Here is a 536,033-nt window from a genome sequence, read left to right on the forward strand (position 1 = left end):
GTTTTTCTTCCTCAGGCTGTCATTTATTTCCCTTAATCTATCCTCATGGTCTTTTAATTGCTTGTCTCTTTTTTCCTCAGTTTCCCTCTTTGCCATCAACTTGTCTTCTATGTCACTCACTCGTTCTTCCACCTCGTTAAGTCTCGTGGTTAGGACTTCTAGCTTGGATTGCATCTCATTTAATTGATTTTTAATTTCTGCCTGATTGGATCTAAATTCTGCAGTCATGAAGTCTCTTGAGTCCTTTATGGTTTTTTCTAGAGCCACCAGTAGCTGTATAATAGTGCTTCTGAATTGGCTTTCTGACATTGAATTGTAATCCAGATTTTGTAACTCTGTGGGAGAGACGGCTGTTTCTGATTCTTTTTATTGAGGTGAGGTTTTCCTTCTAGTCATTTTGTTCAGTGCAGAGTGGCCAAAAACAAGTTGTATTGGGAAAAGGAGAAAAAGAGAGAGAAGGAAAGAAAAGAGAAAAAGAAAAAAGAGAAAGAAGGGAAAAAAAGGGGGGGGGAAGAGAAGAAAAAGAGAAAGAAAAAGAAAGAAAGGAGAAAAAAAGGGGGGTGGGGTGGGGGAAGCAATCAGAAATCAAGAAGAAAGAAAGAAAAAAAAGCACAAAACAAAACAAAACAAAACAAAAACAAAAACAAAAACAAACAAACAAAAAAAACACGGGGGAGCATCTTCCGATTCTGTGTACTTTAAGTCCCTTGACTTCCCCTGGAACTGGTCCGTCTCGCTGGTCTTCTGGGGGAGGGGCCTGCTGTGCTGATTCTCAGGTGTTAGCACTTGGGGGAGCTGCTCTGCCCCTGCCTGGTGCAGGGCTCAGTGGGGGTCGTTCACCCCGCGAGGCCCCGGGAGGAAGCCACAGTGGCGGGGGCTGCTCTGGGACCCTGGAGTCAGCTCCCGCAGTAGCTCCGGGGCTCTCCGTCTGCAGGGCCTGGGGGCTCCCGGGCGGGGCCGCTGATCTGCTCAGTTCCAGGCAGGAGCGTCCTTGCTGTCCTGGGCCCTCCCGGCCTCTGCCTGTCCCGGGGGAGGCCGGATCCTGGGCTGTGTCCTGGCGCCCTGTGCTCTGGGACCTGCGCTGTTGGATTCGCGCTCCCGCCCCGCAGCCCCCTCCGCGGAGCCGCCGCCCGAGCCCCTCCGAGCTGCTCCGGGTCCCGCCGTGCGCGCTGCAGCCCTTAGGGAGCTCGGGGCGCTCTCCCGGGGCGCAGGTGCCTGTTAGTGTCCCAGGGAGCCCGAGGGCATCCCCGCCCTCCTGGGTCCTGCTCTAACTCCCTGCGAGCCCCTTTCCGCGGGGAAGGTTGGTGCAGCTCCTGCCTCTCCGGGACGGGGCTCTCCTGTCCTGGGGACACTCGCCCCGGCCTCAGCCCGGCTCCTCGTGGGGCCCCTGCCCCTTGGAGGCCTTTTGTGTCTTTATTTCCTTTTCCCCGTCTTCCTACCTTGATAGAAGCGCGAACTCCTCTCACTGTAGCGTTCCAGCTGGTCTCTCTTTAAATCTCAGGCCAAATTCGTAGATTTTCAGGATGATTGGAAGGTTTTCCAGGTAATTTGTTGAGGACAGGTGACTTGGAGACCCTGCTCCTCCGCCATCTGGCCCCTCCCCCCCTCGAAAAAAAATTTAAAAACCTCCACAAATGATAGGCGAATGAGCAGACATCCCATTCTACACCACCATCTTTGTTTCAAGAGCCATTCTTCTGGGATCCACTGTGTTTTTCTGAATCATTCAAGCCTCCTTTTGATGTAGAACCCTCTGAAATATGAAACGGGATGATACCTCTTCAACAGTATTCCAGACCCCTTAGAAATACTCTTCATGAGACCAATAATTAGGAAAACATGATTATGTTTATAGAATACCTATAACCTACCTTAAATGACAGGCACCAGTCATCTGAAAAGATCCCATGATTGACTTTGTCCCACCTTGGACAACCAGTAGATTTGTTCTTGACTTCTACTGCGACAGCCCTTGACTTACCCTGAAGCTTTTAGCCAAATCCAACAAGCAGTGACAGCCAGCACATACACCCCTCTGCATTTGTTTTGTAAATAAATTATTATGAATCCACCGTGTCCAGCACCATTGCAGGAAGATAGCTTAAGGCTTTTCAAGAAAATACTATATAACAGTCTATACAGTTTCTCTTACTATGATTGCCATTTAAGAGGCAGTTTTAGTGCCAGACTTTAATTCAGGAACCTCATGCCAAGAGAGAAACTTGTGCATAAAGTGATGGAAATTTAGTATCTCTGGATACTTCTCAGAGATTTGCCTTTCATCAGCCTCATAGATGAAGGAACTTTCAATTGTCTGAGATACTAGCAGTAGGGAAGTATTAAAACGTCAAAATGGTGTGAAACCTATCCAAGATAGCAGGGTATAGGGAGATATTACCATACATACTTAATTCTGGTAAATTTTTAAGGCACATTTCTCAAAAGTAGGAGGGAAAATTAGGTCTACATTTACAATAGAACAAGTGGAATTAGTTCAGCCAGTATCACAACACTTAGCTTGATCAATTATTTAAGTGAAAACATTATTTCTTGTGGTGTGGCACTCTCCATAAGACTTTGCATTATTGAGTTCATTGGAAATTGATTCTCATTTATGGTTTGATATCCATTTGATATGTATAAGGATTCAGGTAACAAGTCACATGCCTTTAAAAAAATGCCATTATACCTGGTCTTGTTTTTCAAGACCAGTTATAAATTGGCTGCTGAAAACTATTAGCATGAAGGCAAGGTAAGTAATTTCTGGCCAATCAGAAATTAAAATTCATGGGTAAATGAATTTACCTTAACATAATTGCAACTGTGACATTTTTAGCAGAATATTCAAATAAATGGAACCTCTCTGACATTGCTGAAGGATGACAAACTCAGCAGCTAGTAAAATTTCCTGTTGTATCTGCAGCCTTATTGAATTCAACAAAAGTTGTTCTCTTTACAAAGAGTTCGTTTTAAAATTAGGATGGTAAGAAAAATAAGACATATATATACTTTAAATGTATTTTATGTCAATATAAATGCACAGTGCTATTTATCAATACAATCTTGGTGGAAACTTCAGATTGTTAAAGAATAAGCCAGTTTTTAAAATACACACACACACACACACAGAAGTACAGGCATACATACATGCATTTATACACACAGAACTACTCTGTTAATGTCCAGCAGGTGATCACATTGAAGAATTCACTAAAGAGTTCCAAGAGAGGGGAAAAACAGGGGCTTTGGAGTATAGACAGTCCCTGATTTACAATAGTGCCACTTAGGATTTTTTTGACTTTACAATGGTATGGAAACAGTGGGAATTCAGTAGAAACCATAGCTCAAGTTTTGAAAATTTTTTAAAGATTTATTTATTTGTTTGTTTGTTTGTTTATTTATTTATTTATTTATTTATTTATTTATTTATTTATTCATGAGAGACACAGAGAGAGGGAGAGGGGCAGAGACACAGGCAGAGGGAGAAGCAGGCTCCATGCAAGGAGCCTGACGTGGGACTCCATCCCGGGACTCCAGGATCACGCCCTGGGCCGAAGGCAGGAGCTAAACTGCCAAGCCACCCAGGGATCCCTCAAGTTTTGGATTTAGATCTTCTCCCAGGCTAGTTACATACCACAAATATACTTAATGTGAATGTAAAAATAGGTATGATCCTCCCTTGTGACGTTAGGCAGTGGCCTCGAACCCCCAGCTCCCAATAAGTCCTCCAATCTGGAGGGTAAACAATCTGTCCATTGCAACCATTCTGTACTTGTACAGCCAGTCATTCCCTTTTTCACTTTCAGAACAGTATTCAGTAAGCTACATGAGATATTTAGCACTTTATTATAAAGTGCTAAACTTTAAACTTTCTGTTACATTTGGGTATCATACCCAAATGTAAGCTAATGTAAGTGTTCTGAGCACATTTAAAATAGGATAGGCTAAGCTATGAAGTCCAGTAATTAAGTGCATTTAATGCATTTTTTGACTTATGATATTTTCAACTTATAATCGGCTTTCTGGGATGCAATCACATGCATGATAAGTCATGAAAGATCAGTATGAGAAAAGGAGAATGCATGATAGTCATGATGGTCATCTAATCACACATTAGACACTAATGTGAAATAGAATCTATATATTATTAATATATTTATTATGTATTAATGTATAATTATAAGAACATTATTAAATTATATAAGATAATATAGATTGTATTAAGGCCAATTCTAAAAAAATGCAACAGTCACTTTGATGTGTCATTGACAAGAGCTGCCATAACTGGAAAGTATTTTATTTATAAATTGATTGAAAAGACACATAGTAAACCAGTTACTAAGTAAGGAATGTTGTCAATCAAAATGCAGAGAAGGCATTACAGGTTGTAGGGGACAGAAAAGGTAAAACCTTTATGTAGCCAAGGCACAAGTCTAATACTATATCCAAAATGTGAACATCTAAAATTCCAATTTTCCTTAAAGAGAAAGAAAGAAAGAAAAGAAGGAAGGAAGGAAGGAAGGAAGGAAGGAAGGAAGGAAGGAAGGAAGGAAAGAAGGAAGAAAGGAAGGAAGGAAAGAAGGAAGGAAGGAAGGAAAGAAGGAAGGCAGGCAAGCAAATCCCTTCCTCAGGTAGGCCCTAGCTTCCAAGAGTTCAGCTAATTTGCTCTGTCTTATCCCTGGTCCAAAATCTCACCATTAGAGTTACCAGTTGATGAGATAATAAGGCAAGAGAAGTGGCATAGAGATTTTACAGGTGAATTTTAACACAAATAGCCATACACACACAACACAGAATTCATTTATCTCACAAGAAAAGTCTGGTTTCTTTTCTAGGCATAGCCCATTTTCATTGCCTAGTTAACCCTTTATGACTACCCTGAAAGGCAGAAAAATCTGAATTTCCAAGGCAATTAACTGCCAATGCCTCAATATTATGAGATTCATCTGTGTGTGGATTTCCAGCTAGGAACTGCTTGCACAATGCTGCCACACTGTATATGGTGCTTGTTGACTGAGTGGATGAATAAGAGGATAAGTTACAGTAGGGTTGAGTTCCACTTCACAGGAGAAAAATTGTAGTGAGGATCTTTAGGGAGCCAAGAGAAAGCATGAAAAAAGAAAAATGGAAGACAAGAAGGAGGAGCAAAATGAGAAAACCTGCACTTGAAATTGAATTTATGCAAATGATTTGTCTAAACACTGGAGAGTTTCAAGGCAGAAAAGACTATAAAAGAAATTGCTGAAGATAGATATAATTTATTAGATATTTTTACACTGATTTATAGGGTATTTAATTAAATGATTTTCAACCTTCATCCTCAGCTACACATTGGAATCTCTGGCAATAACTGTAGCCTGCACACACCACATCAAGCGAACTAGAATTTCTGAGAGTCTAGACATCAATATTTTAAAAATTTTCTTACGTGATTCTGATTTTATCAAGTTCAAATACACTGATTTATTTTTCTATGATGACACTATTTGTCTTGACAGATTTAAGGGCAATGCTTTCTCCGGGGGTAGGGGGGAACATGGGTCCTAGGTCAGTAATCCCCAAATTGTTACATATTAGATTCACCTCAGAAGTTATTTTTAAAAATCCCAGTATCTACGTCCCACCCGATAACAATTAAATCACAATGTGAGGTTGGTAGCTAGGAACTAGTATTTCTTTTTTTTTTTTTAAACAGGTTCTTTCTTCCTTCCTTCCTTCCTTCCTTCCTTCCTTCCTTCCTTCCTTCCTTCTTCCACGATTTATCCATTTATTATTTATTTTAGCTATTCATTTATTTTAAAGAGAGAGAGAGAGAGAGAGCACAAGTGTGAGGGGTAGAGGGAGAGAGAAACCCAAGCAGACTATTAACTGAAAGCAGAACCCCATGTGAGGCTCAATCTCATGACTTTAGATCACGACCTGAGCTGAAACCAAGAATCAGAGCCCAACTGTCTGTGCCACCCGGCGCCCCTGATAATGATTCCTGACTGGTACCAATATACAGCAAAGGCTAGGACCCAATGGCCTATTCCAGATGGTTAATTTAAAGAACAGGAAGGATATTCATATTGTTTTAGTACTGAGAAGCAGGTGACTGTAGAACTTGCAATTTTATGCAACAAATGAATGTACCCGCTAGTGACATCTGAAAACTAAGATTTTTCTCTGAAGAAGGAGCTCTACCAGAGATTAATGAATTTATGGAATAAATTGGGGGGGGGCATATTTTCTTCCTCTACACTAGACATCATTTTTACCAAAAAATACAGAATGTGGGGAGAGATATGTTTGAAAAATAAGACGCATAAAAGAAATACATATAATATTTTATGGTGGTATATATAATAGTAGTTATTACAGAAGATCATTGTTTGTATTGAGGTAACCCATTTTGGCTCACTTGACAATAACTGATAACAGTAATTTAGATTCAAGATAAGGAATCAAAATTTTGATTCTCATTTTCTAGTGCACTGTTCATGTAAAAAGTATTTCAGTGATCTTGTGAACTCTCAAAACTGCAAGTAGGTTTTCATTCCTGCCAGACTCATAAAAAGATGTTGTTAGGATTAATGACTTAATGATTATTAAACTAGGTAGGTGAGTACTAAGAGTTGTTTTTCTTCTCAGAAGAATCTGCAGAAGATTTTGCTGGATGCTATTATTGCATTACCTTGTTTTTCTTAAGTGAGACCTCCCATTCTAATCATGTCGATTCCCTTTATCAGTTTAGAGAGAAAAGGGGAAAAATTATTAAAAACATCTCTGGAGAATAAACTATAAAATGTATCTCATAATGGTAAGCATTCTAAAATCTTTGAAAATGAAAATGCCAAGAAAATGATATCTTCTATCTATCTTTCATCTATCTATCTATCATCTATCTATCTATCTATCTATCTATCTATCTATCTATCTATTATCTATCTATCTATCTATCTATCTATCTATCTATCTATCTATCATCTATTATGTGTTTGTGTATCATCCATCTAAAATTACCACTCCCAATTTTAGCAAATGTGGGCAGTGGTAACCAGAGGAATGTGACTACTATATCTCATCTAACTTGAAATATAAATTCAAAGTCCCTGTTTAGAGCAAGATGGCCTAATGTTCCCCTCGGCTTGACTAAACTTTAGGCAGATTTTTTTTCCTGACTATAGGCCTCCTACCTCCTGTTTCTTAGAGCATGTACATGAAAAATCTTGCAACTGTAAATTCATTCTCTGCCCTTTTGAAGCATATGCAAATCTTGCTACTCTTGCCAGTTTTGCTTCTCAGGAAGTGCCTTTTTGAGGGACCAGGAAGTTAGTACTTTAAAAATCAACAGTAAAGGACAGACTGCCTCCATCTCCCAGTCTCTTCAACTTCACTGAGAACAAAGTACCAAACACAGATGCCTTCACCACAAATAACATTTGCAAATTCCAGAATAATTCAGTGTGCTGAATGCCTCCCATTGGCCCACCATTCCTAAATGTTTCCCCAGTACTTTTCTGTGAGTTCACATCAGCATGTCAAAACCCTTAACTTCTTTTGTTTCAGCAGAGTTGAGGTCAAGCTCTCTCCACTATTGCAATAGTCTTGAATGAAATTTGCTCACCTATTATATTTAGATAGGTGAAATTTTTACTCTAATAGTCTAAAGCAAAACCCAACACTTTTTTTAAAGTGCCTGGAGCCCACACACATTTCCACCAATTTTCTATGACTACATCAGGAAAACACAAATATTTTCTTATAGCAGATATCCTTCAGAAAGGGTGATCCCCCAACAACCTAATGAATATAATAGCAGAACTTGGTTTCATGACGTGTTGAGTACCTATGTTTTGGTGATTTTTTTTTCCCTAAGTCTTTGAAAGCTTAGGCAGATCATAATTTGCATTCCTGTGTTAATCTCAAGTTTTTGGAGTTTTTTTTTTCATTTTTAGTGCTTCTTAATGTTCTGCTATTTTTCTTTCCTTCTATATCAAATTTAAGTTTTCATGGTCATACTGTTTTCCTGTTAGAATGACCATGAACAAATGGATTGTCTCATTTTGTATATAGAATTTACTTTCTTTTCCTTTTTTTTCCTCTTTCCTTTTCCTCTTCATTAATGCAAAGGAATAACTACAGATCTTTGTGCTGTGGTCTAGAAGTCACTAGTGATATAAAGGACTACATTTACATCTGTAATGCAAATTTCCATTATATTCTTAGACTTTTGGGAACAAATAACAAATAGCATTTTCATAGAGAAAGATTTATCATGAAGCTGATATAACTTAAACCTTAGGAATCTTCACTTGCAAGGACTCCTTTGAAGGCACTATATGTGATTTTGTATTTGTAATTTTGTATCATTTTTAAAGGGATTGCCAGAAAGATAAGAGTTTTGAGAGGAATGAAACTTAGTTTAGCTTTTGTTTTTCACCATCAACAGAAATGAGCCTTTAGTCTATAGTCACAGGCACAAAACAACATTTTTTAGTCCAAAAGGACTCTTCTTCGCCCACTGTTCTTAGAGATATTTCCTTGGTTTTCTTTAGCTGAAATGTGTTATCTTTGTTTTACAACATTGTAATATGCTAATTTTGAAGTTACTATCTTTGTGCAAGGTAATATGTGAGTGAAAAACTCAAATGCTAACATCTGCTGTGGCATTTCAATTTTAAACCAAATGTGTGTATAATATTCTCTTTGGTAAGTGAATTAACATTTTCACATAACCATGAAAGATAAAATTTTAATAATCTCCCTTGGAGTTGTCCCTTTGAAGTCATGCGCAAAATATTAAGTTAGAATTCTAATAGAACACCATTCCTTCTTGAAGATTTGTGAAGCTTTTAAAGGAAGAGAATGGGTACCATGTCCTCTCTCTGTTTACGTGGTATTAGTCAGTTACAGAAGCAATAATGTTAAAATAGATTGAAGGCTACCAAAAAATTCATCAAATTCCAGAGCACCTAAGTTTCTTGACCATTGGTTGGTATGGTTATTTGGAATTCCACTATTCTGTATACATTTTTTCATTATCTGAAAAATATTCTTTTTCTATGATGTCTTTTAATTATCTTTTAACCATTTCACACCATGACAAAAGAGCAAAAATTTACTACATGGTAAAGTCCTAATGCAAAACATTTGACTGATCCCATTACTATCATCAGTGTCAATTTGAGTGAGTCTGGCTTGGATTCAAGTAAAGAAATTCCATGGTGGAATGTTTTGGGACATTTTCCCATTTAAAGTATTCTTACTAGACAAGTTTTAAAGATAGCTTTAGGGGTGGATTCCTCGCCCTATAAAAAGGCACGTTATCTTCGTCTTCAAAACATTTTGATGATTGCATATCCACATCTTAATTAATTATCATCTTTTTTTTTGTCTTATTCACTTGTAAAAAATGTTAACAGTATAAGTCTTAATTTTAAAAATATATGTTCATTGAAAACAAATCTTAGAAAATATGGAAGAGTAAAAAAACCTGTGATCATACTGACCAAAGATAATATTTTTGGTGTACTTCCATATTCATATATTCATGAATTTTTACATAGTACATATATAAAAAGCGTATATATACTTGCATGACAAATATAAATATCTCAAAATGAGTCTCAGAATATATTGAGATAAATTTTTATTCACTATTTATTCATTTAATGTGTTTTTTCAAAAATATTAAGAGCTATTATTATTACTTGTCATATATACTTTCAGGCCCAGGGGATACAGCAGTGGTCAAAACAGAAAAAGCCTCTGATCTCATGAAGCTCACATTTGAGTGGTGTGAGATACACAATGAAACAATAAATAAATATACAATTGCATAATGCCTGCGTCAGGAATAAAACACGGCAGCGAAAGGAAAGAGATTGATGATGGGGCCAGGACAACAATGGGCATGTGAGGCCATCCTGAAGCAGGTGACGCAGGCAGCCCTGCGAGTATCTGGGGGAAGAACAATTCAGAAGGAACAATGCAAAGGCCCAGGGAAGGCCATCTCCTAAGTTATGTATGTAGGCAACAACCAGGAAGCCGAAGCTGCTGAGGAAATGAGAGGATGGCAGGAAACGAGTCAGGAAGTGAGAGGGGCAGGTTGGAAGCATTTGTAGAGCTCTGAGCAGATAAATCACCTAGTCATGATCACACTTTAGTTTAGAAGGTCACTCTGGTTCCTTGGAGACTAGACTACACAAAGGCAAGAGTGGGTGCGAAGCAGGCTGTTTAATTATTCAAGGCACAAGAGATAGGAGCTTGCTTGCCTGTTGTATTTTGTCCATGCAATTTTTACTTTAATGCTCTAAACTGAAATCCGACACTTTTACACAGCTAGGTAGGATCTGGAGAGGAGTGAGAGGTGTCTCAGTTTTTATATCTCTAGGCAGCAGCCAATAGGATTTGCCAAAATACAGGGAGGAATAAGCCATGAATATAAGATTTTTTGCTTATATTATTGGTCACGTGGATGCATCATATTCTGAGACAGGGAGAGCTATAGGTTCAGCAGTTCTAAATAGAGAAACAAGAGTCTGGTTCAGGGTGTGTTAGCTTTCAGATGCCCATCAGGTACCTAAGAAAGAGAGGAGACATTGGTTTTTTGTTTGTTTTTTATTTTGTTTTGTTTTGTTTTGTTTTGTTTTTGAGAGGAGACATTGTTAAGCAAGAGGAGACTTGCAGGGAGATGCCAAGATTGAAATAGAAATCAGGTGGTGTTCGGCATACTGATGGGATGCAAAGTCACAGGGCTGACGAGGCTACCTAGAAACTGAGTGTGAATCTGGCCTGAGCAGAGCAGCCCTCCAGCATGGAGACTTCATTTGGTGTTTATGTCTCTGTTAAGCTACAGTGCTTATTGCCAGACTTTTATAAAAGAAAAAAAAAAAAACTTCCCTCTTTTTAACTTTCTAACCTTGAATCCTCTCCCATCCATCTGTAATTCAACAAAATTTTTCTCCAGGAAAACTAAACCAAGATTTTTTTTTTAGATAGTAGAGAAAATCTTTTGGTTGCCTTTGCAAATGAACAAATATTTAGTTGAATCCGTAGTACCACCAATTAAATACATCTTTCTCAACTCCATCCCATTCTCTACAAAATAAATCTAAGGACAATGAGAATTTTGTTTCCATGCATGTAATCTGTGTCTTGCGTTTGGATGCTTGCAAGATTTATATATACATACAAACATATAATTCACAGGCTCAGTAACGACCTCCCAAAAGACAACCATTTCCTAATCCCTGGAATTTATAAATGTTGCCTTATATTGCATGAAGAAACTTTGCAAAAATGACAAACTTGAAAATCTTGAGAGGGAGAGATAATTGATAATCCAGGAGGGCACTAAATGCAATCACATGAATCCTTGTAAGAGAGAGGCAGAGGGAAAGTTGACACAGAGAAGAAATGCAGTGTGGCCACACATGCAGAGACTGGAGTGATTCAGCCACAAGCCCAAGAATGCCAACAGCCACCAGAAGCTAGAAAAGACAAAGAATGAATTCTTCCCTGGAGCCTCTGGAGGGAAGGTGGCCCCATTGTCACTTTGGTTTTGACATGGTGAAACTGATCTCAAATTTCCTATTTCTTGAACTATATTCCTATTTCTTGAACTATATTTCCTATTTCTTGAACTATATTTCCTATTTCTTGAGACTATACATTTCCACCATTTAAGCCAGCAAATCAGTGTTAGTCAATTACAACAGCTGTAGGAAACAAACACATTTCCATAAAATTTCACCATGATATATCTAAATATTATCTAACATAGTTTGCCCTAGGTTTTCAAAGGTATTTTCAGCCTTCCAGTTGACATACATCTTACCTGGTGGAAGTTTTCAGACACGTGTCCTTGTCATTTGTACTCTGTGCACTCTGTCCTCACAACCACAGTATGTCGTCCAAGGGCAAGGTCATCAGACCCTTGCCTTTTTTTTTTTTTTCCAGAGTATTTATCCATTTAATGTGTTCCTCTAACTAGTGCAAGGTAAGATGGGAATTTCAAAGGTGGGGTTGGGGGCTTAGGCACTATGGCACATCCACAGTCATATCACTAGGACACTGTAAAGGGACAGGTCTGAAATCACCCCCAGGTCAGGACCTGACCTGCCCTACTGCAGACTCACTTTCATTTTTCTTGATTCCTCTCCTCATAAATACTCTGATTTGGGACATTTTCCCTCCACAGTTTGTTCCTTCTCCCAGATTTGTCTTCTACAGCTAATTGGTTATTTTTATTACCACCATTATTTTCATTAAATTTTATTACTTTTGTTTTGCATCCCCTATAGTTTTTCTTATTTTGCCTATTTTCTTTCTTCATGATTCATTGTTATAATTTCATAAATGCAAGAAATCCCTTTGGTGTTTTAAAAACAGATTTTTATATTCATAAATATCCTAAAAATTCTTATGTTTTTACTCACAGAATTTCAAAAGCAGGTTATTTTTGGTTATAAACATTTTTAGATGAATTATGTTTCCATAAGTCTATGCCAACACAGTATTATGTGATATAAATGTTGAGATAAATTTTGGCAGAAATAGGTAGGTATTCCAGGTCTAACCCTTTAGATAGATAAGAAAGAGGAGACAAATTATATTTAATATAACTTTAACTTATCAGTGTGGAAATCTGACATCTAGTAGCACCTAGAAGAAATTCTAGTGCAGCGACCTGCCACAGAAGGGATATTTATCTGGGTTCCAGAGAGTTTCTTCTCCAAGATAGGGGTGATAGAAAATTGCCTTACTAATAATGCCCCACTCCAATTTATTTTTCATTTTATTTGTTTGTTTTATTTTCCATTATTTTAGCCTTCTGTGGCTTGGGATGTCCCAGGATTTTCCTTCAGAGGTCTGTTTACTCTTTGCCTGGCTCAGTTTTCAGTACTTGAAATATGATTAGTTTAAATGATAGAGTCCAAATGCTGCTGACTTACAGAGATAAAGATTTTTAAAAATCCTGAAAATGTAAAAGTATAGATTAGAATTCTGTGTGACACCAGAGCAGAATTTCCTATGCTAAAAAAAGAGGAAAAAAGATACATCCTCAAAAATTATAGGGAGATCAATGTATCAAGACCTTTCATTGGGGTCTCAAGGAGGCAGACAGCCCTAGAAAAGCAACTCAGTTTTAATGACATCAGCTGGTGATCACAGCATTGATATGAATTGTTCTATTAAAAAATGAATATCAACACCATCAGGTAAGAATATAAAATTATTTTTACCGAATCACAGCACTGTAATTTTCAGTGTGAGTAGCACTTCTACTAATGATTTTTTTTCTTCACAATAGGCTTCCATAGCTCTCAGAACACATTATATAATATGCTTATATATTCAGTAGTATTTAAAGACCCCCAATTATTTTTCACTGAGGTGTCTTTTTTCAATTAAGAGTCAGGGGGCCTGGTGTTGCTAACCTCGAATTGGAATAAATCAACTCTTGTTGCCCAGACATCTTAAATTCACCCAATGCTTCTTCTTTCCAATATTTTAGGATGACCTTTGTTTATAAAAGGCAAGATGAACATGTGGGGACCATTAAGCCAAGAGGTTTGAAATACCATCATTAAATATCAAAATTTATTTTGAAAATAATTTATTTTGATGATAAACTAAGGAAATATTACTCCAATTTAATAATATCCTAAGAAAAACTCCTGCCTCACATAAAACGTCTGCAAATTGTTGGTCCCAGATCTGAACTCATTGAAGTTAAGAAACCAACACAGCACTTAAAAGAAAATGCTAGAATAAGAGGGAAAAAAGTGGGAAAATGGACAAAAAAAAAAACACACTAGGGAAAAAAAAAGACCTCATAGAGCAGATAAAAATTTTGATCAAATATATTGCCATTAAATTAAAACTAATTGAACTATTGCTATAGTTCAAAGCAAAGATACAAGAATCCAGGGCAGATGTGTGGATAACAGAGAAAGATAACATATAAGTTAGCAATGCACAGGAAAGAAGTAGGAGGAAAAAATAAAATCTCAGATATAAAGCCCATAGTAGAAGCAACACAGAAAACAACAACAACAACAACAACAACAAACAAACAAACAAAAAACTATCTCAGCTGAAAACACAAGAAAATTTGGAATTGAAAAGTAAGTGAAATCAAATAAAAATAAGTAAAAAAGACAAAGGTTCACAGGAAAAATTTAAAAAGAAAATCTAACACAATCACCTTGCTAAGCTTGAAAATAGATGGAAAAAGAGAATTAATGTAATTCAAGAAGTTTGTTAAATACAACATTTTGTGTGTAAATTGAGAAAGGACACTATTTCTCAGGGGCAAAAAAAGAGTAGCTCACATATCCTAGGAATTCTAAAAGACTTTAAAGAAATATTTCTTAGAAGACAGATAAGAATACAACTTAAATTCCCAATAAAAGGAAAGTATTAAAGCTAATTTGGTTTAACCATAAGATGGAATACCATTTAGCAGTCAGAACAGTAACTTTTTAGGTGAGAATATGGAAAAATCTCCAAGACTTTTTTAAGACTCTATTTATTTATTTGAGAGTGAGTGAGTGCATGAAAGAGTCTGAGAAGGAGGAGCAGAAGCAGAGGGAGAAACAGACTACCCCCACCCCTCCGAGCAGAGAGCCGACGTAGACTTCGATCCCAGAACCTCAGGATAATGACTTGAGCAGAAGGCACACCCAACTGACTGAGCTACCCAGGCACCCCTCCAAGATTTTTTTTTTAATTGAAAGAAATCAAGATGCACAATATTATAGATGAAGTGTGATTTATATCTAAAGACAATACGCATGGGATGTCTGCTTGAATGTACGTAGGTTATCTCTGAGAGCACATCTAAACAGTATATCAGTGAATGCCTCTGAGGAGGGAACTGGCTGGCTGTGATAAATATGTGTGACTGAGAATCAGTTTGTATCTTCTATCTCTGAGTGCCTTTTATACCTTGCAGCATGTGCATATATTAGCTACTCAAAACAAATAATAACATGTACTTTTAAAAACATAGCCAACCCTGTCATTTAATTACTGTCAGGGAAGAGAATGCAACCACAATTAAATGCCCATAGTGTTGCTTTTGGCTGGCATTGTTCAGCAATATAATGAAAGATATTAAATAATCCCATCTGACTTGTTAATATCTTCCCCTACTTAGAACGTCATTTTGCTGCAAGCTAACCCTGGAGGACCCATGAAGACAATGCTATTCAAAATTCTACTTTAGGCAAGAGATTTACTAATGGTCCTCAATATCTATGAATAAGTAGTAACAACCACCTTTAACATACAACTTAAATTGTGACATGACACAATTGAGCCATGACAAAATGGCTCTTCCATGCTCTGTGGTACAGAGTTCTGGACTCAACCAAAGTATTGATTCTTCTACAGGGGAAAAAAAGCCAATGAACTCTTTAAATAAAAATACAATTTATAGTTTTTAATTTCCATAATAGAATGTTTAAATGGGCACTTACAGTTTCCTTCAATCAATATCAGAATGTATCCACATCCTATGCTGTTGGAATAGATAAGAATAGGAAGACCTGCCTGCCCCCTTCCATTTCCCATTTCTCTCACAAGATAAAGGAAAGTAGCACCAACATTTTGGTATCATAACCTCATCTAGAAGAGGGTAGCAAAGGAAAAAAATCAGAATACCTGCCCAGACGGGTTCTTTGTCAGATCACCAGGTCTTCTTCTTCTTCTTCTTCTTTTTTTTAAGAGAGACAGAGGGGGAGAGAGAATCTTAAGCAGGCTTCATGCCCAGTGCTGAGTTCAATCTCACAACCCTGAGACCATGACCTTAACTGAAATCAAGAGTCAGTCACTTAACCAACTGAGCCACCCAGTCGCTCCCCATCAGATCTGTTCTCTGTTCAAAATAAAGCTACTTCTTCCTAGAATTTCCACCACAATGGCTGTAGTTGCTGAATAAAGTAAGTATGACTCCTAGACAAGTTTTCTGATTTAAAAAAAAAAAAAACTGGGATGCCTGGGTGGCTCAGCGGTTGAGCACCTGCCCCTGGCTCGGGCGTGATCCATGGTCTAGGGAACAAGTCCCACATCAGGTGCCCTGCCTGAAGCTTGCTTCTCCCTCTGCCTATGTCTCTGCCTTTCTCTCTGTGTCTTTCATGAATAAATAAATAAAATCTTTTTTTAAAGCAGTACATTATTTGAAATCTTATTGCAGTTTCTTTATTCCCATTTCAAACCTTCAGAAGATTTTACTTAGAAGAGCACTGATTGGTACATTTGGAGTATGACTTAGCTTATGTGGTTAAAAATCGTCCCACAAGTCAGTGAAGTCTAAATCTGAGATGAAAATAACAAAAATGACACTGTCATGAAAATATCTGAGAAAGAACATTCTAGGCTAGTGCAAAGACCTGAAGGCAAAAATAAGTTTATTGCGTTTGAGGAAAAGACTATGAGTTAAGAAAAGATAGCACAAGCTACAGGAGATGAAGTTGAACCATGCAGGGTCTCCTAAGAACATTAGGACTTTGCATTTTATTCTAAATTCCTAGATGGAGAACTATTAGGAAGGTAAGAAGCAGAGTGACATGATTTGATTTCAATTTTGGAAGATCATTGTGTTGTGCAACAAATGGATTTCCAGGAAAGGTAATCCAAACAGAAGCAGGAAGACTGAAAAAAGGAGGCTCTTATAATAGTCCAGAGAGGAAATGAAGGTTCAGATAAGAAGATGGAACATGGTTTGAAAAGGAAATCAAAACTTTTTAACGTTTTTATATGGGGTATGAAGGAATAGAGAGACTTCAGAATGACTCTAGATTTTTTTTTAAAGATTTATTTATTTATGATAGACATAGAAAGAGAGAGGAAGAGACGCAGGAGGAGGGAGAAGCAGGCTCCATGCCGGGAGCCTGACGTGGGACTTGATCAAGGGATTCCAGGATTGCGCCTTGGGCCAAAGGCAGGCGCCAAACCGCTGAGCCACCCAGGGATCCCCTGACTCTAGATTTTGATTAGATTCACACAGTGTACTGTGGCGCAATGAGATGGGACAGCTGAGAGGGTTGAGCTCAGGAAGTGGAACAAGTTTATTAGTGGAGGGTGTAATTCAAATGTTCTGTTCTGGACATGCTTATCATTTGCACGGCCTGTATTTAAATGAACCCCATATACTCCTTAGGATAAATCCCTAGATCTTCACGCTTCATCCAAGACTGTCCAACCACTACTCTAGCTATTCCCAACATACAGAAATCTCATTTTCCAGAACAAACCTGCTTCTCCATTTCCTTTTGCTCGAACTACCTACATCTGCATACTTTCCTAATGAAGAGCTACACATCCTGTAAGCCCTAAGTATACGTCAGCTTCTTTCTATTATTTCCTTGACCCACTTCAGGCACAATTGCCTCTCCCCCAGCAGTACTGCTTCACTTTATTCATACCCTTCAGAGAAAGGTGTCACACTGACATACTCATCAACTCTACCATGAGTTCCTCAAGGGTGAGTCTAACTCCAATTCATATTAAGATTCCTGGAAACCAGCCCAGTGCATAAATTCTCACTAAAGACAAATTTTCATATGCACTCATGCTGAAAAATGGCTCACAAGTACTATTTTCATACTCACCCACATACATATAAATAGCAGTCACTCTGTCTAGATACAGCTTCAAGATTGAAGGTCAAAGGTATGATTGGAAAATCAAAGGTTAAACTTGAAAATTAATAGCAAGTACATGACCTTTTATTAAAGAAAATCTCTTTTTAAGTGTTTTTTTATGTTTGCTGTAAAAACGTTTCATTTTGGATTGGGAAGAAAAAATACTGTCTTCAAGTGTCTCAGTATCTACTCTTTTTTTTTTTTTTGTAGCATATATTGCATGAAGGAACACATTATTTCCATACTAAGTTTGCACATTTGTAATTACACCAAAATGGTTTCCTTGCAAGTTGCAGATAGGGGGTCAAGAATATGACAGTGATCCGGAGACTAAGAAGCAATGGTAGCAGTGAGTCTGGCTCAACCATAGGGCCCATTGCAGAGAAGGTTGAGTGCCAGTCGAATGAGTATGTGCTCTCTCTTTGCTCCTTTTTACAACCATGGGGATCTGCCAAAAACCTGTAAATTGCTGGCCAGTAGGCAAAGCACCTGTGTTGCAAAATGCAGCAATCGTGTGATTGTCATTACTGATCCATCTGTGAGACTGGTATTTGCCACATGTCAGTTGATTCACATAAGGTGGGTTGGAAGAGAAATTCCACTAGATAAGGAAGCTAGTACAATTAATATATCATTTGTTCTTTGTGAATGAAAAACTATAGCAAGCATTGATAGAAAGTGAGAATTTTATAGATGATTTGAAGAGATTAGTAGTGGCTATTACATAACAAATGGGAAACTTTTATTTCAAAAAGAAAAAATATTATATAATTTTAGGGTCAAAGTCTTTATTTTTTTTAATGACTCATTACACACAAATGGAGTACCAGAGTCACTAGTCCCGAATAGGGGTGAAAGAATGATGTCTTACCAAAGACTACAAAACACCAGATGAGGTTTATTATCTTAGATTCTTAAATAACCAAATCTCATTTACGAGGCTCAAAAATATCCAGACTTTGTGGTGTCAGAATTTGTCTAAGCTACAGATAGGACTGCATTATTCATGAAAAAGGGGCATAATAAAAATATCTATAATGTAAAAAATACTGTGGGAAAAATGTTGAAACTTCTTTTGAGTACAAATGATTTTTGCACATTTTATTCTGTCAATATGCTAACAGTAGAATTCAAAAGTAATAAACAAATTGAAATTATCTCTTACATTTACCAAGCATACAGCAGGTATTGGATGAGATGCTGCAAGCATGTTATATTACTTCTTTTAAAGCCATTAAAGTTCAAGAAGTAAGACTCAGAGAAGTTACCTATCTTAACCATTCAACAAAATGACCTGTTTAATATTTCTTAAAGTGAGTTTTATTTCCTTTATATTATTTTTGTGGCACTATTCATGGTGGTGCCTATTAATCAGTACTTGATAAACATCTCAGTCCCTAAGCTATTGAGACAGTACAATCCAATAATATTGTATTATGAAATACATGTACAATATTGTACTAGCTGAGAAAAATCAATAGAACATAAAATACCCATGGAATAGGTCAATGAGAAATCTGAAGGATAAAAACAAATATTTGTCATGATACGGTGCAGGTGGGAAATGATAAATTTGGATTTTAAGAAGCCAGGTTTCTGGCCAGATCTATTAAATGACAAAGATAATACATGCTTCCCATCTATTTGCTTTAGTCTCTCCAACTTTTTAAAGGGCATTTATTAAAGCAAATTCTAGAAAAATATACACCAAATATCTCTGAGTGGTGAGTACACAGATAATTTATATTTCTGGATTTTGCTCTTACGTATTTCTGAAAGACGTAATTATTCATTGCTGAGTTAAAAACTTGAAAGGAATAATTAAGATGACCCATTGTAAACAGCAAGCCTGGGACACATTGAACTTAGAAAACCTCAAAGGTAAATTAGTTTAAAGCAATGAAAAATACTATCATGGAAGTGGTAGGAATAGAGATTCTTTTAGATTCTCAAATGCATAGAAATATTACTTGAGAATAAATTTTTTATATTATGAGGTACTGATTCACTAGATGTTTATTTTTTTCTGGCATTTCATTAGGATAATTTTAAACATACAGAAATTTGAAAGAATTTCACAATAAAAATTCATATTAACACTATGTTGGTGCTGAAATTAACATGTTCCTATATTTGCTTTATCATGTATCTATCTATTCATCCATATTCATTTACACATCCCCATGATCATCGATTCAACTATCTCATTTCTTGATGCATTTCAAACAAAGTTACAAAATCAGTATTTTCCCACAAAAACTTCAACATGCATATTATTAACTAGTGTTTAATATTTGGCGTTAGTGCTTTTTTGTTATTTTTGAGGTGAAATTAATTTATGATTAAATGCATAAATCCTGAGTGCCCTTTCAATGAAATCTGAAAAATACATCTAGATGTCAATTTTAAAAGGGACCGTGTGTGGTCCCTGGGTTAGTGCCCCTGTGTAGCCCACGTGGGTCACATGTTTATGCCAGAGATGTTAGGGAGACTTGGGATGTGAAAATCTATCATTTTTAACTACTATACTGTGTGCAGGGAGCTTAGCTTTCCAACAAGAACCACAAAGAAAAAGAAAAAAGAAAAAAAAAGAACCACAAAGAAATAAACTTTTTAAATGTAGTGAAGAAGCTCATACCATGCTTGGTACCAAAAAATGCAAATATTACTAACATACTTCATTTCATTTTTCTGCTCAGCAATTCAATAAAGTCAGAACCCTGCCAAGAAAAACATTTTTGTTTTATGAATGAGACTGTTTTTTAGACAACCAGAAGCATTGATTATTTCTCTCTTATTACTATATTTTCTGGTTTGATTAGTGAATACTGGTCAGACCAGAGCAATAAGACCTCTTTCTCTGAACACAGTGGTAGGGCCACAGGACCCGCTGTGGTCAAAGTAGGAGTGGTACCTTACTGTGTTGGCCCAGTTGACACCAACTGGGCCAAAGAGCTCCTTACCAAGGAATGTAGACATGAAACTCTACTATGGAACTCCTCTTCAAAAGAAGATTCTAAACTTGAGAGCTAATGACAGCCATTTTTAGCTACAAGAGAAGGTTGGTCAATAGCAAGACTAAAATAAGGAAATAGTCCAAAATGAAAATTAAAAGATAGCCCTAAAGGTAAATATGTGGGGTGGTTCCAGTTTCTTTCCAAAGGCCTGACCACATGAGGCCTCATGAACCGTGAATACCCCTTATATTCCATCCCAGTGATACATTTTCCTTTTAGATTAAGCAATCCTCAACAGGTTTGTTATTTGCAATAAGTTATAATCATATATTAATTACAGGCAAATGATCCTGATCTGAAAACCTTTCACCCCCATTGCAGAGATATGTCACAGTTAATTAAACATGGGCCTCAGCATTTTCTAACTCTAATCTTTCATGTAACTAATACTGAATTTATTCTCTCCTTAATAAGTAGTGCCGTAGAATAATGAGTTTTTCCTTTAAACAAGGAATGCTTGGTTGTACTCTTAGAAGTAGCTGAGAGACCAGAAAAGGACCGAAAAACATTGAAGTACCATCTCATCTTCATTTAAATTATTATCCATTTTATCTTCTCCACCTCATTTCTATAAAACATTAATAAGGCTGTAAGTCTAAGCTCTTATGTCATCGTAACTATGTGTAGCTTTTGGACTCTACAAGAGATTGACTCCAAATATGGTATTTTCTTGCTACAAGTAATGTGCATATGAGAGGCAATAACTCATCTCTGCAAGGTCTAATTCCATAATAATTTATTCCAAGGTCTTGGCAGCTAATGCTTCACTCACTATTAATAGAAAACTGTGCAAGTGGTGTAGGTGGTACTTTCAGTTTAGTGATGCTGGAGTTAATTTCTTTAATTTATAAAGTATTTATAAATCTCATCTTTGCAAAGCTGCTGAAACTGTGTAGGCAGAAACCAGTTATCTCCTTATCTCGCAGCCTCCAAATTGTATCCACTCCTGTAGCCTACATAATCGCTTATACTCCTCTTACTAAATCTGTTGCCTGACCCCATCTGTCATTTTGTATCTTGTGAAGCAGCTGATAATTCCAGGGCTCATGATTAGGAAACATTTTGTTATTGCAATTACTCTACAGTAGGTTTCATTACAGAGGGTCTGAAGGCTTACTGTAGTCCAGATTCCTGGGCTCTAGCTCAGCAGCGCCTGCAACACTTTCAGCTTTTACCTGTTTTGAATTCTGGTTTGTATCTGACAAAAACCCCTCTCCTGTAGCCTACTTTATCTGATACTAGGAAAACCCTGTCAGCTTTACCACGCTCAGTGTTTACATGGTATATCTTTTCTCATCCTTTTACGTTTGCTGTGTTTTCATAAAACTTGATGATTTCTGAAGTTGGAATTTTATGTGACTTTTCCCTTGTCGCACAGAATTTTCTTCTTTTCATTTTTTCTCCACCATTTACAATAAATAAAAACCATTCTCAGCTTGTGGACCATACAAAGCAAGCGGTGGGCCGATTTTAGCCTATGCAGCATCATTTGCCAACCCAAGCTCCACAACACACAATAAAGTTGATAAGTTGATCCTATTTAAAATGTTGGGCTCAATATCTATAGTTCATTTGTATTTGTTCAATTGATATTGACTGATTATCTAAATTGTGCAACGAATCGCAAAATTGCAAAGGTAAACAACTCAGGCAGGACTCTTAACAGGGATAATAATACGCATAAATATATAGAATATCCAATATTAAGTATGGTAAGTGACAAAGGGCTTTATGTAGAATACTAGGCAGTACTTTGAGGTTTCATTGAGATAGAATTTAAAATCAATAAAATGCACAGATTTAAGTATATACCAGGAGGAATTTAACAAATGTGTACCTCTGTAAAACTACCATCCCCATCAAGAAAATGAGTATTTTTATCATCCTGAGAAAATACCACTTGACCCTTCATAGTCAAACCCTACCTAGAGCAACCACTATTGAGATTTTCCTCAGATTATATTGGCATTTTTATGTTCTAGAAATAAATGTAAATAAGATTATACAGTATGCCTAACAATAATGGTGGATTTCTCTAGCTTTCCCATTTGTTCTGACAGTTATTACTTCATGTTTTGTTGAGATTTGTTAGTAGGTACATACAAGTTTAATATTTTATATCTTCTTGTTAAAATGACTCTTTTATCTTTATAAATATTTCTTATATCTAGTAATTCCCCATGTCCAGAAGTCTGCTTTATCTGATATTTAGTATAGTCATATTAGCTGTATTATGCTGTGTTCACATAGTGTTTCTTCTCTGTTGTTTTTGCTTTCAACTTTCCTACATTTAAAATTCATCTCTTGTAAACTGCATATAGATGCATCTTGCTTATTTATCTAGTTTGACAATCTCACTCAGTTGGAGCATTAAGTCCACATATATTTAACTATACTTGTTTCTCACTATCTTCTATTTTTCATCGTCCCTTCTTTATCCCACTATTCCTAGTGACTTCTTTTTTAAATTTTTTAAATTTTTTTTTAGGAAATAATGAAATCACTTTGTTACTTTTCATTTTGAAAGGTCAGTTCAGTGTCATTTGCAAAATTTAACAAGGAAAAGGGCACTAAATGCCGTGTCCTGGGAATCACTGAGCTACGTCCTTCCTGTGGGTGGTAAATGGGAGTGTGGAAGGGGGCTGACTCCACAAGCTGCCATTTCTTCTTGCTTTCCCCCAACCCAATCCTGAGAGAGAAAAGCCTGCGTGGCCTGAAGATTTGTAAGGAACAAGATTTATCCATGATGAAAGCACCTGGTTAGGGGCTAGATGGCCCTGGATGCAGAGCACAGAGTTCCCCTGGACTGGGGATTCAGGTAGGTGAGCCCCCAGCAGAGGCCACCTATGGATTGAAACCAGCCCCAGCTTGTGGAAGGCTGTGGGTCTCGATATTTCCATCTACTGGAAGGTGACCAGTGAACCCTTTTGTTGGAAAGTTCTCTTCAACTGTGTTCTGGACTAGGGCCTTCAGGTTCCTTCCAGTTTCACAGAGAACTTGCCAAATGTGGAAGGGGGAAGTGAGGGTCTCCACCATGGTCAAAGTCTGGGTTAGGGCCTGAATGGACACCTTTATTTAAAAATTTTTCACAGAAATAAAGTGCTGCTCTGTTTTTTATTAATTACCCTTACCTGATCTCTGAGAAACTAGGCGTGAGTAATGCCTTTGGGAAGCCCTATCAGCTCTAAAACAAAAAAAGGATCGTTCAGTGAAATTTGGCATCCCAAGTTAGTGTCTGCAGGGGAGGACACATTTAACATCCCATTTAGAATTGCAATGAAAGTACCCTCTCATTGGGAGTTTAACTTCTGCAATGTAGCTCAGATAGTGGTTGATCACCTCACCCAGCTGACCTTGAATATTCTGTGTACACAGGGGTTGCCATCTTTGTATGCTTTGTTTGCTCTGTTGTTTTTTTTTTTTTTTCTGGAAAAGACATTATCATATTGTTCACCCACATCATTTCCCAGTTGCTCCCGTACTTTCTCAAAGTCCTACCCACCTAGCATTCCAATTTTAATCTTCTCCCTCAATTTGTGTAAAAAGCCATCTATTTCATGAGTAATTTCCCACTGAGGGGTCGGCAAGGTCTAGTCCATTTAAGAAGCAAAGCACTGAGCTGGGAGCCCCCAAGTCCCCAGTTTCCATTCCCCCCCCACCACTTTTCTTTAAAAATCATGCTTTTGAGTATTCCATTTTATCTCCTATGTGGAATTGTATTATTCACTCCTTCGATTTGTTTCATGGTGCTTATTTTAGGGAGTACAATATGCTCCCTTAACCTTTCATCTACCTTGAATTAATATCATACTTCTCTACATATAAGGCAAGAATTCTTTCCATTCAACTTTCTTCAGTCTGATTCTCTTCCTGGACTGGTTCTTGCTGTGATGCTGTTAGCAACCTATTCTCTTGATTTTTGTTCATCTGACAGTGCCTTTATTTTGCCTTTCTTTTTGAAGGATACATTCACTAGCTATGAAATTCTAGGTAAATGTGTGTTTTTAAAAACACTTTTAAGATGTCATTTTATTGCCTTCTGCCCTCCATTACTCCTGCTGATAAATTAATTGTCCTGTCTATTGTGTCTCCATTGTACATGTTGCTCTCTCCCTTTTTCTTGTCTTTTTTTTAACTGGTTGCTTTCAAGATGTTTTCTTTGTCTCATAGATTAAGTAGTCAAGCCATGTTGTGACCTGGGGTGGTTTTCACTGTGTTTATCCACCTTGCAGTTTTCTTTCTTCTTGGCTGTGTGAGTTGATGTTTTAAACAGTTTTTTGAGGGCAGTGCTAATATTTTTTCCCCACTTTCCCTCCTCCTCCTAGGACACCAGTTACATCTAATTTTGACTGCTTGTTATTGTCTTCTAGGTCTTTGCGGCTCTGTTTATTTCTTTCAATCTTTTTTTTTTTTTTTCTGTCTGTGCTTCAGATTATATTAGATAATTTGTGCTTCAGATTAGTTTCTATTTATTGAGGCTGGTTGAGATTCTCTCCATTTCCCCTGCCCCACTACCTCTGTCTCTTCTCTTAACAAATAAAAGTAGGCAGACATAGAGAGACAAACATATAATGATACTTCTCTTTGCAATGTTGTATCTGCCATTATTCTCATTCAATAATTTTATTTAGGTATTGCACCTTTTTAATTCTGAGATTTTTTGGTAGGTTTTAAAAGAGATTTCCTATCTCTCCTGAAATTCTCAATCTCTTCACCATTCACCATGAATTATTTAACATATTTCTAGTAGTTATCTTGAAGTCCTTGTCTGCTAATTCCAACAAATCCACCACCTGTGTATTTCTTCTCTTCATTTTTTTCTTTTGATTATGATTCACTTTTTCCTTCTTCACATGTCTATTAAGCTTTAACTATATACAAAATATTATAGATGAAAAGTTATAGGGAATCTTGATTTTGTTATATTCATTGAAAGAATGTTGACTTTTTCTATACGACAGTTAAATTGTTGTTGGATCGTCTTTATCCTGTGAAGGCTTTGTTTTGGTTTCTTTGGGATGAACGTATATTTATTCTATTATTCCTAAAATGTAGCTCTTTATTTTTAGAAAGACTTTGACTCCTAAAACATTGGCCCATCTGTGTTTCATTGGAACTCCTGAAGTATTTGCCAAATACCCACATGAGCCATCAAGACACCTATAAAAATGTGACCTACCTTCACCAATCCTGCAGCATTTTTTTTACTTTCTCATGTAATAAGAATTTCCAGGCTCATCTTTTTACTTTCCTTATCACATATTTAATATCAGCCATTGCTCTAAGGAGTTCTAGTTCATTTGGTGATTAATTATATTTTTAAAACAAAGATCTAATTGCCAGGAATCCTCATGTCTATGATACATCATTATTTCTGGGCCCTTTCAGTGAAAAGAGATAGGATTTTTTTCTTCTATAGCTTCAAGGGAATTTCCACTTTTGCCAATAATGTTCTGCTATGAGAACGACCCTACTTCTATCTCTACATATGTATATATAACAACAGGTTTCAGACATTAGACAACAGCCAACACAGGACTGTCATCCATGAGACAAAGGAAACAAACAGACCAACATGATGATTAAAGTAGGCTATTTACTGAAGGCAGTTTCCGGGCTGTTATCCAGGGAAAGAGAAATCAAAGAAAGCCAGGCAATCTCAATAAGATGAAGAGCCAGAAGTCAGAGTTAAAGGAGGTGAAGAAGGCTCAACTGTGCTGGGAAGAATACTGGAGAGGAGTCAGCAGCACAGGGAGCTACAGAGAGGTCTTTTGGAATATTTATCTTAGTATCCGTCTGTCAGTGAAAGGGATGAAATTCCATCAGGGTGGTATAACCAATCTAAACAAATCCTTGAGTTGAAAAAGATGTCAAAAGCAGAGACACATTTAAATTTACGGGGCAAAAAAAAAAAAATTACGGGGCATCAGGGATAGTTCACGTATGGGTTTTACTTTAGAAGTTGAGCTGAATCAGCTGCAGACTCTGGACTTCTCCAAACCCACCCTCATCATGCTTCATGCTTCACACCCTTAACCCATCCCCAAAGGATTAAATTGACTACAGTAACTGAATGCCACACAAGTCTTTCAAACCTCTTGAATGCAATGATACAAAATCCATCATGCAACAATGTAAAATCCATAAGGTCCAGGATCCAATACAAAATTACTAGGTATGCAAAGAAGCAGGAAAATCATATGGCCTATAAGCAGCAGAAAAATGAATCAAAGGAAAGGGATATATAAATGACAGAGTTAAGGGAATTGCTGACAAGTGTCTTAAAACAGCTATAATATATGCTCCAAATGTGCAAAAACATAAATAATACTACAAATATGATGAGAAATGAACTAGAAGACAGCAATGGGATGAAAACTTGTTTAAAAAAAAAAAAAGTCAGGCCACAGAACTTTTCAAGGCGTAAAGCATCATTTCAAACAAATCATATATTGGATGGTATTAACAGCAGGTTAGATGCTACAAAAGAAAAGATCAGTGTGCTTGAGGACATGATAAGAGAATGAAGCACAAAGAGCATATGGCCTTAAAGGGGGAAGAAAAAGTATTTGAAGACACAATGGCCAAGGAATATCCTAATTGATGAAAACCCTGAACCCACAGATAAAAAGTTCAACAAATCCAACCAGAATATAGAAAAGTATACCAGTGCACATCACAGTTCGATCTTGATAACCACTGAAAAAGGGGAAAAAAATCTGGAACCTTCTATACTCAAAATTAATAAAGATTTAGTGAAAACTTTTAAATGTAGATTGATTATGTTGAATCTTTACTAGGTCAGTTTGTTTGCCAGGAAATAACAAAAGGGCCCAAGTATAAAACAAGAATTACCAGATCAAAGGATAAGAAGTGAAGTAGTAAAATAAAGAGATGATAACAGACAACTGATAAGGAGTTATTGACCAGTAATTGTACTGCCTAAGGCAATATCTGTTTTGCTCACACTATTATTTATATTAATGAGCTTCTTAATGCCTTCATCTTTTACTTGTGAGTACCTAGACCTTAGAGAACTCTGTGTACATCTACAATTTAATGACATACTATATTTAGCATCTCCTGGAGATGCAGCAAAATTAATAATGCCACATATATGATATAAAGAGTCCTGTCACTTTGAATTTGCTGCTTGAGCAACTTTGCTTTTAAAAAGTATAAAAATTACACAGTGGTACTTAATGAGTTGAGACATTTGGAATGATATTAACCCTCCAAAATCATTTATTTGGAAAAAGGAGTTTTCTAAGTACATTTTAAATCTTCCTTAGAACAATCATTTTTTTTAAAAATTTTTATTTAAAGATTTTATTTATTTATTCATGAGAGACACAGAGAGAGGCAGAGACACCGGCAGAGGGAGAGTAGGCTCCCTGCGGTGAGCCTGACGTGGGACTCCATCCTGGCACCCAGGATCACGCCCAGAGCCAAAACAGACACTCAACCACTGAGCCACCCAGGCGTCCCTAGAACAATCATTTTTTTAAAAAATCTGAATACATATACCTTTAACTACCTATCCACCTGCCCATCCATCAATCTATTTACCTTTTTGAGGAAGCTACATCACTTATGAAACCTAATTACTATGGAATTATGGAAACTATTCAAAATTAACTGAGAAAATATAAACATTAATATCTCAGTAGCAGTCTAGCAATAATTGCATCATGTAAAAAAAATAATTGTGTCACATTTACATTACGTTTTATACTTTATAGAGTGCATTTGTACATATTATCTCATTAGAATTTCACCATCCTGTGAGAGGAGAAGAGAGCTAGTATGACACCCACTTGAAGTAGGAGAAATCCAGCAGGCAGAGGGAACAACAGACTTTCTCACTATCACATGGCGAGTATTGGACTTAGAGTCAGCTGTTTTGGTTGCTGTTCCAGTGTTTCCTCCACCGTAACACAGAATCTCTTTAGAAACTGATGCAAATGGCATACTGCTCTTGCATTGATTGTTTCTCGCTAATAGCATATATAGTGTAATTTTTATAATTCCTTAAACAATTACATTTAATTGATTAAATTTATCATTGTTCTATGAGATTAAATCTCTTAACATTGAAGTGTAGTGTCAGTAACTAATACCACAATGGCAATGAACGTTGATTTAGACAGTGTTCGATTTCTATTGCTACCTAACAAGTTACAAATATAGCAGCTTATGACCACCTTCAGTGGTTATCTGACAGTGTTAGGAGGTCAAAAGTCGAGTTTGGCCCAGGTGGATTCTCTGCTCAGTGTACTACAAGGCTGAAATTAGAGTGTCAGCAGGGTGCAATTCAATCTAGGACTTCGAGTCCTTTACCAAAATGACTAGTTATTGGAAGAATTCATTTCCTTATGCTTTCCACATGGTGTCCTCCATATCCAAGCCAGCAACAGCAGACGGAGTCCTTCTATGCTTCAAATCTCTCTGATTTATCCTTTATCTGCATCACTTTGACTTCCTCTTCTGCTTTTAAGGGCTCCTGTGATTGTACTGTGCCTACCTAGATAATCCAAGACAAACTTTTTATCTTAAAGCAAACCGATTAGTAGCCTTTATTACACCTGCAAAGCCTTTTTTGCCATGTAATGTAACATGGGGTTGGTATAATGCTAGGGGCAAAGGAGATAAGCACTAAATTCTCTCTATTATAGAGATTTTTTGATAAGAAATAGATAACTAATATTTTTTTGTCTGGAAATAAAGTTTTATCTACTTAAAATTAAACTTTAAATGTTAAAAGGCTGGATCCCTGGGTGGTTCAGTGGCTTAGCGCCTGCCTTTGGCCCAGGGCATGATCCTGGAGTCCTGGGATCAAGTCCCACATCAGGCTCCCTGCATGGAGCCTCCTTCTCCCTGTGTTTCTGCCTCTGTGTGTGTGTGTGTCTCTCATGAATAAATAAATAAAGTCTTTTTTAAAAAATGTTAACTGAGATTAAAATTCATTCGAAAAATACTTATTTAGGAATGCCTGGGTGGCTTAGCACTTGAGCTTCTGCCTTTGGCTCAAGGCATGATCCCATGGTCCCAGGATCATGTCCCACATCGGGCTCCCTGCATGGAGCCTGCTTCTCCCTCTGCCTCTATCTCTGCCTCTCTCTGTGTGTCTCTCTCATGAATAAATAAAATCTTTTTTAAAAAAAGTATTTATTTGGTACATAGTAAAAGTCAAGAAACATATACTTAGCATGTGCTATAGACCAGTTCTACTGGAATCAAGACAAAACTCTCTCTTAGTGTCTTTTTGTCCCTGGTGTATTGAATAGTACCTGACAAAAAATATGTGGGACATGCATTTCACAAATAATCATAGGATAAAAATATAATCATCTCTGACCCCAGACAACTGACAGTGTATAAAGAACAACTGGTGTGCAAATTCTAGTGAAAGAGAAAAAACAGTATCTCAATAGCTAGAGGCCTTGGTATATAAAGGATGAAAGGGCAAAAGATAAGCCTGGAAAACAAGAATCAGATCTTTAAAAGAAGGGTTTGAAATGCTAACTTTAGAAAGGGACTGGTGATAAAACAGTCTTTTTTATAGTCTTTTGCTCTTTTGTGTAAATTAAAAACAATGTATTGTCTCTTCTTGGAATATTGGGATGGGGGATTGGAGGAATAAGAAGGTATTATTCCTATGGATGTCCTGCTACACACATTGTAGATATTGATAAATAAATGAAGTAATGTACTTCAGGTAAGAGGTTTCTATTTGTTTGTGAAACTATATAATGTAGATTATCCCCTGTTCTATCTACATGTAAGTCTTATGATTCATTATCAGGTTCATGAGCAAGTACATATTTTCTGTGTGACCCATAATTAGACACCAAGAGTATTCTCTAAGATCCCAAATTGAGGAAATCATAATAATCCAACATATTTCATAATTAGACACATCTGACCACTTCTTTCCATTGTTCAAAAAGTCCCCAATGCCATCCTACCGCACTTAAGTTAATGTCAACCTCCTCAACAAGCCCAGAAGACTTTGCCTTTTCTAACCTCTGCCTACTTTTCCAATCTTTTTTTTTTCATACAGGTTATCTACCTTTACTGTCTTCGCTACATGAACAATGTCCTTGTTTAAAGCACACTATAGTACATTCTCTGTTCTCCTTAGAGCCTTTTAACATTCTATTCTTCTGCACAAACTTCGGCCCATATAGTTCATAAGAATTATGCCAATTGCAAATCAATGTTGTTTTTGTTTTTGTTTCTTCATGGTTAGATGTAGGTGGGTTTTTTTAAAAATAAAAATATCCAAAATAGTTTTCTTTCATTTTTTTACCTTGTGAAACATTGTAAATAGTATCAGATGTTATTATTTTAAAAGTTTGATAAGATTCCCATTCTTTGGTTCTGGGGACTTGGGGGAGAGGAAAAGGCAATATTCTTGTATAATTGATTAAACAGTGACTTCCTTTCTGTCTTCTATGCTCTGCCTTCTGGAAATCTTAGTAGTTGGCTAGTGGACATCCTAGATCAATGCTTTAATTTTTCTAGCCTTCTACTTTTCATCTCTTTTCTTGTTGTTCTACTATCCAGAAACTTTGCTCAAATTATTTTCCTTGTGTTACACTGAATTTTATATTTCTCCATTATATTTTAAATACTAAGGTCTCTTTCTTATTCTCTAAATGTTCCTTTTTTATTGTGATTTATTGTAATCCTGTGATCTTTGTTTTCATGTGCAATATATTTGTTCTTTTTTAGAATATAAACTATAATTTTTGAAAAAAATTTCTGCCCTCTCAATCTCTCTTTCCCTCTCTCATTGTCTTTATCTTTCATATTGGAGCATTCCCTTTATCTATATTTCAAGGCTTTTTTTGGAGAGAGGAAAAGTTAGTGCAAATTTTAATTTTCCAGGTCTAATGATCACATCTGCTAAAACCACAACCAAATGGAAGGGATTCTAATCCTCTAAACAGTTAATACCTTTAATTTTACAGCTATGTTTTTATCAGGGCAATTTTTATAGTGTCTTCTAATCCTGGAGAGAAATGACATTTATAATGTAATTTCCTAAATTGTATGTCTGATCCTTAAATTTTATGTAAAGAAAATGTACTCCACAGGTGATCAGTTTTATTACCTTGATTAGTAAAGTAACTAACAGAGATAGTAAATCAAAGCTCATGAGGAACCTCATGTTACCTCTACTGAAGTATAATAAATAAATGGCCCCAAGTCTTCACCCTTGCCTCCAATATGTGCTGGATGGCTGGTTTGTACAAGCACACCCTGAAAGCCTCTATTAATCACTATCTTGAGAATATACAGATCTCATCTTCCTTTGTAGTCTCATCATGCAGGATATGTGGAGAAATATGCTATCCAGCATTCAAGATTGGGGATTCTGAGGGGTTACCAACCATGAGCATCTCCTTTGTAATGAAGAATATCTAGGCAGCAGGCCATGATTTCCTTGGAACACCTGTCAGGCAAGGAGGGAAAAGGCTACCGATAGTTGCTTGACTAGTTGCTACACTATAAAAGTTTATTGCATGTGGATCCCAGCAGTGGATGCTTTGTCCAATCTGCCCCTCCCAGACCAACTGTATAGCAGTTCTCCCAATAAATCTAGGTCTTGATTGCTGTCTCCAGGTCATTTCTTCTGTCTCTCTGGGCCAACAGCCACCCTTGGCTTAGAGTCTGCTGAGGTGTACTACACACCTTGCCATGACCACATAATGAGCATGGTGTCTTTTTCTCCCCTGCTGACTTCAGGCTCAGATATGTAATTGGTCTGGTCTGGCTAATAGGCTCCAGATGAAAGTAGCAGCAAGTCAGTTCTGAGTTGAGATGTTAAGAAAATTTATGTTTCCTTGAGAAGAGACCCAAGTATATTAGAAAGGGCTCTCTGAGAAATAGAACCAAAAGAAGAATCATATATATTCATATGATTCTGAAGGCTGAGAAATTCTGAGATCTGCAATCATCAAACCTGCAGCCTCAAGACTCAAGAAGAGGCAGTGTTTCAGTTAGAATCCAAAGACAGGAAAAGACCCAAGTCCCAGTCAAGGTAGTCAGGAAGAGGAATTTCTTCTGACCTACCAGGGAGCTTTTTGTTCAGACCTCCATCTGATTGGATGAAGACCATTCCCATTAGAGAAGACAATCTGCATAACCCAGTCAATTCAAACATTAATCTTACCTGAAAACAGCCCCACAGGCACACCCAGAAAAATATTGACCAAATATCTGGGTACCCTAATATTACCCAGCACATCTGGTAGCCATTGCCTCTACAACCTAGTCCCCAAGATGAATTCACTTAAAAGAGAGCTTCCTAGCTAAGGTTACCAAGCCCACAGTCTTAAGCAAAGCATAGCCTTTATCAACAAACTCTCAGAATCCACAAAGGCATGAGAATAAGTAGTTTTTATGTTAATCTATTGAGTTTGGGATGGTTGGATGGACAGCAATAATAACCTACACAACTAGCATTTCCCTGTTATATAATTGGATGGCCAAACGTATTTATGAGAAGAACAAGCACAGAGTCATACTAATATATTTAATTTGAAGATCACTACTGATATTTATATACACTTTATTCTGAATCATTTTCACATCTGCTGTATTGGAAACAAATGCATGGTTTTAGGAGGAAATTAGTATAAATATAAATGTCAGTGTATATCCCACAGGAGATTGAAAGCTGTGTCTTAAAATGAATAAGCAAAATGAGTTATTGAAGTGATACCAAAGCAATTTTATTTTTTATTTTGAATGTGGCATGTCTTTGTGAGCATTTATTCTCTGTGCTTGGTTTTCTAATATAGTTCCCCCTATAATTTATGTTAAACTAACCAATTTTCTGTTCCTGTACTTGTCATCACGTAATGCCTTTCCGATAAGTGTGTTATGACAACTACTTTCTAGTCTTCAGGAATCTGATCTGTCACAAGCACACTTCTAAAAATATCATTTGCAACTTCCCTAATTTCTACTGCATTTACTACGAAGTCTGTGGATGTGTATGCCATGTTTTTCCAACTCAGAGCATTTTATTTTCCTAAAGAACATCTGATGATACCTGAATGCTACTAGAAGATGTTTTGTAAAATGAAATAAATTTTCTCTTGTCTAAATTACTCCTGACCTTCCCTACAGATAGCTCAAATTCTTCTTGAAATAAAGACATATCTATTAACAATGAAATCAAATATTAAACCTGATAGACACTTGGATTTGAATGCTGTGCCAACAATTTAGTAGGTACTTGGTAGGCAAAGAATGTCAAATAATTGCCTTCTGTCTCCGGCCGTGTGTTTCCTCAGCTTAATGTTTAGCTTACAAGTACCTTACAATCATTATATAAGATTACACATGCAGCAGATAATTTAGAAGTGTCAAGATGCTCAGCAGTGGTATTTTTTTTTCTTTACAGAGAATTGTGTTTATATGAGAGGCTACTTAATGCCAGTTTAATTGTGGTCTCACTTTAAAAGAATTTTTAATACTGAAAATGTCAAGTGGCATCTAACTTGTAATAATAGCTATAGTAAAAATAATGAGGAGAAAGTTGAAGAGTCATGAGACCATAATGTGTATATATGGAAATATACAAAAGAAGTGCTTCTTACAGGTAAACAATAATTTTGTTATTTGTCGTCATTAGAATTCTAGTCAACTGAGAAATTGCTACTAATTTGTGGACAAGTACAGTATTACTATTTTCTTATCCCTCGGAGTAAGATTTGCAATATAAACAGGTATTAAAATCGGTTGTATTATTTTCTTCTGGTAGGTGGTAGGAATCAGAAGTTTTCTGAATTCAAGGTATATCTTAGGGTAAATATGGAGGGAAAAAAGAAATCCATGTATTATATATAATAAAAATAACATTTGTGGGAAATTCAATATGTTTTCAATATTTGCTAACCATTTTACTATTAATTCAAAACACAAGCTAGCCTGTGAAAGGGCTTATCCCCATTTGACAAATAGAAAACATAAGTGCCAAGAATTTACATCATTTGCCTAATATCATACGACTGGGAAAAGACAGAGATGGTGTGAATAAAATAGGTCCAGCTCTCTTACATCTATAGCCAAAACTTAAACTTTGACATTACCCTAATCACAATGTGGAAGTTGACATTTAGCATTCCACTTTTAGACCAAAATTTCCTATTTTTTTGTCTGTTTCAACAATTCATGTTCTCCTTACACTTCCAAATCCATGATGGTGAACCAAAAAGTAGAGAAAGTCCACACCTCTGTATTTATCGCTACATAAATTCAGGATTCCTGATTACCATTATGAGTGAAATCTTTCTGCCATAATTTCAATGTAAAATTCCACTTGGAAGTGGAAAAGTAGGCACCTCATATCCCCTCTGCCAAGCCATTTTCAATCTCCTGTTGCCTCAGACTTGAGTGCCACCATCATGTCATCCCAAGAATCAGAAATGCTTCAAAATTCAGAGGAAATCAATTTTCATCTTTCAGTGAATAGCAACTCCTTATCGTCCCCCTGAAACTCAATTCTCTTTAAGTGGTACCCAATTCAGAATAGTTTTAGTATATATTCACTTTCTCAAGACAAAATATCATGTCATCAGCGAAGAGGGAGAGTTTGACTTCTTCTTTGCCAATTTGAATGCCTTTAATGTCTTTTTGTTGTCTGATTGCTGAGGTGACGACTTCCAATACTATGTTGAACAGCAGTGGTGAGAGTGGACATCCCTGTCTTGTTCCGGATCTTAGGGGAAAGGCTCCCAGTGCTTCCCCATTGAGAATGATATTTGCTGTGGGCTTTTCGTAGATGGCTTTTAAGACGTTGAGGAATGTTCCCTCTATCCCTACACTCTGAAGAGTTTTGAGCAGGAATGGATGCTGTATTTTGTCAAATGCTTTCTCTGCATCTAATGAGAGGATCATATGGTTCTTGGTTTTTCTCTTGCTGATATGATGAACCATGCTGATTGTTTTACGAGTGTTGAACCAGCCTTGTGTCCCGGGAATAAATCCTACTTGGTCATGGTGAATAATTTTCTTAATGTGTTGTTGGATCCTATTGGCTAGTATCTTGTTGAGAATTTTTGCATCCATGTTCATCAGGGATACTGGTCTGTAATTCTCCTTTTTGGTGGGGTCTTTGTCTGGTTTTGGAATTAAGGTGATGCTGGCCTCATAGAACGAATTTGGAAGTACTCCATCTCTTTTTATCTTTCCAAACAGCTTTAGTAGAATAGGTATGGTTTCTTCTTTAAACGTTTGATAGAATTCCCCTGGGAAGCCAAAATACTAGAAATTATTGTTTACACTTCACATTCTCTTATTCTCTAATCCATCAGTGATTTGGTGATCCTATGTCTTAGAGATCTCCAGAGCCCATCCTCTTTGCTTGATCTCCACATTTTCTTCCCCCCAAAAAAGCTACTGTGGTCTCCTATTTGGGTTATTACAATGCAATTCTATTAACTTATCGCTCTTAGCCACTCCTATTAACTTTTCCACTCTTGCCCATTTCTACTAAGGCAACTGGCTCACAAAGCAAGTCTAATCAGATCAAAATCCTTACTCAAAAAGCTTCAATTTTTTAATAAAAGATTTAATAACTCATAGTATTACATTATTTTATGTTTCTATATTCTACCGCACTGATCCTTCCTTTGCTTAATGGAACCTCAATATTTCACCATTGAACCTTTCACATGTTCCTTTCTCTGTCTGAGATGCATTTTCCCTCCCTCCATGTGTTTATTTGTTATTATTCCTTCGTATCACAGTTTAATTTCTCCAGAGAACCTTTCCTTGTTCTCCAAAAATAGGTCTTTCCCCCTCTCAAGGCACTGTGTGCTTTATCTTCATAGGTTTTATTTTGTTGTAATTACAATATTGCATATTTGTGATTTTCTTAACATCTGCCCAATAAAGAACTCTAAGTTCCATGAGAACAGAAATAGTGTTGCATATTGAACCTTGAGAATAGAAAGTCCTTAATAAATATTTGCATATTAATGGATTGATTGATATAAGTGGTAGAAGGATTTGTTGATATCCTTTATTCTACCCAAAATTAAATTTCTTCTCTCTTTATCTATTCTCTGGGATCTATAAGGTATTATTTCCTTGTCAACTTGCTCCTTTGGTTGAAGCTTTTTCTTTCAAATTTTCTCTCTATAAGTCACTTTCATTTAACATTTAATATGCCTAAATACTCTCCCATGAAAAATAATAATAATAATAAGAGAACAAAATACTTTCTTCAATACTAAATGACTTGTAGGTATCTCTGTACCTCTTTCCTGAGGAGTTTTTGAGCAGGGAATATATACATATAATTTATATATATATGGTGATGTATGATATATATAAACACATATGTGTCTATATCATGTAAAATAATTAATATATATTTAATTAAATATGTTTTATTAAATATATATTAATTTTATATCATAAATATTTATAGATGTATAAAATGTAAATATATTAATTAAATATGTATTTAACTAAATATATATTTAATATATAAAATATATCATATATAACATTTTTATCATAGAATATATAATATCTGTACTGTAGCAAAGAGTAAAGTACTATCTATTAGAAATGAATATTTTGTTGCCTGGATAAATGAATTAATACATGAAGGAAAGTTTAATGGTAAGGAAACCATGAAAGTAGGAATATGGTTAATTTGGTTTACAGGGAAGATTTTAATTTTTCTGAGATTGAAGATTTTTCCAACCATGGAAATAAATGAAAGGTAGACAAGGGGTATCCATGAGTATATTTGACCTCAAAATTATGACCTCTGTATTTCTTTCAAATTATAAGGTAACTATTTAACTATGTGGGTGGGGGGGAATACAATTTGTTTTTCATCAGAATGAGTTGAGTGGGTAGCATCTAAATGGAGAAATAATTTTTGTCTTAAGGCTCTAGGACTAATATTATGGTGGTAAAATGAAATTGAAATGACTTACAGGCTTTTCAAAGGAAAGCATGAAAGGATGTTATTATCAGATACATATGTGTTTCAAAGGAGAGGAAAGATTAAAAAAAAAAATAATAAAAAAAATAAATTGCACGGGGGGAGGGGCAAGATGGCGGAGGAGTAGGGTCTCCAGGTCACTTGTCCTCAACAAATTACCTAGAAAACCATCCAATCATCCTGAAAATCTACGAATTCGGCCTGAGATTTAAAGAGAGACCAGCTGGAACGCTACAGTGAGAAGAGTTCGCGCTTCTATCAAGGTAGGAAGACGGGGATCCCTGGGTGGCGCAGCGGTTTGGCGCCTGCCTTTGGCCCAGGGCGCGATCCTGGAGACCCGGGATCGAATCCCGCGTCCGGCTCCCGGTGCATGGAGCCTGCTTCTCCCTCTGCCTGTGTCTCTGCCTCTCTCTCTCACTGTGTGCCTATCATAAATAAATAAAAAATTTAAAAAAAAAAAAAAAAAAAAAAAAAGGTAGGAAGACGGGGAAAGAGAAATAAAGACACAAAAGGCCTCCAAGGGGGAGGGGCCCCGCGAGGAGCCGGGCTGAGGCCGGGGCGAGTGTCCCCAGGACAGGAGAGCCCCGTCCCGGAGGAGCAGGAGCTGCACCGACCTTCCCCGCGGAAAGGCCTCCGGGGAATTGGAGCAGGATCCCCAGAAAGGCGGGGACGCCCTCGGGCTCCCTGGGACAGTAACAGAGGAACTGCGGCCCGGGAGAGTGCGCCGAGCTCCCTAAGGGCTGCAGCGCTCGGCGGGACCCGGAGCAGCTCGGAGGGGCTCGGGCGGCGGCTCCGCGGAGGGGGCTGCGCGGCTCCGGGAACAGCTCGGCGGCGGCGGCTCGGGCGGAGGAAGAAGCTCCGCGGAGGGGGCGGCGCGGCTCCGGGAACAGCTCGGAGGGGCTCGGGCGGAGGAAGAAGCTCCGCGGAGGGGGCGGCGCGGCTCCGGGAACAGCTCGGAGGGGCTCGGGCGGCGGCTCCGCGGAGGGGGCTACGGGGCGGGAGCGCGAATCCAACAGCGCAGGCCCCGGAGCATAGGGCGCCGGGACACAGCCCAGGATCCGGCCTCCCCCGGGACAGGCAGAGGCCGGGAGGGCCCAGGACAGCAAGGACGCTCCTGCCTGGAACTGAGCAGATCAGCGGCCCCGCCCGGGAGCCCCCAGGCCCTGCAGCCGGAGAGACCCGGAGCTACTGCGGGAGCTGACTCCAGGGTCCCAGAGCTGCCCCCGCCACTGTGGCTTCCTCCTGGGGCCTCACGGGGTGAACAACCCCCACTGAGCCCTGCACCAGGCAGGGGCAGAGCAGCTCCCCCAAGTGCTAACACCTGAGAGTCAGCACAGCAGGCCCCTCCCCCAGAAGACCAGCGACACGGACCAGTTCCAAGGGAAGTCAAGGGACTTAAAGTACACAGAATCGGAAGATACTCCCCGTGGTTTTTGCTTTTGGTTTTTTTTGTTTTTGTTTTTGGGTTTTTTTTGTGTGTTTTTTTTTTTTATTTGTTTGTTTTGTTTTGTGCTTTTTTTTTTTCTTTCTTTCTTCTTGATTTCTGATTGCTTACCCCGCCCCACCCCCCCTTTTTTTTCTTTTATCTCCTTTCTTTCTTTTTCTTTCTTTTTCTTCTCTTTCCCCCCCCTTTGTTTTCCTCTTTCTCTTTTTTCTTTTTCTCTTTTCTTTCCTTCTCTCTCTTTTTCTCCTTTTCCCAATATAACTTGTTTTTGGCCACTCTGCACTGAGCAAAATGACTAGAAGGAAAACCTCACCTCAAAAAAAAGAATCAGAAACAGCCCACTCTCCCACAGAGTTACAAAATATGGATTACAATTCAATGTCAGAAAGCCAATTCAGAAGCACTATTTTACAGCTACTGGTGGCTCTAGAAAAAAGCATAAAGGACTCAAGAGACTTCATGACTGCAGAATTTAGATCCAATCAGACAGAAATTAAAAATCAATTAAATGAGATGCAATCCAAGCTAGAAGTCCTAACGACGAGGCTTGACGAGGTGGAAGAACGAGTGAGTGACATAGAAGACAAGTTGATGGCAAAGAGGGAAACTGAGGAAAAAAGAGACAAGCAATTAAAAGACCATGAGGATAGATTAAGGGAAATAAATGACAGCCTGAGGAAGAAAAACCTACGTTTAATTGGGGTTCCTGAGGGCGCCGAAAGGGCCAGAGGGCCAGAATATGTATTTGAACAAATCATAGCTGAAAACTTTCCGAATCTGGGAAGGGAAACAGGCATTCAGATCCAGGAAATAGAGAGATCCCCCCCTAAAATCAACAAAAACCGTTCAACACCTCGACATTTAATAGTGAAGCTTGCAAATTCCAAAGATAAGGAGAAAATCCTTAAAGCAGCAAGAGAAAAAAAGTCCCTGACTTTTATGGGGAGGAATATTAGGGTAACAGCAGACCTCTCCACAGAGACCTGGCAGGCCAGAAAGGGCTGGCAGGATATATTCAGGGTCCTAAATGAAAAGAACATGCAACCAAGAATACTTTATCCAGCAAGGCTTTCATTCAAAATGGAAGGAGAGATAAAGAGCTTCCAAGACAGACAGCAACTGAAAGAATATGTAACCTCCAAACCAGCTCTGCAAGAAATTTTAAGGGGGACTCTTAAAATTCCCCTTTAAGAAGAAGTTCAGTGGAACAATCCACAAAAACAAGGACTGAATAGATATGATGACACTAAACTCATATCTATCAGTAGTAACTCTGAACGTGAACGGGCTTAATGACCCCATCAAAAGGCGCAGGGTTTCAGACTGGATAAAAAAGCAGGACCCATCTATTTGCTGTCTACAAGAGACTCATTTTAGACAGAAGGACACCTACAACCTGAAAATAAGAGGTTGGAGAACCATTTACCATTCAAATGGTCCTCAAAAGAAAGCAGGGGTTGCCATCCTTATATCAGATAAATTAAAATTTACCCCAAAGACTATAGTGAGAGATGAAAAGGGACACTATCTCATACTCAAAGGATCTATCCAACAAGAGGACTTAACAATCCTCAATATATATGCCCCGAATGTGGGAGCTGCCAAATATTTAAACCAATTAATAACCAAACTGAAGAAATACCTTGATAATAATACACTTATACTTGGTGACTTCAATCTAGCTCTTTCTACCCTGGATAGGTCTTCTAAGCACAACATCTCCAAAGAAACGAAAGCTTTAAATGATACACTGGAGCAGATGGATTTCACAGATATCTACAGAACTTTACATCCAAGCTCAACTGAATACACATTCTTCTCAAGTGCACATGGAACTTTCTCCAGAATAGACCACATACTGGGTCACAAATCGGGTCTGAACCGATACCAAAAGATCGGGATAGTCCCCTGTATATTCTCAGACCATAATGCCTTGAAATTAGAACTTAATCACGACAAGAAGTATGGAAGGACCACAAACACGTGGAGGTTAAGGACCATCCTGCTAAAAGATGAAAAGGTCAACCAGGAAATTAAGGAAGAATTAAAAAGATTCATGGAAACTAATGAGAATGAAGATACAACCGTTCAAAATCTTTGGGATGCAGCAAAAGCAGTACTGAGGGGGAAATACATCGCAATACAAGCATCCATTCAAAAACTGGAAAGATCTCAAATTCAAAAGCTCACCTTACACATAAAGGAACTAGAGAAAAAGCAACAAATAGACCCCACCCCCAGCAGAAGAAGACAGTTAATTAAAATTCGAGCAGAACTCAATGATATCGAGACCAAAAGAACTGTGGAACAGATCAACAGAACCAGGAGTTGGTTCTTTGAAAGAATTAATAAGATAGATAAACCATTAGCCAACCTTATTAAAAAGAAGAGAGAGAAGACTCAAATTAATAAAATCATGAATGAGAAAGGAGAGATCACTACCAACACCAAGGAAATACAAACGATTTTAAAAACATATTATGAACAGCTGTACGCCAATAAATTAGGAAATCTAGAAGAAATGGACGCATTCCTGGAAAGCCACAAACTACCAAAACTGGAGCAGGAAGAAATAGAAAACCTGAACAGGCCAATAACCAGGGAGGAAATTGAAGCAGTCATCAAAAACCTCCCAAGACACAAGAGTCCAGGGCCAGATGGCTTCCCAGGGGAATTCTATCAAACGTTTAAAGAAGAAATCATACCTATTCTACTAAAGCTGTTTGGAAAGATAGAAAGAGATGGAGTACTTCCAAATTCGTTCTACGAGGCCAGCATCACCTTAATTCCGAAACCAGACAAAGACCCCACCAAAAAGGAGAATTACAGACCAATATCCCTGATGAACATGGATGCAAAAATTCTCAACAAGATACTAGCCAATAGGATCCAACAACACATTAAGAAAATTATTCACCATGACCAAGTAGGATTTATCCCTGGGACACAAGGCTGGTTCAACACTCGTAAAACCATCAATGTGATTCATCATATCAGCAAGAGAAAAACCAAGAACCATATGATCCTCTCATTAGATGCAGAGAAAGCATTTGACAAAATACAGCATCCATTCCTGATCAAAACCCTTCAGAGTGTTGGGATAGAGGGAACTTTCCTCGACATCTTAAAAGCCATCTACGAAAAGCCCACAGCAAATATCATTCTCAATGGGGAAGCACTGGGAGCCTTTCCCCTAAGATCAGGAACAAGACAGGGATGTCCACTCTCACCACTGCTGTTCAACATAGTTCTGGAAGTCCTCGCCTCAGCAATCAGACAACAAAAAGACATTAAAGGCATTCAAATTGGCAAAGAAGAAGTCAAACTCTCCCTCTTCGCCAATGACATGATACTCTACATAGAAAACCCAAACGCCTCCACCCCAAGATTGCTAGAACTCATACAGCAATTTGGTAGCATGGCAGGATACAAAATCAATGCCCAGAAATCAATGGCATTTCTATACACTAACAATGAGACTGAAGAAAGAGAAATTAAGGACTCAATCCCATTTACAATTGCACCCAAAAGCATAAGATACCTAGGAATAAACCTAACCAAAGAGGTAAAAGATCTATACCCTAAAAACTATAGAAGACTTCTGAAAGAAATTGAGGAAGACACAAAGAGATGGAAAAATATTCCATGCTCATGGATTGGCAGAATTAATATTGTAAAAATGTCAATGTTACCCAGGGCAATTTACACGTTTAATGCAATCCCTATCAAAATACCATGGACTTTCTTCAGAGAGTTAGAACAAATTATTTTAAGATTTGTGTGGAATCAGAAAAGACCCCGTATAGCCAGGGGAATTTTAAAAAAGAAAACCATAGCTGGGGGCATCACAATGCCAGATTTCAGGTTGTACTACAAAGCTGTGGTCATCAAGACAGTGTGGTACTGGCACAAAAACAGACACATAGATCAATGGAACAGAATAGAGAACCCAGAAATGGACCCTGAAATGTATGGTCATCTAATATTCGATAAAGGAGGAAAGACTATCCATTGGAAGAAAGACAGTCTCTTCAATAAATGGTGCTGGGAAAATTGGACATCCACATGCAGAAGAATGAAACTGGACCACTCTCTTTCACCATACACAAAGATAAACTCAAAATGGATGAGAGATCTAAATGTGAGACAAGAGTCCATCAAAATCCTAGAGGAGAACACAGGCAACACCCTTTTTGAACTTGGCCACAGTAACTTCTTCCAAGATACATCCACAAAGGCAAAAGAAACAAAAGCAAAAATGAACTATTGGGACTTCATCAAGATAAGAAGCTTTTGCACAGCAAAGGATACAGTCAACAAAACTAAAAGACAACCTACAGAATGGGAGAAGATATTTGCAAATGACATATCAGATAAAGGGCTAGTTTCCAAAATCTATAAAGAACTTATTAAACTCAACACCAAAGAAACAAACAATCCAATCATGAAATGGGCAAAAGACATGAAGAGAAATCTCACAGAGGAAGACATGGACATGGCCAACAAGCACATGAGAAAATGCTCTGCATCACTTGCCATCAGGGAAATACAAATCAAAACCACAATGAGATCCCACCTCACACCAGTGAGAATGGGGAAAATTAACAAGGCAGGAAACAACAAATGTTGGAGAGGATGCGGAGAAAAGGGAACCCTCTTACACTGTTGGTGGGAATGTGAACTGGTGCAGCCACTCTGGAAAACTGTGTGGAGGTTCCTCAAAGAGTTAAAAATAGACCTGCCCTACGACCCAGCAATTGCACTGTTGGGGATTTACCCCAAAGATTCAGATGCAATGAAACGTCGGGACACCTGCACCCCGATGTTTCTATCAGCAATGGCCACAATAGCCAAACTGTGGAAGGAGCCTCGGTGTCCATCGAAAGATGAATGGATAAAGAAGATGTGGTTTATGTATACAATGGAATATTACTCAGCAATTAGAAACGACAAATACCCACCATTTGCTTCAACGTGGATGGAACTGGAGGGTATTATGCTGAGTGAAATAAGTCAGTCGGAGAAGGACAAACAGTGTATGTTCTCATTCATTTGGGGAATATGAATAATAGTGAAAGGGAATATAAAGGAAGGGAGAAGAAATGTTGGGAAATATCAGGAAGGGAGACAGAACATAAAGACTCCTAACTCGGGGAAACGAACTAGGGGTGGTGGAGGGGGAGGAGGGCGGGTGTTGGAGGGGAATGGGTGACGGGCACTGAGGTGGACACTTGACGGGATGAGCACTGGGTGTTTTTCTGTATGTTGGTAAATTGAACACCAATAAAAATTAATTAAAAAAAAAATAAATAAATAAATTGCAGGTTCCAGATAGATATAAGAGAGAGAATAATGGTATAAAGAAATGGAGGTGTCCAAAGAAAGTGTGTATTTTTGGAGGAAAATATAATGTTTGTCTGCTAGGTTTGAAGTGACAATATAATTATTTCTATTTTGCTTCTTGACCCTATCAGGTTCTAAGAATAAATGTAGCATGTGGTAAGCATAGAACCCAACTGATAGGAGGAGAGGAACACAGGCTCCACTGTTTGGGGCTGTGTCATAATGATCACAGAGGGACAGTTAATCCAATTAGTTAAATGAAGGTTGCTTAATAGAGCTACTTCCGTATAGCTTTTCTTAATTCTACACTCTTTTCTACCTGGGAATTTCTCATTCCTTTTTTAAAATTTAATTTACATATTACCTCATCCAGGAGAGCCTCTGACATTACCAGACATGCAATGTTCTCTTGCATTACTCGTAGTTTTTAAGCCTCGGAATAATCAATGCATTATTTGCTCCGCCGTTGCCAAAGTTTCCGTGATCTCCGAAGTACAGGGATTGTATTCTGTTCATCATTGTATTCCACTGACTGGCACAAGACTGTTTTTACACTAAGAGATAATTAATGATTGTTTTGTAGTTAGTGAATGTTTCACATATTAAAGTATGTTAGATAAAGGCTGGGTCATATCTCAAGAAATCAAATGTTAAAATGAAGTAAACATGAAGGAAAGGCAATTGAATGTTTCAGTGAATAATGGATATTTGAGTGAATGTGGTATGCTAAGAGAAAATGTAAAAGAAACCAAAAGTTTGAAGGAAAGAAGGATTGAAAGCTAAGCTTTCATTTACGCTTACATTGTTGGGTGGTATATAGGATCGGTACTTAGGAAAGTCATCATAAAATTGTCCAAAGACATGGGAAATAGGAGGAAAACAGAAGGAGGCACTATTCTTATTCCTGTAACTAACAAGCATCTTTTGACAGTTGGCTCTTACAGGTCTTGATGAGGCTGTGAGTTATGTAGAAGTAAAGAACCTTGATTCCAATGTATATAATATTTAAGGAATTAAAATTTAATGAAAAGAAATATTTATATTGCTTGAGTCTTTAATCATAAAGACTGGTCAAATATTCAAGAAAAAGTTCAAATATATGAGTCAATCAAATATATAAACCAAAAAATGCCCAAATTAATCCCCCCAAATAAACATAAACTAATAGATAATATCAGATATAATACTTAAAATGCTTTAGAAGCAGTATAGCATGGATGGACACTGACCAAATAGAAAAGACCCAGGCCAGTTTATCCAACTGGAGCATATCCACTCTTTAATAGACCTGGATACAACACATTCTTCCTGATAGACACTAATTTATTTTCACTTCTTCAAAAATGTTTGGAATAATTTCAGAGTCTATTCTTTGAAGAATTAAATTCTTAGCATTCAGTGTCTTCTTTATTTAGCCAATTATTCTATTCTTCTCCTAAGCCAGGTGTTTAGTCACCTACTTAGATTTTGTATTTTCAGCAGTTTTTTAATAATGCTGACTTTTCAGAGTTTTTCACTGTAATTTAAATTACAATTTTCACCAATATTTCTTTTCAGCATTATAATGTGCTTAGTGATATTAAGAAATATAATTGCTCTTTGGCTGAAAATGCATGGTCCAATAAATATGAAGACAGTTTTATACTGCGCTGTCAAAAACAGCTTTTGAACTATAACTACAAGTATATATTTTTTCAAAAAATTTTATATAATGCAGTGATGTGTATGTGTGTGTATTCTCTCTTTATCAACAATATAATCTATGGGTATCTTTCCAATGTGACATACATTGTCTTATTTTTCTATTTGTAAACAAGGATTGAATAGATTTCCCCTATTTCTTTTTTTTCACTTCCTTCAAAAGAATAGTCAAAATCTTTCAAACTGACTTAGGCTAAATGCAAGCTCTTATTAAAATATATGCTTTTGAGTAAAATAGTAAGTAATTGAATAAAAAGATGAAAACATGAATTCTACTAAATAAAAATTTTAAAATTCATGCTACTAACCAACCCCACGCAATGGTCTATTTAGATTTACTAATCCTTCACTCATTCAATCATTCAAATTGTGTTTATTGAGCACTTATGAGCCAGGTATTGTTCTAGACAAAAGATAAAGTTCCAACTCAGTGGCATTCATATTCTAGTAATATTCTATTAAGAGGACACAGTACAAATATATCAATGCACATTCAGATTATAAGAAGTTGACAAAGATTATAAGAAGTTGACAAAGGTAGGCAGTCTCTAGGATGGCACCCAATCATCCCTGTGTCCTGTTACTCACGCACCTGTGTATCCCCTCCCTGGCTGTTTAGTTTAATACATTCCATAAATCATTACAATAATTGAATATAGCATGCAGTACATTATTATCAATAGCATATAGCAGAAAGGACGGTATGTCACTTCCAAGATTAAGTTTAAAAGACTCCACAGCTCCTGCTTGGGTATGCTATGCCCTCTCTCTAGGATGACTTGGCTCTGGAAAGTCAGCTGCTATAATGTATATATGCTTTCGAAGCTTGTAGAGGACCATGAGACAAGAAACTAAAATCTTTGGTCAACAGCCAGTGAAATTAAGCTTGCCAGCAACCACATGAGTGACCTTGAAAGTAGATCTCCTCCAAATCAGACCTTAAGACGAGGCTGCAGTCCTTGCAGTTTGTAACTTCACAAGAGACCCTGAACCTAAACCAACTAGCTAAGTGGCTCCCAGATTCCTGACCCATAGACCCTGTGAGGTAATGAATGCTGTTTAAGTTACTAAATTTGGGGGTAGTTTGTAATGCAGTAATAGACTAATTAATTAGTAATAGATAATTAGGGTTAGGGTTAATTAGTCTAATTAGTAATAGATAATTATGCAATTGTCTACTTAATTAGACTTTAATTTTTCTGATTATAAAGGTAATGTATATTTCTCAGATAAAGTTTAAACATTATAGATTATGTTAATAACTGCATCCACAAGATGAGTTTGTTGACTATTTCACCAGAATTTTTGTTTATTCATCTTCTAACACATGATACATGTTCATTTATTTGACCCCAAATAAAAGTCAATCATGTTATATATTCTATTATTAAATTTCCCGTTTTACAAGTATCCTGAACAATTCATATAGATATAACTCATTTTTTCCCAAATACTCTACTATGATCAGTTCTATGGGTAAACCATGATAGGATTTAAAAGCTTCTGTTCTGATAAAAATTTGGACTGACTTTATTTTATATAACAAGACAATATTTTGTGAAGTTATGCAAGTGTTTCTTGAACAAAATATAAATCATATTATTTAGAAAACAGTGTATTTATAAGCTGTACCTTGAAAAATGAGAGTGAATTCAGTTGGCCAGTTTGGAGATTTAAGTTTTTTTTAAAAAAGTGTTTTTAAATATTGAATTAATCATTTAATTGAAATGACCAAATTATTAAAGACAGTTAAATATATAAATATTTTAATCTAAATTATGTACTTTTCCTTAGCAGAATAGTAATTGACTAATTGACATTTTGATTAAAATATTTAATAAACTTATAATTCATTTTTTATTTGTCTGCAACCTCACTTTCCCATTCAGTTCAAAAATAAAATCTAGGGGATCCCTGGGTGGCTCAGCAGTTTAGCACCTGCCTTTGGCCCAGGGCATGGAGTCCCAAGATTGAGTCCCACATTGGGCTCCCTGCATAGAGCCTGCTTCTCCCTCTGCCTGTGTGTGTCTCTGCCTCTCTCTCTCTGTCTCTCATCAATAAATAAATAAAATCTTAAACAAACAAACAAGCAAACAAAAATAAAATGTGTATCTAATGGGTAAAAATCACAGGTAGGCTGTTACCTTAAAAAAACCAGAATGGGGATCCCTGGGTGGCGCAGCGGTTTGGCGCCTGCCTTTGGCCCAGGGCGCGATCCTGGAGACCCGGGATCAAATCCCACATCGGGCTCCCGGTGCATGGAGCCTGCTTCTCCCTCTGCCTGTGTCTCTGCCTCTCTCTCTCTCCCTCTCTCTCTCTCTCTGTGACTATCATAAATAAATTTAAAAAAAAAAACCAGAATGGCTATAGCATTAGCTGAATTTAATATAAATTGTTTTAAAATGTAAAAATATTAAATATATTATGCCAGTTGAAAATGGGATGGTTAATCAACCCATAGAAAAAATAGAATTTTGGAGTAAAGTGTAAACAATGTCTACTCCAGATTTTTTAGAAAAGGAAGAATTAGCTTCCCTCTTTGAGCTGTTTGAATCATTGATGAGTTACAAGAGATAGAGATTATTGCAGCAGCCTATTTTATCCTATGCCGCTAAGTATTTAATTGGTCTAACCGGGACAAAGTCCTCTACAACTCACCAAATACCTGCAGGAATTTCCACATTCACAGCCCTTTTCCTAATAGGCAATGTGACTAATTCTGGCCAATTGGTTGAAAGTCGGAATGGTGAGTGTCACTTTCAAGTGACTATTTTATAATCCGTGTTCATATTTCCACATTGCCAGGAGAAATGAACTCTTGTTAAATTAAATTCCTGAGATTTTAGGGTGTAACATGTGACTATAGTATAAACTAGCCTATCTGCTTAGTGCACTAATTCACCTTATAATAATCTTATATTCACTGAACAAACAATATAGTTTTGTTCTGCCCATATCCTAAGAAAGGATGTGTGATGAGGCCAACATGAAAATTCTTATAAATGTGACAGGTACATGTCCCATTGTCAAATAGATTGGTAGTAGGATTTTATGTATCTGTCTTATTATTTTGGTTAATTTTAGTCTGTCAAAAAAGATAACTATTTCTTCTAGATTAAAAATAAAGTTCAGGATAAATAAAGTTTAGGCTCTAAGCCTAAAATACTGAGTTCCTGGGACTGAAATACAGTACTTTCTCCGTGAATGGTGCCCTGCACTTGTACATACACTCCCCTCCATCCTGGTAAAATCTTTTGATATACTTTCATTCTGCCACTGTGCTTGTATTCTTCATTTAACCACTTTTTGCAATATACATTTAGAAAAACATACATAAAAATCAGAGAAGGGTGTGCATAGAGATAAAATAAATAACGTTTTTATAGCGACATAAAAAGAAATACCACTTTCTTTTATCCCAGTAGCACTAAATATAATTCCACATGCTTAAGAGTTTAGACTCTTGCCCTCAAAATGCTATAAAAGCACCAACCTCAGAAATGATTCAAGAGTGTAACAACACAGTTCATCTTTATGTTTAACCTTTTTTCTTGGTACAATTTAAGAACACTTTCATATGTTCTGTTTTTGTTCAAATAGAATTTTTAGTAACTCATTCCTCAGGATTCTCCTTTATAAGCCAACCACATTTTTTTTTTTTCTTTTAAAGCCTTCTTTATATATCTTATTTTCCAGGTCATTTAATATTATCGTCACTCATGGCTGCACTCCCTGGATTCTTTCCAGGTTTTTTTTCTTCCTTAAAATTTATACCATAAAATTTTAGAATAATCAAAACTCGATACAAATTTAAAAATCTCCATGCTTATTGATATACCTGCCAGTCAATGGCCCAACACTATTTTTGCGAATAAAATTAAGGCCTAAAATATTGCATCACTCACATATAATGATGATTGCTTTAAAAAAGGTAGTACCAATAACATGGTACCACAGTAATGCTATATTCCATTTTTTCACTAATTTCAGAGTATCTAAAACACACTGAAACGTGGTTAGTGATTTTGTCAACTGATTAAATTTGACATGTGTTTACCAACATGCCAAGTAAATGCAAGACATGTCGTTTTAAAGATTTTACTTATCTATTCATGACAGACAGACAGAGAGAGAGAGAGAGAGAGAGAGAGAGAGAGGCAGAGACACAAGCAGAGGGAGAGGGAGAGAAGCAGGCTCCATGCAGAGAGCCCGACGTCAGACTTGATCCTGGGTCTCCAGGATCACACCCTGGGCCGAAGGCAGAGCCAAACCACTGGGCCACCAGGGCTGCCCAAGATATTCATTTTAAGTACCTTTTTGTTCTATGTAGTTTGACTAATATTTTAGAGTAGAATTCCTAAGCTTTTTTATTTTAAATAGATTACTTAATTTAATTTTTTTTAAAAATAATTTACTTACTTTGTCGGAATTTTTTATCTGGCTTTTATTTTTCTCTTATTTCTTATTTTAATTTTCTGTGAAAGTGTCTAGCACAGATAACTGTGTTTTGAATTTTATCCCATTCACAAAGTTATATGTATTTATTTCACAAAATCAAAATCTTTTTAACAACCAGATCCCAACTTAAAGCCCTGTACAACTAATTGCTTCTTAGACTTGGATTAATAGGTCATATAGATCAAAAACTAGGTCACAAGCCTACAAATTAAGGTTTTAGGAAACATTTTAGGGGGAGATATTCACATGATTCTGTTCTCAGGCTCCAAAATAGTGTTTCCCAAAGTTTCCTTGTAGAACATTAGTTCCTCAACATGTTTTTTCAGAAATAGCCTCCAAGGTCAATTAAGTTTGAGAAACAGGGCCTGCAGAACACCACTTAAGAGATTTAAAACGTTCAGGAATATGTTCAAGACTCTGAGGAAGCCTGAAGCAAACAAAGCTATCTAATTTTTTAGCAACCAATTTGACCACATAGCTGTTTATATGTAAGAACATGTGTGTACACAATTCTATTAATATTCTGTGGAATGTGTGCAAATCAATGTTCTAAAAGCAGCAGTTTGCAAAGTCTGTCTCTTGACCAGTGATTCTCAACTGCCGTCTACAGACATTTTGGGGATGGCCAAGTCCTTTGTTGGGGGCAAGGACTGCTGTCTGTGCCTTTCAGGATGTTTACCAGCATCCAGAATTCTACCCACCAGGTGCCAGTAGCAATAAAAAATATCTCCAGGGGCGCCTGGGTGACACAGTAGATTAAGCATCAGATTCTTGGTTTCCTTTAGGTTGTAATCTGAGTCTTGAGATGGAGCCCTGAGGCAGGCTCCAGCTCAGTGCAGAAGTCTGCTTAATGATTCTCTAGAGGAAGCTCTACTTCTTTCCTTCTCCCCCTACCCACCAACTCGAAATAAATAAATAAATAAATCGTTTAAAAAAAAATCTCCAAATATTGTCAAATGTACCACAGGGGCAAAACTGCCCCCATTTGAGAACTATCGATATAGACAATACAATTTTTTTCCATTCAGGTTTGATCTCAGTGAAGGGAGTTGGGAACATTGCAATGAGAGCAGCATTCACTGTATACCAGGTCCCATGAGGTATATTGCAGATGAAGTGACAAAGAGGACAACCATAACTTCTCTCATAAGGTCTACAGAGTCATGAGGAAGAGAGGCAAACAGGAAATAAGCTTAATGAAATCAGTATAAGTGATAAGTGCTTGGAGTGAAAGAAAGGTGATGAGCTAGAGCAGAAGGAGAGGACTGAGGAGAGGCACATTCTGGATAATGCTGGTTGGGGAGGCCCATCAAGGAGGGCTCTTTAGGCTGAAGCCTGAGAAAAAACCAGACCTATCCGGATTCGACTGAAGAAACAGAATCATTGTGAGTGAAAAATAAGGGATTTCTTAAAGGCATTGGGAATAATATGCGTAAAATCTCTGAAGCAATCGTGTTTGGTACAGTTGATGAACTGCAGAACAAAGTAGTGGGACAATAGTAAAAAAGCAGGAGAAGAGCAGGAGATTAAAGAGATAGGCAGGGTTGAGATTTTGCAATGTCACTTAGGCTGTGTAGTTAGAAAATGGTCACCATTTCCTTCAGAGTCTTCTGTTGTCTTTCACAATAAACCCAAGTTTCTTAACTTTGCATCCTAGCTGCTAAACTGGGGTTACCACGTCTAGCTAAAGTGGGAATTGCCTAGAGTGATCATAAAAATCCTATTCTTGGGCTTCACTGCCTGAGATTGTATTTTTAATTGGTCTGAGCTGGATTCCTAGTAACTGCTGAATTAGAATTGCATAGAAATGGCTCACGCCAGTGTATTTATGAGTATTTTAATTTTCATTTAGCAGTTACCCATTCCTTACCTGGGGCCATGAGAGATGAAAAGTTAAGATAATAAAACAATTAATTGGAGGTAGACAATAGAGTCTTTTTGCATGATAACCAACTGGAATTTGGCCAGTAGCTGCTTGTATTCCTAACAGAGAAGGGCACTAGATGACTCTTTCCCTTTGCAATGACTAACAGAGCTCAGGTCACTTTTTTTCATCTCCCTCTCCTTACCCCTAGGTTTGAATGATGTGACTCTGCCTCCTGCCTTATACTCTTAGCTTCCACACTCTCCTAAGAAATTGAAATAAGGCTGAATTTGATTTATGAGAATCATGAAATTTAGTTCATCCTCTACTGGACTCCTAGATGTGACTAGTATTGAAATAGAAAAATTCCTTGGTAACAAAACCTCCCTTCCTCTTTCCCGCACATTAAGACACAACAAAGGGATAATGAATATAAGAAGAAAAAAGGATAGGATTAATTTTTAGTTTTCCACTCCAAGTTTTATGTTTTGGTGAGGACTAGTTGCCTCCATTTTCCTATTTTCCTTTTCTCTTCCAATAAAGAAATGCATGTATTTATGGTTTAGTTAATGCAAAATGATTTAATTTTAATTTTTAATTTTTTAAATTTTTATTTCATTTAGCTTCATGATTTTATTTGAATTCCAGTTAGTTAACATACAGTGTAATGTTAGTTTCAGATGTAGAATTTAATGATTCAACCCTTCCATACAGCACCTGGTGCTCATCACAAGTGCCCTACTTAATCCCCATCACCTACTTCACCCACGCCCTTCCTCTTCAGCAACCCTCAGGTTGTTCTCTATAGTTAAGAGTCTGTTTTATGGTTTGCCTCCCTCGTTTTTTTGTTTGTTTGTTTGTATGTTTGTTTGTTTGTTTGTTTGTTTTTACCCTATGTTCATCTGTTACATCTCTTAAATTTCACATATGAGTGAAATCATATGGTATTTGTCTGACTAATTTTGCTTAACATAATACATTCTAGCTCCATGCACGTCATGGCAAAGGGCAAGATTTCATTCTTTTTTATTGCTGAATAATATTCCATTATATAATATGTGCATATGTATACCACTTTTTTATGCATTCATCAGTTGATGGACATTTGAGCTCTTTCCATAATTTAGCTATTGTTGACAAGGCTGTTCTAACCATCGGGGAGCATGTATTCAAATCAGTAGTTTTGTATCTTTTGGATAAATACCTAGTGGTGCAATTGTTGGGTCGTAGGATAGTTCTGTTTTTAGCTCTCTGGGGAGAAAGTCTGTATTCCCATCAACAGTGTAAGAGGGATCCCCTTTCTCTACATCCTTGCCAACACCTGTTGTTTTCTGTGTTGTCAACTCTAGTCATTCTGACAGGTAGAAGGTGATATCTCATTATAGTTTTGATTTGTATTTCCCTGATGATCCGTGATGTTGAGCATCTTTTCAAGCGTCTGTTGGCCATCCGGATGTCTTCTTTGGAAAAATGTCTATTCTCTCTATTTCTTAACTGGATTATGTTTCTCTGGGATGTTGAGTTTGATAAGTTCTTTATAGATTTTGGATACTAACCCTTTATCAGGTATGTCATTTGCAAATATCTTCTCCCATTCCGTAGGTTGCCTTTCAGTTTCTGTTTATTGTTTCCTTCCCTGTGCAGAAGCTTTTTATCTTGATGAAGCACCAGAGGTTCGTTTTTGCTTCTGTTTTTCTTGTCTCAGAGATGTATCTAAAAAGAATTTGCTAAAGTCAGTGTCAAAGAGGTTGCTGCCTCTGTTCTCTTCTAGGATTTTGATGGTTTCCTGCCTCACATTTAGGTCTTTCATCCATTTTGAGTTTATTTTTGTGTTTGGTATAAGAAGTGGCTCACTTTCATTCTTCTGCATGTTGCTGTCCAGTTTTCCCATCACCATTGTTGAAGAGACTTTTTTCCATCGGCTACTCTTTCCTACTCTGTCAGAGATCAGTGTACTATATAGTTGTAGGTCCATTTCTGGGTTTTCTAATCTGTCCCATTGATCTAGGTGTCTGTTTTTATGCCACAACCATACTGTCTTAATGAATAGCTTTGTAATATAGTTTTGAAGCCCAGAATTGCAATGCCTCCAGCTTTGCTTTACTCTCAAGATGGCTTTGGCTATTTGGGATCTTTTGTGGTTGCATAGAAATTTTAGGATTGTACTAGCTCTGTGAAAAATGCTGATAGCATTTTGATAGGGATTGCATTAAATGTGTAGATTATTTTGGGTAATATAGACATTTTAACAATATTTGTTCTTTCAATACATGGTATGCAATGTTTTTTCATTTCTTTGTGTCCTCTTCAATTTCTTTCATAAGTGTCCTATAGTTATTCTATATATCTGTTACCTCCTTGGTTAGGTTTTTCCTAGGTATCTTACGGGTTTTCGTGCAATCATAAATTGGATGGATTCATTGATTTCTCTTTCTGCTGCTTCATTATTGGTGTATAAAAATATGACAGATTTCTGTACATTGACTTTTATCCTGTGACTTTGCTCAATTCATATATTATTTCTCAGTTTTTTTATATCTACAGGATACATGTTGTCTATGAATAGTGAAAGTTTGTTTCTTCCTTGCCAATTTGAGTGTCTTTTATACCTTTTTTGTTATCTGACTGCTGCGGCCAGGACTCCCAGTATTATGTTAAATAACAATAGTGAGGGTGGACATCCCTACTTGTTCCTGACCTTAGAGGAAAAGCTCGCAGTTTTCCCCCATTGCAGATGATAGTAACTGTGGGTCTTTCATATATGGCCTTTAGGATGTTGATGTATGTTCCCTCTCCCTACTTTGTTGAGGCTTTTTTATCAAGAATGGATGCTGTACTTTGCAAATGTTTTTCCTGTATTTATTGAGAGGATCATATGGTTCTTATCCTTTCTTTTACTAATGTAGTGTATCACATTGATTGCAAATATTAAACTACCTTTTCAACCCAGGAATAAATCCCACTTATCATGATGAATGATTCCTTTATGTACTATTGGATTAAATTTGTTAGTATTTTGTTGAGAACTTTAGCATCCATGTTCATCAGGGCCTGTGATTCTTTTTATTCAAGTCTTTCATTTTGGAATCAAGGTAATGTTGGCCTCATAAAATGAGTTTGGAAGTTTCCTTCCATTTCTTTTTGAGAAGAATAAGTATTAACTCTTCTTAAATGTTTGGTAGAATTCTCCTGGAAAGACATCTAGCCGTGGACTTTTGTTTGTTGATAATTCTTAGCTGAAGCAATTATTTTGATCCTCATTCTTGGTTAGGATTTAGTAAAGTGTATGTAATTTATAGCAGCAGGAAAAATCAGTAGGGGGAGGAGGAAAGCCAATATGACCTCATGATGAGGAGCACAAAAATCGTTCTCTCATGAAAGAGAAAAATAAAGACCGATAAACACCACTCCATAGAGTAATTGACATCAAGAGAAAGAAAAGAAGACCATTGGTAAATAATGGGCAGTGCTACTACCTCTTGCCATCTTTATTTTGTTCATGACATGAATATAGTCCTCATAAATTACTTTCTAAACCTGAAAGTGTTTTTCTTTGAAAAAAAAAAAGATTCATTATTCTGATTCTATCTAGAGAAATGAATGGAATCAATTGCATACCCTGTAATAATGCTATATAAAAATTACCTTTGTTGAAAGATTTTTGATTACTGATTCAATGTCTTTGCTGGTTATTGGTCTGCTCAAATTTTCTATTTTTCTTGTTTCAATTTGGGTAGTTTATATGCTTCTAGGAATTTATCCATTTCTTCCAGATTGCCCAATTTGTTGGCATATAATTTTTCATAATATTCTCTTATAATTTTATTTCTGTAGTGTTGGTCATGATCTCTCCTCTCTTATTCATACTTGTATTTATTTGGGTCCTTTCTCTTTTCTTTTTGGTAAGTCTGGCTAGGGGTTTATCAATTTTATATCTTTCAAAGAACCAGTTCCTGGTTTCATAGATCTGTTCTATTGTGGGGTTTTTGTTTGTTTGTTTGTTTCTATACCATTTATTTCTGCTCTAATCTTTATTATTTCCCTTTATCAGCTGACTTTAGGCTTCGCTTGTTGTTCTTCTTCTAGCTCCTTTAGACATAAGGTTAAGTTGTTTATTTGAGATTGTTCTTGCTTCTTGAGGTAGGCCTGTATTGCTATGTACTTTCCTTTTATGACTACTTTTGCTGCAGCCCAAAGTTTTGGACCATTATGTTTTCATTTTCATTGCTTCCACGTATTTTTTAATCTCTTCTTTAATTTCTTGGTTGACCCATTCATTCTTTAGTAGGATGCCCTTTAGCCTCCAGATATTTGTGGTCTTTCCAAAATTTTCCTTGTGATTAATTTCAAGTTTCATAGCATCATGGTCTGAAAATAAGCATGGTATGATAGAAATCTCTTCTATTTGTTGAAGCTGACTTTGTGATCTACTATGTGACTACTGGGGTAAATGTCCATGTGCACTTGAAAAGAATGTGCATTCTGATGCTTTATAATGAAATGTTCTGAGTGTATCTGTCAAGTCCAGCTGGCCCAGCCTTCACCATTTTCTATACCTTTCAAAACCTAACTCCCAATGATTCAATGTAACACTGAAGTCATCTTAGGTTTAGTTACTTTACCAATTTTGTAGTAGATAATTGTCACTAGGAGGAGAATATTCAATATGTAGATTTATTCCATGAATCCATGTGTCCATATCCACATAGAAATAAGCATCAACATGATAGTAATGTCTCTAGAGTCAAACTGCTTCCTCCATCATTTTACTGTGTGACTTTGGTCAAATCACTTCACTTCTTGGCGCCCCATATTCTTCATCAATAAAATAATGATTATAAGGCCCCATATGATTATTATACATTTTATTTATTTTTCTAATTAAAAACTTTTTTTTTTAATTCTAAGTAGGCTCTATGCCCAATGTCAGGCTTGAACTCACAACCCTGAGATTAAGAATCATATGCTCTACTGACTGAGCCAGCCAGGCACCCCTTTTTGTGAATTCTAAAGATTAAATGAATTGCTGTGTGAAGTACTTAGAAAAGCACTGGATATTACATATAGTTGCTTTTATTACGTGTATATGTATATAGTATATATAGTATATATATGTATATGTATTACATGTCTAGGCAGTATATGCTTGCATTTATAATCTTTTATATATTGATAATCTTTTATGTAATAGTTCTTAGCAGAAATAAATAAAAACAAATAAATATATAATTATCAATTATTGATTGTGTGAGTGATAGAGGGAAAGGTTAATCCCAAGCAGACTCCAAGCCCAGTGCAGGGCCCCACAAGTGGCTCAATCTCACAACCCTGAGATCATGACCTGAGCTGAAGTCAGGAGTCAGATATTTAACTGACTGAGTCACCCAGGAGTCCAGATAATTTTTTAAATGACCAGATAACATCACTGCATTTAACTCCCAAGGTTGTGCACAATTGAGATACCTTGATTTGCTCAAGGAAAGGAGGATGAAGCTGTGGGTATTAAGTTTATTTATTCATTGTATCCCTGCAAGATTTTGAGGTCTCATATGGAATAGAAGGAAAATGAGATTCTCATTCAATTTCTCAATTAAATTCTCAATTCAATTGAATTCTCAATTCAATTGAATTCTCAATTCAATTCAATGATTCAATTGTCATGTAGCAGGATAGCATTTCAATTATTATGCTATTTGGAAAAGGTTATGGTCTCAAAAAGGTAATTTTTATATAGCATTATTACAGGGTATGCAGTTGATTCCATTCATTTCTCTAGATAGAATCAGAATAATGAATCTTTTTTTTTTTTTCAAAGAAAAACACTTTCAGGTTTAGAAAGTAATTTATGAGGACTATATTCATGTCATGAACAAAATAAAGATGGCAAGAGGTAGTAGCACTGCCCATTATTTACCAATGGTCTTCTTTTCTTTCTCTTGATGTCAATTACTCTATGGAGTGGTTTTTATCGGTCTTTATTTTTCTCTTTCATGAGAGAACGATTTTTGTGCTCCTCATCATGAGGTCATATTGGCTTTCCTCCTCCCCCTACTGATTTTTCCTGCTGCTATAAATTACATACACTTTACTAAATCCTAACCAAGAATGAGGATCAAAATAATTGCTTCAGCTAAGAATTATCTTTACTGTTGTTTTATCTATATTGTTGTTGTATAAGATTGATTTTGCATTTATTTACAATATCAAAAGATATTGGACAGTCAGCAAGGAGAATAGTTACTTCTGATGTCCATAGTTATTCCAAGAAGATAATAGACACATGGAATCAGGATTTTAGAGCCAAGGCAAAATTTATCTAACCAAGATTCTTAATTTTACAAAAGAAGAAATAGATGCAACTGAGTTTTAGCTCTTTTCTTCCTGATAAACCAACTACTATGGTCAAAAGTAAAATATCATGACCACAATAAGACTGACAATTTACCTAAAAAGGCCGAGTAATAATAACAGGGAATGGAGAACTATGACAGGGGATATTAAAAATGGTGAGAATAAAGATAGAAACTGGGGACAAAGTAGTGCTACAGGCACCTAATTCTAAAGAGAATCATCAGCAAGGTGGACAGATATTCCAAGGTCTCATTAAGAGTCTTAAATCCATCCCTGCTACTAAAGAAAAAATATTACTCGTACCTTTATTTATCTCCTCCAAATGGTCAAAGATCTAAAAACTGTGCCATGTGGATAAAGCCGAAGAGGTCATGGATGCCTGGTATACAAAAGAGAGGACTTTTGCCGAAACAGTAGTGGTATTTCATTTTTTTAAGGACTATCTAATGAAAAGGGTATCAGATAGTCTATGAAATTAGAGAGAAAACTAGGAGAAATAAGTAGGCCTACAAGAGGGACACTTTCTAAATATAAATATAAAAGAGGCAGAAAGTGAGTGACCCAGTCCCTGACAGTGTTCAAACAGAGAAGAGAAAGCCAGTATTAAGGACCAAATCCCAGGGATGCCTTCTAGACAATGAGCAACATAGAGTTCATTCAAATAACACTGAAGATTTGATGATTCATGGCGCAAAGTAAAGAACATGCATAGCTCACTTGGCAGGTGGATAGTCAAAATGGACTATTGAACGTAAAACTACTGATTTATTGTTATCAAGTGATCCATTCCTTCCCTTCTACTCTTTTAAGATCTGTTTTAGATCCATTTCCTCCAGGAATATTTTCTGTTTTCAGCTGACCTAAAATCCTTTTAATATCATTTACTATAATGTATTCGTTAAGCCCCAGAAACATCTTTTGGGGTCTTAACTTTCTAGTCTATGAACCTTACCAAATTCACTGCCAGTTACATTCAAATTTTGTCTTCATAATCTATGACATTCTATTTTGTGTTTCCATCTCATTCTTATAATACTTATCACATTTCATTTTAATTGGCTATTTATATTTGTATCTCCTCCAAGACTGGGAGCACCTTGAAAGCAAGAATATCATTTTGTTATTATGGTACCTCCATGCTGAGCAAGCATGGCACATTGCAAGCACCCAGTAAATGTTCGTAAATTAATTGAATGAATGCTTACATAAATGAATAAATAAGAATGTCTTATCTGGTAATTTAGAGTGATGCTCTTCAGGCCTGAGATCATGTCTTATATTTCATGGTACCCCATGGCTTCTTGTTGATTTGCATAGCACATAAATACTAAATATTACTGTATGCTATAATTCAATTAAGTCTCTGTATACACTCTGCCTCACTACAGAATCATGTTATACTACATTATATTTTAATTTACACACTTTATAGCTACACCTATATAAAATGAAGCATATTTAGAATTAATCATTTATAAGATGATTATAATTTATGGTCTACCATAGTTTTCAAACTTACTATCTTCCAGATTATATATAAATAATTCTAGAAATACAGACTGACAGGGGGAAAAAATAGATCACGTAATCCTGATTCTGATGGATATTTCATTACCAGTGGAAAATCATACTAGAAACAGAACAAAGTCAAGAAAATATTACTTTCATTTATCACTCATTGGTCACTCATTCAACCAATATTAGTCAAATATCCATGCTACAAAAAGCTAAGGCTATGAAAACTTTCTCTTTACATTTTCCTTATGGAAAAATAGCAATAGTAAGGACTAATGTTTATTTAGTACTTATTTTTTGCCAGTCATTGTGCCAAGCTTCAAATATAAGTCATCTAAAAAACAAAACAAAACAAAAAACAAATATAAGTCATCTCACAAAAGTTTCACAGCAGTTGAATGAAGACAATTAACCCTGTATTACAATGAAGGAACAGAGGCTCAGAGAGGTTAGGTGCTTTATGTCTCACACCTACTGAAGGGTGAAGTTAGGATTCACACTGAGGCAGGCTAGCTCTGAAGCTGACTTCACAGAATCTCCAGTAAATTCAGTTGTGGTTCACCTTCATTTACTAGGGAACCTCTCTGTCTAGAGCACCTATGTCCCCTGAACAACCTGCCGTAACTAGCTTTGTTTAAATATATTTTATACGGTGTATTTTATTGGATAATATACCTGAAGTTTATTTTTAGACTCGTAAAAGACAAAGTGTTACAAAGGTTTCTAGGGGTCCGCTTTCTCCCTTTTCTCCCCCCGTACCTGAGCAGTCCTCTACTTCTATAGTTTCACTTGGACTGGGAGCCCTTATACCAGGTTCTCTTAGGGGGCCTATTATTCTCCAGCAGAGGTAGTCCAATAAGCACGGGGTATGGCAAAATATATTATGTGCTGAAGTCCTGCCCTGCTACTTGCTAGCTTGGTAAAATGTCACCCAACTTGACTCAGACTCTATGTTCCATTCTACTCTGCGAATGAAACAGGAAATGTGTAAAACAAAAAACAGCAGGAGCACCTACCTGGCTGGTGTAGTCAGTAAAGCATGAGACTCTTGAACTCTTGAGTTCAAGCCCCACGTTGGGCAAGGAGCCTACAATCAATCAATCAATCATCAATCAATCAATCAAAAAGCATTAGCCTCATTGAGGACATCTGGTGACAATGTCATGTGGTAACATCAGCACTAGAAAATTATCTGATGGGCAGTGTTGCTGAAGATATCATTCATTCATTCATTCAGTGTTGAAATTTAGTTTCTTTGTTTTGTTTGTTTCTAATTTAGTTGGGTCACAATGTTATATTAATTTGAGGTGTACAATATAGTGATTCAACAATTTCTATGTAATACTCAATGCTATGATAAGCATAGTCATCATCTCCCACCGTGTATTACAGTGCTAATGACTATATTCTCTATGCTGTACATTTGTCTCCTTGACTTATTTAATAACTGGAAGCTTGTACCTCTTAATCTCTTCTTTGACCTAGTTCACCCATCCCTCACCCACCTCCCTCTGACTGTTTGTTAAGAGTTTGTTTTTTGTTTGTTCACTTGTTTTGCCTTTATGTTCTACATCTAAGTGAAATCCTATGGCATTTGTCTTTCTCTGATGTTGTGTAGTTATTATGCCATGATAGCCAATACTGGTTATGAAAACAATGAAATACTTCCTGAATTATAAATAGTTGCTTCTCTGGGCACTAGTGTCTCTCTGCTTTCCCCGCTGTCTCTTACCACCTTCTCTTGGACCTCTCAGACTCTTCTACTATCCAAAATGAAAGCTAATGTCTGTCACAGCAGGACCTTGCAGATTCCTGCTCTATTTCCACAGTTTGCATCCTTTCTAACCAAGCAGAACTCTCGTTAAACTGGTTGTAAATTAGTTTTAAAGCTACTCTTGCTTTTAACAAATATTTCTTGAGCATACTAAGCACCTCTAAGAATTAGACATACATACCCTGTCAGAGAATGTAAGGTTTCTGTTTAACCTTTTGGAAAAGAGAACCAGCTTGAAAGAAATAAGGAGCACCGCTGGCAACCGTTTTAGAATATGATTATATGCCTGACTTTAGAAAGAGCAACATGTAATCAGCATGCTACACAATTTTCTTAACTGTTTTCTCTACCACCTAAGTGGCTTAAGCTTAATAAGAATTGGGGATTTAAGAACTCCGTTTTTTTTCCCTGTATTCTAGGATACAAATTGTTTGTGTTCTTCTGAATAGTTTGTAAACTCACAGGAAGCCCTGGCACCTGGATTTCCATTGGCATTTGGTTCTTGCTGAATGTTGCATGTACTGCAAAGTCATTTATTACTTTACAGCAATATTTCTCTCACCTTAGTCACTAATGACTCATTACTGATCCATTATGGTCCAGCTATTCAACTTCTTTATGGCATAAGCTTGTATTTCATTTTCAAAAAATCTGTGCTTTCAATTTAAACCAGAGGAGCCATTGATGTGCAGATGCAGAACATGCCTGAGTAAGCTTTCACATGGGAAATATTTTTCTGCAACATAAAACTTGTTTCATTAAAGGAAACGTGAAGCATTGGCACCCAGAAATAAACTGATCAAAATCTTAGTTGTTAACAGATTACCATATCAAATGTAAGTCTACAGGAGAGAACAATTTGAGTGGAAGACAATGTTAGTCCAAAATATTCTGATATTAATAGTGAGATCTATTTTATACTTACTACTGTATTTACCTAACAGACACTAAATCAAACCTTAAACTATACATTGAGAAATGAATTCTATTGGGAACAGTAAAGCCAACCAATAGAACCTAAATATTGAGTCTACCACTCATAGAGGAGTCTATACTGGATAGGAGTGCTAATGTACTTCTCATAATTGATGAGTTAACTGTAATCCTGTATATAATCTGTAAAGGTAAAGAACATCTCCAAGCTCCATTGTCCTTGCAGCTCAAAGAAGTTCCAATTTTAATTACCTCCACCAAATTTTATGAATAAAATGGTCTTCCCCCCAAAATTTCATAATTTCACTACATAATTATGAATTTAAATAAGGCACAAATACACAGGTAGATTAATTTCTATGTGCTAGCTCAGAGAGCTCTCCTTGCTGTGAAGTTAAATGGATGCTAATGTAATAAGCAAAGGATTTGTTTGTAAATGTAAATTAAATGTAAAACAAATTTAAAGATGATATCAATCATCACTGTTCTTTGATATGCCTTGACTTTTTCCTGTCACTTTTCAATGAGAATACAAAATCAGAAAAATCTGAGTCATAAAAGCCCAGAAAGATACTTGATGGTTAAGAGTGAAATGATATATAAGGAAACAGATTAGATTGCATTTATTCAAAAACACACTGAAACATATCTCTACATAACACTGAAGGAACCAAAGTTTACTTTTCTGATACAGTTGTTTGTGTGTGTGTGTGTGTGTGTGTGTTTGTGTGAAAGCTTTCTTCCTGAAAAAAAGAGCCCTATGGAATTCATAAATACTGGAGATTTAAAGATTACTTTTTCTTTCTTTTTTGACCATTTCATAGTTCTCTCCCTTGAGTAAGGAGTTTGCTTTTTCATTTCTCCTAAGTTGCTAACTGACATTTACAATGTGATATATTTTTTAAAGATTTTATTTATTTTATTCATGAGAGACACACAGAGAGAGGCAGACACATAGGCAGGGGAAGAATCAGGCTCCCCGCTGGGAGCTCACTGCAGGACTCAGCCTAGTACCCCAGGATCACACCCTGAGTGAAGGCAGACACTCAAACAATGAGCCACCCAGGCATCCCTACAATGTGATTTAACATATCCAAATATGACTGAAAAAAAATACATAACCCAACATAATTCAAAGAAAAGTAAGAAAAGAAATGTATACTACAAAAGACAGAAAAATAATTTAAAATTAATTAATTATAAATTTTATTCTAATTATTTTCACAAGATGTATGCATCATACTAGTTTTATAATGCATTGAGTTCTAACAAAAAAAATATAATGTTTAATCCTTTAGCATCTATTTGTTATGCCAGGGTGAACTAAACCATAGACTTTCATGGACTATTTATTGTAGGCCAGTAACTAATAATTTCTAAAGCAATTTGTTAGAGTCAAATTACCAAACTGGCTATCGAAGAGTTTAAAACATAATTGGTGAAAAGATACAAACAAGTAATAAGTAGTAATAATCCAAGACAGTGTAACTAACTTTGTAGTATGAACTTAATGATATAATACATTTTCAGATTACAGAAATTGAATTAGAATGAAGTACAAAGAAAGAAAGAAAGAAAGAAAGAAAGAAAGAAAGAAAGAAGAGAAAAAAGAAAGAAAAGAAAAAAAAGAAAAGAAAAGAAAAGAAAAGAAAAGAAAAGAAAAGAAAAGAAAAGAAGAAGAAAAGAAAACCTGAACAGACCAATAACCAGGTAGGACAAAAGCTGTTCAAAAACCTCCCAAGAAACAAGAGTCCAGGGCCAAATGGTTTCCCAGGGAGATTTTACCAAACATTTAAAGAAGAAATAATACCTATTCTACTGAAGCTGCTTCAAAAAACAGAATTGGAAAGAAAACTTCCAAACTCATTTTATGAGGCCAGCATTACCTTGATCCAAAAACCAGACAAAGACCTCATCAAAAAGGAGTATTACAGACCAGTATTTCTGATAAACATGGATATTAAAATACTCACCAAGATACTAGCCAATAGGATCCAACAGTACACTAAAAGGATTATTCACCATGACCAAGTAGGATTTATTCCTGGGATGGAAAGGTGGTACAACATTCATAAATCAATCACCATAATTCACCACATTAATAAAAGAATGGGCAAGAAATATATGATCCTCTCAATTGATATAGAAAAAGCATTTGACAAAATGCAGTATTCTTTCTTGATTAAAATTCTCCAGTGCGTAGAGATAGAGAGAACATACCTCAATATCAGAAAAGCCATCTACATGGGACTCCTGGGTGGCTCAGCAGTTTAGCACCTGCCTTCCGTCCAGGGCATAATCCTGGAGTCCTGGGATCAAGTCCCACATTGGGTGCCCTGCATGGAGCCTACTTCTCCCTCTGCCTATGTCTCTGCTTCTCTCTCTCTCTCTCTCTCTCTCTCTCTCTCTCTCTCTGTTTTTCATGAATAAACAAATAAAATCTTTAAAAAGCCATTTACAAAAAGCCCGCAGCAAATATCATTCTCAATGGGTAAAAACAGAGCTTTTCCCCTAAGATCAGGAACACATGGATGCCCATTCTCACCACTCTTGTTCAACATAATACTAGAAGTCCTAGCCTCAGAAATTAGACAAAAAAAAAGGCATTTAAATTTGTAAAGGAGTCAAACTCTCACTCTTTGCAGATGACATGATACTGTGAATGGAGAACTCAAAAGACTCCATGCCAAAATTGCTAGAACCCATACAGCAATTCAGCAATGTACAGGATACAAAATCAGTGCACAGAAATTAGTTACATTTCTATACACAAACAATGAGACTGAAGAAAGAGAAATCAAGAAATCAATCCCATTTACAATTGGACCAAACACCATAAGATATCTAGGAATAAACCGAACCAAAGAAGTAAAGGACCTCTACTCTAAAAACTACAGAACACATGAAAGAAATTGAGGAAGACACAAAGAGATAGGAAGATATTCTTTCCTCATGGACTGGAAGAATAAATATTGTGAAAATGTCTATGCTACCCAGGGCAATTTACACATCAGTGAAATCCCTGTCAAAATACCATGGACTTTCTTCACAGAGGTGTAACAAATAATCCTAAGATTTGTATAAAATTGAAAAAGAAATAGCCAGAGGAATGTTGAAAAAGAAAACCAAAGCTGAAGGCATCACAATGCCTGGCTTCAAGCTATATTATAAAGCTGTGATCATCAAGATAGCATAGTACTGGCACAAAAACAGACACATAGATCAATGGAACAGAATAGAAAATCCAGAAATGGGCCCTCAACCCTGTGGTCAATTCATCTTCGACAAAGCAGGAAAGAATATCTGATGGAAAAAAAGACAGTCTCTTCAATAGATGGTGCTGGGAAAATTGGACATCCACATTCAGAAGAATGAAATTGGACCATTCTATCACACCATACACAAAGATAAACTCAAAATGGGTGAAATATCTAAATGTGAGACAAGAATTCATCAAAATCCTAGAGGAGAACAGAGGGAGCAACTTTTTGCAAGACACATCTATAAAAGCATGGGAAACAAAAGTAATAATGAACTATTAAGCCAAGATAAAAAGCTTCTGCACAGCAAAGGAAACAGTCAACAAAACTAAAAGGCAACGTACAGAATGGGAGATGATATTTGCAAATCACATTCATATAAAAGGTTAGTATCCAAGATATATAAAGAACTTATCAAACTCAACACCTAAAAAACAAACAATCCAGTCAAGAAATGGCCAGAAGATATAAATAGACATTTCTCCAAAGAAGACCTATGGATGGTCAACAAGCTCATGAAAAAATATTCCATATCACTTGCCATCAGGGAAATGCAAATCAAAATCACAATGAGATACCACTTTACACTGGTGAGAATGGCTAAAATTAACAAGACGGGAAACAACAGATGTTGGTGAGGATGTGGAGCAAGGGGAGCCCTCTTACACTATTGGTGGGAATGCAAGCTGATGCAGTCATTCTGGAAAATGGTATGGAGTTCCTCATGATGTTAAAAATAGAGCTCCTCTATGACCCAGCAGTTGTACTACTAGGTATTTAGCCCAAAGATACAAATGTAGTGAAATGATGGACACCTATACCCCAATGTTCCTAGCAGCAATGTCCACAATAGCCAAACTGTGGAAGGAGCCAAGATGTCCTTCAACAAATGAATAGATAAAGAAGATGTGGTGTATATACATGATGGAATATTACTCAGTCATCAGAAAGGATGAATACCTACCATTTACACCAATGTGGATAGAACTGGAGGGTATTGATGAGTAAAATAAGTCAATCGGAGAAAGACAATTATCTTATGGTTTCACTCATATGTGGAATATAAGAAATAGTGAAAGGAACCATAAAGGAAGGAAGGGAAACTGAGTGGGGAAAAAATTAGAGAGGAAGACAAACCATGAGAGACTCCTGACTCTGGGAAACAAAAGGTTGCCAAGGGGAAGGGGGATAGGTTAACTGGGTGACGGGCATTAAGGATGGCACGTTATGTGATGAGCACGAGGTGTTATACTATATGTGGCAGATCGAATTTAAATTTAAAAAATAAAAATAAATAAAAAGTAAAAAGCAAAAAAAAAAAACGTTATCCTCTAGCATATTAAAAAAAGAAGAAAGAAGGGAAAAGTAAAAGAAACTCATAGGGTAGGTATATAAAACTGGAATGAATATGATATTGACAATGGTAAACACAAGAAGAATTTCAATGCGCTTCACTGCAAAATGGTAAGAAAAAAAAAAAACTCACCGTAGACAACAAGACTATATGTGTAGCACACAGGGAAGAGAAACCTGAAGAAGTCCTTAAGTGGTACTGACTTAGGAGACAGATTTTGGTGTCCCCAGCAACAGGACTGGCTGAAAATAGAAAAAAATGGAGGAGGGGGTTCTGATGGACTGTGCTAAGAAAGTTAATGTGCTTACAGAGGCTGGACATCCGAGTGCGCAAGCCACCGGATGGTTGAATGCACAGTATTTGGAAAGGCAAAGCAAGTTCAGACATTATTTCGAAAGCCTCTGTGTGGCATTAAAGAGAAACAAATGTTCCAAATTCATATGTGACAGAAAGTAAAAGAACATCTCACCCAGCAAGTTGCCCTTAAGACAAATGCCAAAAAATGCATTATCCTAAATGATTTGTCCACTTGTGTGTGGACCTCAAGTCAGGTGAAGAGAAAGTAGACACTACCTCAACTTCAGAGAGCAATGCCAAGGACAAACCAGGTATAATGCCCTAGCAAGACCAGCCTAAATCTCAGCAATGTACTGGAATGTTAATAAGAAAAATCAAAGTATAAATGCAGAGAACATCAAGAGAAGGAATAATGGCAGACAAGTAGATAACTGAGATAGGTTTTGCCTGCAGATATGCTTCGTTTAGCCTACTTGGTGTTTTAAGCAAATGTTGAATGAATTTCCAAATTCATTAAGAATTAAAATATTTAATAACAGAAAAAACAACACTGGAGTTCTAACTCTGGAAAGCCCAACTGCAAACTGGGTTCATATTTCTGAATAGCAAATATAATGAGTTACTCTTTTAGGGCACTTCCTCTTGAATTCACTAGAGTACCTATTTCATTTGCTAAAGTATTTCACGATCCATGAAGAATTAGTCCACTTGTGTTACTTGTCTGGCTCCTATATACACTAACATTAGTGATCACCAATTTAAAATAGTCTCCAAACTGAGGCAGGCAACCTATACGCTTTGCAAAGATTTTCCGGTATGTACGTGTGCACGGATGGTATTAAGATAATCAGATTTCAAGTCTTGAACACATATATAACTCCTAAAAGTTACTTGCCTGAGAAGACATTTGGTGGAGGTAACCAGTCGGTTTTTCTTAGCAACGTTTCCTTTCACAATTGTCCATCCTTACCTCATTAATCTCTAATCTTACTGTGCAGCATTGTGCCAGGGTGTCAAAGTCTCTAGGTCAACAAACTACAGGGAGCATCCAAAGAATTGATATCAGAATGTCTGCTATAGACAAAGTAGGACAAGCCATATATAGAACTTCATATCTTGGTTGATCTTAATAACTTGAACATGGCTTAGAGAAATGGTGTATTTTGGCAGGTGATGGAAGTTTCTGATTTTAAATATTTTGTAGAGTGGAACTTAAGGAATATGAACATTTTCATGTATCTATATTGCCTCTTTACTTCAGACTGACCTCTCCAGTTGTTCAAAACATCTGTGGCTTTGCTATATTTTTCCCAAGCTTGTATCTTCAAAACAAAAAGAAGAATGGAAGTGGTGGCACATTATGTCCCATATTTGTATAATATTCATCTATAAATACATAATATTATTGAAAATAAAACAATCCTTTATACTTCAAGATACATTATCGCCTCCCGTTACACTATTTTTATTATAAGTGTAAACACATTATTTTAATAACTATGCATTAGTACCAATAATAACAAAAATGCAATCCAAAATTTAACACCAAACATATAATAAAATGAAATTTTTAATCAATTAAATTTAAATATATACACATACTTTTCATGCAAAGAAATAGGATAGGTAATCAATAAAACACTTTCAAGCATAGATATATAATGGGTAAATTCTGAATGAAGGAATGGAATGGAAATGGGAGTTTAAGATGAAAAGGAAACAATAATAAATTCATACTCTTGCTTGCTTATTCCTCTTTTTAAATGGATGATATTGGGTATCAGATTAATAAAGTATTTCAATTCCAATGGATACATTTATAAGAGTGACTTCATAGTTTTAATTGCAATATTACATAATGTAGGAAATTACTCTTTTATATTACTTATACGTGATGAAAACTTTTTAGATCCCAATCTACAGATATATGAAGATGTATATAATTATTTTTCAAATAAATTGAGATTTAAGAGTTTCTTGGTTATAAAATCTCATTCTTGATAAGGTAGTTACAGGTTTTTAGTTTTCTGGCCTTTTCACATGGGAGTCTGAGATATTAATATACAGTACTTCATAATCTCTCAAAAGTTGTATTAGAAAATTAGGTAGGAAAAAATAATTAAAAAAAAAAAACAAGAAAATCCATAGGACTGAATTTTTGTGAGAGGTACAGCTGTGAAAAACTGGGGAAAGCAGATGTTAATATAAGTGGATAAAAGTAACATGAAAATATTCTGAGATCATAATGTGGGAAAGTTTGAAAATCAAAAAGAGAATTTTATTTTTTTAATCTTTTTAAAGATGTATTTATTTTAGAGAGAGATAAAGAGAGAGTGGGGAGAGGAGCAGAGGGAGAAGAAGAGGGAGAGACTATTCAGCAGACTGTCCCCCCATCTCCCCACCCCTACTGAGCCCAGAGCTGGATGTGTGGCCGGGTCTTCTGACCCTGTGATCATAACCTGAGATGAAATCAAGAGTCAGAGGCACCTGGGTGGCTCAGTGGTTGCGCATCTACCTTTGGCTCAGGTCATGATCCCGGGGTTCTGGGATTGGGTCCCACATCAGGCTCCCCACAGGGAGCCTGCTTCTCCCTCTGCCTGTGTCTCTGCCTCTCGCTGTGTCTCTCATGAATAAATAAATAAAATCTTTAAAAAATAAATAAATAAATAAATGTAAAAAAAAAAAAAAAAAACAAGAGTCAATGCTCAACCAACTGAACCACCTAGGCAACCCATCAGTAAGAGAATTTTAGATTAATTATGAATAAAATATCTATGGATATTCTGAATTAGAATCTCAAAAATATGTTAAGAAGGAAAGGGAAAAAAAGCAAATCTCATTTGTGTAAAGCTATTATATTTGGAGTAAACAAATTCTAAATCCTGGATGAAATAAAGAGTAAAGAATCTGATATTATTGAATAAAGGTAACGGATAACATCTTAATACTAAGATGTAAGATTATATTAACAATTTACAAGTAAGAATTAAACTTACTTTTATTGTTAATAGCTACATTCTTTCAGTCTAATTTGAAACTTTAAAGCAGACTTGCTAGATAATATGTAATGCAATATCTTTAAAATTTTATAGAATAAACAAATCTTTAAATCCTGATATTTAGTCAAAAAGGAGTATTAGCTCCAATTTACTGAATGCTTGTTATGAACCAGGTACTATTCCAACTTTTTACTTGCATTAGCTCATCATAATAAGTCACTACACCTTTTCTAGTCAACCCTCTAGTAAAGGTATTATGACTAATATTGTTAGTGAGTTTAAAAAACTGAGGTACATCCATGAAGACTGAATCTAGAAAAAGGAAATGCCAAGGGCAGATAATTTATTTTTTACTTAATCCACAGCTTTTTCAAACCAAAAGATAAATTTTAATCTCCTTGGCACCGAATCTCATTTCATCAATGAAGCAATTGAGTGTTGTGCCCGACCAAAAGCAAGACCACAAATGAATGCAAACTTTCCTAACTCTTAGTCCATTGCTTTAACATAATCATGTATTTCATTAGCAATATGAGAAAAATACTTATAATCTCAAAATGTTGTTTTGAGAAGTAAATTATTGAAGGGTTGCTATGTGAATTAAAGTGGTTAATTCATATAAAACACCTAGAATAGTGCCTGGTATATAATTAGCACTCAATCAATTTGAGCTAATATCATTGTGCTGACTAATGATTAATTTTATCTCACCTTTAAATATTTCATTTTGTTTGCAGCTCTGAGATTTATTTAATTATATTCCACCGTCTTTAACCCTTACATATTTTTTAAAAAGATTTTATTTATTTATTCATGAGAGACACAGAGTGAGAAAGGCAAAAACATAGGCAGGGGGATAAGCAGGCTCCCTGAGGGGAGCCTGATGTGGGACTCGATCCCGGAACCCAGGGATCACACCCTTGGCCAAAGGCAGACGCTCAACCACTGAGCCACCCAGGCGTCCCAACCTTTACATATTTTTAAGGTACAATTACATAACTGTGCAAAGCCTAAAATTCTTCAATGACTTAAAAATACAATTATTCAAAAATAGTTTTTGTACTTTTGAAAGTTGAAAATGTGTGATGTTCTCATGCAATGACCCCATATATCTGGCAATCAATAAATATCTCTGAACAGTCTAATGATGTTGTGAACATAGCCATCATGTTGTATGCCTAAAATACATATGGGATTGAAGTTAGCCTCTTCAATATATATATATTGAATTTCAAATAACAGATAACCCTTTTTTCTTTTTCTTCCTCATCTACGATACTTTTCTAGTGCACAATTGATTTTTAGTGCAGTGCTGCTAAAGATGGAATAGGAGACTAGGGAAAAGGGACCACATATTTTCAGGAATATATCATGTCTTGAAAGGTGGATGAATTTGTAGTTTGCAAAAGACCTCATTCTAAACCAATATATCCTCCGAGAACATGCCCCTAGTCATATGCATTAAGATCCTGGGCCCTAAGGAAATACGATTAATATTGAGGATAAATCGAAGCCTGGGACTGTGTCACACATATTTGTTAGAAAAAACCAAACAGGTGAATGTTTAACTTTTGAATAAATTAATGAGATGTTTTAGACAGCACTCAGATGAAAATTTAAAACTTTAAAAGAAATTTAAAAGTTATAGATTTGGTGTACTCTGCAAAAAGGATCCAAATATGTATAAACATTCAGAATTTCAACTGATAATTTTAATTTTCATCCAGATAGTTAGCGTCATAAAACACAGATACTCTGGTCCTTTTGATTTGGGGAGGGATAGAAAACAGGGGAGTGGAACAGGTGGTTTATAGGAAGAAACTGTATCCTACCTATAACGTTTTGTGGTCAGAAAATTATAATTCCTTTTTTTTTTTAATTTTCATTTATTTATGATAGTCACACACAGAGAGAGAGAGGCAGACACACAGGCAGAGGAAGAAGCAGGCTCCATGCACCGGGAGCCCGACGTGGGACTCGATCCCGGGTCTCCAGGATCGCGCCCTGGGCCAAAGGCAGGCGCCAAACCGCTGCGCCACCCAGGGGTCCCAGAAAATTATAATTCCATTCTTAACTTCTTCAATGTCATATTGTCAGTTTCTATTTCATCTGTATTTATGACTATTTTCTGAGGGAAAATAGTGGTTTGCAGTCATGTGCAGTAAGAGTGATCTAGAAGAGTCCATGTAAAAAAAAATCACAAATTCCTTAAGTAATTATTTATGTGGATTTTTTTTCTGGACTACGAGCTCAGTTTGTGCTATATAAATCTAGAGTATATCATTTCACCATTTATATAATTGACATTTACCACAGTTGTTAAATATTTAGTTAGAATGTTCACAGTACAGTCTTGTCAGCTTGAAAACTATGGGACTCCAGGTGCTGCTTGTGAGAATTTATGTTTTCAATAAAATGTCCTCCAACATGAGCAGCTGTGTTTTATCAAGAAGTTTCAAATCCATAACATTCAGTTCCTTCTTCCTTTCTTACCTTCTATGTGTGCTCACATTAAGATACCAAAATATATATCTGAGAAAGTAATAAATACAGAGTTCAAAAGAGGGAGACGAGATGCGGAAGGGAGAGAGAGAGAGCAAAAGTCCAAACAGATTGTGATCAATTCGGAGCCTTTTCTCTTGAGTTTTTCACAAACTTCGTGTAAACAAGAGAAATGTTTTCCAGAGTGTGATGGCCCACAGTAAGTCCCAGAAGACAATGCAGCAATGACTGTAAAATTATGAAAGCCCAAGAGTGTTGTACCTATCCAAATGTATTAACTATAGAGGAAGCAGGAAAGCATTTCCAAACAGAATAATCTTTTTAGATGTAACCACCAGGAAAATCCAGGCAAGTCAAAATAAAAATGATAAGACCTGGTAAACGAATAATGATTAGTATTAAATCATCCTAAAACTATCTAAAATGATTACAGAAATTAAATGTCCTACTATATATTATATATCATGTATATGTTGTAACAGCATATAATATATATGCCATAATAACAATAAATAAAAATTAGGAGACATAGTAGAAAATAGATGATGAAAATCTACGAATTTTCTCAACTTATCTGATGGAAAATTAACAAATATTGAGTAAACTTGAAAAATCAAGAAACAATTATGTAAGTAGCCATACTGTTTCAGAAGGAACATTAGAAAAATAATAATGAAAGTAAGAAGGTTAAGAAAAGAGGGTGATAGAAGTAAAAATCAACTGCTCATCTTATTCTTCATAACATGTGAATACTGCCTAATGTCGCTAATTTGGAAAAATATGCATATATATCTAACTATATCTATACCAATATCTACATAGATGAAAATTACTAGTATAATAACTAACACAGTCAAAATGTATTTATATAGCTATCCATCTATGTCTAACTATATCTTATCTACACTGGTAAATAAATATTTATTTGGAGAAATTAAACAAAACTTATAAGAGATGTTACTTTGGGGAGGGGAAATGAAAGTGAATATTTTTAATGTTTGTTTTATGTATTTTGTACTATTAGAGTTTTTTTTTTTTAACACAAGCATTTCTAGAAATTTATAAAGTGTCAAGATGACATTTGCTAGGGAATTCTGGACCTGCGTTTGGTAGTTTTAGTCCCAATTATATGTAAAAAAATAAAACTAAAACGAAATCGAACAAAAGAAATAATGGATGGACAAGTTAGCTGTTTATCTCTTGAGACATTTGAATCCAGGCCTTCTCTTCCAGAACCACAGTTCATTCTATCTTGATACTCCAGAATGATGTTTCTCAAACTGGGCCATCACTTCTAAATTCCAGATGAGCAAAGAAGTAAATAAAGACCCTATCATTATGTTACATATCATTCTCAGAAATACCAAAAAAAAAAAAAAAAAAAAAAGATCTTCTTACCTCTTACTGGTCAACATTTAATAGCCCTTAGTTTCAATGGAACCTGGAATAAAATCCTTACCTGGATATTTTGCTTATGTAAGTATGTATTTTTTTTTTAACTTCCTAAGGAGAAGAGATGGTATTGGGGTAGAAAACTAGCCATCTTTGCCACAGATAATTTATTTTTTTATGGATTTATAGACTTTTTTCATAGTAAATATATGCATAGAAAAATGCATAGAAAATGTTTATATTTGTCAGTGGGGGAAAAAAACATTAACTGTATCTCTCCTTTATTCAATATGTAGAAATGGTCTGCAAATGGACACAGGCTAAAGTGTAAAGCCGGAAAACCCATTATAATGGCTAAAGTAGTGAGGTTGTGAATTTTTCCCCTTTCTTTTCTTTCAATTAAAGTTAGTTTTCTACAATAAATATTTTTAAACATTTGATCAGAAGCAGTTGATGCAAGAAAGATGAGAACTTAAAATTTCATATTTTGGCCTTTGCAATTTATCAAATACATTTTTCAGAGGCAGTGATCATTAGAACACTTGGACAATTGAGGGTCTTCAAATAAACCAAGGGAAAATTATTGCACATTGTATACTCTATTTTATTTTGTACTTTTAAATTTGTCCCCTAGTTGTAAAAGTTGATGTATTAGTGGGAGTCTAGGAGGCATTATCTAGGGGGACCTGGCTGGCTCAGTTGGTAGAGTATGTGACTCTTAATATCAGGGTTCTGAATTCAAGCCTCATGTTAGGATTACTTTTTAAAATAAGTAAATAAAAAAAGGTTGCATTATCTAAAGCATTTTAGCTCCTAAAAGTTTATTGATAAATTATTTAGCAGCATCATAAATGGAGGACTTTATGATTACATTAACCAAATATATTTCTTCTTCTTTATTGGTTTGTTAAAAAACTCATATGATTTTAAGAGCTCCTGAATCTGCCTTTCCTATTACCTAGATATGATATATGTTAACTTTGCTCACCAATATCTGATCCTTATCACCTTCCAGGACATGGGAGGCTATACACCATCTCACCTTGAGGTGGGCAGGGTCATATAACAAATAGGTAGAAGCCATGCACTTTCTGACTGGAGAGTTCAATTGCCAAAGACTCTACAGTCTCACTTCCCCCATGATAGTGAAAGGGAAAGATTCTTCACCAAGTGCCTCTGATAAGCAAAATCCCTAAAGCTCTACTGGACACAGGGAGGAAGAAGGGAGAAATAAATCTTTGTTGTATTTAGCCAATGAGAATATGGGGCTATTTGTGCCCACAGCATAACCCACACTCTCCTGAGATGAGTCTTTATATAGAAATCAAAAACTAAATTGAAGTTAAAGTCTATAAAGTCTGAGGGAACTATATTTACTTTCCTGCATATTAAATTTTAAGTTACCTATAGCAATTGCTAAATCGGTTGTTTTCTTTTCCCCCAAAGGAAGAATCATGAATGCTACAATTTTAAGTAGATTTATGAATTTCTGTTGTTACACAAGTTTGAACTTTAAAAAAAATATATTAAATTTTAATTTTTTTTTAATTTTTAAAATTCAAAATTTAATTTTTTATTAAAATTCACCTATTATTTTCTCAGTACAAAATTTTAATATAAAACAAGCTTAAGACAGAAAGTGTCAACCATGATTTGCATTTTTAATCTTAGTATTTTTCTTATAAGTTTGAAATTTAGCAACATAGAGTTATAAGTGGCAGTTCTAGTTTTAAACAACTATATATTAATGCGTATTTGTATGAGTCTATATATGTCTCTGTATATAATTTAGGTCTAGTTAACATAATAATATACACCCGACTTTAGGTGTTCAGTTTGTTGAGTTCTGACTATTATATAACTGTGTTATCACTGTCTAAAACAAGAACATTTTCATCGCCTCACAATTTTCCCTTTTGCCCTTTCTAGTCATTCTTCCTCCCTCACTTGTGGGAAAACCACTTTCTAATTTCTAATATGATAGAATATATTGTCGGTTCTTCAGCTTCATATAAATTGAACTCCTTTGCCCCTGCCTGTTGTGGATGGAGCTGTGTACCTCCAAAATTCATACATTGAGTTCTAATCCCCTTACCTCAGAAGGGAGACTTCTTTAGAAATAGAGTTGCTGTAGATGCATTTAGTTAAGTTAAAATGAGGTCATTAAAGTGGCTTATAATCTCATATGACTCATATCCCTATAAAAAGGAAGAATTTGGAAACATATATTTGGAGGGAGAAGAACTATATGAGCACAAAGACAGCTATCTGCATGTCAGACAGAGGCCTGGAAGAGATCCTTCCCCACAGCCCTCAGGAGAAACCAGCCCTGCAAACACCTTGACTTCACACCTTTAGTCTCTAGAGTTGTGAAACAATAGGTCTCTCTTAAGAAATTCACTTTGTAATACTTTGTTAAAACAGGCCTAGCAAACTAATCCAACACCCATCAACAATACTTGAGAGTTTTAATTGGCTCACATGCCTGATAGCATTTAGAATCATTTTCCCCCCTTTGGTTAGCCTTTCTAGAGATGTGAATAATATCTCATTGTTGCTTTATTTGCATATCTACAAGGACTAAGGTGTTGACTATCTTTCATATATTTATTGGCCATTCGCTTACCATTTGCAAAGTGTCTCTTCAAGTCTTTTGCCAATTTTTTTAACTGGCATCTTTTTATTATTTATTAGTAGAAATACATATATATTCTGGATATAAATGCTTTTTGCAATCTATGTGTTCTGAATATGTCCCACGGTGTATGGATTATTGTTTTAGTTGTCATTTGGTAAGAAAATCTTACCAATGTTGATGAAATATAACTTATCATTTCTTTCTTTTAGTTTTAGTGCTTTTTGTGTTCCGCCCCCAAATTTTTACCTATTAAGTGCATCAAATTTACCATACAGGCTCCAGTATTATACGCTACGTTTTGTATGACTGGAAGATAAATGACACAGGGCCTCTGCTAAGCTAAATAGTGTCTCTAGAACTTAATATTAAGATGCACCAGAAATTTAGAAGTATAGGATTTTTTTTTCTTAAGAAACTAATCTATATCCAATTTTCTTGATACTTTCAGAGTAAATTTAATCCTATACTTTTAATGTGAAAATTAATTTTGAGAATTAAGCTCAAAATGAGTGAAATAATGGATGGATTTCTATATAAGGATTGTTTGGGGGGAGGTTTTTTTTTTTCTGGTGTGTGTTCTTTTTTTACTAGATAGAAGAAAATTTGTTCTTTTAAAGCAATTCAATCCCATCTTACTTATATAAAGGTTTTTATAGAGTTTGCCATGTACAATTTTGGCAACTAGGATACTGAAATACTTTTTCATCTAAGTACAAATTTACAAGTATTAAGATTTTACTATGACAAATGTGTTTTGACTATAAAATAAGAAAAGCTCAGATTTCAAAGCCTGAATTTTTCATTAAGTTCATTTAGGTATGTTTTCTCACTAACTGGTATAAGTAAGCAGTCCTGGGACATTTCAAAAAGATAGTTGGTAATAAATACTTGATTAAAATCTGAGTAATATCATAAATTATCAAGCAAATAAATCAAGGATAAGTCACAATATGCAAATTTGTTGGATAATGATTTCTGCAAACTTACTGGCATTAATTCCCTTACTTATTTTGGTGGTTTATGTTCATTCATGTGATTGATACTTTGAAGACATAAAATATAAAATGTACTCTAAAAAGGAGATCTGACTTCAACTCTGGACTTGGTCATTACTTTTAGTCATTGAAAGTATCAAATATGATGCCTCTTTTTAAGGTCATGCAAATATAGGCAATTTGGTACCTAGAAAGCAAAGCCTTCATATACATTTACTACCTTAAAATCACCGGTAGATTAATCCCCTTTTAACTATAGTTAACCAACATTAGTACATAACTTCTATCACAAATAGCATGCTTAGAAACTTTTTCTCCCTGAAACAACTTTTCTCTACCTCCTACCCCCATCTGGGCCTTGGTGTCATCAGAGGATTTTGTTCTCTAAGCCCAGCTTCTTCTAAATAATCTTCTCAGGGTATTTGTGCAAGAGGCAGCACACCTGTATTAGTTTTCTCAAAGAAACGTCTGAAGCATAGGTTTCCACATTAATAGGGAGTATAAATCTATATAGCCAGAGTTAGAGGGGAAAAAGATGAGTCAGGAAAGGAGGGAGAGCCAGCATCAGAGTACATTACAGAGTTGGCTACCACTTATATGCACTGCTTGCTTGATCTTAGACTCATCTAAGAAAATATAATGATAGTTGGGAAGGAAGAATTATTTATTCTCTAGACGGGTAGTCTATTATCAGAAGTTATTTTTATGGTGCTCTAATTTCCCCTCACTTCCAAGCCATAGGAACTGAGCATCAGATGTCCCCTGACATCTCAGACAACATCTCACATCAACAGGTAAACCCCAGGGAAAAGAACAGAAGCTGTGTGATGTGGTGAAGCCTGTTTCACTAGTGTGACACTTTCTGAAGACCACCCAGAATCAATGAGCAACAGCAGCAAGGCTAGGAACAGTAGCCCAAAATGTCAGAAACAGGTAAAGCAGAAAAAAAAAAAAATAGAAAGTAGCATAGAACAGGCATCTGATACAGTATGTAAGCAAATTAATATTGTAAAAAGAAATCAAACTTTATAGCTATTTCCAGCACATACAAAGGTGTGAAGTTTATTTCTCCTGGGTTATATTTCTAGGGATAACCTCTGAAATTCTCTTTTTACTAATTTCTTTTTCAAACTGAGATTGTATATTTCTTCTCAAAGAATTCATTTCATAAAAGACTGTGAAGATACAAGCATAAGGATATTCAATAAAGATCTTGGTCAAAATTATCTTCAGCCAGATCCAAAAAGTCCAATTTGTTTTACATATTCTCAGATGCATCAATCTGTTTATAATAGTTTGGCAAAGAGTTTGTGGAGTGTTTGACAATCGTTGGTGACATGGGCCATGAGAAAGTAAGCATGTTCCATGTGGCGGTGGGATGATGAGAAAACAAGGCAGCCTACAGAGGCGGGTCCATCTTAAGGACGAGCTGGGTATGGGAGACAGTGATGAAGTCTAGGTCATTTTCACTTTTAAGATATGGGGGAAATCTGGATGTAAATATCCAGAAAGGAAACAGAAATGAAAGACAAATGATTCGACAGGAAAGTATCTAGGTTGTAGATGGAGACTCAGTACCATCCATATAGAGAAGAGTTGAAGTTCAGAAGATGAGTGCTATCTCTACTGCATCATAGGAAGAAAAGGAAAGAGACCTTGAGAAGTGTCTCATTTGGGGACAGACAAGAGAGAAAAATCAATACAAAAATTTTTAAAAAGAAACAAAAGTAAAAAGGTGGTTAATTAACTTCATGAGCCAAGTGAGGAAAGGCTTTCAGGGAAGAAACAGTAATCACTTAAGAATAGTGTAACTATAACACTGTGTAAAAGATATAATGCGGTGATAGATATATATCCATTACGCAGAATCGGGACATTTCTCCTTTGAGGTTATCCTCTTATCCTCAATTGTGCATGTATTAATGGAAGATATTAAGTCAGAAGAAGCCAGTTAAAGCCCATTAAAACTCCTCCATGCCTGGTGGCAGACTACAGCATGGACACACAGGCTCTAATAATTTTTTTTTAAGATTTTATTTATTCATGAGAGACAGAGAGAGAGAGAGAGAGAGAGAGAGAGAGAGACAGGCAGAGACACAGGCAGAGGGAGAAGCAGGCTCCATGCAGGGAGCCCGATGTGGGACTTGATCCCAGGACTCCAGGATCACACTGGGCCCACGGCAGGTACTAAACTGCTGAGCCACCCAGGGATCCTGGCTCTAATAATTAAATGCTCACATCTCCAGGTTGGAGTCTCGAAAAGGTGAACAAATGATATTGGTATATGGAAACAATTTCACGCACATAGTATTGGCAGTCAGTGCCCTCAGAGTTAAGCAATGTAGACAGTGATAAGTACTGCTGGCCTTAGTGTGAGCAGTAATTTTCTAACCAGACTGTCCCTGAGGTCTGACACTGGCTCTCTTTCCTGCTACCGGCACGCTCTTGATAGTTGCTCAGTTTCTAAGCCTGGTTTTCCAGCCTTCCATTAACAATAGGAACTACCACAGATCCTTCCAGCAAATTCCTCTACTTCCTGAGGTTTCTTAAAAAAAATTATAATGCTTTGTAGTCATTTTATTGAGACAAGATGAACCCTCACCTAAATTTTGATTCTTATGTCACCACAGATACACACCAAAAGATCTGAAAAGTTTTATTTACTCACATCAAGGGCTGGCTGCAGAGAATCATGCTATTTCTCAAGCTGCTCAGAAATTGGCTTTAGAGAGCTGGGGGGAAAGAGTGGCCTGGCTTTTATGGTGGGTAGGAGTGGTTAGCCTGATGAAAGTTTGTGCATGTGCTGCCCTCAGTTGCATGGTTTGACTTTCTCGCAGGTGCCAAAGGAGGTAGCAGCTGAACTTTCTATCAGCTTACCTAGACGTGGGGCAGGAGAGAAAGGAGAATGGAGAGGCTTTAAAACTGTTAACAGTCAAATATAAAAAAAAAAAATGGAGTTAGACTCATTACTAAAGGCAGTGTTACAAATTGACACAGACCAAATCAACCAAACCAAAATTACGACTAACATTTTTTAAAGGGAGTAAAACTGTTGCCTCATTAAGAAAGATTGAACACGTTTATTTAAAGTGTGGTGAGTGGAACACTTCAGGGCATTTGAATTAGATATGAATTAAATTCTTATCCTTCCCTGTGTTAGCTAAGTAATCTTGGGCTAGTTATTGTGTCTCTGTAAACTTCAGTTTCATCATCTGTAAGAAAAGGTTATCTACTAGTCTTGACAGCATTGTCTGAACAGATCTTATTTTTAACCAGGTTTCACAATAGCAATATTGCCCACTAATTAAGAACATCATCTGAGGAGTCACAGAGCAATGGTTAAAAACTCCACTCTATCATTTACCAACTCAATGATCTTGGGCACATGATAATCCTCTCAATGAATCATTTTCCTCATCTAAACTGGAAATAACAATAGCACTGTCAAAAATATTGTTTGGGTGGATAAATGTGACCATATATTTGGCTTAGAATAAGAATTCACTGAATATCAGCTGTTATTATTATTATTCTACCCACCAAATAGATCCAATAACACCATGCATTAACAAGGACTACAGAGGGGCACCTGGGTGGCTTAGTGGTTGAGTGGCTGCCTTCGCTTCAGATCATGGTCCTGGGGTCCTGGGGTGGAGTCCCACATCAAGCTCCCTGCAGTGAGCCTGCTTCTCCCTCTGCCTATGTCTGCCTCTCTCTATGTCTCTCATGAATAAATAAATAAAAATATTTTTAAAAAAGCATGGATTACAGAATTTACTGAAGATACTGTGGGATATGTGACCAGGTTTCATGTTATATACCACCCAAAAAATCTTACTCAAATTGCCTCTTTCATGGCTTGCTTCTTCTCCCTTAAGATCTTTTCTCTGTAAGTCATTTGTCTCCAACAGACACTAAACTCATTCCATCAATTGATTATTAAAAATTAGTTCAAACCATCATCCACTCCAATATGCGAATGAGTCAAGCCCAGAAGTCACCAATGCATTGAAAATTTATTATGCTCTAGCATGATCATGGAGGAAGGTCTTATTTGCTACCACGCCATTGACTTACCATATTATTAACTCTACAAAGCATGTGTTTAAATAAAAGGATATGTTTCCTAAGAAGATGAATATATCTAAATAATGCTACAAAGGAATTATCACACTTGCCTCATGAGCTTTTGGAGAGGATTTAACTAGGTAATCTCTGCTAGAACCCTCCACAATACATTGCTCATAAAAAATGAAGAGTTTATATTAGTAATTCATGTAAGTTACTCCCATTTGTGCTATAAGAATCTATTCCATATTCCCCAAGATAATATTTAAACTTATAATGGATGTGACATTTTAAATCGTATTTGTTAAAATTATTTTTTTATTTGTGAAGCTAGTTTATTTATTAAAATTCAAATGCCAAATCAATTTTACGCAATTGAAGGCAAAATAAGAAAGTAATTTCTTTAAAATCATAGCAGGGCAACTCTGGACTGATTAAATATATTATTTTTCTGGACTTTTAAAATGTTCATTAGTGTTTCAAGTTTTCTTTTTCTCTTTAGATCTTTGAAATATAAATTAATTTGGAAAAGACTGAAAATTCTCTGCTTTATAAAATTATAAAATGTTTTGTTTATTTCTTTGTCCATTGCATATTGTTTTAATGCTTTACAGAGCCTCTAAGTTAAAATCGAAAAAAAAAAAGCACACATTTAATGTGTTAGCCTTTAAATGTTTTGAGGATATCATTGAGTCTTTACTGTTCTAAACATACATAACACCTTTCCCCAACAAAACAAAGATATGTTAGGTTTGCACATTCCCTCAATGAAGGCTTATAGATCTCTAGTTTTAGTAATGTTGAAACTGGATAATCCTAAATGAAACCCCATAGTCCCTTTCTTTTCCAAAATACTAAGTCAGGCTTAGGCCAAATGGCAGAGAAAAGAGCAGCAAGGATTCTCACATAACTAACATGCAAAAGTATACTATATCATCTGCCTCAGGAAGGAAAATGAAAAGGTTTAGGTTATTTTAAAAGATTATTTATTTATTTATTTATTTATTTATTTATTTATTTATTCATTCGGCAGGGAGTGGGGAGGAGCAGAAGGAGAGGGACAAGCAGACTCTGAGCCCAAAGCAGGGAGCTCAAGGCTCAATCTCACCACCCTGAGATCATGACCTGAGCCAAAATCAAGAGTCCATCACCGACTGAGCCACCCAGGCTCTAGGTTATTTTTTAAAGGAAATGCGATTGATATTGACACACAAAGACTTTGGATCAAGCTTGGAGAGCACATGCAGAATAGTTAAAGCATTGACAAGAGATGACTAAAGGACAAGTTTCGGTGGGTGTTTCTCACCCTGAAACCCACTTCTTAAATGTACATTAGTCACTCTAATACTACATATCTGTACCCTCAATGAGATTTCTGCATTTTTGTCAGAGGAAGAGTACTATATGAAGGATATTGTTGAGGAGGAAGAGTGTTTCCTAAGCCCGATTAAATATAGATTGAAATACAGAATTCTATAAATACAGGTACAAAAAAAAAAAGACTATTTACTGAGCAAGCAATCAACAAGTGCAACAGATGCATGTAAATATATTAACACTATACAAAAGGACGATCCAAGTCATTACCAAGTGCTAAAGCAATGTGTTTTAGACTCAGAAGTCACTCAGTAAATATTTGTGGAATTTAATTACATGGATACTTCCTAAATTGCTCTGATCCTGATTTGGAAAGTGAGATTTATTTCTCCACAAAGAGGACAGGGAAGCAATTCTTGATGTGGTTAATACAGGTCCAGAAGAGCTGATGGCTTCTCAGTGAGTCTAAAAAATACTTACTGAATCCTAGGTCAAATATGACACTAATCAATAGAAGGTAATCTCTGCATTTGGAAATGACTTCAAGGCTAAAGACATCTGAGATACAAAAAAATATCACTTTTATCTAGAAGTCACCATATTTACGGCAGAACCAGACACTATGCATAGCAGCCAAGGAGTGCCTGCTGCATGCTGTAGAAGCCCATTGTGCTTATCGAAATGGGCATTTCAAGCTCCATTTCACACATCCTGCATCATGTAGCAGCAATGAAATTTTGAAAATTGACTGTTTTCCCCAGTAGTGTGACTTGATTAGCCTAATCATTCTTCTTGCCTGTCTCTTGTTTATATGTATATGGACTTAAGTCACCTGCAGCCAATAAAATGTGTAGAGACTTTTGCCAGTGAAGCCGTGCTAATCTGTAAAAGTCACAGCTTCTCCTTCTCCCAGATACGCATGTGGGAGCATGTTTCTGAGTTGCTGCAGTCCCTGTCCTGCAACCATAAAAGAAATTATCCAGTGATAAAGCCAATGCAAGGAGGAGAGTGAAATCAAGAGAATCCCAAAGCAATGGACCCACGGCCATGATTATGGGACCCAATAGTGCTTGTGATTTGGGCTGGTTTGAGAGGAGCTTCTGTATGCACAAGAGAAAGCATTCTGATACAGAACGGCAGGAGGTAGCTGTCTCTCTGCCTGCCTCTGGGAGGGCAGTGTGTAGAAGCACCCAGAAAACTGTGCTGTATTTGGAAGAACTGGGCTGAGCTCAGTCTTTGATTTGCTGCTGAATTAGTCACTTCCTCTGCAGAACACAGACATAAAAAAGAAAGCTGCCCTGAGAGAAAGAGTAAGAGAGAGGTATTTTAAATGTAAACAGAAATGGACAGTAAATCAACCAGAATAAAACAATTAGACTGAAAACTCTTTTCTCAACAGTAACGACAGAAGGCGGAATACAATGGATTCATTGTTCTAGGGTTCCAAACAAGCAAACAAACAAAAAAAACTATCAAATAGTTTTATGTGATGTGATGATAGAAAATAACCATCAATATGAAATTCTATGCATAGTTGTGAGGGGTCACTGAAATAAATTGCTAAAATCCCTCTTTGGGAATAAAGGATTTATTACAGCTCCTGAGAATGTGTCTAGAAGATACCTCTGAACTCTTCACCCACTTTGGGCTTTGTCTCAGCTGGCAGACATTGCATTACTGAGATCACAGCTTCTTCCTCATGCAGACCACAGCTAATAACTAACCAATGTCCAGGTTCAAAGGCTTGGTACCCTGGCCCAAATACAAATAGCTCTGAAGGGACATTCCATCATCTCAACTTCCGGGAAGATTCCATGTAAGCTTTACCTCTCCCATTCCCCAATTCCATTTTCTTCTTTTCCCTTTCACAGGTGTTAATCTCAACATTTGTACTAATACCATTGTATACTTATCTGTGTATCAAAATTTGTTTCTTGGTCAACTCAATGTAAGACAATAGTAAAATTATATTTCAAGAAATAGGATGAACTAAAAGCCCATCTCAGAAGAACAAATCGACTATACCACCAAATACACACGATAGCAATTCTAAGGAATACTTTTAGGAAGAAAAAAATTGTTCTTAGATGAAAAAGTGAAAATTTAGGAATGAAAGATAGCTATAAATATTGTAAGTGATAAGAGTGAAACTGAGCTGATATTTATAGTATAAGTCAATGTTAATAACCTTTGATTGTTGGGTTGAAAACAGACTGCAACTATAATACCGAACAGCTACAATAAAAATTATACGGCAGTTGTAATTATTTTTATTCATTGTATATGATATGTTATTAAATTTATATTTTTATTGTCAAACAGAAATTAAAAATGCTGATTATCTTCAGACTCTATTAAGTTAGTATTAAAATTATTATTATTAGTTACTATTAAAATTATTATGAAAATAAATAAATAAATAAAGTCATTATGAAAATTATAGGCATCAAGAACATACTTCTCTGAAAGAATAAAAGAAAAAAGGTAATGAACAAAAAATACTTTGAAAGTCAAAACAAAAAGAGTGGCAAGATTGAAAGAAGAAAGCAACAAGAGAAGAAAAAAACAGAATATATGGCAGAAACAAGTCCAAATATATCTAAAAAGTCATAATAAATTTAATAAACTATCCAAAGTCTATCAGACTAAATCTTTGAAAACTGCATATATCTGTTGTTTCAGGAACCAAAGGACATTGAAAGAATTGAAGTCAAATGAACAGTGAACTATATCAAACAAATATCAGCCAATGATTTCCAGCACTTCAAGGTTGAGAATAAATCTGGGGATAGAACTGCTTAAGAGTGAATGCCAGGAAGAAATCGTGCCCCAAATTAATCACACCAGGAAGACTGCTTACCAAAGAAACCTAGGTTACCAGAAGTGTTTTCTAAACAATCATAAATAATAGCACGGGAAATGGAGCCAAACTTCATAAATACAGAGTGAAGTGAAAACAAAGGCTAACTAATGAGCAACATGTTTCGTGTTAGCTGATGAAGTTAAAATCAAAGTGGGATCAAGCCGAATTTCGGAATTTAAGTGAAAAATAAGCTGCTTTCAATGCGATAATCCTCAGCGTGCACCTGGGGCCAGCATGTGGATTAAAGGAATAGTTCAGCTCTGAACCCTATTTCAGATATCATCAAGTATTTTATCATCTCTCAAGTATTTGTTCAGGCAAAGTGTTTGAGCATTCTTGCCATATGCAAACCCACAGAAAGAATAAAAGAAAGCACTTACCCGTTAGCACGCATTTACTCAAGTTGAAAAGATTTCGTACCCCACCATGGGAGTAAACAGCTTTTTTGATTCAGAGCGTAAAAGGATAAATTGTGAAGACCTTGTGCGTCATCCCGAAGGCGGTTCCTAAATAGGCCTTACTGATTTTTGAGGAAGAAACCATCAAGCAGTTGGAGATGAGGAGGAGAATAAGGCTTTTTAAGGAATGAGAAAGAAACGTGATTGTCCTTTGGTATTGAATCCTATGGGATGATGGGGTTCAAGGCAGACCAACCCAAAATATGCCCAAGTGGCATATTGATTATTTTTAATTACTTAGGAAACAGCCAGTATGAGAAGGATGCCCTGATAATCATTTGTCCCCTAAAAGCAGGAAATAAACCTCCCAGGTAAAAGGTACTTTCCCTGTACCAGGAGGTAAAGAGAATCCTTACCTCCTTAGATAGGGAATTTAGGCTGAAAAGGCTGTAGGAGCTAACCTTGTTACTTCTACACTAATTTACTATCCCAAGCCCAAACCTCTGTGTTTTGCCAATTCTTCACAGATTTATTGTTTATTTGTCTAAGAGATATAAAAGTTGCCTGCTTTGCTCATTTCTTTGAGTCTCATTTCTACGAGCTCCTATGCATATGTAATTAAATTTGTTTTTCTCTTATTGAATTTGTCCTGTGTCAATTTAATTATTAGGCCAACCAAAGACCCTAGAAGGGAAGAAAGGAAAAGTTTTACTCCTTCACAAGGACAAGGGTTTCGAGTTGTGTATCACAGGATCACGGAATGGAGCTAAGGAGATGGATGTGATGTTCCTGCAGTGAATGGTCAGTGAGGGCCATTGCCTTGGTGGGGGGGGAGGGGAGCCACTTGTACCTGGACTCTGCAAGGAGCCACAGAGAAGCCTGCATAATGCACTGGCTAGGGTTGAAATGTCAGGAATTAAAACTCACTTCAGTGACCGGCTTATTTTGCTTAACATGTTGTCCTCCGGGCTCATCCATGTTTCACATATGGCAGGATTCCCTTCTTTTTTAAGCTGAATAATATCCCATTGTATGTATATACTACATTTTCCTTATCTATTTATCCTCTGATGGACATTTAATTTGTTTCCATATCTTGGCTATTATCAATAATGCTGCAGTGAGGGGCACCTGGGTGGCTCAGTGGTTGAGCATCTACCTTTGGCTCAGGTCATGACCCTGGGGTCCTGGGATCGAGTCCCATATCAGGCTCCCAGCAGGTAGCCTGCTTCTCCCTCTGCCTATGTCTCTGCCTGTCTCTCTGGGTCTCTCATGAATAAATAAATAAAATCTTTAAATAAAAATTGTGCCTATAGTTAACAGTACTGTATAATGCACTTAAAATTTTGTTAAGAGTAGATCTCATGTTTAGTATTCTTACTACAACTTAAAAAATTAAAACTCACTTCAGGTGGAGCATTAGCACGACACGTTTGGATAGCAGTATGTATGACTGCAGGGAAAGATGTTGCAGCAGTGACAATGTCTGGTAAATGATAGTGTCTTCAATGAGTCCCTCTTGTGTAGACCAAAAGGGGGATCAAAATAACTAACCTTGAATTTGTCTTCTATTTTTGAAAATTGGTGCTCAAGTTGGATTTAATTTGCTTTCAAAGCAGACCTTCTCAACCGAGTTACTGAACTTCCTTAATGCCTGAGGCATCCACTGTGTATAATAAATTAACTCATCTTTTATGCATCTAGAATGACACCAACTGTGTGCCTTCTTTCAGAAAACTGAAAAAAAAAAAAAAAACAGTGGTGCTTCATTTTTTCAGTATCCTGTTTAGGAAAAGCTGTTCTAGAGCTATAAATAAATATGCTGTCCACCTCAAGAGTTGTACCAAAGTTCATATACTTAGCATGTATTTGAGTATGTGGCAATAGTAAATATCAGAGACTACATCAGAAATTTAGTCAATGTATTGACTAAATCTTAATACATATTTAGAGTTACGTGCAAGACATATAAAACCTTTAAAATGGGTGAAAAATAATCAGCCATCACTCATTAGCTATTTAGGAGTATTTTAAATTTTTGGAGAAGAATGTCAGGGGGCTCCTTTAAAGCATACTGTCCCAATTCACTGTGGATTCTATGCATCCTCACAAACTCTGCTAGAGAGCTACAGAGAAATCAATTACAAGAATCCTCTAACTGTAGAAAAATCTCATGCTTCCCTTGATATGATATCGTACAGGCTAATTCAACTGGACACAATTGAGGGAAATCTGCTCTAAAGTTCTGAGAATCCAACATTACCTCCACAGGCTCCCTGAAACACCTAATGTACTAATTCCCTGGGTATGGTTCATTCTCTGCTTGGTCACTTCAGACAGGTGACAGATTTGTCAAAGAATCTATGAATTCAGGCTGATTTCCCCTGTATTGATTCCTTGCCTAGAGTTTATCTGTGGGGAAATGGCATGGAGCCTACACAGTACTCTGAGTTAGGTGATGGCCCTCAGGTCTTCCTATTTCATCCAGAATAGAGAAATAATGGGATCAGAGCTCAACTTTAAGAAAACTGCTTTGATGTAACCTGGAGGAAAAATGACATCAGATCAGGACAGTTAGGAGTTATTTGTGCTTCAGTCAGGAAGATGGGTTCTGGAATTATAAAATTTTAAGAGATGTGAACACTTTTCTGTGAGGAATTTGTAATCAACTTGAGAACATAAAATGTATATATAAACCAATTAATGAAAAAAAAGCCTTAAACTGTAACAGCTAGCATATTTGATAATCATTCAACAGCAAAATGTTAATTTTGTTAGCAAAAGAAATAGTTTAGAATGAGCTACATGGTCTAAAGCGTGATCTAAAATGTTCTAATTCTCTTTTTTCTCTAGAAATCAGGAACAAAGCAACTTCTCCGGCTAGATAGAATGACTAAATTAATAAGTTTATAGTGTGAATTTTTTTCCTTTGTGGGAACAGCATATGATTTCTTTGTAACCTGCCTTTTTGTTTGTTTCTGTTTTTTAAATTTTCTTCATAGAAATTGTTTTTCGAAGTTAATTAAGAGTCAATGCTATTGCTAGTTCTGGTCAAATCGATATGAACAAAACAATTCATATGAATTGGAAAATAGACTGGCTTCTTTATTTCTTTTGTTCTTTGAATCTGTCTTTATTAGGTTAGGCATGGTGCTGGAAATTTGCAAGTTTTCCATATGCTGCAAGAACCCTGAAGGTCAGAGCGGCCAATATATTTTGGTTGGCATTAAAATGTCACAGTATCCCAGCACAGTGGGACTTTCCATTTGTATATTAACTCGTTATCTGCAGGCAGTACGGATGGTGAATTTGTTCACAAACTATCTAATAGTGTAATTAAAAAATATTTAAGAAGTTTGAAATGAGATTAGGCAGTGAATAGAAAACTTTGTAATTTCATCTATTTTAAATGAATAAATTAAAATTCCTCCATTTTAAATAAAACAGCACTGAAGCTAAACAGGAAATTTGGTATAAAAATAACATTTTATGGTAAACAACTTCATAAACAGCTAGCTAAATATATGCATGTGTCCCCAGAGGGAAACAAGTGAATGGATCTAAGGCATTTGATTCAAAGCAAAGATGACTTCAGACAAAGATGATTTAACAGACTTTTAATAGCCATTCAATGTTTCATTTCTGCTGGTGAAGTTTTAAGAATCCATTATATAAAATCTGGGATTCTGGGGTGTTACGTAAATTATAAGCACCAAGTTAATATCTGTTTGGTTAAAAGCCAAGAACCAGACTGAAAAAGATTTAAGCTGAATCTCCCTGTTGTCAGGGTAAGCATTGTGAATTCTTCTCAGAGGCCAGAACACAGATAGTGTCCCCGAGAGGTTTTTGGCAAATTGTAAGAACATGCTCTTTCTCCACAGAAACCCTCAGATGACTGTCACGATGGGTCTCTTGACCTGTTCATTGTCTCTCTGGTTGTATTCACCTTCATAACACACAAACTATCACAACTCTAAGAAACAGGAAAACTCGGGCTTCTCAGTTAATGTCATAAGAATACCCCCCCTAAGTAGGATCAGATGACTTTGCATTTCAGATCCTCTTATACCAATATATTTGTTGAAATTAAACCCTGAGTAAAAGTTGCATCAATATTAAAATTTATATATACATATTAACCACTTCTTCCTAAAGTACAAAACTAATTAGCTTAGTAGAAAGGAAAGTATGCAGGACAGTCAGTATTTTATAGGAGAATCTGGCAGGCTTCAGGCAAGATCATCAATTCACCCTGATTATACTACTGATCACTGCTAAATACATGTGTAAAGAACAAACACATAGTTTACAATTTTCATTATTTTTTCTAATTATTTGACCATATAGAATTTTTTATCTAAATTAGAGAATTTCCTTATAGATGACCTGATATTGATCCAGAGACATTTGTTTATTAATGCTGAATCGAAAGCAGTAGAAATTGTTTGTTTATTTAATTCTCCTGTAAAACTATGCCTCTTTGTCTTTAAACCACAAATTTAGTAGAATGGATTTAGTAGAATGGAGGTCCGCAACCATAGACAAAAATGGTCTTGGGACACCTGACTGGCACAGTTAAGCATCCAATTCCTGATTTTCACTAAGGTCATGATCTCAGGGTCATGAAACTGAGCCCCATGTTGGGCTCCCTGCTCACCTGAGAATCTGCTTAAGATTCTCTCTCTTCCTCTCCCTCTAGCTCTCCTGCTCATGCCCTCTCTCCTTTCTAAAAAAATGGGAAAATAAATACTTTTTAAAAAGAAAAAATAAGGGACATCTGGGTGGCTCAGTAGTTGAGCATCTGCCATTGGCTCAGGGTATGATCCCAGGGTCCTGAATCGAATCCCACCTCCGGCTTCCTGCATGGACCCTGCTTCTCCCTCTGTCTATGTCCCTGCCTCTCTCTCTGTGTGTCTCTCATGAACAAATAAATAAAATCTTAAAAAAAAAAAAAGAAAAAAGAAAAGAGATAGTCCTCTAAATACAAATAATGTGGTTTTAAAATAAAAATATAAAAATTGGCACTTTATAATTACCTAATTGTAGCAAGAAATAATTTAATAAGGACAACAGGAAAATAAAAACAAAAATTTTATTTTGTACATTCAAATTACAGGTAGTCATTTAATTGACTTGAGACTAGGAAAATTCTAGTAAATCACATTATTTCATTATCTATATTTCTGCAAAACCTTTATCTTGGCAACTTGGCAAAGTTACGCGGCTTTAAATTTTTGTTGGAGGGAACTTTACTGAATTAATTTATATGATCACTTGCAACCTCAATTTATATGATGTCTAATTATTATTGCAAGATTTATATCAAGTAATAATGTACTAAAATTATTCCCCGAGTCAAGTTATGCATTCCTTAAAGTTTCTTACTCCAGCCACATCTCAGTATGGACATAAAACATGCACACTGCATCATTTAGTTCATTGTAAAATGGCATTTGTGGAATTGAAGATGTCTCTAACTTACACTAAATGATAGTATATGAACATACTATATATATATTTTTATAGTATATATTGTATATTTTATAGTAATTAAGCTATTGTTGGCAGTATAACACATTACATAAAATCTTTTTCACACTATAGAAAATAATTCTTGAGAAACATGCTAGCAAGAAAAGTTGATTTATCTTAACTGAATTATGGTAATCATATATGCAATAAGAATCTTTTAATTGATTATGTTCATTTTTTCTGTACTAGCTGCACTCATCTCAAGAAAGAATAAAGACCTGTATGGCAAAGATTTCTATATTAACCTTGCCATTTGGCCTCATCATATCACGACATCATGTTAGCTTTTCCTAACCTCATTGTAGAATTGTATACAGTCACTCTGTAAACTCTTCCAAATCACAAGATTTAAAAAAAAAATTAACAGCTTTATTGAGGTACAATTGATACAAAATTAACTTCTCATATTTAATGTGTACAATTTAACAGATTTTAACTTATGCATAGGACTGCAAAACTAGGATTACAGTTGAGATAGTCAACATGTCCATTATTCCCAAGAATCTCTTTATGTGCATTTGTAATTCTCCCTCCTATCCCTCAACATCCCTAGTCAACTATTCACCTGCTTTCTGTCATTATGCATTTCCTTGAATTTTTTATAAATGGGATCCCTCAGTATACTTTTGATATTGCATATTTCTTGCAACATGATTACTTTGAGACTCATAGCAAATTTTGAGATTCATATGCAATAGATGCTTTCTTTTATTCCAAAAAGTACTCCAGTACATAGATATATCAGAATTTCTTATTCATTTACCTGTTAGTCATCATTCAAATTGTTCGGACTTAGGACTATTACAAATAAAACTCCTGTGAATACCCATGCACAGATCTCTATATAGGCATAGCTTTTTTTTATTTATTTTTTCCTATTGGGTTGAGACTTTGGAGTAGAACAACTGGGACATATGGTAGGTCTATGTTGGACTATTTAAGAAAGTGTCAAACTATCTTCCAGAGTAATAATATATACCATCTTGCATTTCAACTACCATCTATGAGAGTTTGGGTTACTTAAATCTTTGCCAGCCCTGAATATAGCCATTTTTTAAATTTTAACCATCTATAAAGTGAGTAGTGGTAAATGATTAAGTTTTAGTTTAATTTTGTTTTTTTCTTTAATGATTAATGATGCTCATGATCTTTCCAAGTGCTTATAGGCCACCATGAATCTATGATTAAAAGTCTCCTTAAATCTATTGCATATTTCTTAATTTGGTTGTTTGTTATCTTACTTTAGAGTTTTAGACCTTTGTGAAACATGCATGCATTCTGAATCTGCAAATAGTTTCTCCCGGTTTATGGGTTATCTTTTCGCTTTTTAACAATGTTTTCCAAAGAGCAGACATTTTTTATTTTTGTTGAAGTCTAATTTATTTTTTTCACCCCTTTGGTATCATATATGAGAAATCTTTGCCTAACCCAATATCCCACAGATTTTCTCTTATGTTTACTTCTAGAAGCTTTCTTTTTTATTTTTTTTTATTTTTTTTACATTTCAGACTATGATCCATTTTGATACATTTGCAGGTGGTGTGATATGGATTAAAGTTTATCTTTTGCATATTAATATTCAATTGTTCCACTACCATATTTTGGAAAGACTGACATTTCTTCACATATTTTCCTACTCACCATTTTTTGTGTTTTTTGTGGTTATTTTTTTTGGGGGGGGTGTTGTTGTTTGGTTCTTCGAGTTTATTGTTTGGTAGAAAGACCATTTCTGGACCCTACTATGATCCATTGATCTATTTGTCTGCCTTGATGCCAAAACTACACTGTTTTGATTATGGTAGCTTTATGAGAACTCTCAAAATAAAGTCATGCTAATTCTCCAATTTGGTCTTTTAAAAATCAGTGTTGCTTTGGCTATTCTAGGATCTTTGGGTTTCCAGATGAACTTTTGAATCAGTTTCCCAATTTCTATAAGAAAGGGTTGCTGATATTTTGATTGATATTACACTGAATATATGGATTAATTTGGAAATAACTGGCATCTTAACAATAGTCATCCAGTTTTTCTCTCCATTAATTTAGGCTTTTCCCAATTTATCTATAATGTGTATTATAGTTTTAATTGTACAGATTTTACACATCTTTTTTGTCAGATTTATCCTTAAGTTTTCATTTTTTGGATGCCATGAAAATGTCATTGATTTTTAAATATCAATTTCTGATTATTCATTACTAGTATATAGATATATAATTAATTTTTTACTTAATCTTATATCTCATAATATTACTAAGCTCACTTAGTAGTTCTAGGGCTTTTGTAGATTTCAGATATCCTACAAAGATTTTTGCTTTTCACTCAAGTACCATAAAATCAACACCTGATCAAATGAGTTATAGTTGTGTGATACACATACACAACAAATATCATCAGGAGTCTCCAGCCTCATTCACATCTTTTTGTCTTTGATATACATAATCATCTTATTTTTTTTGTTTGATTTTAAATTTAATTTTCAATCACATCTCTAGTTGTACTCTTGTTCCTTTTAAGTAATAGGTAATTCTGACTCTTCTGGTTTCTGACATTATTCAATTTGTATTTTTATTTAATTTATTTTATGCCAGGTTGGGTAATACCTAATTAATTTCTGGTCTCTCTCTTTTCTGTTTTATTTTGTTTTTATTATGAGAAGTCCTGTTTTGCCTTAAAGGGAAATTTGAAAAATCTAACCCAACATCAGGCCAAACAAAATATCTCCAAGTTCCTACATTGTTTAATTGGTCCCATTTATAAATTAGTTGTTTTAGAAATAATCTTTCCTTACTCATGTGACTTATCATCAACCAGAAAGTGAAGGCAAACTAACATTGATCTCTCCTGCCTGTAGCTTGCTGGGATTTGTCAGACTGATTCAGCTAACTAGGCAGGTGTTCTCTTTCTCACAACTGTTTAGCTTTTATTCTGAAAATTGGTGATTGGTCAACATTTCCAGATAAGAAATATTGATTTTTTTTTTAGTCCCTCTGTTGAGTTAGCAGAAGGACTGAACAAAAATAAGTCTTAACGAACAAGCAGCATGAGGAAATGGTAGATGAAAGACCCAGAGACATATGAAAGTAAATAAGAGATCATCTACTGGGAGATGGAAAAAAATAAGTGTACATAGAACATCATGGTTTGTTTTGGAAAGATGTATTGGAACCCAATTCACACAAAAGTTGAAGGCCGGGAATTAATGTAAGAGTGGAAAAAAAGAATGGTTGAAGGTTAAACTGTAAGACATCATAGGGCTATAATCTAAGTTTTATGATAAATATCAACATCACTGCTTTAAAGATAAGTGCTTTTCTGAACTAAATTCATAGATAAATGTAAGGGTATAAGGTAGATTGGTAGAATTTATTTAAACAGTTCAAGTACTATTTTTAAGCCTCTTAACAATATAAATTGCCTTTTGTTTTGTTTTGTTTTTCCTCTATATTTTAATTGATGAAAACCACACTGTGAGACTCCTGCTTCCAGCCAGGATGGAATCATAAGGACTGATTTTGTGTTCCTGCCTGAAACAAACCTTAAAAAACACACAAAGACAAAATATATGAAATAATGGTTTTGAGACACAGGACATTGGGCATCAAAGGACTACCGAGAAATGGGAAACAAAACGATGAGCATGACAAATGCCCCAATTCTTATTGCATTGGGTGAGTTTCCAAACTGTGAGCAGGTAGGGACAACTAAGGCAGAGCTTGGGGGTGTCTCTCAGTTAAAAAGATGGAGCTGGGAACCCAAGAAGACCAAAGTGGCTAGTTCATGGAAAAGAGTACCAGAAAAAAGAGAGCTGCCAGAGTAAAGTTTCCAGAGATCTATAGGGGACCTTCTCTGATATTTAGCTGAGCACTGACTAGTGCATAAATTGAGGACACCACTCAAGGTCAGTGAAGAAAACCCCTGAAAAGCTTAGTGGGAATAATCTTAGTGCTTACACAGGTCCAATCACAGTGCCTGTTCCTACTAATCAGAATGGAAACCTAATAATTCACGAGCATCAGGTAGAAAATTCATGGCTTGCAACACAAGTAGGGGAAATTTGCTCTAGCTTAAATGCTGCTGTAATCCTATCTAACAAAATTTTAAAGCAAGACACAAAAGAATCAAGCACTTCCCAAGTGATTTAACCTTGTCCAAAAACAAAGCTAAAGAACATTTACTGATATGCAAAAATATATAAATTTTAGCAATTTAATATTCAAAAAATCTGGGATCCAATAAAAAATTACCAAGAATGAAAAGAAGGGGGAAAATAAATTCCATAATTAGGAGAAAAAGATCAATCCACACCAACACATAAATCACAAAGATGATAAACTTAGAACATAAAGACTTTGGTCATTACTATAACTGTATTCCATATGCTCAAGGAGCTAGTGATGAGACTGCATATGCTTAGTGGAGACATGGATATAGGGTTCTGTACTAAACTAAGCAGTTTTCAGCACCCCCTGAGAGTCTTGGAATGTATTCTCATGGATAAAGCTGGCCTACTCTAGGTTTACACAAAAGTACAAATAATCATAGCAAAGATTAATTCTCCAAGCATGTAATTAAAGGCATATGTTGTCAGATTGAATTAAAAAGCATAGTGCAATTATATTCTATGCATAAGAAATTCAACTTGGGGTGGTGCCAGGGTGGCTCAGTTGGTTAAGTGTCTGACTCTTGATATCAACTCTCGTCTTGATCTCAAGGTCATGAGCTCAAGCCCCACATTGGGCTCCATGCTTGGCATGGAGCCTATTTAAAAAAATAAATAAATAAATAAATAAACTAAATTATGAGATCCCTGAGTGGCTCAGCAGTTTAGCACTTGCCTGCCTTCAGCCCAAGGTGTGATTCTACGGTTCCGGGATCGAGTCCCGCATCGGGGTCCCTGCACGGAACCTGCTTCTCCCTCTGCCTGTGTCTCTGCCTCTCTCACTATGTCTTTCAAGGATAAATAAATAAAATCATTATTATAAAAAAATTAAATTAAATATAAAGACATGAATAGATGAAAAGTAGAAAAATTTTTAAAAGATAAACCATATCAGAAGTTGGAGTAGCTCTATTAATATTAACAAAATATAGTTCAGTGGAGAGGCTTCTAAGAGGCATAAAAAAGTCACATTTGGTAAAAGGTCATTTGGTCATTTGTCAATATTACATGACAATCTTAAATATTTATGCATGTAATAAAACAGTTTCAAAATACATAAAACAAAACTAAAAAAGGAAAGAAAATAGATGAATTTCTAGTTATCATCAGATATTACAAAACCTTTCTCAATAATGGGCAATAAAAATATACTGAATATCAATAGGGATATAGAAGACCTGAATAATATTTCAATCAATATTATCTAATTGAGCTTCATAGAACATTCCACAGAAAAACAGCAGTATACATATTCTGTTCGAATGCACAGAGGATTTAACAAAATAGCGTATATTCTGGGTCATTCTGTTTCAATTAATTCAAAAAGAATAGATGTATGCAAATGAAGACTCTAACCACAATAGAATGTGAAAAATAACAGTAATATATACAGAAAATCCATAAGCATTTAATAAATAACATACACTTAAATTACACTTATGTCAAAGAATTAATAAAAAAGATCACTAGAAAGTATTTAACTGAGATAAGAAACACAAGGCAAAGTATCAATATTTGTAGGATTCAGATAAAGCAATAAGTAGAGAGAAATTTCTAACACGAACTATTTTAAAATGGAGTTAAATTGTAGGACACCTAGCCAGTGTCTCAGAATTGCCTGATATGTGTAAAATCTACACTTCTGATCACAAAAGTGTTCTGTGTGAGTCGTATAGAAGCACCAGAGTGTTTTTCCTTAGCAGGCACCTGTTACTTTTTATGAAAGTATTAAATGAAGAAGAATGAAAGGTACTTATTGGGAAAGGCAGTAATAGTGTAGGAATTCTGCACTAAACTTGGCTTAAATTTTGGCATAGCCAAACACTAGACGGGTAATTTTGAGAAAATTATTTAACATCTCTGTGTCTCAATTTTATCTGTAAAATATGGATAGTATTATTGTATTTAGTACCTACAAAGCATTAAGAACAAGCCTAATGTTCAAAGAGAACATTACCTGTTTGTTAAATAAGTCTATTAAAAATTGCCACATTTTATTCCCGGAATTATCATTACCATATTATTTTTATATGTTATTCAAATCCTGTTTGCATTGTTTTGTTCATATATCCTTAAGGAATATATTTCTTAAAATATAATAAAAGAGAAATGAATTACAACATTTAACCACCAAAAATACACATCGATTGGCACTTCAGTTGATAGGACAATCCACAGTGAGATACATCATGATCTCAAGAATGAAACAAATTAATATGGTGACCTAAAAAGTTTATGGCTCTACAGACTACCCAGATCCTGAGAGAAAGAAGAGAGAGTATTCAAAAAAGCTTTGAAAATGAATAGGGAAATGAGAGATGTATGTGCTTAACAGAGATAGATACATGAAGACCAAGATTTGCTTTCTATCTTTTTAGAAGTTTGTTTTGTATCATTTCTTTTTCCCATAAAAAAAAACATAAACGTGCATTTAACATTTTGGCTCATTGTAAACAGATTTTTGAATAATACAATTTCAAAATCTGTAGTAATGAAGACATAGAAAACAATGTATATATTTATTAAGTACTTAGTATATAATTCAAGATAATGAAAACTGTGATTCTATTTAAATTGAAATATTAATAAAATAGAAATAAATAGAATAAATGCAAATCACATATTTTAATATAAAATTATTTACCTCTGAATTATTCAGAAATAAAAGAACAAATATTTTCCAGAGTCGAATACATTAAACTATTGAGAATTCCCTGAATTTTGCTTCATAGGGAGAATAGAATCACATGAAACTCCATATATTAGGGGATACAGAATTTCTCTGCCCTTAATCATTTTTCCCTCTTCCTTAATTGAACTGGATCCTAGAGAGTTTTTAGTAGGCTTCATATTAGGCAATGAATTGAGAAAGACTGACATAATCAGATAAATATTGCCATCTATTATAATTAATAGTATTAAATCTACAGATACCTCAAACACTCAGAAGTATGAGAAGTCTTCAGAACTCCTATTGAGCCCTGTATATCCTAAACATTTAATATATATCTTAAATACTTTTTTCACATAAAATTTTTTAAGATTTTATTTATTTATTTGATAGAGAGTGAGAGCACAAGCAAGGAGGAAATGTAGAAGGAGGAGAAGCAGACTCCCCACTGAGCAGGGGGCTGATGTGGGACTTGATCCCAGGATTCCACGACCATGACCCTAGCTGAAGGCAGATGCTTAACTGACTGACCCACCCAGGCTCCCCTATATCTTAAATATTTAAGGTATAGCTTAAACAATACTTATTATTTATGTGAAATATTTGAAAATATTTATTCTTATTAGTAAATTTTTAGATAAACATATTTATAAATGTCTATATAGGTGTCAAGAACAACTTTACTGTTTTACTTCAAATAGTTATTTCTTTTGTGGCATTTTTACTTCTCAAAAAATATAATATATTTTGTATAATTTTGAAATTATAAAAATAATGATTAATATAGATCAGAGGTTGCATAGCAAATATAAATGTACTCAAAAGAGACTATGTATTTGTTCTAAAAAATGCTAAGCTTTGAGTGATTGCAGCCTGGTTACTTGACCTCTTAAAAATTACCATTATTAAGATGATGCACATTTTCCCTTGTTCTGTTGTCCAAGAACTTACTAAAACAACAGAACCCCCCAAAAGTCCAATAAAAAATCTTGATTAACTCAGTAATTGTAATTAGCTTTTTGCTCTAAAACTACTTATTACTGAATTCACTACTTCTGAAATGAGTAATCACACAAGCAGGAAATCTTGTAGACTTTATTCTCTACAAAGGCTCTGCTTTCAAGCTTTCTTTAACAATTAATTGACTAGTCTTTCTGATTTTGTTATTTTTTATTACATTATCACTGCTAACATAAGATTCCACTCTATCAAACATAAGATCCCAGGTCTCTATTCCTGAAACTCTGTTTCAATTGTGCAAATCTTTGTTTTATTATTTATTTATTCATGAGAGACACAGAAGACAGAGGCAGAGACATAGGCAGAGGGAGAAGCAGGGTTCCTGCGGGGAGCCCAATGTGGGACTCGATCCCAGGACCCCAGGATCATGACCTGAACAAAGGGCACACACTCAACTACTGAGCCACCCGGGAGCCCCAGTGCAAATCTTTCAATGATACTTCTACATTCATGTATATAAATTCAGGACTTACCAGAGTGTGGCACTGATCTATCTTTGCAGTCTTGATGCACTCAGTTACCCCAAGAAGAACCATGTGGTAAGCCAAATATATATCTAGGATAGATGATAGAAGATAGATAGATGATAGATAATAGATGATGATGATGATAGATAAATAGATAAACAGATATAGATATACCTGTCTATAGTTGATAGAGATAGAGACAGAGGTGGATCTATGTGTATAACTCCATATGTATCCATATGTATCTCCATCAACCCTGATCTACAGACTTCCTTCCCTCTTCTGTTAACATTTCTTAAAAAAAAAAAAATCTATGTATGTATAGCTGGAAATATTGGCCATTAATCAATTATCCATCTTTGCATCACAGTTTTGGTTTGGTTTTGTCTATCACATTAAAACTGGTTGTTCCATATCATGCATTGAATGGAAGGTAAAAGGTAATTCAAAAGAAGTAGGAACTCTTTAACAGAGATTGGTAGGAAAAGCAAGTCTACTTGCTTCACTCAGCCCCATCTGTGTTCCTTTCTCCTTCTGCTGCAAAAAAATAATCACAAATTCTGGTGGAGATGCTGAAGAGTCTCAACTTCTCTAAATCCTAAAGCTGACTGAAGTCTTAGAGCCAATCAAGCAGGATATACTTTCTCACAATTTTTTTTTTCAAATCTTTCACATTTAAGAATAAAACAAAAGTTTTCCTTTATTTAAAAAAAATTTTTTTTAAAGAGGGAGAGTAGGCATGCCGTGCCCTGGGGAAGGGCAGAGAGAAAGAGAGGAAGAGGAGCTTAAGCAGTCTCCATACCAAGCACAGAGCCTAATGGGGGGTTCGATCTCATGACCCTGAGATCATGACCTGAACCGAAATCAAGAGTCGGATGCTTAATCAACTGAGCCACCAGGATGCCCTTATTTTTTTTTCTTTTAAGTTTAATATTTTTGTGCTAATTCATCTTCTGCATGTTTTGTAATTTTCTTATATGAATATTTGGATTATTTCCAGTTGGGAGCTATTATAAATAAAGCTACTATAAACATTTGTACAAGTCTTTGTGTTTCTTTTCCCCATTATAAATACCTAAGTTTTGAATGAATGGGACATTTGATAGATTTATGATCTCACTTTTAATAACTGCCAACCTGTTTTCCAAATGGATTGTACCATTTTGCATCTCTGTTAGCAATGTATAAAAGTAAGTCTACAACTTTAACGATATTTATGTTTAATTTTATTTTCTAGTTTCTCTAAGTGTTTTTTGTCTTTTGAAAATTGAGATTGTTGTGAGGACTGAGATAATGTTTTTAACATGAATAGTGTATTTGACTTCAATAAATATTAGTTATTATAATTATCACTCTGGTTTTTCAGTTACTTACTCTGTAACTCCAGCACACATATGCAGTGACTTTTGCCTAATAAATAATCAATAAATGTCTGTTAATTATTAAGGTATCAGTTATAGAGAGAAAGAAAGTGTCTGAAAAGCACATCAAAAATGGTGATAATGACATCAGCGTATCTGCCCCTACGGGGTATCACTGAGCATGTAGGGAGAAGGACAGGACAACACTGTTTTCAATAGTACATCTGAGGGTGAATTCTGGTGACTAAATTCTCATCTTCATGCTTGGTTAAGTACCATAATTTTTTTTAATTTCAGCTTTATGGAGATTTAATTGACAAAATTACAGGATATTTACTATGATGGTGGTTTGATACATGTATAACATTGAGAAAGGATTTCCCCCATCTAGTTAAGTTTCATATTGATCACTTAAGATAGTATACAATACAGTGTTAACACGTTTTACATGTCTCCAGCTTTGTTTTGTAAACATAAGTTTAATTTTTTTTCTGATGATCCATTTTACCTAAATAATCTTTATGGATGGATATGCAGAATGTTTTCTAACGCCTCAATATATAATGACTATTCTGAGTAATATCTTTTGGATACAGTTTCACTGTATTTTTATTTCATTAGGATAGGATCCTAGAAGTAAAACTAATGAGTAAGGAAGGGAATGTAAACAGTTATAAGACAAGGTTCTTGTTACAATCAAAAACAAATGGAGACTGGGCTTCCTGGGGGGTCAGTCGGTTAAGGGCCTGCGTTTGGATCAGGTCATGATCCCAGGGTCCTGGGATTGATTCCTGCATCTGGCTTCCTACTCACAGGAAACCTGCTTCTCCCTCTGCCTCTGCCCCTCCCCTGCTTGTGTGTGCTCTCATTCTCTTTCCTTCTCTTTCAAATAAATAAATAAAATCTTAAAAACAAAAAAAATCAGACAAACAAATGGAGAGCAGCCGTAAAATTTTCCTGAGCAGACAAAACCAGTTTAGTCATACAAACAAAGCTTAATTTAGCTTATTTTGTAAGACTGACTTGACTTGGGTCATTTCTTGTTTATGTATCTGGAAATCATAAGCCAAGTTTGACTGTTTCCCAAGGCTGATATGAGATACCAATTGACCAATTCCTTATTATTTAAGAAAATTCTAATATTATAATCAGTCACTGTGAAGAATACACAGTCACTGCTTTTTCACTATATAAGCAGCTTTATAATAATATACCCCTGAGCTTCATTCCATGTTTTGGTTTTTGAGTGCTCCTGATTTACAAACTACCATTTTGGTGTATGCACAGTAAACTTTTACTAATTACTACTTCAGTGATTTATTGGTTTCACTTCTGTTATTCTTGAACTTTTGACACCATCTTGCAGAATGGAATGTTGCTCCAAATAACCTACTGACTTGAGAAATTACTGTTTCCCTTCTGCAAAATTTACATGATTCCAAATCATTCTAATATAATCGTGTGTAAATTTTCCGTCTGTTCCTCTGAAATAGCAGATAAATATCTTTCTCTAACAAATTCCTTGAAAGTCTTTCCAGCCTGCTAGAAATAATTAAAGAGACGCTGAAGGAGAGACAAACAAATGTGGCAAAACTGGAGTTCTTGAATTAACAGTTTCACCAGTGACTCTTGAATAAGAAAAACTAGATTCCAGCACATCATAAACAAAACTCCCACTTTTCCTGAAACTCTTAAAAGTTTTCAGGCATCATCCTATTATATTTATCATTTAAGCACATTAAAATTACACTAGTGTTGAGGAAAGACATCAGGAGGACATGATCCCTGGTTGACCCCTGAGCTGAACCCCACAGTCAGAGGCTCCTCATCCCTCCCCTGACCTTGGAATCTGTATTGTACCTGCCTTTGTTCCCAGAAGATGCTGAAAGGACATAGTCTTGAGATAGTGATGTGCAAGTGAGAGTGATGTGTTGAGACCTTCTGAATGTTAGGACTGAACCCAGCTAGCTAAGGCCTCTTTTTTAATTTTTAAAACCTAGCAGGCAGGTGTGGAAATCTAGTGGTCTCGCAACTACTGAAGACAAGCCTCTTATGAAAGTTCCATTGCTTACTAAAGCTTCCATCTACCAACCTGGGGTGGTCTGACTCTTTGGCCTTTTCTTGTCCTTCTCCACCCAGAAAGCTCCCAAAGAGGCTGTGAACCAACAGTTGGCTAGTCAGCCAGGAGGCCAAAAAATGGGACTTGGGAAAGAGAAATCCTGGGTTGGCTGGTGCCCTCTCCATGGGGGTAGGTGGCCCATATGTCAGATGATTGTGGAGCACCTTGAGAGTACAGGCATGTATTGAAACACTGACTGCTTTAATAGCCCTGCTTGAGAAACTGCACAGGGCACACTGCAGCAAAGAAAATCCCAAGAAAGTGATGAGAAGGATGTTGTGATTGATAATGCAACAGATGAAAAGCTTGGTGCAGTGCAATTACTAATAAAAAGGAGAGCAAAAGCACAGCAATAGCACCCCCAGCCAGTGGGGCAGTCTTCAGGAAATGTTCATGATGAGAGAAGATACCTCCATTGAGCTTATTGATACAGCTGTCAAGTTCTAGCTGGAGGCCCAGCATGGTCAGCATAGCTATGGGATATGGGAGGACACACATTTCTCTGACCAGGCAGGAGGCAGAGAAAATGGGCCACATCACCAAACACTCTGTTCTCTGGCATTGCCTGGATGGTGGAAAGGGGTTAGGAGTGGTTCCAAATACTCACTCCCTTATAGGTTGGTTATTCTATTCTAGCTTAGAGGAGGCTTGGCCCAATGACAGCAGCCTCCCTGGCATGAGAGACCATGGAAACCTACAGAGGAGGTGCAGCAAATTCTTAGGGAACTGAGACTCAGACAAGGCCTTATCTTTGAAGGTTGTCAGATCACATTCACTGCAGGAATAAAAGCTAAGATTCTCCAATCCACCCCCATAATCTAGTGCAGGACATTGATATCCATTCTAAATTGAGTTGTGGGACAAGATATTTATGATGTAGGAGAAGATATTTATGATCCAATGCTGATCTCAGGGAAACTGACAAATCCTGAGAATGGGTAGAGGCTATTGAAAAGACCTGGAACAGAGAAGTTTCTTGGAAAGTTAAAAGTCTATCCCAACTGGCTATAAAGGGACCAATAAAAATTACCCAGGAACAAATGTGGTTGATCTCACTGCTGCAGGAACCCCATCTGAACAGATAGACTAATGATATAACACTGTGTTGGCCAGTCTGTGGAAAGCCTCAAAATCTGAACAACAGTTCACAACTGTCCCATCTGCCCATCACATGGGAGGGGCAACAATTGGCCTTTCAAGTGCTTCTCCAAGGCTAACTGCACAACCCCTCCATATGTTATGGGGTGGCGGCCTGAGACGTCCCTGCTCCCCTTCCCAACACCAGTAAAATAGGCTATTACATTGATGATACAAGGTTAACATGTGAAGATTCGTCCCTGCTGCAGCACACTTTGAAGGCTTTGCTGGAACATACGCAAGGAAGAGGATGGGCCCACAGAAAATTCAAGGCACCACTGCAAGTTTCTGTAAGTTGTTTGGTCAGGTAAGATCCATGGTGTCCCAGAAGCTGTGATTGATAAGGTGCAAACTTATCCAACACCCTAGGAATGTGAAAGAGGTGCAAGCTTTTATAGAGATTTTGGGGTTTGAAGAACTTTTATTCCTCACCTGGCCCAGTTCCTGCCTCCCTATTACTTCCTGGTAAAGAAAGGGCACTAATGGGATTAGGGATCAGAACAGCAAGCCACCTTTGAGAAGGCAAAAATACTACTGAAACAAATTTAAAGCTCTGGGCATCTCCTTAGCAGGGCTACCATTTGAGTTAGGTATGCCTGTAATTCCACAAAGTATGGATTGGGCTTTGTGGTAGAGACAACAGAAGGGAAGAATGCCCTTGGAATTCTGGCCCCAGTTCTAAAAAGTGGACAAAAACTCAAAATACACCAAGAGAGCAGCAGCTCCTAAATGTTTACACAGAGCTCCTCCAGGTAAGAGAGCTTCTCAGTAAGGGATAAACCACAGCAGCCAATGGGCTAAACTCAGAGCCATTCACCTAGTGATCACTCATGACCCCTGGCTGTTAACCCTTTGCTGACATTTGGGCTATTCCAAAGACCTTGGGAAGCCTGGACAGTGGGAAATCAAAGAGTCAATTATCATGACTTGGTTCTTGTGAAGTCAAGATGTGGGGTGGTGGGAGGACATTTGGGTTCACCTGCAGGGCTAAGCAAAAGAACATGGTATTAAATGAATGTTCCATCTTTCCTATAACCCACATGCAGCAGGGATGGTAGGAAAGAAAAATGGAATATTAAAGCAGCAGATTAAGTTACTAACAGCTAAAGTAATGTTGGTCGGGTGGACTAAAGTATTGTCCCAGGCTTTAATACATTTGAACCAATCAGGCCAATATATCGTCCTATATGCCAGAGCAGGGATGCCTGCCAAGGCACGCAATACTATAAAGGTATCGAAGTTATGGTAAGCAGCCATCCCCTTGACTTATGGCAGATTAATGTCTCATGCTGCTGAGAATGCCAAGTTCTGTAATGTCTGGGGATGGAATGATCTACTGGAATTTGTGATGGGATGTCCCTCTGGGATTAGAGATGAGTTACTTCATACTCTTGAGTGTTGGGGAGGGACACTCAGTGTCCACTGGGATCCTGCTATCTTGCTGTAAGCTGGACATGTTGACATGCACTATATCTGACAGGAGCACATACTGTCAGAAGACGGGAGAAGGTGAGGAATCTGGTCTGGCATATCTGGCCCCAAGCTCTCTCCACACACCTGACAGTGCTGCTTCCTGCAACCAACATGTATGGTATCTACAACCAGGTAAAGTTTCTAAAACTGCCAACCTCTGTCTTTTGAAGGCCAGGTGGACATGTTCTGTTTTCCATCTGTACGATCAAATTGGCAGCTGTCATTGTTGCCTCCACTGGCCTCGAAGATATTATAGCACTTGTAGAATCCATTGCTAAATTCACCCAGCAAGCCTTGAATGCTAATGACAAAAATATTTCCTTTCTGAACACTGAAATGAATCTAATACAAAAAACTGTCCTCAAAAATAGGATGGCCTTGGAAATTATTACTGCCTTACAAGGAGTCACCTGTGCCATTAGCCAAAATAGAATGTTTTATGTTCGTACCCTGATAAGTCTGCAAATGTATCATCTTATTAAATTGCTTGAGTTCTCAAGTGAATACCCTGAGTGATCCAACCTCTAACTTAGGGGACTTAATATCACTTAGGGGACTTTGGATTATGAGGCTCTTGATGGAAAAAGTTGTGACTGATTTTGGGAATCTTTGTTTTCATCTGTGTTTTCTCTTGATGTTACCGCTTTGTTGCTATGATATCTGCCTCCAAAGCATCCAGATAGCTGCCAAAGGAGCCACCTCCATGCTAGTGAAACTCCTTGCTGACCGCTCAGGGCACATTGTGGAAGAGGGGGCATGTAAGAGCTAGTCATGAGCGGTCAAGTGTTGGGAGAAGTCACTGAGAGGACCTGATTTCCAGGAGGTTTTTCATCCCCTCCCCTATCCTTGGAGTGTGCATTATTCTTGCCTTCCCCACTCCCAGAAGCTGCCCCAAGAACATAGTCATGAGATAGTGATATGGTGCTGAGGCTATCTATATGGTATACTTGACTGAACCTAGATAAGTCTTCTATATAAACTAAGATTTGGCAAGTGGGTGCAAAGATCTACTCATCTTGTGGGTGTCAAAGACAAGCCTTATATGTCAGTTGCCTTGCTTATTGAACATACAATCCACCAACCTAGAGTTATTTGCCTTTTCCTTTGGTCTCCCTCCTCCTCCACACACAAGGATGGTTTCAGATTTCACTCAGGGAATGCCCAAGTAGCTTGCTAAAAGACTAAATGTTGGTCAGAAGTAAATTTTGTAGCTATGAATTCTAAAAAAAAGCAAACAAAAGAAATAATTCTTTGCATAGCTGAGAATTATAACAATATTTTGGATATAAATTAAACTGCTCAACATATAGTAACTGCTACAGCACACACAATAAAAATTGATGCATTAATATAGAGTATAAGTTCATGCGAAAAAAACAAGTCTGGCAGTCAAGATACATGAATCAGGAGCATTTTCAAGTCATCATCTGAAGTGTAAGAAGCAAAGAAGTGCTATGGATTATTCTGGTTGGAGCCAGACATCGTCGGGTTATAGATGGTAGTCAAAACCCAAGATGAGACAGAGAGAAACAAAGCAAAATGTACAGTTAGTTATAAAAGAAACTCGTAGCAAACAGAACCCAGAAAGACATCATCATTCAAGGAGTACCAGCAGAATAACAGCAATGGTGAAGACCAAAGACAGATCTCAGAATTAGACAGAAAACCCAGAAAGTGGAGTGGACATGGTTATCTACACAGAATATATTTCTGTTCCTGGCAGAAACATGCCTTCAAGGGATAATCATCTTTCCTCCCCATTAAGTCATTGTGTTGTCAGAGAAATCTGTCCCAGGTACAATCTTGAGAATGGGCTTTGATTCTAACCAGTCATTTATTCCCTTCCTTGATTTTGCATTAGAATCATATGGAATTAATTAGTTAATTAATTAATTAGAAATAGCAAATAAATAAGCAAATAAAAATAAAATAAATAAAATAGCAAAGCCCAGGGCCTGTCCCAGAGATTATATTTTACTTGGTAAAGAGGAACACAGGACCTCCTCCCTCTATTTTTTAAAATATGTATTTATTAATTTTAGGCAGAAAGAGAGAGAGAAAGAGGGGAGGGAAAAGGGAAAGAGAATCTCAAGCAGACTCTCTGCTAAGCATAGAGACTGATGTAGGGCTTGATCCCATGACACTGAGATCATGACCTGAGCCAAAACTGAGAGTCAGACACTCAACCAACTAAGCCACTGAGACACCCTATAGGGCTTCCTGTATTTTTAATTTATTTTCCCTTGAGAGCTCTTAAAAAATACCAATTTGGGACTAAGTACCAAATAAATCTATCAAAACTTAATGTGAGAATGAGATGCAAGCATTTTTTTAAAAAACAACTTTCCAAAATAATTAATAATAATAATAATAAATAAATAAATAAAACTTTCTAGATAAATGTAATCTACAGAGTAATTTGAGAACAGCATTTCTAAAATGGAATATTATCCCCCTTCACAGGGATTGGTTTAGAAAAGGACATATAACTTAAGCCAAAATATCACAAGAGGAAATGGCTGGTAGGTGGAGGGAAAGAAAAGTTCTGTCTCATAATAAATATCCTCTAGAGCCACGCTGTCCAATATGGTAGCCATTGGCCACATGTGGTTATTGAAATGTGACCAGTACAACCAAGAAATGGAACTTTTAATTTTACTTAGTTTTAATTAAATTTAAATTTAAAAACTGATACTCAATTTCATTATTGGAAAAATATATTTTAAGAAAAATTTTGAAATATGAATCAACCCTCTCAATTATACATTTCATGCAGTATACATCAAATGTTTGTGATGGAAATTTAATGTCCAAGTTGATATATTCAATACAAATCAGATTTACAAGATTTAGCATGAAAAAGACTGTGTAAAATTTCTCAGGGGGGTGCCTAGGTGGCTCAGCCAATTAAGTGTCTACATTCGGCTCAGGTCATGATCCTAGGGTCCTCGGATCAAGCCCCTCATTGGGCTCCCTGTTCAGCAGGGAACCTGCTTCTTCCTCTCTTGCTCTCCCTGCTTGTATGCACTGTCTCTCTGTCAAAAAAAGAAAATCTTTTATAAAACAGAATAAAATAAATTTTTTTTAAGAATCTCACTAATTTGTTTATGTGGATTATATGCTGGCATGAGAATATTTTAAATATATTGGGTTAAATAAAATATATTATTAAAATATATTTTACCTGATTCTATTTACTTTGTAAACATAATATCTAGAAAAATTTTAATTCCTTATGTGGCTTATATTATATTTTCTGAACAGTACTGGCTGATATGAGTGAAATTAAGGCATGCTGTTGCCATAGCCCTCTAGCTACCAGCATATCACAGAATATGGAAAACTCAGGCTGAGGACAGAAAAATGGAATGAGAACCTGGTGGAAACCCGCTGTTTTTGCAAGGCTGCAAGACATTTTCAGTTGTTTCTCCATCCCTTCTGTATTAGTTATCTATTGATATTTAACTGCCCTGAAACCATTAATGGTTTTTTAAAAATAGGCAATTATTATTTATAGTTTCCATGGGTCCAGAATCTAGCTGTGCCTTAGCTAGGTGCCTCCGTTTAAACGTATCACACAAGCCTACAATCAAAAATCAACCAGGGCTTTGGTCTCATCTGATGGCTTGACTAGAGAAGGATCTGCTTCTCAGATCACTCATATATTGTTGTCAGGATTCAATTTCTCATAGGTTTTTGAACGAGAGCTTCAGTTCTTCACTGGCTGTTGGCCAAAGGCCTCCCTCAGTTCCTTGTCATATGGGCCCTTCCAAAGTTCAGCTCACAGCATGCCAGCTGGTTTCCTCAAGCAAAGGAGAGAAAAAAAAAAAATGGAAGTCACCGTGTTTTTTTTATTACTAATCTGAAGTGATAGTCCATTACTTTTGCCATATTTGGGTCTTTAATTTAAAGTGAGTCACCAGGGCCAGCCTGTACTAAAGAAGACCGATTATATAAGAGCATGAATATCAGGTGAAAATAATCAGGGATCATCTTAGAGGCTACCAAACAAACTTCTTGATGAGCTCCATCCCCAGCCTCAGAAGTAAGCACTAGCCTGAAGTTTATAATTATTTATAGACAAATATTTATACTTTTACTTCAAATTAATGATTCACAAATAATATGTATTGTTTTTTAATATGTATTGTTGTTTTATTGTTGTTGTTTTAATATGTATCCACTTGATTTTCTCCCTCAACATTACATTACATATATATATATGTAATAGCCATGTTGATTTGACACTGGGAAATCTAGTTCAAAAAATTTACTTGCTATCTAATATTTCATTATATGAATAAGCACTAGTGGATTTATGCAGTTACTTACTAATATTTAGAGGATTTTTTCACATTTATTTTATTACAAACAGTGCTGCAAAGACATTTTTCTAAATGGTCTCTGTGCATATGTGGGAGAGTTTCTTCAGATCTGGGATTACTGGGATATAGAGAATATGCAACTTGAAATTTGTTAGATACTGCAAAGCTGCCTTCCAAAAAGAGATATTAATTTGTGGTCTTGTTAGCAAAGTATCTGAGTTCTTTTTTCAAGAGCACTTGAATTTATTGGATTTTAACTACATTTTCCCATTTTAATGGCAAAAAAAAATATATCACATTTTGTTATGGTGATAATCTGCATCTCCCTGATTAGTTGTGAGGTTGTACATACTTAAGTCATTTTTATATGTATATTTTGCCATACAAATTCCATTATCTGAGGCTTAGTTTTATAGTTTGTGTCTTTTTTAATTGGTTGGTTGTTGTTTTTTTTTTTTTCTTATTTAGTTACTGGAGCTTTCCAGGTATTCTTGATTCAAAGACTTTATCTAATAGATGGTTGACAGATATATGACTTTTCTTATTTTTAAAACGTTTACATGTCAATACAAAATGCTGAAATTTTAATGCATTGAATTTTTTGCAATATTCATTTAATGGTTTCTGCTTTTTGTATTTGCTTAAAGAAATATTCCTACCCTAAATTCACAAAGACATTCTGTGTTTTACTTTCTCTTCTTGACTCAGTTATCCACTTGGAAAAGAAGTGTGTGTGAGGTTTTGTTTTTGTTCTTACCATCTGCACTCAGTCTTTCTAGGTATTTAGTAGGAGAATTTTCAGATTTGTCTCAGTCTTCTTTCTTACCTGAGCCAGAAACAGTCCATGTCAATCCATAAACTACTCTGATATTTTTTTCATTACTTGTGATAAAAAGCTCCTTAATGACACAAGAGGCAAAAATACACAGAATTCAATAATGAATAAATTTAATTCAACAATTTAAAGTGCTACAGGAAACTCAAGAAATATAAAGTGAAAATATGTTAACTTGTCATTGGTGATAACAAATCCTGGGAGTTCTTTGCATAGAAGCCAGATGTCGAGGTGTTGAAAAGTGTTCCAGTCATCAGTGCTATTTTTTTATTGTTTTCACCTCTTAGTCTCCTAGAATCATGGTGAGGTTGCCCTTCCATTTCCCCATGTCACCATATGACTAGTTTTGGCCAATGAATTGTGAGAGGAGGTCAAGTGCATCCCTTTGGGATTGAATATGTCATTGTAACGACATCCAGGGCTCCTTCCCTACAGCACGGCAACCAGCGAGTTTCATGGTATGCTCATTCATCTGGATGGGTTCAGCAGTAAGGAAACCTGCATAAAGGAAAAGTGAATCTTTTTCATTATAAGCCATTGGGATTTTGGAATTTTATCACCACAGCATATCTTGATCCATCCTTATATAAATTAATACAAGAGGGATGTGAACTCATGCCCACAGCATAAGGATGGGCTAGCTTATGCTATACTGACAAATAATGGGATAACTCAGCAGCTTTAAACATCAAAGTTTCATTTTTTTCTCATGCTACATGTCCAGCATGAGTTAACTGTAGGCTCTGCTCCACATTTTCCTCTCTCTAGGCCCTAGGCCAACAGAGCAGTCACCAGCTGGAGCACTGCCAGTCATCAGGGTAGAGGAAAAAAGTAGGTGGCAAATTGTACATGAGCTCTTTAAGCCTAATTATGACACATGTCAATTCCACACGTATTTAATTTTAGTTTGGGTTCCCTAGAGAAACAGCCTCTGAGCTAATGGCTCGTATGAAAGTAATATAAGTAATAAGTGTTCACAATTAAAACCAGGAAGACAGTGGGGAAGTGGGACCAAAGGTAAAGGAAGCCAAGAAATGTTGCAATGTCAAGCAAAGTGTCCTGAAATTTTGGCTCCATCATCAAGATAGCTCTGGAGACTGGGCCAGTCAAATCTGAAATTATCCTGACCATGTTCACAGAACCTGCACTATTATACCCTGCTACTTGTCAGTTACTATTTTAGGGTTTCCATTGTGATGATACAAAATTCCAGGCTTCTGGGGCTCCTGCGGCCCATAGAGAGTCGCAGATCTGGACTTTGGCAGTGAAAACACATGAATCTTTGTGCACAAAAAGGATGACAGGTCCTAGGGGATGGGAAGGCACTGACAGCTCTGATATGCATTTCAAAGGCAAAGCACAACACACCTAAGCCTTAAGAAAGCAAGGAAGTGCAATTCTACCCCATTAGCAGAGGGAGAAAGAGCAACCACAATGAAATGAGACAAAAGAGAAAGACTCAGAACTGAAGCTTTCTTAGAGAAACATTTTTGGATGGAAACAATGAGGGCCAAATGAGGACCCAGATCATGAGTTCAAAATGAATCAATCCACACTGTTCCCCCTTCCGCTGAGCCTGTCTAGGGCTGTTGTGCAGAAGGGTGTTGTAAGGTGGAGCATGACGATGCAAGAGGGAAAATGGATTTGTGCTTTTGGACTGTGAGTAATGAAAGTGAGTCACTGTGTGGCACCATCTTGTAAAGAAACAAGAGAAGCCAAGAGAAGGCTGAAGGATAGGGAGCGTAGAGGGTGTCGAGGGCTTCATTGGCCAGAGTAGAACTAATGCCATGAGAGCAAATATAGTTCCAAACTTTTGAATTCAGAGGTTCTATCATTCAGAGTGATAACAAGATTAAGTGTATGACATGAAGCTATCATCACGAAAATTATAGAATTAAGACAGGGTGTTGGGCACTTTATTCACATGTAGAACCTGACATAGGTGTTGGTTGAGATGATTAGGAGATCAGACACAGTGTTTTAATTTGGAGCATAAAATTCTGTAGTGCAAAATGCACAGAGTTAACGGTTGAGGCATCACTGATGGAATCCTAGATCTTTAGAATTAGTGTCTAAAACTATATATTGTGATTAATACTATCTGTCCTACCTATTTAACTAGTTGCTATTGCTAATGGTTACTATTTCTCTTGAGCATTAAATACAGTAATGAAAGCATCTTATCTAATATGCAAAGTGTTGGGCAAATATTATGCTGCCAACCTAGATTGTACACTCAAAGTCTCATATAACAGCATGCATAGTACAGCACATCAGAGCTGTCCAATGTGTGCTAAATTGAACTGAGCCAATATTTGAAAATGCCAGATAGCTTCACTTTTGTTTAAATGCAGTACGATTAGGGAAAAAGAGGTACCTGGCCTCAGATCACATGGTATTGATCAATGTTCTCCTTAGATAAACAAGAATAATTTGATGTAAGTTACTATCTGTCTTTGTCTAGGAAATACAATTGAAAAGTCAGCAGGAAAACCAAATTGCAACTCCACTTAAGTAATAAGAAACAGCAGGGTATGGTATTGTTACATTAAACACCCTGAAGTGAGTTAATGTGATTATAATGTGGCTTCTTTAAACAAACCAATTATAGCATGCGCAGGTAATAAATCATTATCAGTATTGGAATATGAAGCTTAATCTCATATTTCTGCTTACAGATATATAAAAATTTTAAATGCATCAATATAAAATATAAACATTCCTATTTTACTGTTTTATAGTTTGCCCAGCTAGAAATGTTTCACTACTCACCATATTTTTAATTCTTTCATTGATGTGTTTATCTTCTCATTCACTTACATAAAACCTTACCAATTAAGGCTATATAGGGGATTCAAATATGATATATGCTATATATATGTGTTTTATGATTCTTTTGTTTTAAAGAGTTACATTATAACCACATTAACTCACTGGGGGATGTGGAAGGAGGGGATTCTAATGTAACAATAACCTAGCCTGATGTGTCTTAATATTTAAAAAGAGATGTCTTCAAGGAGTTTATAATCTGATTGGGGAAAGAAATGTATTCAGAACAATAACTCAAATGTCAGGAATAAACTGTTTTAAGCTCCACAGAGAGAGCTGGAACGTATGCATGGAGATTTAGGGGAGCGAGAAGTAGATTCTTTGGAAAAAGGAGAGACAGTTTCTAGAGAAGAGAATATTTTGAATTAACCATGAAGGATAAGTAAAATTTCTTAATGAGAAGTGTTGTGCAGGGAGGGAGAAAGAATATAGAATTGAGATCATGCTGAATAAGTTCATTAAGCAATGGGCTTTAAATTAGTGTTTGTTCTTTTTTTATGGTTCTATGATATTTTATGGTTCTTTAAATTATTATTTTTTGACTAAAATAAAATGGAATCATCTTCACATACTCTTTCTATGAGTACATGCAGACATACATTTCAAGCAATTCTTCAAGAAAAACATCAGTTCTTCACTAAGTATTGACTATGTCCATATGCAGCAGAAAGAGATCCGGGTGACCTGACTTAGCATATCTGTTTGGGAAAGGAGAGAAGAATCGGGTTTATCATTTATTCAAAGATAAAACTGACCAGCTTTGCTGATGGAGTGGAAGAAGGTAAGAGGAAAAGTCAAAAATAGCTGTAAGATTTTAACTTTATCAAGTGAATGGATGGTGCTACTATTTATTAAGGAGGACAGGGATAGAGATCAAAATTTGTAGGCCTGTTTCACCCAGGACCTTTCTCTTATTTTAAAAATGCTATAATGAATGTTTCCCTGCATAGAAAGTTTTCCATAGTTAGGGGGCTATGGACTTGAATGGTCTGTCTTTTTACCTCTAGTGAAGTAGGAACGGAAGTGAGCTAGTTCTTACAGCTTCTCTGCCATTCAAACAATCCTTCTTTCTCCAGTCTCCGTGCCATTCCTGCATTAGCAATGAGACAGGTCAATGTGCACCCTTTCTCAGTATATATTGCAGCACATAAAAATATATTGGCCAAATTTCTTAGAAATCCCTTCCTTCAGATCTGAGTAGTGAGGTCAGCCATGGCTTCCTTTCTTTATACCTCTATAGGGAATGATAGCTTCTTCACTAAGTTTTTCTGATAAAAGCTGACTTCCTTTCTCTCACCAATTATCAAACCAGTTTGGTCACCCTTACACCTAAGAAGAAACTGGCACTCTCATTTTAAGAAATCAGCCTTGGTGAATTTAATAATTTTGTTTTCCCCGTGATGCTTGCTATATTGTAAACTCTGTAATATTCAAGAATCTCTAAGAGAAGGAAAATATTTGTTATAGAATGGACTGAGTTTATTTCTCTGCTTTTAGAAAAAAGCAAATATCTCTGTTCAAAAGTTTACTTCATTAATTATTATTTATTAGTTACAATAATCACTCTAGACTACAGAGTAGCAAATTATACTACTTCCTCTTTTAAAGATTGCTAGATCCATTGCTGTAGGCATAGCCTCCAGCTCCATTTACTCTCACATATTTAGAATTGATTATCATATCACCTTTGGCTATTATTTTCTATGTACACACATACATACACCAAAAACAAAACTTATTACTGGTTTAATTGAAGAAATCCAACTTGGTGAGATTATTTTTCCACTAACTGCTACCAAGTGTGTTCTTTGGATTCTCTTTGGAATCACCTTTTCCTATAGGTTGTGATTTCTCATTTACAATATATCAATTTAATTGCATAACTTTTCAGTTTTATTAAGAAGTTTGAACTTATACTAGTTCATTCTAATACCAGTAGAAAGTTATTTATGAGTATTAAGCTAAGTAGTATTATAACATATTTAATGCATTGGAAAATTACTCTGAGTCGATAATGGAGAAAGACCTACCTAGAAACATGGAAAAATGTTAGTTAAGAGATTTTTAAATCATCACAGGGAGAGAGAATACCATTATTTGATTTAATAATGTGCCAGAGAAAATGAAGATAAGTGGAAGGCTTTAAAATATAATTTTGAAGTAGGATCAACAGGAATTCAGGAATGTCTATGGTGTAAAGTGAGGGAAAGAGAGACACAAGGATGATGCTGGGTTTCTTTGACAACAGCCCAGATGATAATGGTATTATCTGGGGCAGGATGTACACAAGGAGAACCGAGGGACAAACAGTTATCAGTTTTAATCATGTTGGACCTGAGCTAACTGTGATATATATAGTATTATTCAACTGGATATGAGTCTGAAGCTCATGAAAGAAATGGTGTCTGGCTCTCTAAAAGAAGGAATCATCAGAATTGATAGAAATTGAGTTATGAGAGGACGTATAAACTCTAATATTATAAGATGAGAGACAGAAGAGTGTTCTACAAGAACCAGATAAACTGCAACAAGATAGAAAGAGGGGAACTCTGGATGTATGGTGACAGGGAGGTTCTGTTAAGTGTATTTCCAGAAGGAAGGTATAAGTAAAATGCATCAGGGATTTGATAAAACTAAAAGTGTCCATTGTATTTCTCAAAAAAAAAAAAAAAGTGTAATATCATAGTTCAAGTTTCAGGGAAAAAGTGAGAACTGAAGCCAAAAAACAGTCAACTGTGGCCTGAATGGCAGTGGAAACATAGGGACACAAAGGAAGTAAAAATTTTGAAAGGTTTGGAGAGGGCTAGAATAGATGAGACCAAACAAAATGGTGAATATCAGGGATATGAGTATTTATATGAGCATTTATAAGAATATTTATATGAGCATTTATAAGAAGACTGTAGTGGAGAGAGAACTTGAAGATACAGAGCATAGATGGGGGACAGGTAGTGTGGTTCCTTAGGAGCAGATGGTAGTCAATTTTGGTGGCCTTGTGCAAGGATTACCTTTAGTGTTGGAAAAGCCATTTCTATTCCATTTTAGAGGAGAGTTGTAAAAAGAGCGAGATGAGTGAAATTATAGGCAACTGTTCAGGTCCAGTACCTGAATTGTGGAAGAGAGCACATCTGACAATCCTGGTTGTATGTAAACCAGTAAGTCATCTCCAGACACTGACGAAGAGAGCTAGCAGTATCAGAGATTTAAGAGAAGTGAGGAAGAAAAGGAGAGGGAGCGAAGACAAATAGATTTCTAGACTGCTTAGCGGACCGAATTAAGGTTAAATAGTAGCATGGATTTAGAAAGGAAACTATCCACACAGTAGATTAGTGTTTTTCTCTCCTCTCTTTACCTTGAAGTGAAAGGTAACCTAGTTACTGGTTTATTAGCAGGTTGAATTGATTTGGCATTGGAAATTGCCCAGGTGGTGCTTCAAAAAGCAAGGGAGGAGGATATTGGCCAGAGGTGAACATAAAAAAATCAGAGATCAGATTTTACTTGTTAAGTAATAAAAATGCCATGTTATTGCACAAGGTATTGTTGGTTTTATAAATATAAAATGATACCTAAACTTCCCTCTAAGATGTGATCTAATTTTGCTCTCCTAATCTTCATAAGTTTTTAAAAATATCACATCATATGTATATTTTGCCCTAAAGTCATGTAAAAGCCTTACTGTTTGGCCTAAATTGACGACTACTTAAAGATAAGTTTTGTAAATGTCTAATGATTTTTCTTTGACAAGATACTAAGGGTTATATCGTTATATTTTTTGTGCTGTATTTGAAATAAAATACATTTTGGAATATATGAACATTCATGCACAACTTTTTTGCCTAGCATTTCTACCGTATCAAGTGTGATTAAATATGTATCTATATTCCGGGATAAAATAATAATTATTTAAACATCTGCCACTTCCCAGAAATAATTACAATTTGCTTAGAGTAGATTAGTTTAGCAAAGTTTAAAAATCCATGTTACCCATCTTTGAAAGTGGATGGTTCTTGATATGTATGTATATCTAACACACACAAATAATTATTTTGTCAAATAACTATGTCAAACCATAATTGCCTTATAAAAACAAAGTGAGATGTCTTTTTAAAAAATCTCTAAGTCGGGCCTTTTGTAATGCTAAGTGAGGAGCTCGTCCTTCCCTTTGATATGTAAAAGTTGATTTGAAGCTAAGCTTGGGTATAATGATTAGACAGAGCTGGATCCCTCAGCCAACAAAGTGAAAAGAATTTATACACTTTATAGTTCCAAGGAACAAGATCTATGAAATCCGACATACCTTTACGATTGATGGAGTAGTAGCCGGAATGACATTAAGAGGGGGAATATCTAATCTAATAAACTTTTAATAAATTTTTCACCAAAAATATAGAAATAAATAACTATAGAAATGAAAATATACAACTAAATTAATTTTCAAAGGACAAAAGTGTTACCAGCACCCTTGCTGGTTAGAACAACTACCAATATCATTGAGCCATTTCCTGGCGCTTCTAATCACTGTTCCCCCATCAAAAATAACCACGGAGCTGAGTCCTAGCATAATGATGGATTTGATTATTTTGATTTTGAAGTTTTTATAAATGGTATCAGTCAGTATAAAAGCCCTCTGTGTCTCATTTCCTTTGTCCATGTGGTTATGTGTAGTTTGCTTAATAGTTCCACAGCAGGGTTTCTTAATGTTGCACTATTCACATTTGGGGCCAGATGTTACTTTGTCATGCGAGAATGTCCTGTGCATGGCAAGATATTTAACAGCATCTCTGACATCTAACCACTAGATGCCAATAAGACTCCCTGAAGTGCGACCACTGAAAGTGTCTCTAGACATTGTCAAACACCCCAAAATAATAATTGCCTCTAAATCAGAACCACTGCCTTATAGAATTCAATTGAATATACCAAAAATAGTTAATAATTTTATGACTGATCGACATTTGAGTTGTTTCCTTTATTTTATGTGTTGTTTTGAACATTCTAGTATGTGACTTACATTAACCATATGCAAATCTGTTGGGTATACACATAGGGTGGAATCACTGGGTCAAGAGGCATGCTTTAGTAGGTATGTTAGTTTTCCAGAGTTGGTTGTGTCAATTGATTCTCTCAAAAGTAAATGAGGGTTACAGTTGCTACACAACATTTGGAATTCTTGGCCTAATTAGCACTTCTGGTAAGTATGAAGTGTTATCTTGTGTTTTTCTTTTGTAGTTTCCTGTCAGTAATTAAATGGAGTGTTTTTTCATATGTTGAATGGATATTTGGATCGTGAAGTACACATTTAAGACTACTGTAGATTTTTTTTTTAAGATTTTATTTATTTACATGAGCGACACAGAGAGAAAGGCAGAGACACAGGCAGAGAGAGAAGCAGGCTCCGTGCAGGAAGCCGGACGCCAGACTCGATCCTGAGATCAGGCCCTGGGCCAAAGGCAGACATTAAACTGCTGAGCCATCCAGGCATCCCCCTGTAGATTTTTTTTATTGGTTTGATCATCTCTTCCTTACAAATATGTGACAGTTTATATATATAGATATATATATAGATATATATCTATATATATATCTATATATATATAGATAGATACTAGATACAAATCCACTGTTGGATATAGTTATGGCAAAAATCTTCTACTAATGTGTGACTTACCTTTTCACTTTCTAAATAGTGTTTTTTTAATGACCAGAAATGTATAATCTTGATGCAGTTCAATCTATGATTTTTTCTCTTTATGATTAGTATTTTTCATGTCCAAGTAACTGTATTTTGTTGACTGTAGATATTGTCATATGTTTTCTTCTAGGACATCTATTATTTTAACTTTCTTATTTAGAAGCACAATTCATCTGGAATTAATATATAGCATGAGATAGAGATAAAATTTATTTGTTCTATACTGATATCCAAATAATACAATACTATTTATTAAAAAACCACTCTACTCCTATTGCAATTCAGATGTATGCAATTCACTATGTTAGTATCCATGTTATAAACCAGGTGATCACTTAAGTGTGGGTCTGACTTTTGGTATATGTTCCATTGGTCCATTTGTCTATTTTTTTTTCTGATATCACACTGTCATAATTGCTGTAGTTTTATAGAAAGGTATGATACCTAGTCAAGTTCTTCAGGTTTGTTTTTTATTAACATCATCTTGACTCTTTATATTTCTACAAGAATTTTAGAAGCACCTTTTAAATTTCTGTTAAATGGGACCTCTGGATGGCTCAGGCCACTGACCCTTGATTTTGGCTAGGGTCATGATCTCAAGGTCATATCCTCAGGGCAGTGAGATTGAGTCCTGCATCAGGCTCCACACCGAGCATGGAGCCCACTTAAGATTATCTTTCTCCCTCTCCCTCTACCCCTCCCTGCCTCTCTAAATAAATAAATAAATAAATAAATAAATAAATAAATAAATAAAATTTCTGTTAAACTGCTAATAATTGGGATCCCTGGGTGGTGCAGTGGTTTGGCTCCTGCTTTTGGCTCAGGGCGCAATCCTGGAGACCCGGGATCGAATCCCACGTCAGGCTCCCGGTGCATGAAGCCTGCTTCTCCCTCTGCCTGTGTCTCTGCCTCTCTCTCTCTCTCTCTGTGTGACTATCATAAATAAATAAAAATTTTAAAAAAACTGCTAAGAAAAAAAAAAAAAAACTGCTAAGAATTTGCTCGATAATATGTTGCCCATCTCATAGCTGGAAAAATACTCACACTTCCAAGGAAATGGCCACTCATCTGCCCACAATTTCTACCTACAAAAATGAAGGAAAATCTTGTGAATTGTAAACCTGGAGCATTCTTTATTAGAGAAAATATTTCTATTAAGATATAATGATATGCAAAAGACTGCACATATTTAATATATACAATTTGATAAGTTTGTTCATATGCATACACTTGTGAAACTTAAAGAATAATCAAAGTGATAAATATCCATCACCTCCAAAAGTTTTCCTGTACTCCCCATTTTTTTTGTGGTAAGAACATGTAACATGAAATCTTCTCCCTTAACAATTTTTTTATGTGCACAATATATTGTTAACTATAGATACCATGTTGTACAGTATATCTCTAGAACTTATTCATCTTGCATAGTTTATATTTTATACCCACTGAGTAACAGCTCTCCATTTTACCTTGCCCCTAGACTCTGGCAACCACCACTCTACTCTCTGATTCTATGAGTTTGACTATTTTAGATATCCCATTTAAGTGGCATCATATAGTGCTTATTCTTATGTGACTGGCTTAGTTGACTCAGCATTAAGTTCCCAAGGGTCATCCATATTGTTACATAAAATAGGATTTCCTTCTTTTTATGCTTATATTTTATTGTATGTCTATACCACATTTTCTTTATCCATTTATCAATTGATAGACATTTTAGTTGTTTGCTTATCTTGGCTATTGTGAATAATGCTTCAATGAACATGAAAGTGCAAATCTCTTCAAAATCTTAATCTCCATTCTTTTGGATATATACCACATGAGATTATATGTATATACCATGTGGGATTACTGGATCATACAGTACTTTCGTTGATGCAGAATTTTATATTCCCACCATTAGTGTATCAGGGTTCCAATTTCTCCACATCCTTACCAATATCTGTTATCTTTTTTAAAAGTAATCATCATGAGGTGATATCTTATTGTAGTTTCAATTTTCATTTCATTCATGATTAGTGATGTGAATATCTTTACACATACTCATTGGTCATTTGTATGCCTTGGCCAATGGAACAGAATGGAAAGCCAAGAAATTAACCCATATGTACACAGTAAACTGACCTTCAACAGGTTTACCAAGAACACACAACGACGAGTGAATAGGCTCTTCAGTAAGTGGTGTTGTGAAAAATGAATATTCACATACAAAAAAATCAAAACAAAAGAAATTGGACCCTTGTCTTACATTCCAAAATGGATTAGAAATTTAGACAGAAGACCTAACACTGTAAAACTCCTAAAAGAGAACATAGAAGAAAACCTTCTTGACATTGATTTGGGAATGATTTCTTGGATATGACACCAGAGCACAGACCACAAAAGCAAAATAAGCTAGTGGGACTATATAAATTAAAAAGGTTCTGCATAACAAAGAAAACAATGAACATAGTCTCCTTAGCATGCTAGATTTAGGGTCCTAAACTTTTTGCTTATCAGCTCAAGATTCTTTAGACACGTTTTCTGAGAGACAGCCAGGTAGAAAATCTATAGTCTATCGGTCCTACATGAATAGGCATGGCATCACATCTACCATAATTTGTTGGTTTTTATATTAGTTTCCTAGGGCTTCCATATCAAAGTACCATAAACTGGGTAGCTTAAAAGGATAGAAATTTGTTTTTTTCAAAGTTTTGGGGGGCCAGAAATCCAAAGTCAAGGTGTTAGCACTGACATCCTTCCTCTGAAACCTGAATCCTTCCTTGCCTCTTCCTTTCTTTTGTTGGTTTTCACACTCTTTGATGTTCCTTGACTTATAGATGTATCTTTTCAATCCTCTATCTTCACATGGTATTTCCCTTGTGTGTATGTGCTTTCACATGGATCTTCTTATAAGGACACCAGTCACATTGGATTAGGGGCCCACACCAGTATGATCTCATCTTAACCAATTACATCCACAGTGATCCTATTTTAAATCAGGTTACCTTCTGAGGTACTGGAGGTTAAGACTTCAATAAATCTTTTTTTTTTTTTGGCGGGGAGGGAGCACAATTCAACCTGGAACAGTTGTGACAGTCACAAAAATCTGCTCTGCTTTAAGAGGAAGGGACACAGACTTCAGCTTTTATGGGAGAAATGGCAAATATATTGGAAGAAGGAAATGTGAGATATTGACTTAGTCCTTTTGGAATGCACATCTATTTCCAGATGTTTGACCTCTGGCTTCCTCAATTTTGAATAATTTTTTAAATTATTTAATTTACTTTAATTTTCTTTGCGAGAGAGAATGTGTGAGAGCAAGTAAGCAGGGGAGAGAGGGAGAAGGAGAGGGAGAGGAGGGGGAGAAGAGGGAAAGACTTGCAAGCAGCCTCCTGCCCAGTGTAGAACCCAACCTTGGGTTCAATCTCATAACCCTGAGATCATAACTGAACCAAAATCAAGAGTTAGACACTTAATGGACTGAGCCACCCAGGTACCTCAATTTTGAATAATTTAGATGACATCTTTAAATAATATCACTTTAGGAAATCATATATACATGCTCATGTTTTTTAAAACTTAAATACATGATTATCTTTTTCATTTGCTCTTTAACATAAAATGACACAATAAGAACTTTTGAAAATTTCATACTATCAAAGGTTTCTTTCTTTTTCTTTCTTTCTTTCTTTCTTTCTTTCTTTCTTTCTTTCTTTCTTTCTTTCTTTCTTTCTTCTTTCTTTCTTTCTTTCTTTTTCTTCTTTCTTTTTGCTGGGTATAGTATACTTTATTGATGGTACATGACAAGGTAGGGCTCCCCAAGCCCCTCCCCTTCCTCAGGGTCTGGGATGTAAATTGGAGGTGCAGGAGTTTCTCAGTGTGTTGGGGGATTAAGTGGGGGCAGGGACTCCCCAGCAGCTGAGGGCTTCTCTCTTCCTCTTATTCTTGCTGGGGCTGATGGTCCAGGAGGCTCTTACTCCTCGGAAGCCAAGTGGACCATGAGGTCCACCGCCCGATTGCTGTAGCCGAGTTCATTGTCATACCAGGACATGAGCTTGACAAAGTGGTCATTGAGAGCCGTGCCAGCCCCTGCGTCAAAGATGGAAGAGTGGGTGTCACTGTTGAAGTCGCAGGAGACAGCCTGGTCCTCAGTGTAGCCCAGGATTCCCTGGTGCCTGCTTCACCACCTTCTTGATGTCATCATATTTGGCAGCTTTCTCCAGGTGGCAGGTCGGATCCACAACTGACACTTTGGAGGTGGGGACATGGAAGGCCATGTCAGTGAGCTTCCTGTTCAGCTCAGGGATGACCTTGCCCACAGCCTTGGTGGTGCCAGTGGAAACAGGAATGATGTTCTGGGCAGCGCCTCGGCCGTCACCGACAGCTTCACAGAGGGGCCATCCACAGTCTTCTGGGTGGCAGTGATGGCATAGACGGTGGTCATGAGGCCCTCTTTGGTGCTGAAGTGGTCATGGGTGACTTTGGCCAGAGGAACCAAGCAGTTGGTGGTGCAGGAGGCATTGCTGACAATCTTGAGGGAGTTATCTTACTTCTCATGGTTCACGTCCTTCACAAACATGGGGGGCATCAGCAGAAGGAGCATAGATGATGACCCACCTGGCCCCGCCCTTCAAGTGAGCCCCGGCCTTCTTCATGTTGAAGACCCCAGCAGACAGCACAGCATACTCAGCACTAGCAACACCCCATTTGATGTTGGCAGGATCTCACTCCTGGAAGATGGAGATGGACTTCCCATTGATGACAAGTTTCCCATCTCAGCCTTGATTGTGCCGTGTAATTTGCCATGGGTAGAATCATACTGGAACATGTACAACATGTAGTTGAGGTCAATGAAAGGTCATTGATGGTGACAATATCCACTTTGTCAGAGTTAAAAGCAGCCCTGGTGACCTGGTGCCCAATATGGTCAAATCCGTTTACTCCAACCTTCACCATCGTGTCTTGGAGATGTGACTGGCACTGCACCAGAAGATGCACTGTCTGTCGAACGGGAAGGAGCAGAGAACTTCAAAGGTTTCTATTCGCTATTGCTCCATTAATGTTTTGATATTTAAATGTTTTGTTTCCCATTGATGACAAGTTTCCTGTTCTCAGTCTTGACTGTACCGTGGAATTAGCCGTGGGTAGAATCATACTGGAACATGTAGACCATGTAGTTGAGGTCATGAAGAGGTCATTGATGGTGACAATATCCACTTTGTCAGAGTTAAAAGCATTTAGGCATTTATATGATTTAGGCATTTATATGATTTTTAATCATAGGCATTAATTTAGACATTTATGTGATTTTTATCTCAGTAATTAAGCTACCTTTGTTTTCTCAGAAAACTAAAGGCTATTTTTAATTTAATTTTTTTTTCAGGGCAGCCCTGGTGGCTCAGAGGTTTAGCACTGCCTTCAGCCCAGGGTGTGATCCTGGAGGGCCTGGGATCAAGTCCTACGTCAGGCTCCCTGCTTGGAGCCTGCTTCTCCTCTGCCTGGGTCTCTGCCTCTCTCTCTCTCTCTCTCTCTCTCTCTCTGTGTGTGTCTCTCGTGAATAAATAAATAAAATACTTTAAAAAAATATTTTTTTTAAAGAATCTGGTTTTTATGAGTTTAAGTTTGTCAGTTGTGTCAGCATTTTGGTCTTTGGATGACTTTCTTTTTCTAATATCAGGAAATTTTTTATATTTTCTTATTTTCATTTAGATTTCATTGATTTCACTTCAATTAGCAGATAATGTTTATTATTTGTGTTTTGTTAATGCATCATGTACATTCATGCGTGTTGGGGTTTGCCTCCTTTAGGACCTATTATTACTTGAATCTGAACATCTATATTTTTTCATCCATAGCAATTATATTCCTTCCTATTCTTTTTGCTTCTTTAACTGAATTTTTCACAATTTTCTCCCTTTGATTTGTTTGCTTTATTGAGCGTCACTTTTACTATTTACTGCCTCCAATGGTTTTTAAAACGTTTTTTATATTTCTCATACTTCTAGCAATTTCTTTTGCATCTTAGCTTCATTGTTCTGTGAATATAAGAATCTTTGCCATTGCATAAATAAATTGAACCTTGGAAAGATCAATAAGTTTCTGATATTTTATTTATGATAATATGTGATAAAGTATCCTCAGGACCACTCAGAAATAAGAAATCCTATTAATTTCAGCCATTTGCTGATTTTTCTTCACAATGAGAATAAAGAAATTAATAATGTAACAAGCATTTTTATCAAGGTAGATTAAATCCATGATGTGTAAAATCTTAATTTAAACAATGTAAAATATTTTAATTGTTTGCACTGAGAATGAATGGATAACTTATTCCAATTCTAATTTAACTATATGATTTCTTGTCCTATTTAGAGAGATCTTTAAACTAGCTCTAATTAGTCTTTGCCATGGTCAGGGGTTTAACATAATTACATTATGAGTGGACATTATAATTTTACCACACATATCAGAAACTAGGAAATGCTAGGGGAGAAACGATAAGAATACCCTTCTCCTTGCAACAGCAATAGCCTAGAAATTTCCTGTGGATATCCACCAATATCTTAAAAGCAAGCCTCTGTCATTTGTCTTCAATGGCTGCAAACAATGCTAACTCTGGTATAAAGATGTCTTGATATATTTGAATTGAGCTTTAATTCATAGGGACTTTAAAGAGTCACTTTGAGTTTAATTCATAGGACCTCAGGATATGTTTGAGTTATTTGAGAATTTAATGCATGGGAACTTAAAAGAAATGTAAAACCCTGACCATTTTCTTTAACTATTAAATCTGTATCTCAATGTGATAAAAAAGAAGTTAGAAAACTGTTCAGCCCATAAAGGGAAAGTGTCCCTAATTTGGGTAGATGATAAAATATCTTGGAAATCTGAAAATCATTACATTAAAATATTTAGGAACCTCAAGCTAAGGAAGATTACCTAAATCTTGCCATGATTATTACCAGATAGAAACTCATTTATTTAATAATAATTTTTAAAAGCATGTGTTATAGGAATATAGAATGATCATTTTGGAAGTGACCTCAAAAACAATTATATAGCCATTATTTTGTATCTGGAAAAAAAACAAAAAACCAAAAAAACCTGAGGCCAAGTCAAGCTCTTAAAAGATTTGGCTAAATTCATACAGCTGAAATTATAGCAGCCCTGTGCCTATGTCCTGGCTCTACTGGCAGCAAGTTAAGTTCTTTTAAGTATACCTATTTTAGCACATACAATTATATGAATAGGATGTATATTCCAGAGTTTCTTTAAAATATGATTTTTTCTAATTAAAGGAGTGTGAAGATTCAGCTGTCTCAGTGGGAATCATTATTTGTGTTGTAGCAAGTCATGTTACAATGTCTCAGGTTGTTCAATAAAAACATACTGAAAGATTATTTTTCCGAAATATTATTATAAGAAACACATCAATCTCTGGACAATCAAAAGAAATAGATGTATCATGTGTGTGGATCCTGAAAATATCTTAAGAATTAAAGAAAAGCATCCATTGCTCTAAAGTTTAACTCCAAATAAGATCTGTAACTACTAGTTTTTTCAAGTTAAAAAACAAAGAAATATGCAGAGAGTAAGAAAGTTAATTGACCATCCAGGATTAATAATTAATTGTGAGTCATTATGGGTCACTTTTACTTAAGATTAAAAAAAGAAATTAAAAAACCAGATCATATTGTTTAAGTCACTTTTTTGTCTTCTCAGACCGTCTACATTTATTTTTGTTTTTTCAAAAGGGGGAAAACAAAGGGTCATCTCTGTGGTGCAGTTGATTAAGTGTACTCTTGATTTCAGCCCAGGTAGTGATCTCAGCTTTGTAAGATAGAGCCCCACATTGAGCTCTGCACTCAGCAGGGAGTCTGCTTGAGATTCTCTCTCCATCCCTCTGCCCCTCTTGCTTCTGCTCTCTAACATAAAAAAACAAATAAATCTTAAAAAAAAAAAAAAGAAAAAGGACACCTTGGTGGCTGTTGAACCACCACTTGTTCAACCACTGTTGAACATCTGCCTTTCGCTGAGATCATGATCCTGGGGTCCTGGATCCCCGCAGGGTGTCTGCTTCTCCCTCTGCCTGTGTGTCTGCCTCTCTGTGTGTGTATTTTATGAATAAATAAATAAAATCTTCAATAAATAAATAAATAAATAAATAAATAAATAAATAAATAAAATCTTCAAAAAAATAAATTAATTTTAAAAAGGGAAAATAAAGAAAAAGTTGACTACTTCAGTAAAGTTTAATAAAATACTTTTAAACATTTGTAATAATGGCCACTGAACGACCTTATATATAATTTTTTTTAAGTGCAAAAAGAGATGGAGAGGAACAATAGAGGACCAAAATCTGAATTTCCAGACTTTGTTTTCACCCAATTTAAAATAACCCCATGTGATTGTATCATTAACCAGCACAGCAAATCGTTCCCATCAGACTGCTGCTCAATTATGTCTAAAGTACACTGGGTACTCGTTTTAAAATAGGTGACTGTTTTAAGAGGTACAGGGACAGCATGCAGAAATGGATACAAGAGAAAACAAAACGGAAGATTTAAGCATTGGTCGCTATAGACAGGAAGAAGAAAACTCAGACCACAGCTGCACCAGATTGTTTTCTTCAGACCGACAAAAATCTTGGCTAAATATTGTGGATACAAAAATCAAGTGAATAAGTGCTCATGATTCTTTCTGTTCCAGTTCTATAATCACTATCCAATAGTTACAGTCAAAGTTTATGTCCGGTGCAAAGACTGCCATGAGACTGTGGGGCAGTAGGTGTTTAGCTCATTTGATGGGGGAGAGGAGAACTAAAATTGAGCGGTTTACAAAATAACGCTCTAGAATTTTTGGATTAAAATATTGTAAAGGTATATAAAGGTATATAAAATACTGAAGGATTCTTTTTCTTTTAAAGATTTATGTATTTATTAGAGAGAGAAAGAAAGAGAGAATGAGCAGGAGGGGCAGAGGGAGAGGGAGAGAGATCTCAAGCAGACTCTGCACTAAGCCCAGAGCCTGACTCAGGGCTGGATCCCAATACCCTGAGATCACGACCTGCCTGGGCCAAAACCAAGAGTCAGATGCTTAACCGACTGAGCCACCCAAATGCCCCAAATACTGAAGAAGTCTTTTAACTTCACATATTGGGAGATTAATTGCACAGTGCTGGATGTAACTGACAAGTAAAATTCTTAATCCCTTGTTATCTTTCCTCAAGAAGGTAATTATAGAGTATCCACTGACTCTGTACATCTCTTGGGAGACTAGAGATGAAAATAATTTTATCTCACAAAGTCAAAGAAGAATTTTTGTGGATCAAGTACTCAAGAAAGACATGCACGGAATATATCGATTGATATTACATTGATGATATCTTCACAGATTTAGGAAATATAATTTTATATTTTCAGTTAAGTAACATCACAGAGATAAAAGACAAGGCATAATATTGCACTAGATATGAATATGGATGTTTTAGCTCAACACTGGTTTAATAAAACAGAGTTTCTTTTATAGTCACTCTTGTTAAAATTATAACTCCAGAGGCCCCTGGGTGGCTCAGGTCCTGATCTCAGGGTCTTGGGATTGAGCCGCTTGTCAGGTTCCCTGCTTATCAAGGAGTCTGCTTCTCTGTCTCCTTCTGCCCCTCCCCCTAGCTCATGCTCTCTCTCTAACTCAAATAAATAAATAAAATATTTTTTTAAAAATAGAATAAAATTATAACTCCATAATCACCTTTAGGAAAAACCCAGAAAATGTGTTAAGTTTTTTTTTGTAATATGAACAATATGATATTTTGTTTTCTACTTGTATATTTGTTTTATTCCTTTTTAATTCCTTTTGTAATCCTTGCAAAATATTAACATCTAATCTTTTCCAATAACATTCTAAAGGCATGGATTTTCATACTAAACATTTCCAGAGGTGCTTTTGTATCACCATCATATATTACTATCGTAAATTTACCTTCTTGGATATGTATTCTATAGATGCCAGTTAAACTGACAAGTTGGTGTAAATGAAGCAGTAAATGAATTAATGACACATTCTCCACATTGTTTTATTTATCAGACTAGAAAATTTGTGTTCATTGAGCAGCCACCATGTGTTTGTTCCATGCTTACTATTTTATAAATATTACCTGATTTATTTTCCCTTACAATTTCAGAAAGTATATAATAATATTCCTATTTATTTTAGGTTGAGGAATTGGGGTTCAGGAAGGTTAATTATTTAGTCCAAACAAGCAGAAAGGGATGAAGCTTTAATTTTTATATAGAAATTCCTTTAACTACAATTTTCCTTCTTTTTCCATAGGAGGAAACAAATCTCTTAGAATGTGTAGTCTTCAGAATGTATCTGTAACACCTGTCTCCTAGCATAAACAATTGATAGAATTTGATCCATATGCAAAACAAACTTGGAAGAAATAATTTATTTCAGTTGAGAAACAAGTTTCTCTTTTAATTTGCTTCTTCAGAAACGTTATTATGGGTTCTTGGTTAAATTTTTTTTTTTCATATGACCTGGATTTTAGTTATTCCTTTCTGGAAATTTCCAATATCTGTCATAGCTTTTTTGTTAAATAGTTCAATTTGGGAACTTTTAGCAAAAAAGCTATTTATTTAACTTTTTTGCTAAGTAGGAAAATGATGAGGTGAACTAAAAGAAAAAGTAGAGCAGATTAATCACCTTAAAACTTTATGTTCTATAATGACTGATGAGATTCAAGAATTTTCTGAAGCAAAGAGTATAGTTTCTCAAAAACCTGACTGCTAAGAGAAAAAAAAAGATACAAAGCTCAGTTTTTCAGCTTCCTCTGTTATTCCTTTTTTGATCTGGCACTAGCTAGTGTCCCTTTTTACTCCATTCACATTTGTTGAAGATTCCTGTCCCCTCGGGGAAAATATTTTCTGCTAATTGGAAAGAACATTGTGATTATAGGGTTTAATATATTCTGTGGAAATATTTTCGATTATGTTTTGCAGGCACATGTTGGCCATGCTCAACACATTGTCATGACCATGTGGAGAGGAGAGTGGAGAGGATGGAGGACGATCGATTAAATGCTTTAGGGATACCAGACATAAATTAATTGTTTGGGGATCCCTGGGTGGCGCAGCGGTTTAGCACCTGCCTTTAGCCCAGGGTGCGATCCTGGAGACCCGGGATGGAGTCCCACGTCGGGCTCCAGGTGCATGGAGCCTGCTTCCCCCTCTGCCTATGTCTCTGCCTCTCTCTCTCTCTCTCTGTGACTATCATAAATAAATAAAAATAAAAATAAATAGCTAGCCTCCTTAAAAAAATAAAATAAAATAAATTAATTGTTTGAAAGCAAGTAAGTATTCCATAACATGTTAATCAATAGCTATAACATCAAATTTGACTTTCAAATATCTGGTATGGTATTAATTAGTATTCCTTTGTTATTTAGTGAATTATTTCAGAAAATACACCAGCATGATCTGTTTTCAAGTTACAGCACAGCCTAGGGAAGGGAGATGGAAATTTACCCAATTAAATACATTAGAATATTGTATGTTATTTATGTAACTACCCAAAATGATGGCAGCACAAGGTCCATTTTACTCTAAGAGATATGGATCCCAGCATACTTTGTAAAGTAGAAAACTCCACGTATTTTGTATCTTGTTTACAAAAGTTATGTAACCTCTTTTCACAGTTATTTTTTGTAATGCCCTTCCCCATTCCATTCAGCAATATATTACATATTCCTTGAATGCATGTACCTTCAACATTTATATACCTTTCTATAGAAAACAAGAGTCAAGATTCTTTAATATATGGTTTAGTCTCCCATTTGGAGGCTGATTTAGTAAATATCATTGAAGGAAGGACTAACCATAAATAAAATATTTTAACAAATGAAGCCAAAAATATTTGTTAATATTGGCTTATTAAAAATCTATTTAAGTTATCATAGTTTATCAATCTTTATTGTGCATTTCAAGTGACTCATCTTTAAGATCTCGTAGAGGAGTAGTTTTGCTCAAAGTTCGGCATCCACTTACAGTTTTTTTGCTTGATGATTATTCTTGTTAGTGACTATGCTTTTATTTGGATGCATTGCTAAGTTATGCCTTTAGCTGTGCTGCTATTAAAATTTTCCAAAATTACACTATAATGGTCTTGGCTTATAACAGTTTCTTTTTCTAGTATAAGCAATTAATAAACTTTTAATGAATATCTAGCTGACTGATGCCTATCTTATATAGGCTATTATACTTGAAGGTATATACTATCTTCTGTAATACTTTACCTTCCATAGGTACTCAAGAAAATTTGTTAAAATATATTTCATTCTTTTTATATTTCATAGTTTTTCACAATTAGCTTTTCCTGTGCCTTGAATCAATATATTAAATAAGTGTAAGGAAATTCATAAATGTATACAAATTTGTGAACACTGATTTTTATTGATTTAATCTTAACCATTATATAACCCATAACATATATAATTCTGCTCAGCTATGCAACAATATACACTTGTTCACATTTTTTTTTTACACAAGTTCAGTGTCCTCTGAAAGGTTCCCGCTCAATTTATTCATTTTGTCCTATTTTTACTTGCACTATTTATTTTACTACCCCATTATCCTTTGGCCCCTATGCCCTTGTTTTACATTTATGAGTTTCTTTCTTTCAGAATAAGTTTAAAAAAATTCCAGTACCATGAATAGTCTGTTGTACCTAATGGTTCCAAACCATTGCTGCTTTATTTACCAACTTTTCCATTACCCTTTAGGCATTTCCTCAATAGTTCACAATCTCAATGGTACTTTTGTTGCATAGCTTTTTTTTTTTCCCCCTCTAAGCACTCTACCCTGAAAAGCAATTCTTCCATATACCGCTGCTCTGTTTTTCACCTTTGAGATTGAGTTGAATTTGGTAGTAAGCGAAGAGATAAAAAGTTAACACTAGAAAAACATATAAGTACAACTGTTGTGCAGAAGAAAATCTTCTCTTTAAATATTGGTTGAGTTGCTCTGTTCATATTAATAAAGTATCCTCAGCCAATTATTATTTGTGTATCAAGTCCTCTGTTACACACTGTTGAGGAAATACAACTAAAAACATTTCTTCTCAACTGCAGAAAAAATGCTCTGCAAAGGTAGAAGAGAAAGAAAGCACCTTTTTTTGTTGTTGTTGAGTGAGCATTAAAGTAAATGCTATCCACATCATGGGCAAATGACTAAGAGATAAAAGAAATCTCAGGCTTTAATCGCTGAGCAGAGACCACCCATCACAGACGTGTTTTCAAGATAAACAATCACTAGTCCCCAAGTAAGAGGAATTACCAGCACCATTTGTCATGCAGAGTTCATCCTAAATTCACCTGTAAATGGATGACAATCTGTGTTACCTAATTGGTTTTATTCAAGGGGAAAATAAACTCATATCATTATGACAAGAGGTAATTTTGGAGCAAGAAACTCACTGGAGTTAGGCTCTTACCCTCCTACAGAAACTGAGAGAAAGGGATGATAATATTTCAAAGAGATGGCTCCCAGGACCTTGAAAAAGACATTTCTGGTTTGTAAAGCTGACAAGAGGCTTATTTAGGTTTCAGAAAGATTATACACATCTCCAAGGGACAGAGAAAGAATTTGCAATTATAAATTTTTTTTTTTTTTAAATGAAATGCTCTGAAAGAAAAGGGGTAGGAAAAAGAATCTCCCTTTTGGTGTCAGGGAATTTTTTTTTCTGATTTCTATTTATCCTTCCAACACCCTTGGGCTCTATATATGGTTCTTGCCAGAGAATAAATGTTGTCGAACTCATGCAGATGACTTTAACAACATTTGTCACACACACCTACATGTGTCCGCTCACACACACACACACACACACACACACACACACACATCACTGGGATCTATTTGGTGCTGGCAGATTATCTTATTTCTGACTTTTTTTTTTTTTTACCTCTTTAGATTTGTTCATCCTAAAGAAAGAATTATTTATATACTCTACTTAGTGACACTTTATTTACACAAATGCATGTTACAAATGTATTGGGTTTTTTTGTTTGTTTTTGAAATTTCTGTTCAACAAAGAAAAATGGGAGCATTTCTTTGTGCAAAGTATTGTCCTAGATGGTATGGGCATGATAGACTTCATATCAGTGTTATTTAAGGTATCATACAATTATTCCGAAGTTTGAAATAGATTTTTTAAAAGTCATACATATACAACAAGTCTATTTTTACATTAGGAAACTAAACAAATGATCTCTTAAAGAGTTTTTGAATAACTGTACCATCGCCTTATTAATGCAGTTATTGTGTAAGAGTTCATTTGTCCTGAGAATAGTTTAACATTTGTTCTTTTCCGTTTTCCTTTCTCCTTTAGTGAAAGTATACTTTTTAGTGACAATTAACAGTCAATGTCATTGCTACTTCTAGATAAATTTAGAACATCTGATGTAAAATAACTCACTACAAAGAACATTCTGATTCCTACAATCCATGTATTGTGAGCATGTACTGTAATTTCCTCTCTCAAATCCTGCAGGATATAGACAATCCTGGCACTGGCATATTTACTAAGATGCTCTTTTTACTGTAGTTTGGGGTATTTTTCTTGATAAATGGATTGATTTACAAATTTAGACTCCCCATTTGTTAATATTACATTCAAATGTCCTAATTATAAATTAAATTTTGTTTTTCAATCTCCTCATTCTTTTTCACATCTCACCTCTTTTCCTCTCTTTTCTTCCTATCTCACTCTTCCAATTTACCATTTAAACATTTAAAGATAATTCTTAAGCACCAATGGAAAACTTGTATCTTCTATGGGTTATTTTACAGTAGTCTTAAGATGTTTCAAAATCCTATCTGCTTTGTATCTATTGCCACAGTTTGGGTTTTCATCATTAATTAATTCAGAGATTTTATTGGATTCCATATTCTTTGTGTGATCATCAATTTTTTTATTCATTATTTAATTACATTTGTAGTTATAGGGAAAATTATTACTTAAAGTTATTTATTTTACTAAAAGGAGTCCAGTTGGGTGGGATTGCCACTATTATGGTATCAATGGAATTGGCTGCAATCATTCCTCTGGTTGGGAATTAGGAGGTAGCATTTAAAACTTTTTAAAATAGGTTAGAACCTCAGATATTTACAGGCAGTAAATCCTAGAACTTTTGAGTAATTTATAAGAGGATTCAGCTAATTATGAAAACATTATGCCAAAACATAATTTAAAAATAGCAAGTCTCAGAGCACCTGGGTGGCTCAGTCGGTTAAGTGTCAGATTCTTGATTTTGGCCAGGTCATGATCTCAGGGTCCTCGGGCTTTGCGATGGGCATGGATTCTACTTAAGAGTCTCTCTCTCCTGCTCCTCCCCACCCCTGCTCAGATACTCAATCTCTCTCTCAAAAGAAAGAGCGAGTCTCAAATCAAGCTAGACTTCTCCAAGTACTGGTACTTTTTCAAATTCTTGACTAGAGTAAGTTGTTTTATTCTTCTGAAAGAAAATAGTAGCATAGTCCAAAACAAAACAAAATAGTTATCAACTCTCCAAAGCAGTATTTCCAAAAAGATTATAGATTTTTTTTTTTTTTTTTGGTTAAAAGCATCACTAAATTGCCTAGGGCATTGGCCATTACTAACAGGTTCCTATGGAGTGTTGGTTTGTTTTTGTTTGCTTTTTTTTTTTTTCCTACATTCAGACGCAACAAGTTAGGCAGAAAGTGGTAGACACTAAATAATAAGATTAAAATTACATGATGGAAAATTCCCATATTATTCAAGACCCTGATACCTCACAGTAAAAACTCATACATTTTATAAGTCATCAAAATGCCTCCTTCTTTGGGATTTACAATCATAGTACTTTTTAAAAACATGTTTCTTTTGTCACCTGATGTCGAAGTTTCTACTTTAGTTCACTCCAAAATTATAAGACTAAGCACAACCTTCCACTCTGGTTAAGAACTGTAATTGATCTTACAAGATCCTACAAGACAAAACCAGGTTATTTCCCTATGTGATGTTATCAATATCAGGGAAGATTCCAAAAAATTCTATGCATGCAACATTAGAGGCAGTACTTTTCAAATTTCAACTTACATCAGAATCATCTAGAAAGCTTATTAAAAACTGGGATCTAGGGATCCCTGAGTGACTCAGCGGCTTAGCAACTACTTTGGCCCAGGACATGATCCTGGAGTCCCAGGATCAAGTCCTACATCGGGCTTCCTGCATGGAGCCTGTCTCTCCTTCTGCCTGTGTCTCTGCCTATCTCTCTCTCTCTCTGTATCTCTCATGAATAAATACATAAAATCTTTAAAACAACAACAACAACAACAAAACCTGGGATCCCAGGGATTCTGAGCCTCAGTCCCCGAGGTTCTAAGTCAGTAGGTTTGAGAGAAGCAAGGCAATAATTTGCATTTCTGACAAGTTTCCAGGTTATGTTATGCTGCTGGTCTAGAAGTCACTCTTTGAAAATCACTGCATTATGAAACTGTGTGACTTGTCTTGAAGTGTCATTTGCATAGTAACTTCACTGTTATTAATTAGATAGCAACATTTTTATAAACACTATTTTATTTATATTTTACATTGAGAAAATGTCAAATGCCCATGCTATTTTTTTTTCTTTAATTTGAGGTGACTAGGGGAAATGCAGAAATAATGTGGGAAATGAAGCCCACTTTGAGGATAACTGTGGATCTACACTATAGTTTTTAGGGTACTACATCACACTAATGTTTGTAGAAAAAAATTCATGTTTGATGGAGTTGATGGGAAAGTATTAAAGGAAGAGAAAACTATAAAAGACTCAGTAAACAAAACAGTTTTGGATATTATGGAGCTCATAAATTCTGAAAGGCAAGTGTCAGCACATTTCTTTATCTCTATTCTGACTTCTTTTTTCTTTTCTTTTTATTTTTTTCTGGGAAAGAAAAGAACAGGCTTTGCATTTTATGGGATATATATGATTTATAAACAAAATTCAACGAGAATTTTTTTAAAAAAGCCTTTTTGTTGTTGTTCCAAGGAAATTACTTTTAATAGAAAATCACAATTTCACATTTAATCTGAAATAGAAAGGTTGCACAAACCACAATAAATAAAACAATTTAAAGGAATAGTCTAGCTTAATGAAAAAAGCTTCTTCCTATTATTTTCTATAGTTATTCAATGATACCCTGGCTTTAAAAGTCAAGTCATAAATTTACAGTAATTTTCAAGAAGGTTAATGACGTTAGAGAAGACCTTTCTGTGGTCTCATTTTTTTCCTTCACCTCTTCACTATAGATTCTGTACTTTTTTCCTACCATTCTACTTTTGTCTTGTTTTGAATAATCATTTGATAATAATTATGTCTCTCTCCATTTATAAATTCTCTAGTCTTGCTTTATTTATTATGTATGATGCATATAATGTTAAGCACAAAAAGAGATCCCTTATGATTTAATAACTTGCAGCAATATTAACAGATTATTTTCTTAATAAAGAAAAGACAAGTGCTCTATACATAGATTACTAGTATGTATTGTTCCAAGGAACAAAAGTGATAGGCAACCTTTTTTTTTGTTATTTGTAAAGAAGACATGGTACCAACCATGCAGTCATTTCAGAAATGGCCTGATTAGCAAACTCAATGCTTTCAAAATCCCCTAAAATTCATTCATTGTTTATTTGTAAAAGTATTTTATTTATTTATTCATGAGAGACACCTTTCCTTCATGAGAGAGGGAAAGGCAGAGATATAAGCAGAGGGAGAAGCAGGCTCCTCACAGGGAGCCTGATGTAGGACACAGTCCCAGGACCCCAGGGTCCCAGGATCACGCCCTGGCAGACGCTCAACCGCTAAGCCACCCAGGAGTCCCTCATCCATTGTTTATAAATATTTGCTTTAGGTTCCTCTGGATCAGCAGTTAGAAAAATCAAAAAATCAAAATACATGGAAATAATGCTTTTTATAAGATTTTTATTTATAATCTTGAAAATAAAATAATCTTACTAGTAAGGAAATTTAGAGCTGAAAGAAACGTTAAATACCACCTGGTTGAACATGTACTTGATCTGAGAATTATTTCTTTATCACTAATACATTCATTAATATAAAAATATTTTTTGAATTCCTACTGTTTGAGGGAAGGAACTGTTCTAGATATGATGTCCGTAAAAATTAATATATAGTTTGTTTCAATGAATTTGCAGACATGTAGGACAAAGAGTTCAAGCAGATAAATCACTGTAGTATAAAGTGTAAAAGTTATAGGCACAGAGGAAAAGGTATGCACTTGACACTGTTCACTCTCCTCTTGTTTTTTATATGAAAACTCTACTTTGTTTAGTTTATATTGGAGATCTCCTGATCTTGAGGATACCTTCAAGGGGTGATGGTTGTGACTGATGTACCTTAGTCCTGGTGATATGGTTCCCTTTGACCAGCCGTATAATCCAGTTAGACCAAAAGAAATCCAGGCAGAAATAAACTGGGTGGGCTTTCTAGGAAAACTCTTGGTTTCCTGATAAAATGAGAAATAACCAATTGGCATTGTCCCCTTTTGCCTCCTGCCCATTATTCTATTTCCTCTCCAAAATGTAGGTTGAAAAGGACCATTTTATGACAAGGGGACAAGAAATATCTTAGAGATTTGGAGATATATTGTCCATGACTGTTCACCCATTGTATCAATCTTATAAGCTGGCTATCTCTGGACTCCTTGGTATCACATAACAAAATGTCTATCTCCTTAAAGTAACATTAATCAAGGTTTCTGTTATATGCAATCAAACTCATAATTCAAATAGGGAAATAAAGTCCAACATATTTCCTGTAATCTCTGAATAAATGCTATTTGTTATGTCTTACTATGATAAGGGGCTCTATGTTCTAAAGATCAAATTTTTAGAGTTATTTCATTAAAATTAAGTAAAATTTGATGGCTTGAATATCCATTTAAAATATCACTGTAAATTCATAGCTTTTCAGAGCCAACAGTAGCTTAAAAAATTTAAAGATACATAACATCATAAATTTTAAAGATACACATACCATGGACTGGCAATGGATCTGGGCCCATAGGGTTTTAAGTTCAGATACAAGTAGCAGTAATCTTGTTTCTGTCAAAACCTATGTGGTATTTGAGACACTAAGTACTTATGTCCCCAAATGAAAAAATGGGAAATAATACTGTTAAACATTCTCTCTGTACACAAGCAAGGAATTTCTCTAGATCCTATACAAGAAGTAAAATACCTGAATATACAGTGTGCTTATTTTCACACTTAAAAATTGTCAGTTGCTTTCCAAAGTTGTTATGATTTATACAGTGATCAACAGTGCTTAAGATTTTCTACTTCTCTATATATTTATAAATAGTTCATATTGTTAGATCTTTAACATTTTTTCCCTATCTTATGGGAGTAAAATTGGGTCTTGCTGCTATAATTCACAGGTCTCTGATCACTACTGGGTTAGATAGCTCTTTAGTTGTTTATTAGACATTTATATTTTATTCTCTTTGAAATATATACATATTCTTGATCATTTCCTCACTTTTTATTATTGTTAATATTATTGACACTAATATTATTGACACTAATATTTTCTCTATTAGATTTGTGGAAAATAGCTTGTTCCAAACTTCCCTTTTATTTACCTTTGCATAAGTAATATTTTGTTGTAAAAATGTTTAACACTTTATATAATCAAATATATTAATTTTTTTCATTCTGATTTTTGTTTTATATTTTGCCTAGATACCATATTTATCCTAGGTGTCCTAAGATATATATATATATATATATATATATATATATATATATATATCTTATATATTTCAAGACTAATAAGTATCTGTATATCATTAAACAAACATTAGATGTTTATCCCAACTAGAACTTATTTGATGCCTAATATGAGAAAGGAATTTATTCTATTTTCTGACAGAAGGTTGTTACTTCAATTCAGTTCATTAAATAGTACATCCTTCCTCACTGATTTTTCTTTCTTTTACCAAGTTGACATGTATTTCTTTGAAAAACAACTGGCAATGTTTACCCAGTGAAAAATTATCATACTCAATGATTTGTTATGAGAATATCTCAGTGCCTTCAATATCTTTTCTATTTTCAGAACTGTTTTGGGTAATGATGATATTAATTTTATACTTCTGTAAGAATTTTAGAACCAATTTATCAAGACACCTCCTCCTAAAAAGCTATTGGGATTTTGACTGTAATTATATTATCATTATATTTAAATTTGGAAAAATTTAATACTTTCAATATTGGGCCTTACTATTCACAAACAGGAATATCTTTTTATTTATTCAAACCTTCCTTAATGATTTTCAATAATATTTTATAATTTGCTCCCTAGAGTTCTTACTCTTAACAATTTTTAGCCACAATTTATTCAGTACTTAACTAATTAATTTTTGTTTGCTATAAAAGTATACATAAATATGCAGAAATTTTAATGAATTATGTGGTATTTTTTAAATAAAGTGTATAGTACCTTTATATAGAGTTAATGCAAAGACAGAGTGTGGACTCAAATCAAATAAAAAAACACCCAACAGTGGTTTCCACTAGAGACAGAAACAAACAAACAAACAAAAAACCACAGGAGCTATGTAAGGAGAGCATAGAGGATTTCAGCTTCATTTGTAAGTTATTATTTCTTTGAAACAAGAGAACAAATGATCTGAAGTAAATATAAAACTTTTTCTTAACTTTTGAATAGTGGACATATGTGTATTAATTGTATCCTTGTAGTTATGCCATCTTTACATATTATCTTTATTTAATTTTACATATAATTAAAAAAGAAATACAGCAATGCAAGACTTTAAAAGAGACACATAATAAAATCAAATAAGCAAACAAGCCACTAGAAATAGAATATACAGCTATGTACTAGCCATTGATTTATCCAAGAGGAGTATTCCCTGGTCATCAGAGGAGGAACCTTTCAGAGTCAACAACCCAGCTCTTCAAAATTCTACATAGAATCCTAAGCAAGTGCTGTACACAGCCAGGTGTCAGCAGATCTCCAGTCAACCTGATAATAGTACCATACTTCACAGCCTTGTAAATTTTACACAACTGATATTCTTATATGCTGGCCTATGCTTCCTCTCAACCGCCTCGAGAGTGATCTCTAAAACCCTTTTCATTATAAAGAGATCCTCCTTTAACCTGATACTCTTCACAGAATTCTCCTTTCCTGTCCTTTCCTGAGGCTAAGACCTGACTTTCTTTTTTTTTTTTCCCCCCTCCCTGAAGCTTTCTTAAGGGAAAGAGGATGTTCATTCTCCCATACTTTATGTATCTCTGGACAAGGAAATAATCTTGTTAGTATTCTCTTAGTGTTTCATTGTCACTTTCAAGCAATTTTTCCTTTAAAAAGAGCATGAAGGTTAAGTTTAAAGACTTCTGAGAGATCAGATTGCCTGATCCTGAAGTCTGGCTCCACTATTGCTATAGTTATTTGATCTTGGGAAATTAGTAATTCTTTCTGTATCTCAATGTCTTTATTTAAAAATCAGAGATTAAAAAAATACCTAACTTGTAGACTTGTGCGAATTAAATCAATTAATAGATAAAACACATAGAAAGTGGTTTTTGAAACATAAACTAATTATAATTTTTTTCACATACATTCATTACTATAATGTTTACTAGAAAAGTCCAAACTATATCTTTTAATTCCCATTATTGCTTTTATGTATTATCTCTATAATAACACAAAATCTCAAATATTTCAATGTTTTTAAATAAAATTCTGATATTTCCCTTTAGTTTTCTCTGTGGAGAATTCAGTCATTTATTTCATGTATTCTCTTATGAGATGATTCCAGACAACTTGTAAGCTTATCTACTCCATATTTAATAGACGATTGATAGTGATTCCCTCCTAAATTTTAAAAAGGACATGCAAATATAAAAATGCTGGCTGGGTGTACGTAAGTGAACTAAGAAAAAATATCTCATAAAATAACAGTTTAAACTATATAGCTACTAATTTTCAAATGTACTGAATCCAAAATAATCAAGACAAATACATTTAACAAGATATGAGAAAAAGTCAGACCTAGATGCATTGCATTACATGTGAACACCCCATGGCTCAAGTGAATTAATTTACATATTGGTCAACAGGATAGGATCGCCTCCCATGGGAGCTGTAGCATACTGAACAATTTTGGTGGTCTCCTCAGAGCCCACTAAATCAGAATAAAGACCAAAAATCTATGAAAATATAATTATGGCTCTAGAGATTATATCTACAAATTTATTCTTTACTACAAATAGCGAAAACTTTAATAAAAGTTGAAAAAAATCTCATTTATTAAGATAAGTAGCTTGGTCTAAATCTTGATTGCTCCCCTTTCAATGGTATAATGAAGATAAAGTACACATTCAAATCATTATAGAGTTAAAACACTTGCACAACTTTCCCCAAGTCTTCAAGCAAGAATTCCAGGCTTAAAACAGCCCTAATTGGCACTAATTCCATGATCGCTCCCAAAACATAAAAAATTAAGTCGGACCAATGTGATGTGTTACATTTGTTTTGTGAAAGTCCAAATTTGCAGACTGATGCTCTGAGTTTCTTTGTCATTGACCACTTTAATAAAAAGTACTCTATCCAACAGTACAATAGCAGCATTAGTCTTCAAGTCTTTCATAATTTAAAAATTAACATTAACACTTCTCAAAGTATAGTCTATAGACATCTAGGTGGCCTCAATACTGTTTGTTCTAGGTATATTCAGGAGGATAAGACAATTTTCCTAACGATACTAAGATGCTATTTGCGTTTTTGCCGTGATGGCATATAGTTTGAAAGCAATGGCACATAAAGCTCCAGGCCTTTAACCATGAGTCAAAGTAATGGCCTAACAGTGCCAGTAATCATTAAATTCTTCACAGCAACAAACCTGAAGTAAGAAGAAACCAGAACAGAAAGAAAAATCATTTTAAGAATATCTTTGAGCAGTGAAAAGTATATTAAATGTCAACCATCTAGCAATATTTTTTCAATATTCTATATGATGAAATGGAAATTAAGCATAAAGCTTTGATTTGAATCACTGTGGTCATCTGGAAGAGAAGCAGTTGTGCAGTTGTTTGAGTTGTGAGCAGATCCAGCCTTTTTTTTTTTTTTTTTTGGTGACATACCATTTTATTTGAAAGAACTATGTAGAAAGACCAAGTATGTTTGTTCAGTCTCAGATATTCAACAAACATTTTCTTGAATATAAATTAAACAAATCTATTCCTTCAAAGACAACAATTGAACTTAATGGTTAATGACAAAATTTGAACTTTTCAGTAAAACATTAGAAATTTGGAAAACAGAGAGCTATCATCATGAGCTTGATGGCTTCTCAACATAAAGACTTTTCTGATGAGATTAGTAATGATAAAAAATGAATGATTTAATTTTTAGTATTTTTGAAAAGAAATATGTCATTATTGGAAGATCTGCATCATTCAATGAAACATTATCCAAGTGATTAATCACATAAAAGGTTACATTCAAAATACAAGATGGACCAATGGGTTTCAGTGTAATAGAGCATGAAAAGTTCAGAGATGTGACTTCATGATCAGCATTATGACTAACCTTTAAGAAAGTACCACTTCTCCAGTTTGAGCATAGTAACAAAGAAAAATATTCTTAATTATATAAAAAAACTATCAAAATACTCTTCAGTTTTCTAACAACATTTGTGTTTGAAGCTGGATTTTCCTCATATATTTAAATCAAAATAACATACTCTGCAACAGATTGAATGCGGAGCAGATATGAGAATCCAGGTGTTTTCTATTAACCCAGATCGTATGCTGATTTGCAAAACTATAAAATAATATCAATAATATCTTTAAAGTTTTCTCTTGTTTTGGAAAAATAGTTATTATTATTTTTTAATTCTTATAGGATGGATATCAATAGATTTGACCTTTGTAAACAAAAACTTTTTAGGTTCCTTAACGATTTCTAAAGAATGAAGAAATCCTGGATCAAAAACTTTGAGAAACACTGATCCAGATCAAGGATCAGTCCCTTTCTCATCTGGGTTTCTTCTCTTGGAATAGGAAATTTCTGTCATTCTCTGCAGCTAAGGCAGGTTCCTTTACAACCTGCCACAGCACTGCCTCCTAGTGTCTAATTTATCATTCAACTAAATGATTTTCTCAATACTTCTGTTTTTTTTTCATGGTAGGCCTGGCTCGTCAAAATATATTTTTCATAAAACATTTTCAGCCGCATTCCTGTAATAAAATTCTACTTTAAAACTAGTTTGTTTTTTTTTTTTTTTATGATAGTCACAGAGAGAGAGAGAGAGAGAGAGAGAGGCAGAGACACAGGCAGAGGGAGAAGCAGGCTCCATGCACCGGGAGCCTGACATGGGATTCGATCCTGGGTCTCCAGGATCACGCCCTGGGCCAAAGGCAGGCACTAAACCGCTGCGCCACCCAGGGATCCCTAAAACTAGTTTAAAATTTTGTTTTCACTTCTATTAATATCCACTTTTGATCTGGTTCATTGTTCAAATCCATTAACATTTTGTAGCTGAATTTTCTATTGGAACATAACTCTGTATCACTTGAAAATTTAATTTAGAACTCCTAAACTTTATTAATAAAAAGTATTTGATAGAGTACTGATGACAGCAAACTTTTTTCACTTTATCAGAGTGTGAAAGATTATCAGTAATTAACCAATGTTATTGGTATATTTTTAATCAATAGTAGAGCCAATAACAATGTTATTAATTTCATATTCAATCATCTTATGAAGAAGAAAAAGAAGAAGAAGGAAGAGGAGGGGGGAGGAAGAGGAGAGGAGGAAGGGGAAGAGGAGGAAGAGAAGAAACAGATTTCTCTGTTTCTATTTAGAGAACACATGATGGTTTCCTGTGATCTGTTATTATTTCTGAATTCTTCAAATATTTTAAAAAGCATCAATGTCAAGCTTTTCAGTATCTTGTTTCTAGGAAGCTTCTATACTTATTGCATACTTTTAAAAAATATAACATTTTCTTGTAGCCTCCCTCCAGAACCTCCCATTTAGTTTTTATTTCTTAACGATTAACAGTAATAATTTTTACAGCCTCTACAGACCATTCAGTAAACTTGGGTATAATATTTAAAAGAGTTTATAGTGTTCATGTTCTTATTTCTTCCAATTTGGTCAGCCAAGTTATCCCATTGTGACTTAGTATGATGTCATTTTAAGTCTCATCTAAGAGTATATGGCAAGCACTAGGGTAAAAAGGTTCTAAGATGGTCCCCAATAATCTTTCCTTCCTGATATCCATGCCCTGTGTAATTCCTTCTTCTTGTGTGTAGGCTTGACTTAACTGTATCGCTTATATTGAATAAAATGTAGAAGTATTGGAATGTCACTTCTAAGATTAGCTTATAAAAAAAGACATACTGTCCCACAATTTCTCTTGGATTGCTTACCCTTGGGAAAATCGATGACCATATTATCTGACAACCCTGTAGATAAACCTACAGGGTGAAGAGTCAAGTCCTGCCAACAACCACATGAGTGAGCTTGGAGGCAGAACTTCCTCCTTGTGATGAATCTTTCAGATAAGATCATAGACACAGCTGACAGCCTGAGAACAACCTTATGATAGACTTTGAGCCTACAGTTCTCAGCTAAGTCACATCCAGATACTTGACCCACAGAAAACTGGACAAAGACGATAAGATATCCAGGCAGAAAATATCAAATTCTCTACGCCAAGAACTACAGCATCAATAGTGTTGAAGTCATGTCTTAAAATTTATATATAAGGGTATTAGTTAAAGTGATTAAAGGTAATACCTTAAAGTAATTAAGGGTAATAGTTGTTGAAGCACATACAAATGCTGCAGGGGTTATTTTAATATAGTTTTATCCAATTTCTGAATTTTCAGTGGCTTCTTGTCCTAATGGATATGTCATGGGAACACTAGACTGAATTAAATTAAATATTATTTATAAGGATTGTTTTTACAGAGACAATAGTGTTTTCTTGGAGTTATTTTACTAATGACAAAACTGAGTCTACAGGAAATAAATATTGACACTACTGCTATTTGGTTGGAATCACTGTTTATAGCCACACTAACTACACTGATATAATGTGTCTCTTTTACTATTCACTCAGTAACCTCTGAAGTAGTTACCATGGCCACTTTTTTTTTTTATCATGGTCACTTTTTAAAAAGAGATATTGAGATTCAGAGAGATTTAATAGCTTTTTTGGGGGGGAATATCTCAGCTAGTAAGTAGTGACCTGAAGAGCTAACAGTCAGATTTCAAACCTCCTTTAAACAATAAGATTACAATCCATAATTTCAGATTTATTTTTTTTCCATTTTTAAATTGGGTTATGTGTATTCTTATTGTTGAATTTTAAGAGTTCTTTGTATATGTTGTATACAAGTCCCTTATCAGATACTTATCTTGTAAATATTTCTCCCAGTATGAGGCTTGTCTCTTTACCTTTACAGTGTTTTTCACAGAGCAGAAATGTCTTATTTTAATAAAGTTCAATTTGTTGCATTTTTTTTTTCTTTCATGGATTATGTTGTTGCTGTGGTTTGTATCTAAACTCATTGCCAGGAGCATTTGAGTGGCTCAGTTGATTAAGCATCTCCCTTCAGCTCAGGTCCTGATTCCAGAGTCATTGCTTGAGCTCTGTGTTAGGCTCCCTGCCCAGCAGGGAGTCTGCTTCAACATCTCCCTCTGCTCCTCCTGCACTCCCCCTTTTGTACACTCTCTCTCTCTCTCTCTCCCTCCCTCCCTCCCTCCCTCTTTCTCTCAAATAAATAAATAAAATCTTCTAAAAAAAATAAACTCACTGACAAACTCAAGGTCACTTAGATTTTTCCTATGTTGTCTTCCAGAAATTTTACAATTTTACATTTTATATTTTTGCTTTAGTTCTTTGATTTCTAGAATTCCCTTTTGATTCTTTTATAGAGTTTTCATTTCTCTGCTTATGTTATCCATCTATTCTTGTATACTGCCTACTTTTGCCATTACAGATCTTAGCATGTTAATCATAGTTATTTTGAAATTATTACATCTGGAATTTAAAATCTTTGCCATATGTGGGATTCTAATGCTGTTCTATATCTTCACACAGTGGTTTTTTTTTTTTTCATTTTCCTTTTTGCCTTTTAGTATTCCTTATAATTTTTGTTTAAAGCTTGGTATGATGTTCCAGGTAAAAGGAACTGAGGTAAACGGGCTTTTGATGTGAAGTTTTATTTATCTGGCTAGAAGTTAGCCTGTGTTTACCTTTGTTGAAGCTATGTCAGAAACTAGAATTTCCTCTGGTGTATTAGTGTTTGTCTCCACTGTTGTCTTTGGGTTTCTCTAGTGACTTCTTAAATAAGGTCTAAGATTTGCAGTTCTTTCAGTTTTAATCATCTATTATTGTACAGATGCCCCACTGATGTGGATATAAGTGTTGGGAGGGAAGAAAAAAATCTCTAAATTTTTATTATTAAACCTTGGCCTTTTAGTGTGCCTATATCCCTGAGATATGACTTTCACAAATGCTTCTTTGCTTCCTCATTCCTTCCTGGGTAAGAAAGAAAGAGTACTGGGGGCTGCCCTTCCCCCTGCTAGTTAATACTTTAGGAAAACTTTTCACGTTGACGCCTTGTCTCTGTTACAGGAATATAATGAAGGAAAGAATACTCTAGACTTATTTCAAAATGATATCTTTCCCTCCCCTGTTGGACACATGAGGATTTTCTGCATTCTTCAGAATGAGAATATGGTTAGGTTTCTGGAGATAAAACATAGAGAAGGCTGGGACCTCTGGAGTTTTCAATTCTTGAGCTAGTCCACACCGAGTCTCCAGTAATTCCTCAATTGCAGGAAAGCATTTCCATGTTACTGACTTCAGGGGTATGAATGTGTGTGTCTATTGCTGGGTTCCTGAACATGGAGAATTGGTCCCTGGGCCATGGCTGAGCAGGCTTACAGCTGGATCACAGGATTGCTACAGGATATACAGTTAGATTGAAGCTGGTGAATTAGCCAGAGGCAAAATCTTAAATGTAGATAGAAGAAGATATATTACCTTCAGAAAAAGATTGACGCTTATTTTTTCAGTAAAAATGTTCAAAAACTAGACAATAACCTATAATTTAAGGGATTGAAGGAAAATGATACAAAATTCTAATTCAAAATTCTATAACCAACAAAGATATCCTTCAAAAATAGAGATGAAGTCTTCCAAAGCTAGCTTTGATGAGTAAGGAACTTGGAAGCCATCATTTCTATCCTCATAAAAAGAAAAAAGCTGAAGAAACTGAAAAATGATAAATCTTCCTAATCCATCAGAGAATTAAGGTCACAGGACAAACTAGTGAGAGAAGCACACATAAAATAACAGCTTACTGGGAACAGAATTCGAACACTGGAGCTAATACTGTCACTAATCAACATCACTAATTATGAGGGAAATGTAAATTAATGTAAATGTAAATTCAGAACCCTAGTGAGATATCATTCATACCTGTAAGAAGGGCTGTTATAAAAAAGACAAAAGATAACAAGTGTAGGGAAGGATATGGAGAAAAGGGAACCCCTGCACATTGCTGGGGAATATGTAAATCAATGCAGCCATTATAGAAAACAGTATGGAGGTTTCTCAAAAAATAAAAATAAAACTACCATATGACCCAGCAATTCCACCTCTAGATATTATTTGCAAAGGAAATGAAATATGTTACCTCAAAGAGATACCCATAATACTGTATGGCATACTTGAAATTTGCTAAGAGAGTAGATCTTAAGTATTCTTGATATGCACACACACAATGTAAGGTGACAGATTTGATGATTAGCTTGATTGTGGTAACATTTTACTATATATATATATATATATATATATATATATATATATAAAATCATCACATTGTGTAGCTAAGATACATGCACATTTTGTCAGTTATGCCTCAATAAAGTTGAGGGAAAAAATTTTGCCACTGATTTGATTTTTAGCAGTCTTATGATGTTTCTAGATTGATTATTCTTTATATTTATCTTGCTAAGGGCTTCAAAGTTTTTTGAATCTGGATTTATTACATTTTTAAAAAATGTATGCTCATTAACTTTTATTTCTGTCCCATTCTCTTGCTTTTGTCCTGATTTTCTCATTAAACTTCAGTAAGACTTTTCACTTTCTCCCACCTTAATCTAATGCTTTCAATTTGTCCTTTTAGTTCACTTATCTGTGCTTCAGTTTGTATATTTTCTATTTTGTCAATTCTTAATTTTGTTTTATTGTTTCCAGTTTGCTGTTAAGCCAAAGTAACAAGAGTTTCTGATTTTACATATTATAATTCTCAAGTCTAGAATTTTAACTGTTTATAGTTTTCTAATGAAATTCTCCAGTTTGTCTTTTTATTATATGTTTATCTATTTTTAAACATAACAAATATAGTTATTTTAAAATTTTTTAAAAAAATCTAATTTATATTTGCATATACATGGTATTTCTATTTATTTTTTTCTCATACTATCTTTTGATATGTTCCTAATTTTTTTGATGTTCCTAACATTTTCTGATAGAATAATTAATATGTTGTTAAAAATGTCAGCTTGACTGAGTTCTTATATTAAGATTCTGGGGAAGAATATATTTGTAAGTTCATTCTTAATGACAGAATTCAGTTCCTCATGGTTTTAAGACTGAGGTCCCCATATTCTTGATGGCTGTTGGCCACAGGTCAGTCTCAACTCCCAAAGGCTGCACTCCCAACTACATGCATCTTGACATTGGCCATGGCATATTGAATCCTTCCCTTGCTTAGAATGTCTCCAATCATCCCTTCTGCTCCACCCATGATCTCTTTAACAAAGGATTTTCCAGCCACATCTTTGTTCTTCTCTCTAGAATATGCTTTCTCTTTTTTGTAATATAAATAGAATTTCCCAAATCTTCAAATTCTGTTTCCTTGAACTTACCTCTTTCATCTTCCATTTTACTAGAAACAGTATGGAGAAACCAGGCCATACCTTCAACACTTTGCCTAAAAATCTCTCAGTAAGGAGGGTCTTCAGGTTTGTTTGTTATTTCTGGGTGGTGATTATTTTTTTTAATAATAAATTTATTTTTTATTCATGTTCAATATGCCAACATACAGAATAACACCCAGTGCTCATCCCGTCAAGTGCCCCCCCCAGTGCCCACCACCCAGTCACCCCCACCCCCCACCCTCCTCCCCTTCCACCACCCCTAGTTCGTTTCCCAGAGTTAGGAGTCTTCCATGTTCTGTCTCCCTTTCTGATATTATTATTTAGTTGTTATAATCTAAGAAGAAATATTTAGGCTACTGTTTTGTCTGTCCAATGGTGACACTATCTTATCCTCTCTCCCTTCTTCTCCTGTTAAATCCCTTTTTTACAGAAAGTTTATATTTCAGATGGTGTAAGGATGTGTTTCAGGCTAACTGGAGATTTTTCTATGATCTAGGGTTTTTAAAAAATATTTATTTATTATTTATTTATTTGTTTGCTTGTTTGAGATAGATAAAGAGAGATAGAACACATGTGAGCTGGAAGGAGAGAGAGAAAAAGCAAATCTGAAGCAGACTCTGTCTTAGGGCTTAATATTATGATCCTGAGATTGTGAACTGAGCTGAAACCAAGAGTCAGCCACTTAACTGACTGAGTCACCCAGAAGCCCCTATGATCCAGGAATTTTAACCTAGGAGTTTTGAGATTCTACTCTTTGTCAATGATAATAAGCAACAGTATAGTTCCTTCCCCATCACTCCAAGCAACCATTTTTTTTCTTATTCTCACAGATCAAATGATTTCCCGATTATGGTTGTTGATATTTCTCATTTAGTCCTGTGTCATCTGCTTCTAGCCAATTCCCTCTTGATGCCATTGTTGTAGTAAAGATATTGTTTTTGCACCTTACCTTAAGTATTTTGCTTTTTCCTCAAAGACTGCTTTTTTGCTGGACCTTGTGAACTGCAAGTGTGGTATTATCTGTTTGATACCTTTAAAAAAAGATTTTACTCATTTATTTATATTTATTTATTTATTTATTTATTTATTTAATTATTCATTCATTCATTCATTCATTCATTTGAGAAAGAGAAAGTGCACACACAAGTGGGAGGAGGGGGAGAAGGAGAAGCAGGGAGCCCAATATGGGACTGGATCCCAGGATGTGGGATCATGATGACCTAAGCCAAAGGCCGATTTAATCAAATGAGCTACCCAAGTGACCCCATAAGATACCTTAACTACTTTCACCCTTGTGTGCTGTCCCTGATGAATATCCACTGTTATGGACATTCTTTCCATCCATTTTGTACTTTGAGTGTTAGCTCCTCCAGCTTTCATTGAATATAGAGTGTGTGTTCATTTCTCATAAATGATGTGGCTATGGGATGATTTCATGGAAAATAAAGGAGGAAACTTCTGAAACACTGAAGTTTCTTAGGAAATGATTTCATCTTGAATAATTTATAGGAAAAAATTCAACATGCTAACAAATAAAACAATTAACAGGTAATTGTTATATACTTGAAACAAACTTGAACAGTATGTATGCTACGATGTACTTGAAAATTGATATTTTTAATTACATACTTGGATAAATCATTACTCTGACTAGTTTTTTGAACTATAAAATGTTTTGGAGAGACCTAACATTTCTTAGGTCACTTTCTCTTCTAAATATTTAGGACTCTATTACTTAATTCATCAACGTTCTGGCTTGCCAAAGTTTAATTATAGTAAGACCAGTTTTTTAAGCAAATGCTCCCTTTAGACTAATGAATTTGGATTATATAAATATTATGTACAGGCCATGTTTATGTTAAGAAAGTTAAATTTCCAACATATTTCTTAAAAACCTCTTAATTTACAATAGAAAAAGTACTTATATTTTCCAAAAAATTATAACATATGATTATTATTATAAGTGATTCAAACTCTCTTAATATGAAAACACTACTGCGTTTTCTCTTTGCTTTGGTATGTTAAAAGAATGGAACACAACATTTCTTCTCACTTCTACAGAAATTTTTAATATTAAGTTTTCCCTTTTCCTCAAAGAAAGAACCGGTTTTAGGTTTGGGATGTTTCCTAATTGGGATTTAATAGATCATACATGGGATGCCTGGGTAACTCAGTGGTTGAGTGTCTGCCTTTGCCTCAGGGTGTTATCCTGGGGTCCTGGCATCGAATCTCGTGTGGGGCCCTCCATAGGGAGCCTGTTTCTCCCTCTGCCTGTCTCTGTGTGTCTCTCATCAATCAATAAATAAAATCTTAAAAAAATTAATAGGCCATACATGTCTCTTGTCAAAAAAATAAAATATATTTTAAGAAAAGATAAAATATAGGGTTCTTCTTACAGAAACAATAAAAGAGGAATACTTTCCCCTGTAAAACAGCAGGTCAGAGAATTGAGAAGAGAGCTGCCTAACCAAGGAGTTGATTGTGGTGAAGTTCCACAGGACTCAGCCTGGAAAGAGATGAGTAAACAGACCAAATAGCCATTTTAAAGAGCTTCGTGGGACAGCCCTGAAGCCCTACTGGAATGGAAATGTTGCCCTAACACTTCTCAGTCTTTACTTTAGAGAGAACTTTTCATTGTCTTAGTCCAGAAGATTATTATTATCTTCAAATAGTCATTATCAAGACCCACTGAATAAAAAACCACTAATTATAGCATATTTCCCAAATAACTTTACTAATACATTCACTCAGATTGAATGCACTTTAAATGTACAAATTAAATCAGGACATCTGGAACTTTCAAGATTATTGCCTAGGGATCATGTATAATAGCTATTTATTCAGCACATTATTACTTTTTCAAGGAACAATTAAGCTCATGATCTTATTTACTCTCCATAATAAAAACTGACAGTGAAGTACAATTGAAAAATTCTGGCCCAGGACTCAGAGATCTAAGACCTAATTTGGCTCTGTTTCCAAAGTCACTTAATTTCACTGTAAAAAGTCACTTAATTTCAATATGCATCACTAAATTCTGCTTTTTTCGGTAACAAAACACCATTTTTTCAATCTATTAAGAGTTTATGTTGTTCAGATCAGACAAGTGCCTCCACTGGCATAGGAGTTGAAGCCATTGCCTGAATGTCAGTGATTTATTCATTAATGGACATAGAGACCAATTATGAGACAGCAACAATAATTCCTGGGACTTTCGTTAGAAAAGAGACTTTCGGGGTACCTGGGTGGCTCAGTGGTTGAGTGTCTGCCTTTGGCTCGGGGTGTGATCCCAGGGTCCCGGGATCAAGTTCTGCATCAGGCTTCCCACAGGGAGCATGCTTCTCTCTCTGCCTGTGTCTCTGCCCCTCCCTGTGTCTCTCATGAATAAATAAATAATAGCTTAAAAAAATAAAAAAGAAAAAAGACATCCTTTTCTGGGGATTACTAAACTGGTAGAATGAAGGCCTGGAGGTCTAGAAGTCCCTGTGTTAGACAACCTTCCAGCAAACAAGGCCAATGCAGAGGAAAATAAAATAAATACTGAGAAAGACAGAGACCTCTTGATTCAACATGAGTTTGTGTATTCATTCAGCCATGTTTACCCAACACACTCTTCTTTTTTCTCCTTTAGTCAGTTTGTGTTGGAGTTTTGACATTTGCAAGAAGACAAGTATGACTCATACATTATCTTTAACTATAAAATTATATAAGTAACTACATGATAATTTCCAAAGTTAAATCACTATAATGCAAAACCTAAGAGGAAGTAATTAAATACAGACTCTAAAGTCCCTAAGTGCAGGGATCTTTTCTTCCAATGACAATTCATCAGCATCAAGAACAACACTTGAACATAGTATGCGTTCGATACGTATTTGTTGAATGAATGGATGGATTTTAATATTAAAATGGGAAAGCCATTTTCTAGTTCTCTCCCCCTTATTGGTCCTACTGGAAGAAAAAAAGTACAATATCATTTACTTGCCATTGAGTATGGTGCAGTTCAGAAACGCTGGAATCTTTTTTGTCTTCATGAAATTAGAAAACACAGGACTCTCCACAATTCTTACTTGTATGGCTGACCATGAATACAGTCATTGTATCCATGAAGATCTAAAACATCTATTTTATCATAATTAAATCTTTATTTGAACATACATTTTTCATAGGTTTATATAATGAAAGAGTAATTCCATGATTATCAGGCATTTTCTGATCATTTACTATGTGCTAGGAATTGTGTTATTACGATACTATGGTAGAAATAGCAAAATAACTCCTAGATTTATTTCCCATTAGCTATGAATAAAATGTTTACCTCATAGAGTTTGTGAGGGTAAAAAGATAAAAATGTAATTCTACATGTGAAAATACATTATAAGCTAGAAAAATTAATACGTACATCTAAGGTGTTTCTTAAGGGCGACCCAAATTAGTACTTAAAATTGGGTCAAAGATCATGGACATGAGCAGTTGCCCTGAACCATGTCTATGGAATACAAAGAATATAGAATAATGTAGAATAGAAAGTAGAAATTGGCAGAATGGTCCCTAGAACACAACTCTAGAAAGCATCATTCATACTAATCATACAAAGTTGCCGCCCTAGGTCACGAGTGGAAATGGCCCATTTGTGACAACTGTTCTCTCATCTTGCTGTCAGTGACACTTCAGTCCCTGTTAAAGTATCTTAAAACATACCTTTATTCCCAAAGTTACTTTATATATACTCACGGCTAAGGCCTATAACCAAGCACATGGATTCTACATTCTACCCTCCTTTCATCTCCAGATTCAGCTTCCCACAGGGATGCCTACTGCCAAGACCACTCTGTTGGAAAACTGTAGGAAGGCACTTTGATTTACATTCTGTTCCCCACGGATGCACTGTCTCCATCAGGCATTGGCATGACTTTTTCCAATCTCTTCTGCTGCCGCTGGCACTTTTGTTGGGCATTGTTGCTGCTTCTTCCTCTGCCAGAAACTTGCATCCCTGCTGAAATGGATACCTCAGAGAGCCAATGTGGTTCTTTGTGGGAGAAGAAAAAAAAGAGCCATTAGCTCAAGCTTTTTATTAAAATATAGAAACCTGGAAATAGCCGTATGGTTTTGCGGACAGCAAGACACTTAAAACTTTACTAGAACATTTGAGGATGGCCAGGCGAAGTCCATTTTTTGTTTCAGAGAATTTCCATTGTCCAGATTCTTGAAAGGATTAATAAATCGAAGCTGTGTTAATCATAAAACATGATTTGGGGCCCACAGGACTGAATCCATGGTTTATCAGCTACTCATCAACTAACTGGATTTAGCAATAGGTAGGGAAAGAACCGCTGAAAGCCAAGTCTTTGCCAGAGTCAGTGGAAATTTTTTATTCCTTCAGCATCTCTAACGTCTGAACCCAGTGCATTTTCCACAGGCACTATGGCCAATGTCGAAGTATAGAATGCTTCCTTCACTTCTGCTGTTCTGTTTTCTCATAGGGCTATTATAGCACCTCGTAGTCTTCATCTCTCAAACCCTCCAGAGGAATTCCATATAAATTTATGTGCATCTGGGTCAGGGACTAATTTTTTGACAAGTACAACATTGTGCTTAGAATCAGCTCTCCTATTGGGAGTCGAATTGTATAAGCCCCAAATTTATATGTTGAAGTTCTAACCCCAAGTACTTCAGATGTGATTGTTTAAAGGCTTAAGGTAAAATGAGGTCACTAGGGTGGGCCCTATCCCAATACGATGGATGTCCCTGTAGGAGGGGGAAGTCTGGAGACAGACATATACAGACAGAGGACCACTCAATGAAGGCACACGGAGAAGACGGCCGTTTACAAGCCATGGAGAGAGGCCTCAGAAGAAATCAACCCGGATGGCATATTGATCTCAAATTTTCAGCATCCAGAAGTTTGAGAAAATAAATTTGTAGCATTAAGCCATCCAGTCTGTGTTTCGTTGTTATGGAAGCCTTAGCAAACTAATGCATCTCCCATTTTAGAGCCAAAGTTTTGTTAATAGAGGATTCCTATTGGAATAATGATGGGTGTCCCCATCATTCCTTAAAATAAATTCTCCCTCAGAAGCCTCTCCAGTCTTCTGTCCTCCTGACATACCTAGCAGGTAGAATCCCAGTGCTGTATGCAGCTGAAGCTTGAGGTGAGCCACACAGGCCTCCTGCTCAACCCAAACACTCCTATTTTACTTTTAATGAACCGTCACAGCCCTATTGTTGGTAGCATCAGTATAACAGATGCTCCTTTTAAAAAGGTAAGAATTACTTTTGCCATACATCAGTCTCATTAAAGTTCACAAATATGTACTAACAGAGAGCAAAAGGCAAATTCTACTTAAAAGAGAGTAATGCATTTGTTCATTTGCTTCCACTTTGTAATAACATCTTTAGAAGAACCTCCCTATTGCTCTTCTATTTACAAGTTTTGGTCAATACCTGAAGTAATGGTCTTGTCATTAGGCTCGCTTAAACACAAAAGGTTTGTGGTGTCAGAGAGAACTCTCATTGAAAAAGGAATTGACTATATGGCACACTTGAATGTGCTTGCACTTCTAAATGAATTTGTAAGCTCATCCTGATTGATGACACATTGAGCAACATCTTGCAGGGTTGGAGAAGAAAATTAAATATATATAGATTGCACACTGGTAAAGGATGAGTGTTCTTTTCTTTGCTCGATGTGAGTTAAAATCTTGTTATATGTTAGAATAACTCATTTTTTTCTCATTATACATTAATAGGTAGACTATAAACACATGAGTTAAATAGATATGTATTTAAATGCTTATTTTTCTACTTAATATTATAAGACCCCTCCATGTCAATACAGATTAGAACGTCCCAACCTGTAAACTAGGGATAATAATGCCTGTTTCACAGTAGTTGCAGGGATTTATTAATGCACAGTGCCTGGAAATTCAGAAATGTGCAATAAATGTTTGTTGCTTTCTTTTTTGTTTAAAGATTTTATTTATTTATTCATGAGAGACACACAGAGAGAGGCAGAGGGAGAAGCAGGCTCCAAGCAAAGAGCCCGATGTAGGACTCGAACCCGGGAATCCAGGATCACCCTCTGAGCCAAAGGCAGGCACTAAACTGCTGAGCCACTCAGGCATCCCAATGTTTGTTGCTTTCAATAATGTTTGTCAGCAGAGACAAAAATTTCAGCATTACCATAAAATTAAGTTGACTATAAAAAAATGCATATATGGCATGTTTTGTTTGAGAGAGGATAATAGTTTCCTGGGGATGCCATAACAAAGTACCACAGACTAGATGGCTTAAGACAACAGAAATTCATTCTCTCACAGTTCTGGATGCTAAAAGTGTGAATTTAAGATGTTGGCAGGGCTGGTTCCTTCTGGAATTACTGATGATGGGGAAATGGTCTCATGCTTCTCTTCCAGCCTCTGGTTACTGGCAATCCTTGGTGTTCTTTAGTTTCTAGATGTATCACAGCAATCTGCCTCTACCTTCACATGACCTTCTTGTAAATACTCCAGTCACTGGATTTAGGGCCTACCCTACTCCTATATGGATTCATTTTATGTTAACCAATTGTATCTGCAAAAATCCTACTTCTATATATGGTGACATTCTTAGGTTCCAGGAAGACATGAATTTTGGAGGCAGATACTACACAACCACATATAGTGTGTTCTCTGTCTTTCCCAAATTCACATCTATCCCACATATAGACATTCATTCTGTCCCAACATCCCTGAAATTCTTAACCCATTCCTGTATGAGTACTACCATCCCAAAATATAAATTCAAAAAGTTTCAAATCCCATCATTTAAATAATCTGGATCAAGTATGGTTGAGACTCTAGATATGATCTATGCTGGGGCAAAATTCTTCTCTAGTTGGGGACATGTAAAAATGGAAGATGAGTTGTCTGCCTCCTGTAGGCGGGACAAGCCTCCAATAGACAGTCCGATTCTGAAAGGAAGAACATGGAAGGAATAAAGTGCTCACTGGTCCAAAGCAAGTTCACAACTCAACAAGGCAAGTTCTATTAGGTTTCAAGGCCTGAGAATAATTCTCTGTGTCCAGATGCTTTGCTCTCTGGGTTTGTGGAGGTCTCCCACTGCTCATGGTCTCTGGACCACGCTTAAAGTCATTCTCCCTTCATTTCATCCTATCTCTGTCCCTTTCAGTCCAAGTTGGTTAAAAAGATCTCAAAAATGTCAGTCTTTCATGCACGTCAAGAGGATCCATACCATTAGCAGGATTTTCCACAGGTCATTCCTTTTCTTGGATAGTTTTCTACAGGTTCTTCCTGGATAATCCTGTCTCTACTCCTGGGTTCCTAAGAGAAGCCATTGAACCCCTGAGTCACACACCTACTTTATCCCCAAAACATTCAGCCAGTCCTGGAGTTCTCTCCAGTGAATCCTTTTTTTTTTTTTTTTTTACAGTAGGAGTAGGCTGAGGATTTTCCAAATCAAACACTGGTTCCTTTTTGCTTCATAGCTTGTTTCTCAACTTACCTCTTTCCTCTTGCATTGTATGATATATAGTGGGGACAAATCAAGCCACACTTTCCATATTTTGCTTGGGAGTCTCCTCAGCTAAGTACCCAAGGTCATCGCTTGCAAAGTTCTACCTTCCACCCAACACTAGGACACAATTCAACTAAGTTTTTGCCCCTTTATAACAAGAATCAGGAATCATCTTTCCTGACAGGTCCACTAACATGCTCCTCATCTCCTTCTGAAAACTCACTAAAGCACTTGGAATATTCATACATCTACCAGCATTCCCTTTATGATGAGCATTTTCATGTATTCTCTAAAATGGCAGAAGCTTTCTTGCCCGTTCTCTTCACTTTCATCTGTGCCTTCACCAGAACTACCCTTTTCAGAGGTCTGAATTCAAGGTGTTTGACAAGGTTAGTTTTTTTCTGAAGACTGTGAGACAGAAAATGTCTCATGCCCCCGTCCTTGCATGTGGTTGCAAACGTGCTCCTGTTCTTTGTCTTATATACATATTAGCAATCTGTGCCTCCACGTTCACATGGCTTTCTTTTCAGTACTTCTCCCCATGGCCTTCTCATTTCCAAATAAGGTCAAATTCTGAGGTTCCAGATGATGAATTTTGGGGAACATCATTTAACCCAGAAACACATATCACAGGATATGCGTTTCAAATCAGGACATTGATCCACAGTTAGAGTAGTGTCCATGATGAATGGAGACCACTTAATAAAGCATTGATTAGATCAAAATTTGCCAATAAGAGGTATTATTTTTTCTTCTACTTCCTGCATAAAAGCATTTTTCAATATAGTATGCTTTAATAGCAAAATTTAGTTGTTAGTTCATAGGGTTTTCAGGTTTCCACAGAAAGCTGGCATGTGAAATAAGTCACAAATACATATCAAGCAAATACAAAACAACAAAAATTAAAAGCATTTGTTTGCCTTTAATTTCAAGACTGGTAAAGGCAACACATGCTAAAGTAATTTAGAAAAACAAAATTAACTATAGAGGCTGAAATTATCACTCCATCTAATTCTTCATGTTTTGCTTCAACCTTAATGTAGTGTTTACCTGATAGGGAATTAATTAATTTCAATTTGTTTATTGTTTGATTTTCCAAACTAATAATCCTCCGAGGTTACTGTTTGTTTTAAGCCCTAATATTATGCAGACTTGAGGTGCAAAGGGACAGTGGAGGACTGTGCTGCTCCTGTGGAGCTGGGCAGCTTTGAAGACACTCCTCCAGCTGCCTGTTCTGGATCTCTAGCAAGCAGCACTTACTGAGAAGAAGGGCTCCAGTGGCTCTTGGCAGCCACAGTCCTAGGGCAAAATGACTTTGAACAAAGACTCAGAAGAATAGTATGACCGAAGCAAGGAGCATTGGGGTGGGTAGAAGAGTGAAGATGAAAGTAAAATAAAGTTGAATAAGTAGGTGGGAGTGGGGAGCTGATGAAATATTTAAATGCCATCTGTTTGTTTCCTGCAACTCCTACCACTAGCCGTTCCTTCTTCACTGAGTTATTCAGAAACAACTCGTGTGGAACCGAGCATTTGGCTTAGAAACAAGAATATCCATTAATTTATCTTGTGCTTCTTTTGCCTGTAGGAGACATTTTTTTTTATTAATTGTATTAAAATCCTCTAATATCTCAGGACTTGGCCCCAAGCATGGGCTCCCAGACAATTCTGACATACATTTGTTATTGTTAAAAACTACTTGAAAATAATTTGCTATTTTATGTGCCCTACCATGACCTTCAATCCTCTGACCACACTAATGCTCAAGTAACACGAGCATTAATTTTATCCTTCAACTTGTTTTTGCAAAACCTCCCATCTCTTGCCACATCTTCCAGAGGTAGGGTTAGAGAGGGATTTCACACATGCTCATAAACAGTCTTGACAGCATTAAGATGAATTCACCTTCTTACCATTTTCCTGCTGAGATCCGTCTTTTGTGGAACCCACTGATGCATTTTTGGATGCCTAAGTAAAGCTACCCTATCATCCAGCCCCATCAGTCTCCATGTGGGCACACTTGTTGCAAATGTGCTACAATGTGCTACAATGGAGAAACCTCCCTTCTCGGCACACTCAGTGTGCCTCTGCCCTCTGTCCACCTTGCAGAAGTAGAAAAAGATCTCTTGCTCCCCTTTAAGTTTATTGTGCTCCATTACAGTTCCCAAGTGAAACCACTCAATGTTCCAATGCCTTATAGAGTTTTTAGTGAAACAAGCTCCCTTTTCAATTTCATTAAGATGAAGGGAAAGTTAATAATAAATGTGTATATGTGGACAAAGAATTCAAAAGGGTTTGTAGTGGAAGGTACTTCTGTCTTCAAACATTTAGTTAACCTCAGTAGCAACAGCTCTTACAGAGATCCTTTGAATAACATATCTATATGCTTTCTTGCTAAAATCATTGTATGAAAATCATACCACTGTGTAATCATTTTTAAATTTAACATACCTTGGACATTAGGACAGATCTTACTATTTATAACAACTGCCTTCAAATATGTCCCTTTTTACTATACCACATAATGGATATTTTAAAGATTTTAATCATATGCTATTTCCAGAAATAGCCAAACTGAGTAACCTCATACATATATATTTTTCCACTTATGGGAATATATCTGGAAGACAGATTCCTGGAAGTAGAATTCTTTGGTCAAAGCCCATATAAGAAAAAACAAAACAAAACAAAAAAAACAACAAAAAAAAACAAAGCCCATATAAGCTTAAAATTGTAATAAATATCGCCATGTTGCACTCCATTGAAGCTATACCCAAATAACTCTACAACAATGTTGTCTCCTCACAGCTACACTACTTTTTAATCATTGCCAATCTGGAAAGTGAAAAACAGAATTTCCTTAGAGTTCTAATACACATTTATGGTAATATAATTTATGTTGAGCTTCTTTTCATGTATTTTAAAGCTTTTTTCATTGTGAATTTATGTGTGTGTGTGTGTGTGTGTGTGTGTAAAACCCTTTTCCAATTCTTTTTTTCTCATTGATTTGTTAGGGCTTCAATATTTAGGTTAATAACATTTTGTCTATGATGAGCAATCAAAATATCGTCTTACTTTATCACTTTTCTTTTGTCTATTGTTTTCCATTTCGAGTTTTTAAATGACTTTGGGTCATCAACTGTCCACGAGGGATAACCAGAAAAATCTTCTGATCAAGCAAAGCTGAATTTAATAAACTTACTATTATAGCAAAGGAGAACATGACATCGAGAAACCTTGGTGGTGTCTCAAAAGGAGGATGTCAGGAAATGGTATTCAGAAGGTATTTTGGCTTATACTCAAATGATGTTAGGTGTGTTTTTCAAAGAAGAGAAGTGGTCAGAACTGGGCAAAGTCCATAATAGTATACAGCAAAGCAAAAGCATTATTGAAGCAGGTCTTGGTGAGCAAATTATTGCCCCACTAAGTAAGCTGTTCATCTAGGTGAGTAAACTGTTTGTTCAGATGAATTGATTTGCAAGAATTTCCAAAAGCAAACAGTGAAGTTATTTATTGATTTTTAGTCTTATCTTCTTGAGTCAGAATTTCATGGAACAGTTAAATTATGTTGACACAGGTGATCTTAGTTTTCAATCCTAACAATTAATTATATTCACACAGGTGGTCTCTGTTCTTGTGATTTTTATGTAATATTTATAGAGGTCTTTTCCATCCCCAAATTTTGTTTTTGAATATAAAAAAAAGAAAAATCAAATTTTCTTCTAGTAATTTTATAGTTTTTTTCTCTTCCTTTCCTCTTTTTCCTTTTCTTTCCTATTCCTAATCTAATTATTTACTTCGACTGAAATTATGGTATAAGAAATGAGGTTGTTGTACAAGTTTATTTTTTAATGTGTCTAGCCAATTGTCCATCACCATTATTAATCTACCTTTTCTCCACTGATACAAAATGACATTTTTATCATGTACTAAATACCCATACATATTTGTATTTATATCTGGATTCTCTTTTCTTTATTATTATTCTATTTATGAATCAGTACTACATTATTTTAATTATTAAAATTTTAATTATTAAGACTATTTAATTATTCAGATAATGTTTCATAATATGCTTGAATATCATTAGGTATTCAAGACCACCTGATTACTCTTTCTTTTAAAACATTTCCTATCTCATTTTAAACATTCATTTATTCATGTGAATTTTAGAATCAGTTTATCTAGCACTAATGAAAAATATCCTATTGGTACATTGCAGGAATTACCACTTGCACATTGATTTAGGATTTTCTAATTATTATTAGATTATTCTAATATTAAGTCTGTTTATCCAACAAGAAGGCCTTCCTTTCTAAAAATTCAAGTTTCATTTTAGATCCTTTAGTAACATTATGAATATCTCTTCATAAAAAGCTCTTGTATTTCTTGTTTAGATTATTTAGAGGTAAGAGAGTGTGGTTACTGTAAATAAAACATTTCTTCATTATCCTTTCTAACAACCTTTTTGTAAATATAATATATATATAATACATATATTATTTTGGTATATTGATTTAGCCACCTTACTAAATCTCTTATTGCTTGTGATAATTTCTTACATGGTTCTTTTGAGTTCAGTAGATATTCTACTATATTATTATAAACTATTTCAACTTTGTCTCCTCCTTTCCAAGTTTCATACTTCATTTCTTTCTCATGTAAATTTCAGTAACTAGTACATTCACAAAACTATTAAATGTTAAGTGATAGTAGTCAATTTTCTTATTTGTTCTCAATTTTTATACAATTTTTTATTATAAAAGACATATTGTATAATACACAGACATGTTTACATATTACATATATATACATTTACATACACATCTAAAATATACAAATATAAGGAGGAATTATCTTTATCTATATAACATATTAAGAAAGTACATCCCTTAGCAATCTTATCAGGTATAGTGTAGACTTCGATCAAATTAATTTTCAGTATCAATAGATATATTTTTTTCTCTGTAGCTATAGTAATTGTGCTTATTGATTTCTTGATATTGAATCAATCATCTTTGAACTATTGATATAAATTCTAGTTGGGTTTCTGGTGTTATCCTTTCAATTATTTAGAATTAAACTAAAAAACACATAATTGCATAGTTTTCAAAGTGACAGGATTGACTAAGGGACCCCAACAAAAGAGGCAATTTATCTACTCATGTCTACATGGAGCGGTACTTTTTGTTGGAAGAGCAGGTTGCTAATAATACTGCCTACTCGGTGAGGATATTATCAGGTCCTTCAGAAGTATTTCCTCCCTAAACTCCCAAGTAGGACTTTATAATTTCCAGAATCCTTCAGACTCTTCTGGAGACTGTGATTTGAATATCTCTGCTTATAATATACATGTAACTGACGACATCCCATGCTTACATTTCTGGGCATTTACTGAGAACTTTGGATTATGGATCCTCAATTTTCTAGGAAGATGATCCTTTGTAAGGATCTGAGGTCTAGTTCTGAAGCTATAGATCAACTAGATACACTTTATACATAACATAATTTTGGACTTCTAAAGCTGTATTTATTTTTGGCCTACCTGAAATGTCACCAGCAAAAGAGATAAAATAATTAAAATATCTTACTCTGAAAATGTTATTGAAAATTTCCTTGTAGTTTTTATTTCATGAATTTTGTTGTATTTATTCACACATTGTTATATGTGACTATAAAATTTTTATGAATTGAAACTCTTAGTATTATAATGTTTTTTCCCTGAATCAATGTGATATTAATACCATATTCTTGGCTTTTTTGTGGTTGCTGTTGGTCTGTTTGCAGCTTTTTAAATGTTTTTAACTTTCACTTTCTCTATCACTTACTTTTAAACATATCTCACAGACAGCATCTTGTTCAATTTTACCTTGACATCCAGATTTTTTTTTAGTTCTTTATATTGGTTTATTTTTAAAAAAATATTTTAATATATACATTCATTGCTTAACTTGTCAGGTTTAAAAAGCATCTCTTGGCTTTCAGCTATAAAACAAGAGGAAATGATCATAGTTTATAATACCTTCTCCTTTTTCTTCCATTTATTTTTTTATTATAGTGATGGTGATATATTGATGGTTTGTAATAATCTGTAACTATAATTTCCACAAATGGGTAGATTTTAGTCCTGCAATTAAATGAACACAATGATCATTCTTTGTGATCGTTTGCCTTAGTGTCTATATTTACTACTCTATAGGTCAATTTGTTATCTAGAAATCTCTTTCTCAGAACTCGTGAGGAAAAGATTTCCTGTGTTCGTGTGTGTTTGAAATTATGTATCAGGAATGAAATTGTGTATCAGGAATGAGATTTTGACCGAGTAAAAAAGACTCCGGTTTTCTTTGCTTGAGAAATTGAAAAGAGCTGGGGATATGTGAGGTCTTCTGTTCTTTACCCACTCTAGGCATCATTATCCTTTTCCTCAAAAACTAAAGGATTATTCTTTCACTTGGAACTCCAGGAAGTATAATAGGCATTGTTGTAGTTTTACCTTAGACATAGTTTTCTCATTCATTGTATACATCAAAGTTTTTCTTATCTATAAGGTATTTTTAGAGTTCTAGAAACTCATTGATTTATTTATCGAAATTCTTATTTCCTTTCAGTTTATTATTCAAGTATATCAATTAGATCTATTTTGGATATGCTTCCAGTTATTTATCAACCAGTGCCAATTCCTTTCTTTTCCTTCTCTTTTTAATTCCATTTTAGTCTGTAATCCCAGTCTGACTTTCCACTCTCTTTCCAGCAGTCTATTTATTTCCGTTAGATATTTTCTGTGAAGATTTCATTTCTCTGAACATTTCATTTTCTGTTTTTCTTGTCTCTTGACCTCTGTAGGTGATGCATGCATATCTGCATGTATGCATATATCCAATGTCCTCCTCATTTCCTTATTTCTCAGCTTTGAGCTTCTAATTTATTTATTTATTTATTTATTTATTTATTTATTTATTTATTTATGATTTTATTTATTTATCCATGAAAGACACACAGAGAGAGAGAGAGAGAAAGGCAGAGACACAGGCAGAGGGAGAAGCAGGCTCCATGCAGGGAGCCCAACATGGGACTCCATCCAGGACTCCAGGAATACACCCCGGATGAAGGCAGTGCTAAACTGCTAAGCCACCAGGGCTGCCCTGAACTTCTATTTTAAATTGTATATTTTCCATATAGTTTATTCAAAATTTTGTATCTTCTCCAAGGTGTCATTTGTTATGTCTTCCTAATTTTTCACTTCCTTTTTTGTTTGTTCCTTAATTTTTAACTTGTAAAAATATTTGTGGGTGCTTAGTTGAATTAAAAGTATTAATTAACTGTGATTAAGGTGAATTCTGTCTACACCACTATCTCTTGGTAGGAGGTTTCTGGGCATAAGAGTGAAAAGTTGATAAATTACCAGGATATCTCCCCAGTCCATGGAGAAATATCTTCTCACACAAGGTTTTGAGTTTGTGTGTGTGTGTGATTATGATTTACATGTGGACACACAGACACACACACAGAAATATACAGAGAAGGATTATTTAGCTTTTACTTCTCTCAGCTGAAACAAATCAGCAGTTGCAGGGCTGCTTACAGTTGAAAGGCTTTCCTTTATCTAGTCTCCCTGGAAGATTTTTTTTCTGTACATTTGCCATATTTATGTTTTCTTCTTCAACCTCATCTCTGTATTTCTCTGTGATGATTAACAAAGTCAATAGAAGTTCCCATAGCCCATCTACCGTTGAAAACACATAATTATTAGTGCATTTTATTCCTCAAGAAGATCACCTACACTGGAGGTTCTCTGTGCCAGCATACCTGACAGTGTAACTAAGGTTTTGTTTTGTTTTTTTTCTCAGCCCTTTCTTGTATCTTATTATTGTCAGTGGATTTGGTAGGCATTCTTCATATATTTTTAGGGTTACAGATAGTTTCTAGGGTTATCAAAGATAGAGCTATGTTTCTCGTCTCTTTCTTATAATTCTCATTGTCTTAGAATGATTTCAGAGAGAAGAGGTGAAGGCAACAGAGAAATTATTATTATGCTTTGTAAATCACAAGTCAATTCTTAAAATTTTGTTGCTACCTTTGATGTCCATTATCATCTGTGGGCTCAGTCAGTCATTAGTCTGCTGAAGGTTAATGTGAGGAGAAATCTGAGTAACATTGATATCACACCCTCACAAAAACTTAAAGTATTGCCTTTGAATCAATCAAATATCTTGAAGCATACCTGGGATATGCTTTTATCAGGAGACTCCTGAGAACCTGGTTCCAGTATGGCATTGGTCATACCAAAACACGAGTTCATAGTTCAGTTCAAAATGAGAAGACTACTGTTCTAATATAATAGACATTGAGAGAGGAAGTGTTAGAACAATGAAAATCACTGGAGGGGAGAATGAGGCATGGCAAAACAAACTAGAGTTGGAAGAAAGGTGTTTTGCAGAGGAGGGACTTCTAAACGAAGTAACGGATGAGTTAGATCTTGAAGGATAAGTAAGTACCTACCAGGTAGACATGAACTGAAATTAGAGAGAATAATGAGTGAAAAGGTAAGGAGAATTAAGAAAGCATAATGTATTCGTGTTCTACTGCTGCATAACAAATTACCACAAATTTAGCAGCTCATAACAACAACGCCCATATATCTCACAGTTGTGTAGGTTGGAATTCTGGGTGTCTCTTGGCTGAATTATCTGCTTAATGTTTCACAAGGCAGCGATCAAAATGTCCGCCTGGGTAGGGTTCCCTGGAGTTTTGGGTCAGCTTCCAAATTTAGTCAGGTTGCTGGCTGAAATTAATCCCTTGTGGTTATAGGACTGAAGTCTCCTGTGGCCAGAAGGGCATCTGCGGCAGCTTTGAATATATCTAGATTCTTCTGTCACTAACCTCCACATCCTCTTTTAAAAGAGCTCACCTGATTGAGTCAGGTCTACTCACACTCAAAGGGAAGCATTATACAAAATGTTCATGCCAGGAAGTAGGAATCTTATGAACCATCTTAGAATTCTGCCTACAATACACAGTTTGTTGAAAAATATCTGAGATTTTAGTTTGTAGTACATATTAGAGGCAGACAAGCTAGATAAGTAGGGAGAGGCCTAATGTCTACACACAACAGAGTATTAATTTGCTTCCGTAGGCAACACTGCACCATAGACAGATATTTTTGTTTTAAGATTTTATTTATTCATGAGACACAGAGAGAGAGGCAGAGACACAGGCAGAGGGAGAAGCAGGCTCCATGCAGGGAGCCTGATGCAGGAGTCGATCCCAGGTCCCCAGTATCACACCCTGGGCGGAAGGCGGCACTAAACTGCTAAGCCACCCAGGGATCTCCATAGACAGATTTTAAGCAGGTAAGATATTTTCTGCTCTAACAGCAATATGGAAAGTGAATTGGTAGACTATGAACTGTAGAAAAAGATAATAGGGAGTATTAAAGCATTCCTGGAAAAAGCTAATAAACTAAATAAAGCTGTAATAATAAATGAGCACAGAGAAGCTCACCTTTAGATATTTAGGAAACACATTTTTTTTTTAAATTTTTATTTATTTATGATAGTCACAGAGAGAGAGAGAGGCAGAGACACAGGCGGAGGGAGAAGCAGGCTCCATGCACCGGGAGCCTGATGTGGGATTCGATCCCGGGTCTCCAGGATCGCGCCCTGGGCCAAAGGCAGGCGCCAAACCGCTGCGCCACCCAGGGATCCCAGGAAACACATTTGATAGATTGAATGTATCCATAATATATTTCTAAATATTCATTCAATATGCCAAACAATATTCCAGGCATTGGGTCAGAAATGAACGTATAACAATGTTCTTTTTTCTTAAAATGCAGGAAAAGAAAGATTAAAAAAAAAAGGAAATGCATAAATAAGCAAGGTAATTCCAGATTTTATTGTCTGCAGTAGGACAACTAGTCAGGGTAATGAACTAGAAAACGTATCAATTAAGCTACTTTGGTCTGCAATTAACATGAGACCCAACTTTAAATCTTTAAGTGACTTAAGTAAGAGTGAGATTTATTATCTCACATTAAAAAAAAAAAAACAAACAAAAACCTGCAGACCTCATGTGGTGTGAGAGTTATCTAACTCAACAATGTCATTTAGATTCTGATTCTGTCTTTTTTTCTCTGTCATCCTGATGTTGGCTTTTATCCTCAGGTTTTCACCTTCTTAGGCATTAGAACCATACTTCACATTCTTAAGCAATGCCTGGCAGATTGTTGAAATGTTAAATCTTCTTTTACCTCCCTTTTAAGACAAAGAACATTTCTCAGAATCCCATAAATAATTTTTCTTGTGTTTTGATTTAGCAAATTGCAACCTATGGCCATTCCTGCACCAAATCACTAAAAATGTACTAAAAATACCATAGCAGATTTAAAAAAATGTTTTTTAACCTCAGAACAATGGTATGAGGATTTCTGTGTGGGGGACTCGGTCCTGGTTGAAAACTATTGGGTTAGACTTATAAAGATTTAAACCCATTAGATTTAGACTAGTGGGGCTGGAAACCACATCCTCTGAAACATGTTGCTATCCAAGGTGAGTCTAAAAACTCAGAGTGTTAGAAATGAATAGGGTAAAGAGTTGTCTGTTATAGAGAATGACATTGAAGGAGAACAGATAAATTAAAGCTGGTATTTCCTGTAGAGGTGATATTTGAACTGTAACCTAATGATGAGAAGGGAACCAGTCAGATCTGGGCAAAGCAAGAAGAACTGAGGTTCTACAATAACTCTAATTTTTTGAGGATCCTCCATACCGTTTTCCACAGTTGCCACACCAGTTTGCATTTCTGCCAACAGTGCAGGAAGGTTCCTTCTTCTCCACATCGTCACCAACACTTGTTGTTTCTTGTGTGTGTGTGTGTGTGTGTGTGTGTGTGTGTTTAAGCCATTCAGAAAAGTATGAGGTGATATCCTATAGTTCTGATTTTCATTTCCCTGAGAATGAGTGATGTTGAGCATCTTTTCATTTGTCTATTGGCCATGAATGCCTTCTTTGTAGAAAGATCTGTTCATGTCTTCTATTTTTTAATTAGAAAAATAACTTTTTTTAAAAAAGAAAATGTTGGAGGAAGATCTCAGTGTATCATTTAAAAGAAAAAAACAAACATAATTAATGCATGTAAATCAAATTTGCAACATGATAAAACAACACACAAGTCTCTAGGTTATAACAAATCTAAAGTAATTTTTAAAAACAATCCCAAAACAAATTATGATGAATGCCAAAGATAACAACAGAAACTTGTATTGGTTGTTTCAAGACTAAAAAGTATCTAAAAAGTCCACAACATTTTAGGGAGATTGTTAATAACATACTCCATAAAACTAGTTAAGAATTCACCCCAAATTATCAAATACAGAAGGTCATTTGTGATGGAAATATGAAAAACATCGCCTGGAGAAGAAATCAGAGAAGTTCTCAGTTCCATCCAACTCATCATCTTCCTTCATAAGCGCACTACTCCATATTCATGCATTATGCCTAACTACATTAAGATTATAAGGAAAAAGCAAATCAGATTGTACTCTATTTTCTTGCCAAGTGAACACTGTGAAATATATCGACCTCTGCCTCTAGCAACTTGTTGGCTGAAAGTAGGAAAATTTACTAAAAGCTTATTTTTCTGTCAGTAGCTAACTTGGAAAAATTAGGAGTAATCATACAGTGGAAAAATGTACTTTTTAGTTCCCGATATAGTGGCAATATCTGCTAGTCATTCAGACGTAAAAGGGTACCCGTGAAATAGTTTTTTGCAAGCCCATTTTCACTAACTAAAAAAATAAAATACCATAAACGTCATGCTCACAGAAGTACACAATAGCTGTTTATAATTAAAACAACTAACATATTCCAGGGCCTTGTCCTATGACATCACAATATTCCGTTTCAAGGGGTAAAAAACTTTGGATTTCATTCATTTGGTGAATATTTATTGAATGCTTATGTCCTACAGACTCCATTCTGGGTACTAAACAAATTCATAAAATTGTGGTTCTCATATAATTTATATTCTAATGGTATAGAATGAAAAACAAGTAAACCCACAATGAAGAAAAGGAAAAAAATATCGAACATAATTTCTATGTGGGAATTAAATTAAGTTAATGTGGTCAAGAGTAAATTTAGGTCTTCAGGGAAGATCTCTGGTCTGTCTAATTCCTTAATGAAAAGCAAAAATGAGACATAGAGGTACCCGGGGAAGCATTCTAGGTAGAGTGAATAGCCTGTAGACCTCAAGGCAAGACTATATTTTGTGTATTTAAGGATCTGAAAGAAAGCCATTGTGGTTGAAATGTCATGGACAATGCAAACTGTTATTAGTTTCCTAGGGCTGTCATCACGAATCACCACAAACTGATGCCTCAAAGCAAAAGAAATTCATTCTCTCATTGTTCTAGAGACAAAAAATCTGAAATCCAGCTTTCATCCAGGTCCTGTTGTCTCAGAATGTTCCAGCTCTTCTTAGCTCACAGTAGTTGTGGGCAATCCTTGGCATTTTTGGCTCTTTTCTTGCCTCCCTTCCTAGCTCATTGTGGTTGTGGGCATCCTTGGCATCTTTGGCTGTAGTTGAATAATTTCAATTTCTGTCTCCACTTTGCATGGCCATCTTCCCTTTGCATGTGTCTATTGTCTGTGCCCAAACCAGCTCTGCTTATAAAAACACTAGTCATTGGATTTAGTGGCCACCCTAACCCACTGTGACCATATCTTGAATTGATCACATCTACAAAGGCCCTATTTTCAAATAAGGTCACATTCACAAGTACCAAAGGTTAGAACTTCACCTTATTCTGGGGAATTCAAATTAACCAACAACAGGAACTAATAAAAATCTTGCACAAACTAAATATAAATGATGACATTGATCATGAGAATGTAAACATATTCACAGTTTTCTTCTGTGATATTGTAAAAAAATACTTTTCTCTAAATAAAAAGAGTGATCATAAAGTCATACTATAACTGCCATCTCATGGGGAGCTTACTCCTATTACAGGAAACTATGCTCCCTATAACCTTTTGGTGACTTATATATCTCTGATCTATCATATTTAAAAACTTGCATATTCGCTATTTTTATATATCATTAAAGGCAAATCAAAGACAAGGAGATAATCAGTTATAATGAGGCTCTTGCCAACAAAGAGATAATATTCCTGTTCTTCAAGAGACACATTTTCTACCCCCGGAGTTGCTATGTAAGCAGCTTCTCACTTGGAGATTTCATACTGAGGGCACTTAAAGTGGATATTACGCTCACTGTTGAGGTTTACATTTTGCAGCAAGGTTCGATGCTTGTTTAATAAAGCAAGTCCAAAACCTGAGTGAAAAAAACTATTGGAAGATTAAAAGATCATATGATCCAACCTTACTTACATCAATGATTCTAATCTTTTTCTATCTCCATACTATTCACATTTGCCAGAAAGTCCTCTAAGATCTCTCATTAGAATTTAGGATTCTCAGCTGGACTTAGGATAATTCTCATGGCAGGGGCAGGAAGGGGTGATGAAAGAAAGGACTCATCAGAATATCCAGGGAGGTTTAGATAGAGCAAAACCTTTTCTTTGTCCTTCCTTTGATATGTCACCTCTTTGATATGTCACCTTTTCACAGTGAAAAGTCAGAGATTTAAAATAATCAATGTATCCATCTATATCACTTGAGAGTATCTACATAAAAACCAGAATAACAATGACTAACAACAGTTAGTGCTCCCCTTGTATCAGGCACAGCTCTCAGTGATTAAGTACTTAATCATTTAACCCTCAAACTGACCCTTAATTAGAAAACCGTCACAAAGAGGTTAAGTGGCTTATCCTAGGTCACAGCTAGAAAGTGATAGACCTGGAATTCAAAATCAAGAACAAATGTAAGAGACCATGATGTTAACCTCTACTACACTATCCTGCTTGGGATTGTTTAGAAATCCACAATGATTTAAAAATACAAATACGTAAGCATCTGACTCTTGGTTTCAGCTCAGGTCATGACCTCGGGGTTGTGAGATCAAACCCCACAGTGGGCACCATGTTCAGGGAGGAGTATGCTTCAGATTTTTTCCCTCTTCTTCTCCTACCTCTTCTGCTTCTGCCCTCCTGGCACTCTCTCTCTCTCTCCCACTCAAAAAGATGAATGAATGAATGAATACAAATACAAATATGCAACCATGGTTAAAACCTATCATTATTTGATTGCTTACTCATGAATACTTTCATATTTAGTCCATTTCTTTCTGGTACGATCAGAAGAGTCCCATGTTATATTCTTGTGAGTATTTAATAAGGCCCTGAAACTATACTAACTCTGATTTGGATGCTGAGTGTTAGGTTCACACTTCTGGGTTTACCGATCACCCTCAAGAAGTCTTGCCTCAGTACTTGGCAACACTTACTTGTTGCTCATTCCAGCTACTTTACTGATTATATTTTACTGAAAAGTAGGAAGCCCACTAGATCTGGAAAACATCAACCATAATGACACAAACAACCCTAGGAGTCACTCACTTCCTCCTTTGTTTCTAGACTTGCATCAGTACACACCTGGGATGCAGGGTGTTTAAATTCATAGGCCCCATTCTATGGCATCACAGAGCTCCTGCATTTCCTCATCTCTAAAAAAATAGGAATAAAATAAATTTCATACTTCAGTAAAAGAAATTTTAAATAAATTATAAATATGATTATAAATTAGAAGCAAATTATAAAATCAGGATACTTGGGTGACTCTGTCGGTTAAGCATCTGCCTTTGGCTGGGGTCATGATCTCAGGGTCCTGGGATTGAGCCCCATGATGGGCTCCCAGCTCAGCAGAGAGTCTGCTTTGCCCTCTGCCCCTTTCTCCCCCTGCTTATGGTCTCTCTCTCTCTCAAATAAATAAAATCTTTTTTTAAAAAAAAGTAAATTATAAAATATGAATATAAACACTTGGCACAGTACCTGATGTGTAAATAATCACTAAATGGCTTATGTCAGTTTTAATAACCTATATATCTATCAGAAATAGGTTTTGGCTTTTTTTTTTTTTTGGTAAGTAGGCTCCATGGCCACCATGGAGCCCAACACAGGGCTTGAAATCACGACCTTGAGATCAAAACCTAAACTGAGATCAAGAGTCAGATGTTTAACTGATTGAGCCACCCAGGCACCCATTGGCTGATTTTATTCAGTACCAATTCTTAAGGTACTCTTTAATAGAAGATAGAAGATTCTTATATTGAGATTAAATATAAGCATAAATTTTTAAAAGTAATTATGTATTATTATAAATGTATTATAAATAATACATTAACATTTTAATACAAATATAATATAACTACACATATAATACAAATATAATACATTTGCCTCTCCTTATGGCTATGTTCTTTATCCTTACTTATGGTGCTCCTTCCTAAGTCCTAGAATTAATAACTTTTCCTGCCTACCAAAATTTAACTGTACTTCCTCATTTTCCTTCAAAACAGAACTCTTCTCTCTGCTTTTCAATTTTGATACTTAGTAAATCTGATGAAAATGTTCCTGTTAATAGTGTGATGGCAATGCATTCCAGCACCTATTTCTAGATCCAGATAATACATAACAGTTCCAAAAATACATAGCATGTACTTGGTAGCCTCCCGGAGACAATGATTTCACATCTGTTGTAGTTTCCAAAAGAGGGATTTCAATGGTGTGAATTTAAAGCCAGGAAAAAGAGGAAATGATGACAAGGTACGATGAAAAAGGCAATTCTCAGGGATCCTCCAATTTCCTCTCTATAAGTTCTTCCATTTTAGCAATAATCATATCTTTACACAAATGTGATAAAGTCCCCTCATACTTCAAGCATTGTCAATATAAAGTTTTTAGATCTTTAGCAGAAGATGACAGAGGTGCTTTTAATCACACATATAGACACACACACTTCACATGACCAGTATTTATTACATATCCATTCAAACATACACTCTGAAAAGAATCCATGTGACTGCCACAGTGTTCAAGGTATCATAAGTTATTACATGCTCCAGACTATAATACACACCCTATGGGCATGGAGCGTGTCCAATTGAGAAGATAAAGGCAAAAAAATTAAAGTATTGACTTATTAGACAGATATTAAATTATGTAACTCACATTTCCAGGATGCTAGATCGCTATCAATACCTTAAGTTTGATATATCCAAATGCAAATCCCATCACATACTTTATACAAGATCATTTTACCTGTATCCTACATTTCTGCTCTTCCATTTGTGTTCCCTTTAAGTTCTCTTGCCTTTCTGCCTTCCATCCTTCCATCACAACTTGATCATCAAACAACTCCAAATTCAACTTCCACTATTCTGAGTTTTCCTTTTCTGATCTTTATATTTCCAATCGAATCTCAAAAATCCACAGGCACTCATTCTTTCACAATGAGGCAGTAACTTTATATTAGTTTCTCTTCTTCAAATACATGCAAAATTCTTGAAGGCAGAACCAGGTCTCTGATCTTTGAAATATAACGAGGAACATCTTACCAAGTGTGTGCGTGCATACAATGCAATTTTGATAAACACATTAATTGAAAAAAAAATCAAAGAACAGCATTTCTTTTAGCATAACTGGTAAGCTTTAAATTAACTTTATGTCTCATGTTGCAATATTTTATTTCTCCTTTGGTAGGGCCCAAAATTCACTCAAAATATTAAGGCTAGATTTTTAGGTCCCATAAGTTATTTCCAAAGGAGAAATTATTATTATTTGACTAAACGATATAAAATACATTTAGCCTGAAAAATAGGAGCTTAAGTAAAAATGACTCATATCCATAATAAACCAGATTCCGCCGAAACCAAGTAGTAACCTAATTCCCACAGGTAATGAAGCACGTTCATACATCACACTTCAATGAAACTTATTGCAATCAGAATAACATGCAATTTAGCTGGCTTTGCCCAGATGATGACTATGGCTGACTAAATTTCACCAGATTTCAGTGGATGGCCTTAGGCAAAAGGTTGCCACCACTCGCATTTTCACATGTAAATAGAACATATTCATGTTGTGTGATATTTTCATTCTATGGCTTTTATTCCACAAATGGTATTTTAATAGAGGACTATTGCATTAGTAAATAGACTAGTCTTGCTGACACATCCTTCCTTCTAAAATATACTTTGGCTGAATTGTAACAAAACTATTTTGAATGCAAAGGGGATGCTTTTCAAGCCAGATGGTTTATCTAATAGGAATGTTTTCTGATTAGAGAAACAGCAGTAGACTCATGATCACAGCAGGTGCCAAACTGGTCCTGTAGTTTACATGAATTTGCAACTGAACAAGTCATGAACTAAAGGGAATCTATTTTATAATGTGCCACAATCTATTCTGAGAGGAAAGGGGAATGTAAAAAATGCTATCATATCAGATGGAGTTTCTTCTATGTATCATATATCATTTCTTGATATGAATGTGGTCATTATTACATTGTGATAACAAAATTTGCTTACTAAATTTCCTGAGTCTCTTGTGGAGACTATTAAGAAGATTTCAAAAGAATTAGGACTTGCAGAGTGATCTATGATAGGATAATCGAAAGCATATTTTTTGTCAAAAAAATTAGGAATCTCATTATTTAAAAATGTATCATTATTTTTCATTCTTGTCCTTATTCCTTGCACCTGCATTTTCCCTTTGTTTCACTAAGTAATTTTTTCATGTACTGGTAATCAGGGAAGCCTAATATTATTAGTATGATAGGCCCAGCTATGCCTAAGTGTGCATAAAAGTGAACCTCCTAGAGCTGCCTGAGTGGCTTAGTTGGTTGAGTGTCTAACTCTTGATTTTGGCTCAGGTCATGATCTCAGGGTCCTGAAATTGAGCCCTGTGTCAGGCTCCACACTCAGTGGGGAGTCTGCTTGAGGATTCTCTCTCTTTTTCCTTCCCTCTGTCCCTCCCCCTTTACTTTTTCTCTCTCCCACCCCCCCAAATAAATAAATAAATAAATCTTAAAAAGCAAAACAAAACAAAACTGAATGTTTTGGGCCCTGCAGAGATGGCTTGAGGATGCAACTTCCTGAATAATGGAATTACTGCCTTTTAGGATAATGTAATTTGCTTCTGGGTACTGACATGACTGTTGGAGGCATAAAAGGCAGTGAGCCCATAAATCTCCACTTTGTCTTAGCAGAATCTCATTTCTGGTGCTTTGCCAAGACCACCAAACTTTGAAGCACCTTTGTGATGAGCAAGAGGCAAAGTATGTCACCATATCCATCTACTTTCCTATCTACTTTGAATTAGCTGCTCTATTTATTTGCTGCTTTCAAGGAAAAGAAAAGAAAAAGTAACATAGAATTGAGTCCAAGTCATCATTCTTGTCATCCTCACATCAGACAAGTTCTATAGTCTATTCCAGAACAGTTGGCTAAACAGTAGAGATTGTTAGTATTTGGAACAAAATCAGAGATGCATCATCCAGAAGAATAATAATTTGCAAGTTGTTTTAAAATTCTATAATCTTGTAAATAACTATGTAAGTTAAACATCTCTAAAGATGTTAATCAGCATCAAAATATGTCTCAGTTTAAGTTAAAATTTGATATTGACCCATTTTTATGAAATATAATAATTTGACCAGCCCTGTTATACATGGATTTGGGATTATAGTAATTAGAATTACTAATTCTGTGGCTCATTGTTACAAGAATTTTTGCTATAGCAAATTCCTTTACCTTATATCATGTTTTTCTAATTAATCAAACTTCTTCAGAATCTTTAAAGTATTGATTATTTTTGCCAGGTGTTTTCAGAGTTATTCACATGTAGACTTGAAATCCTGTACTACATTGCCATTTAATGTAGTAATTTTGTATATTTTTAAGTTTGGCAATAAGCATTTATAGTACAGGAAATATATCTTCCATATTCTGTTCAATTCCCTCGTAATTCTGTATTATGCAGAATTGACTGTTAATGTGCTTATTTTATTAAATTTGTTAGGTTGCTTATAGCAGGGTGAATTTTGTTGAAATAGACTTATTTTTGATTCTCTGCTTAAATTTTAGAAGTCTGAAGTCATTAGTTCCTCCAGTATTAAGTAACATTATAGCATCATCCATCCATGCTTTTCTGAATAACCAATAACCTGCAATTCCTTTCTTTTGAAATACTTTCACCATGGTGTGGGTCATAGTTTCTTAGAATAAAAGTGTGCAAACATATTTTGGCAATCTACAAGTTCTCAACGAAGATGGTTTAATTTTCCTTTGCATTCATTTACATGTAGTTTCAAACCACAATGTAGTTTCATTACATTTTAATATGTATAAAATAAAATATATAGTACAATAGTATACATACTTAGTTATATGCTTGTGCAGATATATAACAAAAGTAATTTAAGTCATTATTCATGGTGTAGGAGGATATTTTTCATCCCTGAGATTATTTACATATTTCAAATATAAAAAAATGCAACCACAGTCTATGTATACTCCCTATGGTTTCTAGGTATTAGTTTATACAGCGAAGGGGCAGATGCCATTAATTAATTAATTAGGATCAGGAGTGAGCAAATGTTTTCTGTAAAGGTCCAGATTAGGGCAAATGCAATTAATTAATTAATTAGGATCAGGAGTGAGCAAATGTTTTCTGTAAAGGTCCAGATTATCAGTATTTTAGGCTTTGCAGCTCACATAGTCTTTGTTGCAGCTACTCAATACTGAGTATTACTGTTGCAATACTGGTACAGACAAAAAGAAGTCACAAACCATATGCAAACAAAGGCCAACAAGTCCCAATAAAACTTTATTTATAAAAATAGGCAGTGGGCCAGACTGAGTTGATGAATTGACCTCTGAACTCCGAACTAGCTGACCCAGGATATGTTATTAATAAAATATTTCAAGAATAAGTTACCTATTACCCCAGCTTCTTAAAAGGGTAACCTAGTATCACTGGCATGGTACTCAAACAAATACAACCCTGAAAAACCACATAAAACTTTCCATTTCTTTCTTGCCTTAAATTAGAAATAGTTTAGTATTTAAAGAAATTGAACAAAATCTACCTGAAGTAAAAAAAATAAGCTTTGTACAGCTCAAAAAACAAACCAACCAAAATACTCACAATGGCATATATGACCCAGCCTGCTAAATGTTAAAACAGAAATAATCACCATTCCAAAAGACAGCGTTTCATCTTCCTCTTTAAACACAAATTTTCAGTTTCAAGGCTAAGTTTTTATGAATGTGCCTACTTTTCTTGGATGAAAAAACATGGTAAGGTAGCACATTTTAGTAATGGGAGTGAACCAGTTTTCCCATGTCAGTATGGATGCGTCTAATCATTCTAAGGATCCTGGGTTCTGGACCACACGTTTCACATCTCTTGAACAATGATTACCTTGGAAAGAATAAATGTAACCTATAAGGTACTGACCATCCTTGCCAACTAAAAGCTATTAACTGAAAAGTAATACATAAATAACCAAAGGAAGTGCACAGTTTTTAAAAAATAAGTTTTTATATTAATTTTGATTAGTCCAGATGTTATGAAAAACTCTAGCAAAATAGTAATTCAGCAAAATAGTAATTTTTCTGCTCATGGTCCATCTGTAATTACAAGAAAATCCTAATGCTTTGAAGAAATCCAATGAATGAAATGTTATTATAATTTAATCAATTTTATAGCAAAGTTAATTTGTTGTATTTAATAATGTACATGATCATGTTCCACTTTGCTTGCAAAATAGACAAAATAGAAAATAATTTCCACCAATAACAGTTATTACTCCTGCCCAATTAAATTTCGATGCTTAGCTTACTCATCTTTTTATTTTAGTTTTCTGTCCTTCACAGGAGATTGTAGCTTTGTAATTATGTCATACTCCTTTTTATTTAACCCTCTGTTACCTTATGTTATTTTTCATTCATTCTTTCTCCTGCTGAATAATTTATTCACTCATTCTTTTTTGATTCATCTATTTGTCTAACATTTATTGATCATTTTACATTGATTTAAACATTAAGAATGTTTTGTGATCATAATATCCCTCCTGGCAATGGGTTACATAGAAAGCATTCATGTATAGAGTGATAAATGATACAACAGCAGGAGCATCTAGCCTTACTGAGGCAGGGTGTGGAGGGTCTCTGGCTTTTAGTAACGCTGGCCTACAAATTAAAATAAGTGGCCTTAAAAAGATAGACTGCTCATTGAAAATATGAGATGTAGAAAGTAAAAGTAAATTCATCATACCTATCCCTCAAAGAACTTACACTAACTAGCTATAATCTGTGAGTGCACTGAGGTGTACAGTTGAAAATGTGTACATGCGAGTGTATATTTGTATTTTCAAGTATACATCTATATGTGTATAGGAAAAATACACAAGAATATATTTATTTTTACAAAATGAAACCTACTGAGAATACTGATCTGCAGCTTTTTTCTCATCCCCACAAACAAAATGCCGTGGGTGTCCTTGCACACCAGAACATCTCATCCTAGAGCAGCCACGTACTCCAAATTGTAAATGTATCTCCCTTTATTAAACCGTTGTCATATTAATAAAATATAAAAAGCACTTCATTTTCTTCCTTTCCCCAAAATGATGTAATAATGAGCAGCTAACTGGGGAAATTTCTATATGCTTAAATTCTGCAAGTAGAATTTTTGAGACAAAGCATCACGTTTCAAATGTTGGTAGGGGAAGGTACTTTGTCCTCCAATTTACTTTTTACTAATGGTGTATGTTTCCTCATATGGTCACATTCACTACTCGTTGCTTTTTTTTTTTTTTTTTTTACAACACAAAAAAGTTAACCTATAGAGAAATTTTGAATTTCATTGTTTTCAAATATATTTCTTTATCAACAAGGTGACTTTCTTCATGATCGTTTCTTCTCTGAATTACTTTCACTTTCTTTGTTCATTGCTCTGGTATGTTGTTTAAATATTTTCTCACCAATTTGGTGATTTGCTAATACATAATGACCACTCTTCATAATGACCATTCATCCATACTTTACTATATTTTTTTTGCTATTTAGCAACTAAGCATGGCTGTAGTTGTCCTTAAATAAAACTCCTTCTTTGTATTATTTTAATTAACATAACTGTATAGCATGTTTGCTATCTGCCGGAGACATCCCGCAACTCTAAATAATTTGTTTCCAACATTTAACATATTCATGGTTTTCCTTACACATTCACTCTTCCAGATAAATTCTGAAATATCTAATCAATTTCCATGTCACATTGTGTATGACTGTGATTAGAATTGTATCAGATGTATAGTCATTTGGCATATAACTGGTAATCTTGAACTCTTGCCTGTTTTATTTTAGTTCTTTAATAAAGGTTTGTATTTTTCACAAAAATCTCAAGCATTTCCATGTTTAGAATATTTCCACATATTTTGTAGTTGTTTTTTCATTAATTGGACCTTTTCTCTTCTAATATTGTTTTCCTGAGTATCACACACACAACACCCACAAAAAATCAGTATGTATGTGGTAGTACTCCAACTAGTTCTAATAGTTTATTTAAATGTCTTGTATTTCCTATGTAGAGATCATATGATCTACGCTTTACTGATGTTAGGTTTTTATTCCCTTTCATCTATATCTAGTTACTGATTGCACAGCCTTTACAATATACTTGATCAAGTTCTGGCATTGTTAGATTATTTTTAAGGAAACTTTACAATTTCATTAAAGTTTTCAATATGTAGAATAAAATTCCAAACTGAGTCATTTCAAAATCACTGCGGATCTTCGGTGAGATCCCTTTGTAAGTAGTAATTAATTTTTTCCTCTTTGTTTTTAATGAGAATTATTGGATGTTTTAAAAAAATATTTGTCAAGGAATTTGTCTTTTGTTTTCAATTCAATACTTTTATTTGAACATTGCTAAAAATAAACTCCAGACCTACTTGGAGTTCATCGGTTCTACTTTTAGTGTCTTCTTACTGTTCCAGGATTCAAACCAGGACGCCCCATTGCATAAAACTGTTCCATTTCTTTTTAAATAACCTATTAGTGTTATTTTTTTCTTTTTTTAAATTTTAATTCCAGTATATCACATACAGTGTCATATTAGTTTCAGGATACAACACAGTGATTCAGTAGTTCCATATATCACCCAGTGCTCATCATAAGTGCACTGCTTAATCCCCATCAGCTATTCCACCCATCCTTCCACCTACCTCTTCTCTGGTAACCATCACTTTGTTCTCTATAGTTAGGAGTCTGTTTCTTGGTTTGTTTTTCTTTCTCTTTTTTCCCGCTTTGCTTCTTTTGTTTCTTAAACTTCACATATAAGTGAAAACATATGGTATTTGTCTTTCTCTGACTGACTTATTTCACTTAGCATGTACGGTCTAGCTCCATCCATGTCATTGCAAATGACCTATGGCTAGATAATACTCTATTGTATATATCACATTTTCTTTATCCATTCACCTACTGATGGACACTTGGGCTGCTTTCATACTTAGGCTATTGTATATAATGCTGCTATAAACTTGGGATGAATATTTCTCTTTGAATTAGTGTTTTTGTATTTTTTGTGTAAATACCCAGTAGTATGATACTGGATTATAGGGTAGCTCTATTTTTAACCTGATGATGATTCTCCATACTGCTTTCCAGAGTGGCCACAACTGTTTGCATTCCCACCAACAGTGCAAGAGGGTTTCTTTTTCTCCACATCTTTGCCAATACTTGTTTCTCGTGTTTCTTATTTTAGCCATTCTGACAGGTGTGAGGTGATATCTCATTGTACTTTTGATTTGTATTTCCATGATAATAAGTCATGTTGAGCATCCTATCATGTGTCTGTTAGCCATCTGGATATCTTCTTTGGAGAAATGTCTGTTCATGTCTTCTGCTCATTTTTAATTGGATTATTTGCTTCTGGTGTGTTGAGTTGTACAAGTATCAACTTATATTTAGGATGTTAATCCTGTTTATTTTGGATGTTAATCCTGTATCAGATAAGTCATTTGCAAATATTTTCTCCCATACAGTAGGTTGCCTTTGAGTTTTGTTGATTGTTTCCTTTGCTGCGCAGAAGTTTTTGGTTTTGATATAGTCTCAATAGTTTATTTTTGCTTTTATTTTCTTTGCCTCAGGAGACTTATCTAGAAAAATGTTGCTATGGCTGCTGTCAGAGACATTTCTGCCCGCATACTCTTCTAGGACTTTTATGGCTTCAGGCCTCATATTTAGGCCTTGAATCCATTTTGAGTTTATTTCAATGTATGGGGTAAGAAAATGGTCCAGTCTCATTATTTTGCATGTAGTTGACCAGTTTTCCCAACACTATTTGTTGAAGAGACTGCCTTTTTCCCTTTGGATATTCTTTCCTGCTTTGTCAAAGAGTAATTGATCATATAATTGTGAGTTAATTTCTATTCTGTTTTCTATTCTGTTCCATTATCTATGTATCTATCTTTGTGCCATTACCATACTGTTTTGATAACACAGCTTTGATATATCTTGAAGCCTGAAATACAAATACTTTCAGCTTTGCTTTTCTTCAAAATTGTCTTTTGCAGTTCCACATACATTTTAAGATTGTTGGCTCTGAAAAGAACTGCTGGTATTTTTATAGAGGATTGCATTAAAGCTACAGCTTTAAGGGCAGCCCGGGTGGCTCAGTGGTTTAGCGCCTGCCTTTGGCCTAGGGCGTGATCCTGGAGACCCAGATCGAGTCCCACGTTGGGCTCCCTGCTTGGAGCCTGCTTCTCCCTCTGCCTGTGTCTCTGCCTCTCTCTCTCTCTCTCTCTCTCTCTCCCTCTCTCTCTGTGTCTCATTAATAAATAAATAAAGTCTTAAAAAAAAAAGCTACAGATTTAAAACTATTATATTCCCACAGGATCCTCTGATTTAGGAGAGTTTCCCAGTCTTTCTTAATTTTCATGACCCTCAAAGCCTTGAGGCATCCTGTTGAACATCCCCAGATAAGATATGTCTGTTATTCTCATGATTGAACAGGGGTTCTGGGCTTGGGGAAAGAATACCACAGAAGAAAGAACTCTTTTTTTTTTTTTTAATTTTATTTATGATAGTCACACACACACACAGAGAGAGGCAGAGACATAGGCAGAGAGAGAAGCAGGCTCCATGCACCGGGAGCCCGATGTGGGATTCGATCCCGTGTCTCCAGGATTGTGCCCTGGGCCAAAGGCAGGCGCCAAACCGCTGCGCCACCCAGGGATCCCAGAAAGTACTCTTTTTATCACATCATATCAGGGGGTAGTGATGTCCACATGGCATCACCGGTGATATTAACCTTCATCATTTGGATAAGATTCTTCCACTGTAAATTTATCATTTTTCCTTTTTCCTATGTACTTCTTTGAAAGATATTAGTCTAGCACATCTTTAATGAGGCTATATAAGGAAGGAACAAAAATTAAGCCTCACTTCCTGAGGGGTATATCCATAAATTATTTGGAATTCCATGAAAAAGATTTGTCACTTCTAGCTCATTTAATTTTTTTTAATTTTATGTATTTTCTTTTTCTTCCTCCTTTGAATGTTAACTTTCTAAATTGCCTCCAGAAATATCGTCCATCAAGCAAAGCTAAGTTTATTAGATCTAATGCAGTAAAGAAGAATACTACCTTGACAGTATACTAGTGTAGTGTCTCTGAAAGGAAAAGTCAGAAGGGAAGAGGTATATTTGTTAGGTTTAGTGCCTGAACTGGATGATATTAAAATGAATCTTGCTGGGAGGGAAACTGGTTGGAATCTGGCAGAGTTTAAGAAATAATAATTTTGGATTGATGGCCACCATGAAGTGAGGGTCTTGAAAGGAGTATTGATGCACAAGCTATTAGTCTCCATTAAAAAGCTATTTTAGTTGGTTCATAGTCTTATCTTCTAAGAGCAAGTAATTCCTAGAGCAAATGACTGACTTATTTTTGCTCGTGCTCTATATGTTTAATAGAGAAACAAGAAAGTACATTTAGATTCAGTTTATTTAACATACTGATGACACGTTATGTTGGTTTTGGTTCACTTTTTCTTTTTTTCTTAGTTTATTTTGTTATTTTGCTGGATTCTTGGGGTGAATGTAACTTTTATTATCAGGCTTTTTAAAAAGTATTTAATGCCATAAAATTTATCTAGAGTATGATTTAACATGTAATTTGATATGCAGTGAGGTTAATTTTTAGATAATCTATAATTTCAGTTCTGATTTCCTTGTTAATGCAAATAATAGAGAAAAGTATATTTCTTTATTTTCAAAACACTAATTTTGGCCATTTTGCTTTTAACTTCTACTTCTACTTTATTGTCTTCCAGCACTATAATTTACATAAATTTTGCTTGCATTTTATTGATTTTTAAGCTAACATATTGTATGAATATTTTGGGAAAAAAGTCCTATATCATTTGGTTACTGTAAATATTTCAATCTATTATTTTGTTAAGTTCTATGTCTAATGGTTTTGCTTTATATGATTTGTAGCTATGTTTTCCAGACCATATATGCTTATAATGGCTACATACTCCTGGTCAATATATTTTTTGCCTTTTTTGTTCCAGCGATTGCTCTTCCAGCTCCATATACCACCTTGGCCACCTAACTCACCATGGCTTATACCTAGTGTCCCAGAAGGACTCTCTGGAAAACAGGTTCTTTGCCTTTGGTATTCAGCCTCTAATTTTCCATCAGTGAGTCTTCAGAATTCTCCACAGGGCAAGCTACTGTTTCCAGAACAGTCAAGTTCTATTAACAACAACAACAACAAAACCCCCAGAAGATATCAGTCTATAGAGATACTACAGACTGTTGCATTATTACACAGAACATTTTTTACTGCTTTTAATGAAGAGTCCAGAATAGGTTTTCTGATAGGGGAGTCTACTTTTTTACTTCTCTAGGTACATGGTTCATTCGAGTGATTCTCTAGAATGAAAGGTTCTGTCATAATGACGTATATGCAGCCTCTATTTCAGAATAGAAACTCGCTATTTCCTTTGAAACATCACAAGAGTATTGCAGGTTCTTCTTCCTTTCAGGTTTCAAAGAATCTAGGGGCCATTCAGAGTTCATTTTCAAAGCAACCAGTCATACACTCCCAGAGGTCTCTCCAAGAAAGAAGCTTGCCCCAAACTGCTTAAGCCCATGACAACAATTTAATATAATGAGGTCACGTAGCATCTGGTCAAGTCCTTATTTTTCTGCCAGTCAGTGTTAGATCTCAAGCAATTTTCTTAATTTCTTTACAACTAAACTTATTTAGATTCAGAATAGGAATAATACGAGAACTTGCCATATACCACCTTTGCCAGGATCAAATGAGATAGGATCTCGAATGTGTTTTGCAAATGGTTGGCATAGAATGAGGACTCAACACAAGATAGCTATTATTAGTAATGGAAGCTTAATCCTGAGATGATAAATATATGCCTGGCTTGCTTATCTTGTTCCAGGGATTATTACCTTCCCCCTGGGCAGAGATCACTGTTACACCTAGAAGCAAGGGCCAAGGACCTGTCAGTATCTGGGAAAGCACACAGAATAACAGAAGACAGGGTATAGGAAGCAGGTGCTGAGTGATCCACTTAATTCTGATGGATGCCATGTGTCTGACCTAGGGCTATTTTTAACAGACCCAGCAAAATTGTGGCAGATTTTACTCTGTGGCCTCTTAAAGGTGATGCCAGCACCTGCCAGGCTCTACAACCAATGAGAGCTTTTGCATAAAGGTATTTGCCATTCCTTCTGGCCAAGAACTGTTTTTTATTATGACTTAAATCCCTTTCCACATTATTTAATAATATGCTTCATTTTCACCATCCATCTATCCATTATAAAACAAACAGTAAAAAATATATCACTAGTGTTAGATATTCATATTCTTTTCTATGCTTCCTAACTTTCTGAGAGCTGGCTGCTGCCTTACACCAGCAAGGTTAATCAGCAAACCAGTGACCACATGTGTGCTCTGCAAAAGTACCTCATTCCCTGCATTATCCTTTTAAGAATAAAAAAGAATATGGCTGCTGCTTTACTTTTGCCTTCCAAATCTAATGCAAAATGTTTTTTATGACCCATCTAGAACAATTCTAGGTTAGCTTAATTGACCCACTACAAATCTCAATAACTTCTAATTGCATGTCTTTAGGCATCTCAATTCAGTATCTCCAAACACAATCTCTTGATTCCTATTATTTTTCTGCCCTCAACTTTATTGTCTTCCAGTATTCCCTATGAAAGAAAATGGTGCCACCACTTACCTAGTTGCTCAGGATTAAAAGGCTGCAATTGCACTTCATCGTTTCTCTTTTCTTAAACCTCATATCTAATCCCTTCGGGAGTAGTAGTCAGAGAAAGGGTAATCAGAGCTATCTGGATCGAATATTCTTATTTTCATTCCTCTCACCCCCTCTATCTCCACCACCAATAACCCACTGAAGTCATCATCATATCCAACACGGACAACTTCTGCAGTCACCTAATTGTCCCATTGCTTACGTCTTTCATCCCTAATTCTATTCACACAGCAGCAAGAATGCTATTTCCAAGTGGTAAACCAGATAATGTTACTCTCCTACTCAAAAGCTTTCAATGATTTCCCATCACACTAAGAATGAGTTCCTCAGTTCCTGTTATTGCTTATAACTCACTGCTTAGCCTTATCTCTAGCTTTCTCTGTGTCTCCATTTCCTATCATTCTACTAGTTGCCTATTTCACCCTAGTCACAATGGTTCTCTTGCTATTCCTTAATTAATCTGAGCACACTCTTGTCTCAGGGCATTTGTACTTTCTATTCCCCTACCCCGATATACTCTCTCCCTGCATATTTGCAGGGCAGGCAAACTTAATCACCTATTAAGATTTTGGTTTATATATCTTTTTATGGAGTAGCTTTACTTTATTTCCACTCTTAAGAGAAGATTTTTTCTTTTTCTAAAACAGCATCCATTTCTATCCTATTATCCTGCTTTATTTTCCTTTGTAGGACTTATTACTCCCCAGTGTTTTGTCCTATCAATTTTCATTTTGTTATTTTCTGCTCCTCCTCATACTAGAATATAAGGCCTATGAGAGTGGGTTTCAAGCTGTACTATTCACTTTTGAGTTCGCAACATTTATAACACAGCTTGCCTACAAGACAGAAGACATTCATCAAATAAATTTTCTGTGTCTTGGCAGGTATAGGTTTATTTTCTCTTTGTAGTAATTAGAGTTTGTTCCGCGGAAGATCCTTAGAAACTCTGCTATATGGAACTAACACAGAATGATTAGATGTATTTTTGCAGCTTGTGCACTTCAAAATGCCAGAGACACCCCATGGATTTGCATCACATAGAAACTCTGTAGCTCGGGAAGGGGGGAGGCCCTGGGTGCCACAGACAGTTAAGCATCGAACTCTTGATTTCAGCTCAGGTCACGATCCCAGGGTTGTGAAATGGAACCTGCACTCAGTGCAGTCTGCTTGTCCCTCTCCCTTCCCCTGCTTATACTCTCTCTCTCCGTCTCTCAAATAAATACATAAAATGTTTAAGAAAAGAAGAGAGAAAAAAGAAGAAAGAAAAAGAAAGAAGAAAGAAAGAAAAAAAAGAAAGAAAGAAAGAAAGAAAGAAAGAAAGAAAGAAAGAAAGAAAGAAAACTCTGTAGCTCTTCACATTGGCCCGTAAATAAGAAAGAAATGACTGGACAGAGACCTAACCTTGAAGCTTAGCAAAAAGGACCAGGATAAACTGATAAATTTTAAGCAAATGGAATAATATCACCCTTAAATCCACTGTTGATGATATTATCATGGAGATGATAACAGGAAGGACATGATTTTTACAGAAGTGATCTTCTATTGAAGTCACTTTCCCCACTAAATACGTAAAGCATCAAATGCATAATTTTAAGCACTAGATTGTGTGTGATTAATATTTAATAAATAGGATGTGTCAGCTGAAGAATATCATGTTAGCTAGATAAGATTAAATACATGAAATCAAATTTATTAAGTGTATTTGAGAGATAAAGAGAAGTGGTAATAACTGATAAAAAACCAAACATGCTTGTAGTATTTTTTCCCCTCAATATCTTGGAAATTTTATGAATTTGAGAAGCTTCAGGAAGAGATAAATGCTCTGTATGTGTTTTTTTTCATCCATCCCCACGCAATGAGGTGATAGAGATTTCGAATTGAAATGTACCTTGAAGTTATCAGGACTGAGGAGTCATCAATTTTAAGGTCTTTCCTCTTTTTATATCTACTGTTCCTCAGGTCATTTTATGCCCTGGACCATTTAACTCCGTCTTTCTTAGGTCTCTATCACTCATCTCCACTCTTGCAAACTTCTCTATTCTGGCATTTCACCTCTGCTTTCCTCCCATTAAACCCACTATAGGGCCCACAAATCATGGCCTCTGGGGAGTTATATATCTTCCATACTTCAGTTTCATCATCTATAAAATAAAAATACTACCAATCTTTTATGTATTTTACAAATATAGTATGGCATAAACCAAATAATTTATGTGGAGAATGATGGAAGATGCTGAGACTAATCTGAGGGTGAGGGAAGTGGAGGAAGCTAGATCAACAGAGGATGTGTCACTAATAGAGGAACAAAGCCAAGGAGGAGTCTAAAGAAAAAGATAAGCAATCAATAGTTGGAAGTAGGTGAAAGGGAAAGTGACCATGTGCCATACCTAAAGGGAACAATATGGAAATTAATGGGACATTGTGCGAAATCATAAAATAAGATCAAGTGAATATAATCTTTTTGCTCATCAAAGAGAGGCACTGTGATAAGCTAAACATATGTTACTATTTGCATGCATTGGAAATTGATTAATAAAAGTGTGAGCTGGCTTATTTATAATGCATTAGGAATTAGAATTAAGTAATGATTACTGCTACTGTGTTTGTGCTTAAGTGGAATTGCATTATGATTAGGCTAATAGAGTAAGACATAAATACAAAATCTACTGAAGGTTCAGCCTCCCACTTTTACAAAGGAGTAAGAAAATGAGCAAGAAATAAGAGCCAATTAGAATCTACCAACTACTAATCCCAAGAGATTCTGTGTAAGAGCCAATAGTAGAAGTTGTTCAGAACAGGGACATGTCTTTAAAAAAAGGGAGGGGGGAGCACCTAGGTGGCTCAGCGGTTGAGCATCTGCCTTTGGCTCAGGGCGTGATCCCATGGTCCCAGGATCAAGTCCCAAGTCAGGCTCCCTGCATGGAGCCTGCTTCTCCCTCTGCCTACGTCTCTGCCTCTCTCCGTGTCTCTCATGAATAAATAAATAAATAAAATCTTAAATCTCGACATGGATGATCAAATAGGTTGTCTGTTGGCCTAAGGCTATGACTTGCTCTTCCTACTTCTCAAATCTGAAGGATCCGGTATGCTATCCTCAGTAGGCTGTATTTGAAGGAAATCCTGAGGAAAATTGAGGAAGGCTAAAAACATCACATTAGGAGATAAGCAGATCCTCTGATTCTTGTAGAATTAGGCACTAATAAGACTTCATACTACTGGCCCTCCCCAGGGAAAAATATCACTAGGGTAATTCCTCTTATTATTTAGGGACTCTGAAGAGGTGGCTTATTCTTGTTGAGAAGAATTATTCTAACTATATTTGTGCACTCAGTTATCTCAGCCTCAGAGTGCAAAGAAGCAAATTTCAAGTAAATAAAGTAAAATCATTTTTCTATTTTGCACTTTGATTATATAAGACGCTATATTACTGTTACGCCAGGGATGCACATCCCAAATTCCTGAAAACTGGAGTTCTTTTGTTTTATTAACTATTACCTATACCTATTTTCCTCTCTGGAAAAGGACTTGTAAACAGTTTAACAGTTAAAATCCAAACATGACATTAAAAAGTGAAAATCTCAGATTATTTTGTTTTGCAAGAACTAAAACATTCATATCAAAAGGAAAAAATCAAGTAACTATGTGCTTTTATCTGAAAATTTTATTTTATACTATTTATTGATATGGAGGAACTTACAGAGATGACGCAGGTGGTATAGAAATCAACTTATTTTCTACAGTATCACAAGATTGTGAACGTTTTCCTAAGTTAATTTGACAGATTTAATTAAAAAAAGAAAGCATTAGTTTTTCTAAGAAACATATATTATGTTAAATCTTAGGTTTCTATTTTTCTCTATAGTATAAAACTGAATTAATATTTATTTTCATTAGTTTTTTCGCTCAACAAATATTTATGGAGTGCCTGCTATTTGCCGAGCACTGTTACAAGTAATGGAGATAGGAGAGAAAACAAGAACAATGTCCCTGTTTTCACAGAACTTGTTCTAAGAGTGGGAAGGATAAGATGACAGATACATAATTGATAGATAGATGATAGATAGATATAGATGTCATGAGAAAAATAAATAGGTAATAGGCTGGAGCTCTTGGTAATTCATAAACTTCAACCTAAATTACAAGATCTACAGAAAAAAAAATCCTATCTGGAGAGTGACAATGACAAAGTCTAAACACGGGAACTAGCTAAACGTAATTTAATTTAATTTATTTTTTTAATTAACTTTTTTATTTTAGAGAAAGAGAGAGGGCAGAGGGAAGGACAGAGGGAGAAGGAGAGAAAGTTTCAAGCAGAGTCCACACCGAGCGCAGACGTGGTGGCTGATGTGGGGCTCAATTCCAAGACCTGAGATCATGACCTGAGCCGAAACAGAGTCAGACGCTTAACCAACTGAGCCAAGTAGGTGCCCCAGGAACTAGCTAAATTTTATATAACAGGAAAAAGTCAGAATTATTGGAACAAAGTGAGCACAGTGGAGAATAGTACGATATAAGGTTGGAGAATAGACAGAAACTAGATCATACAGGGCTTCATAGGACAGGATAGGAGGTTGATTTCATTCTATGTCATGTATCAATTGTTGATGCTGTATAACAAGGCCCTCTAAAACTTAATGACTTAAACCAAAATACTAATACATTTTGCTCAGAAATCTGCAGTCCTCCATGCAGCATCAGCATGAGCTGGAAGTGATTCCCCGGATGGCGTGGTGTCTGAGTCAAGATGACTTCCTCACATGACTGCTGAGTTCACAGTGGCTAGGTTTTAGGAGCAAACATTCCAGTGACTGAGGAAGATATATTGTACTTTATGACCTATTCTCAAAAGTCAGATAGCATTCATTATCACAATCTTGCTCAGATTCAAGAGAAAGGCATACTTCTTGATTAGGAAGAGTATCAAGTCATGATAAAAGAAGAAAATGTGAGACAGGACATCTTGTTACGGTTATCTTTGAAAAATATAATCTGCCACAGTTTGTCTTCAGGCTACAATAATTTGTATCCCTTTTACATGCAAAATATATTCATTTCCTTTTCCAGGACCGAAAAGTCTCATTCCGTAACTGCATCATCTCAAAGTCAAGAATCTTATATCTAAATCAGATCTAGGTATTAGTGATACTCTTTATGTGCTGTTCTTCAAATACAGCACTTTGAGCACTCTTTCTTACGATGTGATGATATTTGACACATTTGACCTAACAAGATAATTTTTCTAGGTCTCCAAACACTCAAAATAATATGGTGGGACAGTGATTGGATAACTACGATAGCAGAAAATGGCAGGGAAATGGAAAGAACACAGTAGTCACTGATCTATATCAATTCTGAAATCCAGCCAGACATATGTTGCCAGTTCCTTGATTAGAATATATCCCTACTCTCTGGAAGTTAGTATTTATGGCTCTTGCCTCAATTCAGTGAGCTTTTCTTGGTCCTTCTCTCTGAATCTACCTTCTTTTTCCCTAAGCCTCCTTAAGCTTATTTTCTGTTTCTAAATGTTTGAGGGTTGGCCCTTCTCAAATTGTACTGTTTCTTCTCTTTTTATTACAAGTTGATACAATTCCTTTAACAATTTTGGTGTGCTTACTGTGTATTGATTTATAATTCACTCCATCAGACAACACACTCTTAACCATAAATTAACCATCAATTTTTTCCAGATAAGCCATTCTCTTCCTTGAACTCACCAGGACACTGCTGTGGAATTATGCCCTTAATATTCTTATAAGCCCTACTGTAAAATGGACAGGACTGTAAATTATACTACAATAATCCTTAAGAGGGTTTTTGTCTATTTGAAGGGCTTTATGAGGAACTACCTCAGATCTCTCTGAGATCTTAATATGGGTTTATATTGTATGACTGATCTTCTCCCTTAAGCCAGTCCTTAATATGAGCACTATTTGCCACCAAGAGAGATTTGGGAAAAGAAACGAGATTATTTTGAAACTAAGAAAGTTCTGGATCCTTTACATTGAAGAGTTCATTTTTAGCTCACTACTCTCTTCTCACATTATATCATAGACAATGAATAAAATCCAGATGACATTTTGAATAGTCTGCCTGAAAATTCCTTTAGCTTGATCATTGAACTCATTGGAACATTTCCTATCTTCCATGTTACTTCAGGTAATACTGTTGTCAGAATTTCCATTACTACAAACATCTTCCCATCACATTTTCCTTATTTTCCCTTGAGCTGTCAGAGACAAATTCCTCAATACTCTTTAAGCTTTGCTAACATTTTGCCAAGGCTTCTAGCTTCCTCATATGGCCCATTCCCAAAGCCAGTGCTGCAAGGCTTGGGGGTTTTATAGCAGTGCTGCATGGCTTAGGATACCCACTTTCAGGTAACAAAATTTGATTAATTTTCCATTATAGTACTAAGTAAGAAACAAACAAAAATCTATCCCAAAACATAGTGACTAAAAACAACAACAATTTCCTATGCTTATGATTCTGTAATCTCAGTAGAGCTTGGTATGGACAGTCCACCTCTATTCTAGGTGTCAAGATGACTCTCACATAGCTGGCAAATTAGCACCTGGCATTGGTTAGAAACTTAACTGACACTCGGGGGGGCCTCAGTTACTCTCCATATGGGCCTTTCCGTAGGTAGCTTGGGCTTATTCAGGCATGAGGACTAGGTTAAAAAGCAAGTGTCCAAAGACAAGTAGGCATAGTTTTATCTGATTTTATTACCTATGATGTCACTTGCACTGGAATTATAGGGTTATCCAGATTTAAATGGAGGGTACATAGACTCTCACCTTTAAGTGGTAGAAATATCAAATTACAAAAGAAGAGGAAAATGTGGGGGGCACCTAGGTGGCTTAGTCAGTTGAGCATCAGACTTTTAATTTTGACTCAGATCATGATCTCGGTATCATGAAATCCAGCCTAACTTCAGGCTCCACACCAACTCTCTCTCCTTCTTCCCTCCCACCCCCCACTCATGCACTCTCTCTATAGAGATAGGTAAATAAATAAATAAATAAATAAATTTTAAAAATAAGAATAGAAAAGAAGAGTACACTAGGGAAGCCATCTTTAGAAAATAAAATTTGCCCATATGAGAAGACATTGATTGGCTCTGAGCCAGACTAATAATGCCATCTGATTTTTGTTGAAAAAAACACTCATCATTTTGAAGACAGATTATTATATGGTAAGACTGAACAAAAGGAGACTGTTAAATAGGTTATTTCCATAGTCTAGAAATGCTATGATGGCAGCTTGCACTAGGAAGAAGTGGAAATGAAGAAAAGTTTGGAGATACATCATAGACGTATAATCAATGGAAATAGATTAGATGCAGTCATTAAAAGAAAGAGAGGAATCAAAATTTACTTTTGTGCTTGAAAAGTCATGGAAACTATAATTGTATTTACTGAGATAGGGAAGACTAGGGAATGAAAAAGTTTTATGTTCTGTTTTACAGGAAGGAAAGATCAAGGGCTCAGTCTTGTGTTAAGTTTGAATTCTTATTAAATATCTCTCTGTTGATGTTAAGTAGGCTACTTTCTATATATATGTAGAATTTAGAGGATCCAGAGGAGACATCAGAGATAGAAATGCAATGTAGTGGGAGAGAAGATGTCATCTACACATAAATGCCACGGACTATGATGAAATAAAGTAATTGAGATAGTGTATATAGAAGAGAATGGACATCCCAGGAGCCTGGAAGGCTCTTGATTAGAATGCTGGTCACACAGATGAATGGAACTAGAGGGTATCATGCTAAGTGAAATAAATCAGTCAGAGAAAGACAATTATCGTATGGTCTCAATCATATGTGAAATTTAAGAAACAAAACAGAGGATCTTAGGGGAAGAGAGGGAAAAATTAACAAGATGAAATTAGAGAGAGAGATAAACCATAAAAGACTCTTAATCATGAAATGAACCAAGGGTCACTGGAGGGGAAAGGAGTGGGGGATGGGGTAAGTGGGTGATGGACATTAAGGAGGGCATGTGATGTAACGAGCACTGGGTATTATATAAGACTGATAAACCACTGACCTCTACCTCTGAAACCAAAAGTACATTATATATTAATCCTTTGAATTTAAATAAAATAAATTAATTAAAACAAACAAACAATGTTAGTCATAGATATGAAAGCCAATGAAAGAGAATTAGAAGAAGAAACTAGTGAAGGTAGGGAAAGCCAAACTACCTATTATTGTAGAAGTCAAAACAGGTGTCTCAATTACTATGACTCTATAATAAAAATACTCCCAAACTTAAGGCTTTAATTTTATCTTGCTTTCTATAAATCAGCTACCTGAGCAGGGCTCTACTCTATTCCATTTCTCATTTTACTAAATATCAGCTGGGGCAGTTTGGGGCAACAAGCTAAAATCATGTAAAAGTTTGTTCCCTCACTCATGTGTCTGGCGTCTGTACTGTTAAGACTCACAGTGGGGAGTGGATTTACTAGATCATCTTTCTCTATCATTTTTAAAAAATATTTTATTTATTTACTCATGAGAGACACACACAGAGAGAGAGAGGCAGAGACACAGGCAGAGGGAGAAGCAGGCTCCCCACAAGGAGCCTAATGTGGGACTTGATCCCAGAACCCTGGGATGCATGGCTTAGGATACCCACTTTCAGGTACCAAAATTGGGTTAATTTTCCATTATAGTATGGAAAATTAACCTAAGCTGAAGGCAGATACTCAACCACTGAGCGATCCAGGTGTCCCTTTCTCTATTATTTGATGTAACTTTACGTAATCACTCCAGAATGGCTTCAGAGCAGCTGGACTTCTTAAATATCAACTCAGGGGTCCCAGGATATGTATCACAACAGTGAGAACAAGGTGGGAGCCACATCACCCTTCATTATGTAGCCTCACAAGCCATGCTACATTAAATCCACCACATTTGATTGGCCAATATTCTTTCAAAGATCCACTGAGGTTTAAGGAGAGGAAACACAGACCCTATTTCTTGATGGAAGTGAGGAGATATGGACATCTCTCAATGCCACTTTGTTGCAATAGCACATGAGAAATATTAATGCAGCCATCATTGGATAATATAATCGGGCACAAAAAGTAATGTATATCAGGTAAGGCCACCAATATTTGATTTCATTAAGGCAGCTAGTAAATTGGGACCACAAGAGTGAGCCCTGGATGTGGCCACTGTTAGAGGTCACTTCACTCATAACCATGGCATGAGCAATGGCAGAGGAGGTAAAGGGATGAAAATCAGACTAACGAAAGGTAGAAAAGGAGTAATAGAGAGGAAGTGAGAATAATGACTCTAGATGACATGTTTGAGAAAGCTGGCTTTGAGGGAAGTGACAAAATACAGCAGAAATTGGGAAGATATATAAGTCCAAGAGAAGTCTTTAAAGATAGAATATGTTTTATATGTTGATGCAAATGATTTAGAGACATTGATGATGCAAAGGAAAAAAAAGTGGATACAAAGTATTTGAAAAGGAAAGCAAAGTAGGGGTTCAGAGTTTAGTTGAAGGAATTAGCATCTTTTATGGGGCAGCAAACTCTATACCTGAGAGAAGTTAGAGGAGAAGTAAAGATGCACTATTTTCCAGTTCAGTGAAAACAAATTATGGTTTTGTGAATACAGTGAAAGAAAATCCAGCCCACGAAATTAGCAACACCATTTTTGATTCATGCGTTTTTAAGTTTAAAATTAAGGTAAGAGCCATGATAGGTAAAATCATACAATTATTCCTTCATCTTAATCATGTCTCTCTCTAATGATCTGAAATGAAAGTCCACTTTTCTCTCATTTGACTCATCTTCCCTCTACTAGCTCTTTAGTTCCTGCATTTCTGCAAGATTTAAGCTGAAGGAATACTACTTGGAACTTGGCCAAATTAGATTTTGGTTTTCAGCCCACTACTGATTTCGTTAGTGTTGACAACTCAATTTTGTTGATCTTAAGTTTCTTCTTTTGAAATGGGATGCTTTGGCTACATTTTAATAGTGATAAAAATATCTTGCATTTTATAAAGCAATGGAAACTTTTAACGTTTTTAGAAATATGTCTTTTGCTCTAAATTATTATGCCCTAAGAGAGGGTGTAAGTTTAAGATAAGACTAAACCCATATTTTTTAATTCTTTATATTTTGACCTCCTGCAATGTATTTTATACAATATCACTTTGTAATTAATTTGTGCTTTGTGTGACTGTGCAAATATTTAACTTCCATCATTAGATTGCAAGTCTCATCAAACTAGAAAAGCTCTCTCCCTCTCTCTCTTTTTCCCTCTGAAGTCCTGAAGCCCACAGAAGACACATAATAGATGCTTAGTGAGGGTAATGAGGCAATGTGTCAATACACAGAGTTTCATTTTTGATAATGGTGATATCACTTTGTTTATATCCAGTACTCTTTTAGGTATTTAAAATACATTAGTCTATTCCATGCTAACAAAATATGAGAAACCACTATTTCCCCTCTTATTTTGCTTATGCTAATTTATTTTGCAATTCGGCCATTTGCCATTGCCATAGTCCTAATTAATACAGTATGAAATCAGACAAGCTGAGGCGCCCAGCAAAGCAGCTGACAGTCCTAAAGTTAAACTGGTATAAAGCTGAAAAATCTAATTACCAGCCAAATTCAAAGACCTAGAAAGATCTAGGTCTGGAGATTAAGGACTAGGACTTGGATCCAGGAATTCAAAGTGGGGGCCACATACATCAGGATTCTGGGCATTACGGAAAGAGGAGGATGCAGCTCCTGTATTAGGAGATCACAGTTAGCACTTCCCTGAGACATTAGTTATCAGGAAGTGAAAGGAAAAGCCCACACATTTTTAAAATACAAGTGACAGGAGGCTGTCTTCATATCTACCTAGCAACGACACAGCAAATCCATCTGCAGAGAATGCAAGAGGATCTGGAATTGCACTAAGCTACTGTGATTCACTTATCTGTGGAAAAGAGGTAGCACTGTCAGTAAACACTTGTGCATAGTTCTGGGAAAGAGTTGAAGTAGTAACAGTCTGTTATTTGTTAACATATATTAATGATTGCATATCATTTAAAAAATAAAAGCAACCATCTTTGACCTCCAGATTGAGATTTTTAAAAAAATTCTCAAGAATATCATAAGAGCCAGTTGAAAATATACATCAAACGCCTTTGAACTGATCTCATTTTGGCAAACCCACTGGTTGTGAACATGGCATAAAAATAATCTATATGCACTTACTTCAAAGCTGATAGACTGCTTCGAAATCACCTTTTTTCTACTTTCACTCTGATCACCCATAAGTCTCCTAAAAGCCTGATTTTGTCTCTTAATTCCCTTTTCTTGCTTGGCTCTATTGGATTTTGTGGCCAGTGTTTACCCTTCACAAGTATAGTAAACGTCAACTCTCTACCATGCTTTCTTATTGGGTCATCATCAGTCCTGATTCCTTACCAATTCAGGAGGCGAAGATTAAGTAAATGTGAATACAGACTTATAAAAAAGAATCCACACACAATACAAAAGCTGGAATTAGAGCTGGTGATTAGCAAGTAAGACATTTTTCCCCTCTTGCAGATAATAGCTTGAGAATCTACAAAAGAAAAATCAAAAGCACACAAAGGAGACTATGCAGGGAAGGCAGCCATAGAGACAGTTCATGCTGTCTTTTCCTTTAAAATAAGCAAAGTGAGTAGAAATTGCAGCTGATCGCTGTTTATTTAAATTTAGGACTTTAAAGAATTAATAAGACACCAACAACATACTCTTGCTACAGGTTAAAATGCTTCTACCGGCATTTTGAGTTGTGTTCACTTTCAGTCCCTCTTGGGAGATTACTGAAGAAAAGCAATGTGTCTACAAGCTTTCAGGAGGACAAAGAGTGAACCTGTCACCTCTACCCACAATTTTAGGAATTGGTGCCTCTGATCATCAATTTTCCTTAGCTGTGCTCCTGACTCACAAGAATGTTAAATACTCAAGGGATTAAATTCTAGTCCCTTGGGGTTCTGTACACAAATAGGCTGATTTGGTCTAGTAATCAAATGAGATTTGCTCTACAAGCAGAGATGAGCACAATTACTGAAACTCAATAGAAATAGGGGAGAAAGTTGCCAACCTAAAAAGAGTGTCAGTGTTTTATAACAGGGAGCTAAAGGCCATAATAGGGCATCCACTAAGAATGAGACAAATATCTGCCCAATTCTAGAAGAAAATCCTTTTCTTCAACATAGACACTTTGTCAAGTGCAGTGCTACACTCCTATTGGAATTAGCAACTTTTTTTTTCTTTATTCTCTACTAACAAATATAGCTATAGCTTAATTCAGTAGTATAGAGACCCCCAGAAGAATTTATAAGGAATAACAGTACATCCCAAATTGAGAATTGAGAATATTGGAGCAATATAAATAGCTCTTGTTTTTATTCTAATTATTTTCCTAATATCTTGTATTTGTCTAATTTATGTCCACATCTCAGATCTGTTGGAGGAGGAATGGGATAAGGTTCTATTTAACCACTTTGCACGTGAATCTCATCCAGAAGCTAGATAATGTAATGTTAATTTATTCCATATATTAGCCTAGCGCTATGCATATTGGGGGGTTTGTAAAATAATGTACAATTTTATACGTGTAGTTTATAAATAGGCATACCTCTTTTTATTATACTTTGTTGTGCTTCATAGATACTGTTTCTTCTTCTTTTTTCTTTTTTCCTTTCTTTCTTCTCTTTTTTGTTTAATTGAAAGTTTGTGGCAACCCTTGTAGAACAAGTTTATTGGTGCCATTTTTTCCAACAGCATTTACTCACTTTGTGTTTCTGTGTCACATTTTGGTAATTTTTGGAATATTTTGAACTTTTTTGTTATTATTACATTTTTTATGGTGATCTGTGATCAGTGATTCTGAGTCACAGAAAGCTCATATGATGATTTTTAGCAATAATATATTTTTTATAATACATACAGTTTTTATTTTATTTTTAAAATATTTTATTTGAGAGAGAAAGAGCTCAAGCAGAGGGAGAAGGAGAGAGAGAAGCAGACTGCCCACTGAGCAGGAAGCCCTATCCCCAGACCCTGAGATCATGACCTGAACCAAGGACAAATGCTTAACTGACTGAGTTACCCAGGTGTCCCTAAAGTATGTACAGTTTTTAGACATAATGCTATTGCACACTCAACAGTAGAGGGTAAATGTACCTTTTATATGCATTGGGAAACCAAAAAAAAAAATCATTTGATTTGTTTTATTGCAATATTTGCTTTATTACAGTGGTCTAGAACTGAACCTGCAGCATCTCTGAGGTATGCCTGTACAAAAGTTACATAAATAGTAATAAATGATGAATCTAACAGCATCAAAGTGTTTAACATATATATTCCAAACAAAATATAAATTTAAATATTCTTTTAATATATTACGATTACAATGAATTAGAATATAAACAGAAGCTACATATCTAAGATATATAGAGGAATTAATTTTTCTTAATTTCTCCTCAACATTCTTTTAGGAATTTCGAAGTGACTATTTCTTAAACTCTGAAAATGAACAAAATCCATTCTAGAGTTTCTTAAAAGGGAAAACTTTAAAGAAACATGCTACCAATTTTTAAATCTCAATCAACAGCTCTACAAATATCTTTGGAAATTTGCCTTTTCATCCTTAATGATTTCAATTAGTTGTTCTTGCACACTAATAAGCTTTATTTACTATTTTTAAGAAATAGTTTCCTAAAACCTACTTCAAGTTTTCTTTTGGATGATTTTTTTAAAAAAAATATTTATTGGGATCCCTGGGTGGTGCAGCGGTTTGGCGCCTGCCTTTGGCCCAGGGCGCGATCCTGGAGACCCGGGATCGAATCCCACGTCGGGCTCCCGGTGCATGGAGCCTGCTTCTCCCTCTGCCTGTGTCTCTGCCTCTCTCTCTCTCTCTGTGACTATCAAAAATAAATAAAAATTTTTTAAAAAATAAAAAATATTTATTTATTATAGACAGAGAGAGAGAGGCAGAGACACAGGAGGAGGGAGAAGCAGGTCCATTCAGGGAGCCTGATGTGGGACTCGATCCCGGGACTCCAAGATCACGCCCTGGGCCAGAGGCAGGCGCTAAACCGCTGAGCCACCCAGGGATCCCTTTTGGATGATTTTTAAACAAGTTAAAACCCTAAAGGCAAGGTTTGTCACTTTAAATTTAAATATATGTCAGTTTTGTTTTGTATAGGTAACAAGCTTATATTTTTTTCTGATAAATTTCATGGTAACAAAACTTTCCAAACTTTAAATTAAAAAATGTGTATAACACACCTTTTTTTTTTTTTTCCAAAAACATCTTACTTTTGCACTGCATTGAAAGGGCAGATTGTGATCATTTTTCAGAAAATATTTTCTACTTATTGTATATAATAAGTACTAATAATACGCTACTTTCTGTGATATAAAGATCAGCAGATCTTAAACAATTTCATTTGTGAATTAGTATCTCATTAAATTAGTGGGAAAAGTTTTTTTGATACATTTTACCAGCAGACATCTAAATATCTACAATTGCCAGCCCACATTTATGCACTCAGTTGGCTGTTAGGGTCTTGATCCATCCATCTCATCACTAAGAATTCTTTTACTATTTAAGATTGTAGAACCTATAAGGTTATTTACTGGACAAAATTCACTAAAAGCCTATCAACCTTCTTTTATTGTGGAATGCTCACTTTTCCTTCAGGCTATTCTATATACTACTTAAAGGTATCATGCTGGGTCATCTGATAAATGGTCTAAGAAAGAGCACCAGTGTCAATCCTTGTAGTCCTACATATCAGTAAGTATAAATGTTTCTTATTTTAATAAAAAATGAACAGAAATACTAAGATATTATTTCTAACCCAATGGATTTTCTTATATGGAGACCACTGAATTAGAAAAAAAGTTCCAGGCTAATGGAAGGAAGATATACTAGAGAAGAAAAAGCAAGAGCTTTAGAAAAGTAAGAGCTGGGATCCCTGGGTGGCGCAGCGGTTTGGCGCCTGCCTTTGGCCCAGGGCGCGATCCTGGAGACCCGGGATCGAATCCCACGTCGGGCTCCCGGTGCATGGAGCCTGCTTCTCCCTCCGCCTGTGTCTCTGCCTCTCTCTCTCTCTCTGTGACTATCATAAATAAATAAAAAATTAAAAAAAAAAAAAAAAAAGAAAAGTAAGAGCTGAGCAGAAAAAGAGAGAAAGAAAAAAGTTATCCTGAATATATGGGTGACATTTTCTTAGTACCAGGCTTAATACAATATTCAAGTCCAGAACATAAAATTGGTGCATAAATATCGGAAATAGGTTTATAATCAAAGGAGAAGGCAGGGACAATCACATTTGAGGAAAAAGGAAACAAAACAAAACAAAGCATGATATGGATCTTATTCTATCACTGTGATTAGATATGACACGGGTGGGTACATGCATATGTAAAATCCAATGCTAGATTTATTTTTATCCAGCTATAAATTCTCTTTCACTTAACAGGATGTTTTTGAAGTTCATCCACTTTGTTTTATGTATCCTATTGGTGTTGTAATAAATTACCACAAATTTACTGGCTTTAAACAACAAAAATTTACTATGTCACAGTTCTGGAGGTCAGGAGCCCAAAGTAGTCTTAATGCCCTAAAATCGAGATGTCAGCATAAATGGTTTCTTCTAGCGGTTCCACGGGAGTATTTATTCCTTAATGCTTTCAGAATCTAGAGGCTGCCAGCATTTCTTATCTTCTATTTTATTTTATTATTATTTTTTATTATTTATGATAGTCACAGAAAGAGAGAGAGAGAGGCAGAGACAGGCAGAGGGAGAAGCAGGCTCCATGCAGGGAGCCCGATGTGGGATTCGATCCCAGGTCTCCAGGATCGCGCCCTGGGCCAAAGGAAGGCGCCAAACCTCTGCGCCACCCAGGGATCCCCATTTCTTATCTTCTGATTAAATCTTCAATCTCTGCTTTTGTGTGCACATCTTCCTTTATGTCTTCTTCCTTTCTCTGATCTTCTGCTTCCCTCTTATAAGGACCTCTGTGACTACCAGTCCCACCCAGAAAAATCCAAGGTAATCTTCCCATCTCAAGAGTCCTAATTTAATCACATCTTCAGAGGCCCTTTTGCCACATAAGTAAACATTCATAGGAGATTAGGATTTAGACTTCTTTGGGGGAGACAGAAGGCATTATTTAGCCTGCCACCTTGCATGTAACAGTGGCTAGTTCCTTTTAACTGCTGAGCATTTTTTAATTGTATGGATTTACCTCAAATTCTGCATCCATTCACCTGTTGACAGAACTTTATGTTTGTTCCAATTTTGGGTTATTCTGTAAAAAGCTACCATAAACATTAGTGTATAAGTCACTATGTGGATAGACTGTTTTCATTTGCCTTGGTGAAGTACCTAGAACTGAGGTTCCTGGCTGGTATAGGAAGTATACATATCATTTGATATGCAACAGCCAAACTGCTTTCTATATTGACTGTACCATTTTCTGTTCCTCTTAGCAATGTACAACGGTTCCACTTGCTCAACAATTCAAATTCTCAGGGGCTTTTTCCCTGTCATTTGTTTCCTTGCCACTCCAATAAAAGTGTGGTGGTATCTTATTGGGGTTTTAATAGCATTTCTCCAATGGAGCTACTTGCACTCCATCATGCTGGGTGATATGCAAAGGAAGACTGCTTGGAGAAAGCAAAATCAATAAAGATGAGAAATAGTAATGCAGAGAGAAAATGCTCAGAATTTTTTTCCAGCCATCTCTACCAAGACACATGTTTCAGCTTACTACTTCCCTTTCACTAAGAATTCTCAGTGATTTAGTTAAAATCTGTTGCTATAATGAATAATTTTTTTTTGCTTGTGTTTCTTTGTATAAACTAGTTTAAGTTGCCAGTTATGTTTCACCAAGAGCCCAAAAAATAATACCCCAAATTAGTATTTGTGGGGTCAAATTATCTCAGTATTTAAAACATTATTTTGGTGGGAGATTTTTGATTACAGATTTAATTTCCTTACTAGTCACTGATCTGTTTGGATTTTCTATTTATTTATGATTCAGTCTTGATAAATTGTGTGTTTCTAGGAATTTATCCATCTACTCTGGAATCAAAAGGAATAAAATGCTTATGAATAAATTCAAGCAAGGAAGTGAAAGATATGTACACTGAAAACTATTTAAAAATTCATAAAATAAATTGAAGAACACACAAATTAATGGAAATATATTCCATGTTCTTGGATTGGAAGACTTAATATGTTAAGATGTCCATACTACAAAGTGATCTACAGTTTCAATTCAATCCCTATCTAGATTCCAATGGCATTTTTCACAGAAAGAGAAAAACAATCCCAGAATTCATATTGAATCTCAAAAGGCTCTAAATAAGCAAATAATTCTTGCAAAGAATAAAGCTAGTTACCACACTTCCTGACTTCAAAAAATACTATAAAGCAAAAGTAATCAAAACAACATGGAATTAGCATAAAAATAGACACATAGATCAACGGAATAGAATACAGATCCTAGAAATAAATCCACATTTTTGACAAAGGAGCCAAGAATAGGACAAGAATATTCTCTTCAACAAGTGGTGCTGGGAAAACCAGTTATCTATAGGCAAAGAATTAAATTGGATCTCTATCTTACACGATACACATAAACAACTCAACATGGATTAAAAACTTAAATGTAAGTGCTGAAACCATAAAACTCCTGGAAGAAAACAGGGTAAGATGCTCCTTGACATCAGTCTTGGCAATGATTTTATTTTATTTTTTATTTGAAACCAAAAGCAAAGACAGCAAAACAAAAATAAACAAATGAGGCAACATCAAACTAAAAAGCATCTGCACAGTAAAGGAAACCATCAACAAAATGAAAAGGGAAACTCTGGAATGGGGAGAAATATTTGCAAATGGCATACCCATTATGAGATTAATATCCAAAATAAACAAAGAACTGTATAACTCAATAGCAGAGAAAAAAAAAAGAATAAGCCAATTAAAGAATAGGCAAAGAGCCATAGACGACATTTTTCCAAAGAAAAAATACAGATGGCCAACAGGTACCTGAAAAGGTGGTCAACATCACCAATTATCTGGAAAATGCAATTCAAAACCACAGTGAGATATCACCTCATACCTGTGAGAATGTCCATCACCAAAAACACAATTGTACATTCTTGGTGGGCATGTAGACTGGTATAATCAAAATGGGAAACAGTACGGAGACTTACCAGGAAATTCTATTAAAAACAGAATTAACATATGACCCAGCAATCCCATTTCTGGGAATATATCCAAAGGAAACAAAAGCATTATCTTGAAACAATATGTATAGTCTGTTGTTCATTGTAACATCATTCACAATAGCCATGCTATAGAAATAAGCTAAGTGTCCACCAACAGATGAATTAATAAAGAAAATGCAGTTCATATATAAAGATTTAATTTATTAGAGAGAGAGAGTGCACAAGTGGGAGGAGGGGCAGAGGGAGAAAGGGAAGCTCAAGCAGATTCCCTGCGGAGTGTGGAGCCCAACACGAGGCTAGATCTCTTGACCGAGATCATGACCTAAGCAGAAACCAAGAGTCGGTTGCTTAACCAACTGAGCCACCCAAATATCCTAACGTGGTGAATATCTGTAATGTAATTTTAGCCTTAAAAAAGAAGGAAATCTTGCGTTTAATATAATATGGATGAACCTGGAAGGCAGCTAGGTGAAATAGACCAGAGGAACACAAATATTGCATTAATGTTGAATCAAAAAAAAGTTGAACTCATAGAAACAAAGAGTAAAATAATGTCTGACAGGGACTGAAGCATAGGGTATTTTGTGAGAAGTCAGTAAAATTTTCAGTTAGAAGATGAATCTGGTTGAGAATCTCATATATAATATGGTGACTCTAGTTGATCATAACTGTATTGTATAATTGAAATCTGTGAAGAGAGTAGAACCTACATGTTCACACAAAAAGGAAAAAAGGTAAATACGTGAGGTGATGGATAGGTTCATGAACTCATGTGGGAATCTTTTCACAATGTATACATATATCAAATCAAAACACTGGGCACTTTAAAAGTTTGTCAAATACATCTCAATAAAGCTGAAAGAAATATTAATAAGGTACTCTAAATTCCCTAAATTTTACGCATAAGATATAATCTTATTTTACCTTTTGATTTTAAGGCTGTGAACCAAAACTCTGGTCACAAAGAAAATAAGAGGCTGAATATTGCAAGACTTTATTAATGATAACAGATAAAGAGATAACTCATTCTATGATCCCATATATTAAATATTTCCCAAGTGGAAGCTGTGAGGAACTTTGGAGCAAATATTGATGTTTTCAAGCAAATAGATAAAGATGAAATACATTGGAGTAATGCTTTCTTGAATATAATTTTGAACTGAAGTTAATGGTTTTAACTTTATACTTTTCTGTGTTTTCTTGTTTGCAATAAACACAATACTTTTTACAATAAAAATAGGCATACACACATCAACGCCTTTGTGGACATACACATACACATGCACGCGCACATGAATACACCATTAGCTGGGTTGCTATTGCTCTAAAAAATCATGAGCTATTATTATATGAACAAATCTCTAAGGCTCTTCACAATGTGCTAGTGGGAGCTGCCCTTATTGCAAACAGTGCAGTTCAAAATCAGCATCTGCAATTTTGAGCATCTGCCTTTGTGTCTTTGATTTGGGGAGCTCAGATTTCAAACTCCTACTTATTTTCTCTGTCCCTGATTTTTTTCTCCTTAATTGAAGTATGATTTTTAGCAAGATGCACAAATCATAAAGTAAACATTTACATGAATTTTTGTATATTTATTCATATGATCTTATTAACCACAAACTAGCTTTTTTAATATTTTCAGCTTCCCTGCAGCTGGGCTCCCTCACATTCTTTCCCAGTCAATAACACTACCTTACTCTTGAGATAACGGTCATGCCATTTTAACACATGCTGTCACTCTTCCTAAATATAAAAGGTTTCTTTGCCTCATATTTGGATGTTCACGTAAAAGAATGACTGCATTTTGAGGTGCTTCCAGGCTTACCCTTCAAAAAAATTTTGTATACTTCACATAGCACATAATTTAATTCACAGTACTCTAAAAATATTCACTATCTCTAAAAATATTCACTAAAATCGATAAATATTTAGCTTCATATGTCAGTGCTATTGGGAGATGACTGTCTCTTCTTTAAGGATATCCTTGAGCTTCAAAAAACAAAATTGGGGTATGCTAACAGCCAGCTTTGAGAATAGCCCATCCCAAACATTCTCTTCAAACTCAATAACAATATATCAAGTTGATTTCTTTTTTTTTTTATTTTTTCAAGTTGATTTCTAACCAAGTGATAGCACATAGTCAAGTTTACAGACACGATATATAATATGTATGTTATATTATATAATAGTATAAATATTATATATTTTATTAATTTTATTATATCTATACTATCTGTAGAACAGAAGTCAATCTGTAAAGGATAACAATTTCTCATAGGAAAGTTGAAATGGTAATAAAGCAATAAAAGGATTTAAGATCATCATCATTATCATCATCTGAAACTGAAACATGAGCATTTTAGGTTAGAAATACTTAAACATTTCTCACAGTGAGGACTGCTAAATATATAAAACCTCTCTTTTTAGAGGTCTATACAAGTAGAAAAGATACCAATTTGTTAGAAATGATTTAGTTGCAGTACGTTCTGGAAACTAGATAATGATCTCTAAGGATCATTATCCCTAGAATATCTCAGTTCATTTTTAATTAAATGTTTATATATACAAAAGTTTATCTTTAGCAGCTGATATTTCAAAAATCAACTTATGCAATATTGAACTTTTTTGCCTTGTTAGTACAGAGCTCATACTCAATTTATATGGAGCTACAATAAGTCAAAATTGGAAAAAAATCAAAGATTCAGCTTTTGCAAAACAAGAGAGATGCTTTTATTTGATGTAAACTTAAAGTCAGCTTATTCTTCAAAGAGTCATAGTTCTTATTAAATTTAGTAAAATAAACATGATACCCTTTGGTAAAGTACATATGATACTATTGTTTTGCCACACAAAACAGTTTTATACAAAATGCTTTAGTAGTTATTGATACTAATAGATAGTAATCCTTAATTATGTAAGTTATTTCCCACAACTTTTGCAAAAAGGGTCTCAGTCATGATCTCAGGGTCATGGGATCCCCTGCATTGGCAGCAGGCTCTGTGCTCAGCAGGGAGTCTATTTCCCCTCTCCCTCTCTCTCTGTCCCTCCCTCTGCTCAGTTCTCTCCCTCTCTCAAATAAATAAATAAATCTTCAGGAAAAAAAAAAGCATTTTCCTTTTGAATCAGAATTGTAATCATACATCTCCAATGTAAAAACAATATTCTTCAGACACTACTTAGCAATAAAAATGACTTAAGATAAACTACATTTTTTTACTTAGATTTCAGAAGTTTCATTCTGTTTGTGTATGGCTGTTCCTCTGAGTTGTCTGTTAAGAGTAGAATTAATACAAATATATCCAACAACTAAAAGTCTTAATATAAAAATACATTAGGAGATATAAAAATATAATAAAAGAGAAACAAAATATTATGATATTCATCCTTACTTGGTTGCTCAAATATAGAATAGGAAAGCATTTAATTGATTCTTGGTATTTTATGGTTCTCAATAGTAATTAAAATATAATAATGAGAGAAAATAATTCAGATTTCCACTTATTATAAACTCTCTTTAAGGAAAATATTTCACATATTTGATAAGGCAGTATTGCAAAGAAAGACACATTCTTGGAAATCTCACTGGAAAAAAGAAAGAAACTGATAACAGAGGCTAGAAAACAAAAAGTAGAATGAAGTACCTAGCTTGAAGTCACATTGGTAGTTAATTACTAATCTGATAGTAGATAAAATGCTATCCTATTAATACTAATTTGTGATTGAATAATCATGAGTTACATATTTTACATATTTTGTAGCTGCAGGATAAAATTATTATTAAGATTCAAAATATGGATAATTGCAATAATGATTTCAATTGTAATATAAAACCGGTTTATGAAAACAGATTATAAAGAAAGAAAATGAGTAAATAATAAAGTTTGTAAGATAGATACATGAAAAATTGTGTCAAAAATTTCAACAAAACCTATTATACAAGTGTATTCTTATTCGAAGAAACACTGTGTAGTTCCTGTCACTGACCAGAGGGCAACAGCAAGACATCCTGAACCCAAGAGATAAAAACTAATTACAAAACTTTGCATCAAGGACTGATAAGGCAGCATCAGAAAATGCCATCAGAAAAAGCACAATTTTCAGACAACACACAAAATAGAAATGATCACCTTATATAAGTATCCCTACACCTGGTAAAGTGGTCTATTAATAAGGGAATTGCCTGGAAATGTTCTATCAAAACACAACTAAAGTCACCTCTAATAGATGGACCTTCCGATAAATTCATGAACCGGAGGGAACTCCGTATTGAATGTATGTGTTTATGGGGATGCAGTTAAGGAAGAGATTTCTAAATGGGCCCCTAAAAACTGAAACTCTATATCCTTTGTGGATTGTCCCTGGGACTTCTGAAAAACAACACTTGTTTAATAAATATAAACACAGAAATAATTATATAAGGAATTGTTATTTATGATGTTTCAATAGGAAAGAAAAAGAACACTGCAGAAGTGAGATGGAGGTCTTTACCACTCTGTGAGTCAGAATTGTAGGTAGGTAGCAAATTCTGATAACATGGTGTTTTGATGTATTATCTGTATATATCTTATTTTTCCTAAATTGTATTCTTTAGTGCATACTGTACTAAGTATTTCCAGTAACTGGTGGTTCAATCCAAAACCATAAAATCCTAGATTAAACGTTTTCATTGAACATTCTGGGTTCGGTCAGTGTAGGGTTATAGGAAATTATTAAAAGTAAATCTTCAGGGAAGATTGACGCACCTTCAAAATTAGTGGCAGTTCAAATAGGACATTTCACATAGTGAAGAAAGACGATACAAAAAAAAAAAAAACCCATATTTGTCTGAAAGTAATGCTTTTAAAAGTACCATTATTTTTATATTAGGAATCTCTGTATGTATGATCTGATCCTTAATGAGTCCCACATCATAGGAAGGTAGGCCCAAGGAACACGGTATACCCCTTGGTTCACAGTATCATCAAATTCTGTATGTGACATGGCCAATGATAGATGACTCCAAAGAAAATGCAGAAGCTCCATAATTCATACAATTTAATAATGCTAAACCACAGGGAAATTCCTTTTCAACTAAAGTTTATGCAGTAATCCCTGGAAGCAGAATTCTTACTCTATCCTAACTATAGATACAATTTTATTTTATATAAACCTTTCATCTCTTAAAATATTTTGTCTTAATAATATTAGAGTAGCTCTCAAGGCTCAAAGGTCTGCTTTAATCTTTCTAAGCAACATTCTATTCCCAAATGGTGAATTTAACTCAGATCTACAGAAAACTCTACCCTAGTAACAACAACAACAAAAATTACAAAGAAGGAAAAGCCAGAAGTGCTTTAAAGGCAAATACAATTATAAAGTATCAACTGTGAAACATAATATATATAATACATTAAGTCACATTTTTAACCCTATAACCACTCTAAGCATTTACAGCTTTTCATGATAGATTGTATTGTTAACTTCTAGTTATACCCTAATACTGAAAATGTGTAAAATTTGAATCACCATCATCAAAACAAGTTCTAAGTATTTTGAAGTACATACAAGAAATAAATGAACATTATTTGTTATGTAATATTTTTAATTTTTTAAACCTTAGTAGGTTCTGAACATCAGTTAATTTACAGTAGCTAATTCACATTAACAAGATTGATCATCACATTTGCCATACCATGCTTATCCTAAGATTTTTACAGTAGTAAATGAGCATCTTAAATTTATACCATTAGGCATAATGTACTTTCTGGCCATTAGTCCTGAAGAATGTTTATTATACAGCGTCAGTTACAATGTAATACTCAATTGACTAGATCTCCTCTACTCTGAATGTCAATATCTGACATAATCGTGAAATTAACTTACACATTTCACAATAAAAGCTTATACACTTTTTTTAAATCGAGATACCTGCATGATCACCACTATTGACTAAACTTCTATTTTTAATATAAACAATTTAATTATATTTGACATTTGTAGGAGTTGCCCCTTGAAGAGCTGCTGCAAAAGAGCTAATCTCTAAATTCTGTCAGTGGTACTACCACTACTGCCAACGCACTAGTAACCCAGTCTTAATGGCATCGACCCTAGATATGGAAGTTTCTTAGATTATGTGATGTGATGTTATTCCTGTGTCTAAGACTAATATAGGCACATCTCTATTTGTCATATGAGCAGAGGCTTCCTAGTCTGTTGATTCAGTTTTTCCATTCAGTTCTGAATGTCTGCCTTTTTTTCAGTTGTACAAGGAGTCCTTATACTTTCAAACTGCTCAACATAAACCTTTAAATTTACAAACCCAAATTTCCCACAAAGATTTTTATTCTTATATTAAACTACATCTAGAAACTACAAATGTCAAAATTATTTCTACTCTGCTGAATCAGCCCAAGAGTAAAATTGCATTTTGGAGACAGAAAACTAAAATGATTCTTTTCTTTTAATACATTTGAAGTATCTTAAAATATGTTGAGCATATATACACATATATATACACACACATATATATAATGCATTCAATATGTTTTATAAAATCTAATTCACTCTTCAAATCTTCCTAGCATAATGAACTGACAAGTAATGTAATTTTCATTTTCATAATTTAACTCTCTTGAAAAATACACATATCAATACTTTCAGAGAACTAACTTTTCAAATTGTAATCTTGGCAAAGTATAATTAAACCGTTTACTTCCCTACATAAACATGAAGTTTATATAAACATGTGAAGACCAGTTGAAATGTCTCAACTATTCTGACCAGAAATCAAAAACTATAATTAGCTCAGATCCCATGATAATATCTCTTTGTGAATCAGAATTATATATTGTAATCAGAACCCTAGTATAGACAAACTACATTATACAAGATATGCTTTCCTCTTAGTTTTTGTTAGAGTGTATTACTAATTAATTTTGTATGGTGACAGATGGCAACTAGACTTACGGGGATCAGTTTGTAATGTATAAAAATATTAAATTGCTATGATGTACATTTGGAACGAATAGGATATTGTATGTCAATTATACTTCAATAAAAATATTAAAAAATAAAGTACAAAAAGAATAAAGTACAATACTATTTATTGGCTACTTTGATCAATGTCTGTTGTTTCTTCAGATTGATGCTCCATCCCCAGTGTCCTTGTTCTATCACACTTAGAGCTAAGTAAGTGGTTGCAAAGAGAACCTGAAAGGTATTTTTAAAAATACCTTGGCATCTAAAAAAAGGGTGAAAACAATGCAAAATTTAGAAGTGAATAAAATAGACACAGTGTTTCCTTAACAATTTTTTTATCCTGTGGCCCTCCCTGAATTGTGGGCTTTTAATTTGCTTCCCTGATTCTGGTTTCTTATTACAGTAAATCTCCTACAAATACCCTATCCAAAACCACCATACTTAAGGTATTTCCCATTGTATTTGTTAACTATCATTATATAATAAATTTCCCAAAACTTCATTGTTCAAAACAAAGCCGAAAAAATAAAATAAAATAAAATGAATAAAATAAAATAAAATAATAAAATAAAATAATAAAATAAAATAAAACAAAACTTATTTATTATCTCACAGTTCTTTGAGGTCAGAAATTTGTGCACTACTTAGCTCAGTGGTTGTTGACCAGTGTCTCTCAAGAAATTGCACTCCTGGGCTACAGTCATCTCAAAGCTCCACTGGGGCAAGATCCCTTCCAAATTCAATTATATGGCTGTTGTCAGCCCTTAGATCCTAAGTGACTCTTGGCTGAAAATTCCAGTTCTAGGCCATATTGGCTTCTCACACATGGCAGCTGGATTCCCTCAGAGCAAGTGCGTGAGTGTGCAATAGAGGACATGCAAAACAGAAGTCATAGTCTATAACCTAACCTCAGATGTGACAACTCTTCATTTTTGCCTTATCCTATTCATTAGAAGCAAGTCAAAAAATCAGCCACACTTAAGCAAAGGGAACTACACACAGCACAAATACCAAGAGGTGGGTGTATCATTGGGGGTCACTTTGGAGGTTGCAGATCAAACTCATGTTCCAAAAAGTGGGTTCTTTTTTTAATATTTTATTTTGTTTTTTTATTGGAGTTCAATTTGCCAACATATAGCATAACACCCAGTGCTCATCCCATCAAGTGCCCCCTCAGTGCCCATCACCCAGGCCCCCCTACCCCCCCGCCCACCTCCCTTTCTACCACCCCTTGTTCGTTTCCCAGAGTTAGGAGTCTTTCATGTTCTGTCTCCCTTTCTGATATTTCCCACAAAAGTGGGTTCTTATTCCACTTTTCAATTAAATATTATCTTAGAATTGAAGTAGAAAATTTATCTAATTTATTGAGTGTCCACTATGTGCTATGTTTAGTTTCTAGTAAAATGGTAGAGATAAGTATAGCTTTCATTCTAGAGTGCAGAGAGCAACAACAAAAAAATCAGAAGCCAACAACATAAGTAGTATAAAGAAAAGAAAAAAATAGAGTAATAGATAAAAACTGACTAATAGAATGAGCATCTAATATTTTAATTAGGAAAATTTATCTGAGGATGTACTTTTGAGGTGGAAATTGAATGGTAAGAAGGAAACTCTTGAGAGGTGAACACTAGGCATAAAAAGAACAGTCTGGTATAGAAGAGCAAAATCTGAGATAAAAGGTACAAATATGTCATCCAAAAAAGCCCAGAGAAGAGCGTGTATCCATATGTGGGGAATGTTCAGCAAGTTGAATGCTGCTAGGAGTTTTGAATACAAGGAGGACAAAGATGTGTGTTCTTTTGGCAACAAAATAGTTATCAGAGGCAAGTGGACAGATTAACTGGGAGACTTATTTGAGCAAGATATGGCATAGATGAGATGGTAGGCAGAGAAAATAGGAACTATAAAGAGATTTTTTAATATTAAGTTTTGCTATTAAAAGAGCAGAGGGGGATCCCTGGGTGGCGCAGCGGTTTGGCGCCTGCCTTTGGCCCGGGGCGCGATCCTGGAGACCCGGGATCGAATCCCACGTCGGGCTCCCGGTGCATGGAGCCTGCTTCTCCCTCTGCCTATGTCTCTGCTTCTCTCTCTCTCACTGTGTGCCTATCATAAATAAATAAAATTTAAAAAAAAAATAAAATAAAAGAGCAGAGGAAGTGGGTGGTAAGTTAGAGAAGTTAGAGATCTAAGGCAAGAGATATTTTTTAAGATGAGAATATTAAAATCATGTTGGGTCACCTGGGTGGCTAAGTGGTTGAGCATCTGCCTCTGGCTCAGGTCATGATCCCGAGGTCCTGGGATCGAGTCCCACATGAGGCTCCCCGTGGGAAGCCTGTTTCTCCCTCTGCCTATGTCTCTGCCTTTGCCTGTGTATCTCTCATAAATAAATAAATAAAATCTTTAAAAAAAATCATGTTTATATGTTGATAGGAATGACCTAGAAAAAAGTGAGATGCCGATAATGCAAGTTCATTATTCATTTTTCAGCAACCATTTTAATTGATTAATCAATTAATTATTTGAGGAGAGAGAGAGAACAAGGTGGAGAGGAGGCAGAGGAAGAGAGAGAGAGAGAATCTCCAGCAGACTCCCTGCTGAGCACAGAGCCCATCATAAGGCTCCATCTCACAGCCATCAGATTATGACCTGAGCCAAAATGAAGAGTCAGATGCTCAACCAACTGACCCACCCAGGCACCCCTTTTGGCAACTATTTATTGACTATCACACATCACGCACTGTTCTGGTTCGAGGAGATATGAAAGTTATCTTTTAATTTGGATTAACAAAGTAAAAATAAAATATATGATACATCAGTTTACTAAAGAGAAAAATAATGCAGGTAATCTTAGGGTGGCCATGTAAGGTCTCACTGAGAAAATATTTGAGTAAAGGTCTGAAAAAAGTAACTACATCATGTAGATATCTGAAGGAAGAAATTTCTAGAGCTGCAAGTGCAAAGGTCCTAATTCAAGAGCATGTCTTACATATTTGATGAAGAGTGAGAATGTCAATGAAGCTGAGGCTGAGTAAATGAGAGCAAAAATAAAACTTCAGAGAGACAGTAGGAAGCCAGATCTTATAGGCTTAGCCAGATCATTTAAAGATTTTAGTTTCTATTGAGAAAGTAAAATGGAAGCGAAACCATTAGAGGATGTTAAACAGAAGAACAGCTTAATTTTAAGATATTTTGAGAGTTGTTAATGCATCAGACATAGGCTGTGAGAGAAACGGAGTCCAGTATGTTGTATGGGTTTTTGACTGATTACCAGAAGAATGGATCTATCACTTACTGAGATACAGAAGACTGAGGAGGATCCACTTGGGACAAATGTCATGAGATCAATATTGAATATACTGAGATAAGACACCCATTAGACTTTTAAGTGGCAGTATTGATTAGGCAGTTCTGTAAAGAGTTCTATAGTCCAAAGAAAATGTCTAGTATGGAGATATAAATTTTGGAGCCATTAGCGGAGAGATCTGTGAACCTGGGTTTTTAAGGGCATAAGTGCAGATATTAAAAAGGATTCCAAAGCCTAAGTCCTGAGGAATTTAACATATATATCAAGAAAATGAAGAGGAATCAGCAAATGAGACTGAAAAGAAGTTATCAGAGAAGGAGGAGAGAACGATGTACTGGAAACGAAATAAGGATTTGGTCAATTATGCAGGATGAATGGACAGAGGGTCAAGGAAAGACAACGCTTCAAAAAGAAAGTATATAATTGTGTCAAATGCTGCTGATGGGCTAAGTTAAATGAGAAATGAAATCTGGCCATTGCTTTTAGCAATGAAGGATGCCATTGGTGATCTTGAAAAGAGCATTTGTACTGGCTTGTTGGAACAAAAGCCCGACTTTCAAGAGAGAATTGTAAGAGAAAAACTGAAAGCACTGAGAGAAAATTACTTTTTCAAGAAGTATTGCTTAAGGGGATGGGGAAAAAAAAACTGTGGCGAGAGCTGGAGGAAAATGAGGAATGAGAGTAGGTTTAATGGAAGAAATATCAAACATTTGTATGCTAATAGAAATGGCCCAGTAGATCAGGGTCTCCTTTCTATATCTCCACCCAAGTCTTCTCAGTCTCCTTTTTGGTTTCCTGTTTCATCACTATGACTTCTAAATACTGGAGTGGCCCAATGCTCTTTTCTTTTCATCTTTCACTAACTTCCTAGGTGATCTGCTCCAGACTCATGTTATCTATAGGATGTTGGCTCCCAAACTGATATGTCCAGCTTGATCTCTTCCCAGAACCCTAGACTCATAGACACAATTTTGTTTTCAGCACTACTCATTGGGTGTGTAAACAAACACCCCAAACATAGCATGTCTTACTGAATAGGTGATGCGTCCCCATCCTGGATAACCCCTTACCGAGCTGCACCTTCCATAGTCTTATTTCCAATTATTTAAGTAAATAACCATTCATTCTTACAGTTGTTTAGGCCTACACACTTGGAATTATTCTTGAAGATCTTCTTTCATAACCTTTATTCAATTCATCAGTGAATGCCTTTAGTGCTATTATTCAGTATATAAAACAATTCTAATTGTTTTATAAACTATTTCTACTGCTACCCTGGGCCCAACCACCATTTCTAAATTGAATTATTACAATAACCTCCAGCTGGGCTCCTTTTATTCACTCTTACTCAGTGTCAATCTTTTCTCAACCAATAGCCAGAGTAATCCCACTAAGACAAAAGTTATATAATTTTATTCCTATTTTCAAAATTCCCCAATGGCAACCTATCTCATTCAGAATAAAAGCGAAATAACTTGCAAAGCCCTGCAAGACCTTTCATGTTGAGAACTCTACTATTTACTATATCTTTTCCTCCTACTGCTCTCCTTCTCCCCTAAACTGGTCTCCTTGCTGATGCTGAAATAATCTACACATGCACACAACATAGGGTCTTTGCTGTTTCTTTTTCCTGTAATATTCTTTATCCAGATATCTGTATGATTTATTTTTACACTTCCTTTGGCTCATTGCTCAAATGTCACCTTACTAGAGATGCTCCCTTAACTACTTTACATAAACCAGTACCCTTGCTTCTTTTGGCATTATGTTTCCACCTGCTTTATTGTTTTCTATAACATTTCTCAACATCTTGGCTACTACATATTGACTGATTTTTTTTTAAATCTCCCATATTAGGATGTAGATTCTTTTCTGACCTATTCTCTGTTATGATTCTAGTACTTAGAACAGAGCCCAGCTTAGAGGAACTCAATAAATCATTGCTGAATGAATGAATAAATTGCTCTCTTCAAATACTATCTCCATTACTTTGCCTTAATTGAAAATTGGCTTTCTGAGGAACTTGCTGATAAATTAAATGACACTCCATAGGTGAATATCATTCTTGACTGTTCTGTCTCATTTGGTACTGGTTTTGATTTTTTTCATTCTTGAAAGTCTTCTCCTTCCCATATTCCTGATGTATCTCATAACTTTCTCTTACCCATCATTCTCAGTTGCCACTGAGGGATCAGCCAATCTATCCAATCCTCTTCTTCAGGGTTCTATTCTTAGCTCTCATTATTTCCTACTCTGTCCAGATGAATTCATCTAATCCTCACAGTTTTGAGAGTATTATGTTTCGATTTGTTAATATCTTCTGTAAAATTTGTATAAACATGACTCAGGCTAGTCTATAAACTGCTTTTTGGTTCTTGGACATGGGCCTCTAGATCCAATGATTTAGGGAATACAGCTCTGAAAGCTCCATTTGAACAAGGTCTAGTGCTTTTATGCACACTAGGATTTAAAAACTACTGATTTATATCTTTATATCTGACTTCTTTTCTGAGCTTTACACTCAAATATTCAACAGACTGTTCCTGACATTTGGATATATCTAAAGCAGTCCAAATTCTACATGTCCAATACTAAACTCATCATCTCATCTGCCTTTCCGCCATCTCTCAATTCTCTTTCTGCTACACTCTTATCTTGGTGAGTGATAGAGTTACCTACCTAACTCAACTTAGCCAGAAATCAGGATATTATCATCTTCTTTCTTTCTTTTACCTCCACATTCAGTCACTCACAATTCCTGTTGTGTTCTATATTCTCATAGTATTTAAACTCCTACATTACTCTAAACTATACATCTTATTATATTAATATTTAATATTATATAAGTTATTACTTCCATGGCCTCATTCTTGTCCACATGTATTTTTTCTCCAATGTGCCGCTAATTTGATTATGTCAAATTTGTTTCTAAAACCATTTATAAGGAAAATACCTGTTCCATGGAGGATACAATCTATAAGGAGCATTTGTGATAGATAATTCAACTGCATTATATCAGTTAACAACCCAGAATGCTTTGCATAACTTTCAAGAGAATACCCAAAGGTCTTATTGTAGTATATATTGATCTTTATAATATGACATCAGCTGTTTCTTACTCCCTCATCTCTTCCCATCTAACATTATCAAAATTAAAATAAATTGAATTACTTATTGCTCTCTGAAGGAGAGATGCTCTCTGTGGATCTTTGTATAAGCAGCTTCCTCTGACTGTACCTCCTTTCTAACCTCTCCTAGCTAGCTCCTAATCAGAACAGACCCCTCCTTTCCTGATGTCCATGATCTGTGTTCAAAGACCATATGGAATACTTTAATATTATCATCTATCTACCTATCTTGCTCTGAACTAGGAAATAAATGAGTAGTATAATGGCTTTTTTGATATGTCAACTTGGCAAGGCTATAGTCCCTAGTGATTCAATTAAACACTAATTTAGGTGTTGCTATGAAGCAATTTCTCATCACTTGAATTTAAATAAGGGAGGTTATCCTAGATAAACCAGGGTAAGCCTGGCTGAATCATTCGGAAGGCCTTTAAAGTAGGCCTGAGGTTTCCCTGAAAGGGAAGAAATTCTCCAATGGAGAAAAGCTTCAACCTATACTCATGGAGTTGTGATCACAATCATACTTGTGATCTTTCCTACTGTCCTTCTTCTCTGGTTGAACCCTAACTGATATGCAGAGGTACTACCTTTTTGGTTGTTGTTGTTATGCATGTCCTGTGCAAAATCCAGTGCCTGACTAATAATATGTACTCAGTACACTTTTAAATGAGTAAAAATGGAAAAAAATCAATTTTGAAACAATCAAGACTTCTCAAAAATTTGACCACTGAGAAACCTTGGTCACCAATACTGCAAATACACAGATACACACACACACACACACACACACACACAGACATGGTCTCTATCTTCAAGGGGGTTGTAAAGTTGCTTGAAGGAATTTTAACTGTCTCTTAACTGCTCCCTCTCCAATTCTGCTCAGTGAAAGTTTGCTTCATTTCTCTTATGTTCCTCAACAGTCTGTGACCCTTATTTAAACAGATAATTTAGCCTTCTATTTCACAAAGAAAATGGAGGACTCTAGGGCATAAAATCCTTTACTAAAAAAGATATATTTTTATACTCAACTGCACTTCTTTGCCCCAAGTTTCAAAGGATGCACATGTCTCTTTCATTTCAAGCCTAAATCCCAAACTTTGTCTTACATTATCTATAATTTCATTTTCTATATCATTTTGTTTCCTTGATTATACCATTTCATGTTGTTTCTTTTTCTGATAATCTATTTTTCTACTAAAATCATGAATAGTTGGCTCTTTTTAACTTGTCTATCCCCTCTATTACTTCACCAAAGTCTCTTACTGAGTCAAAAACAATGTCCCAACATGATGGACTTATTTCAAAAAAATATATAATTAGTAAGAGAAAACTCATTTCAACAAACATTGCACAGTATGTTCATTGTAGCATTATTCACAGTAGCTAAGGGGTGGAAGTAAATAAATATTTATCAAAGAATTAATGGATAAAGAGAATATGACATATATATACAACAGAATATTATTCAGCCTTAATAAGGAGAAAAATTCTGTCATATGTTAAATCAAGGATGAAATTTGAGGGTATTATGCTCAGTGAAATAAGCCAGTCATAAAAAAAAGAAATACTTCATGATTAGATATGATGTATCTAATGTAGTCAGACTTATAGAGACAGAAAGTAGGATTAAAGATGCCAGGGCCAGAGGGGAGGCGGGAAGGGGAAATTTTTCCATGAGCAGAGAGCTTAGGTTTTGCAAGATGAAAAAGTTCTATGTTGTGCATTTAGTTAATATCGTATGCTTAAAAATGGTTAAGATGAGAAATTTTGCAATGTGTCTTTTTACCACAATAAAACAAAACAAAACAAAAACAAAAGAAACTAAGTCCTGTATTGTTCGTTACCACAGTATTTGATGCATTTAGAGAGGCATATTAAAATGTGATTGTAGGTATGCAAATAGGAAGCTTTTAGTGTAAGAACAAATGTACTATTAGTAGCAGTTTCTTTTTGCTTAGTATCCTTCCTAGAAGTGATAAACCACCTTTATCACCTATTACAACGCTTGTTCCAAAAATTAATACCATAGATACTTAGAGGTTGAGTTCTACCTCATTTAAAAGCCACGGTGATCCACACTCGATCAGTTGTCCCTAGTATCCTAATTTCCTAGATTATACCACTTCTTGAATTCTCCTATTTGTACCTGTGTTTAGTCAGTTGACTTCTTGGAGCATTCCTCAAAATATCACTCCATCTGCAGAGTCAAATCTTCTTTCTCATCTTTGGAAAAAATAATTAAGGCAACATAGCAATCAAAAGTGAGGGTGTTGGGAGCAAATTCAGAAAGTGATGGCAATTTACCCATTGGTCAAGGACGTACAGCCTCCTTCAATTTCAAGTAAAGGTATTAACCAAAATTAGGTTCAGATAATTAATTACTATTGAAGCCTACGTGAATGTCGGTACACCAGAGGACCAGAAGAACAAAGTATTTGAAAGAAATCCAAGCTTCAATAGCCCGTGAACAATAAATATGTCTGCACATAGTGATACAAGTTCTTTTCCCTTTCCAGTTTTACAGTTTGCATGCACACAATTAAATATACTTATTTAGAAGATTTTGGTGTAAGGTAAAGCAACATGTCTCTAAAAGGAAAGTATTTTTTTGCCTTTGTATTTTTAAAAAGTCTTTAAAATTGCTTTGATTCTTTACAGTCTAGAATTTTTATGATTACTTTCTCAAATAATTACAAGAGGAAAATTTTATCCATTTTTATTTTTGCCTCTGTCCTTCTGGCAATACAAGTATTGCTACAAGCTTCTTTTCCTGATATTTTGGATATCTCTGTGTGTGACTGACAACCTTCTCCACCTTGATCAATTGTGATAAAGACTCTTACAAACTGTTAGAATTCTTTTTAAAAAATTCTTTATATGTGGCTCTGAGGTCTTTTTACCATTTACTGAATTCTTGAAAACTTAATTATACACCAAAATATTTAGAATCGTGGCCTAAAACTTTATTATATCTTCATTATCTCATTTTCCATAATTTCTGAAGTAAAATTGTTTTCTAGTAAATAATAAATTGTACTAGTGTTGGTTTATGTACATTTTGTGATAAAAGAATAAATTCTCCCTAAAACAAGCTAAAGGTGATTTTTAAAATTAAAAATAACTTAAAGCCTTAGTTTATTTTTAAATAATAGGCAAAAAAATAAAAATTCTCAAAAAATATTTGATTGGCTTATTTTTACATTCTAAATGCATAAATTTTATGCTTATTCCAATTAGGAGAGGGATGCATAATAACCTTAATTGTAGATCTTTATGGTCAGTTACTCAACTGGATCACTGCTCAATCCTTGATCAAACTTCAATCAGTAGTAAAGATACAAGAGAAGGAATTTGTAGAAAGTTCATGAGGTTAGACCCAGGCTTCTAATTTAACTGACAATAGAACAATAAATACACACAGGATTCATATATCCTAATACAGGGACCAGTTCCTGATGAAAGCAACAGATTTTACATTTTTTTTCCTGAGGAACTTGTTTCAACATAACATTCATATAGCTGTGTAATAGTAGATCTCATCTGCCAAGAAGAGTTCATAAAAGGGATAGGAGATTCACTCCAAATCCCATACATAGTTCCTTTGAGACACAGTGATCAGTGATCATAATTGTGTTTTTATAGTGGCACTGTTTTCTTTTTTCTTTCTTTCTTTCTTTTTTTTTTTTTTTGGCAGATGAAACTCAATTTTTCAAAAAGTCAGTGTCCATTCTCTAATCCTAAATGTAGGGGCAGCTTTATCACCGACATTTGGCACGCAGGCTCTACACAAAGCTATTTGGCTGATTTAATTCACTTCAAAAAGGTAATTTTCTAAATACTCTCTTTTGGCCTGAAAGAGTTAAAGTTCTGCCAGTTGGGTAGTTTTTAGCCCTTTCTCGCTGGCACAAGGACACAAATGAGATCTTACTGCAGATTTCCTTGGACACAAACAAGCACAATACCTAAATTTGTAGGCTTCTCAATCTCGGTAATCAGAATATTAATTCTAAAATATTTCTGTTGTAGTCAACAATCAGGATTTTAAACTGCCTGCATTATAAAGTATCACACACAGAAAAGTACACACAGAAAACCTACAGGACAACAAGTTATCAGAGGAAAACTATGGAACAATCATCCAGATCAAGAAATAGACCACAACTAGAGAAGTCCACTTATGTATCTTCACTCCCCTTGGCACTTTCCTCTCCCCCAAAAGTAACCACTACCCTGACATCTGATATTTTAGTTTAAATTTGTCAGTTTCTGATTTTTTTTTAAATAAATGGAATGATACAGTATATATTATTTAGTATCTAACTTGTCTACTTAAGATTCATACTTTTTTTTAGTAGCCATATTTCATCCATTTTCATTGCTGCATTGGTTCTGTTGTATGCGAGCAGCTATGAATATGTTCTATGCTTGCCTTTCTCTTACTTTATACCCAGGAGTGAAATTGTTAGTATGCAGATCTGCAACACTAGATGATGATAAACTGTTTCCCAAAATGTCTGTCCCACAAGGACCACTTGATAGCTCCTGATACTGTGTATCTTCTCTAATACGTTGTGTAAGAGTTTTTAAAATTTACCTATTCTGGTGGGTTAAAATATGGCAATTTATGAAAATCTATTTAACAATTTTTCCTTCTCCAAATATCACGAAGATATTCTACTCTCTAACTTTCAGGCCATCCCTCTTGCATGTAATGATTAAGTATCAAAATAGACCTGTGATTGATTTCAGGGTATGGTGTGATACAGGGGTCAGGTTTAATTAATTTATTTTTTATCAACTTGATATTCAATTGACTTACAAAAGAGATTACCCTTCCTCTACTACTCTTAGGTAATACCATAAATCAAGAGTCCATGTGTCTGTAGACTTTATTTCACTGATCCTTGTCTCTGACCTTGCCTTAACACCGTATACTGTAGTGTGATAAGGAGACTTGCTAAAAGTCCTCCAATAATGTTTTCATTCATCAAGAATGTCTTTTCTAATCTTGGCTCATGGCACTTACCGATGAATTTTAGAATCAACTTGTCAATTTTCACAGAAATATCCATTGGAGCTTTCATTCAGGTTGTAGATTTTCTATATAAAAATACGTGGGGAATTTGACATCTTTACCATGTACAGTCTTCCAAACTATGAAGAGAGTACATATTTATTTATCTTTCAGTAGTACTTCAAGCTATCTGGGTTCCCAACTGGCATGTTAGTGAGGGTTCTCAACTATCACATCTTTTTTTTTTTTAAATCTTTTCTTTTTTAAAGATTTTATTTATTTATTCATGACAGAGAGAGAAAGAGGCAGAGACACAGGCAGAGGGAGAAGCAGGCTCCACACAGGGAGCCCGACATGGGACTCGATCCTGGGTCTCCAGGATCAGGCCCTGGGCCGAAGGCAGTGCTAAACCGCTGAGCCACCGGGGCTGCCCCTCACATCTGGTTTTGACTAATTTCTAAGTATTTGTTATATTTTACATGTTAAAAATTCTTTCTTTTAAAAGGTATTTTATTTGGTCATTTGTATTTGGCATATAGATACACAATTTTATCTATTCCAGGTATTTTAAAATTATTTTTATTAATTGTAATTTTACTGACCCTTTGGCTTAAAGAAAAGATTTCTAAGTATCTATAATATCCTTGTAGTTTGGCTATTCTATATTATTCAAATGATGACTTTGTTTATTTCACAATTTCCATTTCTCTGGCTATATTTTTTTCCAGTGAAATCCATTTTAGGAATGTGATTAAAAATCATAATTTTAAAATCTCTTGTTTCCAACTAAAATACTAATTTGACATGTTAAACATGTATCTATTTGCATTAGTAAAGCTTTGATTTTAAACAAAAAATTTCCATTGCTGTCTATTGTTCCACAGCAGTTTTTGTGATATTTAGAATGGACTCCAGTTTCATATATTTATAAGTTTGCAGTCAAAGTGATATTTCACCTAGCACAATGAGTAAAATCTTTATACTTACTATATCCCAAATAGAACAATTCAAATCTTTTTTAAATTTAACTTTAAATAAAAATTTGCATATATTTTAGGTGTACAGCATGTTAATTTGATATACATATACACAGAAAATGATGACTATTGCCATGCTAATCAATATACAGATAGCTCATGTTACCATTTTTATGTATGTGTGATTAGACTTTCTGAAATCTCCTTTTTTAGCAAGTTTCCAGTATTCACTACAGCATTATTAACTATAATCATCATGCTGCATTTTAGGTCTCTAGATTTATTCATCTTACATAACTGCTACTTTGTTTTCTTTGAGACACATCTCATTTCCCCCACCTTCCCTCTACTGTAACTATTACTCTACTCTCTGTTTCCATGTATTCCACATTTTTAGCTTCACCATAATAGTAAGATCATGCAGGTTTTTTTTTTTTTTTATTTTCCTCATAGGGTCCAGCTCATTTCATTTAGTATAATGTCGTCCAAATTTATCAAATTGTTGCAAATGGCAAGACTTCCCTTTTCAAGGCTGGATAATATTCCATTGTTGTATTTTTCTAGATCTGTCCATTTTGTCTAAATTTTAAAGATTTATTTATTTACTTGAGATAGAGTGAACGAGTACATGAGTGGAAGGAGGGTGAGAGGCAGAGAGAGAGAGAGAGAGAGAGAGAGAGAAAATCTCAAGCAGACTCCATGCTCAGCACAGTGTCCAACACAGGGCTCAATCTCATGACCCAAGAGATCATGACCTGAATCAAAACAAGAGTTGGATGCTTAACCAACTGAGCCATCCTGATGCCCTTATTTTGTTTAAATTTAAAAATTTAGAGCAAAATTATGCACGATATCCTCTTGGTGTGTTAGTGTTTACAGTTTCTGATGTACATTCTTTTGAGTGCTATTTCTTTCTCTTTCTGATTCTCCAGAAATTTTACTGAATGTTACCTAGGAGTGATTATCTTTTCACTCATTTTGTTTGGCATTCATAAGGTCTCTGTGGTTTGTTATATGTTGTGATCAGTTCTGGAAAATTCTTGAGAATTATGTCTTTCAAATATTGTTTCTGCTTCATTTTCTCTATCCCTTTCTGGGACTGCAGTTGCATATGTATTTGATCATCTTGCTTTGTCCTGTTTATCTCTTCTGTATTTAACATATTTTGTTTCTCTTTGCTTCATTCTGGAAATTTCTTACTAACCTATTTCAAGTTCATTAATTATTTCCTTAGTATGTCCATTTTATTATGGAACCAATCTATTAAATTTCTAACTTTAATTTTTTTAAGTTCTGGAAAATTCATTTAACTATGGACATTTTTTTCTTGCAGGCTTCCAAAATTTTTAATCTTATCAATTATCCCCCAGAATAGAATAAAAATGATTGTTTAAACTCAAACACACCTAAAGGTACTAGGTATCCAGAACTACTTTAATTCAGTTTGAAGTTTGAGATGATTTGAAATTAAGCATCAGTTTGTGGAAGAGCTACACTACACATTGCTCACCCAAGTTTTCCCTCTAGTCTTAAGAGAAACAAGACTGACTGCTTAGAGTCTAAAACACTGAGCTACCTCTTTCAAAGTAAGCCAATGTTCCTCAGGAGAGAGTGGCAACAAACACCAGCCATCTTTAGATATTTACCCTTCAAATCTTGACCCTGTAACTTTTCATGGCTTTGTCAGCTCTACATGTTTTTAAGCACTTTTTTAACTTCATCCAGTTTTTTAAAGTTGTGTTCAACTATGAAAATAGGGTCAAATGACCTAATCTGTTATAACCAAAACTGTAAATTTGAATCATTTTAAAACTCTCTAAACAATAACATCAAGACAAAAGATCTTTATAATCCTTTCTAATTTTCAGATGATACATTTCTAATAAATGGAGAAAAAATATTTCTACAGAATGGAAAAAGCATGAATTTTTTGAATAAAATTAAAAGAATTTTCATCAAATAACTCAGAGGCTACTTTAAAGTGATAGCTTTTTCCTTTTTTACAAAGATGCATATAAAAATACAACTAAATATCAATATAAAGTTGTACCTCTTTGCTTTATTAGGTCTTGAGGCCTAAATTGTCAATGTAGCAACAGAACAATAAAAAACCTTGTTTTTTTAAGTAGGCTCCATGGGACTTAAACTCACAACCCTAAGAAGACCTGTGCTAAAATTAAGAGTTGGAAGCTTAACTGCCACTCAGGTGCCCCACGAAAATTTTGATGTAAATTGCAGGGGATCCCTGGGTGGCTCCGTGGTTTAGCACCTGCCTTTTGCCCAGGGTGTGATCCTGGAGTCTCTGGATCAAGTCCCACATCAGGCTCCGTGCATGGAGCCTGGTTTTCTCTCTGCCTTTGTCTCTGCCTCTCTCTGTGTCTCTCATGAACAAATAAATAAAATCTTAAAAAAAAAAGAAAAAAATAATGTAAATTTCATACATTAAAAATATTGTAGTCATGTGCCCAAATGTATCTGTAAACATAACTTCTTTGTAATACCTATAATAATACACACATTTTAAATATTACATATTTATTAATAATTTTCTAGTCTCTCTGTGTCTGCCTAAAGCTCTAGTAGTCACTAAAATTCATGAACTTAAAAAGTCTGAGGTTTTCCATATTCAAGTATCAGAATCATGTGACAGTATAAGCCTCAATCATTATCCTTTCCAAGCTATCTGGTGTGTCTTTGCTGTCTTTTGAGACAATAACTAAACAGGGATTATCCTTCGCAAAGTATATAGTCCTTTTATGGTTCATAGAAAAATCACCTCTGGTGTGTTCAATTCCATCTCGGTCACCAATATACTTTCTTTCAAGCTGTGTTTAGCATATACTCAGTGGCCACGGCCTATTGGATAAAGTTCCTATGTTAGGATTTGGTAAAAAGGCCATACTTGGAGAAATGATGCTCAGCCTCTTTCACTTGTGGCTCTAGCCCTTGAAAGGAAAGGTATTGTTTCCTCTTTCTCTTTCAATGTCTTTTTCCTTTTTTTTTTTTTTTTTTTTCTAATCAGTTACTCCATGTTCTCTTCTATATGCAGGTCCACTCCTATCTCATCTTAGGCTAATCAGTTACTCCATGTTCTCTTCTATATGCAGGTCCACTCCTATCTCATCTTAGGCTGCTCTGTAAGCATATGGCTGAATCTTTCATACTTAAATGTAAGTCTTTGTTTCTACTTATCTAAAAACATACTGAAGGGAATAACATGGCTTTGGAAGATAATATGAAGAAGGTGAGGAAAAAAACAGAAAACACATATTAATATTTAGAGATATAATCCCATCATGGACCATATCATATTTATGCACCTAAAAATCAAAAAGACAGAAAAATAACCTTAATTTTATGCTTTTCTGTGCCAGACAACATAGAAAAGGTATTCACATTTGTAAGAACCACAGTCTGTTAAGACAGATGTTTATAGATGAGGAAACTAAACTTCAGCGAAATTCATTGATTTGCCAGTGTCATGTAGTAAGTAAGAAAAACAGTCATGTTTTAAATCCAGGTCTTGCTGGCTTCTAAGCAACCTCTTTCTTCTATTTCATTCTTATACTTCTGTAGGAGATATAAAAATCCACATGTCTTAATCTTTGCCTTTTCTTATTTTAGATGTTATATATGACTTCCTTCTCACAGTCTAAAATAATTCTCTACTGGCCCAAAAAACTGGAGATAAAAATTTTCCACAGGCAATTAGTTAATCTATAAAAAATTCAATAAATATTAGGTATTTAAATTGGGTTACATTAGGACTCTTTTTTCTTATCCTATTGCCTATGATCCAGCTATAAGAAGGCTAAATATGGGTTGGTCCTTCTCCTAATCCACTATGTCCATCATTTCAAATGATTACCTTCACCAGCATACCTAAGTTACTGTATAGATGTTATTTAAATAGGATTGTTGGACAAGTAAGAAGAGAAAGTCTTGTGTAAAGGAATGAGCTAATAATAAAGAAGAATACTGATCATATTTACATTAATAAACATTGCTTATTGGCCAGGCAATTTCCAGAAAGCTATATGTGTATTACCTAATTAGTAATGATATAGGTCATTAAATCTTTGCCTTAATTTCAAGAAATAGGTAGCATAGTGTTTTCATTTTATAGATGATAATAAAAAATGGAAAAGGCGTAAGAGTAGTTTTCCTGTTGTGACAACTTTAAGTAGTTTAAAATTTTAATTTGGCTACTTTCCAATTTTAATTGTTTGTGCTTTAGATGAGCGCTTCCAAAACCTCAGGGTACACCTGAATCATCTGGGGATCTTATTAAAATGCAGGTTCTGATTACCAGGTGGGATCTGAGATTCTGTATGCAAACACACTCCCCCAGACTGTACTTTGAAAAACAAAGCTTTTTGGATTACTGATTTTTCCATCAAAGTGTCATCTGTAAAGGGCTGACTTTTTAACAGTTGAAAATTAACTGAGTATTAACATTTAGTTTATTAAATAAATGTTGATGACCAGATATATTCCTAAATCAAAAGACTGTTTTCACAAAGGCAAATGTTCAATGTAGACAGAAAAGTTTAAGAGGACATAACTCCATTTCCCCCTCCCTTGGTATGTTTTATATGTACAAAAAGTACACTGGCATATGTACCCTATCTCAAAAAAAATGGTCATTGTTTATAAAACATTTACTATGTGCCTCAGACTATTCTAAGAGCTTTAAGTATACTATTTTATTCAGTGCTGTAAGTAATATGAACTGCTATTATTATCCGAATTTTATAGAGAGAGGAATAGAAGCAACAACAGTTTAACTGCCCAATGTTGCAAGCACTGACTAATTTCAGGGTTTTCTGATTCAATCTTAATTTTGCATTTCATGTTATCTCTCTGAATTTTGCCTTATACCACACTCACTGTGTATTCGTGCTCTGTACTTTGCCTCCGATGTGAAGCCTAGAGATCCTGCAGAATTAGTATCCAGGCTTGGAGGTCAAGGTGAGGGTTTTACAGTGTAGACTCAGGCAAAGAAAAGAACTAGCATTCTGCAGGAACAGAATCAAAGTCATAGGCTCAGACAGGATTATGTCATATCTAAGGTGGCAGCTAAGAATGCCTTGGCAAAGGTTCAAAGAAGCAAAAATAAAAATAAAAATAAAAGAATGAGTGACAGGAACAGAATATGGCCGAATCCAGAGTGCAGAAAGGTCGAGTACATGAAGTTGGTTATAATAAGAATCAAGACACAAATAATAGAGTATCGGTGGCCCGTGTGAACTGGCTGCTGACTCTGTAATCCAACAGCACACCTGATGATTGATAACAGACTATAAAAGAATAGATAATTATGAACTCTGTACTTCATGACTATGAATCTGGCTTTCTATCCTATCAATATCTCCAGGGACTGGCTTGACGTTCTGGCTTTATACAAACACTGGTCAATGTTCCCAATCAGACACTGACCTATGAACGACTGAGTTGGTTCTAGCCTTGTCTTAGCTCTCTACAGTCACGAATTTAGTGGCTTTAAATGCTAAACAAATGTATTACTTTACAGTTTTATAGGTCAGAACTCTGGTGGGATCTAGAGTCAGATTCCTTTTTCTTGCTCATTCAGGTTGTTAGCAGAGTTCAGTCCCTTCAGTTGTAGAATTAAGGTATCAATTGCTTTGCTGTTTGTCAGCGGAGGGCCATTCCAAGCTTCTGGAGATTACCTGCATTCCTTGGCGCATAGCCACTGTCTTTCATCTTCAAAGCCAGTAACAGCAGATAGAATTAGTCTCATGCCTCTTCTTTTGTCCTAGCTCTGTCTCTCTATATACCTGGACCTTGCCAGGAAAAAGTGTTGCTTTTAAGGACTTAATGTGATTAGATTGGGCCCACCTGAGTAATCCAGGCTACCCTCCCCATTCCAAGGCCTGTAATCTTAATCACACCTGCAAAACTCCCTTTTTACTGTACAAGTTCATGTATTCATAGGTTGCAAGAATTAAGACATGAACATTTTTGGGAGACAATTATTCTAACAGAAGCCTACTATGTAACATTGGCTTATTTTAGTTGGGTTTATTAGTTGCAAAAAGAGAATAAACTAGGTACATTGGAGTAGGAATTCATTAGATGAGATAAACTAGCCCTCGGAAGTCCCAGGAGGGCCAGACAACTGAGTTTATAGAGTAAGCCAACAGAAACAATATCCAAACCACACCACCAAACTACTCACAGGTCTGATTCTAACACAGGCATTTTAAACCATGAACATGAATTCCTACCCTTGGCAATCCCGTCACAGGTGCTTCTCAGACTCAGTGTCTTTGCCAAACCCTGCCATACTCACCAGGTATGATTTCCTTAAAAAAAAAAAAAAAAAAAAAAGAAGTCTACTTTTCCTTGCTGAACTGAAGCATTGTGGAGATATATTTCACTAGGGGCATCTTGGTCAAATGTCTGTCTCTTAGCAGCCAAGAAGGTGGGGAAATTCAATTTTCTAATCTTTGGCATCAGTTGTGCCAAATATGGGGCGGGGGGTGGGGAAGAACCTGGGCCACAAATACGACCATACCCTACATACTACAATGATCCTTTATCTCAGATGAAGCCTAAAAGGGAGAACATTGACACCTCCAAGGTAAAATGAAAATGTTTATCAAGGCCTCCCAAAATGCCTAAGGAGAATTCCATCTACACTGTGCTAATAATTAATCATGGTTTGGTTTGAAAAGATTCCATCATCTAAGGAATCAAAAAAAAAAAAAAACAAAAACATAGAATCATAAAAGTTAAGTCACAAATATTTAAGAGCTCCTATAATTCTGAAACAGAGATAATTTTGATATTTTTTATATTTCTAGAAATTCACATAATTCAGGATGTTTTCTTCCCAGTTGCAGTGCTCTAAAGCCTGGATTAAGTGGCACGAACAATAGTTTGTGCTGCATATACTATTTTTTAGCTTCAAATCACATTAATCCCACTAATATTTTCTACCACATTTGATGTTTATAAAATACTATAAGCAATAAAATACTTATCATCAGTTTTATTTTACTGCAGAATATGCACATAAGGGCGTAAATTGAGAATACCCGGGTTTGAATTCCTTTTGTAAGTCATTTTCCTCACCTCAAATTGGGAACTCCGTATCTATTTCATAAAATTGTTTTCATGATTAAAAGAGAACATATGTACATAATTTGAGTGCCATTAATTTAACATAAATTCAGAAACAAGGAGTTTCAAAAACATTTAAGATAACTCATTAATGGCAGATCAATTGATCAATTGATGATTCAGGGTTGGAGATGGGCAAGGGCTGAGATTAGCTCACATTTGGTGCAAAATTTTTCCTTCAGACAGGACAGGCATTTTTCACTAGAGTTAGAATACAAACTCTGTGGGAAAAGAAAGTTTCCTTGGAGAATCTCATTTTCCCTCTGAGAATTAAATCAGTTGCCCTAGCCATGAACTATCTGGAATCCTGATATGCCATATAAACTGTAACTTAAAGGCATTTCCATATAAAGCAAACCATGAAATCATCTCACAAGAACAGACCAAGTGACTTGGTCAAGCTACTCAATATAACATAGCTTATTCAATGGTGATGCTTGAATTCACTAAGAAATACATCTGTGAATTTGATGCTTGTAACCTGTCACTTACAAATTCAAAATAGTCCCTAAAGCACTGAGCATGGAGTGAGCAGTTTAGGCCTGAATTCTCTTCCTTTCCAGTTACTAGCTGTGGGCCCATGTCAACCTTCAGTGAAGGCGCAATTTCTTATTTCGAGATTGCCTTCTGTCTTATCTAGGGGTAGGGGCTATATCATTCACAAAGCATATATCATCTCAGTCTTCACAGAGTGCATCATCCTGAGGATGCAGCCATTCAACAACTCATTACACAATTATTCAATTATAGTTTGAATTAAAGCTACTAAAATTAAATAATACATTCTCTACAACAAATCTATTCCCGGCTGCAAAATCTGGAAAATACGATTTTCCCCAAAGGAAATCATGTCCTAGGCCGCTCACTGTAAAAGGAATAAAGTAGAAACTATAGTTTCAAAGTATATGTAGTATATTAAATTCAGAGGTGGTTTAAGGATGCCAAGTAATGATGAAATAACTTACTTTCCAATATTTTACTAGTGAGTCCTTTTCTTTAATATCACTTTTATTTTGAATGTAGCTTCTTTCAATTTCTCCTAGCTGGGTCAGAATTTATTCCATGCTGCATCACTACGTGACCTAAAACAATAGCTTCATTGAGAATGTGCAGTAAAAACTGCTATCTGATCAGCAGTGATCTATGAGAGCTGGACTTATAGTGTTATTGCTGGTGTTTCAAAGTTGAGTGCATCAATACTGAAATATTCCAAAGAGCACAAGCCAATTAAACCTTTGGTGAATTTTATCCTATTTTGTGTGCTATGGATCCCATTTTTTTTTCCAATGTCTTAAATCAGGGTCAGCCTAAAGCAAAACCATAGCAAATCTCTTGTCTTTGCTTCTGTCTCACTCCCTATTGAGGGCTGCCCTTTTCTCCTACCCTTCTCCTGCTACCATTCTGTGCCTCAGTGCTACACCCTGAGACCTTGCTCTCAGCTGTTTGATGTGTGATGGTTTGACCCCCACATGCTGAGAGCACACAGCAAGCCATGAAACAGTCTTGGATAAGGGGCAGGACATGACTCCAGGGGTTCATGCTTTCCTGACACCACTGAAGTCTCTGTGTGAGTTGGCCACAGATACTCCCATAAGATCTCCAGCATTGGGGCACCTGGGTGGCTCAGTCAGTTAGGGATCTGCCTTTGGCTCAGGTTATGATCCCAGGGTGGGATCGAACCCTGCTGAGCACGGAGCCCACTTTTCCCTCTCCTTCTCGCTCTCTCTGTCTCTCTTTCTCTCAAACAAATAAATAAAATCCTAATTAAAAAAAAATAAAAAAAAGATCCCCAGCTTTGGTTCTGCTTGCTTGGATTTCACTGTTTTAATTTCTCAATTGTTAATATATATCTCTTCTATCTACCTATCTTTAAGACAGCACTGCAACTTAAGATGCTAGAAGTTAACACTCTTAAATAAATAAGGTTTAGGATGACATCTCAATAGCTAAATATTGCATACTTTTGTAAAAGTAAATTTGATTACTTATACTCCATTTAGAGTACTTCCACTAACTCAAGTTTTATTTTATGGCCTATAACATTAATCAGTATACCCCAAATTTGTATTTATTAAAAAATAAGTTATCTGAAAACCTTTTGGGAAATTTTAATCTTTTAACTTTATTATGAGATTTTAGCTAAGTCCCTGAGTAAGAATGCCTGCTTCTTTCAAATTAAGCTGCTATTGTAAAAATCTAATCATTCATGTCATCACTTGTACTGATTCAACACATTAAAACTATAGTTCTCTGGCACTGACACCAAGAATCATATGCTTCTCTTTAACACCACAGCGTCTCCTTTTGAAGCTGTTACAATATTACTGGAAATGATTTAGCTTCTCTATGTGATACATTTTCATTAAAAATATCTCATTTGAAATAAATCATAGGGATTCAGCTGATGTCTGCAAAAGACAATAATGCACGCAGCCAATGAGCATTAATATTATTTTTAATGCAGGGTGTTTTACTTTGCTGACAAAAAATTCCATTTATATTAAAGAAAAAGTGCATTATTATTTAGTGTCACAAATATTTTGCATAATTGAAGATGTTAAACACACCTTTATTTTAAAGGAATAAACACTTGGCACTTGTGATTTTCTTAAGCATTCAAAATGGAATGCTTCTGACTTTAGAAAGAAATGCTTCTAGCACACTTCTGACAGCATAGCCATCTTTGAAAACTGATTTAAGATTCAGCACGCTACAAGAGAACAGGGTTAGCTTTATAAGGACATGTGAGAAAAAGTATTTTTTTTCCACAACCTGGGATTACACAAAACTATTACACATACTTATTTAATTGCTGCAGATATTAGAGAAAAACAGTTAAAAGAGTTTTCTGTCACAGTAATCATTAATGATGAAATCTTCATCTGCTTAGCAATGGGAGTCTGTCCAATTAGTTTCTATGTCTCTCAAGTTCTGCATAAATATGATAAAATTTGCTTGTTTCCATCGTGATTTTTCTGAGGCTCTCTTTCCTGGGCGAATCTCCAGATTGGCAAACTCAAGCAGATTTTAAAATATCCTTTCCATATATCACCCACACTTGTCCTGCTTGCGGATGGATTGACGTCTAAGCTCAGAGGGTTGTAACTAAGCTGCTTTTCTCGGCAGAAAAGTTCATTTTGCTTCAGCTGTTGCAGATACATCCCTTACCTCCTACTAATTCAGTGTTTTCCAATTGTTCCAGTTGGCCTCCAACTGCTCAGGCTCACTGTTCAAGGGTCAGTGAAGATGCCTCTTTTCCAGAGGGCAGGTCCAAAATCATTCTTCTCTCTTGACACATTACATAACTTGTCTACGTGGATAAGGTATGATAATGTATTTTATTTGTCATTTTGGCTAAGACAGGGAACAATTGGTTGGTTGAGTTAAGGTGTTTGTTTTAGAAATTCAGACATTTAATTTCTTATTAAATCCTTGTAATATAGCTTGTTAAATGATTTTAAAAGGTAAGTAAATTTTAAAATTTACTCAAAGACCTCTCTCTCTTCAGTCCTTGCACTTCAGTTCTTTTCTAAGAGCAAAGGTTTTTAGAAGAGCATAGAGCAGGAAAAAGAGAATTTCCAAATAGAAATTAAACATTGGTTTTCAAATCCAACAATATCTGTCCCGTATAAAAAACAACCTAATGTATTTTCTTTGGGCCTAATTTTGACTACTAACACACCACTAATGAGGCCCATATCATAGAATCATAGAAGTTCAAATAGACCTAGAGGGAATCTTCAAATTTTTCTAGGTCAAAACCCCAACTTCCCCACTTTAAAGGACAGGGAAATGATTCTCATCAAGTAAAGTGACTTGACTAAATCTAAATGGCTACTTACAAAGAAGAAATTAAACCCTAGGCCCCTGACTTCTTTGCTACTGTACTTTCTTCCAAGAATGATTATTATAACCTATACAATCCCTATACTGGAAAATCACCCCATGAATATGTCCTTTAACAGTAGATCAATACCATCTACTTCATATTTAAATATCAAACTGCCTTCCTCAAAAATTGATCAAGAGTCACACTGAAACATGATTTTCTACGTGATCACTAAATCACATCTAATAACCATCCATTGTTATGTTCATGGACAAAACAAGAAAAGCAGTGAAACAGTATCTGTACAGTCATAAGTCTCTGACAAATGTGCATGAAAATGGCTTAAACGTGTATTTACCTGTTTTAAATAGTAAGTAGTTAGGTGTTCAAAGTATATTTGTTCTACAGAAGAATATAATGGTTGAGAAGACAATTATGGAAGCCAGAGTGACTGGGGTCAGATTTCAGTTTCCTCGTATGTGAGATGGGGTAATAAAAATACTGACCTTGTGGGATTGTCTGGGGGTTAAACATATGTTTAATATGCCAGTGTTAATAAAGCATAAGTTAACATGCCTATGCTGTTGACATTGCTGTCATCGCCTTCATTATGATTATTTTCTTCAAAGATTTGTGATAATAAATTATTTTAAAAATCATGGCTATATTTTGTTCGTAATAGTCTGTTCTCTATAAAGAATACATTCTTTTTCATAAAACATTTACTAGAAAATTGCATCTGAGGCGTTTTCTGAATTGAATTTAGATCCATGAGCAATAAGATTTCAACATTAAAAATGTATTGTATATAAATGACTTTATACTGAGTTCCAACTAAAACTAATTGCAGATTAAGGTGTTAAAAATGTAAAGTTAAAAAGTTATCTCATATATATCCTCTATTCTTCAGTCAATTTCATATTCTTTTCCTCAGTTTACTTGTATGGAGAAATAGTGTATTAGAGAAGATGACCCCTAAGAAACCTCTAGTCTTAAAGCTCTATGATTATAATTTTTTATTCTCTCATTTTCAAAGGGAGCTTTTGTAATCTCAGTACTAAGTAACCAACTACACCAATTCTGACTAAGAAGGATTTAGCTTCAAATAATAGGCTGATCATCTTTTAGATTATCTGTGATATTTTTACATCTTTCTGAAAGTTTTGGAGACCTAAGTCTTCAAAAAGAACACTGAAGTAATTTGCCATAAGGAATAGCTCTGTTGAAAGTAAAACATAGGGAACCTGTATAAAAACTAAGTAAATTTAGAATTCTAAAACTTGTTTTAAAATAGATTATGAACTAAATATGGGTGTAAAATTCATAGGAAACAATGTTTACCATGAGATAAGTTGAAAGTGTCAAGATTTTTTTTTTAAGTGCATATACAACAACCTTCACAACAAATGACTAGAATTTATTGGTTGGAAAAGAAATGCTAGATGGAGATGCTACTTGTATGTAGGCAGTTTCCTAGAATATATAAAGGACAGCCTAAATGTAGAATTGTAGTAGATGTTGTTTTCCTACTCAAATCCCTTGAGATTGCTTTTACTACTTCCCAAGGGTGCTTCTACCTAGGCCTCGCATTGACTGACATTTTCTGGAGGTTTCACTTAGGTTTAGAATCCATCTCTCACTGTATTAGCTCGAATTCTATAGAGAAACAGAACCAATAAGGGAAAAAAAGAGAGATAAAGAGAATGATATATATATAGAGAGACACATACAAACTAAGATTTCATAAGGAATTGGCTCAAGCAATTATGGAAGCTGAAAAGTCCCATGATTTGTAGTTTGGCTAGCTGAAGATCCAAGCATATTGACGGTGTAGTTCCAGTCTTAGTCTGAAGTTCTGAGAACCAAGAAAGCCAATGATATAGTTCAGTCTGAGGACTGGCAGGCTTGAGATCCAGGAAGAAATCAAAGTTTCCGTTCAAGGTTGAAGATGGGAATAAACTGGACGTTCCTACTGGAAGTCATACAGGAGGAGTTCCTCCTTATTCATGGGAAGGTGAGTCTTTTTGTTCTATTTAGGCCTTCAACTAATTGGATGAGGTTCACCCATGATAGGGAGGGCAATCTGCTTTACTCTACTGATACTAAAGTAAATCTCACCCACAAAGATCCAGAATAATGTTTGGCCAAATGTCTGGGGGCTTGTGGCTCAGTCAAGTTGACATATACAATAAACCATCACACTTACTTTCCTAAAAATAACTAGGATTTAACTAGGGCATCCTACCCTCCCTCTGCCTTGCAAGTCACAGTTGATGATAAGCTGAGGTGTTGGAGATATACAAAAGCCCTGCTTCCTGATCCCAAATGATGACAGACCATCTTGACATTTATTTCTTAAAGCTCCTAGGGGATTAGAGAATCCAGACTTTATCTGGAACCACATCTTATATAGTTCCTTCTCCTTTTCTAAACTGCTTCTCTCATTTCCTTACTGATTTCTTCTAAAAACACTTCCTTAATAAATCAAAAACATAAAATTTCCCATTGCAGGTCAGCTTTTAGGGAACCAGACATTAATAACAGCTTTGCAGCCTTTAGGGAAAACTTGAGGGAAAACTGAGAAAGTAGATGGAGTATCTAAGCTTTTTTTCAACTTCTCACCCAATATTCACCTCCCAATTTTTGTATTTATAAACCTTAATTATGAATATATATTACAGAAAAACAAATTAATGTTCACCGAAGTATGACAACTATTTATACAAATTAGTATCTAGTATTTTTAAATTAATATCTAGTATTTTTAATAATATTTATTTATTTATTTGAGGGGAGGTGGAGAGAGAATGCATGAGGGGAGGGGCAAAGGGAGAAAATCTTTCAAGCTGACTGCACACTAAATGGGGAGCCCGATGACAAGGGGCTTGATCCCATGACCCATAAGATCATGACCTGAGCTGGAGCCAAGAGTTGGATGCTTAACCATCCAGGGTCCCCTAATATCTAATGCTGATAAACTATTTTGTAGTTATACTTCTCTTCTGTTTTATTTATAGACTTTTCTAAAAGTGGAAGACCATTAAAAAGCCCTTAAAATCTAAGATTATGTGAACAAGGATCATATGCAGAATCAAGTTGTGTAGTTGGATCAATAGGGAAAGAAATAAAATCTGACATTCTTTAAATATTACCATTTAAAGAAGAATCTTCTAAGTCTAAATTCAACAGATCTTTATAATCTCCTGTCTTTTGCTATGTCATGGTTAACTCATGCTGCCTCTCATATCCAATGTCATCTACTTTGTTTCCCTTTTTCACTTTGCTGAAGTAACTTTCTTTCCTGATAATGTTTTTAGTTATTTAACATTCCACAACCATGTCCATTCAAAGTGGAAAAGAGCAACACTTTCAAACACATTTTATGAGGCCAGCATTTCCCTGGTACCAAAGTCAGACAAAGATACCACCAGAAATCCCTCAGCAAAATACTAGCAGACCACATTCAACAGCATATTAAAAGGATCATACAATATAACCAAGTGAGATTTTTCCCTAGGACATAAGGATGGCTCAACATATGAAAGTCAATTAATATGATATATCACATTAATGGAATTGATAAAAATCACATGATCATTTCAAAAGATGCAGAAAAAGCATCCGACAAAACTCAGTACCCTTTCATAATAAAAACTCTCAACAAACTACAAATAAAAAGAAATTATCCCACCATAGTAAAGGCATATATAAAACCCCCATAGCAAACACATACACAAAAGTAAAAAACTGAAAGCTCTTCCTCTAAGATTGAGATCAAGGCAAGGATGCCTGTTTTCACCACTTTTATCGATCAGAATCCTGGAAGTTTAGCCAAAACAATTAGGCAAGAAATAGAGATAAAAGGCATACAACTCAGAAAGGAAGAAGTAGAATTTCCCTGTTTTCACATCACATGGTCTTATATAAAGAAAACCCTAAAGACTATACACACACAAACGGTTAAACATAATAAACAAATTCTGTAAAGTTCCAGGATATAAAGTTAATATACAAAAACTAGTTGCATTTCCATATACTAATAATGAACTATCTGACAAGGAAATTAAGGAAAATAACTCATTTACAATAGTACCAAAAAGAATAAAATACTTAGGAACAAACTTAATGAGGAAGGTGAATGGTTTATATGATAAAAGCTAAAAAACATTGATAAAAGCAATTTAAGAAGATAAAAATGAATGGAAAGACATCATGTATTCATGAGTTGGAACACTTGTCATTAATATGCTCATACCACCCAAGGCAATCTACAGATTCAGTACAATTCATAGCAAAATCTTGAAAAGTTTTTACATAAGTAGAAAAAAAATACAAAAATGCATACAGAAACACAAAAGACCCTTAATAGCCAAAAACAATCTTGAAAAAGAACAAAGCTAGAGGCATCACACTTACTGGTTTCAAAATATGCAACAAAGCTACAGTAATTAAAATAGCATGGTGCTGGCATAAAGACAGACATATAAACCAACAGAACAAAATAGAGCCCAGAAATAAATACATGTATATGAGGTCAACTGATCTTTGACAAGGGTATGAGGAATATACATGAGGAAAGGATAGTCTCTTCAACAAATGGAGCCATGGGAACTAGATATCCACACACAAAAGAATGAAATTGACCTGTATCTTATGCCATACACCAATATAAATTCAAAGTGGATTAAAGACTTAAACATAAGACCTCAAACTGTAAAACTTTTAGAAGGAAACTTAGAGAAAAAGCTTAATGACATGGTTCTTGGCAATTATTTCATCAATATGACACCAAAACCATAGGCAACAAAAGCAAAAATAGGTAAGAGAGCATACACCAAACTAAAAAATTTCTGTGCAGCAAAGGAAATAATCAGCAGAGTGAAAAGGCAACTTATAGAATGGGCCAAAATATTTGCAAACCGTATCAGATAAGAGTTAATATCCAAAATGTATAAGGAAATCATACAACTCAACAGCAAAAAAACCCAACAACCTTACTTTAAAGTTGGCTAGAGACTTGAAATAAACATTTCTCCAAAGATGATATACAAATGGCCTACAGGTATGTGAAAAGATAACATCATTAATCATCATAGAAATGTAAAGTCAAATCAAAACCACAATGATTTTCCCCTTGTTAGGATGGCTGTTATAAAAAACACATATACAAGTGCAGGTAGGATGCGGAGGAATTGGAACCCCTGTGCACTGTTGGTAGGAGTGAACAATGTTGCAGTTGCTATGAAAAACAGTATAGTGATTTTTCAAAAATTAAAAATAGAACATCATACCATCCAGCAATTCCACTTCTGGGTATTTATCCAAAAGGAATGAAATCAGTGTCCAAAAGAGCTATCAGCACTCCAATGTTCATTGAAAATAGTCAAAATGTGGAAACAACTTAAATGTCCATCAAAGGATGAATGGATAAAGAAAATGTGGTAGATACATACAATGGAATATTGTTCATCTTTAAAAATGAAAGAAATCTTGCAATATATGAAACATGGATAAACCTGGAGGACATTATGTGAAGTAAAATAAGCCAGTAATAGGAAAAATAGTGTATGATTCCATTCATATTAGATATCTAAAATAGTCAAACTTACAGGATCAAAGAGTGGAATGGGGTTGCCAGGAACTGGAGGGAGGCAAATCAATGGACATAAAATTTCAATTACACAAGGTGAGATCTGCTGTACAGCATTGTCCCTATAGTTAACGATGCTGTATTACACATATAAAACGTTGCTAAGGGGTACATTTCATGTTGTGTTCTTACTACAGTAAAATAAAACTAAAGACAGTGGAAGAACTACATACAGTATCATAGAAACCAGTAAGACTATCAGGTCAGAAGTTAGCTAAACATAAGGTACACTCTAGTCCAGTATATCTCAAAGTGTGACCCACAGTACAGTAAATCCCTCAAGAAGTCTTATAAAAAAGAAACATTTTTTCCGGGTTGAAACAGATTAGGGAAATACTGCTTAGTGTACTTCCATTTTTAGAAAGTCACATTGCACACTGGCATATTAAATATTCTAAGCTGCTTTATATTTAAAATAAAGCAAATCAAAACCAAATGAAAAACAAACAACAAAACTTTAACCAACCATTACCAACATTGGACCTGGGACATTATTTTCAACTAATACGTATTTACAAAAGGAACAGTTTTGGTTATAAAGTTTTGGGTAATAAGCAAATTGAGTAATAATTTTTAGTTTTACACTAAAGAACTAAAAATGATTAATTAAGGATTATAGTATAACCACTTGTTTTTAAATAAGAAGGCCTACTAATAATTAGGACTTGAATCTCCTTGATTCAAAGAACTAATTTAACAAAACAGTAGACAGGACTTGTTCTCAGGTAGTTGTAACATTAGGTAAGGCAAATTCATAAAGCCAAAAAGTTTTTTTTTCTTTTAGTACGTACTTGCTTCAAATAATTGGGTATTCCACACAGTATATACTATTTTTAATTTTTTAAAGATTTTATTTATTCTTGAAAGACCCACAGAGAGACGCAGAGACATAGGTAGAGGCCTAAGAAGGCTCCCTGCAGAGAGCCTGATGCAGGATTTAAACCTAGGACCCTATGATCACAACCTTAGCCAAAGGCAGACCCTCAACCACTGAGCCACCTAGGCACCCCGGTGTACTATTTTCAGACATTAATTTCATGAAATGAAGTAATGGTGTTTCTGGCTTTTAAATAATTATTTAGACACAAAAATTTCTTAAATAACAGTAATTTCTGATGCCTTAAAAAAACCTATTTTATTTTAAAAAAGGCAGAAGACCAATATGCAATCATAGTTCCTCAGTTAATTTTGTATTTTCAGAAAACTCACTTGACCTTGGACAATTTAGCATGTACATTTATTAAAAGATAATACTTGCTTTATGCATCTTCAGAATTATTGCTGAATCAAATAAAATACAGAATATGTTACTGAAAAGTATTCTAAAATTCAGTATAATGGAAAAAGAGCACATTTAAATTGTGGCTTTCAAGCTAGTGAATGGGAGAAGATAAATCCAATACGGGGTTAATCCCCAAAATATATAAAGAACTTATGTAACTTAACACCAAAAAAAACCCCAAACAATCTGATTAAAAAATGGGCAGAGGACCTAAACAGACATTTTTCCAAATATATACAGATGGCCAACACACACATGCAAAGATGTTCAACATCACTAATCATCAGAGAAATGCAAATCAAAACTATAACTAGATATCACTTCACATCAATCAGAATGGCTAAAATCAAAAACACAAGAAACAAGTATTGGCAAAGATGTGAAGAAAAAGGAACCATATATACTGTTGGTGGGAATGTAAATTTGTGCAACCACTGCGGAAAACAATATGGAAGTTCCTTGAAAAATTAAAAATAAAAATACCATACATTCTAATAGTTCCACTAGTGGACATTCACCCAAAGAAAATGAAAACACTAATTTGAAAATATTTATGCACCCCTACATTTATTGTGGCATTTTTTACAATATTCAAGATATGGAAGCAACTCAAGTGTCCATGATAGACAAGTGGATAAAGAAGATATAGTATATATTTACATATATTTTGGAATATATATTCTTTCCCTGCTAAGGTTTATATTCCAGTGCAGGAAATATAGAGATCCTATCTTCTTGATAAAGATTTTGAGAAAGAAATAGGAAAATAAAAATATGAAAAAAAGAAAATATGTAGCACATTGCCTCGTATGAAGTTGATGTTCATTAAATGGTAACTAAAAAGCAATTTTTGTATAAATTAGGTATATTTTATTATCAAGAGGAAATTTTACTGCTAATACTGATGTACACGTGAGATGAATAGTTTTATTAGTCATGAATTTAATTAACACTGTATTTATTCAAATGTTATTAAGATTATTGGTGTAAAGCAGGGAGCTATTAGGTGAATTCATCAAAAACCATGTAACATTTTGAAGTTATAAAAAAAAAAAGTCTTTTACCAACTGAGAACTTTGTGAATGGCAGCCTTTTTCTCACTATAGGGTTGGTGAATAAGGACTGAGTGGATGCATGGTGAGATCAACCATCCGCAGCAATGCAGGCAACGTAACAGTGCATCCAGTAACATACCAGTTCTGCAGAGCAAATTTTTAAGAAAATTTGTTTCTGGTAGAAATTTTATTTGTATTGTCCAAGACACTGAAAAAAACCACTTTCCAAACATAGGCTGTTTAATTCCAGCTCTCCACAGGTGGAGGGAAAGCCCTGAATTACAGAATTTTCAAATTTCTGTGGTGTTCTGATTTTGTACTGTTCAATTATTCTAATGACTTACTTATTCAGCATTGCCAGGGAATGAAGCAAAATTATTACTGAAATGTAGATACACTTAAGAAAATATTTCACACATGCAGGAAGATAAAGACTATATAATGAAACATTCATGTATCCATGTCCCAGATAGAAAAATGTTAACTTTCTGCCCTATTTTCTTCAGTTAAGTATATATTAGGTTTTGGAAACTATATTCTCATAAAACAAAATAATTCATTCAAGGACGTTGAGTCCCACATAAATTAGTCCTACAAATATATATATATTTTTAAATCAAGAAAAAAATATAACATTTGGAAATATCCTTATTTTGTGTAAAAATAATGTAAGCCTTAAAAAAAATAAGGTAATTCCAGGTGATATTTACTTTTCCTATGAGTCAAAAGGATAATAAAAAAGATATATTCTGCATTTTATATATTTGTATGTGCACATATTTTTCTTGCTTATTAAATAATCTCTGATACCAACTACCCAGATTTAGGCTAAAACTTGCAAAAGAGTGCCCTTAATCCAATACCAGCTGCAGGTTCAAGGGTCTCCAGGTCTCTCACTCTTCGGAATAGCTACAGGTTCAAGGGGTTCCACTACCCTCTCAGATTCAACAATTCACTAGATTGATTCACAGAAGTCAGGAAAGTGCTACACTATGATTAGAGGTTTATTATAGCAAAAGGACACAAGTGAGAACTAGCTAAAAAGAAGAGATGCATAGGGTAATAATAAGCCTCCATTGTCCTTTCTTCATGGAATGAGGACATGCCACCCTCCTGGCACATTCATGTGTGACCATATACAGATTACTGCCAAGCAGGGAAGTTCACTTGAGCTTTGGTTCCCGGAGTCTTTATTGTGGTTTCATGATATAGGCGTCATTGGCTATATGGTTAAATACAATCTCCAACCACCCTCTGTTACCCAGAGATTGGGTTGATATCCTGTGGCTTAAAACACCCAACCTTATAATTAGTTAAGTGACTGGTCTTTCTGCCTTGGCCACCCCATATTCTGAGTCATCTCATTAGCACAAACTATGTAAGGGTCCCCCACTAGTCTCCTCCTGAGCATAAATTTATCATCAGGGACCACCATGAATAACAAACATACTTCTATCACTAAGGAAATTGCAAAGATTTAGAGACTTTCCTAGGAATTGGGAACACAGGCCAGACAAATTCTTTATTGGATAGGAGTTTATTTTGGACTTTTTTCTCCAATGAGTATACTCTAAAACATACTATTCTTCAATACTATTTCTATTATTATTATTATTATTATTATTATTGATTGAGTATTGAGAAAATCAGAAACATTCACCACTACAAAGGTTATTTGTAGTGGAAAACCTCTGACTACATAGTCCATTGCACCAAGTTTATGATTCGAGATGGTAGAAAAGACAATGTGATGTTCAAGTCAGAGGTCATTGGTCTGAGTTCTAGGTCTGCTATTTAGGATGCTCTTAAATTAAATCATAGTGTTTTGGGGTTTCAATTGACTATTGTGAAATAGAAATAATAACTATGCTTGCTCTGTCTGAATAACAAAGTTGGTTGTGAAGTTTATAAGAAATAGCTAATGGATATAAAAATAAAATTGTAAAAATCTTTATAAATGCTTTCTCACTCTTTTTCCTGTCTAACCTGATGAAATTGATAAAGAACAAAGGGATATGTGGATGCCCTATGACCACAGAATCTGATTGGTTCATTTAAATATAGTCAATTTTTTAAACAAACCTAACTGGAACATATGATGATCTGCATTTTTATAGTTAAAGGAAGTAAAATTAGAAAGATGAAATACCTTTGCTGAGTACACACAAGTGACTGCTAGAGTCTATTTGGGTTATGCTTTTCAGGATGACCGGTCTAAATGGTGGAGTTGAACTACATAATCCCTAAAATCTATTCCAGCTTTAAAATTCTGGCTTCTTTTTCCTCACAAAGGGATTACAGACCATGTGGTCAAAACATACATGAGAGGAGGGCCAAGGTTCTGGGAGGGGTTAGGAAACCTATAAGGCTCTGAAAACAAATACTGTAATCGTCTTTTAAAGAAAGTACGTAAAGACTGCTTAAGAGGGTTATGTCACCAGTTGATATGGGCTAGGTTAGGCTAGGTTATATTATGGTAACAAAGTACATTAAAATCTCAGTGGCTTAATACAACAAAAACTGATTTTTCACTCCTGCTCCATATAGAACAGAAGGGTTTCCACTCCTATATGTAGCAGCCCAATAAAGCTCAATCTTAATTCGAGCTTTCATGGAAAGGGAAAGTGGAAATCATGTACTGGTTTGTAAAGTTTTTATTTTGGCCATTTGTTTAGCTTCAAAGAAACAAGGAAGGACAATTCTTTGGGATATCCAGAAGAAGGAGAGCTGGACATATTTATTAAACAACTGTAATAATTACTATTGTCACTTACTTTCTGTTTTATGATATTTTATAGGTCACAAATCACTCTCTCTTACACATGATTTCATTAATGATGACAATAAGAAGCTATACTGGTAATGGCTCAGAAATAAGCAAACATCCCATATATAATTTTAATACCTACTTCCCTTTCTATTTCAGTACTATTCTCCTTGAAGATTAGCTAATTTTATCTGATCATGTAATTCAGAGTAGGCACTCAATGTCTTGACCTAAGTAATGACACAAAAATGTTGACATTAGGTTTTAAAAAAAAAAAAAAACAAAAAAACAAAGCAGTATTTTGAGGTAGAAACTGGTCATATTCAAATAGGAAACCATTTAATTCAGGGTTCAGGAAAGATCATTTAAAAAGTGAAGCAAGTTGGACATTTCTTTATTTTTTCTCACAAATACACTTAAATGTAAGTAGAACCATGTATTTTAATTGCCCTAGGGAACATTTGGTAGTGAAAGGAGATATTAATAGTTGCAGTAGAAAAACAAGTATAAAGCAGAACTAACTGCTACATATAAAGTAAAATGTACTTTATCCTAAGAGTTCAGAGAGAAACTAAAATTCAAAAAATTAGTTTATCTTTTCTTTTCCTTCCATGCCATAACTATAACAGAATAGTTCCTTTGGGAACGCATTTTGTCCATCTACTTGCTTATTTGATAAATATCTTTGAGTGTACTTTAAACCAGGCGTTATTCTACTACAGAAGAGAGAAGTAATAAATGAGAATTACAAAGGAATTCATAGTTAAGAGGAATTTAGCTAATATGCTTTGTAATACTTAAATGTAGGTGATAATGTCATAATTTAGTGAAAATCTCTAAAACTCATGTCCCAGACCTTAAGGATAAATTATTTACTTCAGATTAAAAGTAAAAACTAGTTTCAGTATAAATTTGAACCTAAGTATATATGTACATGTAATATATGTTTTTATGCTTAAAACTAATTTAAATATAAATAAGTTGAAATTTCATTTACAGATTTTGATCAGATATCCAAGTTTCATTAACTACTTTTTAGTTATTTTAAAGACCTAAGATTTATTGGGCACCTGGGAGGCTGAGTGGCTGAGCGTCTGCCTTTGGCTCAGGGAGTGATCCTGGGATCCTAGGATTGAGTCCCGCATCAGGCTTCCCACAGGGAGCCTGCTTCTCCCTCTGCCTGTATCTCTGCCTCTCTCTTTGTGTCTTTCATGAATAAGTAAAATCTCTAAAAAAAATAAAATAAAAATATAAAGATTTAAGATCAAGAACCATGCAATGAAAAAAAAAAAAAAGAACCATGCAATGAATAAGAACCACTTTTACAAAGTTCAGTAATGGTGGAATTATTTCATATTCAGATTTGAAATGTAATAACGTACATTTTTAAGGCAGAATTTTACAGCTCTACCATTCTTAAGTCTATGATACAGTTTTTTGTCCTTCTTTTCTTTGTTTTTTTGGAAAGATTTTATTTATTTATTCATGAGAGACACAGAGAGAGAGAGAGAGGCAGAGACACAGGCAGAGGGAGAAGCAGGCTCCATGCAGGGAGCCGGATGTGGGACTTGATCCCGGGACTCCAGGATCAGGCTCTGGGCTGAAGGCAGGCGCTAAACCGCTGAGCCACCCAGGAGTCGCTGTCCTTTTTTTTTTTCTTTTGAAAAGGTAACATTTTTCTTAAATTATTATAAATAATTTCATAAAATATTTTAAATTATTTCTGAATAATTATGTTTAATTCTAGTGCTGGTATTATTTGATGTAGTAAATATTTGAAAAATATTAGTCTATGTTAAAAATAGGAAGATCAATTCTTGAAAAAATAGTTTTGAGATTAAAAGAGATCGTGTGATTTTTAAAAAGACACCAGAATTTGGAATATTTTAATAATAAATCAGTTTTAGTTGGGCAGAGGAGAATTTAAAAGTTATCTATGTGAAAGAAAGAAAGCGAGAGAGGGAGAGAGAGAGAGAGAGAAAGAGAGAGAGAGAAAAATAATAGGCTCAAATGGAGTCACTTGCCTCCACAACATCAAATCAAGACTTGATTGCAGGACTGTAACCTTTAACCACTCAATTTGGAATTTCCAGATCTGTACCAATGAGATAATCTGCATTTTATAACCCTACTCCTCCCCTAGAATGAAGGTGACTTTGCCTCAAACAATCCTTTCTATTCTTTTTCCTGCCCCATTTCTGCCTTAAAAAGTCTTCCATTTTGTAAGTCTCTTGGAAATCCTTTCTACCAATCAGATGGCATACTGCTCAATTCATGAATTATTGAATAAAGCCAATTAGATCTTCAGATTTACACTTTTGTTTTTTAACCTTTAAAAACATGCTAAAGATAAATCCAAACACAATAACCATAGTGATTTTGTTTTTAACCTTTAAAAACAAACCTTTAATTTTGTTTTTTAACCTTTAAAAACATGCTAAAGATAAATCCAAACACAATAACCATAGTGATTCCCCCCAAATAAATAGTATATATTTTAAAAGCTAATCTAAAACAGCAATAATCGCTTGGCTATTCATTGAGGAATTTCTGCACTTAAACTTGAAACCAAAGGACCCAGCAAATACACAGAAAACCACTAGCATGTGAGATTCCCACAAATACAACTCCCAGCACACAGCTAAATATTAAACAGCACATGAGGATATTGTCCTTGTGAGAGCAGACACCACAGTTGATTTTACCTTTTATCTGAAAATTATCTTTTTAATATTACCCTAAAAGATATTACAAAACCATTTTCAAATAGCTATTGAGGTGATTTGATAGCCAATGATAAGCAATCTGGAGAGATGACATTTTTTCCAGAACAAAATTTCCAAGAAGTGTGACAAGGATGAGAGACATATGTAAGTCATAGGTGTTTGTGGTACAGAACAGCACAAAATGTCAGAATGAGTAGAGGTCAGTAAAACAGGGAAGGAAACAAAGGGAAAGAAGGGAAGGAAAAGGGATGCTATTCAGTAAAATATTACAAAGAGAAGACAAAAGGAAGCTACAGATGTAGAGACTATGAATTAAAAAGAACGTTACCAAAGTGCCTGATAAGAAAGACAATAATATGTCTGTCAGTGACAACAAATGCCTCTGAAAGTTCTAAAGACACAGAGGAGAGTGAAGGACGGTGATAAGGCTCAATTTCCCTTTAAAGATGCAAGACAAGGTAACCACAGAGAAAACACCAGGTGAAGATGAATAGAAAGAGAAAAAAGTCACATTTCCTTTATCATTAAAATTCTTTCAGATTGCATCAAACTATCAAATGTTCCCAATGCCTCTTCATCCTTTAGCCATCACTTTTGCTTTTACTTGCTCCTGACTAAAAGGAGCATTTTATTTTCCCTGACATCACTCCACTTTCTTCATCCTTCCCACCGCTTTCTCCCTTTTTCCCCCCATTGTTCTCCCTCCAAAAGAGATTCAATGCCAGTCAGCATTGCATTTTCATGCAGCAAACCTTTAGTTTTAGTAGGAGTCTGAAAAAAAAAAAAAAGTAAAAGAAAGTATGAGTCGAAGTCTAATACTTTAATAAGGTAGTTGTTTTCCATATTTTAACATTAATATAATCATGATTAACACAAATCATGAAAACAGTCCCAGGACTTGAAATAAAACTCAGCTGATACATATGGATTTGAATATTGTTATATTACCTATGGTAATCTGCCTTATATAATGTTTAAGAGGACACATTTTAACACTTTCTTGGCTCTTAGATTTAGAAGATAATGGTAAATTTTAGTGAAGTATAAGTACAGTACATTACAACAGTATTAGTAGTAGTAATAAAATTAAAAAACAAGAAAATATCCAGATATTCTGCTAAGTGTTTGATTCATAATAGAATGCAAGCAGAAAAAGTTAAACTCAAGTCCTTATTATGGTCATCATTCTCTTCTTAAGAATTAAGTTTTATTTAAATCTGGTAAATTTTCTTAAAAAAAAAACATGGTTTTAAATCATGCATTAAAAAATTAAAATATCACTATTTCCATTGTTGCTAATAAGAATTAGCTGGCTTTCAATTCATTTATAACCATTATTTCATATTTTCAGATAAACTGAGAAAAAGAATATTGGAGGAAATTTTCCTAGAATGTGTTTGTCTATTTCTAATAATTTACTAATTTTATCTGTGTATGTCCTGAACAATTACTTTTGTTTTCAATTTTCATCTCTATCCCCAGAATTTATGTTTTTGTTGTTAAAATTCAATCCAACCTAATTAAAAAATTGTGAAATGTTATATAAATCATCTGCGGGGACCCACTTGGACTCCAGAGTTAGTATAAAAATTATTATAAAGTGAAAACATTTGACTAGAGGGTACAAAAGGAAATCTTATCTGAACTTCTTTTATCTGACTAAAGCAGAGTCTTCTGAAAATACAGCTGCCATTAACCCTCCTCTGAGGGAGTTTCCTGTGAATTCAGCTGCCACACAGACATTAGCATTAAAAAAGCCCAATAGAACCTTTCATATCTTCCCCATTGATGCCCTAAACCCTCCCCTCTTTTGTTAAACTTGATATATAAACCTTTATCTCTGGCTTTTCAGTGAGTTACTTATTACTGATCAACTCTCCAAGTGCAAGTGTAAATAAACTTTTCATTTCTCCCTTTAATCTATTTATTGTCAGTTAATTTGCAGGTCCTCATTAATGGACCCAACAAGAGGACAATTTGTCCTCCCAATAGTTTTGTTGGCATAAAATAGGATGGTTGGGATGACTTGCCTGCCCTCAGGGACTGTAGCTGAGATCTCTGGGCCTCTGAGGAAATCAGCAAAGATAAACTTTTTACTACTCAGACTCCTGGATCTCTGCTTGGGATCTGGATGAACGAGGGCAGTTCAAGAGACTCTCTTTTTCTTTCCTAGAAGGCATTTTTCAAAATTCAGATTTACAGCACAAAACTTGCCTTAGAACTAGTCCTTTGGATATTGTGACTGACTCGTTATACGTACCATTGTCCCCGGTTTGTTTCTACCTTTTGTGTTATTGTTTGTCAAAAGGAGGAGAATTCTCGGGTTTAGATTTAGGTCTTATTTTAAGCCTGTTGTTGAAGCCCACCTTACAGGCTGGTGAGTTTGTGGGTCCCCAGTAAAACTGGATGAAGTTTTCCTTACATTTTTATTTTATGCCCTAAGATTTTGGCTTGGATCGAGAGGGAGTGTTCTCTAGTTTTCTGCCTTCCTGAGGTGGGGTTGGGGGAGAGAGATTGCCGGATCTGTGACAGCAGGCCAGCTTGGGGTCCCAAGAATTTATAGCCAGCCAGGCAAAAATATGGCGGCCTGGACACCCCATTTGCAAGTAGCATCTTACTGATAATTCTCAGGACATTCATTTGAGTCTAAAAAATGGTCTCAACCCTTAAGTACTCATCTCATTCCTGTTTCCTTTGCTTACTGCCCGCAGCAATAGCAGTCCTTGCTTTCTTTCTCCCTAGTTATTTTTGGGTATGGAGGCTGAAACTTCTGTGCCTTGTTTGGGGATACCTTTGTATCTATGATTAAGCCATAAAAAACGTGATATATTGATTTGGCTCACATTTAAAAGGAGTATACTCTGAAACTAGGTTATGTAATTCCAGGCTTCTTTGTTTGAAAGGTACCTCTATGGATAATTTAGGACTCCTCTGAAAAAATATAAATCTCCCAAGCTGGCTCCACTAAAATCATCCCTTCTTCCTCCAGCCCTCACCTTTCTGTAGTTACTGGATCTTTAATATCCCTGAGGGTGTGACCCGGGGAGGATCTGAGTTCCACATCAGGCTCCTTGCATGGAGCCTTCTCCCTCTGTTTGTCTCTCTGCCTCTTTCTCTCTCTCTCTCGTGAATAAATAAATAAAATCTTAAAAAAAAAATATGCCCTGAAACTCTTGAGGGGCTTAAGAGACTCAGAGACCTTCAAAAAAAGAAAAAGAAAAAAGAAGAAAAGAACTAATTGGGAACAAAATTTAGTCCATAGCCTCCTTAAGATTATATAATAGGACAAAAGAAAATCTTAAAAGTCTCCACAAATATTGTTGGAAAGCTTTAACCCTCATGTTCAGCAGGTAACAATGTGTGTGTTCCATCTGCCAGAAACAATTCAGACTAAAAAATAAATGGGGCAAAGATGAGAACTAATTCATATATAAACTGGTGAGTTGTGTACTACTTTGCTTGATTCAATGCTAAAATTTTATAATGACATCCATAAAGATCTCTACTTGCATCTGTGTATATGTAGGTATATATGTTATATATTGTGTGTGTGATATTTTCATATCTTTGGATGGTATGCTAAATTAATAAAGAAGCTCTATTCTTATATAAATTAAAGATTTCTAAAACTCTCAGAAATATAGGAACTGATCTCAGTTGTTTTTCAAATTTATATGATTTCAATAAACCTTTAGTGAATAAGAGTAGTTTGATATTGTTGCTTTTTTCTTAAAGGTTCATTCATTTATTTTATGAGGGGGAGGGAAAGAGGGAGAGGAAAAGAGAATCCCAAGCAGAACCTCCTCACTCCACTGAGTATGGAGCCCGATGTAGGGCTCCATCCCAGGACCGGGAGATCATGACCCAAGCTGAAACCAAGAGTTGGACGCTTAACCAACTGACCCATTTAGGCACCTCTGATATTGTTGGTTTAATAAAATAGGCATGTCTTCAGAATTGTCAGCATCAACTATAATACTGTAATACTATGGGCTTATGAGTCAAATAAGCTAATATTATATATATTAAATGTTTAAGAATATAAAACTCACAGAACTGATTGTAATCAAACTGGAGTCATTATTCTGACAACTGAATTTCAACAATAATTTTGTTTTATATGTCTGCCTAAGAGTCGCTTCCAAAATCTTTTGGTAACTGGAAACCTTAGTTATTCTACATTAAGTAATTGATAATCAATAAGTAACTAGATTATTTCTAAATGAGACAAAATACTGTAACATTACTGAATATAAGTTTAAATATATATATGTATATATATATATATACACTTCTGACAAAGAGACTAAGGATATTTGGGTCAGTTAATAAACTTGTTCTATCACACTAAAAAATATACTATAAAGAAGTATATGCCTCTAGAAATTGTGAAATGATACCCTCACAGAATTTGTTAATCTACTAAGAATGTTGGTATATGACAGGTGATTCATAAGTTTTTACTTTCTAGTTTTCTGTGTAAAATAAGGGTTACTAAGGGTCAAAAATTATATATATATATATAATAACTACTATAATATACTATATATAATATACTAAAAATAATATATATTATTTATAATATATATTATATATATAAATAAAATAACTACTATAAACAGTAAGGGTGAAATGAAAAAAAAAAAAAAACCTTGTATGAAAAGAGTATTAGTCAGGGTTCTCCAGAGGAAACAGAACCAGTAGGAGATTTCTGTCTTTTTCTGTATGTATCTATCAGGTTTATTATAGGGAATTGCCTTATGCAATTATGGAGGCCAAGAAGTATCATGATTTGCATCTGCAGTGTGGAGCTCCAGGAAAGCCAATGGTGTTTGTTTTTCTAAATAGTATTAAAAATAAATTTTATTTATTTGTTGACTGGCACGGAAAGCATTGTCAAAAAGGAAGAGCTGCTTCACCTTCCTTAGGTTGTATTTGTAAGGGTAGATATTATCAATATAAATATTTTAGGAATTATATAAAATTTCTAGAAATTCTTCAATGCCTTTATCGTCTACAGCGCTGCTGATGCTGTTTTGTCTGATATTAGAAAAATATCAATTGCATTATTTTAATAAACTCTATTCAGACCTTTAACCAGAGTCTCTTGTTATCCACAGATAGTTATTGTTTTACTCTGAAACCTTCCTAAAAGCTTTGCAATCAACTATAAGCCAAAATGCTTCATCTTCAACAAAAGGAACAGTCTCAGAAACCCATGGAAAGGACTAAGACAGGTACTCTGTGGTAGAGGATTCTGATAGCATTAAGAACTTTTAAATCCTACCCTGGACTGAATAAGGATTTCAAAACTCTGGTGGAGAAGATGACGCGTTTGTGAAACTACTAACTCAAGATCAAGTGGAACAAGAATTAATTACACGGAATTAAATGAAGTGATAAATGACTATTGTAATTTTTTAATGAACTTTTTTTTGGGAAGAACCTTGCTGGTTCTTTAATGTTCTATTTCTCAGATTTAAGGAACTCCTTTTCTCTTTCATCTTAAGCTATCCATAACTTATAGAAATTTAGTAGATTATACTTTTGTAAACAGAAATGAAACATTTATCTTTTCTCCCTGCCTGATCCCTCTAGAATTCAGAAACTCTCATTAAATATTCTTACATGGCAATACACTTATTTGCATAAATTCAATGAGAATCTGTTCTCCTTGTAACAGGGCACACTTGGGAAAATTGATCATATTATCAAGGCTTTAACTAGAATGTCATATTTGAGAATGATGTGCACAGAATCAGATGCAAATAGACAGTTTTAAGGAACTAAGATGGACTTTATGAGGCAATGTTTGATTGTTTCCATACAGGAGCCTAACTTTGATGCGTACCATGTACCCGCCTGCATCACCACCTGCTTAAATTAAACACAACCATTAAACTAGACTGATCTACCTATTTCCAGGTCTGAGACACTGGCTCAGACTAGGATTTAAGAAGTTTTTTGGATTTGTCCTTTTTCTGCTTATTCATCCTTGTTTTAATCAGTGTTTGTTTTCTCTTTTGCAGATTTCTTACCTCATAATTTTTTTTTTTTTACCTCATAATTTTTAACCTAAATCTCTCTCTACACCAATCAGTACAGCTTGGGTGTGTGGGTGCACTTGTGTAACCTCTGGGGAAGCTTCAAATGGCAAAAATGTAGGGACTCACTTGGATTCTAGGAGTTGGTATATAATCCTTGTAAAGTGAAAACATTCGAGCTATAGAAGATGCAGAAAGAAATTTTATCTGAACTTTCTTTATCTGACTAAAGCAGAGCCTCTTGAAAACATGCCTGTCATTACCTTCCCTTAGAGGGAGTTTTCTATGGATTTAGCTGATAGGGAGACAGACTGTCTACCATTTAGCATTAAGAAAAAAGCCCAATAGAACCTTCTATACCTTCCCATTGAAGCCCTTATTCCTCCTCTCCATTTTTGTTAATTTTGATATATAAAAGTTTCTTTCTAGCTATTCAATAAGCTACTATCACTGAGCAACTACCATTCACAAGCTTGAATATACTTTGTCTTTTCTCCTATTTAATCTCCTTACTGTCTGTTAATTTACAGGCTCCCAAATACTGGACCTAAGTAGAGAGAGGAAAGCTTTTTCCTCCCAACACAGTTAACATACAGTATTTCAAAGATTTGTATGCAGTGAAAATGATATATTATTAAAAAATATGTGTTTCTATTATTCAACTGTACATTTAATAGTTTTATTTCAATATAATTCATAGAGCCTAGTCAAAACAAAAATAAGTGTTAGGTTATAGCAGATTAAATTCTGTTTGAAAATGCAGACTAAGCACAAATGTTTCCTACTTCCCATTCTAAGTTTTTTATTTAAATGACAAAAAGATGTTGTAAAATAATAAATTAAAAAATAATGAAACCACAATAGCACTGGGAAAAGGAGAATTACCATTAGAGGACTTGAAAGATAAAAGGCATATATATTTGGATGATAAAAGAATCATGACAATAAAATCTTAACCTGAGAAAAATAAGGTATGTACTAAGTCAGTTTTAAGAGAGCTCTGGGGATGCTGCAACCTCAGAATAAACAAATACACATAAGCAGGACTCTGAGGAATAGCCAGCACTCAACTCAGAAAAGCTGATCAAGGTAGGTTTTGGCCCTGTTTCCTTCCTCAGCCACCAAAAGGAAGGAATGGACATTTTGCCATAAAGCCAAACTGTTGAAGGAAGACTCCACTTTTAGAGGACTCCTGGTTAGAGCTTCTAGACAAGATGAAAAAATGGAGCAGAACCAAGTTACTAAATCAGTTTGGGGGGTGGGGGAAGAAAAAGAAGAAGAAAATCCTAAACGAAAAGAAAAGCAAATGCATCCAAGAGCTAATGACATTTAAGAATACCATCTCACAAATCCATTTTAATTTGGAAATGATGAGTGTCAGTAACTTAATTACCCTTTGGCTGTCCACATATTCTATAGGAAACCCTATAGATTATAAAAATGTGCGATCTTGGGACGCCCAGGTGGCTCAGTGGTTGAGTGTCTGCCTTCTGCTCAGGGCTTGATCCCAGGGTCCCGGGATCGAGTCCTGCATTGGGCTCCCCACAGGGAGCCTGCTTCTCCCTCTGCCTGAGTCTCTGTCTCTCTCTGTGTGTCTCTCATGAATAAATAAAATATTTTTTTAAGTGTGCGATCCACTTACGTAGAACATACAATCACCATGCCATGCAAAAACAAGATCTATTAAGAAGATATTCCTAATGTCACAATAAAAAATGCTGGTCCCCTACACAAATCTATACATTTTACCCATCAGTGTGAATGAAGAATCAAGGATATTTGGACACTGGAGAAAAAAAATCAAGAAAATTAGTGTGGAGGATAAAAATGAAAATGGAATAAGTGACACTAAGAGTACAAAAGATAAAAATTCTGATTACTATATGCAGTGAGATTAAGATAAAACCATAATTAAGAAAATGAATACTGGAAAAGGAACAATCTGAAATAGAAAGATCCTGGTGAAGAAAATCACATAAAATATGTAGGTAGCCAAGATAGAACACGGAGATTACTAAGTGTTCTGCAGGGCATTATGAGGCATGACCATCCAGAATTTATATTGATGGGGCTCTTTTACAACTTTAAAGGGTCTGAAGTTAATGTGAATTTTTGACTGGTAGAAATGTAATTTTTTTTCTGTTAAATATCTCCCCGAAACTTAAGGTAATGGGCATTAACCAGTTTCAATCAAACCCATTAATTATATGCTATCATTTCCTAAAAATTCTAGCTTCTGAAAAACACCCCTTTGCATGTCTTTAGCATGGTGTGGGTTTCCTTTTTCTTTTTCTTTTCTTTTCTTTTTTTTTTTGGTGTGGGTTTCTTAATAAACTATTGGATTGAGTAAATATTTCACACGTTTATATTTTGCATGAGAACCATGTTTTTTTTAACCTTTAACAATTGTGGAGGTCATTTACTTTGATGCTCAAGTGCACTCGCCTGATGACATCAAGAAAAACTGCTGCCAAGAAAAACTGTTGCCAAAAAAGTGCACCTCATGGGCTGTTTAAGCCCAGCAACTCTTTTTGACTCAGAGTGAAATCCAGAACTTTGTATTTCTTGATGCTCCAGGGATGTTTTATTTTATTTTATTTTTTATTTTTTACCCAGTGATATTATGTTTTGATTTTGTGTCCTACTTGCAGATGGATAAGTTGTCCTCTTTGATGGCTGCATTAATTGGGAATTTGGTTTTATGGTTGACCATCCAAACACCTCATCAGATGGATGATGGTAACCTATTTCCGATGAGAAATGACAAAGAATGTTTTGCTACTCTTATTTTTTTGATGTTGCTATCTGCTTATAAAGTCAAATTTCTGTACCTACTGGGAAGGGAAATAACTTTTTGATATCTGAACTAATAGGTTTTGTTTATGATTTACCTCTTACCTGTGACTGATGTTGCAGAACTAAAACCATAAGCTCTCTGTAATTCAGAAAAGCTTTTACCTTTCCTGGTGTGAGAGTGACATCTTTTCCTACCACCAGAGGGCATTAATAAATTGGATGATTAGGTTTCTTATAGTAGCTCAATTCCTTTATGTTTCATAAACATAGATATACATAAGCCATAGATATACATCAGCCTGTTACCGAAATTCACAGAAAATAAGGAAAGTGAGCTTCTAATACCTCAAGGATGCTAGACATGACATCTTAAGAAAATTATTTGTATGGAAACAGATATCTCAGAAACATTAACAAATCCAAATTCATGTAATTAAAGTGATTCTTTAGACAAATCAGGTTCATTTAATACTTTAAAAATATAAATAGCTCTATGTCTTTGGCTTGGGTTTGCTACTATGGGCATAATGTAAAAAACTGTTTTACTTTTAAAAGATGTGGAATTGTTTTTTATGAACAAGCTAGTTCATGTGATTTTCCTGGGGTCCTCTGGGAAAATTGAAAAATATAAACTTATATTGAGTTATTGATCAAATAAGCTGATATTATTCTTACACAACACTTAAGATCATAAGCAATATATTCAACTAAGTTGAATCATGATTATAAACTTTTTATAAATTATAAATAATGTGATTCAACTAAATTGATTCATAATTATACTTTTTTATAACAGTAATTACATTGGTACTATGTCAGACTAACCATAAATTTCAAGATTCTTAGGCAACTTAAACCTATGGATAATTGTTGGGATGTTAAATTCAGAGCATGATTAAATATTGAGGTACTAAGAATCATTTTTAAATTACATACATTTTTCTCATTTTTATACACTATTTTTATATACTACAAATTTATATACTTTATCTTTGGGTTATGATCATGAGGGAGTTCATGTTTGCATCTTTAAAATGGTGTCAATTGACCTGTATGACTTCATCGAATCAGTTTTGGAGGTCTGGCAAAATGCTTACCTGAGCGATCTCAATTATCAGCTTCTCAGTTTGCTGTGTGAAAAAGAAATCAGTTACTTTTGTTAAAAGTTGTAATTACTGTGGGTGGTTGAAACTACACTTGGGACGTTGCATGAATGTGTAGACAAGGTAATGGAATGTTTTAGTTCATCAAGATAAAAAAGAAAGTAGTTTCATCTTAAATGGTCTGCAGTTTAGAATGTGAAAGGGGACAGTAAAACACAAAACTGGAATAGCTGTAAAAAGTTGTAGTTTGCAGAAAGAGAATTTGTATTTGCCCTTGCTTAAAATATCTGCATATGTTAAGGTCTGAAAAGAAGCAATGAAATGTGTTAAAATTTTGCCAAAGATTGCTCTGTTTTGATGGACTTATTCATAAGGGGAAGAAAAGCTTATATTCTTTACTCCAAAATATCACATCTTACTTTACCTCTTTTAAAATGATAAATTGGTCTCAAAGTTATTAACATAGACTGGTAAAAATTACCCAGACGGACATGAGGTCTCTTTAGAATAATTTTCTCTATTTTGTGTTAACATTATCATATTCTTAATTACTTAAAATAAAGATAATACACACACACAAAACAAATAATAAAGATTTCCCCTTTGTAAAACCTTATAACATTGTTATTCTTTTTTTTAACATTATTATTTTCATCTATGTTTATTTTAAAACATTCCAACACTTCGATTATATAGGTAAACAAGTATTGTTTCTCAAGCACTTAGGAACTTAACTTTATTAAATGACCTCTGATCATTTGACAATTCTTTTAGTTTTGCCTTGCCAAGATCAGAACCTAAGTTAAAAACTGAAAATAAAACTTCCTGGTTTTCTTTTACAGCTAAAACTGTCTTTCAATTTTCCCAGAGAACTCCAGGAAAATCACAAAAATTTATTATTTCACTCATAAAAAGGGGGTGGGTTCTAGAATGATTAGGTTATTTAGCAGGCACCAAATATTTTTATTAGCTCAATACCATTTTAAGAATTGCATGGGAAGAACCATCAGATTAGAAGAAATACTTCCAAGTCTCCTAAGTAACCTTTCCTAAGTTAATAGGAAAAATGTTATTAATGTTAATATTTCAGAAATTGTATTCTTCTTGAGAAGGCCTTGGAGTTTTGCTAATGTCCTCACTGTCCATAAAATATTCTTGTCTTTCATCTAAAATATTGATCAAACTCTTATAAAACACTTACTTGCTATACCCCAATAGAGAAGTTTACTTTTCTCCATTCTGATATTTTTGGTTATTATAATAAATTAAGAGACTCATTAACAAACAAGTTTTTGCTTCCTGCTATTTGTGAGAAGCCTGTGCTACATAGAAGTTGCACAGTAGAACTAGTGTCTTCAACAAAGAAAGTTTCAACACCTAATAAAAAAAAGAAAAAGACTATGCTAGATATTCTGAACTACTATTACTTCAAAAGCTCAAAGAATATACTCTTGGAAAACAGTTTTAAGCACTTACTGCTTAGAAAACTTTCAGATTGTACTAGTGGACTGAACCAGGTGGACCCTTATCAGTCTGGAAGTAGACATGCTCCGTGAAAGTCCACTGCTAACCCAAGATTCAATAAAACAAGAAATTAATATAGGACTAAATACATGGACAAAGAGGGTTTTGTTGTGGTTGTTTGGGATATTGTTAGAATTATATTAATTTATATGCTTTTATGTATATATAAAAAGGCCCAGTCACTTTATTCTTGATTTATCTCTAACCATCAGTTTAATAGTCCACACTTCCGTAAACTGAAAAGACCCATTTCTAAATGGTATCTGACTCTGTCTTTTCCGAATCCAGAAATACATAGTTTTACTGAGTCTCAGTACTTTGCAAGGTAATATAATTCTTTGTGTAAGTTCAATAAGATTCTGTCCTAGTTTTCTGCCCAGGATGTATTTAAACAAATTGACTGCGTACCTACGGCCATACCTAGAGTAATCAGTGGTTTATTGGTAAGTGGATTCAGTCAAAGGTGAAGAAAAGCAACTTCATTCTTTTGCTCTACTCTCTTGAATATTTATTTGTGGACTTTTGCTTCTGCCTCCTGAATGTGGATTTTTCCATAGGTTTTTCAGTCACTTAGTGAAAATTATGTCTAATTTAAAACCTCCAAACTTTCATGTAATTAAAGCTTCTTACTTTTGCCAACTCTAACCTGCCTTAGATCAAATCATCTGTGATGTGAAACCTTGGGTGATTTTTTTTTTTCATTTTCTTCCTTTAATGTATTCTCGTTTCACTAACTGCTGTTGTAGGCTTTTCCGGGATTAGAAATGGAGCCACCATGAAAACTTTATAAAGATATTCCCAATGGGCCTTTCAACTTTCTTTCTTTTCTGTAATTCAAGATGAACAAGGATCGAAAGTTAGCTAAAAGGTCAAACAAGCTCTTACTACGCCCTGTATAGGTGAGTTGGCACCTGACTTTGGAATAAGGAGCCACTGATATCTACTATCAGATTCTCTCTCTCTCTCTCTCTCTCTTTTTTATTTTTTTGTATTCTTTTTTATTGGAGTTTGATTTGCCAACATATAGCATAACACCCAGTGCTCATCCTGTCAAGTGCCCCCCTCAGTGCCCATCACCCAGTCACTCCATCCCCCTGCCCACCTCCCCTTCCACTACCCCTTGTTCGTTTCCCGGAGTTAGGAGTCTCTCATGTTCTGTCTCCCTCTCTGATTTTTCCCACTCATTTTCTCTCCTTTCCCCTTTATTCCCTTTCACTATTTTTTATATTCCCCAAATGAATGAGACCATATAATGTTTGTCCTTCTCCAATTGACTTACTTCACTCAGCATAATACCCTCCAGTTCCATCCACGTCGAAGCAAATGGAGGGCATTTGTCCTTTCTAATGGCTGAGGAATATTCCATTGTATACATAGACCACATCTTCTTTATCCATCATCTTTCGATGGACACTGAAGCTCCTTCCACAGTTGGGCTATTGTGGACATTGCTACTATAAACACTGGGGTGCAGGAGTCTTGGTTTTTCACTGCATCTGTATCTTTGGGGTAAATCCCCAGCAGTTCAATTGGTGGGTCATAGGGTAACTCTATCTTTAACTCTTTGAGGAACCTCCACACAGTTTTCCAGAGTGGCTGCACCAGTTCACATTCCCACCAACAGTGCAAGAGGGTTCCCCTTTCTCCATAACCTCTCCAACATCTGTTGTTTTCTGTCTTGTCAATTTTCCCCATTCTCACTGGTGTGAGGTGGTATCTCATTTTGGTTTTGATTTGTATTTCCCTGACAGCAAGTGATGCGGAGCATTTCCTCACGTGCTGGTGACATGAACAGAAATTTCACCGAAGAAGACAGACACATGGCCTACTATCACATTCTTGGCCCTAGAGACTGCTGCCTAAATTCTGAGACCACAGAAAAGTGACAGCAACCTGTCACCCTAATAGATATTAGTACTTTTAATAAGCCAAGCACTTTTTTGAATACTTTATGTGTATTAACTCATTTAAACCTCAATCTATAACTAAATTGAACTCATTTAATCCTCAATTTTACTAACAGGTCACATAATTACCCCCATTTAAATACAATCAAACTGCAATGAAGAGATGTTAAATAATGTCTAAATTGGGGCTGGGTGGCTCAATTGGTTAAGGGTCTACCTTCAGCTCAGGTCATGATCCCAGCATCCTGGGATTGAGCCCTGCAGCAGGCTCCCTGCTTAGCAGGGAGTCTGTTTCTCCCTCCCCTGTCTGCCTCTCCCCTACTCCACCCCTTTCAATCTCTCTCAAATAAATAAATAAATGCTTTAAAAAATAACATGTCTAAGTTAGTAGTAATGTTAAATTAAAATTTTCCCCTATTCTGAATCTAAGGATAGGTTTACCATATAATAAAAAAAGAAAAAAGAAAATGCATTTATCATATCTCTTATGGGCTGATAGAATAATCTTAAATATTTGAAACCCTGAATAAAATTGGAACAAACTTACAATCCAAAACATAGTGAAAAATTTTAATACATGTCTTAGGAACTGACAGATGAATACATTAAAAAATTAGAATGTAAACTATTTGAACCACACTATTAACAAATTAGATATTATAGATAATTATAGGACATACTTTCCTTTTTTTCTTTCTTAACCATGGTCCAGAAAGAACTGGACTCCAATTATAAGAAAGAATATATGTATGAGGAGAGAGAGAATAGGGTGGAGAATGGCAGACTTTAATATACTTCTGATGTTTCACTTTTTAAACAAGAAAAGCAAAAAGGAAATAAATATGATAAAAATCTCACCGTGTGTTAAATCCAGGTGATGGCACATTTATTACTGTAACCTCGTGCTTTTAATTTTTTGACTTTACTATATATTTAAGATATTCACAATTTTAAAAATAATAATTAAAAAATCTCCTAAGGCAATCATATTATCTTCAGTATTTCTGGCAGCAAGAAGAAAGTTTTAATTATGAAATATACTGCTTTTCTTAGACAAAGTGGATTTTTGTCTGCTTGCTTGGAAAAGTTATTTGCATAAGTTGCTAACAGTTGTTGCCCATGCAGTGGTCTCCCAGGAAAAACTAAGGCTTTTACTTCTTTATTCCTAGTCACACAGCTCCCATTCAATGCTTTGGGTCCCACAGTGACTTCTCAATTTGTTGTCCTTTTTGCAAAAATAAGGGCGTGTGTGTGTGTGTGTGTGTGTGTGTGTGTGTGATTGGAAGGGCAGGTGTGCAGAGAAGGAAAACAAAATTACTCATTTTTGTATTATTCTTACATTATACATGTAGGTATATAATAACCGATTCAAAGTAGATTGTGATAAGTTAAAGATGCAGGTTTTTAATGCATAGAAAAATATCAATAGCTCAAAAGTCAGTAGAGTAGATAGAAATACTAAAAGACACTCAATTAGCTCAATTAAATCCATAAAGATAAAAAAGAAATAAAATATAAGTGAGGCAAGTAGAAAACAACTAGAGGGTAAATTCAAACTCATCCATATCAATAATTACATTAAATGCAATGACCTAAACCTCTAAAAGACAGAGACTGACAGAATAGATAAAAAGTAAGACCCAACTATATATGGTTTACAAGATATGACTAACAATGTAAAAACTTAGATAATAAGAGAATAAGAGGACATGCAAAAGAGATATATTATGTAAACACTAAATATAAGTATCTTAGTTTAGTTATAATAATATAAAACAAAGTAGATTCAAAGGAAATGATTATGAATGGGAAAGAGTCCTTTGTATAATAATAAAAGCTCAATTCACCAAGAAAAAATAACAGTCCTAAATATTTAACTTTTAATTACAGAACTTTAATATAGAGTAGTAAAAACTGAACAAAAGACAGAACTAAAGGCAGAAATTTACAAATCCACAATTTTCGATAATTTTTAAACATTTATTTATTTATTTGGGTTGGGGGGGTGAGGGAGAGAATCTTTCAGGCAGGTTCCCATTGAGCATGGAGCCCATCACTGAGCTGAATCCCATAACCCATGAGATCATGACCTGAGCTGAAATCCAGAGTCGGAAGCTTAACTGACTGAGCTACCCAGGTGCCCCAATAATCTTGGCTATTTTTAACATCCCTCTCTCAGTAGATAGCATAGGCCAAAAACTCAGTAAAGATATTGACAATGTGATTAAAAACTATCAAATCTCTTGACCTAAGTGTTATAAGGATAGCATATATAAAATGTTCCACCCACACCAGAAGAATACATATTCAAGTGTATACAGAGCACCCATAAAGATGAGTTCCTAGGTGGCTCAGTTCATTAAGTTTCTGGCTCTTGGTTTCAGTTCAGGTCATGATCTCAGGGTCCTGAGATTAAGCCTCAGGGGGGAGTTCTGTGCTCAGCAAGAAGCCTGCTGGAGATTCTTTCCCTCTCCCTCATCCTCTCCCTCCCCATCTGCTCCTCTCCCTACTCACACACTCTCTCTCTCTCTCTAAAATAAATAAATAAAATATATACTTTTTAAGATTTTATTTATTCATGAGAGACATAGAGAAAGAGAAAGAGACAGAGACACAAGCAGAGGGAGAAGCAGGCTCCATGCAGGGAGCCCGGGCGTGGGACTCAATCCAGGATCCAGGGTCTCCAGGACCACGCCCTGGGCCAAAGGTGGCGATAAACCACTGAGCCACCTGGGCTGCCCAATAAAAAAAAAAAAAAAAAAAAAAAAAAAAGAATGCCCACAAAGAGCAGCCATATGGTGAACCATAAAATCTCAATAAACTTCATAGCTCTGAGTTATACAGAGTATGTTCTCTGATCACAACAGAATTGAATTAGAAATCAAGAAAAACAAGACAGAAATCCCCAAATGGGCATGATTTCTGCCATGTACTTATAAGAAAGAAGAAATTAAAAAGACCAGAAGTGAGTTTGAATTTATGTTCAACAGAATGATAATGAAAACACATGACAGGGCATACAAAGGCAAGAGTAAAGTAGAAATCAGTGCAATAGAAAACAAACCATGGAGAAAATTAACAGTGTCAAAATGCATCCATTAAAGGATTAATAAAACTGGCAAATTAGTAGAGTAACTGAAAAAGGAGGAGGAGGAAGAGGGGGAGGAGAATAGGGAGGAGGAAAGTGGGAGGGGGGAGTAGGAGAGAATAATGAGGAGGAAGAAGAGGAGAGATTTACCAATATCAGAAAGGAAAGAGGAAACCTTCTACATATACTGAAGGAAGAATAACGAGACATTACATAAACTTTTTCTGATAAATTCAAGAATTTATACAAAATGGACAAATATCTTGGAAAATGTGATTGAAAATCAACACAAGAGGGAGAAAAAGAGAAAATCTGAGATCCCTGTGCATGCTGAAGATATTGAAATTGTAATTAAAAATCTTTTCCAAAGTAAACTCTAGGCCCAGGTGACTTGACTGATGCCTTTTATCAAACATATAAGGAGAAATTGAAATCAATATTACACAAATTCTTTCAGGAGAGGGAGGAGACTATTTTCTAATTTTTTTTTCTTTGAGGCCAGACTAACTCATATCAAAATCTAACAAGGATGTTTCCACAAAGAAACATAACATATCAATATCTCTCATAAGCATTTATGTAAAAATCCTCAACAGAATGTTAGTAAGTTAAATGCAGCAATACATAAAATAAATAATGCACCATTAGAATCAGGTATTAATGGAGGGATGAAAGGTTGGTTCAGAACCTGGAAAACAACTAGTATAATTCATCACATTATCAGAATAAAAGTTAAAAAATTATATGATGATCTTAATAGAAGCAGAAAAAGCATCTGACATAATGTAACATTAATTCTTTAAAAAAAAGTCTGTGTGATTTATTTTTAGAAGGAAATTTAATCTATGAGGACACCTCTAACAAATCTACAGCTAACATAGTTACTAGTAAATTATTTTATGCTTCTACAAAAGGTTGGAAACAAGACCAAATATTCACTCTCATCATTTCTATTCCACATTGTTCTGGAGTTCCTAGCCAAAGCAACAAAGTTAAAAAAGAGAAAAAGTAAAAATTTGGGAAGGAAGAAGCAAAACTGTTTTTATTTAAAGATGATATGACCTACACATAGAAAATCTTAAGGTATGTAAAATAATTAAGTGAATTTAGTAAAGTCTAAGGATACAAAATCAGTTAAGAAACAAATTGTATTGTTGTATGTTAACACTAAATTGGAATATAAACATTTAAAATACCGTTTATTAGCATCAAAACCATAAAAAAAGAATGTTAGGAACAAATATAATGAAAGTTGGACAAAGATTCAACAATGGAAACTATAAACTCTGCTGAGGATAATTAAGGTAGATCTAAATGTCAGCAGATATATACCATCCTCATAGATTTCACAACTCATCTTGTTAAGATGTCAATTTTATCCATGTTGATCCACAGATTCAATGTAATCTTACTCCTCTAAATCATAATAGGCTGTTTTTTGTTTGTGTTTGTTTTTTTTTAATAAAAAAAAGACAACCTAATTCTAAAATTTATATGGAAATGCAAACAAGCTAGGATAACTAAAACAATCTTGGGATAACAGAACAAAATAGGAATATTTAGATTACCTGATTTCCAAAGCTACACTAAGTAATAAAGAAGACATTTTGGTATCTGATATGAGGATAAACAAACTGAACAATAGAACAGATAAGCAAGTCCAGAAATAGATAAATACATATAAGACTTGGCAATTTGGAAAAGAAATTCAAGATGATTCCATGTTGAAAGGAAAATATTTTCAACAACTGGAACTGAAATAATTAGATATCTGTACAAGAAAAAAAATGTATATCAAGTAAGGAAAACCCAGTCTTTCCCTTCTGTTGTAGGGAAAACCTTTAGTTATCTCCTGTGTGTTTCTTTAACTACTCACAAAAGATTTCACTAGGACACTGACACTTCTGGTCACCAAGTGTGTGGGATTTTCCCCCACAGCAAGGATGCCTCTGACACCAACTGGGAGTCCCACAATTTTAACTCAATTCTTACACTACCTGCCAAGAGATAGCATCTGACCCCATATATACAGGTTCAGTTCAATAACACTGCTACCCTTCCATCCCTACTTCAGACATACTTGCAAGCCCACATTAACATCTGTGCTTCTAACTAACCAATCAGTTTTAGATCAGATTTTGCAACGACATCCTCCTCAGATTTGATTAATTTGTTAGAGTGGCTCAAAAAACTCAGTTATGTTTAGTAGTTTATTAAAGGATATAATAAAGGATATGGATGATCAGCCAGATGAAGAAAGACATAGGGAGAGGTCTAGAAGGGTCCAGAGTACAGGAGCTCCTATCCTTGTGGAGTCTTGTGGAGTTGGGATACATTACCTTCCCAGTGTAGATGTGCTCATCAGCCTAGAACCTCTCTGAATCCTGTACTATGGGGTATTTATGAGGTTTCCTCATACAGAATGAGGATGAGTGGAGCTGAAAATTCACAAGCTTATGAACATGGTTTGGTTTCTCTGCTTACCAGTCCCTATCCAAAAGCTACCCAAGACCCACTTAGAGTCAACTCATTGGAATAAAAGAAACTTCTAGTGCTCTTGTCACTTAGGATTTTTTTCAAAGATTTTATTTATTTATTCATGAAAGACACAGATAAAGAAAGGCAGAGACGTAGGCAGAGGGAGGGAGTCTGATGTGGGACTCGATCCTGAGACTGTGGATCACGCCCTGCCTGAGCCAGGGGCAGGTGCTTAACCGCTGAGACACCCAGGTGTTCCACACTTAGAATTTTAATAGAGTTTTAGGAGCCCTGCGTCAAGGGATGAAGTCAAAAACAAATAACAGAACAAGAGATGCTCCAAGGGCTCTTATCACTTAGGATGTCACAAGGTTTTTTGGAAAACCTTTGTGTTAGAAACCAGCAGCAGATATCTATATCTAGATATTGATATCTATATTTATATATCTATATAATACTTATTATATAGAGGTATTATATATCTTATTATAAAAATATGAAGGCTTCCTCATGTAGAATGAGAATGATATTAATATATATATAGATACAATATAGCTATATAATATCTATATATGATGTACATATTACACATTTTATATATTTTATGTAATATACATATTGTATATTTTATGTTATATATAATATATATCATATATCTTATAATTTCACATTAAAATGTACTGCTCTTTATACAAAAATTAATCTGAGATGGAGCATATGCTACATGTTAAAACTAAAGCTATAAGCCTTCTAGAAATAGGCATAGCAGAATCTTTGCAAGTTTAAAATTGGCAAAAAAAAAAAAAAAAAAAAAAACTAAGGCACAAAAACCACTAACCAAAAAACAAATTGATAAACTAAAAATCCATAACAATTTGAAAATTTTGCTTGAAAAACGCATTATTAAGGGAAAAATTTCAGAGTCCACAAAAATAAAATGACAGATCAATTTCATTGACAAATCTTAATGCAAATTTCCCAAATATTATCCAGTAGCACACTATAAGGTTTATTATCATAACCATGTGCAGTTTATGTCTATAAAGAAAGATTGGTTCAGTACTATGAAGTCTGTTAAAGTAATTAATCAGATTAGCAGATATAAGAGAAAAATCATATCATCTCCATAAATGGTAGAAAGAAATTTGACAAAATTTAAAGCTACTCTTGCTAAAAATATTGTATAAAATAGGAATCAGTGAGTGTATCTTTAACATCATGTCAGCCACAAAGGCAGGGTTTCATATAATGCAGAATGCTCATAAGCATTGAATTGGGGATATTAACCAAAAAATTAAAGAAGAAAAAAATATTAAAGTTATAAAAACTGGAATACTCTCAATATTAAGGAGACACAATATTCTCATTATTTGCATATGCTAACACTATGCTTGGAATATATCAGAGAATAAACTACTCAATTACTATAAGTAATAAAATAATATGATAAAGTATTAGGGTACAAAATATACAGAAATCAAAAGCCATCTTATCACAGGAAATCATTATCAAAAGGTATACTGGAAGATACAAACCTATTAAAATAGACACAAAAATAGGTAAAATACCTAAAACATACTTAACAAGATAAGATACAGATAACTTCATAATGAAAACATTAAAACATGAAAGGCATAAAAGTACATTTGAACAAACTGAAAGTCATATTCTTATATAAGACCCAACTTCATGAAGATCTCAATTCTTTCTTGGTTAATTTTTACATTTAATATTATTCACCAAACATACATACACATGCATATAAATTTGAATGAACTGCATCTAAATTTCACACAAAGAATTAAATTAGCAAAAATAGTAATATTTTGAAGATGACAACTAAAGAAGGATGTCATGGCCCACTTTCAATATGGCGCCCAGTGATCCTTATTGTAGAGGCTGTTTTTAGGCAGACAGGCTTGAGCGATGGAATGTAGAAAGGGCCCACAGTGACCATGTGGCCGAATACAGACAGGCCCATCAGGCAGCCCACCTCAAGCTATCCATAGGCCCTAACTGACCAATAGGCTACTTACAAGTAGGCAAAGTTATCAAAAAAGGGAAGATTCCATATGTGTCAATAGCCTCATCTTCCCCCTTTAAAAACAGCCCCACCCACTGCCTCATTGCACACAGCCTCTCTTCTGTTGTCCTGCCCACTGCTCCCTTATGGTGTATTCAATAAACCTCTCTTGCCTTTGATCTGCCTTGGGTGAATTTTTTCACCTCCTGTGCCACTGGCTTCCACCTCGTTCTTTGCCCCATTGGACCCCCATCCAATCAAGCAACACCCGTTTTAGGCACCACACTTATATCTTGGTATTCACGCTATTATGAAGTCCTCTCCCACACTGTATATGGCTAATCTGTACTATCAATCAAATATAGAGTTATAGTGATGTGTCACACCCAAGGATACTTTAGGAAAGGCTGTTACTTTCTGCTTGCTCTCCCTTGGATCACTCTCTCCTGGGAAAGTCAGCCAGCCACCAGTTCTAAGAGTACTCAAGCAGCCCCAGTGAAGTACAGGTGGTGATGAACTGAGCGATAACTGGTACCAACTTCCAAGTTATATGAGAACCCACTCGAATACACACACTTCACCCTTAGTCAAACTAAGAAGACTGTAGTATTGGCTGAACCTTGAGGGAAATCTTTTGAGACTCTGAGTCAACTAAGTAGCTCCAGAATTTCGGGCCCATAGGAATTATGTGAGATGAAAAACAACAACAATAAGCAAACATGTTCATTGTTTTAAGTCAATATGTTTGGGGACTGATTTTCTATATGGCAATAGATAGTTGATAATAAATAGTCGGGGGAGACCTACTACAAATATTTTACACCATCTCCATAATTAAAATGGTTTGGGATTTGCTGCAGCATTTCATAAATCTCTGAAATTTTTACATGGTGGAACAATAATAGTAACAAAAACAAATAAACCCCAAACACTAAACGGTCAAAAAACAAATGATAGGACTTTGGGATTTAGCTCTGATATGTTTTAGAAGTTGTCACCCCCATCCTTAGAATAAAGAAAAAAAATGAAATGAACAACATTGATGACTATGTTTGGACCCATGAGAGAAGAGGTTGCTGGCTACTTGCCATTCAGAAATCGGGTGAGGCAGATAAATAAAAAGAATCACAGCTGAGACTAGTTTACATCCAAGAGAAGTGGCTGGAGCCATACAATAGTACGAAAATAAATACCTTGACAAATCGTTGAAGGCTGAATGTGGAGTAGTATGAGTGGAAGAAATTTCTGGGGGCCACAGTTTTAGGAAGACCCCCCCCATGCTCCAGAACTCCACAGGATTAGCAAAGAAAAACCAAGAAAAATTCCCTCAGGTCTCCTGCAGGAATGGGAGGCAATCATTAAAATATACCCAGAGCAATCTCCATAACAAAGTCCTTCTCTTCAGGGGAAAAGATTTCAGCAGAACCTCATTTTATCTGAGGAAAGGGCATTTATTCCATTCCAGCCCCTCTTGCCTTCTTGTCTCCCCTAAGGGGGAGAAACGATCAAGAAATACTTGCAAAAGTCACAATGCAGTGATACAGACTCAGTAAAAGACAGATTAAGTCACAGTACCATAGAATGCTTTCCTTCTGCCTTACTTTCTGTGTATCAACAGTGGATTACAATGGAAAGACCTACAAGGCCAGGTTACATTTAAGGAGGATTTCTTTTAGAAACCCATAAACAACAGGAGAGACAAAAACAGGGACATTAAAAGAATTTGAAGCTTCTGGCAACTATAACCATAGCAAACATTAAAAACAGCCCACCCTTAACCAGATTAACATGATACTTTACCCTAAGGGCCCAATTAGTTTAGTTCCTGTTATCTCATAATACATCATGTTTGGTTTTCAATTAAAAAAATCAGCTATGACATAGATTTGGGGATTATCAGGGCAATTTTTAATATATATATATATATATATATTTTATTCATTTGAGACAGAGAGAGCTCACAAGTGTGAAAGCACAAGCAAGGGAGAGGGAAAAGGAGATGCAGACTCTCCACTGAGCAGGAAGTCCAATGCAGAAATTGAACCCAGGACCCCAAGATCATGACCTGACCCGGAGGCAGACACTTAACTGACTAAGCCACCCAGACACCCACAGATAGGGATAAAAAAAATATCATTAATATGTTAAGGAATCTGATGGAAAGAGTTGACAACATATAATAGGTAAACAAAGAATAGAAATGCTAAGAAAGAATCAAAAGAAAACACTAAAAACCAACTCAAAATGATTGCAAATATAAATGTAAAATAAAAAATGATATATATCTTTTAGAAGAAAACATAGGAGAAAATCTAGGTAACCTTGTGTTTGGTGATGGGTTTTTAACTACAACAAAGAAAGTATGAGCCACAAATATAAAATTGATAAATTAGACTTTAATGAAGTTAAAAACTGCTCTGTAAAAGATCCTTACAGAAATGAAAAGAAAAGCCTCCAACTGGGGGAAAATATCCACAGAATAATATCTGATAAAGGGCTGTCACCTGAAATATATGAAGAATTCTTAAAACTCAACAATAAGAAAACAACTCAAGTTGTAAAATGGGCAAAAGATCTCAACAGATATTTCACCAAAGAAGATATAACAATGACAGACATATGAAAAGATGTTCAATATCATGTTTACAGTAAAGGAATTTCTAATTAAAACAACAGCCATAGAAAGCTACACACTTATTAGAATGCCTAAAATTAAAAAATAAATAATTAAAATGACAATGCCAAATCCTAGCAAGGTTTTAGAGGTACTCCTTTCATTGCTGATGGGAACACAAAATGTTCTAGTCACTTTGGAAGATAGTTTACAATGGCAGTTTTCTACTCATTATTCAGCAATAAAACAGAAGTGAGCCACCAGGCTATGGGAAAACATGGATGGACTTTATTTGCATATTGTGAAGTAAAGAAGCCTGAGAAAACTGTATGCTATTTGATTCCAATTATATAACCTTCTGGAAAATGCAAAACTATAGTGACAGTGGTTTCTAGGAATTCTGGGGAGGAAAAGAATAAACAGGTGAAGTTCATGAAATTTTTTAGGTGATAAAATTTTTTAATGATGATATTTTGTATAATACTGCAATGTATATAAAATTATGTATTTGTCAAAACCCATCAAACTTTAAAGCACAAAGGTGAATCTTAATGTATGCGAATTAAAAACAAAATCATTTAGGAGGTTGGGGAATCTCAGGAAACAAAGCAGATCATGACAAGAGAATCTACCGTATTACAAATGTGTGAAACAACCTCACTAAAGGAGATGAGAAAAAATGTTGACCTAAGTAATCCTGGAAATGAATCTACACCACTAAAGGCAAAAGAAAACTATGCATAAGTGGTATACTTTAGTCCTTACAGACTGCTTTTGATAGCTCTACATCTACTGGAATTGAATGACCGAGTAAATGGAAGACGGATTGTGGAAGCCAAGTTTTTCACTGTGGAAGTGGGAATTTATAGCTAATCAAGGGGAGGGAGCTAGAATGATCCATGTGGTAATGAATTAGAGTTGGAAATACCTGTATGAACTCATGTTAAATTAATATAGATACAGAGGATTATATATAGAAATTACACACACACACACACACACACACACACACACACACTTGCATGAGACCGTATACATGCATGTATTTTCTTGTTCTTTCCCCCAATAAGGCATGAAGATAATAACACCACATTTTTACCACAAAAATGTTGACTATTATCATGATTTTGCTGTAAAAAAGAAATGAAGACATTCTCTGTATCTTGCCATGGAGTGACCTCCAGGATATAACACTGAGTTAACACAAATAATATGTAAAGCTATGAATGGTCACTATTAAAGTATTAAGGGGAAAATAATATACATTAGCTTATACTTGATAGTATTTATATTAAAAAATAGAAGCAGGCATATAGAGACAAACAAATAAATGTGGTTATCCACAGGTAAGGGAAAGGAGATCATAGGGGTATTTTTTACTATATAGTTTCTTACACTGCTTTGACTTTTTAAAGACTATTTGAATGCATTACCTATTAAAAATATTAAACTCAAAATATAAGCATTCATAAAAACAAATATGTGTGAATATATATAAGGCAGATAGCAATAAGTAGCCAGACACTTGAAATTCTGTATGTTATTTAATATTTTTACCAATTCAGTGAGGTAGGTTCTATTTTCCCCTAGATTGCTGAGGAACCAAGACACTGGGAATTAAGGAACTTCTCTAATGTTAAAAAAACAGATTAGTGTTCAGGTCTAGATCCCTTTGACTCCAAAATTTATGTTCTTAACCATCATCCTCTTCCTGATTTGAAAGGTACACGTATAATAAGTCAGAATGACAGATCGGGTCACAGAAAATGCCCTGAATTAAGCTGGAAGTTTTGAAATAGTGGATCTCTTCTATCTATAATCTCTTGTAAACTCTATTTTTTGAAAAATAAATTCCTTGACAAAAATCTTACAGAAAGAACCCTAAGCCACTAACTTCTTTTGGAATATATATTGTCGCGATAGTGTTAAGTCTTATTAAATATCAAAATTTAATATCACAGGTCATATTCAATATTTCTTGATTTTAACAAGATTTCCAATTACTATAAATAAAACATTTAATGTGTATTTCTGAGTTACAATGCTTAAACTTTTAAGACAGTGCTATTTCAAAATGAATTTAACATAATTTAATTCTACTTAAGATTAATTGCAGTTATCTGCTTAACTAACTGCAACATTCTTAATTGTTAATTTTAGTTACTTAGAATGTTCAGGTAAAAATTTCTATGGAATATGGATCTATTCTGAAACAAATACCAGTATTTCTCATTCAAGAGGTACTTTTTATAAGTGTAGGTTCTGAGTCCTAACTCCTTGAGATTCTATTTCAGTAGGACCAGCAATGGGATTGAGGGTTTTTCTTTAACAGATGATTCATATAGTTAGCCCTTGGAACAGGCTTTGAGCAACATTGTCACAGAATTCCTCAAAGATGGAAGCAGCCCAACAAACAATTGATATACTTCCACTTCAATATATGGTAAAATAGGAAGGTTTATGATTGTGCATCACATGAAATTATTTACAACATTAAGGTGTCACAACTAAAACCAAAAATTAATACTAAACTAGACATTGGTGTCTATCAAACCAGTTCTCTGGAGCATGATTCTCCATGGCCAGCTGATATTTGTATAAATAAAAGGCTTTCCATTTTTTTTTTCTTATATGATGTCTCACTTTTTTTTTTTTTAACAGTCATTGATTTTATTTGGGTTGTTATTTTTAAATTGAAAGACAGATGAGGAGTCCTATTGGATTGAGTGCAATTTCTGAATTCAATAGTGTTATAAATCAGATAAAAAAGACAAAATAAAGATTTCCGTTTCTCAGCAGAGATACATAAAACTGGATATTCAAAAAACCATAGTATATCATGTCAAATATAATCCACAAGAAATAGTGATTTCCATTCATATTGTCTGTCTTGTCTACGTTTTGATGGAGCTGGTAGACAGTAAAATATGTCTAATGGCACCATCAATTACTGAGAGATTAAAAAGAAAAATTTGTAAAGTTGAAATCTATCAACCTCATGGCTGTCTGCTTTGTTGCTTTAATATTTGAGTCTTAATCTTTACCAAGGATTGTGAGTGCCACTGTATACTGCCTTTAGAATTTTGAATTACATCACTAAAAAGAAAAATGAAAGGACTTACATTATAAAATGATTTTTCAATAAAGGAATTTAGCTTCCATGAATTTATATCTATGCTATATTTAGGTTTACTGATACTCTAAGTCCCTCTTTGCCAGGAACTTCAAAATGTAAGTTAAGACCCAAAGGTGGAGTAAGGAGCAACCTCAGTCATTACACCATATTGGAAAAATTAACTATATGAGATTTTAACACTTTTTATTTTCAGATTGTATTTAATTCCTATCAGTTTATAGGTAACTCCTAGCATACAGGAGTATTTTCAAAATAATAGTAATAATAATATAATGCATTATGATGATGATGATTACTACTATTACAACAAATATATGCAACAAGAACACAATTTAGTAATCAAAATATGATTGAAAGAAATTTAAATCTTTAATGCAATTTATTTTCTTTCTTTTCTTTTCTTTTTTCTTTTCTTTCTTTCTTTCTTTCTTTCTTTCTTTCTTTCTTTCTTTCTTTCTTTTTTTTTTTATTTTTTAAGTAGGCTCCATGTCCAGTGTGGAGCCCAACATGGGACTTGAACTCAAGAAGGAAGCCCTGAGATCAAGACCTGAGCTGAGATCAAGAGTCAAGGGAATTTTTATGGCATGTTGCCCTACATTTAACAAAATATTTTTTCCCTTGTCTTCTTTTCTTGCCCTCTCTTCCCTCAACATAACCCCCCAAAAACATTTTCCCAAACTGCCTTGTGCAGACTCTAGCTAGTTTCTCTAGCTTTTTCCTTCTTTCTCTATCTGATGATGACGATGATGGCAGTGATTTTCTCCCACTTGCGTCTCCAATGCAAGTCCGGCTATTATCTACTCTGATGTAGACATAGCTTAGAATTAATCAAGTAAAGATGAAACTCTCCAGCTCTCTCCAGTCCTTTGTGTGGTGGGGCAAGCTAAACAAGAGTTCCTGGTATAGAGAAAAGGAATGAAAGATAGAAAACCTGGAATAGATGAAAGCAAAAGTTTTTTATTTCTGAAAGGTGTTTTCTACCAGAGTTGTTTAAAATAATAATGAAAAAAGGAACCCAAAGACATAGGAGTGTACTAGAATTATTTTTATTTCCCATAAAACTAGCATTATTTAACTGTGATCAGGGAAAGTAAATCCCAGACTTGAAATATGTTGTCTTTACTAAAGCTCTTCCACATTTTAGTTTGGCCTAGTTTAACTATTTAGCTTTTGGGAAATAAAAACACCAATTCATTTTTTATATTCTAAAGAAATAAAGTTTACTGCTTACTACCATAGAAACAATAAAAAAGACATTTAACATGTAGTATACAAGCCATAAGACACATTCCATACGTGTAGTATAGTTAAGAATACTTTTCATTCATCACACACTGAAATGTTAGAAGGTGAAGTCTTAAACTCCAAGTGTAGATTATTTCCAAGTGTCTTCTAAAATTTATCTCCCAGATCTTAATCACTTACCTAGAAATTGATTTTGTAAGTCACACAGTGATGAGAGCTATTATATCAACCAAGCAGAAAAGAAAAATTCAAAAAAAAAATCTACTTTAAAACTCTTGTACAGTGATTCTTTTGATTTTTTTCAAATTTAAAATATTTCACATGTATATCTATACACACACATACACAATGGAATATTACTCAACCATAAAAAATAATGAAAGCTTGCCATTTGCAGCAACATGGATGGACCTAGATGGTAGCATGCCAAGGGGCATAAGTCAGAGAAAGACAGATACCACAGGATTTCACTTATATATGGACTCTAAAAAGCAAATGAGCAAACCAAACAGAAATGGATTTATAAATATAGAGGACAAACTGATGGCTGCCAGAGAGGAAGCGAGTGGGGGGAATATATGAAATAGACGGAGAGGATTCAGAGGCACAATCTCCTAGTTATAAGATAAAAAAGACACAGAGATGTAATGTACAGCGTAGGGAATACAGTCAATAATATTCTAACAATTCTATATGGTGACAGATGACAACTAGACTTATTGTAGTGACCATTCATAAAATATATGCATATTAAAACATTATGTAGTCATGAGCAACTAATACAGTATTATATGCTAATAATTCTTCAATTAAAAAATTAAAATAATCACTTTGAATGCCATTAGCAAGGTCTACATTTTTGGGATAATCTCAGAGTTATAATACTAAGACTAACCTGAATATATATAAAGAATTATGCAGATTTTTGCTGCTTTTGATCATTATTTCAGCTAAATTGAATCAAATTTTGTTAAAACATTTTAGAAATTTCAGTCACTACTTGAGTGTTTTGACATCAAAAACTTGATCATGCATATTCTGAACCACAGAAAAAGGAAGATAATTTGCTATAAATGTTAAAAGTGAATAGGAAATTAATGAATAATGATAAATAATGGAATGTCCATTTAAAAATACTAATATAATTTCATGGAAGTTGATAACATAATAAATAATAGTCTATAAAACCTATTACCAAAAAATAAAAAGAAAAAATAATAAAAATCTCAAAATAAACAGCTGGATTGAAATTTTTAAAAAAATATTACAAAACAATAAATGTGAAAAATGGAGTTGAAAGAGTAGAAGACCACTTTGTACATTTAGTGTTCCTTATACATGTATAAAGTGATTTCCTAATTCCATAAACATTAATTGAAGAAAGGCATAGGGTATTATGGATAAAAATATTTAGGCTACACACACTCTTTTGCCACAGAGAATAAAAAGAATCAAAATTTTTCAACTTAAATGTTCACTTACCTTATAATACTTAATTATACATTTTATAAAGGAGTTGGAGATCGTTAATTGATTATTCTTATTTTACAGATAAATAAAATGAAGGTTCTAAGAAGTTAACTGTTTTCAGAATAATAAGGCACTGTGGTTAAGAAGGTAGATTCTACGATCAAACAACTTGATTTGGAGTCCCAGATCCTTCCGTTTATAAGCTGAGAAACTGTTGGTACATTTCTTTTAATCTTTTTAAGCTTATTTCCTCATTGGTAAAAGAAGGGTAACAGTAGTGTTTTTCATATGGCAGATGTATGGAAATCAAATAAAATTCTTAAGGCAAAGTGCTTAGCATATTGCCTGAACAGTTTTAAGTATTCAGCAAATGTATTTTTAGCATTAATATTATATATTAGCATTTATATTAGCATTTATATTAGCATTAATATTATTAATATTATTGTGATTTATTACTATTGTTATTATTACTATTAGAACAAGAGTCAGGTTCTCCTAATGCCAAAGCCATTAAATTGATATCTTAGTCTTAATTCTGCAATTAGATTCAGTGGATATTTCCACTAAGTATTTCCACATTTAAGAATCTATGGTCCAGGGGCACCTGGGTGGCTCAAGTGACGTAAGCATCTGCCTTTGGCTCAGATCATGATCCCAGAGTCCTAGCTAGGATTGAGTCTTGCACGTTGGGCTCATTGAAATCCCTACTCAGAGGGGATTCTGTTTCTCCCTCTCTCTCTGACCCTCCACCCTACTCATGCCCTCTCTCTCCCTCTTTTTCTTTCTCTCTCTCTCTCTCTCTCTCGAGTAAATAAAGCTTTAAAAATAAAATAAAATCCATGCGACACTATATATCAAATATATCTTGAAAAAGAAAAGCAAAGTTGGAGGTATCACAATTCTGGACTTCAAACTATATCACAAAGCTGTAGTCATCAAGACACTATGGTACTGGTGAAAAACAGACAACACAGATCAATGGAACAGAATAGAAAACTCAGAAGTAGACTCACAACTATATGATCAACTAATCTTCAACAAAGTAGGAAAGAATACTCAATGGAAAAATGACAGTCTCTTCAACAAATGGTGTTGGGAAAACTGGACAGCAACATGCAGAAGAATGGAATTGCACCACTTTCTTACACCAAACACAAAAATAAATTCAAAATGGATGTAAGACCTAAATGTGAGACAGGATACCAGCAAAATCCTAGAGGAGAACAGAGGCAGTAACCTCTTTGACTTTGGCCATAGCAACTTCTTACTAGAGACATCTCTGGGGGCAAGGGAAACAAAAGCAAAAGTGAACTGTTGGGACTTAATCAAAATTAAAAGCTTCTGCACAGTGAAGGAAACAGTCAACAAAACTAAAGGGCAACTGATAGAATGGGAGAAGATATTTGCAAATGACTGCAATGCAAATAACTGATAAAGGGTTACTATTTAAAATCTATAAAGAACTTATCAAATAACATCCAAAAATAAATAATCCAGTTAAGAAAGGGCAGAAGACATGAATAGACATTTTTCCAAAAAAGACATACACATGGCTAGCACACTTGAAAAGATGCTCAACATCACTTATCATCAAGGAAAGATAGCTAAAATTACCAACATAGGAAACAACAAATGTTGGTGAGGATGGGAGAAAGGGGAACCCTCTTACACTGTTGGAGGGAACACAAACTGGTCAGCCACGCTGGAAAACAGTATGGAGATTCCTCAAAATATTAAAAATAGAACTACCCTATAACCCACTAATTGCACTACTAGGTGTTTACCCAAAGGATACAAAAATACTGATCTGAAGGGGCACATGCATCCTGATACTTAACAGTAGCACTATCAACCATAGCCAAATTATGGAAAGAGCCCAAACGTCCATCGACTAATGAATGGATAAAGAAAAGGTGGTATACACATATAATGGAATATTACTCAGCCATGAAAAGAATGAAATTTTGCCATTTGCAACAACATGGATGGAGCTAGGGTGTTTTATGCTAAGCAAAATAAGTCAGAGAAAAGTAAAAGTAGAAAATAGGGAAAGAAAAAAGAGAGTGAGGCAAACCATGAGAAAACTCTTAACTATAGAGAATAAACTGAGGGTTGTTGGAGAGAAGGTGGGCAGGAGGATGGGCTTAGATGGGTGATGGGTATTAAGGAGGGCACTTATGTGATGAGCACTGCGTGTTTGATGTCAGTGATGAATCACTGAATTGTAGTCCTGAAACTAATATTATAAATATATGTTAACTAACTAGAATGTAAATAAAAGCTTGAGACATTAAAAAAAGAAGAAAAATCTATGGTACCTTTATAAGTTAACAAAACTACCAAATATTTCTTTTTATTCTCTGATTCTGATAACTTAGTTATTTTGAGGGTTTATATTTTAAAAACTAAGGCCTCTATCTGAAAGGGCCTTGATGTAGTCAGCATTTGGTAAAAACAAAAACAAAAACAAAACCCAAAAAACAAACAAAAAAACCCCAAAAGCTATGTATAGTTTTATTAAACATATTAAGTTGTTGCAATTAAAAAACTATGCAATAAGAATGTATGAACCATCCAGAAGGATCTATGGATCCCTCTTCAAGCTATTTTACAAAAAAATGCACTAGTTTACATTTAAATAAGTGTCAAGTAGACATATTTTCCTTAAAGAAATGAATAAACCTAATACTGATAAAGCATAGGTAGATAGGTTAGTAACGATGGATAGATAGATGGACAGATGGATGGACAGACAGATAGATATAAAAAGTCACTATCCAAATTATGGCTTATACATGTTTACAATGGCAAAGCCACAAGCACTGTTAAGACTTCATACTTTACTATTGCCTCTAAGAGAACATATTTTTAGGGAGACTTTTTTAGAAGTAATCGTTTTAGTAAACAGTGGGACGTAGGAAAAACCTAATTACAAGTATATAAAATCATGGATGATTTTGAGTTTTCACTTCTTCACAAGCATAAAAAAATTAAATTGTTTAGGCAATTTTTTTAAAAGTCCCAAATTTCAAAGAAGAAAGGATAGACCTTGTGCCCCTAATTTTCTGTTTCACATATTTAAATTTAACTTAGATTATTTTCAAATTTTGGCACTGTTCAAAAATGTTTTTTAAAACAGTATATTAAGATTCATATACCATTTCCATGACAAATAGTATTTGAAATTTATAACAATTATATAAATGCCTTTTAAGCGTATACACTGTAATATTAATTCATATAGCATGCTATGTATGGAATTTAATAACTAATGACATTTAAAGTAAAAGTTCTTTTATGATATGCAATAAAGAAGTTACATTTATAGACAATAAAAGTTATCCTGTCTTCTGAATCTCTTAGGGATTAATTTATGCCCTTTTTTTAGTTAACAAGTTATGTTTATTCCTGAAAAATTTGTCTATACACACACACACACACACACACACGCACATACTCTACTAATTTTAATGGGAAAGATATTATGCATTCTATTCTAACTCAACATACTAAAATAATTTTTCACAGTTAGAAGAAGTATCAATTGAACAGTGAAAACATATTTACATAAATAATAAATCATTTGGTTGTAAATACAGTTTGCACATAAAATGAAATTTACTGTGGAATAAGATTGTTTGGTAGGTGGTGGCTGGTAGAAGAGGGGTATGAAGGATTCATCTTTAGAAGGTGATGGATAGTCAGGTGATCCACCTTCTGGCAGGCATTTATGATTCCATTTAATGTCAGAATCAGATGTAATTGATGGTAATAGGAGTAAAAATGACATTCATTCCTTATACATTTTTTAGTGAAAAATTTATTCAGAGTTAAAATTTTAGCTCTTGGCTTTCTGTTAATAGACATTACACAGAAGCAATGAAAAATATAATTCTAAATAATCACATAGGCAAACATCTGTCAGGCATGTACGTGCCATATTCATAAACATTACTGTAACTGTGAATTGATGATATGCTGGTTATACATTTTATTTTATTTCTGCTATTGTGTTGGGAAGACTGTGAATTCAATGCAAATTTTTCCCAAGTAAAGATTATAAGGGGAAAAAAAAGACAAAAAGCTACTGAAACAAAACAAAATATTCATAGCCCCAGGGAGTTCTTGATTCAATACAGATGTCTCTTGGGGATTGGTTCACCCAGCGCTTTGCAGGAATAGTTTGACATATGTTCTAAGCATACTGGTACACAGTTTTTAAAAATTTCACAGTCATTATACCAGTATTGACAGACCAAAGAAAGGAATTTAAATAAGTGGTGGTTTAGTATAAATGTTAAAGATATACTGCATGTGTAGTAATGACACTGAAAGACAAAAGGAGGTTTTTGCTGTTTGACATCCTTTCTCTGACCTTAGCAGTATGCATAATGAGATGGTTAGCTAGGGTATAATAAAGGGTCTGGAAGAGATAAAAGAATCTGCTCCAGGAATAAAACTCACTTTGCCCAAGGAACTTCTTCAACTGGCCAGTATAAGACAAGCAGAAGGGTGATACATAAAACAAAAGAACAATTAAGTAACTTATCCAAGGTCAGGTAGCTAATGGATGGTAGATCTGAAATTTGATTCTAGTCTCCCTTCAATAAGTCTTCTCCTTCAGAAAAAATGGTTACTGCATATGCTTATGCTTCTTGAACCTATTAAATTGTGTGTACAAACATATACACACCACACACACACATCAACTGAACAGTGAAAATATATTTACATAAATAATAAATGATGGTTTAAGAACACATTTATATAAATTTTCATCAACCATTAAATCTTCCTGAGGCTTAGAATATTAACTAGCTTTCCCAATGTCACTAAACTAATGAAGTGGCAAGCACAAATTTGACCACAGGTATTTTTAACCCTGAAGCTGATATCTTCCCATCTCTTCAGACTACAAATAATACAAACAATTGAGGGTTTTAGAATATAGAATTATGTTCTCTCATTCTAAGCAATCATTTCAATACACAAAACTGAAGGCCTACATCAGGGCAGGCCAAGAGAGTTGTTTTGTTATTCTAAATTATGTTGAAATGCATTTTTCTACAGTTAGAGTGTCCTTGGACAGTACAGAGAATTTGACAAGAAAAGAAGCTGAACGTTAGAAGGGGAGAGGTTATGAAATGCACAGAGAATAGCCTCTTTCTGCTTTTCCCCATTGATATTCCTTTACTTATCTCAGCAACAGCATTAATGACTCTAGATATGCTTCCCTTTCTGTATTTATATAATAAAGTAAAATCTCTATGTTAGAGAAAAGTTAGAGTTCAAAGTTTACAAATAAGTGCTAAATCACTTAACTTATTTCTTCTGTGGATAGCACCAAAATCTTGATGGAAATTTACTATTTTCATATCTACTGGTTTTTTTTTTCCTCATCAACAGGATTCTAAAACTAAATATCTTTGAGATTATTGTGAATAATTTTCTAAACTGCAAAAAAGGAATAGAATCACTTGATCTCATTTATATTTTTAATAGAGTGATAGTTGGAAAAAGACCAATATTATCTAAATCTATGTCCATAGGCTTCAAAAGCAAATTTATAAATATATAATAATGGATATTGTGTGAACTTTTAAAGAGAATATTAATTTAGCAATGTATAACAAAGCTGGAGAGAGAGAAATGAACTAGACAGAATGAGACAGAGGGAAAATTTAGTCTGGAAATTTTGCTTATAGTAATTTATCCTCAGAAAGTAATTGGAGAAATTCACAAGAAAATATTTATATTGATAATTATCACAATTCCAAATAATAGCAAAAAAAGAGGAAATTTAGAAATAGTATATATAAGGGGCACCTGGGTGGCTGAGTTGGTTAAGCATCTGCCTTCGGCTCAGGTCATGATCCCAGGGGTCCTGGGATCCAGCCTGACTTCTGGCTCCCTGCTCAGCAGGGAAATCTCCTTCTTCCTTTCTCTCTGCTCCTCCCCTTCACTCATGCTCTCTCTCTCTCAATCAAATAAATAAAATCTTAAAAAAAAAAGAAATAATATAAATAATTCAAAATAAGAAATAGTCACTATTGGTATATTCATAGAAATATGTACTGATTAAGAATGATGTTAAAACTATGCATAATATGAACTGTATAAATACTATGTATAAATAGTACATATAAAAAGTATGTATAAATAATGAAATAATGGCAGAAAGGAGACAAATGAATTAAAAAAAGTAACTAGTAAATATTTTCAAGAACAGGGTCTTTAAAATTAATTAATATAATAACATAACACTGGCGATTATGATTAGAAGAATGAGAAAATTAAATAAAATTAAGAAATGGACATAGGATAAAATAATGAGAGATAGAAACGATACTTTTAAAATCATAAAGTATACAATTCTGCTGTAATTTTGAAAATTCAGATGCTACTTAAACTTTCTATGGTATATAGGAAAGTAGAGAAATCAATTTAATCCATTACCAGATAAGTATAATAAAAGAAAGAAATGTCTCCTAAGTAAAATAGGTTTAAAAAATAGGAAATAGAAAGCTATCAGATGAATTATATAATACATTAAAAGATTTATCAACCTGGGATGCCTGGGTAGCTCAGTGGTTGAGCATCTGCCTTTGGCTCAGGTTGCGATCCTGGGGTCCTGGGATTGAGTCCTGCCTCAGGCTCCCGTCTGGGAACCTACTTTACCCTGTGCCTATGAATCTGCCTCTCTGTGTTTGTCATGAATAAATAAACAAAATCTTAAAAAAATTAATTAACCCAACCATAATAAGACTTAGTCTCAGACCACATGGATAATTTTTAAATTAGAAAAATACAGAAGGCCTTTTTAAAAATAACAGTGCTATAATCTTAATGCTGAATAAGCATTTGATAAGTTCAAAACTCACTCCAAGTATACAGGTTTTTCAAAATGGTGAATAATTTATCAGTGAGTATATAATTTCACTAGAAATTTCATTAGAAATTATACACTAGAGTATATAATATAACTATAAAATAAAAGAAATTGGTTGCACTTTGTTTAGAAATTTTATTAAGGATCCTAGATTTGAAATAAATGTGAAAATATTTTTAAACATTTTACTAATGGGTTATTTAATGGCTTGATCATTCATGCTAACTATTACAACATAATATAGGTAATTTTTTTAAAAAAGATCTTATTTGTTCATTCATGAGAGACACAGAAAGAGAGAGGCAGAGACACAGGCAGAGGGAGAAGCAGGCTCCATGCAGGGAGCCCAAGGTGGGACTCAATCCCAGGTCTCCAGGATTAGGTCCTGGGCTGAAGGTGGCGCTAAACCGCTGAGCCCCCCGGGGCTTCCCAATATAGGTAATTATATTAAAAATTCTTGTGCCAAACTTTTAGGTTGCTTCTGACTATTTTTTAAAAATTCAAATGCACTTAACCATTATCCGCGTGCAAAACCAGGTGTACAAATGAGAGCAATATGTGAATCAGTTGGTTCAGCCCTGAGTGAATTCACTAGGTTGTTTCTATCTACTCTGTCTCCTTAGTGTTGACTTTATCTTCATTTGTATGCTTGGAAAACTTATACTGACATATAATATAAAACACTGACAAAATACTTAGTATATGTAAAAGAAAATATGATCTTAGTTTCAGTTATGCAGTATATGTGTTGCTAGGTAACCTGGGGAGACCCCTAGGCCTGAGGCTTCTGCCTAACCCACTCCTGGATGTCACCAGAGGCTCCTGGTCTCCTCACAAGATAGAATTCAAGGAGGCACCAGACACAGTGGTTGAACCAATGCAAGTGAAGAGTTTATTAAAGTGAGAATATGCTCTTGAGGTGTGAGAATGGGTGAGCTAGGGGAGAGGTGTGCCCCATGGAGTATGGGTCTCTATTTTTTATTTACAGTTGCTAACTAGGGAGTAGAATATTTATTACTTGGAAAGGGGATTTCTTGGGGTGCAGGGTTTTGTGTCCTTTCTCCCTTGGTCAAAATCTCTGACCTTCTCTGTCTTGGGCCTATCTGGTTTGATAGCTTCTTGTGGCTTTGTTTTGGAGTGCTGTCAGGATGGGCCTCTGACTTTCCCCGTCGCTGGCCATGATTTCCCCTTTGCTGGCTTCCAGGCATCCCATTAAAGCCTAACTAATTACCTACTCTAACATATGGTACACTTGGTTATTGTTGGGCACTCTCAGGCATTACAACATTTAGAATTCCTAGACTCCTCCATTGACAACATGACAACAGCACCCTGCCATAACCATAACCACTAAAATACATATTTCTCCTACATATTTCTAAAATAATGGTACTAACACTATTGCTGTGACATACTGATATGGAAAATCTGAGTCTGGATGGCAAAATTAACAAAGCTGGTCTAAAGGACAAAATACAGGGCGCCTGGGTGGCTCAGTGGTTGAGCATCTGCCTTTGGCTCAGGGTGTGATCCCGGAGTCCTGGGATTAAGTTCCACATATGCGGAGCCTGCTTTTCCCTCTGCCTGTGTCTCTGCCTCTCTCTCTCTCTCTCTCTCTGTCTCTTACGAATAAAAAAAATCTTTGTACTTCCAAGTTTGTGCCTGTTAGAATGGTTCAGCAAGTTTTCACAACTGTCCCCCTCAAGATAATTCTGTATGTCTATACTTGTAAAATCTTTGACTTAGAATAGTCAAAAATTAACCATATTAGTGGAAAGGAGATTAGTAGTTACCAAGGACTGGGGAAAGCACTGACTACAAGGACGATGTAGGAACTCTCTGGGGTGATGGAAGTACTCTCCATTTGGAGAGTGGAGTAAGGATTATATGGTTGTACATATTTGTGAAAACATACCAAACTTTATAGTTCAGGTGGGGGAACTATTATTCTATATATATATATATATATATATATATATATATATTCAAATATATTTGGTTTACAACTGTTGTATTTAAGTTGTCTAACTCTTGGAGCACCTGGGTGACTCAGGTCATGATCCTGGGTCCTGGAATTGAGCCCCATGTAAGGTGCCCTGATTAGTGGGAAGTCTGCTTCTTCCTCTCCTTTTGCCCCTCTCTCCACCCCCAGTTTGTGTACTCTCTCTCTCTCTCATGCTCTTTGTCTCTCTCAAATAAATAAAATTTTAAAAAATAAAAAAATTGTCTAATTCTTATATTCTTACAGTAGTTATAAAAAAATCTCAAAGTTATAAAATTTTCCAACATAAGAAATTAGAACAGCAGCAGAATAAACACAAAGAATGGAGAAGTAAAAAGACAAGAACAGAAATTAACAAAATATATAGGAAAAATATAATAGGGAGGGGACCTTGGTGGCTCAGCAGTTTAGTGCCTGCCTTCAACCCAGGGCATGATCCTGAACACCCGGGATCGAGTCCCACATCAGGCTCCCTGCATGAAGCCTGCTTCTCCCTCTGCCTGTGTCTTTGCCTCTCTCTCTCTCTGTGTGTGTGTGTGTGTGTCTCTCATGAATGAATAAACAAATAAAATCTTTAAAAAAACACATATAATAGGGAAAAGACTTTAAGCAGACAAATCACTAGCAAGATTAAGTTAAGCAAAACAGAGAAGACACAGAGGACAAAACCACAGATGCTATGGAGATTAATCAGCTAAGAAAATTCATAACCAGTACATTTGAAAACTTAGATGAAACTAATAAGTTCTTAGAAAAATCTAATATATTAATACAGATGAGAAGAAATCAAAATCCTGGATAATCATAACTATTAAAAATGTAATTAACTAGATAAATGTCTTGCTACCCTGAAGACACAAACCCAAACATATTACAAACAAGTTCTATCAGCATTCAAGAATAGTTCATTCTACTTTGTGCTAGTTAAGATTTAATCAGAGAAGTTAGGGTTTAATCAAAACAACTAAGGGTGACAGAGAATAAGGGATTAATTGTAGGAATTAGATAGGTCCAGCTACATAATTTGAAGCAGCCAGTACAAAATGAAAATGCAGAACTTCCTATTCAAAAAGCACAGGAAAAAAACAAAACAAAACAAAACCTTTTTTTTGTTACTCTCTTCTTATATTTGTTGTGATGTTTTTATTTCCTACTTAATGTTATATACCTTTGGGCAAAAGAAACACCTGTGGGTGAGTGTAGACCCTCACAAGCACCTGGGGCTCACCCTGTAACTAGATGCCGGGAGTGTTGTTCATTCATGAGAGACACAGAAAGAGAAAGGCAGAGACACAGGCAGTGTCAATCCTTACTGCACTTTGCCCAGTGGCCTGCTGTGTCCAGAGGACAGCAGCAGTCATCTGGCAAGGGCCAGGGAATGAACAGCCAAGCATTCCTCTCAGAAAGGTAGGTTCACCTGTTAGCCAAGGACGCAAGCACCCAGCTCATACTCTATTGTTCATCAGCCTTTACTTATACAACACATATTCAAAGATAAAATTGTTAAGAATTTCAAAATGGCAACAACTGGGCATGAACTCTCTTCTAAGTGTTGGTCCCTAAGTGCAAGGGTGCAAGCTCATGGAGCAGACCCTGGAATCAGCTCTAACACAGCTGTAGGAGAAGATCAAATCATTTATGGACATGGAGAAGACTATGCATGTGTGGGGGCAGGGGATACATAGGAAATCTCTGTACCTTCTGCTGATTTTGCTGTGAACCTAAAATTTCTCTGAAAAATAAAGTCAAAGTACGAAAAAAAAAGGTTTATGGAAAGCTGTTACCTCTGCATCTTCTGGTGGGCCTAACGTCATTGTAAATCTACATTGGTGGCAATTAGATAACAGCTGGACATGAACAGAGAAGAATAAGGATCCACTGGAACCCATGAGGACAAGCTGGAATCCATATCTATCTCTCACTACCCTCAATTACCCACAGAAGGAGCTAGTGCCCTTAGCCCACATGCATCTGGTTCAAGAGTCAAAGCTGAAAAAGACCAAGTACAGAAGCAGGAAAGTTGAGGGCCCAAGATGAGCAAGTGAACCCATAAAATATGTGCAAGCTGCAATGGTACCTACTACTCTACACCGACCTTCAGAGAATGGTAACTGCTGCTTCATCTTCTGTTAAAGTTCACACAAATGTCTCTCAGGCTTGCTCTTTCATGGAACTAGAAAGGGAACAGAGTTTTGAGAAACACAATTCCAGCTTAACTAAGTTGACAAAATATAAAACTATCTCAGAGTATTACATTTATACTGGGAGAATTGGCTTAGAGGGATTACACCTTAACTTGTTTTCAAACTTAAACATAGTAAGAGAAAGGAAATTTATCTCATGCATGAATACTGAAACAAGAATCCTAAGCAAAAAATTTACTAAAACAAAGGACAATCTTTAAAAGAGACCATGTTACATTTGTCCTATGAATGCAGTCTTATTTTAATATTAGAAAAGTAATTAATCATGTTAGCATGGTAAAGGAGAAAACAATATCTTTACAAGACAATAGCCACTCCAAAAAACAAAACAAAACAAAGAGAAAAAGGCAGAAAAATAAATATATCTTTTAACTATAAATAGGTGCAAACTTCTTTAACCTAGAGTGCATATAATTCTTAAGTAAAACATCACAAGCTTCCAAATTACCTGCAATATTTTTTATTTTTTCTTAACCTGGGAGATTAGTACAAAAAATATTCATTTATTATTATGATTTAAACTGCATAGATACATCTTCTTATTTATTTCATAGTAAAAAAATAAATGAGAGAACAGAGACCTAAAAGTCTGATCCAGGAGGCCCAATGTCTGACTAAATGAAGTTCCAGAAAAGAATAGAAAAAGGAAAGTATAGAACATTGTCAAAGAAATAACAGAACCAACTGTCTAAGAACTTCACATGTATATGGCTTGAAAGGTCACACAATACATCAAAGCACATCATTATGATTCAAAATACCAGAAACAATGAGAGGACCCTAAAATTTTTCAGAAAACACATGTCAAAAACAAAGAAGTGAGATTCAGAATGGCATCAGATTTTTCACTAGCCATGTGAGTCTGCAAGCTACCAAAGACATGAGGGAGAAAATAATTTTCAATATCCAAATGAAACTTAAATCAACAGTCATAAGGTACAATAAAAACATAAAACATAATTAGCCACATAAAGATCCATGAAAATACCCTCTTTTGTACCTTTTCTAAAATATCTTACTTAAAGATATATTTTGAGGAAACAAGAGAGTGAGTTATCAATCAACTAATCAATCAATGAATCAAATCAAAATACAGGATTCAAGAAATGGTAGATCTTATCAGGGAAAAAAGTGAAATAATGAACCAAGATTACAGAAGAACTACCAGCTAAGACCACAGTTGGAAATCGAAGGCAAGAAGGAATAAGTTTATGAAAAAGAGGGACACTAATGAGTAGATCTTATCAAACATATTAACAAATCAATTATATATGTAAAGAGAACATTATACAATTGAAAACTGATACAGAAAGACAGAGAAAAAGAAATGTTCTTATACTGAACTACTTAGATTTGAAGTGGTCTATATTGGCAGTCATTCTGATTTAATAATGTGCATTAGGAAAATATGGTAGAAAAGACATCATGATAGCACCTGTAAAGGTGGTTAATTAATAAATAATATTAGTTCATAAATAAAAATTAGAAACGCCAATAAAACTCATCATAGATTATCATATGTATTTAAATATCAGGGAATAGGAAAATAATTAAAACCATTGTCTATGGAGAAAGGAATTATTGGGTAAAAGTAAGGTCTAAGACTAGATGTTTTTCAATTAACATTTTTAATATTTTCAAAATTAAGATTTTTAATATTATGACAGATGTCCCATGTTGTTTTTTTTTAATAAACAAATCACAAATATATGTTAAAAAAATAGAGGCAACTTCCAGGTTTTTTTTTTTTTTTAAAGATTTTTTATTTATTTATTTATTCATGAGAGACACACAGAGAGAGGCAGAGACACAGGCAGAAGGAGAAGCAGGCTCCATGGAGGGAGCCTGATGCAGCACTCCATCCTGGGTCTCCAGGATCAGGCCCTGGGCTGAAGGTGGCGCTAAACCGCTGAGCCACCCGGGCTGCCCAACTTCTAGTTTAAAATAGCCAATTCAATACACTGAGATGTTCTCATTCTATAAAGAACTAAAACTAAGTACTTAACAATTGCCTAATAGGAGCTTTTTCTTCCAGTAGAAACAGGCATCTCTAGTAGAAATAATCATCCAAAAAAAACCATAACCAAAGAAGGCTCACACATCTGTTTCCTAAAAGACAAGTGCTGAATCACAACCTGGAAGAAACAAATGGGCCATCCCAAGCTCTCAGGTTGTAAATAATATAATAATCTGACTCTCTGACATATATCTCTAACCCTCACATATATGTATTTCATGGTCCCTGGAGTATTATAAGGATTCAGTGTTTTCTGTTTTCTGCAAATATGTTTATTGGATTTCCATGTACAAAATCTTTCATTTATCTTTACAATAAACCCAAATATCTTAGCTTGTTATATAGGCTTTGCCATGCCCTGGGCCCTGTCTCTCTCCAGTCATAGTATTTGCCATGATTCCTCGCATAATCTATACTCCAGTCATGCCATGTGGCTTTTGATTCTCTATGCCATGTTATGATTTTTTGCCACTGCCCATTCTAGTCCCTCTATTTAGAATGCTAGCTCCTTAGGTTGCTTCTTAATCCACAGTCACTTTTCCCTGCTAGCCTATCTCATCTTTTAAGACATCTAGTGTTACTTTCTCTGTGAAGTCTTTCCTGACTTTATAGATAAAGCTAACAATCTTTAATTTTTATCCTTTTGTGCCTTTAATGATGTCTAAGAGGGAACCAGTTGATTTTTTGGTATATATATATATATATATATATATATATATATATATATATATTAGCCAAATTTACTTATTTCTACTACTGGACTAGAAGTTCCTTGAAGGCAGATACCTTATCTTAATCTCTTGTACATCTATGATACTTCAAGCAGTACTTTATAAATAATAGGCACTTAATAAGTGTTTTAGGTTCAGTGTATGATACATGAATGAAAAATAAATGTTCCGGGGCACCTGGGTGGCACAGTTGATTGAGGTTCAACTCTTGGTTTCAGCTCAGGTTGTGATCTTGAAGTCCTGAGATTCAGCTCTGCACTGGGTCCCACAGAGTCTGCTTATAATCATTTCCCTCTTCCTTGGCCTCTGCCCCTCCCCTCTGTGTGCTCTCACTCTCTTATTCTCTATCTAAATAAAGTAAATAAGTAAATAAATTATTAAAAAAAAAGAAAAAGAAATGTTCCTTTAAAATGTCATCTGCATTTTGCAAAGTTGTCAACTTGTCAGTATAATAACAGGCTGACTATCATTGTTTCTGACTTAGGATAAAAACCGTGTAAGCACATTAGGATGAACGACACTGCTCTGTATCAATAGAAAAATGACTGAAGAAGGAAAGTTGGGGGAAGTGATTGTACTTGATCTAAATGAATAACTGGATTAACAGAGACAATTGCCAAACATCTAAATGTTTCTTCCCCTACATTAATCCAACTTTAGTGATTAGTTGATGATATTGTATAGGAAAAAGATCAAATTTCAGGTGAGAAATTCATACTCAACATTTTCTCCATTATATGTGTTTTCATTTTTATTGACTAGACAAATGTACAATTCCCTGTACTACTGGGAAAAGAAGTATGGCTTTTAAGTAAATTAGATTTGAAAATTTATTGACAGGGTACCTATTGATATGAAACATTACATTACATATGTAATATATATAATTATCATATTTGAATTAATATTAATTAAATAAAATATTCTCTGCTATGATAGCTGAACTAAGTCTGTAGCTAGTTTAAAATATCAAGCAAGGAGGGTTTTGAGCAGAGACAGTAGGAAGCATCAGGAATCTTTCTCTACACCTACACAAAAATTACACTAGCAGAGTCTGTCTAATGTAATTATTTTGGAACTCTAGAGGCTGTCGAGGGTTTACAACAGACAGGGAAAGGCTTAGAGGCAAACTGGTTAACTTCAGTAAATTTCAGCTTCCAGCACAGTAGCAGCTATGGATGCTTCACCCCTAGCACCATGGCAGGAAGCTATGCAGGTGTTATTGGAGCAGCCTATACACAGTTTGCAGAAGCTAGGGGGAGGTGAGGAACAACCTTGTCCTCCAAATATTGGGGATCTGTGCTCTCACAGCTGATGTTTGCTTTTAGTTTCAGAGATACAGACAAAGAGGCATGTGGTCATTGTTGTACTTCCAAACATCATTGTATGACGCTTCACTTCAGGCTAAAGTGACCTCCAGGGAACTTCAAGAGCTAATGGCTTTTTTCTCCTCTTTATTTCATCCTTTTAGAGGTCAGACATAAGGATTAGGATATTGAAAAGCAACTGAATATATGGAATAAATTAGAACATGATTATGCATGGCCTGAGAAAAGCGCAGGGTCAGAAAAGACCTTAGAAGACCTTCTGTTTTCACCTCAGGGTGATTCTCAGTACAGAGACAGCCTATGGCAATAAAACAAAAACAAAAATGAGAAAATTCTGGGGAAAGTGGAGAATCAGATTTCTAAAGTTACTGCATTACTAGATTCAAATATCCAGTTTTCAACAACAAAAAATTATATGGCAAGCACAGAGACAGAAAAATATACTTCGTTCAAAGGAAAAACATGGGAATCCCTGGGTAGCTCAGTGGTTTAGCACCTGCCTTTGGCCCAGGGCGCGATCCTAGAGTCCCAGGATCGAGTCCCGTGATGGGCTCCCAGCGTGGAGCTTGCTTCTCCCTCTTCCTGTGTCTCTGCCTCCCTCTCTCTCTCTCTATCATGAATAAATAAATAAATCTTTTTTTAAAAAAGGAAAAATATAAATTAACAGAGACTGCCCCTGAAAAAGACTTGATGGAAGATCTACTAGATAAAGGCTTTAAAACATTTAATTTTAAAGATATTAAGAGAACAAAGTAAATGTACAGAAAGGCAAGAAAATGATGTATGAACAAAGTGGAAATACCAATAGATAGAAAAGGAAAAAAAAAAAGAAACCAAAAAGAAATTACGGAGCTGAACAATAAAAACGACTGAAATGAAAAACTCATTAGATGGATTCATAGACAGATTTGAGCAAGTAGAGAAGAGAATGAACTGAAAGATAAGACAATAGATATTATTGAGTCTGAGGAACAGAAGAAAAAAATGATAAAAAGTGAACAGAACTTAAGGGACCTATGGGACACCATCAGGTCAGTCAACATATCTGTTGAGGAGTCCCAGAGAAAGGGGCAAATGAAATATTTGGAGACATAATGGCTGAAAACCTCTCAGACTTGATAGAACACGAGTCAAAACATATAAGAAGCTCAAGAAGCTCTAAGACATACTAAAAACCCATATTAAGCAGCACATTATGACCAATTTTCCATAGACAAAATCTTGAAAGCAATAAGAAGGAAGTGACTCATTATATACAGGTTGTATTCTCAATAAAAAGATGAGCAGATTTTTCATCAGAAACATTAGAGGCAAGAAGCCAGTGGTTTAGTATCTTCAAGTGCTAATAGGAAAATAGAAAAACTCTAAGCCAAAAATATCCTATAGCTAGCAAACTATCCTACAAAAGGGAAGAAGAAATGAAGACATCCCTAGGTACATGAAAGTTGAGGGAGTTCATTATCACTAGACTTGCCCTGCAGGGTAAAATGAATGAACAGTAACCTGAAGCAGAATGAGAAATAAAGATATTAATAAACATAAATATGTGAAACTCTTAAAAGACAATAAAATTGTAACAATAGTTTGTAACTTCATTTTTTGTGTACATGTTGTAAGAGACACAAAAAATAAAACAAAACGAAAGAGAAAAACAAAAACCCTAACAACTATTAATTTAAAAGCTAGTATTTTATAACTTTGGTTTGTAACATCGCATTTAATTTTCAATATTAACTTAAAATACTAATGTATTTTTAAAAAATATTACTCTGGGAAAAATATTACTCTGGGGCATAATGTAACTTGTGACATTAGGAACTAAAAAGTTTTGAGGGAAAGCTGTAATAAAAGAGCTGAGTTTTTGAATGCTCTTGAAATTAAGCTAATATAAATAAATTCAAATTAGTGCATTGTAACTTTAAGATGTGGCCATAGAGATATTAGCTATAGGATATCCTCAAAACAAAATAAGAATTTTTAATGTTTTGCTAAAAAATACCACTAAAACAAATGAATTAAAAAAAACTGAACACAAAATAAGACTTTAATATAGGGATAAGGGACAAAAACTGTAAGTGCTTATAGCTGTAAATTTTCCCCTTAGCATTGATATCACCGTTTCATTGTTTTGGTATGTTTTTTTTATATATATATATATATTTTTTATTATTTATTTATGATAGTCACAGAGAGAGAAAGAGGCAGAGACACAGGCAGAGGGAGAAGCAGGCTCCATGCACCGGGAGCCCGATGTGGGATTCGATCCCGGGTCTCTAGGATCACGCCCTGGGCCAAAGGCAGGTGCCAAACCGCTGCGCCACCCAGGGATCCCTGTTTTGGTATGTTTTGTTTTGTTTTCATTCATCTCTAAGTATTTTATAATTTATCTTTTGATTTCTCTGTTGATCCATTAATAGCTTAAGAGTGGGAAGTTTTTTAATTTCCACAACTTTGTCAATTTTCTTTTACTTCTACTGTTGAGTTTTAACATCATCCTATGTGGCAAAGGAGTTATTTTATATGCCATCTGTCTTTTAAAAACTATGGACACTTAATCTATGGCTTAACATATGGTCTCTTGTGGAAAATGTACCAATGAGAAGAATGTGTATTCTATCACTATTGAGTATTCTGTATTTGTCTATTAGATCTAGTTGGGTTATTGTATTGTTTAAAGTCTTCTATTTCTTACTTATCTTTTGTCTAGTTGCCCCAAAGGGAGAAGTTGCTACAAGGGTAAAAACTTTCATCTATAAGATGAATAATTTCTGAAGATTTAATGTAAAATGTGGTGATCACAGTTGATAAAACTGTACTGTATAATTGTTATTTGGTAAGAAAGTAAACTTAAATGGTCTCACCAAAAGTAAGCAATCAAATAAGTAAATAAATAAAGTGATGGATGTATTCGTTAACAAGATGGGGAAATCCTTATAATATATATATGATATATATATCATATATATGTAAAATGTATACACACACTATTTGATAAATATATATATCAAATCACCACAATGTACACTTTAAATATCTTTCAGTTTTTATTTTAATTATGCCCCAATAAAGCTGATATTAAGAAATAAAAAATATCTTGTATAAAAAAGAAAGATCTCAAAACTTTACAGCTTATGGAACTAAAAAATGAAGAACAAACTAAACACAAGCTAATAGCAAGAACGTAATAAGATTAGACCAAAGATAAAAAAGTCCTTAACAAAGTACTAGCAAACCAAATTCAGCAGCATATTAAATAGATTATGTAACATGACCAAATGGAGTTTGTAGCTAAAATGCAAAGATGTTTCAACATATGAAAACAAAGCAATATACTATTAACAGAAGAGAAAAAATGATATGATTATCTCAATTTTTAACACGGATAAAGCACTTGACAAAATTCAAATGCATGATAAAGACTCTTAACAATTTAGAAATAGAAGTATTAAACTACTTCAATATAATAGAAACCATATAGAAAAAGCTCCAGTGAACTTCATGCTTGATTGTGAAACACTGAAAGATTTTCTTCAAGGCAAAGATACTCACTTTGCTACCTGTATATCACATAATACTGGACATTCTAGCTAGAGAAATTATGTAAGAAAAAAAAAGAAATAAAAGGCATCCAAAGTGGAAAGGAAGAAGTAAAATGTTCTTAGTTCTCAGATGGTGATCTTATATGTAGAAAATCAAAAAGATTTTCTACACACAGCCACACACAAGTTGTTAGAACTAATAAATGAGTTCAGCAGTATAAATATTAGAGCAGAATATAAAACCAACATGCAAAAATCAGTTGAATTTCTAAATGCTAAAAAGGAAAAGGAAATTATAAAAATAATTCCATTTATAATAGCATCAAAAAGAATAAAATACCTAGAAATTCACTTATGCAAGAAGATAAGAGATCTGTAAAATGCAAAGCACAAAAACATTGCTGAAAAAATATTAAATAAGATATAAATAAATGGAATCACATCTATGGATGGAAGACTCAATATTCTTATGATGTCAATACTATCCAAAGCAATCTACAGATTCATATAATTCCTATCAAAATTCTAATGACATTTTGTGAAGAAATAGAAAACCCATTCTAAAATCCATGTGAAATCTGTATAGTCAAAACAATTTTGAAATTGAAAACATACTTGGAGAACTCACTTCCTTATATGAAAACTTACAACAAAGTTATAGCAATCAAAAAAGTGTGGTACTAGCATAAAGGCAATGGAATAGAACAGAGAACCCCAGAAATAAACCTTCATATATATGACCAAATGATTTTTTATAACATGCCAAACAATTCAATGAGGAAATAAAGTCTTTTCAACAAATAATGTTGGAGAAACTAAATATCCATACGCTACAGAATGAAGTAGGACCCTTATCTAATACCCTATGCAAAAATCAACTCAAAATGGATCAAATACCTGAATATAAAATTAAAAACTATAAAACTCTAGGAAAAAACATAGGGGAATAGCTGCATGACATTGGATTTGGCAATAGTTTCTTAACACCAGAGGCACAGGTAACAAATGAAAAAAAAAAGTTGTACCTTATGAAAATTAAAAAAAATTACACAACAGAAGACACTACCAACAGACTAAAAATGAAAACCAAAGAATCAGAGAAAATATTTGTGAACTATAAGGGATAAGGGATTGATATACAGAATATATAGAAAATTTCTAAAAGTCAACAACAAAAAAAACCAAACAACTCAATTTAAAAAATTGACAAAGGGCTTGGATATTTCTCCAAAGAAAATATACAACAAATGGCCAATAAGCACATGAAAAGATATTCAACATCACTAATATTAGGGAAATAGAAATCAAAACTATAATGAGATCCTACCTCAGACCCATTAGAATGGTTACTGATCCATAAAAAAGAGAAAGAGAGACAGAGACAGAGAAAGAAAAGATGTATTGGTGATGATGTGAAGTTGGAACCCCTGTGCACTGTTGATAGGAATGGAAATAGCAAAGCCACTGTAGAAAACAGTATGGTGGTTCTTTTAAAAATTTAAAATGAAAAAAAAAATTAAAAAAATTAAAAAATTAAAATGGAAAATGATTCGGCAATTCTAGAAGCAGAGTCTTAAAGAGATATTGGTAGTCATGTTTATAGCAGCATTATTCATAATAGCTAAAACGTGGAAGCAACCCAAGTGTCCACTGACAGATGAATATATAAGCAAAATGTGGTATATACACATGATGAAATATTATTTAGCTTTAGAAAGAAAGGATATTCTGATATAAGCTACAGCGTAGATGAAACTTGAGGACATTCTGATCGTGAAACAAGCCAGTCGCATACAGATAAATACTGCATGATTCTACTTATATAAATATCTGAAGTAGGCAGACACATAGAAACAGAAGGTAACATGGTGGTTGCCAGGTGGCTAGGAGGAGGAATGAGGAGTTATTGTTTAGTGAGTATAAAGTTTCAGTTTTTCAAGATAAAAATAGTTATGTAGATGGGTTGGTTGGTGGTGATGGCTACACAACATTATGGATATATTTAACACCACTGAACTGTACAGTTAAAAATGATTAAGATGATAAATTTTATATGTATTTTACCGAAGCAAAAAGAAATGGAAAAAATCAAATACGGTTTTCTTAAGGTTTCTTTTCCAAACTGAATAATATCCTCAAAGGGACTACAAAGGCCCTTTTCCCCAATCTCCGATGATCAGAAGCAATCTTTAGCCATAAGGCCATCTGGAGGGTTTAGGAACAGCAGCAAGGGACCATAGGTTAATGGGAACACATGTTTCTCCCAGCTGGCATATCAAAATTAGTATAACAAAAATAAACCAACAAAACTATCTTTTCATTATCTACCCTCTTTTCATGTGTTTCCTCTGGAGCAATATGCAAATTTACTTTCCTGATGAAATCTCCTGCCCCTCTCTTCTGTTAAAAATTTATCATCCCCATAAACCTGCCCACCCTTTAATATATTCCTTATTCTCCAATATTCATTTTTCTTCCAAAATCTCCAAAGAGTTTTTTTTAATGTAGAATTATATTTCAATAATCACCCACTCTAAATTTTGGAATTATCAAATATTGCCACTTAGGTAAACCTGAGGAGACTGCTGTCTCAACCTTAATGTACTTTATGGAGATAACCATTTCGCATTGTTTATCAGGTCCCTTATTTACAATAAAGAAGGCTGTTGAAAGGTCATGGGGTTATGGATTTATTCATGAGACCTAAATAGAAGATATGACCTTTCAATTTAGATTTAATCCAATGAACTACATCTCTTCCATTGTTTTAAATGGCTCTTGTCAGAGCCCTGAGTCATCAATAAAAATGCAAATTGTTATTAGTATATCACTTACTAATGCAAACAAGAATATATTTTGTAAATACAACTATTACATCTATGGATAAAAGATTAAGTCTGTAAAGTGAAGTGATCAGGGACGCCTGAGTGGTTCAGTGGTTGAGTGTCTGCCTTTGGCTCAGGGCATGATGTCCTGGGATTGAGTCGACATCAGCTTCCCTGCAGGGAGACTTCTCCCTCTGCCTATGTCTCTGCCTCTCTCTGTGTGTCTCTCATAAATAAATAAATAAAATCTTTAAAAAAAAGAAAAAAGCTGAAGTGATCACATGTACAAAAATTCTTACAAGACTAATATTTTTATATTACTAACATTGGAAATTAGATTTTGTGTGACAGTATTAGCTAAGGTTTTGTTCTATAGTATGTCTGTGATTAGATTCCTAGGTCTTTGCCACTTATATTTGTATGACTCTCACCAGTTAAACCTTTCTGTCCTAATCTGTAAAATGTGTATTACACTTGATTATCTCACAGAGTTTCTGTGAGATAAAATGAAACATGATTTAGGAACTTAGCATAGTGTCTGACAGAAGTGAGTGCTCAATGAGTGTCGGCTACTATTATTTTAATGAACAAAAAAAAGACATTTTAAGTCTGTAGTTTTCTTATTGAACATAAAAAATGTTATATTTTATAAAAATTATGATACGGATCTTACAAAAGTGTATAATTATGGAATTATAAAAGACACAAAATATTTCTACATTACTCTTATTTGCCTGGTATGTGGATGAAAATGAATAGAGGTGGCTTTAAGCAAAACTGTGAGGTCTCATACTCCCAGTTCTTTCTACAAATCTTGCTTTATGGCTTATTACACAGATTTAGTCTCGGACTCATTATTTTTCTTCTCACTGGTCGTAAAACAACATGTAAACCTGTTTTTCCTTCTTCAAGTTTATTTAAAAAAAAAATTATAGGGCAGCCCCAGTAGTGCAGTGGTTTAGCACCGCCTGCAGCCCGGGGTGTGAGTCCCATGTCAAGCTCCCTGCATGGAGCCTGTTGCTCCCTCTGCATATGTCTCTCTGCCTCTCTCTCTCTCTCTGTGTCTCTATGAATAAATAAATAAAATTTTTTAAAAATTATAAAAGGCAATATAGGTACTTAATTTTATTCTATCAAGATCTTCACAGTATTTTCTTATTTAGTTCCTTGCATTCATCTCTGTCTGTCCCTCCTCTTCATTCTCTAAATCTGCATCAAGAAGTTTTAAACTGTGAACTCAGTCTATATCCTTACAGAAGTTCAATCTGACTACATAGGAAGCTATTTTCCAGCATTAAGGACTTGTGTCTGCTTTTCCCTTCCCTTCCCTTCCCTCCCCTCCCCTCCCCTCCCTTCCCCCTCCCCTCCCCTCCCTTCCCCCTCCCCTCCCCTCCCTTCCCCTCCCTTCCCTTCCCTTCTTTCTTTTCTTTTTCTTAACAGTTTATGTATCAACTATGAAGTTCCGTTTCTTGGCAAATGCAATCTGCTTAATAATTTCTTATGAGGAATCTCTGAGCCCTCTGGTCTTTGTAGAGCTGTCAGCTATCAGTATTCAAGTATTCTCATAAGATCAATGAGCAATTACATCTTTGTGTTCTCCTTACTGCAGGCGATATTAGAAAGTCCAAAGTATAGAGACTTTTTGGGGAGTGAAGACTGCCACATTTGTGAATGGATAAGGCCAGTCCCACTGAAAAGCTCATGCATACAGGTACTCTGAGAGCCTGGAAATGGGTGGTCATCTACAGTGGTCAAAAAGAAGAAAAGACACTGGATTAATACATACAATCAAACAGCTGACTCCTAGAATAAGAAACAGGGAAGAGACTATGCCAACATCATCTAAAGCTGCACTGAAAGAAGAAAGAATATGGATAGAAGTAAGGAAAAAGGACAACTGAATAATACATAAGTTGGCTTGGTTAAAAGCATAATTTCAAGAAGACCCTGCAAAACACTGTATTAGTAAAATAATTATCATGACATTGACATAGGGTGATAACCCAGTTTTGTAAGCAAATTATTATACTATGTGCTAAGGATGCAAACATGACATGATTCTTATACTTAGTATGTCTAATGTCTAATAGAATGAATTAGCAAGTCTATAAAATTTTATTTAATTTTGGAAAATTGTATCTTCTAAGTTAATGACACCAAATAGGAATTAAGCTGGATAAGTCAAAGATTATTTGCTACTTTGATGACCAACAAGACATTGGTGATATGAGAAAGAGTAAAATAATTCCACATGAATTCAATTTTAAAGTAATAAAAACAGATACATTTCACATAGAAGTATGTATTAATCTGAAATATAAAAAGCACTTCTAAGTATAGAACTGTGATAGATAAAATTAAACCTTCTTAATTTCTACCATTTCTTACACATTAGTCATGCAACAAATGAAAAAATTTATCACAAATATGACAAATGCTTAATATTAACTCATTAAGAAGCTTAAAAACATTGTAAATTTTATACTAATTTATCAATAAAAAAGTTGCATAAATATCCAAAAGACAATTCACTGAGTAGGGAATGAGATGTCTGCTAAACATTTAAAATTTTAATCACAGAATTCAAGAAAAGTGAATTTAAAGAACAGTGATGTTTTTTCTCCTATTGATTTACCAAAACTGAAAAAAGAAGGGTTAGCCATTGATCAGGATACAAAACAGAATCAATAGAAAAGGATAAATTAAAGATAATAGGAGAAAAGTAAATGATGACAAACACATTTTTAAGAGTAAGCCTAGACGTGGGGCTCGATACCAGGACCCTGGGATCATGACCTGAACCAAAGGCAGATGCTTAACTAACTGAGCCACCCAGGCACCCCAAAGATATTTGCTATAAGGTACTTTCTTTTCCTCAGATCTCATGGAAGGATGTAAAGCTCTGAATGTCAAGGCAATGATCCAGTGAAATGAGGAGGTGAAATGAGGGAGCCTAAGACAAGTGTCCTGTTTTGGCTAAATGATATGCAAGACTGACAGCTGGAAATAAAGATATTGAGAAGTCAGAAATGGGAAATCCCACAGCAATTAATAAAAGGAGGCTTCCAGAGAGGAGCAAGAAGGAAAGTTCTATTTGGTTCTTGTAAATTTATGGTGAGCCAAGTTTGTTAGTGTCCCAGGCCTTCTTCCCCTCATCTCCAGCTGGTCTGTCATAGCTATGTATAGATCAGATGATTAAGTGATTAGAGGTCAGTAATGTCAGGGAAAGGCATTAATAAAGTAACATATCTCAGAGCCCTTGGATGGAAGAGTCCACTGAAATGAAGAGAATGCTAATATTTAAAGAAAATGTGTTGAGCCCATAATGGTTCTGGGTGAAACAAAAATGAAGTGATTTCTAAGGAGACCACCATAAATTGAGAAGTACATAGTTGGGGATTCTGAGACTGAAGTAATATCATAATACCCTTAAATCACATCATTTTTTTAAAGATTTATTTTTATTTATTTATGATAGACACAGAGAGAGAGGCAGAGACACAGGCAAAGGGAGAAGCAGGAGCCATGCCAGTAGCCCAACGCAGGACTCGATCCTGGGACTCCAGGATCGTGCCCTGGGCCAAAGGCAGGCGCGAAACCACTGAGCCACCCAGGGATCCCCAAATCACATCATTATGAACTGGAATAGGTCTTTTAATGTCTTCATTTTTACAGATCAACTAACACTTGAACGGATTTTTTTTTTGACTATGCTTCTTTCAGGTCTGTGGGAGGCTAAAGTTTAATGATGCTTATATTTCTCAGGGGTACTTCTATAAAAATCTAAAGGTCTATGCTTATTACGAATATACTGCAATGCTGGGGAACTGCTCAAGTTCAAAACCTTAACGAGTTAAAAGGCCAACCAATATCCCATTTCTTCTGAGCCCTTTGGATCTGATGTTTCCCCAGCTGCCACAAATAGTTCCAAGTACAAATACTTTGCTGAGCCACTTCAATCACACATAGATTTCTATCATTGAAATTTCCCAAATTTTTTCAAGTTGTTTGCCTCTCCTACAGATTCACCTTTCAGTCTAGTTTTAACACTCTAAAGGATATCAACTTGCTAATTAATGGATCCTAAATTTGCCCTTGATACTTATTAGTTGTGTGACCTTAGGAAAAGCATTTCATGTCTTTGCACTACAAACTTTTGGCCTGCAAAAATGAATATTATAAATATATTTTGGATAATATATATAAAGGTACCCAACAAAAGATAGAGGCTTGGTAAATAGTGGTGTCCTTTCTTCTTCTCCCGCTCACCAGACCTTCACTACTTAGAATCTCCTAGATTTTCCCCTCTCATCACTCTTCTCCACCTCTTGCCCCAGGCCCACATACAGGTATCCTCTCAAATCACAAAATCCCTTTCCTGGAAGACTCCTCCGTTCCAACAAGTTCGTCTTGGATCCTTCCCCATCAAAAATGTTTTCCCCTTATTTCCTCACCACCCTTTGCCTTTTAGAATATAACCTCTTTTGAAAGAAAGATGTCAAACCCTGAAAGATTACCTTATTTCCTCTTAGTTCTAGGACACAGTCAGTCTGGCACTCACCATGTGAAACTTCCTTCCAGAGATGCTACATTGGGGTAGTGCTTGTGGCTCCTTATGGTTTGCTTTGGCTTCCAGGTGCCTAGAATTAGGGGCTAATTGAGGCTGAGAGGCACAGAGTAGTCAATAATTTCACATGAAGTCCATTTGGTTTGTTGCTGTGAAATGGAGAAAAGCAGCAATAAATAGTTTGAATGAATATGGATTATAATAGAGCAAAGTTGAAATACAAAATAAGATTGAGTTAATTTAATTAACTTAGTGTGCAGCTTTCAAGAATTTTAACTATTTATTTGTAAGGAAACAGCGATTTCTCTATAAGACAGACTGAAACTCATACACATTCTATACTAGTGCTAATAGAAACACAATTTTAACTTCATATGCAATTTCAAATTTTCTAGTAACTATATTGAAAAAAATGTTTTAAATAAAATCCTTTTCATAACATATTTTATTTAATACAACATATACAAAATGTCATTTCAGGTTATAAAAAATTATAAGACATTACACTACTTTTTTTGTACTGAGTCTTCCAAATTCAGGAGTGATGATAGAGAGAGGATGAAAAATTTCAACACTGATTTTGATTAGATAGATATAAATAATAAGTAATGATAGGCCTCCTACACCCACAGATATCCACATCCTAATCTCTGGAACCTACGAACAGTGGTTACTCCATACAGCAAAAAGAGCTTCATGGGTGTGATTAAATTATTCTGGATTATCTGAATGGGCTTTCGATGTAATCACATGTAAGCTTATAAGGGATGCAGAGGGAGATTTCACCACAGAGGAAGAAAGGTAGACAATATGACGAAGAAGCAGTGATTGGCATGTGGCCACATGCCAAAGAATGTTGGCAGCCCCCAGAAGCTAAAAAAGGCAAAAAAAAACAAATTCTCCCATAGAGCCTCCAGAGGGAATGTGGCCAAGCACACACCTTGCTCCAGGCCCAGTGATACTTATTGTGGACTTCTGGCATCCAAAACTGTGAGAGAATATACTTCTGTTGTTTTAAACCATCAAGCTGGTGGCAATTTGTTACAGTAGCTACAAGAAACCAATTAGAAGAAGCCATTTAGAATAAAGTGATACCATTATATTCTCTCCTCTGTTGTCAATGTCCAAAGACCTCTCAGAAACTGCTCAACAAGTATCAGGGCTGAAAATGTCTTACGTAATCTTCCATCTCACATGGTTTCAACTATTCCTCATGTGCCGGAAACTTCCAAATTCGTATTTCTATCCTTCACCATGCTCTTGTACTCCAAAGCAATATTCATAAATATTTCCTGGGCATTGCCAGCTGTGTGTACCAGAGTCATCAACAACTAACCAGGCCCAAGTTGAATTCATCACTGCAACTTAAAACTTTCTCTTCCTTCCCTAGTTAACGAACCAGTCACCCATGTCTAGGTAATGTATTTTACACTGAATATTTATAACTAAATTTTCCTCTATTGCTGGAACTTTCATTTTACAATAAACTCTTTTAGCAGCAAAGTACCAAAAAAAATAAAAAAATCTAAGAAATAGGTGTTTACACTTGAGGGACATAATAATTTGTGTTCTGAGAAAAACTTTAAAGGTTCTTTTTTTTTTAACTGAACAAATTAATATTCTGTAATAGAACAGGATGAAATTGAGACAGCCTTTGTTTATTGAAGCATCGTAGTTTGATGAGATAGTGAAAGGAATCACAGAAACATCTTATTTGATGAATTTTATTATACAAAAATACTTGTTGAAAAAAATTACCTTGAATAAAGGAAAAGAAAACAATGCTGGTAAAAATACTTGAACTAAATTTTTATGTATTTCAAAAAAAATGGAATAAAGATGTTTTTATTTTGCAGAATTAATTGAGTTTATATGTACCTTAGGAAAAATACAGATTTTTCTCAATTAAAAATATTTCTGGCCTACAGAACCTTAACAATAAAAGCAGTCAATTACTTCAAATTTATTAACCATAAAATACAACTTTGAAAAACACTGAAAGCAATTTTAGTTTAAAAATCCTCTGAACACATTAAAAAATACATTCTATAGTGACATAGTTTGACAGACAGTTATTGCTAAGAAATTGATTAAAGCATATAAATGTAAACCAAAGATAGTAATCCTACTTACATGATTTTTCAATGTTTTGCCTTGCTTTGACATACACAGGTACACATGTTTACTTGTACAAATAATTTTAAAAGATTTTACTTATTTATTCAAAAGAGACACACAGAGAGAGAGGCAGAGACACAGGCATAGGGAGAAGCAGGCTCCATGCAGGAATCCCAAAGCGGGACTCGATCCCGGGTATCCAGGATCACCCCCTGAGCCAAAGGCAGACGCTCAGCAACTGAGCCACCCAGGCATCCCACTTATACAAATAATTTTATTTAAAAAAATAGTTTTGAATAAAAGTACGCTACTTACAACATAAAAGAAACAACTTTGGGCAGCCCGGGTGGCTCAGTGGTTTAGCGTCACCTGTGGCCCCGGGTGTGATCCTGGATACCCGGGATAGAGTCCCACATCGGGCTCCCTTCTTGGAGCCTGCTTCTCCCTCTGCCTGTCTCTGCCTCTCTTTCTCTGTGTCTCTCATGAATAAATAAATAAAATCTTTAAAAAGAACAAACAACTTCATTAAGATATAAAAGTTTGATTATTTTAGAATATTCTTTCATTTTCATAAATTTTCTGATTTGGATAAAAAGTGACACCATCTTCCTACCCAAACTGAAATCAAAGAGCCATCTGGCCAATCTTCCTTCTCTCTCCTGACCTCACACGCAATAGATTACTATATTCCTATCAATTTTTTCACATTTCCTTTCTTTCTTTCACCCACACAATGTGTGTGTGTGTGTGTGTGTGTGTGTGTTTAATTTTAGTTTTTGCAACTATAAGCAAACAAGCAGAAGTTAACACAGCATTCTACATCTCCAGATCAGTTTTCTTACACAGGTGACCAGTTTACCAGGTGCCGACTTAGGGATTTCTGAGAACCTCTCACCCAGTCCTGCAGCTCACCCAGATAGCTGTGCCTTCACCACAAAACACCTCTCCCTATTGCTTTCTCCAGTACTGCTCTTTTTTTTTTTTTGTAAGCTATTTTATTATTTTGCATAAATCTTTCCTTTATTTTTTTGGATATTTTTTTAAATTAATTTTTATTGGTGTTCAATTTACCAACATACAGAAAAACACCCAGTGCTCATCCCGTCAAGTGTCCACCTCAGTGCCCGTCACCCATTCCCCTCCAACACCCGCCCTCCTCCCCTTCCACCACCCCTAGTTCGTTTCCCCGAGTTAGGAGTCTTTATGTTCTGTCTCCCTTCCTGATATTTCCCAACATTTCTTCTCCCTTCCTTTATATTCCCTTTCACAATTATTCATATTCCCCAAATGAATGAGAACATACACTGTTTGTCCCTCTCCGATTGACTTATTTCACTCAGCATAATACCCTCCAGTTCCATCCACGTTGAAGCAAATGGTGGGTATTTGTCGTTTCTAATTGCTGAGTAATATTCCATTGTATACATAAACCACATCTTCTTTACCCATTCATCTTTCGATGGACACCGAGGCTCCTTCCACAGTTTGGCTATTGTGGCCATTGCTGATAGAAACATCGGGGTGCAGGTGTCCCGACGTTTCATTGCATCTGAATCTTTGGGGTAAATCCCCAACAGTGCAATTGCTGGGTCGTAGGGCAGGTCTATTTTTAACTCTTTGAGGAACCTCCACACAGTTTTCCAGAGTGGCTGCACCAGTTCACATTCCCACCAACAGTGTAAGAGGGTTCCTTTTTCTCCGCATCCTCTCCAACATTTGTGGTTTCCTGCCTTGTTAATTTTCCCCATTCTCACTGGTATGAGGTGGTATCTCGTGGTTTTGATTTGTATTTCCCTGATGGCAAGTGATGCAGAACCCAAAAGACTCCACCCCAAGATTGCTAGAACTCATACAGAAATTTGGTAGCGTGGCAGGATACAAAATCAATGCCCAGAAATCAATGGCATTTCTATACACTAACAATAAGACTGAAGAAAGAGAAATTAAGGAGTCAATCCCATTTACAATTGCACCCAAAAGCATAAGATACCTAGGAATAAACCTAACCAAAGAGGTAAAAGATCTATACCCTAAAAACTATAGAACACTTCTGAAAGAAATTGAGGAAGACACAAAGAGATGGAAAAATATTCCATGCTCATGGATTGGCAGAATTAATATTGTAAAAATGTCAATGTTACCCAGGGCAATTTATACGTTTAATGCAATCCCTATCAAAATACCATGGACTTTCTTCAGAGAGTTAGAACAAATTATTTTAAGATTTGTGTGGAATCAGAAAAGACCCCGAATAGCCAGGGGAATTTTAAAAAAGAAAACCATAGCTGGGGGCATCACAATGCCAGATTTCAGGTTGTACTACAAAGCTGTGGTCATCAAGACAGTGTGGTACTGGCACAAAAACAGACACATAGATCAATGGAACAGAATAGAGAACCCAGAAGTGGACCCTGAAATGTACGGTCATCTAATATTCGATAAAGGAGGAAAGACTATCCATTGGAAGAAAGACAGTCTCTTCAATAAATGGTGCTGGGAAAATTGGACATCCACATGCAGAAGAATGAAACTGGACCACTCTCTTTCACCATACACAAAGATAAACTCAAAATGGATGAGAGATCTAAATGTGAGACAAGATTCCATCAAAATCCTAGAGGAGAACACAGGCAACACCCTTTTTGAACTTGGCCACAGTAACTTCTTGCAAGATACATCCACAAAGGCAAAAGAAACAAAAGCAAAAATGAACTATTGGGACTTCATCAAGATAAGAAGCTTTTGCACAGCAAAGGATACAGTCAACAAAACTAAAAGACAACCTACAGAATGGGAGAAGATATTTGCAAATGACATATCAGATAAAGGGCTAGTTTCCAAAATCTATAAAGAACTTATTAAACTCAACAGCAAAGAAACAAACAATCCAATCATGAAATGGGCAAAAGACATGAAGAGAAATCTCACAGAGGAAGACATGGACATGGCCAACATGCACATGAGAAAATGCTCTGCAGTACTGCTCTTTAAAGGAGTCAGATGGGACACTGACTGCAGTAACGAGGCTGAGATGTAGTACAGTGGAGTTTGGTGGACACGTCAGCCTCTGACTGTCTTGGTGAGAGACATGGCCATGAAAGCACACCCCAGAAGGGTCGTCATGCACAACTCCAGACCGAGGCTCACAGTAATGATCTCTCTCTCTTTTTAAAATCTCTCTTAAAGATTTGTTGATGCTCTGCTCTATTACCGTAGACCTGGTCTTTTGACCTGCAATTTTTTCTTAATTCTGGATTGCCACTCTTTTCACAAATTGATGATCCCATGGTAGTATCAAAATATCTCCCCAAATGGAGTTCAAATTTGATCAAAATATAAGTCAACATGTGACCTTCTAGAATGATAAAGGATAAGTAGAAGGAAAAGTCCCTAAACCACTATCTGATTGCTCAGGCCTTGCTGGTGAAAATGGTAAATGGGAAGGGGAGAAATCTACATACATCACTGAACTTGAGAACACGGCTGGAGACCTCTGGGATGGCTTCTGTGTCCTAGCATTCCTCTGCTTCCCAAACATGTCAACCACCAGAAAAGGGTGCCATTCTCTGTATTTGGAATCCTTACTGCTGGGCGTTTCCAGATCTGTCATGACCAAGTAGAGTTTCCCAGATCAAGGCCATGCCATGCAACATTGGTAGACCAGTATCTTAACTTTATGGGCATCAGCAATTTGCCCAGGTCATCTATGTCCACCCTGGTGTATCTGACCTGCAGCAGATGCTGTAGCTGCTCATCCACTTACAGCAGGCTCAAGAGCTGGGACCATTTGCTGAGATTTACCGGCATCATGGGCAAGTTAGACAGCTGGGAAGAATCCCGAGATTCAAGGCACAAGGCACAGGCCTGCAGTACCAACTCCAAGCAGTCCACAAACTGTTTCACCACCTTTTCTTATTTTCACTTCACTGGCTTAATTTAGATCCTCATTATGCCTTATAAAACTATGTGGTAGCCTCCTACTTTATGTCTTTGTCTTTACACACTTTTAATTCATTAGACTTACTGCTTTTAAAGGAATTTTTAAAACCAAAAATCATATTTTGTTATTCAAATGCTATATTAGCATCAGGGGTACAATATTAGCCATACTCTAAACTCCAAATTTCTTCAATGAAATCACAAATTATTCTACGATTTAGTTTCTGCCTTTATCTTCACCACATATCTGGCCTCACCTCATTCAATTCAAGCTATATGCTACTCCTCTCTACCATTACACATGATTTTTTCTTCCTCCTAAAGTAAACACTTCAATCTTAAGGACTTAAAAATCCTTGTTAGGCTTTGAAACCTAGTTCAAGTGATTTTTCCCATGTAAATCCTTCCCGGTTCATGCTGCAAATTTGAAATTACACTTGTCTTTGTCCAACACTATATATGCTGTCTTTGTGTGTGTAGCAGCATGTCATATCATACCAGATTTTAATCATTAATTTTAAGGAAGCCAAGTGATGACATTAGTTTTGTACTTACAATGCCAATTAAAAATAGTCAGACGTCTTTGTTTCCCCAGTGGATGGACAGATAAATGAATGATTAGACTATTCATAGGTTATTCAAGCTCAGTTATTTATGTTTTATCATGTTATGTGTTTCTATGGACATACAAAATTCATAAAAGCAATACAAAACTCAGAAAAGATACAATACAAAAACTAAACTGATAAAAAATGATAAAGGATTCAGATTTATTTGCCCAGATATGCGTGCTTTTTTCTTTGTTTTGCTTCTTAGATAGGGAAGTTTGTCCTCAACAATGCTGATTATTCAATCTGTCAAGAACATTTGAATTTGTGTATTTAATTAAAGAATTTCTGGATTATTTAATTAATCTAACTTTCCACTGGACTACCATTGTGGAGCATGCATGACAGAGAGGGCATAAAGTTTTGAATATCAAAACTAATTTTCATGTTATATTATAATTTATTTTGTGTCATTATTTTATAAGAACTCTAGCAAATGTAATTTCTTTGTCAATTTCTATAACTGATATAATCGCATCCTTTAGGACACAAAGTGGAGGTGTTAATTTGCACATAAATGTAGCATCAATTTATTTGTGATTGCCCAAAGCCTTTTCTGCGATTTCAGTTTGGACATGAAACAGCCAAGGACCACCTAGTAATTTCTTTTACTTGAATTAAACATTTGCATTTTCTAATTTATGTTTTCTGTATCTCCTTTTATTTGTCCAGAAAGCAATTTAGACATTTTGACAGGTACACGTATAGAAAAGATAAAAAAAAAAAATCAAAATCATGTTTGTTATTTGATTGTGTATTAATTCTACATTTTCCCTTTTACCCCATAAATAGTGGGTTTAGTTTGTATCTGTGTGATAATAGTAATAATTCTTTGCATTTCTTTACAAACAGCACTACTTCATAGTTAGGTGCTATTCCACTCACATAATTATCCAAAGAGGTAAATTTGGGAAAATTGACTAAGTACACACTATCTGGAAGAGGCAGGTCACTTACACAGGTCAAATTTAATGTTCTTTCCATTACAAATGGGTATAATTAATGAGACTATTTGACTACATTTGAATGCTATAGGAATGAAACTAATTTCCTAATATGATTTTTTTCAGGATAAACATTTATAATTTTGAAGTAGTCTTTAGCATCAATTTCTTCCTTGAGTGGTGAAAGAGAAAAATTCCAGCATTTTGAAAATAGCAGATATTCCCACTTTAAAATAATATCATTGAGCATTATCCACTAGGAGGACAATAATGTGGATCCAGAGAAAGAAGCTATTTATACATATCATCAACTCTCCTGAATTTAAGAACACATGCTGCATTTAGAAGCATTTGGGCAATCTTAGCCAATTTGGGATTTTAAGAATTATTAAAGCGAAGACCTTTCTGAATAGCATGAGACCATGACCATGAGACCAGTATGAAGATCAGAGAGCAGAGATCCAGGAACCACGAATATATAGAGAAAGTTATTTAAAAAATAATTATCTTATTAGTTGTCTTACAGAACAAAATTTTAAAATTGAAAGTTCTGCAGCAAACTAAGATCAGGCCAGTCTGTTTGTAAGTAGTGCAGAATATGAATACCATTCTGAATATTAAGATCTATAGCAAAAAAAAAGTGCTCTAAATTTATATTCTTTCATTTCTATTTCTAAGTGAATTATAATTTGTTAAAGGCTACTTTTTTCTTCCCAAGTAGTTTGCTTGAGAAATTCAATTTTGTGATTGAGTATAATCCTCAACCAGCTACAAATGACATCAAAACAGAGAGATACTATGCCTAAATCACGGGCTCCATTTCATTGCATAAACAGCCAACAGTTTTTCGGTAGAAAAACCAGTAATGATCATACAGTTAAATAATAGCTATCTACCTGCCAGATTACTGTGATTTTTGGCATCCTTGGCATACACTCTTAATTTGGCCAAACACTATTTCAGTTGCTGCCATGTCATTCCCAGAGGTGTTCTTTGGCTTCTAAATTGATCTGACATTTGCAGTGTTTCCAGGAATGAGGTTTAAAAATATAACAGTGATTCTGTGGATAGGTATACAGAGACTTAGGAATTCAAATACAAGTTGTTTTCTTTTTTTTTCCACTTGGGAGTTACAATATGTCTCTTATCTATGACAAGCTTTCGTTTTTGATCTTCATAAGCTTTAAAGCAAAGTATAAATATATGATGAAAGTTCAAAACACTGTAGCCATGTTGGTAAAATTTTATGTAGCTAAAAACAGGATTTTTTTAAAGAGCAACTGTTAAAAACTACCCTTTCACATTGTGGTTAATTATAAATTTTACAGACTTATTCCTCTTAATTTAATATCCCTAATATCTCTTGATCTAACTTCAAACGTCTGGTCACTTTCTTTAACTATAACCAGGATATTCATGTTTATGTTACTGCATCTTTTATAGACTTTATAAAGAACAAGTTTGATAATTGTACTTTTAAGAAATATGACTACATTCTGCTCAAAATTTCCCAATATTATAATCTTCTAAATCTGATACTATTTTAAAGCATCTATTTTTCCTTTTTAATTTTGCTATTGTTATTCTGTGGTTTTCTAATCTTACTTAACTGCTATTTACCAGCTTTTCTCTTTAGTATATTTTTGTCTCTTCTCTCCGTGGAGCCATTTTTAATTCCTACAAAATTTTCAAACACAAATATATCTTTGTATTTGTATATATATTCACTGAGGCTTTATTTTAAACAACTTAAAAAAAAGACTAAAGAAAAAAAGGATATTACCCTATTGTTACCTTAATTCTCTTCCAAGTTGACATTGTATTGATTTATATCAACAATTCCAAAGGTCAATGTTCAAAAGGGAGGAAAAACACTTTCTAAGGCCAATTTATTTTAGGATTCATTTGATCAAATATGATTATATAAGATTCTTTACTATAAAATTTTATAGAATAATAGACCATAAAATTCTATAAATCTCTAATGGAATCCTTCAAACTAATTTGTCTAAAGAGTCCTTTTTGCCCAAAAATCATATATATCAGTATTTACCCGAACCAGTTTAGGGGGAAGCCAAGCACTTCAGTATCATATTATACGTAAACTATTTCTCGGTCTTTTTCTCTCCTGTGGAACCCTACCCACCTAAGGTACAAACTTACTATGTTCTAATCATTCATTTTTTTTAAAGATTTTACTTATTTATTCATCAAAGACACACACAGAGAGAGAGAGAGAGAGAGGCACAGACACAGGCAGAGGGAGAAGCAGGCTCCCCACAAGGAGCCGGATGCAAGACTCAATCCCGGATCTTGGGATCACGCCCTGAGCCAAAGGCAGACACTCAACCGCTGAGCAAACCATGCATCCCTGTTCCAATCATTCTTGTAGGTGTGAAAGATAGAAAAAAGCATAGAGAGGACATAATTCAAAATAGAGGAGAAAAATTTATATACAAGTAGGATAAATACTGGTGATGGTGACTGCTATGCACAAAATAAACCAGTGGGTGAAACTGAGGAAACGAGGTAATTCTTTAGACTGATTTTCAGTGAAGGTTTCTCTGAGGAGACGGCATTTGCGTTGAGACCTGAATACAAACAGGAAGAACAGCATGAAAGTCAGAGGGCAGAGAGTTCCAAGCAAAGGGAAAAGCAGATGCAAAGCCTTAAGAGTGGAAATAAGCTGGTGTTTTCCCGGAACTTAGATCATCCTAATGTGGTTAGAGCAAAATCAGTGAGGAGGAGAGAGAGATAAGCAATCAGACTGGAGAGAGGGGCATTGACCATATCATGTAGAGACATGTACAAAGCTTGGATTTTATTCTAAGTGCAATGAGAAGCCATTGGAGGATTTTGAGCAGAAGGGTGCCACGAATTTTAAAAGATCACACTGTCTGCTGTGTGGAGAATGGCTAATTAGGGAGCAAAAGTAGAGCCAGACAAACCATTAAACAGACTATTGCATTAGCACAGATGAGCAAAGATTTCTTGGAGTAGGGTAGGGTAGTAGCAATGCAAATGAGATGTATTTTGGAAAGAAGCAACAAGATTTGTGGATGTGTATGGTTTGGGACCTGAAAGACAATTAATGATAACTCCTGGGTTAGTTTAATCAACAGAGTGGAAGTGATGCTATTTATTGATATGAGAAAGACTAGAGGAAGAGGATGGGAGGACAACAGGAAGATGAGAGGAAATTCTGTTTCGAGACTCAAGTGGAGAAATCAAACACACACACACACACACACACACACACACATATAAAGACAAGAAGACATAAAGACTGGAGAATCTTTGCTGTAGATGACATTAGAAGTTATGGGACTGGATAGATCATCTAGAGGGGTAAAGTTGACAGGAAACAGGGATTACTTAGGACCAGACCCTAGGAGATACATATATTTTGACAGTTTTTAGTTTATAAATTATGTTTTTAAATTACCCCATGTCTCTAGAAGTGTTCATATTCAGGAAACTTCAGTATCCTCTGAGAATTCATAGATCACAGTTATGGGGGAAACCAAAGGACAAAAGCATCTGATCAGACCAAAATCAGATTTTGCAATCATGTTCTCAATCAAAGGGGCTAACTCTGAAGGCAAAAATCTGAAGCCGTATGATTCAGAAGAAGTACAGCTGGCATATATTCTGTCCCTTTATCATTTTCTATAAAGAATTACCATTTATATTAAGGCATAACACTTGATATTCTGAGAGCAAAACTGAAACATCATTAATTACTGATCCAGGCAAAGAAAATCAGCAAAGTTATCCAGGTCGTGCACTAAGCAAAACTTTACATTAAGAGATCTATTAGAATAGATGCTTCATTGCCTCAGGTATTTAGGGACTTCTTTTAAAATGCTACTACTATTGCAAAGCATATAATAATCAATATATTCCTTTGTTTAAAAAGATTTTATTTTTTTATTCATGAGAGACACAGAGAGAGGGGCATGGACATAGGCAGAGGGAGAAGCAGTTTCCCTGTAGAGAGCCCAATGTGGGACTCGACCCTGGATCCCAGGATCACACCCTGAGCTGAAGGCAGATACCCTACCAGTGAGCCACCCAGGTGTCCCTAATCAATATATTCCAATCTGAAAATGTGTTTCAGCAGTTGAAACAATTTAATAGAAACCCAGTAAATCCACGATAATGAAATTCACCAGCATAAAAATATCCAACTACATATCTACACAGCTGTGTATTCATCATCTAATGTACTGATATATTACTTACAATCGATTGTATTTTCCTCCAAATTTGATCTTTAAACAGCTTATACATCTTCAAAATATTTTTTTCTTTTCTGAAGAAAATATCCTACTAGTGTTATTACATTGTTCCCAAGACAACTAAAAAACAAGCATAATGAAGTGATTCTATTTAAATATCTGCCTAAATTAGGATAGCTCTTGGGGAAACTAAAGATATTGTCATAAGAAAAATATCATAAATATTTAGTGAGTCATTAAGAAATTAATTACTAGATCCATAATAGTATACATTATGATGCTATGTGTGTTTCATACTAATATGCTTTTACTAGGAAATAACTAGTGGGTTAGGGTGCCAGCAGTTCCTCTTATAAAATATGTGTAATCACATTCTGAAAAAAAATCATATTCTGGCTTTGCGCTCTATAGATGATGATAGACTGTACAGCCATAGCTATGGGGATTTGCGAATGAAGAATGGATTTCTGGAGCCAAGGAATGTTTACAAATTGTTGCAGACTCTTATTTAAGCCTAAATCTGCTTTAGATTAGATAGCTTCAGTTGTGATCATTCTTTTAAATAATGACCTAACATAGTGGTGAAAAGGAGGGTAGTAGAAGAAAAGGTAATAGAACTGAGACTGAAAAGATCTGGGTCATTGCAGCAGGTTGATGAAAGGGGATCCAATATCATCAGTAACTGATCAGACTTGGTCTGAAGGCATAGCTCATTTGATAATCAGGCACTATGACAAAAAAAAAAAAAAAGGTTTTTCTGCACAGTTATAAAGAAAAATTTAAAAAATCATTTTTGCTTAATTTTATCAATGTTTTCAAAGAACACACCATTGCATCATCTCCATTGTTCCATTGTTTCACTCTTACCACTTTTTTCCTCTTTAATGAAATGCATAATCATTCTCTATATTATACCATTATTACCTAGAAAGAAAACATAAATTTAATCCTTGTGCTTATGTTTTTAAATACTAGCCACATATACTTTAGTGTTTATAATCAAATCAGATTAACACATTTTGAAGATTTTATTAGGCATAGTACTGTCGAAGGTTATTTGGCATGGTGAGAAATAATAAACAGTGGTCCTGTCTTCAAGCAGCTTGAAACTGGTTTGGAAAAATAAATAAAACTATGTGGAAATGTAATTCCAACAGAATAAAGAATCAATTGCAGTTTACGTAAATATTTTTTTTTTTCGTAAATATTTTTAAAATAAGTAATCATTAATATAATATGAAAGGTATAGAAAGGCTAAGAATCATGTCAGCAAGATAGTGAAATAGGAGTTTCAACCCTCAACCCCCAATAGAAACACTGATTTGAATAACTACTCACAGATAAGAATAAGTTTATGGGAGTTCAGAGGTTCAGCTGAGAGATTCAAGCACCTCAGTAGAGCAAAACATCCAAGAATAAATGCAGGAAGAAGTTACGAAAAAAATTCTCATTTTATCTGTGTCACCATCCCTGAATGTGGCACAGCTCAGTGGCAAGAGAGATCCCCCTGACCAGTGAGTTCTCCAACAGGGGTAAGTGAATGCTAAGTGGGTGTCTGACCTCCCCAGTCTTGTGGAGAACTGAGTAGAAGGCACAATTCTATTATATAACATAATGCCTATAACAGTACTCTATTTAATACTTAAAAGAGGGTAGAAGTTATGTTGTGTTCTTATCATACATGCACACACCAATTCTGTCTTTTCCTACCCAGTACATGGAGGGAAACAGAATACATCCATTATTTGGGGTAGCGTGCAACCAGGAGGAAAGGAGAGAACACTCTCAAACTTATTTTATAAGACCAGCATATCCTGATACCAAAGCCAGCCAAGGTAAAGAAAGCAAAGCAAAGCAAAGCAAACGATTATTACAAGACAATATTACTGATATACATCCAAAAATCCTCAACAAAATGCTAGCAAATTGAAATCATCAGCGCATTAACAAGATCATAAACCTTGATCAAGTGGGATTTATCCCTGATATGCAAGGATGATTCATCATTTGTAAATCAATAAATGTGGTACATTGCATTAACAGAATGACGTATAAAAATCATACAATCATCTCCATAAATGCAGAGTACTTGACAAAATTCAACATTTGTTCTTGATAAAAACTCTCAACAAGTTTGCTATGCAAGGAATATAACTCAACATAATAAAGGCCAGATAGTAAAAGTCCACAAGTAACATTATACTTAACAGGGAAAAGCAGATGCTTTTCCTCTAAGATCATGAACAAAATAAGAATACTCTTTCTTGCCACTTCTATTCAGCATAGTACTCAAAGTCCTAGCCAAAGCAATTAGACAAGAAGAAGAAATAAAAGTCATCCAAATTGGAAATAAAGATGCAAAATTATCTGTTTGCATATTACATGGTTTTATTTATATAGAAAATCTTAGATTCCTCTAGAAAATGTTAGAACTAAGAAACAAGAGCCATAAATTGTAGGATACAAAATCAACATGCAAAAACCAGTCACATTTCTTTGCACTGACAACAAATGTTCAACAAAGAAATTAAGAAAACAACCCCATTTATAATAGCATCAAAAACAGTAAAATATTTAAGAATGAAATTAACTGAGGAAGTGAGATATCTGTACATTGAAAACTATAAATCACAATGAAAGAATTTGAAGACACAAACAAACAGAAAGATATCTCATGTTCATGGACTGAAAAAAAATATTCCTGTAATGTTTATACTACTGAAAGTGATCTACAGATTATTCAATCCCTATCAAAATTCCAATGGCATTTTTCAGAGAAATGGAAAAAAATCTTAAATTGGAACAGAAAAGACCCTGAATAACCAAAGCAATCTTGAGAAAGAACACAGCGAGACACATCACATTCAAATTATGTTACAAAGCTATAGTAATCCAAACAATATTGCACTGGCATAAAAACAGACATATAGACCTATGGAACAAAATAGAGACCTCAGGGAAAAAAAAATGACATATGGGTTTCCAATTGATCTTTTACAAGGGCTACATGAATACAAATGGAAAAGTATAGTCTTTTCAATAAATGGAATTGGGAATACTGGACATCAACATGCAAAAGAATGAAAGTGGACCCATATCTTACCATATACACAAAAAAACACCACCAATGGATTAAAGACTTAAATGTAAGACCTGATACATTAAAGTTTTGGAAAAAAAAAACAGGGAAATAGTTCCTTAACATTGGTCTTGGCAATATTTTTTTTTTTGATAAGATACTAAATCACATCAACAAAAGCAAAAATAAAGTGATTACACAAAACTAAAAAAATTCTGCACAGCAAAAGGAAACTATCAACCAACTAAAAGGAAACCTACACACTGGGAAAACATATTTGCAAACCATATTATCTTATAATAGGTTAATATCCAAAATACATAAGAAAATCATACATCTCTGGGGAAAAAACTCCAATAATCAGATTAAAAAATGGGTAAAGAATCTGAATAAACATGTCACCTAAAAAGACATACAAATTGCCAACAAGTGGTAGGATAAGGTTTTCAATGTCACTAACCATCAGAGAAATGCAATTTGAAACCATGGTAAGGTTCCATCTCAAAATCTTCAGGACGGCTATTAAAAAAAAAAAAAGAAAGATAAGTATTGGTGAGGATGTGAAGAAAAGGGAACCCTGGTATACTGTTGGTGGGAATGTAAATCATTGCAGCCATTATAGAAAAACAGTACAGAAGTTTATAAATATAAATAGTTCTAATTTTATATTTTAAACATTTTAATTTTAATTTAATTTTTTTAAATTTAAAAATAGAACTATCATATGATCCGGCAATTCCATTTCTGGGTATTTATCCAAAAGAACTGAAATCTGAATTTTGAAGAGATTCTTGGTCTTCAAGAGAATCTTTGAGATCACTCTCAAGTTCACTGCAGCATTATTCACAAGAGCCAAGACACGGAGACAACTTAAGGGTCTGTCTATGGAATGAAGGGAAAAAGAAAATGTAATTTTTGATACATCTTTTTATTGATATATACATATATTTATAGATATATTTATATGGATTTGAGTTCATATATTTACATTTATATGAAATATCATTCAGTCTTATAAAAGGAAATCTGCCATTTGTATCAATGTGGATTGACCAGGGGGACATCATGATAAGTGAAATAAGCCAGACACAAAAAGACAAGTACTGTATGATATCACTTATATGTAGAGTCTAAACTAGTCAAATTCAGAAACTGAGAGTAGAATGTGGCTATTAGGGGCAATGAGAGGAGACAGTGAGGAGATGATTGTCAAAGAGTGTTTCAGTTACTCAAGATAAGTAAATTTTGGAAATCTACAATTTGGTATAGTGCCTAAAACTAACAGAACTGTATTTTTTTCTTTTGAATAGAAGATAAAAGTTAGATTGTATTCTTAATACACACATACACACGCATGCAAAAATAATAAAAATAATAAACAGGATGGGAGAAAAGTTTAGGAGGATGGATATGTCCATTGCCTTGATGGTGGTGACAGTTTCATGGATGTACATTTATGCCTAAACACACTGAGTTATATACATTAAATATGAACATGTTCCTACATGTCAATTATACCTTAATAAAGTTGTAAAAAATGAAAGTAAAAAATCTTGACATATTTCACTCATATAGAAATGTTTATGTAGAAAATGGCTACATGAACTCTGTTCACTTCCAGATCTAACACCTTTTTTTGTCCACGTTTCTGGCTTTCTTTCCTTATGATGCTTCATAGTGGAATAAAAAAAAAAAGGAAATCATACCAAGAAAAAGGTTTCAACAAGTCCATTTATAATTCAACTGACAGAACCATCAAATCAATTAAATTCAATATGTACGCACTCTGTGTTCAGTATGTGCAAGGCACAATGCTAGATATTTTTTCTTATTACCAAGTTTCTAAATAAATTTCTTATTTTACCAACTCACAGGATCAACCAAATATAGAGTATTGGAACTGTGAAAAATAGTAGGCTGCCAGACTGACTTAAGCCAGAAAGGTTATTTATTTGTTACTCTCTATGAAAATGTTCAGACTATTTTGCATACCAAACAGCCTTGAATTGGAAAGAGTTATTAATTCCACAGAAACAGGGTTAAAATGTGAACACATTACAAATTGAAGCTCACCATCATTTTCTATGAAGGCGTACAGACAAAGTATCTGTAGTTTGCAAATTAAGCACTGGTTTGAAGGTTTAAGACTTTTTTTATTAAAAGAAAAACCATAAAAATATGAAAATATTTAACTTTATGTAAAAAGGAGCCCTAATCCCACTCTCCTAACTCTTGTTATACTTTTGCAAACAAAAACATAAATGGGCTTCATCTTAGGAGTTGAAATGATAGTGTATATGCTGTTAAGAATATTTCTATTTGTCTTGAATATTCGCCCATAATACTCTCTCTCCAAAATGACAGCAGCTTGCCACGTGTGGTTATTGAGATTGGGAAAGTGGTTAGTCTAAATTGAATTAGGTCGTAAATGTAAAATACGCAACAGATTTCAAAGGCAGCAGCAAAGAATGGAAAAACTCTCACTGATAAGACTTTTATATTAATTGTAGGTTGAAATAATATTCTGGATATTTTGGTTAAATAAAATATATTGCTAAAATTAATTTTACCTTTCTTTTTACTTTTGTAATGTGGCTACTAGAAAATTTAAAAATACATGTGTAGTTCACATAATATTTTATTTAAACAGTGCTGGATTATCTAATATTTGTGTTTTGCTTTTAATGCTCAAGTAATATTCCTTTTTAAAAAATGATTTTATTTATTTATTTGAGAAAGAGAGCATGCACTCATGAGTGGGGAGAAGGTGAGGGGCTGCAGAGGAAGGGGGAGAGTCAGCCTCCCTGTTGAGCAGGAAACTCGATGAGGGACTCGATCCCAGCATCCTAGGATCATGACCTGAGCAGAAGGCAGATGCTTAACCCACTGAGCCACCAGGCACTCATCAAGTAATATTCTTATATATTAAGTCATGGCAGTATTATGCATTTAATCATTCTAACATTCTGGCTGCATCCATCAAGTCTTTCCAATTCTAGTAATGCCACAATAACTACCTTAGTGTTTATAGCCTTCTATTCCTATTAAATTATTTAATGAGAATAAAGTAGTAGAAATATATTCAGCTAAATGCCATTGTTATAGGTTTTATTACATGTAAGTATAATGAATTTTATGAAAGGGTTAAATACATTTTTAGTGTTAACGGTAATAAATTAGCACACCAGGTTTACTAAAACCATTCTAGAATTAGCTGTTAATATGCTTAAAAACTGCTATTTTAATGAATATAAAATGTGATCTCAAGGTTATTTTAATTTATATTTTTAGTTTTTACAGAAACTGATTATTATTTATATTTTTTAATTAATGCATTTTCTTCAAATTGTCCCTTCCTATTCTTTGCTTATTTATATTTGAAATTTTACATAAGTCTGATATTCATAAATCTGAAGGAAATGCTTCCATTTAGATAGAAGCGGTAAGAATATGGGGGAAGGTTGACAATTACTGAATGCCTACTCTATTCTAACTACTGTTTAGTAATTTTATATATTACCTTTGCATTTAATCTTCATGATTATCTTAGACATGGGTATTTAATTCCATTCAAGTAACTGAAATAAGGAAGTTTCATAAGTTTAACGAAGAATCGCAAATCTGTTACAAGAAAACTAAGCAGATCATCTTCAAAGTCTGTATTCTTTCTACCATATAACTTTACCCCATATGATAAATAATGCTTTTGAATATTTGATGTAACTATTTTCTACCTTTTTTTTTTTTTTTTTGCTGCCTTTTAAATATCCATTAAAATGTTTAGGGAAAAATTCTTGTAAAAGCAGAAAATAGAGATAAAAAACTAGATTTTGGAAAAAGACTATGAGAAAAATGAGTTAAAATTAAATTTGGACAAAATCCTATTATGTAGGCATTTTTTAGAAAAATCATATCGCATTCATCTAGCAAATATTTACTGAATATATAAGTAATCCTGGTGCTGGAGACATGAGGCAGAGTGCCTCCTCACCCACGTGATTTATTCAAGTGACCAAGAACTAGGTAATAGGAGCAAAACAAATGCTGCCTAAATGTCACAAGATGATTCTCTCTCTCACACACACACACTATATATGTATAATCTCTATAGATGAGGAGGAATTGATTTAGGAACCAAGGCAGAAAAGGACATTCTAGATATAGGAAGTACATGAACAAATAGATAAAGCACTAGACATTTTTGGAAAATGCTGAAAGTCACAGTTTTATAGATGTTTAGATTACTGGGTTAGATGGCAAGGGATGTATTAGACAGATCTTAATTACTATTTATTGAATACCCCCTGTGTTCCAAACACTGTGGTCGTGTTTTGCATATATTTTCTCTGATTCTCACATTTCTTTAGGATTCCATTTAAAGATGGAGATTCTGTGCTTCAAAGAAATAAATATCTTCAGTTTACACAGAACTAGTTAATAAGGTGCTAACCCAAATCTATCTATATAGGGTTCTACCTTTTAAATATGACACTAGATTTATGAGGGCCATCTAGATATTATGATGTATTTGGGGGGCAAATTACATTTAAGTTGAGATTAATATTTTAAGAAGACAAACCAAATTAATGATACTGTTTGTGGCCTGAAGAGTTGGATAATACAGGGCCATTTAGAAGATGACTGAGAGTTCTGACAAGAATCAATGAGGATCCCAATGAAGGCAATGAATGTAAGAATGAAAAGGAGGGGAAGTTTCAAATCTACACAGAGTTGGAATAAATAATACTCAGATACTACCTACATTAAGACAGTGAAGCAGGGAGAGAGAAATTAAGAGTGACTACTGTTTTTCTACGTTGGAAAATCGGTTGATGACAATTATGGTGTTAATGTGAGAAGAGAAACAAAAGGCAAAAATTGAAGACTGTGGATTCAGTTGTCTGATTTCGAATTTTTGGATCCTGAAGAATATAAAGCTGGAGACATAGAAAAGTCAGTTGAAAATATAAGTCTGGTATTTAAAGGAGAGGTTAGAACTGAGCATGTACATCATAAACATTGGCCAGAAACTGTTAAAAGCATTGGAAGAGGAGACCAAACATTCAGCCAAATGTGACCACAGTGAAGATATGATGGGAAAGAAGATCTGGAAATCCCAGCTAAGGCTCCCGCTGGAAGGCAGGATTGTAATGATGGTGCAGGAGACCAGGAGGGAAGGTTGGAGTAGGGTTATTCAGTAAAAGTACAAGGAAAGAAAGAACACCAAGAAGCCACTACAAAATATTTTTGGAAGCAAATAAATTCCCAGCCATACGTTAAATAAAATCTGGGGATCTGATGTACAGCATAGTGGCTATAATTTAAAAATACTGTTATTATATACTTGAAAGTTTTTAGAAAGTAGACCTTAAATGTTAGTACCACATGCAAAATCTTAATAATTTGAAGAGATAGAGATGTTACCTAACCTTACTGTGTAATAATTTTATCAATTATGTTAAGTATATCTAATCATCACATGTGTATCTTGTATGTACACACATAAACTTACATGTAATATTTCAATAGTACCTCTTTAAAGCTAAGGACATTTTCTTTAAATAAGTAAATAGGGGCACCTGGGTGGCTCAGTTGGTTAAGCAATGGACTCTTGATTTTGGCTCATGTCATGATCCTCAGGCTTGGAGCTGGGAGGGGAGCCTGTTTAAGATTCTCTTTCTCCTTCTTCCCCTTCCCATTCTCCCTAAAAAATTAATAATAAAAATAAATAAGTAAATAGATTAAATGCCACAGAAAAACTAAGCAGATTGATGATGATGATAATAGAGAAGCTATGGAATTTAATAATTAAATGGTAACTTAAGGAAAGTATATTATGTCTAATGTGTGGAGAAAATTCATATTTAAGTTATTTATACTTAAAATAACAATAATAATAGTAGTAATAACATTACTTGCATTTTACAATTTCCAAATATAGCTATTGATATATTCTTTTTTTTAGGAATAATCATTCTCTTGGGAAAAATTCAGGTAATTGGAGTGCAGTGAGAGAAAAATTTAAGCCTCCAAGCTGAGTCCTCTAACTCCAGACCTGAGAATCTTTCAGATTCATCAGAGAGTCTCTTTTATTCAACTGAACCCCAGTTATTTTGGACAGTGAGTGAGATGCTGATGTTCAGCAGAATAAACTCAGGATTTGACATCTGGACTTGAATAAATCCTGGACCTGCCATGCACAAGCTGTGTGAGCCTTGTTGCCTCATCTGAACCAGAGGATAATAATACCCTTCCTTGAGTATGGCTGTGAAAATTAAACTTGAACATGTGATAAGGAGCTGTCACTAAATAAATGTTTTCCCCTTTAAGTTCTGTAAAATAAGTGCTGTATTCATTCTTATTTTAAAATATGAGAAGTTATTAGTAACATCTTAAATTAGTTAACCAAGTGAAATAAACATTGCTAAAACACTGAGAATTTTTTTAATAATTGAAGGAATGCTCACAATCAGAAAAAAATATCTTATTATCTAGTCTCTGTAATTGCTCAATAGGCAATCATGTACAGGAATGGGCATTTCACATTTTAAATCTCATTTTAAAAATAATTTTAGGTCTGAAATAAGTTGCTGATGTTGCTAAGTATTCCATAATATTTTTTCAAAAGCTTTCAACATTTTTCCCCATTAGAAGTACATTTTGCAGGAAAACTTATAAACATTTTTCTATAGATAGAGATGATTATATTTTCATTTTCAGTATCTTGTATAGAAAAAATCATTTAGGAAGCAATGATTTTATAGAAATATTTACAACTTTTAGTTATAGTGTTGCCTAGTATAAATGGAAAGAACTAAAATCAAGGATTATATTCCAGTTTTCCTCCCAAATAGTTTCGTGACTTCTGACAAGCTACCAAATTTTCTTTCAGAGGTTTTCTCAGATATAGCTCAAAGATAGTTACTAAATATATTGTTATTAAATGTAATGTTCTAAGCATGTCAATTCACATATATTAAATCACTTAATCCTTTGAAGAGATATGTGAGACAACATTTTCTGGATGTGAAAATGAGGTACATTTGTTTAATTCACAGTGCTAAAAAACGTTAGGCCAGGATTAAAACCAAGGAATTGACACAGGAGTTTATGTCTGTGACCACTGCTGTACTGCTAACTAGTATAGCTAAAGCCATAGAATTCTAAGCTCTAAAAGAGCATCTAGAGAATACATCAGCTGCACTTGTCATTTTATACACTAGGGCAATGAGGCATAGAGAGGTCACCTTATGTGTCAGATTAGATCATAATTAGATCTGGTTCTATAGCCCAGCTCCCCCAACTTTCTAATACCCGTTTAACTATATACCACCTTGATCCCTCTCTTCTGAGCATAAAATCTTAATTTTATAAAACCAGTTTAATAAGGGTTAATCTTGTAAATGCAGCTTCTAAGTGGCACAGATTATTATGAATAATTATTGTACTTTGACATATACAGTGAAGTGTCATGGAATGGGTCTCAGAGATTTTCTGATCCAAAATCATTCCATTTGTCTTAACAATACAGTTCTTTTATGAGTTTCAGCAGATTTTGAAGTTCAATCAGGTAGTCAATAAGAAACTATTCTTATGTGCTCCTCTAGATTTCCTAGTGACTCCGGTAATTATGTTGGTCACGTGACTGCAGATATAATACAGACAGAAGAGCCATAAAAAACCTCACTGCTCTCTCACCATTTAGAATACCCCATCAAGCCTAATGACCCGCTCTTCTACCATTGTGGCCTTAGGAGCCATGGAAACAGCTTACATCTTTGAGTCAATGCTTAGAGGAGAGACACTCAGCAGAGATACCTGGTGTGACAGTTAACGTCTCCGTGAAAATAAACATTTAAAGTGTTAAGCCATTGGTATATTGAGTTTTATTTGAGTCTTTGGCATACTCCTACCTATCTTAAGGAATACACACATTGGTTTTGGAAGTGAAACATGACCATAGTGAAAAGCCTACCATTTGTGGTAATTGGTTTGGCAAATGAATCACATGCTATAGAGATAGAGACAGTAACTTGAAAATCTGTCCATATCTTATCAAATTCTCTCTAAGGTTAGACTCTTGAACTCTAACATCTCTATCATTTCCACTATAGGAAGTTATGGTGGAGTTTTCACTTAGTCACATAATTAAATTCTGAAAAGTATTTATAATCCTTATAAAATGGAGATTATAAAAGTTACTTCTCAAGGTTGAGGAGGATAAATGACAGAGTGTCTGAAAGCACTACACGCTAGTTAATATTTAGATGGTCCTGAGGAACATGAGTGAAAGTAGAAGAAAAACACTGAGAAGCAAATGTGAGATGAAATACAGTTTATTCTGAAAAATATAAGATACTTTAAAATATATTCAAGATTCAATAATATGAAATTAGCTAATAGAACCAATATCTCGAATTATAATTTTAATTTCAATTTCTAAAATTAACATGAAAAAGTAAAGCTATAAAAACCTATCTCATGTACTTAATTGTTCATTCATACTATATTCATAATAAAGTATATTGTTATTGGCTCAACGCACAGATTTTGGAACCCGCAAGATCTGAAATTCAAATTCGTTTACTACCTAAAGTATATTCAGTAACTTAACCATACTAAGCTTCAGTATTTCATCTAGAAAATGCAAATCAAAAAATCACTTAAATTATTACTTATTTTTTAAAACAGATGTTAATGACTTAGTATGTCTTCCGGATCAATAAAAGTGATAAACTATTGGTATCTATTGTATTGTTTAAGCAAAAACTGCTATAATGATTGTCATCACCATCTTTACATACGCTCATTATCTTTCACCAAAGATAACAGTCCTCAGATATGGACTCAGCAGGACCCTTACCTCAAATCTGAAACAATGGAGTTATCAGAAATACATGTGTAATACTGAAATATTTCCCTCACAATTGTGAAATGACTCCATCTTTCAGTGTGATAGTTGGTTTAACTGAAAAGGATTTTCAGGAGTTTAAAAGTGCTTTAAAATGATTTAAAAATCGGATGTATTGCAGAAAAAAATCAGTTGTGTCATTGTCATTCAACATTAATATGAAGGGTAAATAGACTGTTTATGGAAAAAGGTGAATGTAAATTTCACAATTAAACAAAGAATATCACCTTTAATATCCAATGGAATCTCAAATATCATTAACCATCAGTCATTATCTGTACTATTCTGTCCTCTTCAATTAAAATTTTAGATTTTTAAATGCGAAACCTTTGTGACATTCAGGAATGTTGCAGTTTAGTTCTGTATTTAGTGCTGGCAGATTGTCACCTATTTTTTCTGAATGAGCTTTCATTAATTTGAAGCATGAGGTTGGTAATCTGTTAGTTTTTTTACAATGCAGCTGAAAACCCTTTTGGCTCAATTTATGACACCTTTTCACAGGAGTTTTCATTTGGAGGCCTCTCAAAATTCTTAACTGGCCTCATTATTTCATTTAAAAGTTTTGTGGGATATTTTTAAAAGCACTCAGAAACCTCATGAGTTGACAGAAGGTAATCTCAGAATACCTAAGCAGTACTAGACAGCAGGGAAAGAACGCTGGGCAGGGAGCACTTTGCAACAGACTGTATAGTGAGCTTCGACAATTCCTTTTCCACTCAGAAGAACTTCTGAACTGCCTGAATATAAGCCGCTGCCTCTTGACTTCATGACACACAGTTTATACCAGATCATACCAAAATTTTTGAGAAAATATATATGTATACATGTACATGAATAGTTTTTCTATTTTTCTCAAAAGTGAGTTATTATCCATATTTTAAATCGCAATATAGTTATGAGGAAAAAGAAAACACCCCTCTCTAAACATTAGCTTTTTAATCATATGAATGCATAATTAATCAGAGCAAAGGTACACAAACCATCTTTAAAAAAAGCAGAAAGGATCCGAGGTCACAAGACCTGATTCTATCTTGACTAAATACATTAAAGTATATAGAGAAAGCTTTGATCTTAAGAGGAAGAATTAGCTAGACATGAAATCTAAAATCATTGAGCACTTATTACATTCTAGGCAGTATTCTAAATTCTTTAGATTATCTTTCATTTAATCTTCATACGAACTCTATGAAAGAGATCTGACTGTTAACATATTAAAATGGAGGCACAGAGGAAAAGGAATCTGCTGCCCAAGGTGATGCAGTTGGTAAGTGACGAAATCCGGTTAGGAAAAGAGTCACAATGGGAACATTTTCAGGGCTCATCCTAGCATAGTTCAAAGTAAACACAGTCCTACGCAGTGGACTTGGAGTGTTTCATTCCATAGGTAAAGCAATTCCCACTGTATCAGTAGTGGATCAGGTTATACAATCTGCTGTCATTAGACATTCTTTTCTTCTAGTGCAATCCACTTGTTCAGAATCCATACTTTCTACGCAGTTATTAACTGGGTTTTCCTATCTACAAGGATATAGCTCAGTATTGAATTAAGTATTTTGATAGGTTTGATAATTAAGTTTCTCATTATAAATTTATAAAGTGCCATTTTGAATTTATACACAATTGCTGAAACAAGCTATTTTCACCCAAAAGTAACAGAATACCAGACCAATAGTGACTACAACACAGGAGTTCATTTTTCTCTCATAATAAGAAAACTGATAGATAGTCAGTTGCTGTTGTTGGTTTCAGTCTTGCAAATTCCAGGACCAGAGTCTCAGAGATTAATCTAACCTTCTCCAGGTGATCACAAGATCGTTAATCTCAGCTCAAGGTATATTGCCAGTATTCAAGGCAATAATTAAGAGGAAGAGTAGATGTCCCTAATATTTGGACATTTTAAAAGGGAAGAAAAAGCTCTCCCGGACATTCCTTAGCAGACATTGGCCAGAGATCTTAGCATGGCCACCCCTACCAATAAAAAGATGGAAAAAGTAAAGGTTCGTATATTTCACTTTATATAGGGTGTACAGTAGTGAAGAGAAAAATAGAAGTTAATTGGGAAATGGTGTTTTAACCAGAATAACACTCATGAAGGAGATTGCCTATAGGGTTATTGACACATTTGGGTTGTGAGTCTGTAAGCTGAATAGCCAGACCCCATGGATGCTTCTTGGCATCACCTCTACACTATATTTTCATCCATAACGAAATTTCTAAAATTACAGTTGGAAATCCCAAGTAACCAACTAGCAACATGATAGAGATGTCTGTCTTGTAATCATTATCATGTCCTACCACGTTCATTTCTCCAATATCCACGTATCTATAGTTTCAGAGTGGGTTCCTAAAAAGAGAACACACCAAAACTCTTGGCAAGTCCAAGACTCATGGGACACCATGACCAACCAGGATTATATTTACACAAACACCTGTGAGTCCTGTGGGATAGGCAGTAGGTCCTACGGTTGATGAAGCACACCACCAAAACTTTAGGGAAAAAAACAGGAACTCTTAATAAAAATCCCGGGAAAGAAACTCCACTTGAGATAGAGAGCCCAGATGCATGGTCTGACAATGTTGGTGAGTGCCAGGAAGGACAAATGATTCTGAGAGTAAAAGTGCATAAGCATAGAATCTGCGGTCTAATTCTGTTTCCCAGAAACTAGGGCATTGTGATCAATTTAAAGAACCAATGAAATGAAAATGCTCTGTGAATCAATACTATTCAGTTCCTTTTCATTATATTTGCAAAGTAGGGTTTCAAGTTGCTGGAAAATAGTAGTTACTTAATAAATGTTTAATATGTGCGCGCGCACACACACACACACACACACACACACACACCAGTGCTCTTGAACTCAAAGCTCAAAGAAGTCTCTTGAGTCTGAGAATGATGATCTCTCTACAGTCCTGAGACATGCTCAGGGGAGGACAATGGTACTGCCAAATGGAACAACGGCTAGACTGAAGGCAAAGGCTTTCAGCTTAGTGGGTGGGTTTCGGGCCCTGCAGAGGAGAGGAAGACAAGGGATTTATAGCATAGTGGTTAAGAATATAGGCTTTGATATAAATGTGATTAGTTATAATCTAGTTTTTTCCAGTTACTTTGTGATCTTGGTCAAATAGTCTTGTCATGGACACAGAGTTGCTCTGCCCAGATACACTGTCAAGAAAGGATTTGCTGCCCAGATTTTAGAAGCACTGTTGGCAGAAAGTTTGCAGCTGCCAGTACTTAAAGGACATTTGAGCTGCAGACCCACCTCTCCCCAGGTCACATCCTTCCTGGAGGCCACATGAGTGAACTGTTGGAGGCAGTGCTATAAACATGGAGACATTTTACCTTCAGCCCAACCTGGGGCAATTCTGACAGTTTTGATTTTAGCTCCAAAGCTCCCTCTGAGGTTTTTAGACTGTCGAGCCTGCATCAAATCTAAACCTCTTTCTCTGCCTGATTTTTCTCCCTTCCACAGATATCAATTTCAGGAAACATTCCTAATATATATCTTGCACCCCGAACTTTGTCTCAGAATCTGATTCCTGGAAATCTTAATCTGTAACATACCACACCCAGGGACACTGTTATTCTATCAACTGAAAAATGAAGATTGGTAACAATACCAATTTCCAGTTTTGGGGCCTTACATTTTGTTACCAGCTCCATGAAAGAAACTTCCAGGCTAGTTAGATGTGAGATGGTATGGAAAAATAAATTATATAAATAAACGTTAGTCTAATATCATGTGAGTAAATTGCTAAATGCTTAACTTGACATAGATGACATAGTGATATAATAGCAGATACATGTGTTTATTTTGCTTTAATAATCTCAAATATTAACATCTCATTTCATTTTTCTTGGCATTTATGCATTTATACCAGGATTTTTTTTCAAGATTACATTACAATGATATAAATTATTACTAAATTTTTCTTCCAGAAATATATTCTTTTAGGTGAAAAGAGTTTCTTTGTTGTAGTGTTTTCCAGTAACTACTTTATTGTAGGATCCCTGTTTACCTTTAACTATAATTGATGTTTTCCATGTTTTTAAAATTTCAGTATATAATTCTATTGCAATTGTTTATGACATTCTGTCATAAGGACATATTCTCCTTTTTTAAACATTCTATGAACTAATTTTAGATGTTTGTGATTTACAAAATATTTCTATTTCTTGGAAGAGACACATAAGTCTTCAAGGTTACTTAAAAGAATGGTACTCTAGATCCTGGACACAAACTGCAATTACTGCTATTGTTACTGCAATTCTTTTTATCAAATATCATCATAGGTAGTAGACAAATTTAAACATAAATTCACCAGTGGGTTATTGTAACTGTCATCAAGAATACAGACTATCTTTGTGTATTTAAAAACTTCATTCCTTGAGCTAAGGAGATATATAAAGGAAATGAATGATACTATATTAATAGATTCAGAATATACAGTAAAATGTGAAAGATAATATAGTTGAATAAATTAAAAAGAGACAGAGGCTCAAATAAAAGAACTATAGTCAGTATAACAGCAAATATTCAAACAAAAAAATTTTATTTATAAAATTCCATGCTAAGCACTTCAGAGAATACAAGATGAGTAAGTTTGAAATTTAGTATGCAATGAAGAAAAATACATAAAAATCAGGAAACTGTAAATATAAGAAATGAAGGATTGTTAAGTATAAAAATATTGAAAAATGCTAGTGGGGATCAAGGGAGGGAAAGATCACATATGTTTGGTTGAAGAATTCGGAGAAGAGTGGAGAAAATACCTCTCATAAGTGATATCTATGATTTCAATAGTTTGGATGGGGGAGAGGCAGGTTGGGGAAGACCTATCAAGCAAAGAAACAACATAAACAGGTTGCTTGTACTCAAGATTTCACAAAAGAGATGTTTGGGAACAGATAATAGTAAAATTAAAAGTTCAGAGTATATTTAAAGAAGTAGGTGGAGAATGCAGAAGAGATAGGAGATAAATTATTATTGAATAAATCTCTTATATTTCTAAATCTAAAAAAATTATCCTTTCTCAATAAATATGTGCAACTTGGTCTGACTGTATACATAGACATACTTAGAACAAGAAAGCATGGAATATGAAATGATTTTTTTAACTCATCTTCCTATTGGCTTCCAATATTATTTAGGAGACCTATTACTAAAGGGGATGGAGATGGTAAAGGTGAATTCCCCAAATACAAAACAATAACTTCTTCACATTCACCTTGCCTGTTTCATCCTATTTAAATCTGTAATACTCCTTGTAGATTTGTGTGCTTGCTATTTTGAAAGCTCGGCTTCTCTCTGTAGCCTCAAATTCAGGTCAGGTTGTTGTGATCCTTCTAGAGATTTTGTAATCTCATCTACCAAACACTAGAATCCCACAGAAATGTGACTTCTATAGCTAAAACAAAATGAACACCTGGATCATTTTTCTCCTGTTTCCATGTTCCCCATCATCTTTTCAATCCCATTTTTCTCTCTTGTCAATCTATCTTCTCTCTAGTAACTTCTTTCCTTAACACCTGTCGTGTTCTTCAAGCCCCACATCATACTCTCATCAGCAAGAACAGCACACACCACCTCTCTATCTTCAAAAACTCAAATTAGATGCTTTCCTTCTATTATTATAAACCATTTACCATTTCTTTCTTTCAGGTTCACTAAATTTTCTTTTTGTTCTCCATAGGAACTCCTCTCACTCAACTCTACCAATTTATTCAGTTCTTTAATCTCTAATTATAATTGACTAGAACTCATCACGATATTTGTTTCCACTACTGCACCCATCCCTAGAGCTTATTGCCTTTTCTCTGCTTCCAGGTCATGAATTGTTGTTGGTTAAAGATTTAAATACATGAAGTCAAATCCTCATTAAAAAAAAAAAAAACACACACACACAGCATTCATCTTTTACTGGGAACTCACTATTGCAAAACATTTTTGAATTCACACATTTTTTTCATTCCCTAGCATATTCCCAAGAAAGCAATACCAAAATTTACACATCCCCATATCTTTTCAAATCCCCACTCACACATACTTTAATAGCAACTCCCAGCATGAACTTCCTCAAATAATATCCTCCCAAACTCAGCAAATTACTTTTATCATATTTATTTCTTACTGTATCACTTGGTCTCAGAGAAAGAGGTCTTACAGAAATCTCTTTTCTGAATTTCAGTCCCAACATCTATATTTTAAAAATGCTTGCCTTTGGACACCTGGGTGGCTCAGGTGGTTGAGCATCCGACTCTTGATTTCAACTCAGGTCATGGTCTCAGGGTCGTGAGATCTAGCTCTGCACTGAGCACTGAGTGGGGTTCTACACTCAGTGAGGATCTGCTTCTCTCCCTCTCCTGCTGCCCCTCTCCCCTCAAATAAAAATAAATCTTAAAAAAATAAAATAAAATACTTAGCCTTGCCAATGTTTAGTCCCCCAAACTGAGTTCTACCTGAATATTACACAAACCCTATCGAGACAAAAAATCTAATTCGTCATTTTGTTATCCTCTCTTTTCACTTACTTAATATAGTCAATGACTCTTACTGTTTAAATTTTTTTTCACTTGCCCTCACATCAGTTGCCAAGTTCTTTAAAATCTACTTGTATAGTATATATATCATCATCTTGTACCTCACTTCTTTTCAGTACTGCTCCCACCAGCATTAAGAATATCAGACTGGGGGGCACCTAGGGTGGCTCAGTGGTTGAGCAACTGTCTTTGGCTCAGGTCATGATTCCAGGGTCTTGGGATCCAGTCCTGCTTTTTCTCCCTCTGCCTATGTCTCTGCCCCTCTCTCTGTGTGTCTCATGAATAAATAAATAAAAATCCTTTTTAAAAAATCCTACTGGAGTGATATCTTCACTGTTGCAGAAAAATCTTAACTAGTTTGATTCTGCTCTTATTTCTCTTTCATATATTATTTTCAAGTTACTTTTTTGAAAACAATGCACTACTACATTGTTTGCTTTGTTGACAACACATCATTTGCCAAATAGTTCATTAGTCTTAAACTTAAAAGTCTCCTGAATTGATCAACTGTATTTTTATAATTTTACATTATTCCTCAAAATGAGCTTTACACTCCACTCAAACCCAGTGCCCTAATCAGATACACTATTGAAACAAAAGAAAAACAAGACAAGAAAAGTACTAGGTGAACCAAATTCAGGTGAGGGGGCTGATCAGATATTCAGCGTCAGAAGGCAAAAATAGGAACTTTTCTCCATAAAGTTCTCAATTTAGTGTTCTGTCCAACTACTTTTATTTTATTAGAACCTCTCTTCCTTTTAATCTCCATTTGGCTTATTCACCCACAGGTATATACATGTCCATGTGCTTTAAATCTCAAGTTACTTTACTATTAACCAACCAAGTGTAGTCTTTTAGGTTTTAATTCTTGTAAATCCTACTACAGTATTTGTTACCACTGATCAATTCTTCATTCTTGAAAAAAGATCTTTTTGCCTAACTGCATGTTCTTAGAATTCCTTCTACGTGACCAGTCATTATCTTTCTGACTGTTTACATTTTCTCCTCATTAACCTCTCAAATGTAGAGGCTCAAAGAAAGCTAAAAGAAAAAGTCGATTATTTGTCTACATGTCTTCTCTTGTTGACTTAATCCTCATTAATGGCTATTGGTTGATAACGCTAAAAATATATTTATCTCTGATTTTTCTTCCGAGTTTTTGTCATAAATCTCCAACATCTTTCAAAATATAGGTATTGAATATCTCACCATATTTCTAAATTTCTTACATATAGAACTTAATTTAAAGAGCCTTCCATCTTAACTTTCTGGCTGTTACTTTTTTTTAAGTTTTTTCCTATAGTACTACCTTGGAATATCTATCCTCCAGGACTCTTTGTATATGGCAGGGTCCTAACTAAACTGAAATGTGAATTCCATGAAATAAGCACATAATTCTTCTCCAAGGAATGAAAGAACAGGTGAATAGACTACCAAAAACTCTCTTCTCAATCAGAACTGTGGGAAACTGATGACACAGTGGTAAAAACACCTTAATATCAAAAATAAGGAGTACAATAATTATACTAAATACAAAAGAGGGAAAAGTTTCCATGTAAATTCAATGTAATCTCTGTATTTATTTCAGACATCTTTTAATGTTATTAAACAAAATAAAGTTTCAAAAAAAAAGAAATATGCTACTTTATCAATTTTTTTCTACATATTGAAGGCTGATGGTCCTTGTACCCTGACTTCCCTGATCTTCACAATGTACAATATATGATTTGTTTTCCAAGTAGGTGAGAGCATGCAGAAAAATTCAGTGATAGCTTTCCTCACATCCTGCTTATAATTTTTATGAAATACTTTGATTTGGAGGTTGTGCCGTTTTACAGAATAAACTGTATTTGTAAAAATATCTACTTCCAGGTTCTGTTCCTAACATTCAAAATTCAACATAAAGGCAGACATAGGAGATATTAAATGAAGGAGAACAGAAAACAAAAGAATTGTTTGGAAAAGACATGATACCTGTTGCATGATACCTGGTGGGATATATAGCATTTAATGAGGAAGGTAGAGGTAGATCAATAGTTACAAGATAGTAAAGGACCTAAGCAAAGTATTAATTTAGAAAGAGAAAGGCACAAGCATATTTAGGAGTAAAATAATAAGAATAAATTACCACTGCTGCGAATGAAAGAAATAATTATAGCAGTGAACTCAAAGGATATGGCATTTAATACATTGTGGAATATGTATATGAAGATATTTATTTAGAAAATAGGAAAGATATAGGATTCCAAATCATAAAAAGAGGTATAAGTTACATTCAGAATCACCTAGTTGCTTAGGTAGAGGGTTACTCATTGCAAAAAAGATGTCTGGCAAAACAATCAGCACAAAAGATAGTGGTGTGTAACTGGGTTACATTTCTGATTCCAGTAACATAAATTCTAGGTAATTCCAAATATCTAAATTATCTAAAGATTATATATATATATATATATATATATATATATATATATATATATATATCCATTCATCAGTCCACTTTATCGATTCATCAGTCAATGAGCATTTGGGCTCTTCCTATAATTTGGTTATTATTGATAATGCTGCTATAACATCAGGATGCATGTGCTCCTTCGAATCAGTGGTTTTTTTCATCTTTTAGTAGTGAAATTGCTAGGTTGTAGGTAGTTCTATTTTTAATGTTTTGAGGAACCTCCATACTGTTTCCGAAGTTGCTGCACCAGTTTTCACTCTCACCAATAGGTCAGAGGGTTCCCCTTTCTCTGCATCATCGCCAACTGTTGCATCATCTGCTGTTTCCTGTGCTCTTGATTTTAGCCATTTGACAGGTAACAGGTGGTATCTTGATTTGTATTTCCCTGGTGATAAATGACGTTGAGCATCTTTTCATATGCCTGTTGGCCATCTGTATGTCTTCTTCAGAAAAGCATCTATTCATGCCTTCTGCCTACTTCTTAGTTGGATATTCATTTTTTTGGTGTTGAGTTCTAGAAGTTCTTTATAGATTTTGGATACTAAACCTTTATCAGATATGCCATTTGCAAATATCTTCTCCCATTCCATAGGCTGCCTTTTAGTTTTGTTGACTGTTCTCTGTGCAGAAGCTTTTTTTTTGTTGTTGTTAAGATTTATTTATTCATGAGAGACACAGAGAGAGAGAGAGAGACAGAGACATAAGCAGAGGGAGAAGTAGGCTCCCTGCAGGGAGCCCGATGTGGGACTTGATCCTGGATCCTAGGATCATGCTCTGAGCCAAAGGCAGATGCTCTATCGCTGAGCCACCCAGGTGACCCTGTGCAGAAGCTTTTTATCTTGATAAAGTCCCAATAGTTCACTTTACTTTTGTTTTCTTTGCTTACAAAGACGTATCTAGTCAGAAGACGCTATGACCAAGATCAAGGAGGTTGCTGTCTGTGTTCTTCTCTAGGATTTTGATGGTTTCCTATCTCACATTTAGGTCTTTCATCCATTTTGAATTTATTTTTGTTTGTTGTAAGAAAATGGTCGTTTCATTCTTTTGCATGTTGCTGTCCAGTTTTCCCAACACCATTTTTCTTAAGAGACTTGTTTGTCCATTGGATAGTCTTTTCTGGTTTGCTGAAGATTAGTTAATCATAGAATTATGGATCCACTTTTGGATTTTCTGTTCTATCCCATTTATTTATGTGTCTGTTTTTATGCTAGTACCATACTGCCTTGATGACTACAGCTTGAAGTCCAGAATTGTGATGCCTCCAGTTTTTTTTTTTTTTTTTTTTTTTTCCTGTTTCAAGATTGCTTGGCTATTTGGGAGAGGCAGTGTTAGTAGTAATCACATAGACTAAGTTTAATTTTTAATTGAAAATGTATTTTACAAAGTTCACTCAAATTGACTAAACCAAAGTTTTCATTTTTATTCTGTCAAAACTTCTCTTCTATATGCTGTATGACTGATTTACAGCTTCCTCCAGGCTACCCTGAGTCCACAGCATCAGGTCCTTTTTTTAAGCAGCCTTATCTCTGACTTCATGTTGTGTATCTTTTGGTGTTTTTGAGGTTACATTTTCAAGGTCAAATGAAAAGGCACATGGTAGAATGAAATCAACAGGTTGCATCATTCACTGAATCAAGGAATGGAGTCCTGGGCACCTGGGTGGCTCAGTGGTTGAGCATCTGCCTTTGGCTCAGGACCTGATCCTGGGGTTCTGGGATCGAGTTCCTCATAGAACTCCCTGCATGGACCCTGCTTTTCCCTCTGCCTATGTCTCTGCCTCTCTGTGACTCTCATCAATAAACAAATAAAAATCTCAAAAAAAAAAAAAAAGAAGGGTGTCCTGATTTTATTTCATGAATTAGTACAAAATAGACCAATGAAACAAATACAACATACCTACTCATAATGACCATTATTTTCTTTTTTAAGATTTTATTTATTTATTCATGAGAGACACAGAGAAAGTGAGGCAAAGACACAGGCAGAGAGAGAAGCAGGCTCCATGCAGGGAGCCCAACGTGGGACTAGATTCCGGGTCACCAGGACCACGCCCTGAGCCTAAGGCGGCACTAAACCGCTGAGCCACCCGGGCTGCCCCCATGATGACCTTTAAAGATGAATCTTTTTCACTCTTTCTAGCCCCCAAAAAACCATAGGATTTCATAGATTAATTTCCAATGGGAAATTGGAATGGGAATGAGGACAAAATGGTGATTGTAAGGGTTCATGGGATTCTCAATGACCAACATTCATTTTTTCTCTCTCTCTTACTTAAAAGGCACCCAGGAAGAAGTTGGTTATATTTCAAAGCAAAACAGCATTCAGGATTTCAGGAGGATCCTATACTTCTATACTATGAAAGACATCAGCTGTACAAGTTCTTCTAACTGAAATGCTACTGATCGGAGTCTCAATGTGGATATAAAAGTAATCTATCAGGTCCTGTCTTCTCTCCCCATAGCCTGGAATCATGAAAATTCTAGTTGCTTGCTCAGCCTGACTCTGCCACCAAAGCCCTTTCAAATTTAGCCAGGGAGAATTTAAGGTGTTTAGTACAACCTAATGAAAATCACTATGACACTATTTTTCCTGCTAGTCATTCATTTCTTCATTAAATAATAATTCGGAAGAGGATTAACTGTCTGCCAAGAATGCCAGGTGCTTTGGATACAGACATAACTAACACAAGTAGAGATATAGCATGTGCTGACAGCATATAAGATAAGGTTCTTACACAGGTTGAGAGGGGAAGAGAGAATTTGATGCTAAGGAAGTGGCATATAAAATGAAATCCAAAAGATGAGAGAAAATTAATTACGCCCAGGGGCAGAAAGAAGACCACAGCTAGGAAAGACGAGAGAGAAGACAGAAAGAGGGAGGGAGGGAGAGAAGAAAGAAGGAAGGGAAGAAGAAAGAGAAAGAAAGGAAGGAAGAGTGTGAGGGAGGAAGGAATGTAGAAGGAAGGAGAGAGAGAGGAAGAAAGAGAGTGCAGGGAGAAGGAGGGGAAGAAAGAAAAGAAGGAAGAAAAGCACTATATGCAATAGCCCTAAGACCAGAAGGAAATAACCCATTCTAGAAATCTGAGGCAGATGAGTGTAGCTGACTCTTCTAGAACAAGTGAAAATGACATGTAATAAATAAGAATCTATAAAAGTAGGCAGGGAGTAGAAAACAAGGGGACAAATCAGCCCCCAGATTTTATCCTAATGGAAACTGGGAACCACAAAGGGATCTAGCATGGCAGAGACATATATTTGCCATTTTTAAGGTAATTCTGGCTGAAATATGTAGATATTATTATGCAAGACAAAGATAAGGACTAAATATAAGGTCACTGCAGAATTCCAGACGAGTCTAGAATACCATAGGAAATAGACAAAACAAAAATCACATGAAAAGCTTTTCCAGACGGATTCAACTACAGTTGATGACTTAAAGGTAGAAGTTAAAGGTGAGAGAGTTATCAACAATGACTCTTGGGTTTTCCATCTGAGAAATGTGGATAAGTAAGTTACTGGCATCCAATGTGCTAGCTTTTAAACCTAGGTGCCATTCCATGGATAAATGCTTGTCTTGGTAATCTGTCTCAAACTCCAGTCTTTCAGGAGTAGGCTGACAGACATTCTGAAGATGACTGTCTCACTGCTAACTTGGACATTCGCTTATTGTCCTTTCTTGGACTCCCCCTCACATGTGTATTATAGCAGTATCCTATTTCCAATTTTCTGACATTCAGTGACTGCTTTGGCTACTATATTATTTTCCTTACCCTTTGTATATATTTATTTTACACGACACCATTAAAAATTTAAGGTTACCTTTCAAATACCTGCAGTTAAATCCCTAAAAATTAAGGACTGAGGGAAAATGCAGATACAGATCAAGTAAAAGCAAGACTAGACTTGCACAGATCATTAGGTTTATGAAGTTATTTTTAAAAAGGGTTGCGAATCTCAAATCATACCACAGTAGTCAAAGCAAAACCTAGAACATGATCTGCCTCACATTTCACATTATTTATAAAATATAAACATCAATTATTTGAGGAAAGCAATAGATTTGTTGGCACTTACGAATGAAACATCTCATTTTAGGTGATGCAAAATCATGTAGGAATGCATTCCCAACAACCTCCTTGTAATATATGCCATAATGAGTTTTTTATAATTGTTTCTTAAAATATCTGTCAATATTTCAGTATGAGAAGGTAGTGCAGAGGTACTATAAACATAATTCTGAATGCTATCCAAATATATGATTTGATTCAGGAGTAAGTTCTAGAATATAGAAAATAGATTTGCACTGGGAAATGGAGATAGAATAAAAGGGAGATGTGCTTCACCTGGGAAGAACCTGATATGGGGAGATCAATTTCTAACTACATTTACTCTTCGCCTCTGAGAGTAAAATGATTATTAAGAGAGTATTATCTCTGCTATGCATTAGCCAATCCATGAAATATAGTGTATACTTCAGTTATGCTAGAGGAAATAAGGTGAGACACACTGGTATTGAAATATGGGCAGAGGCCATATGCATCAAACGCTACCCCATTTCCCACCACAGCACATATATCTGCCCCCCCCCAACACACACACACACTCTGCACAAAATCTCACAATGTCAACTGGACTTCTGATAAAAATGTGATGCAGATAGTTCAAGGTCATTTATGTAAAGCAGAATAATCTATCTAGATTTGATCTTGGGCAAGTTAAACAATCTCCCTGTAACCCAGTTTCCTTATCATAAAATTAGAAATAATACTGGTAACTATATACCAAAATTTTGGAAAGGATAAAATACAGTAATTTAATAAAATGCTTAGAAAATATGAAAACACTTCATAAGAGTCTGGAGGATCAATATTCTATATTGTTCAATTACTGGTTTATCCAACAAATATTTCCTGCACATCTATTGTGGCAACCTCTGTACTAGAATACATTAAGGCAACTGTGAATATGATAGATTTCCATCTGGCAAGTGCCAAGCTCCCCAAGCTATTTAAGTTTTAAATCTAATAACTGATTTATCTCTGTCTTTGTCTTCCTCTTTTTTCTTTTCTCTTCTTTCATTTATTTCAAAAGATTTTCTCATTAGTGAGTGGTTCAATAAAATAGTGCATAAATGACAGTTTAGAAAGCTGACCTAGTTACATTGTTTAGATGTACCTACTTTAAAGATTAACTGAAGAGACTGTAGTGCTTAATTTTTGTAACACTAGATTGAGGAGCCCAATCCAGAAGCCCACTTTTATTCTGGGATGACTTTTAAATACTAAGTACTGTCTGAAGACCTGGACTTAATTCTAGAGCATACAGCTAAGTCTGTTCATTCACGGAGGAAGGTTTGTTCTAGGCTCAAATTTACTCCGTTTTACTCAATTTCACCATAAACCAGGATAACATACAACCACTGTCAGCTCTGATGGATCCAAACACGATGTGTACTTCTAGAAGCATTTGAACGTGACCAAAACTAATGCTTCATTTCTTAGACACAAAGTCATATGTACTTATGTATGCACAATTTGAAATCAAGGTATGTTATTTAAAATGTCTTATTAACATGCATATTTCTTGGGCTCTTAGATTAAAATTATATATCTTTGAATATATGACTATCCTTTATGCATATCCTGAAGGCACACCAGAAAGCTAAAATTTAAATATTATATTTTCATTTCTTGGCAGAAGAGCCAATTTTGATCTAAAGTCTCTTTCAAATTATTGGTAACATTGTTTTTTTTTCACTAAAAAAAAAAGTGGAAGTAGAGACATTCTGAGAATAAATGATATCATTATTTTTCCTAATTGAGAAACATTCATTTCAATGTCAGAATTAAAATATTAATGCCTTATATAGGAAAATATTTTTACATATTAAAGATATGTAATATTTTAAGATGGTTATGTAAATCATTCAAAAAATTAAAAAAAAACTTTCATTCACTTTACCAAAAGTCAGTTTTCAAGAAGTTGAATTTGAATTAAAGAAAAATTACAGGGCACCTGGGTGGCTCAGTGGTTGAGCGTTTGCCTTTGGTTCCAGTCATGATCCAGGGGTCCTGGGATCAAGCCCCACATAGGGCTCCCCACAGGGAGCCTGCTTCTCCCTCTGCCTATGTCTCTGCCTCTCTCTCTGTGTCTCTCATGAATAAATAAATAAAATCTTAAACAAAAAAAGAATCTGATCAAAAAGCAATAGCATTCTTTAAAAAAGAAAAGAAAAGAAAAATTACATTTATACTGTCCAGACTGGCAATTAACTGAATTCGCATAAAATTAATTTAAAACTTCCAGATTAAAATTTTTGTGGTGGACTAATATTTGTGGTAGAAAAACACACATACTTTTTTCAAATATATTAGATTCTAAACTAATTACTCTTTATTAGAAATATGAAAATTCTTACATGATACAGGGAGGACTTAGTACAAACACTTTAGAAGGTCACCTTACTTTTAATATTTTTGGTTCAAACGTATTTGTTATATACAGTGTATCCTTAAATATATTAAATTTAAGAAACATCTTTTGGAAGATAGTGAACACTTTATATATCTCAACATTTAAAAGTATTTATAAATGTATATGTAGATTTCCATTTTATTGATATCTTTAATAGCAATGTAATAGATACACATTTAGAGCACTAGTTGTGATCATGATAGCCAACAAATATTATTTGTGTACAAATTCAAAAGAAGATGCCTTTTGAACAAAGGCAAATTCCTGTTAGATACCTATGTGATTTCCCCACTGATAACCAGTTATTGGCCACAGAGCGTTAAGAGTTATACAGAGTATTACGAATCCCAACTATGTCATCTCATTTTTTTGCACAAAAGGTATAACTTGCTCTTGCCTAATATACCTAAAACAGCTTAACACTTCCGGTAGATTGACTAAACAAATAAGCAAACTTCTCTAAGGGTATATTTCCTCTTTTACGAGGTATGCAAGCAGACAATGATAGAGATAAATATAGTTGTTTCCAATTTGATTATTTGTATTATTCCTATTTCTACTGGTTAGACAACTGAGACTATGGCTTCTAGATAATGTTTGATGTTGTCAATTATTGCCAGGACTGCCATTTGACTGAACAATGATGAGAATGGCTTAATCAAAATTCCTCCCTATAACAGCAACATGAATATAATAAATTTTTAAAGTAACAAAAATAGCATTAAAACTCTTCTGTGGAGAAGTTGAAAATAACGGATCCACATTCTTATAGAATATCTTAGCAGTAGAATTCTACTATTACTTGTCTAATATAAAACTATTTTAGGGACACCTGGGTGTCCTCAACTCAGCCAGTTGAGCACCTTCCTTCAGCTCAGGTCATGATCCCTGCATCATGGGATGGAGCCCTGGGTTGGGCTCCCTGCTCAGCTGGGAGTCTGCTTCTCCCTCTCCCTCCACCCCTCCACCCTTCCTCCTCCCCCTAGCTCATGCTTGCTCTCTCTCAAATAAATATATTATTTTAAAAAAACCACTTTAAACAAAGCCCATATTAAAATATTTATAAAGAAATTTTAATATATTATTAAAAAAATCTTAGCATGAAATAACAAAAATTAGGAAAAAATTATCTTGGATAAATCTATGGGAAAACAAACATTGCTGCAAAAAAAAAGAAAATGAAAATGAGAGCTATAATTTCTAGCAGTTTTAACTATAGCTTATATGTATATTATATATATATGACTTTTTTTGTTAAGTCACATTTTAAGATTAAAATAAGTTTATATTTTTTACTTATAAATTAACACAGGATTGTAAAAAATATATAAAAAGTATATAATATGTGGCATCGGTGCAAAAATATAGATAATGAAACATTAATATAATTAAAACATAAATAGAATAATAAATGCCATGTGTCCAACAGATGCTATGAAACAATAACAACTGCTATTGAAATAAAAAAAAATTATTGATAAAAATCATTTAGTCTTTCTGTAGTATTTTACTATAAATCAGGGACTGCCAAACTACTGCCGACAATCCAGATCTGGTCAACCAACTGTTTTGTATATAAGGTTTTATTGAAACAAAGCCATGTTCATTCCTTTACATATGTAAGACTTGAAACATTTACTCTCTGGCTCTTTACAGAAAAAATTTGCTGAGCCTCAATATAGATCATTGTTATAGATAATCTATTGTCACTATCAAGGTGGTTTAAATGATATTTAACATATTTCTGGTTTCAAGTGAATATTTACAAAAAAAATCATATTATTGTAGGAAGCTTTTTTCAAAGCTTCAAATTCCTAACAATGAAGATAAAAGCTCTATTTCAAAATGTTCTGATATTTTAAACCTTCTAAAATAAAATACTTTTTTAAAAAAGATTTTATTTATTTATTTGACAGAACCAAAGAGAAAGAGAGAGAGAGAGAGAGAGAGAGCATGAGCATGCACACAAGGAAGGGAAGCAGCAGGCTGAGGGAGAGGGAGAAGCAGGCTCTCTGTAGGGAGCCAGATGGGGGGGGCTCTATCCTAGGACCCTGAGATCATGACCTGAACCAAAGACACTTAACTGATTGAGCCATCCAGTTGCTCCTAAAATAAAAAGCTTTTAAAGTACCACTTTAAGAGTATTTGGTTTAATTAATTTTATATATTGGAATTACCATAAGAAAATTCAAACTTTACAATCATTCTTTGTGAAATGAACATTGCACATTCATGGAACTATTAAAAACATAAAACAGTTATCTTATATCATTGCTTAGTTTTATCAATTCTGCTTATTAGCAAGTAAATATTTTTTGTATTTTAAATATTTATAAGAAAATATGTTTCTCATATATGTGCAATTACTTTTATTTTTACATTGGTTTAAACAGACCTGGACTGATTTGCACTTTTTTTTTTAAAGCAAACCAAAGAAATGTTATAATAAGTCTATGATTTTATAACTCCATTCTGATAAGCCTTAGATTTTTTGATTTTCTAGATAAGCAGTTCTAGCTCTTGGCAACCCATAAACGGCTTTCATTTCAAGAATGTCACTTTCTGCTCTGCTACAGAGATATCTTTGTAAAGAGTATAATTTCTGATGATGTGGGAATTAACACATGTGTGAGAATCACTCAAGTGGTTATTATTCAATTTAAATCTAACTTCTGCATAATTACATCATAATGTAGCTTCCATTCAGCTGCTTAATATTCTTGATATACTGTAATCTCAAGGTAATCACTAACCTAAGAGCAACCTCTGCTGGCAAACAGAGGCTGAGCTCCAAGCATTTATACTGTACTATGACAATGTCATTTGACTGTGTCCAATTACAAAGTATATTTGGGGGAATGTTTTAACATTTTTAGTATATACAGCAGTGTGATAAACTACATATTTTTAATCTAAAATGAAGGTAATAGGGACACCTGGGTGGCTCAGCGGTTGAGTGTCTGCCTTTGGCTCAGGGTGTGGTCCCAGGGTCCCAGAATCGAGTTCCACATCGGGCTCTCTGCATGGATCCTGCTTCTCCCTCTGCCTATGTCTCTGCCTCTCTCTGTGTCTCTCATGAATAAATAAATAAATAAAATCTTTAAAAAAAAATGAAGGTAACAATGGTATATTTGTTCTAAGACTAAACAAAAATCAGATCTAGTTTAGAGGCTTATTTCAGTGCTCAGCTCTGTGGCTTGGGGTCCTTTAGGAAGGACAGTCAAATGAGGAAAAGACCACAGATTTCACAGGATTATATTTTTTTTCTTTAGATTCAGGATTCTTAAGAATACTGAATGAGAGGATGATGTATCAAAAAGTTTCCTGTAAAATATGAAGTTCTACATAAATAAGTTAATTCTAAATTTTAATGGTGGTTCCACTACAATGAACCTGATGGATTTGGTTACCTTAATGAATTTTCCTTTCTAGATAAATATAATTGTAAATGAGAGATCACATAGAAGGGATAGAACAAAACTTCTCTTTTAGAAGCATATAAAAGAAATGCCACCTAGATATAACTTTTAACATTATATCAATTAAGCAAAAAAATCACCCTTCCTGGGTCTGTAACACTGAAGCTCACACAGAGTTTGACTATAAATTATGGCTTGCATAGTAATCAATAATTGTTCAGTAAGTATAAATAATTACCTTTTCCTTGGGTTGGGTGCCATGGAGGATTTCATGTAAAGACATGCACAGCTAGTCTGACAAAACTAGAAACATAAAAGTAACACATTTAATTATATGGCTTATATCAATTAACCAATTGTACTTTTTTTTTTTTTTGGATAGAATCATTCCTCTATGTTACAAGAGGACATCCTGTTACAGTTTGAAAAATAAGTAAAATGTTAGGTCTTATTTTTTAAGCTGTAACAGTCTTTAATTTTTTTTTAAATACAGATCCCTTTAACAACAGAACTCTACCACCTTTTACTTCTTCAAGAATTATTTCCTACATGAATCTGCCATTCTTATTTATCTATTCAAGTAATTGTTTGCACAGACCTTGTACAGAATCTTTCTTCTTAATAGTAATAATAATGAATGTCTAGTACAGTGGTTGTCAAAGTGTGGTCAAGGAAGTCCCTGACTGAAGTCCCTAAGACACTTTCATGGGGTTCACATAGTCAAAACTATTTTGTAATACTAAAATGGTGTTTGCCGTCTTCACCCAAGGTGCAAAAGCAATGGTGGAGAAAACTGTTCATGTCTCAGCACAAATCAAGGCACTAGTACCAATCTATGCCATTATCACTATATCCTTTATCATCATACACACAGTTAAAAAAGAAAAAAATATATACATCAGATTCGCCTACAAATATCCAGGAAGCTGTAAAATTATCAGTACTATTGAATCACAACCCTTAAATGTGCTTTTTTACACTTCCATGTGATAAAATGGAAAATATACACTTAAGCATTTCTCTGGCATTTACTAAAAGTACAGTGGTCATCTCCAGAAAAATCTGTTGTGAAACTGAGTTATAATATGAGAGTAAAGCCATTTTTACTTGTAAGAACAATTGACAAATTACATTATTCAGATTTTTTTCGGCAGAAATTCTCTCAAAAATGAACAATGTGAGTTTATACTTCAAGAAAAACAATTGATATTTTTAAATAACAAAATTCAAGATTTCCAACAAAAATAAGAGATATAAAAAACTTGCTTAAGATCCATAAGCTTAAGATCCTCCCAATAGTTAAAGACTTCTCTAATGTGAAATGATTGGTGGTGACATTAATGAATGTGATTTTCTGATATTCTATAATGAAATATGTCAACGTTTGGAAGATCAGCATAATTCAGTTAACCAAGAGTTTTCAAATAACCAATGCATGATGCTATAAAATTATGCATCAGTAAAAGATCCATTCAAAGTACATCATAGATTAGGGCACCTGGGTGGCTCAGTTCTTTAAGCATCTACCTTTGGTTCAGGTCACGATCTCAGGGTCCTGGGATTGAGGCCCACCTCGGGCTCCCTACTCAGCAGGAGTCTGTTCTCCCTCTCCCTCAACTCTTCCCTCTCCCTCTGCCCCGTTCCCCCATCATGCTTTCTTTCTCTGTCTCTCTCTCTCTTAAATAAATACATAAATAAAATCTTTAAAAAAAAGTATTATAGATCAATGGACTTCAATGTATCAGAGTTTAAAATGTTCATTGCTATAGTTTCAGATTCCACATCACAATTAACCTTTAGGAAAAAATCTTTTATCTGATTTCAGTATAGTATTAAGGAAGAATATCCACAATTATATAAAAAGCTTTTGAAAATATTCCCCCATTTTTCAACTACATATTTGTATAAGACCAGATTTTCTCCATATACTCTTACAAAAACATCATCACAACAGATTGCATGCAGAAGAATATATGATAATCCAGTTCTATTTCATAGAGGAAAATGATAAAGATTTGAAAAAAAGTAAGTGTAACAATACCACTCTTCTCACTAAAAATTTTTGGATGAAGAGTATAGTATTTTTTCCTACAAGATTTTTTTTTGTAATTTTAGTTTGCAATGGGTTTATTATTATAATTTTAATTAATTTATACAGAAATATTTTAAAGCCTTATATGATTAATATTGATGGCTATAAATATACATGAAAATTTTCCTAGCGTGCACAATAATTTTTAAGTTTGCAAAAGGTCCTAAAACCTCAAATTTGAGAACTATTAGCCACACAATTGCTAGATACTAGTCAAAGTACTTCGTAGGTTGTTAATTTTCAAAACAGCTCTATGAGACTGTAATATTATTTTCCTGATTTATAGATGAAATGGAGAGACAACGATCTGCCAGAGGTCATATAGATAAAATGGAATAAAGCTAGAATCCGTACATCAGGTCCTAAGTTGTTTACCATTATATTACCTCCATGATTTTTATAATGAAGTTTCCCAGAAAAAGTCTACTTCATTGTCTAAGTCTTCTGTTGAACAGCACTATATTACAAATAGAATAAGCAATAAGAGAGAATGCCTAAATTTGACTCCCAACTCTACTAAAAAATCCCTTTTGGTCTCATAGCTTAAAAAATGAGCAAAATAATAATGGTCATGGAAATTATAACACGCAAATTAAATAACACATGCAAAATTTTTGTATAACCATAAAGCATGCTAAAGTCATCCCTGCCTTTGCTTTATGTCCCAACTGAATATCCCTCTTCACAATGCCTTAACTATCAAATACCTCTATGTCTGTGGCCCTCCTAAAAAATTATGGCACTTTTTAATGCGCTCATTGAATAACTCGCTCTTCCTTTTATGTGTGTCTCCTATCTCACTACCAAAATTATAGGCTCTACAGGGCAGGGAATCTCTAAGTGCATTCCCAGCTTCTTACCTAAGGCTCTATACCCAGTAAGCAACCAACAGTCATTTTCTTATGAAATCAATGATGATTATACCCGTCAAGTTTAAGATTAGTCTACTTCAAGCTTTATGGGTCTCACCTAGTTTTTATTTAGAGAAGAGAGTCTGTAATGATTTCTTACTGAGTTAAATAAAAGCCACATGTAGGAGAGATTTTATGAAGGTGTTCATTTACCAGATACATTAAGGGAGACTAGATGAAACCACAGCTAAAAGGAAAGAGTATTTATGAGTTATAATGAGGTATTATGAAGAACTATCTATATGCATGTTTTCCTGTTTTGACACTAGGTTCTTGTATTTAGAGGTTGTAAATATTTTGTGTACTGCTTTTGAGGTGTGCAGATCTAGGTGATTTGATTTTTAATTAATGCTCCTAAAGGCATCACAAAAAAATTGTCCTGGCTCTCAGGACCCCATAGAACTGCTACTAGAGAATTGAACAGCACACACTCAATGAACTGTTTTTTTTTTTTTTTTTTCCCACAAACCGTACAGGGCTCATATCAGTGTCTAATAAGCCACAGGTGCTCCCTCTTCTTCACTCAAGAGGCAATGTTTTCCATTCCAATAGCATTTGTCTCCTTTCTGGTAGAATGTCCTGTGGTGTCTGCCAACATCACCCACCCTTCCATTTCTGCTACAGTGCTAATACAGTTTATTTTTAAATATTGTCCAAATTAAGATAAACTCATATGGCCTTCATTCTCTTGGGTCCAGGGCATTTTCGTTCTTTCCTCATAGCACAGCAGAGCCTGCATTTAACACCCATAATTAATCGATAGTCCCTGTGGACTCACTAGTAAGACTTGTTTATCCTTTCATCCTGTAAATACCTACTGTTTGGGTCTATTTTCAAGAACATCACATACTTGTTACACTGTAAAATGTTTGTGTATTTTTTTAATGAATTTAGATAATTCTTTTTATTGATTTGCTTCCTAATATTCACAAATGACTTTCCAAAAAGTTAAAAACATACCAAATAACTTAAAATAATCACCTCTTTTCAAAAATCCCACACTCCTTCATAAGTCTTAACTACTTCTAAATAGCATCAGGCCTCTTTCTTAGGAACACTTAATTGTTCATCTTCAGTCCACTGATGCATCAGGGTGTCATTTTTGATAAAATATCGGCTCACTTACTATATCAAAATAAAATTATTGTGCAGTAATTTAATGACATAGTTCTTCCCTTTTATGAGCTCTGAAAATATCTCATTAACAGTTTCACAAATTACCACAATAACTTATGCTGACATGCTCATTTATTCTCATTTATGAATAAATCTGGTTGACAAGTCTAATGAAATATTGCAGGGAATTCCCAGCCTTTAATATGGATCAGACATCATTTTAGAATCTCAAAATGAGGATTATTTGAGCACAAACACTTCACTATAAAAGTGGAATATGAGGTTCCATCAAATTTTACATTAAACATGTACTTGTTAACTGACACTTGTTCATAGTACAATGTGGAGATGTTCCTACTCCTACTCATCAAGAACCACAGTGATCTCCACCATCTGCCTAAAGCTTCATGAAAAAAAATCTTATAATTTTAAATTTTTTTTGTCTGTAGAATATTATTTTGTGATTTTTTTCTGTTTTTTTTTTTTAAGATTTTATTTATTTATTCATGAGAGACACAGGGAGAGGGGGCAGGGACATAGACAGAGGGAGAAGGAGGCTCCATGCAGGGAGCCTGATGCAGAACTTGATTCCAGGACCCTGGGATCACGACCTGAGCCAAAGGCAGATGCTCAACCACTGAGTCACCCAGGTGCCCCTTTTTTGCTTCTGATTATGATAGGCCACTCCCAATGATTATTTAGTACAAAAGAAAGAAAATGTACAAAATTATACTGGCGTTGATCCAAACCCATTTTATAGAAAAGTAGTAGAAATCATTTGACATTGCTCTAAAGAAACTAATAAACAAAAACTTATATTTCAATCTTTGAGGTTTTTAAAAATCATTTGAATTGTCTACGCATAGGTGAACTTTAAAAATATAGCTTAGGATATATATTTTTGTTTAAATATCCATGTAGAAGATATTAAGTAAATATTAGACTGAAAAAAGGTAAAGTTCCTATTCTTTTAGAGATTATAGTCAAATTCATTTTGAATATATCCATAGAAAGAATTATATTCACAAATTACCCAATTTGTTTCCATATCTTTAATGCATCTCTTCCTTTGACATTAAGTCTTTTTTTTTCTTCTTTACAAAATATTTTAGAACACAGAAGAGAAGTATACAAGTTAACCTGGGTAATAATATATTTATAATTAGCCTCAGACCTACTTTGTACATTGCCTCTGATGTTAGTACTATATTACACTACATGTAACAATACTTTGCTGATTATTGAGTTGAAATATTTAAGGGTTGTGGATCTAAATATATTACTGCATTTCATTTTCATCCTGTGGCATTCATGACACAGTTGAAAATGTTAAATTAATATCAATTCAAATTACTATTCATTTAAAAAATTACTGAAGAACTTCTATTAAAAACTGTATGAAAAAAAAACTGTATGGTTTCGACTACAACTCCTATGTTACTTCTGACAATGCCCCTCCACCTTTACTGTGTTTTGGTCACAAGGATCCTCTTTCAGTTCTTCAAACCACCAAGTTCATTCCTGCTCTTTGGGCCTCAGCACATGTTCTTCCTTTATTTAAAATTCTCTTCTGGGACAACTGGGTGGCTCAGCAGTTGAGCATCTGCCTTCGGCTCAGGGAGTGATCCCGTACTCCTGGGATCAAGTCCTGCATCGGGCTCTCTGTGAGGAGCCTGCTTCTCCCTCTATGTCTCTGCCTCTCTCTGTGTCTCTCATGAATAACTAAAATCTTAAAAAAAAAAAAAAAAAAAAAAACAAGCAAAACAAAAAAAAACCCTCTTCTCCCAGCTCTTCACAGAGCTCATACATTCTCATCATTTAGATTCTAACTTAAGGATCGCATCCTCAGATACACTTTTGCTGAACAGTTTCCTTAATTGAGGGCCAAATTTGAATGTCTTTTTATTATATTATTCTGTTTCATTTTCTATCACAGCTTGAAATAAACTCATTTGTCCACTTGCTATCTTCTCCTCTCAAAGAATTAAAGCAACATGAAAACACAGCCCTTATTTGTTTTCTTTATCAGCATTACATCACATGACAGTGCCTGACTTCCAGTACATCACAATAAAATATTTATTGAATGAGTGAATGGATGAATGAATCACCTGTATTACAAATATTATATAGTCTTGGCATCTAAAAGCACATTTTTTAGAGCAAAGGGCAGATTATTAAACAATGTTAATAAGTGTTAAGTATTATAATGAATATATATTTAAATTTAAATTCCAGCATAGTTAACATACACTGCTGTATTAGTTTCAAGTGTAAAATATAGTGATTCAACAATTCTATTCATTACTCAGTGCTCATCATGGTAAGAATACTCCACTTTCACTCCCTTCAAACATTTTTTTTTTAAACTGCCATAGGACCATAAAGAAGTTCTGCTGATAGAAGTTAAAGAAGCTTTAAAAATGTATTAAATGTATGAGCTGCATCTTAATAGAAGAATGATTATATAATTTTCATCCATATCAGGATACATTTAAGAGCAAAAGGGAAATAGCAGGCATAAACTAGAAAATAGCAGTTTGGGGGTGTATGGGGAAGAGGGCAGAGAAACTGAAAATGAGAATATTTTGACATAGGATACAAATGAGTGTAGATTTTATTCTATAGGCAGTAGGTTCTGTTAAAGGCATAAAAATGACAAGATGACATTTGTGTTTTAAGATGGAATTCAAAAACATTCACTGCCTTTGTAAAACCTACCTAAATTCCCATAAGCCCAATTGAAAATGAAAAGAATCCAGTTAAGGAGAAGTAGGGAAAGAGTTGAGGAATGAGCTGATAAAGATGTGCTAGTGAAGTGGCCTTCTGAACAGTACCTGGCCGCTTAGGTCCTCTGGTCTTCATCTATATCTAAGAGTCTCTGAACTGCAGAAAGAAAAGCCTTGGAGTCAGGATCCCTGGGTGACTCAGTGGTTTAGCACTCACTATTGGCCCAGGGTGTAATCCTGGAGACCTGGGATCGAGTCCCATATCAGGCCCCCTGCATGGAGCCTGCTTCTCCCTCTGCCTGTGTCTTTGCTTCTCTCTCTGTGTCTGACATGAATAAGTAAATAAAATCTTTAAAAAAAAAAAAAAAAAGGCTTGGAGTCAAATAAATGGGATAACACTAAACACAACTTTTTAAAAAGAAAAGGCAAAAAGAAATCCTGTTTCAAAAGACAATAAGAGAGAGGATCCATAAAAAGCCAGAGTGTGCTTATTGTTCTAGACCTTCTGACAATAGCTACACTGATTACATGCACTTCCACAGTAAGTATTTAACATATTTTTATAATTTTTATAGAACAATGAATATGTAATTTCATTGATCAATTCCAATATGGAACAAGACAACACCCACAAAAAAGCAAAAACAAAAGTTTAAGTCCTCTGCATTTTTAGTTAAATTGATGAAACAAGTGTAAATCTGACTTAGAGCTTTGTCAATTTCATGTTCTATTTTTACATATCTTTGACTTAAAATTTTTTACATATCTTTGACTTTTACATATCTTTTACATATTTTGACTTTTTACATATCTTTGACTTAAAATTCCACTGAAATTGGTGATAAAAGCTATTATCAAGGTAGATTTCCCTGCTAAGATTTAGGATAATGTATCTAGAAAAGGATTTAAAAGAAAAATATAAAGAGCATGTTGGATAGTGCAGCACCGTAAGACGGGAAAGCAGGACTCTGTATAACTGTATTTCATACACTTAAGGAATTGTTAGGCTCTTTACAGTTTGGATATAAAGTGGTTCTTTCTTTTTTTAAAATGCAGAGCTGTCCTGTTCTGCTCAAACAACTTTTTGCAATAATGGCTTTGCCAGTAGAAGTGAAGAATAATTCATCTAATTGAAACTTAGAATGCTATACATAGGCAGAAAGTAATTACCTATGATACAGACTACCTAGGTACCTGGAAATAACATCCATATCTTTAGGAAGAGTGCTATGAAATTATTCAAGACCATGAGCATCAGGGCACCCATTTATATCTTATCTGAACCTTTCAGAGTTCTACGGGATGCATAAATAGGAGTAGAATAAATATGAACAGCAAGGTAATCCTTCTATTATATTCAGCACTGGTGAGATCCTACTGTGTCTAGTTTCACACTCCAGAACTTAAGAAGGAGGAAGATAGTTCAGGATAGAGGAAGAAAAAGAATTGAAGGGTTAGAGTAGCAAACAGGGTTAAAAAGCTTTATATTTTTTAGGCTAAAGAAGAGCTGGTTAGAAGACCATTATTAATAGTCTGCAATGAAGGGTTATTCCATAGATTATGGTGAACAGCTATTTTCATTTTTGTTGAAAATGTAACATAGGAAAATGAATTTTAATAGCAAAACAAGGAAAGAAAGAAAGGAGCTTTTGATCATTGAAAAAGCTGTTCAACGCTAAATGGGTCCCCAATGGATTTCAGAACATTGCAATTGCAGAAATCTTTTAAAAATAGAATTTCAAATATATGAGGCTTGGAGGTCAAGGGAAGGACAAGATGACCTTTTAAGATGATTTCCAGGACTGCAATTCAAAGACTGTATTACAAAAGAGAACAAGACACCCATTATTCACTAAGATGGATTGTATAGATAGGGGAATCAAAAATGAGTACAAATGCAGACAAATGTGATGTCTCTTCTTGAAGTTATTTACATAATTGTGTTGTACAAAGGTTTTTTTCATGTGAGGGTGAGGGAAGCACTCCATTTTTTCCTCCTTATTTGACATACACATACACATGCACAAACATGTAGACATATGCACAGGCTCTGAAAAAAGAGAAAACATACTCATTTCCAGCAATAAGAATTTTTCCTCTCCAGACAAGTTCCTTCCTAATCCCTATGAGATGTAATTTCTCACATGATATTATAGCAGAAATAAACAAGGGAAAACCTTACAGAGCTGCCAACTTACCCCCCTCTGGCAATGCGGGAAAGTTTTGGACTAGAACTACAGAAGGAGGCTTCTGAACTGTACTGTGCATGGAAATCACCCACAAGCTTTGTTTAAAATACAGATCCAGAGACACATGGGTGGTGCAGTGGTTGCAGGTCTGCCTTTGGCTCAGGTCCTGATCCCAGGGTCCTGGGATTGAGTCCCGCATCAGCCTCCCCGCAGGGAGTCCGCTTCCCCCTCTGCTTTATGTCTCTGTCTCTCTCTGTTTGTCTCTCCTGAATAAATAAAATCCTTAAAAAAAATGCAGATCTATGTGTCAAGCCCTCAGAGATTCTGATTCAGTTGGTCTGAAGTGGACCTATGAATCTGCATATTCAGTAGCAGCTCAGGTAATTATGATGCAGGTTGTCTGAGGACTACAATAAGGGAAAGAAACAGTGGTCTAGAAACTTTGGTTCTGGCTCATGTATACAATTATTTAATATTTTTGTTCTAATAACTACAGGCAGTCCCTGATGAATTATATTTTGATTTACAATTTTTCCATTTTTATTATGGTATAAAACTAATGATGCACATTCCAGTAGAAACCATACTTTGGATTTGGAATTTTGATCTTTCCCAGGGCTAGTGACATGCAGAAAGACTCTCACTCATGCTGGACAGCAGGAGTGGACACAGCTCCCAGTTGATCCACTTCAGCCACAGGATCATGAGAGTAAACAACTGCTCTGTATTCAATAAATTAGCATAGTGTTCAATAAATCACGTGAGATATTCAACACTTTATTATAAAATGGGCCTTATGTTAGATAACTTTTCTGACTGTAGGCTAATGTAACTGTTCTGAGCATGTTTACGGTAGGCTAGGTTAAAGTATGACGTTCAGCGAACTGGGTGTATTAAATGTATTTTTGACTTAGGGTGTTTTCAACTTATGATGGGGTTTATCCTGATATAACCCCATCGTAATTTGAAGGAGATCTGCATATATAGTCATATCTCCTCTGCTTTGGCATTTAAGTTATAAAATCACCACAAAAAAAAGTCCTGTGAAATTAAAATCATTCTTGAAGTTCCCATAAATCACCCAGAAGTTGTAGCATGACATTGTACGACACAAAAACTTGCATAGTAATATAAACAACCCTATGGCTTAAAAAGTACTTAGCTGTATCCAAGTCATGTTTAACTAAAGGCAATTCTGTTTGGCAAAGCATTACTATTCACAACAGAACTCCATTAAGATTTAATAATTAATTTCTAACTGTGAATGTGCAATTGGTGGCTGAATCTAAAATGAATATGCTTGTCAACAGGGCTTAATATCAATCCTATGCAACTGTATATGTTAATAGCTCCATATGTGATGGTGAGGAGTAAATGAGATAACAAATGTGAAGTACATAATATAAGGTCTGGTGCATCGAAGATGTTTAGTGAGTGTTTTTCTAAATTTGAAATTACATTTTGCCTAATCATTATTACAAATGGGTTTTTTATTTCCTTTGAAAAGCTGTGGAGAAGAACTTGGCAAGTAGATCCCTGGTTCTCCAACTCTGGGTTCCCTGACATAATCTCCCTTCCTCCATTATCTTTTTAATGCAGTAGGGGACTGGTCTCATGACATTTTACGCTTTTACCACAGAGTTAGATCATAAAAGCAACTGATAAATGTTTGATGTGACTTGTCTGTAATGCTATTTGGTCATTTTCAGTCTGAGTTTTCTCAATTAGAGGGTCTGGATTATATGAACTCAAAATTTTGTTCCCAGGTTTAAATTCTCATGATTCTATACAGTTTTTTTATATTTTTGTTGTTTTGTAGTCTGCCTGGTTGCAAATACCAGGTGACCACTTCTAGTACCCTCTTTGGCAACTAATCTCCTCATTCTGAACGAGACATCAAAAAGCAATACAGAAAAGTAGTTAAAGTCATGGTTATGAAAATCACTCATACCTGGATTTGAAACTGATTCACACAGTTTAGTAACTGTGTGACCTAGGGGCACTTATCAAGCCTTCCCTAAGTTATCTTTTTGTCAATTTAAATGGGTAAAATATTACATATACCTCATCAGCATTATAAAAAAAATACTGTATGTAAAGAACTTACCATGATGCCCAGCATAAAGTAAGCACTCACTAAAGGACAGATGTTAGTTTAGTCCTCATTCTGAAAGAGTCATTATCACTGGACCTGAACTTGGTTTCTCTCTAAATTTGTTTATGTAGGAATTAAAAACATATCATGAAAAATAACTGAAAAATTGGAATGTCAGCAATTCATTAATAGGTTTCTGTTTATTGGTTAACAACAAAGCTCATCTAATTAACAAAGACCTCCCAATTATTAAGATAAATTTGCTTGAATATTATAAATATTTGCACACATCATGCTTTTCCTATAGAAATCAGATTTTAAAGAATTATTCATCTTCTGTTAATAAGTGATTATCTCTCTTAAAGAAATTCCTATTATAGATAAATCTGATAATAGCCTAACCTTAATCCCATTCCTAAAAAAAATTAGATTTTGTTATTTACATTAAGAATAATACAGTCCTAATGGCATAAATGATGGAACTCAAACGAGAAACAATACAAGCCAGTGGCATTTGAGCTTTTTTTCTCAGGTCCATTGAGTACTGATTTTATTTTAAAATTTCAAAGTTTATTATAAAAAAAAATAAGATGTTTCTGCAAGTGTGTTGGACAAAATATTTTTAAAAGTTAGTTTAAATCTCAAAGATTGCTTTTATGGCAAAAAAAATTTAAAAAACTTCAGAATTATAGTGAAAAAATTATATAACTTATAATGCTAGTTAGGCATGAGCAATAATAAAATATATTATCCATTCTCATTAGGAAAAGGGGTTTACCATTTTCACATATTCTGGTTACTATGTAGTATTCATATATGTATCTGTGGCTTTACCTATTTTTATAGGATTAGTTTACATCAATATCCAAGAAGACTAATTTGAGTATAACTTAATCACTGAAGATTTAGAAAGTAATTTAAGACATTCTAGTGTTCTGGGTTATCATTAAAAAATTAGTTATCAGTATAAATGGAAATTTCTGTTTAATAGACTCCTAGGGAGCACTGTTTCTAAGTCTATTTTCTCATTTTTACTCAATTTCTTCCCATCAATAGTCTAAACTCAACAGCTTCCACTGTCTCTGGAAACTTAGTCCTTAGTTCTTTCCATTCCCTCTGCAACATTTGCATTAGACTTTCTTCAACATCTCCTTCCATTCCTACTATAAGTACATTGAGGAGTCCTTCAATTGTAAACAAGTCAAAGGAAAGAGGGAGGAAAAAGCTTTTAATTTCTTTCTCTTCCAGGGCTCTTTGGTTTTCTAGCAGTGACAAACTCTTTAAGATATAATATATGCACATTATTTCTTCATGCTATCAATGTATGAAATCTGGTTGCCTTTCCAGAATCTTTTTTCTCAAGTTTCTATTCTTATCACTGGTTTAATAATTTTCCAGAAGCATTGCTATTGTTTTCAGTTCAATAATCTGCAATAGCATTCTATTGCCCACCATATCAAGTGCAAATTTTTCTGACTAGCTTTCAAAACTTGCCATGATCTGACTTAACCGATCCAATCCAAGGCTGGATAAGTAATTATTCTCTAATATACACACACAGCTACAATCAAGCCAGTATTTTCATTATCCTCTCTGCATATAGTGTTTATTTCTTACACTGCTGCCTTCTTAATGTTCTTTCTTTCTGGAATACTCCTTACCAATTCATTACTAGATATCCTTCTTGGCTATCTATGCATCATCTCCTTCAAGGATATCTCATTTACTCAAGTTCTCACATTTTATTCTCTTGAATATATTCAGCATTTACTTGTTTTCTGCTTGTAATTTACAGCAATGAATTCCTAACTAAATATATATATAAAAAATATATATTTATATAAATATAAATATATATTACCCATAAGATATATGGGTATATTTATATATAAAATTATATATATAATTATATATAAAGTTATATTTATATGTATATATAAATATATATATATATATAACCCAATGGTGAAAATGGTGTTTTTTACCCTTACTTTCCATTCTTTCTTTTATCTACAAGAACCCTAGGCTCTTTGCAGTGAGAGAGACAACTTTAATCCCATATATTATATACACTAGGGGTATCATTCATACAGACAAAGATGTGAAAGCCACTCCCCAGAGTTTTGAGAAGAAAAGTCTACATTGTCATAGAAATCATTGAAGATTTCTTTAAAAACATGACTCTTACTTAAAAAAATATTTTACTCTATTTGGTTCAATGTCTAATGATAAATGAAATATTGCTCTATAATTATAAATATTCAAATATATAAAGGGATTTATGTGTGTGTTTCTGCTCCACTATCCACAGATTCACTATGCACAAAAAAACCCTAAATTAAAGACCCTTTGACAATAAATCTTAATAATTTATAAATTTTGAGCATAGATCAGCAACTAACTGCAACTCACTGGCCCCCAACATAGAACTATTAATACTAAGATTACACTCAAATTCTTTCTCTGCAGAATGTAGTAATTTCTAATAGAAAGGAGCATGGATATCCTTTACTTACCCTTCCCTCACCACCCCTTTCAGTTTCAGAAATATTGCTATGAGCATCTATCCACAATCTGTAATTTATAAGAAATTTTTTTAAAATGTCCTAAAGTCTGGGGAATCTTGCACTACAAGAGAGTATAGTGGTCTAAGAGAATTGATAGTTTCCTAGGTGAGTAATTTCCTGCCAAGAAGTATCTCAAGCATAGAGGGAAGTAAATTCCATTTCTTATAATAATAAATTACCCACAAAATTTTAAAATATTCATCTCTTTAACAAAATATATAATGTTTTTTTCTCTTTTTTTTTTCCAACTATTTGGAAATATAAACTACAAATATCTGTGGTCTTAGGTTCACTTTCTTGAAACAGATTCTGGCATCCATTTTATATTTTCTGGTAAAGTATTTAGATTTGAATTAACATTTCCAGCTGTAATGATATGAATGCATTATAGATAGTGCTATTACAATACAGACATGAAAATGATATTCTCATTATAACTATTCATAAAGATAATGCATATCAGTTTCTAATATTTAAGGAAGTATCATTTGATATATACATTTGAAATCAAAGAAATTTATCCTGCATAAGGATTACATCAATCCTGTATAACGATTACCTTCATTATGTTTTTATTCTATGATATGACTTTTGTCTAAAACATTATTTTGGTGGGCTACAATACTTTCATAACATAGTAACATTTCAAATAAGGAACTCAGCCTATTTCTTCACAAGAAAAAAAAATTAGGAAGGGAGAAAATCTTTCTATCTTTTGTCAATACAGAAAAGTCAAATGTGAAACAGAATCCCTAACTTGTGCTTGAAGATGAAGTTCTGCTTCTGGTAGGGTCTGGCTCATGGATAAATCAGGACATTCCTGTTCTAGGAGGCAGGCTGTTCCCTGTCAGATACAAATGATCCAATGAAAATGAAGAGGGAGATGATTAAAGGGAAAAAATGCTGGCCTGTCATCTGGCTAAAGTAATGTCTCAGACCTCCTGCTATTTAGAGCCTGCATTTGTGCTCTGAAGTTGAGCAGCCTTGACTAGTGTCTCTCTGTAGAGTTTAGGCAATTGGGGAAGTACCAGAGTTAATCTGAGAAAACAGGAATGCGGGAATGCCTCAGAGCAGAAAAGAATCTGCCCTCTGTTCATGCACAAAAAAGAGAAGATTGAATTTAAATTAATAGTCTTTCCTTTAGCAAGTTTTTCCTTTTTTTCCCCCCTCCAATTCACAAGCTCCTAGTTTGCCTTTTTTTCTTCCCGCTTTGGCTATCTGGGGTTTCTTCATTGTTTAGCCCAGTATGAAAACAATAAAGATAGAAACAACTAGGCATTCATGCAGTGTTCATCACTTGAAAATTAATGAGCATCACCTTACTATATGTTTTCTAATGAATTCATCAATTTAGCTTACATTTCTGTTGGAAATTAACAATATGTCAGCTATGAAAAATGCTGTTTATTTTCAAAGCAAATTGTTTACATTACAAACAGACTTAGATAGGAAAGGTATACCACAACTTGGAATTCAATAAAATGAGAGATCCCACCAAATCTTGGTAACCCGGAAGCAAACTGCAACCAATTTTACAGAAACCTTATATTCAAATACAGTAATAGTAAAGTGTCAGACCTTACCTTCGGGCTAATTTCAATGTAGTATTTATCAATAATACTAAAAACAACAATAACCTATATAAATAGAATGTATTTTCTTCCTAGGATCACAAAGTGCCTCTCCTAAATTATCTCATTTATTCTTATGACGTATTTCTGCAGGGAGAAGAAAGCAGGTATTATAGGCAGTCTTAGCTTACACTTTACCAAATAACTTTGAGAGGATCCTGTGATAGTCTGGCACTGGAGCCTTCAGGCTTATAGCCACCTGGCTGCATGCCTGGTAGGCCGACAGCAGCTGGGCTCTCTAATGGACATCTTGGAGCTGGAAGAAGGGCTGGCTTTATAGGGAGAGTGGAGTAGGTGATTACCCAAAACACTGTGCTTGAAAAATGCTTAGAATGTATGCTAATATATTTAAGCTACCCCTACCGAAGCACAATATGTGCTAATGCATGAATTTCCCTATTAGGTGAGGCTTAGGCAACAATACCCTGCTTAAGTGCAAGTAGTGACCTACACATTATATATTCACTTAGGAAAAACTATAAAGGTTTTAGTATGATTTATTCCACCAATACTTTTATTAATTGCTAGCTTTCAATGGAAGGGAAACATATCAATTAGGTTTGGATGGGGAGGATAGATTTAATATTTTCCTAAGAATTTCATAATTAAGCTGTCATTTATGGTCCTAACAATGTAATAGGTCTGAAGAACAAAGAACAAAGGGAACCAAGGGCATTCAAGCCTAGACAAGGCTCCAAAATTCTAGAAAGATGGCAAAGAAGCCTAAGTGGGAGGTCAGTAGGTAAAGGGGAAATTTATCCAGAGTAAAGGTTTAGAGAAACTGTGATATCTCTCATATAACTGCATGTCATCAGAGCTAGAAATGAAATCCCATAACACCCGATTTTGTAGATTTTTCCACACTATGCTTCAGTAAAAAACTTCTTATTTAGAGTTATTACAGAGATTCACTGATGAGAGAAACAAATATATAACTAAAATCCAGAGTGTCCAGGAAATTTTGGCTTACCCTCTGGACCCAAAGCAATGTGCATGTATTTTGGAGCTTTGTCAGAAAAGTCACACTCCTAGAAAACAGCTCGCAATAGCCACTATCCAGAGGAAATAGTTATATAAACTAAGTCTATTGTCATTAAGGTTATCTCAACTATTAGAATATTATTTGAGGTATAGCAAAAAAAAAAAAAAAAGGATTTCCAAATGGCTTATTTAAACTATATGGGGTCAGTACATGAAAGGTGAAATATATCTAAAACCATTCTGACCTTTCCACTTAGTACAAGAAGAAATTTCACATTGCTATATGCATTCTACAAATGAGGACATGATACCTATCCGAAAGAAAAAAAAAAAAAAAGTAACTCATCTCCTGTCTCTCAGAAGCTAGTTTATTTCTCAGTCTACTGAATACAATCTGACTTTTAAGTATGTCTTTGCTATTGTTACTGAAAGATAGAACATGTCTTCTCATGCTGTCAAGTCTTCTCACACTTAATTTCCCTCAACTCTCTAATATTCCCCTTCCACAATTACCTTTTTTTTTTAATGCCAAAAGAAACTGGCATAAATTAAGCCAGGCATCTCTTTGCACAGGCTCTTCAGAGACAAACTATATTCCCACTTAATGTGCTCCATAGGATATACTTTCATTTTCAATATAATTTCACTCCCAAACTCATAAAAATATAATAATTTTTACTTAGCTGTAGCCTTGGATTTTGGCTCACCTCTTTGTTAGTAATGTCACACAAAAGAAACTATTTAGGATTTTTGAGTATAAGTTAGCAGACACGCTGAAATTGGGAAAAATCAAGGTGATATTGTGGCCAAAGATTTAAGTTTAAAAAGAGGAGAACAGGATTTAAGTACTATCATTTAAGAGGAAAAAGACATTTATAAATCTGTTACACTTCTTTTTTTTTTTTTTTTCTTTTTTCCTTATGTAAAACATGGAAATATCTGTTTGGTTTTCATTACAAGACTGTTGTAAGAAAAAAGGTGTATAAATGTGTTTGAGGGCATTTTTAAATACATGCCTTCTTATTTGTGAACCTATCACATACTAATTAATCTGCTGGGCATTTCCTAGCCTGCAAAAAGATAGAAAGAATAGAGAATTGGTCTCTGTCATTAGGCTTATTACAAGCAAACATCCAAAAAAATTATTTAGTGAGAAAAATTAGGTAATACAATGATGTTAATCTGAGAAATTAACAATTTTTTTTAAGATTTTATTTAAAATCTTTTCCGAGAGAGAGAGAGAGAGAGAGAGAGAGAGAGGGAAAGGGAGAAAGAGAGAGAGAGATAGGCAGAGACACAGGCAGAGGGAGAAGCAGGCTCCATGCAGGGAGCCTGATGTGGGACTCAATCCCCGGTCTCCAGGGCCATGCCGTGGGCTGAAGGCAAGCGTTAAACCACTGAGCCACCCAGGGATCCCCTGAGAAGTTAACGAATTTATAAATTCTTCATGCCTGAGCAATGTTCAGCTAGGGTCATCTTCTCTGGTACATAAAATATATCATGAAAGTGCATTAATAGTTATCACAAAACCTCAAATCCCTACAGCCTTTGAAAATGGCTTTCTCATAACATACTACTTATATACATCTACAGTTCCTGTGCAAAGGCTTTTTTTCCTCTAGTTACATAAAAATCTAGAAGTGATCTTTCTCACTTTGATATCTAGCTGTCAGTTTCTGGGACTTACTGTGCTGGAACACTATCTCAGACCATCAACAACCACATTTCCAGGTTTTTAGCATTTATCGTTCCTGAAATCTCTTGGGGCCATTGCCTCTACTTGCTTTCACCCCTTGTGTATTAAACTACCCAAACATTCATTTATTAGTAGCTAAACCAGAGGTAGTGATTCTGTGGATATCATGAGATCAGCATCCATCTAAGCATCTGTGTTGAGTTTTTGCCACAGGGCCCTGCATTGATTATTAGCTGGGATAAATCCCAAAATAGCATGTTCTCTAAAGAGAACCAGAATATGGCTTTGAACCCAGAGTAGATGAGATAGCAGAGCTGTTACAAAATTATAATTCATCTGCAGAATGAATGCATTCATATTTGGAAAGAAGACCATTTTAGTCTCTTGTATTTTTTTCCTTTTAAAATGTGAAATTTTATGAAAGATTAAACATAAACTCATTTGCGTCTATAATTTCAATATGCTTCCTTTCAGCTGTGTGGCAAATTTTCCTTAAATATTTGTAATATACTTGTTCATTCCAGGTACCCACTGTAGGATTCTTATAACACTTAAATACCATCTAGTCTATTGCCTCTTATTTCTACAGAAGAAGAAAGTAAGGTTTATATTGATGTGATTTACCTAAAACTGCTCTCCTAGTTAGTAGAAACCGGTTTCCTAAACTCTAGGGAATATTGTTTTTACTGCAGAATGCTGCCTTCCTGAGGACAGGGACTATTTTTTTATATTTTCCCATATTACTTCTTCTTTTCCTTATACTCTTCATTACCTATTATGTCAATAAAGAAAATGACAGTTTTTGGTGTATATATGCGAAATGTGGCTGAAGGGATGATGGAAGATAACTGAAAATGTGAGATTAATAGACAAAAAAATTTACATACAACTCTAAAATCTGTAGAAGACAGGAGTGAGAACTATATTTAGAAAATACTGATAGAAATGAATCTACTAGAAATCCTCAGTGAGGGCCACCTGGGTGGCTCAGTTGGTTAAGCATCTGCTTTTGGCTCGGGTCACGATCCCAGGGTCCTGGGATGGAGCCCTGCATCTGGCTCCCTGTTCCTCAGGGAGCTTACTTCTCCCTCTCCTTCTGCCTGCCACTCCCCTTGCTGTCTACTGTCTCTCAGTTAAATAAATAAATAAAATCTTTAAAAAAAAAGAAAAAATCTTCAATGATAATTGGCATTTATTGAATAGACACTGTAATACAAACTTTTATTACCTCATTTAATCTCATCATAATTCTAGAACTTAGGCCTTTTTTATTTTTAAGATTTTATTTATCCATTCATGAGAGACATAGAGAGACAGGCAGAGACATAGACAGAGGGAGAAGCAGGCTCCATGCAGGGAGCCCAAGGTGGGACCAATCCCAGAACCCCAGGATCATGACCTGAGCCAAAGGCAGATGCTCAACCATTGAGCCACCCAGGCGTCCCTATGAGTTAGGTCTTATTTTTATGACTCCTTTTTGCAGAGAGAAAAATGAGTTGTTACATGACTTCTAAGTTAAAATGTATATGGCATTTTAATATTATGAATATTAACCTATTATTACAATATATTTACATATTTAACAGATCCAAAATGTTCCTGTATATGCATATAAACAATAAATATGGCAATTACCACATATTGCTATTACTATAATTCTTTGTACTCTTGTCCTTTTCTCCCCCTACAGAGATTATTTAGGGAGATAAGTGGGTACCTCATAAGGTACCTAAGTAAAAGTCAGCCACGTAATTAGCTTGCAATAAATACTAAAATAATGAATAAATAAATGCATTAAATAGCCAATGTTTATTGTAACTGGGTAAATGATAAATAAAAAATACTGTTGCAGTAGTTTGTCTTTTCCTTATAGAAAAAGGAAACTTTTTTCCTTATAGAAAAGTTTTTTTCCTTATCCTTATGAATGTTTAGCCCCCAGACATCAAATAATTTTCTTTTTTACTTGTAGCTCATCTTCAGTAGGCTTAAAACTATTAATTATAGGTTTTTCTATCCCCCAAAATACGATTTATCATATTTTTGTGTTTCTCTTACTACTTGTGTTTACTTTACTAGCAAATTGAGGCCACCCTGATCAGCTTTTATCTAAAATGTCTGTAAGTCATCTAACTACCTCAGAGTACAATGACCTAAAGCAGAACACAACACATAGAACTTATGAAATTATGAGTAAATATTTTCAACACATTATTCTCCACCTGGTTTTCTGAACATACAGACATGAGAGAGTAGTTGATGTAGACCCTAAGAACTTCAAAGCATGTTTGTCTCATAATAGATGGAACATGTAGTAGTGATGTTACTCAATAAATTTAATGGCTATAAGTTAGGGAACAGCAGTGGGGTAAGAAGCATTATGCATTCCCTCTCTCAAAATGAAAAGTGTCATTTCTAATTTATATTGTTAGCTCTTTTACCACCATAAAAATCTATCTTTTTAGGTTTACTAATAAACCTTTTATTAGTACAACAGGGTGTAAGTGACACGAAGACTTCCAATGAAGGCTTAAAACTATTGATTAGAGATTTTTCCATCCCACCCAATACAATTTACAATATTTTCCATTTCTCAAATAATTTGAATGGTTTGAATTCAAATGATGATGATGATGATGATGATGATGATGATGATGATGATGATTTTACTGGTGTTCAAAATTAATTTTGTAGATCTCTGACTCAGGTACATCTGACACATTTTCAGTAGTATATATTCTGTTAATGGAGTTGTCAGCATCTCAAGAGAATTGAGAATTTGTGAAGTAGTGAGCTTTCCTTTACTTGAGTCAATGGAACAAAGGTTCTCCTAATACTCATCTCTGTTTCCTATCAGCCCCAAGTCTATGATTAGCAGGGATATGATATAGCAGAAATGTGTCCCTAATGGATATACTAAATGAACCACTACCACTCCTCACTATATTCTACATTATTCCTATTTTAAGATAAGATTATCATCATTTTCATTTCATTAGCATTGGATTTACATGCTGTTTTTGTTGACACTATTGGATAAGAAAGTGCCCCAGGTATTAATGGTAATGCAAAAATGTATCTTTATCACTTCAGTTATTAAGATTACTATATTAAAATAAAGATGCCACAGAATATTCTTTCTCTTTCATAAAACAAAATTCTTCATGCAAAAATACAAAATATTTGTTTTAATCCCCTTAAAAGATCTCTTTAAAAAAACATAGATTAAATTCACTGAAATAAAGCACATTTCTTTAAAACTGCATTTAGACATTCTTGAAAACAATACAACACCACAGGCTATCCTATGAGCCCCAGTGTCAGATTCTGTGAGTTAATTAGTCACACGTTGAACATTACAGAATTATGAAGCTAGTAAATTGAACTTTCATGAGTCAACAGCATAACCTTCCAACTATGTTCCAAAATTGCATCTTATGTAAAAGGAAATGTGATTTACTAGGGAATACATACATGAAAGCACGCTTTTCAAATTGCATTAATATTGAAGAGAGAAAAAAGTATGCAGAAACAGTTTATTAGGAGGAAAAGAGTTCCAAAGGTACAGAAGCCTGAAAGCCAGCAGCCCTACCCTTGTCTCCAATTGTCAACTCTATTTCTAACTCAAAGGTCTGATTCAACTGAAAGTAAGCATCAGAGACTCATAAGTGAATAGATGTTTCTATATATTTTCTGTCACATTATATTATGGTGCTTTGGCTGCCAAACAGATTATACCATGAAGCGTGTAAAAGAACAAGTTACCTCATAAGTAACTGCAACAGAACTAAGCAGAATTGTTGCATACACACAGAAACACTTGCCTTTAGCAGGGTTACAAGGTTGTTCTTTCTGTTTGCATAATAAAACTATATTAGCTCTTATTATAACTTTTTGTTTTTTCTCTATAGTGCTGCAGTAATTCATGTTATATTGTTTCCCTTCATGTTACATTACATACAAATAATAGTGTTTAGATTTGATATAGATTTTTATCAAAGTCTTCATTACAGATTTGTTTTCCAGACTCTATGGAGGCTATGGGTCACAAAGTCCAAACCTATCACTAATTTTGAATATTTAAATCTTCTGGGATTCTATAAAAAAAAATCCAACTGTGAAAATACATCCTATTAACAATTATTACCATAAAACTAATTTGAATTGTGGATCCTGACATATCCAAATAAATATATGCACAACTTAATCAATAACCTCTCAAAGTTCATATTCTAGAATTTCATTATTGAATAGAATCACCACAAACAGAGAAACTTTTTTTAAGGTTTTCCTAGTCCTCAATTAAGAGGTGAATTAATGATATGTTACTACACTTGCTAACCAAAATCAAAATGCTCTAGAACAAATCATGTGTAAATGTATTCATTTATGCTATAAAGTATTGTGTGAAAGCACAACTTAATATCCTGAAATATTAAAATTTAGCATTAGAATTTAAATTTGGGATGGGCTTTTCAGAATCATTTCTGGACAAAATCTGCTAATAACTATTGATATGTGAATTAGAACCTGGGAATTTTTTCAATTCTTTGTTATTTTGCTTTAGATTAAGTCAGGAAATGGCTTAAGTTACCAGTATAACTCAAACACGAAAAAAATAGCATGTATTGGGTCTCAGAAGATCAAGGCAAGTTTCAAATGATGATGAATGTAACAATGCCTTAATTTAATATGATGCTAGAGTGTCATACGCAAATGTTCTTTTCAACATCATTCCAAGCACAACCAGGTAAATAGTAGGAAATAAATGTCAATAAATAAATAAATAAATAAATAAATAAATAAATAAATAAATCTATCGATCCACTCTACAGATATAAATCTGTATAGGAAATAGCTTTCTTTTGACTATTTCAAAAATATTACTGGTACTTAGATTTCTGATTTCAGCCCTCTGCATTTAGTGATCTATAGAATCTCCCTAGGTAACCAATTAATCACACTCACTTTGAAACTTGTCAATTCTGGAAAATCTAGATACTAATTCTGGAAAATCTATTAGTATCTATTACTTCTGTAGAAACTGAAGCCTTGGTGAGTTACTATCTCCTTACTAGGATATTCAGTACACCCTTAGAAGTGTCATTTAATGTTTCCACCTAAAATGGTATAAAACCCCGAAACCAATAGGTAATTGTTTCAAACCTGTTTTTGCACTCCCATTTCTAGGATTGTGTTCTTCCTGTGATTGCCATAAGATTTTTTTTGAATATTAATACTTCACTATTTAATTTGGTTTGAATACTCTAGACCATTGTTTCTGAAAGCAGCCTTCCAATAAGGCTAGGCTCTTTATTTTATGAGGGACTGGCCTCTCAAGATAATTTATTCATTCAACAAAAGTTAGATGAAAATCACCAAATAAGCCAGGTTTACAAAGATAAAGTAGTTCCTAGTGAAAGTTTTTGAGAGTTCTCAGACAAGGGTGAAGACTGGCATATAAACAGATGACTTGGAATATAAGTGATGCTTACTATGACAGAGGTATAAATTTAATGCTTTGGAATATCTACCTGTGTACAAGAGTGAGAAGCAGCCTTACAGTAGCTATGGCATTTAAGATGACACTCAAAAGCAGAGTTTGCCAAGTGAAGAGAGGGGAAGTGACTCCAAAAAGAAAAATAGCATGGCAAAAGGCACAACCTAATAAAAAAGATTTACTATGTTTGTAAATCACTGAAAAAATGTATAAATAGCATGTTTACAGGGGAGAAGGCAAAGGATAAGACAAAGGGCAAGAAACTGAAGAAAGGCTAAAGATCACCAGATTGGAATTGGCATTTTGCTAGTAGGGAATTCTGATTTTTCTTTGTTAGTTAGTAGGGAATGTTTGCTGCCTTTGTTAAAAAAGTAATTTTGGAGAAGATTAACAAGGGGAGTGACTAGAGACAGGAAAATCAAAGGTCAGCACTTTACCATGTAGATCAAAGTGTAAGCAGTTACAAAGCCCCAGGAAGGGATTATGAGAATTTAACTCTGTCAGTAACACTGAAACTGGGAAGAAGCCAGGCCACACTCTCCTGAGTTACACAGCCCAGTCAAGGATAGGGTGACCACAGGTGTCCGCTTTTCTGTGTGTTTCTAAGGCTGAAATCTTTCAAAAGCCACCTACTGTGTCCTGTATAAGCTTATAAAGCACTGCCATTTGGACAATATGAAATTTTCATTTCATTTACTATTCGCCACCCATTATTCTCATTTTCACATTTCTGCTGGGCACCCTATACAACTAGCAGATGTTGCAACTAATAGAGACAATCTTCAATCTTTGGAGAAACCCTAGTTAATCACCAACCTCAGTTAATTGTTTCTCTCAACTATGATACTCCAGTGAAAATTAGACTAAGTCCCTTTATCATACTATCTCCTACCAAAATTTCAAAGAAGATGAAAAAGTTAGGATCCCTCAGTTTAGGAATTCTTAAATTTCTGGGAAGTGTAATAAGAGTCCAGACTTCTGTGCAAAATTACCCAAACAAGATTTCTGAGGTTCAAATGGTTTCTAGGCAACTAATTTTCAGCAGTACCAGAGTGGCAGTTGTAAATGCTAGTAGCATCACATATTTAGTTAAATATATCTTGGAAAACAAATACCCTAATTTTATTGAAAGCAACTGTCGTTGAAACCACAATGCAAAGTTGATGACCAATGTGAGTTTAATGGCAAGATAGGTGCACAGATCAGATACATGTATCAGATAAGAAAAATATTTTCCAATGCTCCATTTTCCTTTTTCTAATAGAATCAAAATGGATCCATGCAGGAGCTAAGTCATTCACCAATACATTTTAACTAAGTCATTCCTTTTCACATTCACTAGGCTGAAAATCTGAAAAAGGTAGACTTGTTCAAATCTTGATTCTTGGCTCACCTACAGATTACACCCTAGTAGGGATGGCAACACATAATAAGTAGAGCAATAAATAAAACTATTACTACTATTACAAATAGGCAGTGAATGGAAAGAGAAAGATCCATTTGGCCAAATTCTAGCACAGAGGTAAGCTAGAAGGATGGATGAGGCAAATAACAAAGGCTTATGTGGTTCTGCTCTCTGCCTGTCTTGCCATTCATCTCTCCCATAACACTGAGCTCATTCAGGGAAAAGCTAATCTTCTTTATTCATTCTGCAAATATTTATTAAATTCTTATTAATCACTGAGTTCTAAAAATTGAAAAAAGCTGACACCAATCACTCTCACATACTAAGTAGGTCTTCTACTTAGGGCTAATTCCTCCTCTTTGATATAGTCCTTAATACAAACACAATTACACGTTAAAAACAACATCAACAAAAAACTTACAATAGCTAAAAAGGAAAAAGAAGGGAAAAAAACCCACTCATTAAAGTGCACAGTCACGAGTAAGAGTATGATTTGAGAACAGACTGAACAAGATAAGATCCAGAATAACACATTGTTTATATCTTGCTTACAAAGAAGTAAAGGGATCATTGTTACAAGAGAACGGTTAAGTGGTCATGGTTTAACAGATCCAGAAAACACTTTGTTTAAATATATTGCAGTCTTACCAACATTAAAAACAAAATCAAATTTCAAAGTAATAACTAAGGCAAATAAGAGTGTTTTTCAAATGTTACTAAAATGGTTTTAAGATGTCATTATAAGAATAACTTTTTGTAATATTATGCAAAGTAGATTCATGAGATTGTAGAGGAGGAAAATTTTTCCTTCTTCCCTTCTAATTTCTTTAACTGGTCTAATATATAAGTTGACATAAAACAGATTAACAGGAGAAAATGAAATTAAATTTCGTGTGCACAGAAGTCCTAAGTGTAAGACAAAAAATGTGCCCCAAACAGGCAGCTTTTATACCTTTTACACAAAGAAACAATTTGTGAAGATTTGATAAACAAAGGGATTTGGGGCTGGGATAGCAAACTAAAGAAGTAACAAATTTTGTTTATATAGCCTTCTTGGCTTCATATTTCCTATTCCTGGTGATAAGGCCTTTTACTCTCCCGGTATAGAGAGGACACCTTTACATGAGAGATTTATTTCCTGCTTTCAGGGGAACAAAGGAGGTCAGAGTCTCTTTCTTGCAAGGGCTGTTTCTTAAGTGTTTTTAATTCAAAATAATCAATATGCCAAGATGGCATATTTTAAGGTGGCATATTGTGTTCCCTCTCAGATTAATGTCAAAAATCAAAGAAAAAGAATAGTCTACAGGAATAAAGAAAATACAAATTGTAGAAAAGACAAGTTATATTGCTACCTTTCGAAATACAGAAATTTGTTAATCTACTGAAACAGCAGTCAACATCCTCATTTCTATAAATATTATTTTTTCAAATTTATCCTATTATGTATTTTAACAAGTATATGTTTTCCTGAAATAAATCAATGTTCTATTTTCGTCTTCTAAGATTAAGAGCAATGGAGTGTGAAAATTTTGGTTAAACACTTCATTTTCTAATTTACATAATTTCCCACCTACTCTGAAGTCCTTCAAAGTATAAGTGAATAACTGAGCAAACTACTACCAAAGTGAAAATTAGAAAACCAGTATTTTAATTGAAGGTAACAAGACATAATTGTTTCATAAATATTTCAAAAGGATAATACATGAAAAAATAATTCTAAGAAAGATGTAGCACAGATATTCTTAGCATATACTCAAAAAGCAAAGAGAAAAAAGAGTTGAACTATGAGATTTCTGAGATTACTTAGTCAAGAATTTGGGGAAAGAGGAAATGGAAAGTGCTCAAATAATACAGTATCTTCATGGATTAATGGCAATGAAGAGGAGGGAAGAGGAGGAAGGGGAAAAACATTAAGTATCAAAATGATCATCTGTACTCTATATCTGGATTTAATTAAGCTGTTAAGGAAAGTAAAAATCAATGACACTTATTAAAGATGATAAGTAAGGCAGATTTTATTCAAGACCATTGCAATAAGTTATAAGGATATCACTGCAATGGGGTTTTACAGTGGGGCAGAGAGATTGGGCTCAATTCTGAGCACAACACAGACAAGTGGGAATTTATAAATATGGAACTGAGTAAGAGTGAGTGAATGGAAAATTACTAAAGAGAAACATTGAGGATAAGGGGATTCAGCTAAACTGACCTAACCGGATTCTTGCTGAAGGCAGGTGAGGGTAATCAGACAGCACCTGATGGAGAATGAGGAACCTGATCAGATACTGAGAGAGAGGCAGCAGACTGCTCTGCTTAGACTGACTTAGCAAGTGTCTTGCAAAAATTAGGTTTTACAAGGAAGCACACAGAAGTTTCAGGAAACAGCCTGATTAAAGTTTGGTCAGCAAAGAATCTTTGTCAAGACAATGAGAACTGTAATATTTTTGATATATAAAAGATGTATGTTGTAACTAAGAATAAAAGAGATTGTAAAGTAACTCCAGTTACAAGGAAAGAGATGAAAGTAATTTTGAGATGAGTAATTAATTTGTTGTGATCCTGGAGTTGAAAATCCCTTAGCATAAAAAATGAACTAGAGAAAGCCAGAGTGAACACAAGTGTGACTACCTGAAATTTACTGAGAGAAAGAGAAGATGTGCTCAGGTGGTCCCAAGGCAACATCCTTTTGTCTATCAGAAAACACCTCCTGGGATGGCTTCTGGTCATAACTGCCATACTATAAAGAAGGTAGCACTAATGGTCAGTTCTGAGAGACAATGTTCTGGTTCTTGCTTTCAGAAAAACCTAGATGTAAATACCAAACTCCAGTTTATTAAAGCTTTGTAACTTTTGCCAAGTTAGTTATACTCTGGTCATTCATAATACGTAAATAGGGCTCATAAAATATGCTTTCTAGAGTTTTATAAAGATTAAATGTGATTATGTAGGCAAAAGTAAAGAAAGGCCTTAGTAGAGAATCAGAAATTAGTTCACATTAAATAAATATTAGCTAAGATTCTTTTGAAGTTCTCGGTATGGTGCCAGCCCCACATAGTAAATACACAAAAATAGTAGTCTACTCTTACAGTACATTAATAATTTATAGTAAGAAAAAGAAAGAGATTACATGTCATGACAAAGATGTGTAACTTTAAAGTAAAAGGCTAGATAAGGCCAAGAGAGAAGGCAATGACAAGGATTAGAGGCTGCCCATATATTAATCATAGGCTTCAAATTGGGCCAGGTACATGCCAAAGGATAACGAATGAGTGTCAGGTCAGCAGCATTAACATCAAGTGCCTATATTCCTACTCCTTTTAGCAATCCCCTGTACAAAATATTATGCAATAGATGAATGTGTGCAGTAAGCAGATACTTTACAAGAATATATTCTAGAATTTAGTTGATTCTAGAGTTGAAAAGGTAGAATTAAGGGACAACAGAGACAGAAAGAGCAAATAATGTACACAAAGATATGACCTCGAAAAATTATGTAGCTTATCTTGTTTATTTTAGAGCCTGTTGGTTATGTCCTTGAAGAAAGTAAATAAAAGTAAGAAAGTAAACAAAAACTAACCTTTTTCTTTAAAAATGCTTCAATCTCAGGATACCTCAATTTTTATGATAACCATAAAGCTACTGCTAGCTGGATAAGGGTTACCAAAACTGAAATACTAGCATCAATCTGTACTGGAGTCTCTAATCTCCCCAAAAGCAGCCCCAGGAACTGTGAGACAAATGTCAAATGCTCCCTCGACAGTTACTGGGAATGTTTTGTGAAAAGAAACTCTGGTCTCTGATACAATCTCTTCAAGAAGCTCTTGAATATGTTAGATAACTCGGCTTTGGTAAAATGAGGTTGCATTTCATATTCTGCTATGGCATAAACAGGCCCACCAGAAAAATGTTCTTTGAACAACTAAGGGAGATGTCTAAGCCACAATGTAAGTTATCTACTCAACTGATGTTAGATAGTTCCTCAATTGGCAGTACTCACGTAGTTGAGTAGTACTACTTACTCAACTTATAGTAGTTATTCAACTTATAGTCACTGACAAAGATCTCTAACCTCTGGTTAAAAAATTAAAAAATAAAAAAAGGAGTCACCTACTCTGTTGTGTGAGGAAATAATGAGGGAGAAACAGCAGGGCTGTGGACCTAATGCCAAAGTTCAACATGAAGAGAATAGGGGTACCTGGGTGGCTCAGTGGTTGAGCATCTGCCTTTGGCTCAGGTCATGATCCTGGGGTCCTGGAATTGAGTCCTGCATCAGGCTCCCCACAGGAAGCCTGCTTCTCCCTCTGCCTACATCTCTGCCTCTTTCTCTGTGTCTGTCATGAATAAATAAATAAAACCTTTCAAACAAAACAAAACATAAGGAAAAAAAAAGAGCAGCAGAAAGTTACATCATCTGAATGGAAATAAGACAGGAAACCCTACATTGGAATGCAAATGGAAAGATGGGCAGACATTATATCTTAATTTACATTATCTTTCAGGAACCACTCAGAAGTAGAATTGGCAATGAGTAGGGAGATTATACAAGTTTCAGCCAAATGAATTGGGAAAGAAGGGGAAAGTCCATTAATTCATTCATTCTTTTAGTCACTGGTAGGCATATAATGTATATCTAATATATACCAAACACTGTGCTATGCGGTAAATTTTCAAACATGGTCCTTGCCTTCATAGGGTCTACAGTCTAGTTATTCAAAGAATTAAAAATAGATGAATTAGGGATCCCTGGGTGGCGCAGCGGTTTAGCTCCTGCCTTTGGCCCAGGGCGCAATCCTGGAGACCCGGGATCGAATCCCACGTCCGGCTCCCGGTGCATGGAGCCTGCTTCTCCCTCTGCCTGTGTCTCTGCCTCTCTCTCCCTTTCTGTGTGACTATCATAAATAAATAAAAATTAAAAAAAATTAAAAAATAGATGAATTAAAAGGACTGTGCAATGGCTGATTCCTAGGTAAAGGTGATATTAGAAGAAAAATTTGAACTGGCTCCAGCAAGAGCTAATTTATTACTATTGTGACTGTAGTACAGTCTATAAAATTTAAGTTTGGGAGTTTAAGTTGAAAAATTGATAGAAACTTATACATGTTGTTAAAAATGAAGAAAATCATTATTCTATATAAAGGGATGCAAATCCTTTAATTAAAAGTAATTTGTAATTTAAATTAAAATACATCTCTTTTTAGACATATTACTGAATTTGCCAGATTATAAAGAAATGGTACTTATAATTAACACAACCAATATTAGACGGGCCTTTATTGCAATAATTAGGATTTGTCTTTTTAATTTTAATGTGATAAACTGCCTTACAGTAATAATACCCAGGAAAGAGTTATTTGAAGACATCATTAATATATTTTTATTGATAATACCAGGGAATGTTATATTATACAACTATATTACATATTGGAATCATTTTCACAGGTATTGCAAAAGTGCACAAAGTAAAAGTTTTAAAACTTATATTCCATAACTTTTCATTCAAATGTGTCCTGTACTCAGAAGTACAGGTATCAGAAGAAACTTTTCACTCCACCCCAGTCCCTTTATACATATTTAATACAAACAGACCAACTATCACATGATAGTGATAAACATCATGAAAACATTTCACGAAAACATTTCTCGTGTCTACATGCTATTTTGGACATTTCCCAGACATTTTCCCCATTTACTTTCTCTGTAACTTGCTCATTACTCAATTCTGTTGGTTCCACTGCCCACTGTGAGCTCTATTCCTTGGCTCCTAGGCTTTATCTAGCTATCATTTACTATTGTCTGTACCTGCTTTAAATGTCTGCAAGACTCAAAGAAATGATCTCTGGATCTGTTACTCATCTCCATGTGACTTTCTATGTTGCCTGCTTCACAGCCCCTAGCCCTATTCCTAACACATCTCCACCTAAGAGGGAAAGAGGATTAAAGAGAACCCTTTACTGCTTACATATTATATATTTTTTTTCTCATTTGGGATATACACAAAATGTACATTAATTACAGTCAACTATAGTCCTTACTTCTCCTACATCTATCACTTTTGGATTACACACCTATAGTGGCGCTGGCTTAGAAAGGAGATATAAGTAACAGTTTCAAAAATGATCTTGTAGGGGCACCTGGGTGTCTCTGTCCATTCAGCATCTGCCTTAGCTCAGGTCATGATCCTGGGGCCTGCTGCTCCCCCTATTTGTGCAGCTCTCTTTCTTTGTCAAATAAATAAATAAAATCTTTAAAACCAAACCAAAACAAAAATGATCTTGTAGATCACAATACAAACACCGCCCAAAGGAATAGTCTCAGAATCTTAACATCTTCTGCTATCAAATAAATAAATAAATAAATAAATAAATAAATAAATAAATAAATAATTTAAAATATAAAAGCATAATTTCAGTCCAACATTATCTGACACTACGGAAAATAATTGATGGTTCCACTAAAAGAAGAATAAAAGGAAGATACTTCAAAAAATATTAGCTGTATTTAGAATTTGCTACAATGAAATAAACTCATTTTTAAAGTGTATTCTTTGGGAGCCCTGGTGGCTCATTCAGTTAAGCAGCTGCCTTTGGGTCAGGTCATGATCCCAGGATCCTGGGATCCAGCCCCATGTGGGCTCTCTGCTCTGTGGGGAATCTGCTTTTCCCTCTGCCTCTTCCCTGGCTAGTGCTCTCTCTCTTTCTCTCTCTCTCTCTGTCACTCATTCTTTCACTCTCAAACAAATAAATAAAATCTTTTTAAAAAATAGAAAAAATAAAAAGTGTATTCTTTAATTGAAATATATCCATTTTGAGCCAAAGTTTTTTTCATAATCTTTAATGAAACCTTCATACAAATATTATAATTTTCACCATTTAAAAAAATAATTAGCAGCATTATGAGCCTCAAGTATTATAGGGTTAATATGAAGATGCCTTATTTAGCATAAAGGCAGGTATATAAAAATGATTTTCTTGGATTAAATGACCTTAAATCACTAAGCATTTTTGGTCTTGTGTTTGTTTTTCATAGTTATCTCTCCCCTCCCTATCAGCCTGCCATCTCTTTTCATGTTTCTATCATTTCAGTTTGATTTTAAGCTTTTATTTTAGTGTGACATGGATTTTAAGCAGCTTTGGAGTAATCTTCCACATTTTTCTGGGGTTTTTAGACAGGTGAGTCAGCCAGAAAAGGAGTTTCCTAATAATTGAAGTGTCACTGCAATTAATTAATGTTATTAAGCCCCATCTGGTTGACCCTAATGAATGTCATAAGAGATTCAAAAATAAAATAAAATATTTTGCTTCCAGCACTAATTATATTTACAAAGTAACACCATAAGTATAATCAAAATTATGTATTTTCTTGATGTACAATTAATCTGTTAAAATTGAAATACTGAAAATTTTGGTTTCACATGTTGATGTTATTTTAATATCATTATTTAAACTCAGATGCAGTCTACTTTATTTGTTTTTGTTATTCTGAAAAAAAAATTCATAAGCCAGTCCTAGGCTCCTTTGCTCTGATTAATAGGGTTTTTTCATATTTCCTATCAGTAAATCTCTTTGGCCTGATTCAGTGCAGCATTATCCTTCATTAGGGAGTTGGATTTCATGCTATCAGAGAACACTGTGGTAGTAAGGGACCTCAGAGATCATTTGCCCATCCCTTTTATTTTAGAGATTAAAAAGGGATTTTAGAAAGATGCTGCCTTTTGAAAAACCTCTTTTGTTCTGATTAAAGTTTATCCTTTTTTTGTACACTTAAATAAGTTTCTTGTGTCTTCTTTACATAAACAATCTCTCTATTACATAAGGCAAGCTAACTGGTGTTGTACTTCAACCAGATGTTATTAAGTTGGGGAAAGAAAGAAAATCACCTGTTTTTCATTTAAAATTTCACTTGTAGCAGTGCTCATGAATTACATCTCTAAGTTACAGTTTTATCCTATAGAAGTTCTCAACTATGATCAAATAATCCTACCTCTCCTTTATTCCATTTTCTATTCTATGTTATTTGGTAGAGGTTGAGGGGTGATGTCCGGGAAAAGTTATTTTGTGGTATTTCTAAGAATGAAGGGACATTTAGTACTTTTTTTTTCTGATCATAAAAGTAATGGAAAATATGGGAAATAAAGAAAAGTGCATAGCATAAATACAGTGACTCATTATGTCACCATCCAGAGGTTGAATATCTTGGAACGTTACTGTTTTGTCTTTGCTGTGTGTGTGTGTGTGTGTTTTTTTTTTTTCTAACATGCATTAATTCATACACATTGAATTTGCAAGCTTGGGTACTATCTTATTTTATTTAAATTCAATTAATTAACATAAGTTTATTATTAGTTTCAGAGGTAGAGTTTAGTGATTCATCAGTTGCATACAACACCCAGTGCTCATTAGATAAAGTGCCCTCCTTAATGCCCATCTTAAAAGATAATGTATCAGATTTTTTTTAGTTTTGATGTAATACATGAAAAACAGGCCTTCAGAGTAATTCTTAAAAATTTCTCTTTCTATGTCCACTGTTAGTTAAGTCATAGCTCAATTCAGAAAGAAGAGGACTATGACTTAGAAAAAGTAAAAGTAAAGGTCACCCTATTGTCATGCTGCAAAAATTATAGAAAGAAAACAAAATGTTTTGCTGAAAAGAGCAAGGACAGTAGGAATTTCTCCCCCAACGACCGATTTCAAGCACTGACAGGAAGGGATTTTCAGAGCATTTCATAAATAATCTAGAGAAAAGTGTTATCAAGGAGAGAAAAACTTTGAATTTTAGTTTTATCAGGCTGATTTAACTTCTTGTAGGGGTTGGAAGTAAATTGAGAGCCACAGAACCCATCATGGCATCCTGTCATGATGTGGTGAGATGGCATCTGTCAAACTACTGATAGCAGTGGGTAGAGTCAATAGTGCTGAGAAAAAAGGTGAGTCAGGAATGGGAGGTGGCTGAGAAGTCCTCAGTACCCAAACCAAAAGAATAGATTACAAATTCAACAGCAGGAAAAGTCCTGAGCAAACAGAAAAGAGTCATTGCCCTGGATACCAGTAGGTCCTTTTACACATCCAAAGACAAAAACAAAGTCCCTTTATCCTCAAATTTACAAATACATAAAAACATCAAATTCATATAGGATGACAGTGGTTTAAGGGGTGAGGAGACAATTTGAGGAACTGAAAAGTTTTATCACAAAATAAACAAACTCTAAACAATCAATAACAGGATTGATCTTAACAGAATAATTTGGGTAGTCACTCCCTTTCCCCTCTACCACACACACACACACACACCGTTCAAACCTTAGGATTCAAGAGAAATGTTCGCAGATTAGATATAACAAAAATAAAGCACTTATTTTTCTCTGTATATCCACATCATAGAACAGTTAAAATTCACAGATTCACTTCAAATGCATTTGCTTTCCTTAAATTTCTGTGGATAATGTGTGCTTAAGGCTGCCATAGCTTAAATTTGTTAAAGTAGTGGAGAATTAGTGATATGATTGGGGATTTAAATATAATGTCAACCAATTTGCCACCTGACCATCTAGATTTGAACTGTTCCTAACAGCCACTGGGCAAAAGCATGTCACCATACAAAATGTAATAGAAAAAAACAGTGTGAGCACAGATCACCTCTACCGTTTACCAACGTGAGAAATATAATAAAGGACACATTTTTATTTGGTGAGAAATTAAAAGCACATAGTATCTTTATATGAACCTCTTATTCAAAGTTTGTGAAACCACAAAATTGTTAGTCGTTCTTAAATTTAATTTATTTACTTTTTAGTTAAAACCTAAACCTTTTGCCATATGTACATAACTGTGATACAACAGATATATCCAAGAAAAAGCACTAACTGAAAGTGTAATATATTTTTCTACATTTTATCTTCTCTTTATTAAGAAGAATTCTTAATAAACCTAAACCTTTTGCCATATGTACATAACTGTGATACAACAGATATATCCAAGAAAAAGCACTAACTGAAAGTGTAATATATTTTTCTACATTTTATCTTCTCTTTATTAAGAAGAATTCTCTTGAATTATCTATTCAGGATTCTAATCACTTTAACTGCAATTAGTTGCTACAGGTTGATACCCCAGGATACACCCCTGTCTTTAAAGACAGATTCAGAGAGGTTATAGTCATTAAGAAAATCACACCTAATTGAGATTTTATGATCTGAAGTCTTGAAAGAACATTAAAAAGGGAAATCTTTATAGAAATATGGAGAATTGTCTTAAATATTTCATGCAAAGAACAAATATTTCATTACTTTGCTAATGTGAACCTTTCTGCAATGAGCAGATCTTCCATATTAAAAATATTATTATTTTTAGAGTGCTGATAGACATATAGTTTTTCATAACTCTAGATCCAAATGTAGAAAATGGAGAGGCAAAGACAAAGCAGTATTATTTCTAAGTACATAAGGAGTGGGCAATTTAAAATGGCACTGGGAACTTGGATTCTGGAAATTATGTCATTGGATTGAGTTTGGGGCTCAATCCACTTGAATGCTAATGATAATAAGCTAAAATATTCTTACAAAACTTTATCATTTACAAAATGTTTTCATAACTTCTAAAGAAAAAGTCAACATAAATATTCTGAATCTTACTTATTAATCATAAATAGCATTTATTTCACGTTTAGTTGAACCTATTTTAGTACCCTATTTAAAGACAGAAGACTCAGAGATGCCTGGGTGGCCCAGTGGTTGGGCACCTGCCTACATGACGATCACGGGTTTCGGGGTCGAGTCCCGCATGGGGCTCTCTATGGGGAGCCTGCTTCTCCCTCTGCCTATGTTTCTCCCTCTCTCTCTCTCTCTCTCTCTCTCTGTCTCTGTCTCTCACGAATAAATAAGTAAATCTTTTTTTTTTTTTTTAAGAAGACTTAGCATGGTTAATTAACTTGCGTAATTGTACAACTTGCAAATAAATGTTAAAGTCAGAAATCAAACTCAGGGCTTAAAGTGGGTGATAACATTTGCATGAAAAAAAATTAAATGTGTTTATGAATTCATTTTATAATAACAAAAATAAACTCATTACATGTTAATATAAAAATGTTTCTATGAACAAAACAAAATTATACTTTCTATAACAAAAAATACTGAAAAGCATAACATAATTATGCATTTTTGTAAATCTCTTTATTAGCTTAATAGAAGGCAGCTGAATACATCTTCGGCATTCAGTAAGCTAGTCTCTGAAAAGACCCAACTGAATACTCATATGATAGTGTAAGTAAAAAAGAAATAACACCTTAAAATTATTAAGGAATTAGTTTTGACCTCTCAGTATTCCTTAAAGAATCTCAGGGATACCCAGAGTTTGATTATATCTCTATAGCCCTGGATTAGAAGATTTGTATAGGTCTTTTCAATTCTGTAATCCCAAATCTTAATTGGTGATTTACATCTCTGGAACTAGGATTTTGCTATGGGGTATGATCAGTCATTATTATTATTTTTAAAGGCATCTTGAATCAGCATTGAAGGAAAGAGCCTGAAAGGAACACATGGCAAATTCAGAAACTACAGTAATAAGAAATACACAATAGTGATAACAGGACTGCAGAGTAGAATAGATTCAAAGCCAATCTAAATAGAATCAGGTCCATGGTTGAAGCTGAACGGAATACAGATGGCATAAATGCATGATTGGATATTGATTAGCTCAAAGTCACCAACAAGAGGCTGACAGATGATTAAATATTTGCCAATGTAAGTCCAGTTCTATGACATCCAGCTAAATGAGGACCACAGATATTTGCTACTGCCTTGCTGTGAATACTCTACCCAGTTTCCTTAGGAGATATGCTAAAATAATTGGAAACCAAGGGAAAGCAATGACTTTAAAAATGATACCTGCCAAACATTTTTCACCCAGGATGAGATAATATGTTTTAGGACAGAAGTCCTTGAACAGGGAACAGAAGTTCCATATCCTCCACTAACTACCTGTGAGATAGAAGTATCTTAATCTCTCTAGCCTCAGTAATGCTAAATGAAGGAGATAAATAGAACAATATCTAACATTTTTTAAAGTCCAAGACATAACGTAACAAACAGTAGAGAGAGAAAGAGAGAGAGAGGAGGCCTTAGAAAACATCTGACTAGTGTTACTAAAATTAAATCATAAGATATATTTGACACCCTCATTTTGTTGGAAGATTCTCTCATTATTTTATCATTATTTTTGATATACTTTAAAGTCTATTCAGAATGTATATTGAAGCATGTTTAAACCACTGTAAAAAACAGTTTGATTTCCTTTTAGGAAGTGAGAGTGAGAGGGAAGTACCCAGTTAAAAAATGCAGTAGTTCCCCTTATCCATAGGGCATAAGTTCCAAGACCCTCAGCGGATGCCTGAAACACCAGATAGCACTGAATCCTACATATATTATGTTTTTTCCTATACATACATACCCATGACAAGTTTAATATACAGGTTAGATGCAGTAAGAGATTATCAACAATAACAAAAAAGGACAATTATAACAATATAAAGTCATTCAAGTTTTGTGAATATGGTTCCTCTTTCTCAATATCTTATTGCACTATACTCATCCCGTTTGTGATGAAGTGAGATGATAAAATGCCTACAAAATGAGATAAAGTTAGGTAAGTGACGTGGGCATTATGACATGGCGTTAAGCTACTATGGACCCTCCAGTGATATGTCAGGAGGAGGATCATCTGCTCTTGGACCAAGGTTAACCTCAGGTAACTGAAACCATGCAAAGTGAAATGACCGATTATGGGAGAACTGTACACCAGTGGGAATTGGGAGAGTATAAAATGGAACATATGTTCTGACTCAGGGAAAACATTGTATAAAGTCTTTAAAAGTCAAAATCAATCCCTGTGGTTAGATAGCAAGCATACATAGCCAAAGAAAAAGAAAGTAGATCCCATGAGCAATTGAAAATTAAATAGAGAGAAAATCACACAAGAATTTTCATCTCCGGTGGCCTGGAGCAAAGAAAAGGGATAGGGAACATGGAAGATGTTTCCAAGAAGGAAATGAAATGAACCGAAACAGAAGCAATAATCTACATCATTTAAGTTAATCATAAAAACCTTTTAGATTAAAAAGAACTGAAAATGCAGATCCAAACTATTACTACATTCTAAGGAAAAAAAATCAATACCAAAAGAGACTTATACCAGAAAGAGCCTGCTTAAAAAACAAAACTAAAACAAAACACTACTTATTTCTGAGGACCTTAAGGATTACAAATTGGAGAACAAAGAGATGCAAGAAAGTGGACACTCAAACTCCTGGAAAACAGTACTTCACTATGTAAGAATCTAACACATTTATGTTAGCTGAACAAAATGATTTTCAAAAGTACTGTTTCTAAGTGCTTTAATTCCTTACAATCCTCTGTGCTATGAAAAAATGTCAGTCTTTAAACAGTGGAAATGGTGGAGCCCACAAATCTTCAAAACATTTGGATACAGTCACTTTCTGCTTCAAGAACAAGTGCTAAGATATATAGTGAAGCTTTTCCTGGAATCTGAATGGTGGTTAATCACCAGAGCAAATGATGAAGACTATGGGTTGTGCTGAGCAGAATGTTTTTTAAGTAAGTTTAATTATTTTTATTCAAGGCCCTCTGACTTGCAAAGTTCTTTTGCACTGCTCTAAAGGCAGTATCAGTGGAAACCATGCCCCATTCATCTTGGCTGCACAGTTACTAAAAGAGCATCACCTAGAACACTAAGTGCTCAATAACTATAGGATTTGTTGAATTAACTTGAAATACAATAATCAAGAAACTCCTGAAGACATACATTGTAGAGAGTCTTAAACAACTATTATGATACTCTTTAGAATTTACCAAATGAACAAGTAAATTGATAAATAATGTAATTAAAGATTTATGATTCAGGGACCAAAACGGATACAGAGTGAGGCCTACCTGCAATATTTTCTCACTTCTTTGGAATATAGAGTATGCATTTGAAAGTTCATAGTCTTAAGAATAATGAAATAAGTCATTAAAAATATTACAAATATTAAATAAATACTGATAGTCTTTTTCAAAAGTGAGTCCAACTTAATTCTGCAGGGGAACATTTACACTACATATGCAAAGCATACATCCTTTTGTGAATCCAAAGTTTATATCTTTCTTGTGCTAAAAATGTCTTTTTTTTTTTTTTAAGTAAGCTCTACATCCATCGTGAGGCTTGAACTCATGACCCCCAGATGAAAAGTCTCATGCTCTACCAAACAAACCAGCCAGGTGCCCCACTGTGCTAGAAATGTCTTCATTTTCATAATCATGGAGCATTATTTAGCACAATTGTGCAACTAAGAGAAATTATGTATGTTAAAAGGTATCAATTAAGGAAAAAAGTTGTTTTTGTTTTTTGGGTTTTTTTACTGTCAGTATGTTGAAGCAAATATCAGGTAATGTCACTCTATTATGGTCATGTCTCAAAATATCTTTATTTTTACTGCAACATAAGAAACACTCTGTCAAGTATTTGTGTATTTCAAGATGACTTCACCGAAACCAGTGCAGGGTTTCAATAAGGTAATCAAATCCTTCAGAGACTCTTCTAAATATAATTTGTAACTTGTAAGGTATTTTATATTCTCTTTAAAATAATACCCGACAGAAATAAAATATGAAAGGATTTCCTTCTTAGTCCCCAAAGATAAACAGTAGATTCTATTCTATTTCAGCCTGAGTCAACAAAAGTATTAATGGAAATAGTACAATTCAGCATGTTCCATAGTTGACAAAAATCAGCTAAGGGAAAAAAAAAAGCCAAAAAAGTTTAAATTTTAGTATTTCATTTTACTAAATTTTTTTACTTGTATTTTATATGTACTTATAGTATATATATATTACAATATATATTTATGACATACATATATTTAAGTAAACCATTCTCAGCATATTTGTGTTTATATTTCTGTTCAAATGGTTCCAAAAAATATTTTCTTTAGGAATAAGCTTTTATTTTATATTTGTAATTTTTATTTTAACAATTCTTAAAATTCACTTATTTATTTATTTCTGTAATTTGAAAGAGAGAGAGAGAGCATGAGTAGGGGGCAGAGGAAGAGGGATAAGGAGAAGCAGACCCCTGTTGAGCAGGGAGCCCAATGTACGGCTGGATCTCAGTACCTCAAGACCATGACCTGAGCCAAAGACAGATGTTTAACTTAGTGGGCCACGTAGGTGCCTCTATACTTTTAATTTTAGTATATATGATTTCATTTTTCCCCTGCTGTACATACTCAGTTTAAATTCCAGTTAAATGACTTGAAAAATGCCGTTCCATTAGTTTTTCTCAATAAGTGAAACATAATTTTGCTTTTCTGAAAATTCCAAAACTGACAGCAACTTACAGTTTTAGAACCAGATAAGAATTTTCAGCTAATTTACATTTGAGTTATGGCTTGTTCTGAAAGAGTCTTCCTGCTACAATGTGTATTTTCTGTAAAGTGGATTAGTCATATGCAATTGCTAAACAGGGGAATAATGTTAATATAATGTGAAAATTGCATTGATTCATACATGATATTCCCTAGCACTTCAGTGCTTTGTGCCAAGTAACTGCTGAATGCAGCAAACCATGAAAGAATATGTCATTTTATATGGTATCCACTGAAGCCACAATCAACCTATTGGATCACGTTGGACAACTCTTGTGACTTGCAAAATAATTATTATATACTATGCTGTGATACTCATGTATTAGGTGAAATGGTAGCTTCTGCTATTTCTTGGAAACTGTGAATATTGCTTATTTGGAAAAAGGGAATTAGCAAATGTAATTAAGAATTTTGAGGGGAGACTGGGTGGCTCAGTTGGTTAAACATCCACCTTTTGATTTTGGCTCAGGTCATGATCTCAGGGTTGTGAGATCAGCCCTGCATTGGGCTCCATATTCAGCAGGGAGTCTGCTTAAGGTTCTCTCTCACCTCTCCTTTTGCTTCTGCCCCTTCTCTTGCAGAGGGACTTGCGCACAGGTGCTCATGTGCCTGCCCACTCTCTCTTTCTGAAAAGAAAAAAAAAAAGAATTTTGAGATAAAGATATCAGCCTGGATGGTCCCTAATTCCAATGACAAATATCCTTATAAGATAAAGGCATGGTGAGATTTGAGACAGAAAAGAGCAGAGGATAAGCCCGTATGAAAGTAAAGTCAGAGGCTGGAGTGCTGCAACAAGAAGAAAGAAGCAAGGAACAGAAAATCCCCCTACAGCTTCTGTGAGGGAGCTTTGCCTTGCTGATACCTTGACTTAGATTTATGACCTCCAGAATTGTGAGAGAATAAATGTTTGTTGTTTTAAGCCACTCAGTTTGTGGTAATCTGTTATGGCATCCTCAGGAAAAAAATACATCTTGTAATTTTTATTTCTGTTTTTATAACAGAGCAACCTCACTCAAACTTTTCCTATTATTCCTTTCAGAGGTAACTTTTAAATTTCTTTTTGTAAGCAAAGTCCTATAATGTACTGTAATATTCATACTTTTGAGGAATTTCATACATCTTTTCACTGCAGCTGTATAAGGAACATCATTATTTGTTTTTATGTTCTAATTATAATGTTTTACCGATTTTGAGTGGCCTTGCCTGTCCTTAATTTTACTACAAAGGCATGTTATTTTTAATGTGAAATTTTGCAAAAGAGCTCAGATTTTGGGGGGAATGATTACTTTGTGAGATAATAAAATGTCTATACATTCTACATGAATAGATAGCCCCAATCAAAAAATGTAATTCCACATTGAAACTGACAACTTAAAATTTGATTGATTAATTAAAACTTTTTCATAATTTCTGGTATGCATAATGTCATACAAAGAGAGAACTGGATGTGATCTTGATGATCATTTTGACTAACTTCCAGAATAATGAAGGAAACTTCCTTATGATATGTCTATTAGCTTGTCATCCAATAACTGAATGAAGATTTCTATTAACAGAACACTCACAACTTCATAATATAGCCCATTCAAACTAGAGTCTTATAACCATCTATAGTTTCTAGACTATAACTTTTCGAAATATATCCAAATTTTACTTTTTCATTTTTACTTATATTTTTTCTCTGAATTTGCATATTTTAAATAGTCTTCCTTTAGGGAAAATAAAATTTGATGGGGTGGCTAATAATTTGCTACAGTATAAATGTAAATATATAGAAGCAATAAAATTCTCTAAGGAGAATTTGATCTGGATAAAACAACCAAATGTTCATCATCTGATGAATGGATAAACAAAATGTTATATATTCACATGATGGGATATTATTCAGCAATATAAAAATAGTACATATGGATGAGCCTTGAAAACAGTATGCTAAGTGAAAGATGCCAGATACAAACATACACACGTGTTTTATGATTCCCTTTTTGTGAAATATCCAGAATAGGCAAATCTATGGATCAGATAGATTTGTGGTTGCCAAGGCCTAGCAGTTAGACGTAATGTGAAGTGACTGCTAATGGGTCTCTTTTTGAAGTGATGACAATTTCCTAATATTAGATCATTGTAGATGTGCAATTCCATGAATACATTAAAAACTACTGAAATGTACATTTTAAAATGTGAATTGAGTGGAGTGCCTGGGTGGCTCAAATTGAGTGGAGTGCCTGGGTGGCTCAGTCAGTTACGCACCTGCCTTTGGCTCAGGTCATGATCCCAGCATCCTGGGATCAAGCCCTACATCAGGCTCCCTGCTCAGGGGAGAATCTGTTTCTCCCTCTCCCTCTGCGCCTTCCCTGTTTGTGCACTCTCTCTCAAATAAATAAATAAATAAATAAATAAATAAATAAATAAATAAATAAAATCTTTTAAAAAAATCTTAAAAAAATAAAATGTGAATTTTGTGATAAGTGGATTATATCAATAAAGCTATTATAAAGCATATATATAACACAAAATCAAATAAAAATATTAATTAATTAATTAAGACTCACATGGTACCAGCAGCTATTAGAATGAAAGCAGGGGGTTGCCAAAGAGAATATAGATAGAGCTGAGAGCATGAGAATCTTTGTACCACCTACAATTGATGATATTACTTAAAAACTTGTGCAGCTAATTAGCACACAGCAGCCAAAGCTGAGTAGGGGTTGTGCACATTCCAATTCCAAGGCATATAGAAGGACACTGACTAAAGCCTGTGGTAGAAAATGCTGGGGCTTATGGACCCTTGCAACCCACTATCCAGATGTCCTTTCCAGAACAATCATAAATTCAGAGAAACTACAGGATATACAATCAAATTGAAAAGATTCAGATAGAATTGGGAAAGAAAATGAGACCCAACAGATTTCAAAAATGCATGGCTATATATATTTTTGTAACGTCTATAAAAGAAATAGAAGTTCTAAAGCCATAAAGTTAGAAATGTTATCTTGATGTATCTCTTCTTAGAACAGGAAGAAAAACTAATTTCATTTGTACATAAGCAATAGAAAAGGACTGTAGTAAAGCTGATGCAAATATAAATGAAATAAAAGTGAGAGCATAGTAACTTACCTATAGTAAATAAGGCATCCAAAATAAAAAAAAAAAAAAAAACTGACTTGGTATTTCAAAATAAACCATAGAAACTTAAAAAAAAATTATAGAAATCAAACTTTGGGATTAAAAAAAAAACCTCATGATGTGATTGGAGAAGAAATTGCAAAAGACCTCAAATAAGTCAAGAAATAATTAGAAGAAAAAAAGAAACCATTTCAGAAATAGAACTTAAATTAGGAGTTTTATACCTCCTCTTAAGAGAAGTAGGAGATGGAAAGGAAGAAATTGTTTTAATCAAAAAGAAGAGAATAAATAGATACAAAGTACTTACAAGATATTGAGAGACAAAGGTAAATAAAATCAAAGCATCGAATGTAACAAACACCAAAAACAAGAATTTAAGAAACATTGTTTTTTTTTTTCTGAAATAAAAGAAAACTTGAAACAATGCATTCAAATGGCAGACTGCACCTGAGTGGTTCAGTGGTTGAGCCTCTGCCTTTGGCTCAGGTCAAGATCCCGGGGTTCTGGGATCAAGTTCTGGATCAGGGTCCCCACAGGGAGCCTGCTTCTTCCTCTCCCAGTTTCTGCCTTTTTCTCTGTGTCTCTCATGAATGAATAAATAAAATCTTAAAAAAAAATGGTAGAGTACTTGAGAAAATTGACCCAGAAGAGACAAAACAAGACATATACTGATAAAGCCACTGGACTTCAAAAATAAGCATTTTCCCCGTATAGGCAAAATACCATATATGTAAAAATCTAAGATTCCTCTCAGATTTTTCAACCTTAACATGCCAGAAAACAATGGAATAATACATTTATGAGACTCAAGGAAAGAAAATGTGAGCTAAGATTTTATTTACAACCAAACTGACTTTAAGTCAATAAGTTACAAGCTGTTATGAATAGGGAATATTGATTTTAATAAGCCCTTCCATGAGAGAAAGTTTCCTGCAAAAAAATAACTGAATAAACCTGCATATGAGAATTTGTAGCAAAATTAAGTATAAACTATACTTAAATTAAATGATGGTTATAAGGCAGTTAAATAGCAAATAATCCCTATATAGTCTGAAAATATACCACTATCGATGAATGGTGTAGGGGAATAGAGAGAGTAAATGAAAAGGAAATGAACTCACAGATTTTCTTACTGATACTAACCTAAAGTAAAATATGAACATTTGAAATTAAGTGCTGTGGGGATTCATTATACTTGTCATTATGCTTCCACCTATGTTTAAAATTATTCATAATAAGAGTGTTAATAAAAGAAATAACTTTGGAGTTTGCAGTTTAGAGGGTCATAGAAGGTCTTTATCAAACCAGATAAAAGATAAAAAGGACTTCAAATTAGGCAATTTTGAGGGGAAAAGGAAGGAGAGAACAAATATAGTATTAGATAGGACCTTTAGGAGTTTCTGACCTGTGGAGATACAGAGAATAGAGGTGCCAAACTCCAAGGCTCTGGTGGACATGACTTGGTACATCGTGGATGTCATAATTGTGACATGAGACACATGAGGAAGATAGTGATGCAGTTAACTTAGGTATGAGCACAAAAGAATAAACTCGGCACAGAAGGTGATGAAATATTTAGGCAGATTAAATTTACCAAAGCACCAAGTTAAAATGAAATAATTAGGTTTAATAATGTTTTAAATTCTAAACCCAAATTAATCATCAAGTCTATCCAATAGTTTCAGAATGGACTCTATCTTCTTTTCCCCATTTTGGTTTGTGAAGAGCTTTCCTCTGTCAACTCATCTCTCTTGCTCTCTCCTCTATTCTTAGGTTTAAAAAAATGTTATTGCTTTTAATAGATGATTTGTATTCTTAATTTAAAATCTTGAATTATAGGAGAAAGAAGCTGAAAGCTATTTAAAAGAAAAAGAGGTCGCTGCCTTCCAATTCTGATCCCCAGAATTACGAGGCTTGAAGTTCTTTTAATTGTTTATCATGGCATTTACTTTGGTATTTTGAAATCACATGCAGATCCTACCAACTCTGAATTTATCAACAAATAGACTATCATTCTCCCATTAGGATAAATAATGATTTAGCATGCATACTCACTTATTTTATAATCCCAATACAATTATGCCACATAAATTTTTTAAAATATTTATTTATTTATTTATTTATTTATTTATTTATTTATTTGAGAGAGAACTAAGGAAGGGGAGGAGAAGAGAGAGGGACAGACTCTGAGCTGACTGTGGAGCCCCACTGTGGGCTGGATCCCACCATCGAGCTCACGACCTGAGCTGAAACCAAGAATCTGAGCTTAACCAACCGAGCCACCCAGGTGCTTCAAACCACCACGTTAATGTTAAGTCAAGATTTGCTGCTGTCATTATGAGTTACTATATATTGTTGTTCTTCAGCAAGTTAGTACACTCTAATTACATTTTGTTTTCTTTTTTTGGACAAATTCTCTTTTTTCATGGAGTTTGCGATTAAATACTTTTTCATGTTTTTGCTTTCATTGGTTCTTCATAATTTACCTTCTCATATCATGTAATAGTCCCTCAATTAAATTTTCTCTTAATATCTTTCTTTAATTGAAGTAAAATGGCAGATTTGGTTATCCATGTGATCAAGCATCATATATTCTATCTCCTCTAACCCCCCAAAGACCAAGAGAGGCATATAATGCTTTCAAAACCTTCAGCATACATACTGTGGCCTCAAACATCTCATCACCATAATTCTAAAAATTTTCTTTAAGTACTGCATAGACAGAGGTTGCACATCGTAGGGTTTACAAACACCAACTTTTTAAGTCAGTTGTAACTGGGTTCAAATATTACTTCTCAGGAGTGTTATTGGATATAAGTGATTTAACATGCATAAAATGTTGAGAGTAGTTAATTAATAAAGTTAAATGACATACAATATTTTTAAGTAAGACTTTTCTCCCTGCATCATATCTATGGTTTCTTTTTTTTGGCTTTGTCTACTGTTTTGGTAGAACAAATGTTCCTGGAGCTTCATGAGGAAAGATGGAAAACAAATTGTTGAGCATGTTACATGTTGAAAATGCACTTCTTCCTTAACACTTGCTCAAAATTCTAGTTTAAAAATATTGCATATGATTAAATTAATAAAAGGCAATCGTGTGATTAAATCAATTTTAGTGAGCAATTAAAGTGCTCTTTAACAACTTAGAGAAGTAGAATAGGGATTCTCTGCACTACAAAGCCTAGATTAAATTATTAAGTTCTGATGCTGAAGATTTTCAGTAATTAATGAGAGCAGAAATACAGGACAATGGCCCCAAGTAATGAGCTATATTATTACAAGGGACATGGACTCCTATCATAGGAAATGAGCTACCTATATTACTTAAAGCTTAACATCTGAACCACTGAAAATAAGTCTCTAGGAATCGTAACTTATGTTCATTAGTAGGGATTCTCCATGCTCATAATAGTTTGTAGATTATGTACTTGAAAGTCTGTTTATAAATAAAATTTTGGCTTTCATTTTGCTCAAAGAAATATGTCTATACTCTAGCTACCAGCTACCAGTATAGTTCAAATTAAACCCTTATCCTTGAAAGGAATGGAAAAACCTTGAGACATCAAATATTTTGGGGAAAAAAACAACAACATTAAAACAAGTTTTTGGGATGCTTTGGTGGTTCAGTGCTTGTGCCTCTGCCTTTGGCTTTGGCTTCAGGTGTAATCCTGGAGTCCCCAGATCAAGTCCTACATTGGGCTCCCCAGTGGGGAGCCTGTTTCTCCCTCTATGTCTCTGCCTCTTTCTGTGTGTCTCTCATGAATAAATAAAATCTAAAAAAGAAAAAAGAAAGAAAGAAGAAAGAAGAAAGAAGAAAGAAAGAAAGAAAGAAAGAAAGAAAGAAAGAAAGAAACCAGTTTCTTTAAATAAATAAAACAAGTTTTATCCAAAATAAAAATAACAAACACATCACCATTAATAACATAAAAGTTGAACAAACCAAAATCCAAGGAAATAAAGTTAATGAAAGAAATAAAGGTAATAGAAGAAAAAGACTAAAATATTAAAATAAGAAAATAAATAAATAAATTTAAAATGAATAAGTGAAATAAGTAAATAAGTAAAAATATTAAATTAAGTGATTTATACTTTAGATCAAATTTGTATTTTAATATTAAAATAAGTATAACATGAAAATAAATTTTAATGTGAAGTGAATAAATGAAATAATTAAATGAATAAGAATATTAAATTAGTAAAACTTAAAAATATATGCTAAAACATTTTAATAGAAAATAAAAAAAGAAAAATGGGATTTTTTAAAAAAATCCAGTTCCTGGAACTCAAAATAATAAATCTTCCCACATGCAAAACAAAATGAAACAACAGAACAACATTTGATTCACAATATACACACTGAAGAGTAAATGGGACGGAAGTAAATAAACTGAGAGAACAAGCAAAAGTATTATTCTAAAGCAGAGATTAATTACTAAGAAATGTCACACATATATTCATATCTCCATAATATTCATTGATAAGTTACTCTAGAACATAAGAATGGATAGGATGGAGACGAAAATAATCAAAGAAATAATGTAAGAAAATACCTATGAGTTGAAGAAAGATAAGTCTTTAAATTGAAAAGTACCACCAAATGGCAAAAGAAAATAAAATTACTCAAATAACAAGAATCACCTACAATCCTGACCTGTAATGTACTAAATGGGCTAGAGTCTAAAATTTGTCTTTTTAATCTCACTTTATTTTTTTAAAGATTTTATTTATTCATGACAGACACAGAGAAAGAGGCAGAGATACAGGCGGAGTGAGAAGCAGGCTCCCTATAGGGAGCCTGATGTTGGACTCCATCCCAGGATCCCAAGATCACGCCCTGAGTCCAAGGCAGATGCTCAACAGATGAGCCACCGAGGTATCCCTCTTTAATATCACTTTAGACCTCTAAACTCCTTGCTCCCTTATGCTGCCACCATATAAGCTTTCTTTATGCACCTCAAACACACCAAGCTCATTCATTCATCAGGACTTTTGAATATGCTGATTCCTGTGCTTGGGATGCATTTCAACCTTGGATCTTTTCAAGCTACCTCTTTATTCAAGTTTCAAACCTAAAGTCATTTCCTCAGTATGACTGATTTATCTTTCTGACTTCCATTCCTGGTCACTTCCTGGTCACTTTTCATTACATAAATGGTCACTTTCTGAAAATAAAATTTATAACCTGATTACCTATTTTTTATTAGTCTCCTCTCATCAGAACATAAAATATATGAGGACAGGAAATTTTTTACCTCCTATTATTATTATTATTATTATTTACTATTTATCCAGCAATAGGAATTACGTCCAATACATATTAGATGTTCATTAAGTATCTGCTAAAGTATCTGCTAAACATATGAATTAAAGAGCAACATGCTAGTTTTCAATGGGTAAGTCACTTTATACTCAGACTCAGTTGTCTCATAGGAAAAAAAAAACAGCTGAAGATGGTTTCTGTAGTAATTTATAGCTATTTCTTGTTATTATTACATTTGTTAACCTTGAATATGAGCTATCTTTCCATATTGCAAAATACTTAACTCTGTTTCATCTGTAAAAAAACTGATCTCTGACTCCAGAAGCCCAAGAGCCGAAATAAAGAAAAATTCTTTCCAGGCTTCCCTTATTGTTAGGGTGTGAGCAAGTGACCTAAATTCAAGACTCAAATGTTCTTATTCAGACAGTGGGAGGTTCCATTGTGGTGGCAAAAGGTGACAGTGGTTTCCAGGGACAGAGGTAGCAGTGACATCAGAGACCACATCCAGAGTCTAGTGTTGCCAGTAGCAATAGTATGAGCTGTAGCATCTGATGATACACTGGCAGTAGGAAACACTTTGCTGAAATGATTTTGGCTACAGGGCTAGGTACTGCCTAACTTTCCATATCTTCCTCATTTTCTGTTAGGTATACTGAGCTACTCCATACACTTTCATTAAATTTCTTTCAGCTTATAACACCTACATTCTATTTTTTTAAAAGCTTTTAGCCAAGATTGCTGACTAGTAAGTTATAAGACATTACAAGTCTCAGTATACTCTTAGAACTATGTTTACAAAATTTTTTATTCCACAATTGTTAGAAATAGTGGCATCAATATATTTCATGTGTGAAGACATATGTGATGAATACTCAGCAAAAAATTAAGAATAGATTGTAAGCTTTTTCAGGAAGAAAGTGCTCTGCATTTCAAATATTTTGTGGATGTCTGTGCATAAATGTAACAGGAACTAATGTTTGTTGAACTGAAAAAATAAAGATAGTTGCTAACATACTGTATACAAGTATTTTAAGTGCTAAAAAGTTGAAAATACAGAGAAGCACAAATATACTAAAAAAATGGAATTCAAAGTAAAACCATTCAGAAATAGAAAAAAATAGCTTATCTTAATGAAAGGTAGACAATACCAAAAATATATAACAAATAACATTTATACACTTTTGTCATAAGATACATTTTAAATAGATTTAATATATTGAATTATTTTATGAAGGAAAAATATTTATCAATTGAATTTTATTCTTTAATTAGATTGGAAGTTTATACATAAATAGATGACTTTCAGAACAAAATATGGTATGGAAAATTTGAGTGTTAAAAATAATAAGTTTGACATGTGTGAACATTATATTTTGTATCTTATTAATATAGGGAAATATCTTCTTTTTCAAACAGTTATGATAACTTTACAAAAAAAGAAAAAAAGAACGTGTATTACGTTGTAAAGATAATCTCAAACTATTCCACAAAATAAAGAAATGATACTGGGAATATACTTGAACCAAAATAAAATGCAACTCAAAATTAAGAAATTTAAAAATGAATGTGTTAACAAAAACGATAAAAAAACAAAGAAGAATAAACTTGCAAAATCTTAGAATATTTCTAATGGTTTAATAAAAAAAATCAGAACAGAAATTATAGACAATAAGATAATAAAAGACAATAAAAATAATCCATCTCAAAAATGAATCCAGTCAAGATAATATTCAAGTAAAATACTTTTGTCTTAATATTTGCCATGAATATAAATAAAGTAAAATTTTTATCTCAAAACACTAGAGGAAAAAAACAGCATAAAGAAAGTGGAAAGAATAAATTAATAAAGACAAAGCAATAGTAGTCTTAATTGGACAAGAATAATAAAGTCAAGAAAGAAAATCAAATGTGGGGTTTAAGAAATATCAACAGAAGATAGCAATTATCTTAGATCTTATTAAAATTTAAAAAATTCTACTATAAACTATATTAGGAATAGACAAAGAATATAATTCTAACATTTTTAAATGTTATGTATAACTTTAGTTAATAACCCTGAAATTTTACATTATCAATTTCTTATAATCTTTATAAAATTGTGATAATTTGATAAAAAGATTAAAATACCTGAATAAAATTAAAAGTTTAGATAAATTAAAAAGGTAGTCAAAGATCTCCAGCCTCCAAATAAGTTGATCAAGTTGATCACCTATTCCTGATATTACACGTGACATTACATTGTCATATTGTACCATCCATGAATGATAAAGAAATAAAAATGATATGAAATTCTAGAATAATGGCCAAGTTTAAAGTAATAAACATGTTTCAACCGGTGTTTGGCAATTTTTTTTAATTGCAATTATTTAGAGCTGGAACTAACATACAGTGATTTAGTGTATCCGGGTATATACTTTTTGATGGACAATTTTAAATATGCTAATTCCTTGTCCCTGAAAGGAATCTTTAAAAATATTTCAATATATATACTATGTTATGTCATTCACACCATTCTTGATAATAATCAAAAACAAAAATATTAAATTTCTATCAATGATAAATGGTTAAAATATGGTATAGTTATCATAGGGAATATTCTAGATGTTTGTTTTTTTTTTGTTTTTTTTTGTTTTTTATGTATGATAGTCACAGAGAGAGAGAGAGAGAGGCAGAGACACAGGCAGAGGGAGAAGCAGGCTCCATGCACCGGGAGCCCGACGTGGGATTCGATTCCGGGTCTCTAGGATCGCGCCCTGGGCCAAAGGCAGGCGCCAAACCGCTGCGCCACCCAGGGATCCCTCTAGATGTTTTTAAAACATCTAGATCTCATTTATATAAAATGAAAACCACAAAATGCATTTTAATTATAAATTTATATGGTGCTTATTTAAATTGTGCTGTATTATATGACATCCTGTGGGGTTTTTTTCTTTAATTCAAATTCAGTATGGCCCTGAGCCCACACGGTAAAAAAGCCGAAAAAATACAAATCAGATAAATGTAGGAATGGGAGAGCTACATCCAAAGGAGACTTCTACATTTTATTCTATGATTCTTTTATTTACATATCTACTTACTTATTTTTTAATTCTAAGCATGTATTTGCTTGTTTACTTTGGTCTTAATATCTTTTAAAAATGTGTCAGAAATACGGTAAATGTAGTTTTCAACTTATCATTTTTGATGCTTCCTCTTGCAGTAGTTACTATCTTGTCTTAGTGTCTATTAGCTGCTCTACTGCCAATTACTTTGGCACTGCCTTAGTAGGTATACAAAATGAGATAAAGTTCAGTAATGGTTAGTAAAATGACGCAAAAAGTCTAGAAGAGGTGATGAAATGAGCAATATCACTAAGCCGCTAAAAATGTGCTGAGATTCACTAAGTGCTTTACAAAAGAAAGCAAACAAACAAGACTTCATTACACAGTTGACTAAGCTCTGCAACTGATGGGCGAACCTCATTGCCTTGTGACATTCAGGCTTTCATTAGTGGCATCAGGCCGGCAGAGGACACAATAAATTGGATGTGTTCTGCCAAGGGGAAGTTTTAAGAGTTATAATTCTGAATTTATTGTTAAGAGTCATATAAGATTATTAGATGGCAAACAGATTTAGAAATGTCTTTACACAAGAAGTTAGGGGGCTCTAGTCCTAACTCCAAAATATTTACATATTTTTAAAAAAGGGACAAGAAAACAGAAGAAAGAAGTAGTCAAAGACAACTTACATTTTCAGAGTCTTTTGTGTAAAAGAAAATGATAATGAATAATGGCTATTACCATAATTCTCCATTATTTTCTCATAAATTTGACTTTAAGGAAATCATATTAACACTTCCTGAGGATAACCTATACAAACAGAACCTACTCATTTATCTGCATGCAAAATAAAATTTTAGTAACATTTCTGATTGCCTGAAATGCAATTCAAAATCCCAATCTGTATATTATTGAAGTAATCACACCCTTGGCAAGAGAGGCAAGTTGTAGGTCATATTTCTAATCTTTAAGAAGAGACAGTACCTTGCAAAACCAGATTGCCTGCAAAAGCCTTCTAAACTTGATTTTTTCTTTTTTTTTTTATCACAGAGAAACAACAGCTATCAATAGAAAATCTCAACCAAAGGATTCATAGAGCTTAATCTACTAGATTAAACTGAAAAGCAATTCAGAAGGCTCTCAGTCTAAATAAGAGTGGTATAATAACACTTTAGAGGCATTAGGGGGATTTCTAAAACCTGGTATCACTTTGGTTATGGTGTATAGTTCGATTTCTATCAATATTTTTATCTTGATGACATTTAAAGCTTTCTCTCTGAAAAATGAAATTTATGAGTGATGCATAACATTCTTTGATATCCACTTAAATAAATTTAAACTGACTTTTCATTAAAATTTTTAAAATTTTAACTTTTTCTTGGGGACTTTAGGGTTTTTTTATGGATTGTATAGTACACTATATGAAAATAATGAGAAAATGATAATCTTAATAACTAAACAAAATATATTAATAAAAATAAAACTAACATTCTCCAATAACTAAGTGATCAAAAAATTACGACAGTAAATTCTAAATGTAATTTTTCCCATCCATGTGTGTTTTGAAACAATGTGGTTTTAAAATATGCTATTTTTCATTTACTTTGGTTTACCAAGCGATCTAGCTTTAAGCAATAATAATTTGAAAAGAATTAAAAATAGGGAAACTAGAAGGGCTTAGAAGTTGAATCTTATCATTTAAAATTAAAAGACTGAAGCTTAGGAAGAGTAAGTAATGTTTATAAAACCACACTCCTAGCAGAAGAGAAGCCATCTCTTGAACCTAGGATCTCCTGACTACCAGTCTATTTTTCCTCTCCATTTTGTGGGCTGTCATTTCAATGAAATGCTAACTATGTTAAAAGTTTACATAAGAGGAGTTAGAAACAAACTATTGAAATCTTATAAACTAAGCTATATTTGTCATAGTTAGTAATCTCATAAATATCCAGTAAAGAGAAAACTTAAAATTACAAGTTTATTTGATATTCTGAATTATCATGAACCATATAATTGTACAGAAAAACATAAGTAGGATACACATTCAGCAAAACTTAACCTTTTGCGTTTAAAAGTAAATTTCATACTATGGAGATGCCACATTTTACATTTTTATCAGCCATCACTAAATATTCCTTTTTTATTCACACACCTGGTTTCCTTCAGATTAGTGGCACTATTTATCAGTACTAAAATTCAACACTATATTTAATATCAATTTAAATCTACACAGTCTATTAAAATAAGTAACTCTGGAATACCAAAGAAAATTGATCTTTATCTTTAAAGATAAATATACACTAAGGCAGAAGGACTTTTGTACTTCTCTTATGAAATATCATTTATACCTTATTTGAGTTAGGATTGAGCACCCTCAAACTCACTCATTTAATGAGGAACTGTTCATATCACTTAGCAAATCTCATCACATCATACAGGTCATATTTTCTAAAGCCCAGCTTTCCACTTAGTCACAAAAGCCATTGCATGTACAGTCCTGGATATGAGGTGATTTTCTTTCCAAGTTCAAAGCAACATAAACAGTTTAGCTCAGTGAAAATAAAGTCAGAGCAATAAATGTTTAGCACTAGGCTTTTTTTCACCAGCAATGAAATAAGTGCTTCTGTCTGCTATATGCCAAAAAGGTCAGTGATTCTCAAGCAAACAGCTCCCTCCACTGGCCCAACCATCATTAGATGCTCTGCAGTCAAAAGTCACTTGAGTTCCCCTACTACCAAGTTTGCATACAGACCGCAAAATGCTAGGGCTGCTTGAGAATTTAGAAACACTGAATTAAAAGGTGGGTCAGCCAGCAGCTAAGAGGTGATAACCCCTGTAGAGAACTTAAGATCTCAATGAAAATTTTATGAGATGAAGAAATACATATTAATACATATAAATATGAGAACTCCTTTCTGGGAGAGCAAGACCTGAGGTTGGGAAACTAAAAAGTAGCTTGCAGTTCTGAGAGGATATGATTGTAACAAAGGGAGGAAAGATGATCTCTAAACTACCATCAAAGGGTAGTGGGTCTGGCTGGGCTTTTGTTTTACTGATGGGGCATTAAAATTTAGGGATTGAACTGAACTGCTTGGGGCAGAGTAAAGATACAAGATTCTGTTATACTTCTCTGTTTGCCCTTTGTCACAGACACTCATCCTCTTTTAAAAAATATTTTCAATTTGAAAGGATTCTCATCGTTAGCCTATCTGGGGTGCCCATATTTCATTGTCATCGATACTGTGCAGTCCAAACTTTTTATTTTACAAGTGGGGAGGCTCAAAAAGATGTAATTGTTTACTAAAAATGTCCTCACCTAAGCCTGACCATATCACCTGACCCTTAAGCTCTTCTTTATATGGTAACAGTATTTCGCAAAGCTTTGTCTCTGGATCACTTATAGCAGCAGCATCACCAGGGACTTGTTTCTATCAAATCAGAAACTGGAGAAGGGAGCAGCAAATCTGTGTTTTAAAAAGCCTTCCAGATGATTATGATGTACATTAAGTTTGAAAACTACTCTGACAAGTATAACAAAAATTTTACAATAAATTATTAGATAGCATTATGAAACAAAAAAAATCAACAATATTTATTATACCAAATTTTAGTGAGTAAAATCAACCTGTGAGTTATGTTCAGACTGTCCTTGATGGACCTAAGGTAGACAAATTGTTCTCACATTGTTGACTGTATCCCTTCCAATATCACATTCTATTTTGGCCAAAAATACCTATTCATTGTTCAGGTTCACTCAAAGGATAATTCCTGAGTAATTTTTTTTCCCCTAAAACTCAATCAAGTTCCAGATCAAGTTGGCTTTTCCCTTTTACAATATAGGTGTATATCTACCAAAGCAACTTTAAACACTTCACTTATCTGTTTACATAGCTGCCATTAATAGATTCTATATAGTTTAGGGGCAAAAAAATGTTTTATTCATCTTGGCATATCACCCGTATCCTCAAGCAAAGTATCTACTACAGAGTAAACTCTTAATATATGTTTATCAAATGAATGATTGGATTAATTAACTTTATCTGGTCCTCATGATTTTTAAGTTTCTTATAATCACTGCCTTAATGGAGAGTTCTAGTCAATATCACTTAGATGGTTCTCTTCTCTACCAAAGAGTTAAAAAATTAATGATATCTGGATCCCTCCCATACTACTCCGCTCAATGATCTCCCAAGCAGGTATCAAGAATTACATTATAATAATACGAATCAAGGTTTTGGGATTCTATACAAGATTTCTTTGCTTGGCTTGACAGTTTCTTAGAGCCACATTCTGGTCCTTAATTATAATGCTATTTTGAGCATATCATCCCGAGTACAAACTATTTGAATAAATTTATAATAGATTTCTATACAATGTTAATATGTTCCTAGAGTACCCTTTTTGAAAAAAATGGAACACTGACCATAGGAGTCAGAAGTTTCAAACTGGTGTTCTCTAATATGTAAATGATGTACTATATTCAAAAATAAAACAGAAAAAGGAAAAGATAGGAGAGAGAGAGAAAAAAAACATTTTAATTTGGGAAGTCTCATTTAAAATGTGACTGTCTTGGGGCACCTGGGTGGCTCTGTTGGTGAAGCATCTGATTCTTGATTTTGGCTCAGATCATGATGTTAAGGTTGAGAGATGGAGCCTGCTTAAGATTATCTCTCTGTCTCCACCCCTACTCCACCTGTACACTCTCTCTCTCTCTCAAAAAAAAAAAAAATATATATATATATATAATAAAATAAAATATGAATTTCCTTTCTTTTGTTTTCTTTCTTTCTCTTTCAAACCTTCATAATACATGAGAATGAAAGCCAGAAGCTACAAGTCCAATATTCATTCCTTAAAGGTCTCAAACTCTTGAGTTTGCCACATTCCCTATGAAGATTGCTTCACTCATTTATTAACTTACTGGGTCTTTCACCCTATGTTTAGGTAGGTCCCAGGTTTCACAGGTAGGGGGTATCAATGCTAACTGGGAAGACGGGACTAGAATGAAGTAGATTTAAAGTTATGTTTAGTGGGGGATGGTAAAGTGATTTCTCTCTACTAAGTCTACCGGATAACCTTATCTTCGTTAAACTCAGTTCTACAAAAAGTCAGAGTCCCATGAAAGGACCAACCTTACAGTAATTTTATATAGTCTAAGTATTTTTACAAAGAGCAAGGACAATATGGCTGGGAAAGAAAAAAAAAAAAAAAGAAGAAGAAAAAGAAATGAAAAATATGTGGGGGAAGGAAATTTTAATTTAAAAAAAAAACTGCCTGGATACAGAGATGGCTTATGAATTCCAAATCTCAGTATGTCTTATAAATTACAATTCAGAAAGGACAAAATAAATCAGCTTATACATGTACATATGCGCATATAGTAGCAATTACTTATTCATATTGTCATCTTTTCTCTTTGTTCTTGCTTAAATTTCAGATAATTGACAATTTCCAGTAGCTTTGCTTTGTGTGTTTTGTCTTTCAAATGCTCTGATGTGGGTGACTACAACTTTTGAAATCTCTCTTGTTACAATCCAAAATATGTCAGATACTAGAATATAACCATCTAATTTTTCTTTTAGCTGCCTCCAGCTTCACTGACTACATTTTCTTTGACTGCCCTTCTTTGATCACTTCCTGTGGTAGATATTTAGTATCACTCCTACTCCTCCATTTAAGTTGGAATGTTCTCTTCAGGTAGTTACATGTCTATGTCTATGAATCTCTAAGTTAAAGAGAAGAACAAACCCTGTCTCGCTCAAATGTGTCAAGAGAAAAAAATGTATCTGAGAAATATTTTAAAGACATAACTTTCAAAGTATTTTTCTCTTTTCATTGATTCCTACAACACTGACAAAGGGTCAAAGAATCAAACATAATAATGTTCTAGAACTTTAGGATTTAACTTTGTAGTGTGTCAGCTTTATTCTATCATTACTTTTTTGTTGTTATTTGGGATTGGGTCCAATATCAGAATGAAAGTCATTTCTTTGTCTATTCTAGTTAAACTAGAGAATATTTACTTCATTAGAGAATAATTGACAAATAATATCATAACTTTTTTAGGCAGTAAAAGGAATGAAAGAAAAAGTTCCAGAGAATCACAAATACACAAACACTGATACACACTATCTAGGCGTCTACACTACTAAGCACATATTCACTCCATCCATATAAATCTTATTTAGTCCAGAGGTTTACAACCTCAATACTTTTGATATATTGGACCAAATAATTATTTATTTTAAGAGGGTATTCTGTACATTGCAAGATATTTAGCAGCATCTCTACCCTCTACCCACTAGATGCCAGTAACACCCCCCCCCCAAGTCCTGTAGTAATAATCAAGAATGCTTTCAGATATTGCCAAGTACCCCTTGGAGAGCAAAATTGCCTCCTGTTAAGAACCATTGATTTAGTACTTTCTTAATGGGTATGCCTACTCATTTCTGAGAAATAAATTTCAGATATGAACTTTAAATGAAACTTGCAAGAATATAAATATCTAGTAATATTATTTGAATTAAATTATAAATCATTACAGTCATTATTAGTAAACAGTTATGGAGCATCAACCACATGCTAACGCTATTCTCCCTTTTGGTCCTGTTAAACTCAAAATGAGACACAGTGTCAGACTTACATAATGCCTTAATTAGGCAATACATGATTTCAGAGTGTTATAAAGTTAATTTTGTAGGAAAAAGTGCTCACCGTACTAATTGCAATTCTTCACTGTTTTTAAACTGCCTAACAGTCTAAAAATTAAAGACTGATTTTGGTTTAACAAGTTTTTTATACTCCAAAATATAAAGTCTCATGGTTATAGTAGATGTTTTAATTCATTCTCAACTTTACCTGGATTTGTGTTTTCTGATCTGTCTTCCTACAAATGCTTTAGATGAAATCTGTATACCAGGAACACATATTTTGACGGAATTAGAAAAAAGTAAGGCTAAATCTTACTCATGTAAGCCCTTTCCTTTCAAAAAAGGAAAAGTTGTGGTGACAATGTTGACCTTTGCCTGAGACCTATGCTTGGAAATCAGAAAAGGTTAAGACATCCTCCCAATCATTCTTGTTCAGAAAAACTGCAAAAGACCACCCTGCCTATGCATACTCTAAGATAAAACCCACCTCCGCCCTTTCTTAGTCACATCATTGTTTTATGAAGCCCCTAGTTGTCTCCTTTGAGATGTTCCTCACTGAAGAACATTCTCCCTTTTTAATTTTTTGATTTTATTTTTATTTTTTTTCTCCCTTTTTTAAAAGCCAGAATAAAATCATATCCTTAATTGTTTGGTGTACCTTTTTCTTTCACAGTGGCTTTTTAAGTTCATTTTTTGCTTGTTAGTGTGTTTTTTTTTTTTTTTTGCTTGTTTATTTTATTCATATTCAAGTGGGGTGAGTGGAAGAGTCTAGCAATCGCCAAAGATCATGAAGCAATCTCACAAGCTTTGCTTGAGTAATCTCTGACCATTTAACAAGATTCCCAGATTACTTATATGCACTCTCAAATTTGAGTTGCATTATCTAAAATGTCTCTAAGTTAGTCCTTCTAGTAATGTGTAAGTTATTGAATTTTATTATCTTTCCAAACTTCTATTTACATCCAGTGATTTTCTTCTGTTATTAGAATAATTCAAAGTGGGTAAAGCCATGCTTAAACCACACTGAGCGTCATTATTTTTGTCCCATATCAAGTTCTTTCATACCAGGCTTTGTACATATTTCTCAGCCTACAATAACCTCCTCTCCTGTAAAAAATCTACTCATATAATACGTCATTATACATGTCTTTCTCCCCTAGATCATGAATGTCCTGGAAGCAGGGACTGAATTTCCCTCATCTTTATAACTAGTATTAATGTAAATGATTGGAACATATGTGTGCTTAGTATATGTTTAATTACCTGACTGAATAAAAACAAGAAAAAGGGATTTATTCATTTACTTACTTAGTAAATAATTATAAAGCACTTAATTCCATATCAAATACTATCTGGAGTGATGGAAATCAGAGGTAAGCAAGATATACAAGGTTCTTAAACACAATTGATGATTTCACATCATGATATGCACTTTCAAGTAATATCAGCTATAAATTTGATAAAGTTGATATTTAGAGAGTTTACATAGAAGATTTTACATAGAAGGATACTCATAGTACAGGATATTAGTGCTGAAATAGGACAAGTGAAGGGCTTGATTTCAACATATGCAGAGACAGGAGACAGTGTATTCTAAAAAGAGGGAGGAAGACAGTCAAAGGCCCAGAGACAAGAAAGTCTGGCGTTTTTAACTGCAAAAAGGAGGCCAGTGTGACTGAACCATTGTAAGCAAAGGGGAGTAACTTGAACTGAGAATGGAGAGAGAGAGATTTAAATTTAAAGCATCATGCTGTAACTGTATGGAGAATGAGTAGAGAACAACAGGAAAAAAAAAGGAATAGAAAGAAGCAAACATAAACTTTACCTAATTTGAAATTTTGCCTGAATCGGTTGTACTTAAAAGGATAAAATGATATTCTAAATACAGAAGAAATTCACTGGACGTAAGTGGAAGAGGGGAAAGTCTCAAGAAAATGTCACATCTTACATGTCACCAGAAGGAGTTTGTTTCCCAAAGACAAAGGATAAGGTCTTTTAGACTGTGTTTTCTTACACTTTAATGCACATAGAAATCATCATCTGGTGATTTTGTTAACATGAAGATTTTAAATCATAAAGTCTGAAATAGGGCCCTAGATTCTGCATTCTTTTTTTAAGTAAGCCTTATGCCCAAGATAGGGCTTGAACTCACAATGCCAAGATCAAGAGTTGCATGTTGCACAGACTAAGCCAGCCCAGGACACGAGCACTTTTTTTTTTTTTAGATTCTACATTTTTAACAAGCTCCTTGGTGATACTAATGCTGGTTGTCTGCAGGCACATTTTGAGTATTAAGATTTTAGATGATGGGCTAACCAAGGTAAAGGTAGAGTATGCTAAGAAAAAGAGCAGAAAATTAAGGTAATTTGAAAACAAAACAAAACAAAGGCTGCCAGTAGAGAGTTTCAAGAATTCTCTACTGCGATATCAAGTAGTAAGATACAAGGGCATGAATAAACTTGATTCTGATTTAAGTAGACTACTGTTAGTGAGAATCGTGAAGATTAACAAGACAGGAAACAACACATGTTGGAGAGGATGTGGAGAAAGGGGAACCCTCTTGCAATGTTGGTGGGAATGTGAACTGATGCAGCCACTCTGGAAAACTGTGTGGAGGTTCCTCAAAATAGAGCTACCCTACGACCCAGCAATTGCACTGCTGGGGATTTACCCCAAAGATACAGATGCAGTGAAAAACCAAGACTCCTGCACACCAATGTTTCTAGCAGCAATGTCCACAATAGCCCAACTGTGGAAGGAGCCTCGGTGTCCATCGAAAGATGATGGATAAAGAAGATGTGGTTTATGTATACAATGGAATATTCCTCAGCCATTAGAAACCACAAATACCCACCATTTGCTTCAAGTGGATGGAACTGGAGGGTATTATGCTGAGTGAAGTAAGTCATTCAGAAAAGGACAAACATTATATGGTTTCATTCATTCGGGGAATATAAAAAATAGTGAAAGGTAATAAAGGGGAAAGGAGAGAAAATGAGTGGGAAATATCAGAGAGGGAGACAGAACATGAGAGACACCTAACTCTGGGAAACAAACAAGGGGTGGTGGAAAGGGAGATGGGTGGGTGATTGGGGTGACTGGGTGATGGGCACTGAGGGGGGCACTTGACAGGATGAGCCCTGGGTGTTATGCTACATGTTGGGCAAATTGAACTCCAATAAAAAAAATATTAAATTAAATTAAACAGCCTGCCAATAATCTCATAAAAACCCCTAGGCTTAGGAATTCCAGTGGCAACCCACTCTGTCCCCTCCCTCTTCATGAGCTTTGTACTGTAACTCAAAAAACTTTACTATCACTCAATAAAAATGACTTTGCTCCCAACCAAAAAATAATAATAATAATAATAAGTAGACTATTGTTAGAAACTCATCATTTTTTCCCCTACAATTGATATGATCCTTTAAGTCTGAAAACTTTAAGAGACAAGGAGTCTCAAAACCATGTTGAAGACCTACTGGTGACACAGTTCCTTTGGGTATCCTTATTTGATGTAATCACCTGATAAAACATTACTGTTAGTATTTCTTTTCACCTCTTAGGTGAGTCAAAGTCATATATATTATGCTCTCTAGCATGCTGTGGTGGGGTTCCTGTAGCATGCTATAGGGTTCCTTGACTCATAAGATCATTTCCTCTTTAAAAAAAAATCGATCTACCAATATTTTTGTTAGAACATTGACAATTGGGAAAATATTCTGGAATAAGTAAAAGATAAACCCTCACTTTTACCAAAATGTTTTTAAAACATTTGAAACATGGTTTTTAATTTTCTCCTATGGTGTTTTGAGTTTTATGATACACATTTCAGAGATGACTTTAAAATGAATATTTTTTATCATTAACATACTTTCATGTTACAGATATTATTTGTATGTTTTAAACATTACACACTCCTGGGCTTCTCTGGGTGAAAAATTCCAAATAATATTTTGAAGATACACAGATTAACAGATTTTCTATGTTTTTCAAACACATTTAGGAAAGAATGCAGTTAAAAATAACAGACCCCTATTTTTAGAATTACACAGGCACACCACCACAGAAATCACAATTCAGAAAAAATTACAATGAATACCATGATGATTTAGGGATACACAACTCTGAAAAAAGTGTCACCAGCTAGACTCCCAACACCTGACCTTTACTGCCCACTTGCTTGTACTGACTGAACTTGGATCTTCACTTTTTCTATTTTTTAATTTTTTTTTTTAATTTAAATTCACTTTGCCAACATATAGTATGTCCTATACACTTTTCTTAAGCTCTTCTTTTTGGCTACTTCTTAAGGCAGGCAAATGAAACCTGACACAACCCCTTAGGGGACAGCGACTTTCCAGACAAGACCTCCAGCCATCCCAGACCACCCAGATCAGTTTGTGTTTAACCCCCTACTGATACTCTGCAGACCTCTGGAATGACCAACAATGACCTTTAACCTCATTATAAGAGTGAAACTTCTACCCAAGGAGAACCTACAGCACCATTTATATAACAATGTGTATATAGGCAAGATTCCTTAAAGCACATGCATGATTTATGCCCACCTCTACATAGGTTGGCAAGGCTTACCTATCTAAATATTCATCCTAAAAAATAAATAAATAAATAAATAAATAAATAAATAAATAAATATTCATCCTAACCCTAAACAAAGGTACTCATTCATCCTCTCTTGGGAAGTCAAGGCTTTGGAAGTTATTCCTCCTGTTCTCTTTATTTGCTGCAAATAAAATTTACTTGGTGGGCCAACTCTAGAAAGATGTTTTCCTGGGCACAAAACTTCACATGCTAAATTTAAATTCAGAACTTTCAATTTAATACGTAGGTCAACCAGAAAGACCTCTGGTTCACCTGAAAACTTTTCAAACGATTAAAAAAAAAAAAAGGGAGAGAGAGAATTGATTTTAAGTACAATAATGTGGACCATCCCTTGATATCAGTGTCCAATACTGACATATACTCATCAAATTCATCTTGGGCCTATGAACCAAAGGGATCTAGTCTCTCACTTTTCTCATAATTTATTGATGAGTTGAACGAATAAAGGTAGGCTAATTTTATGACTGACAGAGATAAAGTGGATTCCTTTCAAAATGGTCTTCACACTGCCTCTTCGGAAGAGATGTAAATCTGGGATTTGAACATGGGAGAAATTCACAAAGTGTGGAGAAGCCTCAGCAAAAGAAAGGAAATGCTTTGAGAAGACAAATTCAGTACAAATAATCTTATAACACATTGAAATTTGAAAATGCCATTTGAAATCAGAATCTGGATGTTCTTTAACATTATACATTTTCAAAAAGTAAATGTCAATTTTGATTGTATGGAAATATATTTAGAACATGTTTCTAGTTTCCCCAGTGTTGGTATGAGAAGCTGGAAGAATTCTTGAGACTTCCCAGATACAAAGAGAGATTTGAAAGACCATTTTTAGGATTTCCATTACTTATAAGAATTGTGATGGGAAAATCTCATTTTCAAATACAAATTAATCATTGCCTCAAATATCAACTGCTTTAAAAAAAATTATTCATGAGAAACACACACACACACACAGAGAGAGAGAGAGAGAGGCAGAAACACACAGGCAGAGAGAGAAGCAGGCTCCATGCAGGGAGCCCGATGGGGAACTCAATCCCCGGTCTCCAGGATCAGGCCCTGGGCTGAAGGCGGCACTAAACTGCTGAGCCACCGGGGCTGCCCCTCAACTGCTTTTAAAATTATGTAAACAGGGGATCCCTGGGTGGCGCAGCGGTTTGGCGCCTGCCTTTGGCCCAGGGCGCGATCCTGGAGACCCGGGATCGAATCCCACGTCGGGCTCCCGGTGTATGGAGCCTGCTTCTCCCTCCGCCTGTGTCTCTGCCTCTCTCTCTCTCCCTCTGTGACTATCATAAATAAAAAAAAAATAAAAAAAAATAAAAAAATAAAAAAAAATTATGTAAACAATAAGTGATCTACCTTTAAAGATTACATAACTCCTACATGTAAACACAGAGGACTCAGGACTTGTCTTCCATTGTCTCATTAAATTTCTTTAGCAGGGTGTTCCTTTTCCTGTCTTTGAATAAAAACTCATGGTGAACAGAAAATCACCCCAAGTCATAAACTGTAGTCTATGTTCATTAATTAAAGGTGAACTTCATGTCAGTTGCTCTGGACAATATGGAGTTAATAGAAACAAAATTTACCTTCCCACTGAAACAAACAACTGGGGAAAATACATAAACCATTGGTTTTTAAGGCACTGAGCATCAGGCAATGAAGGATAGTGATATTTGAGAGACCGGAAAAAATAAGGTGAGAAAAAAACAAGTTTCAATTCATATTGATACCATATACAAAGATTAACTCAAAGTGGATGATTTAAATGTAAAAGTAAAATTATAGAATTTTTAGGAGAAAAAAAGACAAAAATCGTTGTGACTTTGAGTTAGGCAAAGATTTCTTAGCTATAATACCAAAATCAGAATCAATGAGATATCAAAATGATAATTTGATATTTATCACAATTAAAAACTTCTGCTTTCAAGAGACACTTAAAAGAGTGAAAAAATAAGCTACAGAGGGACACAATATTTGTAACTCAAATATCTGAAAAGGGATTAGTGTCTTGAAAACAAAGAACTCTCAAAACTCAATAAATAAAAAGCAATTCAATTCCAAAAGAAACGGGCAAAAGACTGGACATTTTACTGAGATAGATATGCAGATGGCATATAAAGTCATGAAAAAACACTATGACAGAAACATTTGTCATTAGGGAAATGAAGGTAAAACAATGAACTACCATTGCATATTAGAATAAATAACATTTATTTATTTTAAAAATTTTATTATTTGTTTGAGAGAGAGAGAGAGAGAGAGAGAGTGAACATGAGTGGGAGGAGGGGCAGAAGGACAAGCAGACTCCTCGCTGAGTGCTGAGTCCCAGGGAAGGCTCTTCGTGGGGCTCAGTCCCAGGACCCTCAGATTGTGACCAGGCTGAAGTCAGACACTTAACCTACTGAGCCACCAAAGCGTCCCTAGAATAGATAACATTTAAAAGATTGATCCTACAAGTGTTATGAAAGATGTGGAGCAACTAGAATTCTCACCCTCTTTAGGTGGGAATGTAAATTGGCACAAATACTTTAGAAAAGTTTGGCAATTTCCTACAAAGTCAAATATGCAACCTCCAGATGATCGAGCTCTTTCATTCTTAGATATTTTCTCAAGAGAAAGTAAAGAATAGTCAGTGCAGTGCCTTGTAATGAATATTCAGAGCATCTTTATTTGTAATAGCCCCAAAATGTAAACGATCCAAATATCTATGAGCAGGTTAATGGATAAACGAAGTGTGATATATCCACATAATGGAATACTAACTTAACAATAAAAAGGAATAAGCTATTGATAAATGCAACCACATGGACAAAGCTCAAAAAAATCATATTGAGTGAAAAAGACTAGACTAAAATAGTGTGTGATATGATTTATATAAAACGCTAGAAAATACAAACTAATTTAAAGTGACAAAGAGAAGAGTAGTTGCCAGGGACCAATACGAGAGGAAGAGGTAGAAAAGAGAGACACCAAAGAAACATGAGACATTTTGAGGAGTGATGGATATCTTTATTGTTTTAACTATAATGATGGTTTCATGAGTATGTGCTGTGTTTCTGGTTTCAATTCACGATGTTCTAAACATTCCATTTTCTTCTAGCATATTCACCACTTTTATCTTCACTTAAGGAAATATGATTCAATCTCTGCTTAAATAGCTAAGAGTATTAATATATATTAATATATGTTAGTTTCATGTTTTTATTTAAATTCCAGTTAGTTAATATATGGTGTCAGTATCAGGTGTAGAATTTAGTGATTTATCACTTACATACATCAATGCTCATCACAAGTGCCCTCCTTAATACCCATAACCCATTTAACCCATCCTCCTGCCCACCTCCCCCTCCAGCAACCCTCAGTTTGTTCTTTATGGTTAGGATTCTCTCTTACGGTTTGCCTCTCTTTTTTTCCCCCATGTTCATTTTTTTTTGTTTCTTAAATTCCACATATGAGTGAAATTATATGGTGCTTTTCTTTCTCTGACTGAATTATTTTACTTAGCATAATACTCTCTAGCTCCACCCATGTCATTGTGAATGGCAAGATTTCATTCTTTATATATATATAATTAATTAATTAAATATACATTTAAATTTAAATATATATAAAGAATTTATCTATCTATATATCCATATCTATATCTATATACTCACACCCCACACCTTTTTTATCTATCCATTAGTCGATGGACATCTGGGCTCTTTTCATAATTAGGCTATCATTGATAATCTGCTATAAACATTGGGGTGTATGTGTCCCTTCAACTAAGTATTTTTGCAACCTTTGGGTAAATACCTAGTAGTACAATTGCTGGGATCTGGGGTAGTTAGTTCTATTTTTAACTCTTTGAGGAACCCCCATACTATTTTCCAGAGTGGCTGCACCAGTTGGCATTCCCACCAACAGTGTAAGAGGGTTCCCCTTTCTCCGTATCCTCGCCAACATTTGTTGTTTCCTGTCTTGTTAGCTTAGTCTTCTGCCAATTTCTTAACTGGATTATTTGTCTTTTGGGTGTTGAGTTTGATAATTCTTTCTTTACAGATTTTGGATCCTAACCCTTTATCAGATATGTCACTTGCAAATATCTTTTCCCATCTCACTGGTTGCCTTTTAGTTTTGTTGTTTCCTTTGTGTGCAAAAGCTTTTTATCTTGATGACATCCCAATAGTTCATTTTTTAATTTTTGTTTCCCTTGCCTCCAGAGATGTCTCTAGTAAGAAGTTGCTATGGCCGAAGTCAAAGAGGTTACTGCCTGTGTTCTCCTCTAGGATTTTGATGGTATTAGGTCTCATATTTAGGTCTTCCAACCATTTTGAATTTATTTTTGTGTTTGGTGCAAGGAAGTGGTACAGTTTCATTCTTCTGCATGTGGCTGTCCAGTTTTCCCAACACCATCTGTTGAAGAGGCTGTCTCTTTTCCATTTGGTATTCTTTCCTACTTTGCCAAAGATTAGTTGACCACAGAGTTGTAGGTCCATTCTGCACTTTCTATTCTGTTCCATGCATCTTTGTGTCTGTTTTTATGCCAGTAACAACTGTCTTGATGACTACAGCTTTGTAATACAGCTTGAAGTCCAGAATTATTAATGCCTCCAGCTTTGATTATCTTTTCCAAGATTCCTTGGCTATGTCGGATCTTTTGTGATTGCAAAGAAATTTAAGATTATTTATTCCAGCTCTGTGAAAAATGCTGGTGGTATTTTAATAGGAATTGCATTACCTGTGTAGATTGCTTTGGGTAATATAGACATTTTAACAATATTTGTTCTTCCAATCCATGAGCATGAAATGTTTTTCTATTTCTTTGTATTCATTTCAATCTCTTTCATAAGTGTTTTATAATTTTCAGAGTACAGATCTTTTACCTCCTTGGTTTTGTTTATTCCTAGGTGTCTTATGGTTTTTGGTGCCACTGTACATGGAATTGATTCCTTGATTTCACTTTCTGCTGTTTCATTACTGGTGTATAAAAATTCAACAGATTTTGTGTCCTGGACTTTACTGAATTTGTGTATCAATTCTAGCAATTTTTTGATGGAAACTTCCATGTTTTCTACATAGAGTATCATGTTGTCTGCAAATAGTGAAAGTTTAAGTTCTTCCTTGAGGATTTGGATGCCTTTTATTTCTTTTGTTTTGATTATTGAAGCTAGGACTTCTACAAGTGATGAGAGTGGACATCCCTGTCTTGTTCTGTAGAGGGTAAGCTCTCAGCTTTTCCTTATTAAGGATGATGCTAGCTGTGGGTTTTTCTTATAGGGTCTTTATGACATTGAGGTATGTTCCCTCTATCCGTACTTTGTTGAAGGATTTTATCAAGATTGGATGCTTCTGTACTTTGTCAAATGTTTTTCCTGCATCTAATGAAAGGATCATATGGTTCTTATACTTTCTTTTATTAATGTGTTGTATCACATTGATTGATTTGTGAATATTAAAATCCAGGAATAAATTCCACTTGATCATGGTGAATGATTTTTTTAATGTATCATTTAATGAATGTGTTATGAATTAATGCATACATTAAACAATACATTAAAGTATATGTACATTTATTAGCACATAATTACATGAAAATATTTATAATTGATATGGGAGAAACAAAAATAAAACCAACATAAGTTTTGCCCCTTCATTAATTTAATAAATAAATTTTAAATAATTTAAGATTTAAATTTGTATCTTATCAAGATATTTTGTTCTCTGTTTTCACGAAGCTTATAATCTATACAGCAAGTTGGTAAATATATAACTATAGCATAAAATATTACAAACCACAGTTGGCTATTGAACCTAGCTTGTTCAATGGGTTCAGAAATTACATTTTCATACAAAAGAAATACCTTATTGAAAAACAAAAGGGAACATGGAAATTAACTAGTATATTAACTATATGAGGAAATAGCACATATGAAGAATCTATAGTGCAAAAGAGAGTGGAGGGCATTTGAGGAAATGAAAGAAAATGATCATGGCTGCAATATGTGGACAAAAGGATAGTTTGATTCATGAAAAAGCTGAGGATGCAGATGACAATAAGAATACTCAAGGTTATGACAGTCAATTTAAGAACTTTTGAATTAAAGGGGAAACTGGGAAGAGAATCACATTGTTTTAATCAAGGATCTAAGTTTCTACTTTATTTATTTATGTATTTAGAGAGCTCACATGCACACAAGTTGGGGAGGGGCAGAGGGAGAGGAAAACCATCTTAAGCAGGCTCCATGCTCAGTGTTTAGCATGGAGCCTGACATGGGGCTTGAGCCAAAATCGTGACCTGAGCCAAAATCCGTTCGGACACGTAACTGACTGAGCCACCCAGGCACTCCTTAAGTTTTCTACTCTAAACCATTTTCTTTCTTTAGTTCATTTATTTATCTTTTAAAAGATTTTATTTATTTATTTATGAGACACACACACACACACACACACACACACACACACACAGAGAGGCAGAGACACAGGTAGAGGGAGAAGCAGGTTCCATGCAGGGAACTTGATGTGGGACTCGATCCCAGGACTCCAGGATCATGCCCCGGGCCGAAGGCAGGCGCTAAACTGCTTGAGCCACCCAGGGACCCCCTCTTTCTTTAGTTTAAAAAATATATTTGAAGGAGGCAAAATGGATGTGGGGACTCTAAGTCATTTTTGTGATAGATAGGCCTAGAGAGAATAGTAAGGGATTAGTTTTAGAGCGCCTACGTTTGGTCTCTGCATTCAAATAAGAAAATCCATATTATTTATGTTATAGTATATATTCAAATTTATATTACATATTGATATAGGTTTATGAAATATAAATACCAATATATGGAGATGAATATTTAATATATCAATACATATTTACATATCAAGTATATCCTTAAATATATTATTATATATTCTTATTGACTATATATAAACAAGTGTACTGTTGAATTCAATTTGCTAATACAGTGTTGAGAATTTTTGCATCCATATTCATCAGGGATATTGGCCTTTAGTTCTCTTTTTTGTGAGGTCTTTGGGTTCAGAACTGAAGTAATACTGGCCTCATAGAATGAGTTTGGAAGTTTCCCTTCCATTTCTATTTTTTGGAACAGTTTGAGAAGAACAGGAATTAATTCTTCTTTAAATGTCTGGTAAAAATGCCCTGGGAAACCATCTGGCCCTGGACTTGCTGAGAGACTTTTGATTACTGATTCATACTTCTTTGTTGGTTATTGGTCTGTTCAAGTTTTCTATTTCTTCCTGTTTCAGTTTTGTTAGTATATATGTTTCCAGGAACTTACACTTTTCTTCCAGGTTGTTCAATTTGTTGGCATCTAATTTTTCATAATATTCTGTGTATTTCTGTAGTGTTGGTTGTGATCTCTCCTGTCTCATTTGTTATTTTACTTATCTGGGTCCTTTCTCTTTTCTTTCTGATAAATTGGGCTAGAGGTTTATCAATTTTATTCCATTAAAAACAGGCTCCTGGTTTCTTTTTTTTTTTTAAGATTTTATTTTTAAGATTCTTTATTTTTTCCTAAGATTTGATTTATTTATTCATGAGAGACACACATAGAGAAAGGCAGAGACATAGGCAGAGGGAGAAGCAGGCTCCATGCAGGAAGCCCAATGTGGGACTCTATCCCAGGATTCCAGGATCACACCCTGAGTCAAAGGCAGACGCTCCACCACTGAGCCACCCGGGTGTACCAGTACTAGTTTCATTGATCTGTTCTGTTTTGTTTTTGCTATATCATCTATTTCTGCTCTAATCTTTATTATTTCCTTTCTGCTGCTGCCTTTAGGTTCCATTTGTTGTTCTATTTCTAGATCCTTTAAGTGCAAAAGGTTAGGCTGTATATTTGAGATTGTCCTTGCTTCTTGAGGTAGGCTGGTATTACAATATACTTCCCTCTTAGGACTGCCTTTGCTACATACCAAAGGTTTTGGACTATCATTTTTTCATTTTCATTTGTTTCCATGTATTTTTTAAAAAATTCTTCCTTAACTTCCCAGTTGACTCATTCATTCTTTTGTAGAATGTTCTTTATCTCCATATAGTTGTGGTCTTTCCAAATTGTTTCTTGTGGTTGACTTCAAGTTTCATAGTGTTATGGTTTGAAAATATGCATGGTAGGATCTAATCTCTTTGTACTTGTTGAAGCCTGATTATGTTCTGTGTGATCTGTTGTGGAGAATGTCCCTGTACTCTTGAAAAGAATATGTGTTATGCTGCTTTTGGATGAAATGTTTTGAATATATCTGTTAAGTCCATCTGTTCCAGTGTGTCATTCAAAGCAATTGTTTGCTTGTTGATTTTCTGCTTAGATGATCTGCCTATAGAGTAAACGCAGTGTTAAAGTCCTCTACTATTACTGTATTATTATCAATGAGTTCCTTTATGTTTGTTATTATTAATATTTGGGTGCTCCCAAGTTGGGGTGCTAATATTTTTGGCATTTTCAGGGTAGGAGTGGGGAGAGGTAAGAGTATGTATAAAAAGTTCTGATTTGATTTGTCACTATCATGTAATGGATTGGCAATCTCTAGGTCTGGCAGGAATTTAAAACTGACTTTTTCTTTCAAGGAGCATTTCTGTAGGTTCTCTAGAGCTGAACTGTCTAATAGTATTGGTCCTATCTGAAGCTACTGAGCGCTTGAAATGGGTTTAGTATAAGAGCAAAATACATGCTGATCTCTAAGGCTTAGTAATGAAAAAAGAATGCAAAGAATCTCATCGGTGTGCCTGGCTGGCCCAATCAGTAGAGCACAACTCTGGGTTGTGAGTTCGAGCTCCACATTGGGTGTGGAGCCTACCAAAAAAGCAGAAGAATCACATTAACTTTTTTTTTCCATTTTGACTATGTTGAATAAAAGTGTATTAAATATCTTGTTATATTTTAAATTAAAAAATAAGAAATAATTTAAATTATTAAATGTTAAAATTAATTTTACTTCTTTCTTTTCCGTTTCTTAAAATACAGCTACTAGAAAGTTTAAAATTACATATGTGGTTCATATAGTATTTCTAATAGGCAGTGCTCTCAAAATCTGCTCTTAGGCCTCTTGATATAATTTCTTTGGCAACTGGTTACTTCAAATACAACTTTGGCTTTTGCTCCAGTGATACACCCCATTACACTTACTGCCAGAGTCTTCACATTCTGTGCTGATAATCACTCTGGGGTTCCTCATATGGAATTTAGGATTTGTAATGGATGTTCTGATGCTCTGCCCAGATTTCCCTTCAGGTAAGAGGGACTTAATCTTCCACTTAGTAGGAGGATTAATCTCAGCTATCACCCCTATTTAGGAATATCTCGCCTGCGGTCACACTTCCCTCCATGGGCATCCAGTGTCGACAAGCTGAATAATGCATTGATATAAAGGACCTGCTTACTTGTACTACTAATTCAGGTAAACTCTAAAGAGCCATTCAGCTTTGCTGCTCAACTTCTCACTCAGGCTTCTCTTCTGTTGATCCCCACTGTAGTCACCAAAACATTTTTCATAAGCTAGCTAATCTGTGTTCCAGAGTCTGCTTCCTGGTAAGGCAATGTGCACACTGACTCATGAGAAATAAGTTTTTTTCCACACCAAATAAATTAATAACTTAATTAACTAATGAATTAATTAAAACAAAATAAAATAAATCAAATTGTCTTATTCCATTAACACTAGTCTCTTTCTTGGTCCTGCTTAAAGCACCAGCCTACTAAACCCACTTCTCAGTTACCAAGGACACACATCAAGTCTCAAAGAAATCTCACTGAAATCCTTATCATTAAGCATAAGGTTAAGGGGAGAATTTTTTCTCCTTCCAAGTTAATAGGAAGTAGAATTCATAGCACAGTTCTCTCCAAAGGAATCCTCTTCAAAAATTATCTCTTTAAATCACTCTCTCGTCTCTTCCTTATCCTCCTTAGGAGTCTGTCATAGGTTTTTGGCCATTACAATGCAGCACTGTTTTTGTTTGTTTGTTTGTTTGTTTTCAGAGTTTAACTGAGTGTTCAGTTGCTTGTATAAGGTCTGAAAGCCCTGTGTCTCCCCCGCTTTAAAAACAACAGAATAATACAAGCTCAGTAAAAATATCACAAGACTGTAAAAGCTAGTCAAAGTTAAGAAAATTTGTACTAATTCAAAATACTCATTAAGTAATTTTTCAGTACCACAAAAAAATGTAATAACTACTTTTCAAAAATATTTCAGACTTTTTTATGATTGAACATATCCCTAAATTTCTAAATTCATAACATTGACAATGAGACAAATTATAAATATTTCCTTATAAGAGGTAACAAGGTAATAAGGTAACAACCTATATAAGGTAACAAGACAAATAAATATGCATTCTAAATCTTTTTCTGTATAGCAGTAATGTGTTAATGTGCAAATTAACCCATAGATTTTTCTGAAATTCAAGTAAAAGGAGTAGTTATATCAATTATAAGCAAATTCTAAATGTCAGTGTAGTACAAAAGGTAAAAATACTGCCATCTACTTTACTATTATATTCTATTTGTAAATAACCTTTTTATATTACTTTTATTATTTTTTCCACAAAATTATGCAAAGTATACAGAACAAGTGTTATCTCCATTAGTGGCCTAAGAAAGTTAAGGTCCCTCTCATAACTGATAAGTAGAGGATGAACTTAGAATTCAGGTTTTCTCATTTACATGTTACCACCCATTTCATCCCTTATTTGTGAGTAAGCCAATTTTTCCTAGCATTATCTCTTCCTCTCTCAATTTTGGATACTAGTAATTTTTATCATACCATTTAGTACTTGATTTTATACAAACAGTAATTATTTTCTAATGCTTTGATATTGTTTAGATACCTTTCCTGAACAGGTGTATTACCTATTTTCTTATTGTGAGAAAGCCTAGCAAATTTTATAACATCTTTAGAATATGTTGTATACACCCTTTTTCTACATAATTATACACCACAATAATAGGTTTTAAAGAGCTAATCTGCATGTCTCATTATTCAATACCTACTCTGTAAAATTATTTTTAGAAGTCATTATGAGGAATAGAATATACTTATTAAAATATATTTTGTATCTACATTAATATGGAAACATATTTTTAAAAATTGGATTTTATAGTGAGTGACATTTTTAAAATTAGTATTAAGACTGGCCCTTCGATTCTAATACTACTACAACATTCTTGTGGCATATTATTAGTATGTCTCTCTGGTCTTCCCCCAGTATACAAAACACAAGATTCGTTTTTAGGTTTAGGTTTTTATTTTGGCTTTAATCAATTGAAAGATCATACTGTTTTAAATTTCCTCATGTTCTATTTAAATCGATCACTGCATATGAAATAATGGATTAATTGGCTTACTGTTCCAAGGTGAGAAGCAGAAGATAAGCCTAGTGCTAGTAAGAAGATTTACAACAAAGAAATCTTCTTAATAATATTCTTTGGTATATATTTTGGTATTTATATTAAAAACTATACTTCCTTATATGGTAGGACAAGAAAGAATGATAAAGTTACAATGCAAGTTGAATTTATATGTAACATGATTTGTGAGGTCAACCATAAAAATACTGCTGACTTTCCAATGCAAAGATGACATTTTCTGACCCACTACCAGGAAAGCATGTACTTTGGTTTCATTTAAGAATGATGATGGGTTTGCAGTAACTGATCCATATTCTTTCATATAATCCTTCCTGAAAGTGTAAAAATGGTCTGGGTCAATGCTTGTATCCATGAAAGGAAGAAAAAGCTGACAGAATTAAATCCCCACTACTGGCCTCATTAGCATGTTTCAAAGAAGTAAATCATCAGTCTCACAAACCATATTAGCATTTTTATAATATTATTAGTAGTAGTAATACTATTTTTATTATTTGGTGGACAGGTAGATCAAACAAACTCTTAGTTCCATAATCCAGTCAATTCCTTTATTTAATAAATCTTTACTGGGTTATTATACTAAAATCCATGGGAGAAAGAAATATCATGGATTTTCTTTTCCAAAAGCTTACAGTTCCATTATTAAACAAAATATGCACATGTATAATTTCCAATAATATTACAGACTGGTGATTTTTTTCAACAAGAAGGTATAGTTGTTGTAACATTTAGGCACCAACATGGGAGTACCCAAATACATAAAGCAAATATTAATAGACATAAATACATTGATAGTAATACAGTAACAGTAGGAGGCTCTAATACCCCACTTACATCAATGGATAGATCGTCTAGACAGAAAATCAACAAGGAAGCAGTGGATTTGAAAGATACATTGGACCAGATGGATCTAATAGATATTTTCAGAACATGCCATTCCAAAACTGCAAATTATGCATTTTTAAGTGCACATGGAATATTTTCCAGAATAGTAAAAATCATATCAAGTATCTTTTCTGACCACAGGGCATGAAACTAGAAATCAACCACAAGAAAAAATCTGGAAAGAACACAAATACATGGAGGCTAAATAAACAATGCTACTAAACAATGAATGGATCAACTAAGAAATCAAAGAGGAAATAAAAAAATACATGGAGACAAGTGAAAACAAAAATATGATGGTCTAAAACCTTTGGGATGCAGGAAAGCTGTTCTAAGAGAAAAAAGTACAGCAATAGAGGCTTACCTCAAGAAGCAAGAAAAATCTCAAAAAAAAACCAAAACAACCTAATCTCATAGGAGCTAAGAAAAGAAGAACAAACAAAGGTCAAGGCCAGTAAAAGGAAAGAAATAATAAAGATTAAGGTAGAAATTAATTAAATAGAGACTAAAATAATAGTAGAATAGGTCAATGAAACCAGGAGCTGGTTCTTTAAAACATTAACAAAATTGGTAAACATTTAGCCAAACTCATCAAAAAGAGAGAGAGAATTGAAAAGGAGAAATGACAATCTATACTATAATATACAAAGTATTATAAGAGAATATATCAACAATTATATGCCAACAATTTGGACAACCTAGAAGAAATAGATAAATTCTTAGAAACATATAACCTCCCAAAACTAAATCAGGAATAAATAGCAAGTTTGAACAGATCAATCACTATCAATGAAACTGATTCAGTAATATAAACAACAACAAAAACAACTCCCAATAAACAAAAGCCCAGGACCATGTGGCTTTACAGGTGAATTCTACCAAACATTTAAAGAACAGTTAATATCTATTTCTCTCAAACTCTTCAAAAAAAAAAAAAAAATTGAAGAGCAAGGAAAGTTTCTAAATTCATTCTAAGAGACTAGCATTACCCTGATATCAAAACCAGATAAAGACACTACAAAAAAGAAAACTACAGGTCGATATTTCTGATGAACACAGACCCAAAAATCCTAAACAAAAAATATTGGTAAACCAAATCAACAGTACATTTAAAAAAAATCACTCACTAAAATCAAGTGGAATTTATTCCACGGATGCAAGTGTGGTTTGATATTTGCAAATCAATCAACATTATATGTTTCATTAACAAATGAAAGGGTAAAAACCATGTGATCAGTCCCATAGATGCAGAAAAAACATTTGACAAAGGACAACATCCATCCATGATAAAAACTCTTAACAAAGTAGGTTTAAAGGGAATGTAGCTCAACATAGTAACGACCATATATGAAAAACCCACAGCTAACATCACATTCAAAGGTGAAAGACTGAATTATCCTCTGAGATCAGAAACAAGACAAAAATATCCACTCACCACTTTTATTCAACTTAGTTCTGGAAGTCCAACCCACAGCAATCAGACAGGAAAAAGAAATAGGCATCCAAATAGAAAAGGAAGAAGTAAAACTTTCACTATTCGTAAATGACATAATACTATATATAAAAAAAACCTTATATATAAAAAACCTTAAACTATATATTAAAAAAAAACACTATTTGTAAATGACATAATACTATATATAAAAAAAAAACCTTCTTCTAAGGGAAGAAGTAAAACTTTCACTATTTGTAAATGACAAAATACTATATATAAAAAACCTTAAAGATTCCACCAGAAAACTACTAGAATAGATAAATGAATTAAGTAAAATCACAGGTTACAAAATCAATGTGCAGAAATCAGTTGATTTCTATACAGTAATAATGAAAGAATAGAGAAATTAAGAAAGCAATGTCATTTACAATTACACCAAAAATCATAAAGTATCTAGAAATAAACTTAATTAAGGACATGAAAGACTTGTACTCTGAAAACTACAAGACATTGATGAAATAAACTGAAGACACAAACAAATGGAAAGATATTCCATGCCCATGGATTGGGGAAACAAATATTGTTAAAATATTTGTACTACCTAAAGCAATCTACAGACTTAATGCAATATTTATCTAAATACCAACACCATTTTTCACAGAACTAGAATAAATAATCCTAACATTTGTATGGAACCACAGAAGACCCCAAATAGCCAAAGCAATCTTGAAAAAGAAGAACAAAACTGAAGGTATCACAATTCCAGATTTCAATATCTACTACATAGCAGTAGTCATAAAAATAGTAGGTACTGGCACAAAAATAGACACAAAGATCAATGCAACAGATTGGAAGATCCCAGAAATAAACCCATGATTATGTGATCAATTCATCTATTACAAAGGAGGCAAGAACATACAATGGGAAGAAGACCATCTCTTCAACAAACAGTATCGATTAAACCGGACAGCTACATGCAAAAGTATGAAATTAAACAACTGCTTTACACCACACACACAAAATAAACTCAAAATGTTTTAAAGACCTAAATGTGAGACCTGAAACCATAAAATCTGTAAAAGAAAACATAGCCAATAATCTCTTTGACATCAGCCATAAAAACATTTTTCTAGACCCATCTCCTTTGGCAAAGGGCACAAAAGCAAAATTAAACTACTGGAACTACAGCAAAATAGAAAGCTTTTGCATAATGAAAGAAACCATCAACAAAAGAGAAAGACAATCCACCATTGGGATAAGTATTTGTAAATGATATATCTGATAAGGGATTAATTCCAAAACATATAAAGAATTTATATAATTCAATGCCACAAACTCAAATAATCCAATTTTTAAAAATAGGCAGAGGCCATGAATAGTTATTTTTCCAAAGAAGACACACAGATGGCCAACAGACATATGAAAAGATGCTCAACATCACTAATCATCAGGAAAATGCAAATCAAAGCCACAATGAGATATCGCCTCTCACCAGTCAAAATGGCTAAAATCAAAGACACAAGAAATAACAAGTGTTGGCAAGGATGTAGAAAAAAAGAAACACCTCATGAACTGTTGGTGGGAATGCAGGTTTATGCAGCCACTGTGGAAAACAGTATGAGGGTGCCTCAAAAAATTAAAAATAGAATTACCCAAACTACTGGGTGTTTAAGCAAAGAAAACAAAAACATTAATTTGAAATGATATATGTACCTCTGTGTTTATTTCAGCATTATTTACAATAACCAAGTTATGGAAACAATCCAAGTGCCCATTGATAGATGAATGTATAAAGAAGATGTGGTATATACAATAGAATATTACTCATGCATAAAAAAAGAATGAACTCTTACTATTTGCCACAATATGAACAGATCTAGAGGGTATAATGCTAGCTGAAATAAATCAGAGGAAGACAAAGACCATATGATTTCACATGTGTAGAACTGTGGCATCATTATATTGCACAGTTGAAACTAATATAACACTATGTTATTATACTTGAATTTAAAATATAAATCATTTAAAAAAATAATGGTGATTTGTTTTTGGTAACTATGTGATTCCCAAGTCCACTGATCTATTTCCATTGATTACAGCAAAGTAAAGCCCAAATCTTTGGGTAACATACACTACACAGTTCCCTAAAGCTACTGACAAATATAATTTTACACCGTGATCTTTACATCTTTGTCAGGTTGAAATACACATACTTACTTCCAGAATTCCTACCTAGCTTTTAGTCGTACTTTACATATGATCTCTACTAAAATCATCCTAAAATACTCCAAGCAGAATTAATTAAAATCTGAGCTTTGCTTCAACAACACCAGAGAGGTACCATGATGAAATAGAAAAAACAACGGCTCTGGTGTTGGATTGCTCTTGTTGATTCTCATCTCTACCATTTATCTGATACGCAACTGTAGCCGATCATTTACCCACATGAGCCTCAGTTTCCTCTCATATACAATACAACTAGTATTCCTATCTCACAGGATTTACTGAACTAACATGTGAAACACAGTCCCTGGTACAAGGATAAAGCATACAACAATATGAAACATTATTATATAATTATATATAAAGTACTTGGGATATAATAGGTGGACAGTAGTACTATTTTATAATAACATCAAAATAATGTTTGGCTTCTATTTTCTTTATTATCCTTAATTAATATATTTTTTATGATCCTTTGTCAATAGAATTAAAAATAAGAATTGCATCTTTCTCATTTTATGTCCTTGGTTCAGGTAGGTCTCTCAGTTGTAACAGGAATCAGTGAATGCTTGTAGAATTAATAGGCCAGTAAATTAATTGCACAAAATTTGAAATGATTACACGTTTTGGTATACTGGGTTGATTTGCCAGGATGCGATTTAGTAAGAGTAACAGATGAAGAGTAATAGATGGGGAACATAGGGACAGATTTTTGAATTGGTAATACTAGATTTTGAGCAGTCAGGAGGCAACAGGGAGAAGATACAGGTTTAATTGTGGGACAACAGGGGTTGGACTTTTCCCCTTGCTCTTAGTATTTTGGTAATTATGTGTTTTGTTCACCAGACTCTAGCATACATTGACACTAATATTTATTTTAAATGAAAATTTACATGCACTGTACAAGCAGCATGAATTAAGTGCTGTTAAGGTAATAAGGCAGTATGGGAGAAGAGAAATACCTGAGGTTACCGGACACACATCTGATCCTTGCCAAGACCGAGGCCCCCACTGGGATTCAACCAGGAGAGTACTGTTTATCCCATTTCTATTCCTTCCTATCCCTGAGCAGATAAGAAGAACTCAATGTCTTGGCCTTCTACAGGCAGCCTTTATCTAAGAGCACTAGGTGTATTTTTTTTTCTTATTATGGCTTATATAGTTTCTCTAACTCTGTGACTCTGTCTGATATTAGTCAAGTTATTTATTATCTGCCCAATTTCCCCATCTGTAAAATGAGAATAATAACACCCCTGACCTCATAGTATTGCCATGAGGATTAAGTGAGGACAGCTGTGAAAGACAGTGTTCAGCAAGCATTTGGTACACAATAAGCATTGAAATGTTACTTATCACCAAAGACTCATTCCTGTAAAGGAAAAAGATCTTTTATTTCTACCTCTAGAACTAGAAAGTAGTTCTTAATCAGATGACTACACTGAATTAGGAATCAGGGCACAGGACTTCTACTTTGCCACAAGTCACTAACTTGTTAAGAGACCTTGATTAGGTCACTTAGCCTCTCTGGGTTTGGGGTTCCTCATCTGAAAAATAAATGCTTCCACTAAATGGCCTCTGCGGTCCCTTCTCACACTGTTTATAACCCAATGTGCTGTGTTAAAGGCAAATGATATATGAAGATCAGTCCTCCCTGTGCAAGGCGCTGACCTTTCATGAAAGCAGTGGTCTACAGAGGGGTGGGAAGGAAATGAGAATGCATGAAATTAAGAAAAGGGAAGATGGAAAGTAGAAGTAGAAAGCATCAAACAACCTGACCATAAAGCAATGAGTTATCCTGAACAGAATGGGACAGCAAGTCAAATTTTAAAAAATTCTAAGGCAGAAGACACATATCTATGTTTAAAGACAAAAGGAAGATATAAAATTTTAAAAAGGTTAAAATGCATGCCTTTCATTATCTATTCATTTTTAAAATTAGTCTAATTATTACTTTTCATTTCATCAACTCTTTTTTATTGTCTCTAGAGTCACTCTTCAAAATTTGCTTTGCTTTGTTTTATCATTTCAGAAAGCCCAATCAACAAGCTATGAGTTTTGCTGCCAATCCGAGAAAGTTAACTTAAAACTAAGGTGGAATTTAACGCATCTTCAGCGCCATTTCCTTTGTTGCACAGAACCATAATGCAACCAGAAGAATTTTTATCAGAGTAAAAGCAACCCATGATCTTCTAGCTTTCTGTACTGCTTTGCACTTTAAACATAATGATATATTTGCCCATTTTGGCAGAACTAAAGATGCTATAATTACTGAGGCATAAGATAAGAAAAGAAACTAGAGAATGAGTCAAATGAATGAAAAAGGAGGTAACTGCTTAAAAATGAGGATGCGCATAGACACCATGCAAGAGCTGAGAGACAATGGTGTTTTAAAAAAGGGGAAAAGTCTAAAAAAGAACGGGTAAGACGGAACCCAATGAGAAAATTGAGACTGGATGGCTAGAATATGGTAGAGCTCAAATTTCTGATTTCTAGGATCTTGAGATTTCCACTAAAGGGAGTAAAAGTCAAGAAAAATCCTAAAGACAACTCTTAAGTGGAATGCTTAAAATCATCTACCAGACTAATATAATATCTGCTTTGGATAAACATTTATTATGTAGCTTTTCTTTTGCAACAATACCTAATGGTTACCATTATCCATCTCCCTCATCTCCCAAATTATAAAGAAAATGTCATCGGTAATTCCATTTATTATTTAAGAACAAAATATACTTTTACATTTTACATGCTTTTCAGCCTACTGTTTCTTTTAAATAATTGGAAATACATACATAATGGTTTAACAGTATTGCCATTTTGGATTTTTAAAGACACTATCCAATATTTGGATTCAAATATTTATCCCTAAATTCTATCTGAAGGTCTCTCAGGCTTCATTAAACAAAACAAAACAAAACAAAACAAAACAAAAAAACAAAAACAAAAACAAAATGTTTTTGTTTCTTTTGTCAGCATTTTCTTTGGGCATACTTAATAATGGAAAACTGTTTTCATATACACAAACTGCTTTTTCTCCTCTAAATATGGCATTAGACATGAAGTTAGTATCTTTCGATCAAGCACAAAACTATTTCCTGCTAATCTGCTGTATCATAACCTTCTTTATAACTTGGCACTGTCTTTTCATCCATTTTGACCAGCTTAAATCTTTTCTATTCAACCTGCCCTTGATTCACCATCTTTCACTGGGCCACCCAACATACCACTCTCTCTAAATAGAAATTTCTAGCAGCACTTCTCTAAGAAAGAGCATCTTTTCCCTCTTCCTAGACCATCTTCAAGACTTCCTTTTTTTTTTCAAGACTTCCTTATTCCATTTAATACTTCTAATCTCGTCTCAATTTATTCCATATTTCTTTTTAATGAAAGTCAAGAAAGGAGTGTAAAAGGTAAAATGAATGTAAGAAAGACTCAACTGGCTTTCTTTAGCACTATCCCAAGCAGAATCACAGACAAAGAAGCCAAGACTTAGAGCCATTTCACACTATTCAAAAGATTCCCTGATACTACCTTAGTGTTAAAGGCAAGTTTCCTCTTTATTCTACATGGTAGGTGTGGGTCTTCCATTTTGTGTCCAAGACTAAAATCTCAATCCAAGCTCCCACATGCAAATATACGTTTCTTTCTTTCAGTGTGTATAATACTCATGGGGTATTATATGGAAAAGGAAGTCAAATATCAGTTTTGGGTGGAACCCCAGAATAAAGACAGGGAACATACTACACATGGTTAAAAGCCTAGACTATCTTAAAGAATTAAGTTAAATTTCCCCCAAGCCTATTCCTCTCAAATGATACTCATGGGATTTTAATAATATAATTAAACTTAGTAGGTAAAGGAATAGTCACTAAAGGATTTTGAACTGAGGAGAAATAAAACAAGAGTTATTCTGATTTGACAACTGGAAGAGGTATTGTGGTGATCAAATAATTGATTACAAAGGCCTGAACTTGGTCTTAGAACTAAATAAGAAAAAAGATGGATTCTAGAGATATCATTAAAGATGAAATCATTAAGATTTGAAATCTTTTTGCTATGATGGAGATAAAAGACGGAGAAAGGGGACCAGGGATAATATGAGTTCTAGCATAGGTGACTAGGAAAGATAAGTGATCTTAAAAGATACCTAAAAGAATGGGGTGTTGCATGTGTGTTTTGGAAGATGGGTGGTCAGTGCAGGGCTGTGAATCTGGAATGATGAATCTGAGCTGGTAAGCAGATAACCAGAAGAGAGGTTAGCAAAGTGTCAGAAATGCAGACCTGGAAAAAGTCAAGACTGACAGAAGAGTCATCAGTGCAGAGAAGATATATCAGATCACATAAATGGATGCAATATAAATGATGAAGATATAAGGAGAAGATATAAAGAGAGATATGAAGATATAAGGACCAAGCATAAAATCTCAGTGAGTGCCTAAAATTAGGGAGCAGAAGGAGGAGGAAGTCAAATGCTGTGTATCACTTAGCAATAATACTGATGGAACATCTGCTTCACCAAGATGCCAGAATAACAGTGTTAGTACTCGATAACTTATAATAAAACTATTATTCCATTTCTCTTAATTTAAAAATAATTACTATTTTGCAAATATTGCTAGCAATGCAATCCACTGTCTATTCATGCTTAAAGTGTAAGGTAATGTGTTAGGTCTTGGAAGAGGTGTAGATTAATAGGACATGGTCCCTGACTTCAAGGAACTCATCCTGAAGAGTGATCAAATATTCCCACTATATATTTATAATGCACAATAGTCACTCAAAGTAACCAAAACTAAAACTCCTTTTAATCAATAATTTACCCTTGAATAGGACTTCTCACCCTTTCTTGTACAAATTTTCTCATTTATTGTCTCATTTGATCTTTATAACAACTCTGTTAAGAAACACAAGCAGATATGTTTCTGCATCAGCTTCTTCTGACTTAACCAGCCACACCTGTCATTTCTTAAGGGATCTATCAGCAGGGGCAGAGTGCTGGTGATGGGGAATCTGGTGCAACTCCAGCTCCTGTTCCTCTTATGAATGTTGAAATCACTGTGGCTTCCTTAAAGAGGTTTCTCCTGTCACTAAAGATAAGGTCCTTCTCTCAAAGTCTGTTCATCAGAGATACATGTATTTTTCTCCCAGATTCTGTTTTTACTTTTGTTGGTTCAAATTTATATGACATATAAGTATATTTTAATATTTACTTTCTGTATATAAAGGTGCCAAATTCATTATATAACATTTAAAACTACAAAATGGTAGTAAAAACATCAATCATAATTACTACTGGCAACTATCACTAAGATTCTGGTGTTCTTGGGGCACCTGGGTGGCTCAGAGGTTGAGCATCTGCCTTCGGCTCAGGGCGGGATCAAGTCCCACATCGGGCTCCCCACAGGGAGCCTGCTTCTCCCTCTGTCTGTGTCTGCCTCTCTCTGTGTGCCTCTCATGAATAAATAAATAAAATGTTTAAAAAAAAGATTCTGGTGTTCTCTATATCCATACCTAGAACTAGGTCTATATTTATATCCACATCTGTCTATAAATAGTGATGTCATATTTTGTATTTAAATTTGTATCCTGCCTCTATCACTTAACACCATTTTATCACTTAATAAAATCGCTTTCCCTCATGATAATATTCCACTTCATTCTATAAATGGAACATAATCTACCTTACTATTTCTTTTGGAAAAATTATGCTTGGAAGTTTTGTCTGGGAAAGACTGAACATAATGTCTATCCATAGGAGTTTCATTTCTATAGTACTCCCCCATGAAAGTAATAAGACCTTTAAATAAAAAATAGCTGTAAAAACACTGAAGAGAAAATCCATAGCACTATAATCCCATTAACTCTGGATTTAACATGCTTACATTTTTATTAATGACTTGTATCAATGTGTCTGTAGGGTATGCTTATCAACTGTGCAGATGGCATAAAAACAGGAGAAATAATAAACATGTTCAATGATGAAATGATGATCCGAAAGGATCAGACAGGTTGAAATGATGGGCTAAATTAAATGCATCTTTATTTTTTTTAAGATTTTATTTATTTATTCATGAGAGACAGAGAGAGAGAGAGAGAGAGGCAGAGACATAGGCAGAGGGAGAAGCAGGCTCTATGCAGGAAGCCCAATGTGGAACTTGATTCTGGGACTCCAGAATCACGACCTGAGCCAAAACTGTTGAGCCACCCAGGCGTCCCAAAGAGTGCATTTTTAAATGAATGGATTTAAATTTTCATGCTTGAGTCAGAAACAAAAAAAGTCAGTAGTATATCATACAAAATGTGATTTAACAGAAAGTTCATGCAAGATAAAAACAAAAGAAACAACGGTATAAAGTGGGTAATAAAAAAAAAGAGCTAGTATAATTTTGAGATGTTGTAACAAAAAAATATGACAAGAACCAGGAAACTGATACTTTGTTTTCCTCTAAACTAAAGTCAAACTGGAGTTTGTTCAGTTTTCTGCTTTACAGCTTAAGGAGGATATTCAAATGGTTGCCATTTAACAGAGGGTGCTCATATTGCAAAAAGTCTCAAAATATTACATACAAAAGAAACTTGAAAATATTAAGGCTACTTAGCCAGAAGATAATGCTAGTGAATTTTAGAAATTAACTCAATAGCTGTATTAAAATACGTAAAGAAATTTAGGAAAAATAATTTGTCCTAATAGACTTATTCTGTGTCCCATGAAAGCAAACTTAAGATCGAAATAGGTTCTGGTACCAATTCCAATGTGTGGAGGGATCCCCCACAACAATGAGTAGTTCTGGAGACACCAGCTTGATGTCCTACATTTCAACTCAATTCTGATATTATTTGCCTGGTGAAGCATCAGATTCCACAGATTAAGGTCTCAGTCCCACAAGACAACCCACCACTTCAGATGCTAACCACAATCCCAAGTAGCTACAAACGAGAAGTTCCAAAATCCCCTCCAATTCAGAATCTGAATCACAAGTCCAGGTTGTTACTTGTACTTCTGACAGATTAGCTATAAATGAGAGGTTCCAAACACCTGTACCCTGGGCTCCATTAATGTACTAGAACAGCTCATAGAACTCACTAGATTACTAATTTATTACAAAGAATATTAAAGAATACGAATCAACATGCAGATGAAGGGATACATAGGGTGAGGTCCTGACAAGGGGGTTCTGTCTTTGTGACGCTTAGGGATTGCCGTGGTGGTATGTGGAAGTGTTGTGGTTCCTCAACCTAGACGTTTTCCAAAACACCTCCTTTTGGATTTTTATGAAATCGCCAATACATAGCCATAATTGATTAACTTATTGGCCGCTGGAATTGGATCAACCTCTAGCCCCACCCCTCTCCCAGGACACAAGGGGCCAATATTCTATTCCTGGTTGGTTCTCCTGGCAACCAGCCCTCATTCTTAAATGTTTTCAAAGTCACCTCATTAACATAAATCCAGTTGTGGAAAGGGCTTGTTATAAACAAGACACTCATTTCACCTTACAGCTCTAAAGTGTTTCTCAGGAACTAAGGACAAGAAACCAACTACTATAACAAAAGATGACTCATTGCTCTTATGCAGAGGAAACTCCTAGGGTTTTGGGCATTGTGAGCCAGGAACTGGAGATGAAAACCAAGCATGTATGAGAAAGCTTATATATCACAGTATCATGGAACCAAGGCGTGATAGTCACACAAAGATGAATTTTGTTCAAATACAGGGAATCTGGCTCAATATGTGACAACATATTGTAATAGTAATATAAAACATTCCAAAGTATTCAAAAATAAAATAAATTGCCTCAAACTATCTCCTGACTTTAGGAAATTCCAGTCTTTGGAGCTGTCCATGGAAAAATGAGGTAAGTATATAATCATCTACATTCTTTTGCACAATCTCATCAATGTACACTGCTTAAATTACCACCACTGATGATTTTAAATGATTTCTAGTCTCATCTGTATCTTAAGTTCTAGACACATAATTGTACCACCTTCTTTGTTGTCTCTGTATCAGCGGTTCTCAACTGAGGATGATTTTGTCCCTGCCTCAGAAAACACTTGGAAAAGTCTAGAGACATTTTTGGTTGGGACAACTGAGTTGGGTGCTATTTGCATCCAGTTGATAAGCCAGGGATATTGCTAAACATCCTACTATGTGCAAGGCATGCCTGCCACAAAAATTATGCAGCCCAAAGTGTCTATAGTACTGAGATTAACAAACACTCTTCCACATTTACATCCGACATACAACAAAGAGCACGACCAACTCCAAACTCATTATCTCCACTCCACTGTTCTGCTTTCCCCTTAAAATCCAAAGTCTCCTCTCAATAAAGCTTAGTTGCTACTTCCTATTATGATTAATGGCATCATTAGCTACCCCATCACATGAGCTAGGAATCTTGGAGTCATCCTTAAGTCCTCACTTTCCTTTGTCTATTAATCTACTTCTAAAATACCTTTCTAAATCTTCTCTCTCCTTACCATTATTGTTGCCACTGACTTAGCTCAGTGTCACCTACATTTTGTCTCCCAAAGATTTTGTTGTTGTTGTTGTTGTTGTTTTTTTTTTTTTTCAAAGATTTTTTTTTTTGCTAATTCATCTTTCACAGTGTTGCCAGGATTATCATCCTAAAACACAAAAGCAATAGTCCTATTATCCTATTCAAAAAAACACAGGTAAGCTTCCTGTGTCCAATATAAAAGTTCAAACCCTGAATCGACATGGAAGGTGCTAAACAATCTGTCCCCACATTCTCTCAACAATTTCATCCCATTCACTACCTCCTCCCCTTGGATGCTGGATTGTATACTTTTAATGTCCTTCTAAATATTGAGATTCCATAGCTCTAATGCTTTTCACTTATGGATGAGAAAAGATAGCAGTGTTTTCATTAAATATGTCCCATTATATTGCTATCTTTACATGAACATCTATTATCTTGTTTCCGATGAGGCTTTAATCAGGGTCAAAATTTCTAGAGAGAGCGTATCAAAAACAGGAAATGTAAAATGACCTCTTTTCAACCATAGTAATTATATATTATTTTATAGGTTTGGTAACCAAAGGAAAGACATTAGCGACTATTCATGGTTTGCTTTATGATATTTTTAAATATTTAGATTTTATGAATAAATACTTCCCCAAATCAGAAATCCAAAATGCCAGTACATGTTACATTCTCTCCCTGGATGAGTGAGAGGATCATTGGGTAGGTCACATTTTCTTTTCATGAAGTATTAATACTTCAGGGGAGGTTAAAAATGTAATGGTTTTTTGAGGTAGCATGAAAGGAAAACAAATATTTGACTATCTAATGCACACAGCCAAGGTGAAATGACTTGATGTGCAGATGGTTAAATGTTAAATATGAAGCTAACGGGGGACACCTTATGAAATATATTTGAGTATGCACTGCATTGAAATACATTAAAAGCACACAAATCTCAAAATCTCTTTATTAACAAGATAGAAAAAGAGGCATTTTGGGGGCACACCCAAACCCTTTATATTTGCTTTCAGAATTTGGACTCATTCCTACTGTCAACACATGTACTCAAATGTCTCCTCCTCTGTGCTGAAGTTGAATCCTTCCTGAGGAGACCATGCTGCTGGCGGCCAAGAACAAAGTGAGGTGTTCCAGAGAAGCAAGTCTGGGGTGACAGCCAAATCTCCACAAAGCAGAGAGTTCTCTAAATAATGAAGAGTTGACTGTGATGGCAAAAGTCTTCTTGCAGGTGCAGATGCATGCACTTTGGAAGAGAAGCAAACCCTTTCAGCTGCTTCCCCTACCCCATCACCAGCACCTTATTTTCACAGTGTTCCAATCTTACTTGAGTTCTTACTTGAGGAATCTCATTACTCCAAAATATTCCAGGTGTGGGATGGTGCAGGAAAGCAGAGAAGGCAGGGAAGTGGGTAGTATAGAAATACAAACAAAATAAAATAAAAATGGGGCAAGGAATTAAAGGTCCTTCTATTTCCAAGGTCTTATTCCTGCTTTGAGCATGATAACTTAATGTATTCTATTCAAATTTAATACCTGAAAATGAGCCTTCATGCATACATTGCTGACATTTGGGGTAGTGAGTAAATAGACTACTCTATCAAATTGAAGCCCCAGACATCAATTAAGATATCTGTGTCATCACTGCAGATTTTTGAAAGAAAGCATATTCCCTGGAGTTTTATTGGCAGAAATTCTTTTATTTCTATTAGTCTCCCGCATTTCACATTTATCTCTGTAATAAATTAGTTTTGATATAGTTTGTTATCAGATCCTAAAAAAACCACTGCACAACAACAATTTGGGGATACTTCATTCCCTGCCTGCAATATAGGACATTTCTTCTTCAACAATACTTTTTATAATAAAATGAAAATCAGTAATTGAATTAAGCAGCGTTTTAGACAAAATTAAAGAGCGTAATTTCTCAAGTTCTGCAGTTTGCTTATCAGCAGTAAATGAAAGCTAAAACTATAGCAGAGTAATTTGTAAAGCATCGTTTTCTGCTGTCTAGCTAATAATTACACAAACATAGATTTTTCATTCTTCTTAAGTCTTCTTAATGTGTGGTTCATCAGATCAGACAAACAGTATCCTTTTCTTACTGAAAATGTCTCTCAAACTCAATACGTTACATCCTTGGCCATTGTACTTTGTCCAATTTTGCAACACTGACAAAGGCTAGGGTGACTCTCCACTTTTATTTTTCAGAAACATTTCAACATGCAATGGTGAAACCATCTGAAAAATACATCTGCAAAGCTGAAAAAGATGTATTCTAAAAAAATGGAATGGTACATATGACAAGTGTCTCTGAAATCTACTTATGAAATCATAAGCATATGTCAGAATAATTCATTGCAATTAATTGTACTCAGTCTTAGTAAAAGTTTTCCAATTTGACAAAGTCAGCCTATAGTGCATCTAATTTCCTTTATGAGATATATCCATATAATAAAGTCCATTCATCTGACGGTGGAAGGTGGACATTAGAGGATTCTGTATAAAAAGTGGCAATCAGTGAGATACCAAACTTGGCAATCTGAAAAATCCATAAACACACCAGAAGATTACAAAATGAGAAGAGTGAGGAAAAAACATGGAAATTTTGGTAACTAGAACTGGGTGGTGCAAACCTATGGTGAAATAACTAAAAATGACATATTAAAGGAATGGAGATACCAGGTTAAATTTCTAAGCTCAAGGACAGAACACACCTTTATTTTGACAAAAAGTCATTAACTGGGAACCAAGTGAAATGATCAGTGTAATCATGAAGGAGAACAGAATATGCTACCCCACTTTGGCATAGATTATTTTGAGCTGAAGTCAATCAAGACCCAACCGACTCAAAACTTTTACCTGTCCCTTAACTACCTAAAATAATTTTTTTTTTCCTAAAATAATTTAGATGGGGGTCTGGCCCAGAAAGAGAGCAATTACTCACGATCACTCTTTGATCTCACAGATTTACCTGCATGCCAGGGAAACATCTGATTATCAAACATCTGCTCTTCTTATTTTCCTATGAATTGCGCTCCTGCTCTTTGAAACTCCAAGTCCCTATCCCATTCCTTGGCTCCGAAGGGCATATAAACCTCAACTGCCTGACTACCTTTAGGTCTCATATTTTTATGGGGCTTCCATCCATACAAAATTAAATTTGTTTTTCTCCTGACAAACTGCCTTTTGTCAATTTAATTATTAGACCAGCCAAAGAACCTAGAAGGGCAGAAGAAAAATGTTTCTGCCCAGCAATCATTTAGTCAGACATCCTGTTTCTTTTTCTTTTTCTCTCCCCTACCATCAGGATTGCTATCAGGATTCTATACACAGCAAGTGGGTAGTAATGTTATTGTACTGTTACATACATGCCTCAAGGGCAAGGTTTACTCTTTTGCATTATTTATAAACCCCCTTAATGTCTGACACAAAGCTCTGCATATGAATACTACAGGCCTCAAGTGCAGTGATGATAGGTGTCTCTGAAATTTACATACAAAATCATGAATCTGTGAAGTCATACTGTAAAGTGCTCTTTTTAGGATTCGGCCATTTGTTTCTCAGTGTGGCTGGTCAAGGGTGGAAGGTGACAAGGCAAGCTCAAGAAATGACAGTTAAGAAATAATTTAGATAAAACCAAAACCAAGGAAAATGATTTTCAAGCTTTTTAAAGAGCCTGGAAAGCACCCCCCACCTTTTTTTTTTTTTTTAATCTGCCTGAATGTAAAGCATGCGACACACTACTCCAGAACCTCTGCAGAAGGAAATCATCAGGCTATATAGGTGACTTATCTGCAATATTTACTGAGAAAGATTTTGACAATAACCTTCTGATATCTAAATGACTTGTATTAAAAGAACAATGACTAGTTCTTCTGTCTTCACAAAGATCAGGAGAGAAGATGTGGGTGTATATGGCAGGAGAGATTTTGGACAAGGTTTAGCTGAGAATTTCATAACAACGCAGGTAACTGCTCCTGGCAACAGATTAGCCAGGGAAGGTATGACATAGCTTCTTTGAAAGTGCTTTGAAATTGTAAAGATTCTCATCTCATCTTGAAAAAAAAAAAATCACTTCTCGAGCTCTTCTTTAGCCCTCTAAGATTTTAAGATTATATGTTAAGGCCAAGTAAAATTATAATTACAGAGAACTTATAGGTTATATTTAACCAGGAAAAGCTTATTAATAAACTAGGAATGCCACTTTTCCTATCAGTCAAATATCTAGCTTCCCTTAAGTTTATTCCTCAGTAACAGATCAATACAATTAGTTGGCACAACTGAAAATTTTCCTGTAGCTGAAGGTACAGCAAGGGATTTAATACTTTCAATAATAATTTAAAACACCCTCAATAATAACTTCAAAGAAATTAATGTCAGGTGGTTTACTAATTCATAATGAAAAAAATACAGTTTTAGAGAACATTAGAGTGAAATATTAGAAATATTTTCTTTAGAAAATCGCATCAAATACCCACAATACAAAAACAAACAACAATAAAAAACACACCTTTAGTATCATTTTAAATAGTAGTAAATGTTTCCCATAGAGAACTTTTTTAAAGTTAAAAATGTTTCTGTCAAGTATTAAAAATAATGAATACATGAGTTGAAAAGTAATTAACTCAAAAAGTATTTCTTAAGAATTCTCTTTGAACGAGGCTCTTATGTAGTAGTCAAAATCAATTTAATCAACTATTATCCTGTATGAAAGGCTGGAAAAAATTCAATGGAAATACAGAGAAAGTAGGAAATAATCTTAAGGTATCGCACTTAAAAAAAAAGTTAAATCAAAAATTTAAATCAGATTTCTTATTTGAGGTAGTGTACTTATGATCACGATATACAGGCATCAAGGATCCAGGGCATTTACCTTCATAATCAACTTACATCAAAGCACATCCTACCTATATAAGTACACCTTAACCATCTGCGATTTCCCTTCACTTGAGATTTGCTTTTGATTTCAAGCGCCTGTAATGTACTTCATATTTCAAATGACCTGGGGAAATGAAGCCTTCACGCCCTACAGTGTTTTTACATCCTGACAGTTTCCAGCCATGCTCTCTCCCTCGGGAGGGCTCAGTCTACTCTCAACCAGTACCTGCTGACTGACAAATTTCTATGTCTCATCTTAAACTTTTCATCCTCCCTTCAGCTTACTTTTTCTAGTTGCCTATATCTTTGGTTGCCATTTAATATATCATCAAAATCACCAAGGGAACTTGTTAAAAACAAAGACAGTGACCCTCCTCAGATTCTGAATCTCAATCTCCTAGATTTGTGTCTAGGACTTTGGACTAACAAGCCTTCTGCCAGTACCTAAACTCCTAAAGGACTCCCAACCTTTATCAGTTTGAGACAGTATTTTATGACATATCTATCTAAAATTGAGTCCTACGATACATTCCTTAGGATCTCAGTCTCCATATAGTATTTAAATTAATTGTCACAAAAACCCTAAGCAGTGAGAATTACTGTTTCTATTCTACACAAGAGGACACTGAGGCTCAAAGAAAAAGGTATTAGGTAGAGCTATGAGCACTTTCACCATACTGTGTAGATTATATGGTGGGATGAAAAAGACAAAGGACTCAGAAGTGAGACTTATATTTGAATCCCAAGACGGCCATAATGAAGCCTGATCTTGCCATTCAACTTCTTTGAGCCCCAGTTAATCACAGAAAAATAGTGATTCTAAAGCTGACCCTCATAGGTCATAGCATATCATCGTCACTCAAGAAATATTAATCCATTTCCATCTGCAATTCTATTTTTCTTTATCATTTCCTGAAGTCTGAACCTGTTTTAAAATGCTTCTCTTGGCCCGTTTGCTTCTGAGTAGAAACACAGTCCTACCTTTTAAGACCCTTATTATTGGATGTTAATCAGTTATCTAAATGTGATTGTTCAGGAAGCTGATCTGTAACGTAAAGCATCATATCAAACCTGTTGACAATGGAAACAATAGGAGAATTTCCAAAATGAGGAGAATAATAAAAGCAAAATTATTAAATAAAATTATGATACAGTCACACAGTAAAAAATATCCAAGCACTAAAAACTGTAATTTTTAAGGAACAGCTAATAAAATAATAAACACCCAACAGGATATGAAATTATATTTATTACATAATTCCATGATCAAACATGTGTGTACACAGGCATTTGTATGAACATATGTATATGCAATCGTGTCAAAAGAGAGAAAGGAAATATGCCAAAGTATAAATAATAGTTCTCCCTAGCTTGAGTAATTATATATTGCTTTTGATTAATTTTTTGTTTGGATTTTACATATTTGCTACAAAATCAAGTGCATTTTTTATAATGAGAAAAGGTGAACGTCATATAAATGAAATATATAAAGAAAACAAAACAAAAAATGCTGTAATGTGAGCAAAATGAAGCAATGCTATCATTTGCTTCTTTTTACGCTGAGGTCATAATGAGAATATATATATCTTACAAGGGTTTCTTTAATTTCTATTATACCCAACACTGTAAAATGCTCAAGAATAAAGATCCTCTCAGATTACACATAGCAGAAGTTTCTCTCTGAACATATTTGGCTTCCATGAGAATTCTACAAACACAGTATCTGCGACAGAAGGCTCTAAAGTCAGGGAACAAACTTATCTTAACTGTGTGGGGTAGTGTCTCATTTACACAGAAATCATCCTTTCCTAAATCAAACTGCAGTACCCACATCCCAACCGTTAGTACCAGCCTATCCTCGCACTGTTCTAGGCCTCCTACTTTCAACAGTCTTCCCCCTGTGGCCCTGGGCAAATAACTCGTCCTTTCTGTGCTTTTAAATCCAATATAATGTAGGACAATAACAGTACCCATTTGACAGGGCATTCTTATTTTGAAGATTAACTCGGTTGATATTCCGAAAGCCCATGAGAAGATAATCATAGTATATTACTGATCATGATAACAATGGGTTTTATTTTTAACCTTGACAACCATGTTTAAGGAACAGGAATATAATTGCCTCAGAGACTGGGACTGAGAGTCTGAGTGGCCTCTCACCAAATGTGTGCCAAGAGTCAAACGCAACTTTCACTGACACCAAAGCCCCTACCCATCCTTGAAATCATCACGCAATGGACAGTATTCATAAAGTCACCAACCTACTGTAAGCCAGACACAGAAACGGAGCAATATTGGACAAGACTCAGCTGTTGCCTTGAGTCTAGTGAAGAGAGCAGGGAGGTCTTCAAGTGGTCAAAGTATGGTGGCAAGGATGAGACTATGCAGCTGTAAGAGCAGACAGAAAGGTGCTAAGTGCGTCTAGAGGGGTCGGGCAAAGCTACCTGGGGGAAGCAACACTTCAGCAGAGATCTGGAGTATGAGTCAGAGCCAGCCAGCAAGCCGGTGGGGAACAACAATCGGTTGGCATTTGCTCCCTGGTGTTCTGTGCTGGAACTCTGGAGCTGCCAAAGCTAACTTCATGCCAGGTGACAAATGATCTGAGTGCCCACAGCTGCAGCTGCCGCTTTATACCCTCTCCCTCCTACTTCCATCGTTAATGAGCCTGAGACCAGAAAAGAATACATCTTAGTAACCAAGAGCTCTTCTGTTAGCCTTTGGTCCAGAGATACAAGAAACGTTCTTCACTCCTGTTAACAATACAGCTACAGATCCTTTATTACTTCCCTCTAGCACTTGCTAAAATAGAAGTTTGCTGCTAACTCTCATTTTTTATTCATCTTGGTAGCGGGTTGTTTGTATGCTCATAAATATACTCATTATAAAAAAATACATGATTTTTTTTTCTTCCAGGAACACCTTTAAAGCATGTCAGTGCCCTAAGGTTCCTTAAGGTTAATTCTTGCTGCTAGGAACACTTCTGACTTGCCCTAACTTTCAGCAGTTCTGACTTTGGAACATTCTATCTGCAGTTACACAACACCCCAGAGACACAGGTATGCCAGGAGGTATCTCTTCTCCATGTATCCATGTAAATAGCTTTACGGAGTGAAGGCAAGGTTTGTGCCTTTATAGATATCTCTGCATTTCAAATATTATTTTTAAAAATCTCATTTCAAACACCTGATTTAAAGAGAAGTGACTTCCCCTTTCTGCTGTGACATGTCATTTTCAGTACACAGAGCTTTTAGAAAGACTTCCCTTTTGCACCTTAGAAGTTACTGCTATATGTCTGAATCTGCTTATTTGAATTTGTGAGGAAAAAAAAAATAAGATTTTAATCTTTAGTTAATTGTCAGAAACCCAACTTCAGTGCTGTTTGTGGCTGGCAGCATGTTGAGTTTAATAGGGCGATGCAATAGGAGCATGGAAATGGTTTCTTTCCTTTAAGGAGTTTACAGTTTGGTTGGAAAGGCAAAAGAAATCATGTTAAACTGACTCAGTGACACCGACTATAGAAAGTAGAGACATGAGGACACCAGAGGAAGAAGAAAACTTTTCTCTCTGCTAGGAAAAAGGAATATAATATTGAATCCAGTAGTAGAATATTTTCATTATTGTGTATATTTTGTAGTTGTGTATTTTTGAAAGCCCAGGTTTCCAAGAATAGAGAAAAAGCCCCCAATATATTTTCCAAGGCACTCCATTTGTATCTTTTAAAATGAGCATTTAAAGAAACTTATACGTTCTCCTGAAACAAATTTTTAAACAATGTAATGTAAAGAATCTTGCCAAACTAGCTGTACTATGTAAGAAAAATGTATTTCAATTGTTATAAGAAACACAGCAGCTTTAAGTCAACCACTAGGGGGAAAAACCTGCAGTATACACTGCAGTATACTTCTCTGAGACTGAATATCCAGCTTTATTTGCACAAGATAGGCTTCCCTAATCCATTAGTCTCCAGGCCAAGCCATGCCCCAGGGCTTAGAATAAGTAAAATTCCTGGTCACCAAATCTTCCCATCTCCTCTCATATGGGCTAAAAATAAAGCATTAACAGTATGTTAACAGGATGGAGACCAGGGCTGGTGTGAAAATTTGCCATACTGACACGGATGAGAGAAAAAGCCTGACTCTGTGCTCATTAGCTCAAAGTGAATCAAATCCTGCATGCTCAGTTTAGCTAACACATATAAACCCCATCAATATACATTTTTAAACTGAGAAATCCTACGCTTGCATATTTTTAGAGGAATCATATGAAAGTAAATTACGATATATAAGTCATCATCGCAGAAGAAAGGTCTCTCTTGGGCGAAAGAGGAAACTCCAGGTGTTTGTTTAGCTTTTAATGTTGTTGGTTCAAGGACCCTGTTTGTTTGGCTTTTTTATTTGTTTGACACTATACATGCATTTATAATTTAGTTGAGTGAACCACATTTATAAGGTTCCTTAAAATGTCTATCTGCCTTTAGTATCATCCTTTCAAATGACAAAAGTATATTTTCTTCACTAACTTTTTCACATGTGCCTGACACTGCCCATAAAAGCTACAGATATCATTACACAGGGAAAGAGAAAAGGACTACCTCCGTGTATGGGGGCTGGGACCCCAAGCATGCTACCTCAGTGCCCCCTAAAACCATGGAAGCAAAGAGCTAACAATCCCCTAAGTGATACCTATGCACCCCTCAGAAATACAAAAAGGACCTAGAGAATCGGACCTCTACTAAGTTGCAGACGACCAGACACAGGAGGCATTCAGGTAAGAAGGCAAATATGCACCATAGGGTGCAAAGACATTCCTCAAACTCTTCAACTGTTTCCCTGAGTTTATTTGTTAACTCCTTTAAAAAATGTGAAAAGACGATTCATGTAAAAGGTTAAAAACAGAGGAAGATTTAAACAGCAATAGTGGCTATTCTAGGGGACTTGCTTTTCATTACCGGAGCCATAAGGGGAATCAGCTGGAACAACAGTTGCAAAGAACTGGTAAATTGTGAGGATGTTAATCATTGATGAGTAATAGGAAAGCTAAATGTAAATAATATAAAAGCCTGGCCTTATCCCCCTTTTATCTTTCATTCATTCATTCATTCATACAGTAGATAAATACTTTTTTTTCCAAGAAACTTCTAGGTTCTGAGGATATAATACCGAAAAAGATTTCCATGTCTTGGAATTTATATCTCATTATGGTAGATATACAATAAGGAAACCATAAATCTATTGTAAAGCTTCAGAGTGGCTCGTGCTATTATGCACAACACTCAATACTTTTTTTTTTTTTTAACACTCAATACTTCTAAAACAGTTCTTAATGCCTATATTGTTAGTGATACTGGGAATGAACTAATGATGAAAATCCAATATGGTCTGCCTGACATTCAAGGCCTCTCTAATACCTCCCCCTCTCCTCCACCACACACAGACACCTGTTTAACATTATCTCTTACTGCTCACCCCCCCATCCCACCCCCCAAGATCGATGAAGAAAGCAATACCCAACATAAATCCAATTCCTGACTGGACATTATCTTTACTCACCAAAACTAATCTTTCCACGCATCTCTCGAGAGGGGCACCTTATAATATAAAGTCCCTAAGTCAGATTTCTTTCTCATCTTAAAAGCTACATACGTTTGGCAAGCACCTCTCTAATAGCACTTGTTCTGGTTTGCTATTTTACTATATACTCAAGCTCATACAAATGCCCATCCTAGTCGTTTGACTGGCAACTTTTTGAGGGCAGGGATTGTTTCTAACCCGTCCTGGTATCTCAGGCTTTCTTTGGCATACTATCTTAAACAGTGGGGTGTCCATTCATATTTCTCACGTTGCAATTGTGCTATATTTGCTGTGTGCAATGGGAGAACATAAAATTCAGTACCTGGTTCATGTACAAATCTGTTGCCAAAAAAAATACATACCAGTTTTTAAGTGCCTAATATTAGTTTTAGAGTCATAATACTGAGAGTAAAGCCTCAGCCTCTGTCATTTGCAATGTTGTTCTGAACTTTTGGGTCTTTCAGGCGGCTGACTAGCTTCTACCATAAACTCCCACAGTCAGAACCCGCAAGTTTTCAGAGCTCTTGTGCATTCCAGCTCTAATAATAACCTCAAGTCCAGGGGAATCTATATTTATAAGTCGATGCATTCTATTTCCACATAAGCACTTCAGGGCATATTCTATGTTCAAAATATAAAAACCAAACTTTTCCTCAGAACTGAAAAGCACAAACGAAGTGCACAACTGAATGGAAACTTGGGGAATTTAAAATGCAACACTGAAACAATTCAAAGAATTAAATGCCATTTGAATTCAGATTTATTTATTATCATTATTTTTAGCAATAGATGATCTTCCTACTAAGTCACCCAGATAGAAATACTGTGTGTGATGGTGCGAGAATCCATCCGTACCCAGAGCATGCATGTTTTCACAACTGTGTAATGACTCTGCATGCAGATAACATATGTATGTTCTTGCCTACACGTCCACAACACATATTGACATGGCATAGACCATACAAAATGTACATACACAAGATGGGTATTTTTCATCATCAGCTACACAAGATCTTTCCTTGCACACAGATATGAAAACCATTCGTATTTTACAGGTGTGCCTGGGTCTACACCTATAGGTAAAAGTGATCCAGTATCTAGTCCACCGCAGTTAAACATTTTTTTTTTCCTATTGTCTTTTAAAAGTCATAGCTGGTAAAACCACATGGTAATATGGTTTAGATATACTTTCTTCTTCTTTTTTTCTTTTTTTTCTCTCTCTCTCTCTAACAAAGAAACATAAAAGTATTTTGGTGGCATTACCATGGGTTTCTTGACACCATTAGATCATATTTCCATCCACGAGGTCCTGCAAAGCTTTCACGGTATCATGTGGGAAGAGCAAAGGCTGCGACCTCACACCGCCACGACCCAGGTGCAAGTGAAATGGGTGCACACGCAGGCACAGTGAGGACACAGAACGTCCGCACACAAAGAACCGTCCCGCGGGTCCCACCCAGCACAATCGCAATTCAGTAGTTTTCTCCTGCACGTACCGGCTCAGCCGCCCGCGATCCGTGCTGCTTGGAGACGCTACCGAGCAACGTACGCTCCAACTGGCCGCCCGCTTAAGTTCTTCCCTTTTGCGCTCAGAAGTGGAAACCCCTGGACAGTGAGGGACGCCCTGTTGCAGCTGCTCCGGGCCCTCGGCACCCACCTCCGAGGCGAGCTGGGTTCAGCCCCGGCGCGCACGGCTCCCAGTCCCCGCCCGCTGGCGAGCGGTCGGCCGCGCGGAGAGCGCGCGCCAGGGCGCCACCTGGAGGCGGCTCGAGGCAGCTGCGGCGCGCTCAGAGCAACCAGGTGGGACCAGAAGGCCCGCAAATTCCTAGCCAAATAAGCATCCTGTTTTATTCACACTTTCCTATGCATTTTTTTAAAAAAAACAGAAAGGCAGGAAAAGGGGAGATGGAAAGTAGAAGCAGAAAGCGTCAAACAACCTGACCATAAAGCAATGAGTTATCCTGAACAGAAAGGGACAGCAAGTCAAATTAAAAATAAATAAATAAATAAATAAATAAATAAATAATAAAATCTAAGGCTGAAAAAAAAAATTCTAAATGCAAGAAAAGGGAAGATGGAATGTAAAAGTAGAAAGCGTCTAACAACCTGACCATAAAGCAATGAGTTGTCCTGAACAGAATGGGACAGCAAGTCAAATTATAAATAAATAAATAAATAAATAAATAAATAAATAAATAAATAAATAAAATCTAAGGCTGAAAAAAAAAATTCTAAATGCAAGAAAAGGGAAGATGGAAAGTAGAAGTAGAAGGCATCAAACAACCTGACCATAAAGCATTGAGTTATCCTGAACAGAATGGGACAGCAAGTAAAAAAAAAAAAAAAATTCTAAGGCAAAAGACACGTATCTATGTTTAAAGACAAAAGGAAGATGTAAATTTTTAAAAAGGTTAAAATGCATGCCTTTCATTATCTATTCATTTTTAAAATTAGTCTAATTATTACTTTTCATTTCATCAGAACTTTTTTTTTATGGTCTCTGTCTTTTGTTGCCTGTGAATGTTTGGATTTTTTCATACTTCACAGTGAAAACTGCGATCTCGTCTATATACAAATAACAAGAGGTGACAAATTTTGTTTCTTTTTTTCTTTCCTTCTTTTTTTTTACTCATCTCAAAGGAAAATAATTAACACTGGATGCTATCAGAAGTTACTGGGGGCTTGGTGTATAATAACAAAAAGGAAGTGTTCCAAAAGAGAGATCTATGCCTCTGAACTAACAAAGTGCAAGCGTGTTAAATATGCTTTTATTACTTGGGAAAAAAAATTGCAAACCTTACCTCTGGAAATGTTTAGTGTGTTCCTTTTCAGGGCATTAGACTGACTTGAGTATGAAAACAAGAAAAAACAATTTTGGTTATAGTTCATTTGATAAGGTGTTCATAGGACTTAAACATTTCAACAAAAGCTCCTTGAATTAATTTCCCTCTAAATATCTCCCCTAAGCTTCTTTCCATTAAAGAGGATAATTTGTATACCTGAATGAGATATAAGCTTAATTAATTAATTGAATAGAGCACTTAAAGGCTTATCTGCTGTGATATGCATTTAGAAATGTGATTATTGAATGTTTTGTTATTCCCTACAGATCAAAATGAACGTGATTGTTATCCCCATCCCCCACTCCACCTCATTCCTAGTTCCACCATGCAACAAGATTTGGGATTTCACTCTTCTTTTAAAATTAAAGCGCGTCTTTGAAATGATTTAATAAAGGACCCAGCTATAGTGATTGTATATTTTTCCAGCCAAATGTGGACCAGGGCTTGATTATACTCTGTGTGGGTGTCCTTTTGGGAAACAAAAATTCTTAATCACTTCAATTTCAAATCGGTGTTTGAGAATTACTGGCAGGATAAACATAGAAAAAATATTTCATCAGTATTTCATCTCAAATGTTTATTTTCATGTATTCGATAAATGCATGTATTAGCTTTTTGAACATATACCATTAAGTATTTTCTAAAATGGGATCCCTGGGTGGCTCAGCGGTTTAGCACCTGCCTCCAGCCCAGGGCCTGATCCTGGAAACCCAGGATCAAGTCCCATGTCGGGCTCCCTGCATGGAGCCTGCTTCTTCCTCTGCCTGTGTCTCTGCCTCTCTCTGTGTGTCTCATGAATAAATAAAATCTTAAAAAAAAAAAAAAAAAGTATTTTCTAAAGTAAGATTTTTTTCTTTTAAATAGAGATATTATGTACCAAATATTCGAACTATAATTTTAATGAGTTTGTAAAGTCTCTAAAAATTAATGTGCTGAAGGGATTAAAAAGAATGTTAACTCTTTATGTCTCTATACCCTCAACTCTCAGCACTCTGAAATATGAAAACATATTAGTTAACTAACTGACTCCTAGATTATATGATTTATATGCTGTACTGTGGTTTGGGTTATATAGAACTTCTTAGGCAACATATTCAAATATACAGTTTAATATTGCAAACAGAATAAATAGCATTTGGGAACTTACAAATGATAAGGTATTCAGTAGTGACCAAACACAGATATATCCAACTTTTACAAAGTAAAATGTGGTACATGAACATTTAGATGTAACAAACAGATAAATTAGGGGATAATTCTTCCTACCATAAATGTTTTGACCTTTCAAAATCATTCTTTAAGTAAAACCTCCCCAGTACTTATAGAATGATTTTAATGAAAAATAAAATAACTACTTGCATGCACAAACAAGAAAGTGAGACATTAATGAGGCGGAGACATATAAATTTCACAGCCAAAGATACTGTGTCTATGTCATCAGAATAAAAAGCTGAAAATGATAGGAGTTGATGTCAAATGCAAAAGAGATAATTATGTGGCTAGGGCAAGAGGAAAAGTAGGGTGGTAATGTGTTGTCTCCTGAAAGAAAGTCTAAAGTTAGTCTTAAGACACTGAGACAGAATAAAATATTCCAAAAAAGAGTAAATTCCCAAAAAAGAGTATACTTAGAAGTAAATGAGGAAGCAAAATATTTCTATTTCTACAATTTAACATGTAAAATTCAAAGAAAGCAAAAAAAAAAAAAAAAATCCAAGTCAAAGATCCCACATGGGGTCTAAAGGACTAAAATAACATGGGGCCCCTAAATATTTGTCTTTTCCTGTGAACAAGGATAAAAGATCTATGTTTCTGTTCTATGGCTAGTTAACAAATCATCACAATCTTAGTGTATTAAAACAAAGCTCATCTATGATCTCACACTTACTGTAGGTCAGCAGTCCAGGCATCGCTTAGATGAGTCTTCTGCTCAGTCTTACAAGGCTATAATCTGGGTAGTAATTGGGCTGTGTTCTTTTCTTTCTTCTTCCTTTTCTCCTCCTTCCCCCCTCACCTCATCCCTCTTCCTCTTCTTCCTTCTTCTCCTTTTATTAATGTGAACCAGAAATGTTTATTGCAGAAATTTGATGAAGGTTCCCATTGGGTGGCCCCTGCTGAAGTTGGACTGGGGCCCTCCATCCAGGGCTGGGCAGGTGAAATTTGAAAAGGGTGAAGGAATATGTCTGGGCCCTGGGCCTTGGAGATACAAGATGATATTGGGGGCTAGGCTTCAGGTGACGCCTGTAGCCTCCAGCTCCATATTCAGAGACCTCACTATGCCATCCTCTACCTCTATGGAGAAGCTCTTAAGCTGGTGATTTCCAAAGACAGACACCAATGGATCATCTAGTAATGAATCTGTTTCCTTCCCAAAAGTCCCAGTAGAGTTAGACAAGAGCCTAACCTTGCCTCCTTAGTTGTGAGCTGCTCCTCACTCTTCAGTCACAGAAACATCATTAACAGTCATGTAGACATGCTACCACCTGGACCCCCTTGGCCTGCAGAGCCTTAGCCTGCTCCCCAAACACTGGCAGGTGGGCCTTGGAACAGCCTGGGGTAAAGACCCCAAAGATTCCAAACAGCACCCCCTTCTGCCCTTGAACAGCTCTGCCAGGTTCACCTTGTTCCCAGGTTCTCCTTCAAAAACCACCACGGAAGGCATCTCCCACCTTGATTGGGGCCATGGCTGAGGCAGGGTTGCTGAAAGTGTAAGCCCCACCAAGCATCTATTCCCAGCTTTTTTGCCGGCACCCTCCCTGCTCCTGCCTCCACCCATACCATACAGACCAATAGCAGTGGCCCAGATAAGAACTGAGCCTGCCTGGCTGCCCAGAAGGTGCAGTCCAGCCAGCAGCATGCCCATTCCAAAGCAATGGGACTGTGTTCTTATCTGGAGACTTGGTTGGGGAAGAGTGTGTTTCTCTTTTTTTTTTTTTTTTTTAATTTTATTTATTTATTCATGAGAGACACAGAGAGAGACAGAGGCAGAGACACAGGCAGAGGGAGAAGCAGGCTCCATGCAGAGAGCCCGATGTGGGACTGGATCCCGGGTCTCCGGGATCACGCCCTGGGCTGAAGGCAGCGCTAAACCGCTAAGCCACCTGGGCTGCCCAAGAGTGTGTTTCCAAATTCAACCAGGTTGTTGGAAAAATTCATATCTTTGGATTCTTTAAGGCCACCAGGACAATGGGTCTTCATTTTAGGGAAGGCACCAGTCTCTCTTTTAAGGATATTCACCCAATTAAGTCAAGCTGACCCATAACAATCTCCCTTCCAATTCACTCAAAATCACTGATTTAGGACTCTGACTGCATCTGCAAAATCCCTTAACCTTTGCCATTTTCTACTGGGTAAAAAACAGTCACAGGGTCCACCCACACTAACTATAAAGATGAGCTTAGCAAGGATGTGACACACTGGGGGTCACCTTAGGGTGTGTCCACAACAGGATCTCTATAAAGGTACATGGGATTTCTTACTTACCATTCAAAAGCATAAGTGGAACAGCCTGGGGAGAATAAGAGTGCAAGGTCATTTTGCTGCCTTTAGGATCAAGAAACAAATAAGGATATATTTATTATAGGAGTTTTGTAGATGCACAGTGATATCTAACAAAGAAATATAACAACAACAACAAAAAAACAGAGAAGCCATCTTGTCAGGAAGGACTTGGACACAGAAGTTTGATGCACTGAATTGGGGAGTGATGTCAGACTCATGAGCAGGACTTGGGACAACAGAGAGCACAGGTGCCGATCTGGCTGCAATGGCTTTATGTACTAGCCATGTTTGTGTTGCCTGGCTTCCTGTCCATAGCCCGTCACACCTAATCATCCATGCTGTGACCTGGCTCAGCCTTATTAGACCAGGAATATATACCTGGCCAAAAAGAATATAACCAGAGACTGGCCAGAAACGTATGGTCTGTGTGGCCTTACTGGAAAAAATAAGCCTGTCCAATTAAATTTTCAGGAATTTGAACTAAAGTAAAAGAGAGAAGTTGCCAGTTGGTGGAGAATACTGCAGCTGAAAGGCCATGTAGCAATTATGAGCTGTGTGCTAGCCGATGCAGAGAAAGCAGCTTAGCAGAAGGGGAAAAAAAAAAAATGGTGCAGACTCAAAAAAAGAAGTGGAGATTAGAGAGAACATTCATTCATTTAATGCCTCTAATACATTCGTATAGAGTTCCTATTATGTACGGGGCACTGTTCTAGGTGCCAGGAATACCGCAATGAATAACACAGAGTGCCTGTTCTCATGAAACTTATTCCTGTAGTGGGAGAGAGACAGTGAAAATGCACAAGCATATAAATTATATTTCATCAGGAGAGAAAACTGTGGGAATAAAAATAAAGCAGGCCATGAAGTTTAAAAGTAATGGGGGAATTGCTATTTGGGGTAGCATGGTCAGGGATGCATACTTGATTATGTCCTTTGAATAGAAACCTGAGTGCGGTGAAGATGCCAGCCAACCCTGCTGATAATCATGAAAAGGGTACACTGGACACAGTGCACAGTAGACGCAAAGGCTCTGAAATCGGTGTCTGCTTGGAGAGTCAGAGGAATAGCAAGAGGGGGAACATGCCTGCTATAGTGGGGGCAAGAAAGCAAGTGAGAGGGTATCCAGGCAGACATGGAGTGAGCAACAGGATCACACAGGGCTTGTGAACCTGTGTCAGAAATGCTAGCTTTTACCCAGAGAGATGGGAAGCCGCTAGCGGGTTACTGGAAGATAATATCAGCCTTACATTTTTAAGAATCATTCTTGCTGCTGTAGAGAACAGATGGGAAGTGAGGGAGGTGACAGGGAGACCATGTGGCCCCTGAGAGATACAAAGTGTGGCCTAATTTCCAATTATGTCCCCCATGAGGCCTGGCTGTACTTGTTTCAGTCCTTGAATTTCCATGAGATAACATTGCAAATCCTTTTTTTAACCCTCCCCCCCCCCGCCTTAAACCAGATTGCCAAGGACTCTAATGAATGTTAAACATATTCAAGACTTGGGTATTTTGGGTTTTTATATATTTTGGCATAAGAGCTAAAAGGTAGTAGAATTTTTAAAACATGTTACCTTTTTTTATAAATTATAGAAAGTGCTTGCACATTGGGGAGTTGACGTCAGACCCGTTAAATTGTTGAACAGAATTATTTTTCCGGGGCACTGGCTTAAACCCATACACAAAGGTCAGTTCCCGAAGATGATTTATCTGATCCTTTGTGACATAAATGTTTCAAGAGTTTCTAACTCAATGAATATTCTCATCCAGTATCAATAAAATAAGTATAATTAGTTTTTATATCTTTTGGATAACTATTTTGTTATTCGATGAGCCTTTGAAACTAGGTATGTCTCCCCTTTTAGAGACAAAACAATTTAAGACAAAACAATGCAAGATTTTTATAAAGAATCCATTAATTTTTCATTTTCTATCCTCCCAACCCACACACATACAGAAACACACGTGCATGTGTATCATTTTTATACGTATAGGTACTTTTTGGCTACCTTTTATGGGATTTCCAATGAAATACTACTAAACCAGCCATAAAGTGTTTCAAAATGGGCAGAGGAGGGAAGTTAGTAAACACTCTGTCACCATCTTAATAACATAAGACATTTTACTACTACCTTTTCAATGAAAATATCTAACTAATACAAGAAATTAAAAAAAAAACTAGTTTAAGGTCAGACTATCCTATAAAAATATTAAGGCTGCATCAAACACATCCCCAAATAGACAAATATTCTTTATCTTTTATTTGTATTTTTGGTAATGCTTCTATAAGATATTTTATATTTTTTGGATAAGGGTAAATTAATAGCATTATAGGTTTTTATATTATTTGATAATGTTACCATTATTATAAAACAGTTAATGGTATCTCAGTTGCGCCATGTTTATTAAATTATTGCACTCTTTTTATTTATAATATTTGCTAAAAATAACATTTTTAATAAACATTTCCCCATTCACCAAATTCTTAAAAACACTACCATTAGGAAAATAAAATTCAGACCATTCATCTGTGAAAGAAGAGTATTTTGTTAGATATGAAAGGAACGAAATCGGCACCCATGGAATCATACATTTATCTTTAAATGCCCAAATGTGAGCACACACACACATCAATTTCAACACACAAGAGACAGATACATTTAAGAGAATCACTAAACATTAACAACATAGAAATGTGAAAGGAGATTTAGATAGAACACAAAAGCTAAAAGAAGCTATGTGCCTAAGTAACTCAGCAGAGTGATACAGAGGAGGCAGCCAAATTCAAAGAAACTTTACTTTTTTAGATTTAAGTCACTTTAAGAATTGTTAACATTCAGATATATATTCAGTGTTTCATAACACTCTTGTTCTATTCTTAAAATGCAAAGTTGTACATAATATTTCCATTATCTGAGGTTTCCAGCACACAATCATATTAAGCCTTTTATCTTGTGGCATAGTTGGTGGGAACAAATTTTTCATCAGGCTTTATACTGAAATCAGCCTCATTTAAAAATAGTTATTTCATATTCATGTTCTCAAATAGCTTTCAAAAATTCAAAGACCAGGGGAAATTTGATTTGACTTATAAATATCTATGGGTATTGTTTAGCCTTGCTGGCCTCTTTAGCCGATGCCAATACTATTCCTCTATGATGCCGTAGTGAACTTTAAATTAGTAGATTAAGAGGACACATATAGAACTTCAAATAGGGTTCCAAAGGGATGGAAACTTTTCCATGAAAGCTGGTTAAAATATTTTAAGTATTTCATAATTAACTTCCAAGCATTATAATGTCCTTTAACACTTTGTCACTTTAGTAGTTACCATAAATTCTATTCTATAGTTTCAATTATCTTCTCAATTTAAATGATGCCTTCTCCAGCCTTCACTCATCTCTTGAAGATTAGTTCTACGTTTCTACCTGCCAGGTGAGTTTCTCTTCATACATAAAAACCAAACTCAAATAAGTAGGAAGTTCATTACCTTAGAATTGTATACATATTCTCAAGGGGGTAACTAAGTCTATTCAATGGGAAGTAAAAGAAAACATTGTTTAAGTTTGCTTAAAATTGATTCTACCAATTAGATTTGTCCCAAAACAAGAACAGCTGTCCTGCAATATACCAACGTCCACATCACAGGCAATATTAAGTAATACTCTGGATAACAATTTGGCAAAAGATAGTAAAATAGGGATGTGCCTATCACATAATTGGTCAGACTTGATAATCTTTCAAGTCCCTCTAAATTCTGTGAGTCCGTGATGTTGTAACCTTCTTAATTCTGTGAGTCCATGATGTTGTAAAATTATTCTCATTTTCTTTTCTCATCATATATTAAAAAAGAAAAACTTCCTTCACTGCTAAAACTTACGTGATTTACCTCTTTCCACTACATACAATACCTATTCATTATTTCCTGATGTATTATTCAACAGTTTAATTCATTTCAACAAATATATTTGATTAATTTCCCCTTATCTTGATCTTTGAAGATTTTTTTTGTCAGTAGTTTTAATCTTAATATCTACAATCTATTAATTCCAAATAATTTTAGAAAATCTCTTATAAAGGAAACAATAACTTTCTAGGCTTAATCCAGACTACAAATAAAAACTTGCAAGCTTTGTTCATATTAGATAAACTCTGGGAGTTCTAAAATAGTTCATTTAATCTTTGAGATTAAAACACATGTTTACTTCAAAGATAACCTAAGGTTTCATTAGGTGGAAGCATACAAAGTGCTTCTAAAATGTTTAAGTGAAACAAAATAGAAAAGATTAATGTCTGAGTATCTTGTAACTTCTTCTTTATATGTATAGCCTGTTAGTTGTAATGACAATGCAGGTATTACAACATGTTGATTCACTAAATTTTACAGGATGCTTTCAAAAAAACAAAGTTACCAATGGGTTTGGAACTTCTACAAAATATAAAACCTTTCAGACATGTTTCTTCTATGGAGTTCTAAAAAGATATACACAAATAAACATGTAAGTATGTAACCTTCCGTCTGAATTGTTCAATCCTTTGAATTCTTTCCATAAATACTAACAGCTAATTTCTGTTTTATGTTTTTATTTGCTTAATTTTTTGCAGACCAAATTTTTATTTGCAAAGCTGTATTGTGTAACTATATATTCAATTGTTTCAAAGGTGGTATCCAAAGTTGCTCAGATGAAGATATAATTATCAAGCATGTCGTTTGTCAGCCTGAAAATTATTTGGAATGGACCTGAGAGAGAGAGAGAGAGAGAGAGAGGTTTTTCATAACTGCCTATATAAAAACAGATGAATACAATATATAGATGACTTAGGTATACTATATGTAATCATAAATTACTGCAGAGTTTAGAACTTTCTAGGGTGAATGCTCCATTGTAAAAGAAACTCTCCTTAGATACTACCTTAGATAGTATTACATCTTTCAAAAGTGTATTTATTTTTATTTAAATCACAGTGAGTAAAATACATGCTAGATAAGAAAAATATGTCTACTTTATTCATTTTAATACCAGTGTCGCTCTCTGGAAAATGATAGAATAGTTAAAAGGAAACTGAAAAATACTGCTGTCCTTGGAACTAATATATATATATATATATATATATATATATATATATATATATGACATATATATATGTCAACCAGCAATATATTTAATTACCTTCTATATGTTATCTCTATGTTTTCCTTTTATTCATTATGCATCACCAATAAAGAAGAGTTTTATCAAGATAGTTCTTCCTTTTTGCGATATAAATTGCTTGATTAAAATAAAACTATGGGCATAACTTTGCAGAATGCTCTAAAAAGTTACAACAAATAATTGCTCAAAGGCCCATCACAATCACTTACCCTACAACATTTTTATCTGACCTGAAATATTTATTATGTTGGAAGTATTTACTTTAAACACTAACAATCCATCTAACTATCCAATCTTCTGTAGCTCCCCAGTACCATCAGACCATATCAATATCTATCTGCTCAGAGTAAATATCTTAACACAGAGTTCTCTTATCAACAAATAACCTTGAAAATCAAGTAAAATGAAAAAAAAAAGTTAAAGAGATTCAGCTATTTTAGGAATGATGTTGGCTGATTTCTTTTAGGGTTACTCTAATATCCTCCAGCCTTGAGGCTCAGGGGCATGTGTGTGATTTCACACTTGCCCACGTAGAATATGGTGTACTCAGGAGTGATTCTCCTCGAATTGAGCAACCACCTGAAAAGGCCAGAAACAACTCTATGACTCATCAGCCTACTGATGTAGCTTTAGTCTCTCCTAAATCAGACTGATTTGTTATAGGGATGGACCTTTTTCACAGCCTTTCCTAGATATATCTTTTTATTTTCATTTTTTTAAAGATTTTATTTATTTATTCATGATAGACAGAGAGAGGCAGAGAGAGAAGCAGGCTCCATGCACCGGGAGCCCGATGTAGGACTTGATCCCGGGGCTCCAGGATCGTGCCCCAGGCCAAAGGCAGGCACTAAACCATGGAGCCACCCAGGGATCCCCTAGATATATCTTTTTAAAACTCAGTTTGGAGACCTTGTAAGTAAAAAATCCAAGACAGATATTCTTCTCTTATCCATGTCTTCACATATATAAAATTCACATTGAAGCATTTATTAGCCAAGAAAATACTGAGGAGCATTTAAACTTTGTGTCAGTAGATTTGAGGAAGTACATTTAAAAAGTATGGGGCGGGGGGGGGGGTGGTGGGCACCTGGGTGGCTCAGTCAGTTACGCAACGGACTTTTGATTTCAGCTCGGGTCATGGTCTCAGGGTTGTGAGATCAAGCCTGGCTTCCGATCGCACAAACTCTACTTGAGATTCTCTCTCTCCCTCTCCTCCCATCTGCCCCTTGCACTCCCTCTCTCTCTAAAAATAAATAAATAAAATATTTGAAAAAGAAAAATAAATAAAAGCATATGTTTTATCATGTTGCTTTCACCACTTTCTAGGTCGCTGGAGATGCCCTATTAATCTAAATAATCTTCACATTATTGTGAAGAGCAAATGGAAGCGTTATGTTTAAAAAGCAATCTAGGGGATCCCTGGGTGGTGCAGCGGTTTGGCGCCTGCCTTTGGCCCAGGGCGCGATCCTGGAGACCCGGGATCGAATCCCACGTCGGGCTCCCGGTGCATGGAGCCTGCTTCTCCCTCTGCCTGTGTCTCTGCCTCTCTCTCTCTGTTTGTGACTATCATAAATAAATTAAAAAAAAAAAAGCTATAAAAAAAAAGCAATCTAAATGCATTTATGCACAACCAACACAGTTGCCATCCTGAACTTGGCTAATATACGTACAGAATCCAAAGCAATTCCACAGGCCCTTGGTTTTCACTATGACCAGTTCCATCTTCTCTCTTTTAATGAAGGTGATACAGACACTAGACTTGTATAGTATGCACATAACACACAGTAACAATGATGTGACATAAAGAAAATGCATTAAATAAAGGCTAAAATCATACCTCCAGGCCTGTTTCTCAAAGACTTTCATATATACATATATATATATATAAAAGAGTATTCTTTGCAAGGTTTGAGTTAGCTCTTTTGAGAGCTTTTGCAAATAGGGTTGAGGTCAGTTTATGTCTACCTTATACCAGTTACACAACTTTGCTTGTCTCGGACAATTGATTCCATTCACTTCGTTTAGAAACGGCAAGAGGTAACAAAGATGATTCCTGGGACTACTTCGTATTCAGTTTGGAAGTTCGTGCAAGATTGCCCTCTCTCCAACACAGTCACTGATGAAAGGGATCTATTAAAAAGAACTGCGTTGGTTTACACTGCAGACTGAATGGAGCATTAAACGACTGCATTAGTGTGACTGCAGTGGGGGTAACGGTCGCCTCCAGTGAGTACAGAATGTTGTAATGATACTTTCACATACGTGCAGGAATTGCTCAAACGTCCTCATTGAATTTGTCACGAACTGCTATCCAGCATCTCCCCAGCTAATGCCCCTCAAACACCTCCCCTCACTCTCAGTTTTATTTCCCTCCGTCTTAGCGAGTGTAAACAGATCAGGAAATCCGTGTACTTCCCAAATGTCACCTATGTATCATGAAGCGGGGTGTGCGAGGTGGGGGTGGAGGGGGGGGCGGGGGAGGGGGAGGGGGAGGGGGCTGCAAGTCGCTTGCAAACAGCTTCTTCGGAGGCGTTTAGCGATACCGCCCAGCACGAGAGCTCGGAGGCTCGGAATTCGATGACCCCGCCCCAAACCCCTAGGGCCCGGCCTGTAATTTTCCGAACGGCGAGCTCTCCCGTGCAAATAAAAGTTAAACATCAAGCCACCAGATAGCAGAATGCTGACTTGCTGCCACTCGATTTTACAGGGCTTCTCTTTGTGGGGCTGCCAGATTGTGACCGATAAGGGGGGGGGGGGCATGAGAGAGAGAGAGGGAGAGGGAGAGGGAGAGAGAGAGAGAGAGAGAGGGAGAGAGGGAGAGAGGGAGAGAGGGAGGGAGAGAGAGGGAGAGAGGGAGAGGAGAGCGATCACTTGCTTCCTGCTCCCCAAGCAGGGATCTGCCTGCGATGCGCGGCGAGGGGACTGCGGCGGCTGCTCCACACAGTTGGCGCGGAGGAGGGGCCGGGGGTGCGGGCGGGGGGAGGGGGCCCCGGCTGGCGGCGGCTCCGGCGATGGGCTGATCTGGGGGCTCCCGAGCGCCGCTCCCCGCGTGCGCGATTTGGGGGCAGCGGCTGATGGATTTGCATTCGGGGTCCGGCCCGGCGTCTCGTGTACCGCCTCCCCGAGCCCGACCTGGAGCTCCCGCCTCGGGTGCAGACGTCGGTAAGTAACGTGGGATCCGCTTCCAGTTAACCGCCGAGGCCATTCAAGTGGCACTTTTAAAGCAGGTCAGTCCTGGAAGATGCCGCCGCCGCGAGCGTCTCCTTGGCCTGAAAGGTTCGGCGCGGCCCCCCGCCCCGCCCCCCGCCCGCGCCCGCGCCCGCCCCCCCGCCCGCGCCCGCCCGGGAAGTGAGGGTGCTCGGTGCCGAGCGGTGCCCGCAGGCCCGCTTCACCTTCGGGCTCCGCCGGGGAGCTCCCAGCGCCCACGTCCTATGTGGTGTGGACAGCCGTGCCGTGGGGGCTGGAGCCTCTCCTCCCCCCCACCCCCCACCCCCTTCGCCGTCTGGCCAATGCTGGGATCTGGGATCTAGTCGCCCCCTCCCCGCCTCCTGCCCGCCCCTCCCCACCCCCTCTCTCCTCTCCACACCACCCACCCCCGCTCCCACCTACCCAAAGGGTCAAGAGCAAAGCGCCGCCGGGAGAAGGTTAGGGCTAGTCCCACCTCTCCAGATCGGAGGAGGAGGCCTCGGGCAGGATGCACTGAGTGACCACCTTCCAGGAAGCGAGGAAGAGACAGAAGAAGGAAAACAAAAAACAAAAAACAAAAAACAAAACCCAACCCCAACCGCGGAGACGCAGCCGGGCAGTCGCGGACCGCGAAGCTCGAAGCGCATCGGGGGCGCCGCGACCTGGAGTCGGGAGCTGCGCCCGAGGACGCCCGCGGAGCCCGCCCGGCCGGCAGGGGCCGCGGGGACCGTGGTCGTGCGCTCCCCGCCGCCGGCCGCGTCAAGCGAGGTGAGCGCCCCGCTCGCCCACGGGCATGCAGCGACCACCTCCCCGCGAGCCTCAGAGGTGCAAGCACCTAAAAGGATTACAAGCGTGACGCGGTGGCCTTGCTCAAAGTTGGCGGCCGGGAGGCGGGGAGGCTGCGGGGCGACGGCGACGGCGCGATGGATACAATCGAGCCTCCCAGAGTTCGCAGCCCGCGCCGGGGCCCGGAGCGCTCCGCACCCCTCGGTGCTCGGCGCCAGCCTTCCCCACTTGGCCGCGTTGAAACCGGTGTTGCTCGCGTGTGGGATGCGCCTTTGTGGAGGATCTAGAGTTTTGGCAGCGGCGTCTTCTGTACGTTCACAGGTGCTTGGAGGGGGAGGGGAGGGGGGGCGGCTGCATTTTGGAACCGGATCCCTCGGTGTCAGGACGACGGCCGCAGGGACGGCGCTGGACGCTCGACGCCCTCGGACCCCGTCCCGGGGGAGGCCACCGTAAGTAACTCCGACGAGTGGGCCAGTGTCGGAGCGGAGGGCCCCTCCCCCGGCGGGTCGCTCGCTCGGCTCGTGGAAGGAGGAGAATCGGCTCAGGCTGCGTCGTTTCCCGGGTCTGAACGTGCCCATTTCGTGCGTCTCGCCTGGAGACGGCCGATTAGCCCGAGCGTCCGTAGAAGGCTCGCACCTCCTCGGACAACGAATGATGCAGCACTTTGATCATCCGTTCTGGGGGTGGTCGTCTTGCTTCCATATTGGAATATTTAATCTTAGACATGGGGAGGCGAGTGGGCCCGGGGATCGGGCAAAGGGGAGGGGAGATCGGGGGGGAGCTCTGCGGGGAGAAAGGGCTCCTTGTCCTCCCCGCGGACAGAGGATGCCGAAGCTGCGACCCGGGGCTCCAGGGCCCGCGCCCCCTAACTTCTGGAGCTCTTCCTGCCACTTAGACACGGCACACGGGGCGAGGTAAAGGGAAAGGAAGGGGCGAAGCAGCCCTTCGGACGCGGGCCGAACCCAGAAGTTGAGGCGATGCAGTTAGGGAGAGCGCAGGGGCGATGGCGGTGACGGCCGAGTGCCGCCGGGCCGCCCCGGGAGGCCGCCCCGCTCCGCAGCGACGCCACCGCCTCGCCGGCTCCGAGGCGGCCCGCGGGACCGTCACCGCCTTCGCGCGTTGGGCGCGGGGCGGCGGGGGTGGGTCGGCGGCGGGGGCCGAGCATGGGGTTTCGCCCCGGTTCTGGGCTCAGGCTGTCGTCGTGACGGGCGGCTCGGCTGCGACCCGAGAGACCGGGTGGGTCGGGAACGCCGAGGGTGTGGAGCGTTGGGGATCTCGCCTTCCTGCCCAGGGTCCGTAATCGCTGTTTCTAATCTTAGCTACTCGGGAGCGGCGGACACTTGTGTGGTCATTTTAAATGCAAAACACCATGCAAATCGTCCGCGGCTGACTCTTAAGAAACGTTTAGGTCGCATTAGGGGATTTGCATATATCTAGAATGGTAAAGAATCGATAAGTTGTTTTTTTTGTTTTTCTTTGAAATTTGATTTTGTTTAAAAAAGCGCTTTAAGGGAAAGCTCTTCTTCTCTACCCGCTAACTTTGAGTCCGTGGGCACTTGAGGTTCAGTCCAGTTCATCGGCGATCAGAAAGTCCCTCCCTTCCCCAGGAGCTGGTACAGGATTGCTGGGGGGGGGGGGGGGGGTCGCAGGGCCACCGGTGCCCTCCGGTTCCCGCTAACTGGACGCGTTTGTTGCACACTTGCCTGTCCCCAGTTTCCCCGCTGAGCTGCCTTTCCTCCTAGTAGGGAGGGCTGCTCAACCTTCTCCGAGGGTTTCTGTGAACTGTGATCTGCTGGCCTCTCTTCACTGCAATGTCTTTGCTCAATCACCCCCACCCTCACGTCTCCCTATTTTCCTCTTACCCAAAATATCACGGAAAAAAAAATTTGGATCAAAAAAAAAAGATGGGGGTGGGGAGTGGGAGGGAGGTGGAGAGGGTCGAGGGAAAAAAAAAATCTAACCCCTGAAATGCTGCCCCCTATCCTCACGAGGTCTTTCCCGGTAGGAGAAAGTGAAATGTGCCATTGTTACCAAGTGGTCTGCGCTGGCCTGTCTCTGTTTTTAAAAAGGTGGAAGCAGACACATGGCCGTTGAATCCAGGGGAAATCGAAGGCTTTGAGCTGCAGCACAACAAAAGGATTCCTGGTGCAAAGAGATCGAAGCAAAAGGCAGGAGAAACTCGGTCCAAAACGCTCAGGCTGCCCGGGCTCTTGTTCGGGACACCTAAGCAGAATCAGCTAGACCCAGCCCTTCTCCTTTGGGGGACCTTTTATCCCCGTCTTTGGAGGGGAGTGTCTGTGCTATGAAAAGGATGATTCTGAACGATGATCTTACTTTATAACCCGTCTACACTAGACAGGAGCTTTGGAAACTAGAAGAGCAAAACAGTCAGGAGATGATTTCCTTGAGAGTTAAAAATAATAGTAATAAAAAGGGGGGGGGGGAATGCCTACACTCCCACCCACCCCCACCTTCTCCACCAAAGGAATGCTTCCCTTAGGTTGGCTTCTGCTCCGTTTCTTATTTTGACAATTTGTGATCTCGACCCCTCCAGTTTTTTTTTTCTCGTCCCTTAAACGCACACACACGAACTGTATAGTCAAGGGCTTCCCAGTGCTCGTTCCCGAACCCAAGCTAAGCGCGTTCCCTTCTTGGAGCTCATTTTCGTGACGTGGAAAGCCGGATCCAGGGTTACAGCACAAAAAAAAAAAAAAAAAAAAAAAAAGGGCCAGCAGCACAAGAGAAGTCCGGGTTCTGCACTGGGATTGAGCCTGCCTCCCTGCCTGCCTCCCTCCCGCCCTTCCTCCCAGCGCCCAATGATGTGCTGCCGGTACCCGGGGAGAGCGGCGGCGGCGGCGGCGGCGGCGATGCTGGAAGCCTGCTGCAGCCCCTTCTCCTCCCTCCTCTATTGAGCGTGCCAAGCGGCAGTTCTGCATCCTAAAGAAGCCCATTGAAAGGCCCATTGCATTCCCAGCACGTCTCAAGCTTGCTGCTTTTATTTTTTCTCTTCGTCTCCCCCACCCACCCCCTCTATCCCCCTTTGCTTCAGCTTCAGCAAAAGGAAGGGAGGGAGAGGGAGAGAGAATCCTTAAACTCAAGCTTCCCCCCCCCCCCTTCCAATGTTCAATACTTAAAAAAAAAAAATCTCCTGCAAAAATAGGTAAGTCAAAGACATCTGGAGCCTTTCTTAACCTAAGTCTCAGGGACCTGAGAGACAAGAAAAACATTTTTTTTTTTAAACGGTGAGGAGAGAACTTAAGTAGATTTTAATATTTTATAAGAGAGACAGGGAAGACTAACTGATACTGCAATGTAGCTTCATCTGCCTTCTGTCTCTCTCTCTCTCTTTTCATTTAATTGTTTCTAAAAATTGAGCATTGCATGCCCGAGGCGTATTTCTCTTTGCTTTCTCATGGGTCTTCCTTTCCTTACAGCTGTGTACATTATATGCAAGTTGAATATGAAGATTTAGTCTTTTCACTCTCCCTATAAATTATACCGTTGTGTTTTCAGAGGGTTGGCAAAATATTTCCTTAATGTATGTATCTTACTTGTGGAGAGAAAACATATGCTAAAAATTCCGGTATATTTTCATTGCTTAAAAATAATTATTTCATTTTGATTGATATTTCAGTGACTCAGAAAGGGCAATCTAACAAAACTGCATTAATATAATTTATTTATGTACGCATTTTCATATACTGATGATATAAAGCAAAGAAAGAGAGCCATAGAGGAAGGCTCTGTATTATTAGAATAGTGCACAGTATTTGTTTCTTCTGATTGGAAAAGAATGATGTCTTTCTTTGAAATGTAATTCATATGATAGATCATTTACCAGCAGGTAAGAATCAAGGTTTCCAGCCTTTCTTGCCTTTAACTACCCAACTGTCTTCTAACCAGCCACCTGCCATTCCAGCTTTTTACAGGGTTCCTCAGCTGATCTCGAAGGCACAGATACACGTTCCAAACTATGCTCTGCAAGTGTTATAATACAGACACTCCCAGGCTCAGCATCCTTTAGCTATCATCTTTAATTCTGACAACTGCATGAGCTCCTTCTTTAGAAAGGCTAATTACTCCTAAAGGGGTTAAATGGCCAAATGATACATCCCTGTAGAAATTATTTAATTAAAGGAGATGTTAAAAATCTGTGCTTGGGCAAAAGAGGGTGGGGGTATAGTGTGATACTGAGCATACACTATAATTAAGTACACTATGATCATCTCTTAAGCAGAATCTTAAGTTTTCCTGAGAAACCAAGCATCTTCTACATCTCAACATCTGATGTTGGGTAATGGGCTCATAATTTATCACATTCTAATGTAATAACTCTGTGGTGTACTGTGTCTTTTTATGAGTGGAAACCTATAGTTTAAAGGATATCTATGTATTCCCCATCAGAGTTCCAATCAGATTTATAATGGGCACCTCTGATATCAATGTGAGTTTTAGCAGGCAAACAGATGTAATGGCCCAATTCCTGCCATTATTACTGAATCTGCCTATATCTAAAAGGCATCTCTGTATACCAGTCCCTTGATTGCTATAAGAGGCAATGAAGGCTGCTTGTGTTAGTATAATATGCTCTTTACCAACTATGTCTTGGCTCAGGAAAACGTCATCGCATGGCACAATATTTCAGAGTCACCCAAGTTTAAATACAAAACATATTAAGCATGTTGATAGATCATTTGGACTGTCAGCTCAGCAACTGCTAAAGTTTTGTATCATTCTTAAGAAGCTTCAAATGTAGGAGTCAATTAGAATAGTGCATACGAGTAAAGGCTAAAAATCTGCATCTTTATTTCTGTTGCAGTTTTGTAATCAACTACGAACGATGAAACCTTCCATAGCTGAGATGCTTCACAGAGGGAGGATGTTGTGGATAATTCTTCTAAGCACAATTGCTCTAGGATGGACTACCCCGATTCCCCTGATAGAGGACTCAGAGGAAATAGATGAGCCCTGTTTTGATCCATGCTACTGTGAAGTTAAAGAAAGCCTCTTCCATATACATTGTGACAGTAAAGGATTTACAAATATTAGTCAGATTACTGAGTTCTGGTCAAGACCTTTTAAACTCTATCTGCAAAGGAATTCAATGAGGAAATTGTACACCAACAGCTTTCTTCATCTGAACAACGCCGTGTCCATTAACCTTGGGAACAATGCATTGCAGGACATTCAATCAGGAGCTTTCAATGGTCTTAAGATTTTAAAGAGGTTATATCTACATGAGAACAAACTAGACATCTTCAGAAACGACACCTTCCTTGGCCTGGAAAGTCTGGAATATTTGCAGGCAGATTACAACGTCATTAAACGTATTGAGAGTGGGGCATTTCGGAACCTCAGTAAATTGAGGGTTCTGATTTTAAATGATAATCTCATCCCCATGCTTCCAACCAATTTATTTAAGGCTGTCTCCTTAACCCATTTGGACCTACGTGGAAACAGGTTAAAGGTTCTTTTTTACCGAGGAATGCTAGACCACATTGGCAGAAGCCTGATGGAGCTCCAGCTGGAAGAAAATCCCTGGAACTGTACATGTGAGATCGTGCAATTGAAGAGTTGGCTGGAACGCATTCCTTACACTGCCCTGGTGGGAGACATCACCTGTGAGACCCCTTTCCATTTTCATGGAAAGGACCTGCGAGAAATCAGGAAGACAGAACTCTGTCCCCTGCTGTCTGACTCTGAGGTGGAGGCTAGTCTGGGGATTCCCCACTTGTCATCAAGCAAGGAGAATGCGTGGCCAACTAAGCCTTCCTCAATGTTGTCCTCTGTTCATTTTACTGCTTCTTCTGTTGAATATAAGTCCTCAAATAAACAGCCCAAGCCCACTAAACAGCCCCGAACACCAAGGCCACCCTCCACATCCCAAGCTTTATACCCTGGTCCGAACCAACCTCCCATTGCTCCTTACCAGACCAGACCACCCATTCCCATTATATGTCCTACTGGGTGTACCTGCAATTTGCACATCAACGACCTTGGCTTGACTGTCAACTGCAAAGAGCGAGGATTTAATAACATTTCTGAACTTCTTCCAAGGCCACTGAATGCCAAGAAACTTTACCTGAGTAGCAATCTGATTCAGAAAATATACCGTTCTGATTTTTGGAATTTCTCCTCCCTGGATCTCTTGCATCTGGGGAACAATCGTATTTCTTATGTCCAGGATGGAGCCTTCATCAACCTGCCCAACCTAAAGAGCCTCTTTCTCAATGGCAATGATATCGAGAAGCTGACACCAGGCATGTTCCGAGGCCTACAGAGTTTGCACTACTTGTACTTTGAGTTCAATGTCATCCGAGAAATCCAGCCTGCAGCCTTCAGCCTCATGCCCAACTTGAAGCTGCTATTCCTCAACAATAACTTGCTGAGGACCCTGCCGACAGACGCCTTTGCAGGCACATCCCTGGCCCGGCTCAACCTGAGAAAGAACTACTTCCTCTACCTTCCTGTGGCTGGTGTCCTAGAACACTTGAATGCCATTGTCCAGATAGACCTCAACGAGAATCCCTGGGACTGTACCTGTGACCTGGTCCCCTTCAAACAGTGGATTGAAACCATCAGCTCAGTCAGTGTGGTGGGTGATGTGCTTTGCCGGAGCCCTGAGAACCTCACCCACCGAGATGTGCGCACCATTGAGCTCGAAGTTCTCTGCCCAGAGATGCTGCACGTCCCGCCAGCTGGAGCATCCCCAGCCCAGCCTGGAGATTCTCACCTTGCGGGGGGGCCAACGAGCGCATCACCTTATGAGTTCTCGCCCCCTGGGGGCCCCGTGCCACTTTCTGTGTTGATTCTCAGCCTACTGGTTCTTTTTTTTTCTGCTGTCTTTGTTGCTGCAGGCCTCTTTGCCTATGTGCTCCGACGGCGCCGGAAGAAGCTGCCCTTTAGAAGCAAGCGGCAAGAAGGTGTGGACCTTACTGGCATCCAGATGCAGTGCCACCGGCTTTTTGAGGATGGTGGAGGTGGTGGAGGTGGAAGTGGAGGTGGGGGCAGACCAACTCTTTCCTCCCCGGAGAAGGCTCCTCCGGTGGGTCACGTATATGAGTACATCCCCCACCCAGTTACCCAGATGTGCAACAACCCCATCTACAAGCCTCGTGAGGAGGAAGAGGTGGCTGTTTCCTCAGTCCAGGAGGCAGGGAGCACAGAACGAGGGGGTCCTGGGACACAACCACCAGGAATAGGTGAGGTTCTCCTAGGAAGTGAGCAGTTTGCTGAGACACCCAAGGAGAACCACAGCAACTACCGGACCTTGCTGGAGAAAGAGAAGGAGTGGGCCCTGGCGGTGTCCAGCTCCCAGCTCAACACTATAGTGACAGTGAATCACCACCACCCTCACCCTCACCACCCGCCAGTTGGTGGGGTTTCTGGGGTAGTTGCGGGACCTGGGGGAGACTTGGCTGGGTTCCGCCACCATGAGAAGAATGGTGGGGTGGTGCTGTTTCCTCCTGGGGGAGGCTGTGGTGGTGGCAGTATGCTACTAGACCGAGAGAGGCCACAGCCAGCCCCCTGCACAGTGGGATTCGTGGATTGTCTCTATGGCACAGTGCCCAAATTAAAGGAACTGCACGTCCACCCTCCTGGCATGCAATACCCAGACTTACAGCAGGACGCCAGGCTCAAAGAAACCCTTCTCTTCTCGGCTGGAAAGGGCTTCACAGACCACCAAACCCAAAAAAGTGATTACCTCGAGTTAAGGGCCAAACTTCAAACCAAGCCGGATTACCTCGAAGTCCTGGAGAAGACGACATATAGGTTCTAACAGAAAAAGAAAAATTAGTGCTTTTTTTTGTTTTTTCAAAAGGAAAGGAAAATAAAAGAAATATATCCCTTGCTCCCTTTACACGTGTCCCAATAACTCTATTCTCACAAACTTCCCTGCCCTGAACAGAACTGAAACCGCATGATAACTAGAAAATACAGATGTATGCTCTCCCCTCTCAGATGTGATTTGGAGGAAGGGCCATACTCAGATCATTAATCAATGAAGTGCCTTCGCAGACTTTTGCCAGCAAATGTTATCATTATTTTTTTATACTGAAACTTGAGACTTTGACTGTGCCATGTATAAGGTATATTGGGGATCGTTGTATTGATCCTAATTAAGTAAAATTCGATGTGTCTTTATTTTCAGTAATTTTTTTTTAGTTGTAGTTTTGTTTGAAGGGGGGGCGGGAGGGAAACAAATTGACATTTGTGGCTTTCTTTCCTCTTCCCATCATGGCACAGATTCTGTACATGTATTAACAATGCAGTTTGCTGCATGCCTGGAAACTGCAAGACGGGGAGGGAGGGGGCGGGTCTTGCTCGAATGTTCTCACCCACTCTTTTTTCTGTCACACACACACCCACACGCAAATCACAAATCCCTGCACACAGTTAGGTCCCTAAACCTGCAGCCTCTTCCTTCTGGCGCAGGTACACGTACACACACACACACACACACGTACACACTTGTGCGTGCATGCACACACAAACATACACACCCCATTCCCTTGCAACCCAATCTAATTAGTTCGGGTTTGATCCATCCCTCTACTCTTCATAGCTTCATCTTCCCTTCACCCCTAGTGTACAGCACTCTCTTACCACCCTGGGAAGTTATATATAGGTTGGATGCTACTGAAGTGGAAGCCTGGTGGTTTAACAGCTGGAGGCACACCTAGGGATGAGCACCCTCTTTGCGACACTTCATCCTGATGCCAAGATTTTTTGGAGAACATCTGCACTTTCTTATATATATATATATATATATATATAATATTAAAAAAATAAAAAAGCAACTGGGTATATATCACTAACAGCTTTGTAGGAAGCACTTTTAATGTTTTCTCTCTCACACACAAAGATTCAAAAGAAATGTGCATATATTTATTCTGTAATTTCAGTGATTATAAATTGTAAAGGTAATGTTTAATCATTGTATAGTGATTATGCGTCTGGTATAGCTTTCCTAATAAAAAGTTTTTGAAAAACATAATACATTATATATAGAGGATACCAAGCTTGAACCTTAAACTCCAGCTATGCCATGCCTTTCGTGCTCCCATTTTTTTAAAAGTCTTTCTTTTGTTATACAGAAAGATAGTTTATTAACAAGTTTGATGCACTGTGATGTTGATAAATCTTACAGACCACCATCCCCATCACATACCAGGATACAATTGGGACTTTAAAAAATCTGATTTATATTGTTCATTTTTTTGGATTTCAAACTCAGTACCCAGTGATGCACCATTTTTCCTAAGCAAGCTGTGATTGGGAAAAAATAGATTGCTAAGACGTACAGGATTATATAGAGGAGGTTATCAAGGATCCATGCACCTTAACATAGTAAATGACATAAAAAGTAAAATTGCTATTATTTTTTTTAAATGCACTAAAATTCTACACACACACACACACACACACCAATCAAAATCTAAGGCCTCAGAGCCAATTTGTCTATCAGAATCCTGCTATCTGCACAAGTTGTCATTGTTCTACTTAGCTACTGGTCTTTCTTCAGCCATTTAACTGCCACTGGCTTGAACTATAGATAGAGGATACTGAATGAAGTTTTCTTTCTGTATGATATTAAAATAACATTTAAAATTAATCTGACAACAATCCAAGTTATGATCCATTTACATGTGAGCGAAACCAAAGAAAATTGGATTTTTAAGGTGCCAGTATCTTGTTTGTGGAGGAAACTAAAAGGATATAAAGAAACCTGAGCTTCGAGGCAGGCGCTTATCTCATTATGCCAGTAGAGGGCAGCAGAGCTCCAGAGATTCACGGAGCCTGGAGCTGCAGGACTGTGCAGTGAGGCCAGTGTTCTCTGTTTTCTCAAGCTGCCCTTGGTAGAAATTATCGTTATGTGTTGAATGTAATTCACCACAAGTCACCAATGCCTTACATTACTTTTTTTTTTTTTCATAAAAAAGATTTGCAGCTTCTAAAGCTGTGTTACTGATAGAAAAATTAAGGCATTGTAGTTTTTAAAAAGCCCCATGAATGTCTAGAAGAATATATTTATATATCTTTTGATTATAATTATAAATTGATACGTATGCATAAAATAAAAACCACACATATATCAATACAAAACTGCGACTTTTCAGGGCTGCCTTGCATTTGGCACTTGTACCTAAAATTTCTTTCATTATTTGAGGTACATTGGAATTACTTCAGATGAAGAAAAAGATGATTCATGATTTCTCTACATAATATTGAAATGTAGCTTTTCTTACGCAAGAGGATCAGATCTACTATTAAGCAGATGTCTTTCTCCTTTTTTTATCCTCTTCTTTTTGCTTTCCCGTAAGTTAGCTTTTTCATAATTATCTCACTTCCCTTATTCTTTCTAATCATCTTTCTCTCGTTCACTTGAAGCCTTTTGTTAAAGCATAGAATATCAGTGTTTTACACACCTGTAGGTGTTTTCCACATTCCTCCCTAATAAAATATTCTGGTGAATGACAGAAAGCATGAATATAATGAAAATTCAAAATGCAAAGCCAGATACTTATGACAGGAATCATCCTTTCCTTAATAACTGCGCACACATTCATAACATGGCGTATTATACAAATCAGGTTAAAGTACAATCCCTAATGATCCTGGTGCTTTTGACATTTGAAAAATATGTGTCCATAAACCATATCAAATTACAATATAACTTGATAATTATTCTTATATTTTATTTATTGAATACAGAAAGACTGTCTTGTCTTAAATATAGATGGTAATTTTACTCTTGAATGAGGAATAAATTTTCTTTAGTGAAAATAAATTTATATAAGAATGGAATTTTGTATTCAAGGAGATACATTTTTGCTTCCATGGAGTTTTCTACCCCTTTGGTTAGGCTACTTATTTTAGCTGTACATTAGGATTACTTACGTTAGCTTTAATTTGTAATACCAGCTATGTTTTCACAAAGTACCATGGGTATTAATATAGGTTCTATGATCAGGATTTGTTTCATGTTGTTGCTGCAGTAAAAAATCATTTTTGAGGAAAAGATGCTAATTCATCTCACAGTGATGGTCAATTTGACTGAAGCAGACTCAGACCTGGCAGGTGTTTGCTATTATTCATTGCTACTTCACTACAAATTATAATAATATTTGAAAATAATAGAATGTATTGTAATGTCCCTTTAGCTACAAAATGGCAAATGGAAAATAGTTGAAAGTGAAATATTAGTTTGACACAGTAATAGTTTTAACATTATTTATCATATATAGTATTTTTATGTGGATGATTTTATGTTTTTATTTCAAAAGCTACATTATTTCCTCCAATTGCAAAATACTAAATATATATATATATGGATAATGACCACCATATTTTAAATAAAAGTTCAGAGAGAGATCACAAGGAAAGTTTAATGACTGAGCTTAAAAATTTGTGTTTTTTTCCTCAACTAGGAATGTTAGTTTTAAACTCTCGATATCAAAGAATAATATCTGTGTCTAGCACTACAAAAGTTGATAATGTGATTGCAGAAGATGAAGACTTTTCTAGAACTATTGCAATATATTATTTTGACTCATTTAGTGTAAATCCATTGTTCACATCCTATCCTTTTGCAATTATGTTGTCTGAGTCCATTAATGTTGTAAAATGGCTATGACAAAGGAAACATTAGTGAAATGCTTTACAAAATGTGAGACATATGACTATAACAATTCAAGATAATATGAGAGGAAATGATAAAATAATACTTCATCTTAAATTAAGTGAGTTGGGCTAGTTTAATTTGAACTTAGACATTTATAACTTACACCTAGCTCAAAATCCTCAACTGAAAATTCAGGTGAGCAGATTAGAAATAACTATCAATATTTTCACCATATAAGTGTCCAGTTTAATATCAGTGAGCCTTTTAAAAGTAACAGGAGCAATAACACATGTATAATTGGGCAATCCTGTATATGTGTGTGTATAACTAGTATATATGTATATACACTGTATATACATGTATATAGTTTATATATGCTGAATTATATTTACATGTAAATTATGCACTTTTTCTCACATGTATAACATTTTCAGCTTTATGCATTTGTTTTCCTTGCTTCTATCTAGCTAACGTCCAAGTGAAGATAGATGAAATGAGTCTTCACTTTGGAAATATTCACATGTAAAAAGTAACACTGTAATTAATATTTCTGAATTTAGAAGTTCTTTTATCTTTCAATTTGTTTCCTTTTATTATTTAAGTCATAGGGGACAAATCTGAAATTGATTTAAGTCCTCAACGTAAAAAAAAGAACTAATATCTCATAAATATAAAACATAAGTCAAATGAAAAGTGCTCCTTTTTCATTTTTCTATTTATAGAATAAATTTTATAGGTGAAAATAATTTAGTAGCTTTATTAATTTGACAAAACCTTTGTAATTTATCTAGGTATGTAGAAAAAGTGAAATCTTAAAAGTAAATGTAAAAGAAGTAAAGGTCATATTTAAGACATTCATCATCCTATTTACTTCTTTTAAATACCATCTTTTTAAAAAAATGTATAAGAGCAGTAATAATAATAAAAATAGAAAATTTTTTATACTTTTATGAACTATAAATTGAAGATGATTTCTCATATCAGGAAAGCAGGTGTACACCAGGGGTCACTGGTTGTGAAGAGGGAAGAGTTTGAGAAGAATCTTTAATTCTGATAATATTTGCTCCTGAATATAATACACATATTTTTTAAAATATTTATCGTTTCCTCTCTATTGCACTGATATAGATGATTTTTCATATCATTTTAAAATTGTAATAGAAAAAATACTTTGATGAGCATTAAAGATACATACCAAGGAGGCATTATGATGAATTTATGATTGACCTAACCTCTACAATATCTTTAAACATTAAAATACAGATGAACATTTGTAAAAAGGAGGCTTTCCTCATTATCACCCAGGGACAAAAAGGCCCAGCATGCCTAATTAACTGTTTCTTTAGTATATTCAGTCCATCCACTTGTTTCTTAGTACAATGAATCGGTAGTTTGCAATGTATTAAATTGTATCAAATTCAATTTCCATGAAAAAATATGATCACCAGTAAAAACAAACCTGAATAATTTATTTTTATTCAGTTGTAATGATTAGCAGTTGTTCTCTTGATGATGACAGGTACCACATCACCAATGTTGTATTATATGTGAATACTGGGCTTTTGTGCTATTGACACATTTTACTACTTTTAGGCTTATAGTTTCTATGGATGAAGCAAGACCATATAATGGTTTTTGGTAGCATTTAAAACAAGAACATAACTTTCCTAACTCGGAGGAGACAAAGTTAGCCCTGAAAAAAGATGCTGAAACAAAGATGTCATCTGTTTGTGTGGAGGGGACAGAGAGAAGTTCTCTTCTTCCTAGCCCTATTTCTTTCAGTATTCCTGACAGTTCTGCTTCTACTTCTGTTTTTGACTCAGTACCAAGATATTCTTGTGACTAAGGGCACATTTATTGAGCTCAAATTAGGTGCCAAAGCAAGATCAGGGATGGATGAGAGTCCTTGCACCCAATGACAAAATGTCCAATTCACTTATCTTTGTACCTAGGGTGAGAAAATAATTCAACATATCTCTCTTCATTGTGAAGTCATTTATAAGTCTGGTGAAAAAGTCAGAACCTATAACAGTAAAAGTAGAACCACTTCTAGAAATCAAGAGAGAATCAGCAAATGCTTTAAAAAAACAGAACCTATTTTTAAAATCTCAAAACCTTGATTTTTTCCTTCTTTTAAATGTCTTATATTTTGCCATGGCTTCCAAAATACTAGTTTAACTAAAATTAAGATATAAATATAAAATATTTGTATTAAGACCACCTCCTGTTACTGGAACCCAAGTATTTTCAGTAGTTTTCCTCATTTACAGTATAACTTTCTGACTATTTAACTATTGTTGCTTGGCATTCTAAGGCTTTTTTTCCCTCCCCCACAGAATTCTGGTAAAATGATTTATCTTAAAATGTCTTTTTTTTTTTTTGTTATTGTTCTGTGGTAATTAACTTTATAACAAAAACAAGTCTGTCAATATGTAAACTATTAACCATATACTGTAACTGGAAAAAAAAAAGAAACCCTTAAAATCTATTTAAATTTGACATTTTATATGTAATTAAATTGAATTGGGATTTTTTTTTTCCCTACTTGTGCTCTTCTTCACCTGATTTGGATTCAAAAGTGAAATCTGTTCCTCTGTTTCTAATGAACAATTCATCAGAAGCTTTACTTTTATAGCTGGCAATAGAAGGAAGGTGGATACAGAAGATGTTAACAGGTGTAAGTAATCTGGAATAATTAGACCCATGAGTCACTCACTTTGCCTTCAGAAAACCTTCCTAAACAAGAAGGACAATGTAAGAGAAAGGGAGAAAATGAAAATGTTCTCCCTTTCTGAAGATCCTCTGTAAAGGCTTGTCAACATGATTCTGAGCCACTTCAGCTGACATCTGTTAACATAACCATTGAACGTGGAATCAAACCTTAACATCAAAGTACATAAACCAACCATAATTAAAAGTAATTCTAATGCAAAAGAAATCACAAGGATAAACTGAGGTGGCAATGCGTATTAAAACATTTAGCTTAATTCATGGTATAGTTGTGTAAAGTGAATTATTAAGTCTTTTTTTAATTTTTTTAATCAGTAATTTTTCCTATATAAATAAAAAGTCCTCACTATGCCCCAGTTATTTTTTGGGCCACATTAACATAATTTTCTCCTGAATCCCATACCAGAATTCATTTAAAGAATACAACCCAATTATTAATATTTAAGAAATCTTACTTATTTCTTAAAAGTTGGCTGTAATTTACCATGTAATATATTCCAGAACTATAACTATTCCAGAGCCAAGGATATAGTTTAAAACATTTCATATTAGGGGTAATATTTTTCTCCTCTATTTGTGTTTATGCCTGAAGTTTAGTAGTATAAATGATTTGGATCATATATCTTTTTTTATAAATGGGGATAACTGATAGCTGAACATTGCTTAAGTTAGTTCTGGAGATATATAGGGTATATGTAGGATATATATACACACAGACACATATATGAATACATATATGGATTTATTTACTAACACCTTTCTCAAATAAGGTGACACCTTTATCAAATTAGTGACAGCTTGCATAATCATTAGTGCACAGACTAAATTTTAAAGATTATTTATCTGATTCAGAGAGCGAGCATGCATGCACAAGTGGGAGTTGGGGTGGGGGGCAGAGCAGAGGGAGAGGGAGGGAGAGAATCTCCAGCAGAGTCCCTGCTGAATGTGAGCCCAAGGAGAGCCTCAATTCTGCTACCCTGAGATCACAACCTAAGCAGAAATCAAGAGTCAACTGAATGCACCAGGCTCGAATTTGACAATAAATCATTCTCATCTCAGGTTAATGGCTATCCAGTTCCGAGGTATTATATTCACTAATCCCACCCCATTTCAAAAAAATAAGTTAGCATTCTATAAATCACTGTGTCTTAAAGAAGGAAGGGCAGAGATGCTGACTCTGGGGAACTTTTCTGAAAAACTATTCTCTGCCTCTCCTAACTGCAACAAGCACAGCTCTTACTTCCACTGCAAGGGGCATCACAGAATAATGGAAAGAAATGTTGCAAACAGAAAATGAAGAAAGAAAGAAGACAATGTGTAGTCTGTTAGCAAAAGCTCCTGATGTAATTCTGATATGCCCACTCAACACCCATCACTTTGGAAACTACTGTTCTCAGAAAATATCTCTATTTACACTCAAGTCAATACTTTATCTTATAGTATATGCAGTTTCTACCTCCTATGTTTGCACAAATTACTGTGGTTATTCTTTTATTTGCTGAAAATATACATCTCTCATAGTATCAAAATTAACTTTCAAATTTCCTTCATCTAGTAGGCCTTTTTTGATACATACTTATTAACTAAATTTTGAATATTCTCTCCAATACTTATGCACATTGTTTACTCTATACTGATTTGAGTATGTTGGAATATTTTACCCTGTGTCCTTCAGTCACTTTGCCTGTCTGTGCCAAGAATGTGGCTTTTCAATTATATTGTAAGCACTTGAGAACACAGACTGCCTTCAAGGTCTTTTGTAGTCCAGTGTCTAGGACCAAATTTTTGCACAGCTAGAGAAAATATATTCTGATCAAACTTCTGAGTTTCTTGGATCCTATCTTGTTTCAAGAATAGCCACATTACTACTACTTTTTCCCCACTGTTTCTAACACAGTCTTATTAATACTAGATAGTAGGTAAATCTTTGTTGACTGAATGAACAGTTTTAAAATAAGTATGGCCTATGAGTTCTTGCAAAAGTTATGAGAAATGCTAAAAAGAGATAAGGGAGTTTGGAGTGCAAGAGGTGGCAAGAAATGTGACAGTATGAGAAAGGTAATAACTTCTTTTACTTTCCTTGGATTTCTTTATTGATGATATACACATTGACCTTAAGAAAATAAGACTGAGGAAAATGTGTAGTATGACTATGTCTCTGAGGAAAAAATAATAAGAAAGAAAGAAAACAAAGAAGGAAGGAAACAGAAAAGAAGTATAAAACTTTGTTTTATCTTCCTCATTAGTGGCCGAAGCAGAAAAAGGAGCATGCCTAGTAGTATGTGCCGATGCAGTATTGATGAAGCCTATGTTCACAAATGAGAGCAATAACTCAGTAGACTTGGTTAATTGTTTCTATGTTATAATTGCTTACCTGAGTGAGAGTTCTAGCACTTTAATGACAATTCAACTTGAATGTTAATCCAGCCAAGAGTATTAAATACAACAGGGCATACATACAAGTATTACATGTACCACCTTCCTTTAGAGAGAGAAGCAATTTAAAACATTTTTATCTCTTCTATGCCAGCCAATGTATAAGACTTCACACTTCAAGTGACAGGATATGACTAACTCTAATCCTATATTTCAGACTCTGATCTTGTTGTGGGCAAATGTGAAGTAAAATTAGATGATGAAAAAAGAGTTGCACGGATGAACATAAGAATGAATATACAAAATATATTTCTATCTTGAAAGATCAAAATTTTAATGCATAGCTAACCACATTATCACTTGCGTGACGTGAGATTTTTTTTGGTGAGATTTTAACAAGAGAAAAAAATCATCTGTGTTCTTATTAAAGTTTGAATTTTCAAATGCTACTATAATAATATTCTCCTCTATCTTACTGAAGGATACAATAAAGTCACCAATGAGAGTTTAATTGATGGTAAATTTCACCCAATAAGAAAGATTTAAGGCAAATACAGACATACATTTTTAATAAACTGTAAGCATCTGTTTATTTTCATTAAAGCTATGTATATTGATATGAAAATTCAGTCCTTTTTAGGTATTTGAAACCTTGCCACTGTGGTGCTACGTCTAGCTCTCTTGGATGTTTAACTTTGTGTTAAAATTGTTATATTGTTGTTGACATTTTATGTTGTCCTTGAAATATACTTGTGTTTGAACTCTAATTCCATTAGAGAAAGAAATGATCCCAAACTGTATATTTATATCTTTTAATGCATTTAAGCTATAATTCAAGTATTTTAGAAGTTGTTGTGCAAAAGTTTTCAGAATTTCAAACTGCTGTCAAAGCAAATAAACGGCATGGAGTCCAGTATGTCTTAGAGGATTTAACATAAGAATTTCTTGCTACTCAGTAGAATCAGGGATGTAGAGATAATAAATTCTTTAAACATAAAATAGACTTATACAAAATTAAGATACAAAACTATTAATTTTACGGCTATTTAATATTTTGGGATTTTAAAGTAAAACATTCAGATAGATAGATAGATGGATAGATAAATAGATAGGTGTACCAATATCCCACATACTTGTATTACTATTTCCATTAGTGAAACTGCTATAATAATATTTGAAAAGTTAATATACAATTTGCAAAAGCTATTATTATGAGAGATGAATTGCACTTCATATCCTGACCTATTGTAAAAGGTAGTAAACATTTATACTTGAATTTTTCTGAATAACCGACCGTGTGGAAACATGATGCTAGACTGAGGGCAGATATCATAATTAATAATTCCCAGGAAAAGCCTTAAAAATGCTCACAAGCTGTAAGTTTTATTAAAGCTTTATAAAGTGCTGATATCTAAGAAACATAAAAACATTGCACTGCTATTAAAATGTACTTTTTTGAGTGTTTATAGTTATCAAATTGTGATAGGATCAGATTTGTTTTAAATAGTTGAGGATCTCCCATCATTGTGGTATGTAGATTCCTGCTCTGAGTCAATATTACCTTATTGTGGATTATGTTCTCATCTTAAAAGACTTAAGTGTCAAAAACAAATGAAAAACATAAAATCTAAACCCAACGACTACAAATCTTTGTTAAATGAGTAGTACTCTAGGGACTTAGATTTCCTCTGCATCCTGCTGTTAACCCTTGAAGTAATGACTGGGTAAGAAAAGAGTACTGTAACTTGTAATCTCATTCTGTCCAAGTTTGTTCACTAAAGCTAATATGGTTTAATAGGCAGCTAAGTCAAAAGAGATAAACAGGGATAACAGGTCTCACTGCTGAATGTCCTCCCCCATATGAAAACAGGACTGAGATATCGGAGCTTCTTTTGGGTACTAATACTAAGATGAGTAGGCTATGATAATAGAGCTTGAAAATTGTTGAAGGTTTTAAATAGCTTCCATTCTCCACTACACTCTACGATATAGGATGAAGCTAACCTTCAGAAGGATATCTTCACGATCTAGCTATTACATTATAAGAAAGGGAAGAAGGAAGCTCCATATTCAGAACGTGGAACCTCTGCCAGTGACCATTTTGCCAGTGTATCCTTTGAACATCCATCCCTGAAAGCCATCGTGGTGAAGGCAACTGTGACTACTGTAAAAACCTCCAAGGAAGATCTTCTCTCATATCTTAAGAAAATCCTAGACCCTGCATTATCTCGAATCTTTTAAAATGGACTGTAGCTGAAAAGCATAAAGGATCTATTCTCACTCTTCTGGCCTATCAGTTTAGTTGGTATTGGCAGAGATTTCTTAGGATTTTGAATCAGACCAAATTTAAACCATCAGTGGGATATGTGCAAAGCTGGAAGACATCAATTTCTTTTTGTTAAGCGCTGAATTCATCACATAGAAAACTCAGTAATATAATGCTTAAGAGAAACTGAATCCCATCAGATCTGGGTAAGAATCTTTGTTCAGCCATTAATACCTACATAATCTTAGGTAGGTTGTTCCAATCTTTCTAAGATGCTTAGACTCTTTTAATGGTCACATTCATATTATTAAAAGATCACTCCAGCAGCTGAGAAGAATGGGCTGAAGGGGACTAGGATGGCAGCCAAGAAAACAGTTTTTTGGAAAAATTTGTGACAATTTTAGGTGTACAGAGGAACTGCACAGATAAATAATAAAAAGAGTTTCTGTGCATCCTTCAATCAGGCTCCCTTCATGCTAACATCTCACATAGCGATGGTGTATGTCAAAACTAAGAAACTGACATAGGTATATTTTTAAACTACAGACTTTATTAAGATTTTAGCAGTTTTTTTTTTCATGAGTGTCCCTTTTCTGTTCCAGGATGTAACTCAGAATATCACACTGCATTTTAATAGTGCCACTTCTATTATTTTATTTTTATTTTTAATTTTTTTTCCAAATTCCAACCTAAAGATACTGATGACCTGACCTAGCTAGTAGTGGTGAAGATAGAGGGGAGCAGATGTAAAACATATGCTGAAGCCAGGAACAATGGGCAAGGGATTATGGAATGGGTGTGAATCATGAAAAAAAGGAAAGAATCAAGAATGATTTGTGGTTTTTGGCTTCAAGAAATGAGCGGATGGTGGTGACTTTTATTGAAACAGGGTAACTAGAAGGTGGGATGGGAATATGTTTAGAAGGAAAATCATGTTTCATTTCAGACTTGTTAAGATATAAGTATTAGCAATAATGTATGTAAAATATTTAGATCAATGGCTGCCACATAGTAAGTATTCAACAACTGATAGCCACTACGTGGTGTTCATCATCCCCATCATCATTATTACTACTATCACTGTAATCATTATCATCAGGTAGGAATTTCAATATTGTTTCAGGTTGCAGAGAAACTTTTTATGAAGATGTCAGTGAGAGAGGCATTCCTGTTTGGATCCACATTTTCTCTGTGGAGTTTTTTTCAGAGACCTATAAACAGGAGTGTAAGTTGAAAATGCCAAGCATCGTTTGGGGCTGCAGAAGGATGTGTGGATGACATTCTCATTCTTCGGTATCCTCCTTTGGGTCCTAAATAGGGACTGTATAGTGCAAAGTGCTCCATTGTAAGATGCCAAGTTGATAGGATACTACACAACCTAGGCAAAAGCACAGGGTGTAAAAGGGCACGGAATGTTAACACGTAAGAGGTTTGGTGAGTTGGAGGGAATGGTTAAAAATACTAATAAGGCAAACTGGGGCCAAAGTGAGAAGGGATTACATGTATCCTAAGGAGTTTGGAATGTATCTCAGTAGAGGGGAGATTACATGATTTTGTAATATCAAGATACTTATCAGTGGGAAAACCACATCAGTATAATAAAGAATTCTAATGTCAAAAGTCCTATAAGCAACATGATTTCCTAAGTTCAGTCCATTCCTGACTGTAGTTCTCTTCAGGGTAGTGAGAACAGATATCTTGCAGTGAGACTGGTGAATTTAGCAGAAGGAGTCACTTTTGTTTTAACAGATATTTAGTAGATACCTACGCTGGGAAAAGTCCAGGATGTTGTAAAAGTTCAATTATGATGTGCCTTACCTCTATCCATCTTAAAACACTCTTTCAAGTCAAAGAGAGAGAAACTAATACGCTAAAAGTAAGAGATTTACCTTACCTTCCTATGCAGGATGGTAAAATAGTTTAGATCCTACCATTAGTTTTATCTAGAGCAGAAGTTAATTCTAGTTGGGCCAAAAAAGTGAAGCATCTGCAGGGTGAGAAAGGACAGCAGTCTCACCTTGGTGCTGTGTAATACTTCCTTTGTGCTGTACATAGCCAGATGACCCAGACTTTGCCAGTTACCTGATTTTACAAGAGTCAACATGTGTCTAGCCCCATGTCAATGATAAGCCCCTCTGATCCTTAAGCCACTCAGATGAATTTCATACTTTGTATTTAATCTTGTGGTGGGTTCCTTCTACAGGTGCCTCGAACATTAGTGAGGGACAAAAGGGCAGACTGAATGTGCTGATGGATGTGAAAACAGGAAATGAGCTGTATATATACTAAAAATTTGGAGCTATTCTACTATTCATTAGATGGGAAGTGGGGGTGTCTAAGTTAGCAGAAGGAACTCCAAAAAAATGATCAGATTTCTTCATATCTGTGAACAATCTTTTGTATCTCTCTTTACATTTTTCCAGAGCTTGCATTATTGGGCATTATACACGTTACCTAGATTTACTGTACTGTGTTGACATAGGTCCTGAGACTCAGATTCTTTGGTGTGAGCCATACAGAAAATACTGACGCTGGCTGACTTCATTTATTTGTTTATGGTCTTATATTTATGCTCTTCTATGGGGCCTTGTGTATATCTTTTGTTTATTATATATGTTTATATTTTATTCTCTGGATGCATGTGCCTTCTAAGCAGAAAACAGTAAGTGAGCTTTAAAGCATTCACAAACGAGAGAATGTTATTAAGAAAATTAATGTTTTCACTCAGAACTAGCATGGTAGAGTCCAGGCCATGGTTACCATTAGTGGATTTTGTCCTTTAACTGCAGCCCTTGGGGACAGATACACACCCATGAAGATTGATCTCACACAGGTATATGAAGGATGAGAATATGGATGTTCAGAAATCTTCCCGCTTCCTCCTTACCACAGGATTATCAATATTTCTGGTATTATTTGAAGTAACTGTATCAATTCTCTGCTTTCTTTTCCTATGCAGACACAGCCACCACAGTGCTGAGTGGAGAATCTGTTTTCATAATTCAAATATTGTTAGAATAGAAATAGGAGAAGAGCTTTCAATAATGTATGTACCATTTAAAAATATCTTTGGATGTTTTCTGTATAAGCTTCTACAGGCTTCTTCTTTAAAGTAAAAGATATAATTTTTAAGGCTTATTTTTGAATGGCTCTAACATCGCTGTCTGTAATACTACTGCTTGATTTCTCCCAGTTATACTAGTCCTGTTCCTGTACCAGTAATCTCTCCACATCTGCTTTTTTATCTTTTGTTTTGAGTGAAAAATCTAATTCTATCACTGTAAATTTTAAACCTGCCGTAACACAGGCAATAAAGGGGCAGCAATTTTATGAATAAGACGATGTAGCATGATGCCTCTTAAATGATGTTTAAAATGTGACTTTTAGGTGTGTTCTAGGAATGATGCAAAAGTTCCCTAACAAAAAGCTGGTGAAGTACTGACAAGAATTTTTGGTACTGTATTTTGCATAGAGTTATTGAACATCCACTGCTTGAAGCCAAGCCACTGTGAATACAAAACTATATGAACTCAAGGAAATAAGAAACTAGTTTTGGGAGATGTGACTTACACATGCAAGGTTATTTTAAGGTATTAAAAACTATTGGTATAGACAGAACACACAATAACAATTAAGAAGTTAAATTACTGTTTGATAGATAGTCACATGTGGTATCCAATCTGATGTCCTTGACACCTAGGTCAGCCCAAAGCAAGAACGTCTTGGAATGCTGAAGAGCATAGCTTTAGCTCCCTGTTCACAGTTCATTTCAGTTTTAGTCTGTATTAGCTTAAATCAACTATTAAGTTTGTAGAACAGCAAAGTCTGGAAATTATTTGAAGGAAAGGATTAACCACAATTCTACACTTAAAAGTCCTTAGCTGCTGAATCACTTAATGGCATAGTTATAATTATTCAAACTATTGCAATTTTTAAAAAAGCATTCTTGATTTGGAAAAATGCTGACTTGTTCAACTGCGTCTGAAATCATTACACACTTCTTTTGCAAGAAAAAAAAAAGGAATCTCATTTCATCATGGTTTAAAATATTCATTTAGCATATTTTGTGAAGATAAACTCCAGCTCCTTGAGTTCGGTTGTACGGCCATCTTCATCTCTATACTGATTAGTAATTACTATTTTTATGTAGCCTTTTACGAGTAGTAGGAAAGGACCTACTTACATTGCTATGCAAGATTGGCCGAAATCACAGTGGTTGTACAGTTGGGGATCAGGTTTTTCCAGAGTCTTCCAAGTTGGTATCACAGCTCTCACAACTCTGCACATATTCTACTAATTTCAATAAAAGAATATTGATCTCTGCAGTAAATATAGTCTCAGGAATCCATGACAGGAAGCAGACAACCTACTGTTTTTGTATCTCAAATATTTCTGGAATTGTTTCTCTCCATCTCCAAGAAACTGTTGAGCCATCACAATGGATTCCTGAACTACAGCAATAGCTATTTATTCACTCTTGATCCTAAACTATTAAACACCTTTATGACACAGCAAAATCAACAATTTTAAAAGCATTTATAATCAGTTTCTTCCCTGCTTAAAAGCCCTTCAAAAATTCTCTCAGTCCAAAATCTGTAACCTATTCATGCAGGGTACTCCATGATCTCTACCTCCCAGATTCTCACCTCTGCATCCTCATCGTTCATAGCAACTATGTCCCTTACTCACTAAACTCCAGCTACATCTACTTTCTATTAATTACTTAAAATATACAAATTATTTTCCACCTGAGGACCTTGTCCCCGCTGCCTCTTCTACTTGGTTGGGTCCAACCTATTAACTTTTTAAGCCCTCACTTAAAAAATTGCTTCCACAGGGAAGCCTTCTCTAACTTCCCACAGAAAACCAGGTCTTCTGTTTTGCAGTCTCTTAACACCAACTTAGTTTTTCTTCAGAATAATGAAGACAGTTGTAATTAGGTATTTGTGTGATTAGCTCTTTAATAACTGACTCTATCACTAAATTATAAGTTCACTGAGGACAGAAACCATGTCTGCTCTGTTAATGTGGTAGTTTTTACTGATTTACTCAGTGCTTAGCAAATGGTCTGTGTTCAATAAATATTTTTAATGAATTAATCAATGAATAAATAACTAAAACTTAATCAACTTGGAGGAAAAAACATTAAAACCAAGAACTAACTAAAAACAGTCAGTGAGCAGGAAATTATCACAACTTCTCCAACACTGTCTCAGGGAGGTAGGTGTCTCATGAGAGAATACCAAGGTTAAATGTCCTGCTGTCAATCAGAATAAATTATCCATTAAGATTATTCAGCTCTACCCTCAATTCTATGCTCACAAAATAATATTCTTTTCAATTTGTTCTTTCCTTGTTATTTTTTCAGAAAGAAAAGCTACTGGAAACAGATGTAACTATCCTGATCTCTGTAATGCAGCTTTCACTTTAAATAACGACATTCTAGCTTATACATCAATCCCTTGTTATTTTAGTTAACCTACTCAAGACTATAGTGTATCTGAAATCAAAGGCATAAGCACAATCTAGTATAGGTAGGAATCTAGATCCTAGTAAAAAATTTTTTAAATGCCTAGAAGAGATTTCAAGTAGAGAGAATAGAAACTGATGTCAAATGCAAGCTAGGAATTCAATAGCCAAAGAAATGGAAACAAGAGGAGACTGAGTAAAACTGGAGAGTGGTCTGAAAAAATTGCCTGCCACTAGCACTGTTGTTCATAGTCTTAGGTACCAGAAGTAGTACATTGTGGCTGCTGGTTAGCTGCATTTAAAGCACAATATGCACCAAAGATACTAAGGGCTGAACACAAATACAGCATCAAAGTAAATAATGCCTGTTAGAAACTGGCCAAGGGGGCAGCCCTGGTGGCCCAGCAGTTAAGCGCCGCCTTCAGCCTGGGGTGTGATCCTGGAGTCCTGGGATCGAGTCCTATGTCAGGCTCCCTGCATGGAGCCTGCTTCTCCCTCTGCCTCTCTCTCTCTCTCCCTCTCTCTCTCTGTCATGAATAAATAAATAAAATCTTAAAAAAAAAAAAAACTGGCCAAGGGAGGCAAAAGAATGTGGAGTTATAGAGTGAGGATGAGACATGCTCTCATGAGTTAGAATGCCTGGTATTGAATCCCAGCACTCCCCCTAATAGCTATGTGGTCTTGGGCAATGAGTTAGAATGAGTTAGAATGCCTGGTATTGAATCCCAGCACTCCCCCTAATAGCTATGTGGTCTTGGGCAAATTATTTCATATTTTTAAGGCATTAATTTCTCTTTATTGAAAAATGGAAATTATAACAACTATCAATTCATGGAAATTAGATGGGAATTTATGTATACACTGGTGCTTAGCACAGTTTGTGGCACAAAATAATGCTCTGTAACTATAATAACAATGCTCTAAATATAATAAATTGCTATGTTCAAATCAATATACTAAGCATTTATAGCAGGAGGTAAGGCAGGGGTGAAGAAAGAGAAATTTGAAGATAAATGAGGTTGAATTTCTTTCATAGAGGTGTTTATGGTTTAATAAGGAAGATTTTGTGATTGAAAAAAATCAAGAGTCTATCCTGTCACTGTTTGCATAGGACACATTCTTTTGGAAGATAGGCTTAGTTATACAAGAAGGAAGAAAGATGAAGTACAGAGGTTAGCTTGGTAGAACATGGTAATTTATTTAATCTTTTAAAAATTTATTTTGGTAAATGGAATTAACACTTAGGAGAAGACAATTAGCAAAGTGGCTTAGGGACATGAAAAGTAAAATTTCTGTTTAAGCACAAATATTATTTCATATTAAAATGAAGTTCTTCATGCAAAAGCTCATATCAGATAAGTTATTTGTGGCTTTGGACTTATTATTGTGTATAACTCTATAATAACAACTGAATGATGCTCACTTCCTTTGAAAGATTCTGAGCAATACTTATGGAATGCTTATATAATGGAAATATTTAAGATTTCAAAAATAAAAAACTGCATCAGAAGAAAAAGAAGGAACATATAATGGAGATGAAAGAATGGTCAGTACACAGTACTGTACATGTGTTCAGTACACAGAAAGTAGTTCAGCACACAGTACTCTTAACACATACATTCTAGGCAGGTGAGTGGTCATAAACAGGAGCTACTGAAATAGCAAATTGTAAAACCAAGGCTATCAGGTCAACATTTTACTAGCAAAGCACAAAATAGTTATTTGGTAACAGGAAGCCATCTTGAGCAACTTAAATCATACTGGAATAGCAAGTGTTACCAGTAATGCATAAGAATGAATTTTAAGTCAGCTCTGTAGGAAGCTGTTACACAACCTAAAAACATTGGTTTTGAGTTTTTGGTTAAAACTATACTGATGAATCAATTAGAATGGAATTGAAGAGAAGGAACTAGTATAAAAGAGTGTGCCAGGAGATCTGGCAGGTGTGTGTGTGTGTGTGTGTGTGTGTGTGTGTGTGTGTGTGTGTGTAAATATATGTGGCAGAAAATAAAAGGCTAAGCAATCAACTAAGAATAAACCAATGATAGTAAATATAAAAAATGATGTAAGAACTTCAGTTGACCACATAAAGTTACCCTGCAAATGTGATAAAAGTTTCTTATCTTCTGAAGCTGTTGCAAATAACACAACAGAGGGATCTCATTTACCAAGACTGAGAATAAGATGAATTTTAATTCAGCAAAAATAAAAAGACCCTAGAGACAAATTTACTGATTAAAGAATGACTAGAGGCATGCCAAACCAGTATCAACATGACTAAATGTTGCCAGTTATTAAGGTACTTTGATCAAGAGGTTATGAGGTCGAAGCATAATCCTTATGCTTATGCAGAGGTCTTCAGAAAGGCAATTCTTGGGAACAGCCTATTTTCACCACAACTGAAGCTGGGGTTGGCTCCTGATTCACTAAAACCACAAAGATGCCTCCAAATTCTGAATAGCAGCTAATGCTAATAATAAACTGTATTTGACTTATGGGTTTTTGAGCATGCACAAGAGAATACAGGTGCCAAATTAAAACTATAAAATCTTGAATTCCACATAAATATTTTGCCCTAAATTCATCTAAAAATTGCATTATTACATCTATCCTTCAGTCAGAAGCATTTTTTTTTTTTGCTTAATACATTTTATTTTTGTGGATCAATATGCTACATTCTATCATCTGAGGTTATACTTCAGATGATAGAATCTGTAGTCTACATTTGCTGTAGACATCTATAGTCTAAAAGCTCTTCCTACACTGAATCATCACATTTTAAAACTTCAATTTATTAGTTTGCTATTCCAGGTGGCATCGAAACCTCTGCAAAGTTTTATTTAGTTTGTTTTTAATGTAGCTTGTCTTTAAACATTTATTTCAAATGAATAATAAAAGGCAATTCCATTTACCCAAACACAAACTAAGCTGCAATGAATTCTCTCCTCATAGAAAAATCTATGACAAAACGAGGTACTGGAGAAGAGACAGGTACTGCATGTACTTACCACTTTTGGTGAGACAGCAACATGTAATGATCTTGCCTTCCTCAAAAAAACCCAAATTAATACCATGTTCAGAAGACTGTATTCAGTATTTAGCTTCACAGAATTCTCCTATCATTGAAAATGGGGTTTTGGAGGTAAATGGGAAAGCAAAATATGCTGCTTAAGATGTATTTACCAATGTTCCATTGGAGGAAAAAAACTACAAATGTAATTCTGATAAACTAGCTATACAATTAACCCTTTACATTAATTAACAACATTTATTAATCTTTTTTATGATATGAAATATCTAAAACTTTCAAATTGAAAATTCTTAAATCAAGATTTTTAAGGAATTTACATTAATTATTTAGCCTTAGTAGAGAGAAGCTTCAATGATGTAGCTTCTTAAAGCAGTGTGTCATCATGTCATCAACCTAAAAAAACTAACCATTTATAAAATATTATGTTATGGTTTAGAAAAGGTGAGATGAAATAATGAATTCTTTTAAAACATGGGTTCTACTTATTTAAACATTGAATTACATATAAGATGATCACAAAATAAATGCATAAAGGAATGTTTTAGATATAATTTTAAAACAATAAAGCAATGGATATCATTCTTTTTCAACCATATGATCATTCTCCTAAGTGGGCGAAATGCTAACGAGAAATTATTTTTCAATGTATTCTGTCACTAAACATGTTAATATGTTATTCATGCACTTAAAGGTGAAACACCCATTTTTACCTAAGTGCCTAATATTCATCCAGGAACCTGCTAACAGTGGCTTAATAATGAATGGTCTGGGTATAAAAAACAAATTTTAAATCAGCATCCCGGAGAATCACTGCTACTGATTTCTGTTACTATAGATTAGTCTCGCCTGTTCTGAATCTTAAAATATATATTCCCCTAGCTCTAACTTCTTTCACTTAGTATAATTAAGATCCACACATGTTGTTAAATATATCAGTGGCTCATTCTTCTTTATTGCTGAGGTATATTTCATTGTATACCTTTATTTTTTATCTACTCATCTGGTGATGGATATTTGGGTTGCTGTTGGATTTTGGTTACTATGAATAAAATCTATGATAATTTGTGTACAAGTCAAAAAATATCAGCACATTTTTATTTCAATGAAATATCAAAAAAAGAAATATCAAAATGAAAACATATGAACCATTGCTAGCTACCATTACTAAAGAGTCCAAAAATTTACAATAGTGATTCATTCCAGATCTGCACTTTCTTTTTTTTTGAGATTTTTTTTTTTTTTTTTTTTTTAGTTTTATTTATTTATGATAGTCACAGAGAGAGAGAGGCAGAGACACAGGCAGAGGGATAAGCAGGCTCCATGCACCGGGAGCCCGACGTGGGACTCGATCCCGGGTCTCCAGGATCGAGCCCTGGGCCAAAGGCAGGCGCCAAACCGCTGCGCCACCCAGGGATCCCTTTTTTGAGATATTGATTTGATTGATTGATGTGAGAGACAGAGAGAGAAGAGAGCACGAGCTGGGAGGAGAGGCAGAGAGAGAAACTGAGGGAAAAGCAGACTCCCTACCAGGAGCCAGATCTGGGGCTGAGGTGGAGTGGTGGTGGGGCTCAACAGGACCCTGAGATCATGAACTGAGCTGAAGTCAGAAGCTGACTGAGCCATCCAGGTGTCCCTGGAATTGTAGTATTGAAGAGAATGTAGGGGGACGTCTGGGTTGCTCAGCTGTTGAGCATCTGCCTTCAGTTCAGGGTGTGATCCTGGAGTCCAGGGATCGAGTCCCACATCAGGCTCCCTGCATCGAGCCTGCTTCTCCCTCTGCCTCTGTCTCTGCCTCTCTTTCTCTGTGTCTCTCATGATTAAATAAATAAAATCTTTAAAAAAAGGTAGGTATACCTGTGAAGCCTGGGATTTAAGGATTGATGGGTTGCTATGTTAAGCCTGAAAATACATGAACTATGTGGGCCAGTCTTATTTTTATGAATTTGTTACACACCGAATGAATGTTCATGCCCCACCCCACCAAAACTAAATATGTTAAATGCTAATGCCCAGATGGTGATGGCATTCATATGTCGAGCCTCTGGAGTTTATTAGGTCATGAAAGTGGAGTACTCATGAATGTGATTAATGACCTCAAAAAGAGACCGTGGTGAACCCCCTTGTCCCTTCCACTCTGTGAGGACACAGTGAAAAGACTATGGTCCCCAAAGCAAGAAGTGGGATCTTAACCAAACACTGAATCTGCTGGGGCCCTGATCTTGGACTTCCCAGCTTTCAGAACTGCAAGAAATAAATTTCTTATAATTATAAGCTATAGTATTTTGTTATGACAACCAAAATGGACTAAAAAGAATGGCTGGGGGGTTGACAGGGAATATGCATACTTTGTATCATTCCATTAAATGATAGCGTCATGATTTCTGCTTGAGCCAGACTTTAGGAATGAGAAGAAAGTCCAGGAAAGGAAATTTTAAAAAGTTATTAGGCCGTTCAAGATTGTGTGTGTCAGTTTTAATGCCAAAATTTTCCCTAATTTTTTTTAAAGAAGTCTGTCTGTGTCTCTCTGTCTCTTTCTTGCTTTCCATCAATGTATGTTTATAACTTTCAGAACTTTCATAGGTAGGGATAAAGTAAAAAATAACAGACCTGAATAGTATTCCTGGAAAATTTACATTTTGGTGGGATAAGTTACCTCCATTGGCTATAAAATATATGCCACTTTTACTACCACAAGGAATATGAGAGTGTATGATTATAAAATCAGTTTGTTTTTCAGGGTCATATGAAAGGTTGGACACGTGAACTTAATAATAAATCTGTTTCCTTGGAAGTATATGTTGAGGATGTAGACATAAGAAAAGCTATAAAGAAGTTTTGAAGAAACATTAGTGTTGCAATGAGCCCTAAATAAAAGTACTATAAAAGGACATACACAGGACCAATCCTGTGATCGTATATAAATACCTGGTGTGGGTAGCTTTCGTTTGTATAGCTTTCACGAGTCTAGCAACACCTTGTGAGAAGTTAATGCTCACAAGGTAGTTAAATGTCTTTAATAAGTCTTGTAAGTCTACTCAAACCACTCCTGGCCTCTGACAGATAAGCAAGAGTTCTACAGTAGAAACCTGAAGGCCTTTACCTGTTGCTTCTGCTAATAGTGAGACTTTTTTTTTTTTTTAAGATTTTATTTTTATTTATTCATGAAAGACACAGAGAGTGAGGCAGAGACATAGGCAGAGGGAGAAGGCTCCCTGTGGGGAGCCTGATGCAAGACGCAATCTCAGGACCCCAGATCATGACCTGAACCAAAGGCAGATGCTCAACCACTGAGCCACCCAGGGGCCCCTAATAGTGATATTGTAATAAGTGGCCCTTGTTCCAATAGTTACCTGTCCTTCATTTTTAGGACCCACGCATCTGCCAAGTAAGTAATTCTGGGAAGAGTCTGAACAACTTGAAAAGACTTAAGAAAGGATGTGGGGCAAAAAGGAAGAGCAAAGGCTGGAATAAATAGACTGTGGCATATTTTCTCAAAGTAATCAGGGACACTGACATGGTTTGTTTCAGTTGGGGAAGATTGTGCCAATTTGGATAGACTAGATGAAGGTTTGGAAGGTTCTGAGAGAGAGCCAGGGCCAGGAAGAGCTTTCTTCACACTGTACAAAAAAGATTATACTATTGAGATTAGATAAAGTGAATTGGGAAGGTTTAAAACTTGATCTAAGGGAGACAACATATCTGACAGTCTCAAAGGAGGCATACTGAAATGACAGGAGTTTAGAACTGAGTAATGGTTTTGTTTTGTTTGTTTTAGTGAATTTTTTATATAAATTGATGCTTCAATATTAGAAATTACGGTGAATAAGAACAAGACTAGAGATGACCTACACCATACTTTCTGTCTCAAGTTGTAATTTTTTTTTAACTGTACCAATGATAGATTAATTCAGTTAAACCTGCATCATACCATACGTCTGTATTGGAATGCAACTGGATACCTTATGTGAAAATATGTTATCTGAATTTAATGCTCTTGTTTCAGTTTCAGGGAGTAGAAATTGACATATTTTTAAGAGTTGAGTAGTCATAAAGTATCAATTCATTAAAAAAATTAGCACTAAAACTAATTAAAACCCATTTAAACTCACTAATAACGCTGTAGTGGCTCTCTTGACATTTCAATAGCATGTACTGAGGTTAAAAATAATAGGAAATTAACTTAGATGTTCATGTTATTTGAGACCCAAAAACAGAAGTACAAGTGTATTATGTAATAAAGAGGCTTGATTAATATAATAATGATAGGCACCTAGCTATAAGAAAATAAGTTCTTTTAGTTAGTGGCTGAGGTCAGTAAAAGTATAAGACACTCCTTCAGTAACTATTGGCTATGGATGGATATTTTGGAAGCCATAAAACAGAAGAGGGACACATTTCAAAGGTTTTCTTTGGCAATTGGATTGAGAATAGCCAAAAAAAAAAAAAAAGTTGATTTAAAATTAAAATTATGGATAAGCCTGCTTCCATACTCCATCTGACTTCCTATAGGGTAAGGAAGCAGTAAGAGGAATCAAAAAAAAAAAAAAAAAAAAAAGTCCTCATGTAAGGTTCAGAAGTCCTAGATAGGGCCAGGTTCTATCTCCTTTGACTTCAGATTAAAAATAAGAAAAAACCTCCTACCAAAAATATTAGCTTTTCCACGTGACTATAAATTTTTGTGGCTAGAGACTCTGGATGTCTTAGTATCTAGGAGACTTTTTGGCATATTTCAGAAAATAGAGTCTGTTCTTGTTATTCTAAGTAGTTATGTTCTATAAAGGCTGAGGGAACACTGAGTTAATAAATATTGAAATTTGCTCCCAGGAGAGATACACAGACGTGTATATGCATTGTATACATACACACACTACACACACACACACATCTTATATAAATTATAATCTTAAATTCTAAAAACAACTCATTCTGGTAGATTCTAATTTCTTCATTTTACAAAAAAAGAAAAAGAGGTTCAGAAATCTTAGATAACTTGCTTGAGGTTGCCCCATTAACAGGTAACAGAGTTGGGATCAGATCCCATCCAATTTGCACCAGAGCTGGAGCTTCTTGCATTATACTGTACTGCCACCTACTATCCCATCCTCTGGTTATCTCTGAATGAGAATTGAACCTAGGCAGAGTGTTGCAGTGTTTGACTTCAACTGGGAATGTGTACATTTTTAGCTGGGCTGCACACGTCCAGCAATTATATGTGTGTGTATTCATATATACATATATATATCTCATATATATACATATATTCACACACCTATATGTACATATGTATATATATTCACACATATACATAAATGTATAGTTATTATTATTTGACATGTTATAAACATAGGTAGTTGAGAAACATCATTGCATAGTTATAAAGCATACAGATTCTGAGATCAGATTGCCTGGGTTCAAAAGACAGACCTACAACTTCTATGTGACACTGGGCAGAGGATCATAACAAAATCACAATAAAGTATGCCTCATTAGAATTCTGCAAATATTAAACAAATCATTTTATTATATTAAGATTCTTACATATATTTTGTATTATAATAAATGCTTAGAACAGTATCTGAAGCACTATAATCATTTTGTCTTGGTTACCTTGGGTTTGCTAACTAACAAAATAGTTAATAGTACAACAAAATACCATAGACTGAATGGCTCAAACAGTATTTATTTCTCAGAGTTCTAAAGGCTGGTAAGTTCAAGATCAAGGTGCCAAGCAGTTTCACTTCCTCATGAAGGCCCTCTTCCTGGCTTGCAGATGGTTGGCTTCTTTCTCACTGTGTTCTCACATGGTGAAGAGATAAAGAGCTTATATCTCTCTTCCTCTTCCTTATAAAAACTCTAATCCCATTACAAAAACTTTATTCATGACCTCTTCTAAACCTAATTACCTCCCAAAGCCTCCACTTCTAAATACCATCACACTAGGGATTAGGGTTTCAACATATGCATTTGGAGAGGAGGCACAGTCTATAATGTATTCTAAGTCTTATTTATATTTCAAATATTATTAATACTTTTACTAGTTAGAGAAAGACTAGAATTTGCTTACATTTGCAGTCTGTAATGTAATTTTTTAATGGATTTTTGGGAAGAAGATCACAGAGATAGAGTGCTATGTTCATCTCATCATATCAAGGGTACATACAATTCACATGATTTATGACTATTGTTATTAGTTTTGATCACCTGCTTCCTACCATCCACTACCATCAGGTTTCTCCACTGTACCTCTTTCTTTCTTCTTTCTATACCATACACTTTGTGCAGCTTATGCTTAAGGAGTGGGGAGTTGGGATCCCTGGGTGGCGCAGCGGTTTAGCTCCTGCCTTTGGCCCAGGACGCGATCCTGGAGACCCGGGATCGAATCCCACGTCGGGCTCCCGGTGCATGGGGCCTGCTTCTCCCTCTGCCTGTGTCTCTGCCTCTCTCTCTCTCTGTGTGTGACTATCATAAATAAATAAATAAAAATTAAAAAAAAAAGGAGTGGGGAGTTAAGTTCCCATTCTTTATAATAAAGTTTCTACATAATTTGTTTGAAATTCATTTTCACAGGAGACTTGTCCTTGATCATTTATTAATGTATTCAACATTTATTTTTATCACTATAGAATTGAGAATATTTGTTTTATACTTTTAACCATAACCCAGTACTACACTTTGTTGCCCAAATCTTTCACTTGGCTCCTGTAGCCTTTGATTTGCCTCCATTCATGGGATTTATTTTTAAGCACTTTCTTAACTTCTTAGCACTATAAGATGCTCCTGCTAGAGGCTCATCTTGTATATTTCTAAGAATCAGTCATTTCTATAAGGAACCCTGGTTCTTTTTAGTGGTAAGTGATATTAGAAACCAATATCTGGGTTCTAATTGTGTTCATTGCTACAGGGATGCCACTTCTTTTAGGCCCTCTCAAATGATAGAACAAATAAATATATCTTTGTGTACTAATCCCTGTATATACACATTTATCTATGAGCATTTCTATATGTAACCACATACTAACTCAGTTAAACACCAGTTCTTACTGATGACTCCAATTTAATCTATTACCCCATGAGCAGTCCTAGTGCCTTTCCCCTTGCCATTTGTAAATTTCCACTCCAACAGTGATAAGCCTGGTTCCCACCATCCACTACGCACTTACTTCTTGATTTCTAGTATACATGTACAGCAACTGCAGATGGCTAACCTGTACCTCTGTGGCAAAAATCCTTTATTCACCAGTATAGGGCTTATGTGCAGTTCCTTTGGCTTTTGGTCTTACAGACTGCATTAATTTCCAAAGTTACTTAGGTCAGTACCTTTTGCCCCACCCCCTAGAGTGGGAGGCTGAAGGGGCTTCCTAAGCCCTTCTGATTTCTTAAATATATTTTAAAATTTACATACTTTGTGCTGCACAGTTCCATGGATTCTGACAAATGAATAATATATCCACGGCTATGGGTGCTATTGTGTCCCACCCCCACAATAAAAATTGGAATCTTAATGCTATTGAACCACACAATGTGATCTTATTTGAGATACAGTCTTTACAGAGATAATAGGTAAGGTTATTAGGATGGCCCTTAATCCAATATGACTAGTGTCATAAAAAGAAGTCTGGATACAGAAACACACATAGGGAGACACCACATGAAGTTGACCAGAGATCAAGAAGATATATCCAAAAGCCAAAGAATGCAAAGATTGCTAGCAAGCCACCAGAAGCTAGGAGAGAAGCATGAAATAAATTCTCCCTCATAGCTCTCACAAGGAACTAACCCTGACAACACCTGATTGCAGAGTTCTAAACCACCCAGTTTTGGGTAATTTAGATGGCAGCTCTATGAAACGTATACACACACCATTATAGTATTACACAGAATAGTTTCACTGCCTAAAACTGCTCTGTGCTACACTTATTCATCGTTCATTCCCCCACCCTCAGTCCTTGCCAGGCACGATATCTTTAATGTCTCAATTATTTTGCCCATGAAATGTAATTTTTAAGTAGCTATTTAGATAATTACAGGCAACCAGAGAAGGGAAAAAACAATAACAGGAGAAAAGCACTTGGCTCTTAACTGTGACATCCAGGTATTTTTGAAAGTTTTAGGAACAATTAAATGTGGAAAACTAAGTAATAAAAAGAGCTGTCGGACCAAAGAATCATTCCATTTGTTAAAATTGCATATGGAGTAAGGTAAAATAATAGGTATTGCTGAAAAAGAGTGAAAACTGAAGTACAAAAACATGTCAATCATAAAACTTAGTAACTATTGACGTCTAATAAAGCAGATTAATCATCCTATCAAAGTAAGATAAATTAATGGATTAATGGAATTCATAGTAACTGAAAACATCTGTTATTGTCTTTTGTAGCATTAGCAGGGAATATACACTCAGATTTAAGTTTACTAACAAAGTATATAATGTACAAAGCATCAAAGCTATAATGTTCTTATGTAAATATGAACTTGTGCTCAGCAAAAGATATCAAAACTTATTGATAACTTCTCTTAAAATATTCACAGAAATGAAAAAGAATAAAGATTATATCCTTTCAATGACCAGACATAACCTTACAATGATTATTAACTAAATGTTCAACCCCTTAGTCCCTCCTTTTTTTTTTTTAAAATCAATCATTCATTGCTGTTGGAGAAGCATACATAAAAGTGTAGGCATTAACAGATCACTTTCCAGAGGTGAATACTGCTTCTAGTAAAAAATGACTTAGAAGAAAAAAGAGTGAAATATGCTTTGGGTTTAGCAATTCCATACAATTCATATTTTTTTCATGCTATTTATTTCACACTATTTCGTTAAGGACTAAACATTATTTTGGAATCATATAGACAGTTTTTCTGCACTGTAACACACAATCTACTATATTATACCACAACTAATTGTGTGTGTGTGCGTGATTTGTTTCCTCTAATAAACAATGTGATTTAAAGAAGGCAGAGACTATTTTTTTAAATTTATCTTTAATTCCTAAATATTTTACGTTTGGAACACAGTTGATGTTCAATAAACACATGCTTTTAAAGCTATTGTTTCCACTTCTTTTTTTTTTTTTTTTTTTTTGCCATTTTTTTTTCTTCTTAATCTAGGATTACTAAAGAAAATGTTGGGGATATAGAAAAATATAAAGTGAAATTTTAAATAACAAGATTATAAACCAAAATTAAATACTTATATTTTGATATATTTTATTATGGTCTTTCTTCAATGCACACTATACATATGTATCTTCATGTGGATATATATTATATAATTTAGATCAGATAATAAACTCTCTTTAGAACTTCCTTATTTTTGCCTAATAGTATAATATTAGCTACTTTGGCAATATCATTACAATCACTTAAATACATCTTTAATAGCTACATAATGTACTATATATTATTTTTTAAGATTTATTTATTTATTTATGATAAGAGATTTATTTATTTATTTATTTATTTATTTATTTATTTATGATGAGAGAGAGAGAGAGAGAGAGAGAGAGAGGCAGAGATGCAGGAGGAGGGAGAAGCAGGCTCCATGCTGGGAGCCCGACAGGGGACTCGATCCTGGGACTCCAGGATCGCACCCTAGACCAAAGGCAGGCACCAAACCGCTAAGCCACCCAGGGATCCCCCCATAATGTACTATATGATATACGCTCTGATTTGTTTAACCATTCTTACCTTGCCTAATTAATATTTTAAATTGAATTTATGCTATATACAGCTTGATAATGAAGTAATATGGTCTTAGAGTCTGTGAGTATATAACATTCTTCTGCCTTAGCCTTTGTTTCTAATTTCTATGCTACATTACTTTTTATAAGGTTTTTTAAAGCATATTATTAAATTTACCAAATGTTGGGGCCAAGACTAAGGTGAGGCAAGCAAAGTGTATAAGGTACAAAATGTAGGGAAGCATTCACCCTCCAATGTGAATACTGACCCTGAACTTGCATGAACTTAAGAGTAAGTGCTTTCTTAAATTTTACACTAGGTCTCTTGTTTGCCTAACCCTAGTCCTGGCCCTGACAAAATGTTAATTCTAATTTTCTGCAGCATCCTAAAAGTATATTGGCTCATATTCAGGATATTAGGTTCCTAAAACCTAACCCCTAATTTCATATTTACAGGGTGTTCTTGGAGTTCCTGGGTGGTACAGTAGGTTAAACAACAGACTTTTGATTTTCACTCAGGTTGTGGTTTCAGAGTTCTAAGATCAAGCCCGCGTTGTGCTTTGTGCTCAGTGGGGAATCTGCTTAATATGCTCTCTTCCTCTGTCTCTCCCCTCAACACCCTCTCTCTCTCTCTCTCTCAAAATAGGTAGGTAGGTAGGTAGATAGATAGATCTTTTAAAAAAAAGTGTTCTTTGTAAATGATTACTTTCCTTTTTGGAGTTCACCTGTGTGAACTCTCAAGTCAGGATTTTTAAAACTTTCTGTTATTATGGACAAAGTACATTACCTCTAATGTGAAGCTGTTTATAATACAACGCAACTCAGGTTTATTTTCTGTTTTACTACTTAGGAAACTTTAGGCAAGGTTTTGATCCAATAAATAATAAAGCCTACCACATAAATGACTTAAATGACAAAGTATAAGTAAAGCACTAGGCCGGCACAAAGCAAGCACAAAAAATGGAAGCTTTTAGTTATTTTTATTTATGAAGTATTATTGACTTAAATGTTTACCTCCTTTTGGCCTATCTTGGTAGATGGTTTCTCCTACTGTTTGCAACTCAATCTACCAGGTGTGGTTTTAATTCCATGTCCTCCTGCTCCCTCATCCCTGTGATCATTATCCCAAAGCCTTAGAATAGTCAACACTCATTGCATTTATTTCTTAACCTTCCATTAACCTCTAAATCTGACTAATAGCTTAGTCCTCAACCAGTACAAATACACTGTCTTTAACTTATTTTTCCTCTCCACAGTACCGGACAATTTAATACCATCTCCTTCAACCCTATTCTTCTTGCCTAACTCCTCCAACACCAATTAATCATTACTGTCTTTATTTCTAAGGACATATCTGCTTAGTTTTTTGTTTGTTCATTTTCCTTTTCTGTTTTCTTGATCTGCTTTTCTTATGGTAATAGACATGGTATGGTTTGAAATATTAAGACAGTATATTTAAAGGGATTTTTGGAAATACTGTGTAGTGAAGAATGGGAAAATTAAAGAATAACTGGGTGAGTGGAAGGTTACAGAAAAAACATAATTACAGCTATTTTGGAAAAGGAAGTTCAGTTTGGGTGTGTCATATTTGAAAGGATATTTTCATGGGAAGATCAAGTGTCCAGTTGAAATACATATTTCTAGAAATTTGATTGGAGTTAAAAATTTGGCAGTGATCAGCATAGAGATAACTATTCAAGTTTCTGTGTAATGACATTCTCCCTCCCCGAGATATTAAGTGAAATAAGGAGAAAAAAAAAGAAGAAACAGATCTCCAGAGATAAAAATGTACAGCCTGGTAGTAAAAGGAAATCCTGAAACTGAGGAGCACCCAGTGGTTGAAAATGGCAATGCCTCTGAAAGGCCTTGGGAGGAAAGAGTAAGTGCAATTAAATTTGGTATTTATAAGGCATTGAGTGTTTGACCTTTAAAGCTTTAATTTCAGGAAAGGGATGTGAGCAGATATCCAAAGCATAAACTTTATAGTAACGTAAAAAAAAAAAAAAAAAAAAAAAAAAAAAACAGAAGCACTGATTGAGTCTAACAAGTTAGAAGTTTCAAAAAAAAATAAAAAATAAAAAAAAAAAAGTTAGAAGTTTCATGGTATGGAGTGGGAGCTGAAAGGAAAGAATTTTCTCCATGAATTATTAAAAATGTGATCATGTTTACAGATCTGATGGTAGATTGACATTTGACTGTGGATAAATAAAAGAGTTGATTGGTACAATTGAGAGCTTCTCTGAGAAATTGTTTACATTATAGAGGATTCAATTAGTAATTAGGTGATTTTTCTGCTGTGTTTAGAATCATGGGACTTAGCAATATGAAGAAGGAAAATGTGAAGTCAGCAGAACTGGGGGATAAGGAATGGTGGAAATAAAGGAGTAGCTGTGACTATTCTGCGTTTAATGTCATGGGAATAGAGCAGTGCCAGGTGATAATAAGGTCAAAGAGACAACTGTTCATGTGAGTTGTGAATGAACAACTGCAGACAGCAGTAGAGGACTTTCAGGAATAGTAAAGTGAAGGTGTCAGAAAGCACTATAGCAAATATAACTGGGTACGGCTGTAATAAAGACAACTAACACATTCTTTTAGTGATGGAGTCTGACCCTTGGTGTTTTACCACAAATAATTAAAGCACTAATAAGTTTATCTGTATCATAAAATCAGAAAGCCCTAAAACTGAAATGAGTGTCTAAAATAAACTTGCTATATTGCTGCTGTCATTTTACAATTGAGGAAGTGGAGAAAATATGAGTTGTCTGAGATCACAATGCTAATGAGTAACAAAGTTAAGGCTACACAGATAACATTGTACCCAGCTATATGTAATTTAAATGGATCATATCTTATTGGGTAAATCACCAAGGATTCCTTCCCCTTCTGAGTTTTCTAATTTGCATTTGATGACTAAAGCAAAATAACACTGCCTATCTTGAGTCCAAGTGCATGTAGAGGAGATATTTAAAACAATTATAAATGGGAGAAACAAATGGATATAAAAGGAAATGAATTTTCTGTACTTCACAAGAATAGATAAAATGATGACCCTAGTTGACTATGATAATAATTACGCATATATAATGTGATACCTGCAAGAACCAAAAGAAAAAAAAAAGTACAAAGATACACTCAAAAACAAACAAAAAACAAAACAAAAAAACAAAAAGGAAAAAGAGCACAAATGGGGGGGGAGGGCACAGTAAGCCTTAACATACCATTAATTATTTTTTATGTAAATGATATAAGTTGTCTAAAAATGGCAATTACAAGACAGAGATTGGAAGACTGGATTAAAAACCATGGCTGAACTATATGTTGTCTATAATATACTAATTTTAAGTATCATACAGGCAAGTTGGAAATATAAGGATGGAAAATATATATCATACAAACATTAAACAAAGGAAAGCAGGAGTGACTAGGTGAATGCCAAATAAAATAGACTTCAGAGAAAAGAAAGTTACCAGAGACGTAGAAGCACATTATATAATAAAAGGCTAAATTACCAAAAAGACACAGCAATCTTAAATATGTATACATCAAACAACAAGGCTGCAAAACATTTGAAGCAAAAATTGATAAAACTCAAAGAAGAAATAGATAAATCCATAGCTAGCTGGAGATTTCAACAGTCTTCTCTCAACAATTGACAGAACAACTAGACAGAAATTCAGCAAAGATACAGATTTCAACAAGATCAACCAACAGAATCTAATTAAAATTTAAAGAACACTGCACCCAACAGCAGCAGAATACACATTCTTTTCATACCCCACAGAATATATGTCAAGATAGACCATATTCTGGACAATAAAACAAATTAAAAAAAAAAAAACCTGTGAAATCATACAGAGTGTATTCTATGGCCACAATGGAGTAAAACCAGAAATCAATAACATAAAGACAATAGGAAAATCTTCAAATCCTTGGAAATTAAAACACACAATTCTAAATAATGGTTAAATAGAAAATGTCAAAATAAACTTTAAAAAATACATTGTACTGAATGAGATACAAATACAACATATTAAATTTGTGAGACATAACTAAAGCAATGTTGAGAGGGAAAGTTATGGCACTAGGTGCACATGTTAAAAAAGTAAAAGTCACAAATCAATAATCTAAGTCTCATTACAAGAATCCAAGAAAGGAAGATCAACATAAACCCAAAGCATGGAGTAGTGAGGACACAATAAAGAGAAGAACAGATTTAAGTTCAACTTGGAAGAGAAAAACAAAAAAGAAAAATCAATGAGGAAAGAGTTTGTTCATTGAAAAGATTAATAAAATTTGACAAACCTCTAGCAAAACTAGAAAAGAAGAAACAGAAAAAATGCAAATTATCAACATCAGGAATGAAACTAGGATATCACTATAGATCCTACAGACATCAAAATAAGAAAATACCATGAATAACTTTACACACATAAATATAAGGAAAAAATAGACCAGTTCCTCAAAAAAATAAACTCTCACATCTTGTCCAATATGAAATAGGTAATTTGAACAGTCCTGTAATTAAGGAAATTGTGTTTACACTTTTGAAAATCCCAGAAAAGACATATCCAGGTCATATGGTTTCATTAGAGAATTCTAAAAAATATTTAAAGAATTAAATTCAAAACAATCTCTTTTGGAAAACAGAAGACAAGGGAAAACTTGATTCATTTTATGAAGCTAATATTACTCAAATACCAAAATCAAAGACAGTACACAAAAACTACAGATGTTTATCCCTTACGAATAAAGATGCAAAAGTCCTTAACAAAATATTAGCCAAGTATATAATTCAGTTATACATGAAAAGAACTACACCATAATCAGGTGGGATTAATTCCAGAGATGCAAAGCTGGTTCAATACTTGATCAATCAGTGCAAGCTACCATATCTACAAGTTAATGTAAAACAGTCACATAATCATATCAATGGACACAGAAAGATCTTTTGACAAGTTTCAACACCCATATGTAATAAAAATAGGAACAAATTTGATAAAGAACATCTATAAAAAAGTACAGCTAAAATTATATTTAATAGGTAGAAACTGAATGCAAGAAAGACTATTCTCACCACTCATATCTGACATAGTACTGGAAGTTCATCACAGTGCTGAAAATGCAAGGAGGCAAAAAACGGAAATAAAAGTTACACAGGGGATCCCAGGATGGGTCAGCGGTTTAGCGCCTCCTTCGGCCCAGGGCGTGATCCTGGAGACTCCGGATCGAGTCCCGCGTTTGGCTCCCTGCGTGGAGCCTGCTTCTCCCTCTGCCTGTGTCTCTGCCTCTCTCTCTCTCTTTCTGTGTCTCTCATGAATAAATAAATAAATAATCTTTTTAAAAAAAATAAAAGTTACACAGATCAGAAAGAAAAAAATAAAACTGTCCCTATTTGTACACGGCATGACTGCCTACATACAAAATTCAAGGAATATACCAAAACAAAGAAACAAACAAAAAAACCCCCCAAAAAACAAAAAACAAAAACCGGAACTAATAAGCAAGACCAGTGAAGCTGAAAGATATAAGATAAAAAACAAAAGTCCAGACGGGCAATGAATACATGGACATTATTTTTAAAATAAAATAATAATTGCAGAAAAAAATGAAATGCTTAGATGTAAATCTAACAAAATATGCACTGGATTTGCATGTTGAAAACTACATAGAGCTAAAAAAAATTACATAAAGCTAATGAAATCAAAGATGATCTAAGTAAATAGATAAACATAGTGTATACATATATTTGACGACTCAACCTAGTAAAGATGTCATCTCTCTCTAAATTGATAAACAACAGTTTTAATGTAATTCCCATAAAAATCCCAGCATGATTTTTTTTGGTAGATATACAAAAGATTACTCTAAAAGCCACAAGGAAATAAAAAGGAACTAGAATACCTAAATTAATTTGAGAAAAGGAGATTAAGGTGGGAGCAATCCGTCTACCAATTTTAAGACATTATATATATAACATATTTTAAGACATATAATAGAGCTATAGTATGAAGATACTGTGTGGTACTGGTGGAATAGATGAATGGGTTAGAATAAAGCAGTCAGATATAAACCCAGATAAATATGCCCAAATGAGTTTTGAAAAAGGTGGGAAAGTAATTCAATGGAGACGTCACAGCTTTCCTCACAAATGATCCTGGAGCAATTGAACATACATAAGTGGAGGGAAAAAAAAAAGATTCTTACACCGTACACAAAGATTAACTTAAAACAAAACACAGGCATATAAGCATTTTAGGAAAAAAATAGAAGCGAGCCTTTAGGATGTAGGGCTAGGCAACTTGGTCTTAGATTTGAGACCACTAAAGGCACTATCCATAAAAGGAAAAATTGATGAGCTGCACATAAACACTGAAAACTTTTGCTCTGTGAAAGATACTGTTAAGAGGATGGAAAAACAAGCTACAGGGTGGGAGAAAAATATTTCCATATGACACATCCAACAAGGCACAAGGATTCAGAATGTATAGAGAGGTCTCAAAATTCAACAATAAAAAAAAAAAATCAACAATAAAAACATCCAACTAGAATATGGGCAGGAGACCAAGAGACCTCTCACTGATAAGGATATTCAGAGGCTTATAAGCACAAGCACGATCAACATCATTTGGGATACGCAACTTGAAATCATAATGAGATCTACAAGAATGCCTAAATTTTTTTTAAAAAGTGGCATCACTTATACGTTGCTGATGGGAATGTAAAATGCCACAGCTACTCCCAAAAAGTGCAGTTTTTTATAAAACTGAACATGCAACTACCATACTGCTCAGACACTGCACTCCTAGCTATTCATCTCAGAGACATGAAGACTTAGCGCTTACGCAGAAACATGCATATGAATATTTACATCAGCTTTATTTGTAATAGCCTTACACTGTATAAAAATGTAAAATAAAATAAATAAAATATAAATATCTGGTTCCGGAAGCCCCTTCTTTCCTACCACCTTCATTAACTGCTATCCTGGGTCAAGTCACCAGCTTTCTGCTATTTTTTTTAAGGATTTATTTATTCATTTATTCATTCATTTGTTCATTTATTTATTTATTCATTTACTTATTTACTTCTTTATTCATTCATTTATTCATCTATTTTCATTCATTCATTTGTTCATTCATTTGTTCATCTATTCATTCATTCATTCGTTCGTTCATTTATTCATTTACTCATTTATTTCTTTATCTATCCATTCATTCATTTATTCATCTATTCATTCTTTCATTTGTTCGTTCCTTCATTTATTCATTTACTCATTTATTTCTTTATCTATCCATTCATTCATTTATTCATCTATTCATTCATTCATTTGTTCATTCATTTCTTTAGCCATTTATTCATTCATTTGTTCATTCATTCATTCATTTCTTCATTCATTCACTCATTTGTTCATTCATCATCCATTCATTCATTTGTTCACTCATCCATCCATCCATTCATTCATTCATTTCTGAAGGAGACCGACAGGGCGCGGAGGAGCAGAGGGGCGAGGGAGAGAGAGAGAACACCAAGACGGTTTCCTCTGACCTGGAGCTCCAGCGCCTCCTCCCGGGACGAGATCCCGTCGTGGGCTGCAGCCGGGCAGGCGGCGTCATCCCGGAGCCCCAGCCACCGTGTGACCTCCACAGGGACGCCGCAGTCCGCGCGACCCTCCAGCCTCACCCCCTCAGAGGTCCTCACCAACCGGAAGTCAGACCGCGCGACCCTCCAGCCTCACCCCCTCAGAGGTCCTCACCAACCGGAAGTCAGACCGGGCGGCTTCCCTGGGTCTCACCTGGGCCTGAGGCCTCTGAGGGGCGGAGCGACGCTGACGCCGACTCCGTCTCCGTCTCCCGCTCGCGCCGCACCCGAAGCCGCTGCCCGAGGGAGCCGAGGGAGCCCGAGCTCGGTTGGGCCCACCTCCGCCCCAGCAGCAACCGCAGGGACCCCCCGGGGATCCCAAGGCCCCGCGCCCGCGAGCCACTCGCCGCCGCCTCCACGCCCCCTGACGGCGGGGAGGGCGCCCCGGCCCCGGAAGCGGCGCGGCCCCGGGCCCCGGATGCACGCGGCGCTGAGGGCCGCTGCCGGCTGGCACGCATGCGCAGGCCCACTCTGCTCCCCGCGCTCCAGGGCGGGGGCCACGTGCCCGGAGGTGGGAGCCGCGGGGTGCACCCGCGCTCCCGCTGTCGGCCTGGGCCGGGCCTTCCCCCGCTCCAGGGCAACGCCCTGCTCAGGCCCTCTGTTGCCTCCTGTCCCTCCTGTGGGGTGTTCGCCCCACATAAAGGAGATTTCATTGTACAGCTCCCGTCTCCTCTCTTGAGATGCATGCCCCTTATTTGCTTTTTCTTTGTTAAAACCACTATGCACTTTTTTTTAAAAAAGATTTTATTTATTTATTCATGAGAGACACACAGAGAGAAAGAGAGGCAGAGGGAGAAGCAGGCTCCTTGCATCCTTGCAGGGCGCCGGATGGGGGACTCGATCCCGGGGACCCTGGGATCACACCCTGAGCCAAAGGCAGATGCTCAACCACTGACCCACCCAGGCGTCCCCACTATTCACTTTATGATGTAGATTTTTTTTTGCACCTTTTATTAGTTTACTAATAAACTTTTCTGTGATATTCTACTAGAAGATCATTTTCTTAAGGGCAAGGGGGAAAAAATTCTGTAGCCACGTCAGCTTCAGCTCTTAGGTCACACACAGCAGAGGATTTTGTGTTCTAACCTTAGATCCAGCTCTTTTCTGCACACTCACTGTCACTATCTAGATTTAGGCAGACACCCTTCTTGTGAATTACTGCAATAGCCTTGAGTTTTGACTCTCTTTGTTGGTTCTTTCTTATGCATTTGAAGAGTTTTCTAAAATGGAAATTTGATGATATGCACCGCCTTTTTGATACCGTGCAATGTTTTCTGTTGAGTGAGAAAGCTCTTTTGAGAAATACAAGGACAGTGGAGTACCCTTAAGGACTTAAGCTTGGAGATCATGGAATTAATCCCATTCCAGGGGGAGGGGAGCCTTCCGAATATGGCTTTGGGGAGGGTGGCGGTTTTGACTTGGGGCACTCTAGAGTTTGTAAAACACGCTCGATTGTCTGTGTTAGGCCTGATCCAGTTTATGAAGGTGGATTTCTCCAGCCTTCCGTGTTTAGATGCATTAGAGAAAAGGCAGTGAGTGGGAATCTCCCAGGGTTTTTGTTTTTCTAGTAGTTGAACAGTATTGTGGAAATTGGAAGTTTTTTAGCATTAAAGGGAGACAAAGTGAGGATCTGAAACAAAAATGAGAGAAGTGAAATTGGGCAGTGCAAATGCAATTGTTGGAGGTGACTTAAATATTCTTTGGCGTTTAGCGAAGATAGCGTCCTCTGATTGATGGCAGGAGGGCAGATGGTGAGGTCACTATTGATCAGTAGCCTGGTCTCTGGGTTCTAAGGGCAGGAATTTGAGATCATGTAGAATCACTGGCACATAAAATTATAAAGCTAGAAGATATCTGAACTATTTCTTAATTTGTAGTTAGTATGCTTATCATATAGTTAGTAATATATTTACAGGTAAACTCTATGAATGTTTTTGCTAATTTAAAATGCCTCTATCTCGGGGATCCCTGGGTGGCTCAGCGGTTTGGCGCCTGCCTTTGGCCCAGGGCATGGTCCTGGAGTGTCGGGATCGAGTCCCACATCGGATTCCTGGCATGGAGCCTGCTTCTCTCTCTGCCTCTCTCTCTCTCTATGTCTATCATGAATAAATAAATAAAATCTTAAAAAAAATAAAAGATAAAATGCCTCTATCTCAAGATGGAATGTGGATAAAAGTGTTGAATAATTGTGTAAATAATGTCTTATTTTTATTAATAGATAGGCTAATTTTCATTAGAACGTGGATCATATCCATCTTATTTTTTATTCCTAGAGCAGTGTCTGGGAGCATACTTTTTATTTATTTATTTTTATTTTTCAAATAAACAAATAACATTGACCTTTTTCCCTTTTTCTTTTTCTTTTTTTTTGAAAGAGAAAGAGTGGGATCAGGGGCAGGGTGACCAAGGGAAAGAGAGAATCTTAAGCAAGTTCCACACCCAGCACAAAGCCCAACATGAGGTTTGATCCCACAACCGTAAGATGATCACTTGAGCTGAAATCAAGAGTCAGACACTTAACCAGTTGAGCCACCCAGGTGTCCCAACACGGATTCTACATAACTTCTGTTTCATATGATTTTGCCATTACACACACTAAAATTTAAAAATTTACCTGGGTGAGAGTTTTGCATTATGTTCTATTTATAACATCCTGTGAAAAAGAGTGTATGAAGGATAATTTGAAGGATGATTGTTCATGGTAGATTGCCTTGAAGTTAAAAGCAAGGAAAGTCCTATTATGATGTATTATAACTTAGATTATATAAAAAGCAGTAGATAGTCCTTGTTGTGCAGTGGATTGAAATACATTTAGATTTTATTTTATATTTCAGTGCATATACTTCTTTGAAGAACATCACTCACATTATTTTAAACTGGAGCTAAAGGGAAATATATTGAATCCAAAATTCAGATAATAGTATATATGATAGGAAGATATCTATTTTAATTAATGGAGAGTAAAATTCATTAGGGGTGTTAAGCACTAGTAAATTCTCGATGTAGAGTATAAAAAATGCAAAAATCCATCTCAAGAAAATGATAAAGCTTGTGAAATAAGATTCAAAGGAAAAGTTTATATTTGAATATAGCTGAAATACCAAGTTTGTTGAATTTGAATAGTTTTTTTCAAGAAACTATAAAGATTTTACAGTAGAAGTTTTATTTATTTATTATTATTTTTTATTTTTAAAGATTTTATTTATTTATTCATGAGAGACACAGAGGGAGAGAGAGAGAGAGGCGGAAACACAGGCAGAGAGAGAAGCAGGCTCCATGCAGGGAGCCCGATGCGGGACTCGATCCCGGGACTACAGGACCAGGCCCTCGGCTGAAGGCAGCACCAAACCACTGAGCCACCCGGGCTGCCCCACAGTAGAAGTTTTAAATTTTGAAACATGGTTCACTCATTACCTACTTATTGAGAACCTATGTTATGTTAAGATATGGAGTCAAAACAAAATCCATGTCAACACATACACACAAACCACATCCCTCCTACATATTTATATACATTCATATTTGCCTACTACATCTATACACATACCTATATAATTATTAAATCTACTTATAATATATCTTCATACCCATTACATATACACACATACATGCCTACCACTTACAATGGACATATGTATATATTTTCTGAGACTTAAGAGAAACTTCTAAAATATGGAAATTAAAGCTGGAGACTAAAACCATTGTGAATGGGAAGGTAATTGTACAATTTTAATAACATGTGAATAAAACATGGAGCTAAAAGCCACTATCCAAGATTTAAAAATAAAATAAACATGATCGTAAAAGATCTATAGAATTCTATCAAATGATGTTGTCTAAGCAATGGCAGGTTCAATATGCAAATTTCTCCAGAATTGTATCTTAGATATATAGGAACAATAATATTGGAACATGTGCTCCATTTTTAATTAGTTCTCGTAATTTTAATTGCATCTCTTCAAGGGTTTTTGGTTTTGTTTTGTTTTGTTTTTCTGTTATCTCTGAAGGATTCACCTTGCTAAAATGATTTTCAGTTTTAGAAGCATTTTGTTTTCAAAATGCTGTAAAAGAAAAGGAGTCATATTAATAAAGTATTTAGTCTATTTTAAAATGGCACTGCATAAATATAGTTAGACCTTCTCTGTGCTTCCTGGTAACCTCTCTTTATTAGGTGCATTGACTCTTTCAAGGCTGTCAAAGTGCTCTTTAGTAAATGGCTCCATAGGGCATCAATTTCTATGCAAACAAACTAGTGCTAATTCTCAGCCATTCTCAAAAATGTTTTTTTTTTTTAAAGACCAGAAAAATTTGAATAAATGAAATGTATGAAATGTTTTCTTTCCTTTGGTAAGTTTGAGGTATAGATTTATATACCCAATGTATTTTGTTTTCTGGGTTTTTTTGGTTTAATTAATGCATGTGCCGTGCAAAAGCATATTTCCCACCATGTGGGATGTATAATTGCGTGTTATCTAATCATTTTTATGACTGATTATCACTGGATTTATGTACTGGGCAAAGATCAATCTAAAGCATGCTGTTATAATGTGACTTGTTATTAAGTGGAGTCGGTTTTATGTCGTGTCTTGTCCTCGGAAGTATTTAAAGTGCATACTGTAAAAACTTGATAAATTGTTCACCTGAAAATAAAATGATCATGTTACATGTAGATTAGGAAGTAAAAGAATGAGGAAAGTGTGTAGGATAGGATGAAAAGCCAGGAGTCAGGAGGAGAGGAGAAAGATAAAAAAGGATGGTAGGCAGGAAGCCTAATATTACGTATAAACAGAATAAAAAGATTTCAACAAAACAATGTATTGTTACTTCTTTTTTAAAAATTCTATTTAAATTCAATTTGCCAACATATAACATCCAGTGCTCACCCCTCATGTGCCCTCCTTAAAAATTTTATTTATTTATTTGAAAGAGAGAGAGATCATGCTCACAAGCAGGAGGGAGGGATAGAGGGAGAAACAGACTTGCTGCCAAGTAGGGAGCTGGATGCAGGACTCAATCCTACGACCCTGGGATCATGACCTCAGCTGAAGACAGACACTTAACCAACTGAGCCACCCAGAGCCCTGTATTGTTACTTCTTTTCTTTTTTAATATTTTATTTATTTATTCATGAAATACAGAGAGAGAGAGAGAGAGAGAGGCAGAGGGAGAAGTAGTCCCCATGCAGGGAGCCTGATGAGGGACTCGATCCTGGGTCTCCAGGATCACACCCTGGACGGAAGGCAGCGCTAAAGGGCTGAGCCACCAGGGCTGCCCTGTACTGTTACTTCTTATATTCTGTACGCTGTATTGTTACTTCTTATATTCTGTGTCTTCCCTACTTTCTTCTATATTTGTGGCAATATTTGTTGCAATATTAGAATTTTAAAATTTAAATCACTGTCCTACATACTGTAATGTGTAGTAACCTCTCTTCCTTACCTCCCTCTACTACCAACTTATTTTTTCCAGCCAGGAAATGCTCTTGAAAAACTCCCTCTGAGGATGGAGGGAGGGAGGGAGAGAGGAAGGTATACATTGCCCATCTCTCCCCGCCTGCCCCCCACCACACACACATACTTTAGCAACTGGCTGGAGCAAGTGACCATGCTTTAGCAATTGTAGCATTTAATGAAAATTTATTGCTTCTTTCAGACTGTGGCTTTAGTAAGTCCTCTAAAGGAGTAGCTAAAAATCCATGTCAGATGGTTCTGAGGAAGGTTTTCTAATTCTCCTATTATTCGTTTACTTTGGGGGAAATGCTTTTATAGTCAACATTAACACTGTCATACAGATCCATCTGTGCTTCTGGGCCATAATATAGTTTCTGTGACTCCAGTGATAATGAAAGAATCCTATATGGATGAGGTTTAGGGTCATAAAATACAAAGATTCCCCAAATGGTTTCAGCATATGAATTGTCCAAGAATCTAGCTGAAATATAGATTCTTTCCTTTAAGATTTGGATCCATTGTTTCTGGGGCTAGGTCCAGGAGTCTGTTTTTGATCAGCATTCCAAATGATTCCATTGTGGCTTCTTTAAGGACCTCTATTTTAGTAAAACATAAATAAGCCTTGCTGTAACAAGCTCAGAGACTGCTTCTCTGGTAATGTCTATTCTGGGTATCAGAAATTTTAGGCATTTGTCAGCATCTGTACTCAGTTTGGACAACTTTCTGTAACCATATCTGAAACGATGCAGTGATTTATAATTCATGAAGAAAACAAAAATAATTAGATTGCTGAGGCCACTTTATTCAATGAGAGCTATAGTCACTATACATTTAACCTTAGTGAGTGCTAATAATCAAAACAAGTGGGTATTACAATGCATTTCTTTGAATTCAAAAACCAGTAACTACTTGGGACCCTAGAAGTCATTTTTTAAATTAGTAAGTTTGCTTTTCTCACTAGGTAGTGAAATTACACAGTGCTGTTTGTTTGGTAGTAGCCCTTGTTTTGTTTTGTTTCAAAGATATGAAGTCACTTTCAAAATACTTGAAGCTTTTTATTTGTTTTTGATCAAAGTACATTATAAATTGGAACGTAAGAATGCTAGTATTTTTGTTGTTATGCCTACCTAGGCAGGTGACATTGGAAGTGCGAATGCCATACTTTTATTTTCATTCACTCCATTACCTGACGTAATGAACCCAAGTAGGAGATCTTTAGTCTGTTTTTGTATTTTATTTTTGAATCCTGATTAAGATGTCATCAGTGCATATTCCCATATTTGGAGTTCTAGAAAGCAGAGGTCCATAAAACTTTGACAACTGAAAGAACAATAGAAATTTGAGCCGGAGGAATTTCGAGTGGAAACCTGAGTAGAAAAATGATTGGTAAGAGGGGCTGGGGAAACTAAAGCCCTCTTGCTCAAATGTGCCCATTTTAGGAATTACCTGGAACAATTGTTGAACATACAGATTTAGTAGATCTTGGCGGGGAGGCCATGGAACCTATATGTTTAACGATTGCACAGACCATTTCATGACAATGCAAGTTTGGTAAACCCTGAAACAGAATTAGTTTTGGATGAACTTGATGAGAGCATGTTGGTAAAAGTCATCACAGTTGAATCTGAGTATTTGATGAATGGCCACCAAATATGGGTGAGTCTTAGTGTCTTATTCACAGTGCTTCTATAGTCTCAATAAGCTTTTAAAATTCAACTTTATTCAGAGTATAATTTACATACAATAAAATCTAGCCATTTTAGGTTTGCCTTTGTTTTTTCTCTGTAACTATAGTGATGAAATACTTGGTACATAATAATGTTTTGAGGACATATATGTTACTCTTTTAAAAATTGAAAATAATTCTCCATTTGATTTTTTAAAAAAAAAACCTTAACAGCAAAAAATATCAGGAAATACTTTGGGATATCCATTGATAACTTCTAGTAGTTTGATTATTTTGATAGTATGACTACCTTCAAATCTCATTACTTAGTCACAATGTAACCAAATTATTTCCCATGAGTCTTGTACCTGCCCTTTTTTTAGTAGTGAGCTGAAGTTTCATCTTTGAAGACATTATGCGGAAAGACGTAACATCCAGTGATTGCCCTGAAGTTATTCTAGTATTGAAAAACATAAAAGTCCCAGCAATTTTGGCAAAGGAACTAAAGAATGCTATAGAGAACATCTTTATAACTCTCAATCAGAATGTCTTCTATCTTTCATTTGAAGAAATTTGGGAGTTTTGTCAGTACTACAAAATGCTACGTACGTTGCTCTATTGTTTCCTAAAATTATGTAATTCCTACACTCCACAAACATTTAGGCTGTCATTCAAGACAGGTTTATTCTAGGTGTTGTGAACTGATTAGATACTATAGGGTAGACAGTACCATTAAGTATCACCAAATCAGATCTTTGCCCAGCAAACCTATTAAAAAATCAGAACACACTGCTTACAAACCACTGTAAGTTGTGGCTTTATTTCATTTTATTTGCTTAATAAATAAAAGTAAAGATGAAATGTCTTTGATTCAAGAAATAGGTATTCTTGATCTATCTTTTATCAGCAATTATTGCATAGGTTCAGTGCTTACGAACATGTTCTAACTCGGTGACCAAAAATGCTCAGTGGATCTTGAAATGTTTTTCAAATATAAGTTTCTAAATTCTTAATAAAGTTTGGAAGTAAGGCATGTATTTGAGTGATTTGCTTTGTTTTTTAATATATGTCTCTTAACCATCCTGGAGTGTTTATTTCATTGTCTTATTGAAATCACCTTTTACTTGAATAGAAAAACAATTTCTTTATGTATAGTTCACTACAATTATATATTTCTAAGAATTGTTTTTCCTATTCTGATCTCCAATGATACTATTGGATTCTGTTTTCTTGTGTATCAATGAGACTTTCAGACTTTTTAAAAATTATTGTACATGTGTTTAGTAATTATGGGCATAGGACACTGCCATCTCTTCTCTTTAGTTTTTCTCTCTGTTTAGATGGATTTCCATAACCTAACTTTGATTTCTGATCAATGTCTATATATGTAAAAACATATTTTTGGATAATAAGAATAAGGCATAAGATCACCCTGATAAAAATAAACTTACTAAAAAAAAATAAACTTACTAATTGAGTGTGAGGGTAGTAGGAACAAATGTCATAAGCAAAGGGAAAATTTAAGCGACAAAACTATTTGGTAGTCTTGAACTTGGATTTAACTGGATCCATTGATGTTCTAAATATGAGTTCTTCAAGAAACCATTTGTCTGAATTAACATTCAGTGTCTTAGCCAAAGTGACTGAATTGTCGATGTTCTCAGACTCATTTCTAAAGATTACATTTATTATACAGTATTTGTTGTGCTGTTTTAATTTGAGGAACGTAAATATTAAAGTTGTTTCAAATATTCCAAAAACATGTTGGAATTAAAGGCATAGAAATAGACATATGCTCTTAACAAAAACTAATACACACACACATGCACACACACATAATCAAGTTACTAATTTCCAGTCCACATTGTGCCTTTTATCTTTTGTTGTCCTAAAGCTTACCTACAAACCTACTCTCCCACAAGAATCCAAGACAAATTAAATACTACATTTTTTTTCAAATTATTTTGCTAAATAATATTTTTATTTAAAGGAGAAGGAAAAGATATATTATAAAAATGAACGATTCCATGTTTTAGCTTGTACTGCTGTAAGGCTATTAAATATTAAAGGTTAATAAACTCTGAGGTCAACATACTGTAAAGCCCCAAAGTATTTAAGATTTTTTAAGTTGTGTAATAAAAACTACAAAATTTATGTTTATCAAGAACAATTTAAAAGAATTTACTTGTTTTATATTACTATCAAGGAAATTTTGTTTGAGAATATCCTCTATGATGTTCTGAATAGATTATCAAAATTAATCAGACAACAGATCTAGTGTTTTCTGTCTGTAACAATCTTAGGTCTCTGACCCAATCATTTAACCTTTCTGAGCTTCAGTGTTAAGGACACAAAGCAGAGAAATAACAGACAAAAGCTTAGTCTTAGGTCTGTGGCCCCAAAGCCCATGATCTGATTTACTGTGACACACTATCTTTCATAAAAATAAAATTTTAGGGACGCCTGGGTGACTCAGCAGTTGAGCACCTGCCTTCGGCCCAGGGGTGATCCTGGAGTCCCGGGATCAAGTCCCATATCGGGCTCCCTACATGGAGCCTGCTTCTCTCTCTGCCCATGTCTCTGCCTTTCTCTGTGTGCCTCTCATGAATCAATAAATAAAATCTTTAAAAAAAAAAAAAGGAAAAGAAAATTTTACCTTTGCTTTATACTTGACGTAAACTGAGACTAAGAGAGGTTAAGGTACCCATCCAAGATTACATGCTCTGTAAATATCAAGGCTGAGACCTGCATACAGAGCTTCTGATTCTGATTCCAATTCTTTCTTCTGCATCAAGCAACCCACGAAAGTGAATGCCTCATGAAGTTCAGTAGTAGTATGGAGGAGAAGACTCTAGAAACAATGCCTCCTGTGTGTGTGTGTGTGTGTGTGTGTGTGTCTGATGGGGGGGAGGGGGCTTTCAGAAAATCTAGTTTTTCCTCTCCAAATTTAGTGATGATATGCATATATATGATGCATATTACGCAAACTATTTTGCTTCTTGCTTTTTTCCCTTGAAGGTCCTGTCATATTAGTCACTACATATCTGCCTTTATTTATTTATTTTTTAAACATTTTATTTACTTATTCATGAGAGACACAGAGAGAAGCAGAGACATAGGCAGAGGGAGAAGCAGGTACCTCAGGGAGCCTGATGCTGGACTCGATCCCAGGACCCCAGGATCATGACCTGAGCCAAAGGCAGATGCTCAACGACCCAGGCACCCTCTGTCTTTCTTTTAAATGGCCGTACAATATTCTGTTTTATATAAATACCATAAGTTATTTAGCTAGTTATAAAATAATGAACTTATAGCTCCAATTTCATGCTATTGTAAGCAAAACTGCAGTATGTGTGTGTGTATATATATATATATATATATATAATTTGATATATATATCATTTGAACATATCTAATCATGTTTCCATTAAAAAACAAAAAACACCTGTGGATGCAGTTGCTGCGTCAACAAACATAATTTTAATTTTAATTTTAATAGATATTACCCAAATTGCTATTCACCAAGCTGGTACATTTCCTATCCTGCTGCACATATGAGAAGGGCTGTTTCTTTTTCTTTCTTTAAAGATTTTATTTGACAGAGAGAGAGCATGAGCAAGAGCAGGGGGAGTGGCACAGGGAGAGGGAGAAACAGACTTCCCCAGCTGAGCAGGAAGCCAGATGCAGGATTGATCCCAGGACCCCCGGGATCACGACCTGAGTGAAAGGCAGATGCTTCACAGACTGAGCCAACCAGGCGCCCTCATAAGGACTATTTCCTTAACACTCTCCATCACATTGTGATCCAGTTATTTCATTACTCAGGGGTAAAACAGGATCTGGCAGTTTTATTTTTTTATACTAATGAGTAATTTTGAACAAGTTTATTTTTTAACAGCCATTTTTTAAAATGATTTTATTTATTCCTGAGAGAGGCAGAGACATAGGCAGAGGGAGAAGTAGGCTTCTCATGGGGAGTCTGATGTGGGACTCGATCACAAAGACCCCAGGATCACGACCACAGTTGAAGGCAGATGCTCAATGACCACCGAGGCACCCCAAGAACTATTTTTTTTTTGTGGTTGATGTCAGTTCATGTCTTTTGTCATTCTTTTATTGGGCCATTGGCCTATTTCTTATTGATTTGTAGGAAATTTTGTTAACTTCAGAAAGAAAACTTTAACCTTCGATATGAATTACCAAAATGTCAATTTGTCTTTTAATCTTTAAGATGTTTTGGACAAAGAAAGTCAATTATATTTTTATGTATTTGGTTGTCAATATTTTATAAGAGCTTATGAGTTTTAAAATATACTTAAATGAATTTCCTACTCATTATTTTTGTTTTTTTAAATTTATTTATTTTAATTTATTTATTTTTATTATTTATTTATTTATTTATTTATTTATTTATTTATTTATTATTTTACTCATTATTTTTAAAAGAAGAGAATGGATAAGAAATTCCTGTTTTCTTCTAGTACTTTTATGTTTTTTTTATGTTAAAATTTCCATTCATTTGGAACTTATTCTGGAGTAGAGGTCAAGTAAAAATGCAACGTTTTTCTCCAGATGATTATCGTCTTTTTCCAACACTACTTACTGAATAGCTTTCAGTTCTCTACATATTTGAGACACAAAATTTAATGTCCAACAATGTTTGTTTTTTAACAACATTTTATTAAGTATTTAAAAATTATCTACCCAGTTACCTGAATTTAGCACATATCAGGGAGATACTGTAATATTTTGTGAGTTATCTTGGAAGCAGTAATGGATGGTTTGATCATATTTAACTGTTTACCTAAATATTCATTTTAGTGCAACTTCTATAAGCAAGATTTAAATAATGATTAGGGGTAAGGAGAAAGGGTAAAGAAATAGAGTGAGCAAAAGGGGACCCTTGTCCTTCAAAAATATTGAAAGATGCCACAAGCACATGTATAGTCATCTTCTACTTAGGATGAATCAATCCTTAAAATAAACATTATAGCTGTTATTTGGAAATTCACAGGCTTGTCTAAATCAAGATTACCTTAGAATTTCTGGAGGTGGGTAAGAAGTCTTAGACTGCATTAGATATGAAACAGTATTTATCTTTTGCCTGCATGCTTAATTCAAAAACTGTTATCTCTCTCCCACATCTCTAGTCTACATTATTGAGAAAGAGATGAAATATGATTTGGTTGACAAAGCAACTCATTGAAATTGGTCACTATTATGACATGTGATTCCTGCATGTACACTCTCACAATCGAGCTAGTATCTTTGTAAATACAAATGGCCGGATGAACTCTGGGACTTCACCCAGATAATTCAGATAGTGCTAAGGAGTTTATTCATGCCAACATTGTATACGAACATATTATGCTCTGCTTAGAATATAAGATAGGCTAGGATCCAAAGTTATTCATGCTTTAATGCAATGAGCATGGCCTTTGGAGCTAAAAAATATCTGGCTCTTTCACTGACTGTGCACATTGTACATTGAAAACTTGTTAACTGTAGAACAACTGTTCTTTTCATTTTTTTGAATGAAAAATCAAATCAAATAATAGAAAAAAAAACACACAGTGTTTTATATAAAGCCTTAGTAAATGAGAACACTCTTTCCTTTTCTGGCCTCCACAGGAAACTATCTTCATTTCACCATACCTACCAGATATATTACTTTACTTCAACAATTTGCTAAAATAACTCACCTAATATATTGTTATCATTTTAAAGTATTTTTATTTCTTTTTTTTAAGATTTTATTTATTTATTCATGAGAGACAGAGAAAGAGAGAGAGAGAGAGAGAGAGAGAGAGAGAGAGGCAGAGACACAGGCAGAGGGAGAAGAAGGCTCCACACAGGGAGCCTGAGGTGGGACTAGATCCCGGGTCTTCAGGATCAGGCCCTGGGCTGAAGGCAGCGTTAAACAGCTGAGCCACGTGGGCTGCCCCAGTATTTTTATTTCTTGAAGTCACTTTTTGTGGAAAACATTTTAAATGTAAATTTCTATTTTTCCTTAAGAGGAAAGTAATGTGACTTGAAATTTCCATAGTATTTCAAGTGCTTAATTTTATTTCAATCAATATATTAATTTTTTTTTTTAAATTTTTTATTTATTTATGATAGTCACAGAGAGAGAGAGAGGCAGAGACACAGGCAGAGGGAGAAGCAGGCTCCATGCACCGGGAGCCCGACGTGGGATTCGATCCCGGGTCTCCAGGATCGCGCCCTGGGCCAAAGGCAGGCGCCAAACCGCTGCGCCACCCAGGGATCCCTATATTAATTTTTATAATAAAAAGATATATGGAGTTACGTAACATTGTACATCTTCAATGGTTAAATGATCATATTGATTTCTGATCATTTTTTCTTTATGTTTTGACTACTGTTACACCTGTTACATGACTTTTAGTTATTTGCCTTCACAGATTCATCTTGTTTTGACTGTTTATCTTAAATTTCTTTTGCTATTTGTGATCTAGAAAGAGAAAATGTAGGCTTATAAGTTTTCAAATAATTCACTTAAGCTTGTTGGCATTTACTTGAATGTTGTTGTTGTAATAATAGAATAGATTTTTTCTTTTCTTTTTTTTTTTGCATGATTCAAACCTGTTTTTATTACAGAAATCAAAACAAAACTTAAAAAGCATTTTTATCTTAAGATCTTTCACTGTCAAGGATTCAAATAACCAGACTGAAGCCTCAAGTCTAGAACATCTGTTCCAACACAGAAGAAGAGCTTCTTTCTTCAGCCAAGTGGTGGTCAGATTTCTTTTCCAAATAGCATGCACTGCCCCCCCACCCCATTCCTCAAAGTGACTAACAAAATACTCAAAATGAATTTAATCTGTTTAAATGCAAATATATTTTTTGCTTAATGTAGAAAATAAATTTAGATGTTGTTTATCACAACAAAACACATGTAGAAAAAGATATAATTTAAATTTGTCCCTCCCTACATCTTCCTTTATTTATTACTGCTTGTCTCGCCTTCTTTTGTGTCCTGAGGCTAACCTTGAAGTCAAGAAAATGACAGTTTAAAAAAATGAACATAGTATTTGTTTTGTTGATTATTTCTATTAATTTCTATTTTTAATTTCATGGAATCATTTTTAAATTTTTATTATCTCTCCTCTTCTACTTACTTTAGAATTAATTTGCTTTTCTTTTTCTAGTTTCCTAAGATGGGAGTTTAGATTATCAACTTTAATTTTTCCTCTATTCTAATATGAAGTCAGTGTCATAAATTTTCCTCTAAGCAGTACTTTCACTTCATCCCACAAATTTTGATGTTGTATTTTCATTTTCAATCAGTTGAAAAGTTTAGAAATTTCTCTTCAGATTTCCTCAGTGACCTATGCATTATTTAGAAGTTTGTTGTTTCATCTCTAAATATTTGTGATTTACATCTTTCTGTAACTGATTTCAGATTTAATTCCACGCTCTTTGAGCGCAGGCGTTGTGTTTTTTTTATGTGCTTTAAATTTGTAAAGCTATGTCTTCTGGCCCAGGGTGTTGTCTGATTAATTTTAATAATCTACTCAGAACATCATAGAATACATTCTCTGTGAAAACCTGTTTGAGTTTCTGGAGGTAAAATGTTTTCATTAAACACAATTGCTGTAAAATAGATAACAATGGAGAAGAAAAGTTGTGTACATTGATCTTATCACAGTGCACTTTGAGTTGTCAATTTCTTATCACGATGAACTTTATGTTGATAATTTGTATTTTATGTTCTATCCTCCATAGTAAGAAACTACTTATTATAAAAATTATTGTTGTCTTTAGTATTGCATTTTATAAAAAATCCATGAATTTAAAATATTTCATTGTAGTATAGCATACCAATAATTATATAGTTATACATTTTCCTCCTAGAAACATTTAATTTTCTGAATTATAAATAGAAATACTTGAATTTTTTCATATAAAACCAAATAGAAAATAGAGAAAACACATTATGCTTTTAAAAATATTTCATGCTTATGAACAATGTGCTGTCAATTATAAATAAATCAGAGTCCAGTTAGTGGTTTTAGATTTATTGCAGTAATTGTCTTTAGAGTTTTCATTCCTTCAACATTGAAGAACCAAAAAATGTGTTTTTTTTTTTTTCCATAACTAAAGCATGTTTTACGTTTGTCATTAATAAAAAGTTTGGTCAAATCTATTGGTCATTGTCAGAAAAACATAATTTGTAACTAGCACAATATTTCACTTTTTAAAAATTTTTTTATTTATTTATGATAGTCACAGAGAGAGAGAGAGAGAGAGGCAGAGACATAGGCAGAGGGAGAAGCAGGCTCCATGCACCAGGAGCCCGATGTGGGATTCGATCCCCGGTCTCCAGGATCGCGCCCTGGGCCAAAGGCAGGCGCTAAATCGCTGCGCCACCCAGGGATCCCCAATATTTCACTTTTTAACAAGTTTGTATGACATAGAAATTTCTTTCCTCTCTATTTCTACCAGATAATTTTACCTAGCTAAGTATATTTTTTCTCCAACTTTCTGGGAAATGTTTGTAAGTTTTTTTTTTTTTTTTTTTTTTTTTTTTTAACAGACTTGGATCTATTGTTATCTCTGACATGCTAGCACAGGGTTTATTATGTAACAAATGTTTGCCATATGAAAGAAAATGTGGTATGTACATTAATCATTAAATAGCTTCCTTTGGCTTTATTCCTAAAGCCATATTTTGTGATCATACTAAGGACATGTAAGAGAAATATAAGAACAGATAAGGACAATGTAAAGACAATAAGTTAATAACGTTAATTAAATAATAACTGATTTTATGAAAAGATCACAATGTGTCAGATGTGAAAATCTTCCATAATTTCTTAGTGAAAAATTCTGTGTATATACTATTTTTTTAAAGATTTTATTTATTTATTCATAGAGACAGAGAGGGAGAGGCAGAGACACAGCAGAGGGAGAAGCAGGCATCGTACAGAGAGCCCGACGTGGGACTCGATCCAGGTTTTCCAGGATCACGCCCTTGGTTGCAGGCGGCGCTAAACTGCTGTGCCACCGGGGCTGCCCTGTATATACTATTTAAAGTATATATTTCATTGTCTTTATAATTATGGAAATGAATTTAAATTATCTGTGGAAGGTAGATGTATCCTAGGTGCATTTATGATGCATCAGGACAGTGGTTCTGCAAGTGTGACCAATCTAGGGCTTCAAAAATTCAAAACTTTTTATAATCATATTAATATATTATATGCCTTTCCAATTTCTCACAAGTGTATGAAAAGGGTAATAACATAACAGCTTGAAAGCCAAGGCACAAGTGACAATCCATTTGTCTTTGGTTAAACTGAGCATTAAAGAGGTTTGCAAAAAATGTAAAACAATGTCACTTCCCTTATTATTTTTTGTTTTGGACAATGTATTTTCCAGAAAATATTTTTATGTTAACATGTGATAAGTTATTGCCAATGTTTTTAAATGACTTAATATTTTTAACTCACATTTTTACGATCAAATGTGGTAAGTATTCACAGAAAAAAATCCACGTAATCAAAAGCTCTTTGGGTATTTCAGTGTCTTTTAAGAGGGTAAGGAGGTCCTGAAAGCAAAATATTAGGAAATCACTGGTCTAGCTAATACAAATAGCATAGCCGATTAGGAAAGTGCGTATGTAACAAATTGTAGGTCTAAATTATTTAATCTATCTAACATAAATTTTGATTTTTGTAACTTGGGGATAATAATACAGCCTACTTCAGAAGGCATCTTATTATTTACATTCAGTGATTCATGTAAATCTCTGGTAAAGTGTCTGATGCACAATACAGACTTAATAAATATCCTCAAATGAACCTCCTGAAAGTCTGGATTCATTAATTTATTTTCTTTCTTTTTTTTGGATTCATTAATTTCTATTTGAATTCTCATATAACGATGTGAAAAGATGATAGTCTGTGTTATATAGAGGTAAATTCCATATGAGAAGGAACCGGGAGGACAGGTGTAGTAATAAAAGAATTGACATACCCTTGCCAAATGGAGAAATATTCTACTTTTACTTTGATAAGGATTTCAGTAGTTTCTTCTAATTGAGTTTATTACGCCAACAAAACTTCTCAAGAATTGGAATTAGTACTTACCTAAGACCCAGGATTCTGAATTTAAAAATAGTAAAGAAATGATTTTGACATAAATGTTCAAATTAATTTTTATTTATTTATTTTACTTCAACTATAAATAACCCTTTGAAGATATTTAATTGTTAGTTTTACTTAATCTATGGTTTGAGAGAAAGAGGTTAGCAGTAAAACATTTCCTGAAGAGTTGAATGTATTGACATGGGAATCCAAAATATGTCAAATGTCAAATATTTTCATTTCAGCATAACTAAATATTCAGTTGAACTTTCTGACAATAATAAACCAACAGATCAACTGTTTTTTACTTATAATTTCTAAATTGTTAGTGAAAAGGAAAATACTATGACATGTAAGCATGTATCTGGTTCTCATCATATCTATATCACTTTACTTAAACATATGGTAAATTAAAAGAAAGCTTAGAGAACACATTAATTAAAGGAAGACATAGAATACAGTTTGACATTTTTTATTTAGAAATGTAATTCGACCTATAAAATTTTGTTCTTATGTATACTGATTTTAGTAACATTACAGGCTTAGAAGAAACATTAGCAGTCTAGCATTTGTCCAAGCTAATAGAGTTTGACTTGTGTCAGGACATTTAAAAACTCCAGCTTGGATTTTCTTTTTCCATTTTGTTTTCTATTTGGTGTCTTTTGTTGTTCTGTATAAACTTTATGGTTACATTGCCCATTTGTGCAAAAATTTCCCTGTAGGAGTGATAGTATTTCATTGAATCTGAAGATCACTTTGAGTAATATGGACGATTTAAACATGTTAAATCTTTTGATTCATGAGCATAGGATATTTTCCCATATTTTTAAAGTTCTAGGTATTTTTATACCAATCTCTATACCAGAATTAAATGCATTTATATGACACTGCTACAGTATTACAGTTATGTATTTGTCTTTATATTTATCTTTACCAGCCAGCTCTGTACTTTCATATGCTTTAATATTTTTAATATTTTTAATATATTTATACATTATATATTTATATATTTTTATATATATTTATATTTTTTATATTTTTATATTTTTATATTTTTTATATTTTTATATTTTTATATTTTATATTTTCTAGTGTCTCTTTTTTTCCTTCTACTTGAAGGACGTTCTCTAATCTTCCTTGTAAGGCCAATCAGGTAACAATGAACTTCCTCTAGTTTTATTTACCTGGAAAGTGCTTAGTTCTTCTTTTTGAAGGACAGGGGTTTTTTGTTGTTGTTGTTTTTTCAGCACTTCAAATATATGATTCTGACTGTCATGCTTTCTGCTTACAAACCACTGCTCGTCTTATGAGGGCTTCTAAGTATGTGAAGTTACTTTTTTCCATGCTGCTTTCAGAATTTTCTCTTTGCCTTTTAATTTTGACAATTTCATTATAATGTATTCCTATGTGAACTTTTTTCAGTTCCCTTTACTTGGAGGTCCTTGAGAATCTTGAATCTGGATATCTATTTCTTTCCTTAATGCTGAGATGTTTTCACCTGTTTTTTCTTCAAATATACTTTGTGAACCCTAGTGATTTTCTAGTTTAGCAAGACTGAAATAGAAAATTGTTTCAATTTTCAGAAATGAAACAAAACTATTGAATAATAGTTTAAAATTGAGATATAATAAATAGTAAATATTTGTTCTTCTATTATACACCTTGAATTCCCCAAAACCATCGAAATAATGTTGCATCCTAATAAAGCAGAATGAAGAGATTATTTTCATAGCTCTCTGATAAAATCTACATAAAAAGTATTTTAAAAACTTATTTTGATTTTGCATTTTATTTCTCTGTATATCTAAAGGAAGAATTCAACTGAACTTTGTATTAGCTATATTAATTCTATAGTATACATAAGATCCAGTAATTCCACTGTTTACTCAAAAATAAAATAAAATTCCTAATCTGAAAATATATACACACCCTTATGTTTATTGCAGTATTATTTACAACAGCGAAGATATAGAAGCACCCCAAGTGTCTATCCCTAGATAAATGAAGAATACACGCGCATGCACACACATGCACACATATCATAAAATATTACTAATCCATAAAAAAGAGTACAATCTAGCCATATGCAACAGCATGGATGGACTAGAAAGTATAAGGCTAAGACAAAGAAATATAAATACCATATGAATTCACTTATATGTGGAATTTAAGAAACAAAACAAAGAAAAAGGAGAAAAACCAAAAAAAAAAAGAAAAGGACTCTTAAATATGACATTCTGGTGGTTGCCAGAGGAAAGGTGAGTGGGGTGATGGGTGAAATAGATAAAGGAAATAAGGAGTACACTTTTCTTGTTGAACACTGAGTAATGTATAGAATTGTTGAATCGTTTAATTTCATACCTGAAACTAATATAACCCTGCAAGTTAAGTATACTTCAGCTATAAAAAAGAGAGAAAATAACTGTGCTGAGTAACTCTGTAAAACAATGTGTTGACTGGGGGTGTAAAACCAAAGGTAAATAAATATTATCCAAAACACACATGGTGATAGTATGAAATGAGCTGTTGGATCTGGTAATCCCTCCAAATTCCTAAAACCTTGATACTGAAGTGTAGTGTTTCTTATTTGTAAGCCTCCTCTCAACAGAGGGTAATTTGTATAGACTGATGCTGCTCTAAGCTTCTGGTAACTTAAGAGGTTAAAAGCCAAAACCATTCAAGGTCTCTTATCCCCATTGTGATTTAATTGTCTCTAAATGAGCTTTTAGTATCTCAAATTGCTGAGGCAACTGGAAACAGTCACTGAAAATAGCCTGAGAATAGAATTGTTTAATTCTATTCCCTGTTTAATTAAATGTTGAGTACAGGTTTGGTTTCCTATATGGATTATCAATTCAAAATATCATCAATATAAATTAACATGTAATAAATTCTTAAGCATCTTGTAACATTTTCACTAGTTTTTTTTAAAGACTCTTGAGTTAGAGCACATTTTGGTTATTATTGTATGGATGAACTCACTTTTAGTTGTTCAGTAATTTGTGATTATTTTCTTAATTTTTTATATTGAGGATATATGGATCCCTACTAAGATTATTAGCCTAATTTTTGTATAGCTCCTTAATCAAGTGCAAACTTTGACTTAATATCAGTACAAAGTTCAGGAAGAGAGTAGAAAACTAAAGGATGGTAAGCAATGTTAGGAAACAGCCATGAATAAAGCCTAAGAATTATCTGTTTAGTATGCTGTCAGCATTGTTAGATACACCACTCTACTGCCTCCCAGTGAATCATCTCTGTTAGTTCAAGTAGGTGCTAAGAGCAGGGAAAGAGACTGCTCCTCTTTGACCCAGGGACAATCCTTATTTTCCATGTCTTGTGGTTTTCCTTTTAATAGGAAGGGTTTCAAGATGTTAATACTATTATTTTTTTTAGTCAATATATATTTATGCTAAAGATTATATTGAAAGACCTTCAGTGTTTCTCAATCTTGATGCACTGCTAAAATGGTAGCATTAAAAAATAAAATAGACATGATACACAATTCAAAATTAATTATGACATCCTTTTCCAATACCATCTCCAATATTTTGTTTTATATACTGTTCACATGTTGACATTTGGAAACCTGCCTTTTGATTTTAGATTTTATTGCTCTGTGTATATTATCTATGATTCAGTAGGTTTTAATTGTGACTATAAATAACTCAGTATACTCATATATGCACAATGATTTTATTATCTCTGCAAGCTGGTGTTGCTTTACTTGCCATCAAATAAACTAGTTTCTGTTTTGCAAGACTCACGTTCATTAAGTTACCGGTCAATCCACAGTTATTTAAGTATCTGGTCTATTTTCAGAGGGGAATAAGATTTAAAGAAAAATTTAAATAAAAGAAAAGAAAAATAAAATGTTTTTTGACATATAAGGAGAAAACATATGATGTATAAAGTTCTTCAAATTATAAATCAGAGTAGAATTAAATCCAAATCTTGCTTTGTGATTTTTGGCATAAACATTATTCTTGGTCTCAATGATCCAACTGTAAAATGGGAATTAGAAACTCTATTATCAGCACATATTTTTCTTAAAGATTTTATTTGAGAAAGAGGGATAGAGCATGAGTGAAAAGGAGGAACAGAGGAAGAGGGAGAAGCAGACTCTGCTCTGAGCTGGGAGCCCAATATGGGGCTTGATCTCAGGTCCTTGAGATCATGGCCTGAGCTAACAGTAGATGCTTAACCAGCTGAGCCACCCAGGCACCCCTCAGCACATGTTATTGAAATCTATGTCCTATACACCTGAATCTAGTATGAAGCAATACAAGATGTACCTACTTTTAAATGTATTTTTTGATGTTCATAGAAATTCTGATAAAAGAAAAACCTTTTAGAGCTGAAATGATCAAAATGTCTCATGTAAGAACTGAAGCATGAAAGATGATAGATTTTGAGGATGGTTACAATAGAAATGGTGACACTAGAATATCTTGAAACATTTTAGGAGAAATTTGACAGGAAAAATTCTGAATTTAATTTCAAAAATGTTGACTTTGAAGGATGAATATTCGTTTAAGTTAAAATGTACAGTAAAATATAAGCATATTGCAATTTTGGTGAGAAGATGAAACAAGAAAAATGTACATTAGAAAGTTAGACATACTGTAGTTTTTGTGAGAATATAAACTAGAAAAATACAGTTAACAATTTTCAGCATAGAGATGACAATTGAAGGATGAGTTTTCTGAGGGATAGGATGTTGAGAAAGAACAGAGCTCCAAAGTAATATTAAGAATCAATAAAACATTATTTTTTGCTGTTCTAACTTTTAGAATCTAGCTCAATATTGCCTTGACAATCATGAAAAATATGAAGATTTCACTTTCATAAAGTGAGTATTGTGACTTCTTAAAATTCTATTTGGAAAACAGAGATGTATATCTAATTATATTTTAATTAATATGCTCGTACAAATAAATGCTTCATTTATAGATCAAGTGGTACTTTATTTTCCTAACATGATTCCCCTCCCAATACTGTATCTCTTTAAGTATAGGAAATATTTGAGGAACAGAAAAGTATATTTATTTTTTAGTAATGTCTACTTTCTGAAAAAGTTCATGGCAAACTTGAAACTACAGAGAATGTATTGGTTTCATGACCTTGAATTACAACTGAAAATAAATTTGTTGGTTTGTATACCAATTTCTGATAAAAAAAAAAGCTATATTGAATATAGATTATTCCATCATTTTTTTCTTAATTTTCTTTATTCATTTGAGATAGAGAGAGCATACGAGAGCACAAATGAGGGAGGTGGGGGGAAACAGACTCCCTTCTGAGCAGGGAGCCTGACACCAGCTTGATTCCAGGACCCTGACTCTGGAATCGCAACCTGAACTGAAGGCAGATGCTTAATGGACTGAACTACCCAGGCACCCCAGTGATTCCATCTTCTTATAGATTCTTATTTAGCAGTTAATTATGATTAGAGACAGATTCAATGCTTGTGTCTTAGAAATGTGGATATGATGAAGATTGATATAATCACATTTCATTCATGATAAATTTTTAAGTTGCACAAATAATTTTAAGATTAGGGAACATATATATATTTGTATTTTTATCAATAGCTTTGACTATTTTATTGTTTACCCCAAATTTTCAATATTATTGTTTCTCGTAATGCAGATACTTGACAATATAATATTTTAGGCATTTTTCCTATCTTATAAACTGAAATACATATATATATATATTCTAATGAATTTGTTTTCTAGCATTCTTTCCTCATATTTTCCCAAAATGTCTGTTTTAAGAGAAAAGAAAAAAAGTTGTTATATAAGAAGAAAAAGTTCAGATTTAGGGCCTGAATACTTGCATTTTTTAAAAAAAACACATACACAATACACACACAAAAATATCTTGGCCTGTATATGGCTGAATTATGGCCACTCAACACTATCCCTCACTTCTGAGATGAAAAAGCAAGAAATGCACAGGAGAGTGGAAATCAGGTATGTTCTGGTCAGCAACTTTACTCTTACAGGAAGATACCAAAATACCATCTTTCAGATGACCATTCAAGTACATGCAACAAAGAACAATACTTGAGGTGCTTCTTGAGGAGTGTAGCCAGTGTTATTGTCAATTAATTCTTATCAAGTGGTCAATTTAGTGAGGCATTGATACTCTGAGAATGTATTTTTTTTTCATTTTAGTAAACATAGACAGCATTCTATTTTAATATTAAAAATGTAGTCCTGGGGATCTCTGGGTGGCTCAGTGGTTTAGCGCCTGCCTTCCCAGGGCATGATCCTGGAGTCCCAGGATTGAGTCCCACATCGGGCTCCCTGCATGGAGCCTGCTTCTTCCTCTGCCTGTGTCTCTGCCAGTCTCTCTCTCTCTCTCTCTCTCTCTCTCTCTGTGTCTCTCATGAATAAATAAATAAAATCTTTAAATAAATAAATAAAAATGTAATCCTGATACTGGGTGTTATACTGTGTGTTGGCAAATTGAATTTAAATAAAATATTAAAAAATAAATAAAAATATAGTCCTGATAATTTGTTTTGTCAATATGTATAAATATGTGTATATATTTATTATATATTTACATTATATATAATTGTTATACATGTTAAATGTATTTATTATTAGTTATATACACAATTTATGTGTGTATATATATTTAAAGTCAGTATATATATATATATATATATACATATATTATGTGTAAAGTATGTTTTCTAGTTTTAATGGTTTCTGTTTCCAGACAACTAAAACATTTTAAATGACCCCCAACTTACATTTTGCTTTTTAGATTCAATAATATTTATTACCGGGATTTTGTAGATCTTCACATTTGGAAACACAATTGTTTTACTTAAGTTCATTGAGTGTAAGATTGAGGGAAATCTTTGCAACTTTAATCAGACCTAAGGATGTCCTACTTATAGAAAACTTATGCTTTGTTTTCACTAAAAAGAGAACTTGATCTTTTTCTATTTTCCACTATTTTTACTTAAAAGCATGGCCACAAGTTAAGAAAATACACCAATACAGTAGTTGCACAAGCATGGCTTTACCAACAAAAATAACAATGCAGTCCAATCTGAATTGAAAGTTATTGTCCAGTAACACTTGGTATCTGAATTTATGATTGCTCAGAATATTTTTTCATCTAGTGATGTCCAGAATATAAATTGCAGTACACAAGTGGTTTGGGGTGTCAGTATATATCAAAAGGTGTAGTCAGATCAAAAATTAAAAACAGGAAAGTTAGGCATTCTGAAATATATACTTGAATTAAGCCAGATAAGCAAAAATTTAGTCTTGAAATACCATGTTGCTTTTTTTTTCTTAGATTTTATTCATTTATTCATGAGAGAACAGAGAGAGAGAGAGAGAGAGAGGCAGAGACATAGGCAGAGGGAGAAGCAGACCTCCCCCCCACCCCAAGGAGCCTGATATAATCGGAATGTGACCAATCCCCCAGGATCATGCCCTGAGCCAAAGGCATACACTCAACCGCTGAGCCACCCAGGTGTCCCACCATGTTGCTTTTAAATTATTTATGGATTAATATTAATTATACTAAACTTACTTTTCATTTTTCATTATGCTTATACTGAGGGGCAGTAGGAAAAAAAAAACAATGAAGCTCATTGCCTTAGAAAATTTAAATAATATGATGTGATTTTTGATTACCTGAGTCCTACACAAAATTCACCTGAAATAAATATATATGCACCCTGAGTACAAGAAATTGGTGTAAATTTCCTGAACAGATGGCTTTATTTTACCTAATGAACACTAGGAATTATATAAATGATTCTGACTTTCATTTGGCATAGGTTATGGAGAGAGTAGAACAAATTTTATGGTCATTGATCTTAAATATTCAGGGAATTATGTCATTATCATCAATCCTGATTTCTTCTAATTACATTTATTGTCTTGTTGCCATTCACTAATTATAAATATTATATTCTGTGATGTTTTATAGACTTACATAAGCTCTCTTAAGTTTTTTGCTATCACTGAGAGAGTTGTACATAAATAAATAAATGGGGCTACTAGCTAATGTATTCAGTGATATTTACTGAGTATTTACTATTTGATGGGCTACAAGCTAACTAGTATCAGGCCATATTCTAAGTGGTTTGGAACATTGAAGGGTTCTTAGTAAGATAATTGGCAACTATATGCAAATATTTATAAAACAAGAAAAGAAAAATGTGAGAGAAGCACATAATGTACCTTATGGTGTTTCAGAGATAATAGAAACTACTAACAGCTAGGGTAAGAAAAGAAATGTGGGAAAGTTAAAAAAGTCTTGATAATAGTGAGAACATCAGACTTGAGCTCTAAGAAGTAGTAGGATTTAAATATCAGTACTGTGTTGTACAGAATAAATTCTTGTAAATACGCTGAAGTGAGTTTCCTGCTAAAAATGTTAATTTATATTTCTTATAGGTAGCAGTCTGTCCAAGTTTAGTAAAGTTAAATGAGAGAAATACATTTCTTCTTATAGGCTTTGGCAGGATAACCTTTCTAACTGCAGAGAATGTATTATTTTCTTCTTTGGTGTTTTGTAAAGTTTATTAATTAACTTTATTTAAAATTTATTGATTTCTTTCTATGTGACAGACATGATGCTCTCCAATATGAAGGATGTAAATATAAATTAAAAAACAAAAACATAACCAAATGGTAAGTTATATGCTATTTAATGTTACATACTATTCGTGTTCATTTTAATTAAAATAATTAATTAATTAAAATAATTAATTAAAATAATTTACATAACTCAAATACAAATACAAATACAAATTATTAGACAAAGCATTTAATTGGCTAGAACTTCTAACACAAAATACCTCAAAGTCATTCCATTGTAGTTAAAATTACAAAATAAATACAAAATAAGAACAGTATTTGATTTCTAATTTTTTAAAAACATAGAACATAAGATACTGGAAATTAAGAGGATAAAGTATTAAAATGAGAAAACAAAAATAAAAAAACTAAACAAACTGAAAATCAGAAACTCTTCCTACATCTGATTGAGTGGTGGTCACACAGGACTAACCGCTACCCTCAAATTAAAGAGACTAACAGGCAAATACAGAGAATCATTACTTTCTAGAGCAGAAATCCAGGAGCACAAAGCTCAATGGGATGCGGTGCCAAGGTAAGGAAACCTCAATTACAAATGATGAATTGATGGGAGTTCAATGAGGGCAATTCTGAGAGATAAAAACTGGGACGTAGTCATCGAGGGTTCCTATTCTTTTTTGAGCTTTAACTCCAGTAGCTGGGCCTTTACCTATTTTGCCCAACCGAAGGGGACAGAGTAAAAGACTAAGAGCATATATGAAGTTCACAGTCTGGAAGCACAGTTCACTAAAAGAATGAGACCTTCTCATAGCACTGTAGAATTCTTCCCTTCTCCTTATATATTACCAAAACATTAATAAAGGACTGTTTTCTTTACACTAAGTGTAGTGTTTCCTTTATACTAAGTACATCATATCCAGCTGTCAAGAAAAAATTACAAGAATTACTAAAAGCCAAAAAGAAAAGAAGAGAAAAGAAAAGAAGAGAAAAGAAAAGAAAAGAAAAAAAAGAAAAGAAAGAAAAAACCAACAATTTGAAGAAATAGAACATTAGAAGCTGAATCAAAAATGGCACAGATGTTAGAACTATCAGACCTGGAATATAACAAAAATACTAGAAATCTAACATCTCCAATGGATAAAGCAGAAAGCATGCAAAAACATATGGATAATTTTAGAAAAGAGATGAGTAGCCTAAGGAAGAACCGAAAATAAATGCTTAAGATGAAAAACACTGTAACAGAATGAAGAATTGCTTTGATGGGTTTGTTGGTAGATGGTAAATGGTTCTGGCAAGAATATCTTAGCTTGAGGGAATCCTAATAGAAACTACTCAAACTGAAAAACAGGAAGAGCCTGGGAAAAAATACAACAGGATATTCAAGGACTGTAGGAAAACTATGGAAGTGTAACGTACTCATAATGGGAATTCCAGGAGAAAAAAGAAAGAACGGAGCAGGAACATTTGAAACAATAATGGCTGAACGTTTTCCCCCAAAGGAATGTCAGATACTAATCCATAGATCCAGGAAGGCCATAAACTTTGAGTAGAATAAATCCTCAAAAAACCACAATCATGAATATCATTTTCCAACTATAGAAAACCAAAGATTTAAAAAATATTTACATCCTGGGAGAAGCCATAGATTTAAAACAATTTATTTATATAGAAGCACAGTTAAGATCTTTTCTTCTTCTGAAATTCTAACTTTTCGGAAACAATGTAAGCAAAAAGAGAGGAGAGTAAAACATATAAAGTGTTGAGAGAAAAGAAATTGCCAACCTAGAATTTTGTTCCAGCAAAATATCTTCCAAAGGTGAAGGAGAAATGCTTTCTCTGGCAAACATAAATTGAAAGAATATGTTGCCAGTAGACACACCTTGCAGTAAATGTTAAAAGAAATTATTTAATACAGAAAAAAAAATGATAAAGGTAAAAAACTCAGATCTACATAAAGAGAAGGAGAGCATTGGATAACAAATAGGGAAAGGCAAAATAATAACATTTTTCTTTTCCTTTTTAAATTTAAATTTTAGTTAACATATAGCATAGTATTGGTTTCAGGAATAGAATTTAGTGATTCATCACTAATATATAACATCTAGTATTTATCCCAAGTGCCTGCCTTAATGTCAATCACCCATTTAACCCCTCCTCCTACCCACCTCACCTCCAGCAACTCTTAATTTGTTCTCTATTATTATGGGTCTCTTATGGTTTGCCTCCCTCACTTTTATCCTTCCCTTCTCTTATGTTCATATATTTTGTTTCTTAAAGTCCACAAAGGAGTGAGATCATATGGCATTTATCTTTCTCTGACTGAATTATTTTGATTAGCATAATACACTCTAGCTCCATCCACATTGTTGCAAATGGAAAGATTTCATTTTTTTGATGGCTAATATTCCATTGTGTGTGTGTATGTATCCATACATCAGTCAATGGACATTAGGGGTCTTTCCATAATTTGGCTATGGTTATAGTGCTGCTGTCAATATTGGGGTGTATGTGCCCTTTCAAATCAGCATTTTAAAAACTCCTTTTGGATAAATACTTAGTAGTGCAATTGCTGCATCATAGAGTAGTTGTATTTTTAATGTTTCAAAGAATATCCATTCTATTTTCCAGAGTGGCTGCACCAGTTTGCATTCCCACCAACGGTCCAAAAGGATTCCCCTTTCTCTTCATCCTCACCAATACCTGTTCTTTACTAAGTTGTTAATTTTAGCCATTCTGACAAGTATGCGGAGATATCTCATTGCAGTTTTGATCTATATTTCCATGGTGATAAGTGATGTTCAGCATTTTTTCATGTCTGTTAGCCATTTGTATTTGGAGAAATATCTGTTCATGTCTTAGGCCCATTTCTTAACTGGATTATTTATTTTTGGGTTTTGATTTTGATGAGTTCTTTATAGATCTTGCATACTAACCTTTAGTCAGATATGTCATTTGAAAATATCTTCTCATATTCTATCGGTTGTCTCCTAGTTTTGTTAATCAGCAAGCTTTGTTGTGCAGAAGCTTCTTATCTTGATGAAGTCCCAATAGTGTATTTTTGCTTTTGTTTCCATCACCTTTGGAGACATGTTTAGAAAGAAGTTGCTACGGCCAGTGTCAAAAAGATTACTGCCTGTGTTCTCCTGTAGAATTTCTATGGTTTCAAGTTTCACACTTAGGTTTTTAATTCATTTTGAATTTATTTTTGTATTTGGTGAGAAAGTGGTCCATTTTCAGTCTTTTGCATGTTGCTGTCCAATTTTCCCAGTATCATTGGTTGAAGAGGCTTTTTCCCATTGGATATTCTTCCCTGCTTTGTTGAAGATTAATTGATGTTATAATTATGGGCTTATTTTTGGGTTTTCTTTTCTGTTTTATTTATTTTTGTGTCTTTGTGCCAGTATCTACTGTCTTGGTGACTACAGCTTTGTAATATAGCTTGAAGTTCAGAATTGTTATGCCTCAAGCTTTGCTTTTCTTTTGCACAATTGCTTTGACTATTCAGGGTCTTTGGTGGTTCAATACAAATTTTAGGAGTATTTTTTCTAGTTCTGTGAAAAATGCTGGTGTTATTTTGATTATCATTGCATTGAATGTAGAAATTGCTTTGGGTAATATAGACATTTTAACAATATTTGTTCTTCCAATCCATAAGCATGGAAAGTTTTTCCATTTCTTTGTGTCATTGTCAATGTCTTTGATCAATATGTTATAGTTTTCAGAGTACAGGTCTTTTATCTTTTAGGTTAGGTTTATTCCTAGGTATCTTATTGTTTTTGGTGCAGTTGTAAATTGATTGTAAATTAACTACCTTTTAATCCAAAGTGTAAGTTTGATGTGAATGATTTAACTACCATGTGTTCAAAATTCTGAAATGCACCTTACAAAGTCTAAGTAGGGCAAAGTCCATAAGGAGAATAGTTGAACACTAATCTGTTCTGTTTAGTAAAAGTATTAGTCACCAAGTATGTTTCAATGCTACTGCTGGTGTTTACACCTTTTTTCCTATTACCTACCTAACTCAATATTTGTTAATTTATTTCATACAGTTTTAAATTTTTGTACAGTTTTTATATTAATAAGTAAAAATTTTAAAACTCAAAATTACTTTTATGTAGAAACAGTATGTTTTAAGTTAGAACACAATTTTTCCGGATAACTTCTTTATGTCTATAATTTGAATACCTTTATATTGTAGTTTTGTCT

General features: G+C 35.0%; 1 protein-coding gene, 1 long non-coding RNA gene and 1 pseudogene across 10 annotated transcripts; 1 reads left to right on the forward strand and 2 right to left on the reverse strand.

Annotated features, from left to right (window-relative positions):
- Positions 1–112,293: 112,293 nt before the first annotated feature.
- LOC112926632 (uncharacterized) lies at positions 112,294–447,467 on the reverse strand. Of its 3 annotated transcripts, XR_012000391.1 has the most exons (6): positions 447,232–447,467; positions 305,130–305,284; positions 151,672–155,751; positions 121,763–121,803; positions 116,028–116,116; positions 112,294–112,695 (listed from the first exon to the last, which is right to left on the reverse strand). It is a non-coding gene; the product is annotated as an uncharacterized lncRNA (long non-coding RNA). The 3 variants fall into 3 exon arrangements; XR_003236379.2 differs by lacking the exon at positions 116,028–116,116; XR_012000392.1 differs by lacking the exon at positions 116,028–116,116 and having other exon boundaries at positions 155,589–155,751; positions 447,232–447,465.
- Positions 447,468–450,646: 3,179 nt separating this feature from the next.
- LOC112926686 (peroxiredoxin-5, mitochondrial pseudogene) lies at positions 450,647–451,432 on the reverse strand (annotated as a pseudogene).
- An 8,758-nt stretch (positions 451,433–460,190) lies between these two features.
- Positions 460,191–469,343, forward strand: SLITRK3 (SLIT and NTRK like family member 3). Of its 7 annotated transcripts, none has more exons than XM_026007701.2 (2): positions 460,191–460,388; positions 466,018–469,343. In XM_026007701.2, the coding sequence occupies exon 2, from the start codon at positions 466,039–466,041 to the stop codon at positions 468,976–468,978; it is 2,940 nt and encodes a 979-aa protein (XP_025863486.1). In that variant the 5' UTR covers positions 460,191–460,388; positions 466,018–466,038; the 3' UTR covers positions 468,979–469,343. The 7 variants fall into 7 exon arrangements, with proteins under 7 accessions (XP_025863486.1, XP_072608413.1, XP_025863485.1 ...); XM_072752312.1 differs by lacking the exon at positions 460,191–460,388 and adding an exon at positions 460,584–461,519; XM_026007700.2 differs by lacking the exon at positions 460,191–460,388 and adding an exon at positions 460,584–461,507.
- Positions 469,344–536,033: the final 66,690 nt, after the last annotated feature.

Source organism: Vulpes vulpes, chromosome 3 (assembly GCF_048418805.1).
Source record: "Vulpes vulpes isolate BD-2025 chromosome 3, VulVul3, whole genome shotgun sequence".
Classification (NCBI taxonomy): Eukaryota; Metazoa; Chordata; class Mammalia; order Carnivora; family Canidae; genus Vulpes; species Vulpes vulpes.

Bases quoted from the DNA above. Each gene is read 5' to 3' on its own strand.
- SLITRK3 (XM_072752312.1), top strand. From the start codon at position 461,463: ATGCGCCTTTGTGGAGGATCTAGAGTTTTGGCAGCGGCGTCTTCTGTA. The intron at 461,520-466,017 runs GTGCTTGGAGGG...TTTCTGTTGCAG, and splicing joins CGTCTTCTGTACGTTCACAG to TTTTGTAATCAACTACGAAC.